This window comes from Saimiri boliviensis, chromosome 8 (genome assembly GCF_048565385.1).
Source record: "Saimiri boliviensis isolate mSaiBol1 chromosome 8, mSaiBol1.pri, whole genome shotgun sequence".
Classification (NCBI taxonomy): domain Eukaryota; kingdom Metazoa; phylum Chordata; class Mammalia; order Primates; family Cebidae; genus Saimiri; species Saimiri boliviensis.
Window position 1 is genome coordinate 86,778,309 of NC_133456.1, and position 548,963 is coordinate 87,327,271.

General features: G+C 42.6%; 3 protein-coding genes, 2 non-coding genes and 2 pseudogenes across 8 annotated transcripts; 3 read left to right on the forward strand and 4 right to left on the reverse strand.

Moving 5' to 3' along the window:
• Positions 1 to 10,529: 10,529 nt before the first annotated feature.
• LOC104651218 (phosphoglycerate mutase 1-like) lies at positions 10,530 to 11,066 on the reverse strand (annotated as a pseudogene).
• Positions 11,067 to 22,513: 11,447 nt separating this feature from the next.
• On the reverse strand, positions 22,514 to 23,073 carry LOC101048319 (peptidyl-prolyl cis-trans isomerase A-like). The gene has a single exon (XM_010337845.3). It carries the CDS (start codon positions 23,071 to 23,073, stop codon positions 22,579 to 22,581), a length of 495 nt encoding a protein of 164 aa, XP_010336147.1. The 3' UTR covers positions 22,514 to 22,578.
• Positions 23,074 to 92,363: 69,290 nt separating this feature from the next.
• SRGAP3 (SLIT-ROBO Rho GTPase activating protein 3) lies at positions 92,364 to 353,102 on the forward strand. 3 transcript variants are annotated; one of them, XM_003927107.4, is made up of 22 exons: positions 92,364 to 93,156; positions 216,962 to 217,154; positions 236,381 to 236,543; positions 262,212 to 262,274; positions 277,245 to 277,430; positions 281,124 to 281,252; positions 282,710 to 282,931; positions 284,830 to 284,931; positions 287,904 to 288,101; positions 290,742 to 290,826; positions 300,470 to 300,497; positions 305,714 to 305,816; positions 311,536 to 311,596; positions 313,153 to 313,230; positions 322,431 to 322,565; positions 324,231 to 324,336; positions 324,538 to 324,765; positions 327,665 to 327,744; positions 339,226 to 339,406; positions 340,668 to 340,817; positions 342,888 to 343,215; positions 347,768 to 353,102. In XM_003927107.4, exons 1-22 carry the CDS (start codon positions 93,090 to 93,092, stop codon positions 348,179 to 348,181), a joined length of 3,300 nt encoding a protein of 1,099 aa, XP_003927156.1. In that variant the 5' UTR covers positions 92,364 to 93,089; the 3' UTR covers positions 348,182 to 353,102. The 3 variants fall into 3 exon arrangements, with proteins under 3 accessions (XP_003927156.1, XP_003927157.1, XP_010336148.1); XM_003927108.4 differs by lacking the exon at positions 305,714 to 305,816 and adding an exon at positions 310,400 to 310,430; XM_010337846.3 differs by lacking the exon at positions 342,888 to 343,215 and having other exon boundaries at positions 347,768 to 347,872.
• Positions 353,103 to 361,308: 8,206 nt separating this feature from the next.
• Positions 361,309 to 464,745, forward strand: RAD18 (RAD18 E3 ubiquitin protein ligase). Of its 2 annotated transcripts, XM_074404857.1 has the most exons (14): positions 361,309 to 361,454; positions 365,789 to 365,870; positions 390,070 to 390,131; positions 391,363 to 391,433; positions 398,633 to 398,970; positions 399,904 to 399,978; positions 400,864 to 400,963; positions 404,494 to 404,678; positions 420,308 to 420,384; positions 421,628 to 421,688; positions 431,360 to 431,500; positions 435,402 to 435,555; positions 448,677 to 448,739; positions 462,251 to 464,745. In XM_074404857.1, the coding sequence occupies exons 1-14, from the start codon at positions 361,404 to 361,406 to the stop codon at positions 462,351 to 462,353; spliced, it is 1,563 nt and encodes a 520-aa protein (XP_074260958.1). In that variant the 5' UTR covers positions 361,309 to 361,403; the 3' UTR covers positions 462,354 to 464,745. The 2 variants fall into 2 exon arrangements, with proteins under 2 accessions (XP_074260958.1, XP_003927161.2); XM_003927112.4 differs by lacking the exon at positions 399,904 to 399,978 and having other exon boundaries at positions 462,251 to 462,354.
• LOC120367658 (small nucleolar RNA SNORA43) lies at positions 408,988 to 409,125 on the reverse strand. The gene has a single exon (XR_005581983.1). It is a non-coding gene; the product is annotated as a small nucleolar RNA SNORA43 (small nucleolar RNA).
• A 5,204-nt stretch (positions 464,746 to 469,949) lies between the features above and the next one.
• On the forward strand, positions 469,950 to 470,113 carry LOC120367685 (U1 spliceosomal RNA). The gene has a single exon (XR_005582005.1). It is a non-coding gene; the product is annotated as a U1 spliceosomal RNA (small nuclear RNA).
• A 61,920-nt stretch (positions 470,114 to 532,033) lies between these two features.
• On the reverse strand, positions 532,034 to 532,443 carry LOC101050957 (large ribosomal subunit protein eL27-like; annotated as a pseudogene).
• Between the last annotated feature and the right edge of the window lie 16,520 nt (positions 532,444 to 548,963).

Consider the following 548,963-nt stretch of genomic DNA (forward strand, 5'->3'; position numbering starts at 1 on the left):
AAACGGAACTTCTTTCTCTGACCTTCTCTTTTCCTCCTTTTACCTGCCTGCTTGGCAAGACTCTAATCCGATTGTGGTCATAAGGCACCCATTTCAGAGAGGGTCCTACCCCATACCTGGGAGGAAGGAATGCTTTACAGAGAGGTCAGGAGTCGTCTGAATAGATAGACCTTGCTGAGTTTAGAGCATACCTTTTTTGTCCAATCACTTTTTGATGTGGTTGTCCATGCTTCAATCATGGACAACCAGTGAAGTCTTCATAAAAGGCCAGAAGGAGCACAGGGAGTTTCATCCCAAAATACAGCTCCCAGGTATTATGAGGATTTTGAATTAAAAACCCTTAGGGATTAAGTTGGAAGAGACTTTTCCCCCATCTACATAAAGAGAGGATGGACCCTCCAAGGACAACAGTTGCTCCCCTCCTTGTCTCATTATCCATTATAGGAAAGAAGACCAAGAATGTACTTGAACAGACCCTTTTATAAGATCATGACTGTCTCTGAGGATTATTTAAGTTCCAGAAAGAACTATTAACAAATTAATTTTTATTCCCCATCTAATCATTCTCCCTAGTAACCATTTATTGCCCCTAAATAGAATGTATCCCTCCTACCATAATCTGTTTTGCCAGGGTCCAAGCCTGTATTCTTTCTGTAACCTCAAGATGGTATATAACCCCACTGGGATGCTGGGCAATCACTCCGTGATTCTCCCTGTGTACATGGTTTAATAAATTTGTATACCACTTCTTTTATTAATCTGCCTTATTGTGGGTAGATTTTTCAGTGACCCTCCAGAGGGCCAAAGGCCAAAGACCTTCTGATGGGCGTCCTTTCCCCTATCCCTTGCCCTATGCATCTCCACATCTGTATCCTTTGTAATATGCTTTGTAACAAACCAGAAAATATAAATGTTTCACTGGGTTCTGTGAGCCTCTCCACCAAATCAGTTGAACCCAAAGAGGGGGTCATGGAAGCCTTAACTTAAAGTCGATTGGTCAGAAGTTCTGGAGAACCAAACTTGCAACTGATGTCTGAGGTGGGGACAGTCTTGGAGACTGAATCCTCAACCTGTAGAATCTGACACTATGTCTAGGCAGATAATGTTGAAATTGAGTTGGAGGGCACACAGCTGGTACAGAATTGATCGCTTGCTGGCTGACTGATGAGGAGAAATCCCCACATATTTTGCGGTCCCAGAAGTCTTCTGTGTTGATTGATTTTGTGTTGGTGTGAGAGCAGAGGAGAAGCATGGTTTGAGAGTTTTTCTGAAGTACAGATATATTCTACAATGTGGATGGACTTTTGAAACATTATGCTGAGATACCGGACACAAAAGACCGTATGTTATACATGCATATAGGATTTCATTTATTTGAAGTATTCGGAATAGGTAAATATATAGAGACAGAAAGCAGGTTAATGGTTGCTTATGGCTGGGAGAAATAGGGGGATTGGCAGGTGACAGCTAAAGGGGATCGAGTTTCTTATGGAAGTGATGAGAATGTTCTGGAATTAGGTAGTAAAGATGGTCACACATTATTATGAATATACCAGAAACACCGAATATACAGTTTAAAATATTTCAGAGGTTGAAACCAGCCTGTCCAACATGGTGAAACCCTATCTCTACTAAAAATACAAAAACTAGCTGGGCATGGTGGCACACACCTATAATCCCAGCTGCCCAAGTGGCTGAGGCAGGAGAATCATTTGAACCTGTGAGGCAGAGGTTGCAGTGACCCGGGATCATGCCACTGCACTCCAGTCTGGGCAACAGAGTAAGACTCCGATTCGAAAAAATAAAATAAAATGAAATATTTGAAATGGGGAATTTTGTGTTATGTGAACTTTATAAAGGAAAAAGGAAACTTTGGTCTTATGGGTAACTCATCATTTCCTTTCTAGACTTATTGGGAGACTTAAACTAGATTAACACATTACTAGGCAAATCATTAAAATAGATGGTATCATTAAGAATAAATACAATGAAAACAAAACAAAGTTATTAAATTCTGGTCAGACACTGTTTCCTTGCAAAGGCTCTTAGGCTCTAAATGTAAGGCCCATTTTATACTTTTTTTTTCTTTTACATACTCTCCAGAGTAGTAACATTCTCTATTCTTTAAGGATAAATTATTAAGCCAGGTACGGTGGCGTGTGCCTATAATCCCAACTAATTGGGAGGCAGAGGTAGGAGATCACTTGAGCCTAGGAGTTCAAGACCATCCAGATACATGCTACAATATGGATGGACTTTTGAAATATTATGCCAAGACACCAGACACAAAAGATCACATACATGCCTACATGATTTTATTTATATGAAATATCCAGAATAGGCAAATATAGAGAGACAGAAAGCATGGTACAATCCCATTACCAATAAAAAAATATGTATATATATTTTGAGATGAGGTCTCTCTCTGTCATCTAGGGTGGAGTGCAGTCATGCAATCTTGGCTCACTCCAATTTCTGCCTCCCAGGCTCAGGCGACTCTTCCACCTCAGCCTCTGGCTCACACCACCATGCTTGGCTAATTTTTGTATTTTCGTATTTTTAGTAGAGATAGGGTTTTGCCATATTGCCTAGGCTGGTCTTGAACTCCTGAGCTTGAGTGATCTGCCTTCCTCGGCCTCGCAAAGTGCTGGGATTATAGGCATGAGCTACCATACCCACCCCAAAACATAAAATAATATAAATAAAGATAAATTTTAAGTATTAGAGACAAACTAGCAATAATGAGATTTTCTTGACATAATGAGAGAGATTAAACCATCAAAAAGAAAATATTCTCTTGATCTCATTCAGTGTTATTTAATGCCTATCTTTGTGCTATCTAAAATCATGTCCCAACATGAGTGCAGTGGCTCATGCCTGTAATTCCAGCATTTTAGGAGGCCAAGGCAGGCAGATTGATTGAGCTCAGGAGTTTGAGACCAACCTGGGCAACATGGAAAACCCTCATCTCTACAAAAAATACAAAAATTAGCTGGCCATGGTAGTGCATACCTGTAGTCGCAGCTACTTGGGAGGTTGAGGTGGGAGGATTACTTGAGTCTGGGAGGTGGAGGTTGCAGCAAGCCAAGATCATATCATGGTATTTCAGCCTGAGTGATCGAGTGAGACTCTGTCTCACAAAAAAAAAAAAAAAAAAAAAAAAAAAAAAAAAAAAAATTACGTCCAATAAACAGGTTTCACACTTCAGAAAATATTGTTCTAGTACATATTTGTTCATCACTAGTATGTTACTATGGTTTGAATGTGTCCCATCAAAGTTTGTTTGTTTGAAACTTAATCCCTGGTAGAACAGTGTTGAGAAGTAGGATCTTTAAGAGGTGATTAGGTCACCAGGGCTCTGCCTACATGAATGAATTAATGCTGTTATTATGGAAGTAGGTTAATTATTGCAGGAATGGATTCCAGATAAAAGGATGAGTTTAGCTCCTTCTCCCTCTCTCTCATGTGTGCTGTCTTTCCCTTCTGCCTTCTGCCATGGGGTGACATAGCAAGAAGGCTCTCACCAGATGCCAGCACCTTGACACTGGACTTTCTAGCCTCCAGAACTGTGAGAAATAAATGTCTTTACTTTACAAATTATCTGTATTCTAATGGGAAAAAAACAGGTAATACGGAAGATATGTATATCATATTTCTCTGATAATAAGCATTATGGAGAAAAACTAAGCCAGGTGGGTGGTGGACAGTGTTGGAGAGTTGGAGGAACATGCCTATTTTGTGTCAGGTGTATGAAGCCTCTTTGATAAGGTGACAAAGTAGACCCCGAATGAAACAACAGAACAGGTCATTTAGATAGCCAGGAGGAGAGCACTCCAGGCAGAAGGCCACAGCATACTCAACAGGGCCTAGGAATAGCCAGGTGTCCAGTGAGGCCACAGAGGAGTGAGTGAGCAGGATAGAGGTAGAAGAGAGATGGGATGGGTACATCATACTCAGTGTTTTACAAATTATCACTATACCTTACAAAAAAACAAAACAAACAAATTAAAAAAAAAAAAAAACATCACTCTGGCTGCTGCCTGGAGAATGTTAGGGAACAGGGATTACAGGCAATTTCAGTGATCCAAGTGAGAGATGATAGCTCAAACTAGGCTATTAGGGGTGGGTGTGGTGAGAATTGTCAAATTCTGGGATACTTTGAAGGATGTGTTGTCATTGCTGGTGTATTAGACGTGGGTTTGAAAAGAAAGAAGAGGAAGTTTGAGGGTCAGACCTAGTAGATATGCGGGTCTAGAGTAACCATGTTCTGCTAACAGATGCGTGGCCAAGGACAAGGCTAAACTGTCTCAAAGGAAGTACAAGTGGGCACAGGTGCTATTTATGGTTCTGGTTTATTCTAAAGAATAATGGCACATTAGTTTATATCGGAAAGATCTGGATGACCTCCTGGGAAAATGTGGACTGAAATGGATCTTGCTAGAAAATGCCAGTTTGAGACAGGTAACATTACATGTGGAAATCAAAGCCTCTCATTTCTTTCTAACTGGAAGTAGTGGTTTTATTAAACTAAAGAGTAAACAAGCAAATGATTAAGTGTGATAATTCATATCCGATAGAGTGACACAAATGAGGAACTCAGTGGCGGTTGTTCCCATGAACCTAGATATCTGTTTTACCTTAATATCTTCCTATCCTTGCCTGTTCTTAAAGTAAAACAAGGTCCTGGGTAGAAAGTCAGATAGTACAGCCACTCCCTTGCGCATCTCCTTCCTCTCCTGCAGAGAGAAACAAGGACTATTAGCCACTTCTGCTTTTTGTTTCTATGGTGATGGCTCTAAAAGACCTTCACGGCTCTAAAAGACATACTTGTAGTGCCATTTCTTGCTGTTTCAATTTTGGTATTATCTGTGGACTCTGTTATGGTACTTAAGTTTAGCCTATTAACATTACTACTATCCTGTCTCCCCTTTCCTTCTCCTGCCTTTGTAGCTACAACCCAATGTAGTTTGTTTCTCCAGGTTAAATTTACCTTTGTAAGTGTAAGTGATATGTTAATATTAAACATCTTGTTCTATCAGCTATAGGCAGCATCTGTTGATCCCCTGCACTGTAAGAGAAGGGTTTTGCATCTGTTGATCCCCTGCACTGTGAGAGAAGGGTTTTGCATCTGTTGATCCCCTGCACTGTGAGAGAAGGGTTTTGCATCTGTTGATCCCCTGCACTGTGAGAGAAGGGTTTTATTAGCACTCCTGGCCTTTACCTCGCCTCCCTTCCTTGTTCTCTCCAATCTGTTTTGTTAAAAGAATATCCCATTTGGCCAGTTGGATTCCTGTAGGGATGTAATTGAAAGAAGGATGCCCCTACACCTGCTTTTCATTCAGTGTGCTGCTGAAATTCCATCTCCCCCAAGAAAACCTTTTCAGACTCATTGGGAAATAAGAGATGTATCTATTAATACAATCTTATTAATGAAATAATAGCCTAGGAGTCCATGAACCTTTAACCCAAAGGACCTTTGTCCTGTCAAGTATTAACAACTAGAGGGAAATACAATCAGCTTTGGCTGTGTCCTAAGCAAGCAGTGGCTTATTTACATTTCCTATGCCCTTTCAAGCTACAGGATATAACACTGTTTTAGCAACACAACCCCTGTGAGAGCTTGCTGGTGGACTCAGTGCTGTCACAGTAAATTTTCAAGAGAATGTATATGAAATGTATTCTTCTCCTTGAATTTCATATTGATAAGTTGATTTAAAAGCAAGTTATTTGTTTGGAAAGGAACTGTATCTTCGCTATTACTGAGATTACTGGAAGAAAGAAGGTCATGAGCCAGAGAGTGCAGCACCCCTGCCACCTAGTGGTTCCTCCTGCTGGTACACTGCTCTTGCAAAGCACGGAAAACACAAATTGAGTTAGTTATATAAGTCAGTTAACAGCAATTGTCCTGAACCTGGGAAACTTCCATTCCCTCCTCCCTTTGTGAAATCAGAAGAACGAAAAGAGCACTGACAAGGGAGAATATTATAGGGAAACATGGATAGCCATCAGGTCTCCTGCACACAAAGGGCAGCTGTAGGAACAGGCAGCACAACAAATGGGCGAAGAAAGGGACAGGATCCCTCAGCAGTGGTCACTTCAGCAGCAACACGGAGCCAAAGGCAAAGCAGAATCAGCAGCAAGATCAGCAGGGACTATGATAATAAATCCGCATAGACTCAGCAGCAGCAGCAGCCCTAGAGATTGTGGCCTTGGTAATGTAGTACTGCTTGATTCAAGATAAACTAATCAGAACACTCAGGGAACAGCAACAGAAATGAGCATTTACAGAGCACATACTCAGTTGGGGCAGAGTCTTACCTTATATCACATAATAGTCTATGGGGGTAGATATCAGCCCTGTTATACAAGTGATGAAATTGAGGCTAAGTGGCCTAAAGGCACAGAGCTACTGAGACTTAGATTCAAAAGCACACCAAGGAGGCCTGACACCAGCTGCAGAGCTCTTAACTACAGGCATGCATTGCACAAAGAAGGGGATATGTTCTGAGAAATGTGCTGTTAGGTGATTTTGTCATTGTGCAAACATCATAGAGTGTACTTATACAAATCTAGACTGTATAGCTAACTACATGCTGTTAACAAAAGACCATGAGGCTGGGCATGGTGGCTCACACCTGTAATCCCAGCACTTTGGGAGGATGAGGTGGGTGGATCACTTGAGGTCAGGAGTTTTGAGACCAGCCTGGTCAACATGGTTAAACCCCATCTCTACTAAAAATACAAAAATTAGCCAGGTGTAGTGGTGCATGCCTCTAATCCTAGCTACTCGGGAGGCTGAGGCAGAATCATTTGAAGCTGGGAGGCAGAGGTGGCAGTGAGCTGAGATTGTGCCACAGACAATCCAGCCTGGGGGACACAGTGAGACTCCATCTAAAAAATAAAATCTGCAGATTGAGGAGATGCAGCCTCAGGTCTAAAACGGAAGTGGGCTCTAAGCAGGGCAGAGAGTTAGAGATTATAAAGGCAAAAACTGCAGGGCACAGTAGGGTAATGAGGGGGGTAAGAAACAGAGTCTTGATTGGATGGGCTTAAAGCCCCAAATCATCAGCCTCTCTCAATTGACTGGTTCCAGGTCGTCAGTTGATTGGCACAAGGTGGTCTTTTGGTGGTCAGTTGGGGAATTCCCAGCTGCCGTTGTTTACAGGAGCTCTTGGGCTTGGTTGCAGAAAAACAGGTTTTGCAGCATTCTCTAATAACACCAAGAGCTTGACCGCTCCCTCACCCTGCCATGGGTGAGCCCCTCGGGTCTGCTTTTACTTTTGAGCTACAGGGAGTCCATGTTATCTGTTAACTGGGGGTATAATTTGATAACACCTAGGCTGTTTGATATGGCCTATTGCGCCTAGGCTACAAACCTGACGGTATGTTACTGTACTGGGTACTGTAGGCAGTTGTAAATATCTGTGTATCTAAACTTAGAAAAGGTATAGGAAGGCAGAGCATGGTGGTTCACACCTGTAACCACAGCACTTTGGGTGGCTGAGGCGGGTGGATCACAAGGTCAGGAGTTCGAGACCAGCCTGGCCAAGACGGTAAAACCCCGTCTCTACTAAAAAATACAAAATTAGCTGGGCATGGCGGTGGGCACCTGTAATCCCAACTATACAGAAGGCTGAGGCAGGAGAATCATTTGAGCCTGGGAGGTGGAGGTGGCAATGAGCTGAGATCACACCAGTGCACTCTAGCCTGAGTGACAGAGCAAGACTCTGTCTCAAAAAAAAAAAAGAAAAAAAAAAGGCACAGGAAAAATACAGTGTTATAATCTTATGGGACCACGTTTATATGAGGTCCATGCATTCACTGCAACTTTATTATGTGGTGCATGACTGTGCTGTGCTTTTGTCCTTCCCTCAGGGTGGAGGGAATGTGATTCAATCACTCTAACTCTACTGACTTTCATATTGAGGGATGTTTGTGAATTGGAACTCAGATGATTAAGATTGGTCCTAGATCTGCCATCAACTTTCAGAAGCATATTTAGCCTTTCAGGAACATTTTCCTTGACTGGCAAATAGAGACAAAATGGTGACTATCTCACAAATTGCTGGGAAGTTTAGAGTTTCTAGCACGTGGCAAATGAGGTAGATTGCCTACAGAGGTTTTTCAACAATTCTCATTGTTGTAAATACCACTCTTGCTTTCTACAAGAGGTGGAATCTGGGCTGCGTTTATGATTTGCTTTGACCCCCTAGAAAGTGGCAGATGTGTCATTGGCTAATTCCAAGTCTAGGTTGCAAATGCTTCCTTTTTCCTCTATTGGACTGCTCTTGCCTCTATGTAAAAAAGCCCAGCCTAGAGCCGGGCGCGGTGGCTCAAGCCTGTAATCCCAGCACTTTGGGAGGCCGAGGCGGGTGGATCACGAGGTCGAGAGATCGAGACCATCCTGGTCAACATGGTGAAACCCCGTCTCTACTAAAAGTGCAAAAAATTAGCTGGGCATGGTGGCACGTGCCTGTAATCCCAGCTACTCAGGAGGCTGAGGCAGGAGAATTGCCTGAACCCAGGAGGCAGAGGTTGCGGTGAGCCGAGATCGCGCCATTGCACTCCAGCCTGGGTAACAAGGGCGAAACTCCGTCTCAAAAAAAAAAAAAAAAAAAAAAAAAGCCCAGCCTAGACTCTTGTATGATGAAAGACCTAGACTCTTGTATGATGAAAGATCTAGAAAGAGGCATGAGGGAGGCAGCATCCCAGCAGAGCCCACCATCTGACTACAGCCACACAAGCAAGCCTAGGTGAGCCCAGGACTCACCTGCCAACCCCATAGGATGACAAGAAATAATAAATCATTGTTGTAAACTACTAAGTTTTGGGGTAGTTTGTCATGCAGCAGATAATAAGTTCTCAGTTACCAGTTACCTATTAATATTACAATTGGTGCTGGTGAGAGATTCAGCCAGCTAGCTGGTTCATCATTTCTTAGGCCACTGATTTTTTTTCCCTTTCACCACAAGAGTTACACGTACAAATGAACACTGCTTATTACAAATGTGTCTGATCTCTTTATTAAAACAGAGGATTATTCAGAAAGTCTGTTCAGAAACTTTGTTAGCACCTCAAATTGCCATCTACATTTGAAATAATGTGGAAGCATATTTCTTCAAACATATTTACAACTCAGACTTTTCACTAAATCCGTTGTAGTGGGACCCTTGTAGCCATTATGTTGAAGAGTCTGAGGCATGGACAGGGAGTTATCCTTTTCATCAAGTATCTGAAAGCCCTGAAGATGGTGCTTTACTCCAACCTTCTTCTCCTTTACATTGCCCTCCCTAAATTCTCTTTTTTTCTCCATACATATCCTTTCCCTCTCTTCTCGCTTTCCCAATCTCTTTTCCTTGTTGTGATGATTAAATAAGGCCTTTCCTACTAAATGTAAACTCCAAGAAGGAGATTTTCATCTGTTTTGTTCTCTACAAAATATTCTTTGCTCAGAACAGTGCCTGGCACACACAGGTGTGCAGTGAATATGTGCTCACTGAATTAAATGATGCATGTAAAGCACTTAGGACAGTGTCTGACATACAGTAGATGGTGCTCAATAAATATAACCTATGGCTACACAGTACTGTAACAAATGAAATTATTCATGTTTGTCTTTTTTTTCACATTACTCCTTTATTACACAGTTCAGGAAAAAGGGTTTTGTACAGTTACGCTCAAATGAACAGCGGACCCACGTGGCAGGGCCAAGCAACTAGAACATGATTCAGAAATCAGTCAATGAAAGACACATTTAGACAGGACCAAGAGGCATTTCACTGCCACAAAACAAGGTGGGGGAGGGATTCCAAAACACACAGCAGGAAGCCCTTCTACTCCTCAGAGGTCAAGGAGCTTATCCTATATTGGTATGAGGAATGGCTTATTTTCTGATGACCACATGTAGGACTATTTCAACTGCCATAAGAAACCCTGGAAAGGTTATTTTTTTTGTATTATTTATACATACTATACCTTTTTTTTTTTTTTTAAAGTAAATGTAACACGTAAACTAAATTCAGGATTGATCCCAACCTTCTAGAGCCAGCTTCTCTGTGGTCAGGGAGGAAGCAGTTGTCACATTACCATGCTGGTTACATTAATCTTCTACTGCAATGACTAGAGTCCCCTGACTACTAAGAGCATAGAACTGGCTCCTGGGGACAGACAGGCTGTCTTGCTTCACTGGTTATGGCTTAGCATGGTTTCTCCCCACAAGTCCTTAGTAAACAAAGCACTTGCAAAAATCCAGGTCACTACCTTTAAACTGTCTTGGACAAGGGGAGCTTTTCCACAGCTTGGACAGAGAACCCGTGCCCTGGAAGTGCTATTCTGACTAGGTTGTGTGAAGAGAGTGGCTGCAGGAAACCAAATGGCTGAAATGAAAATGGGAGCCACCGGTCTCCATTTACAGCTACAGCTCAAGATGCCTATAGATGTGGTCAGTGTGACGTGTGCAGGAGGGAGGGACAGAGGGATGTGACAGGCAGGGAGGGTGCTCCTGGGGACCGTAGCCTGCCTGCTGGCCTTCACTTCTTGGCCTTGCCCTGGGCAGCCACAGCATCCACGGCTTTACACACGGTCTCTTTATCCCCCAGGAATTGCATGCGCCTGATGGGCTTTAAGCTCTTGTCCAATTCATAGGCAATGGGAATACCAGTCGGCAGGTTCAGCTCTATGATAGCCTCTTCAGAGAGACCCTCCAGATGCTTGACAGTGCCCCGGAGCCTGTTGCCATGGGCTATAATCTGTACCTGTTTCCCCTCCTTGATCTGGGGAACTATTTCTTCATTCCAAAACGGCAGAGCTCTGGCAATAGTGTGCTTCAGACTCTCAGAGGAGTGTAGCTGATCTTTTGTGAGGTCTGCACACCTGTGATCCTTACTGATGTTCCTGTAGAAAGGATGGTTGGGCTTCATTGGAGGTGATGGGACATCATAGGGGTGCCTTCAGATCTTCAGCTGGGCCTCATCCTGCTTTGCAGCAGTGTCTGCTTTATTGAGACCGGTCAGACCCACATAGTGCCACTCATTGAGGCGCCACTTGGTGCCTACTGGCAGCCACATCTGATCAATGGCATCTAGCACTGTCCAGAGGGTCTGGATCACGCTCTTCTGCACTGAGGTGAAGCAGATGTAAAACCCATAGCTGGCATCTCACAGCACCTGCCTGCCACACTTCACCTCCTCATGGCCCTCTGGGCTCAGGTCAGTATCATGCCAGCCACTAAAGTGGTTCTCCGGGTCCAGCATGCTCCCACCATGCAGGATCAGCAACAGTTTATAGGTGGCCGTGGCGGCAGGCTGGGGATGCAACGCTGACTGGGGTTCACAGATTCCAGAGGCACATTTGTCTTTTTAAATGATTGATTACTTTTAGTCTGTCTCCCTTTTCTTTCCACTCTTCTTTTCACTTTCTTGTCCCATTTTTCTTTTCTTTTTTCCTTAGTTATTGCATATTCTCTGCTATCCTTACTGTGGTCTGCCAGGGACCCTCATAGATGTCATTTCACCTAACACAGAGAATGTGCAGAGAAAAGGTTTCGGAGCTTTGTCTTGGATGAAATATAACTACTTGTGATTCATAGCTGACTTAGTACTGCACACAAAATTCTACTGTTGAGGTGAACACCAATTCTGGTGTTACTGAATATTTTAACGAGGAGCCTAGATTATTGAAAATGGCAAGCTCATTAGTTTGTAGCCTAACAAATGCCTGATGGTACATGTCTGTGAGTGTGTGGGTGTTTCTAGTGCCTGTTCATGAGTAACGTTGATACTCCTGGCAGTAGAAATGTGAACAAAATCAAGTAGTACTGATTTAGCCAATTTTCTCTTCTTTTCCTCCGTAAGGGAATAGAAATGTACTACTTAGTAGTTCAGTTCCTTCTCAGGCTGGTAACATTACAGAATCCCTGTTGAAGTGCAAGCTGGGCTGGTGGAAATCAGATTCCCACATCCTTTTATAAGCTTTGTTTGTCAAGGTAAATCCCATACATTTTAAACACATGACTTCCTAGGGCTAGATGGGAAAATAAGAAGCTTTGAACCTATTGTTCAGAATCAATTGTACAGATGTCTCCATTTCCCTGAATAGTGATTCATATAGGAAGATCTGTCTCCTCTTTTCTGCTAGTCTTTCATATTCTAATCAGGAGTATGAATCTGCAGGTCAGTGGCTGAGTAGCTTGTGCCAAGCACGGAATAGTATTAATGTAGTTCTCAACAAAGCCTTGTTTATGCTTAGATTAGGCTCATTGGTAGCTCAGACCTCATAGCCCTGCTGATATTTGGCAGAATCCTGCATATATTCTTCTGTATCGTAAGACCAGTGTTTCAGAAACTGCAAGTTGGCCCTGTCTCTACAAATAAAAAAAATTATTATTTAAAAAATTATACATAGATTTATGCCTGCTCACTAGCCAGGCATAGTGGTGCATACCTGTGGTTCCAGCTACTTTGGAGGCTAAATCTCTCACCTGAATCCAAAAGATTGAGGCTGCAGTGAGCCGTGATCACGCCACTGCACTCCTGCCTGGGCAGCAGAGCAAGACCCTGTCTGAAAAGCAAACAAATCAACAAACAAATCAACGGAGTTGGGAGGAGAGTGAGTCTTTGGGCCTCCTTGTCACCTTTCCTCAAAATTGCTTTTAGTTGTTCTATTCTTACTCCTCCCTTCAAGCATCTGATCATCTTTTAGGCAGTAACTTAACCAGCTCTCCTTATGAGTTAGCCAATGTAGTAAATCTAGGAAACAAACCTAGACTCAGGGTAGTGAGATTTGGAGGCATATAGACCATTAGTTCTTGAACATGCTCACTTAATTGGGTCAAGAAAACCCCAAAATATACCTACCCTGTTCATTTCACTTCTGGTGGGAGAATAATTTGGTGAAATAAAAAATGAAAGAGGAACAAAATAACAACCAAAAATGGCAACATCATAGCACGTTTAATCATAAAATGATTAAAAATAGAAAAACAAGCCTGTCATACTGGCGAGTGCCTATAGCTCTAGCTACTTGGGAGGCTGATGTGAAGGATCACTTGTGCCCAGGAGTTCAAGGGTGCAGTAAGCTATGATTTCACCACTGCACTTCAGCCTTGGTGACAGAGTGAGACCCAATCTCTAAAAAATATAAAAAATAGAAAATTTAAAAATAGAAAAACAACGTGACACTGTAATATACTAAAAAAAAAAAAATCCTTGAAAATTGTGAGAACTCCAGCAACCTATGTTTTCATATGTGCAGCGAGAAATTTGCATTATTGCCAAACTTTCTGTGAAGAGCAGTTTTCAATAATTGGCACAACAGTGCTTTTTTTTGTGAATATAAAATTTTAATTACCATTAATAATTAATGAAGGAAGCTATTAAGGACTTAGTCATATGTAAAAACGAAAGTCCCTGGCTCGGCATTTGCTGTAAGTGTTAAAGAACTTGCATTTCAAAATTTTTTCTTGGTTCTTTCAGAAGACTAATGGGCCATACTGTGCTTGGAGGCACTACAGCCTAGATGACTATGACAGTCTTGTTTCTGGGTCTTCTCTGCCCTTCTGTTTTCTCTCTTTTTTTTTTTTTTTTTTTTTTTTGAGATGGAATCTGGCTGTGTCACCCAGGCTGGAGTGCAGTGGCATGATCTCAGCTCACTGCACCCTCCATCTGCCAGGTTCAAGCAATTCTCCTGCCTCAGCCTCCTGAGTAGCCAGGATTACAGGTGCCCGCCACTCTGCCTAGCTAATTTTTTTTTGTATTTTTAGTAGAGACGGGGTTTCACCATGTTGGCCAGGCTGGTTTTGAACTCCTGGCCTCAAATGATCCGCCCTCCTTGGCCTCCCAAAGTGCTGGGATTACAAATGTGAGCCACTGTGTGACCTCTTTTTTTTTTTTTTTTTTTGAGATGAGGTCTTGCTCTCTCACCCAGGCTGGAGTGCAGTGGTGTGTTTATGGCTCACTGTACCCTTGACTTCCAGGTGGGCTCAAGCAGTTCCCTCACCTCAGCCTCCAGAGTAGCTGGGACTACCACTCCGGGACTCCGGGCTAATTATTTTTATTTTTATTTTTGCAGAGACAGGTGTTTCTCTATTTTGCCCAGGCCTGTCTGAAGCTCCTGGCCTCAAGTAATCTTCCTGCCTGGGCCTCCCTAATTGCTGGGATTACATGCATGAACCATCATGCCTGGACTGCTTTTCTGTTTTTAAACCTGAAGCTGCTCTCCAAGTCTTTGGGTCACAATCTGGCTTGTACATTAAAATGATCATTCTATTGGTAGAAGTATCGGATAAGACCTTCCTGGGAGAGTATTTGGCAACAGGTCTTAAATATTTATCCTCATTGGCTTGGCAATTTCAGTCCTAAAGAAAAAATTATGAATATGTACAAAGATGTATGTACAAATATGTATTTTTTTATATTAGGAGATATAGAAAGATAGTAGGGGATTGGTTAAACAAGTGATGCTATTTCCATTGGATAAAATCTCTTCCTCCCTCCTTCCCTCCTTCCTTTCTTCCTTCTGTCCCCTCCCCAGCCCTCCTTTTCCCTCCCTTCCCCTCCCCTTCCCTCTTTCCCTTTTTTTCTGTCAGCCAGGCTGGAGTGCAGTGATGCAATCTTGGCTCAGTGCAACCTCCGCCTCCTGGGTTCAAGCGATTCTCCTGCCTCAGCCTCCTGAGTAGCTGGGACAACAGGCATGCACCACCATGCCCAGCTAATTTTTATATTTTCAGTAGAGATGGGTTTCCCCATGTTGGCCATACTGGTCTTGAACTCCTGACCTCAGATGATTTGCCCACCTGGGCCTCCCAAAGTGCTGGGATTATAGGCATGAGCCATTGTGCCTGGCCTGATTTTTAGCTTTCCTACTTGACTTTTAATTGAAACTTTGGCAAAAGTTACCATTAGCAAAGTACTGGTAAAGACTGTATCTAGATTCTCAAGCAATTTGAGACAAGAGGATTCTATGAGTCGGTCATCTGTAGGGTGATAGGAGAATGCCAATAGCACAAATGTCTCTTGGCCTTACCAACTGGTGAAAACAGATGTGACATTTACAGCCATACTTCATGTTTACTAGAAAGCCTAGTCAGTTTAGAAATCAGTGGCCCAGGCCTGGCATGGTGGCTCACACCTGTAATCCCAACTCTGGGAGGCCGAGGTGGGTGGATTGCTTGAGGTCAGGAGTTCGAGACCAGCCTGTCCAACATGGGTAAACTCCATCTCTATAAAACAAACAAACGAACATAGCAGTCAGTGGCCCAAGTTGTTGACCAAGTTGTCTGCCAGCCTCCTTTGGGTGCTCACCTGCACCCTGCTCAGGGAGGTACCACAACACAGCCTGTGTGGCTGCTGACCTCTTCTCCCAACATTTCCCCTGCAGAATACTGATCTCCAGTGTTCTGTCACAGCTGTAAGCAGCTGGGAAACATTTTCCTTTTCCTGGATATTTATTTCAGGGGAGGCTCCTATAGCTGAGCTCTTGAGCCTCAGGACACAGTCTTCTCTTCATGCTTTAAACTTTTCTTTCCCATAGCAAAGGAGCAGTTGAGTATGGAAGGTAAGGAAGAAAATCCTACTAGATTGAGTGATAATCAGGCAACTGTTTCGGCACACCGTGCTGCCATCTGTAGCCTGCTGCTATGGACTGAATTGTGTTCCCCTTCCCTCCCCAAATTCATATACTGAAGCCCTAACCTGCTATGTGACTCCATCTGGAATGAGAGTGTTTAGGAGGTAATTAGGGTTATATGAGGTATTAAGGCTGGTGTCCTAATCACGTAGGACTCTGGCTTTCTAAGAAGAGAAAGATTCGGCCGGGCGCAGTGGCTCAAGCCTGTAATCCCAGCACTTTGGGAGGCCGAGGCGGGTGGATCACGAGGTCGAAAGATCGAGACCATCCTGGTCAACATGGTGAAACCCCGTCTCTACTAAAAATACAAAAAACTAGCTGGGCATGGTGGTGCATGCCTGTAATCCCAGCTACTTAGGAGGCTGAGGCAGGAGAATTGCCTGAGCCCAGGAGGCGGAGGTTGCGGTGAGCCGAGATCGCGCCATTGCACTCCAGCCTGGGTAACAAGAGCGAAACTCCGTCTCAAAAAAAAAAAAAAAAAGAGAAGAGAAAGATTCCCATTCTCTCTCTCTCTCACTTTCTCTTTCTCTCTCTCTCTCAATCTATCTGCTATGTGAGGACACTTTCCTTCTGCAAGCTAGGAAAAAGGCCCTCACCAAAACCCAACCATACTGGCTCCCTGATCTTGGACTTCCAGCCTCTAGTATTGTGAAAAAATAAATAAATTTCTGTGGCTTAAGCCACTTAGTCTATGGCATTTTGTTATGGCAGCCCAGGATGTCAGATTCCTTCCTTCATGGTGATTTTCTTTTAGGGGCCCCATTGTCTCTTCTAATAGATCAGCCTTTTTCTTTTTCTTTTTTAAAGGAACTCCTGGTGCATCATACAGGGTTGTATATCTCAATTGCAAACGGAGTCCAGCAGCTCTTCCACAGGGCTCTTGTGTCCTGTGAACATCAAGAAATGGGGCCAAGTGTGTACCTATGCAACAATCTTGCATGTTCATCACATGTACCCCAAAACCTAAAATGCAATTAAAAAAAAAAAGAAATGGGGCTGGGTACCCATTTTATTGTTTCCAGATCTTCCCAACAAGTAAAAACACTACTGAATGTCGGCTTTCCAAGAGCATATGATGGACTTCTGGGATGACTCAGGTCTGTCAGGGTCGTCTCTGACTCATGGAATCCGCAGTTACCCTTCTATGGCTGAACAAGAGAAACACATTAAAGGAGGGCATGTGAGTCTCTAGCATAATTATAATTACTGGAGCTTATAAAGCCAGGTAAATATTGGAGTTAATAATGCTTAGACTTTTCTGGAAGGGATGAGGCAGCTCCATTCTTGTAGTCTATTGGGCCAGCTTCATTTGGGGCCTTAAACCAAAGTAATACAAATATCCATATCTTTTTACATCTGTCACTGTTTATTATTTGGTTTTCCATCTGGCCTGCTCTGAAGCAGGAGGGGGGAGTGAGCACAGAGGGAAATCATGAGTTCTTTGGAGGAATAGTGCCAGATATTAAATCTATAAACAAAATAGGTTGAACTGGAAAGAATGAGTCAGAGACAAAGGAAGCAGTAAAATCAGTGAATATCACCCTAGAAAATATCACCTGAAAGTGCTGACAGAATCTTCCCCCTGTATTTGTGATTGTCCGTGTGGTAGATACCTTTAAATCGGATCAGCACAATTTGGTGCCTGAACTGCTTGTGCTTCACTGCTCTCTGTTGGGTCCCTTTTCATCGTTTCCTCCTGTCTAGCCTTTATATTCATTTCTATAATGCAAGCTGATGACCCATGGTGAGATTTTTCTTTCCTCTGGTGATAATGATTCTGTCACTCCAGGTTCCTGTTTCAGCAGAGCATGAAGAGAGAGTCTGATTGATTGAGACCAAGCTGGAGTGAAATAAGGATTTTACTTGAGGGTCCATTAGTCTTCCTGCATCATGCCCCAAAGAGCCCTGAAAACTGGGAATTATCTGAGTACCTTGCCTTTTGGGTTAGCTTGTATAGAGGTGGCAAACTGGCAGCCCCTAGGTCAGATGTATTTTTTTTTGGCCCACCTATAGTTTGAAATCAGTTGTCAACATTTAAATATAGAGATATTTCCTGCTTCTCTTTAAAAACTGGGAGAACACTCATCTGCATCCCCTTCTAGAAACAATCAGCTGATGCTGAAAGTGTCTCTACCCTTTAATGAAGTCATGAGCTCTCCATATCACATTGCCACAGCCCCCACTGCTGCACATGTTTATGTTGGCCACCATAGACACTTGAGTTTATGTGCTCTGATCTATAGGAAACAAAGGAACTAGTGTTTATTGAGTGTCTTCTATGCATGAACCACTGTACCTTGTAATTTGCATACATTACTTTGTTTGATTTTTTTTTTTTTTTTTTTTTTTTTTTGAGACGGAGTTTTGCTCTTGTTACCCAGGCTGGAGTGCAATGGCGCGATCTCGGCTCACCGCAACCTCCGCCTCCTGGGTTCAGGCAATTCTCCTGCCTCAGCCTCCTGAGTAGCTGGGATTACAGGCACGTACCACCATGCCCAGCTAATTTTTTGTATTTTTAGTAGAGACGGGGTTTCACCATGTTGACCGGGATGGTCTCGATCTCTCGACCTCGTGATCCACCCACCTCGGCCTCCCAAAGTGCTGGGATTACAGGCTTGAGCCACCGCGCCCGGCTTATTTGATTTTTTTTTTTAAACTCTCTAAGATTTAAGCTCCCTGTCTATAGGGACCATGCCTGCTTCTTTTGCCACTGTGAGAGTACCCAAGACTTGGTATAGTCTTAAGTGGGAGCTGAAAAGTATTTGCTGAATGAATGCATAAACACATGAATAACATATTTTTATCCAATTTTTGTAGATGAGAAAACCAAGGCCCAAGGCAGTTAAGTAACCAGAAGGCCCATAGGGCTGAGAGTTAGAATTTAAATATGGGACTATGCAACTCCAGGGGTTCAGTGTGTAGGAGAAGGGAAAAGACTATGGATCATTTCAGAGCTAAGTACACAGAAGTCTCTTTGTAAGTCCTTGAAGAATTGATTGACAATGCTCAAACATATTTTCATAAGTACAAGCTTCCAGAAGAGTGCATGTTTTTTAGCTTGTGAAATTTATCTAAAACCTACTGTGTCTGGTTACCTTCAGCTTTGGAATTATATAATATTAAGGCTCTGCAATAGAGGGTATGTGCCAGTGGTTTGGTATGTAGTAAGGATAGCAGAATATTTCTCTCCATAGTTGACTTGTGTTCCATAAATGTGATAAAATTCCTAAGTTTATTTTCCTTGTATATCTAAGGAACTCCCTCCGGGGCTTATTTTTGTAAACTTCCTGCTGATGGTGCATAGTTACCACTATAGAGCACAGAGCTGTGTTCAGGAATGAGTATAATTAAAAGTGCTGCTTTTTGAGTCTTATCAAGAGGACCCAAGGCTGGTTGGAGAAGCATGCCCCTGAAAATGAAGCCACTTACAAAGAGAAGGGGTTGACTTGGCTGAGGGAAATGGGGAGGAGAGTAAGAGTTTAATCTTATGACTTAGTTTCCATCTCTATGCTGGTGATTCCCAAATTGATTTATAGTTTTGATGTCTCTCACATAAGTCTCATAATTCCAAAAATGGCTATATATTTCTTACAGACCTCTTTCTACCACGATTCTAAACCCAACATATCAATAACTGAACATATCACATTTTGCCCCTGAACTAGACTTTCCTTTGGTGGCCATTTAGTCTTTTACCTACCAAGCCCCAAACTTTGGAGTTTTCTACTACTCTTTTGTATTTAGAATCTATATGCACAAGTACTTTTCCATAAAATGGCTCATTATCTTCCTTTTCTGCCTCATTCCCAGCCAAGTACAATCCTATATCACTTCAGACCTGGATTGCTAAAGTAGCTTTCTAGCTGAGCTCTGCAGTAGAGGGTATGCGCTCTGCAGCTTCTAGGCTCTTCCCCTTTAATATCACTGTACACTACTGTCAAATTTATTTTACTAAAATCCTGTTTTCATGTCCCTTTCCACATTCTAAATCCATATTATCTTCTAGCAGCTTAGAGTAGCTTTTCCCAAAGTATGTTATGTGAAACTTTAGTTCCATGGGAGATTAATAGATGTTAAGTAAAAAACTGGCATTGTTGGCCGGGCGCCGTGGCTCAAGCCTGTAATCCCAGCACTTTGGGAGGCCGAGGCGGGTGGATCACGAGGTCAAGAGATCGAGACCATCCTGGTCAACATGGTGAAACCCCGTCTCTACTGAAAACACAAAAAATTAGCTGGGCATGGTGGTGCGTGCCTGTAATCCCAGCTACTCAGGAGGCTGAGGCCGGAGAATTGCTTGAATCCAGGAGATGGAGGTTGCAGTGAGCCGAGATCGTGCCATTGCACTCCAGCCTGGGTAACAAGAGCGAAACTCCATCTCAAAAAAAAAAAAAAAAAAACTGGCATTGTGATCAAATGCCAGAATTAACAAAGTTATAAACCATTTCTTTCCTGCAGGATGATTCATAGCTTTGATGTGTTAATATGCCTCAATATGCAGTGTTTTCCAAGACATGTATTTTCACAGAGCTTTTTTGGTGGAGTATTGGCCTAGGTCTTCATAAACTATATTTTGTGTCTTAGTCTATTTTGTGTTGTTGTAACAGACACAAACTGGGTAACTTGGAAATAATTGAAATTTATTTGGCTCGTGGTTCTTGAGGCTGGGAAGTCCAAGAGCATGGCACTGGCATTGGGTGAGGGCCTTCCTGTTGTATTATTTCATGGCGGAAAGGGGCATGGTAAGCAAGCATGCAAGACACAGAGAGAAAACTGGGCCAAACTTACCCATTTTATCAGGAACCCAATTCACTAATAACAGCATTAATCTATTCACGAGGGATTCTCTAAGCACCTGTTTATCGTACCACCTCTTGATCTCATCAAAATGGCAATTAAATTTCAACATGACTTCTGTAGGGGACATTTGAATTGTAGAGTTTTGGAAATGCTAGTCCACAGATACAAGTCCATATTCCTTGTGATGATAAATTTTACGTGTCAAATTGACTAGGCCATGGGTACCCAGATATATGGTCAAACATTATTCTGGGTGTGTTCGTAAAAGTGTCTTTTAAAAATGATATTAGCATTTACATTGGTAGACTGAGAAAAGCGTATTGCTCTTTTCACGTGGATGGGCCTAATAAAATCAGTTAAAGGCCTGAGTAGAACACAAAGTCTAAGAGTAACTTCACCTGACTGACTAACTTTGAACTGAGACATCAGCTCTTTCCTGCTTCTTTACGTGAGCTCACCTGGGTCTCCGCCTTTCCAGTTTACCTTGCAGTTCTTAGAGATTGTCAGCCAGCCATACTCATGCCTGTAATCCCAGTACCTTGGGAGTGGAAGGTAGGAGAATTACTTGAGCCCAGGAGTTCGAGACCAGCCTAAGCAACATAGTGAGACTCTGTCTATATTAAAAAATGAGAGAGAGAGAGAGAGAAATTGTCAGCCTCCATAATTACATGAGCCCATTCATGTATAGAGATATCTCCATCTTACTGGTTCTGTTTCTCTGGAGAACTCTAATATACTCTCTGTTGTCTTCTTGAAGTCTGTTTGAGGTAAGACTCTTATTCCACCTATCTGAGTTTATTTACTTCCATTTCTCAGCACATATCTTCTGCCTTAGGTCAGATGGTCTCCTCATTCTCTAAATTCCCCTTGCAGAATTCACCTCCAGCCTTTGCTCAAGTTGTTTTTTTTTTTGTTCAGAATGTGGCCCTCCCTTTTCTTGCATATATACATTCTACCCATCTTGTTCTCTTTTTCTCCTTCCCTCTCCCAACAACATTTTTAAAAAATTATAAAATAAACTTCAGCTAGGCATGGTGTCTCATGCCTGTAATCCCAACAATTTAAGAGTCTGAGGCAGGATGATCACTTGATGCCAGGAGTTTGAGATCAGCCTATGCAATATAGCAAGACCCCATCTCTACAAAAAGTAAAAATTTAGCCAGGCGCAGTGGTGTGTGCCTATATTCCAAGCTACTCAGGAGGCTGAGGAAGCAGAATCCCTCCCTACAAGAGTTTGAGGTTACAGTGAGCTATGATCATACCATTGCACTATAGTCTAAAAAAAGAGAGGGAAAGAGAGAGAGAGAGAGAGAGAGAGAGAGAGAGAGAGAGAGAGAGAGAACAAAATTCCAGAAGACAAGCTGTGAAAAGCATTGAATTGCATTCATTCCTGTGCACTGTGCTTTGTGGGAATGACCAAAATACTGATATATTTGAAGTTCAAGGAAAGAAGACCTAGAGGAAGCCTCCATTACAAATAAATAAAAAAATAAAATGGGGTTCTTTCCTAATGTTCTAATTCCCCAGTGTTTTTCCCCAGAGATATGTAGAGTCTCAACCAGTTTCTTTTTTTTCCCCTAATTTCAAGGTCCAAGTGAAGTCCCATGGCTGCAAATTAGAGTCACTTAAAAATTCTAAAGGCTGGATAAGCAAGAGACTGACTAGAAAAAAAATGAGGAAAAATCCTAAAGTCCAGGCTGCATTCCAGACCATTAAAGTCTTAATCTGTGGCTGGTACCTTGGCATTGATATTTTATGAAGTTCTCCAGGGTGATTCCAGTGCCTAGCTAGGGTTGAGAACCAGTGTGAAGTCTTCCGGATACCTCGGTTTCATCCCTAGAGTATATGAATCAGTAGGTCTGGGGTGCGGCTCAATACTGAGTGTCTCCCACCTGCTATACTTCATGCTGGGGATAGAGATCAGCATTTCTTTTTTTTTTTCTTTTTGTTATTTAGTTTTTATTTCATAATCATAAACTTAACACAACTCTGCAATCCAGCTAGGCATGGAAGGGAACAAGGAAAACATGGAACCCAAAGGGAACTGTAGCAAGAGCACAGACTCTAGGATACTGTGAGCAAATGGGGTGAAGGGGTGCTCTCCTGAGCTACAGAAGGAATGGTCTGGTGGTTAAGATAAAACACAAGTCAAACTTTTTAAAGTTGTCCATAGTCAGCAATGGTGATCTTCTTGCTGGTCTTGCCATACCTGGACACAAAGTGCACCATGACCTCCACAATATTCATGCCTTCTTTCACCTTGCCAAAGACCACATGCTTGCCATCCAACCACTCAATCTTGACAGTGCAGATGAAAAACTGGGAACTGTTTGTGTTGGGTCCAGCATTTGCCATGGACAAGATGCCGGGACCTGTATGCTTTAGGATGAAGTTCTCATCATCAAATTTCTCCCTGTAGATGGACTTGCCACCAGTGCCATTATGGTATGTGAAGTTGTCACCCTGACACATAAACCCTGGAATAATTCTGAGAAAGCAGGAACCCTTATAACCAAGTCCTTTCTCTTCAGTGCTCAGAGCACAAAAGTTTTTTGCTGTCTTTGGAACCTCGTCTGCAAACAGCTTGAAGGAGACGCGGCCCAAGGGCTTGCTGTCGATGGCAATGTCAAAGAACATGGTGGGGTTGACCATGGCTGATAATACAAGGCTCCAGGCAGCAGCGGTGTCTGCAAAGCCAATAATGTGCATTTCTAACAAATTTGGAGGTGATGCTGATGCTGCTGGTGTGGGGAACCTCACTTTGAGAACTACTGTTCAAAAAACCAGGACTAAGGAAAAGAGCCCAGATGAGCCAGATATGGCTCCCTGTAATTGAGGAAAACCTAGTAGAATGGACACAAATGTAAGGACCAGCAGGAAACATTACTTTACATGGAGGTTACTAATTGGTGGCCCAAGCCCCAAATCTAGTCCATAGATATGTTTTGTAGAATCACATGATGTTTTCCCTTAAAAAATTAGTTAATATTTCAAAATCAAAGATTTATACACACACATCCATTCAGTCACACGTACAAATCTTTTGACTTTTCAAGAAAAATAGGCTGGCAACAAGGAGCCCAGTTTCCTACATGGCAACATTCAACACTAACCAACAAGTAGTAGCTGCTCTGCTATTCTAAATGAGCCCAGCCCCCAGGCAATCTTTCAAATTAATGGAACCATGTGAGGGAGCCCAGGCAAAACCAGCAGAAAAACTGCTGAGAAAACTCAGAAAATAGTGAAAAGTAATATACATTGTTGATGTAAGCCACTAAGTTGATTTGTTATGCAGCAATAGCTAACTGATATAATTGGGAGAGTTCTTATAGGCCTGCTTTGCTCAATTATGTTACCTCCCTCGCCCTTTAGGCAGGTACATTTCTAGCCTGGTTCTTACCCCGAAGACACTTGATAGATTTCAAAGACTTTTTTCACACTCATTATCCCAGCAACCTTGCATGGTCAGCTCGTGTTAAATTCCCATTTCGCAGATGAGGAATCTAAGGACCAGCGAACTAAGGGACATTCCTAGAGCCATATCGTAGCAGAGCAGGATTTCTCATCCTATCACTTTTCACCTCTGGTTCAGTGCTTTTCTCCTTCCATTTGGGTAGCAGTCTTCTGAGACCATTAGACCTTGCAGTCGCCAAGGCCAAACTCTGTAAGCTAATGGAGTGGAATGTTTTCAAGAAGGGGACCCTCTGTAGTGTCTTTGTTTATGAGAATATTGTCTGTAAAGTGCCTAATATAGTGACTAGAACATAAAGGGCTTTAATGAGAGATGATTACTCATTTTATTATCCACATTGTTTCTATAGCATGCCTTGTTGTTTCTTTCCTTGTTTCCCTCCCTCCATACCCTGGTTGGATTAGCTAATCTCTTATCTAAGATTAGATACATTTTCTGTATATCTAATACAACACACATCACACTATTATATTTTTCACGTTGTCTCTCTACTGCCTCAGCCTTCGCGTGCTTTAGTTTTAGGAATCATGGATTTCCTGTTTATTTCCAATCTCTCTAGCACAGAACCTGGCTGAATAAATGATGATTGAATATAATTGAAATTGAATTACATAGTTGCAAGATATGTTCAATCACATTCTTGTTTAAATTTTTAAAAAACTTTATTTTAAAATAATTATAGATTCACAAGGAATTGCAAAAACAAATCAACATACACACACGCATTCTAGTTTGACTCCTACAGCAATAATCCTGTGAAGCAAGTATTGTTAATATCATGTTAAATGATATTAATATTAGTAATATTAAAATATGAGGAAACAGAGGATCAGTATCCTGAGAATTTCTTTGGAGTTGGTGATACTGAAGGGATGTTTATGAGGTGATTGCTATTCTTTGCATTTCTTTACCATTTCTGCTATGTTTTCTTCTTGATGGCAGAGCCCAAGTCTTATGCTGATCTCTATCCCCAGCATGAGGCATGGCAGGTGGGAGACACTCAGTAATTGTTGATTTGAATTTAATTTCCACTTATATATGTTAGAAGTTATGTCTAGTACCACTCTGGGGAAATGTTTAAAAATTGCTTATGGTAAGTCTACCAAATGTACCCTCATTCTTTTATCATGGATCAGATGTTTGCAGAGAGAGAGGGAGAGAGAGTGGGAGAAACAAAGAGAGGGAGAGAGAGAAATCTTTGAGAAAAGAAAGACCTGGGAAATTGCTAGGTAACCCAATCCTGTGTGAGAGAGAATTGTTTCTTTGTGCCACCACCAGAGAAATGCAGGACTGCTATGTAAGGAGCAGTTTTGCTTTTTGTTTATCAGGTAAGGCAGAAAGGAGAGGAATAAGGTTCAAGGCGAGGAGGAATTAGAAGGGGCCAAGTGATTGAAATCAACAAAGGGAACAGACCAAGAAATATGAGAAATGGAGAGGAAGGAAAGGCTGAGAGGGTGTAATGTTCATAGCATTTAAAAGGGAATAGGGAATGCAAAGTGACCTGCTGTGAAGGAGCTCTAAGATACCATCTGAATTCTTTTTCCTGTGTGACACTTTCTCTTGAAAAGAATTGTCGTCATCCAACCCTAAACACCATTACAGTATTTTATGGGTGTAGTTGCTTTTAACAAGTTACATAGCTTTATACCAGGGACTCTGATGCCTTTTATTATTGTTTGCATTTTTCCATTCTAAGATTAATAAAAAGCTTTAAAAAGTAGACCATAATTTCAGTTTAAGAATCTGATTAATCTGTGATAATATTCTGGTTTTTATAAAACTAAAATATGCTAAGTCATTCTGTCAAAAAGCTAGGGTATTTTTCTTTCTTCTACCATCATGGTTGCAAATGTTGATAAGGAACTACCCATACGCAAGAAACATCTCTTAGTATAATGAGTTCCGTATCATGTTTTGAGCTAATATGATTTTCTAGTCTGGAGCCACTTGTGTCTGAATAAAAATGACAGCTATGGGAACAAGTTGTCATATTCTCCTTGCAGCAAGTTCCATTTGCTCATGAGTCTGTTATTACTGAAGAAGTATTTAGTTGTAGGTAAATGACCCCTGCCTTCTGTCTTTAATTGAAACTCAGCCTGCTACATTTAATATGTTTCATGAGTCAGTAAAGCTTGGGATAAAATCCTAATGTGTTTTAAAAGCAAAGGAAATATATTAATTGGTTTCAGCACGCATTTTCCTATGTGAACAATTCCTTGCCTTTATGTAGAAAAAACTCTCTTTTGACATTCCTTTTTTTTTTTTTTTTTAAATAATCTTCTGGACTGTCTCATCAGTATCTGTTCAGTTGCACATAGCTGTGTTTTGAGAAGAAGAAACCTTTGGTCTATGTGGAAGGGAGTGTGAGACCTATAATCTCTCTCTGACCATGGAATTTGGATTTGATCTGTGTCCTAGGAGAGGCAGGGTGCAGTGGCTCATGCCTGTTATCCCAGCATTTTGGGAGGCCAAGGCATGTGGATCACTTGAGGTTGGAAGTTCAAGATCAGCCTGGCCAATATGTTGAAACTCCATCTCTACTAAAAATATGAAAATTAGTTGGGCGTGGTGGTGTATGCCTGTAATCCCAGCTACTTGGGAGGCTGAGGCATGGGAATCATTTGAACCTGGGAGGCAGAGGTTACAGTGAGCCAAGATGGCACCACCGTACTCCAGCCTGGGTGACAGAGTGAGACTCCATCTCAAATAATAACAATAACGACCTCAATGAAAGGGCTTGTACCACACTGAATAATATTTCTTTATATCATTGGCCCAACACAGGCACCTCAGTGACTTGAGATCTTCTTTCACTTTGTAAATTCAAGTTGTATCAGTTAGCTATTGCTCTATAACAAATAATCCCACAACTTAGTGGCTTAATTAACAACAGTATAGTACTTTTCACTATTTTATGGGTTTTCTGGGCAATTTTTCTGCTAGTTTTGCCTGGGCTCACTTATGTGGCTCCATTCATTTGGAAGGCTATTGGCTGGGGGCTGGCTTCATTTGGTATAACAGGAATGGCTAGGCCTCTCTCCATGTGGTATTTCACTTTGGGCTTGTTTACACCATGGTGGTCTTGGGGGGGCTGTTCTGAGAATATAAGAGTGAAATTTACAAATCCTCTATAACTTATGCGATGTCATTTCTGCCATATTCTGTCAGTCAAAGCAAGTCTCAAGGCCAGCTCAGATTTGAGGAATGGGGAATATACCTCTTCAAAGAAGGAGCTTCAGAGCTTTGTGGCCAAGTTTTTTCAGTCTACCATATGGCTAGTTACCTAGGAGAGAATGATTAGGATATATGGGGCTGGGGTGGGTAGTCATATCTGGGTTTTGAATCTTACATAGTTGCCATCTGAGTCAGCCAGCTCAGCTGAGTCTAGTATTAATGAGGGTAGCTGGTTTTTTGCATGCAGGCATATATAATTGCATTCCAAAGTCAGTTCCCATCATATGGCCCCAAGCTTCATCTCTTCATCTTTAAAGTAGGAATAGTAATAGAACCTCTTACATAAATTTTGAGGATTAAATGAGAGAGAATGTGTGGAAAGTGCTTTGCAGTTCCTGGCACATGGTAAGTATTCAAATGAATGATAGCTAATTTTACTTTAAAATTTTCTTATTTAAAATTCTTCGCTATTTGTGTGTGTTTGTTTTATAAGCAATCCACATTCCTTGCAGAAAAATTGGAAAATATGGAAAATCAAAAAGAGAAAAAAGCTAATTTCAAGTTACTCAAGATAAAGTTACTAGCAATCTTTTGGTGAAATCCATTTATAGTTGTTAAAGCAAGCTAAATATGGTCTGAGAAGGACTCTGTACTTCTATATTTGAGTCCTTTTGGATGAACTGTAACCTAGCTTAATAGTAAGACAAAATTGAAACCTAACTTAGTAGAATATGACTGTAACAATAGCTGAGTGTTGGCCAGTTCCAGTGGCCATACTTCAACCACTCATTGACTGCTGAATACAGAATAGTTTTGTCTTACCCCAAACTCCTGGTGCTGTCCCTTTATAGTCAGCATCCCTCCCTGTTCACCTCTGGCAACTATGAATCTGTTCTCTACCACAATAGTTTTCTCTTTTTCCAAGAATGTCATATGGTTAAAGTCATACACTATGTAGCCTTTGTAACTGCCTTTTTTCACTCAGGGAACGCCTCTGGGACACATCTGTGTTATATGTATGAATAGTTAGGTATTTTTTGTTGCTGAGTCATATTCCATGGTATGAATATACCAAAATTTGCTTATCCTGTTGAAGGATATTTCTAGGCTTTGGTGGGTATGAATAGAGCTGCTGGAAACATTCATATACAGGTATTTGTGTGAACTTAAATTTTCACTTCTCTGAGGAATGGGATTGTTGGGGCACATGGTAAGTGTATGTAAACAAACTTTTTTTTTTTAACTTGTTTTAACCTATTAAGATGGCAGTCTCCAACCTTTTTGGTACCAGGGACCAGTTTTGTGGATGGTGGGGAATGGCAGGGGAATGGTCTCAGGATGAAGCTGTTCCACCAGAGATCATCAGGCATTAGATTTTCATAAGGAGCACACAACCTACATCCCTTGCATGTGCAGTTCACAATTGGGTTCGTACTTCTATGCCATGCTGATCTGACAGGAGGCAGAGCTCAGGTGGTAAAGCTCCCTGACCTGCCACTCACCTCCTGCTATACAGCCCTGTTCCTAATAGGCCACAAGAGCCATACTAGTCTGCAACCTGGGGGTTGGGGACCCCCGTATTAAGATCTTACATCACCAGGATTTCATAGAACATACTATTAACATCCTACAGACCTAGTCTTTCATAGAACCCACTTTAGGAAGGCCTCGTATGCTGACACTTAATACATTTGGAAAGTCCATTCTGCCTCAAATGTATCCCACACACCCAAAGCTTGCTGAGGTTCAGCCAGGATTCCCACCACACTCTCCTTTGTTGAGTGCCTAGTGCCAGGTGTTGGCATCGTTATTTCATTGAATTTAACCCACACCACAATCTGTGATTTTTATAGCTGAGGAAACTGAGGCCCAGAGAGGCTAAATGAGTAGTCTAAATTTCAATATGCGGTGAGTAGCTAAGATTTGAACCCTGGTGTCTTATCTCCAAGATCAGTGCTTCCTCTCCTACCCTATTTATCTACTTTTCTCCCGCTTTCCTTCTTTAAACATTTGTTATTGTTATTCTTATTTTTTTAAAGTTTTATTTCAGGTTCAGAGGTACGTGTGCAGGTTTGTCATATAGGTAAGCTTGTGTTAGGGAGATTTCTTGTGCAGATTATTTTGTCATGTAGGTACTAATTCTAGTACCCAATAGTTATTTTTTCTGATTCTTTCCCTCCTTCTACCCTTTACCCTCCAATAGGCCCCAGTGGGTGTTGTTCCCCTCTATGTGTCCATGTGTTCTCATAATTTAGCTCCCACTTATAAGTGAGAATGTGCAGTATTTGGTTTTCTGTTTCTGTGGTAGTTTGCTGAGGATAATGGCCTTCAGCTCCATCCATGTTCCCGCAAAAGACATATATTTAATATATTACGTATATATTTTGTATATATACAAATTATTCTCATTCTTCTTCATGGTTGCTTAGTATCTTTGAATATTTTTATCTGGGTTTGCAGTTGGTTATAGGCCAGTGCTGACAAATGACAAACCCAAGTGCTGTCACTTCCCACTTCTATGCTCATGGTAGATATCATTAATTAAATTTCATCTCTTTTTCACTCAGCCCTGATGCAACCCTCTCCAGACAACTATCAGTTGATCAGAGTTAGCACTTCAGCTAATTACCGTTTGTTATTTTGTCTTGTATTAGTTATCTATTGCTGTAAACAAACTGCCTCAAAACATAGTGGCTTAAAAATAGTAAAAATCCCTTATGATCACTCATGATTTCTATGGGCCAAGAATTCAGACAGCTGAGCAGAATGCCTATCCCTGTTCCACCATACCTGGGGTCGTGTTCATTGGATTAAAGGCTGGGGCTGAAGTCCTCTGAAGGCTTGTCCACTCTCTTGTCTAGTGGCTGATTCTGGCTGTTGGGTGAGGGCTAGCTGGGGCTGTTGTCTGAACACCCATGTGTGTTTCTCCATCTGACTTGGGCTTCCTTGCCATGTGACACCTTGGTTCCAAAAGCTAGCATTGCAAGAGAGTGAGAGCCAAGTGGAAGTCATAAAACATTACTTCTACCACATTCTATTTTTCAGAAGTAAGTCACTAAGTCTGGCTAATTTTCAAAGGGCAGTAACTAGATTGTACCTTAAAAAATATATATTACATATATATTTTGTATATATACATATATAGTATATGTATTATATATTATATATTTTGTATAGATTGTGTATATTATACACATACACACACAATATGTGTGTGTGTGTGTGTGTGTGTGTGTGTGTGTAATAGAGATGGGATCTCACTACATTGCCCAGGCTGATCTCAAACTCCTGGCCTTAAGCAATCCTCCTACCTTGGCTTCCCAAAGTGCTGGGATTACAGGTGTGAGCCACCACACTGGCCCTCCCCCCGCCTTTTTTTTTTTAAGGACAAGGTCTTGCTCTGTTGCCCATGTCAGAGTGCAGTGGTGTGATCATAGATCACTGCAGACTTAAAGTCTTGGGCTCAAGTGATTCTCCTGCCTCCATCTCCCAAGTAGCTGAGACTACAGGCATGCACCATCACACTTGGCTAATTAAAAATTTCTTCTTATTATTTTTTTAATAGAGATGTCTTGCTGTATTGCACAGGCTGGTCTTGAACTCCTGGCCTCAAGTCATCTACCCACCTTGGCCTCCCAAAGTGCTGGGATTATAGACGTTAACTATTGTGCCTTGTGCCTTGCCTATATTCTACCTTTTTTTTTTTTTTTTTTTTTTTGAGACGGAGTTTCGCTCTTGTTACCCAGGCTGGAGTGCAATGGCGCGATCTCGGCTCACCACAACCTCCACCTCCTGGGCTCAGGCAATTCTCCTGCCTCAGCCTCCTGAGTAGCTGGGATTACAGGCATGTGCCACCATGCCCAGCTAATTTTTTGTATTTTTAGTAGAGACGGGGTTTCACCATGTTAACCAAGATGATCTCGATCTCTTGACCTCATCATCCACCGGCCTCGGCCTCCCAAAGTGCTGGGATTACAGGCTTGTGCCACCGTGCCCGGCCTATTCTACCTTTTAAAGAGAGGAGTGTCAAATACTTTGTAGACCGATTTTTAAGCCACCAGTTTTTTTTTTTGTTTGTTTTTTGTTTTTGAGATGGAGTCTCACTCTGTTGCTCAGGATGGAGTGCTGGAGTGCAGTGGTGTGGTCTTGGCTTACCGCAACCTCTGCCTCCTGGGTTCAAGTGATTCTCCTGCCTCAACTTCCTGAGTAGCTGGGGTTACAGCCACCTGCCACCACACCTGGCTAATTTTATTTGTATTTTTAGTAGAGACGAGGTTTCACCATGTTGGGCAGGCTGGTCTCAAACTCCTGACCTCAGGCGATCTGCCCACCTCGGCCTCCCAAAGTGTTGGGATTACAGGTGTGAGTCACCGCGCCCAGCCAAGCCACTGGATTTTAAATACATATTGAACATAGTGTCTGTGCAACATTCTTCTGTGGGCCTCATAGAGCCCTGTGAATAATTAAGTGTTGGAATTAAGTTGTTCTGTTGGTAGGGTTAGGAGCTAGCATTGTAAGATCTTATATCCAACATACCTACAGTGAATATGCACTGGTTGGAGAGAGTTTTCTTTGAATCCTAAACTCCCTTCCTTTTATTGGGTCTTAAAGACAACTTCCCTTAGCCAACGAGCAGTTTGGCTAGACCCAGTGGAAGCACATTTAGGGCTTAGTCCTTGCGTAATTCCACAAAACAGTGTTGTGCCTTCAGTGCTTCTGAACATATTTTCATTATTCAGAGTAAATTTTTATGCATAATGCATTAGCAAAGTCTCTTTAAGAAAGTGACAGATACTCAAAAAGGGAATTTATTGGTTCACTTAACTGAGAAGTTCAAGGTGATTAGTTTGTCAGACTGGATCCAGGGCCTCAATTGGTGTTCTTAGGTTACAGTCTCTGTCTCTGTCTCTGTCTCTGTATTAGTCTGTTCTTGCACAGCTGTAAAGAAATAGCTGAGACTGGGTAATTTGTAAAGAAAAGAGGTTTAATTGGCTCATAGTTCTGCAGGCTGTACAGGAAGCATAGTGACTTGAGACCTCAGGAAGCTTCCAATCATGTTGGAAGGCAAAGGGAGAGCGAGTTGTCTCATGTGGCAGGAGCAGGAGAAAGAGAGAGAGAGGTTGGGGAGGTGCTGCATACTTTTAAACAGCCAGATCTCACAATAACTCACTCACTATCATAGGAACAGCACCAGGGGATGGTGTTAAACCATTCATAAGAAATCCACCTCCATGACCCAACCACCTCCCACCATGCCCCACCTCTTACATCGGGTATGCAGTTTGACACGAGATTTGGGGGGAACACAGATCCAAGCCATATCAGTTTTCCTCTGTATTTTAGCCCTACTTCCTTCTCTGTTGGCTTTATTCTCGGAGAAGCTCTCCTTGGGAGGTGGTCCAGATGGATATGCCAGCTCCAAGTTTACCTTCTACCAGGTTACCAAGCCCAGAGGGTCACATCTCCTCTTTTTCCTTCGACCCGGGAGAGCACAAGGATTGGCACTGATTAGCCTGCATTGGGTCACGATGCTCACCCCTGAGCCAGTCCCTGTGACAGGGAATCCAGACCTGGCCAGTTGGCATGAACTAGATTGGGGGAATTTGTTCCTCAAAATGATGAGACCAGGTTTGTTCTCAGAAGGACGCTAGGCAAAACCAACAGCTGTTTCCTGTGCACAGAGACGCGCTTTTGACTTGAGGCTTTCTCTGCTCCCTGCTCTCCTGCACCTGTCCCGGCTTCACACTCCTCGCTCTCATAGTCACGTTCCTGTTCGACCGTGGATGCTTTGAGTCTCTCCCTCAGGAGGACAACTCAAGGGCAGACATACCCTTTCTAGTACAAGGTCTAGCTCTTAGCTGCCAATACTTTGATTTACTTCCATAACTCCCTGGATTCCTGACTCCTGATCTGGTCAGAATTTGAGGGATTCAGATCGCTTTGGTTTTGGAGTTAATTTTCTGTACTCTTTACCTATCTCTCATAGTCAGGAAATGACTTCTCCTTGACTTTAGGCCTCTTGATATCTTGGTCCTTGGTGTTTACATGCCTGTTAACTTTTACTTTCCTTGAATCCTGTCTCTTGGTTTTTTCCATCTGCGTGTTACCACCCCTTCTGGCCCTTGCTGTCTGCTGTGCAGTTGTCAGTTGAGGACTGATTTCTATGCCTTGTATCCACATCTTGACTTAATAGTATCTCTTGGCCCAAATGATTCTCTAACACACATCCCCTGATCAGTGTTCTGAGTCATACATTCTGTACTGACAGGCCTCCCTCTGTCCCTTTCTCTTTTGGAGGACAAGCTGAGGTACAAAGGAATGAGCCTTGAATTCAGAACCAGCATCCCTGGGTTTGGCACTATGTGATTTTAGGCAAGTCCTTTTAATTTCTCAGAGCCTCAGCTTTCTTATTTGTAAAATGGAGTGAATGACATCTACTTCACAGGACTGCCTTGAACGTTAAACAGGAGAATGCAGGCATTGCAAGATAATAATTCTGAAGTACTGACATGTGTACATATATATTTAAAATAAATATATTTTGTCCCCTTTGAAGCATCTCCCTCTATTCAGTTTTGTCCCTCAAGCAGGCAGGCCATTCTGTGCTTACTGACTGAGGGAAGAAAATGACAAAGCAGAAAAAACAAAATAAGGATCTTTCTAGCTTTGATTTTCTTTCTTTCTTTTTTTTTTTCTTTCTTGAAACAGGGTCACACTCTGGCGCCCAGGCTGGAGTGCAGGTGTGCGATCACAGCTCACTGCAACTTCGACCTCCCAGGCTCAAGTGATCCTCCCATCTCAGCCTCCCAAGTAGCTAGGACTACAGGCACATGCTGCCATGCCTGGCTATTTACATTTTTTTCTTTTGGAGGTACAGATGGGGTCTTGCTGTGTTCAAGTGATCCTCTTCCCCAGCCTCTCAAAGTGCTGGGATTATAGGTGTGAGCCATGGCACCTGGCCCTGGCTTGATTTTCAAAAGCTTTAAACCCTCAGGGGACTATCGAGGGCACCTGTACATGGCCAAAATGAGTGAGGGAAAGGAGGTTGAAGAGAGAGAGTGTCCCTCAGTCTAGACAAGATTCTGCTGCTCTGGGCAGAGAAAGCGGGCAGCAGGGGGAAGGAGGAAAGAGAGAGGAGGTGTGATGAAAGCAGAAATGCAGCCAGCCCCAGAGAGAGGGTCCCTGTGCTCTACTTTCTGGGCAGAGCCCTGGGGAGCAGAAAGGACATGGCTGGGTAGTAAGCCAGCAGATTCTGGGTTCCCAATGTGGCCCAGAAAGGGTGCTGGGCTGGAGGTGAGAGACACATAGTGGTGATGAGTGAGGACTAGTGTCTATGGGCCAGACGAGGTGATGGCAATTTCAACAGACAACTGCATGGAAAGACAATAGCAAGGACCAGAATGCACCCCTCTCCCTCCTATGATTCTCCATAAACACCCAGAACCTGGGGGCATTTCCTGAAAGTGTCAAGAAGACTTCAAATTAGCTGAGGTTATGTATTTGCCACTCTGATCTTTAGGGGCTAAAATGAAGTTGAAATGTTATATTTTGTGTACAACTGTGCAGTAGATTGAGAACCATAATCAGCACCTGTAGAAAGCATGTAGCCTGTGTCTCTACGTGGACACCAGAATATGTTTACTGAGTCTGAATCCAGATGTTGTTGAGCCTTTGAATACGTCCGGTGTCTTGCTTGATGTGCGAGGCCTGGTAGAATCAGTGGTTTTCATCAGTGGCTTTCAAGTGTGGCCCCTGGACCAGCAGCATCAGCATCCGAGGGCACCTGTTAGAAATGCACATTCTTAGGCCTTGTCCTGGAGTGACTGAATTGGAAAGTCTCTCAGCTGTTTCTGATGCATGCTAGAGTTTGAGAACCTCCCTTCTACATCACTTCTGTTTTCGCTTCTTACTTACACTCTCAGTTTCTTAGATGTCTTCTCATTTTTAAATAGCCAAGTTACCGATTGACACTTGACCAACTTTAGCTTTGGGCCAGCCACACATTTTAAGCTTCTTCTGTGAAGATAGGAGAGAGCTTCTGATTTTACCCAGAGCTTTCAGCATAGCTATCCCAGTTTCACTGAGGATCTAGTTTCTGGAAGGAAAACAGTAAGATGGGGAGAAGACCCTTTAGTAAATGAGGAGAAGGAATTACAGGTAAACATGATCATAAAAACCTTTACCAGCTCTCCATGGAGTTGGTGAACTTCAGAGGGAATGATTTTAACCAGGCCAGCTCCTAGGGAAATTTAAGGCCGAAACATTTCCCTGTTTCTAGGTCAGGAAGTGACAGCACACAGATGGAATTTACAATGGGAGCATGAATGGAGTCTACGTTAGCTGGTGGCCCTACCAAGGCTGCAGAGCAAAGGCCCTTTTCACTGGCTCTATTCACATATAATGAGTGCTCCCCAGGCTCTCGGAAGAACGTGGCTGCTGGCTGGCCCCTTTTTCTTTTTCCTCGACTGCTTTCACTTTTCAGAGGGCTGCCCCGTTGCGGTCCACTTGGGATTGGTGTGAGCCTTGATTTGGCAGGAGAAAGGAAGAAGTACACGGTGGCCTACAAAATTGAATTGCTTTGCCTCCCTGGCCCCTTTCCTCGAATAATAGGCCTTTGTGCTTTGAAATGCAGGGAAGTCTCAGTTTCTCAGGCTTAAGAAAAACTCAGACCTTCCTCCAACCTCCTCTCCTGCCTTAAGATGCTTAGCAGGGAGTAGTTACGGGGCAAAACAATTGTTAAATCAAATATTTCTTAAGTGTTAGAAATTGTTTGGATAGCTGATTTCTAAACAATATGTGTGATGCATTCCTTTAGATGGACAAAAATATTGGCTCAACTTAAAAATCCAGCTTAAGAAATCATTATAAGAAATTTCTATATTATTATTGTTTTTAAACCAACAAGGCCAGGTGCAGTGGCTCATGTCTGTAATCCCAGCACTTTGGGAGCCCAATGCAGGTGAATGTCTTGAGGCCAGGAGTTCAAGACCAGCCTGGACAGCATGGCGAAACCTGGTCTCTACTGGAAATACAAAAATTAGCCAGGTGTGGTGGTGTGTGCCTGTCATCCCAGCTACTCGGGTGGCTGAGGCATAAGAACTGCTCGAACCCAAGAAGTGGAGGTTGCAATGATCTGAGATTGTGCCACTGCACTCCAGCCTGGGTGAGGGAGACTCTGTCTCAAAATAAATAAATAATAAATAACATAAGATAAATAAATACCATAAAATAATAAAGTATCCAACAAAACCAAGCAGTGTTTGACTCTAGCCTGTGACTCACTTTCATGAAGTATTTGACAGAGCAAAATTGCATTACCAAAGAGGAATTCAGCCTTTGTAGTCTATTGAAATGGGTTTTTGATAATAAATATAGTTTAAGTAATTCATCTCCGTTTTCCCTTCATTTTATCCTATGTTTTCTGTTCTTTTAAAGGTGTGTGTTAATAGCATTACGTTCCTTTTTTTCATCTTGAAAGCAGATTATGTTGAAAAATCATTATCATCATTTAGATGCTCACATTTTCAATGGTTTAAGTATATTTTGTACATCTTTAATTTTCATTTCACCATAAAAGATACGATTTCCCTACATGTATTTGACTTTTGTACAGTGTGGCAGAAGATAGAAAACATTCTTCCATCAAGGACTATTATTGAACTCTTTGGCTGGGTTACTCAAGGGCTTGCTATGGAACTATAAACTTCACATAAGAGTTTATTGTCTCCCATCCCAGCAGCCATTACCCTTCCTTTTGTTTCAAGCCAGATTTGTGTTTTCTCCTTGTCTCAGTGCTCTCTGTGAGGCTCCACTCACAGCTCTAGGACTGGAAAACATGACCCCCACCTAGCCAATCAAATGATTAAATCTTCCCAGGATGGGGAAGGGAGGCGTCAGTGATTGGTTTAAGGTTGGGCCCATGATCCAGCCATAGCCTGTGAAATGCAGTGAGACTTTTCTGGGATTGGTGGGAGAGAGGCAGGGGCCCTCGTTCCATGCAAGCTTCAGTCTGGGAAAAGGTCATGTGGGAGGTGCAGCAGCCCAGCTGAAAGCCTTAAGCCTCTGGCAGAGGTTGGGAGCCTTGGAAGAGCCTGGGGCTGAATGAAGCCAACCCAGCTGAAGATACAGTAGAGTTGAAAACACAGTCCTGATGATGTTGATGATGTCGTTTGAACCCCGGCATGAGGCCAGCCCTCCAGACAAGCCTTACCAGTTTAGTTTTTTAAGCCAATAAATCTCCATAGTGCTTATGCCAATTTAGTTGGGTTTCCTGTTACTTTCAATGGAAGAGACTTTTTGATAACACCGGTCATGCCAAGGCTGGTCTGGAGTCCAAATGTGCTGGGAATTTGCCAAGATGAGTCTCCAGGCACTGAGAGTGAAGCTGAAGTCTCGTTATCAAAACACAGGCTCCAGGGCAAGGTCCCCTCCCTGGCCTCTGGCCAGAGACGAGTACCCTGAGGCTGGTTTCTATAAAGGGACACTGAAGCTGCTACAGTCTTGCTTTCCCTGGGTCAGGTCTGTTTTGAGAACTGGGAGCAGGACTGGACTTGGAGGTGGGGGATCACAGCCCTCCAGCATTGGGAAGAGGAGGGCAGGCTGGGGAGAGGAGGGCAGGCTGGACGCATATTGTGAGGGGGTTATAGTAAGACAAAAAAAAAAAAAAAAAAACCCACCCTGTATTACATTTCTTTCATTTCAGGGACTTTTCCCCCTCTCTTTCTCAGTGTGTCCATGAGAGCAGGGAATGTGTCTACTTTGGGTCTCTGTCCCGAACATTCTTTTCTTCTTCTTCCCCTTCTTCTCCTTCCCTCTTCTTCCTTCCTTCTTCTTCTTCCTCCCCGTCTCCCATCTCCTATCTCCCTTCTCTCTTCCCTCTTGTTTCTTCTTCGAGACAGAGTCTCCCTGTGTTGCCCAGGCTGGTATCGAACTCCTGGGCTCAAGTGATACTCTCGCCTTGGCTTCTCAAAGTGTTAGATTTACAGGCGTGAGACACCACGCCTGCCCTAAACATCTTCTCACCCTGTTGTGGTCTGCCTAACTTCCACAACTGGATTAGACATCTCTCCTCTGTATTCTCCTACATGCCTTTACATAATAATCATCACATTTCTTGTCCTGTATTTTCATTCATTCATTCATTCAATAACGGTTTATCAAGTGCTGTTCCAGGCACTGATGGTGCAGCAGTGAACAAGACAGACAAAACTCTCTGCCCTCAAGGAGTTATGTTCTAATAGGCAAAGATATACAATAAACAAAATAAATTATAAGCTATTTTCTTTTTCTTTTTAGATGGAGTCTCATTCTGTCATCTAGTTGGAGTGCAGTGGCACCATCTCAGCTGACTGCAACCTCCACCTCCCAGGTTCAAGCGATTCTTCCACGTCAGCCTCCCAAGTAGCTGGGACTGCGGGCATGTACCACCATACCCGGCTAATTTTTGTATTTTAGTAGAGATGGGGTTTCACTATGTTGGCCAGGCTGGTCTTGAACTCCTGACCTCAGGTGATCTCAGCCTCGAAAAGTGCTGGGATTACAGGCATGAGCCACCACGCTGGTCAATTATGAGCCATTTTTTTTTTTTTTAGACACAGAATCTTACTTTTTGACCAGGCTGGAGTGCAGTGGTGTGATCTTGGCTCACTGCAACCTCTGCCTCCCAGGTTCAAGCAATTTTCCTGCCTCAGCCTCTTGAGTACCTGGGATTACAGGTGTAGATGACCATGCCTGGCTAATTTTTTGTATTTTTAGTAGAGATGGAGTTTCACCATGTTGGCCAGGCTGGTCTCGAACTCATGACCTCAAGTGATCTGCCTACCTTGGCCTCCCAAAGTGTTGAGATTACAGGTGTGAGCCACTTCGCCCAGCCAAATATGAGCTATTTTCAAAGTAGATAAACATAAAGGGGAAAAGCAGAGAGGATAAGAACTGACAGGGAAAGTGCTTGTAATTTGTAATGTACTGGGAAGTGAAGACTTGATTGAGAAGGTGGCATTTAAGGAAGACTTGAAGGAGCTGAGTTAATGAGCCACGTGGGTATCTAGAGAGGGAGGAAGCTTTCCAGGTGAATGCAATAGCAAATGCAAAGGCCCTTAGGTGGGGGCTTAGTGTGTTTGAGCAAGGAAGCCAGTTTGGGAGGTGTGGAATCAGCACTTGGGAGAGGAGTGTGGTTGGGGACATGGGTGGATTGCAGATCACCCCCATCCTGGTAGAAGGGGAACAATGGAGGCTTTTCAGGAGAGGAGGACATGGCGCTTGTTTTTTGTTTTATTTATTCATTATTAGAGACAAGGTCTTGCTCTGTCACCCAGGCTGTAGTGCAGTGGCACAAACAGCTCACTGTAACTTTGAACTCTTGGGCTCAAGTGATCCTCCTGCCTCAGTCTCCTGAATAGCTAGGACTGCAGTGTGCACCACCACACCTGGCTAATTATTTTTATTTTTATTTTTTGAAGAGACAGAGTCTTGCTATGTTGCCCAGGCTGTCTCCAACTTCTGGCCTCCAGCAATCCTCCCACTTCAGCCTCCCAAAGGTCTGGGATTACAGGCGTGAACAACTGTGCCCAGCCTTTTCTATTTTAAAAGAACCTTTGGCTACTTAGTTGAGGATGGACTGTTAAATAATCTCTCTCCTATGGTGATCAATTCATGTCATAACAGCAGAGACTCTAATTGTGTTGTTTACGACTGCTTCCAGTGACCCACCCAATGTCTGGTTCCGTGAGTTTGTTGAATGAACAAAAGAAGGCCCGAGCATGTGGCTAGACACAGAGATATTTGCTGTCATTGCATTACAGGTGTCAAAAATTGAATCTCGGCTGGATGTGGTGGCTCATGCCTATAATTCCAGCACTTTGGATGGCTGAGGTGGGGGGATCACTTGAGGTCAGGATTTCGAGACCAGCCTGGCCAACATGGTGAAACCCTGTCTCTACTAAAAATACAAAAACATTAGCTGGGTGTTGTGGCGGATGCCTGTAGTCCCAGCTACCCAGGAGGCTGAGGCAGGAGAATCCCTTGAATCTGGGAGGCGGAAGTTTCAGTGAGCCGAGATCACACCATTGCACTCCAGCCTGGGCGACAGAGTCAGACTCCATTTCAGACAAAAAAAAGTAAACAAAAATTGAATGTCGGCTGTCAATTTTTCAGAGTAATGGAAGAAAGCTGTGGTTCTTGTTGTCCGTATGCACAGACAATTGACTGTGCAGGTTAGACATAAAAATCATAAAATTTGCTAAACTTGCTGTTACTAGTCCAGCTGAGCTCTATGCATTGGCAAGTGGATGCATTAGTACTCATGTAAATGATTTTAGAAATAGTAGAGTGTTAGAGTTACTCATTTACAGTTACTCAATCCTATCAGCAGAGATTTGACACAGAAAGTATTTCTGGTATTACAGCAGGGTAGGTTATGGCAATGTATGAGTGCTCCCCGACCCTAATCCTACTACCCCCAACCCCAGCATCATAACTTTAGGAAACGTTTTACAGCAGGGGGAGACAACCTGTAGTCTGCAGATCAAATGCAGCCTGTGGCCTATTTTCCTATAGTCTGTAAGCTAAGAAGGGCTTTTACATATTTGAATAGTTGAAAAAAGTCAAAGGAAGAATAACATTTTGTGACATGTGAAAATGATACAGAGTTCAGATTTTAGTGTCCATAAATAGAGTTTTATTTGGGTACAGCAAGTTTTATTTGGGTACACCCATTCATTGCATGTATTGATGGCTGCTTTTGTACTACAACTGAGGGCTGAGTGGTTGCAACAGACTTGATGGCTTGTAAAGCTCAAAATATTTACTAGCTGGCTCTTTGCAGAAAAAGTTGGCTGACCTCTATTTTACAGTAATGCCAGTTTTCTTCCCAAGTTGTCCTGAATAGTTTCTATTTTATGTGTGTACCTTTTACTTAAGTACACTACCTTGCACTTTGCATGTATTGAAATTTATCAGCCTCTTTTCTGCATATGCCTACCTCTTCACGATCATCTTCCTAGAGTTTACTACAATTAGCTATTAACCATCTGGAAGTTCAGGTGTCCTTTGTAAACCTGAAAGTGTCACTGTATGTAGTGTTTTTTTTTTTTTTTTTTGAGCTGGAATCTCGCTCTGTCACCCAGGCTGGAGTGCAGTGGTGTGACCTGGGCTTGCTGTAACCTCCGCCTCCGGGGTTGAAGAGAGTCTCCCACCTCAGCTCTGAGTAGCTGAGATTACAGGCACCCACCACCAGGCCCAGCTAATTTTTGTATTTTTAGTAGAGATGGGGTTTTACCATGTTGGCCAGGTTGGTCCTGAATTCCTGTTGATCTTGAACTCCAAGTGATCCGCCCACCTCAGCCTTCCAAAGTGCTGGGATTACAGGTGTGAGCCACCGCACCCGGCTGTGCCTGTTTATTTCTACCTGTTCTTTGTGATGAAAAGGAAACCTCGTCCTGACTTGGCTCTGCTATCGATGATTAGCTTAATGAGTTCAGAGAAGTAATTTATTTTTCTGGTCCTCAGTTGTGGGGTTTTTTTTCTGCATAACAAGACAGGGCTCAAATATACTATGGTGAGTATTAATTCCACCAGCTTGTTAGGTGAGACTAAATGAGTAGATGTCTGGGTCCTCTCTAGGATGTTCTTAATAACTGTGATACCTTGCGTCTGTGATCTAGGATGTTCTTAATAACTGTGATACCTTACTAGATGCTAAGCAAATATTTATCATATGAATAAGTAAATGATCATGTTGGTGGACTAGCAGTTTTTTGTGTTTTTATTTCTATTATTTTTTTTTGAGACAGGGTCTCACTCTGTCACTCAGGCTAGAGTACAGTGGTGATCATGGCTCCCTGCAACTCGACCTCCCATGTTCAAGCAATCCTCCCACCGCAGCCTTCTTGGTAGCTGAGACTACGGGTGTGTGCCCTCATGTCTGGCTAATTTTAAAATTTTTTGTAGAGACCGGGTCTCACTATGTTGCCCAGGCTGGTCTTGAACTCCTGGGCTCAAGTGATCCTCCTGTCTTGGCTTCCCAATGTGCTGGGATTACAGGCCTGAGCCACCACACCTGCCCTGCCTGTAGTTTTATCTTGATTCCTTTCATATTTAGGTGAATGACAGTGGTCCTAATTTCCTGGATTCCCTCTGAAAGCGCAGGTTAGAAGCTACTCTCTAGAGCAGGGTAATGTTAGGGAGGTGTCCTGGGTATGGCAGTCAAACTGAGAAGGAAGGGGTATCATTGTCAAGGTTATCTGAAGTGCATAGAGGAAAGGAGGAAAGAGAATAGTGGAGGTGACAGGGAAATAGAGATCAGAGGCTACTTCAGTATTTGCTGCTGCCTGAGCAGACACTCCAAATGTTAGTAGCTTAATACAACTGTCCATTGTTCCTCCTAGTTCTGTCATTTGACTAGGCAATTCCGCTGGTCTTACCCAAGGTCCCTCAGCCAGGAGACTAGGAGGGCAGGTCTCATCCCATGTGGTTTCTCATCATTAACTTGTATTGCCTGGTCTTACACAGCAAGTGGGTCCCTGAAAGGAGAATCCTGAGGGGACAAGCCCGAATGTGGAAGCAATTATCTAACCTCTGTCTGAACCACACTTGCTAATGTTCTGTGTGCCAAAGCAAAGTCATGTGGCCAAGCCCAGAATCAGTGTGGGAGAGAACCACAGATGAGGATGCGAATATCAGGATGCAAGGTTCATTGGGAAGCCTCCAGAGAGGCTCAGGGATCCTGGTTTCTAAACCCATTGAAAGAATGGGGCAAGGATGTACATGATGGATGGGCTGTGGAGTTGGGATGGGGTGGAGGAGAGGCCAGGTCAAGAATGTTGACCACATTCTTGCCATCTAGTTGACTAGCTTCATCCCTTGGCAGAGCCAAGGAATCACCAAGGAGACTATAATTCCCCATCATTTCCATCAGCCTCTGCTTCCTTTTATAGAAATACTTGGTGTCGTCGCAGTCTTATTTAAGGTGCTGTGCAAACATGGCTTCAGCGCAAGCTCCCAAGCTGAATCTCCAACTAGACTGCTGCCTTTAAGTCCTACCTACATGTACATTTTGGAATTACCACTGACCCTGTAAACAAGAGGAATTGAGATCTAGTGAATCACATGGGCCCTCAGCAGCAACTGCTTTGTTAAATGCTCATAAAAATATCTGGCAGGCCCTCTTCTCTCAATGTAGTTCTCCGTCTAGCTCTTTATTGTCTTTGGCCTGGGGAGTCATTTCAGTGGCCTTCTGATTATTTTGTTTTTCGAAGTGAAAACTTTACACACTGTTTTTCTTGGCTTTATAAATGTTATGATGCTTGTTTTAAAACATCCAAATAACACAGACCAATACAAAAAAGTGTGTGAAAATCTCTTGAAATTTCACTACCCGGAGGGTACCACTGTTGATATGTTCATGAACATCCTTCACTTGTCCCTCAGTGAACATATGTGCACACATGCAACAAATGGGATGGTGCTGTGGTCTAACATTTTTTTTGAGATGGAGTCTTGCTCTGTTGCCCAGGCTGGAAAGCAGTGGCGCTATCTCAGCTCACTGCCTCAGCCTCCCCAGTAGCTGGGATTACAGGTGTGCATCACCACGCCCGGCTAATTTTTGTATTTTTAGTAGAGACAGGTTTCACCATGTTGGCCAGGCTGGTCTTGAACTCTTGACCTCAAGTGATCTGTCCGCTTTGGCTTCTCAAAGTGTTGGGATTACAGGCGTGAGCCACCACGCTTGGCCTGTGGCTTAACTTTTTAAACCCCATTTTATAAATGTGCAACTTTGTTTAATCCCACATTTATGGACACATGGGTCATTTCTAACCTTTGCAATTCTGATTGAGTAATATTTTGATTCTCTGATCTCAACCTCTGAGGTTTTCCTGTTCTTTCTGTCTGGAATCTATTCCTGTTTTGCCAAAGATGCCATCTGTGTAGGCTTTCTTTTCTTTTGTCTCAGCAGTTTTCATTATGGACATACATTTTGTTTAGGGTCTCTAATAAAACTTCTATTATAAATGGTTTTAAAGTAACGTGATAGACTTTTAAAAGCTTGTTTTAACCTTCTCTTTAAATGGAGTATGTATTTGGTTGACTAAACATCCACCTGAATAGCTGGGTGGCAGGTGCCTGGGCTGCTCTCTCCCTCCCATTGTTCAGTCATGTTGTGCGTAACCACGGTTACCAGGCTTGGTGTCATTACTTCCTTATGGTGATTTCATGCCATCAGCATTTCCAGCCCCCAGGACCCCTGGCTATTCACGGGCTAAATGCCTTCCAGGGGCTTGATGCCCTAGCTGGGCTGGAGTAGAGGGGACAGTCATAGAACCTAACTGGGGGCTGGATGAGGTGGCTCATGCCTGTAATCCCAGCACTTTGGGAGGCCAAGGCAGGTGGGTTTCTTGAGGCCAGGAATTCAAGACCAGCCTGGTCAACATGGTGAAACTCAATTTCTGCTAAAAACAAAAAAATTAGCTGGGCATGGTGGCATGTGCCTGTAGTCCCAACTACTCAGGAGGCTGAAGCAGGAGGACTGCTTGAGCCTGGGAGGCTGAGGCTGCAGTGAGCTGTGATTGCACCACTGTACTGCAGCCTGCGTAACAGAGCAAGACCATATCTCAAGAAAGAAAAAATCATACCAGTGTGTAAAAAGCCATGTATAATGATTACACATAAATATTTGAAAAGAATCTTGCTTATGAATATATTTGAAAAACAAACATCTTTTATTGCTAAGTTTAAAAATATGTAGAATAACATGTATGATAAATTGTCATTTTTGTAACTGTATTTTGTGGCAGTCAGGAGATTGTGCTGCTCAGATCAGCTTTAAGAGAGGACTTCCTGTGAGGACCGTAGGTAGCTTCTTCCCCCTCTGCCCCCCATTGCACCCAGGTGAGCAGGTAGAGAATGGTATCTGTCAGATGTCAGTTTCATTAGCTGTTGCAACCCAGTGGACTGCCCCTGCATCACTGCCCCCCGCCCTGGGAGTTTCTCCGGGAATCAGGGACTAGAAATTGGAAATGGGAAGCCCTAGGAAGATGCATCCTAGGCCTTCAGGGAGTGAGCATACAGCTTCTAGAAGAATCTCCTGGATTTGGGGAGCCTAGTGCAGAGGGGGAGAAGCCCAAACGGGAGGCTTTGAGCTCTATCCCTCTCTGACAACAGCACAGGCCACTTGCTGTAGCTTGGAGGAGAGAGTCAAGGGCAGTGGAACATGGTGAACCTGGCATCGGAGTCAAATCCTAGCTCTGCCATTTACCACCTACTCATCAGGGCTGCTGTGAGATTTAAGAATCTAAAGATGGGATGCTGAACACAGAGTGAATGCCTAAAACCTACTAGTTTCAATTCCTTCCCGATACCATTTTTATTCTGCTGTACTTGTAACTACTCTAGGTTTGAGAATTAGGGCAGGGGCCTGTGCCAAGGAGCCACAGTCTAATCTCTTCGGATTGCTGGGAATGAGAGGAAGGGAATGAAAGAAAGGAGGGAGGGCAAATGAGCATTAAGAGGAATAGGAGCTTTCATGAGGCAAGTGTTTATGGGGCAACCCCCACATGCCAGGCTCTCTGCCGGGCGTTGGGTTATGCAGGCGATGAGGACGCAGGCACTGTTCTTAAGGAGCTCAGGTGCTGAAGGGGAAGTTACTGTTGTGGACTCACAGGTCAGTAAGCCATACATGGGGTCCCGTACCATGGGCAGGCACAGAGCTTGGCAGTAGTGCGACCGTGGACAGAATTGTTTGTGAAAGGTCTCCCCGTTCCAGACCAAGTTATTATAGCTCCTCGGACTTTCTGGGTTGCTTAGATTTCCCCCTGTTGTACACTCAGTTCATGAGTACTTACTCGTGTCTCACTCCAGGGCATGGGGACCCAAAAAACCTTGTTCATGTGCACCCCAGGGCCCAGCACACAGGAGGCAGATGTGTGTTGACTGAGTGGTCTTTAGTTTCCTTGTTTTAAGATGAAGATAACATTGATCTTAACAGGCTGTTGTGTGGATTAAGTGAAGTAATGTTTATCAAGTGTAAATCGCCTTCCAAATGTTATTATTGTAGACTTTTTAAATTGGTGCAGTCTCTTGTGGATTAAGCCAGTGACTTGAGAAGTCATTCTATACCTTCCTCATGGCTATTTTGAAGATTAAATAAATTAATATAAATAAAGTACTTAGAACAAAGCTTATCACATCACACACACTCAAAAAGTGTTAGCTAAATCAACAAGGATAAAATTTCAGCTATGCAAGATGATTAAGTTCTAGAGATCTGCTGTATAACATTATGTTATACATCACTATATAGTTAATACTGCTGTATTGTGTACTTGAAAATCCATTAAGAGGGTAGGTCTTATGTTGAGTGTTTGTTTTTTTTTTTGTTTTTTTTTGTTTGTTTGTTTGTTTTTTGAGATGGAGTCTTGCTCTGACACCCAGGCTGGAGTGCAGTGGCACGATCTCAGCTAACTGCAATCTCGGCCGCCTGGGTTCAAGCAGTTCTCCTGCCTCAGCCTCCCCAGTAGCTGGGACTACAGGCATGCGCCACCAAGCCCAGCTGATTTTTGTATTTTTAGTAGAGTTGGGGTTTCACCATGTTGGCCAAGTTAATCTTGAACCCTTGGCCTCAAGTAATCCGCCTGCCTCGGCCTCCCAAAGTGCTGAGATTACAGGTATGAGCCACCTCGGCCGGCAAGTGCTCTTGCCACAATTAAAAACAGAGAAACAAGCAAACACACAAATGTGAAGGAAAAAAAACTAGGTAAGAAAAAATCAAGGCAATGTTACAACTTATCAGAGCACCCAGAAAAAATGCTGTATGACTTCTAACATTTATTGTCCACATTGGTTTATAACCCTTTGCTATTTCAAAATAAAGTGGTGACAAAAGGTGGCGGTGGGGAATATTAGGTACTTTAAGTATTATCTTCGTTGCCATTCTTCGGTATCATTTTACCTATCAGAATTCTGAGGTTCAGAGAACTGAAGCCCCTTGCCCAGAGTGCAAGCTAAATATAGGTAGAGCCTCCCAGCGCTGGTAACCGGGCGACTGCTCCTAATGGCTGTTCTGAGACATTCTCAGAGTTGTTCGCCAGGTGGCGCTCTTCCCCCAGGATAGGATCCGACCAAGACCCACCCCGCAGCAGACGCTAGTCCTTCCTCACTACAGGAACTTGGCGTTCTACAGCAGGGGTTTTGAGAGTGTCTATGCTCTCATTTTAGAGGGAGAGAAATAAAGCTCGCCGAAAGTATGTCCCTGGGCTCAGAGCCACCCACAGGCACCAGGTGGTGCTGGGGCGGAGTCCCAGTTTATCCAGTGACGAATCCCATTTGCCTCTTACCTCCCTGCGGCATCCTGGCCTAGCTCCGCACGCCCACCGGGGCCCCCTCCTTGCAGACACCATCTCACGCCTGACCGCAGCTGGGCAGAGTGAAGCGCTTCCCTGCCGGGCTGTTGCAAATCTCCACGGTAGTGGAGCGAGTGTTTGGGAGCAGGGCAAGGGTGTAGGCAGGCTGGGGAGGGGTGAGGGGGATACCCAGCGACGCACTCTCCCGTTTCTCGTTCTTCTCTAGTTGCATTCAGAAGCAGTGTGGCACTGCTAAGGCCAGGGGCCCTGGAGTCAAACGGACTTCATCCAAACTCTTGGCCTCCCCTAATCCTGCAGCGTGCCTTGGGCAATTAGTGAGCCTGTGCGACGAGTTTTCCCATCTATAAAATGGGAAAAGTAATAATTATCTCATTGGGTCCCTGAGGTGACTGAGTGAACGCACATAAAGCGCTGAGAATGGTTGTAAGCACATGATAAGCGCAATAAAAATGTTAGCTCTCAGTAAGATGACTCACTAGCACCCTACCTGGATAGAGGAGTTTAGGTGAGAATTTCAGGATGATTCATCATACTCCTTGCCTATTCACTCACCCCACAGCCTCCTTTCAGAGTAATAACTGCCGTTTATTTGCAATTATGCCTGGCAGTATGCAAAACCTGTGATTTTGTGATCTCAATTAATCCACAGGTCAGCCCTGTGAAGTAGGTACTATTATTGTTCCTCTCTCATGGTTGAGGCTTACACAAGATTAAATCATTTATCCCAGTTCACGCAGTTAATGACAGAAGCAGGTCCCACGCTCATTCCTGTCTGGTGCCAAAGATGAAGCTTTTTACTACTACTCAATCTTCTACCTCCTCTTAAAGCCAGTTAAAAACAACACAGCCCCCCAGCAAACACAGGCTCCCACAGGAGTCACAGGCATCAACTGTGCTCACTGTAATTCTACAGGACCCATCCCTCGCAGAAGCCAAGGTCTGTAGAGTGAGATTTCTTTCTGCTCTTATGTGGTACAAAAGAGCGCATTTTACAGATGTCTCCCTGCTTCCCTGCAACGTGCTTTGACTGACACAGAGGCCTCTAGAGATTAAAGCTAAGTTAGCCATGGAGCCTTCAAGGACCACCTTCCCTGCCTCCTGTTTCTTCTGAACCCCAAGGCCAGCTATCTGGGCAGGCAGGGACAATGCATCTCAGGCACGTGCATTCACTTAACTTCTGGGCCATCTTGGATTTAATGCGAGAGCTCAGTGACTCAGGCTGGGCTACCCAGGATGTGTCCTCTCTTGGCATGTGAAAGAGTTTATGCAGCGTTGATATCTTTTAGCCATGAATGAAACAACAGGAACCAACCTACAAATGCAGAATTCTAGAAAGTCAGGGCCAGAAGAGACTGTAGGAAGTAAAAAATGGAACTTCACCAAGGGAAGATGAGGATCATATTGAGAGGAAGGAAGGTAACCAGATTAAACCCGTATTTACCTTCCATACCTTCCTTGTACCCTCTGCTCCCAGAGGTGCTGAGCTGGGAGGGGTGGGAGTGGGCAGCCAGACTGCTAAGCTTGTGCGTTCAGCCAAGTGTCTGTTTTTTCCCCTCCCCAGCATGAGATGATCCTCTAAAACAAGACTTCTCAATCTCAGCACAGCCTGGACATTTAGGGTTGGACCATTCCTTGTCGTGGCAGCGGTCCTGTGCATTGTCTGATGCTGAGCACCATATTTGTCCACTACCCACTACCCACTAGTTTCCAGTAACACTTCCCTCTCCCCCTCTGTTGCATGATAACCAAAAATGTGTCCAAATGTCACCAGATATCTCCTAGGGACAAAATTTCTCTCCTCTCTCCCTCCTGTTGAGAACCACTACTCTAAAAGCAAACTCCTTTCTCCTTCCCTTCCTGGAACATGTCTTAAGAGCTTGGTATATGCCATGTTTTGCTGGAATCAAGCCCTGGCTCTGTCCTTAAACAATTCTGAGTCTAGCTGAGGAGACAAGGCCCACCCATACAGGTGGCAAAGATGGGAAGCCTCTCTATAGAGAAGAGCGAGGTGCTTAAAGAGCACAGGGGCAGATGCCTCACTGTCTGGGGAGATGTGAGAGAGCTTCACAGAAGGACACATGGCAATTTCTCAGGCAGGCAAGATGGCTAAAGGACATTCCAGGCAGAAGAAATGTGAAGTACAGAGCTAAAGAGTTGTGAAGTGTGAAGTTTTGGGGAAAAATATTTTAGTATGAGTGTACTCCAGAGTGTACGTGAGGAGACGTTAAGGAAGAGGCTGTAGAGTCAGGCAGAGCAAGGTGATGATGGTGGTGATAGTGGTGGTGATGATAGTGGTGGAAGTGATGGTGGTAGGGGTGGTGATCGTGATGACGATGATGGTGGTGGGAGTGATGATGATGGTGGTGGTAATGATGATCGTGGTAGTGGTGATGGTGGGGATAGTGGTGGTGATGACGATGATGACGGTGGTGGTGATGGTGGTGGTGGTGACGATGATGGTGATGGTGACGATGGTGGTGGTGGTGAAGATGATGGTGGTGGTGGTGACAATGGTGGTGGTGGTGAAGATGATGGTGGTGGTGGTGACGATGGTGGTGGTGGTGACGATGATGGTGGTGGTGGTGACGATGGTGGCTAACACATATTGAGCACTTAGTTCCAAGTGTCTCTCATATATTGTCTTTTAATTTTCATGGCAGTCCTTTGAGGATGGTGCTATTATTACCTCAGTTTGCATATAGGAAAGATGTTGCACAGAGAGATGAAGTAACATGTTGAAGTCACATAGCTTGTGAAGGTTCCTTGTGAGACCTAAGAAATTTGGCTATGAAGAGCCAAGGATGTTTGCTTGTTTGTTTGTTTTTGAGACAGAGTCTCACCCTGTCACCCAGGCTAGAGTGCTGTGGCGTGATGTTGGCTCACTGCAACCTCTGCCTCCCAGGTTCAATCTCCTGCCTCAGCCTCCCGAGTAGCAGAGATTACAGGTGTGTGCCACCACGCCCAACTAATTTTTGTATTTTTAGTAGAGATGGGGTTTTACCATGTTGGCCAGGCTGTTCTCAAACTCCTGAGCTCAGGTGATTCTCCTGCTGCTCAGGTGATTCACCTGCCTTAGCCTCCCAAAGTACTGGGATTATAGGTGTGAGCCAACTCTCTGGCTGAGCCGAGGGTTTTGAGTAGAGCAACGAGTGACATAACCAGTGTTTCAGTTATTTTTAGCTGTATAATAGACCACCAAAAATGTCCTTGCCTACCCAGCAGTGTTTTATGATAGCTCATGATTCTGCAGGTTGGCTGGGGCTCAGCTGGATTGTTCTTCCACTGGTCTGGCTATTGCAGTGGCAGTAACATGGTGGCTGGGGATGCAGGTTGGGGCTGGATGTCTACTATCTTGATGTTTCTTTTTTCTTTCTTTCTTTTTTTTTGAGATGGAGTCTCACTCTGTTGCCCAGGCTGGAATGCAGTGGCACAATCTTGGTTCACTGCAACCTCCACCTCCCTGGTTCAAGTGATTCTCCCACTTCAGCCTCCTGAGTAGCTGGGATTACAGGTCCCTGCCACCAAGCCCGGCTAATTTTTCTATTTTTAGTAGAGACAAGGTTTCACCATGTTGGCCAGGTTGGTCTCTAACTCCTGGCTTCAAGTGATCTGCCCACCTCGGCCTTCCAAAGTGCTGAGATTACAGGTGTGAGCAACCCGGCCTTGGTGTTTCTTCATGTGGCTCCTATTTCTTTCTCTAAATCCTTCTAGGTCTTTCCCTGTGACCACTCTTTCCAGCAGAGTATCCTGTTCTTGGTGGCTCAAGCTGCTAGGCTTCTTTAGTGCCTAGACCTAGAAGTCCCAGGACATCATTTCTTCTGCATTGTATTGGTCAAATGGTCACAGGCATAGCTTAGATTTATGGGGAGAGGGCATAGGATCCATTTCTAGTGGAAGGAGGGGCATGTGCATACAGGGAGGGGTGGAGTTGTTTAGCCATCTATCTGTCACAGCCAGATTTTTATACCAGGAAGAATGTTCTGGTGGCATTGTGTAGGGTGTTTTGAAGAGGGCAAGACTAAAGACATGATGATGAATTATAAAGTCATGGATAATTGTAGTTGAATTAGTCAGCTAGCTTCTCTTTTTCCTTCTGTTACTATGGAAAGACCAGAGTAATAATGTTTTAATAGTAATAATAATAAAACAAGAATCATACTAAGCTACATTTCTTGAACACATAGTATGTGCCAAGCACTGTGGTAGATTCATTTCTCCACAATTTAATACAATTATCTCATGAGGTGTGTCTATTCCTATTTTATTTTTTGGAAAACTGAGGTCAAGTTTATTAGTGTGCTAAGGCTGCCATAACTGTAAGTACTATTAACTAGATGGCTTAAGCAACAGACATTAATTTTCTTACAATTCTGGATGCTAAAAGTCCAAGATCAAGGTGTCAGAAGGGTTGGTTTCTTCTGAGGCTTCTCTCCTTGGTGTGTAGGTGACCTTCTTATTCCTTGGTCTTCACATGGTCTTCCTTCTATGCACATCTATGTCCTAATTTTCTCTCTCTCTCTCTCTCTCTCTCTTTTTTTTTTTTTTTTTTTTTTTTTTTTGAGACGGAGTTTCACTCTTGTTACCCAGGCTGGAGTGCAATGGCGCGATCTCGGCTCACCGCAACCTCCGCCTCCTGGGTTCAAGCAATTCTCCTGCCTCAGCCTCCTGAGTAGCTAGGATTACAGGCACGCGCCACCATGCCCAGCTAATTTTTTGTATTTTTAGTAGAGACGGGGTTTCACCATGTTGACCAGGATGGTCTCGATCTCTTGACCTCGTGATCCACCCGCCTCAGCCTCCCAAAGTGCTGGGATTACAGGCTTGAGCCACCGCGCCCGGCTCTTTTTTTTTTTTTTTTTTTTTTTTGAGATAGAGTTTCACTCTGTTGCCCAGGCTGGAGTGCAGTGGCACAGTCCTGGCTCACTGAACCCTCTACCTCCCGGGTTCTAGCAATTCTTGAGCCTCAGCCTCCCAAATAACTGGGATTAGGCACTCATCACAATGCCAGGATAATTTTTCTGTTTTTAGTGAAGACAGGTTTTCACCATTTTGGCCAGGCTGGTCTCAAACTCCTGGCCTCAAGTGATCCACCTGCCTCCATCTTCCAAAGCGCTGGGATTACATGTGTGAGCCACCACTCCTGGCCATAATTTCTCTCTCTCTCTCTCTTTTTTTGAGACAAAGTCTCCCTCTGTCACCAGGCTGGAGTGCAGTGAGCTGAGATCATGGCACAAGATCTTGGCTCACTGCAACCTCTACCTCCCAGGTTCAAGTGATTCTCATGTCTCAGCCTCCCTAGTAGCTGGGACTACAGGCACATGCCACCATGCCCAGTTAATTTTTCTATTTTTTTTTTTTTTTTTTTGAGACGGAGTTTCACTCTTGTTACCCAGGCTGGAGTGCAATGGCGCGATCTCGGCTCACCGCAACCTCCGCCTCCTGGGTTCAGGCATTTCTCCTGCCTCAGCCTCCTGAGTAGCTGGGATTACAGGCACAAGCCACCATGCCCAGCTAATTTTTTTTTGTATTTTTAGTAGAGATGGGGTTTCACCATGTTGACCAGGATGGTCTCGATCTCTCGACCTGTGATCCACCCGCCTCAGCCTCCCAAAGTGCTGGGATTACAGGCTTGATCCATCGCGCCCGGCCTAATTTTTCTATTCTTAGTAGAGACGGGGTTTCATCGTGTTGGCCAGGATGGTCTCGATCTCTTGACCTCATGATCCTCCCACTTTGGCCTCCCAAAGTGCTGGGATTACAGGCTTGAGCCACCACGCCTGGCAATTTTCTCTTTTTTTTTTTTTTTTTTTTTTTTTGAGACAGAGTTTCGCTCTTGTTACCCAGGCTGGAGTGCAATGGCGTGATCTCGGCTCACCGCAACCTCCGCCTCCTGGGTTCAGGCAATTCTCCAGCCTCAGCCTCCTGAGTAGCTGGGATTACAGGCATGCACCACCATGCCCAGCTAATTTTTTGTATTTTTAGTAGAGACGGGGTTTCACCATGTTGACCAGGATGGTCTCGATCTCTCGACCTCGTGATCCACACGCCTCGGCCTCCCAAAGTGCTGGGATTACAGGCTTGAGCCACCGTGCCCGGCCAATTTTCTCTTTTTTTAAGGACACAAGTCATGTTGGAATTAAGGTCCACCTTAATGAACTTATTTTACCTTAATCATCTTGTTAAAGATCCTATCTCCAAATTTAGTCACATTCTGAGGTACTAGGTATTAGGATTTCAATATATGCATTTTGGAGACACACGATTTAGCCTATAATATTATGTAATTAGTTTATACTCATGTAGATAATAGATGGGAAGTCAGACTTTAATCCAAATTTGCCTGACTTCAAGCTCCTGCTATTAAGTACTGTGTATATTATTCCTCCCTACAAGTGTCTTTAGTTTTTGCCCAAGCAGGAAAATAGCAAGGTGGAGGAGGACACTGGGCTGCATAGCTTTGTATTTAGGACATAGCTATTTCTAAGTTGAGGAACAGGGGTTGGATTCCAGTTATGTGTTCTGTGTCCGTTAACCTGTAACTCAATCATAATGATCGTTTTGGAAGGACATTGAAAGGTAGCAGGGATTTGCTTGAGCCCAGGAGTTCAAGACCAGCCTGGGCAACACAGTGAGACCCCGTTTCTATAAAAAATAGAGAAATTAAGCTGGGTGTCATGGTGCACCTTGTAGTCCCAGCTGCTTGGGAGGCTGAGGTAGGAGGATTGCTTGAGTCTGAAAGGTTGAGACTGCAGTGAGGTGTGATTGCATCACTGCACCCTAGCCTGGGTGACAGAGTAAGACCCTGTCTCCAAACAAACAAACAGACAACAACAACAGCAAAACCCCCACAAAAACAAAACACTAAAGGTGGCAGGGGCAGTATATCCTGGTGGAACCATAATAGGGGATGATAATAATAATCACTTAATACTTCAGGGATGTGTGCTGTGTGCTAGGCACAACGCTAAGTGCTTTACACATGTTATTCTCACAGTAATTCTATTTGGTAGGTATTATTATGTTTCCTGTTTTACATACTGGGAAACTGAGGCAGGGTGGTGTGTTAACCTGCCCAAATTCACTCGGCTGATAAGAAGTGGCAAAGCCAAGCTAAGCACCCAGGCAAACTGAATCCAGAACCTGTACTCTTAACTATTATGCTTCCATACTGCCTCTGGGAACCCAGTGAAGAATGCATGTGTACCATTTTTACAAAAAGAATCTAAGTATCTAAGTCAGAGAAGACTCATCAGGCTTCCCTTACTCTGCTAACATGGCTACCATTCCTCCATCTGTTTTCCGTCTTCTAGAAATGAATGGGATAAATGGCCAGTAAGCACATGAAAAGATGCTCAACATCACTAATCACTAGGGAAATGCAAACTGAAGCCACTGTGAGATAATATCAACATCCATTAGGGTGACTGTTATTAAAAAAAGACAACAGCAAGCATTGGCATGTATGTGGAGAAACTGAAACTCTTATGTGTTGCTGGTGGGATGTAAAATGGTACAGCCGTTATGGAAAACAGTATGATGGTTCCTAAAAAAATTAAGCATAAAATTATCGTATGATCCAGTAATTTTACTTCTGGGTATATACACAAAACAACTGAATGTATGGACTTGAACAAATGCTTATACACTAATGTTCATAGCAGCATTCTTTGCAATAGCCGGAAAGTGGAAGCAACCCCAGATGTCCATCAGTGGATGAATGGATAAAGAAAATGTGCTCTAAGAATAAAATGAATATTATTCAACCTTAAAAGGAAGGAATTCTGATACATACAACAAGATAGATGAACTTGAAAACATTATGTTAATTGAAATAAGCCGAGTACAGAAGGATATATGTGCATGATTCCTCTTACATGAACTATCTAGATTAGTCAAATACATAGAGAAAGTGGAGTAGAGGTTACCAGAGGCTGGGGAAGAGGAGAATGGGGAGTTGATGTTTAGTGGGTACAGAGTTTCAGGTTGGGATGATGAAAAAATTCTGGAGATGGATGGTGGTGATGGTTGTACAATGATATGAATATACTTAATGTCATTGAATTGTACACTTAAAAATGGTTAAAATGGGCTGGGTGCAGTGGCTCATGCCTGTAATCCCAGCAATTTGCGAGGCTGACGTGGGTGGATCATGAGGTCAAAAGATCGAGACCATTGTGGCCAGCATGGTGAAACCCCGTCTCTACTAAAAAAATACAAAACTTAGCTGGGTGTGGTGGCGGGTGCCTGTGGTCCTACCTACTTGAGAGGCTGATGCAGGAGAATTGCTTGAACCTGGGAGGTGGAGATTGCAGTGAGCCGAGATCGCACCACTGCACTCTAGCCTGGCAACAGAGCGAGACTCCACCTCAAAAAAAAAAAATGTTTAAAATGGTAAAATTTATGTTACGCTTATTTTACCACCATATAAAAAAGAGCTAAAAAATGGAAATCTCTTGCCTATTGTGATATTATTTCCCATTTTCTTTGTCTGTGTGTCTTTTTTATGCCTTTAGTGTCATTGTAGTGGGGTCTCAGAATGAAGAAATGTGTGTGGTTAATCCACCAATCACAACAAATTCCCCTGAAATATGTTTTGAATGCCTGCTACATGGATGGCACTATGCCAGAGAGTAGAGAAATGGTAGGTTTTCATGTTGAGGGAAGAAAGAAAAACAGCAGGCAGAACACTCCTTCAAAACTTGCATGCTGTAAAACAGTTTTGGTTCTGAGGTCACTAAAGAATGAAGAGAATAGATTTGCAGCAATATTTAATATATTTGCTGTCATCTTGTACTACAGCCTAAGTTGCCGTAGCAACAGATCAGAGCAGAAACTTCATTAGAGGAAGAGCTTCTTGGATTTTAACCCTGTTATTCAATCAGGCATGAGTGATGGGGAAGACCATCAGATGGCACCCGTAAGATCTTTTATTTTGATAAGCTATATAATTATTGAAACCTAATAAGCCTTTGGAACAAGTAAAACAGCAACCCCAAACCTTACTTTATGCATCTTTTCCAGAGTCAACAGTAGCCAAAAGATTTCCTAGGAGTTTCCTTCGTGGAACTATTCAAAGCAGTGCTAGCAATAATAATGGAGCATTGCATTCATCAACGAAGGGCAGGAAGGAACACTAACAGATTAATTATAGATAATAGCTTACTTTTATTGGCATTTGGCATTTGGAAGAAGATGCCTGGCATAAGCAGGTCATCAAATAAAGGAATTACTCTGTAATAGTCAAGGCTATGTCACAGGTTGGGGGGAGCTATTTCTTTGGAGGGAGAAAGAACCTACACACACACACACACACACACACACACACACACACACACACACACACCCCCTGCTACCTGAAAAAGCTTCAGTAGCAGTTTCAATGTAACATGAAATGAGTCCGTATTGCTGAGGGAATTTAGAGTAAAATGTGGTCAGAATCAAGCAGGGGTGGGTCGTGGTCATTCCCACCAAGGATGGCTTGCAGGAGGACAGGAGTTTTTTTGTTTTTGTTTTTGTTTTTAAATTTTTATTTTAAGTTCAGCGGCACATGTGGAGATTTGCTACATAGGTAAATGTGTGTCATGGGGGCATGTTTTACAGTTATTTCATCACTCAGGTATTAAGCCTAGTACCCATTAGTTATTTTTCCTCATCCTCTCCTTCTTCCCACCCTCCACCCTCCAAGAGCCTCCAGTGTGTGTTATTTCCCTCTATGTGACCATGTATTCTCATCATCTAGCTTCCACTTATAAGTGAGAACATGCAGTATTTGGTTTTCTGTTCCTGCATTAGTTTGCTAAGGATAATGGCCTCTAGCTCCTTCCATGTCCCTGCAAAGGACATGATCTCATCCTTTTTTATGGCTGCATAGTATTCCATGGTGTGTAGGTACCACGTTTTCTTTACCCAGTCTATCATTGATGGGAATTTAGGTTGATTCCATGTCTTTGCTATCATGAATAGTGCTGCAATGAACATAGACATGCATGTGTCTTTATAAGAGAATGATTTATATTCCTTTGGCTATATACCCAGTAATGGGATTGTTGGGTTGAATGATATTTCTGTCTTTAAGTCTTTAAGAAATTGCCATACTGTCTTCCACAGTGGTTGAACTAATTTGCATTCCCACCAACAGTGTATAAGAGTTCCTTTTTCTCTGTAACCTCTCCAGTATCTGTTACTTTTTGAATTTTTAATAATAGCCATTCTGACTGGTGTGAGGTGATATCTCATTTTTGTTGTGATTTGCATTTTTCTAATGATCAGTGCTGTTGAGCTTCTTTTCATGTTTCTTGACGACATATATGTCTTCTTTTGAGAAGTGTCTGTTCATGTTTGAGTGGGCAAAAGTGCCCACTTTTTAATGGGGTTGTTTTTTCTTGTAAATTTGTTAAGTTCGTATAGATGCTAGATATTCAACCTTTGTTGGATGCATCATTTGCAAAAATTTTCTCCCATTCTGTAAGTCTGTTTGCTCTGTTGATAGCTTCTTTTGCTCTGCAGAAGCTCTTTAGTTTAATTAGATTAGGACATGAGTTTTAAGCAGAGTTTTGGAAAAAGAGAGAGTCACATACTCTTGAGGAAGACAGATATTTCTGAATCATTAGGATCTTACCATCACGCCACATCCTCAGTTTGTCCATTTGTGATTAAGTGATGCTCATTTCAAACACTTCCCCTTTGCCAGCCTTCCAGGAGGCACCAGGCAGAGCAATCAAATGGAATCATCTCCCGATGAAGTTACCCAGGCGAGTAGTTATTTGCAGGTCTCTTCACCAACCCTGGAAAGGCCATTGTTTTGCTGCAAATGTTCTTTTATTGTGTTGCTGTCCCCTGGATGCAATTGTGATATAGGCAAATATGTATTTGAAATCAGCAGCGGTGTTTTTTCTTTTTTCTTTTTCTTTCTTTTCTTTTCTTTTCTTTCTTTCTTTTTTTTTTTTTTTGTTGCAGCTGCTAATTCTAAAGCCCTGAGCAAGGTACTGTACAGTTTACAAAGAAGAGTCAGATGGAGCCCCATTGTGCTCTTAAGGGACAATAGAAGAAATGACAGAAGACAATCAGTGATTAATGACCAGATGAATGATGTATGCCAGGTGGTCCCAACCTGAGCTCCCAGGCTCCCAAGGGTCTTAGAGAACAGTAATGGGGAGAGAAAGAAGGGGTGCTTATGAGCTGTTTTCAGTACTTCAAAAAGACTAATCCAAAGAGCTCATATTTACCAGATATTAGATGCACAGGCTAATTAAAAGAAAACATCAGGTTTCTTTGCTCGGGGCTAGAAATACCAGTTACTCCATGCTGACTGGAAGCTCTGATTGGCAGTTACCCTTGTCTTTGATTAATAAAACATGAGAAAATGAATTAATTATTGCTTGATAAATGTCTTTTATTTGATAGACAAAAAAACGTTTCAAGGCATGGGATTTGTGGAATGAGAATAATAAAATGTTTGCTTTGAGTGAAAAGAATGGGAATCAATGAGATGGACAATAAATGACTATTCTGGAAGTGTAAGGTGGATAGAGAAGGCAGAGAAGGCTTTATGGAGGGCAGAAAAGGAGGGACTCACCCACGCAGGATTTTGAACGATGTATAGGATTGATCTACGCAGTGGTTCTCAATGTGTGGTCTCAATTAACAGCGTCAGCCCCATCTGGGAACTCGTTAGAAATATAAACTCTTGGGCTTTGCCTACTGAGTCAGAAACTCAGGGGATAAGGCCCAGCCATCTGTGTTCTAACGGGCCCTCCCGGGGATTCTGTTGCACACTACAGTTTGAGAACCTAAGGTCTATGCCATTTCTTCTCAAAGTTTGAGATGCGAATGCAGCAGTATGTGATTCCAAGAGGTATCTGTTCAGCCTAAAAACAAAACAGAATCACTACCAAGAAAGTTATTTCCTTTTCCAATCTCTCATGCCTTCTGTTAACATCATGAGAAAACACTCAGTTTGATCCTAGTAGGGCCTTAACAAGAAACATCCGTGTCTCTTTTTCTTTTAGACAAAGAGAACAGGCTTCATTTAGTTTCTGGGCTTTGGTTGCCAATAGAATTTAAGTTGAGTGTGATAATTTGGCTCATTTTCCCTTACGTTTATTTTTATAGTTACCTTCTTTTTTGGCAAGTGAAACTAATTTTTCATTTGCTGAACTGGTGTAAACTATTTTTTATGAAAACTTTATTTATATAAAAATGTGATTCAATTTAAAGAAAAAAGGTAAATAGTAGTGCCAGAGGTATGTAGAAATGGAAAACATAATAAAGACATTGAGCGAATTAAATTTGTGAAACCTATTTAAGACAACAAATGTGTGTGTGTGTGTGTGTGTGTATGTGTGCTTGGTGTTGATGCATGAATGGATATATCTGTATTTGTCCTTGCTTATTGATTGTTTTTTTGGGAGAATAGACCACAGATATGTACACCATTGCAGCAGTACAAGAGCAAAGAAAAAAGTAAACAAATAAAATGTATTCCACGCTACAACCTGTGACACATTGGTGGAAGCAGTGCTCAGTATAATGAAATCCTGCACAGCAAAGGGACTCACATGGTACGTTGTGCCAGTTGTGCCAGGATTTTGTGATACTTTATCTCCTTAAATAACAGGGCTGCTGAGATGTAATGAGAGCTGCAACACAGATTTTGTAATTTCTTCAGGCAAATAAGAAAACCGTTGTTGAATAGGTGACAATTAACAGCATGCTTTCACCATCTCATGTTCATAGAAATGCTTGTCATCACTTTATTCTGAGTCAGAAAGTGCCAAGATTAATTGATCATGTATACACATAAATGTGAGCCGGCATGCTACAGGAGGGGTTATTCAGGGGGGAATTATACTGTGTTCCTTTTCCTCCCAATATTTTAATTATAGGTCAACTGTGATTAAAAAGAATATGGAGGACGTCCTCCAAGGCAATGCCTCTCTTTTTTGACCTCGGCACACAAAACACATTTTATAGCTTAGCCCAGAACACACACACACACACACACACACACACATACACACACCCCATCACCACCACCACCACAACAAAAATTTTGTGAAATAATACACATCCTTATAGCAAGAGATGCACTCTGAGAGTTTTCATTCTATTTTGGCTCATTAAAGATGATTTCCCATCTTGCTAGTGGTCTCATTAGCAGTTAGGAAAGCATTGCTCTGACTCACAGCTCTTGGAATTTAGTTTGCATAAGGTTTACCTGCAAGCTTGTTAAAATTCTGGGTCTTGAGAATTACCCCCTTCTTAGCCCCCCTCCCTGGGAATACTGACTGAGTAGGTTTCAGGTATAGCTTGGATCTGCAAGTTTTGATAAGTGAGGTAGAGAATTCTGAGGTAGGTAGAACTTGGACCACACTTTAAGAAACACTACTTGAAAGGAAACAAGAATATAAAAAACTTTATGAATCTTGTGGTCTGAATTTGGAAGTACCTCCATTACCTCCTGTATGAAGTTGGAATGTCGAATGACATTCAGGGCTCCTCACTGCCTGGTCCCTACTGCACTCTTCAGGTGTATCTCCAGCTCCAATCATGCTGTCCCCCCTCACTCCTGTCCTAAATGACCAAACAATGTCAGATCATTGATCATTTATGCAGCACATACTTTTATGTGGACTTTCATTTCTTGCAAACTTGACTTAACCTCCTGTTGTAAACAACTAAAAATTCTGGATAACATAAAAAAACCATTAAAAAATATGTTTATGAGCCAGCAAGTTATTAAGGAATCCCCAGAGGCCAAAAACAAAGAAAGATAAGGAGAGCTCCAAAGTGGCTTGTGTTTGCTTCATAGATGCTTGCTGAACTAGGTGTTTTGTTTTTCTTTTTTTGAAACAGAGTCTCACTCTGTCACCAGGCCGGAGTGCAGTGGCGTGATCTCAGCTCACTGCAGCGTCTGCCTCCCAGCTTCAAGTGATTATCCTGCCTCAGCCTCCCAAGTAGCTGGGACGATAGGCATGTGCCACCATGCCCAGCTAATTTTTGTATTTTTAGTAGAGACAGGGTTTCACCATGTTGACCAGGCTGGTCTCAAACTCCTGACCTCAAGTGATCCACCCGCCTCAGCCTCCCAAAGTGCTGGTATTATAGGTGTGAGCCAACACGCCCAGCCTGAACTGGGTGATTTTTGAGCTTTGGTTCTTTTCATGGTATCAGTTACAGAGGACAGAAGATGAAGTCGAAAACCCATCCAAGGTAAGGCTCTAATAGGACTCCTCCCATAAAATTATGTCCTTAAATGGCCAGGTATAAAGGTAATTTAGTGCAAGGGTGATTTAGAAAGAAATCTGTCACCTAAAGGATAAAAACAGTTGCCTATCTTGAACATTGGGGCTGGGTGTAGGGGCCAAAAAGAAAATAATCTCTGAGAATTTGTAACCACAAGTAAACTGTTACGAGGATCTATAACATGAATTCACACAATCGAAGTGATGTTAGACTAGTAGTGTTCTTAAGGTGCCTAGCAGAACCAAATGCATATCCCCATAGAATAACTTGTCTTTTCCCAGATCTCAAGGAATTCTTTATGATGAAGTTTTAAGAGATTTCAGCTCATGGTAAAAAATTCTAAGAAAGCAAGGCAACATAAGTATTGAGCCAGCAGAACAACAGATAGCATAATCAGATCTGTGGAGACAGCAGATAGTAGAATTATCAGTCACAGAATATAAAAGAAGTGTTTGAATATGTTAGAAAACAAGAAATAAAATTGTGAATAAAGAAACTAGGCCAGTCATGGTGGCTTATGCCTGTAATCCCAGCACTTTGAGAGGCTGAGATGGGCAGATCACTTGAGGTCAGGAGTTCTGGACTATCGTGGTCCACGTGATGAAACCTCATCTCTACTAAAAAAATACAAAAAATTAGTGGTGGCACATGCCTGTAGTCCCCACTACTCAGGAGGATGAGGCAGGAGAATCACTTGAACCTCAGAGATGGAGGTTACAATGAGCCAAGATTGTGCCACTGCACTTCACTTTGCGTGACAGAGCGAGACTCTGTCTGAAAAAAAAAAAAAAAAAAGAAACAATTAAACTAGAAAAATGACAATGTGTGTCCAGGCATAGTGGCCCATACCTGTAATCCCAGCACTTTGGGAGGCTGAGGTAAGAGAATCACTTGAGCCCAGGAGTTCAAGACCAGCCTGGTCAACATAGTGGGACCTCCGTCTCTACAAAAAAAATTAAAAAATTAGCAGGGTGTGGTGACATGCACTGTAGTCCCAGCTACTTGAGAGACTGAGGCAGAAGGATTGCTTGAGCCCAAGAGTTGGAGGCTGCAGTGAGCTATGATTACACACTGCTCTCTAGCATGGGTGACAGAGTGAGATCTCTCAAAAAAAAAAAAATGGATTTTAGAAAAATAACTTACAGAAATGAAAAATAATGGATTCAACAGTTAATTAGATACAGTTGAGAAGAGAATTAGTAACCTAAGGGAGAGTTATAAAAAAAAATACACAGAGTTCTGAAAAAGTATTCAGAGCTCTGGAAGATAGAATGAAACAAGGCTGGGTGTGGTGGCTCATGCCTGCAATTCTAGCACTTTGGGAGGCCGAGGTGGTTGTATCACCTGAAGTCAGGAGTTTGAGACTAGCCTGGCCAACATAGTGAAACCTTGTGTCTACTAAAAATACAAAACTTATCCTGGTGTGGTGGTATGTGTCTGTAATCTCAGCTACTTAGGAGCCTGAGGCAGGAGAATCACTTGAACCTGGGAGACGGAGGTTGCAGTGAGCCGAGACCGCGCCATTGCACTCCAGCCTGGGCAACAAGAGCGAAACTCTGTCTCAAAAAAAAAAAAAAAAAAAAAAAAAAAAAAAGAAAAAGAATGAAACAATTCAATATTGTTTTATTGAATATTGAAATGTATAATTAGTATTCCCTAAGAAGAGGAGACAAAGAATAATGTGGAAATAATATTTGAACGGTGGTAAGAATTTTTCAGTATTGGTGAAAGATACCTGTCCATACATGTAGAAAGCCCAGTGAATCTCGAGCAAGATAAATAAATAAAAAAATTCACACCTACATACATCACAAATGAAACTGCAGAACATCAAGATGAAGAAAAGATCTTAAAGCAATCAGAGTGAAAGACAGATGTCATTTAAAAAATGATGATTATCCTGACAGTTGTCTTCTCAATGGCAATAATACAAACCACTAACATGTCTTTTAAAAAATTAATTTTTTATGTATTTAGGGGTTACAAGTGCAGGCTTCTTGCATACATGTATTGCATAATGTTGGAATCTGGGCTTTTAGTGTGCCTGTCACTCGAATAGTGAACATCATACCCAACAGGCAGTTTTTCAATGCTCACTGCACCTCACCCTCCCATCTTTTATAGGCTCCAGTGCCCATTATTTCACTCTGTAAGTCCTTGTGTGGCCATTGTTTAGCTCCCACTTCTAAGTGAGAACATGGGAGAAACCAATAAAATATCTTACATATGCTAAGGGAAAATCACTGTGAATGTAGAATTACATAGGCAACAAAAATATTCACAAGGAAGAGGAAATAACATTTTCAGGCAAAATCTGAGAGAACTCATCACCAGTAGGCTCTTTCCAAGTGAAATTCTAAAGAATATACTTTAAGCAGAAGGAGGACTAAAATGCAAGAAGAAATGAGGATCAAAAGAGTATTAATGTGCTGGGTATAGTGGCTCATGCCTGTCATCCCAGCAGTTCAGGAGTGTGAGGTGGGAGGATTGCTTGAGCCCAGGTGTTTGAGACCAGCCTTGGCAACATGGTGAAACCCTGTCCTAAAAATACAAAAATTAGCTAGGCATGGTGGCACCTGCCTGTAGTCTTGACTAATCAGGAGGCTGAGGTAGGAAGATAGCTTGAATCTCGGAGGTCAAGGCTGCAGTGAGCCATAAATGCACTATTCCACTCCAGCCTGAGTGACAGGGACAAGACCCTGTCTCAGAAAAAAAAAAAAAAAAAAAAAAAAGTGTGTCAATGTGTGGACAAAGCAAACAAGTATTACCTCTCTATGTAAGATAATAACAATGTCTTGAAGGGTTTAAAAAACAAGATAGAACTAAAATAGGTGATATAGGTGATAACCGTTTAAATTTGGGAGAGAAAGTAACTAAAGTTAAGGAGTCATAGTCTTTATTTTTCATGGGGGGGTATCTTTAAGGTACTGATAAATCTTGAATTGTTTAAAAAATAGAGACGGGGTCTTGGTGTGTTGCCCAGGCTTGTCTGGAACTCCTGGGTTCAGGTGATCCTCCCACCTCAGCCTCCCAAAGTTCTGGGATTACAGGCGTGAGCTACCGTGCCAAGCCAACCTTGGATTTTGGTATGTATCCATGTTAACATTTCTAAAATAGTGTGTGTTGTGGGCATACTGGAAGAAATCTTTCCTCACCCATTACCAGGTTCAAGGTTGAGGCCCTATAACGAAAGACAGATGAATGAGAAAAAAGTATACAAATCTATTCATTGTAAGTGTTATGTGACACGGGAACTTTCAGAAATGAAGACCAAGACACAGATAAACCGTGTGTGTGTATGTGTGTGTGTGTGTGTGTGTGTGTGTGTGTGTGTCTGTTTGAGATAGGGTCTCGCTTTGTTACCCAGGCTGGAGTGCAGTGGCATGATCACAACTCACGGCAACCTTGATTTCACAGGCTCAAGCAATCTACTCACCTCAGCCTCCCAGTAGCTGGGACTACAGGTGCACACCACCAGGCTAAGCTAATTTTTAAACTTTATTTTTAGGAGAGATGAGATCTCATTGTATTTCCCAGGCTGGTCTTGGGCTCCTGGGCTCCTGGGCTTGAGTTTAATTGATCCTCCCACCTCAGCCTCCCAAAATGCTGGGATTATAGGAGTGAGCCACTGCACCTGGGCAACTTGCATATTTTAATGCTTAGGTTGGTTTTTCATTTAACAACAACTTTTTTTTTTGAGATGGGGCCTCACTATGTTGCCCAGGCTGGACTTGAAGAACTCCTAGGTTCAAATAATCTGCCTGCTTCAGCCTTCTGAGTAGTTGGGACTACAGGCACATTTCACCACACCTGGTTTCATGTTTAGATTTGATGGAGACAAGTTGTGGACAAGTACAATTGTAGGACAAGTAAGTGTGTGATCTAATGGTAATAAACTGGGGGAATCTTAGCAAGGCCTGTTTGTTCAGATTCTTCTCTGCATCCCTCTGTCTTCAGAGATGAGGACATTCCTTTCCTCCAGGTATGGGGGGATACCTCACAAATATGAGTCTCCTCCCAGGCAGGTTGGAGAATTCTTTTACAGCCTGCTTTAGAGGAGAAAAGCAGGGTTTCAGAGAGACTTTCCTGCTTCTGCTGTTTTCTCAAATGCCAAGGTATTACATTTTAGGGTAGCAAGTTCTGAGCCCCATCTTTGATCACTAAAACAATAGAATGGTTGCTCTCTCTTTGCTACACAGCCTGCCACTCTAATGCCAGTGGACCCTGGTACTTCCCTCTGTGCTTCTGGACAGTAGGATGGTCTGCCCACAGAGGGAGGAGTAGCTTGGCCCTGGCTTTGTTGGGAATTGTCAGTATGTGATAAGAATGAAAGCATACAAACTTCTAGCAGGTTCTGTCTTCTTCAGTCCCCTAACGCCTGCACTCGTCTTAGTTTTTTACTGATCACTTTTTCCTTTCCAAGCAGTGATCTCTGTGAGGTCTTATTATTCAGTTTGGAGATGTCTGGCTCTTAGCTTCTTTTGCTCAATCTTCTTCAGGTCATTTCCTTAATCAACAACATTACCTTAGGGCAGTGGTTTTAAAGTATATGCCATAGACCCCTGGAGTCCCCCAAGGTCCTGTCGGGGGGTCCACAAGGTCAGACCCATTTATTTATTTTTTTTAAGTTGAAGCCTCACTCTATTGCTCAGGCTGGAGTGCAGTGGTGTGATGTTGGCTCACTGCAGCCTCAACTTCCCAGGCTCAAGCATTCCTTCTGCCTCAGTCACCTGCCCAAGTAGCTGGGACTACAGTCGCATGCCACCACGCCCAGATAATTTTTATATTTTTTGTAGTGGTGAGGTTTTCTCACATTGTCCAGGTTGATCTCAAATTCCTGAGCTCAAGTAATTCATCTGATCAATTTTCTAAAATGTTGGGATTACAGGCATGTACCACCACACTTGTCCCAGAACTATTTTTATATTAATACTAAGACCATCACTTGCCATTTCACTGTGTTGACTTTTACACTAATGGTGCAAAAGCAATGATAGCTAAAGCTTCTGGCACCTTAGACACCAAGGTGGTGACACCAAACTTTACTTGTAGTCATTGTATTCTTTGCCACACACATGTGGTAAAACAAAACAAAAACCAGTTCACTTAAGAATGTTCTTGGCAAAGCAGTGCACATTATTAATTTTTTATATATCTTTTTGGTATTTTGTGTCATGAGATAAGGAAATACACATATAGCACTTGCATTCTATACCGAAGTAGAATGATATTTTTATTTAAACACCTTTTGTTTTTTTTAACTCAGGAGAATGGGTGACATATAACTCTAAAGGAAGATTTGTGCTTTGAAGGAAAACTGAATTGTCGTACATCTTGGTTGATTCTGATTCTATGGGCGCTGTTTTACAACTCTGTTAAGTTGTAGATAACTCATGGCAATGCAAAATAATTCTGGTCTATAAATGTTAGGCAAATGAATTCTGCCTGATAGAGGGACATTCCTTCCCCATCCAGTGAAAAAACCAGTCTTGTGACCATGTGTACTTTCGTTTTGACATTTCAAAATTCCTTAATAATTCATGCTTGTTTGGCTTCTCCTTTGAACTGGTTCAAATATCTGCCTGGTTCCCTCATTATAAGTTAAAAAAAAGTTAACATATGTTCATTTTGTGTCAGTATAAGAGTCATGGTTTTAACTTTTTTTCTTTTTATAAAAAAATATCTTTTAACAAAGACTATAATTACTCTAGCTTGGGTATTTAGCAGAAAATTTCTCAAAAATAATTAAAATGAGCCTGTCAAGGAAAACAACTGACAGTATTTGTTAGCAAAGGTCACATTCAAGCTTTCAAATGAAAATTAGAATATCTGCTGTCCTGAGCCTGACAGCTTCCCAATATTTAAAGACTTAAATTATGAGGTTGGTGGTGACATTAGTGAATGTGAGGCTGGATAATAAAATGTGACAGTGTTTGGAAGATCTGCATAATTCAGTGAGCCAGTATTTTCCAAATGACCAGTGCATGATGTTACAAAGTCATGCATTAAAAAATCCATTCAAAGTACGTGATAGGCCAACAGATTTTAATGTAACCAAGTATGAAAAGTTCATTGATATGGTTTCAGATTCTACATGCAACTAGTCTTTAAGAAACTACCGGCCCGGTGTGGTGGCTCATTCTTGTAATCCCAGCACTTTGGGAGGCTGAGGCGGGCGGATCACCTGAGGTCAGGAGTTCAAGACCAGCCTGGCCAACATGGTGAAAGCCTGTCTCTACAAAAGTACAAAAATTAGCTGGGTATGATGGTGAGTGCCTGTAATCTCAGCTACTTGGAAGGCTGAAGCGGGAGAATTGCTTGAACCCAGGAGGCAGAGATTGCAGTGAGCCAAGATCACACCATTGCACTTTAGCCTGGGTGACTGGGCGAGACTTGGTCTAAAACAAACAAACAAAAAGAAACTACCACTTGCTGAATTTTGGTATAGTGTCCAAGAAGAAAATTCACAATTATCTGAAAAGACTATTACAATATTTCTTCCCTTTCCAGCTACATTTATCTGGGTGAGAGCATATTTTCTTCATACCCTTATTCAGCCAAAACAATATATCATAGCTGGGTGCAGTGGCTCACACCTGTAATCCCAGCACTTTGGGAAGCCAAGGCAGGCAGATTATGAGGTCAGGAGTTTGAGATCAGCTCGGCCAACATGGTTAAACCCCGTCTCTACTAAAAATACAAAAATTAGCCAGGTATGGTAGCATGCACCTGTAATCCCAGCTACTTTGGAGGCTGAGGCAGGAGAATCACTTGAAAATGGGAGGCAGAGGTTGCCATGAGCTGAGATCTCACCACTGCACTCCAGTGTGGACAACAGAGTGAGACTCCATCTCAGAACAGAATAAACCAAAAACCAAAAACCAAAAACCAAGATATCATAACAGCTTGAATAGAGAAGCAGATATGAGAACAAAGCTGTCCTCTATTAAGCAGGACATTAAGGAGATTTCCATAAATGTAAAACGGTGCTGTGCTTCTTATTAAATGTACATTTTCTTAAATTTTGGAAAGTAGTTATGTTTTGTAAAATATGTAATTAATGTTCCTATGTAATGAGTTTATAATTGTTATCTTAAAATAAATTAATAAGTAGTTTTAAAAGTCTTAGCTTTAATTTTTAGTTTAGTAACTATTGGTAGATAAAACCTATATAAACAAAGTCTTCTTGGGAATCTTCAATAGTTTTTAAGTGTTGGAGTCTTGAGATCAAAATGTTTGAGAACCATGACCTTAGAGAAAAAGATTGTTAAATTTGAGCTGGTTGAATTGTTGGTTTATGTTAGAAGATGGGGTTTGGAAAGAGGTAGGATTGTGGGATTATGGATTAAGGTAAAGTTGAATTCCCTCCTGTATTGTGCAGAAGTCATTGGCTTTGCCATTAATAATAATAACAGTATCAGGTCTAGCGTAGTGGCTCATACCTGTAATCCCAGCACTTTGGGAGGCCGAGGTGGATGGATGATTTGAGGTCAGGAGTTTGAGACCAGCCTGGACAACATGGCAAAACCCTGTCTCTACTAAACATACAAAAATTAACCAGGCATGGTGGTGCATGTATGTAGCTCCAGCTACTTGGGAGACTGAGGCACAAGAATCACTTGAACTCAGATGGTGGAGGTTGCATTGAGCCCAGATCATGCTACTGCTCTCCAGCCTGGGTGACAGAGCAAGACCCTGTTTCAAACAAACAAGCAAACAAGCAAACAAACAATCTACTAATTTGGGGGCACCTATTGTGCACTAAACACATTACATAGATTACTTTGTTTATTCTTACACCAACATTAAAAGGTTTGCCCTTTCATAATAATAGTAATAATAATAATAATAATAATAATAATAACAATAATAAAAGTAAGTACATCTAGGTTCCAAATAAGCCCAGATTCAAAGAAGTAGAATGACTTGCCCAGAATCTAACAATCAAGAGGGACTCTGTTTTGTTCTTCCTCATAGCCAGTAGCCTTAACCAGGAGCCCACATTATCTCCTAATTCTGAGTGGCCATGGTCAAGTCTAATTTTCCTAGTTTGTTTCCCAATCTGTAAAACAAATGAGATCAAAGAGAGCTTCACCTACCATGGGCCAAGTCCTCAGCCCTGTGTGCAAAACATATTGCACATTCCCTTGCCTTCAGGAAGCTCCCAGTAGGATGTTCCTTAAAATCTGGCCAAGCTGCCTGAGACTGTAATTTTCATAACCCATATTCTTAATGCTATCACTGTGAGTCCTGGGATTTCAGTGGCTTTGTAGTTGGAGAGTGAAGAAACCTAAGCAGAGAATGCAGAGGCTGCCAATTCATTAGTGTGGAGAGACGAGATAGCAATCCAGTAGTTAATTCATTTTGCCACTGAATCCTACAGGCTGGGAACCAGAAACCTAAGCATGAAGCCTCCTCTGCTGGAAGACTCCCACCCCCTCACAATTCAGGAATTGCTTTTAGCCAGCATTACCTCTGCTTTCTGAGCACAAGCCAGGCTATTGTGCTGGAAATAATCTGTGTTAGTCTTATTGGAGTGGCTTGCGTTGCCATAGTTACTATTTGGGTTCTGTGCACCTAAATTTCAAGTATTTAACAGGCAAAAAGAGTTAGCTTATTTTTCTCTTCTTGCCTTTGGAAAATCAGATTGGAGGGAAAGCAGATTCTACATCCTATTAAATGTCTGTGTTGAGTGGGTACTGTCATATTCGGCATTGCAGAGTCATAGTTAACTTGCAAGCAGTGAAAAGCAGCTTGGCTGTGGCCTTGAAAAACGGAGTTATCAGCATCCTGCTGAGGACCCACAATCACTGCCTCCTGATGGATGGAAATGCAGATTGTCATTGCTGGTTGTGCAGCTAAGGAAATTGGGCGAGGCCGCTGGTTATTTATGACGGAGCAACACAGAACTGGTCAGTGGGTTTTCCAGTTGCTACCACGCTGTGTACGTGGCAACCTGCCCCTAGGACTGAAGGCTGTGACAGAAGTTTGCAAAGAGATGGGAAGGGGAGGTGGGCACAAACTGGCATGTATGTGGGGTAGCAGCACAGTAGCAGCAGAAAGGGAGCAAACTTGGCCACTCAGCATCATGAGTTTGCAACACATAAAGACCCTGCTTTTGAAGCCATCATGTCTATTCGTGCTGCCTGTTTGCCTGTCTGGTTCACAGATTCTGAATCGGCCCACAGTGGTGCCTAGAAATAGTCCCCTTTGCCTGGTCGCCATGAGTCAGACTGGTCTTTATGTGGCTGTCTCCTAGGAACCCAAAGCTATGCCACATGGCTGGAAGCTGTGTTTACAAGCTTTTCATCCGTCTTCCTTAACTTGTGGTTGCTATGGTTTCCTTAGCCTGCTGGGCTGGCCCTTTAAGGGGGACAAGCTGTATACTCAACCAAATGCAAGAGGCACTGGCTCCACTGGCATCAGTCTTTTGGCCATGGGCTCAAACATATCTTGTCACCTGCTCATTCTGATCCCCAGACTTCTCCCCTGATGAGGCTGACCTTGACCTTTGCCCCGTCATGTGTCCAGTGTGGGGTCTGCCACCTTATTGCCTGTCCTGGCACCCTCTGCATTTGCCACAATCAGGGTGTTCATTTTGCTTCCCAGTGGACTGACTTCTCAGTAGCTTGGATTTTGCTCAGATAGAGAGCTCTGTCTCCTCTGCCATGGTCATAATGACTTACTTAGACACAGGGCTCATGTTCACCTGGAGGTGCCATCCTATCCTCTGTCACTTTGTCATAAACACCTGTCATCCCCTTTTTGGGTAATAGCACTTTGCATTTTGGGGATCCACCCCATTCTCAGCTGACGGGTGTTTCTAGAGGGGCTTATGCCACTCCTCTTCAATGATTGGTGCCGGGATGAACACATAATCCAAGCCAGGCCAATGACAATTAATTCTGGAACTTTTGCTAGGAGAAAGAAGTTTTTTGCTCTCTGGTTGTTTAGGGTATTGGATGTATCTTTTTTTTTTTTCTCCAGCAGTCCAGGCTGGAGTGCAATGGTGCAATCTTGGCCTCCTGGGCTCAAGCAGTTCTCGTGTCTCAGCCTCCTGAGTAGCTAGGATTACAGATATGCGCCATCATGCCTGGCTAGGGTATTGGATGTAATCCTGATGTACTGGGTGATGTGGAGGTAAGGGTTACTATTTAAAGAGAATCAATCAGCACACAGGAGAACAAAGCTAAGAGATAGAAGAGATCCTGTGACTTGACATTGTTCACATGCCTCAACTGTAGTCCAGATACCTGAGTCAGAATAAACTCCTTTTAATGCCAATGCCTGTTGAGGTTGGGCTTTCTATCACTTGTAACTGAAAGAGTCTAATACATCCCTTTTCACGCGGACACCAAGGCTCAGAGAAGTGAGGTAATCAACCCAGGATACCTGGCTGCTGTGATTTGACCCTGTTTCTCTTGGCTGCCATGACTATGTCTCTCCCATTATGCCTACTTTGAATAGTAATCTCATGTTTGTGACATTTCACAAGACACAAAGCACTTTCTCATGACATACACCACCACACCAAATTCTACTGCTTTCACTGTGTGCTTCCAGCACGGGGTTATTATTGTTATTAGACACACTATAATATCAGTCTCATTTTCCAGATGAGGGCATTCAGAGTTGGTTGCATGCACACTTGGCTGGTGAGTGGCAAAGTGGGATGCCTGCTTCAAGTGTGACTTAATATTCATGCCATTTCCCTACATCACTTCCTGGGTATGCCATGGAGAATAATTGCCTCAGCTGGTGGCCTCTTGTCCCTTACTTTTCCCCCAGGGAGCCTTGACCAGTGCATATCTTGGAGGCAGTTGCTTTTGGAGGAGGCCTGACACAATGGAAAGGGCCTGAGGCCTAGGGGTCAAACAGACTCAGGTTTAGATCTTGCTCCTCGCACTTACTGGCTTTGTAACTGACTTAGTCCACTCAGACTGCTGTAAGAAAATACCATAAACTGGGTGACCAATATACAACAGTGTATTTCTCATAGCTCCCAAGGCTGGGAAGTCCAAGATCAAGCCGCCTGCAGATTCTATGTCTTGTGAGGGTCTGCTTTCTAGTTCATAGATGGCATCTTCTAGCTGTCCCTTCCTCACATGGTGGAAGGGACAAGACAGCTTGTGCGTCTTTTATAAGGCACTAATCCCATTCATGAGGGCTTCACCCCCTTGAGCTAATCTCTTCCCCAAAGGTCATAGCTCCTAATACCGTCATCTTATTAGGGAGTTTGGGATTTCAACATATACATTTTGGAGGGGACACAAATATTTATTTATTTATTTTATTTTTGAAACAGAGTTTCACTCTGTCACCCAGGCTGGAGTATAGTGCCATCTCAGCTCACTGCAACCTCCACCTCCTGAGCTCAAGTAATTCTCCTGCCTTGGCCTCTCAAGTAGCTGGGATTACGGGTGTATACCACCACACCTGGTTAGTTTTTGTATTTTTGTATTTTTTTTGAGATGGTGTCTCACTGTGTCATACAGGTTGGAGTGCAGTGACATGATCTTGGCTCACTGCAACCTCTGCCTCTTCGGTTCAAGCAATTCTCCTGCCTCAGCCTCCTAAGTAGCCTGGACTAGGAGCATACCACTATGCTTTGCTCATTTTTGTATTTTTTTTAGTAGAGATGGGGACTCGCCATGTTGGCCAGACTGGTCTCCAACTCCTGATCTCAAGTTATCTGTTCACCTCGGCCTCCCAAAGTGATGGGATTGCAGGCATAAGCCACCATGCCCGGTCTCGTTACAAATATTTAGACCAAAGTGGTAACTGGGCAAATTACTTGCTTTATCTGAACTTTTGTTTCCTCTTCTGTAAATTCTATGAGTCAGAGAGAATAATGTCTTGCAAGGTTTTTGTGAGGTTTAAATGGAGACGATGTATGTGAGTTGGAATAATATCCACAATTAACATTAGTTGAGCATTTATGAGATGTATTGACTCACTTAACCCTCAAGCTAATCTTCTATGATACATATTATTCTTATCTCCATGTACTGTATGAGACAATGAGGCATACAGAGGTTAAATAACTTGCCCAATACCACATTTCTTGTGAATGGCTGAGCAGTATTCAACCCTAACATGGTGATTAAGAGCACTGAATCACAGCATCATGATACACCTAGCTCAGTGCTGAGGGTAGGGTAAGTGCTCAGATAATGGGAAACCCTTTCTCCATCCCAATCCCATTTCTCTGGACACCTTAGCATCCAGTGTTTAGGACAGAATTGAAGCAGTGGAACTAGGGTGGAAGAGGGCCACATTCAATAGTACAGATTAGAGCAGGGATGGAGACCCAATCAGGGAGATAATAATGGTCAAGAATCTATGTGGATCAGACACCAGGAAGACAGTCAGGGTCTTGGATGCTAATGGAGGAGGGCCCAGCAAGACAGGTGAGCTCAGGAATTAAAGACACACAGAAACAGGAAAAGCTTACTAGCAGACTCCTTAGTCACCAGAGACTTTTTATCTCTGTCCCAGAACTTTGCTGTGGTTTCTGTTAAGCCAGGAACCCATTAAAGAGTGGCTGACCTGGGCTCTGCAGAAGGAGGGGTTAGGATTAAGGGAGGCTGTGGCTTCTGGTGGGCATCTGTGCTTTGACATTGACTAAGTCTTGATGGTGATAATCTCAATTCATTCATTCATTCATTCATTCATTCATTCATTCATTCAATAAATGTTTATAACCCAGTGGAGATTCCTTTCTTCCTTCCTTGCTTCTTTCCTTCCTTCCTTTCTTCTTTCCTTCCTTCCCTCCTTCTTTCCTTCCTTCCTTCCTTCTTCCATAATAGGTATTATTATGGGAGTACAAACCATATTGTGAACCGCATATGTGAGGGATCCTTATTAGAACCTAACTAATGCCTGGTGATCTGAAGTGGAACAGTTTCATCCTGAAACCATCCCCCCGCAATCTCATCCATGGAAAAATTGTCTTCCATTAAACCAATCCCTGGTGCCAGAAAGCTTGAGAACCACTGTAGTAAGATACAACCTTACACCCATTAGGATGGGTACTATCCAAAAACAAACAAACAAACAAACACTCTCTCCCCCCCAAAAACAAGTTTTAATGAGGAAGTGGAGAAATTGGAACTCTTATGTATTGATAGAGTGAATATAAAATGGAGAACCACTATGGAAAAAAGTATGACAGTTTCTAGAAAAAAAGAAGCAGAATTATATGATCCAGTAATTTCACTTCTGGGTATATACAAAAAATAATTAAAAGCAGAGACTCCAACAAATGTTTATATACCAATATTCATAGCAGCATCACTCATAATAGCCAAGATAAAAGCAACTCAAGTATCCATCGATGGATGAATAGAAAAACAAAATTTGATTCATATGTACATTAGAATATTATTCATCCTTAAAGAGGAAGGAAACTCTGACCCATGCTACCACATGGATGAACCTATGGACATTGGGCTGAGTGAAATAAGCCAGTCACAAAAGGACAAATACTGTATGATTCCACACTTGTATGCAATTCCTAGAGTAGTCAAATTCATGGAGACAGAAAGTAGAATGGAGGCTACCAGGAGCTGGGGTAGGAAGGATGGGAAGTTTAGGGGATCCAGAGTTTCAGTTTGGGATGATGAAAAAGTTCCTGAGATGGATGGTGGTGCTGGTTGTACAACAATGTGAATGGCTTAATGCACAGATCTGTACACTTAAAAATGATTAAGATGGTAAATCTTATGTGTATTTTACCACAAGTTTTAGAAATTTAATAAAACTTTAAAAAGTGATTACTCACTTAAAAAATGACTGACAACATTTTGTACTTTGAAGGGATGGTGCGAGGTGGCTAAGTTCCTAGCTGCCCAGTAAGGGCAGATGGGCCAGACATTGCAACAGATTTGTGGCAACTGAAGTTGTTACTGGTTTTGGACATTCATCTATTTTGGCAGGTCATATGACTTTAGTTTGATCATTGTGGTCATTTGCTATTAAGACAGCCATGCTGGCCAGGCGTGATGGCTCATGCCTGTAATCCCAGCACTTTGGGAGGCTGAGGTGGGTCAGGAGATGGAGACCATCCTGGCTAACAGGGTGAAACCCTGTCTCTATTAAAAATACAAAAAAAAAACAAAGTTAGCTGGGCATGGTGGTGTGCGCCTCTAATCCCAGCTACTCGGGAGGCTGAGGTAGGAGAATTGCTTGAATCCGGGAGGCAGAGGTTGCAATGAGTCAAGATGGTGCCACTGCACTCCAGCCTGGGTAACAGCAAGACTCCGTCTCAAAAAAAAAAAAAAATAGCCATACTCCTGAATGACTATAATTCCAGGATGGAGCAGGTCTCAGACCTTTCATGCACATTATCTTCTGTTGTGATGTCAACATGAGAAATGCTGTAAAAGACAGAGCTAGGTGTAGGGTACCTATTTGTTCATTCATTCTTGAGAACGGACAGAGGTGTAAATTACTGCTTCTTTGCTACCTCCTCTGCCACACTGTGCTTTTTTCTTCATGCATCATGCTTTGGCTGTAGGGTTTTCATCTTATTAGTGGGGCACCTTATGTTCAATGGGTAAGCCAATTTTCCTAAGTTGGGTTCCCTGGGGAACAGACTTAAAGTTGGAGATTTGTGCACACCTTTATGAGATACCTCTCAGGAACAACTGTGAGGGATTGAGGGCAGCAGGCTTGGAAGAGGCCTTAGCCAATCTCATGGGAAGTTCTGACTGGGAGGGTTCTTGTGAATTGTCCACAGTTAGGTAAGGGGGTGGAATCTTCTGCCCCATGTTCTGGGACTTAGGCTGCCCTGGGGAGGGAGAATGATCTGAAGTGACATAACACTCCTTGGCTCAGGACAATGCTTGAGGAATGTTATAGCCATGAGCCCTTAATAGCCAACACTTGATTGATTGATTGATTGATTGAGAAAGGGTCTTGTTCTATTGCCCAGGCTGGAGTGCAGTGGTGTGATCTTGGCTCACTGCAACCTCTGCCTCCCTTGTTAAGTGATTCTCATGCCTCAGCCTCCCAAGTAACTGGGACTACAGGCACGTGCCACCACACCTGGCTAATTTTTGTGTATTCAGGTAGAAACGGGGTTTTGCCGTGTTGCCCAGGCTGTCTCGAACTCCTGGCCTCAGGCGATCTGCTCACCTTGGCCTCCCAAATTGCTGGGTTTACAGGTGTGAGCCATCGGGTCTGGCTGATAGCCAACACTTTAGGCACTTAGAGGAGTGTGTGCCTTAGTCCAAAGCCCAGGCAATGAAAGAAAAACAAATGAAAAATCCTCTGCAGGGGATCTGGGCAGCACAGCACACACATATATGCCGCACCAGTCTTCTGCTTTTGTCTTTAGCAGTTAAAGACATGCTAAAGACAGAAGTAAGGCATTTCCTGGAAAAGTAGCACAAAACAATATCAGATAAACAAGAGTTGAGTGTTTTTAAAAAAAATCTCTTGCTTAAATAGTATCAGTAAAAATGGGAAAATAATATTAAATTCCAACCTCCCTTCTGAATTACTTGTTTTCACTTGCTGTGTTATTATGTGGTCAATATCCATCTGTACATACAAATTTTATACAGTTATGATTATAGGTATGTATATGTGTGTGTATATAATATTTGCATTATGTGTGTTTATATAAAAATGACACTTTTTTTGCTGATGACGGTGAGTTTTTAAAAATGAGTTAAATTTGATAGAGAAATATGGATCTTAAATATACAATTAGATTAGTTTTGATAAGTGTATGCACTTGGGTGACTACCACCTAGTTGAGGTAAACATTTCTGTTATTCCAAATGGTTTTCCTGTGACCTTTTCCGGTCAGTCTCCACCCCTATAGGCCACTACTGTTCTGACTTCTATCGCCGTGGATTAGCATTGTCTGTTTTTGAATTTTACATTTAAAGGAAGCAGAGAGGATTGACTCTTTTGATGCACATATATGTAAAGATTGACGTTTTTCTTTCCATGATACTATTAATGTGCTTTTTTCTAATTATAAAACATGCCTACTTTTATTGTCAATATTATGCAATACAGAATAATAGGATGCAGCATTCAAAACAACTGTGCTTAGACCCATTTCCTATAGGTGACCACTGAATCTTGGTTACAGTGATTCTCAAAGTATAGTCTCCAGGCCAGCAACCTCAGCAGAACCCAGAAATGCACAATTTTCAGCCCTACCCCAGGTCTACTGAATCAGAAACTCTGGAGGTGTAGCTAACAATGTGGTTTAAGAAGCCCTCCAGATGTTCCTGTACTTCAGTATTTGAAAACCATTTCCTTATGATTTCCCTCCTTCCTTCCTTCCTTCCTTCCTTCCTTTTTTCCTTCTTTCCTTCCTTACTCTATCCCTCCTTTCTTCCTTCCCACATTTTTATATTCTACTTTTTCATATGACACCTTATCAGAAGCATTACCATGCCATGCCAGGTAATGAGCTAATTTATTTAGACTAGGAAAAACTGGTGTGGTATTTAAGTGTAGAAATGAGGGTAGATGTGGCCTGATTGGGCTTTTGCCCTCTCTTGGGATAACTGTTTCCCAGCCTGGCCACATTTGTGGATGGCTTCTTTACTCCCTCTCATCCCCATACAGCATGAGGATGCTGGAAATGTGTTTGGGTGGAGAGGTTCAATTGTATTTGGGAAGATTTACAAATAAACCTTGTCTCCTTTATAGCAGGTGAATAAGAGCTTTATCCAGGGAAATGACACAGAAGGCTGGGGCTTGTGGTTCTCAAATAAGAGTTGCTCTTGAGAAGTCTAGGTGGGCAGGCATGGATGTGCCAGTGGCAGGGGAGACATCCTGAAGGAAAGATCACTATGTGGGTCTGCGGGAGACACTGTCTGGGTTCTTGGTTCTGGTTGAACAAGGACCCTTTGTCTTGCCTCATAATACAGCACTGTTGGAGAGCACTGTGTCCTCTGGTGGACTCCAGATTGGCAGGCCTGACTTTGGTCCTCCTTGGAAAGTGCCTGTTGATGCTTCTTGCCTTGAGATGCCATTTGTTAGGCAGAAAGAGGAGAAGGGACTTTGTCCACAATCATCCCAAGTATAGCCCTTCACAAAAAGGCTTTCTATTCGTGTTGCAAGAAATGACCCTTCAAGATATGACCTGTGAGCACCCAGAGACTGGGGAAGTGACTTGCTGAAGGTCACACAGTCGGTGGGTTTCAGCAACACTGGGATTCCAATCCTAATCACCGGACTCCAAATTCTGCCCTCTTTCCACTCTGTGATGCTACCTCCTGGACAGGCATGGTTCTGTTCTTCTTCATGGTGGACAGGGCAGTAGGAAAAGGCACAGTGTTGGACATCTCAGGAAGCAAGAGGCACCTATATCAGAACTCCTGGAGAAAAGGAAGGAAGAAAACATGAAAGGCAGTGTGTTATAGTGTAAAAATGAGTGGGTTCTGGGACCAGTGTGATCTGATTTAGAATCAGAGCTGAGGTTCTTATGGGTTGTGTGATGTATCAGTAACTGATTAGTGTGTAAAAAATTACCTATAAACTTAGCAGCTTGATAAAACCCACACATTTATTATCTCAGAGTTTCTGTGGATCAGGAATTCAGGTTCGCCTTACTTAGGTTCTCTGCTTGTGGGCCTCTTGAAAGGCTGCATTCGATGTGTTGGCTAGTGCCTGGTGCTGAGGTCTCATATGAAGGCTTAACTAAAATGATCCTGTCTTAGTCTCCCCAGGCTTCTAAAACAAGATGCCATATATGTCATAGACTGGGTGGCTTAAACAGCAGACATTTCTTTTGTCACAATTTTGGAGCCTCTGAATCTGAATTTAGAGGTCAGGGTGCCAGCATGCCCAGGCTCTGGTGAAGGCTGTCTCTTCCTGGTTTATAGACAATTGCCTCCTCCTGTGTCCTCATATGGCAGAATGTGTGTGTGTGTGTGTGTGTGTGTGTGTGTGTGTGTGTGTGTGTGTATGAGAGAGAGAGAGAGAGAGAGAGAAAGAGAGAGAAAGAGAGAGAGAGAGAAACACTTTTTTCTGGTCTCTTCTTATAAGGGCACTAATCTCATCCTGAGGCTCCATCCTCATAACTTCATCTAACCCTAATTATTTCCCAAAGGTCTTATCTCCAGTTACCATCACACTGGGGGTTAAGGCTTCAACAGGTGAATCTGGGGAGGACATAGCTCTGTCCGTGGCAGATCTGCTTCCAGGCTGACTCACGTGGTTGGTGGTAGGATTCAGTTTCTCCTGGGTTGTTGGATGAAGGGTCTGAGGCCATCCTTGCTTCTTTCCACAGGGGCCTCTTCAGCATGGCAGATGACTTAACTCTTCTGTATCCTCTCAGCCCTTATAACATGTAAAATGGCAATTGCTGTAGCTATCTTAGAGTTGTCATGGGATTTCCTGAGGTAATGTAGAAAATTGCCTTGCTGGGGCTTCCTAAATGGTAACTATTATTCCTGTTGTTATAATTTTTAGGCCACCTGTTACTCAGAAGCTTTGCTATTGCCCAGACAGCATATGGGGTATATCCCTGTCCCCTGCTATAAACAAAGGCTTCCCTACATGAAGGACAATTTCTAAGCACCAGAGAAAATACATCTAAGACTACGTGACTGGCAGTTTTCAGAGATGTGGCCTGGGAAATACAATGGTTGCATTTATTTGTTCCTTCATGATAAGAGCAGGACTCAGCTTCCAGGGTAGGCCCCAGTGTGTTCTTCACATCCTTGGGAACAACTGCAACCACTGCATGCGGAACAGCCCCCAACTGTACCCACGGCGTCCAGAACAGACACAAACTGCACCCACGGCGTGTGGCACAGCATGAACTCTCTGAGTTCAACTCAAGCCACTTTTCCACAATTGATCTCATCTCTCAACCATCGTTTCTGTTTTTTGTCCCATATTTGTTAATATCTGAAAGCATCTCTGTCTGCTGTTTCCCAACTAATCCTGGGCACAGTTAACAAGGTGTTTTCCAGAGGCCTTGGGAGCTATATCTTTCTCAGTCATCATTTAGGGTCATTACAGGGAGAAGTAGAAGTCTCATTGCATGGAATAACGTAGATGTCCTAACTCCTCACTGGTTAGAAACATGACCAGACTGAATGTCTGTTCTGAATTATCTTTCTCTGTTTAAACGAAGTCCAGGAGGAACCGTTACTTGCAAAATGTATATTATTCAGCCCGATGCTGAGTTCATTTCCTAAAAGAGATCGGGTCCAAATAACACTTTAATTGAATTCAGTTTCTTGACCTGACACTGACTTGATTCTCCCTCCTGTGCCTTCCAACATTAGACAAACGAGGAGGAGGAATAGACAAATAAAGTGATTCACATGGATTTATAGGCCAAGCCACTCACTTCCACATTCCATAAAGCCCAAATGACTGTATAGGAAACAGCTGCAGTATTTATTGGGGCCTGGTAAGGCCTCATTACCATCCCACCTCCTCACAGGGGGTATTGCCTCCAAATGGAGTGCAGTGGAGGGAGTAATTGACTCTGCTGCCCTGGCACCTGGTGTTTCTGCCAAATGCCTAAGGTCAGTGCTGCAAAAAAAACAAACAAACAAAAAAAACAAAAACAACAACAACAACAACAAAAAAAACAGATGGAGGGAGGCCTCAGGGCCTCCAGTGGAGTGGGGAGTGGAGCTGAGAGACAGTCAGAAGGGATTTCATTAGTTTGTATTTTTCTTCCTTCACATAAGTAGTGTTTATTGATCACCTACTATATGTCAGGCATAGTTGTAGGCACTGGGGATATAAGGACAGACACAATTTCTACTGTCTTAGAGCAGGTACTCTAGGTGGCTCTACCTAAACAATGACTCCTTGTCACTTGTGGCTATTTAGTTTTATTTTTAAAATTATACTTTAAGTTCTGGGATACATGTGCAGAAAGTGCAGGTTTGTTACCTAAGTATGCATGTGCCATGGTGGTTTGCTCCACCCATCAGCCCGTCATCTACATTAAGTATTTCTCCTAATGCTATCTCTCCCCTTACCTCCCAACCCCCAACAGGCCCCTGTGTGTGATGTTCTCCTCCCTGTGTCCATATGTTCTCATTGTTCAACTGCCACTTGTGAGAGCATGCAGTGTTCGGTTTTTTGTTCCTGTGTGAGTTTGCTGAGAATGATGGTTTCCAGCTTCATCCATGTCCCTGCAAAGGACACGAACTCATTCTTTTTTATGGCTGCATAGTATTCCATGGTGTATATGTGCCACATTTTCTTTATCTAGTCTTTCATTGATGGGCATTTGGGTTGGTTCCAAGTCTTTGCTATTGTGAATAGTGCTGCATAAACATATGTGTGCATGTATCTTTATAGTAGAATGATTTATAATCCTTTGGATATATATCCAGTAATGGGATTGCTGGATCAAATATTTCTATTTGTAGATCCTTGAGGAATCACCACACTGTCTTCCACAATGGTTGAACTAATTTGCACTCTCACCAACAATGTAAAAGCACTCCTATTTCTCCACATCCTCGCCAGCATCTGTTGTTTCCTGACTTTTTAATGACCACCATTCTAACTGTCATGAGATGGTATCTCATTGTGGTTTTGATTTGCATTTCTCTAATAATCAGTGATAATGGCTTTTAAAAATATGTTTGTTGGCCACATAAATGTCTTCTTTTGAGAAGTGTCTGTTCATATTCTTTGTCTACTTTTTGATTTTTTTTTTTTGTAAATTTGTTTAAGTTCCTTGTAGATTCTGGATATTATTCCTTTGTCAGATGGATAGATTGCAAAAATCTTCTCCCATTTTGTAGGTTACCTGTTCACTCTGATGATAATTTCCTTTGCTGTGCAGAAGCTCTTTAGTTTGATTAGATCCCATTTGTCAATTTTGGCTTCTGCTGCAATTGCTTTTGGTGTTTTAGTCATGAAGTCTTTGCCCATGCCTATGTCCTAAATGGTATTACTTAGGTTTTCTTCTAGGGTTTTTATGGTTTTAGGTCTTATGTTTAAGTCTTTAATCCATCCTGAGTTAATTGTTGTGTAAAGTGTAAGGAAGGGTTCCAGTGGGGGTGGGGTGTGGAGAGTCCAGAATAGTCGTTAAGTGAACAAACATATATGTAGCCAGGTGTGGTGGCTCATGCAGGAGGATCACTTGAGCCCAGGTGTTTGAGACCAGCCTGGGCAATACAGTGAGACCACTGCCATCCCTACAAAAAAATAAAAAAATTAGCTGGGCACCTGGTGTTTCAGGTCACACCTGGTACAACTTAAAGTCCCAGCTACTTGGGAGGGAGGCTTAAGTGGGAGGATGGCTTGAGCCCAAGAGGTTCAGGCTGCAGGAGGCCATGATCGTGCCACTTCACTCCAGCCTGGGTGGCAGGTCATGGCCCTTCTCTTAAAAAATAAAAAATAAAAAAACACCCAGCCCCCCAAAGTAGGTAAATAAGATAACTTCAAATGTGATAGTTCTATTAAAAAAATAAAACAGGGAAATGTGCTGGAGTTGTCCTCTGGATAGTGTGGCTGGGTGGGCCTGTCTGAGAAGGCCACACCGGAGCCATCACCTGGGGAGGATCTGAATGAACAGCAAGTGCTGGGAGCACTGCAGAAATATAAGAAGGTCAAGCATGGTCTGGAGTAGGGAGCAAGAGGGAGAGAAACATGAGATGGGCTCAGGAGTGAGGCAGAGGCTCGATCCCATGGGCTCATGGGAAGGAGCTTGCAGTCAACTCTTAAGTGTTGGACAGACATCGTGGGCTGCCCACAGGAAAGTGTTAACAATCAGATTCACAGGTGAAAAGCTCACTCTGGCTCCAGGGTCGATTGCAGGTAGGAGGGAGGCATAAGCAGAGACAGAGGGACCAGTAGGAAGCTGCTAAAGCTGTTCCAGTGGGAGAAGCTGGGGCCTTGGGATCACAGAGAAAGGGCAGCAGCTAATCCCAGAGGGAGCCAGTATTCATGTTGTAGCTCAATTCTGCATCCGAAAATAGCAGGGGCAATGATAGCAGCCAGTATGTGATGCCACTGATACAAGGATATAGAGAACTAGTCTATAAAGTCCCCAGTATGACGGTATATGGCATCATCTTGTCTAAGCCACCTGTGCTTCTCAAAATATTTTATAGCTCCCTGTCTTGCCTGTTCTAGTCTGGTTTCCACACTGCCACTAGAGTTGCCTTCCTCAAAGGCCAGTCTGATGTCAGTCCCCTTCAGGGGTCCTGGGGAAACCCAGATGAAACTCCAAGCTTTTTAGTACATCCTAGGAGGCTCCTCACACTCCAGCCCATGTCTCTGTTCAGCATCACCTCACCCACTCTCTGCCTGGCACTCTGCTCCAGTTGTACTGATTGTCCACTTGGCTCATGCAGTTCCCTTGGCTGGGAAAACTTTCCCTCCCCTACTTGGGTGGGCTCTTTCCAGCTCTCTGTCTTCCTAAGCTCAGCTTAGAAATTTTCGCCTCTAAGAAACTGCTTCTGTCTTTCCAAGTCCAGGTCAAGTGCTCTTACATGAGATCCTATGGAACCCTGTACTTCTCCATCATGTTGAATTACAATAGTCTGTTTACCAGTCTCCCATTAAACTAAGGTCTTCACAATAGTGGGGACTCTTTCTATCCAGTTCATGATTGTGCCTATCTCAATGCCTAGACTCTACTGAGTGCTTACGATATATTTTGTTTAATGAGTGAGCAAATGAATTTCAAAAAAACCATCTATTCATAGCATTTGGCAGACACTTTCTTTTCCTTTGTCCTTCTTTTCACATTATTATTATTATTATTATTATTATTATTATTGTCAAAAAACCATTCCTTAGGTTTCCTAACCTGAGTGTATTAGCTCAGGGTGCCATAATGAAACATCACACACTTGGGGGCTTAAAAATCAGAAATGTATTTTCTCACAGTTCTGGAGGCTGGAAATCTGGGATTAGGGTGCCAGCATGGTCAGGTTCCGGTGCAGTCTCTCTTCCTGGCTTTTGGATGACTATCCTCTCAGTGTGTCCTCATAGGGCAGAGAGAGAGAGTGAGAGCTCTGATGTCTTCCTTCAAAGGGCCCTAATCCCATTGTAAGGGCTCCACTCTCATGACCTCATTTAACCCTAATTACCTCCCACAAAGCCATTTTCAAATAGCATCACATTGAGGGTAAGGACTTCAACCCATGCATTTTAGGGGACACAAGCATTCAATCCATTGCATACCGTGTGCCTTAGAATTAAAAATATAAGGTGTAAATTCTTTTGTGTTGGACTTTCATAGGGGCAATATATAACACCTCTCTTTTCTATTTAGGTTCTGAACTAACTGAGGAATAAAGAAGTTAGACAGATGGAGATTTTATGTTTAACAGATGCTTATGTGTCACTTACTAGGTGCCAGCTAACAACCTGCCTAAGGTCACAAATGGCTTTGTGGGAGGTAATTAGGGTTAAATGAGGTCATGAGAGTGGAGCCCTTACGATGGGATTAGGGCCCTTTGAAGGAAGACACCAGAGCGAGTTATCTCTCTTTCTCTCTGCCCTATGAGGACACACTAAAAGCCAGGAAAAGAGACTGCACCAGAACCTGACCATGCTTGCCCAAGGTCATCAGTCATGGACCTGGGCTTTACACTCAGCTCTAGAATCTCTTATTATTCCATTTCTTAAGTATAAGCTTTAAGCTAGATTGAATGGTTTAGGTTCATGCCTACCAGGCCAGCTAACTCTCCATCACCGAACTAGACTCTCCCAGAAAGCTGCAGAACCAGAGGTCTCCTCCACAGGGGCAGAATGCAGGCAGAGCTGAAAAGAGAGGATTAATGTGTAAACTTAGTCTCTCTCAAATTTACCAGTCAGCTACGTCACTTTTCCTCCCCTGTGGAGGAGTGAATGAGGGATGGGGAGTGAATAGCTGGAAATATTCATCAGGCTAAGGTCTCATTGGGGGAACAAGCATTCCCTCAAACCCAGTGGAAGCCATGCTGCAAATACCAGCTGTAGAATCTGTTCTTGTTACTCTGCTTCTCAAAGTGTAAGCTTTAAGCTAGATTGCAGGACATGGTTTAGGTGCATGTCCATAGGGCCAGCTAACTCTCCATCAGGGACCTAGACTCTCCCATGCAATTACAGAACCAAGGGTCTTCCCCACAGTGGGAGATATTTAAAGCCTTCTCTGTCATCATTGGAATTGAGCAAACTTTGCTAGCAATGGAGTCAGGGGCTTAGGTGTTTGAAGTCTTTCCTTCTGTTCTTCCAGAATTAGGATCTGGGGCTCAGCTGTGAATTTCTGTCACTGAAGCTGTCCAGTCCTTGGAGTCACATGGTTACAGGTGGGCTGAGTAACGGGAATGTTCTTGGAAAGCCAGAGGACCTCTGCAGCATTGCCCAGCAGCTCAATGACGGGTCCTGATGGCCAAGAGACTGATTTCCCATCCTTTCCTAAAGAAGCAGGGACTGGTGAGCAGAGCACGTGTGAAGCCTGTGAGGTTCCTAAGTGCATTGCAGGGTCTCTCAGTAGAGCTTGGCACCTGAGAATAAACACCAGATGCAGGGTCAGGTGTCTTGATTTCTTGCTCAGCTCTTCCATTTGTTATGAGCCATAGGATTCTGGGAAAGTCATTCAGCCTCCCTGTGCCTTCATTTCCTCATCTGTAAAATGGGAAAACTATAACCTGTCTCCAAGGACTGTGTGAAGATCATGATACTAAATGAGAAGATGCTTTATAAGCATCAAAGTTGGATAATTTCAAGTTGTTATTACTCCATCTTCCTTATTTCCTGCATTGTTTTTGTAGCAGAGACATGTTGATTTGCCCCACCTCCTCCTTCTGGAATAGCACCCTGATCCTCTTTTGGGAGCTCCTGGGGCTCATCTCTTGGGACCATGTGGATTGTTTGGGACTGATCCCATCCCAAAGTGCCAGGGCGAGCCCAATCTCCAGGCCTGGCCAAGCAGAACACCCCTGACTCCAGTGATTGGTTCAGGGATAGCGAGGGGCCAGCTGATCAGTCCAAAATTTTTGCTGGAACTCCTGGGAGAGACTTTGCCTTCCTTGCTGAGATTGACAGCCTGGGAGAATGTAAGCCTGGGGGTGTTGGGGGCCATCTTTGCCATCTTAACAGGGAGAGCCTGCCACCGATACAGAGGCAGAATGGAGAGCAGGAGGAAGACATAGTGTCCTGTGGACATTATTAGAGCTCCTGTTTCCAGTCATGCCTGACTTATATTCATTATGATTGAGGCGGGCTAACATTTCATGTGTATTCCCTTTCTGTGAACTGCTGCTCATATCTTTTACTGATTTTTCTCCTGGGTTGTTGGTGTTTTTCTCAGAGATTTGCAGAAACGTTCTTTTCTTTTAGTAGTTATTTTTCATTGAGGTCAAATTCACATAACATAAAACTTACCATTTTAAAGTGTACAATTCAGTGGAATTTAATCCATTCACAATGTTGTACAACTGTCAGCTCTGTCTAGTTCCAAAACATTCCTTTCCTCCTTCCTTCCTTCCCTCCCTCCCTCCTCTCCCCTGCCCCCTCTCCTCCACCCCCCTCCCCCATCTCCCTCCCTCCCTCTCTCCTTTTCCTTCCTTCCTTCCTTCCTTCCTTCCTTCCTTCCTTCCTTCCTTCCTCTCTTTCTCTCTTGCTTTCTTTCTTCTTTCTTTCAACAGAGTCTTGCTCTGTTGCCAAGGCTGGAGAGCAGTAGTGTAATTGCAATTACAGCTCACCGCAGGCTCTACCTCTTGGGCTCAAGTGATTCTCTTACCTCAGCATCCCAAGTAGCTGGGACCACAAGCATGCACCACCACACTTGGCTAATTTGTTTATTTTTTGGTAGAGAAGAGGCCTCACTGTGATGCCTAGGCTGGTCTCAAACTCCTGAGCTCAAGCGATCCTCCTGCCTTGGCTTCCCAAAGTACTGGGATTACAGGTGTGAGCCACCGCGCCCAACCCCAAAACATTTTAATGATCACCAAAGAAACTTGATGCTTTCTATTAAGCAGCTACTGTCTGTTCCTTCACTCTTTCTAGTCCCTGGTGACCACTCAGCTGTGACCACAGAGAGGAATTTTATATGGATTTATCTATTCTGGATATTTCATAGAAAGGACTTCTATCATCTGTGTATTTCTTTGACTTAGCATAATATTTTTAAGGATCCTCCATGCTCTGGCATGTATCTGTACTTCATTTCTCTTTATGGCTGAATAATATTCCATCGAATGGATATACCATATTTTGTTTATCCATTCATCCACTGGTGGAAATTTGGGTTGTTTCTATCTTTTGGTTGTTTTGAGTTGTGCTTCTATGAATATTCACTTTTAAGTGTTTGTTTGAATTTATATTAGAAAAATTATTTCTTGCCCTATGATAGGTGTTGCAAATATTGTTTTTCAGTTTGCCCTTGGTCTTTGACTTTGCTTTTGTCAAGCAGAATTTTGAAAGTATTGTTCTGTAGCTGAATTTGTCAGCTTTTCCATCTAATGGGTTTTGTGATACAGTTGGAAAGGTCATCCTTATGCTTGAGGTTATAAAACAATTGTACTATCAAAACCTCTGCTTATCCATTTATTTCCTTACCAATGAAACAGGGATTGAAAACAGACCTACTTGCCATTCCCTCCCCTCCCAGGATTATTGTGAGGACCACATAAGACAAATGATATAAAAGAGTCTTACAAAATATAAAGCAATATATACACACGAAACATGTTGTCATCATCACTATTAATTCTATTAAATTCTGGCATCAACTAACTGAGTTCTGCTTGTGCTTTTGTTTTGCAGAGCAGGGCTTGAAGGGCAGAATTATTCACTGAGCTGGCCAAGGATGCATTCGCTGGTAGCAACATGGAGAATGTCACAAAATTAGTCAGCGAGGGGGAGGTGTTCATATTTGACCAGAAAAATAAAAGTACCTTAAACCAAAAACTATTCTGACCACTTTTCCTACAAATGAAGCCTTTTCTTTCTACTAGGAAAAGAAACCAATTCAGTGGGTTTTGCATTATTACAATAACAGTGGGCTGTTATTGTAAGTTAAGCCTCACCAGTGGTCATTTGTGACACGTTTTCCTTATATTTTTAACCCCAAATGCTTTTCCTAAATGGAAAACTTTGTGTTGAACTCTGTATTGAAACAATGTAATTATAGGGAATGAAAAAATAGGTTAATACTTGATAGCAATTATTCCTATGCTGATTCCTCCAGGATAGAATCATGCAATGGTTAAGTCCTTAGGCTCTGATATGAGCCATACCTGGGCTTCAATGTAATTAAGTTACTAGCTAGCTGTGTGATCTTGGGTAACTTGCTTCACTGCTCTGGGCCTCTGTTCACCCAGCTTGAAAACAAGGATGATTTACAGTACTGGACTCATGGGGCTGTAGCAAAAAATCAGTGATAAAATCTACATAGAGTGCTTGGCCCTGTGCCTGTGTGGAGGGAGAACTTGTTAAATACTAGCTATCAGTATAATTCAGAAATATCTAAAAGAATTCAGACATAAGCCCCAAGGAAATGGAATAAATCCTTCCAGGGCTCTTCTGGTCCTTAGTGGGTGGCACAGATCAAATCACACGGTAGAAGCTCTCCCCTCACACATCCACATTTGTTTGGGGACAAACCTGGTTTCTGTTACTACCATGTGAAGGGTAAACATTAGGAATAGCAGTTGGTTCTCAGACAGCAAGGGAAAAGTGGCCTCGCAGAGGAGGAGTCACAGGAGGGCAGCGGGAGGGCTGGGGTAGGCTGTGGGGAGGATTGGAAGGGTGAGGACCTGGTGCTGGAGGCCTGCCCAGGTCTGATGTGGGTTCATTGTGTGTGGTGATAGATTTTCAGGGAGCACAGATGTTTTCCTCTTTTTTCTTTCCTCTCTTCCTATTCCCAATCCGGGTATCTGTGGAGCCCAAGCTCCATTCCTAGGTCTAGCTTGGTTGGGCCCTGTATTATTTTGCATTGCTGTAAAGGAATACCTGGGGTTGGGTAATTAAGGAGAAAAGCTTTATTTGGCTGAGTGTGGTGGCTCATGCTGCAATCGCAGCACTTTGGGAGACTGAGGTGGGAGAATTGCCTGAGATCAGGACTTTGAGACCAGCTGGCCCAACATGGTGAGACCCCATCTTGAGAAAAAAAAACGTAGAGTTTTAATTGATGCATGGTTCTACAGCCTATGTAAACAGCACCAGCATCTGCTTGGCTTCTGGTGAGGCCTCAGGAAGCTTCCAATCATAGTGGAAGGTGCAGGCATATCACATGGTGAGAGAGGGAGCAAGGAAGAGGGGCAAGGTCCCAGACTCTCCAACAATGAGATCTCTTATGAACCCATTACTGTGGAGGTGGACACCAAGCCATTCCTGAGGTATCCACCCCCATGACCCAAACACTGCCCACCAGATCCCACCTCCAATATTGAGGATCACATTTCAACAGCCCTAAAAAAGAAATTATGTCTGTGAGACTTCTGTTCTATGCCAGGTACTTTAAATCCATGATCATGTTGGATCCTGTGCCATGTGTGGATCACTATCATATGACAGATGAGGAAACCAAGACTCAAAGAAGGTATATTTTTCCATGAGCCCCACACACAGCTGGTGCACAAGAGAGCCAGAAGGTAAACCACTATCTGACTTACTCCAAAACCCAGCCTCTGCCAGGTGTCAGCTCAGAGTGCTCTGCCATCTTTGGTGTTGGTTTTGTGTGGCTTTTTGACATTCTTGTGACATTTCCGTGGCTCAACACCCTACATATGGGTCTCCTAGTACTATTTGTGGATTTTAAAATTTTAATAATGGTGAAAATAGCTGACATTTACTGAGTTCTTGCCAACATTGGGCACACAAGCAGGTTGAGCCACTTGCTCAAGTTCTCATGAGCTCAAGGCTTGTGGCAGAGCCAGGAAGGAATCCAGTCTGTTGCACTCCAAGGCGTAGCTTTAACTCTCATTTTTCTTGAAAAAATCTAGGCTTGTGGCAGGGATGCTAATCTCTGTGCCTATCTTTCTCAGGTAACGTGAGGCTTTTGCAGGTTTAAACTAGTTAGAAGAGGACAGCAAAGGGCCTGGATGTGTCCAGGGGAAGAGTGAGGCAGTGGGATGATGGCAAGGGCTGTGGGCCAGTGGCATCTATTTCTGAACTCTGTGACCTCCTGCCTCCTGGCATGAGGCTATAATAAACCCCATGATTCACCACTTGGACTTCTTCCTGTGGTTGCTCCAAGCAGGTCTTGTGCTTTGCCACCTGTGGGCCCCAGCTCACTCTGTGTACTCCAGGAGAACATCCTGCCCCATCTCACTCCCCTTGCCATGCCTGCCTGGGAACACCCCCTGCACCTGCCACCTCCTCTAGGACGCCTCGATGGGCTAACCTGGGTAATCTATTTGTTTCTGAGTCCAAACCAAATCATTTTTTATATACTCAGAAAAAGGCAAATGGAAGACTATACCTATTTTGAGAAATTTAGGAACATTTCTCTCAGGAGACATGCAGGGGCCAATACATGTTAGTAACTATCTTAGCATATGAAATTCCTTGACTCTCTAGTGCTTGATTCAATTTTTACAGAAGAAATCTTATTCTACTTTAACTCCACATGAAATGGGTTTGGTCTTCCTTGTAGAATGTGAGAGACTTTGAGCAAAGTGTGGTTTAAGACAGCCTGGGTGGGAAGGCTGGTGACCTTGAGTAAGTCACTTCCCATATCCAAGCCTTTGCTCCTCTCTCTGTGAAAGAGTGGTGCTTATACCTATGTTGTTTAGTTGTTGGGAGTTATAAAAGGGTAATAACAATTGCTACCGTTTATTGAGTGCTTACTATGCACCAGACACTGTGCTAAGCTTAGCTTTGCGTTCTTCTTAGATCTTCTCAAGAGCTCCTCTCATTCCTGATATTCCTTATCGTGCAACATTGTTTTTCCCATAGCACTTAACATTTTGTATTATATTATATAATATACTGATTATGCTTATTTTTTACTTCCTCTCCCAGGGCCTCTTTCCTCGTACAACTCCAGGGGGCACCATTCACAATGCATTCTACTCTAAGGGTGCTTTTACTAAGAATATTAGCATGAATGGTGGAAACTCCTGGAATTGTGTGATGTGTAGCCCTGGGAACTTCAGAAGTCAGGGATTTTTGTGTGTGCCAGTTCTGATCATTGCTGTATCCCTGTACCCAGAATGGTGCCAGACCTATAGTAAGCATTCAGTAAATATCTGTGGAAAGAATGAATAACAGAGCATCCAAAGAGAGCTGATTTTACTGTCTAGGAAACTGACTTATGAATTTGCCCAGAGCCCCACAAGCCAATGACCCAGCTGTTCTGCCTCCAGCCTGCCTGCTCTGCATGGCTTTGCTAAGCTGCATGCCTTTAACTCCTGGCACTGCCCCCGCCTCCAAGTAACTGCTCAACAAATATTGAAGCTTTTCCCTACATGGGTCAGGCCCTCTGCTAGACTCTCCCAACAGAGTGACAAACCATCATATAGCCATTGATTCCAGAAATAGAATTCAATTGCACAGTGCGGGCGTGGGGGGGTGGGGGGGGAAGGAGTGGGGAGGATCTTTAGTTTTTGGAAGAAAAATCCCTAACCCAAGTGCTAATGTTTGGAGTTTGCAGAAGCCTCTCAAGCCTCACCAACCCAATTATTTTTCCTGCTGCCTTTTGTGAGTGTCTCTTCCCCTTTTTGCTTGCAGTGAGTTCTGCTCTCCTGTAGGCTACAATGTGTCAGTTGTTATAAAATCCGGGAGGCGGAGTCTAGTGACGTAGGCGGTGGGGGAGAGCTCAGCCAACCCTGCAGGGCGAGCAGTCCAGCCCTGGGTTCACCGGAGCTTAAGCGTTGCAGCAGGAAAACTTCCATCTCGCTCTCCTGGCTTTGATCCTCACTGGACAGCAGACCAGAGGCACCGAAGGGAGGGAGGATGCGAAATGACCGGCCCTTTGGCAACCTGACCATCGACTTAGCAGAGCCTTCAAAAGCGAGCCAGGGGCTGGCTGCACGACCAAGGAGGCGCCGCGCCTCTCGTGGATGTGTGTGTGTGAGTGATCCAGCGAGTGTGTGTGCGTGTGAGGGTGTGTGCGTATGCCTGTGTGCACATCACAATTGTGTGTGTGTCCGGGTGAGTGTGCGTGTGCACGCGTGAGTGTGTGTGTATGTTTGCATGTGTGTGTGAGTGCTCTTGGCTATTATTATTATTTTTGGAAGAAACATCTTTGAAAATCTGGGGCAGGTTACTGTGCTCCTAGGGTGATTCTTCTTTTGCAAGAGGAGCTGACCACAGCAAGCTACTAGAGCCATTTCTCGGCAAGTAAAGAGATTTTTTCCTCCCAGAAGGAGAAGGATTTTTCTCCCTGCTCTGCAGCCAAGTGAAAGAGATTAGTCCCTAAACCTGTGAAATCGACCAGAGCTGTGTGATTACCAGGGCTTGAGAGAGGACTCGGAAAGAAAAGGAGAAATAAATCAGCCTGTCAGTTCCTTTGGCCACATCGGAAGATGTCATCTCAAACTAAGTTCAAGAAAGACAAAGAGATCATTGCTGAATATGAAGCCCAAATAAAAGGTGAGATGCTGGCTGGGAGAGTTTTTTTTCTCCTCCCCTTTTGTTTTTCTCTTGCTCTGGTCCCCCCCCAGCCCCCCAATTTTCCTCCCTGCCATTATGAAATGTTATGCATCAATAATCTTTTTGTGAGGAGAAACAGTGGCAGCCGCACAAGTCCGGACTGGTTTCAACTGCAGATAGGGCTGGGGCTGGGAGTGTGGATTATGGAACGGGCAGCAGTCTCTGCATTGCAGGTGTGTGAGGAGGATCCTACGCCTGACTTTAGGAGTGTCGCCGATACTCCATCATCTTGGCGGTGACATGTCACTCTAAGGCCATTTTGACAGTCACTACCTCTACCCCTTCCCCGCCACGGTAAAAGCCCTTTAATATTGGGGTGTATTTCTTACCATCTGCTCTTTTTCCCTCCCCCTTTTTGGTTTCTGTTGGTGGTGGTGGTTTTGCCTCCGCCTCTTTCTCTGGGCTGGAATTCACATGCATGTGCACAGCGAGGCAGCATCCCTGGGCGGCACTTCTTTGTCGGTGTCTCTGGGCTGGCCTGGGTTGCCATGGATTAACTGTTATGGGGCATATTGATCCAGACTAATGCAGGCATTTAGGCATAAAGAGGAAGCTCGGTGAAGAAAATGTATTGTTTTGCGGTGTGCAGCCCAATCACTCTGTGCCCTGGTGTTTAGGGTCATCAGCTTTCATTCAAAGCCAACACCTCAGCATGCCGTTTGGGCTGGTTGGCGCTGCCTGGCTTCCGGGGTTCCAGGAGAAGGCTGCCGGGAGGGCGAGATGACCTCTGGCTGCTGGTTGCAGCTTCTGTGCCACCGGGTGTATATTTCTTTCAGAAGCTGCTCCCTAAATCCACGCTGGCCAGGCGAAATAGGAAAGGGAACACAATTGTATGGCTAAATGCAAGCTTGCTTCGTCCTCATTCAGGCCAGACTTGGGCTTCTCCCACCCCTACCTGTTTTAGGCTCAGCTTTGGCAAGGAAAATCTGAAAGCTCCATCCACTGTGCCCCCCTTTTCTCTGAGGGTGTGCCTCTTGGTGTCCGTTTTCTTTCTGGTCATGGTTCTTGCTGCGACACAGGGTGTGTTGTGGCCCCTCCTAGAAAGAGTAAAGGCAAAATACATCTTCAGTGGACATCAAGGCCTATCTTTGAGCTTATGCACAGACGCTTGAGCAAGTCGTGTATTTGGAGCTCAAGCGACCTGAGGTTGCCACACCTGCTTCTGGGTGCTGCCGCAGCTGAAGACCCAATGACCCAGGGAGCCGGGTGGCCTCCTTAAAAGCAGCGGGAAGGCGGGGCACCACAGCTGCCATACGCGCTTCTGATGCTTGGGAAACTTTGGGAGTGAGCAGCCACTGTGGGAAGGCTCTGTTATTTTCTTTTTTTCCCCAGTCTCACCAACAGTCTTTTTGCCTTTTCGTCCCGGTCAAACCCAGCGTGCTCATCACCTTTGGGCAGACCCGAGGGCAAGAGGAGCAGAAAACCCTGTGCTTTCCTGGTTTCCTGTCTTTGGTTTTTCAGTTCAGTGTGGAAAACAGTGACTTATGATGTCTCAGCCTTGCTGTAAATTTAGAAATAAGCTCTTTATTGGTCAGAGATTTGAAGTCACCCAACTGCTCAACACCGAAGCCTAGTTTGAATCTTTGAATAGACTCTTTTTAGGGAGTTTATGTCTTATAAAATGAATTTGGCCAATTATTATTATTTTGTAAAAATTAAGGTTGCCATGAAAATGCCATGACAGAGAAGGGGATGCTGAGTTTTGGACAATTCAGGTTTTATAATCATTTTCTTGGTAACAAATGTGCTTATCTCATTTTGGAAGGATTGCTACTACTGGGCCAGTGAACTTTTCTTCAGGGCCAGTTAGGCATTAATTGCTCTGGCTGATCCTTTTGCTTTTGGCCTTTCATCTTTTATTTTAACAACTAATCAGCAAGTACCATGAGCTTCATCAGAAATGCACTAATTACCATGCATTTCATTAGGAAATGTGTCCAGATGATCTTGTCTCCTCCAAACACTGAATTTCTCTGGATTCCGGTTAAAGGAGTTATATCTTATTCCTTTAGAACTGACATCCACAAGATTCAGATCAGGATATGGCTGTACCCGAAACCCTCTGGAATCTTTTCTTTTAAAATTCTGTGTGTCAGTCACCATCATAATTTTTGGTGTGTGTATAGGGCCCTGCAGTTTCTATGGCTCATTCCCAGACATCATGAGTCTTGGCCCACACAATGTACAGTAGGGTTAGTGTGAGCTCAGTTTCAGAGATGAGGAAACTGAGGCCCAGTTAATGTTAAATGACTTGCCCAAGGTCACGAGGCCGATTTTCTCCCAGGCTTGTGTTCCCTGATACATTGTTTGCCCAAAGCTGCCCCTTGAAGGATTGATGTCAGCAGCAGATGGCAGTTTTGTGGGGGGACTGGCAGCCTCTTGATGGAGTTCCATTGTTTACCTTCTTACTTTCATCCCATTGCCTTTGTTGCATGCCTCTGAAGAACATTTGACCAGTCACCAAAAACAGTGCCTGAGGCCAATTACCTTTCTCCCTGGGAATCATCTGGCCAGTTGGATGCAAATGGTCCACCTAGTCAGATTTTTTGCTTTGTAAATTTTGTGAAGGGAACTTTTGATTTTTAAAAACAGTGCTGAGTTCTTTGTTGACTTATTCCCTTTTCTCTCTTTTTCAAGAATTTACAGACCTAACAAAAAGGAATGTTTTAGAACAGTGTTTTTTCTATTGTAAAATAGAAAGAAAGATTCATGCCTCTTCTTACCTCATCAGATACTTGAAGCCCTTTGATTATGAAGCAGTAGTAAACCATATGCTTGCATATTTCTAGTGATGGGGAACTCACCACCTCCCAAGCCCACATAGTCTATCATCTTCAGACAGCTCTGGCTCTTGTAAGCATTTTTTCTTTTTTCTTTTGAGACAAAGTCTTGCTCTGTTGCCCAGGCTGCAGTGCAGTGACATGATCTGGACTCACTGCAACCTCCGCTCCTGGGTTCAAGCGATTCTCTAGTCTCAGCCTCCTGAGTAGCTGGGATTATAGGTGTGTACCACCACACCCAGCCGATTTTTGACTTTTTAGTAGAGTTGGGGTTTCACCATGTTGGCGAGGCTGGTCTTAAACTTCTGGCTTCCAGTGATCTACCCACCTTGGCCTCCCAAAGTGCTGGGATCACAGGTGTGAAACACCGCACCTGACCCTTGTAAGCATTTTTTTTTTTTATGTTGCATTGAATATGTCTCTCATTTATTTATTGTTCTATAGTTCCTTCGCCTTTGGACTTCATAGAGCAAGACAGATGCCTCTTCCCTGGGACTGCCCATAGAATGTGTGGAGCCTGGGATTACAGCCCCTGACAATGATTATCCTCTTATGATAAGATGGTTCACTACCACTTACCATCTCCACTCTCCTCTGACTCTACTGCATCCTGGGTTGCAAACCTCAATGTCATTGGGTGCTTGGCAGATAGAATAAATGAATGAAGCTGGCCACATGAAAGATTTGTGACAGCTGGCCCACCACCTCAGTGCAGGCGGTAGAAGAGGGGGTGGTGATGATTATGACGGACCTCAGAGTACATGTCCTGTCTAAATGGGCAGTCACTACTTGGGTTCAACCAGTTATTGCTATTTAGGTTTAGGAATGTAGACCCAGTCAGATTTTTCAATTTTTCAACAGATGCCAGAAATCTGGATGAAAGCTTTATGTTTTTAAAGAGGTTTTGCCAAAAGGGCCTCCAAAAAATTATTCTTCAGTATCCTATATCAAGAGCAGCACTGAGTTCTAAATATGATTCTCTAGATGTGACCAAAGACAGAAGATAACTATCACCTCTGTTCTGCTGTCTGATATTAATACTTCTATTAATATAGCCCAAGGGTTGAATTAGCCTTTTGTGCTGCTTGCTCCCTCAGTGTACCATGTATATTATGTGTGCTGTGTTTCTCCATACCCTAGCCTGGGAGCCTTGTCAGAGAGAAGAAAATGAAATGAATTTAACATGACTTGTTCTTGGTGACCCCATGCTGGTGCCAAATGGACATTACTTCCTGTCCTCGGTGCTCATAAGTGTCCTTAACAAATATGTTCATGAACCTTGCTTGGGAGTGACATCACATTATCTAGTCTGGAACTGGCAAACTAACTTTTTCCCCTTTTTGAAAAACTTAGAACATTTGCCTGCCTCCAGCTTTTTGGCGCCTGTCCTATTCTCTACGATTCCCTCAAAGATCACTAATAATGTTTGATGATCTTATTCGCAGGCTTTCTCAGTATCCCAAGGCTTCTAATTCATCTTGCTTCCAGACATGATGATCAGTTCTGCATTTGTTCAGAGTTTCCATTTCCCTTTCAACCTGATAGAAAACTGAAATAGAAATGCAATGATTGACCTTGGTGCTATATTTTTTATTGCATATGCATCCATCTTCTTAGTAGCAAAAGTGTAGAGTTTTGAGGAAGAAGGGCAGGCATGGAGGATGATCACAGAGGTGCATGTGTTTACTCATTACTTTCTGCATCAATTCAACAAAAGTTGATTATCTACATTGTACCTAGTCTTGTGCTGAATGGTATGAGAGGCACAAAGTATGTGATACATTCTTTGCTTTCTAAGACTTTTCTTGGACTATGGTGATAAAAATGAGAGAAAGAAGTAACAAAATCAAAACACAAAAAACTTCCAACTGAGAACTAGAATAAGCTGAATCTTAGAGTATATATTATACAGTGATTAGAAGACCACCTTAGGAATGCTCACTGATTTCAACAGGATTAAATGAAGAAAGCAGGCTGGGTTGGGGAAACAGTGGGGAGTAGTGGGGACTGTGGCCAAGTGGGGAGTTCATCTAGAGAGGGCAGCTGTTGCTCTGGCCTGCCCTTCCTAGGCAGAAATGTAAGCCCAGAATGGTCAGTTCCTTCAGCATTTCAAGGGAATCTGGATTTTTAAACAAAATCTCTTGATTTTTAAATGATGGCTTAAAAATTTGAAAACACTTCCTGAACCAACATGCCGGTAGATTCGTTTTAGCCTGTTGGGCCACAGTTTGTAAAATATGGTCTACAAGTTGAAGTCCGCACAAGTCCTTGGTGATGGGGCGTCAGCCAATTTTCCTATTTCATTTTCAGTCGTTTTTCTCTGTGATTGGCTTGTGCTCTTATAACCACAAAAGACCAGTCCTTTTCTCTCTCTCTCTCTCTCTCTCTCTCTCTCTTTTTTTTTTTTTTTTGAGACAGAGTCTCACTCTCCAGGCTGGGGTGCAGCGCATGATCTTGGCTCACTGGAACCTCTGCCTCCTGGGTTCAAGTGATTCTTGTACGTCAGCCTACTGAGTAGCTGGGATTATAGGCGTGTGTCACTATGCCTAAGTTTTGTATTTTCAGTAGAGATGGGGTTTCACCATGTTGGGCAGGCTGGTCTTGAACTCCTGACCTCAAGTGATCCACCTGCCTTGGCCTCTCAAAATGCTGGGATTACAGGTGTGAGCCACCATGCCTGGTGACCATTCCCTTTTCTCTGAATCCTCCATACCCTTCCCTTCATCCAGATCTTTCCCATTTGTGCTTTTATTCTGCTTAATCCCTGCCTCCCACTCTTATTTGCCTTGAACATTCTGATCATCCTTCAATGCCTACTCAAATGATGTCTTCTTCCATGATACCTTCCTAACTCTCCTAGGCAGAATTAGTGGTCCCCTCATATCTGCCTGTCTATTCCAAACCTAATAATCCTTAATTGAAATTTTATGTTTAGGTCTTTGGCCATGAAGTCTTGAGGGCAGAGAGGCTTATGGTTATCTTTGTTTCCTCAGTGCGCTTGGCATGTGGTTGGTTGAAGAAGTGGCTGAAGTTACTAAAATAAATTTAGACTGGGCTCGGTTGTTCACACCTGTAATCCCAGCACTTTGGGAGGCAAAAATGGGTGGATCACTTAAGCCCAGGAGTTTGAGACTAGCCTGGGCAACATGGTAAAACCCTGTCTCTACAAAAAATACAAAAATTAGCCAGGTGTGGTGATGCACCTAGCTACTTAAGAGGTTGAGCTGGGAGAATTGCTTGAACCCAGGAGTTCAAGGCTGCAGTCAGCCATAGTCATAGCACTGTACTCCAGCTTGGGTGACAGAGTGAGGCTGTCTCAAAGAAAGAAAAAGTTTCAATCTTATAACTTATAGCTGACGTTTTTTGTTTGTTTGTTTTGATCTTTTTTAGATGGAGTCTTGCTCTGTCGTCCAGGATGGAGTGTCTCGCTCTGTCACCCAGGCTGGAGTGCAGTGGCATAATCTCAGCTCGCTGCAACCTCCACCTTCTGGGTTCAAGCAGTTCTCCCACCTCAGCCTCCTGAGTAGCTGGGACGACAGGCATGCACCACCATGCCCAGCTAATTTTTGTATTTTCAGTAGAGAAGGAGTTGTCCAGGCTGTTCTCAAACTCCTGACCTCAGGTGATCCATGCACCTTGGCATCTCAAAGTGCTGGGATTACAGGCATGCCACTGCGCCCAGCCTCAGCTTTTTTCTTTGAAATCTGTCTTAGTTGGCTTGGGCTGCTGTAACAAAACACCATAGCTCAGGTGGCTTTTATTTAGTTCTCACAATTCTCAAGGCTGGGAAGTCCAAGATGAAGGTGTTGGCAAGTTCAATTCCTGGTGAGGGCCTGCTTCCTGGCTTGTAGACAGCTGCCTTTTAGCCATATTCTCATCTAGCCTTTTCTTAGTGCATGCTTATGGAGAGAGAGAGAGAGAAATCTCTCCCTTCCTTTCCTTCCTTTTCTTCTTCTTCTTCTTCTTCTTCTTCTTCTTCTTCTTCTTCTTCTTCTTCTTCTTCTTCTTCCTCCTCCTCCTCTTCCTCTTCCTCTTCCTCTTCCTCTTCTTCTTCTTCTTCTTCTTCTTCTTCTTCTTCTTCTTCTTCTTCTTCTTCTTCTTCTTCTTCTTCTTCTTCTTCTTCTTCTTCTTCTTCTTCTTCTTCTTCTTCTTCTTCTTCTTCTTCTTCTTTCTTCTTCTTCTTCTTCTTCTTCTTCTTCTTCTTCTTCTTCTTCTTCTTCTTCTTCTTCTTCTTCTTCTTCTTCTTTCTTCTTCTTTCTTCTTCCTTCTTCTTCCTTCTTCTTCCTTCTTCTTCTTTTTTTTTTGAATTAGGGTCTTACTCTGTCACCCAGGCTAGAGTGCATGGCATGATCTCAGCTCACTCTAACCTCCACCCACTGGGCTCAAGTGATCCTTCCACCTCAGCCACCCAGCTGGGACCAGAGGCCACCATGCCCAGCTCTTTTTTGGTAGGGATGGGGTCTCACTATGCTGCCCAGGCTGGTCTCGATCTCCTGAGCTCAAGTGATCCACCTACCTTGGCCTCCCAAAGTGCAGCATTACAGGAGTGAGCCACTTTGCCTGGTTGGCTGTCTTCCTCTTCTTATAAGGGTGCTAATACTATCACGAGGGACCCACCTTCATGATCTCATCTAACCTTAATCCCTTCCCCAAGGCCCTGCCTGCAAATACCATCACACTGGGGGTTAGGGCTTCAACATATGCATTTTTGGGGGACATATTCAACTCAATAGCTTCCACACTTCCTATTCTATTGAAAGTAGAGGTTTCACTGGGAGAAGAAATATTCTTAATGGTTTGCTCTATTTCCTTGCATTTCCTTGGTAGAGACGATGTTTCTTAGTGGAGATTTGGTGTAGGCTGTTATATTGATAGCCATCTCAGTGGGGTGTGGTCTAGGGAGCACTTCCTTCGAGGTCCCTCCCAGTCTGGGGAAATTAATGGATCTGAGAGTTCACATTGGCCATTTCTGGGTTTTTTACTACTAGAGTTTATATGTTGGGGATGACCTCTCCTTTCCAGAAACTCCTATTATTCATTCATTCAGTGACTGTTAAAGCCATGCTTCAGGCTGTATAGCTTTATTTAGCAGTGGGAGGTAATTCATTTTTGTTTTTTAGCTTCTATGTCTCACTCATGTGTGAAGTATCTTATTTTGTGATTCCTGTAACTCTGTGAGGTAGTCATTATTGTTTTCATTTTATAGATTAAAGGCTGGGTTCAGAGAAGTAAAACAGATTGCACTGGATTGCACAGTCAACAGTGGCAGAGCTAGGTTTAAACCAGTGTCTTCCTCACTTCCCAGGGTGCAGGAAAGCAACATGCATGCCAAGGCAACACGGGTCTGCAACCCAGGGATTCCTTCAGTGGGGGAAGTCTGGGATGGGTCTTAACATTTGAATTCCTTCCCTTCCTGACACTTCCATCTTCCTGCTAATCCAGCCTCTCCTAGTTTGCACTTGATGCCACCGAGGTGTGTTAGATCCCTTCAGTCCCACCCTGGGAAGTCATCTTTGGGAAAGTATACTGCAAACCCCCGCTGCATGGCTGGGATGCAGGCTGCGAGATCTACCTCTTGCTAGCCAGCCCACTCCCCCACCAACCTGGAAATAGGAACCAGAAATTGAAGGTGCCTTCTAGGCCAACTCCGTCTGTTTTTCATATTTGGAAATTGATGCTTGGAGAGGGACTCTGGCTTTCAGATTACTTTAGACTGTTTCTCCATGAGGGTGGAAGGTTTATCTGCTCAGTTGATTGCTGTAGTGTAGCGCCCATCATGTAGTTGGTGATCAATACATTTTACTGAGTTGAATTGTTCTGGTGGGTGGTGGTTGCCTGGGGAGGAAGAGGTGAATAGTACCTTGGAAAGAAAGATGGGGCAAGGGTGTCTAACAAGGTAAGGATTGGTGAGGTCAGGAGGGGATGAGTTTAGGTTGCCTTCTGAAATTGAGTCCTAATAGCTGTGAAGGAAAGGGCTTTTGAATCTTTTCCAAGTGAAATCAAGCCCAAGACAGCTTCCTGGGCCCTGTATTAGGCTGGAAGTTCTCAAGCTCATCACCTTTAAAAATTCAAAGTTCTTTCAGATTACTTTTACATTGTCTCTCCACGACTTTTTAAAGGTGCTGAGCTTGAGAACTTCCAGCCTAATACAGGGCCTGGGAAGCTGTCTTGGGCTTGATTTCCCTTGGAAAAGATTAATTCCTGATAGATTGTTGATGTTCATAAAATATCTTGGGTGGCCAGCAATGGCACTTTGGCTCTATTCTCTTAGCTTGTTGAATCGTGATGCTAGTTTATGTTTGGGATAATGTTCCCTAAGAGTATTCCATGAAATTGGATGTAAAGAGGTGTTGGGTGAAAAGAAAGTAGTTGTGTGCTCAAATAGATTTTGGAAGTTCTAGAATAAATGGAGTGAAATAGGCCTGGTTCCCCCAGGACTTCTGGGAATCTTGCCTGTGTGAAGTGTGAATCGCTGAGTAGGGGCCACGGGGTTTCCTCAAACTTAATTGATTATGTATATCTTTTTCATGGACTAGCTCCCAAGACTGTTTTCTGAGTTACATTTTATAACATGTCAGGCTGCACAATTCATGGATTATCTGGCTGCTTTTTCTTTTTGCCTCTTGCCTAGTTCCCTAATGTTTATACTTTTCTCAGAGGGTAGTTTGAGAGGGGAAGAAGGAAAACAAATGCACATCCAGTTGAGCTAAGTGATATCAACATTAGTGCTTTGAGTTCACCTAGAAAATGTGAGTTTTGACATTTCCAATTACAGAGTGCTCAACCATTGATTTCAATGGTAATTTGGAAACAACACAGTCCAGATCAATACGCATTGCTTGTGCCCATTTGCATGTGATGGTAATGGGGTGCACGCTGCTGCAGCAGTGTGTTCTGGGTACCTTGAATGGACCTGGCACTGCCCCTGGGATTGCATAGCCAATGCCAGGTGATAATAGCACAGATGAACAAAGAGCCCATGTCCCCTTGTGCCTCAGAGTGAACATACCTCAGCTGTAAACCCAGATGTACAAGAAATATATTTTTCTTTCTTTCTTGGTGAATCAGTCTCCATTTCACATCTCTCTTTTTTTTTTTTTTTTTTTTTTTTTTTTTTTGAGAAAGAGTTTTGCTCTGTTGCCCAGGCTGGAGTGCAGTGGTGCAATCTCAGCTCACTGCACCCTCTGCCTCTCAGGTTTAAGTGATTCTTCTGCCTCAGCCTTCCAGGTAGCTTGGATTGCAGGTGCCAGCCACCAATTTTTGTAGTTTTGTTGGAGACGGGGTTTCACCATGCTGGCCAGGCTGGTTTAGAACTCCTGACCTCAAGTGATCCTCCCACCTTGGCCTCCCAAAATGCTGGGATTACGGATATGAGCCACTTCTCTTGGCCTTATATCTCTATTGTGCTGGGGGTGACAGAAATAAGTGTAAATCAATTTGGGGTTTCCCTCCCTTTTCCTCCAGGGTTGTGTCCCAGGATCCAAGGGGACTTAGGCAGCACCAAGGCCCTGTGTGGACACCTGTTGTGGTTTATCATCAATCTACTTTGACAGCTACTGGGACATTCTCCTTCCTATTGAGTCGTTGGTGGTTGGTCCTTGTCAGCAATCCTTCCTAGTTCCCTCATGTGTTCCCCTCTCCTTGGCTCCTTGCATGCAGTCTGCAGGCACTAGAGGCCATCCTGCTGCTCACAACACGCTGGGCTGTGGGGACCCTGGACATTTGTCTCGGGCCTGTCTTGACCACACTCAGCACTTGCTTCTCCCCTGGTGCCTCCCTAGGGCTGTGCCTGGGGAAGGGACCTGGCTTCTCTCCACTCTTAGATTCTGTGAATCTGTTCAATGGTTCCCTCGTTACCTCCCTCCCTGGGCTTGTTTGGGATGAGTGGGGCAGGGTGCAGATTTGTTTCTTACAGATATTACAGATCCCTATGCCTACATACACTTTGCTTTACTGCTTTACTCTCTGCTTTGGTCCAGGAAATCTTCACCCATTTGTGCATACAGTGGGGTGGGGAACGAGGGTGGTATCTTAGCTTTTTCATCAGACATCCAGTCAAAGCTGTTATCCGTAAATCTCATGTTCTTTCTCTCCTTCCTAAGGGTTTTTGAAAGTCAAAAGCCAAGAATTGACTCTCTCTCTCTTCATTATCCTGGAGGCAGTGAGCACAGAATGCCCTCACTGACTGAGGAGGGACCAAAGGGGTCTAAGAAAATATGGAGAAAAATGTTCAATATTTCAATATGTTAACGACAGTGAAGACAGTGAATTTCCTTCCTTTTCCATCTCCTCCATCCTGGCCTAGACTGCCATTACCTTTAGCTGGGACCAGTGCAACCCAAGGTTTCTCAGGGTCTCCTGACTCAGAGCTTCTTATCCACAGTCGGCACTTTGGGCTGGATCATTTGTTGTTGAAGGTGCTGTTCTGTATAATGTAGGATATTTAGCAGCATTCCTGACCTCTACCCACTAGATGCCATGGCATCCTCACTCCCAGTTGTGACAATCAAAAATGTCTCCAGACATTGCCAAATGTCCGCTGGGGGCAAAAATCACCCCCAGTTGAGAACCACAGTTCTAAGCGGTCACCCTGCTTCTTCTCCTGTACCCATAGTCTACTCTCCCCACAGCCACCAGCAGTAATTTGTATACCATTTAAATCTGGCCATGTCTCTTCCCTGTTTAAAAACCTCCAGTAGCATCTCACTGCATGAGAATAGAATCCAAGACCCTCATCTGAACTGACAAAGCCATGCTCTGCCCCCTCTTTCCCTCCTCTGGTCACTCTCCCCTTGTCATTTTATCCAGCTATACTGGCCTGTACTGGTTTTTGGACTGCCCCAAGCTTGTACGTGGGTTGGGCCTTTGCACTTAGCTTTTCCCTCTTTCTGCAGTGGTCTTGCCCTGGATTTCCACTTGACTGGCTCCTTCTTGGTGTTTTGCTTTGAGGTTGCATGCCACCTGCCAACTAACCCATCTTAAGTAGCCAAACAGCAACTCTTTATTGGATTAGCTGACCTGAATTCTTACCAGAGCACAAAAGCTATATGATATTTTTCATGCTTTCTTTGTTTCTTCTCTTCACCAGGACTGAAACTTGATAAGAACTCTGATTTCTTTTGTTCATTAGTGTTTTTTGGAACCAGAACACCTATTGTGCCAATGGTTACAATTTTTGTTGAATGAATGAATGAATGTAAGTATTTTTGTGAGGGACTTTGCATACAAGAATGTATAGATATTATGTTTTGGAGTGCATGCTGAAGCAGATCTAACTTTCTGCAAACCCTGACTGAGAGGTAATTCAGGAAGATGAAAAATCCCAAGATGGGACAATTATATCCATGCAGAGCCACCCAATGGATGACTTAGAAGGAAGTGAAATGAACAGGTGGCCAGTTGCAGAAATACTGCAGGGAATCTGGCATATATTCTATTAATTGACTTCCTAATATGCATCTGAGGTGGGGACACAGAATAGTCATAGTTTTAGGAAACTTATGAGTCTTATCAAAGATAGGAATGGGAACTATATTTCATGAATTTTTGTGTCCCCATCTCAGACACATAGTTTTATGAAAAGACAGTGTTAGTCTCCTCTTGTACTGCTATAAAGAAATACTGGAGACTGGGTAATTTATAAAGAAAGGGGGTATAATTGGCTCACAGTTCAGCAGGCTGTATAGGAAGCATGATGCTGGCATCTACTCAGCTTCTAGGGAGGCCTGAGGAAACTTACAATCATGGCAGAAGGTGAAGGGGAGTCAGGTACATCTTCCATGGCAGGAGTAGGAAGAATAGGTGGGGGGTGGTGCCACACACTTTTAAACAGCCAGATCTCCTAAGAACTCATTCATCATCATGAGAACAGCACCAAAGGGATGGTGGTAAACCATTTTTGGAGGATCCATCCTTGTGATCCAATCACCTCCCACCAGACCCCGTCTCCAACACTGGGGATTACAATTTGACATGAGATTTGGGCGGGGACACAGATCCAAACCATATCAGACAGATATAAAAATAGGTGAATAAATTATGACACAGTGTAGTACATACTGGTACAGTGGTGGAATCAGGCACTGTGGACACTTAGAATGAAAGTTGCAGCTTTACCAGGGAGAGCTAGAGAAATGCTTATAGAAGAAAGATCTTTTGAGCAGGATTTTAAAGGATGGTAGAAGCTCTCCAGGTGACAAAAGACATTACGTGAAGAGAAGACATCATATGAAAAGGTATGGGGGTCACAAAAGGGTCAGGACACTTGAGAAATGGTGAAGAGTTTGAGGTGGCTAAAACTCTGAATAGGTGGAATGGAGTGGCGGTGGAAGATGAGGCTGGAAAGGAGAAGAGCTTGAAGTTCCTGTCTGATCATCAGATCCTGTAAATCTTTGACCTTGAAAATGGTATAAGAAAAAAGACTTGAGAGTCTTATTTATTTGTTATGGTAAAATATACAAACACAAAGTTTACCATCTTACCCATTTTTAATTGTGCAGTTCAGTAGTACTAAATGCATTCGCATTACATGCCACCCATCTTCAGAAATTTTTTCATCTTGTAAAATGCAACTCTGTACCCATTAAACCATAACTCCTCATTCTCTCCTCCTCCCAAACCCTGGCAGCCACTTTTCTACTCTTTGTATGAATTTGACTGCTCTAAGGAAAAATAAAAGAATCTAGAAGCCCCCATCTGAAATAACCACTGTAAACATCCAGTGTATTTCCTTCCAGACTTCACATCTCTATCAATAAAATTTGTTTTATATCTCTGTATATAACAAAAATGGGATCATAGATTTTTAATGCAGAGTTATAAAAATAAAACTGATAGGAAAATAATCATAGGCCTATAGGCTGAGGGCTTGAAATAGAGAAAAAACAGTTTGTCAAGTAAGAACATCAATATGCATGACCTCCCACGTCCGTTTTGATGGTCTTTTAGGGAGGGGACACCACTCTCTTGTGGCAACTGGCTTGTGTTGACCACTTCTGTCTCAGGTCTTTGTGAATTGGGTAAAACTGGGGGGAACTGAGCTCTCTCATCAAGAACTTCCCCCACTGCCACATCTGTCCCAGCCACTTTCAGCCAGAATCTCCCCCCTTCCCATCCCTGACAGTCTCACTTCCCTGTTGGTCGTAGGCAGTAGTTTCTGTCTTCGGCGCTGAAGTGAGAGGCTAGTCTAGGTCAAAGGTTCCTGATCTTGCTCTGACCAGCAGGAATCCTGATCCTCAGCATCTGGAGACCCTCCCTGCTGGTACCTGTTCCCTGGCCTACCTTTCCTTCCCTCATTGTTGCACTCTGTGGGTTTTCCTGGCCATTGTGGTACTTTCTGGATTCCCAATTGCTTGCCTGCTCCTGGCAGATGTAGCCTGCCATCCCTTGCTTCCAATTCCTGGTGAGAGCACTTTCAAAATACAGTTAATATAGAGTTTTCCAACCATTTGTCAAGTAGAAAGGCCTGGATTCCTATAGCCGGTGTAGAGTTCTCGCAGAGAGATTCAAGCTCGGCAGGATGAGACAGTTCCTTAGGGGATGCTTTATAGCTTATAGTGCCTTAAGTGGGTCAAAGAGGTGCATAAGAAGACTCTTACCAATGAAACACCTCAGCCACCTTCAGGTACTTGAAAGAATGGATGTCATTTCTATGATTTAAGTACTAAAGAATGTGAACTGGCCAAGCAAAATGGCTGTTCTCCAACTCAGCGTCTCGGCAGGACACTTCCAAGCAGAGTTGGCATTCATAATGTCTTTGATCAGCGGCCTCTCCAGACAGGATGTTTTGGGTCTCCAAAAGATCTATCACCTTTGGGAAACTGAGGCAGAACAATAGTCACTCTCTGGCTTCTGACATCTTATACTTGATTACTCCTTGACCTTTTGCTCTGACCATCTGGAACCCTGACCATTTGCCTGGTTGTAGTCATTTGAATTTATTTGTCCCTTGACCCTCAGCTAATCTAGGGCTCCATCCTTGGCCCGATCCTCCTGGTTCAGGCCCCACCTTGAGCATCTCTGTCTTGCTGGATCTTGTACTTGGCGTAATATCACCATTGAAACTCTGCTCCAAAAATGGCAGAGGCTCTACTGCTGTCTGCTAGAAACATAGAATTATGTTACTGGGAATTGTGTGAAAGAAATGCTGAGATTGCAGTGGGCCAGTTTATGAAGATTGAGCTGCTACTGTGTTCTTTGCCCTCATAGACTTTGTAATTCTGTGGGGAAGACAAAAGATAATTTGTAATTACAAAAGTGTTGAGTGTTTATGGAAGGAGTGGTGCAGCGTGCATGGGCGAATCTATAGCAAATAGATCTAAAGCTGAAAGTGCTGTGGGCGATTTTCTGATATTGAGCTGTAAAGTTGAGTTGTATTGGCTAAGCTTACCTCATTATCATTATTTCCTGAGCTCTTTACGATCTAGAAAGAACCATTTTTCCATTTAGAGAAAGGCAGAAGTCGTGAAAATATTTAAGGGGTCAGAAAGATCAGTGCTTCTAAGAGAAACACACAACTCCCGGTGTAAAAGATAAAAGTGGTTCCAGAAAGGGAATTTTATAATAGCTCTATTCAGGATGGCAAATACCGTGTGGGATAAGTGCTTTTAAGGTGGAATTAAAGCCAGGGATCAGCTGAAGAGGATTGAAACCTACCTTCGCTGGATAGAATGAAGCTAAAGGCACAGAGGTAGATGAGACAAGAAAGTGGAACGTGGAAAGAGGCAGCTGTGAGGCCGTGGGTAGAGTCACCCAGACCTGGGTTCAATCATGGCTCGTGGTGAATCAGCTGAATGACCTTGGATGAAAAGTCATTAACTTTTCTGAGTTCTAGTTTCCTCATTTGAAAGAAGGACATAATAACACCTCACTGTGTGTGTGTAATTAATTGAAATAACGTAAGTCAGAATTTCCAGCACAGTGCCTGGCACACAGTGGCGTTATTTTAACACTGGAAATGTTGATTAAACCAGTAAGTGGAGCACCAGCATTCAGAGTCCTGGACAGTGATTCTGAGCCAACAGGTGAAGCCATTGTTAAGTGCACCTGGTTGGGAAGGAGAGTAAGGCGAGGCAGTACTAGAAGACCTCAGGAGACGTGGAGTTGCCAGCATGGGTAGCTGGGAAAAGAGAATTCTAGTAAGTTGTGGACAGGCATGATACTTTCTTTGCCTACTACATATGTGTTTCTCCCATTGTGGTTCCTGGACCACCTGCATCAGAATCACCTTAGAGGAACTTGTAAGAAATTCAAGGAGCTTGAATTCTAGGAACTGCCCCAGACCTATTGAATCAGAATCTCTGTGGGGAGGTGGTGGGTGGACCCTGGGAATTCGCATTTTACAAGTGCCCCAGAGTTCATGAACTTAACTTGGCCTTGGTCTGTAGTGAACTCACCAGCTTGGCTACGTATCCATTTTTGAAGGCAAAGGGACATTTAATAATTAAGGAGACTATTGCTGAGGAGGGAAAGTAACACCCAAAGTGTGTGTGTGTGTGTGTGTGTGTGTGTGTGTGTGTAATTTTAAAAATAAGAAATCTATGTCCTTCTATATTTAGATATGTATAAAAAGAGTCTTACGGTTCTTGATGATTGGTAATGAGGTTTACCCTTGGGGACTAGGGATGGAACAGGATGATAGTGGTGGTGGACAGTGGAAAGAAGACTTTTTAATCTTTATACTGTTCAATTTTGATTGGCTTCTGAAAAAAATTAGCATGTATTACTTTTCTGATTTAAAATCCCACAAAGTTGACAATAAGTAAGGACTTTGTTGGCAAAATTCCTGCTAGAGAGGATGCTCAGACATCAGGTGAACTGTAAAATAAGGAAAGTGAAACCTGCAAGAGCTACTTAAGTTATGCTGAACTTATTGTGGTGCTCATTATGTAGTATAAGGATGATTGCTGAAATGAAATGTTATATTTTACTGAATTATTTCCCCACATAGTGAGGGAAGTGTTTTTCCATACTCGTTGAAAACTCTGAAAGATGGTTAGAGGAGTGGAAAAGTCCAGCTTAACCTTTTAATTTACTGGGTCTCAATCAGGAGCTATCACGATGCTGTGACCAGAGTCTGGGGTTTAGACTCATAAGACCTGACTTTCCACTTCTGATCTGTCTTATGAGCCAGTCACGTCTGCATTCTTCATTCTGCATCTTGGCTTCCTCATCTGTGAAATGAGGGCGTTATCAACTTTAAAGAGTAGTTACTGTGAGGATCAAATGAGGTAGTGTGTGAGAAAGTAAACTCTTGAGTGCTGCAGAAACGTTCATTATTTCTATTTTTTGTCCCACTCCTCCTTTGGACATGCTGCTATTACAGTGGGGTTGTTTATGCGTCTGTCTCTCTGTGAGCTCATTGAGTGCAGAGGCCTTGTTTTATTCATTCCCAAATTCTTGTGCTTCGGGCCTGCCACACAGGAGGCATTCAAAGTAACTTCTGGAATAGCTATCAAGGAGAGAAAAATACAGGCACAGTTTGGTGTAGGCCTGTAAAAATATTAAGACAGTCTTCCAGAAAACATTATCTTCCATTTCTATTTAAAGGAATTTAAAAAAATTATTCAAGTCCACAGCAGAAATTGTAGGAGAAAATAAAGAACTTCATTAAGGAAAATTTAATTGCCCAGTTTTCTAAAGAGATGGAACCTCATCTCTCCATACTCATTACTGCCAAATGGGTGATGGCCATTTCCAAGGAGGGCAAGATGAATGACAAGGGATTGTGAGAAGGCAAATCCTAATACTCCTGGAGAAAAGTCTCCCAAGAAACGAGAATGCCCCTGCTGGATCACCAGTTACACTATTGTTTGTCAGTGCTATGGAAGAAGCCTTCTCTGAGCCCTTTGGACAAAAGCCCTTCTTGGCTTCCACCCCAGACCTTGGCCGATAAACCACAAAGTCCCTATTTCCCCTGGAAGTGGGAAAACTTCCAGTGTCTTGACAAAACTGGAAGGATTATCTGACGTTCAATTTGGGGGGCTGTGGTACCTCCAAGACCCTGATAATTATCATCTGAATGGGCAGGGGGAGAACTGAAGCCAAATCCAGTAACAGAGCCCTGGGTAGACCTGCAGTTAAAAGATGAGGACCAATCTCAGCTTTGTCCCCTTTTCATGTCCTGCTACAAATCTGCACTTTTTTTCTTTTCCTTTTTTTTTGAGATAGGGTCTCACTCAGGCTGGAATGCAGTGGTGCCATCATAACTCACTGCAGCCTTGAACTGCTCAAGCAATCCTGCCTCAGACTCCTGGGTAGCTGGGACTCTAGGTGCATGCCACCATGCCTGGCTAATTAAAAAAAAATTTTTTTTTTTAGAGACAGGGTCTCGCTATTTTTCCCAGGCTGTCTTGAACTGTTAGGCACAAGCGATTCTCCTGCTGTATCTTTCCAAAGTGCTGTGATTACAGATGTGAGCCACTGGGCTTGCCCAAATCCTTTCTTTTTCCCTCTCCCACATCAGTTCCCAAGCACAGACCAGCCAGGTAGCACCATTAGATGTGTTCATAACTGTTTGAATATGTGCTGATTCTGGCATGGGGGTGCCATTGTCAGCCTAGATGAAGTCTCTGGTGGCATACCAACAGGCTCTCTCCTGTTCAGTGTTTTAATTACTTGGATGAGAATGTGAGCATGCCCATCTAGTTTTAGACTGTCAGGAAACCAGAAAGGTAGGCTTAGTAATTGGGAACATAGTTGTTGGTATTGAACTGACCAGGGTTTGCAACCTTTTTGCCACTTTCTAGCTGTGTGACTTTGGGCAAGCGTTTTCATTTTTTGAGCCTCACTGTCATCTGTAATAACAAGAATCCAACCTCGAAGAATTATTGAGCAGGTTAAATGAGATAATGTGTGTAAAACCCTTGGCACAGTGCCTGGCACAGTCCTTACATAGTAAGGACTCCGTCAATGTCACCAATTATTAGTAGTAAATTACAACTTTAAGAGCTGCACTGCAGGCTCTGGAGTCTGGGCTTAAATTCCAGTGCTGCCAGTTATTAGTTGTCAATAAGTTGCTTAACATCTCTGAGGCTCAGCTTCTTCCTCTGTAAAATAGGGACAGTAATACTTACCTTGGATGTTGCTGTAAATAAAGCATGCAGGCCAGAACAGACACATAGCAGATGCTCAATAAACCGAGGTTACCATTAAGAGAAAGAGCGAATCCTGTGGCAGACAGAACCAGGAAGCAGAGTGCTTAGCAGGAGGGGATGAGGGATTGACTCAAAATGCAAAGTTTAATAGTATCTTTAAGAGAAAAACCACCCACTCATTGAAAAAAGCTAAACTTCAGACCCCCACGAAACTGAGACTACAGGTGTGTACCACCACGAGTGGCTAATTTATTTATTTATTTTTTTAAATTATTTTTTTCTTTATTTTTTTTTTTATTGCATTTTAGGTTTTGGGGCACATGTGATGAACATGCAAGATTGTTGCATAGGTACACACATGGCAGTATGGTTTGCTGCCTTCCGTCCCCTCACCTGTATCTGTCATTTCTCCCCATGCTATCTCTTCCCACCTCCCCCCCCCGCCCCTTCCCCATTTCCCCCCGACGGACCCCAGTGTGTAGTGCTCCCCTCCCTGTGTCCATGTGTTCTCATTGTTCAACACCCGCCTATGAGTGAGAATATACGGAATATACGAGGCTTTGGTGAGCCACGGTCACGCCAGTGTCTGTACTCAAGCCTGAACAATAGAGCGAGTTCCTGTCTCAAAAATAAATAAATAATTTTTATAAGCATTCTTTTTTTGAGACAGAATTTCACTATTGTTGCCCAGGCTGGAGTGCAATGGTGCAATCTGGGCTCACCACAACGTCCACCTCCTGGGTTCAGGCGATTCTTCTGCTTCAGCCTCCCAAATAGCTGAGATTACAGCCATGTAAAAAAAAAAAAAAGAAAAAAAAAAAAAAAGAAAAAAGAAAAAAGCTAAACTTTTTTGGATCTTGAGCCTTGAGAAGAATTTCTCCTATAAATAGATAGAAATGTGAATGGGGTAGGGACCAGCTGGCATTTGGTTAGGATGCCAGATCTCAGACCCTGACCCCATCCTGTCCCTTGTCCAGTGGCTTCTGCCTGCCCACCCCCACCCCCAAGAGATTCTAGTGAGATATATGTGACAGAGGCCGCTGGCTAGGAATTGAAATCCTATCTCAAAGCTGTGGCTGCACACAGAATTCTGGTGAGCTCTTCTCTACATGGAGAACACCTTTGGCCTAGGGAGGTTGCCATGCAGGCCTCCCGCCAGGCCCACACCTGAATCTCAGCTCTATTGCTCCAGGGTAGAGGAAGCCGATCTGGAGTGTGTCAGCCTTGGGGGAGAGCTGGAGTATCTGACCCCTTTCCTATAGGGACCAGCTAGACACCTGCTCCTATTTGTCTCCCAGATGTGGCCAGGCCTACCCAGCCACAGAAAGAAGAATGTCAAAAGTCTGGATCCACCAAGACTGAACTTTTGACCTTGTTAGGAGTACAGCCTCTGGGAATTTTGGTCCATGACTGTATCCTAGAACCTAGCCAGTCCATAATATCACCTTTCCTTCCAGTGGGTGGATTATTATGCCCTTAATAATAACCCTTATTTGGGGAGGAGTAAGTAGAGTTGACCTTTAGCTTGCTAGATGTCAGCATCCTCATCCCTCTTCAACCTCATTGCTCTTTCTTCTATTGCCCCCAAGAATTGAACAGCAAAACCTATGCTCAGCTCAGGGTATGGCTGTTGGCTGTCCCTTACTGCAGAAGAAATTAATGAAGTCCAGGATGCATCCCCATCACCCCTCCATAGGGTGCCTGCCATACAACCAGGAGCTGGCTAATGTAGCCCCCAAAGAGTTAAGAATGGTTCTTTGGCTTCCCTCCTCTTCTCTGGATGTTTGAAGCAGTTCAGGACTCAATAGGAGAAAAATTCAACTTATTTTTTTCTAGACCAACACTGAGCACCAGACAAGAGTTGATCTGCCTATGCGTTTGCCAGAATTGGCCAGTGATTTTGAGGTACACACCACTGGCCAGTGAGTTTGAGGTGCACAGCAAAATTGGGCAACTTCATTTAAGTATCTGTATTTCTCACTCTTTAAAAACAAATTGGATGATCTAGCGGCACTGGGTGCCTGTTCCCACGTAGTAACCAATCAGCCAGAGCTGACTGGCAGCTGCCCTTTTAAAAAATTTTTTTTTGAAACAGAGTCTCGGTCTGTCACCAGGCTGGAGTGTAGTAGCACGATCTTGGCTCACTGAAACCTCCGCCTCCCAGGTTCAAGTGATTCTTCTGCCTCAGCCTCCCGAGTAGCTGGGAGTATAGGCATGTGCCACCATGCCCAGCTAATTTTTGTATTTTTAGTAGAGACAGGGTTTCACTATGTTGGTCAGGATGGTCTTGATCCCTTGACCTTGTGATCCACCTGCCTCAGCCTCCCAGACGGTTGGGATTACAGGCGTGAGCTACCACGCCCGGCTGCAGCTGCCCTTTTTAGATGAAGTGTGTGCTTTTGAGCCCCTAACCCTCTCTGGCCTACAGCTCTTGGGTCCCCACAACTTTCTTCTCTTACACCCACTGCTGTTCTCGTTGGCCTAAGCTGCCTGGTTTCTATGTGTGTTTGAGTTTGTCACCTTTGGATTAGGCCAAGAAGTTATGCTTTATTTTCTGTCTCAAACTATGATCATCAGATTGGGTTGTACAATGAGAATCGCATGACAGCGTAACAAACCATTCAATGTCTGTGATGGAAAACTGCCTCCAACTTACCATCATCCTTTCAAATTTCACCATAGAGACTCCCTGTCATTACTTCCAGTAAAACCTTCGTCATCTCCTTAAGGATGAGTTTGAAGTTCCACTCCAGGGCAGTGCGCTCTCCCCCAACAAGAAGTGCTGCTGTATTGGTCTCTGACTGCCCCTCCACCCCTGAGGGAAATGGAGGGAGGGGCATTCAGGTGCTAGAGGCCATTGAAGACCCAGTGATGCATCAGATGGTGTCCTTAGTCATCCCTATCATAGCCACTGTAATGCATTTTCAGTAGTTAAAAACACCTCAATGTAATTTGATAATTTTAACACCAAAGCACAATTCACAAGAAGCAATTCTGCCCAAACAGTGTGGCCCAAGGACTCTGCATTGGACTGGGAAGCCAGATGGATCTAGGGCTGAATCCCAACATTGTCACTTACTAATTGCTTGACCTTGGGCAAGGTATCTCCTCTCTCTATGCCTCAGTTTCTTCCTCTTTCAAATGGGCACCACATTGGACTCTTGCAAGGATTAAATGACATAACTCATGCTTACCCAATGTCTGGAATGTGGACCGCACTCAATTAGTGCTCTCTGTTATTACTCTTACCCAGATTTTGAAAGTTTGATTTGATCCAGGAGAAAAATTTAGAACATTCATGGCAGAATGGATAGCTTACAGGCAAAGACAGACCCGTAGCGTGTTTTGTTTGGCCTTTGCAGCATTTACAAAAATGAATTTATCACTTCTAACATTTAAAAATCAAGAGAGTTTTAAAAAATCAGGGAGTTCATGTAAAAGTTCAGACTCCTGGCAGCTCTTAGAAAATGGGAAGATCTAGGAACACTGGGCCCTCATTCTCAGAGGCAAAAATTGGCTCTTTACTTCCAATGGGACAGGGGCTGAGATTTGTGTCAGTGCCTACCTGGCCCACTTTGCTAATTTCTGTTGTCTGCTTGGCTCTTGTGGGCATGTGAGTTTTTTGATCTGGATGAATGAATCAACCTTGAGCCAAGCCTCCGTAAATATCATTTCCGGCAGACAGGGCTTGGAGAAGGTGAATAGCAGGTTGCATTTCCTGGCAGGTGCCCATGATGCCATCTGTGTTATCGATGAAATGCTGAGCCATCGGCCTCAACAGTTCGAGGGGCAGAGATGGGGTCATGGTCCTCTGAAAAGAATCTGAGAAATTAACAGATTTGTAGCTGTGAATGGATGGCCACCTCATCCCCACATGTAGGTGGGCTGAAATTTAATGAGGAAAAAGTGTAAAATCTTGCCCTTATGTCTGAAAACCAGGCTGGCCAAGTACAGCCTGGGGAGAGATGTGCTTAGCAGCAGCACTTGTGAAAAAGACTTAAGGTTCTCCTTGACAATGAGTTTTGGTGTGAGTCACTGCGAGGCAGTTGCCAAAAAACCTAATCTGATTCTGGGCTGCGTTTATAGAAGCCTAGTGTCTGGAAGACCTTTCTAACAATTAGAGCTGTCTTGAAGGAACAGGCAGGCAGTCTCCTAAGCCTTGGTCTCCTGGGCGTAGGAAGTCCTCGAGGCTGGGTGATGAATCCCTGGAAGAGATTGTCTTAGTGGGGATTTAGGCATCAGAGGGAGATTTGTTCTAGGTGACTTAGAAGGTCTCTGCCAACTCTGAGATTCTCTGCTTTCTGCAGCCCAGTAGAGGAAAATAATTTCCATAAAAAAAGTAAAACTCTTTCTGATAAAGGAAAGCAGGACTCCCTGAAGAGGCTCAAAATGGAAATGTAAACTTCCAGTTCATACCAAGTAATTTGGGCAAAAAATGTCACTACCACTACCCCACCCCTGACTCCCTGCCTTATTTCTCAGAGATAGGGGGCATGGGGCAGGATCTGCTCTGCACATTACTGGTAATTTTTTTTTAAGCTGAACTTTTATGCAGAGCTAGCAGACTGACGGCACATGGGCCAGATCCAGCCTCAGATGTGTTTTATTTGGCCTGCACTGTGTCTTTTAAAAATGTGAATTAGATGCCAACTTGTAAAAATGAGGAGATTTTGTGTAAAATGTGGACTTCTCGGCACCTTTTTAAAAAGTCAGAAGGTCTGGCAGCGCTGGGCTCGTGTTCCGGGGATGAGCACTGATTGCCCTTCAGTGGCAGGACCTGAGCTCTCTCTAGGTCAGGGTCCTAAACTCCCTACCTGGCCGGCGTCATCCCTTCCCCTGGCCTGCCTGGCCCCAATACGTATTGGAGTTTGTCATCCCTGGTATCATGGCTTGTTTTAAAGGCCCTGCCATTGTGGACTCTACTTGGTCATCCCCTAGCAGAGGGGTAGGCTGCTGGGAGTCCACCAGGGGAAGGGGTTGGGATAAAGGGAGTGGGTGTAGAAATGCTTTTTATAGCTGCTTTAAAAAAGTACCTGTGGCTCAAACCTGGAAACCATCATTCTCAGCAAACTGACACAAGAACAGAAAATCAAACACCACATTTTTTCACTCATAGGTGGGTGTTGAACAATGAGAACACATAGACTCAGGGAGGGGAGCATCACACACTAGGGTCTGTTGGGGGGAAATAGGGGAGGGACAGTGTGGGGTGGGGAGTTGGGGAGAGATAGCATCGGGAGAAATGCCAGATACAGGTGATAGGGAGGAAGGCAAAAAATCACACTGCCATATGTGTACCTATGCAACAATCTTGCATGTTCTTCGCATGTACCCCAAAACCTAAAATGCAATAAAAAAAAGTACCTGTGGCTCACAGTCAGCCCCCAATTCTTTCATCTCAGTAAACGTCTTCAGCTGTTCTATTGCACGGCTCAGTAATTCCTTCATCTCAGTAAACACCCTCAGCTGTTCTATTGCACGGCTCCAAGGCCCCCGTGGTTTTCCTCATAATGACCCAAATCGTTATCTTGGTTAACTTCCACATCGTGGGCCTGTTCTGGAGCTGTGCAGAACAGTGGCTTCCTCTTCCTCAGCAAAGCCTGCCAGATATTTGCAGACAGTAGTAGTCTCCTCTCTCCTGGAAGCCGCCGACCCTCCTTGCCCTGAGAAGATGGTGTTGGGGTGCAGGGAGACCTCCTGGAGGTGGTTGAGACAGAGCTGCTATCAGGTAGGTCCCGAGCTGGGCAGTTTCTGCTTGTAAGACCTGAGTGTCACATGAAGCACTGTCCTCTCCAAAGGCCCCTCACTCCAGGCTCAGAACCTCTCTGTCATCAGGAGAGAGAGAGAATAACTGAATCTTTTTATGAAGTTTGGGAATTTGGTGGTAGAAACTACAGGCACTTCACCCAGAATCAGGAATCTTCAAGGACTGTTAGCTCCATGTCTGTTGGCTGCTCTGAGTTGAAGGGCGTGAGGCTTGCCTGTAGACCTCTTGGTTGGTTGCCCTGCTCAGCAATAATTTGCTAGACTTCCACCCTGTTTGAGTCTGTCTCTCTGTTTTTTGGTTCTCATGCTGAAATTGTCCATCCTGGACCTTCACAACCTGTAGGACACCCTCCAACACCACTTCCCTGCACAGCCAGCCCCTCCCTGCGTGGGTCTGCAGGCTTCTCACTTAGAAGCTGCCCTGCTGTTCTGAGTTATTTCTGGTGTAGACATAGAGGCTTGTCTGGCCATCCATGGTACAGCCATCTGGTGGCAGTTTCATGTTTTCACTGTAGCTGCCTCAGTGTGTTCTTTTATTGAATCATCCTTTGAGTTTTCCTTTCACTTTTCCCTTATCTTTCCTTTCAAAGACTCGCCCTTTCTTGGGGCCTTCTTCCCACAGATATGAAGGTATTTGTGAATTGTGGTAATTTCAGGAAGGTGGTATTTCTTGGGAATGGTGGGGTGTCCCACAATTACTCGACATTTGGAAGATGCTGGAATCTGCATAGGGAGAGAAGATGGGCAGGCACCCTCTGACCTGCTTGAACAGGGTTAAGTTTGCAGGGCGGAGGAAGAGTGCATGGTGTTTCCACACGTCCATCTCCCTTTGCACTTTCCTCCCTCTATCCCCTTTTCCACACCACTTATAATAAATGGCATGACATTTCAACATGAATGTCATGGCTGCTGCCTAGCTTGGGGTCCTGACCGGCTCAGCCTTCCCTGGGGGCTTCCAGAGGTCTGAGTCAGAATCAGCCTAGTCTCGTGTCTAAATGAGTTGTTCTATTAACTGAGCTTGTGTAGCACTTGGTGACGAAACCTGACTGTTGCTATAGGTATCATGTGGAAGGGCTGCAGGTGTGGGTGGAGGGGAGGGTCAGGCCTTCTCTTCAGCAGGGGCATTTGTCTATTTCAGAGCCCCATGGCTTGCGAAATGGCTTTGCACGAGGAAACAATCTATTTGGAACAGATTTCACTCCTGTTGTAGTGTGGGGAGCTAATCAAAACTTTGAGAGGAGAAGTGCCTGTCTTCCATCCAGAATCAAGATTAATTGATGTTTTTTAATGGAAACAAATCGAATCTCACAGCAACGCTTCCCATTAACTTTACAGTCATGAGCTTTTCTATGAAGGCTGGGACGGTTTTTCAGAATCAGCAGGTTCTTGGAAACAGTTGACGCCTTGAAGCCATTTGTGTCTGTCCTCAAAATGGCAGGTGGGAAACCAGGAGAAAATGCCTTTGGAACATCTGATGAGTGACTAGGATGAAGGGGTGATTCTTGTTTGGATTGTGGCTTGCAGTGCACACTCATGTTGCATTGCATTTGATCTTCCTAGCAACCCCGTGATGCAGGTGGAGTTGGACTGAGTATTTTTAACTTACAGATGAGGAACTCCTCCTAACTTTGGAGTACCAGTCCCTTAAGACGTCTGCTGAGTAAAGGGCTCTGTGTTCAAATAAGTGTAGAAAATATTCTACTGCATCTCCTTCTTAAGGATTAAAATAGCTCACATCTGTGTATTAAAGGCTGTGATAAGTCCTATAGAAAAAAATCTATTTATCATTTCCTGAACTCATTAAACTGGGTACTCTTTTCTTTATAGTGTAATTATTGGCATCTTCTAGACCTACTGACTTGTCCTATAAAAACCAGAGACTAAATATTTTAGGCTTTGTTGGTCATATGGTCTTTGTTGTAACCAATCAACTCTCCCTTTGTAGTGCAAAAACATCCACAGACAATAGAGAAATAAGTGGATGTGGCTATGTTCCAATAACACTTTATTTACAAACGTAGGCTGTGGGCCAGATTTGACTCATGGGTTGTAGTTTGCTAACCTCTGTTCTGGTGAAGCATCCTGCGGTGTATCTTTTTGGGAGATGTTGCTTTAAGTGTCCAGCGAGTCCCACACAAGGACTGCACTCTCAGCGCCTAGCACAGGTGACATGGTGGCAATGTCTTGTGGAGTGTGGCTCAGAGGCTGAATGTGTTGCCCAGGATATGTGACTGCTAAGCGCTGTCACAGAGATGTCACCCCAACTGTTGACTATAAAATGGATTTATTTTGCATTGTTCTCTTCTCTTTTGGGGTACAAGAAGGGGAAGGGGCAAAATGCTCCTGGGAAGGGGGCAAAATGCTCTGAGTATCTGCTATGCAGAATTGCAGTGATATGCATGCTAGGTGCATGTGGGTGTTTGTGTGGAAGTTGGTATCAGTATGACCATGACATTTGTGTTGCACAAATGTGGTTGATGGATAAGTTACCTAGTTAGAGGCCTTTATTTCAAGGCACTTAACAGAAGATGCTAAAAAGAAGATTCAAAGTGCAATTTGAATTGAGATCTGTGGTGATAAATCATTAATAGATTCAGCAACGTGCAAGAGTTTACAGAACACCTAACATGTTCCTTTGCTTTAATCAGAACTTGGAATTGTGAACCACGGAAATCGGCTAAAGCTGATGATAGTAGAAATACCTGGATTTTGTGATGAAGATGCAGGGTGTCTTGTGGAATCCAGGTGGGGAAGTGCAGTTGCCCCAGGCTGGGACAAGGAACTGGAGGGCCAGGGAGCCCTGGTTTGTTCTAGGTATCAGTAGTACACTTCCTCTCATTTTGTCTCCTCACTGCACATCTGCTTCATCCTTCCTTCTCAGGAAGCCAGTCATTTCTGGTACTCGGACTACATGACAGGTACACAGTGGTTGTCGACGTCTCCCAACTGTGCGTTTCAGGTGGAGTAAACACATGGAAGTACTGTTGACTGTCTCTCTCACTCGCACTCTTTCTCTCTCATTTGTCTGTGATGCCTCCTCCCTCACTTCAGCATTGCTGGGGAAGGGACTCTGAAGGGCTCAGCCTAGGCCATTCCTGAACCAGTGGCTGTGGCCGGTGGGATGGGATTGCCAACAGATCTAGGTCAGCCGGACCCTACTCCTGTGGATGGGGCAGGCAATTTCCAAAGGAGAGCGGCTGCTGTAGTCCTTCCCTGGCCAGGCGCTGAGCAGGCACAAAGTTAAGAAGAATCCTTTGATCCCCTGACATTTATAAATGAGTTGGGAAATAAAACCATACATAGCAGTGATGACAATGTCACATATGTTGTTTCATTAGACAGTGGAGAGGATGCTGGTATAAATAAGGCGCTAATTTGGCTGTATAGACATTGAGTGCCAAAAGATGGAGTCAGGAGAGGGTGTGTGGGCCGACCTCATCAGGAAGGGCTGGCTTTCTGCAGCACATAGACATTCTTGGAGGGTGGGTGGGAAGCAGAGTTCTGACTGGGAGATCAGCATGGATAAAGCCAGAATTGTAAAATGCAGTCTGGGTGGGAGTGTTAAACTGGGAGGCTCTTTGCCAAGAGCAGGGAAATTATTAAAAATTTTTTTTATATTATAATTTTTCTTTAAAAGATAGGGTCTCGCTTTGTTGCCCAAGCTGGAGTGTGGTGGTGCCCTCATAGCTCATTGCAGCCTTGAACTCCAAGGCTGAAGCATTCCTCCTGACTCAGCCTCCTGAGTAGCTAGAGGCATGCACCACCACCAGGCCTGGCTAATTTTTAAAAATGTTTTTGTAGAGATGGGGTCTTGCTCTGCTGCCCAGGTTGGTCTCACACACCTAGCCTCAAGTGATCCCCCTGCCTCAGCTTCTCAAAGTGCTGGGATGAGCATGAGCATGCCTGGCTGGAGATGACTTTAGAAGGCAGTGGAAAATATACTGGGGGAAAGCAGGAAGCTTTGCTGGAAACCCAGTCCCCAGTGTTCTCTTAATTGTGACAGGAGGGGCTAGAAGCTGGAACTGCAGCTCCTGGGGGAGGGGGCAGTGCTGGGGAAAGACTCCAAGCTCTACCCAGGCAAGAGGAAGTCTAGGCTGGCAGATACATGTCCTGGCCATGGGGCTGGGACACTCAGGAACAAGACTCAGGCACTGGGGACTAAGGCAGATGCCATTGCCAGTGGGGTGAGACAGAGGTGGGACCTGCGAGGATGGGAGGTAGGCTCTGCCCTGGGCTGTAAGACAGCAGCGGACTAGCAATGGGAATGGAGTTGCTTTGCCTTCCTCAAGCCATCCTCTTCTCTGTCCTCTCATTAACACCTTCCTGTGTGTGTCCCATTTGCTCAGGACCTCAAGGCCAATGATGAGCTAATCATCTAGGGAGCCGGTGATCAATGTGGCTTTAGGTACTACCCAATTTTAGTGACATTTGTGCTGGAACAGGCACCTTAAATGCCTTGATCCAAGAGAATGACAGTCCCTGGGATTTTGGGACAAAGACACTAAGCCCAATGTCAAAAATCCCATCTGTGTTCCTTTGTGGAGAATACTCTTGTTTGGGGATATAATGATCAAACAAGATGGCTGCTGTCCAGCAGCATGGAAGCTGAGCCCTGCACCTGAAACTTTCGGAGCAGCAACTGTTGGGCCTTTGCATGACAATCTGAGCAGCATCTTTAGGAAGGAAAGAGCAGGCAGCAGAGGCACCATCTGAGGACTGAGGAGCTGCAGAGGAGGCCTCATCCTGATGTTTGCAGCCTCTCCTGGAGGTGGGTGGAGTACATGCAGGACTTCAAATGATCTGGATATGAATTCTTTTTTTAAAAAATTGCTTTAATTGAATCATAGTAATTGCACATATTTATGGGGTACATGTGGTATTCTGATGCATGCATACAATATGGAGTGATCAAATCAGGATATTTAGGATTCCTATCACATCAAACATTTTTATTTCTTTATGTTGGGAACATTTGAAATCTTCTAGCTACTATGAAATATGCAATATATTGTTTTGAACTATAGTCATCCTACTGTGCTATTGAACACCAGGATTTATTCCTCCTATCTAAATATATGTTTGTACCCATTAACCAACCTCTCTTCCCCTCCACTGCAACCTACCTTTCCCAGCCTCTGCTAATGATCAGTCTACCTTCTGCCTCCATAAGATCAATATTTTTAGCTCCCACATATGAGTGAGAACATGCAATATTTATCTTTTTGTGCCTGGCTTATTTCACTTAACATAATGACCTCCAGTTCCATCCATGTTGCTGCAAATGACAGGATTTCCTTCTTTTTTTTGAGATGGAGTCTTCACTGTCACCCAGGCTGGAGTGATCTTGGAGTGATCACACCCAGTGGCGTGATCTTGGCTCACTGCAACCTCTGCATCCCTGGTTCAAGCAATTCTTCTGCTTCAGCCTCCTGAGTAGCTGGGATTATAGGCACCAGCCACCATGCCTGGCTAACTTTTGTATTTTTAGTAGAGGCAGGGTTTCACTGTGTTGGCCAGGCTGGTCTTGAACTTCTGACCTTGTGATTTGCCTGCCTTGGCCTCCCAAAGTGCTGGGATTACAGGTGTGAGCCACCACACCGGGTAGATTTCATTCTTTGTTTAATGGCTGGATAGTATTCCATTCTGTAGATATGAATTTTTGATCTTTTGCTTCTTCATAGGGTGAAGTTACTCAAACCCCCTCATCTGTGAATAGAGGTGATAACCTGTGTGCCTTTTCCTGCCACATGCTAGGGCTTTGTATATACCCAATTACACTGAACCTCACGAATCACAAAATATGCCCTAACGCTCACCCCATGCGGGAATTCTCAACAACCATGAGGCTTCTGTTTGGAATTTCCTGTAGTAAGGGGCTGTCCACTTTGGAAATCAGACTATTAGCACTGTTGAAAAGGTTTTTAAGGAAGATCTTTCTTGAGTGGAACTGCAAGAGGCCTCTCTCCTTTGGAACAATGCAGACCAAGTCTAAGCTGGCTGCCTCATGGTGACCCTTTCATCATTTGAAGAGAGCTTTTGGCCAGGGGTGATAGCTCATACCTATTATCCCAGCACTTTGGGAGGCCAAGGTGGAAGGACTGTTTGAGGCCAGGAATTCAAGACCAGCCTGAGCAACATAGTGAGACCTCATCTCTATTTAAATAAAATAAAATAAGATGAAATAGGCTGGGTGCAGTGGCTCATATCTGTAATCCCAACACTTTGGGAGGCTGAGGCAGGCAGATAACCTGAGGTCAGGAGTTTGAGACCAGCCTGGCCAACATGGTGAAACCCCATCTCTACTAAAAATACAGAAATGAGCTGGGTGTGGTGGTGCATCCCTGTAGTCCCAGCTACTAGCGGGGCTGAGGCAGGAGGATTGCTTGAACCCAGGAGGTGGAGGTTGCAGTGAGCCAAGCAGAGATTACAACAGTGCACTCCAGCGTGGGCGAGAGAGTGAGACTCTGTCTCAAAAAAATAAATTATAAAAAATAAAATAAAGACAGCTTTCATGTACCCCTAGGTCAGGGGTGGAAAACTGTTTCCGCTTGACCTGCCAACTGTGGATTGCAGTGATGGCTGGCGGGCTGTGTTGAGAAGTATTCTGAGGCTATGTCAGGGTGAGCAGGAGAGTATCAGATCTGCCTGGGGTTCAGGGCTGGGCATGGTGTGTATGAGCAGTGTATTTATTTTCTCTGCTAAGCACTCTCATGCTTAGATTCTGCCATGATGCTTTAGGTGACTTATTCCCTCACCCTCTGGTCTCTTTTTCTGGCCACACTTCAGCTTATCAACATTTAAAAAGCCATCTGGCTGCCATCTCCTCTCCCTAATTCATTTCTAGGGTGGATTTGACCAATCTGGCTGGCCCAGCTGTGGTCTCTCCTAGAGTATTGTTTTCTGCAATATCTTCCCAAATAGAGGAGGACCATTTTTGGATCTGCAGTCTGCTAATAAACCTTCCAAACTATTAATGGGTCTCTTAAAATCTGGAGCCCAAGCTAAGCACTGTCTTTCAGAAGTACTCTCAATGATTAGGAGGCTAGCAGGACTAATAATACATCCCTTGATCCTGTTAATGCGACTTAAAGGTTGTGTTAGCTTTTTTCCTGTGTTTGTAAAGCCGAAGCTATAGTGTACCCCCTGCTTGGGGTGAGGAGGCAGGAGAGCCAGATGCAGTGGGGGCAAGATCTCCTCCTGTCCCCGCCCTGCCTCTGTGACTCTTGGTGACTTGGAGGGTCTGGAGCCTGCAGGGGTGACATGTGGCCTCAGCGAGGTCTGAAGGCCACAGTTCTCGTTCTGTCACAATGAAGTTGTTGGCCTTAAAGGTCTCTGGATCACTGTCAGTCTTTGAAGTGTCCCCAAGTCTGGAGCAACATGAAAAAAATAGGGACAATGCAGAAATTTTCCCATAAAGCAAATGGCATGTAATTCAAGACCTGCTCTTTATGATACAAATCACGGCCTTTATTTCCTGTGTGTGGCATGTTGTATTTGTATATGTGTGTGTCAGAAATTATCCTTTCTTAAACAATTGAGGTGATTTTTCTCCCTGCACTGAATACCCTTTGAAAAGTTGGCCAGCCCCTGTAGGCATCCTTCATTTTGGGGGTAGGGGGTAGTTTTACCAGGCTGTGAAAGCTGGCCTAAAAACCACAGCCTTGTCCTAGGTAAGGCCATCAGAACTTGACGTGCCCCCTTGGAGGGTCTTGAGGAAGCCATCTGGCATCTCAGCGAGGCCTCTGTGGCACAGGATTGGGCTACAGGTAACTTTATTAGTAGTTAAAGTAGTTAAATTTCTCATAGCCCAATTTATTGGAAAGGTAGTAATGTTTTCATTTAGATCCTAGGGCTGGGGAATAATTTAAGGAGAATGGACTTTGATTTAGGAACTTGGTTAACGAGTGCCAGCCTTGTCAATTTTTTTATTGTGTCAAAAAGCTCATCACATAAAGATTACTGTCATAACCACTTTAAATGTACAGTTCAGTGACTTAGAAACATTTGTAATGCTGTGCAGTCTTCTCCACCATTCATCTCCAGAACACTTTTCATCTTGTAGGACTGGAACGGCACCCGATTAACAGGAACTCCCTGTTCTTCCCTTCTTCCTCTATTTCCTGGCAGTCGCTAATCTACTTTCTGTCTCTGTGATTTTGGCTCCTCAAAGTATCTCATGTGAGCGGAATCGGACAATATGTGTTCTCTGTGTCTGGTGTACTTTAGTTAGTATAATGCTTCAGGGTTCATCCGTGTTGTGGCATGTGTCAGAATTCCCTTCCTTTTTAAGGCTGAATAATATCCCATTGTATGCACATAGGCTGTATCATGTTCATCCACTCCTCTGGGAATGGATGCTGGGGTGGCTTCCATGGTTTGGCTCATGTGCTGTGGTCTTGTCAATTCTTAGCCATGACTCGGGAAAGTGACTTAACCCCTCCGTACCTCAGTTTCCTCATCCATTACATCAGAACACATCCTCTGCCTGGGACTGAAGTAAGAATCATTGTTTGTAACAGTGCATAACTGCAGCGGTCCATCGAGTTGAAGTTATTTCTGAGAGTGTCCAGCTAGCCCTTCTCAGGGTATCTGCTCTGTGGCCATTCAGCTCTGCCAGCCTGAAGTGTAGGAGGAAGGTTAGGGAGGGTTCAGAGAAGGGACACGGAGATGATCAGGATGGAGCTGCTCCATAGGGTATTTCGGATGGGGCAGTTCTTTCACTGTGGGGACTGTCCCATGTATTGCAGGTGCTTAGTTCCCTGGCCCCTGCCCATTAAATGCTGGTAGTAGTCTCTACTCATTACATTGACTTAAAGCATATACCCATATTTTTGCATTCCCCTTGGGGGAATGGTCCTGCCTCCAGGTGAGAGGCAGGGGCTGAGTATTTTGGAAGGGTCTGTGGATGTAAGAAGATGTAGCACAGAAGAGGCAAAGCATCAGAGAATAACCTGTGGGCTGACATATCTGCAGTGTGCGTATCAATAGTTGGCGCTCAGGCCTTCTGAGTGTTTGTATTAGTCAGGGTTCTCCAGAGAGAACCAATTGAAGAATATATGTATTTTTCCTTATTAGTATATATATGTGTGTGTGTGTGTGTGTAAGCGTGTGTGTGTGTGTGTGTAAGCATATCTCTCTGTCTGTGTGTTTGTCTGTCTATCTGAGAGGATTTATTAGGGGGATTGGCTCACATGATAATGGAGGTTGGGAAGCCCCACACTAGGCCATCTGCAAGCTGGAGATCCAGGGAAGCCAGAGGCATTGGTCAATTTAAGTCTGAAAGTCTCAGAACCAGAGAAGACAATAGTACAGCTTTCAGTCTGAAGCCAAAGGCCTAAAAACTGAGGGGAGGCCACTGGTGCAAGTCCTAGAGTCCAAAGGCTGGGAGACCTGGAGTTCTGAGGTCTAAGGACAGGAGAAGAAGGATGTCCCAGCTCCAGGGAAGAGAGAGAAGAAATGTGCCTTTCCTCTACCTTTGTGTTCTATTCAGGGCCTCAGCTGATTGGCTGGTGCCAATCCACATTGGTGATCTTCCTTACTCGGTCCACTGATTCACATGCCAGTCTCTTCCAGATGTACCCTCACAGACAGAACTAGAAATAATGCTTTACCAGAGATCTGAGTATCCCTGATTCTAGTCAAGTTGATACCTAAAATGAAGCATCAGCATTGAGCGGAGAGGAGCGTGGGTTGCAGAAGAACCACAGCTTCATGAGGGAGGCAGGGGTCTATGTTCAAACGCCAAGCTTCCTCCTGACTAGTGAGGGAGCCTTGAGAAAAATCTCCCTTCTCTGGACTGCATCTTTAAAGTGAGGGCTTTGGAAAAGGTAGTCATTTTCAACTCTATGGCTCCAGGATTTGAAGGTAAAACAGCAGAGATTTCAGTGAGCTGAAAGGAAGGACTGCTCACCGTTGGGACCGGGTGGAAAAAGGTGAAATCTAATAAGGAGGCTTGAGTGGGAAGAGCTGATTTGCTGAAATTGCTTCCTAGACCCCCTCATTGTCTTTGTTTTGATTGTTGAAATGCAGTTCATTCTTTGAATATGTGAAATAGACACACAGTATCATATTCAAAACATAAAAGGTGTTATAAGTAGAGTAAAAAGTAAATTAGCTCTCCCTTTTTAAAGTCCACCTCACGTTATCCTTCCAGGAATGCTGAACTCTCATTTTCTTTGAACAGGACTCAGAAGATTGTTTGAAATAACAGCTTGGTTGTTGTGCGTTTTAACTTTCTGGTCTGAAGGGTGAGAAATTTGATCCTCCTGTAGCCTGTGGTTAGTTTCCTACAATGAATTTTCCTTATTAGTCATAGTTTCTTTTTGCAACTCTTGACTAGAAGTACAGCCTTTTTCATCTCTTTTTTATCCCCCTTACCCCCAAATTCCTGGTCCTTCATTTGAGTCAAAGGATGCCATAAGCACAGATCAAAACTGAGATAGGACATCTGGATGCCTTGCAGCTTCTCCATCCGTGGATTTCAAGGGGCTCATTTTATGCAATTGTCTATTTTGATGATTTCTAAAATGGTTTCATAGCTTCATATTTTCTTTTGTCTTGGAGTTTAACTCAATCCTGCAAGTTACTGCCTTGCTCCTCATATGGTGTTTAAAAATTTTTGCTCAATGACTGGGAAGCATTGTTGGATGTTAACAGTAAACCAAGGGAGGAACTCTGGACTCAGAGGCAGAAAACCTGAGTTTGTGCAAAACAGGCTTCTTTCTTACTATGTGACCTTCAGCAAGCTCCTTGGCCTTTCTGAATCTCTGCTTCCTCATCTGCAAATGAGGGTTATGCTACCTGCCCCATATGACTGTTTCTGATATTAAATAAGGCAATGAATATGAGTATTCTTTGCAAACTGTTAAGGGTCTTGTAATGATAATTATTGTTATTCCTTCAGAAAATATTTATTAAGCTTCTGTTGTGTTCTGGACTCCAGTGATTGAGTAGGAAATGAGATTATATTTGCGCGCGTGCGCGCGCATGTGCGTGTGTGTATTGGAGATGGGTAGGGATGATAGAAGACAGGGAAACTGGCAACAAAAGAGTTAACTAACAAATAGGAGCCATTCAGATAATGGTAACCATTACAAGGAAAATAAAACAAAGCAGCGAAATAGAGAATGAGTGGAGGAGAATGGTTCCTGATAGGAAATCAGGAAAGTCTGTAAGCTGACATTGAGATGTCATGTGAAAAGTGGGAAAACAGAGTCCAGGCCTGGGAAGCAGCAAGTGCAAAGGCCCTGGGGAAGAAACAACAAGCTTAGGCAATTGGAAAAGAGAAAGTGTGGAGGAAATTGCAAGAAAGTATGTGCATCAGGAATGAACTGACAAGGAGGCAGAGAATGTCACAAGAAGAGGTGGGAAAGGTTGGCCAGATCACGGTCATGGAGGGCCTTGTGGGCTCTACTAAGAGCTTGTATTTTATTCTACATGCAACTGGAGATTTATTTATTTATTTATTTATTATTTTTTATTTTAAAATTTTTTTTAAATTAAATTAAATTTAATTAATTTATTTTTTTGAGACGGAGTTTCGCTCTTGTTACCCAGGCTGGAGTGTAATGGCGTGATCTCGGCTCACCGCAACCTCCGCCTCCTGGGTTCAAACAATTCTCCTGCCTCAGCCTCCTGAGTAGCTGGGATTACAGGCACATGCCACCATGCCCAGCTAATTTTTGGTATTTTTAGTAGAGACGGGGTTTCACCATGTTGACCAGGATGGTCTCGATCTCTTGACCTTGTGATCCACCCGCCTCGGCCCCCCAAAGTGCTGGGATTACAGGCTTGAGCCACTGCGCCCGGCTGCAACTGGAGATTTTAAGCAAGGAGGTGATGGGGCCAATTTTCTGGTTTAGAAAGATCTCTCCTCCTGGAGTGTGGAGAACAGCTTGTTAGGCAAGGGGGAGTGTGAGACCAGTTGGGGGTTATTATAGTAGCCTAGGCAAGGGAAGATGCCTGCACACCTGCATGGATGAAACCACCCTTGGAGTACTGGTATGAAGCTCAGGGAGCTGCTTTCGTATGAAAAGGGTGGCCTCCTGACGTAAAGGAGGATACCTTCCATTTTCCCTTTTCTATTAGGTTTGCTTGGTCTTAAGAGTATCGAGGGGGTTGAGGAAGTGGGCGGGGGAAAATGTTGCATTTTTTTTTTTTTTTCCAGGTGAGGCAGGTTTTGGACTGCAGGTGCCTATGATGAATCAACAAGCATGTACTGACTAGAGGAAGGTTTTTCTAGGCCTTTAGTTTCCACTTCAGATCAGTCTTTTCTGTGGACAAACTGGGCATCCTCCTGGAAGCCTACTAGGGAATAGACTCCATTATTTGTATCTCCAGTGTGCACAGGAGCAGCAGTGATCCGAGAGAATGTCACCTATATGGCTGTGTAGGTTTTCCCCTATCCAAGGGCACCAGGTTAAGAAGTGGGACCCCAAATCCTGTTGAATTTCTGCTCATCAAGCAATTTGCCCTGGCATGAAGCTGCATCAGCAGTGGGAAATGGGAGTCTTTTCTAGTGGGCTCCAAGGCATCATCTGGGCTGGCAGTAACCCTTCCCAGGCCCTGAAGATTTCTGTTTTGTGGCCTGGTTTCCTGGGAGGCTCTGTCTTCACCTTCTCTATTCCAGTCAATCAGCATGTATTTTAACAAATATTTATTGAGTAGCTACTGTATACCAAGCACTGGATTTACACTGATGAACAGGAAGACATGCTTCCTGCCCTCATGAATTTATAGTCTAGTGGAGGTCATTCCAGTTTTCTTTCTTCATGGCAACTGAAGAGAGATATCTTTTTGGTGGAGGCTGAGCTGATCTCAGCCCCTGTTCTTTGAGACATGGGCTATTGCCACCTGACTTGGGAGCACCTTTTGTGGTTGGGAAACAATGACCATCATCCACTCTGCACACATACATCTTTGTCTAGAGTTTAGGGGAGCTGGGACCAGTGTGGTTTTTGGACTGTTAATAGCTTAACTCCTTCATCCTTGGCTTGGGAGCAGCACAAACTCACAAAGTGACCCTGAGGTTCCCATTGGAAAAGGGGTAAATTAATTATTGAGCCTTGAGTCAAAAATGTTCCTTAAAGTTGGTATACTTTTCTGTACACCTAGTTTTCTGTATTGTACTTCAATCAAAAGTTAAGTATTAACACCAACTTAAGTTTGTTGAACTGCAAGGGTCTGAGCTCAGAGAAATCAAGACAGGGCTGAGGCCAGGCATAGTGGCACACACCTGCAATCCCAGCACCTGGGGAGACTGAGGTAGGAAAATCGCTTGAGGCCAGGAGTTTGAGACCAGCCAGGGCAACATAGTGAGACCTTATCTCTACAAAGAATAAAAAAAAAAATCAGCTGGGCATGTTGTTGAGCACCTGTAGTCCCAGCTACTCAGGATGCTGAGGTGAGAAGATTGCTTGAGCCCAGGAGGTTAAGGCTGTGAGGCCGCAGTGAGTCGTGATTGTGCCACTGCACTCTAGTCTGGGTGACAGGGCAAGAACCTGTCCTAAAAAAAAGAAGAAGAACAAGAAGAAGGATGGGTCAGGCACATCCATCAGGCCTTCCTGTTGTCTCTGCATCTGCATCTTGATGAGGTCCTCAGGTTTTCAGTTTAACTGAGTAGTCAGATTATGTTATCAGACTTTGAGGAATCCATAAGAAATTGCATTATAAACCATGGTGTCCCTAGACACCACAAGCACTGAGGTTAACACTGTGGGATACCCCTCTCTAGGGCCCTCTTTCTCCCAAGCTTCAAGGTGGTTGGAGAACAGAATTAGTCATAGCTTGCTTGGGAAGCTTGGAATGAGAGAAAGACAGAACTGGATGGTTTTCAGATATTTTTTTCCAGGCTGCGGTGAAGCTGGAAGAATGATAAATTCCATACATCTTGTGACCAGATGTGGTTTCTTCAGCTACGACTAGGCTGTATCAAAAAAACAGAGTCAATTTTCAACCTTCCCTCTTTATTTACCTATTTATTTTACTATTTACATTGTGTGTGTGTATCTTTAATTATAAAAATAATGCCCACTTCTCCCCCCTCAACATCTTACTAAGAAAGCTTTCAAGTATGTAGCAAAAACACCTAATTTAAGAAAACCAGACCAACTGGAAGAGAACCATAAAGAGAGTGAAAGGTTCTGATAACTCTACCTTCTGGAGAGAATGTTGCCATTACTTGTTTGTTATAAAAGCCTCCAGAATTTTATTTTTTCAGTATTTACTAATGTATACTAATATGATTGCTTTAACAATCAGATATTATTTATATTTTTGCTTCTTTTAAAAATTTAACAATTTATCCTGGACACCTTTGCATGTGAGAATTTATTTATTTATTTGAGATGGAGTCTTGCTCTGTTGCCCAGGCTGGAGTACAATGGCAGCATCTCGGCTCAATGCAACCTCTGCCTCCCAGGTTCAAGTGATTCTCCTGCCTCAGTCTCCCAAGCAGCTGGGATTATAGGCATGTGCTACCATGCCCAGCCAAATTTTTTTGTATTGTTAGTAGAGATGGGGTTTCACCATGTTGGCCAGAATGGTCTCTAACTCCTGACCTTATGTGATCTACCCACCTCGCCTCCCAAAGTCCTAGGATTACATGTGTGCACCACCGTGCCCAGCCCATCATGTGAGAATTTATTGATCTACATTATTCTATTTTTAAAAGTTTTATTTTTAGAGACAGAGTCTTACTGTGTCACCCAGGCTGGAGTGCTGTGGTGTGATTATAGCTCACTGCAGACTTAAATTCCTGGGCTCAAGTGATATTCTAGCCTTGGCTTCCCAAATGCCGGGATTATAGGCATGAGCCACCACACCTGGCTGTTCTATTTTGAAAAGTAGTTCTACTGAAATATGAATTATGTACCACAGAATTCACCCGTTTTAAGTGTATAGTTCATTGACTTTGGTAAATTTTCAGAATTGTGCAGCTAACACCATAGTCCAATTTTAGAACATCTCCATTACCCCTAAAAGATTCCTTCTGCTCATTTGCAGTCACTTCCTGTTCTCATCCTTATCTCTAGGCAACCACTTGTCTATTTTCTGCCTCTATAGATTTGCCTTTTATGGGCATTGCATATAAATGGAATCATACAATGTGTGTTCTTTTGTGTCTAACTTCTTTTAAAGAGCATAATGTTTTTGAGGTTCATTTATGTTGTAACGTAGATCCATACTTTGTTCCTTTTCATTGCTGACTAATATTCCATTTTAGAATATAGCACATTTAGTCTATAGCACATTTGTCAGTTGGTAGATATTTGGATTATTTCCAGTTCTTGGTTATTGTGAATAATGCTGCTAAGGACATTTATGTGCAAATCTCTGTGAGGACATAGCTTCGTTCTTTTTGAGTGCCTTGCTAGAGTTCCAGTATATGGCTCTACCATAATGCATTTAGCCAAACTCCACCAGTGGCAGTTTACTTGGTGTTTGGTTTTTTGGGATAACAGAAATAATACTTTTTCAGACGTCTTTGCACATACATCTTTGTATATATGAGAGATTGTTTTTGAAGGATATATATTTAGAAGGGAAAGTTCTGAATCAATGACTATAAACCTTTGAAACTTCAATAGCTAGTGTCAAGTGGTCTTCGAAGAGAAGTTGCCCCTAATTTATACCACCACTGTTTCCACATACTTATCAATGTGGGGCAGAATTAATAGTCTAATCTCATAAGTGAAAAGTCTCTTATTGTAATTTGAATGGGAAGTTCTCTCATTATTAGAAAGGTTATTGAGCATTTGTATGTTCTTTCTTAATTTTCTATTGGGTTGTTTATCTTTTCCTATGGCTTTGAAATAACCATATTTCAGGAAATTGGCTCTTTGCTTATAAGATATACTGTGAATTTTTAAATTTATCAGTCTATCATTCCCCTAAAACTGTGTTCATGGCTGTTATGCTATACAGATGTTTCACATTTTTAAGGAATCATATGTGTTAGGAGTAAAACCCCTGTGAACATTTTATAGTATCACTTAGCTATTTATAATATCCCCAGAAGGAGGTGAGGAAGGTGAAATATTGGTGGGGAGAAACCTGAGGAATGTTATATGTGCTCCATCTACCTAACATCTGGATGATCAGGAGACATTTTTTTTTTTTTCTTTTTTTTTTTTTGAGACGGAGTTTCGCTCTTGTTACCCAGGCTGGAGTGCAATGGCGCGATCTCGGCTCACCGCAACCTCCGCCTGATCAGGAGACATTTTTTTAAACCTCTTAATTTAGTTATTTTTGTGTCCTAGAAGCCCAGCCTCCATGTATGAGTGTGAAATCTGAGAACTGAGTCTGGATTTTCTGGGGCCTCCTGGCCCCTTGCTGGTAATAATACTGACAGATACTATTAATTGAATGCATACAGTAGGCTGTTTGTTCCAGTTAATCCTTGCAATAACATTGGGAGATAGGCACAGTGATTTCCCCATGGAAAAAGACAAAGGGATTTGATAGCAGCTTGTTCAGAATCATACAGCAAATGCTGTAGATGAGATTCAAACTCAGATTAGCCTGACACCCCAGCCCTGTGCTGACCTAGGACCCCCTTCATCCTCCCTTCCTGAAGCCTTGAATGAGTTGGCCCAGCACTGACCAATAAGGGGATATTTCAACAGGATTTTGGGAAAGGACAAGGTCTCTAGGAAGGTGCATGTGTGGTGAGAAGGCCACTGACTTGAGCATGGCTGGCAAGATCTGTGGGTCCTAGTCTTACCAGCTGCCCAAACTTTTCTTGTAATGAGAGAGAAGGCATGTGATTACAACAGAGTCCAGGGAGTGACAGCAGGAAAAGTTGATGGGTTCTGAAGACCCTTGTGGATTTTCTGTTTGCTATGTAGCAGGAATTAGCTGACTCTTGGCAGCTGGATCTTGGCCTGGTGTGGAGACATCTGGGGCAGTGGGAGAAGAGAGGGGTTTCAGGATCCAGCTCCAAAGTCAAAGTGGTTTCTAGATTCATATTGCTCTGCCTGGGATATTTTGACACTGGGAGATGCAGTAGGGGGATTGGCTAAACTGACTAGGACTGGGGATATGGAAGGCCTAGAAAGAATATGGTCAAAACCCATAAAAATCTCAGGGGTCTGGGAAAGGGTGGACATACTCTTGCTCATCCACTGCTTCCTCAGGAAGGATACAGTGCCCAGTGCAACTGTGGGAGGGGGCCACACAAAGATGAATCATTTGTGGACCCTGCACTCAGAGGACTCACTGTCTGGAAAGGGAGATAGGATTTGTTCTGGTGTTGCCAGAGGAAAGGTCCAAGAGGTAACACAAGAGGTTCAGGTAACAGAGCAGATAGAGCTCAGACTCTGCAGTGAGACAGGCCTGACCTTGAATTATGTTCCATAAGAGCAAAAACATTTCTCACATCTTGCATGGTGTGGTGGACACAAGAGTTCCCTCGTCAGGATTGAAGGACATATCTCCAAGACCTGGGATTTAGTGTGAGATGACAGCTCTCAGCTACCTGCCCTCTTGGAGAACTGCTTCAGGTGAAAAGAGCTGCCTCACCCAAGAGCACATCCTCTTCCCAAAGGCCTAGCTACCTCACCCCACCCTGGGACAACTACAAAGGGCCAACCTCAGCTTCAGTGCTTCCTTGTGGAGCCTGCTGAGGCCGTCACTGGCCCTGTACTGTGGCCCAGCTTCTCACTGGGCTCAATCCTTCTTCCTTTTCCTCCCTCCAGTAGGTTTAGAAACTAATAGAACACCCTAACACACTTCTGTATGGTAGTCTGCATCTCAGAGTTTGCTTCCCAGGGTGCCCAATCTATAAGAAGTAGATGATCATGATAGACCTCTGAGTTGGGATTATTTGCTTATTTTATAGCTAAAGCCCTTGGGAGTTTAGGGCTTTAGCTATAACTCTCTGCTATTCACTGACTCTGGGCAAGCCAGAGTCCTAAATGGCAGATCTCAGGTTCAACCCACTATCTTTCTATATTGCCACCGTCTAGCTGTGTGACTCTAAACAGTAGAAACCATGGGGTTTTAAAATCAGCTTGCAGGAACAGATCTCAAAGTTCATTTGGTTACAGCTCCTGTTCTTTAATCTCTGGATCTGAGTTTCCTCCTCTGTGAAATAGGGACGATAGTACTTAAAGGAAGTGTTGTGAGTATGGGATGCCCAACTCATCTTGATTTGCCTGGGACTTTCCCAATTCCCCCACTGAAAACCTCACATCCTAGGAACCCCCTCCATCACTGAGCTTTGATGGTTGGCCACCCTATGTGAGGATCAGCCAAAGTTAATCCATTGAATCATTCATTAAAAAAATCTTTATTTGTTTAATGTTCCTCACAGTGTTCCTCACAGAAACAGAGCGTCTACTATGTGCCAGGTGCCATTTTTAGGGTCTAGGGATACTGCATGAACAAAGCAAAGTCCCTGCCCTCCTGGAGTTACCTTAGGAAGGAGAAGCAGACTGTCACGAAATAGACAAATGAGGACATGCTATGATGTCAAGCACTGATAGGTGCTATGAAGGAAATCGAAGAGACTAGGGGGATGCAGGGTGCTGGGCCGGAGGCTGGAGAGAATGTCCTGTTTTAGAGCCATTCTGTGGTGAGGGGATTTTTGTGCTAAGACCTGAATGAATGGTGAGCTGGCCATGGAAATCTCAGTGAAAGTGCATTGCAGGTGGGAGAAACAGCATGTGCCATGGCCCTGGGCATTTTTAGTAGGTTTAAGAAAGATGCAGGAAGCTGTTGTGGCAGGAGCACTATCAGTCAAGAGGGAGAAATAGAAGATGAGGTCAGAGAGGCATTGAGGGGCCATAACCATGTGGGACAGTGGCATAGTCAGGGAGATTTGTGACTATTGTGCTGAGAATAGCTTATGAGTCTATTTGAGAACATAGCTTCATCAGAAGAAGTTCATGGGGGAAGCCATATTGAAAACATGGGCTCAGGAATCAGACCCCCTAAGCTCCTGCACCCATTAGCGGTAGAACTGTGAATTATGTGTTGTGTTTAAGCCTTGGCTTCCTCAGTGGTAAAGCAGGGATAATACAGTACCTATATTATGGAGTAGGTTTGTGGTGAGGTTGAAATGCAATAATGTCTGTAGAAGTTAGCACAGAGCCTGCATTTTTTATTTTACAACTTTTCTTTTTGTTGTAATAAAATTTATTTTATTTTAAATATTTATTTTAATATACTGAAGAGAAAATTTATAGTTTTCACCATTTTTAAATGTACATTCAGTGGCATTAAGTTCATTCACATTGTTGGGGAATTGTCACCACTCTCCATCTCAGACCTTCTTCATCTTTCCCAACTGAAACCCTGCACCCATTAAATACTAACTCCTCCTCTCCTCCCTATCCCCTAGCAACCACTATTCTACTTCCATTTCTGTGAATCTGATTACTGTAGGTACCCCATATGAGTAGAATCATACACTATTTGACCTTTTGTGACTGGCTTATTTCACTTGCATGATGTCCTCAAGGTTCATCCACATTGGAGAATGTGTCAGAATTTCCTTGCTTTTTAAGGCTGAATAATATTCTATTGTATAGATAGACCACATTTTGTTTATTTATCTATGATGGGCATTTGGGTGGCTTCCTTCTCTTGGCTGTCTGTTGAATAATGCACCTGCATTTCATAGCACTGGACTTACCTTTGCCATAGTTTTTATGCTGGTTTGCTTGAGCACAGGGAAATGATAGACACATAGGACCAGGAGGCAGAAGATCTAGGTTCTAGATTTGGGTGGGGCTGACTCACTTATTCTGAGTCTCAGCTGTCATCTGTGAAATGGTGCTGCAAATGCCTACTTCAGGAGGCTGTTGTAAAGACCACTTACATATATTCTGCCAACTTGATGGTTGTACCAACCAACATGGTGGCCACCAAGCCACATGTGGCTATTGAGTGTTTGAAATGTGGTTAGCCTTATGTGAGACATGCTGCAAGGGCAAAATCCACGACAGATTCTAAGAATTTAATACAAATAAAGAGAATATAAAATATATGTGAATAATTTTTTATATTGATTACACATTAAAGTAATACTATTTTGGATGTACTGTATGAAAGAAAATACAATACATTAATGTTAAGATGTATTTTCTTTAATACATCTTAACATTTTATCCCTTTTTAGTTTTTTAATGTGGCTACTAGAAAATTTAAAATTACACTTGTGACTTTGTATTTTGATTGGACAGCGCTGGTATAGAGTTCACTGCACATTTTCAAATAATAATCAGCAACTTTCTGGGTGCCCCTCCCTGGGTCTGGGATCTGAAGGGAGATTCTCTGTCCCAGAACTCCAGGCCGACAAGTGATTTATATCACCAAGGTGCTGCAGTCTCAGTGGTGATCAGTGTTTATGGCCTATGGAAGCTTAAACAAGCCAAGAGTAGAATAGGCCTGGGCAGTGCTGCCAGTAATGTCCAGCCTTTAATGTGCAGCTTTTAGCTGCCTCCACAAAGGGCGGTTTTCAGTGTCACCACTCTGCTGGGATTTGTGATTTAGCTCCGTGTTCCCCAGTGACAATAGATTTCTTCATTTCAAAGCCTAACTCCTACGAAGGCTGGGGCTGGGGGTGGGGAGGGCCTTCGATCACCCGGTTTAGGCCTTCTGTGTATCGCTAATTGTATTATCACAGTTTCTTTAGGGAAAAAATCATGCATTCACTTAGGACTTAAAAAAAAAAAAAAAGACCTCAGGGGAGAGTCATTTGGGTGTAGAATTTTTTCCTCCCTCTGGGGCAGAGGAGAAAATAATTTCTATTTTGCAGCTGGGAGAAAGCTGTTGTGTACATACCCTCCCTCTTCCATTTTATCTTCCAACTGATAGGATATGCAGGGGGCTGAGACAGCCAGTGTTCCTCACAGAAGCAGAGATCAGTTCAGAGCCCAAGACAGTGGCAGCAAAGACATGTGTATCTCAGGCCCAGGAGTGAGCTGCGTGGCAGTCAGGGAGGCCTGGGGGAGTGGCCTGGTGACCTCTGAATTCTCTCCCTTCTCTGTCAATGCCACGGCTTCCTGGCTAAGGCTCTGTCCAGGGCTGTGTGCCCAGGGCTGTGTGTCCGGGCCCTGAGGCTGTCACTCCTGTGGTCTTTCTGGCAGGCCCTCTGCGTTCAGCTTTTCTGAGGGTCACACAGAGCCCTATTCTCTTGGAATTTTGTCACAAGAAATATTCTAACTTGGGATCTGTGTAGTTCCCAAGGTGGGTTCCTGGTGTTTGATGGTTTCATTCATTCACTGCTGGGGTGTTGGCCCCTGAATAACGGGAGCCACAGGGCTGGGAATGGTGGTGGTGGAGATAAGCCCTTCCTAGGGTGTCAAACTGTAGCAGTAAGATCTGCATCCTCCTCTCATGTTTTGGTGGGAGGTGGGTTAATGGGCCAGAGATGCTGGCTTAGCAGGCCAGAGACCAGGCCCCATCAGTGGGTGAACCACTTAGGGCAGGGAAAATGATTTCTGTCCTGTCTACTCTACAAGGTTGTTATGAGGATCAAATGAAATCCTAGGTATGAAAGCCATTTGCACATTGTAAAGGGCTGTGTTAACACAGTATTACCATTGCTTTTTCTGTAGCACCTAGCTTTATTAGTTTGTTCCCAAATATTTTTGAAACTTTACCATGTGCCAGGCTCCGAGTTGGGCACAGGGGCGTATAATGTTGAATAAACACATTCCCTCCCCTTACAGCTCATGGACCAATATAAGGAAAAGACAAAAAGCAGGTAATTGCAATTTAGAGGGTAACAGCTGCAGTAAGGGTATGGGCAGAGGGTGAAGCAACACAGAAGAGTTCTCAATCTTGCCTTTGAGGGCTGCGGAGGCCTTCCTGGAGGAAGTGACATCTGGGCTAGGATCTGAGGGATGAAAACAAATATGTAGTCAGTTCCCAGTTAATGTTTGATAAATGAACAAGATAGTTTTAAATTACTGTGAACTGTCAGGATAACTGCCCCAAGTTTAGTTATCAATTTATAGATAGGAAATTAATTCAGAGAGGTTAAGTGGTTCCTCAGGGAACCCAGGTTCCCCAGTGGTTCCCCAGAGTTAGCACTAGAATCCAAGTTCAATGCTCAGGGTGATTCTCCTGAGCTTGGAAGAGGGGGTGATTGTTTTGGTTATAGTGACAAGCTGCAGCTGCAGTGACATAGCTGGTGGGGACATGGGATATGGTGCCCTTCAAAGAGGACAAAAATGTCTTTATAAGACTGGGTTCCTGAAAACAGACTGGGAGTTGGAGACTTCCGTGCAATAAGTTCACTGAGGATTGCGCTTGGCATCGGCATCTATGGAGGAGGGCCGAGGAGAAGCTGAACTGTGCTGCTGTCACTTCGAAAGTGTCAGCTGATCCCACAAGGGTTGCTGAAGCTGGGATGACCTTTGGAGTTGAGTCAACTTGGGGAGAAGTGGCTGAATTTTATGCCCTCCCATCAACCAGTCACTGCAGTTGGTTTTCCCACAAAAGGAAAGGAAGGCGGCTCTCTTCAGCCTAGGGCATGTTCTGGAGAGGGGCTCTGCTGGGAGCTGTCAGCCACCTACACCATGGGCAGCTGGGGGAATGGTCCTGCCCTCCTGGTATGGGGCATGAACTCCAACACTAGAGGCCTTGGCTGTGAGGTACAGAGTCCCAGGCCTGTGGGAGATTCAGGCCCAGCATCCGCTCGGGGGTTCCCACAGAGCAGACAGAGGGTTTCCAGCAGGTGAGCAGAGCTGGGGAAGGAATCTAGGAGGGAGCTTGAGGGGGAGACAGGCAGGCAGTTTCCATGTGGAGGTCTATGCCTCGGCAGGGAAACCTCTGCTCCAGACAGGAGTTCATGGTCAGAGTGCAGGTCTTTGCTGGAGCAGGGCAGGCTAGTGAACGTCAGGGTGGTATCCTGCCCAGGCGATGCCCCAGGAGGGTTTTCAGCTCCCTGGAGTTGGGGCTCAGGGTGATGAAGGCTTAGCTTCATGAAAAGCTTGGTGTCTGGATAGGCTGGATAACATGGGCATTGACACCACTCTTCCTTCATCAAGGAAGAGTCTTCAGGGTCCTGAATCCAATCCAACTGCTTCAAGGGCGAGCTAATTTGGCTGCTGCTCCCGCCATAGCTGTTTCCATGGATACATTTCAAGCTGCAGTCTGGTCATCTTCAAAAGCATCAAAGGCAGCAAACCCCATCCATGCATAATCTTTTGTTATAGCCCCACAAACAGCTTTTGTTATAATCCTTCCCCCACTTCTCTCCCCCTATCCTCCAAACCAAAGAAACAGGCTTCAGTGTGGCACAGTCCTCTAGCAAAAGAAACATTCGACTTTTTCTGGAAGTTGAAAGAGCTGAGTTTGAAGCCCAGCTTTGGCATTTGTAAAACACAGATAGTAACATCTAAAGCACAGAATTGTTGTAAGGTTCAATGAGATACGTGGATCGGAAAATGCACAGGACATTGCCTGGCCCGTGGTGGATCTTCATGAAATGTTTGTCTTTCCTTTCTCTGTATTTATCAGTTGGGCAACTTAGGAATCACATCCCTCTAGTTGCACTCAGGTCTCTGTACCATGTCTCCTTGAGTGTTACATGCACTCGATACAGAATAAGCTCTCCTTGATGCCCTTGTACTCTCCCTGATGGCAAACACCAAGTCCCATGATTGCAGCCTCATTAGGGCAACTCTTGACTGTTTTTTTTTCTGACTCCTAGTTAGGAAGGAACCAGTTATAGGGATCTGAAGGCAAGTAGGCCAGTCTTTTTCCTCCCTCATCAAGGCCAGGCCTTTGCTAGGAGCAGGCAGAGGCACACAGGGTGGGGACGCTCCTTGCCTCTGGAGAGTCTGTTCCAGCAGATGGCTCTGCTGCAGCTCTGCTTAGGAGGTTAATGGACACCAGATGTCTCATCAGGCAAGTTTTCATTTTCTCCTGGAACCACTTAATTTGGCTGAACATCTGCCTTGGCTTCCAGGATTTTCTATCACCTGAGCTTCAACCCTGGGTAAGTGGCCAGTGCAGAGGAGCTTACAGTCCTTTTTCCTCACCTGGGGTCTTGGGGGCTGGGGATACCATCCTGATTTGTGGGAGTTAAAGATGGTGGTTGAGAGGGCAAGAGTGGGGCCTGGTTGGCTTTTGTCACCGTCCTTCATGTCTGGTCTGTTGTCACTGAGCCTTCCTACTGGCAAATCAATATTAAGCCAACAAAATGGTGTGTGCTTGATTGGGGAATATATCCATCTGGACCAGCATTGGCTGGCTGTCAAGGGCAGAGGGAGGCCCCTGGAATTGGCTTGAGGGAGATGCCAACATGCTCACCCCCTTCTGCTCCAGGGCCTCCCTGGGTGCATTTCCAAACCACTGGCAGCTGATCATCTCGGGGTAGTCATGACTTGAGTTTTGTTTGGAAAGTGCCATTCTATTACTGATACTGCTGGTTTTTAAATGTGTCAGCATGGCCTTAGGACCTTAGTAAGCTGTAGATTGCTGGGTCCCACCATGAAATTCAGTACATCTATGGTGGAGCCTGGGAATTTGCATTTGAAGCAAGTACCCCAGGTAATATTGATGTATGTGGTTTTTCCACTATGCAGAACAATACTGCCTGGAACCCTGCCTTTTTGGGATCTGGAAATTTCTTCTGCTTTCTATCCCAGGGAGGCACATATGCATTCATGGTCTTTCTTCCTTGCCTGGGAGACTACTCATCCAGTAAGACCCAGGTCAAAAGTGACTTCAACTGTGAGACTTTTTCAGCCCACAATTACTTGCTTCCTCCTTATTGCTTCCATAACGTTTTGCTGGCACTTTAATAGGATGGCACTATTCATGTTTACTATGGTCTTTGGTGTGCTCCTTTGGGGCTGGGAGCTCATCTTTTTCATCTTTCTGTTTGTCCTAGAATATAGCAAAATAGCACGTCATAGGTCCAATAAATACGTATTGAGTAAATGAAAGAATCCTTGTCCAACCCCCTAAATATTAATAATATACTCTTAACAGTATATAGGATCTTTCTAAACTTTATTCAAATAAAACAATTTTAGTTTTGATAATATAGCTTATTTATCTTAAAAACAAAGTATATTGGTGACGTTTAAAGAACACATACTTTTTCTTTTTGCAGCTCATGGTCCTAGTCCTCATGGGACACAGTTTACCTTCTTCCTGGCTGTATTTTCCCCCACAAGCACACAAGTGATGCCTTGCACACAGCCTGCATATTGTCAGCCTCTCCTTAAATCAGCTTGCTTTTAAATGCCATTTTCCTGGTTACCAGTCAACCTGCAGCCTGATAGTGTGTCTCCCAATTCATAAGGCCTTTCTGAAGGCTTGTTTTTTTTTCCTTAAGCATTTATACTGGTTTTTCATTTCTTCTTTGTCATTGTTCCTTTATTTAAGAGCTCAATGGTGTCTGTCTCAATGGCAGATTTCCAGGGGACACAGACCAAGTTTTTGTAAATCTTTTTGGGTGGGGCTTGGCATGTCAAGTAGTAATGAATAATTGTAGAGTGCTCATATAGTTTGTAAAGCACTTTCCCATCAGCCATGCTTTGAGTTAGAGAATACGATTGTTTCCTCTTTAGGGACTCGGTAACTAGGAAGACACACAGCCAAAATTTGAATGCAGTTCTTTAAGTCCCATGCTCTCGAAAATGATCATTGCAGCACTATTTATAACAAAAACAAACAAAAGCAGAACCTATATAATATTGTTACAACTTTTTGATGGAATAGTATACAGTCATAAGAAATGAGGCCTCTGGAGGTAATGGAGCCACATGGAAAGTATTGTCACAGCAGTCATATAAAGTGAACAGAGAATAAAACAAAGGACATTGGAAGCTGTTTGATTGGTCAGGGGAAGTAAAATGCCATGGCTTAAAAAGAAATCTCAATCAGCATTGCTAGCACATTGGTGTGACTGAAAAACAGGAATACAAAACTGAACCCCCCACCCCTACTTCTGCCAGTACACATTTGCATTTATGAATGCTTCTGAGGTGCTGATGAAGTGAGAACAACTTTCAGCTGGAGCAGAGAGGTAGTGTGTGTGAGTGAGTTGGGGAGTGTGGTCTGATGCAGATGATTAAGCCCATTGCAAATGCAGAATTAAGTAACTCTGATAACGGAGCCCTTGAGCATCCTTCTTGGAGATTAAACCTTTCAGGCTTTTAGCAGCTGAGAGGTGCTGGGGATTGGAGATAGCTGGCTTAGAAAGGATGGGAAGGGGGGCAGATATTGGATGGGGACAGGAAGGAAAATGCACCACATTCAGGTTAGGGTTCTGTTCTGAAATTTACTGTTGTTGCGAGAAGTGTCGGAAAATGGCCCATTATCTGGAGTGAGAGGACAGTGTGTCTGCTTGCTACCCCTCTTTCGCTTGCTTGCCTTCCTGCAGGCTGGGGTTTTAATTTTCCGTACTGGCCTATTCCTCCAGTTTGTGTATGAGTTTTCAATTCTTGTTTGGTGGCTGAGCCTGTTTTACATGTGAATGCCCTTTAGAAGAAAGGGCAGTCATAGCTTCGCCGTTTGCTGGGGAGAGAAAGGAGAGGCCTCTGGGTCCTGCAGCCTCTTCCTTGCACCTATTGACTGATTCATCTCGTGCATACCTAGTGTGTACCTTTCTTGTGCTAGGCACAAAGCCAGGTGCTGGGAGTAGACAGACATGGTCTTTGCCTTCATGGAGCTTACAGTTAAATAGCAGTTACTCAGGACTGGATACGTAATTTGCAGGGCCCTGTACAAAATGAAAAAGTAAAACTGCTTTTCAAAAATGAAGAGTTTCAAGACAGTGCTACTAGAGCACCGAACCAAGCACCGGCAACTGAGTGCTGGGTAGACTGTAAGCCCGGGAAGCTGGTCCCGTGGTTTCTTTAGGGCCCCTTGGTATAAGGAGAGGGAGTTATTCCTCACTTATTTTCCCAGTCTTCCTTATCACTGGGTGTGGGAATTGAGCAGCCTCTGAAGAAGAGGGTATCTTCCTTGACTCAGTGGGCCTATGTAGAGAAATGATAGAACACAGATAAAAGGCAAGAGAAATATTAAATAAATACTAGTTGCCTGAGACATGTAGTTAAGGCTATGTAGACATATAAAGAATGTTCTACATTTTTTGAAACATCTGAACATAAATCAGACGTAATGACGGAAACCTTATCATCCAACATCTTGTCCCATGGAGCAAATAGGCTGTGACCTCTCTAATTGTTACAGGCTTGAAAGACAGTCTCTATAGAAAGGCCTGTGTCCTGTTTGGACAGTTTACCAGTTTCTATAAAGCAACAGACAACCTACCTGAAAGTAATAATGAAATGAAGAGTAACTACAATAGGATAGTTTTTGTATTTCCCAAACATTCTCTGGAATATTATTTTAAAGAAAGAGATTCTACCTAAATTGGGTAATTTCACAAATAAGTTTTGGAAAGACTGCATGCTCTATTCCCTCTTGGAGATGTACAATTAATAGTAAAGTCCCAGGGCTTTGAAGGAAGTCCTTTAAACTTTTACCACAATTTTATTTGATTATGACACTTTTTTAAGAAAATAATAACTAATAACAATGTAGTTAGAGAACAGGGATTCTGAAGCATAAACGTTGGGAAATGCCAGTGATATACCTCTAAACTGCTAAGTTGCATAATCTGGGATCACAGGATCTGGGTTTCAGAGCCACTTAGAACTATGGGCAAGTTACATGGTCTTTTGGAGTCTGTCACCCAGTCTGTTAAATAATAATACCCACCTCACACAGTTGTGTGGTTTAAATGAGACACTGCAAAATGGGAAGAAACATTTTGCAAACTGTGAAGTTGTCAAGCAAAACATTTAGTGATTATTGAACTGATATTGAAATAAACAAGAACTATTATCTCTTTTTGAAAGTGGGTAAACTGAGACCTGGGGCGATTAAGAAAGGAGGCTGGAGTCCATAGCCATTTTGTGGCAGAGCCAATTTCGCAATTCACAGTTCTCAGCAAGATGATTTTTAAACCAACTTTGGTTGTAGATTTTAGTTTGGAAAACAGGCCACCTCTTTGACAGGCATGTCCCATGGAACAGCTAGAGGCAGAGGCTGGCATCAAAATGCCAACTTTCCTTTCTAGCATTGACATCTGATGACAGCAGAATGATGAATTCAAGGTGACAGATTTCTAGAGGATTTGTGTCCTCTTTAGGCCAGTACACCCTGTCATCTATATGAATCCCTTTTCTATCCTGAAAACCATCACTGAGGCTGACTTAAAAAGGAAAGTGGCTTTTCTTGTCATGAGTGAAAAAGAACCTGGTATGTTCTCTGTTGTATATCTTTGAATGGGAAGGACAAAAACTTTGGAGAGGTGTGTTTTAGAAAAGAAAACGTTGTTTTTCTTCCTTCTTTAAAATGGAGTGAAAAATGTAGAAATGGAAATTAGAAGACCTGAGTTTTAATCCTCTTTCTGCATCTAACTGACTGCCTGACCTTTGGCTGTTCCCTTCCTCTATCTGAGTGCAATTTTGCTGTCTTAAAATAAGAGTATTGAAGTAGTTTGCAAAATTTAGGGTTTTGTGTCTTATCTTTGTAATTTTCCATATTTATGTCACCTTTATTGTCTTCTGCATATTTTTCTTTAAACTGATTCATCTATTCTGTACAAACTGTTTTGGAGGGAAATGTTACATACTTCTGCAAATAAAAAGTCAGCATCGATGCTATATACCGGAGGTAACTCTAAGACAAAAGAAAGGATGGTTCAGAGGGTATGTTTTTGTTATGCATATTTTGCCACAATTAAAATATTAAAAACAAAGAAAAACAAAAACAAGGGCAAAGAAAACATAAAACACAACTATTAAAATAAATATACTAAATTTCCATCTTTACAACTCAAAGCTTTCATCCATCAGTGGCAGTAGGTGATCCGAAGATGACCTTCTGGCTCCAAAGGTTTTGGTACAGATGATGTTTCTAGTGGAAACTAGGACACCATGCTGCCCTTGCCAGAGAGCCACACATCTTTCTTAATCACACTGTAGCCATGGAAACGCCCCCTCCTCCAACTTTGGCAGTCCTTAATGGGTGGTCCCCAGGGCTCATGGCTTGTCTCTAGGAAAACCCCATCCCTCCTGGCAGACAGACCTGTCAAATGCATGGTTGTTGGTTTCACCTGGATTAAACTGCTCTTTCCATCTGGAAAGTTCCTGGTTTTCATTTCCAAATCAAAATCCTACCCACTCTTTTGATCCCAACTACTGCAGAAAGCTTCCTTGGATCCCTCCAAAGCCACAGTGATCTTTTCTACTTTCTCCCTAAATTTTTACTCTGTACAATATTTTAGGTTGGGTTCTTTTCTTTTTTGTTGCCTTTTGTTTTTTGGAGACACGGTCTTGCTCTATCATCCAGGTTGGAATGCAGTGTTGTGATCATGGCTCACTGCAGCCTCAAACTCTTGGGCTCAAGTGATCATCTTGTCTCAGCCTTGCAAGTAGCGGGGACTACAGGTACACACCAGCACTCCTGGATAATTTCTTACTTTTTGTAGAGATGGGTCTTGCTGTATTGCCCAGGCTGGTCTTGAACTCCTGAGCTCAAGTGATCTTCCACCTTGGCCTCCCAAAGTGCTGGGATTACAGGTGTGAGCCACCATGTGTGGCTTAGGTTGAGTTTTTTAGAAGTAGAGCCTGAGGCCAGGCATGGTAATTCATGCCTATAATCCCAGCATTTTGGGTGGCCAACGGGGGTGGATTATCTGAGGTCAGGAGTTTGAGACCAACCTGACCAGCATTGTGAAACCCCATCGCTACTAAAAATATGAAAAATTAGCTGGATGTGGTACCAGTGCCTGTAATCCCACCTACTTATGAGGTTGAGGCAGGAGAATCGCTTGAACCCAGGAGGTGGAGGTTGCAATGAGCTGAGATCCCACTCTTGCCTTCCAGCCTGGGCAACAAGAGTGAAACTCCATCTCAAAACAAAAACAAAAACAAAAACAAAAACAAAAGTAAAGCTTGAGATGGGGCCTTGGGTGCATGCTGTTTATTGGTGTGCACTTCTGGAAATATCTGTAAGGAGGTGGGAACAGAAGGATAGGGGAAGAGAAGGAGCTGAGGGAGGAAGTGGCCTCAGGTAAGTCTGCTCTGGGCCTGATCCATGGGAGTTCTGGGATTAATCACACCACAAGTTGTTCCTTACCCCTAGATGGGATGAATAGCTGGGGTTTTGCACCCCCATGTCATCAGTCACTGGCCTCAGGCTGGCAGGGATGGGGTTGGGGGTAAACCAGTGGTGTGCTGGACCTGGCCCTTAAGAGCTTACGATGGTCAAGTTTTGAGGAATTTTGTGAGCCACTATTAACAATTAAATCATATAAAATCATATTTAAGAAAATAATGTTAAAACAATGGAAATACATATTCAGAAGTCATCACTTTCTAGTTATTTTATGGTTATTTTTGTATTGGATCTTTATGGTGGAAATACTATGTGTTAGAGAGCTATGTGCATCTCTTTGCAACCCCACCTTTGGTGATGTCTTGTTTGGAGGCAGCCATTGTGGGAATATTTACACCAGAGGAAGTGGCAAATACTCAAGCCAGGGCTCCCCCAACCCCACCAGAAAGTGGCTGCTAAACATTTGCCAACACAGCATTGGGTGTAATGTCCCTCATCAACTGGGTGTGGGGGCAGTGGGGGTGGCAGTTCTCCAGAGGATGAGGCAGCTGTGAGCCGCTGGCAGCTACCACTCAAAGCAGTCAAGGGATGGTACATGGCCCGGGAACAGGGATCTGGATAGGGCACAGTGTTCTCTCTAGAAAGTTATTTGAAATTTTCTTCATATCCTGACTTGTAGCATTCTTTCATTCTGTTTTTATGTGTTTCTGTGGAGAGGAAAGAACAATTGAAGTCTGGAGCCCTGGTTCTAGTGTTGACTTTGCCACTATCTTGCTGTGTGACTTTGGGAGAAGGTCATTTTGTATCTCTGTTTTCTCACCAATGAAAATAGGAGATCAGATGACCTCTTAGGAGGCTTTCAGCCCTGCACAACCTCAGACTATGTGATCCTCTCAGCCCACCTGAGTTAGGAGTGTGAGTACAGAAACCATGTCTCACTATATTACCTGCAGACCCAGCACGTGAAACTTTCCTCCTTGATCTCCAGACCTAGAGGCCCAATAGTAAAAAGAGATAACATTTATTGAGCACTTACTGAATAGAAGACATTTTAGATCTTAGCTCATCTAATCCATATCTTAACCTTACGACATAGGTATTTTTCTATTTTATAGATGAGAAAACTGAGGCTCAGAAATATGAAATTACTTGTTCAGTCACACAGCTGTAAATGGCCCATTTGGGATTCAAGCCCCAGTTGGCTTGTACTTTCAACCATTTTCCATATTACCCTATTGGAAAAGGATTTAGAAGAGTCTCTTGCTACAGCAGGGTCCCCATTTGAGATCTAGAGATGGCTTGTTTTCCTCCCTGCTTCTACCTGTTCTCTGTCTTGCTTACTCTCAGTTCTCTTTCTTCTGGGTAGAATGGGTTTTTCAAGGCCCCTCTGCAGCTCAGGCCTTTGTAACTGTTGAATAGGCAAATGAAGGAGGAAGGCTCTGAGGATGGAAGCCAGCTGTGCACTTGGCTGATGGTTTGGGATGCGCAGAGATGGGATGGGGCGGGTGAGCAATACTTAATGAGCATTTCCCAGTGATGCCTCCGAGGGCGGCTGCAGCCTCTGAGCTGCTGTTTGGGGTTGTTGGAGTCACCACAGCACAGCCAGGATTTGCCCTTAGGCTTAGTGACAGGTTGGATCACCTTCACTCAGAAGGCCTAGCCACTCTTTGTGATGTCTGCTCGGTGGTGTGGAGGGACAGCAGCTGACATGGACTCCTAGACACCTGAAAATGTGTAAGTGCCGCTTAGCCCTGGGCCAAGGGGAGATTTTCTGTGTAGCTTGCAGAGCCTTTGTTTCTTATGATTTCATTCAACCCTCCTCCCAACCCCCATCCAGCATCACAGGGATCTTAGTCCCACCTTTCCAGGGTCTGCCCCAAGACCCTCCCTACCCTTGGTGTTTGAAAACTCCTTGCATAGCTGTGGTTTATTTAGGCCTCTGCCACCCACCTGGGCATCTCCTCCTCCTGGCTCCCATTTCACAGAAGGTGCTGATGCCTTTCTTGTGATTCTGCCGGCAGAAAAATGGAGGTCAAGGAGATCGGGTAAGCACACCTTTCCGTGGCTTTTAAGGAGGAGTGATCAGTTAGTGATCACTACGGGCAGAGGGCTGAAGGGATGGCTTCAAGGAGAGAAAAAAGAGCAATCTGATGGTTCCTGAATTGTAGAAACGAACATAGTGAAAACAGCCAGGCTAGGCTTGGGCGTCAGAACCTCTCCCCAGCCCCCGAACATCAGCTTCCTCACTCAAGATTTCTCACTTCAGTGACTGGCTCCATCATCCCTCCAGTTGCTCAGGCCAGAAATCTAGGAGTCGTCCTTGACTTGCCTCTCTCACCTCAGAGTCTAATTGGCTGGCAAGTCTTGTTGCATCTATTTTTAGTCTCTTGAGTTCAGTCCTTTACTGTGGCCACTGCCCACTACCAAGGACGCCCCAGCTCTTACCTGGACTCGATCAGCTGTCTCCTCATAGGTCGTGGTCTCCCTGCTTCAGCTCTGCTCCCCCAGCTCCCCTATTCATTCCCCAGTGCAGTCCAAAGTATCTTCTAGAAGTGTACATTTGGCCTTGTCATGCCAGCTCCAGGTTAGAGCCTGGAGTTACTCTAACGATTACCTCCAGGGCGAAGTTCAGACTCATTAGCCTTCCAGGAAAAGCTCTTCTTGCCCTGTTCCTGTTTGACTCTCTTTGATGGGGGTCCCAAGACTACCTTAGGTTTGATGATTCACTTGAGGGACTCACAAAAATCAGAAAAGCTGTTATACTCATGCTTATGGTTCATTTCAGCAAAAGGAGACAGATTAGGATTAGCCAAGGAAAAGGCTGCGTAGGTCGGGGTCCAGGAAAACACCAGGCATACATTTCCAGTTGTCCTCTCCCAGGGGGTCACTTGGACAGTGCTGAACTACCCCAGCAATTGTGTGTGACAACACATAGGAAGTATTGCCAACCTGGGAAGCCCAACTGCCCCTTGGTGTCCAGGGTTTTTGTTGGGAGAAAGGGGTCAGTCACAGAGGTATGAGTCACCCATGTAACTGACCTTGGCTACTCCGTCTCTATGCAACCCCTAGACCCCTAGAATCAAACTGATAGAGTATGGCCTGGGATGCCAGGCAAACAAAAACAGGCCTTTATCATGAGTGACACTGTTAGCATAAACTATGTGGGGTGGCCCAAAGCCCTAGTGATATAAGATACTCTATTCTACCAGGCATGATATTGCATGTTATCTCCCAGGGGCCGGACAAGGGCCAGTTCTTTCTTTGGAAGGTGCAGAGTTTGAGGACATCAAAGTGGAGTTAACCCTTTATTGCGTACCTCACATCCATGATTCTCTTCAGTATTAGGCCGTTCTTGCATTGCTGTAAAGGAATACCTGAGACTAGGTGATTTATAAAGAAAAGATGTTTAATTGGCTCATGGTTCTGCAGGCTTTGCAGGAAGCAGGGTGCCGACATATTCTGGGGAGGCCTCAGGTGGAATCATGATGGAATTACAATTATGGTGGAAGCTGAAGGCAGAACAGGCATATCACATGGCAAAAACAGGAGTGAGATAAAGTTAGGGGGGAGATGCTACACACTTTTAAATAACCGGATCTCGCAAGAACTCACTAGTGTGAGGACAGTACCACGGGGGTTGGTTCTAAACCATTCATGAGAAATCCACCCCCATGATCCAATCACCTCTTACCAGTCCCCACCTCCAACATTGCAGATTATATTTCAATGTAAGATTTGGACGGGAACACACATCTAGATGATATCATCTCCCATGCACCCCACATTCCAGACATATAATTTAGCTTGCACTCTTCTGACTTTGCCTTTGTACATACTGTTCCTTTTGCCTGGAATTCCCTTCTGCCTCCTCTTCCCTTTTACCTGGAGAGCTCTCACTCACCCTGTGTGGAACCTTCCCTGATGCCCTCAGGTAGGCTGAGTTTCCTCCCTCCTGTGCACCCGAGCTACTCTGTCAATGCTTCCTGTCAATTATGGATTCATCATCCTGTGGACAGGTTCGTGTCTATTTTCCAAGCAATAGGAAACACTATTAGCTGCTTTAGCATGAGAAATGTGCAGTTTATTAAAATGTTTATGTTTTTCCATGATAAAAGCAATACTTGTTCATGGTAGAGAAATTTGGGTAGCATATTCCTTTTCGGCTTTTTCTCTCCAATGCTTTCCATGTGTGAATCATCGTAATCCGGGAGACCATGGTGCCTGGGCCTGGGTTTGCCTCCACAGGGCTGCTGCCCTTCTTCCAGTCTCTCTAAGGTTGTGAATCAGGGCTACTCCACACCTGTGTTCTCCCAGCTTCCAGAGACTTGTGGGATGGGCTGGGAGCTGACAACAGAGTATGGAGGAGGAGGAGGAGAAACTTCTTTTTCTCTTTTGTAGGAAGAAGAGGTGGGGTAGGGATGGAGTAAGGGAAGACTTCCCAAAGAAGTTGGCATTTGGGTCAGGACTTGAAGGAACTTAAGGATTTTGCTCAGAGATGGGAGGGAAGAGCTTTCCAGGCCAAGGTCATGGAACAAAGGGGTGACTGGCTGAGCTCAAGACAGTGGGGCTCCCCTGTCCAAGGGTCCCCAGCCCTAGGATGTGACATACCACTTAACTTTCCTTTGATCCCACACAGGAGTTTCTAGGGGCCCACCCTTCCCGAGCTGCTGGTCCCAAGTTCTGTTTTAATCTCAGGGCTTGTTTGCTTGTTTGTTTTGTCTTTTGGCTCTGGATGTGTGTGAAATCCTAATTCAGGCCCCAAAGAGCTGGCTGATTAAAACCTAATGAAACAAAAAGGTGGAGGAAATGTGCACCAAGACAGATGTCAAGTAACCCCAGGTAGCATCAGTGCATGCCAGCTTTAAGCCTATAAATACATCGATGGGCACCTCTTTCTCTTCTGAAACAGCAAGCCCTGGGGATTGGAGCCAGCCAGTGATATTCCGTTATACGACATTTTCAGTTTTAAGAAATCTTTTGAGCAAAATGGGACCTTTTGGGGCCAACCTGTCATACTTGAGACCTTGGTGAAACCTGTATGTTCATGCCAAGAGCTCAGTGTCCTATCTGAGTCCTGCTGAATTGCCTGTTCTCATCTCCTGCCTTCAAAGTCACTCACTGCTGCTTCCTGTCACGGTAACTAGGACTTTCCACTCCTTATTCTGCAGCCTTTGACATCACCAGGGCTGAAAAGATCACTGGGCCTTCATGAGGTATTTTTCCAACACGAATTGACTTTGTATGTGTTGGTGAAATTACCAGAATCTTCCACCGATTGTATGAGGATGTTTCTAGATCCAGTTCTGTCCTTTTCTTGCTGTGTGTCAATCTCTACTTTGTCACTTACTCATCCTGGAATATTGGACGGGTTACTTGACCACTCCTGTGTGTCAATTTCATCTGTTAAGTGGGGATGATTATTTCTCAGTGTTCTGGCAGGGTTAAATGAGATTATACATGAAAAGCACGTAGGACAGTACTTGACACATAGTCAACATTTAGAAATGGTTATAGTATTATGACTGTACTCTTAGATCCATCTCCAGTCTTAAACTCTGGATTATAGGAAAATAGGAGATTCAGGGAGAGCTGGGCTCGAGTCTGGGTTCTTTTATCAATTTACTCTGTGACACTGGGGTCAATTCTTCCTCAAAGGCCTTAATCAGGCCACAATAAAAATCACAGATTCAATCAGGAATGACAGAGACGTGAAGGACATGGAATTTCTGGATTTTCACCCATTTCCTATGGGTCCAAAGCATGGGACCCCAAGACGGTTCTGAATATCGCCCTCCAGGCAGCCATTGTAAATGGATTAGAAGACACTTGAGCTGAAATCTGTTTTCTGTCCCTGGACTACAGGAAATGTAGGGAATGTGTGGTGCATGGGAGATGATATAGTTTGGATGTATGTCCCTGCACACGTCTTGGATTGAACTAATAGTCTATGATCTTAAATAAAGGGATGGGGGAGAGCCCAATTTTCAGGCTCCACAGATACTTCATCCCCTTCCCATACTTCTCTGCCCATGAAAAATGACAGTAGATAAAAACAGACTTCCGGGAGGGACTAGAGACAAACCTTTTGATGAGAGTAGCAGGGGCTTGCCTTACTGGTTGCAACATTTCCTTAACCTCAGTTTGTCCAGTTCTCTCTGCATAATATTCAAAAGAGGCCTACTGAAGGTCTGAAAACATCTTATCTCCCACTTTGGATTTGTTTTTAATTTAATTTAGCCAAGGAGCAGAAAGGAGACAAGATTGACTGAGCTAAAGGTTTGTAGGAGAAAATCCTGAGTGGGCAGGATCAAATTATGGTGGCTCCTTCTTGACTGTGATGATATGTCCTCCTCTAAATGGCAGAAGTCTAGAAAAGTGTTTTGTCTTCAGTGGAACCTACAAGAAAAGGACAGAGACCATGTAGCTGTCACTGGTCTGATTCTTTTAGCTTCTGTTCTTTCTTTGTGCCATCCTTCAATGGTCTGTTTAGGAATCAGTGGTTAAACCATCCCAGTGGTCTGTTTAGGAGTACCACTCTTTCTCAAGTTTCCTTGGATTCTTTCTTTAATAATGTAAAGAGAATTCTTAATGTGACGAGAATGGGCAGGGGAGCAGGGATCACTAGTTCTTAGGCCAACTTTGCATCTTTGCCTATTTCCATTTATTATCATGCACTAATTATTCACAGAGAGCCTTGCCCTTTGTGGATTCACATTAATTTAGATTGCTTTTGAAAAGCAATCAAGGAGGGAATGAAGTGATCACACATCAAAGGGAAAAAGATATGGCACCAAAGAGAGGCAATATGCTTTGTACAACTGGTCATGTCAGGCTGCTGTGTGCTTTCTCCAGCCCGGGAAATATCAGAAAGTCCATCTGAGCTCTCCTATCCCTGGTGTGGCCCTATTCATCTTGCTTCGTGTCATTCTCTCAGTGAATAAGAAGGTGGAGGAGGCATATGTGGCAGATGATTGCTGGGTAGGGACAGGACTTTTTCCCCTGCTCAGCCTCAGTTTCCTCATCTAGAAAATGAAAAGGTGGATTAGATGATTTTTCATGCTCTTCTCTCTAGGTCTACAACTCTCTCCAAAGTTGTTTTGGAGACCTATAATTGTGTAATGTAACAAATGGACACACTAATTACCTGCTCCTAGTCCATAAGGTTCTCCTTGCTCAGTCTTCCCTTGCGTATTATTAGAAACAGGAAGGTGAACTAATAGTTCTATATCCCTCTCCTGCTTCAGTTACCCAGTGCTATTAATCTTGGTCATGGATTTTTCAGTTGTCAGCCTTTTGTTTTATTTGTATTCTTAAAAAACAAAACAAAACAAAAAAAACGCTGTTATTGAAGTATAATGTACACATAGAAAAATGCACATTTGGTAAGGGTACAGCTAGATCCTTGCTTTTTATGTTCACTGTCTTGTATTCTTTCTCCCCTCACCCCCTCATCCTACTTCCTTCTAATTTGGGATGGGCACAGAAAGGGACTAGACCAGAGTCCCATTCCAAATCTGTTTTTTCATAGGCTTCTGGCAGAAGGTTGTTTGCGAAATGAGTTTGGGGGATTTGTTGTGAATCTGGTTTCTGTTTCTGTAGTCATTGTTAAGGGTGAATATGAAGATTTGCAGGTGTTCTGAGGGTGTCTCTGATGGGTATAAGTCATATCATATGCGGGCTTGTATGGGACACCCAGGGAGCAAGCATTTGGTGAAATGAGATGGAGGCTGAGGGTAGGACCCTGGTGGACTGAAGAGGCTGGCAGGGAAAAAGACAGTGGGGCAGGAGAGTGAGGCAGAGCATGCCCTGTCAGCAAGGAGCAACACAGATGAAGCTGCAGCGGGGCCTAGATCCATAGAAGCCAAGGGGGCTGGCAGTGCCCACAGAGGGGCAGCCAGAAAGAAGAGACAGTGGCTGGTTCTTAAGCTGCTCTTCTCGTGGGGAGAGGCCCAGGGCTGGGAAGGACCACTGGATTTGTGGTTAGGAGGTTGTTGAACACAGTGTTTCCTTGAAGAGGTGAAAGGTGCTGCGGGGAGAGAGAGAGAAAGGATGTGGAACACTTAGCACAGCGTCTGGGCATGGGGTGGTGCAGCTCTTCCCAAATGACCCTCAATCACTGGACCGCGGTGATGAAATCCCACCCTGCCCCTTCCTTACTCCGCTGAGTACGACTTTTGCTCCCCTTCTCTACGACTTTTCACCTTGGAGGCACATTGCCTTTTAGAAAGATCACCATTAAAACTTTTTGCTGAAGGAAAAGTAAGAATGTAGGGAGACTTCAGTGCCCACTGGCCATAGAAAGGGCTAATTAACCGTACTTTGGTGCTGCTCAAATGATAAGCTGTTCCTCTGTAGAACAGCAGATGCTCCCAATGTTTATTCAACAGCAGCATATCGATTGGTGGACTCAAATTCAGTAGATTTCAATAATTGGAAACAAATATCTACCTTGGTCTGCCTAAGGACACGGCATGATTATTCCTGGGGTTAGACGTACAGGGCAGGGTTTGGGGAGGGCGGGAATTGACCTGTTCAAGCTGGTTTGTTCCTTCATCTCACAGTTAGCTGAGGTTCTCTGAAGGCCAGGTTCCCTATCTCCAAGATGGGCTAAGTAATATTTCACTGGTGAGTTACATGAGGATTAAACAAGTTTCTGTTTCTCAAGTATTTAGGATAGTCCTTAGCATGTGGTAGGCATTTCATAAAAGGTGATATTAATAATACGACCAGCAAGCATTTATTGAACGTCCCAGGTGCTGTTATAGAATGAATAATACAGAACCCCTATTCTTAAGGAGCTGACAATGTAACAATAAAGAAAGATTTATAATACTCAGGAAGTAGTCACAAGGCAGTGTGATAAATATTGTAATAGAGGGACGCTCAGAGTACTATGAGAATATGGAACATCAGATTTTCTTTGGGAGAGAAAGACAAGGCTTCCCTGGAGGTTAAGTTAGATCTTGAAGGCAGAAGGGCAGAGAAAAGCCTTCCTGGCCCAGGAGACTCTATGAGTCCAAAGGCCACAAGGTTTGAGACAATGTGTTGCTTTTTAAGGCAACATAATTAGTGTGGTATGGCATGAGTGAAACAGGCTTTCACAAATATTTATAACAGTTTGTGAGTTTGAAGGGGTGACACAGTTGGAGAATGCTGAGTTGCTGGGATTGGTTGGAAAGTGGAACTTTCCTAACACTTAGCAAGGTTAGTCTTGCTAACCCTGTGTGCCTGCCCTCCCCCTGCCTCTCCACTGAATCCTCTTGGGAGCATTTGGGGAACAATGAGTCTTGGCATCCAAGGCTCATTACAGTCTGTTTCTAATCTTTCTTCCCTATAATCTCATACATCAAGACTTCTCAACTAGGTGCAGTGGCTTATGCCTGTAATCACAGCACTTTGGGAGGCCTAGAGGGGAGGATCACTTAAGCCCAGAAGTTTGAGACCAGCCTGAGCAACATAGTAAGACCCCATCTCCAAAAAAAAAAAAAAAAAAAAAAAATAGCCAGGCATCAGTGCTACTTGAGCAGTGCACACCTGTGGTCCCAGCTACTTGGGGAGCTGAAGCAGGAGGATTGATTGAGCCTGGGAGATTGAGGCTGCCATGAGCTATAATCTTGCCACAGCACTCCAGCCTGGGTAACAGAATGAGACATTATCTCTAAAAAAAAAAAAAAAAAAAAAAGGAAGAAGGAAAGAAAGAAAAAACGACTTCTCAACATTTATCTAGTGCAGTGCCCCCTCCCACAAAGGGGTGCCATTACTATGCCTCACTCCCACAGTCAGTCCAGTTCACAGAGTGCTCCCTCTTCCTCTGAAACCCATCTCTGACTACTGTAGTCATGACCCTCCCTGCCCCTTCTTGGAGCTCAGGGTAGCTAGTTCGAGGGGCTGGAATCTGGCCTCCACCAGGTAGGTAGGAGATAGAGAGGCTCAATGTGGAAAAGGCCTTGCGTGGTGTCCAAGGGCACTCAGCCTGTCCATGGAAGATTGGAATATAGGCAGGCAAAGGGGTCAGCAGTGATTTTGAAACCACAGATGCTCCAGTTGGTGGATGGAATACTGCCAAGGGGACTCTGTGGCCTGTGACCCTTGGGAATCATGTGGGAAGACCCTAGACTGGAGAGAGAGGATGGGAAGAATAAGGTACACTAGGGATGTGACTAATGCAACACCCAGCCCAGGGCTTGGGAACAAGGTAGGATCCTGGCTGTTGCACTGAGAGTTACATTGTGGAAGCCACAGGGTGGGATACAATCTGATTTATACCTTCTGAGCTGATTTATACCTGGTATGGATGGTTCTAGAGCTGGAGGAGAGGCTCTTGGGAAGAGGGGTGCAAGGGTAAGGATCCAGGCTGGGCTGGATAACCTCCCTCTTCTTGTCTCTCCTGTAAAGCACCTAGTTCATTCTTTGCCATTTGTTTGACCCTTAGCCTCCAAATGACTTTTCATTGTGGCCAAGACCTCATGGAACTTCCAAGTGGCTCTGCCTAATTCCCATTCTGGCTATAAATTCCTTGAAGGCAGGATCTGTGTCTGCATTTCTAATAATAGCAATGACATTAACAACAACACTCATTTACTGAGCATTTCTTTTGGATGCTAAGTGATTAGATGGATAATTGATTCCATCCCCCTGTTAAAACCTTGAGGTCTACTTATTTATCCCAGTTTGACAGATGAAGAAACTGAGGCTCAAAAGACCTTAACACCTGGTGTTGAAGGTCCCACAGCTAGTAACTGTTGCAGTTCAGATTCAAATTCAGTCTGATGCAAAGTCTCTACGTCTAATCCCTGTGCTATCTGTGAAACAAAATCATTCCAACTCATTGAAGCAGGTTTGTTAAAGATCATAACTGTGCTGGGCAGCACTGTGCTCGTTCCTTGCCATGGCCTCTGGCTTCACCCTGCCCAATATTAATTGATTGACTGAAATGGGAGGAAGTCGAGGGTGTGGGCAATGCAGGGACACCTGGCTTGGTGCCCTTTGCTTCCTTAAGCCCCTTGACAGAGGGCACTCCTGAGAGCAGATGGAAATGTCTGCAGGGAGTATTTCTTTCAAAGGGCCCCCAAAAGCATTCTGCCTAGCAACAAAGAGCCTTTCAGAATGCAGCTCCAAGAGAGGCGAGGAGCTTGCAAGCTGAGAACCTGGAAGGGCTGGAGTCAGTGCTACATCTGGCTCCACAAAAGAGGCAAGCAGCAGAGGATTGAGTTTCATCTCAGGGTACAGCTGTGGGGGCTGAGGGGCCGGGGCTCGGGGTTAAGGCTAGGGAGACTGAGAAGGTCTTTAGGTGAACAGTATAGTGTGTGTGTGCGTGTGTATGTGTATGTGTGATAGCAAATTTGTGTTTTAGTACTATGTATAACACAACCATGTGGAAAGACATGTTCAACTAGTTTCCTAGGGAGCTGTGTGTTCTTAATTAAAAATAGCTTTAAATTATAAAAGCAATGTATGCTTACTATAAATATTCAAATATTCTAGAGGTATATAAAGTAAAAATGGAAAGCCTTTGCCATCTACCCCGAGTAAGTACTGTTAACATTGTACTGTGTATTCTCCCAGACTCTTGTATGTGTACAATGTTTTACATATGCAGAATTAAACATCTGTATAATAGATATGCAATCATAATGACTAGATTTTCTTGAATGCTTACTATATGCCAGGCTCTATAGTAAATGCCAGATATTCCATGTTTTCATGACCTCATTTAATTCTTGCATCTTTGTGAAGTTAGATATTGTATACGTTTATAATCTGCTTTCAAGGGGAAAGGGATGAGACTCAGTAAGGTGCAAAGACGTGGAAGCAGGGTTTGACCCAGGCACCGTGGCTGCACTGTGCACACTTTTCCCTGCCAGCCCTGTGCCTGCTATTTATGACAATGTGGCATCAGATCAGCTGTTTTTGCAAGTTGACCATTTTCCTGGTCCCTCCCTGGGCCTCCTCCTTTCTCAGGTTCCAGTTGATGGCTCTTCCCTCTGTTCAATGAGTCTGATAATGCCAAAGCATTAAGGACTGATAGTCACTGGTTGAGTTTGGGAGACAGAAGAATGTTTCCCCAGAGATCCTGGGAACCTGTGAATGTTATTTCGCACCACAAAAAGGACTTTGCAGATATAATTAAAATCTTTGGGCTGGGCATGATGGCTCTCGCCTATACTCTCAGCACTTTGGGAGGCCGAGGTGGGAGGATCACTTGAGGCCACGATTTAAAGACCAGCTTGGGCAACACAGTGAGACCTCCATCTCTATAAACATTTTAGAAAAATTAACCAGGCATGGTGGCACATGACTGTAGCCCCAGCTACTTGGAAGGCTAAGACAGGAGGATCACTTGAGCCCAAGAGTTCAAGGCTGCAGTGAGCTGTGATTGTGCCACTGTACTCCAGCCTGGTTGATAGAGCAAGACCCTATCTCTATAAAACAAACAAATAAAAATTTTAAAAATTTAAAAATAAGTATTTGTATCAGTGTCCCAGGAGTGCTATAACACAGCATCAAAAACTGGGTGGTTTAAAACCCATAGAAATGTATTATCTTATGGTTTTCGAGGGTGAATGTCTGAAGTCGCCGTATCAGGAAGACCTTGCTCTCCCTGTTGGCTCTGGGGGAGAATCCTTCCTGGCCTTTTCTGGCTTCTGGTGTGCCTTGGCTTGTAGAAGCCTCACTGTGGTTCCATGGCTGTTTCCCCAATGCATGTCTTCCTATCACCTCTGTGTGCCTCTGTCCAAATTTCCCCTTTATACAAGGATATCAGTCATACTGGATCAGGACCTGCCCTAATGACCTCAATTTAACTTTATGACTTCTGTAAGAGCCTTTTAATTTTTTATTTTAATTAATTAATTAATTCCCCCAAATTCGTAGATACTTTCTTTGTTTTTTTGAGACAGAGTCTTGCTCTGTTGCCCAGGCTGGAGTACAGTGGTATACAATCTTGGCTCATTGCAACCTCTGCCTCCTGGATTCAAGCAATTCTCATGCCTCAGCCTCCTGAGTAGCTGGAACTACAGCCACGTGCCACCACGCCTGGCTAATTTTTTGTATTTTTAGTAGTGTTGCCCAGGTTGGTCTTGAACTCCCGGCCTTCTGTGATCCTCCCACCTCGGCCTCCTAAAGTGCTAGGAGTACAGGTGAGAGCCACCATGCCCAGCCCAAAAATTTTAATTATATCTGCAAAATCATTTTTGTTGTGTGAAACAACATTCACAGGGTCCCAGGATCTCTGAGGAGACATTCTTCTGTCTCTCAAAGTCACCCAGTGACTACCAGTCCCAAAGCTTTGGCATTATCAGACTCACTGAACAAAGGGAAGAGCCATTGACTGGGAACCTGAGGACGGAGGAGGCCAAGGAAGGGACCAGGAAAATGGCCAAGTTTTAGTAGACAGGGTTTCACCATTTTGGCCAGGCTGGTCTTAAACTCCTGGCCTCAAGTGATCCACCCTCCTCGGCCTCCCAAAGTGCTGAGATTACAGGCATGAGCCATTGCTCCTGGCCCATGTAAGACCCTTTTAAAAATTAAGGTCACATTCTTAGTTATTGGGATGAGGACTTCAGTCCATCTCTTTGGAGGGTTACAATTCAACCTGTAACAATTTAAAAAGATGGAGATTATCCTGGATTATCTGGTGGGTCTAATCTAATCATACGAGCCCTTAAAAAACAGAGAACTTTCTCTGGCTGGAGACAGAAGAGTTGGGGCACCAGAAGGGAAAATCAGGTTACCTTGCTCTGAGATGTCTGGGCCCAGGCACAGAGACTGGAGAGGTCTGAGGAGCAGAGGGCACCCCCTGCTGGCAGCTAACCAGGAAACCTCAAGGAATTTGATTCGGCCACAGCCACAGCCACCATTCATGAAGAAGCAGATTCTTCCTAGAATCTTCCAGTAGGAGCTCAGCCTGATAAGACTCTAAGCAAAAAAACCCCTGAGTCAACCTGGACTTCTGAGCCACAGAACGGTGAGATAATAAACTTGTGTTGTATGAGGTAGCTAAGTTTTGGAAATTTGTTTCACCAGCGAGAGAAAACAAATACCATTATCTTCCCATTTGGCTGGTCCTTCAATGCTTTAAACTAAAGAAATGGCCTATGCTGGGAATTTCTTGGTGTCTCATGTTTACCTTCTCAAGTCTTTGAATAATACCACCCACCTGTGCAGCACGTGACACTTTCCGGTGCATTTCTGATTCTCTCAGCAGCCCTGAGAAGTGTAGGTATATTATGCTTCTTATTTTACAAAGGAGGAAACCAAAATATAAAGAAGTAAGTGGCTTTGCGTGAAGCTTTACAGAGCTGGGGTTGCAAGCCAGGTTTCCTGCTTCCAAATCACATGCGCTTTTTTGCTACTGCCCATGTCTGCCTCTGTGTCTTCAGACATCTGTTGTCTGAACACAATTTCTATTATCCAGTGGGCTGGGCTTTCTTGTGCGATCACAGGCTTCCTGTTGCTGAGAAATGACCAAGCGAAGCCAGTTGACAATGTACTTGGGATGCCAAGGAGGGACTCGCTGGCATTCATGGGATGTGCTGGCAGGTGGCTCCTGATGCCATGTTCATCTCAGGTTCTACAGTGGAAACGGGGATCTGCTCTTGGGGCTGCATTCAGACAGGATAAAGTTCTCTGGGAATTGCCCTGGCCGAGGACAGACTCACGGAGGAGATGAAGTCTGAGTGAGGGTTTGAAGACGACACAGGACTTAGAGAGGATGCCTGTGTTTGGGTTTCTTGTGTGATTGCAGGGTACAGCTTTTGCACACGCCTTCCACTTCGGTGGCTTTGGTGAAACTTGCCCGCAGGAACTGGACCAGACTCGAAGTCAGCCTCTGGGCCTGCCCTCCCCACCCTGCTCCTCGAGTTCATCTTGGTGGTTGAGGGTTCACGATGTGGTGGCCTGCTTCTGCCGCCAAAAGAAAAGTGGTGGGAGAGGCGGGAGTAAGGGGAATACACAGACTGAGAATAACTTCCTTCCGGCCTCACTTCCTGTGGCTTCCCGCTCATCCCACCATAACTCTTATTAACTCTCTGTGTCTTTCTGTGGGTGGGAACCAAACAGCCTGTCTTGAGGGCAGCTGTCTGCCTATTAAAAGTTCCCTAGCAATGGCCACTTGTCCTTCCTGAGCCTTGAGTGTCCCCTCCTCAGTCTTGTTCCCTGCACTGCTGAGGTGACTGACAGCGTGTCCTCCCTGGGCCACACCTCTCTTGGTAGCTGTGAAAGGTGGTAGAAGCCATTCTTTCCCTCCCTTTCTCTGGAATGTCTTGGAGTGCTGTTCAGTTCAGGAGCTCTTTCTAACACATCATGTGTCCCTGCACTGTGCCAAGTGCAGTGGGATGCCCCAGAAGTGTTGGCCTAGTAGGCTGCATCTTGGGAGGCAGTGTGGCTCTGTGGAGAGAGAACTCAAGTGTTTACCGGGCACCTGGCCCTGTGCTGGACCTCAGGGACACAGCACTGAACAGGACAGCCCGAAGAGGGTGTACAAGCCTTGATTCTCCCACTTGGTAGCTGTGTGGCCCTGGGCTAGTCGCTTGACCTCTGCGTCTTCACAGTGATGTCTTAAGAAGGTCAACGTCGTGCTTTGAAAGCGTGTCGCAAACTGTAATGCTCTATGGAGGTGATGTTGTTAGGTATTATGCCCTCAGTTGATTTTCTCAGTCTCCTTGTGAGAGAGGCCCAGAAGAGCCATTATACCCATTGTACAGAGGAGAAAGCAAAGCCTTCAGGAGAGTGAAGAGCAGAAGCAGGAATGAGAACTAAATGGTCAATTTCTTGTTGTGACTTTACTCTATTTTATTCGGTGGCTATAGCCACCAGTCATCCATTGGTGATGGCATCTGATGACATTTTCAACATCAGCAGCATTAATAACTAACATTTGCCAGGTGCTTACTAAGTGCCAAGAACTAAGTTAAACCCTTTGATGCCTGTAATTACCTGTACTTTCCAGGTGTAAAAAATGGAGACTCAGCAAGGATAAGTAACTTGCTTGAGGTTGCTTTTCTAGGAAGAGGCAGAGCCAGACTTTGAACTCAGGTATGGCTGATTCCAGAGCCTAGACTGGCAGCCTCGGTGCTACCTGCACATCTCATCCAGTTGTGCATCTCAACGTAACATGCCTGAAACAGCCAGAAATTATGCAAGATAGTAGGAAGGGTATATGCTGGCAGGAATCAAGCCCCCTCCAACCCCCAGAAGAGTGACCCAGGCAGCTGGGACTGTGCGCCTCAAGAAGAGATGGTGTCCCGAAGCCTGGAGTTACTGGGTGAATGGATCTTGTTTGATGGGCAGGATCAGAAGCTGAGAAGGATAGAGGCTGGTGTGGACAGGGGACTTGGGGCAGGAAGGGATCAGGTAAGATGGGCAGGGCCTCATAGGGCTGTCAGTGCAGCAAGGGAGGTGAAGTTGGTTTGGGCAGCCATTGCAGCTGTGGCCTGAGGGTTGACTGAGCTGCCCACGTCCCAGCCACAGAAGGAAATTAGTACCCAGAGACATCTCCAGGTCTGGGGTGGAACAAAGATCCTGCACTGTTTGTTTTCCTTTCTGGAGCCTTGAGGTTAGAAGAGGGGCACAGCTGCTTCTCCCTAGGGCCTGGGAGGAGGAGGAAGGAGAAGAAGGGAGGAGTCCAGGCCGTGGGAGGCATTGGGTGTGTCAGTCCATGCTGCCAGCCTGCTGCGGGAGCACTGGCCTGGGAGTTCACAGGCCCAGGTGCTATGCGACTGTCTGGCTTTGTGAAATTGGATGGTTGAGTCCTCTCTGGGTCTCAGTTTTTCAAACTGTGGAGAGATCTATCAGTAAAAGCTATTGGTTGCAAGTATCAGAAACACAATTCAAACTGGCTGGAATCAGGCATTTATTGGCTCATGTGTGATTGGAAAATCCAGGGAGAGTTGTAATGATAGGAAGGCCTAGGTCCAGAGGCTCACATGGTACCTTCAGGGATCTGTCTCTCTCCCTTTCCCAGCACCACATTCCTCAGTGATGCCTCTGTCACAGGTAGCCTCAGTCTTTGAGATCTCAGAGTGACTGCCAGCTGCCTCAAACTTACCTACTTTTTTTTTATTTTTAATTTTTTTGAGACAGGGTCTGGCTTGTTGCCCAGGCTTGAGTGCAATGGTATAATCTCAGCTCACTGCAACCTCTGCCTCCCAGGCTCAAGTGATCCTCCCACCTCATCCTCCCAAGTAGCTGGGACTACAGGCGTGTGTCATCACACCGTGCTTATTTTTGTATTTTTAGTAGAGACAGGGTTTCACCATGTTGCCCAGGCTGTTCTGAAACTCCTGGACTCAAGCAATCTGTTCACCTCAGCCTCTCAAAAAGCTGGGATTACAGGTGTGAGCCACCGTGCCCAGCCCCAGGCTTACTTCTTCAGGCCTACCAACCTGCAGAAGGAGAGCAGCTGCTACTAGTTCCTGAAGAAGTCATGGGACAGATGCTTGTTGGTCCTGACTGGTTGTGTGTCCATCTCAGCATCTATTCCTATGGCCAGGAGATTCCCTCCTCCTATTGGCCAAACTGGGGTTGCATAGTCTTCCTTAGAGTAGGAGTTAAAGTTAATTCCACAGAAACCACAAGGAGTAAGAATGGAAGGGGGTGATTTCCCCTAAAGAAACAAAGTATTGATGCCTGAAAAGAGAGCATAAATATTGGACAGACAAAAACCACAGATGCTCTCCTTGGCACCCAATGGCTGGTCTGACTATCATCAAATGAAGCCAGGGACCTGGGTCCCTGACAGTGGAGCTCCTCTCAAGTGTATTAGGATAATGGAGGCCTTTGAGTGTACGTGAAAACCACAGACTCCCTTCCGAGAAAGGCACGCAGGTCAGACTCTGTGGCATGGGCTCTGAGGGCTGCACCGTCTCTCCTGCCTCCTCCAGGTTCCCAGCCAGCTCCACTGGCCTCCTTGCTGCTTCTTGCACTCACCATGCTTCCTCCCTCCAGAGGGCCTTGAACTTGCTGCTCCCTCTGACCTAGTTAATGCCTCCCTTTACATATGTTCTAATTGCACTGTGAACCTCTTCATCCCTGTTTGAACTGAAGTTGTAAATTTCTTACAGGATTATTTAATTAGTATCTGTCTCTCTTACCAGAATGGAGACTCCGTAACAGGAGGGACCTGGCTTTGCTTCCTTGTGTGTCCACATCACCCAGTAGAGTATCTGGCACATAGCTGGTGCCCAATAGTTGGAGGGTGAATGTGTGTCCTTGAACACATGATTGTCCCTGCAGTTTTAGTTGCATACACTTTCCTAGAGCCCATCCCTGAACTTCAGGTTAAGAATCTCAGGATAAAATAAATAGAAAAATCAAGGCATTAGCAGCAAGGCCATGCAAATGAGGACCTCCCACACCAGCTTTCCTGACAATCTTGCTGCTATTGATTTATGTTGATGTCTTTTAAGAGGAGTGGATATAGTTTGGATGTTTGTCCCTGCCCAAATCTCATGTTGAAATGTGATCCCCACTGTCAGAGGTCGGGCCTGGTGGGAGGTGTTTGGGTCATGGGAGTGGGATCCCTCATGAATGGCTTGCCAATCTCCTTGATGAGTTCTCGAGAGATACAGTTGTTTAAAAGTGTGTGGCTCCTCCCCAACCCCAACTTGCTCCTGCTTTTACAGTGCAATGAACCTGCTCCCACTTTGCCTTCAGCCATGATTGGAAGCCTCCTGAGGCCTCCCCAGAAGCAGATGTTCCCATGCTTCCTGTATGGCCTGCAGAACCATGGGCCAACTAAGCCTCTTTTCTTTCTTTCTTTTTTTTTTTTTTTTGAGACAGAGTTTCGCTCTTGTTACCCAGGCTGGAGTGCAATGGCGCGATCTCGGCTCACCGCAACCTCCGCCTCCCGGGTTCAGGCAATTCTCCTGCGTCAGCCTCCTGAGTAGGTGGGATTACAGGCACGCGCCACCACGCCCAGTTATTTTTTTTTTGTATTCTTAGTAGAGACGGGGTTTCACCATGTTGACCAGGATGGTCTCAATCTCTTGACCTCGTGATCCACCCGCCTCGGCCTCCCAAAGTGCTGGGATTACAGGCTTGAGCCACCATGCCCGGCCGCCTCTTTTCTTATAAATTAGCCACCCTCAGGCATTTCTTTATAGCAGCGCAAGAATGGACTAACACAGGAATTCCATGGACGGTTCCTGATGGGTAAAATCTGTGGTCAAATAAATCTGGGGAATGCTGTCTAATCTATGCTCCTTTTGGAGAGTCACATTATACACTAATAACAGTAATATTTATTTCATATGATCATTAGTGTAACTGCCATTTATGAAGGGTTTTCTACCTGGTGGGTACCTTATGAGGCCCTTCATATGCATTTTCACGCCATCTCATCATAGCCTTGTGTGACGGATGCCATTATCACCCTGTGTTACAGAAGACAAATGAACGTGTGGAGGGATTAAGACTCCCAAGCTGCCTTCTAGGAAATAGTAGATTTGGTGCTCAATCCCTGCCAATCTGATGTGTCTGTGCACTTTAAGCTCTCGAGAGGTGGGAAATCACCTTTGCTAACAATGGAGCCTTTTTTCCCTCTAAACATGTAGAAGCATCCTAAGGACCACACCTGGTTTGGGACATGCTGGTGAAGTGCTGATTCCCATTGACTGGGTCTAGAACAGAAAGAATGTAGATCTGGCACAGGCTCAACTCCACAAATATTTCCTGTACCAGGTGTGGTGCTGGGAGTGCCAAGAATTCAGCACAAAGCTGCATCCTCATTGCCTGGGGGTACTCAGAGCCCCAGCTTTTCCCCAAAGCAGACCAGCCTTGCCCTCAGCTGCCCCACCTTGAGGACTCCCCATGCTGGGTCCTCCTGGGATCATCCAGCCCTGTCTTCCCTCAGGGGAATAGGGCTCTGTGTCATGTTCATAGTGAGTTCACAGCAAAATGCATATTCATTCTGTAAATGTTTACCCAGGACTTTCTGTGGCCCTGGCTTATGCTAGGAATGGGGATATAGAGGCAAATAAAATGCTGTCTCTTTTCCTAGGACCTCCATCGTCTAGTTGGGGAGACAGATCAGTGCAGAAGAAACCATAAGAAACCAAAGGAAAAGACAGATGAAGTGCCCTGTTAGAGAGAGAAACCAGCCTGCTGTGGGAGTTCTGAGATATGGAGGAGTTCTTTGTTTTTTTTAATTAACAAAATTATTTTGGCTTGGGATTTAAGCTCACGCTTAAATGATGCTGGAACATCTGGCAGACAGGCAAGCTGTTGTCAGCCTCCTAGGTGTTTGGCTGACAGGGCAGTGAGGAGTCTGTATTCCTAAGCATCCTGGGGAGTTTCAGGGGAAGAGGAACTGTGGGAATGAGGTGCCTGCTCACTGGGCTCCCTTAGGCTTTGCAGACCACAGCCCAGCAGAGCCTGCATACACAGAGTGCCATCACCCCTGCACACAGTCCTCCCAGTCTGCGGAAGGATGCCTTCCTGGTGTCTACCTTTGCCAAGCTGCTCCTGTTTCTCATGTGAGCCTCAGTCACTCGCATGGGCCTCAGGAACAAGCCTACACTTGCATTCTGCTGCCCTCAGTTTCCTCCTCTGTCAGCTGTGAGTACTAATTCCTCCTCCCGAGGTGGCTGGGAGGATCAAATGAGATGAAAAACAGGAGGAGAGCTTTGCAAATGTCACATGTCGTTAAAGACCCGTGGAGTCCCCCTGGAGGAGAAGTAGCAGATTCCAGCCCCCTCACCCTCCTAGGGGTGCAACCCCCCTTTGGGTGAAAGATCAGGTGAAGCTGGAATTCTTTCATGGATCCTGGAACCTTAGGTGACCTCTTGCTTGTGGGTCTTTGCTGGGAGATTCAGTGAGATGATCAATATGAAGCTTTCGGTGCAGTGCCTGCCACAGAGTCGGGGCTTACTAAGTAGTGGTGGCAGTGGCTTTTCTCCCTTCCTTCTGCCTCCAGCATCCTCCTCTCCTTCCCTACTCCCTCCACCTGGCTTCCTCCCTCCCTGTTTCCTTTCCTCCTTCCTCCCATCTTTACTTCCTCATTTACTCATTTGTTAAACACTTCCCCCCTTTAAAACATTATTTTAATTATGATTTAAAAACACATAGCAGAAAATGTACCATCTTAACCATTTAAAAATGTACAATTCAGAGGCATTAAATACATCACATTGCCGTGCAGCCGTCACCACTGTCTGTCTCTAGAACTCTTTTCAACCTGCAAAACTGAAACTGTACAAATCAAACAATAACTCCTCATTCCCTCCCTCCCCCAGTCCCTGTCTACAAATCTGGCTCTTCTGGGTACCTCATGTAAGTGGATCCTTACAGGATTTGTCCTTTTGTGACTGGCTTATTTCACTTAGTATACTGGTGCCAAGGTCCATCCGTGTGGTAGCACTCAGTATTCTCTTCCTTTTGAAGGCTGAGTTGTGCCTCATTGTGTGCCTAGACCGCATCAGGTTGACCCATCCATCTGTTGATAGATACATGGGCTGCTTCTGCCCCATGACTTTTGTGAATGGTGCTGCTGCGAACCCTGGGTACCAATGAGTGCTTTTTGAGCATAACCATGGGCATGGCACTGTACTGGGCTGCAGTAAGCATGAACTTGGTCCCCATGGTCTGGGGGTAATGTTAAGAGGCAAACACCAATATATGTTTACTAAGAGACTGCAATGTGTCCTGTGATGGGAAAGAGCAGTGTTCAGGGAGAGAATTATGGCAGGGTGGAGGCGGGTGGCGGGGATGATGGTCAGGTCTCAGGAAGTGGCCTGAAGAATGGGGAGAAGAGGTGGGCAGGGATGGGAAGGGTCCAGGCAGAACGAACAACGTGTGAAGCCACTGGAGTGTGACAGAGTTGGCAAGTTAGAGGGGCTGGTACTTAGATTGCTGCTTCAGTGCTCCTCCTCCAGGAAGCAACCTGCCAGCCTCCAGGCCCAGCTCTCCCTGTCATCTTCTCCTCTCTGCTCTTATTCCAGTTCATTCAAACTGCCTCTTTGCTCAGCTGTTTCTCCCACTGGCCAGTGAGTGGCTTAAGTGCAGGAACTGTTTTATGTTTGGCCCTTCCTTGCCTATCTTAGTAGGTGTCAGCGACTCTCAAACAGATACTCTCCTGAAGGAGGGCAGTGCTTTCACTGTCAATGCCCCAAGACCATCTAAGCAGGGAGCTTCTTGTCATCTGGGGCCTGCCAGAGTGAGGCACAGCCCTGGCTTTAGGACTTCGGGCTCAACATGCAAGTCTGCCCTCTGTGCTTATGTGGGTGCCGCACAAAGCACTTGTAAATATCTGTGTGCAGTGCTGCCCCTTTTGGCCTGCTGAAGCTTTCCTGCCCTCTTGCCTCCTAAGCAGGGAGTGTGGGAAGCGCCCAGCTCAGAGCTGAGCCAGATGTGGCCAAACCTCCCGGCAGTGCAAGCAGCATCCCTGCGCCAGGCCAGCTGACTCGGCTGGCCCTGGTTCACAGTGCTTAGGGCTTGTGGCTGCGAGCCATGCCCCACCACCTCTCCTGTTTGCCTTGGTAGCTTCCCAGCTTCCTCTCACATGACTGTTTCTGTTTACGTCTCCCTCTGGCCTCCCTGTCTGCAGCATCCCTGTGCCACTTCGATTCTCATCTACTGCACTAGACACAGCCTCTGCAATGGCCCCTTATCAGGGCCTCTTTCCAGGGCATATCCTGTCTCTGTCTCTAGCCTGTACTTGCCTCTTTCACTCCCCAGCTCTATCACTGTGAGTGGAGGATCTGTGCACTTTGTAATTTTAAGCCTGTGACATTGTATCTGTGGCTCTTCCATCAAGTGCCAAGGAGAGGGCCAGCTCCTGGGGCCAGAAAGGGGTTAGTCTTAAAGTCATGGGTTGGACATTTTTCTGTGTCTGGCCCAGAACTTGGCTGGAAACAGATGAGAGATGATACATGAGGAGGCAGACAGGAGCTGGGGATCCAGGCTTTGAGTGCCTGAGAGGTTTGAGGGAAGGTATTGGTAACGGATTGGATTCTGTTCCCCACCTAAAGATTTTCAAGTCTTAACCCTTGTATTGGGCATGGTGGTGCGTGCCTGTAATCCCAGCTACTCAGAAGGCTGAGGCAGTAGAATTGCTTGAACCCAGGAGGCGGAGGTTGCGGTGAGCCGAGACCGTGCCATTGCACTCCAGCCTGGGTAACAAAAGTGAAACTCTGTCTAAAAAAAAAAAAAAAAAGAACATAATGAATGTGACCTTGTACTGGTGAATATGACCTTATTTGGAAATAGCATCTTTACAGAAGTAATCAAATTAAAATGAGATAATTTGGGCAGGTGCAGTGGTTCACGCCTGTAATCCCAGCACTTTAGGAGGCTGAGGTGGGTGGATCACTTGAGTCCAGGAATTCAAGACCAGCGTGGGTGACATGGTTAGACACTGTTTCTACAAAAAATTAGCAATTAGCCAGGCATGGTGGCATGTGCCTGTAGTCCCAGTTACCCGGGAGGCTGAGATGGGAGCATTGCTTGAGCCTAGGAGGTGGAGTTTGCAGTGAGTGGAGATAGCACCACTGCATTCCAGCCTGGGCAACAGAGTGAGACCCTGTCTCGAAAAAAAAAAAAAAAAAAAAGTCATTTGGATAGGATTTTAATCCACTATACCCAATGTCATAAAAAGGGAGAGTTGGGACATAGGGACAGACATACACAAGGAGACAGCCATGGAAGCATGACACCAGAGATGAAGCAGAAGACGAGAAATGCAGGCAGATTGCAGGCAGCCCCCAGAAGCAGGGACAGGGGCATAGAATAGATTCACCCTCACAGCCTCGGAAGGAACTAGCCTCACCAACAAATACCTTGATCTCTTCCGGCCTCCAGAACTGAGGCAATACATTTCGGTTGCTTAAGCCACCTAGTCCAGGAGGCTATTGGGGAAGCCCCCAGAAATGAATGCAATATTTGGATGCCATCAGAGCCTCTCACCTCTGCCTCATATTTAGTTTGGACACACAGGGGCTATTTTGAAGCATCCAGGCAAATATTTTAATAAAAAAATCTTTTAATAAGACTTTAATAAGAATTTTAATAAGGTTCTGATGAGAAACTTTTGGACGTCCTTCTGAGTCATGTAAAGCCACGTGAGGGATAATAAGACTCATAATCCCACTCTATTTTTATAGAGCTTTCCATTTCACAGAAAAAATCCTTCTCATTTGTTATCTCACTTGACCCTCAGGGCAATCTTGTGCCATTAGCACTGTGGCCATTCCTATTTAGGAGATGAGAGAACTGAGGCTCACAGATATTCCAGAATTGTCTTAAGTGGTAGAGCAGGGGTTTAAACACAGGCCTCTGACCCAGCCTCATGCTCTTTCCATGTACTGGAGGCTGTCCCTGGAGCAGATTGGATGGTTTGAGGGCAGCTCGGCCTTTCCCTGTGGCTCAAGGAGTAACATATTCTCTTCCAGGAGTGAGGGACAGGGAACAGCAGGTTGTCAGGGCTTTTTTGGGTTCTTATGGGGCTCTGTGGAGGCCGCTGGGGCCTCAGGCGTTCTTGTGTTCCTCTTCCACAATATTCTAATGTGGGACCCAGGCCCTGAAGGGTCAGGTCATTTATAGCAGGGCACAGCTGGAGGAAGCTGACTGCCCAGGGCCAGGATTGGCACTCATCAGATGCATGCTCTGTCCTGCTGCTGAGGGACAGAACAGACCTGAATCCCCAGCCCTGCCCTGCCAGCAGGCTGGAGCACGAGGGCAGTGTCTGGCCCAGTCCTTTTTGTGGCTCTCCCAGTGCCGAGACAGTGCTCATTATACATCAGCAAGCGAAGGGCTTCGGGGAGAGGAGCGGTGTTGAGGCTGGAGGGCAGGCCTCTGTGGCATGTCACCCTGGGCATGTGCCCTCACCTCCCTGGGCCTCAGACCCACGCCTGTGAACTGGCTCCATAGGAGCATCTGCCTCACTGGGTGAAGGTGCAGAGGAAAGGATATGCTGGGAGCATTTTGCAATGGTTGAGCTCAGCATCATTCATAATCAGAACCACTGAGAATGTCCATGAGTCTTCAGGGACCATGTGCTAAAACCTCATTTGGAGCCATGAAGACCGTTTGAGTGCAACTTCCTAAAAAGTAGCCCACCCCTGCTCAGGTTGCCTCTTCTGTTGTGTCAGGGTGTGAGTCACATTCTTTTGTTGCTGGAGAGTTTCTTTCCCCTTGAATCCTCCTGCCCCTATCCCTCTCGCTCCCCACACTGCCACTCTGAGGCTGTCATATGAGTGTTTTCCACATAAAAAAACATGGAAAGTTCATTCAAGCCAAGCACAAAGACGGTGTTACCAAGTCTGAAATCCTCTATCTTCGTACATACTGTTCTCAAAGCCTTGAATGGTCTTCTTCCCATGCCCACCTTTTCTCTGCTGGTTGAATTCCTACCCACCTTTCAAGAGCGGTTTTCTAACTCAGGTCCTGCTACCCCTACCTCCAACCCTGGGTATAAACAGATAAAATGTTTTTATAATCTGCCTCTCCCACCATACCAAGTCTGAAGTGTATGGAGTCCATTGCACTGACCTGATGCAGGGCTTTGACAGGCTCAAAACTTCCCAACTGTCAAAGATTTTTGGTTTGTAGATTTGAGAGGTGTGAGACTGGGGGCTGTTCGGTCTACAGACATTCACTAACACATCCCACACACCATCACTGTCTAAACGGCAGTGATCAAATCTATCGTTTCTTCTCTGCTTCCTATGGGGAGGTGTCAGGTGCTTTACATAGATTAAATCCTCATTTTGTCCCTTAACACATGTCAACATAGGCCTGTCTACTTTGATGTCTGGGCTCTAAGTAGTTAGGTGTACTGTCTCCCAGTTCGAAGAAACTCCAGCCCAGCCACCTTCATTTTACAGGAGAGGAAACTGAGGCTCAGGAAAGGGGACAGTGACTTGCCCAGAAGGTGGGGCAGGAACCCAGGAACCCTGGACTTCCAGGGCTTTCCCCCAACCCATCCTCCCTTTCAGAAAGCATCAATCTTCCCTCTGTACCAAAGGAAACTAATTTAATTGTTCTCTAGCAAGCAATAACATTCCAGGTCCTGAAGTAAGCTGATGAACGTGGTGGTGGTTAATTCAAAGCCATTGTCAACTTTACAAGGCGTTGGCCTAACTGACACCAAGTATGGCTACTTTGAGTTTCCCACGCGTTGAGATTTGTAAGTTTGGCACCTGGAGGGAATTGTTTACTCACTTATCGTGCACTTCAGCTCAGCGGAAGTTCGTAATTAGTAGTTAATAGCGTGGGAACTTCTCACACACTGTTCCTGGAACATGCAACGACATGTAACTCCTCTACCTTTGTACATACTGTTCTCAAAGCCTTGAATGGTCTTCTTCCCATGCCCACCTTTTCTCTGCTGGTTGAATTCCTACTCACCTTTCAAGAGCAGTTTTCTAACTCAGGTCCTGCTACCCTTACCTCCAACCCTGGGTATAAACAGATAAAATGATTTTATAATCTGCCTCTCCCACCAGACTGTCAACTCCACGAGGGCAGCGGCTGTGTCTTGTACATAGTGATTATAATAGTACTTACAAAGTGCTTTTTTGCAGTCAGGTTCTGTGCTAAGCACTTTCTGTGCATCCTCCCTGATATTATAACATAGATACTATTACTATCCTCATTTCCTAGATGAACAGGTAGATTCACAGAGAGACTCAGAAACCTGCCCAGGGTTACGCAGTTGCTGACAGAGCTGGGACTGAAATTAGTGCTACCATGTACAGTTGTGCTGGCTGTGCACTGTACAAGGGTCCACAAGGGTGGAAGGACCAGTTGAGACTGAAGTCTTCCTCTCACCTGGGTGCAAAGCTGTGACTGTCGGGAGGAAGGGACACCTTTCTCTAACTCCTGCACAGGCACCACGGGGTCTGGTTCCAGGGTTCATGTTTTTTTTTTTTTTTTTTTTTTTTTTTGAGACAGAGTTTTGCTCTTGTTACCCAGGCTGGAGTGCAATGGCGCGATCTCGGCTCACCGCAACCTCCGCCTCCTGGGTTCAGGCAATTCTCCTGCCTCAGCCTCCTGAGTAGCTGGGATTACAGGCACGTGCCACCATGCCCAGCTAATTTTTTGTATTTTTAGTAGAGACGGGGTTTCACTATGTTGACCAGGATGGTCTCGATCTCTTGACCTCGTGATCCACCCGCCTCGGCCTCCCAAAGTGCTGGGATTACAGGCTTGAGCCACTGCGCCCGGCAAGGGTTCATGTTCTTAACCACTGCAACATATCAGAATATCAATATGCATATTCATATTGCCAGTCTGTGCCAGTCTGGCTGAGTAGGAGCCCCAAAAATGAATGACAGCAAGATTATGAATCAATAGGTTTTCCCTTTTTCTCTCCTCTTTACTCATATCTGCAGGACCAGTTTGTCACCTAACAGCTTACTTGGTTTGAGAAGCACATCTTTTAGTTGGCTTACCTCCAAGCCCGTACAAAGAAATGGCTGAAAAGCCAGAAAGAGGTCTCCATTTGAAATGCCTTTTATTCTAAGTAATTTCATTCTGCCACCTCTGGGCCTTTGAAAGTTGTTAAGTGGGTGTTAAAAAGCACAGGTGAATGGAAACAAAGGATTCATTCTGAAATCAGCTGCAGGAACTGCACTTCCCGCTCATGCATGATGTGCTGGGCCTTGGTTTCAGTGAGGGAGGGCACATATGCACTAGATTCTCCTGCAGGCCTCAGTTTGGGTCCTGAGCAGGGTTGGGTTGCTTCTGACCAGTCAGGTGACTTCTGAGCACACTTGGAGCAGTTGACAGCAGGGCTGATGGTTGGGCTCCTGCCACTGGCAAAAATGGGGCTTCAAGCAGAAATGTCTGAGTTTTTCCAGATCCAAGCAAAGGACTAGAGAAGGCCTAGGGCCAGCTCTCTTTGATGGACTTTTGGGCCAAGTCAAGACTGCATTTTAGTCCTCACTTCTGACTTTGTTTCACTCCTGTTGACAAAGACATGGTGCCACTTGCTAGTTGTACCCTTGGATGTGTCTCAACCTCTCCAGGTTTCCTTTTACTCCCCTGCAGAGTGGGGAGAATGGTACCTCTGCATAGGCTTGTGGTGGGGAGTCAGTGAGCTAATGTCTGAGAGAAAAGGACTTTGTGAATTGGAAAGGGCTGTATAAATGCTATAACTACCATTATTTGTCATTAGGTGGTTTTACTTGTTCCCTGGAGGTATTTTCTGCTTCTTCGGAGTGTGCTTGGAGGTAGTATTGAGGGAGGAGTAGGGTGGGAAGAAAACAGTGAGGCATGCTGAGGACTAAAAGATGTTTAGGCTGGGCTCTTGTGTAGATGTAGAGAAAATGGTTTTTGCTTTCAGTCTGAAGTGGGATGAGTTGGTAGTCTTCAGCAGATGCTGCAGAGTAGAGCTGAGGAACTGGATTCTCTTCCTGAAGTTGCATCCTGGACATCTGGGGATGTTTCTTGAAACCAGCACATCCCAAGGACAGAGCCAGCCAAAAGCTAAGGGCTTAGGAAAGAAATGCAGGTCCCCACTTCCCGCTCCCACTTCTAGGCGGAGGCAGCCCCCAGAACTTAGGAGCAAGGTCAGTGTATGGGCCGTGGATGTGGGCATGTGAGCACATGTGCAAAGTGAGGCACAGGCCTGGCTAGGGCCACTGCAGGGGAACGTAGATGTAAGTAGAGAACAGGAAGAGAAATGACTCCTAGGGAGCAGCAAGTGTCAAGTGTGTAAATACAGAAGGGAACTAGCAGTGGAGAGTGAGAAAGGGAGTGAAGAGGCAATGAGGGGAAACCAACAGGATGAGACAGGGCCTCTGTGTCTTGATCCCAACTGGAATTGTGGGTAGAGTGAGCAGTTAAGGCAAGGCTATGTCGAGGGCAGGTAGACTGGAGGCTGAGGAAACCACTGCAGGACCACCCTCAGCTCCGAGGATCAATCCTCCTCTTCACCTGTCCCAATTGCAGCCGCAGGTGAGCTTCTGCTGATGGTAGGAGAGTATCATGTCTCTTAAGGCTGCTGGTTTGCAGAAGGATTAAGAGCCCGAGGACTAGAGGTCTCCCGGAGGCTGAATAACAGGGAGAGTTGAGTCAGGTAGAAACAGAGGAATGAGAAGTTGTAGCTAGAAAAAGAGGTTTTTCCAGTTGAGGATTTCAGAGGTAGGGCAGTTTCTGGGAGTTGAGAAGGTCAGGGTGGGGCCATATGAGTGGGTTCTAAGAAGGGGTGAAATAGAGGACAGTTTGATTAGTGAGGATGAAGAAATGCTCATCAGCACGGATATTTCTATGGCCCCAGATGACTGCAAGAGTGGAAGTCATGAGGAAGGCTGTGTGCTGGCTGCCAAGTTTACGTTTGCTGTGGCTTGTAGGTCTGGAAATAACGAGGTGTGTGTTAGAATAGAGACACCCCAAAGTACTATGCTTGAGTAGGATAGAAGTCGATTTCTCTCTGGCTTAAGCTGTCATGGAGGCTCTGCTTCATGAGGCCATTCAGTGACCTGGTTCCTTCTACATTGTTGCTCTGCCATTTTCTAGAATATTTCATTCATCTACATGTTGAGGCTGGGTCACTATCACATCCACTCACATTCCACTGGAAAACTCTTAGTCACATGGACACACTTAACTGGAAGGGAAGCTGGGGAATTTTTTTCCTGGGGGCAGTGATGAGCCCAGCTAAAATTCTATCTTTGTGAACAAAGAGGAGAACCAAATTTGTGGGACCATCTAGCATTGTGGCCCAGATAGCTTTAAAGATGAGAAGTCATTCATTCAACATTTTTCTGTGTTAGGTACTGGGGTTACAGAGGTGAAGGAAACAGGCATGATGCCTGCTCTCCTGGAGCTCAGACCTGGTGGGGAAGGTTTAACTGAAGGGTGTGGAGGAGGAAAGGCTATAGATTGAATGCATGAGAGCAGGGAGATGGAGATTTTTCACAGGCAAAGGCTGTGATGGGCATGGTGGTGTCGAGGAAGGCTAGACTTGGGTTTAGGCGCTAGGGTAGAAGATTCATTCATTCACTACTCATTCACTCACTATTGTGTATTCAACAAGTATTGATTGATGGTGAAACAGTGATAAGTGAAAATAGATACAGCACCCCCTCTCATGGGGTTTTCTTCCTCATTAATCAGATAATCACACGTATAAGATGTATGATTACAACCTGAGATAAGGCTCTGAAGGGGCAGAATTCAGATCCGTGAGAGCATTTCACGAGGCATCTGACCTAGCTGAGGGTTCAAGGAAGGACAAATAGTGATTGGAAGCTGAATGGGCGTTAGCCAGGTTAAAGGAGCACTGAAGACCAAGACAACCGTGCATGCAAAGGCCCTCGGGATGGAGAGACTGCAGAATGCAGGTGTGGCTGAGCAGGGTGGAGGTGGCAAGGAGGAGGCACATTGGGAGATAAGCAGTGGTAAGCATACAAGGCCTTGAGGGTTCTGCTGAAGATTTTGGCATTTATCTTAAGAACTAAGAGAAGTCACAGATGGGTTTTAAGCAGGAGGGGTGATGTGATCAGAACCCTGAAAAGAGCTAAGCCTGTGAGGCAGTATCTTTGCAATAGAGCGGAATAAACAAAGATCAGAAAGGAATGGGAATGGCTGAGAGAACCGGGAGGCAGGAACATCGCCTTGGTGGGGTTTGTGGCTCACAGGGATGATGAAGGAGTCGGGTGAGGATCCGAGGAGAAGAATAGGAAAGGGGCTCATACACTTTTGGCCTTTCTCTGGAGCTGGGTATGAAGCTTGTGCTGAAGCCTTCCTTGGGAAGGGCCCCATGACTGCCTAACTTGCTGGCCAGCATGGTGGGCATCTTGCTCCAGCATGGTTCTTTCTTAGACCCAGGTAGCATGATCCTCCCTTCCTGGCAGGAGAAGATGGCAGGAAGATAGGTCTCCACCGAGGGGCCCCTTTTTTCCTCTGAACATGGTGCTGGAGACTGCCAGGGGACCCAGGCCCTGGGGCATTCTCCTGGCTCAAAGCCCTGACCTTCTACCCTAGCTAAGCCCAGCTTGCCTCTGCATCCCCCAAGGGAACCATAGGGCAAGTGCTGGCTCCAAAATGTATAGGATTATGGGACTCCACTCAACTGGATACCCAGAGATGGGGCAGGGAAAAAGGCTGGGCTGGCACTGGGTTTGTAGCCACAGGGACCCTCCTAGTGGCTTATTTACCAAGCATGACTTTAGGTGTGTTCTTATCTGTAAAAGGAGGATTTCTCTGTGAATCAAAGGGAAGATAACCTAACTGTCAGTGCAGTATGAACACTGTGGACACCGACAATAATAGAGATTATCTGAAGTACTGAGTGGCCATGTTATTTACCTGAAATACCTATATTGTGTGGCAAGGAAGATGATATGTGTTCAGCCAGCAAGGAGACGCTTAGTATGTGCCATATCAGATGCCTCTGAGCTGTTTTTCAGGATAACCGTGTGCATCTGTGTGTGTAAATTTTGTAAAATAGTCTGGGTGGCACTGAGTGTGGTGGCTCACACCTGTAATCCCAGCACTTTGGGAGGCTGAAGTGAGTGGATCACTTGAGGTCAGGAGTTCAAGACCAGCCTGGCCAACATGGCGAAACCCTGTCTCTGCTAAAAACACAAAAATTAGCTGCACATGGTGGTACACGCTTGTAGTCCCACCTGGAGGCAAAGGCATGAGAATCACTTGAACCTTGTGGGCAGAGGTTGCAGTGAGCTGAGATCACACCATTGCACTCTTGCTTGGGTAACAGATTGAGACTCCATCTCAAAATAAATAAACATAAATAAAAAACATAGTCTGGGTATCAGGAGATTTGGGGTCCAAGCTTAGCACTAGCAGCAGTTGCTCAGTGACAAGGAGCCATTAGGTCCCCCAGCTTATTATATGATTGACTGCAGTGTTTAAATTCATGAGGTCTTAAAAAAGATCAGCCTTGTTTCATATCCTGTCATACCACTTGCCAGCTATGTGAGTTGTAATAACATAGAAAGAATAGTAGTTGCTGGGAGCATTAAAGGGGATGCTGTATCTGAGGAGCTTCATACAGTGCCTGTAATAGTGGATGCAAATGGAAACAATGTTACTAAACCCCAACTTCCTCATCTGGAAGAAGTTGGGCAGAGTCTACCCCAGTGGTGACAATGGCAAGGGTTCCCACTGGGAGTGTCAGTGTCTCCTATAGGGATGCTTCTCACCGGTGGGATCCCAGGGTCTCTGACTCACCCCAGCCCTGACTGTGCAGAGGCCCTAATTCTACAACCTGTTGCAGCTCAGGGCATGGAACAGAGATCCTTGCAGTGGTTCAGGCCAGGTGATCCCAATATCTGGAAGCCCTTTGGCGTCTGCCTCCTTTTTCCTGTGCACCCTACCTTCTTTGCCCCCTCTGCTTTGACAGCGGCAGCCTTCCAGCTAGGCCTGAGCAACCGCATGGCTTATATTTAGCCCCACGTCAGTGATGAGCCACAGGCCAAGACTGAGTGGGAGGCCAAGGGGCAGCCACATTCAAAATGCCTTCGGTCAAGACCAAAAGCCGAGCAAATGTCAGACCAGTGAAGGGGTCCACACCCTCTGCTTGTTTTTGAGGGAAAACTGGAAAACAGTCTTATTTCCTTCTCTTCTGCTTCCTTGGTTGGATGAACCACCCTGGATCAGGCCCCAGGCCCTGCTGCATTAGCTTGGAGCCGCAGGTTGGAAGTGATCTCTCCCATGGGAGTGGGCGCTGATGCCTGTGTTGGGTTTGGCTCAGACAGACTGGCCCCTGTCATGTGTTTCCATCCCTCTTGATCTCAGCTAGGGCTGCTGCTGTAGGCAGCCTGGGCAGCCTGAGGCCTGGGCCAGTGCTGCTAACCGTAATTGTTCATGTTTATTGAACATTTACTGTGTGCCAGGAATTGTTCTACTTGTATTGGCCCACTTAGTCTTCGTAATAATCCAAGAAGTGGGTACGACAACCACCCTCTTTTTATGGGTGCAGAAAGTGAAGCACAGACAGGGTAAGTAACTTTCTCAAAATCATACAGCTAGTAAGTGGCAGAGCTGAAACTAGAATTCAGCCTGCCTCCAAATCCTAACCCTCAACAACTGCCAGACACTGCCTCTGCCATACTGATTTCCCTCTTTGGAGTCATTTACACTATTTCAACTAAACCTCCACACACCCTACAAGATAAGTAGTCCCATTATTGTTCCCTTTTCACAGACGTGGAAGCTGAGGCTCAGCGAGGTTAATCACTTGCCCAGGGTCCAGCCATGATGCTGGGTTCCAGAGCTCATGCTTCTTAGCCTTGCCCACTCTTGGTGCTTTGCCCATGGCCAGCTTCCCCCACCATGTGTGCCCCCACCTGCCAGGTTGTCCTGGAGCCTTCGTCCCTGTGTTGGAGGCATTGTCCTCACTGTGGTTTTTCTTGCGGGGCTTAATCCCAGCAGCCTGCAAGTGGAACAGTAGGAGCAGGGTTTGCTCAGGATTCAAAATTGTTGGCATTGGGTTCCACAGGCAGATGTTTCTCCCAGAGCCCCAAATATTAGGATTGAAACCGCCCATGTACTCCTCAGGGAGGGGGATTCTTTGCAGTTATCTTGTGGGGAGGTGTGTTAAAGGGGGCATCTTAATATCCCATCCCCTGTTTTTGCTTCATCTTTGCATATACTGAGGTTATTTTTGTTTATTGAATTGTGGCAAAATAGACATAACATAAAATTTGACATTTTAACCATTTTTAAGTGTGCAGTTCAGTGGCATTAAATATGTTCATATTCTTGTGCAACTATCACCTTTATCCATCTCCAGAACTTTTACTTCTTCCCTAACTGATACCTACTCCCCGCTTCTGTCAGTCCCAGGCACCCAGCATTCTACTCTGTCTCTATGAACTTAACTACTCTAGGTCCTTCATACAGTATAGAGATACATATAGTAGAGTCATACATCATTTGCCTTTTGTGACTGGCTTATTTCACTTAGCGTGTCTTCAAGTTCATTCATGTTGTGGCATATATCAGGATATCCTGTCTTTGAAGGATTAAGACAATTCCACTGAATTGATATAGCACACCTTGTTCATCCACTCATCTACCCATGGACACCTGGGTTGCTTCTACCTTTCAGCTATTGTGAATGATGCCATGTTGAGGTTTTGCAAAAGGGTTTGCTTGAAAAAAAAATTTGGTTGCTAAAAGAAGTTTGAAAACCACTGGCCTGGTCTAGTTGGGGCAGATGGAGACCCAGCCAGCATGAGTGAGATCCCTGTGCATGAGGAGCAGAGCTGAAACTGCAACCTTTGGATTCGACCTCTAGCACTTTTCTCCTTCTTATTGCTGGTACTGATATTTATAAAAAGAAAGGAGAATGCAACTCTGTCCCAGGCAACTACCCTGGTTTCCCAGAAACCTCTTGGAGCTGCAGAAAGGACTCAATTCAGCATTAATTGAGCGCCCAAGGAAGCCAGTCCAATAGGGAGATAGAGCAGAGTTTATATCTTATCTCTGCCTCTTGTCGCTCATATGACCTTGGACAAGTTGTTTCACTTCTCAGAGCTTAGAGGCAAAGTGAAGATCCAGTGAGATGATGCATGTCTGATGCTTTTTGGTAGTGTCTGGCACACAGTGCCCAGGAACCAGGAGCTGCCGCTGCATATGAACCACCATTGGGAATAATTCGATGAGCAAGAGAGGCTCTGACCCAGGGGAGTTCTTTTCATTGCAGTGTATCAGCAGGCATGTGATGTTGATTTGTCCCATTACTGGTGATATTGACATTTATCAGTTGATTAAGGTGATATCTGCCAGGTTTCTCCTTTGCAAAGTTAATTAACAAGTATTTTGTTCTCATTAATTAATTAATATTTAATAAGCATTTTGTGGCACTCGTTTGAGACTGCATAAATATTCGATTCCTCATCAAACATTCACCCTCTAGTTTTAGCATTATGTTTTGTCAAATGGTTATTTCATAATTCCATTATTCCTTCTACCTTTATTATTTGGAATTCTACTGCAAGATAGAGATTTCACCTCTCCTTTATGTGTATGTTTGTTTATTCATTCATTCATTTATATCAGCATGGACTTATTATTTTCCATTTTATTCAGTGGTTTATAATCCATTACAATCATTATTGATTTTGGTGCTTAAGTTGTATTTCTCTAAATTTTAAAATGTATGATAAACTTGGGGAACAGTACGTAGCCTAGTCTCACTATTACAAAAAATATGTTGAGCACTTTGTGTATGCCAGAAACTATTCCAAGTCTCTATTAACCCTTTATATGTATCAATTCTTCACACATATATTGATTGCTATGAAATAAATTATTCCAAAATATACCAGTTTAAAACAACAAACACTTCCTATATGACATAATTTCCATGGGTCAAGAATCAGGAATGGTTTAGTTGGATGGTTCTGGCTCAGGGTTTCTCATGAGCTTATAATCAAGATCTTGCTAGGGCTGCAGTCAGCTAAAGGCTTGACTGGGACTGGAGGAGCAACCTCCACAATGGCAGACTACATGGTTGTTGGCTGGAGGCCTGAGTTCCTTGCCACATGGACCTCTCTGTAGGGCTGCTTGAGCATCCTCGTAGCATGGCAGCTGGCTTCCAGATTGAGTGCTCCCTCAGAGAAAGAATAAGGAGAAGTCCACAATGCCTTATGTGACCTAGCCCTGGAAGTCATACACCATCACCTTTTGCCATATTCTAGTCATTTAGAAGCAAGTCATTAAGTACATCCCACATTTAGTGGGAGATGAAAGATGCTCTTAGGTCCCTTTTAAAGAGAGAAGGTCAAAGAATTTATGGTAGTATTGTAAAACCACCACAACATGTATTAACTCTTATTCAGTCTTTAATCTGCACCATAACCCTGTGAGGTAGGTATTACTCTAAGCAATTAAGTTGCCCAAGGCCACAGGTAGCCAGTGGTAACACTGGGATTTGAACCCAGGCAGCCTGGCTCCAGAGTCCACATTATCTTTTTTTTTTTTTTTTTTTTTTTTTTTTTTCAGTAGAGATGGATTGTCGTCATGTTGGCAGGGTTGGTCTTGAACTCCTGACCTTAGGTGATCTGTCTGCCTCAGCCTCCCAAAGTGCTGGGATTATAGGTGTGAGCCATGGCACCTGGCTGGCATGCACATTTCCTATGTGCACAGGAAACACGCAAGAAGTGCCTGGTTCTCAAAGAGATGGCTTTGAATCCCAGCCCACGTCACGTCTTCCACAGAGAACAGTACATCTTTAGAGAAGCCACCAGACAAAGGGAGAGGGCTCTGGGTGTGGAGGAGCAGAGACCATATTCTCAGCCACTACCTCATCTGACAGGGCCTTGAATACTTTTTTGGAAAGCATCCTGAAGCAGGCTGGAGGATGATGGGAGAGATGAGTGTCCGTTCCTTCTTAGGTGAGCCTTTCAGGCAAACTCCCTTCCTCCTTCTTCCACCTGCTGCTTTCCATATTCTCACTTTGCAGGTAGGTAGGTAAAGATAAGCTGTTTATGCCATTATTTTTAAAAATGGGCAGGATGGCAGTACTGGCCTCTTCTGGCAAGCACTGGGGAAAGGCTCCATGTGGAGCACCTATAGTTGGGGGAAGTAAAGTGGGACAAGTAAGAGACATGGTTCTTACTCTCAGAGGCATATTGTCTATTTGGAAGGGAAGAATAGAAACACAAAATTATTATTTTAACTTTTATTTTAGGTTCAGGGGTACAAATGTGGGCTTGTTATATGGGTAAACTATGTGTCATGGGGTAAACACAAAATTGTTTAAGACGCAGGTTACGTGTCTTTAATTGTTGAGTGGATATTTGCCCAGGATCCTGTCTTTTTTGCCTTTATCTCTCACTGTGGTGGTGGCAAGGGGCCCTGTTGTGCTTACTAATTATTTGTTAAGTGAAAGACAAATAGATATAATGATGGTCTACAGTGGCTCAGGTGGCAGAGATAAGAAGGTAGTGGGTGGTGAGACCGAGTGAGCTAGTTGGAGGGAAGGTAAGTGATTTGAAGCATTGGCCCCAGAAGGCAGGTCCCATCAGGATAGTTGGCAGACATGAAAAGCAGAAGGACATATCATTAGGAATCTACACAGACTGACGAGAACCAAGAAATGGGCAAGGCCGGGAAGATACCAGCAGTCAGGAGTCTGGCGGGATTGTGGGTGGTGGGGAGGGTTCTTAGGACAGGCAGGTGTTAGCACCTTGAATCAAAGTGGTCAGGTAAAGAGAGTGATGGCCCCAGGACTCCAGTACAGAACATGAGTTGGAGCCTAGAGCAGATGGCCTTTGACTTTTGGTGCCCTTTGACCTTATTTGGGCCAGAACTGGTATTAGAGGAGCTCCCTCTCAGGCATATGAGCAGACCAGACACTAAGGTGAGTCAGGGAGACTCTTCCTCCTCCGGCTGCTGATGGGCTCTGTCAGGGAGGCATGGAGAGTGGGAGTGCATTTCGTTTGGGTCAGATCATGGCTGTGTTTCCTGCAGGCAGCTGAGGCCTTCCCATGCCTGAGTTGTGGGTCATGGTGCAGGTTAGACTGAGGGCTCACTTGCTGCCATGGGATTTATAGTGTTGAACCCCACAGGAGAGACCCAGACCTACACTGCAAATGGGAACTGAGGAACAGAACAACAGCGTTAGCCTGTCTGAGATTCTGTACTTTCCCTGCTGTGCAAAGAGTGAGAATTGCTTCTTAAATTTCTCTGCAGAGGTGGTTTCAGTGAGTGATTTGAGCCCCGGCTTTGCCACTTTCTGGCTGTGGGACCTGCAGGTGATGTGGGATAATTTCCCATCTGGAACATGAGGATAATGAATACCTATGTCCTGGGGTTTTTTGGAGAATCAGTTCAACCACACAATACGAACATGTTTATTCAAACAGCAAAGTGCTATGTGAACCTCAGGGAATATGACTGTGAAATAAACTCCACTGGTGACATCAGAAAGGCCTTAATATTGACGATGGACCTGTATGTTTAGTCACATTTACAGAGGGCTGCGTGTGAATGAGCAACCCCAATTCTCTGGCTTTTGAGCAAAACCTCAAGGAGCACCTGGCTAATAAGACCTCCGATCTGACTAGAATCCCTATCCTACAGAACCCTCCCAGGGTTGAGTGGACAGGAGAGCTAGAAAGAATCCCTGATTTGGCCACATGGTCTTACCTCAGTAGGAAGCAGCTTTATTCTTGTACATTTTGTTAGAAGCCCGAGCAGGCCCTTACAGTATGGCCTCGGGGTTGTCATGAAAACCCTGGTGGGCTCAGCCAGGGGCAGTACTTCTTGATAATACCTGCAAGGGTTATTTTAGGTGGACTTTCAGAGACTACAAAAGGATTAGGTGAAAAACAACAACAGCTGTTATTCATTCAGTAGTCAAAGAGAAACCTCTGAGGTGAGTCTCCCCTTTAGGAATCTTCCCCTTGAGCTGAGAAATAGTCCTCCGGGATTACTTCCTGTGCTACTTCCTCTGTCACATCATTAGTCGTCCCGGACTGTAGCAGCTTGTATTTTAACTGTGTGGCATCTACAGACGTGTGGGTTGTAGATGTATAAGTTGTCCTCAACTTTTTAGCCTGGGTTTCATTTTCCTTTTAGGGTTCTCTTTAATTCCTGGTGTCCCCAAGCAGAGTTTAGAGAAGGCCAATGGTATAGTGTCCAAGAGTAGGGACTCTGGGGACAGACTCTACCATTACTCTACCATTACTATCTGCGGGCCTTGGGCAAGCTACCTTTCCATAAAATAAGGACAACAGCATCCTGTTTTAAGGTTGCTAATGTGTGTAAAGTGCTTAGACAGCACCTAAGTATAGTGAACACTCAGCAAATACTTGTTATTATGATTATCTTTAAGTGGCACTTATGGTATTTTATATAGTTTGGCTCTGTGTACCCACCCTAATCTCGTGTGGAATGGTAATTCCCAGTGTTGAAGGGGGACCTGGTGGGAGGTGACTGGATCATGAGGGTGGAGTTCCCCCTTGCTGTTCTCATGAGAGTGAGTGAGTTCTCATGAGATCTGGTTGTCTGAAAGTGTGTAGCACTTCCCCCTTCTTTCTGGCTCTGCTGCCACCATGTGAAGGCGTGCTTGCTTTCCCTTTGCCCTTCCGCCATGATTGTAAGTTTCTGAAGGCCTCCCCTGTGCCTCTTGTATAACTTGTGGAACTGTGAGTCAGTTACAAATTTTCTTTATAAATTACCCAGTCTCAGATAGTTCTTCATAGCAATGTGAGAACAGACTAATACAGTATTCATTATGCTCAAGAAAAATATAACCCACTACAAACAGAAACATCTTGAAAGGTTCAGATCAATCCATGGATTCATATTTGGAATATTAAAGAAAACTAGGGTGCTTTGGGGAACAGAGTAGGGTCTTAATAAATACTTTTACTTATTTGGGAATGAAGCGTACGGGGGATGCCCCTTTGAGATCTAGGCTCTCCTCTACTTGGCTGCCCCCTGTCTGTTGAAGTACATACCCAGGCTTTTCCTCACTGCCTTCACCCTCCCAGAACTAGTCCAAGCCCCTTGGGAAATATGTTACTAGATCTTGCTTCCCTGCCAGTGCATTTCTTCCCCACTCCTGGGCCAAAGCCTCAATGCTTTAGTGATAAGACCAAGTGATAGCTTCCCTGGAATACATTAAGGGAAAGCAAATGGGTCTTAAAGTGCCCCTTTTGAGAGGAAGAGTCCCGAACCAGGCTTATTACTTGAAATTTGGGGTGGGACTTGGGTTTCCTGACCTGGGAAAGGAGGTTAGAAAAAAAATTCTCTGATTGATGTCTAAGGCTATGGCAAAGTAATGTACCAACACATTTTTATAGATAGTACCTGGCCAAGCCACTCAGCAGCAGCTCAGTGGCAAGACCCACAATGTCCCCAATATCACCATGGGACTTAAGCCTGGAGCTGCTGCAGGGTCTGCTTCTGCATTGGGGCCTCTGCTGGGCCAGGAAAAGCCAACTGCAAAATGGCAGAGAGCAAGAGAGTGACAGCAAGAGAGAGAATGCAACAAACATGAAACAAACTTCCCGTTCAATAGAGCAAGACCCTGTCTCAAAACAAACAACACACAAAAACCCTCCCAACGCCCTCTCAAACTCACTTCTGACCATAAGAATTAAGCAAAGGCTAATAATGACTTCAAAGTCTGTATACTGAGGACCCTCCAAGGGCTGAAGAAAGGAATAACATCTATAAAAAAGAATAAGAAATAATAAAATAAAAAGGCAGAAACCAAACAAGAACACAGGATATAAAAAGAATCAATTAGAAATCAGGAAATACAGACTATAGTTTTAGATTTATTACTAGAACCTCAACAGATGACATTGACTTGATACCGGACATAATTGAAGAATTAGTGAATTAGAAACCAGTACTGGGGAATTCATCAGAGACCCAACACAGTGCAATGAATAAAAAATATGAAAAATTAGTTAAGAGACACAGAAAATAGGAAGATTCCGATATGTGCCAAGCAGAGTTACAGAAGAAGAGAATGGAGGGAATGAAGGAGAATCAATATTTGATAAGATATTGAATGTAGATTTTCCCATAATTGAAGAAAGACATGAGTTCTGGGATTGAAAAATCACCATGAGTGACAAAAATAAATCTGCACCCAGACAGACTATAGTGCAACTTCAAAATGCAAACCTCCAAAGACAGACTCTTAAAAGCTCCAGAGAGAAAAGACAAATTACCTACAAAGGGACAACAGCTAGCCTGTCAACATTCCCATCAGCAACAGCCAGCTGCCAGAAAGCCATTAGGAAGAATCCTGAAAATGCTGAGGGAGTCTAACTGTCAGCCAGAACTCCATGCTCAGCTAAACCAGTACTTGGGAGTGAGGATGCTATAAAGGCACTTTCAAATACACAAAAAGAAGACACTTTAATACACACTGACGCCTGCTTAAAGAAATACTAAAGGATCAACTTCATCTAGAAGAAAAGTGACTATTGAGGTTAAAAAATAGGATGCAAGAAAAAAAACCCACCTCTGAGCCTGGAGATCAATGATCTATGTTGGTTGTAGATTTATATAACCATTGATTATAAAGAGAACAAAGGAAAAAAGCAAAACTAAACCTTTGTGCGAAAAAAAGTTCTAGAGAAGGCAGTTTCTACTCCCTTTCATTGTTGCAATGTAGGAAGGAAGTTCGGTGTTTCTAGATCACTGTTTTTTTGTTTGTTTGTTTGTTTTGTTTTTTTTCAAGATAATCCAGAAAGCCAGAGTTTTATGTGAAATGTCCTGACTTTTGAGAGCTTACAACAAAAATTTTTATCATCCTGAGCTCTGCAACACTTGATATGTTAAATAAAGCTTCAGCTGGCCGCTCAGCCTGCAGTTGGTGATACTTCATGTCCCTTCGGCTCTCTGGTTTCTATCACATGAGCAGGAAAGTCTTCACAGAGGAGGTGGCGCTTGTACTGGGAATCGAAGGAAGGATGGAATTTAAGTAACTGTAGAGGATTTGGGTGGGGCCTTGAGACTTAGAGGTAGGAATGAAGCTGCTGTGTCTTGGCAAACAGTGAACTTGATGGGAGTGGGGCTCAGGAGCGGGCAGTGAGGTGGACTGGGGCTGAGATATTTGAGTCTTGTCCTGAATCCTTGGGCCCTCTCTCCTGTAAGAGCTGGAAGCCATTCTATTTTGAGTTATGTTGTTTAGCATCTTACCTCATTCCCCAGGGGCGGTGGTGGTGAAGAAATGAACACTGTTTGGTGATGAGGGTGAGAATGCCAATGAAAAAGGCAAGGAGGAGAAATCCAGGGACATCTGGGAGAGTGTGTGGTGTGATGGGATGCTTCCCAAAGAGCTACGTCATGTGTCAGCCAGGACTTTAATTAGAAACAGTGATCTGGAAAGCGGGGCTGCAGTAGGGTAATTCACGTGGATTTCTCAAGAGCTTGGGTCTCAGCTCTTGAATTTTCCTAAATGGCATTGCTGCAGTGCTCAAAACTGGCTTGATTTCGTTGAAATCAAACCAGATAAACAAGTGGAGGGGACGTGGATGGGAGTGCTGGAGGGAAGCTGGATTGTGATCAGGAGCCCCGGACTGGTGCCCTGTTCGTGCCATCGGCTCCTTCGGAGGCAGATCCTATCTTCCAGAGGTTTCGATTCCAAAGTCAGTCTATGGGGCCACAGTCCCTAAAATGGCACTTAGATGATAATCCATATGATTTGGTGCATACAACACTCTATGGTAACATGTGTATATGTATAATGTATACAATAATGTGCTATAGAGTGCATATAGCAAGACGTATTATTTGTAAGATCTTTTTGTTCACACTCTTTCCCACCATGTGTATGTTTTGATTATGTTTGAGTTAGATGATCCTACACTGCCACTGCATTTTATGACTTTGAGCATTAAATTAAAAAATCATCCCTTTGGGTCTTAACAAAATAAAATGACTAACCTAGATAAATACAGGGCCCCATCCAGCTCAAAATCGTTGACTGTTTCTTTGGCATTGTATTTGTTGTATTTGGCATCTTTTGTCCCTGTTGTAGCAGGCAAGGTAGAATGTGGGAAAGGACACAGGTTCCATGTTGAGCATATTGGGTTCTCATAATTATGTGACTCTGAGAAAGTATGTCTCAGATTCTTTTCTTTATAAATCTGTAAAACAGAGATAGTAGTATTTGCTTCACAGGGATGCTGTAAGGATTAAATGATCCTTGTGAAATGTTAGACTAATGCCTAGCACATAGTATTTGCTCAGTAAATGTTACCTATTATTATTACTATTGTTATTATTTGCAAAGCACTGTAGTAAATGCTTTTGGGAAATACAAAATAAGGAGTCATTGCAATTAAAATGGATTTTTCAAAAACCAGTATCATCAGTCCTATCAAGACTCACTTATGCTGGCTCAGATAACAAGGGTTTATTGTAAGGACGCGCAATGTTAGGGCTGTCACGGGTGGGGTTCCATGCTCCCCGGAAGGTGCTAAGATAGAAATTAGCATGTGGGGCATTTATTGGAGAGTTTGATTGGAACCAACACCTGTGTAAGCCAGGCAAAGGCAGCAGCACTGGGTAGAGAGAGATGTTGAGCTCTGATACAGTCCTAATGAAGGCCTCAGCTGACTCCATGGGGCACTGTGGAACTTGGAGAGGCCCTTCAGACTTGTCCCAAGTTACCTAAGTTATTCCCTCATGCTGTTTGGTCATGGATGTGGGCTGCCTTTGGAAGGCAATCTTTATAGAAGACTGACAGCCAAGGACAGTCTTCTAGTGCCTGTCCCAGCAACTGGGAAATAAGGCCTTTCTTCCTGAAGGGGAATCTGGTGGCCCATTACAGAGACCACCACAATGCCCAGGGACTGAGAACAAAATTCGTCCTGTCCTCCTGATGATGGAACTGGAAGCTTGGGAATGGAGACCACACTGCTCATCTCTCAGGGGCTATGCTGGGTTTGTCTCTGCTTCTGTCTGTTTCACTCTCCACCCTCTGTTTCTGCAGACTGGCTTCCTCCTCCTGCTTACTTTGCACTTGACCCAAGGTGGCTGTCAGCTGGACCTGCATGGCTTTAGGGCTTGTACCCATCACAACTGCTCTCAACTCTTGTTTCTTGGTTCAAATGTTAGAGAGACAGAGAGAGGTTGGCTGTCTGAGGCCAGCCTGTGTGTAGACACCCTCTCCCACGTCCACCTTGGATCACTATCTGTTCCTGGTCCAGTTGCTGGAGCGAGGGGACTGGATCATGTTATGCCAACATGGCTGGCTACCCGTACTTCTCCTTTCTAGAGGCTGTGGCCAGGTCAGGCACAAAACATGTGGATGAGACATTTAACAAGGATTTATTGAGCACCTATGATATGCCAGGCAGTGTTCTAGGTAGAGGGGACATACCAGTGAATCAAACAGACAATGATCCCTGCCCTCATGGAGAGTACATTCTACTCAGGGAGGCCCAGCTATGCAGAAATAAATAAGACACCATCAAGGCAGAGGTCGGGGATCTAGAGCAGCATTTCCATAGGACACATGGATGATGTGGGGAGGAGCAGGAAGGACTCTGCTCAGGATCCCGGTTCTAGCTTTATCGCCTCTCTCCCTTGCAGCTTCGACAGTTCCCTTCCAACTGGCTCCCCACTGCCTGCTTCTGCTTATCTCTGACCCTGTCCTGGGCTCTCTGAGTTTTCAAAGGCAGCAATAGTTTTCCTTACTTTGGCTCTCCCTTGAGCTCCTTGGAACTGTCAAAGCTGTAAGGGAGAGAGGAGATAAGGCTAGAGCTGGGATCCTGAGCAGAGCCCTTCCCGCTCCTCCCCACATCATCCATGTGTCTTATGGAAATACCACCCCTAGACAATTCAACCCACCATGTCTGACAGCCACTTCCCTCCAACCTGCTGACTCTGTTGCCGGGAACTTCACTGTCATCTTTGCAGACTTGAAATGTTTGGATGCCTCTTGGCTCTGCTCTTTCCATCCAGCCTGTTATCCAGTTGTGTGGAGTCAGTTCTTCACATCTGTCTCTTCTTCTCTGACTAGTTCTGGCAGGGTCTTCTTAATTGCTCCTCTTGGCTTCATTCTGTCCTTTCCAACCCATCTCATTAGTCAGCCAGATTAGTATTCCTAAAATGCATCCCTGATGTCACATCTTCTGGCTCATCATTGTCTTCAGGACAAAGTTCAACTTCTCTTGGCATCTCGGGACTTCCTTGATCTGGCTCCAGCCTGCCTCTCCAGCTGCCCTTCCACATTCTCCACATTGTTGATGGCTGCATGCCAAATGTCCAGAATAAGCCTCCAGTAAGTTCTGGGCTCCCCACCGCCATGCCTTTGGGCTGCTTCCTTCCCCTGTATGCTCTTCCCCCATTCTCCTTAGTCCTTGACTCATCTTTCTAGAAGCCTTGCCTGATGCCGTCAGCCAGATATGACCCATCTTGTCTTCTCCTGGATTCCCTGGACTCCATCTGAGTCTCTCTGCCACCCCCACCACTAGCTGTCTGTACTGTGTAGCATTCTATACCCTCCCCTCCCCAAACCACCCCCTGTAAAGATAAAATCTAAGTAAAAATAGAGTCTCCCTCTTCTCAACCAGCCTCAAGACAATTTCCCTAGGTGTCTGCTTCCAAAACATTGCCACCTCTAAGGTCTGCCTATGTAGAAAGTCTGGAGTTGCCCCAGTTTCTTCTAGACTGGAAAGTCTTTGAGGAAAGGACTGAGGTTCAGCCATCGTTCAGTGATGTGACCTGGGGCTTGCAAAATGTGGTCCATTAGGGATCTTGGCTGAATGAATGAATGAATGGGTAAATGAATGAATGCCACAGCCCATAGCCTTTTTTGAGACATTCTTCCCCCCTTTTTATTTTCTTCATAGAGGTGAAGCATACTTTTGTTTGCCTCTGATGGGCTGCTTTAGCACAGAGCTGTAGATTTTAGTAGTAAACCTTCAATTCCTGTCTCAGTCCCCATATGAGAAACAGCAGAGAGCCTGCAGGTTTGGGTGGGTGGCAAGTGTTCCTTACAGTGGGGTCCACTGTCTAGAACCCAAATGCAAGGCTTCTCCTCCTGCCCTCAGAGGCTATCCTTGGCCCTACCCCTCTGAGTATACACGGAAAGTGTTCTGTGGCCTTTGCCTTCCTCTCTCCATATGTGCATGGAAAAAACTTATGTGATCTCTTCTGGGTTTAACTTGGCCTTGAAAATGAACATGGAAAAAGTACCTGGGACGAAAATTGGGTCTTTTCAGTGCTGGCCTTTCCGGGCTCCCTTTTCCTCTCTCACCTTCTTACTTCTGAGCTCCAGCCAGATGGTCACTTGCCTCTTCCAGCCTTTGCCCAGGGTGTCTTCTGCTGGGGACATTCTCCCTGACCTCCGTCTCCTTACCCCACAGTTCTTTCTCTGGCCCGCTCCTCTTCAGCCTTTAGATTTCAGCTGAGATGCTATTGCTTTTGGTACACCCTCCTGATCTCCCTGGTACCCCTTATCTCATTAGGCTCACCTCCCTGTGCCCACCCTATTCCCTGCACTTGACCTACCCCAGTGTTTATCTCACTGGATTGCAGTTGCTTGTCAATCCTCCTTCCTGGTCTGTCTACTCAGTGAAGAAAGGGCCAGGTGTGTTCCTTGCCTATCACTGATTCCCCAGTTCCTGCACCATGTTGGACACGTGCTGGGCACTCGACAAACACATGGTGAATGAATGGATGACATGGTGAATGAATGGATGGAGCCATGGCTGGCTGGATGGGTGCCTGAATGGATGGGGAAAACAGGTGCTAGGTGGTTTGAGCCTGTTAGCTACTGCCATAGAATTGTGCATGACAACCACATCACCTCAGTGGCATCAGTAACAGGTATTTATTGCTCACATGTCTAGAGTTATCTGGAAGTCAGCTACACAGCTCTGTTGATCTTGGCTGGGCTGGCTCAAATGTCTGAGGTTGGCTGTTTGGCTAAGGTGACTAGGGCAATGCAGCACCACTGCTTTTCCACTACCCTCCTGCAGGCCAGCCCAGGCATATGTCACTGGTGATGGCAGGGGTACAAGAGCAAACGGAGATACTCAAGGCATCTCAGGGCCCAACTGGAGCTGGAGTAGCACATTCTACTGGCCAAAGCAAGTCATAGGGCAGCTGTGGTTCAAGGAATGGGGAACTAGATTTTGCCCCTAACTTTAGTGAGAGAGGAATTGTCACATGGCAATGATTGTGGGTACAGGGAGAGACTGAAGAAGTGGGGATGTCAATGCAATTAACCTGCCTCATGGGGCATCGAAAGCCCTGGGTCACAGCTTCGGACTAGGAAACTGAGGTGCAGTTCATGAACTCAGCCAGCTCCCAACTAACTGGGACTTAGGGGAAGACACATGTGCCAGATGGGCTCTCTAGCTTCAGTTTTATTCCCTAGAAATAAGGGAATGATGTTGATGCTGCTCAACTCACATAATTCCAAGGAATCCATTCTTTCTTAAGCCCACTTTCAGATTTGGGGAAGGATTATAAACTGTAAAGTCCTATGTCATGGGAAGCAGAATTGTTCTTCCAGAAGTACTTGGCCCATAGAACTGGGGAGGAACATGGGGTAGTGGAGAAAGAACGGACTGTGAGATGAGGAACCTGCCTGTAGGCCCTGTGTCCCAGGCCCCTCATCCCAGGCTCCATGTCCCAGGCTTCTGATATCTCAGGTTTTCCATTGTAAATTGGAGGCCCTGTGGGGTCAAATAAATAATGCATATATATGGGTTTCAAAAAACAACAAGCACTCTGTGGTTGTAAGGTATTATTAGAAATGGGGGTACCCTGTTTTAAATAATTGCCAAAGTAGCTATTTGACAAGTCTGGCTTTACCCCATGGCACTTCCTCTGTCTCCCCTGATGAGATGGTTGGGAGTAAACTGTTCTAAAAAGATGCTTCCAGAGTCCAAGAAAATGACAAGTGAGACTTCCTAGGTGTTCTTTTCCTGCATGACACCATGAGGCACTGCCTGAAAAACTGCTGGTGCTTGTAGCACACAATCCTCTGCTTGTTGTCTGCCCAGCAGGGAGAAATGCTGGGGTTGGTGGTTTCTCTAGGGCGTTTTCTTTTTCCAGTCCTGCTTGTTCAGCCCCTGAAATAAAAGCTGGTGTTTCTGGAGAGGAAGCAAGCATCTCTTCCCTCATCCCTTTTTCCTTCTCCTCCTCCCTCCCTCCCTGAAGTTGATGCCTTTGGTGATTAGTGTTGTCCTCCCTGAGATGCTAATGGGAGGTTTGCTTGGACATTTAAGCTAAACTGCATCTGTGGGTATCTCTCTCACTGGCTTTGGAGGAAGAAAACCAACAAAACAGCCCCTCCCTGGCTCTGGAGACAGTCTCAGGGGTGGGAGGTGAAGCTTAATGCCTTTCATTCCCAAACTTTGCAGAGGGGCTTCTGAAAGATGGGAGGGAGAGGCCAGAGTGTGGTGACACCATCTGAGGGTCTGGGCCCCGTTACAGCCCTGGTGAACCCTGGCCTGCCCATGTCATCTGTTTTAGGGGCTCTGGCACAGGCTGCATTCCTTTCTCCTGGAGGCTTCACCTCTCTCCAGAGGCCACCGCTCTGGACGGCTATGTGGAAACACCTGGGCCAGAATGTGTCCAATTCCTGCAGAGCAAAAGGAAGCGCTTAGATGCTTCTTGCTATGAACACATTGTTATTTTGCTTTCCCCTCTCATGAATCATTCTGCCTGGAATCTTCCCTGGAAGGGCTCATCTGGCTAATGAGTCTGTGCCCAGAATCAGGAATTTTGATGCACTGATGAGTGACAAGCTGAGGTGGCTGAGATTTAGGGGCAGGGGAGCCTTCAGTCTGAGCTCACCTAGTCTGGGGCTCAGGTTGTGGCTACAGCACCTGACAGCCAAGTTCATTAACTCAACCTCTGTTTCCCAGTCCTAAGCTCCTGTAGGTTTGTGGTCAGTGTAAAATGAGATCAGGTGTGTGAAACTGCCTCGCACAGATGGGTTTTGAATCTGACTGAAGTACGATCAACCCTTGAGCCTACTCACCCCTTACCCCACTTCTCTGGTGGCTGCCACAACACCATATTCTTTTCCTCTACGGTAGAAGAAATCAACGTGGGGGCCCGACAGACTGACTTCTAGAAAGCCTTCCTCTTGTTTCATGTTTAATTCTGCAGGGGAGCAAAAATGGGCAAGTTATTCAATCTCCCCAAACTTTAGCCTCCTCATCTTGACAATGGGCATGGTATTACCTGTGTTGTAGAGAAAGTTTTAGAAGTACCAGATGTAGAGTCAGGTATAGATTTGGTACTTGGTAAGTGCCAGCTAGGTTACTTTCACATCCCACACATCTCTGGTCTTACCAACCTGTGGGTATGTGTGGAGGGGGTCACACTCCGATTCCATTTCTGCCACTCATAGCCTGCATTGCCTCACAGTAGGCTGCCACCGCTGAGCGTCATGTCTCCAAAGGCATCTCACATGTGCCATGAACAAGTCTGCTCATGCTCTGGTTGACCTCTGCTTCCTGCCAAGCACCCAAGAGGGACACATCACCCTCGGCACCCTGCAGGGTGTGCCTTGTGGGTTTCCCACTTCTCTTTCAGCACCTGGTCCTGGTGCTCTCTGACTGCATCCCTTCAGATGCCCCTGTGGTCCCATCCGTCTGTGTTGCCCCAGAACCATCCCTGTGCTAAGCCAAGGTGTGGAAGAAGCCCTTCCCTTAACTCTGCCAAGCTTTGTCATGAAATCTCATGATATCCCATGAGACATCTGAATTGGGCCTTGAAGTGTGAGTAGGAGTTCACCAGGTGAGGGGTAAACGTAACACTTATATTTCACTTAGAAGCCACTTCTTCTCCCAGGCTGACTTCCTTTTCATTAATTTTTGATATCAGTTATAGAAATTGATGCTGGGGTTCCCTCTCTGCACCTCTGGTCTCACTTGGGACTAGAAAGTCCCTGCTATTGTAGCAGCAGCCTCACATCACTGCCACTCTTGCCACCGACTACAGGTGGAGTGGGACTCTAAACTGGGCACTCTAAGGGAAATACTCTGTGTGAACTCTACTGCAAGAACCTTTGCATTTGAGATGGACCCTGTGGCACTGCATGCGTGGGGCTGTTGTACAAGTTAGCAAACCAGGATTTGTCAGTCAACACATGGAACGCCTGCTTGATGGAAGGAGCTCCATCAATAAGTTTTAGTTGAGTCTCCCTGTCCCTAACTGTAGTATGGCAGTAGCCTTCTAACTAGTCTCTTCTACCAATTCACCTGCCCCCATGCTGCCACCAGGTTTTCTATAACATTAACTATGGGGTAAGGTCTAAGCCCCTGAACACGGCCTTCAAGGCTGTTCACCATGTGGCTACAAGGACCCCTTTCCACCTGAGCTTCTTCCATGTCCTGCTGAACATCTTAACTTTTAGCCTTGTTGAATCCCTTGCCAGTCCCTGAGCATGCTGCGTACTTCCAGACCTCAGGGCCTTTGCCCACTTACCATACTCTTCGTGCCTTCTTTTCTCTCCCCTCACCTGGTGAACTCCTATCCATCCTTTGAGGCCAGGCTTGCATGCCCAGTGAAGCCTCACTCGCCCTTTTGGTTCCCACCATCTCCCCTACTTGCTGAGTTCCCTCCTTCTTGATGTTCTTTTTTTGTGTGTACCCCTGTTTTAGCTCATTGTGGTGTTGTGATTTTTTGTTTGTTTGTTAGTGTCTGCTGAATTCCTCAAGAGAAGCTCTTGAGTCTCTCCCAGAGTTGTATAGCACAGAGCTTGGCAGATTCCAATAAATGTTGTATGAACCTGTAAATGAATGAATATGGAAATAGGAAGTTCAATATGAACTAGGTCAGCTATGTCTTAGGAGGAAGAGGGATTTTGGGTATTTGAGTCAAACATAAAGACTTATATGAAACAGAAAGAAAGGAAAGTATCCCTGAGCTTTTACTTGCTAGAGTAGAAGATAAAGGTATTAACTTAGAGAAAAGAGACAGAAAGACTATATGGGCATGAGTAACAATGGATTTTCAGATTTAAACATTTACAATGCATATGTAACCTTCACTGAATACTCAGGCACTGTGCCAAGTACTTTACATGCATAATCTCATTTCATGCTCTTAGCAAAACCATGAGGTAGTTACTCAATTTCCCCAAATCTGAGTTTACCACAATTGAGATAAGTAAGAATTAGGTAGATGTATTAGTCTGTTTTCACAGTGCTGATCAAGACATACCCGAGATTAGGAAGAAAAAGGTTTACTTGAACTTATAGTTCCACATGACTGGGGAGGCCTCAGAATCATGGCAGGAGGTGAAAGGCACTTCTTATATTGCGGCAGCAAGAGAAAATGAGGAAGAAGCAAACAGCAGAAACCCCTGATAAACCCATCAGATCTCATGAGACCCACCCACCATCATAAGAACAATATGGGAAAGACGGGCCGCCCTGATTCAACTACCTTCTCCTGGGTCCCTCCCACAACATGCGCAAATTCTGGGAGATACAATCCAAGTTGAGATTTCCGTGGGAACATAGCCAAAGCATATCAATAGGACAGGGGCTGAAGTGGAGAGGAGAAGGGCATTCTAGGCAGAGGAATCTGCCTGAGTACAAAGGCCCTGAGGCAGAAAAGAACTTGGTATGTTGAAGAGGAAGAGAGAAGGCCAGGGGACTGAAAGATTGGGCACAAAGGGCAAATAGGACAAGATGAAGCCACGGAGAGAGGTGGAGGCCCCACTACGTAGATCTTATAGGCCACATTAAGGCCTCGGTCTATTATCCTAAAAGCACATTAAGGTTTTGGTCTTTATCCTAAAAGTGACCAAATCCATTGAAGAAAGGCTGGAGGTAGAGAGGGAGGAGAATAGGAGCTTTCTAGTGATAGCATGAATTTGATTTTTGCATTCCAAAGAAGAATTGATTTGAAAATATTGGAAGGGGGAAAAGTGACATAGGGGCTGGTTTCAGAGGCAGTTGTGATTGTCCAAGTCAGAGATGATGGGATTTTTAACTAGTGTGGTGGCAGTGGAGATGGAGAAGTATTGGTGAATTTAGAAGTATTGGGCTGGTAGAATGGATAGGGCGCAGTGATGAGATGGAATGGGGCGTGGGGGAAGGCAAGGTCAGGGTGATGGCCAGTTTCTAGCTTGAATAGCAGGAGAATTGAGGTGTTGTCTCCTCAGGGAATACTCAGGCAGTGGCAGAGTTTCCAGGTGGGAATGGGGGTAACTCATGGGGACAGGGCTCCGTGGAAGCCTGCCATCATGTATTCTTCCTATGGGGGAGGGTGCTGTGGGCTTACAACCTTATCATGATCGTGGTTTTGACAGTGCACCCCAAGCTTTCAAAGACAGACAACGACTCGAATCAGCATCACTGGCATTTGTGCCTCTCTTATATTCCTTGTTGATATTTTTATGTATCCTATTATGGAGTACTTTCAGGATCCAAAAGGCTTGGTCCTGGAAACTGCAATGTAAGATTCAGTGGCATTTTATCCATTCATTTCCCTGAAAAGCCAATCTACAGCAGCCGCCTTCATTCAGAAGGGAGAACATAAGAGAGTCAAAGCGAAGGGAACAGGCAGTGCAGCGGAAGTTAGAATCTGTTAAGTTGTGTTCCTGCCAGAGCAGACTGCACTAGGCAACTCGCTTTGGTGCTGGGAAGAAATGTTTGGAGGTTGAGGGAAGAGGAAGAGGAAGACCTGAGGGCTGGAGTTCATTTTCCTGTGATCTGGACTGGTAGTGGGCACCTTGGCCCGGAGGTGATTCCTATGGGATTGTTGAGCATATAACCTGATTTTTGGCAAAACAGGGAACAGAGGTGTGTTGGATTAAGAAATTGAGGCTAAACATGGTGGTTCATGCCTGTAATCCCAGCAGTTTGGGAGACTGAGGCGGGAGGATCACTTGAACCCAGGAGTTCACGACTGGCCTGGGCAACATAATGAGACTGCATCTCTACCAAAAAATAAACAAAATTAGCCGGGCATGGTGGTACATGCCTGTAGTCCCAGCTACTTGAAAGGCTGTGGTGGGAGGATCACTTGAGCCTGGAATGTCAAGGCTATAGTGAACCAAGATCACGCCACTACACTCCAGGCTGGGTGATAGAGAAAGACCCTGTCTCATTAAAAAAAAAAAAAAAAAAAAAAAAGGAAATTGCCCACCAACTTGGTTGACATGCTATAGGCTCTTAGTGCTGGAATGGAATTCAATCCAACTACCTTGCTCCCTGCAGAATATAAGTCACAGAGCTTGGTTCATAGTGGGACCACAAATACAGTCCACTGACCGACTGATCTAGAGTAGTGAAAAGACTTGCCCCAAGTCTCACAAAGAATTATTGCCTGAGCAGGGAACAGAAAGAACCCACTACACTATGCTGCCAAGTGACAAGCTAATAAACACAAGGTGTTTTTCCTCTTTGGTAGTAGGACCCAAGACATGAAATATGAGCTTGGCAGAGAGTTCCACATTGTGTTAAAAGGACAAATAGATTCATATAGGGATAGTAAGTGCTCACTCTGAGCCCAAGTGTGAATGATTGGATTCCAGCTTGACTACTGAAATTTGCTACATTGGGAGATGTGTCTACAAAGGGAGCTATAAGCTTTTTCATGTTTGGTTGATTTGTGTGAATATTACAGTTAGTGAATGTGTGGGCAAGATGTTTTGCTAATTCTCAGGCAGCAGAGTCTTATAAAGTAATAATAATACCAAGGAAAAGAATCCTGTCCATTTGTGTAACTTTTTAACTGCTTACAGAACTCTTTCATACGTGTGTATTAATAATACTACCTAATTTGAATTTACCACAATTCTTAGGTAGATTCCATCAATCCCAGTTTACGGGTGAGGAAACAGATGAGGTTAATGCCTTGAGGCAGGACTGGAACTAACCCAGAACTCATTTTTTCAAATTGGAATTTGAGTATGAAATAGCCTTACTGGACTGAGGGTATCTGCATATTCCAACATTAACTGCTTTCAGGCTTGCAATCCATTATTAAGCCATTAGGCAATGATAATGATTTTGTATTTTCTTCTGAGGCTTTTCCTGAAAGTTTGCTGGACTCAGCATTCGAGAAGGTACTTTGCTGGAGCCCCTTTCTTATGTCTTGCCAGCCTCCATCTATCCTCAGAGGCAGAGAGGATCTTCTGAAGGATTTATTTGGAAGCTTGACCAACAGACAAGAGGAACTGATAGTAGTGACCTAGAGGGTTTGCTTGATGTGCACCATAAAAATGAAACTCATTCAAACAATCAGACTCTGATTGTTGACCGCCTGGAAAATCTGATCTCAGTCTCTCTTGTAGAATGGATTGGGATTTGCTTTGAAAATCTTTGTAGAGTCTTACAAGGTTAAAAAGAAAAGAACACACACACACACACACACACACACACACACACACACACACACACCACGCCTGCAGTCAGATCCTTCTTGTTTCTCTTTCTTGCCTTTCCAAAAATCAATTGGCAAGAATTTGCAAAGTTGCCAGAATGAGGTCATGGGTAATAACTCACATGGTTTTCAGAAACATAAATCACTCAGCCTGATGTAGTGGCTTTGCATCCTGTGGCAAGTCTTAGTAGGCAGTAGCTGCGATGTGCATAAAATATTTGGATGACATAGTGGCCTTGGATATTCTTCCATGTGGCATTCTTATCAGAAGGTCAAGGGAATTCATCCTGCATCCTATTAATGTCACATGAATGCACACATGGCCAGAGGCACCCTCTCAATGAAAGTTACCGGCCCTGGCCCTGGCTTGTCATTTTAGTGTGAGTTAATGGGGTCAAGGTGGAGACAGCTGTGGCAGAGTAGGGGCTGCCCTGCTCTGGGTTTGAATCAAGCAGGGCCAGCAGTAGCTAGAGAGATTTGCTGGGAAGGTTTCCAGAGTCATAAGCTGGAGGTGATATGGTTATTGTTTATTATTAACATAAAAAAATGAATCTGGATGTATTTTGTCAGATCTTATGTTTTTCATATTGTTTTACACTGGGTCTCTAATCACATTTTTGCAACCTTTCTTATCCCTGCCTAACCCCTGGGGAGAAATGGGGTTGCCATAACTAGAGGAGATCTCACTGTGGTATGATCCAGTAACCACTTTCCCAGGGCCAGTAGATATTGAGTATTTAAAAAAAAATTTACTATCTCTCCCTTTATTAGAGGAGTACTGACTATTATATGGAATATTTGGAAAATATAGAAAAAAAGAGTGAATACTTAGTAGAGGAGTTGGCAACCTATGGCCCACAGGCTAACCTAGCCCATTACCTGTTTTTGTAAACAAAGTTTTATTGGAACAGATATGTGTGTTCATCTCTGTATACATATTCTATGGCTACTCTTGTTGGATAAGTATAGAGTTAAGTAGTTGTTAACGGAGATGGTATGGCCTGCAAATGTTAAAACGTTTACTATCTGGCCTCTTATGAAAAAAGGTTGCCAAGCCTTGACTTAGCACATAGGTGCTCAGTGAATATTTACTGATGAAATTAATTTTTATCTGTAATCCTACCACCTAAAAATAACCATGATTAACATTTTGGTGTATATTCTTCAATCTTGTCTCTGTGTATAGGTAGCTATCATTGCATTTTAGGAGGGAAACTCTACATCCTATTTTTGTAACCGACTTTTGTCATTTAACAATACTTTATGGGCATTTTCCAAGGCTATTTGTGTGCAACATGAATCTTACATCACATAGGAATTTATTGTGTGGATGTGGCAAAATTATTTAAACAATGCTCTGCTGCTTCATAGGTTATATCTAAGCTTTTACTTCTATAGACAATGCTGTGATAAGTCTCCCTGCACATACATTTGTGTGTGTGTGTGTGTGTGTGTGTGTGCACCTCTGAGCCTAGAAGGAAAATCATTCCATTTTATATTGCTAATTATTGTTTCACTTAGGCATGCCATACCATTGCACTACACTGGGATTTCTTTGAGGGCAAGGATGCTGTTGCGTATGTATTTCTATCAGCTCCTCCTGCCTTCTAACACAGACATAGTAGGTGATCATTAAATGCTTGAGGTGGTGGTGTATGATAGAATGCCCCTCTTCTTCTCTCTGCTGGTCTAGCTCATGCAAGTCTTGCTTCATGAGGCCTCAGCTGACTCCTTTACAACACATTGCCCTTTCTTCTTCTAGTCATCTTATTTTTGATACCACTCCCCTTTTAGACTATACTCTATATTCTTCAGAGCTTTAGACTGCACTCTATAATTCTTCAGAGCTTTCAGAGTGGTGCGACGTACATTGTATTAATTTCCCATGGCTGCTGTAGCAAATTGCCACACACCTGCTGACTTAAAACAACACACATTTATTCTCTGACAGTTCTGGAAGGTAGACATCTGCAGTCAGCCTCACCAATCCAAAATCAAGGTGTGACCAGAGCCACATTCCCTCCAGCAGCTCTAGGGGAGAAACTGTCCCTTGTCTGGTGGCTGCCATCATTCCTTGGCTTGTGGTTGCATTACTGCAATCTCTGCTTCCATGGTTACACCTCCTCCTCTTCTGTGACAATTATCCTTTTTTTCTCTCTTTCTCCTGTAAGGACACTTATAATTGCATTAGGATCCACCCAGATGATCCAGGATAATCTCATCAAGATCCTTAATTTTAATCACATCTGCAATGTCCTTTTTTGCCATTGAAGATAATATTCATAGATTCCAGGGATTATGAGCTAGATATCTTTTGGAGGTCATTATTTAGCCTATCCCATATAACATTTCATTTATTCATTTAAAAAGATTTGTCAGGAACCAACCTGGTGACAGGCACTGGTGCTGTGCTAGCTGCCTTTTGTAACAGGACAGAAAGGACTTGAATATGAAGAACTGTGGACAAAAGAGTTGAACACCGGCCAAGCAGCTGGGAGACACAAGTGCTGGTACAGCTTTGGGGTGTGGCTCTCTGTTCCTCAGTTTCCCTTCTTGTGAATTAAGAGGTTGGGCCAAACGCTGTTTCTTGAAGTTGAGGGATGAGCATTACTGATGGTACAGGTTGAGTATTCTTTATCTGAAATACTTGGGACCAGAAGTGTTTCAAATTTTGCAGTTTTTGGATTTTGGAATACTTACTTATTCATCATAAGACATCTTGGAGATGGGGCCCAAGTCTAAACATGAAATTCATTTGTTTCATAAACACCTTTTATGCATAGCCTGAAGGTTATTTCCTACAGTCTTTAAAATAAACTGTGTATTGTGTGTCTAAGTTTTGACTGTGATCTGTTCTATAAGGCCAAGGGTGGAATTTTCTGCTTATGGCCTCATGTGAGTGCTCAAAAATTTTGGATTTTGGATTTGAGATTTTCTGATCAGGGATGCTCAATCTGTTTATATACAGGATGATTTTAGGTGATCCTCAAAGACAGAACTAAATAACATCAACTCACGACAACAGATGGTTCTTTTCTTTATAGTCCTCCTTCAATCCTTCCTGCCTTCAACCTTTTTGATTACCTCAATGAGAAAGTTGCTGTTAGGTGCTGGCCTGTCTTCAACACTTGCTTGAATACTTGCTAAACTCCTTTTATATTAAAAATCAGGCCTCAGACTGCAGAAGCTAGGAAGAATTTAATAACATAATTTGGTGTTCGTTGTGTTTGTTTCTATAGCTACATTCAATTAGTGGCACATTTGTGGGGGGGGGGTTCCATTTATGATGATACCATAAAATATCCCAGGTAAAAAGTGAGGTGATTTAAAGAAGTATATTATACAAATATACAGCAGGTAGTTTTTAGAAGGAGTACATTGTAAAGATGGCTGTGAAGTTTGGGAAAGATTTAGATGTTTCCAGCAGATCCCCAGTTCTCTGACTTCTATTTTAGTTCTGGGAGGAAGGTAGGATTAAAAACATAAAGAGAAAATCATCAGTCAGAGGACACAGCTGGAAATTCAGCATTAATGAATTCTGATCTCTTCTCATTTAAATGCATCTGATCCTTCAGGGACCATTGGGCAGCAAAACCGTGAATATTAATCTCGTGTTGGAATTGATCACACCCAGCCAGCTTTAACTCAGAGCCTCTGATAGAAGGAGGCGTGGCCTCACTCTGGCTGTTCTTTGCATTTCATGGAACATCTGGAAGGGGTGGAGGCAACTTCTGTCTGACTTCTTTATGGGAGGGAATGGCTATTATTTGGACACAGCACAGATGCTATGGGGAAGCCCTCTCCCCCTCCCATTCTGCTTGCTGCTGCCTGCTTCCTATTCAGAGGCACTGGTTTAGCAATCTGGGTAGGGGTAGTTAGGGGGCTGTGGAGCTGGATTTCTGCTTTCAGACCACTGTACGAAGTGGGACTCCTTTCTTTAATTTCTCCAGTCATGCATGTATATCCAACATGAATTCCCTAGTGTGTTGGGGACCTTATTTACTCTTACACAGAAGAGAATTTTCCTGGTTAACAGCATCACCATTATTAAATAACTCTTCCCCCCTCCCCCAAATACTAGCCAATATACTGTACTTCCATTTTGGAGGAGCCGGTGGTGGTGAGAATCAGTGGGGGGGATATGCCAGTCATTTCATCCAGCACTGCTTTCCCAGCATATGTGTTCCCCCATCCCCTAGAAAGCTGCAAGCAGATAGAATTTGATTCAGGGAAGCCTTAGGATTTGATCTGCTTTGATTCTCTGTGCTAAGCCTGGCCTTCACTACCCTGAATAATTGTGAGATGGTGAAAGACAGCGTAAAATCCTGGCTCACTTGGTATAGTACATATGGCGGGCACTCATCTCTCTGGCAACGGGGTACAAGACTTGGGGCCAAAAGATATCTTAATATTTACATGAAATTAGGCATGTCACTTCACCTCTCTGTGGCTCAGTCTCCTCCGCTGCAAAATAGAATAATAGTAGTAACTCCCTCCTAAGGCTGTAGCATAGGTTCAAGGAGACAATTCAGGGGAAGCACACAGCTCCAAAATGTCTGCTCTTACTCCCTCCATCCTGCAGATGGGAAAACCAAGCCCCAGAGAGGTTAACTGACTTGCTGAAGGTCACACAGCTAGTCAGCGTCAAAGTCAGGCTGTGAACTCAGCCAAGTCTGATCCCAGATTCAGCTCTCGGCATAAATAGGCAGCACCCAAAAGGCCTATGTATCAGGGCTGAGAAGGTAATGAGACTTGAAAAAGAACCCCATTCTGGGGCAGACTGCCCAGGAACGGTGGGGATCAGGGATAGACCCAGGAAACGCCTGGCAGAGTCTCCGGAGGACTCTGGCGTCAGGCAGGCCCAGGTTCCAATCCTGTGATTCAGGCAGCCCTTTTCCCTTCTCTTAGTCCTCAATTTCCTCATCGTAAAAGGGCGCGGCACTCACTGCCTCCTGTAACGCGGTGTTATTTAATAATTGAGGATGGCCGCTGACCAGCCTGGCTTGGTAAAAGTTAGTAAAGGATGGCCTGATGTCACTGCTAGGGGTCTTGGACGAATACAGGAAGGGGAGAGGGAGAGAATACAAGGTCCCAGGAGCCGGCTCCGGTCTGCGAAGAGGGAATCTGAAGAGACGACTTCAGAGCCCGCTCTTAGCCACCCCAGTGGCTGCACATGGTGCGTGGGGCGGGCGGGGCGCTCGGGGTCCCAGCCGGCCACGGTTGCCGTGGCAACGGCGTGCAGCGGCTGACCCCTGCTCCATACCTGCTGCCCCCACCCCCTGCCACCAGGCACTGGGGGCGTGGATCCCGGGGGATCCTCCGGCCGCTGGGGAAAGCCACCTCTCGATTAGGAGGAAGGGCGGCGATGGGGAGCCCGTGCCTGGGCCGCGCGAGTCTTTTGTGCAGAGCCTAGAGAAAGGAGCTAGGGCTGCGGGGAGGCTGTGCGGGGAAGGGGAACCAGGGCAGAGAGGCTGGAAGAAGGTGGCCAGTGACACAGCCCTTCTTGCGGGGCTGTGGACGCGGGGCACGAGATGGCGCCTGGGAAACACCTAGCTCGGTGCCCAGCGTGCCTGGTGCTCACAGTCCGTGACTGCAGCAGCCGCCATGGCTCATTTCTTGCGACCCTGCAGTGCCCCCGGCACCACGTGCATACCACCCCTGACCCTTCTAACAACCCCAGGGGTAAGGTGTTATTCCCCATTTTACAGATGAGAAGACAGAGACTCAGCTGAAGCCAATTCCCCAAAGTTGAGAAAACCAGATTTGGAGCCTAGGCTGGCTGTCCTTAGGGCTTGTGAGCGCATGCCCTTCCTCTGCGCTATGCCGCCTCTATATAGATGCTGTTCCCTGAGGGTCCACCAGGTGCGTGGCACATCACTTGCATTATTTCCAGTCTGATCTTGGCAAAAACCCTGCAAGATAAGAATAGTTACTTGCACAATAATAATAATAATAATAAAGAATAGTTGCTTGCCTTTTGCAAATCGGGACAGCTCAGAGAAGATATTGAGTTGACTGCCCAAGGCCTCACACTGCGGATCCAACAGAGACAATAATCAACCCTATGAGAGTGGCCACAGAGTTCAGGCTCTGCCAGGTCTATCCACCGGGTCACATCATCTCCTCTAGCGCTGGGTTGGAGAGCAAGGGACCCCACCAGGATGCTGGGTTTTGGGCTGGGAGCAAGGACACTGATTCTCCATCATCATGTTTACTTGAGGGGAGGGGTTCGAAGACTCCATTACACTGCTCCAGTTGGAGACGTTGTGCACAAATTCGGAGTAATGAGATAGTGCCATTCCTGCCTTTCAGGACCATATTTGCCTTTTAAGGAGATGAGAAATGGCCACAGAAAGAAGTTATAATACACAGTAATCATAGCTAAACTTTATAAAGCCTCTAACACAGTGCTGTCCCATAGAAGTTTCTGCAGTGATGGAAATATTCTGCACTGTCCTGGATGGTAGCCACAAGCCACATGTGCCTTTCACACTTGAAATTTGGCAAGTGCAACAGAGGAATTAATTTTTTATTTTAATTAAGTGCAAATAGCCACATGTGGCTAGTGGCTACTGTGTTGGGCAATAGGGTGCTAATATATGGAAAGCACTATGCCGGGAACTTCCTTTGCATTAAAATGTATTATTCTCATAACAGTATGAGGTAGAGATTATCATTCCCATTTGACAGAGGAAACTGAGTCCCAGGTTGCCCACCTGAGCATGTAGCAGGGACAGGATTTGAACCAACGGGCAGGTGAACCCAGAGCCCGCTACATTGTGCTATGAAGCTGAAGTTTCTCTCCTCAGAGGAGGACCTGAGGTCAGGGTCAGGATGCACTGGGATGCATAGAATGGCAGGCAGGCTGGTGCTCTGTGTGGATGGCACAGAGATGACATGGGAGGTGGAGACAGGAGGTAGAACAGGACATGATCCTTGAAAGAGGATGCAACAGGACCGCCAGAGAATGCCCCTGACTTGGGCATCAAGTGATGTTAGTTCCTGTCTGCCTGTTACTCTTGGTTTGAGCCCTTTCTTGGTGGTCCTGGGCAAGTCATTTCCCCTTCCTGAGTCTCAGTTGCTTCATCCGTAGAATAGGAGTGGCAATACTACCAATGTCATAGGATGTCACAATAATCAGATGTGATTGTGCGTAGATGTGATGAGACGTTGGCTGTAACATATCAGGAGGTTTATCTTTATCAGCTCCTAAAAATTTACACTGGGAAAGTAGCAGCTGCCCCTGTGGAGCAAAGGGTGCAAGTGCTCACTTGATTTTGGTTTTCAGGAAGTATACAGACTGTGAGTGGAGCTTTGCCTTCCCAGGAGGTGCCAGAACAGTTACTGCATTTTCAGGACACGGTCCAAAGATTAGAATTGGGTGGGGTCTTCCCAAAGCTACATTTGAAATCACTCTTTGCAGTCATACCCTGGCTCCTCTTACTAACCCAGGAAAGCCGTCTGGAGGCAAGGGGCAGAGGCCTGCGAGGGCAAGTTGTTGGCATTCCTAACGGGTCAGACCTACTTACCAGAGCTATAGGATTTGCATTGGATTTATCTGCCTTTTCTCCTTTTTTTATGATGAAAATTTCAAACATTCCAAAAGTAGAAAGACTAGTATAATAAGCCCTTTCCTGATATCTAGCACTAAACCAAACTTCAGTGATTAACTCAAGGCCAGTCTTGTTTTACTTAAAACCCTACCACTCTCCATCTCCAAACCCAAAGTTATTTTGGAGCAAATCCCAGCATGTCTGCTTTTAAATAGTTCCTACTCGCTCCTAAATTTTTCATCATAGTATAAATTGGTAAAATTTCAAGGGAGGGCAGTTTAGCAGTTGTGATATCCTTATGTGATTTTGCTTTAAGAACTTATTATACAGATGATATTCCTGCACATGTGCAGAATGAAGCATTGCTGCTGATAGTAAAAGATTATAAATGATCTAAATGTTCAGCAGAAGAGACTGGCTAAAAAAATTTTACAGTGGAATTCTAGGGTGCCGTAAAAGGAATGAGGAAGTTCTTTATATAATGATATGGACTGATCTCCATGATGTATTCATTTTTTTGTTTGAGATAGAGTCTTGCTCTGTTACCCAGACTGGAGTGCAGGGGCGCAATCTTGGCTCACTACAACCTCCACCTCCCGGATTCAAGCAATTCTCCTGCTTTAGCTTGCCGATTAGCTGGGATTACAGGTGTGCGCCACCATGCCCAAGTAAGTTTTTTTTAATTTTTGGTAGAGACAAGGTTTTGCCATATTGGCCAGACTGGTCTCAAACTCCTGGCCTCAAGTGATTTGCCTGCTTTGGCCTCCAAAATTGTTGGGATTATCGGTGTGAGCCGCTGCACCTCACCTCCAGGATGTATTCTTAAAAGAAGAAGATAAGGTACAGAACATTGTGACTAATATGCTATAATATGTATAAAAACAGAAGAAATGATATATGTAACATTCTATATATGTAAATTCTATATATAGATATTCTAATATATAGATATATAATATAAATATTATGATATATATAACATATAATATGTTTTAGATACATGCCATTATTTCTGAAATGAGGCACATGATCATGGTAGTTCGGTTGTCTTGCTAGAGAGGTACTAGGTGACTGATAGACAGAGATGGGAGTGAAACTTTACATACTCTTTCTACCCTTTCAGTTTTGTATATGATATTTTTAAAAATCCCTGTATTTCCTATTTAAAAATATAATTCCTTTTTTTCTGTAAGCCTAAAACTGCTCTAAAAATAAAGCCTGTTAATTTCAAAAAGGGTATTTACCCAAATGCGTTGAAAACATGTCCATACAAAAACCTGCACACAGATGTTCATAACAGCTTTATTCGTAATGAGCAACCAACATGTCTTTCAGTAGGTGAATGAATAAACAATCTATGAACATTATTCCACAAGATGGAATATTATTTAGTGACTGAAAGGAGCTACGAAGCCATAAAAAGACATGGAGCCCTACATACATATTGCTTGGTGAAAGAAGCCACTCTAAAAAGTCTACTTACTTTATGATTCCAGCTGTATAATATGCTGGGAAATCCAAAACTATAGAGACAGTAAAAAGATTAGGGATTGCCAGGGCTTGAGGTGAGTAGGGAGGAAGGATAAGGGGAAGAATAGGTAGAGGACGAGGATTTTTAGGATGGCACAACTATTCTGTATGATACTGTGATGGTGGACACATGACATTAGATATTGGTCAAAACCCATAGAATGTACAACACAGAGGATGAACTCTAGTGTACGTGACAGACTTTGATTAATTATAGCTATCAGTATTGGCTCTTCAACTGTAATAACCACTATGGAATGCAAGATGTTAATAATGGGAGAAACTGTGCAGGGGAGAGGGGATATATGGGAACTCTCTAATTTCTGGTCAATTTTTTGGTAAACCTAAAACTGCTCTAAAAATAGCTCACTAATTCAAAAAAAGAGAGAGAATTCCTAATTACCTTTGATCTGAAGAATCTCCCTAATCTTGCTGGTGAGGTTGTAGCTGTGAGGGGCAGTGGGAAGTTTGAGGAATCTTGCTCTCCATAAGGTGGGTCACATGGGCTGTTTGCCATGGGTGGCAGCCTGGGGGCATGCAAAATGATTTTTAGTGAGATGGTTGCTTGGCGAGTGGGAAGGAGTGTTACGGGGATAGGTAGGAAGACTGTATATTCTTGAGCTTTGAATGTCAGAGGAGTTTGACTTGGATCCTATAAGCAATGGGGAACCATGGAGAATTTTACTAGGAGGGTGACACAGGGAGATTGGTGCTTTAGGAGACCTGAATTGAAAGATCAGTTCCTACTGCTGGGCGCAGTGGTTCACACCTGTAATCCGGCACTTTGGGAGGCCGACGTGGGTGGATCACTTGAGATGGGGAGTTCGAGACCAGCCTGGCCAACATGGTGAAACCCCATTTCTACTAAAAATACAAAAAATTTAACTGAGTGTGGTGGCACGCATTTGTAGTCCCCAGCTACTTGGAGGCTGAGGTGGGAGGATAACTTGAACTGGGAAGGTGATGTTGCAGTGAGGTGAGATCATGCCACTGCACTCCAGCCTGGGCAGCAGAGTGAGACTCCATCTCAGGAAAAAAAAAGGAAGAAAAGAATTAGTTCTTCCCCTTCTCTGAGCCTCATGCCCCTGTCTATAAAACCAAGAGGCGGCACCAGGCAATCAGTGAGGTCATCTTCAGCTTTCAGGTGTTGAGTTCAAAGCCTGTCCCAACTTTCCAACTGCTTTCCCTCCCTGCCCTGTCCCCTTTTAATTTTTCTGCCACTCAACGCTGTGTTATGGCTGGAACTGTCTCCCCAGGGGGAATGTCTGCTGAATGAAGTCTGTGCCTTGGGAACAATTCTGTTTTATTTTATTTTATTTTTCTCTCTTTGAAATCTTCAAGGAGAAAACTCAAATCTGTGCCAGTTTGTAGGCTCCTAGCAGCAACTTGGGTGGGAATTAGAAATAACAAGATGGGTAATCAAATGCCCTCAGGGCTCCAGATCAGGGCAGCCTTCAGAGGATGCTTTGCCAGGGCCATTTCCTGCTAGAAAGACTTGATTCTGGGCCCTGCAAATTGCTGGAGGGTTCCATGCACGGCCTAGCCTGGGAGGCTCCAGCTGGTTGTATGAACTGGGAGAGGTTGTTCTGCTCCTTCCAAATCATCTGCTGTCATCACGATGTGATTTATGAGCTTTTCCTCTAAAATATGAGAATCTTGTCTCCTGATTATGCTCTGTAATGGAGGAAGGCAGTGGCTACAGCTTTTCTAATAAATAATATCTCTTTAGATCACCATCTTGTCACAACAAGAATGCAAGAGGTTGAATACAGATGGATTGAAAGTGTGTTTTTTGTTTTGTTTTAATATGGAAAACAAGGATAATTCATGAAATACAGACCAAGAAGTTCCTATAGGGGCCTCAGTCTAGCATTTTCATCATGTTAAGAGCATTGTGGTAAGCTTCTGAGGGACTTGGGTTTAATTGCTGGCTCTGCTAGCGTCTTCCTCTTTAGTGGCCACTTCCTTGTCTGTGGGGAAAAAGTGGGGAAACACTAGTAGCACTTACGGTATTGTTATACTTTTATAACTATGTGTTGATATGACGAGGCTTGGTCTGGTGGGAATGATGGTACCTCACTACAATTCAGTTCAACAGGTAGAGCACCTAAGAGGGGACCTGAGTAGTTTGTTAGAGTTCGGAGAACAATGTGTGACCTTGGATGAGTCCCTGATTTTGGTTTACATAAAGCCTTGGTTTCTTCATCTGTAAAAACCATGCTATTGTACATCCATGTTGAATGTGTGTGTGTGTGGAGGGGGGTTGAGTGGTATGTGTAGTATGTTTTGTGTTTTGTATGTATGTGTGATATGGTGTGTGTGTGCGTGTGTGTGTGTGTGTGTGTATGCCAGCTGAGGCTCCCATAATCACAACATTTAATGCACTTGGGTAAAAGCACCTGCTAATGGGAAATAGTAGCCTGGGCGTGGTGGCTCATGCTTGTAATCCCAGCACTTTGGGAGACTGAGGTGGGCAGATCACCTGAGGTCAGCTGTTCAAGACCAGCCTGACCAGCATGGTGAAACCCTGTCTCTACTAAAACTATAAAAATTAGCCAAGTGTGGTGGCTTATGCCTGTAATACCAGCTACTTGGGAGGCTGTGGCAGGAGAATTGCTTGAACCCAGGAGGCAGAGGTTGCAGTGAGCCGAGATGGTGCCACTGCACTCTAGCCTGGGTGACAGAGCAAGACTCCATCTCAAAAAAAAAAAAAAAAAAAGGTGGGGGGGTGGGGAAATAGTAGTTTGCTATACAGATAGATATTTATATCCTGATGACCTATTATGTGCTGGGAGAATCTGCCCTCAGAATTTGAGGAGATAAGGCAGAGATGGCATGCATACATGAAGGAATGAAAACTAACACCAAAAAACCCAAACAGAACAGCACTAGGCAATCTGAGATTTACTGTACGTGCCGTGGGAGTTCAGAAGAGGGTCACCAGGGATGGCAGCCCAGGACTTTCTGGGAGGAGCAGCACTTCATGTGGGCTCTGAAGCAGTGGTTTTCAACATTTTTTTTTTTTTCTTATCTACCCTCTACATGAACTTTGGGAACAAAAATATCTCTTCTGCTTCATACATTTCAAGTTGACGTGTAAAATGTCTCATTCTTTAGTTTGTGCTAAATAAAAGAAAATATTTTATTCTAAGTTTGGTTAGTTACAAAAGATATAATTGTGGCCATGTTTTAAATATTGACATTGTAGTGTAGCATTATACCATACTACTCTCTTAAAACTGTATCAGAATGTTGGGGGATAGGATGGGCGGGGTGGCTTACCTCTTCAGTCCCAGCTACTTAGAAGGCCAAGGCAGAAGGATTGCTTGAGCCTAAGAGTTGAAGACCAGCCTGGGTAACATAGAGATCCCTGTCTCAAAAAATTCTTGAAAATGTATCAAATAGAAACTAACATAGCAGTTTTTAATTTTGTCTTTTTATTGAAGCCTCACTTTTATGTAGTAGAATACATAAATATTAAGTGAGCAGCTTAATTAATTTTTATCAGTGTCCCTACCATCCACATCAAGGTGTGGAACATCTCCAGTATTCAGAGGGCAGGCTTATTCCCTGTCTCCGTCAATACCCATCAAAGGTGACCACTTTTCCAGCCTCTATCACCATAAACTAGTTTTGCACAACCTCATTTGTTCTGGCTTCTTTCATAAACACAAGGTCCGTGGGTTTCAAGCATGTTACTGTGGGGAGCAGTAGCATTCCGTTTTCATTGTTGTATATTATTCCACTCAATATCTCACATTCAAAAAATCCATTCTATGACATTTAGGGTCATTTCTAATATTTGGCTATAAAGATACTGTAAGTATTCTTGTATATATTTTTTGGTGAACATAGGCACTGATTTTTTTTGTGTATGTATCCATGAGTGAAATTGCCTGGTCATAGAATAAATACCATAATACATTGGTTTCTACCATCATCTGTCAAAAATTACCTGAACAAGTCCAGTGTTTTACACTGTTCTTTCTTTGCCTTCTTGAACTCCTAATTCCCTTTCACCTGCTTCGTAAAATTTAATCTTAACATATTTTGTGTTTGAAAGTTTTAAGATTATCATTCTTTTTTAACTCTATGTATGTATGTAAACTGAAATGGACATTTAAATTTTTTCCTTTGAACTCTAAGGATCCTCCTTTTATATTGATTTGTGTATCACTACAGTGATTACTAATACACAGTTTATCAAAATAACATTATTGTTTTACACATTTGATAAATCATTAAACAGAAAGCATAACTTTGCATGGGAAATGCTTCTCATAATGAGATGGGCGGGATGGCTGATGGCAGTGCACAAGGACCACCTGGGAGATCTTGATAAAATGCAGATTCTGATTAGGATGGTATTGGCTGGAGCCTGAGACTTTACTCTGCAGCTCTTTTAGCTTTATTAAGGTATTATTGAAATGCTCCCAAAATGTATACGTTTAATTTATGCATCTTGATGAGTTTGGATGATTCTGTGTTTCTTTTTCCTTCCTCCCTCCCTCCCTCCTTCCCTCCATTCCTCCCTCCCTCCCCTCCCTCTTTTCCTCCTTCCCTGCCTTCCCTTCCTTCCCTTCGTTCCTCCCCTTTCCTTTCCTTCACCTGCCCCTCCCTTTTCCTTCCTTCCTTCCTCCTTCCTTCCTTCCTTTTCTTTCTTTTCCTTTTTTTCCTCTCTTTTTTTTTTCTTTTTCCATTCTTTTTTTTTTTTTCTCTTATAGGAGTTCCCTGTAAGCATAATGGTATGGTCATGGCTCACTGAAGCTTTGAACTCCTGGACTCAAGCAACCTCAGCCTCCCAAGGAGCTGGGCCTAGAGGCATGTGCCACCATGCTCAGCTAATTGCTTTTTAATTTTTTTACTAGGCATGAGGTCTTGTTTTATTGTGTAGGCTTCTACATTTTTAACAAGCCCACTGGTGATGCTGATGCTGCTGGTCCATGGACCACATTTTAATTTTTTTGAGACAGAGTCTTGCTCTGTCATATAAGCCAGAGTGCAGAGGCACAATCATGGCTCACTGCAACCTGGTCCTCCTGGGCTTAAGCAGTCCTTCCACCTCAGCCTCCTGAGTAGCTGGGAACACAAGCCCATGCCACCACACCTGGCTGATTTGAAAACCATTTTTTTTTTTTTTAAAATAAAGATGAGATCTCCCTGTTTTGCCCAGGCTGGTCTTGAGCTCCTATCCTCAAGTGATTCTTCTGCCTCAGCCTCTTAGAGTGCTGGGATTACAGGCATGAGCCTCATGGACCACACTTTGAGTAGCAAGGGTTTATGATCCCTTAATTAAAGGAAGATTTGCTAATACCAACTTTTCAAAAACATTTTTTATTATTGGAAGAGAATCTAACTTTGTACATTTATTTATTTATAAATGTATGGAGTCCAAGTGTAATTTTGTTACATGCATAGATTGTATGATGGTGATGTTTAACTCCAGCTTCCAGCTTTTGAACTGTTGCCCTGGTTGCCTAGACCTGTTGAGCAATCAGTATTTTCTGAAGTGTGGTATCTGAGGGTTCATACATGGATTCAAGGTGATTTAAAGTAGGACACATGGCCTTATATAACACTGAAACCCAAGAGGGAAGAGCATGCCCTTCTCGGCCCTCTCTCAGTCCTAACTACACACGGAGAAAGTCACACTGCCGTTTTCCTTTGGTTGATAACGAGCCAGCAGCTTGGGCTTGGGGCCTATGGTAAACAGTCATCTCTAGATACAATTTTACAATGTTTTTGTTTTCATTGAATTATTTCCCAGGCTGCAAGGAGTCCTAGTTTTTCACTTTACTATAGTGATAGGAAACTTTGCATTTTAAGCAAGATCATCTCCCTAAGAAAAGCGAGTCAGTTCGCTAGATCATATGGAAGAAATAAGAATGCTTGGGGCATGTGGATATGGGAAAAATTATGGTGGTGACATGCAATGATTCAAGTTTTGGAAACATCTGGTTAGACCAATGGCAGAAAAGAGCAAGAGTGAATCTTTGGGCCAATGCTCTGCCAAGCAAGGTCTGGGCTCTGGCTGAACTCAGAGAGGCTCTGGGTGGTGGTAGGAGGGAGCTGCCTGAGTTGCAGGGCCTGGGCCAGGAGCAGAATGGACCCCATTGCCTCCATCCACCACCGGTCTCATGCTCCCACCCTTGTGTACCCGCAGAGATCCGTACGCAGCTGGTGGAGCAGTTCAAATGTCTGGAGCAGCAATCAGAGTCGCGACTGCAGCTGCTTCAAGACCTCCAGGAGTTTTTCCGCCGGAAAGCTGAGATTGAGCTCGAGTACTCCCGCAGCCTGGAGAAGCTGGCTGAGCGCTTCTCCTCCAAAATCCGCAGCTCCCGGGAGCACCAGTTCAAGTAAGAAATTGGATATGGGTGCACAGAAATGGGAGGCAGCACTGGGGTGGGTAGACAGTTGGTGGCAAAGCAGAAAGGAAGCTGGCCTCATTGGAGGCAGAGGGAATGTCTTCAAGGCCCTGGCTCTGCAGGTTACTTATACCTCCAAGCCTCAGTCTTCCTCAGAGGTAAAGGGAAGCTAGAAAGAGATCCTCTGCAGAAGTTTCCTGAAGGGAAAAAATGAGCAACCCAAGAAGAGTGTTTGTCACAGACAATTGGTACTTGATCAATCGTTGCTGTCGTTATTATTATCCTACCAAGCACCAGCACTGAACTAGCCTCCTGTGCCCTAATGAGACCCCTACCTCCCTTCAGGACATCCTGTTCCTATCCAGTTGTCTTTCATCTGGCTGTCAGCCAGTCTTCTTCTGAATTCCTTTAGCATAGTGAATTTTTTCTCCATGGAACTGATGCTCAAACATTCCTCTTCCTTGCTCCCCTGGAGGACCTCCATGACCAGGCTCTTTCCGTGCCTTATTTACGTATTCACGATGCACAAACTGTCCCCTGTCCTGATTTCTCATACCCCAACCTCTGAGTTCATGGAGGCACCATCTGCTAGGGCACTGACTTGGCAGGCCCTGAATCCTCCAGCTACAAAACCTTCTGCGCTTAGAACTCCTCGGCTTCAGCTCATTAAATTCAGAAAGGCAGGAAGCAGCAAATCTCACTTGGACTCTGCCAACCATGCAGGACTCCACTCGGCAGGTCCCCCTGCCAGCACTGTCTCTTTCAGCCATGCTTCCTGGACTCTCCCCTTTCCTTGGGTCATTTCTCCAGCCAGTGGCCCTCAACACCAGGAGACAAGTGACTTGCTTCATCTGCCCTGTTTCTCTCTCTCTCCCCTCCCCCAACCCTTTCTCTCTCCTCCACCCCATGTGTATATATGTGTGTGTGTGTATATATATACACACACATACACACACACACACACACACACACACACACACATACATGTGTGTATTTTTTTTGAGACAGAGTCTTGCTCTGTCACCCAGGCTGGAGGGCAGTGGTGTGATCTCAGCTCATGCAACCTCTGCCTCCTGAGTTCAAGCGATTCTCCTGCCTCAGCTTCCTGAGTAGCTGAGATTATAGGCACGTACCATTACACCCAACTAATTTTTGCATTTTTTGTAGAGACAGGGTTTCACCATGTTGGCCAGGCTGATATTGAACTCCTGACTTAAAGTGACCCACCTGCCTCAGCCTCCCAAAGTTCTGGGATTACAGATGTGAGCCACCACACCTGGCCTCTCTGTATATATATATATTTTAATTGTGACAAAGCACACATAATGTAAAATTGACCATTTCTATCATTTTTAAATGAACTAAGCACGGTCACATTGTTGTGCAGCTGTCACCACCATCTCCAGTGCTTTTTTCATCTTCCTCAATTGAAATTCTATCTCCATTAAACATGAACTCCCCATTCCCTGCCACACCTTCCAGCTGCTGGCAACCACCATTCTACTTTATGTCTTAATAATTTGACTGATGTAGATAGCTCACATAAGTGCAGTTATACAATATTTATCTCTTTGTGACTGGCTAACTTCACTCAGCACAATGTCTTTGAGGTCCATCCCTGCGGTAGCATGTGTCAGAATGTTCTTCCTTTTTAAAGCTGAGTAATATTCCATAGTGCAGATGGACTACATTTTGTCTGTTCATCTGCTGGTGGACACTTGGGTTGTGTCCATCTTCCTGTGCACAGTTTTTCCATTCCACTCTGGCCAGGAGCTCTCTTCCTTTAAACTCCCCTAAACCCCTCCCTTAGTCCGTGCCACAGCATCTAAACACTAACTTATGTGCCTTCTCTTGGCATGTGGGGATAAGAAGTTGCTGCATTACACATTTGCAAATACCATGCTGCTTTTTCCACCCAATCTCTTCTATTCAATCTTTTGCTGCAGGAGGAAGCCTCTACTAAGAATATTCACCCAGACATAGTCTAGACCCTTTCACCTACATCTTCTCTCTTTTTTTTTTTTTTTGGACACATATTTTGGAGAAAATTTGTACTTTTTCAAACAACAAAGGTAAAATGCTCATTGTACGCAATTTAGAAAGTACAGAAAAGGGAAAAATATCTTTTGTAGTCCTACTACTCATAACCATGGCTCAAATTTTGGAAACTTCTCTCCCCTGTCCTTTTTTTTTTTTTTTTTTGGGATGGAGTTTTACTCTTGTTGCCCGAGCCGGAGTGCAATGGTGTGATCTCAGCTAACCGCAACCTCTGCCTCTGGGGTTCAAGCGATTCTCCTGCCTCAGCCTCCCAAGTTAGCTGGGATTACAGGCATGTGCCACCACACCCGGTAATTTTGTGTTTTTAGTAGAGATGTGGTTTTTCCACGTTGGTCAAGCTGGTCTTGAACTCCCAACCTCAGGTGATCTGCTCACCTTGGCTTCCCAAAGTGCTAGGATTATAGGCAGGAGCCACCGTGCCCGGCCTTGTCCCCTGTCTTTTAAGAATAAAAACAAAGTTAATGTATTGAAAGCATTCACTGAGCACTTACTTTGTGCCAGGTGGATATGACTACCCCATCATAAAGATGAGGATGGTAAAGCTCTGAGAAAGCAGCTTGTCCAAACATGTCTATGAACCCACATTGGAAACAGACAGAATTGAACCTTCTACTCTTGTTCTGCCTCCTTGGCCTGGGATAAGAAAGGGTCTAGTGCAGCTTGAGAGTATTTGTGGCACCTGGACTCTCCCTGAAACCACAGGCACAGACATCAGCGCAAAAACCCATGACTCTGGCTGAGCGGACACTGGAGCCACCACATCTCGGCCTCTCCTCAGAGGCAGACAGGGCCGTCTCCTGCCCGTTCCTTCCTCTTGGTTAGGAATCAGCTCTCTTCCCATTCTTAGTGTGCACATGGGGAGATGAGAAAGGCATGGATTGAGGGAATGGGGGGGCACCCTGTTCCCTTGCATCACCTATAATGAGCTTGGCCAAACCCTCATGGGTTCATTAACTGAGGCCACCAGACGGAACGGGAGCCCCAGCTGGCAGCCGGGCCACGCAGGCTGCCTGACACACTATGAAAGTCTAATTAGAGTGCCGGCCCAGGCCAGTGCAGCTGGAGGGGGCCCTCTGCACAATGCTAATGTGATGGCAGAGCCATCTTGGCTTCTGGAAGCGCAGAGTCTCTAGGGGCAGGCTGGACTCACCCTTTGACCCTGAGGCACTGACTGGCCTCGGGTTGCCTCTTCCTTGGAGCTCAGCACGCACGGCCTGTACTGCTCTCTGCTCCCTTCATTTGGGTTGTTCTGAGAAGCCTTGTCTCACCGTCGTAAAGATTCTTGGTTTAATAATGTCCATCTACCTGCCAAGTAGCCCCTCAGTGCCTTGAGGGCAGAGACCAGGACTTGTCATTTTATTCCGACTGCAGCAGTGGATCCGGTGCTTGGCAGAGCTGGGGTGCGTGTGCATGGATAGGAGGGAGGAAGGAGGGAAGAAGACAGGAGGGAAGGAAGGGAGAGGATTGATTTGGTCTATCCAGTCCACTTTAGCTGAGAGATTTGCCTCAGAGATGGAACTGATTTGCCCAAGATTTTGTGGCAAATTAGGGGCAGAACTGAGATGGGAACTCAGGTCCTTGGCTCCGAGTCTATTGCTCCTCCTTGTGCTCCATGGGCTGTGTCTCCCTAAGGCCCCAGCTGTTCCCTCCCTACCTGGGCAATGGAAGAATGTGCTGCTGCCCAGGAGCAGGCACTGTGCTGTGTTCAGGGCTAGACTCACCTGGGCTGAGTTCCATGCGGCATGTGATCCAAAGAAAGGCTCACATGATGGCTCTGAAGGCTTCCCTGGGGCAGGGTTAACATTTAGAGAACAATATCATCATATTTCTTTTCTAACAACACATATTTCAATTCTAACAAACCTTTCTTCAAAGGACTCTGACATCCTTGCTTTCTTATAAACCTGATGACAACCCAGGGTAGTACAGAGGGAATCAGTGGTTTTATCTCAGGCAAACTAAGCAACAGAAAAACTGAGCAACAGAAAAAAACTGAGCGGCTTATTTTAACAAGGACACAATGAGCTGTTGAGCATGAAAACCCAGGGTTCTTAACTTCCAGCTCAGGCTTCTCTCTCCAAGAAGCCATGTGGGACTTCATTTGTTTGAAACGCGTGCATCGAGGACCTCATATTTTCCTGGGCTGTACTCAGTGCCAAAGACACAAAGATAAATGAGGCATGGTTTCTGCTGCCAGATATTGAGAGACAAGAACACGGCTTGGGGAGGCCTGGTAGTTGGTATGGCTGTGGGGGGCCCAATCCCATAGCTGTGCCCTTTGAGTCCTGCACCTGCGTGCCATCAGCCCATAGCATTGAGATGTTATGTCCACCGAAAAGCTTCCTTGATTCCCACGTGGGGCCTCCCTCTGTGCTCATCACACTCTGATGTACTTATTTATTTGCTTATTCTACCAGTATTTATTGAGCACCTACCATGTGCCAGACCCTGCCTGGGTGTACAGTGGTGAACAAGATAGACTTGGTTCCTGCTATGGTGAAATTTACAGGGAGAGATGAAGAATAAAACATTAAAAAGCAGCTAAAACAAAGACCAGCTGTAATCCAATGATTGCAATGATGGAAATAAATAGGAATCTGGGTATCTATTCCTGTATAACTGCAGTGCCACCAAAGTTAGTGTACCTTGTGGTTTAATGGATTGAGGATTTGGACAGGGCTCAGCTGGGTGATTTTTCTGCTGTATGTGGTGTTGATGGCTCAGTGATATTCAGCTGGCAGAGGGCCTGGTCTGGAGGGTCCCAGACAGCTTTACTTGCATGCCTTGTTCCTCCATGGGACAGTGAGTAGGCTGGGCCCTGCTGGGCTGCCCTCCTCTCCATGTAGTGTCAAGGGCCTCCTGCTTCAGCTGGGCATCAGACTTCCAACACAGTAGCTTGGGGCTTCCTCTTAATTGCTAGGCCTGGAGCTGGCATAGTATCACCCCCCGACCCAGATGTTATTTGCCAAAGCTGTCTCAGCCCTAGCTCAGCTATAGGAAAGAAGAAATAAAGCCCTCCTCTTATTGGAGGAGTGTCAAAGGGTTGGTAGCCCACACCAAGCTGGACCATGGTTAGGAAGGCATCTGGAGGAAGTGAGACTTGAGAGTTGAGAAGGAGCAGCATGGGGCAGTGGAAGGGGATGGAGGCCAAATAGCCAGAATTAGTGAGTATGGGGAGTGGGAAGCAGGGAGTCATATGATGGGATTTATATGTTTAAAACACCACCTGGGTTGGAGGGTGGAGCTGAGGAGCCCACTCATGGACATATGGATATAGCTTTCCAGGCAGGGGCAGTGATGGCCTGGGTGGGAACACAGCAGATGAGAGAAGTCATCAGATGCCAGGAAACCTCTCAGAGGAGAACAGAGGAAAAGAGAGAGAAAAGGATGTCTCCTGTTTCTGCCTTGAGATGGGATGGACTTGGGGAAGAGGATGAGGCAAGAGCTATAGCCCTGTGTTGTCATAATCTGTTTACTTGTCTATCCTCCTTTGGACAACCACTGGGTTGCAAGCTCTGAGATGGCAGAGAGGGTGAACTGTTGACCCAGAGTCTCTAGCACCTCTCAGTGGGCTGGCACATGGTTGCTACTGAATGTCATTGACTAATGAATGAGTGAATGAAAGTCAAGTGGTAATTAGAGTTGTGTAGGGAGGACAGGGAAAGGGGGCATGCTTGCTTTCTGGCTGCCTTAGGAGCTTGGTGAGGCCATCTGGGTGAAGTGCCACTCACTCATGTGCCTGGTATGGGTCCTATATTGCTGAAAGGACAGAGTACAGAGTGTGGACTGTGCCGTGGTCTCCCCATTTGGGGAATGGGACCAGTATCACATGGGGACCTGCTAGAAATGCAAGATCTGGGGCCTTGCCAGAGACCTGCTAGATCAGAACTTCTTGGGGTGGGGCCTGGCAATCTGCATTTAACAAGCCCCCTGGGGGAGTCTGATGGCATTCACTTTGAAGAGCCAGTGTGATGATTTTCTGAGTGATAAATGGTTTTCAACTCACTTTCAGGGTACACTGGCCTTCCCTCTTCTTCACCAGCATCAAATCCACAATGTACTGCCCTTTGCAAGCTAGGCCTAACCTGAGCTTGGCTTTTCCTTCTGAAGGCCTGGAGCTAAGCCCTTCCTGAGTGGGACTGTGGTATAGTGGGCGGCACATATGGGACCCCCAAACCTGCCTCTCAGGGTAGGTGGATGGTCTTGTCCAAATGAATTGATGGCTCCACAAACACAGACATTTCCTGGGAATAAGGCTTTCTCTTCCTCCAGGAAAATGTTCTCTAAAACATCAATACTTTGAGATGTTTGAATGGGAGAGAGAGAGGGGAAAAGGAGGAGGAGAATGAGGATAAGGAAGACTGATTTTTGCAATAATTAAGCCTGTTGACTTCTTTCTGAAAGCTATTTGACCACAGGATTCCCTCTCCCCATAGTATTTATTTATTTATTTACATATTTAATTATTTTTGAGACAGAATCTCACCCTGTCACCCAAGCCGAAGTGTAGTGGTGCAATTACAGCTCACTGCAGCTTCAAACTTCTGGGCTGAAGTGATCCTCCTGCCTCAGCCTCCCAAGTAACTGGGACTACAGGTACATGCCACCACATTTGAAAAATTTTTAAAAATAATAATTATTATTATTTTTAGAGACAGGGGTCTTTCTATGTTGTCCAGGCTGGACTTAAACTTCTGGGCTCAAGCAATCCTCCTGCCTTAGCCACCCAAAACACTGCAATTATAGGCAGAGCCACCACACCTGGCCCTCCCCGTAATATTTGTTAATATTTCACAAACCAGCACTTCTTGAGACCTAGTTTGAAGATCTCTGTCCTAAACAAACACTGGGGTTACCCTCTGTAGTAGCAACACTCTATGCAAATAGTGCTCTGTATCTGCAGTGACAGAGTCCCCTTCTGTTCTGGCTTTCTCAGTTTTTGATACCCCTCACCTTCCGGGGCTGTACCTGATGAATATGCTCCATGCAGAGAGTTCAGTTCTGGTTGCTGCTATTTGAACTGCGGTGACAAAAAGCAACAGGGCATTCTATTTAAATATGACTTAAACATTTGGGAAAAGCCAGAATTTGGAAAGTGCTGAGAGGTGCTTGGCTAGTTAGGGAATATATTCTATGCAGATATCCTGTGCAAAGGAGGTTTGGAGCCTCTTTCAGCTTCACAGAGCAGTTGGGAGAGAGGATTCCTGTGAACAACTAACTTCATTTCCAAGAAAACACTTCTTAGTGGGGATAGAGCATCACAGGATTTTTTTTTTTTTTTCACAGATGCAGCATGTCTCTAAAGAGATGCTATAATTTAGACTTAGCCTTCCAGGCTATTCCTAAACAGAGAAGCACTTTTTTAGCATATAAATTGAGATATACGTGTAAAAAGGATTCAGAATTAAAACATTTGCTTAGAATGAGGTAGAGATGGAGAAAGCCCTCCAGCGGGGCTTGTGTCTCCATTTGCAGCTATTACTATTACCGCAGCTGGTATCAAGCTAGCAATGGCTTTCCGGCATCATACTTTCTAGAGCTGCTGTTCTCTCAGATCACCATGTGCCAGCTGGATCTTTCCTGATTTTTTGGTGCCTGTGCTGTGCAGGTCGTTTAATCTTTCAGGCACTCCTCACATCCACATCACCGTGGACCAAGTGCTCTACTGGATGTCTGATAGGCATCATCTCATTGCACCTTCACGGGGACTGTGGTCTGCGAGGAAGGGGCTATCTTTATATTTCTTGTTGAGGACACTAAGTTTTTGAGAAATTAAGTAATTTGCCCAGAGGGACATGGCTAGCACAGGTAAGTGGCAGAGCTAGGATTCCAATCTTGGTTTACGTGACTCAAAAATGCAAAACTGCAGCTAGCTGCTGACTTTGTTCCCTCACCTTTCCGGGGTGGCTTAGTGCTTCCTGAGAATCACCTATCCATGTCAACCACATCCTCCTTGGATGAGCATCAGGGGGTTGCTACTATCCCCCGGTCAGTTCCTACACAGAGGCCAGCTTCGGGCTTGTCTCTTCAGTGAAGCCCCTGCTGCTGATCCCAAGCCTACAGTCAGCTGCTCCTCTCGCCTCCCATGTGAGTTGTGTCTCTCTCATGGGGCTTGCATCAGATTATCAAGGAGTGATCCAGTTCCTACATCTGGTTCTCTCACTTCAGTCTGCCAGCTGCCTGAAGGTAAGGGACCATTTCTAGTCTCCCTCTCTCTGATATATAATTGATGCTTTATCATTTTTTTTTCAATGAGTGGCTGAATTAACCAAGACACTACCAAATGCTTTCTTTAAATATATTTAACAAATAGACTTATTTTGTGTGGCTGCAGAAGGAGAGAAGTGATGTCTGAGGGTAGCATTTTCAGAGAAGCAAACATCAACTCAACCTTAAGGACGTTCCAGTAGCCACAGCTGTACAACAATGAAAGGGCTGCCTGGGGAGGTAGTGAGTTCCCAATGTACAGAGGTATACACACAAAGGCCGGGTATTTTAAGGGTGGCATTTCTGTAATATGGATGATCAAAATGAAAGGGGATTCTTGATAACACAGGAACCATACATATTGAATTAACTTTTCAATTCTCCTTTAAGGTTTCTGGTAGCCTGGAGGAGAAAGTCTCAGTTTGGTACTAGTGTGTTGTTAATGCCCTGTAATCTCCTTTCTAACAAATAGAGAACAGACCTCAAGATTGAATATACTGTTTTGTTTTCACTGAATTTATTTTTTTATTACCTTCTATTTATGGCAAATGATTTTTTTTTAAAGCTAGAAGTAGCGAAGTTCTTTGTAAATACATTTAAATTAAAAAAAAAAAAGACCTCAACAGGGAGATATTAAGTGTGGTGGTATGCAGGAATGGCAAAAATCCTAAAGCCAGCATCAAATCACTCTAAGTCCCCTTCCAGTTCCTCCTGCAAAGTGAGAATCTTTCATCTCTACCTTCTTCATCCTCCACCTTCCTTTTTTTTTTTAAAAAAAAAAAAAAAGAAATCAGGGGAAGGGATTTTAAGACAGGAGGCTCAGCCTGAAGAGTGGATTTTGCAATGGCTATAGATAGCTCCTTTTTCTCCTTCCAATTTTTTCCATCTGGCTCTTTCCCAGGTCCCACACCAAAGTCCCTGGAATCCTCAGAGACTCTAATCAGTAACTTCCAAAGCATTAACTAGGACATGATTTCTTTATGCATGCATACGCTTGATATACATATATTTTTTCTATCATTTAATTTTTATACTAAAAATAAAAAATAGATGTAAGAAATGAGATTTTCACAAACAGTAATATGTAGGAGTTTAGTTTTGACTCTATTCCATTAGGTAAATAGGATAATAATAGTCTTTGAAGGTTATATAGGACCTTACAGTTTGCAAATTCTTTCCCTAGCCTTTAGCTGCTTAAATCCTCCCAAGAATCCTGGTGAGAGTTGGGAGAGTCAAGGAAGGTATTGTCATCCCCAGCTGATAGGCAAAGGACGTGAAGGCAAGGCAGGGTGAGCCCTAGCTTCAGACCCACAGCTGACTGGTGAAAGAACTGGCCCGGTTTTGCATTTTGGAGTCAGGTAAACCCAGATTGGAATCCTAGCTCTGCCGCTTACCTGTGCTAGCCATGTCCTTCTGGGCAAATTACTTAATTTCTTGAAACCTCAGTGTCTTCACCTAGAAAGATAAAGATAACCCCTTCCTAGTAGACAACATTTCCCACGAAGGTGCAATGAGATGATGCCTATCAGACATCCAGTAGAGCACTTGGTTCACAGCGGTGGGTGTGAGGGGTGCCTGAAAGATTAAAGGACCTGTACAGCACAGGCATCAATCAGGAAGCCATGGCTCAGGGCCTTTTCCTCTGCCTAGTGCTGCACATACCACATGGTGCACCCATTCTGCAGGCAGGTAAACGAAGACAAAGGGGCTTGCAAGGAAAGAGATGAGGCTGACCTGTGCTCTGTATTTGGGATGACAGAGTCCCTTCTATTCTGGCTTTCTCAGTTTTGATACCCCTCACCTTCCAGGGGTTGTACTTGATACAAATGCTCCATGCAGAGGGTTAAGTTCTGGTTGCTGCTATTTGAACTGCTGTGAAAAAAAGCAACAGGAATTGTCTAGTGAGGCAGGGATTTTTGCTCTGATACCAAGAATCCATACAGGAAGTCAAAGGAGAGCTCAGAGGTACTGCTGGATAACAGATATCAACGTGTACCCTCATGCTGCAGTGTGAGGAATGAGATCCCAGAGGAAGCAGTGAGCCTGTGAATCATTCTGCCTTGGGATGGAGGGGGAGTCACAGGGATATTTTCTCTGGGACTTGAAGTTCACATAAGAGTTTGCAAGGATCAAGTAGTAATGGAGGAGGAAAACTAGTATTTTTAGAACACTTACCATAGGCTGTTTGTCTATGTACAGCAGTCCTTAGATCTTCCCAATAACTTAGTGAGGTGCTAGCGATAATAATGGTATTGACAATAAAAATTACTATTATGTGCAGGGGTTGACACTAAGAGAATTGTATGGGTTGTGTCATTTAGTCCTCAAAGCACCACTATGAGGTAGTTGTCACCTCGTTTCACAAATAAGGAAAGAGAAGGTTTAACTATAGTAACTTTGCAATTTCAGTTTATTGGTGAGAGACAGAATCAGCATTTGAATCCAAGCCTCCTGACTTGATAGCCCCCCAACACTGATAAGCAGAGCCTGCTTTGGCCAGGGGACTCAATGAATGGAATGAGTCCCCTTCGGGATGACTCTGTCTCAGGGTTGCCAAATAGTGCCAGAGCCAGGCCCTGGACTGCGCTCTCTAGCTCCCAGCGCCGCAGCCTTGCACTCCTCAGGGGACTCCTGGTGTGTGTGTGGGGGGGAGATAATAAAGTAAATCTTTATAAAGTAATTTATAGTGAAAAGGGGTTTAATGGACTCACAGTTTGGCATGGCTGGGGAAGCCTCAGGAATCTTACAATCTTGGTGGAAGGTCCCTCTTCACAGGGCAGCAAGAGAGAGAAAGAGTGCCCAGTGAAGGGGGAAGCCCCTTATAAAACCATCAGATCTTGTGAGAACTCACTATCATGAGAATGGCATGGGGGAAACTGCCTCCATGATTCAGTTATCTCCACCTGGTCCCACCCATCACATGTAGGGATTACATTACAATTCAAGATGAGATTTGGGTGGGGGCACAACCAAACCATATCAGGGTAGAATTGTGTTCCCTCAAAATTCCTATGCTGAAGTCCTAAACCCCAGTACCTCAAAATGTGACCTTATTTGGGAACAAGGTCTTTCTAGAGGTAATCAGGTAAAAGTGAGGTCATTGGGGTGGGCCCTAATCCGACATGACTGGTATATATCTTTACAAAAAAGGAACTTTGGGCATAGAGACCAACACACAGGGAGAATGCCTTGGAAAGGTGAAGGCAGAGATCAGGGTGCTGTGTCTACACCAAAGACACCAAAGATCTCCAACAACCCACCAGGAGCCAGGAGCGAGGCCTGGGACAGATCCTGTTAAAGGCTCTCCAGGCTCCATGCATTTCTCCTTCAGAGCCCTTCTTCCTGCTGCTATTTTCTATGGATTTTTGTGATTATCTGATTGCTATCTGAGACCCCCACTAGACTGTAAGCTCCAGGAAGTGAGAAGTGTGGCTTATTTTGCTTCCATTGCCTGGTGGAGAACAGGCACACGGTTAGTATTTACTGAATGAATGATTCATGCTACAAGCAAGTGCAGTGAATCCCAAATCCTGCTTGGGGCGGCTTAGATAGCAGGAGGTTAAATGCACCTTTCTGGCCACAGAACTGATTGAGATAGCATTTCTCGGAGGCAAGCCCAGTGTGAGGCCTGAGAAGGTCCTGGAAGGGAGCAGGAAGCCTGAGCAGGAGCTTGCTTTCCTCCCAAAGGGACCCTGGTCCCAGGGCAGGAGCTTTCATTTGCAACGTGGGGCTCTGCAAGCTTGGAAATGGGTTCTGTTTGCTAAGCGGAATTTTCCGGCCCTCAGCCGAGAAGCTGGAGAAACTGGCTCACGCTAATTTCATTTTCCCAACTCACCAGCTTGGCAAGGCCTGGCTTCTCTAGCTGCAGTATCCTAGAACCTCATATCCAGCTCCCCTAGCCAAAGAAAGAAAGCTGTGACTCACCAGAAATGTTCATTGCTATTTTCTGGCCATAAAAAAAGAAAATATATACATACATATGCAAAAGTTCTAAAGTGATGTCTTAGTTCAGCAGCTTCTGCCTGCTGGGTCGACGCTTGCATGCAAGATTGGAGAAGCAGAAGGGCTGCTCTGAGTGCCTTGGCTGAGGGCACTGGCCCTCATTCATTCTGATGTCTTCCAAGAGTGGCTGTTGGCACAGAGCTGGTCAAAGGGGTTCCGCTTTCCAAAGGGGCGAGCATCCCCACGAACAGGGAAGGCTAAAGGTTTCTGCAGCCTTCAACCTGGCTCTGCAGTCCGCAGCCTTCGTGCTTCCTCCCTCCTGCAGTCCCAGTGTGAGCTAGATGGAAGCAGGATGGAGAGCATGAGACCCTGTGAGCCCCTCCAGCCTCACTCTGCACCGTCTTTCTCCTCTGCCTTGCCTCCTGCTCCAGCCAGGCTGTTCTTTACTTAGTTCGTTAAATGCACCGAGCTCTCCACCCTGAGGCACCTTTGTCCATTCTGTTCCTTCTGCCTGGAGCCTTCTCCTGCCAGTCCACCTGCTCAGCCCCCTTCACTAGTGCCCTCCAAGGCTCTTCCTTTGGAGCCCAGCTTAATGACCCCTTTTTTGGGGATACTTCAGGGACCCAAAAATCAGGCTAGCCCTCTTGTTATGGGTGCTGATGGCACGGGCTCCCCTCTGTTCCAGCACATTCTGCACTTCTAACTCTACCCATGTTTGTGGGCTCGTGGGGGTGTCTGTCTCCCCATCAGACTGTCTGCTCCATGAAGGCAGAAACTGTGTCTGCTCAAGAATGTGTCCCTGGGGTCAGATCTATACAAAATATTCACAAAAATGTATGGAATACATGAAATGCTAAAGAATGAATTCTGGCATTTAAGCCCAGAGTGACTCCATGGTCAGGACACAGGGGATAGAATGGCAGACACTGGTGAATGCCCATCCCACATCCAGGTGGCTTTCTGTTCTCTTCTGCTATACGGAGTCCCACCTGTGGGCCTTTTCTTTTCTTTCAGACGTGGTGAGAGCCTGCCTGGTACCATTGTGGCCAAGGCTTTCTGCAGACTACAGATGACCTGCCCCACAGGAGGGACCCAGGGCTGGGAGAAGGTCAGGGGAGCAGAACCAGTAGTCTCCCATGCTGGGGGGCACCTGGAGAACAGGCCTCTGATTGGACCACAGGCCTGGGACAGCATCTCAGAGAAGGCTGGGCTGCACATTGTCCGATCCTGCCCTCTTCCAGGGAAGCAGGAGGGGAGACGCCACAGCGGCTTGGCCCTGCCCCAGCCCTCCAGCCACAGCCTTGCCAGGCTTCCTGGGGACTGACCTCTTCTGCCATGTGGCCACAGCATTTGTAAAGCTTTCCGTGTTATTCTGTGGTTTTAAATAGCATCCAACTCCTTGCTGCTGGCTTCCATGTTTGTCTCTCCAGCCCAGATAGCTCCACCTGGATGCCCCACAGCCTTTTAGACTCGTCCTGTTCAACTTGAACTCATCGTCCTCCCTCCCTGCCCACCCTTGACCTGCTCCTCTTCATCTCCACAGAGGCTCCTTCTATTCCCTCAGGTGCCCAAACCAAAAACTGGGGAATCATCCTGGACATCTCTTAACTTCCAGACCCAACCCTATCCAGTCTCCCTGTGCAGTCAATTTCCTACCTAAGCCTTTCTTGAATCCCTCAGTTTCTCTCCCAGCCTCAGCTCTGCACAGCAGCTAGAGCGAGCGTTTGAAAGTGCAGTTTTACCCTTTCACTCCCCTCCTCTAAACCCTTCCTTCAAGGGCTCCCTGATGATCCCAGGATGGAGCTGAAACTCTAATGAGAGTTAAAGACCTTTGGCCAAGTGGCCCCTGCCTTAGTCTCCAAGTTCACCCTTACCCTCCTACCCCAGAACACTATGCCTGGACCCCCTCCCTACCTCCAGCTCGCCAACACGCCCTTTCCTGCTTCCCCTGGACCCTTGGTCATCACATTTCTCCGCTTTGAAAGCTCCTCCTTGTGAAACTCCAGCCCAGCCTTTAGTTCTCAGTCTAGAAACTGCTTCCTCCAGGAAGTCATCTATGACCACTCCACCACCAGATCTAGGGAAGGAGGTCCCCGCTGCTCCATAGCCTCCTTCTCATGACTACATTGATGAGGCTGCCTCATCACTTTTTGTTCTTTGTGAATCTCCTTTTAAGTGGAAAACGTGCGGGGCAGGGTCTTGCAGCCTTGGTTGCTGCTGCACTCACAGCACCCTAGTCCTGCCCAGCACAGACACACAAACACAAGGAGTGAACAAGAGCTGGAAGGAATCTTCACAGCGGCTGCTCACTTCAACTTGAGTCTTCGGCTTCAGCTGCTTTCGGGTAACATCCTCCTTGTCTTGGCTCGTTCTGCCTCCTGCAGTTCTGTCTTACACTGCACTGCCTCCTGGCTTGCAGCTTCTCATAAGGACAGCACTGTCCTTTCTGCCCTTCCTCTCATCTCATCTCTCTGGCTAGATGACCTAGTTAATGGTCCCCAAATCGTCCCAGCACTCCCCCATAATTTCCAGATAACTTGTCTTTTTCCTTCCCTCTGAAACTCACCTTCCGGCTGTCGCTTCCATAATTTTGCACATTTAATTCCCTGGTGCTGTTCACTTCTTGCCTCCCAGGTTCAGCTAAGCCCCTGAAGTAATTTAGGTAACAGCTCAATTATCTCATCTCTCCTTAATCTTTCCATTTCCATCACCACCTAGGAAGCAGTGAAAATGAGATAAGCAATGCATTTTCTGCCCAAACCTACTTCTCCCCTTGCAGTTCTTATCTCAGTTCATGTCATCAGCATCTACCCAGTCGCCTGAGATCTCAGCCTCAGAATCACCGTCTGCTCCTTCCTCCTCTCTCTGCTGTTTCCAGGAAGTCTCCAAGAGGATCTGCTCTCCTGTTGAGAAGTCTCTCAAGTCCAGTCTTCTCTGGGCACAAGACCATACCCAGGCCTCACCATCTCTCTTTTGAACCAAGAGTTCCTTTCTGGTCCTCTTGCCAGTAGCCCCATATCCCTGCTCATCCACCCACCCACCTACCCATCCATCCCTTTATCCTCCAATCTACCCTCAATGATCTTGCCAAAACACATGTTGGTTATATCCTACCTCTGCTGAAATAACTTCCATGACTCTTCACTGCCCATAGCAGACATTCTTATTTATTTATTTTAGAAACAGGTTCTTGCCTATTTCCCAGGCTGGAGTGCAGTGGCATGATCATAGCTCACTGTAGCTTCAACCTCCTGGGCTCCAGTGATCCTCCCAAAGTAACCAGGGAGTCTCCCAAGTAACTAGGACTGTGGGTGTGTGCCACAACACCTGGCTAATTTTTAAATTTTTTATAGAGATGGAGTCTTGCTATGTTGCCCAGGCTGGTCTTGAACTCCTGGGCTCAAAGATCCTCTTGCCTCTGCCTCCCAAAGCCCTGGGACTGAAGGCATGAGCCACTGCACCTGCATCCCTAAAGCAGGCATTCTTAATTCTGGCTGCACGTTAGAATCCTCTAGAGAGTATGACAATGTGAGTATGTGAGTACCATGCTTTACCCTCAGAGAGTCTGATTTTGTTTTGAATGGGGCCTGGGTCTTGGTGATTTTTTTAAGCTCACCAGGTGATTCTAGTGTGCAGGACAGATTGAGAACTATGTGATATAGAAGATAAGGGGTCCCACCCTCTTAGCCTGACAATGTGCCCCACAATTGGGCCTTTAATCTGTATCCCCAGCCTCATGTCCTCCAGTCCTCCACTAACACACTCAGAATTTCATCTCTCCTGAGCTACTTCACTATATTTGTGCCCACTGTTCCTTGTACCCACAATTTCATCCTCTCTCTGACTTCTGACCATTTGGAAAACTCCTGCTCATCCTTCAAGACCCAGCACAAATGCAACCTTTTTTCAGGGGTCTCTCTTCCATGCATCTGCTATGTGGCAGGCAGGTTGCTGGGTGCTGGATGTGATGACTGCAATAGAAACAGTCCCTGCTCTCAAGAGCTCCCGGTAGGGTGAAGGGGAAGGATGGAAACTCCTTAAGGTAGAAGGTCTCTAACTTAAGTATGCATCCAACTCACCTCAAGGGCTTGTTAAAACACAGGTGCTGGATGCAGCTCCAGGGCTTCTGAGTACAGGTGGTCTGGGGCTGCCCTGAGAACTTACATTTTCAAGTTCCTAAGTGATGCTGCTGCTGCTGCTGGTTCAGGGGCCACAGTGAGAACCACTGCCTTAGTGTGTGGTCAGGGGAGTGCTCTCTAGGGAAGTATTGCCTAAGCTGAGCCTACAGTAATAGAAAGAGGCATTCATGAGAAGAGCAGGGACTGTGGTATTCCAGGTAGAGGGAAGAGCATGAAGGCCGCAGTGGGAATAGAAGGGATCACGTGCCTGGTACCCAGAGTGCACTGGAGGAGAACAATGCCTTCCGCAGCTTCTCCAGCAGAACTGATGCTCTGTGTGTCTCTCTGTTATAGACTAGAACCACCTTCCACTCTAAATCTTTTTTTCTGACACAGCCACCCAGCAGTGAGCCCCCTCCAAGGCAGGGTGTGCATCATAGCCACCTTTGTGTGCCCAGAGCCCACCAAGACCTGACACAGTAGATTCTGAGGGATTCTACCTGGCATCAAATCGTAGTATCCTGGCTCTTTCTCTAGGCTATAAGCCAAGGAGAAATCTGTTTCATAGCAATGTCCTAAATGCTTCATCGTCCTCCCTTTTCCTTAGATAGTTCCCTTCCTCTATCTGAACCTAATCTCCTTCTCTCAAATTTCTGCTGCCTAGATAGATTTTTAGCACATTTGATAAGGAAAAGAAAAATTCCTTGAAGTCAAGGTAGCCCTGCCTCAGCTACCTTCCCAAGCCCCAGGGAGAGGTGGGGTGGTGGGGGTGAGGTGGGGAGAGCAGTTCAGAGGCCCTTCTGCTTAGCTTTGGGGAGGTGGATGTGGTCATAGTGGGAGTTGGCAGAATTGCTGTATTAGTCCGTTTTCATGCTGCTGATAAAGACATACCCGAGACTGGGAAGAAAAAGAGGTTTAATTGGACTCAGTTCCACATGGCTGGGAGGCCTCAGAATCATGGCAGAGGCAAAAGGCACTTCTTACATGGTGGTAGCAAGAGAAAATGAGGAGGAAGCAAAAGTGGAAACACCCAATAAACCCATCAGATCTCACAAAATTTATTCACTATCACGAGAGTAGCATGGGAAAGACTGGCCCCCAAGACCATTCCTATAACACGTGGGAATTCTGGGAGATACAGTCCAAGCTGAGATTTGGGTGGGGGCACAGCCAAACCATAGCAATTGCCTTTCTCAAAAATGCTAATAGTGCGAGACTGTGTTTCCTGAAAACAGAACCTTGGCCAGCTTCTGGAGGTGGTCCACACTCAGGACAGAGTGGGACAAGGCAGGCCTGTGGGGACCCTGGAGTTGCCATCTTCAGGTGGTGGAAGAGCCTCTCCCCTCACATCCTGCCTTTCCAACATCTCTGTCCACACTGGAAAGGAGTCAGGGAGAGTCTGCGTTGGAGGACAAGAGCTCCAGCACAGGTTCCCTGTGTGGCAGGAAAGGATTATTAGTTTGGTTTTTGTTCTGAATTGCCCTTCCTCTTCCTGCCTGGAGAACAGGGTGTATCCGCCTTTATCTGAGGCTCCCTGAGGGGTCTTTGCCAAATAGATGGTCCTCAACTTAAACATGGGTTGACTTCCAATTTTGAGACTTTATAGTGTTGTGAAAGTGGTACACATTCAGTATAAACCATATTTCAAGTACACGTAAAACCATCCTGTTTTTCACTTTCAGGATAGCATTCAACTAGTTACATGAGACATTCAACAATTTATTAGAAAATAGGCTTTGTGTGCAATGGTTTTGCCCATCCATAGGCTAATGTGTTCTGAGCATGTTTAAGGTAGAGTAGGCTAAAAACCATGATGTGCTGTAGATTGGGCTTATTAAATGCATTTTCAATTTAGGATATTTTCACCTTGCGATGGGTTTATTGGGATGTAGCCCCATAGTAAGTTGAGGAGCATCTGCAGAGCCAAGAGATAGATTTTTTTCCGGTCTCATTAGCATCCCAATCTTTGGGAAACCATAGTATAAGGATCTGTGGTTCTCAGACTTGAGTGAGTATCCGAATCCCCTGGAGGGCCTGTTAAAGCCCAGATTGCGGGGGGGAGGGGGGGGGCGGGGGAGGCGTGGGGGGGTGGGGGCGTGGGGGGGCCACCCCCAGAGTGTGTGACTCAGCAGGTCTGGAGTGGAATGCGGATAGTCCGCATTTCCAACCAGTCCCCAGGTCATACTCTTGCTGCTGGTCTTGGAGCACACTCTGAGAACCCCTCCTTTAGCATCACACCCAGCTAGAGAGTGCTAAAAACCTATCAGTCATTGCAGGACAAAGGGTTTTTTGTCTTGCAGGTATTTGTATTTTCCTTAACTCTTCCTCCTGAATACAGAATCTGAACCCTCCTAGTCCCTTTCCCTACAGCTCCATGGAGGGGCAAAGGCATGTGTTTCCAAGAGACAGAGGCCAAGAGACAGAAGCCAATCCCTGGGGAAGAACAAAGAAGCTAAGAGCCCAAGAAAATTACAAGGGTTGAGGGAGGCAGGATGGGGGAGTGGAAGTATCTACTTTTTGTTCTTTCTATTGCATAGTTCTAGAAATCATACAAGTATAACATTTAAAGCACAATTGGTTTAATATTTCTTAGCTCCAGTGGAGGTAGCTTCTTCCCAGAAGGTAGAGGTACCTGGAACAAGCACCACATTTAGTGGGAGAGTAGAACTGCATAGGCATCAGAGACCTGGGTTCTGGCCCCAGGGCTGCTCTGTGACCTTGGAGGATCACTTCAGCTGTTGTAGCCTGTTTCCCCAGCTGTATAACATGTAACAACAAGACTGACCTTGAAGGGGCAATGTGGGGGTCAAAAGAGCTGAGGTGGGTGGCAGTATAAACCACTGTTTGATGACATTCCAATGTAGCCAGTCTGAGCTTTCTTGGTTTCCACAGGAAGGACCAGTACCTCCTCTCACCTGTGAACTGTTGGTATCTGGTTCTGCATCAGACCCGGCGGGAGAGCCGAGACCATGCCACCCTCAATGACATCTTCATGAACAATGTCATCGTCCGCCTCTCCCAGATCAGTGAGGATGTCATCAGACTCTTCAAAAAGGTGGGCAAGTGGGCTGTCCCATGTGTCCCAGGTCTTTGCCCCAAGTTGGCCCATGGTAACACTGTACCAGCCAGGGTGGGATGTGGTTTGCAGACAAGGGACCAGAAGGGCAGGTGCATTGAAGGATGCAAGTGGCTGAGGGCTGGACTTGGGACCCCAGCTCAAGTTTGAACCCTGGATGTGCCTTTCAAAGAATGTGTGGTCTTAGCCACTTCAGCAACCACTGCCACAAAAATAAAAACCTTTGCATGGGTAGGTAAGTAGTACATGTTCATTGTAGAAAATTTTTAAAAATGGAGATGAGCACACACATAAAAATTAAAATGACCTGAAATGCCATTGTTTGGAGATAACCACTCTGATATCCTAGGAATTTCTCTGTATGTACAAATGCAACTACGTTTTCTGAGAGTCCTTAAATTCATGTATTTTCTAGTGTACATATGCATTTTTCCAAATCAGATCATAATGCATATATGATTTTACTACTTGCTTATGTCACCTAACAAATTACATAGCACTCTATTACATTTTCCCATATCAGTAAGCACATTTCCGTAACATTTTGAATGATTACATAGTATTTCATTATTTAGGTATACCCTAATTTATTTAATCTTATTGTTGAGCACTTAGTTTATTTCTGTTATTTTACTCTTATAAATGACGCTGCCATGAGCTTTTTTGTCACATTCACTGTTACTTTCTTAGGATCAGTTTTTGCAGTGGGAATTTTAGAGTCGAAAGTATGCTCATTTTTTAAAGCTTTTCACAGTGCCTCAGTGCCTTATTGCCTCAAAAAGATTTTACCCATATAAACATCCAGAAGCTGAGTGTGGAGGGAGCACTGAGGTTTCTGCATCCCAGTTTCCTTGTACAGTGCCTGGCAGGTGTAAGGTGCCGTACAAATGTTTAGAGACCTGAACTCACTTCCGTGCATTTCAGTTTCCTTGTCTGGAAAATGGGCAAGTCTTTTAGCCTCTGTGAACCTCATCCTCTTTGTCTATCCGGAAGAGTTAAGATCAGCTACTTCCCAGGAGGCTGAGGGTTAAACAAATGGTGTGTGGGGAGAGTAGCATTATTGCAAAGTGGTTTGGGATGTGGCCTCTGGGTCTAGAATTCTTAATTCTTGGGTTCATAATCCTGGTTCCGTCATTTATTAGCTGTGTGTCTTTGGGCTTGTTACTTCAACTCTCTGTGCCTCAGTTTCTTCATTTGTGAAATGGGGATGGAGATAAATGCCCATAGGCAGATGGGAGGATTAACAGGCTTGTTGTTCCCGTGTACAGTGTGGAGACCAGCACCTGGCACTTAGTAAGTGCTCATGAAAGCTATTATTATGTGAATATAAGAGACTATTATTACCAAAAGAATCTAGCTCATCTCTTCTTGCCAGGTGGCAGTTTTAGGGGTTTGGTGACCTGAGATTGCTAGAAGCACAAAGAAGGGGACAAGTTGATTGAAAATATAATCATCTCTCCATGGTCTGTGTTTGGATTGTCCACTTTGAGGATTACTTCTATAGCAAAATTGTAATCGCAGGCTAATTTCCTCCTGCCACACAATATGCTTCTGGTCTCCTCCTGGGGTCGTGTTTATGAAATGTGGGCTAAGTTTCATATTTGCATAAGCAAACATAATTAGGAAGGTAAATACAGTGCAAAGAAAAAAAAATTACACAGTACTTTGCAAAGCCAAGCTGAAGTGATCCAGACGTCTGCAAGCTTGGACTGTTGGTCTCATTCCCAGCCCCCGCCTGCTGCTGCTGTCACATCTTTTTTCCTGGGTGGGAGTGACTCATAGGGAAAAGGGTCATCAAGGCCTTTAGGAAATGAAGGGTCTTTTTCCTGAGCTGAGCCCTGGGACAAGTGAGATAAATCTTTTCAGTTCTCATTTAGGCTGACAGCAGCCTGACTTGTGATGGAGGTTAACAGGGTGGAAAATAATGAAAAAAATGTCTACAGCTGAGCTCCCGGCTGCCTTGTTACCAGGCCTGTTCCTCTGGAACAAAGGAAACAACCGGCCCACAAGGGCTTTGGAGAGAGGCTCGGACAGAGCCTGGCTGGCTGACTTTGCACAGCACGGCCCCTTTGTGTCACATCAGTTATACCTAATTTCGGAACAGAGGCCAGCACTCTTCACATGATAATAGTTCCCGCAGACCTCAAAGCAATTGTGGAGGCTGCTGTCTGGTCAGACTGGGGATCCTTACCCTGTTTTACAGGTGAGGAGGTAAAGCACTGGGAGGCTTCGAGGAGAACCCAGACTTGGTGGCTTTGGGCCCCTTGTCATTAACAGCACAAAACAGCGTGGCTGGGCTTTTGGCGTTTGTCTCAGAACTGCCTATCACTGACCACCCTGGGAAAATCTCTCTTGAGTCTCAGTTTTCTCATCTGGGAAATGGAGATGGTAACAATGCCAGCTTCATGGGGGGCTGCTTTGATGGGTAGAGGTGGGCCAAGTGTCCAGCCCAGGCCTGGCATCCAGTAGGTGCTTACTAAATGGTAGTTTGCCAGTGCTCACTAAGAATAGAAACCACTCCCCATTCAGAGCTGGGGTCCTAGGGCTCTACCAAACCACACTCTGGCAGTGAGGCTGCAGGATATGGGAGTGGCTTCTAGCTCAGGTATCTGTCCTGTGTGCCTATTTTCTGGCTTTGGCCTGGGTAGCTGCCCTGCCTGTCAGCTCCTCACTGATGTGGGAGCCAGTTTGACTTAATAACTTACCTTTTCATGATTCTCCATTTCCGCTTTTGCAGTGGAGTCTGTTCTTATGATTAGAGGCAGGACTTCAAATTCTAGAAGCCCATGCACGTGACCCTTGCTTTAAGTGTTAGATGTGGATCAGCCATAGTAAAATTAAACTGAATGAGATCCAGGAGGCTATCTTTAGTGATCAGGACTCTTATGGTGGCAGACAGCAGAAATGCAGTCTACCCTGCTTTAAGAGAAAAAGGGACCTTACTAGTTATAAGCCTGGCTTCGGGCATGGCAGGCTTTGAGGGAACAAAGGATGTTATTAGAACTCTCTCTGCTCCAGTTTTCTCTGTTTCCCTTTCTTGTGGGGGAGGCTAGGGGCTCTTTCATAGTCAGCCTCTCCCCATGTGCTGACTAGAGGGCCCCTGGCATCTCCAGGCTTACATCCTCTCTGCTTCAAGTCCCTTTTCCCAGAATGGGTTTTTTGGGTCTCTGATTGGTCCATCACGGGTCACGTGAGCACACCCGGGGCTGCACCTGTGGCTGGGGTGCTGCAGGGCTCTGCCTCACCAGGCCGGGAAACATCCTCCCCTAAAGTCAAATGCGCAGTCAATTCCACCTAACACGTGGGACTGAGAATGGGTGAGTGGTGGTTCCCCAAGAAAAGTAGGAGTGTCTTTATAAGAATAACGGAGAAATAAAACAGGAGATGGCTACTGGACCCTCTTTTCCAGCCTTTTTATCATCATCTACAGCGGCTGTACGCCCTCTGCTAGAGGTCCCTCAATAAAGAACGCTCCCACCTCTCAGGATAGCTCATTCCATGTGGGGACATCCATGATCAATAGAAAATTCTTCCAAATGCTGAAATGGAATCTTATAGTGTTTTCACTCACAGGTCCTGATCTTCCCTAAAGGGCCAAACAGATCAAACCCACATGGAAACCTGTCAGTTGCTTGAAGGCAGAAATTGTGACCATCCACTGGTCCTTCCTGCCTGTAGGCAGATGTCCCAGGTTCCTTCCGTTGTCCCCCTGGGATTTGGCTTTGTGTTCTGTCCCCGTCTCAGTCACCCTCCCTGGATCATGCTTCAGTTCTTCTCTAACCTGCAGAAGTTAACATTCAGAACCAGTCAGAATCCTCTAGGAAGGTCTGAGCAGCTCAAGGCAGACCAGGGCTGTCCAGACATTTATTTTTCATAATAAGACCCATGAAGGTGTTTGCCTCTTTGATGATTGTTTTACCACATGATTGACACAGTGAACTCTCAGTCAGCAAAAAGTCCCAGATATTTTTGTACCAATTGTTTTTTAATCCTGCCTTTACTTCTGTTTTTGTGTTTCTTCATATTTCCCCTTCTAAAACTTCATTTTATTAGATTCTGGTCAAATGGGATCAGTGTCTTTATTTGAGTGATTTTTCAAGCAGCAGGAGGGTAACTGCCAAGAGGTCCTAATTCCTCCCCTGTGGGAAAGGCTGTTTTGTAATTTCTCCACGTCTTCCTCCTCGGTGTCACCTTCTGTGTGTCAATTCTTTGGCCTCCTGTTTGATTCCTCTCTGGCCAGGCGCGGTGGCTCAAGCCTGTAATCCCAGCACTTTGGGAGGCTGAGGCGGGTGAATCACGAGGTCAAGAGATCGAGACCATCCTGGTCAACATGGTGAACCCCCCTCTCTACTAAAAATACAAAACATTAGCTGGGCATGGTGGCGCGTGCCTGTAATCCCAGCTACTCAGGAGGCTGAGACAGGAGAATTGCCTGAACCCAGGAGGCGGAGGTTGTGGTGAGCCGAGATTGCGCCATTGCACTCCAGCCTGGGTAACAAGAGCAAAATTCCATCTCAAAAAAAACAAAACAAAACAAAACAAACAAACAAACAAAAAAACAAAAACAAAAAAGACATAGAATTGATTCCTCTCTGTCTTTTTAGTGAGAGGTGGAAAGTGGGGCAAAGAGTTGAGAATAAATTCACAGTGGAAGTGACCCTGGAGTTGGGTGTTGATGGATGAATAGGAGCCTGCTGAATGGGGAAAGGAGGTTAGGAGTTCAGGGTCTGGAGAAAGGCAAGAGCCAGTTGGTAGAGTTTATTGTGATGGAGGTTGAAGGAAAAAAACTCAGAACAGAGGCAGCAAAATGGCAGTGCACAACAGAGTTTGGCTCCTACATATAATCTTCTTGGCCCTCACTATGTTAGGAAAGATTAAGTTGACATTTAAACATTTAAAGATTTCTCCTAAAATCACGATTTTGTGTTTCTCTTGCAAAATCAGAAGCTCTGACTATACCAGCCCGATGTGGACTCACACTTGGCATCAGCTAGTGGTAGCTGAGTGGCTGCCAGCCCTGTCAGCCTGGGCATGCTGTCTCTGCCACTCCCCTCACCCTGCTGCTGTGCAGGGTATTTCACCTTACTTGGGTCCTTGATTTTCCCTCTCTGGCCCTTTGTGCATTTGAGTTTGCAGCCTCATTTTTAAACATTACTTAACTGTGGTTCTTAAATTCGAGTGTGCATCAGGATCACCTGGAGGCTTTATTAAATGCAGACTGCTGCGCCCCAGTCCCACAGTTTCCGATTCAGTGGGTTTAGGGTGGGGCCTGGAACCTGCATTTGTAGCATATTCCCAGGTGATACTGATACTGCTGGTCTGGGGACCATACATAGAGAATGACTCCTAGTCCAACCTCCCAGTTTCGCAGATGAGGACACTGAGGCCCATGTTTGGCAAATGCAGAGTCTGGCCCCAAACTCAGGGTTTTCACCTCCAGCTCCAGGACTGAAGCCACTAGTCCGTGCGCTGCACCAGGTGGGAGGGTCAGTACACATCCCACTTGTTCTCCTTCTCCCCACTAACCGTTTCTGAGACTGGGTATTGAAGCCCATTCCATTTCCAGCCTCATTCTGTTTTCTTCAGCTTCCTTAACAATAGCCATCCATTATTCTTTGCTCGGATGCCTGCGGAATGTAATTACTTGCCCCAGCCGTGATGTGAATTTGATTGTTGGAAGCTGGTGTTGGGAGGAAGCGCTAATGAGGAAAGACTCTTTGCAGAGAAGCGAGGCCATGTGGGGGGCTTGTGTTTAAAAGCAGTCATTCACTGTGTGGCAACAAGGACTTGGTCTTGAGTGAGTTTTCTCATTCCCGCCTCGAAGATGTCCATTGCATTTCATAAATAAATCAGGGCTTTTTGTGTTCAATAATTGCCTTGCTTTGTAACCGAGATCAAAAGCACTAGTGGCCTTGGATTCAAAGCCAAGTTTATTTTTTATTTTTTGGTTGCATGAGAGAGTGGAGTGAGGGTTTGCATGCTGGAGGGTTCAGCTACAAGGTCTGCATGGGGAAGGAGAGGGAGAGAGCAGAGTGGGCACCCTGCCAAGAGATGAGGAGCCTTCGCCAATCTCTCCCGTCTCCCAGGGAGATGAAGTCGCGAACGGTCACTCTGCCAGTAGAGCCTGCTAAGCTGGTCATCATCAGGCACTCCCAACTCATTTAATAAACATATATTAGCACTAGCATGACAGTAGGCAAACAATAATTATAGATATCAAACAGTGAGAAAATGCTTGCAGCATGCCAGGCTCTGGGCTAAGCATTTTATACACATTTAACTCTTCAAACCTAAGTGGAAGATGCTGCCATTATCCCATTTTACAGATGAAGAAACTGATGCCAAGACAGGTGGAGCTGGGGTTTGAATCCGATGTGTCCAGCCCCATAGCCCATACTTAGTGGTAAAGGCAGGTGCCAAAGAAGGTAGAGCCAGATGCAGTGGCTCACACCTGTGATCCCAGCACTTTGGGAGGTTGATGGGGGAGGATCCCTTGAGCTCAGGTGTTTGAGACCAGCCTGGAAAACATAGGGAGACCCTGTCTCTAAGAAAAATAAATTAGTCAGGCATGGTGGCACGTGCCTGTGGTTGCAGCTACTTGGGAGGATGAGGCAGGAGGATCACTTGAGCTCAGGAGGCTGAAGCTGCTGTGAGCTCTGATTACTCCATTGCACTGGGGGACAGAGTGGGACCGTGTCTCAAAAAGATTTAATTAAAAAAAAGTAAAGTAGATAGATAAGTGACTCAGACACAGTGCCCTCCTCTCCCTCAAGGAGCTTCCAGTGCAGTCTGAAAGCAGAGACAGGTGTGAAGCGGTAACTCATTCAGATACAGCAGAGCAGGATGGTTTTTGCCACAGAAGTTTGTTCAGAAGGAGGAGAACTTCTAACCTGGGATGGGGAGGTTTGGGGAAGATTAGAGGTGGGGGAAGCAGGATTTGAAGTGAGTCTCAAATAATTAGAATCTATCACAGCTAAGGTTCCCTGGGAAGTCAGCTCTGAGACTGTATTTCAGTACAGAGGTATCAGGGAGGATGCTTGGGATTCCTACCTGCAGAAGAAAAGGGAGGAAAGTAGGAGTTAGCAAACAGAGAAGTTGGACTGCTGTGCAGTCTTAAGGACCCTGGGGAGCTGGAATGGTCCTTCAGAGTCCATCCTGAGCTACGGCGAAGAGGCTCAGCCTTTATACCCTCATGTTGGATGGTGACTGGATGTGGGCTGCCTCTAGAGGAGGCTGTGGGCTTTGACGGATGTTGGCTGTACAGCCAAGGCAGTTCCAAAGCGGCTGACGGTTGAGGTTGTCTGTTGGCCCGCACTTTACCGCAGCTGGGGGAATACGTTCCCCAGACCCGAAAGGGGAACTGAGTGGTGCGTCACAGCATCCACAATAGATGTGCAGAGATTTGGGGAAAGCAGGAGACAGAATCCACACCAAAGCAGAGGCCAGTGGGAGGAAAGTTTGGGTCCTAGATCATGAAGAGGTGGGCAATTTAGTGCAGTGGCCAAGGTCATGGCCGGACTCTGATTGCATCTCTGTTTTGCCACTTACCTGCTGTGTGAGCTCTGCCTAATCCCTAAAACTCTCTCAGTTTTGTCATTTTCAAAATGCATCTAATAATAGCCTCCATCAAAAGGTTGTTGTAAGGACTAAAAAATCATATAAAATGCCTACCAGGTACACAATAAGCAATCTATAAATAATATTATAGCTATTAGGCCAGGTCACTGGTGGCTCACATCTGTAACTCCAGAGCTTTGGAAAGCTGAGGTGGGAGGATTGCTTGAGGCCAGGAGTTTGAGACCAGCTTGGGGAGCGTGGGAACTCATCTCTACAGAAAAATTAAAAACTAGCCTGGTGTGGTGCTTCATGCCTGTAGTTCAAGCTACTCACAAAGCTGAGGCTGGAGGATTACTTAAGCCTGGGATTTGGGGGCTGCAGTGAGCCAAGATTGTACCACTGCACTCCAGCCTGGGCAACAGAGAGAGAGAGAGACCCTGTCTCTAATACATGTGTGTGTGTGTGTGTGTGTGTGTGTGTGTGTATGTATTTACATATAAAATATATACAGTATATAATATATAAAGTATAATGTAAAGATATATATAATAACGTATATTAGTTATTATGAGGATGATTATTTGGACTTTAAGAAGAAACAATGAGAATAAAATTGGAGATGGGATGAAGGAAGATTTTTTTCAGGGCATGCAGGTGAAACAAAGGATCAGAAATACAAAAATATGCACAGGAACCACTCACCAATTAGTTCCAAATGATGGTGGTCTTATCTCTTTTCATAGCCTCTAATTTCTTTTTCTTGCCTTATTGTCTTGGCTAGGACCTTCATCCAGTACAGTGTGGAGGGAAGTGGTACCCTTGACTCTTTTTTTTTTTCTCTTTTGAGATGGAGTTTCACTCTTGTTACCCAGGCTGGAATGCAATGGTGCCATCTCGGCTCACCACAACCTCCACCTCCTGGGTTCAAGCAATTCTCCTGCCTCAGCCTCCCGAGTACCTGGGACTACAGGCACACGCCACCATGCCCAGCTAATTTTTGTATTTTTAGTAGAGACGGGATTTCACCTTGTTGACCAGTATGGTCTCAATCTCTTGACCTCGTGATCCACCCGCCTCAGCTGCCCTTGATTCTTAAAAGGCATGCTTCGCCAGGCGCGGTGGCTCACGCCTGTAATCCCAGCACTTGGGGAGGCTGAGGCATGTGGATCACGAGGTCAAGAGATCGAGACCATCCTGGTCAATATGGTGAAATCCCGTCTCTACTAAAAATACAAAAAATTAGCTGGGCATGGTGGCGCGTGCCTGTAATCCCAGCTACTCAGGAGGCTGAGGCAGCAGAATTGCCTGAACCCAGGAGGTGGAGGTTGTGGTGAGCCTAGATCACGCCATTGCACTCCAGCCTGGGTAAGAAGAGCGAAACTCTGTCTCAAAAAAAAAAAAGTCATGCTTCTGATTTTTCATCATTTAAGACAAAAAACTCTTAGCAAATTAGGAATAAATAGGAACTCAGCCTGATAAAAGGTATTATCAAAGCTAACAGCAAGTCACACTTCCTGCTGAAAAGAGTTCAGCAAGATGGCTGCTTCAACATTAATATACAAAAGTTAATAATGCTTCTCTGTGCCAGCCACATCCACTTAGAAAATGCCATTTAAATGCATACATTAGAAAACAAGAATAACTGAAAATTGATGCCATTGAGGCTACAAACTAGCTGCATCCCAGAAGTTTTGATAAGTGATGCTGTCGTTGTCATTCATTAGGTTTGGGTTTTTAAAAATAGTTCAAAGGTTTTTTTTTTTTTAATCTTTCTTTTTGTTTTTAGCTTCTAAATTTATTGGATCATAAGAAAATTAGGCAATAAAGATATATTTTTGTTTTTGGTGTTTTGTTTGTTTATTTTTTGAGATGGGTCTCACTCTGTTGCCCAAGCAACAGATTATAGCTCACTGCAGGCTTGAACTCCTCGGTTCCAGCAATCTTCCTACCTTAGCCCCCTGAGTAGCTGAGACTACAGGGGGGTGCCACCACACCCTGCATTTTTTTTCTTAGTTTTTATAGAGACAGGGTCTCACTTTGTTGCCCAGGCTGGTTTTGAACTCCTGACCTCAAGCAATCCTCCTACCTCAGCCTCCCAAAGTGTGAGATTACAGGCATGAGCCCACACCTTGCAAGGTTATATATTTTTTGGTATTTGTTGAAGCAGTGACTTTATTGGATATCACGTCTTCCTCTGAAATAATAGTCAGACATTACTAAGCAGGGCTAGACAAACTGATCAACTGGGCAAAAGGGAGCCGAGAAACAGAGCCCTCCATAAATGGAAACTTGGTAAATGACAGTGGTGCATTACAGATCAGAGGGAAAAGCATAGCTACTTAGTAAATGGGGCTGATTCAACTGATTGTTTGTCCTTTTCTTATTATTTGTAAGAGCTGATTTTATACACACACCAATACCATATACTTATGCTTTCTTCATTCAGGAAGAAAAATAAGGCTTTTACCTTAGTTTACATTCTGGAAAGCTTTAGGTGCTAAAGGTAAAAAAACAACACTTCAAGACTTTTGAAAGACAATGTAGACTATGTTTAATATTTAAAACTTTCATGTAGAAAAAGGCTGCTTAAAGAAAGCATTAAAAAGCACAAACCATAAAAGAAAGTATTGATTAATTTCATTATATAAAAGTAAAAAATCTACCATACAACAAAAATAAATAAATAAAAAATAACTAGAAAATATGGCCAAGACAAGGAGAAGATATTTGGCATACACAGAATAAATAAGAGATTAATTCCCAGAATATAAAATCTTACAAATTAATAAAAAAAAGGAAAAACAACCCAGTAGAAACATAGGTAAGTGACATAAATTGGTATGCCACAGAAATGAAATTCAGGCTGGATATGGTCTGGGATTACAGGTATGGCTCACACCTATAATCTCAGTACTTTGGAAGACTGAGGTGGGAGGATTGCTTGGGGGGCCAGGAGTTCAAGACATGTTTGGGCAACATAGGGAGACTCTGTCTCTACAGATAATGATGATTAAAAAATAGCCAGGTGTGATGGTATGTGCTTGTGGTCTCAGCTACTCAGAAGGCTGAGGTGAGAGGATCTCCTAAGCCCAGGAGGTCGAGGCTGCAGTGAGTTATGATTACACCACTGCACTCCAGCCTGGGCAACAGAGCAAGACTATGCCTAAAACAAATTTAAAAAGCGAAACTTAAATGGTCAATGATATAAGAAAAATGCTCATAATTACTGGTAAACAGGAAAAGGTAAAATAAAACAAAATGAGATACAATATGACTCCCAGTTGGTAGGTAAAACAATCCTAAGTGCTGGCAAGAATGTCAACCCTTAAACCCTCATGCATTCCCAGTAAACATGTAAATTAGTTCAGCTTCTTCAGAGAATGATCAGGCCATATCTAGTAACAGTGCAGGAAGGGGTACAGACCCTTTGACCCAACAATTTTACTTCTAAGTATAACCCGAAGATATTCTAGCATATCCGCACACACACAAAACTGTATGAGAATGTTTGCTGCAGTGGTATGTGTAATAGAGAAGCAGAGAAATAAACTAAATGTCCATCAGTAGGGAAATGGTTAAATAGCTGTGGGTTGTTACACCATGGAATCTTATACAGTAGTTAAGAGGAGCTAGATCTCCAAGTATCAATATGAATAAAACTTGAAAACATAATGCTGGGTGAAAAAAGTAAGGTGCAGTATGAAATTTTTGTAAAATTTGGAACACAGATGAATAGTTTATATGGTTCATATGGTTAGACACCTGGCTGAAATAAAGCTATGCAAATGTAGAATATGTAAGAATACACAGCAGTCTCAGAATTGTAATTGAGGAAAGCAGGAGGAAGGAAGGAGACCAAAAACGTTTCTGCTGTATCTATAATATTTTGCTTCCTAAAAATAATTTAGAAGCAAAAATAGCAAAATTTTGTTATCGAATTTGAGTGGCGTTTTCCTGGGTGTTTGTTATTGTTCTCTCTCCTTTTCTGCATGTTTTTAGATGTTGAAGAAATGACATTAAAGGTAAAAATAAGGAAAGTCAGGTTGGAGACAGGTCAAGGAAGCCTTTGGGTGTTAGAGTGAAAAGCTGGGGTTTATTTTATAGATATTAGGGATCCATTGAAGGTTCTTGAATGGGAGGTCAAATGATCAGAGGCAAGCTGAAAGATGCTTAATTTGATATGGTATGTTTAATGGCTTTGAAAAGAGATTTTGGATGGAGGGTGCATGTTATTATACATATACACTTGTATACATATTAGTGGTGAAAGATAATGGGGGCTGGATCAGGGAGATTGATACAGGAATGGGGAAAAAAGAAAAGGAAAGATGGATGAATAGATGAGTGGGTTGATGGATGAATGAATGGATGGATGAGTGGTTGAGCAGGTTGATGGGTAGATGGATGGATGAAAGAAAGGATGTATGAGTGCATGGGTATGTTGATGGATAGATGGGTGGTTGGATAAATGGATGGGTGGGTGAATGTATGAGTGGATGGGTGAATGGGTGGAGAGGTGGATAGATGGGTGAAAACATAGGCAGAAACATTTTTGAAATGCCAGTGCAATCCTCATTTACATCCTGTCCGCAGATAATTCAAGTGAAATAGAAGATCAGTTTATAAAATGACAAGGAGGTTAAAGCAATGTCTCAAGTCAGTGATTCAGCAGTAATAAGTGATCAATAATGCTTTGAAACCAACAAATAAGCCTAACAACATCCATAGTCACCTTGAAGATAATGTAGAGAGGGAGAACGCAGCTCAAAACTGAGCAGCTTCATGTTTTCATGGATACTGGCTTTTCAGGAAGACAGCTCTGTCACTTCCCATGACATGCATACAGGCACTCACCTTACCCTCAGCCATAGCTCCTGATCTGTGAGTGACTCTTGGAGACAGAGAGAGAGAGAGAAAGAGAGAAAGATATATATATCTATCATATATATATATATATATTAGATATAATATACATAAAATATATACACACACATATATGTATATATATTGTATTTTATATATGCATATTATATATAAAATATATGCTTATATGTGTGATATATAGATATGGATATCATATCTACATCTATAGATACATATATTATATCTATCTATATATATCACACACATATGTATATATATTTTATATATAAAATGTATATATAAAATATCGACATCAGGGACACAGTCAAGAAAGATTACTCCTGAGTATGTGAGTATGTTCTGGGCTCAGAGATTCAGCTCAGCTTTCTACACCATCCCGTTACCTCGGTTTGGAAGCCAGGATGGGGCAGGATTGAGTCACAGATGACAGGAGATTCTGCAACATGGCACGGGCACTGTGTGTTATCTGACATTTATGATCTAAAGCAGAGCCTTGTAAATATCAATATGCTTTCTATACTAAGGCAGAAGAGTATTCATGTTTGAGAATTATTTTTCGATGTTTGGGGAAAGAAGACCTTAAAGGTGCTTGGAGTGCTAGCTTTCCCAATGGAGGCAACATGATGGAGAATATCACATTCACCAGCTCTATGGCCTTGGGCAAATTACTCACCCTTCTTAAGCCTCTGTGTTCTAATCTTCCCAATAGGTTCAACAATAGTGCCTTCCATGAAAAGCTAATCTTAGGCTTACATGAGATATTGTCACATAAAGCAGTTAACATTGTGCCTGGCACATGCTAAGAGATCAAGAAACAATAGCTATTATTGCTATTAGCAACAATGGTATGTATTATAAGTATATAGTAAGTAGTATTAATAGTAATTATACTAAATTATTACTAATAAGTATTACCATTGTTAATAATATTTAGTATTATCAATAGAGATCCAGAAAGTCCTACCCTGACCATGTCAGGTCACTTTTCATAACCATTCCAAGATATATACTTGGACTTCCTCAGGCCTATTATGTAAAGCAGTTCTGAAAGTGAAGCTTTCAGCATAAGCAGGGTCCCAAAATGAGGCCAGGAGTAATTGCAGGGAAAGGAATTGCTGGCCACGGTGCTAGACTCACTGCCTCCATGCCTGCCTGGGCTCCTGCATGTGCATGAGTGAGGCTCACCACTGCCAAGAATGTCCTAGTGGTTCCAGGGCCTTCCTGCTTCTTTGCAGTCTGATATCCGAGCCCTGGCAACAGTAGGAAGAGCTAAGGACTCGAATCTACATTCTTGAAAAATGAGTAGATGACAACATTTGGAGTTCAGCAACAGGAGGCATAAATTAGTGTGGGAAGGGAAGGAGAATAGGGTGGAGTCCAGGAGCAGGGAAAGGAAGAAAATGGGAGGCAGAGGGGAAGGATAACAAGGATTGGCATAGAGGGAGGGCAGGAATCCAGCTAAGGAGGATGTTTGGAGGCAGGGGTTGGCGCCAGGATGGAGAGCCGACAGCCCGGTTATTGGCAACCCAAGCCCTAGCTAGGAGTGGGAGTGAGCCGTTAGCTGTTGGAGCCGCTGTATTCAGGGGTATGCTGACCTTCCAGGACAGGCTGGAGAAGTCTGATCCTCCGAGACATGCCTTTTAAGCCTTTGCTTTGGAAATAAAAACACAATCCAATCACTTTGGGAGATAGCCTGTGCTTACATACATCATTTAAATAGGGAACATCAGTGGATCTCAAGTTTTGTGATTTGATGAGAAAACAAGCCGAAATGTGGAGAAGCAGTGGGTAGGATCTGGGCATCCAGAACTGAAGGAGACAAAGGATTTTGTTGTTGTTGTTGTTGAGTTGTGTTTGTTTCATACTGTTTTTAAATCCTGCAACTAGGAAAATCATGAAATGTCCCTAATAGTAACCCAGCATGAGACCATCTACTCAAGCAAAGGTGAGAAAAGAGAGCTAGGGGGGCTGGCTGAAGTAGGGTTTGATAAGACAGAAGAAGAGAGGCCCAGCAGGGGTAAATGAGAGTTAGCAAAGGCCACCTGTCTTACTCCTGCATTACAATTTTCTAAAAAAAATTGTTTAGGATGGTCTTATTGGGAGAAATAAAAGGGGGTATGTGTGTGTGCGTGTGTGTGTGTGAGAGGTCTTGTCCTTCAGACTCAATGTTTTAAGATGGTATTATTTTTTAGACACAGAGGGTGATACTAGCCCTGGAAATAACCCATCTTTGAGTTACTTTGAGGGAGATATACACATGCCCTTTAAAAACAGAGCTTTTCAGGCCAGGCACAGTGGCTCATGCCTGTAATCCCAGCACTTTGGGAGGCCGTGGAGGGTGGATCAGCTGAGATCAGGAGTTTGAGATCAGCCTGACCAACATGGAGAAACCCCGTCTCTACTGAAAATAACAAAAATGAGCCAGGTGTTGTGGTGCATGCCTATAATCTCAGCTACTTGGGAGGCTGAGGCAGGAGAATCACTTGAACCCGAGAAATGGAGGTTGCAGTGAGCCGAGATTGCACCACTGCACTCCAGCCTGGGTGACAGAGCGAGACTCTGTCTCAAAACAACAACAACAAAATAGAGCTTTTCGACTTTAACTCATAAAGTCATAGGACCTACTCTGAGGTTTTTTTGAGAGTTTTCCCTAAAAAGCGTGATGAACCCTGCATTGAAAACAAAATAAAATTATATAGGGCAAGATTTTCATGGCAAAGGAACTGATTTAATTCAGAGCTGTGTATGTAAAGAACTTTGTCAGCTAATTCCATGTTGACATGAATTAATGTTCGCTGGATTCTTTTTTGCAAAGAAATAAGAGTCAGAGGTGACCATCCTTTACTCCTCTCTAATGAGCCCATCCATAGGCATTTATAGAGTTCCTTTTGTATGCAGATCTTCATAATCAGCATTGTGGGAAACTCTCTGAAGCCAGAGTTCTGGTCTTCAGGGAGCGTGTGCTCGAATTAGTCCTTTTGCAGGAACTCTTTGAAAGCTGATGCTTGGTGGAGGGTTTTCAGAAGGCCATCTCACTCACTGGCCATTTTGGTATCTACAGACTGACATAAGCATGGATTACATCATTAGTGTTCTTTCAAATAAGCAAAAATGAAAATGTATGGGATCCTGTAAACTGATAAAATTCAGAGGTGAATTTTCTTTAGGCACCACTTAGATCTAGGGTCTGAAAGGTTCTGGCTATCTGCCACAGTGGGCACAGTGCTGCAGGCAGTACAAGATTCCTGATGACCCCTTTAGCAACCCCAGGGGGGAGATGATCTGAGGGTGGGGTTATGAGAAGGCTACTAGGGAAGATTTTTCATTGGCTTAGCCTGGAACATGTTTTTGTCTCTGATCTGATGACTGGAGGCAAGGAGTTGGAGCCTGGTCAGACCCTGCCCCCTGCCTGATGATCTTATGTCACCAGGCAAACAGGAGCCTGTTCCACCTACATCTCATCTTCTGTTAGCAGAAGAAGGAGGAAGGGAGAAGCAAGACGTAGTCATCATGGCTGGTTTATTCCTAGCAGAGCAGGTAGGCTAAAGACAACAAGATCTACCTGTAAGTTGGGGCAAGGCCCAGAGATGCAGATTTCTGCACAGGTGAGGAGAAAGTGCATTGGACAGGTAGGTGGTATCCAGAGGGCATGGCCTCCTTTGTACCTTCCTTGTGGTCTGGACTCATCTCCATTACAGCATTGCAATGACTTCTTTTCATTGTGTGTCTGCATCTTGAACTAGGTCGTAAGGAAGCAGATCATAGTAAGTTGCTATGAGTGCCAACTTTGGAGTCAGACCAATCAAAAAGCTGAATCTTGGCTCGGTCATTTTCTAGCTGTGCAAGCTTGGGCAAGTTTCTCAGCCTTTCTGAGTCTCCAGCCCTCCTTTATCTGTCAAGTGGGAATAATTATAGTAGTTACTATAAATATTTAAATTAGATAATACACGGGAGTGATTTTGGATAGTAGTCAACAAATGGGGCCAGGCACCGTGGCTTATATCTGTAATCCCAGCACTTTGGGACACTGAAGCTGGCAAATCACTTGAGCCCAGCCAGGAGTTCAAGACCATGCTGGGCAACATGGTGAAACCCCATCTCTACAAAATTAAAAATATTAGCCAGGCATGGTGGCATGTGCCGGTAGTTCCAGCTACTCGCAAGGCTGTGATGGGAGAATTACTTGAACCCAGAAGGTCAAGGCTGCAATGTTTGTACTACTCCACTCCAGCCTGGGTGACAGTGAGACCCTGTCTTAAAACAAAACAAATGGGAAGTGCTCCATAAATGCTAGAGCAGGGACAGTGTCTCATTCAGCTTTGTGTCATTAGTGCCTAGTTTATGCTGGTATATATGGGGTAGTCAAAATAAACACCTGTGTAAATGGAATCAAAGCAAGTGAAGCATGGACCACAGAAGGACAAGAGGCCACTCCTTTCCTGAGAGGCCCCACTACTGTCTGGTCATAAACTCAGATACTTCTGTGGGCTGTACGGGGCACATGGCTGGGTGGATGGAGAAGCTGGGCACTGTGGTTACCTGGACCAGCAGTAGCACAAGCCCGGACTGAAGGGGACACCATACTTGAAACAAGGGCTTGGCATTGCTGAATCTTCTAGCATTTCCAGAGACGCTGAAAATCAGGACTTCTGCAGGAAATTTCCTGAGTTTTCAACTCTGGGAAAGCATCCAGATGTCTGAAAGCACTGAATGGCCAAATAAAACACATCTGTAGGCCAGAGAAACTGCCACTTGGAAGCCTTGGTCTAAGGCAGTGTTTCTCAATCAGGGCAGAGAAGGGGGAGTTTTATCCTCCAGGGAACATTTGGCAATGTCTGGAGGTAATTTTGGCCCCCACACAGGTAGAGAATTCTACTGGCATCTCACGGGTGGCGGCCAGGGATGCTCCTAAACATCCTCCTATGCACAGGGCAGTCCTCACAACAGAGAATGCCTGGCCCTAAGGGAGCTGAACTGGCCTTAACCGAAGACAAAGAAGCAAAGGAACCAGGCAGGGCTGGGGTTCCCTGTGCTTCTGGTGGCTGACCCTTGAGGTTGGCCAGCCTCGTTTTACTGGCTTATTTGAACATCAAAGAGAGGGCTGTGCTCCGTCAACCCAGAGGAGCCACAGCCACCATGGCTGAACCCTCCTTGGCCCCATGTCACTGTTTTCCACCATCCACACACTCCCTGTGCATGAAGGAAGCAGCCTGTCACCCCTGACCCCTGCAGGCCTGAAAATAATGTGGAAAATGTGGGCAGTGAGAGCTAATACATTATCCCTTCGGTTCCTAAGGGCTGCGTGTGATGTCTGCTGGGGATCATAGGGTTTGGGCTTCCCATTCCTGGTGAAAAATTTGGTTTGAGTTCCTCATTCAGTAGTTTCTGGAACTGTAGTTGAGAATATTTCCCTTCTCAATCAACCTCAGCCAAAAAAAGAAAGCATGCCTTTGAGTCCTGCGCAATTGAGTATTTGCTGAGCACTTACTCTGTGGCCAGCCCAGGGCTTGATGCTGGGTGGTTGATGAGCAGGGAGGCCCCGGGCAGGTTCCCTTTGGCGGCTGACAGTCCTGGGGAGGAGACACAAAAACCTGATCTCCAGCCCCTCTCATTCAGCCCACCATCCATTCACTGGTGTCTTCATCTTCCTGAAGCACAACCTTGGTCATCTTAAACTTCTGCTCAGCAACCTGCACTGGCTCCCAGTCCTGCTCTGAAGGAAGCTCGCACTCTGTCTGCCTCTGTGATCTGGCCCAACCTCTGTCTCAGGCTTATCTCCTGCTCACCTGTTGCCGAGCTTCTCTCTTTATGAACCAGTCTTTCCAGCATCCCCAGTCTCCATGCTCCTCGCCTAGAAGGCTGTCTCTGGTCATTCATGCAAGCTAAGAAGGCCCTGGGAGTATCCCCTCAGTCCTCTTTATCACTTTATCTCATATCACATCATCCTTTACTCTCGCATGGCCCTGTCCGCCTCCTGCCTTAGAATTGTGTTCTTGACTCTACCCTACCAAACTGGGAGATTCTTAGGGGAAGAGTTACTAAAAAATTAGATTTTATATTTCCTTTTCTGAGCAACTTCCTAGCCTTGTCCTTGGCATCTTGTGGGTGTTGATTCACCCTGTACTGCTATTTCCCCGGGACTTCATCTGTGCCCCATATGGTGCTAGGTGCTGCCATATGTATTATCTCTTTTCATGCTCACAGGACTCCATGAGACCCATGACATCATCTCACGTTTACAGATGAGGAAACTAAGTCTTAGAGGAAATGTCACTTCATTCGTTCGTAGATTCATTCAGCAAACATATATACACATACACATGTACATATATATACACATATATACATATACATGTATCTATGTGTGTATACATACATACACATATGTCTATATGTGTGTACATATATATACACACATATATATATATACACCCACCTCACATACATACACATGTATTTTTGTTGTTGTTGTTTTTGAGACAGGGTCTCACTCTCTCACCCAGGCTGGAGTGCAATGGCCTGATCTCGGCTCACAACAACCTCTGTCTCCCAAGCTCAAGTTATTCTCCTGCCTCAGCCTCCTGAGTAGATGGGACTACAGGCATGCACCACTACCATGCCTGGCTGATTTTTGTATTTTTAGTAGAGATGGCATTTCACCATGTTGTCCAGGCTGGTCTTGAATTCCTGACCTGAAATGATCCACCACCTCAGGCTTCCAAAGTGTTGGGATTACAGACATGAGCCACGGCACCTGGCCAGTTTTTATTTTGTTTTGCTTTTTGAGACAGAATATCACTCTGTTACCCAGGCTGGAGTGCAGTGGCACAGTCTCAGCCCACTGCAACCCCTATTTACCAGGCTCAAGCTATCCTCCTACCTCAGCTTCCTGAGTCGCTGGGGCCACAGGTGTTTGCCACCACACCTGGCTAATTTTTTGCATGTTTGGTAGAGATGGGATTTCACCATGTTGCCCATGCTGGTCTCAAATCCTGGGTTCAGGTATCTGCCTGCCTCAGCCTCTCAAAGTGCTGGGATGACAGGCATGAGCCACTGTACCCAGCCAAGCAAACATATTTAATGAGCATTTAATATGTGGCAGGCTCTGTTGCATGCAGAAATGCAGGAATAGGGGAGTGAGATATTGCAGATTGGGTCCTTCAGGATGCAGACCCTGAGACATCTGAATTTAGCTTCTAGGAGAATGATGAGGGAATGTTCTTAGGATCAGCTACTTGGGAAGGCAGGTGAGGCAGCAGGGTGAGGTCAAGCTGTGATGCAGGCAGCCTTACTATAGGTCCTAGCCAGCCCAGTGGGGAGCTTTTTTAACACTTTTATTTTCAGTTCAGGGGTACATGTGCAGGATGCACAGATTTGTTGCATAGGTAAATGTGTGTCATAAGGGTTTGTTATACTGATTATTTTAATCATCCAGGTATTTAGCCTAGTATCCATTAGTTATATTTCCTGATTCTCTCCTTCTTCCCACCCTCCATCCTCTAGTCGGCCCCAGTGTGTGTTGTTCCCTTCTATGTGTCAATGTATTCTTATTATTTAGCACCCACGTGTAAGTAAGAACTTGTGGTATTTGGTTTTCTGTTACTGTGTTAGTTTGCTAAGGATAATGGCCTCCATCTTCATCCATATCCCTATATAGGACATGATCTCATTCTTTTTATGGCTGCATAGTATTCCTTGGTGTATATGTATCACATTTTCTTTTTCCAGTCTATCATTGATGGGTATTTGGGTTGATTCCATGTCTTTGCAATTGTAAATAGTGCTGCAGTGAACATACACATGGATGTGTCTTTATAATAGAACAATTTATATTCCTTTGGGTATATACCCAGTAATGGGATTGTTGGGTCAAATGGTATTTCTCACATTAGGTCTTTGAGGAATTGCCACTCTGTCTTCCACATGATTGAACTAACTTATACTCCCACCAACAGTGTACAAGCAGAGAGTTCTAAAGATGGAATAACCCTTCAGAGCTGTCTGAGGTGAGACAGAAAGAGGCCGACCTCTATGCCCCACAATGATCAGTCTTTGGGTAAGGGCCACACTCAGAAGGAGGTGTATACTGGTGTCATTTTGTGCTCCGAGGCCATCCCTGTACAGTGCTCTCAGCTGAGGGCTGTCTGCCTGCAGCACTCCCAGCAGATGGGAGATCTGAGCATTCACTGCCATAGAGAAAGTCTGTTTACCTTCATGGGGCTGACATTGAAGCAGGGGAAACAAACGATAAATGAATAAATAAGTAAACAAACAAGATCATTTACAAGTGCAGAGAAGACATAAAAGGGTGCTCATTTTACAGTTAGGAAAATTAAGATGCCAAGAGGTTGAATGACTGAAAGCCCTGCTTCCAAACCAGGTCTCTGTGGCCCCCAAAGTCACCCCCTCAGCTGCCCAACAGACCTGTACTAGCCATGTAAAGCCTCAAAGGTCAAGCTAAGGAGCTGGGGCTTGATGCTGTAGACAAAGAGGAGGATTTAGAGGAATAGAATAAGTCCATTTCCAGGAAATTTCACTGGCACAGGCCTGCAGAACAGACCGTTAGCGCAGAGAGACAAGAGCTAAGGATTTTGGTAAGAGGTGCCTCTTAGTAAAGTGATCTGGGTCTACAGTGGTGATGTGCTTGCTATGGGAACTGGTGGTGGAAAATGGGACCAAATCCCTTAGGATGCTTTTGGCTGCAAGTAACAGAAATCCAGCTGAAAGTGACTTAATCAATAAATACAGAAGTATAAGTCTGCTTTCTCTTTTGGTTCTTTTTTTTTTTAATTATTCTTTTTTTTAAATTTGTTTTATTTTTTCTTTTTTTCTATCTCTTTTGGTTCTAAGATCCCTACTGGTAGCAGCTGGACTACATGCATTTTTTTTTCCAGCACTCATGGAAGTCTTTCTTTTCCATCCAGTAAAGTCACAAACTCACCTCTGGACTAATAACACCTACCAGCATCTACCATCTTGAGTTGGGATGGCATCTAGTTTCCCTTGAAGAACTCTCCTGGAGGAATGAATTCCTAGGCAAATTCATGAATCTCTTAGGAAGTAGGAAGGGCAAGAATGGATACTGGGAGGTGGGGGAGGCCAGCTTCCCTGCTACTCAGAAGAAATAATTGGGCAGTTTGGAGACAGGACCCAGTTATGGATTGGATTGAGAAGGAGGAATTTTAAAAAGTACCAAATAGAACTCCTATGTATCCAGTTGACAAACCCAGGAAAATACTATCCCGTTGACCAAAACCGAAGGGATGGGGGAACAGTTCACCTTTGGATAATTTGAGTTTGATGTGATGAGGGGACATCTAGATCCTATCCGTTTTGCAGCAGCTAAAGACATAGGTCTTTGACCTTGGGCTCAAGGTCTCCTAGGCAGGACAGATCCCAGGAGAGAGGTCTGGGAGATGACAACATGGCTTCTGGTCACTAAGAAGTGGGAGCTGAAGTCAGGAGCATGTGGGGCCAAGAAGGCAAAGTTGGAGGGAATTCTGAAGACAAGACTCTTCCCAACAGAGCTGCCTCTAGGATGGGGTCACTGCCCACGTGCACAGTGACAGGACACAGGATGTTCACTGCATCAGTGTTTGAGATAATAAGACACTGAAGGTAATGTAAATATCAATCCCTAAGGAACTGGCTAAGTTAATTATGATATCTATGGTATCTATGATATATGGAATCCCAAGCAGCTGTGCAAAAAGGGGATGTAATAGTTACATAATGGAAAAAAATCTCTCAGAGGTATCATTAAGTGAAAGAAGCAAGATGCAAAGGAATGTATGATATGCTCCCATTTGTGTTAAGAGAGAACATATGATATGCAAATGTATACTTGTTTATTCATAGATTATTTCTAGAAAGTATCAGAAGAAATTTTTCATAGCCGTTGCCTCTGGAGTAGGAGGAGCCTTGGGAGACTTATTCTTTACATTTCACCTGCTGGCTATTAGAATTTCTTTAACCATGTGCCTTTATTACCTATGTAAAACGTTAAATCATAAAAATAAACGCGTAAGAAACAAGATCTTGAGTTTCAGAGATGTTTGGGAGTTTGAGGACCAAGAGGAGGCCACTGGAGGGTGTCAGAGAATCTGGAGTCAGCAGTGATGGGGTAAATGGCAGGGGGAGGGGTCACAGGGGAAACTGAGGCACTGATTGTTCACTTGAGAGAATCATGGAGAATAGGAGATGGGGGTAGCTAATTTGGTTCATAGAGTACCTGTACAGAAATCAGAGGACACTGCTGAAATTCCCCATTGGATGTACACAGAAAGTTCTGCACACCCTTTGCTGCAGTTTTGGACCTAGTCTCCTTTCTTTACCTCTCAGAGCTGGAAGGAGATCTAGACAGGTCTCTGGAATTGCCCCCAAGGTTTCTGCTGTCTGTTAAGAGGTATGGCACAAGCAGAGACCACCTTCAGAGGAGTGATTCTTGGCAAGCCAAGCCTGGAAGCTGAGAAAAAGGGCTGCAGGGGGTGAGGGGAAGGAGCCTGAGAAGGCATCATTATGATACTAAGCCTTCATGAACTACCACTAGGTTCAGGGGTTTCTCATCTCTGCAAGGGTGGGAGGAAGGCTGGTCTTTGCCTATCAGCAGCTGGTCCAGCTACGAGGCTGAGGGAGCTGGAAGGGAGAGCAGGATGCTGCAGCTGCTCAGGTAGCTGAGATCATGGCTCCTATCATCAGTATGGAAACTTAACATGATGGTCTAGGCAAACAGGGAGAGTGTCTTGGTTCTTTTAGGCAGCTATAACAATACAGTAGACTGGGTGACTTATAAACAACAGAAATATATTTCTCACAGTTCTGGAGGCTGGGAAGTCTAAGAGCAAGGCACTGACAGATTTGATGTCTGTTGAGAACTTGCTTCCTGATTCATAGAGGGTACCCTCTTGCTGTGTCTCCACTTGGTGGAAGAGGCAAGGTAGCTCTCTTGGGTCCTTTTTATAAGGGCACTGTATTAGTCTGTTCTTACATTGCTGTAAAGGAATACCTGAGGCTAGGTAATTTGTAAAGAAAAGGTTTAATTGGCTCATAGTTCTGCAGGCTGTACAGGAAGCATAGTGCAGGCTCCTGGTGAGGTCTCAGGAAGGTTCCAGTCATGATAGAAGGTGAAGGTGGAACAGGCATTTCACATGGCAGGAGTGGGAGCAACAGAGAGAGACTGGGAGGTGCAGGTGCCACACACTTCACACACTAAGGGGATGGCACTAAGCCATTCATGAGGGATCCACCCCCATGATCCAACATCTCCCACCAGGCTCCGCTCCAATGCTGGGAATTACATTTCAACATGAGATTTGGCAGGGACAGAGGTTCAAACCATCTCAGGCACTAATCCCATTCATGAGGGCTCCACCTTTATGACCTAATATCCTCCCAAAGACATCACCTCCTAATACCACCACGTTGGGGGTTAGGATTTCATAATATGAATTTTAGGGAGGACACAAACTTTAAGATTATAGCAGAGAATATTTATCAAAATAATAATCACAGCCATAAATTAAATAATTCTAGACTCTTCAAGCTGCATGGAACCTAAAGATAATTTTCTCATTGTTTTCTGAATTGTGTCCTTAAATATCTTGAAAGCCACTTCCTGGAAACAGGACTATGATCAATGAAACTACACACCACACCTCCTTCTTAGAAAGTCTCCATGCAAGGAAGAATATAAAAGGCACTGAGAAGTCCTGCAGTAAGAAAACTTGTCTATCTTTGTTCAACTAGCTTTTTCCCAAATTCATGTAGTCTTAGAAGCCCCTGTCCCCCTTTTTTAGCATAGCACCTTGCAATGATCTCCAGACCATGCTTTGGGAAGTGTTGTTTGAATTTATGCTTTTTATTTGATAGGTGTGGTAGCTAAGGCTCAAAAGGGGAAGTGATTCTCCAAGGCCACACAGCCAGTTGGTAAAACAGTGGAAATGAGAAGCCAGATCTCTTGCCTTGTGCCCTAGAGGGCTTTCTGCCAACCTGTACTGCTCCTGTCCCTCATTGGAACAGATACCTTGAAATGTGGATCTGCCACTATGTCAGGATCCAGGCAGTGGTAAGACAAGATTAGGTAGACCAGGGAACCAGCACAGGAGAGGCCTGAGCTGAAATTTGGAGTCAACCAAGGTTAGGGCATCAGTTGTAACCAGTGCTTGAAAGCTGGGAAGGCTATGTCCAAGTGGGTGCCAGCTGATGATTCTTATTCAAGGAAGACAAGCCTTCAGGAAACATCTTCTGGAGCAGTGGTTCCCAACCTTTTTGACACCAGGGACCAGTTTCGTGGAAGACAGTTTTTCCATGGACCAGGGTGGGGTGATGGTTTTGGGATGATTGAAGCACGTTACATTTATTGTGTATTGTATTTCTATATTTTTGCATTATAATATATAATGAAATAATTATGCAACTCACTGTAATGTAGAATCTCTGTGAGTCCTGAGCTTGTTTTCCTGCAACTAGGTGGTTTTATCTGGGGGTGATGGGAGATAGTGACAGATCATCCAGCATTAGATTCTCATAAGGAGCAGGCAACCTAGATTCCTCACATGTACACTTCACAGTACGGTTCAAGCACCTATGAGAATCTAATGATGCCACTGATCTGACAGGAGATGGAGCTCAGGTGGTAATGCCCGCTCACCCTCCACTCACCTCCTGCTGTATGGCCTGGTTCTTAATGGGCCACAGACTGATCTGTGGCCTGGAGGTTGGGGACTCATGTTTTGAAGGACCTGGTATGTTTCCTGGAGGACTTGAGAATTATTGTTAATCTCAAGAGGAATTGGGATGCCGGATCATTGTTTCTCAAACTGTGTTCTGTGGAACCCCACTCTCTAGCCATTAATGAGGATTGTGCAAGGAACTCAGACCCTGGGCATACCAGTTTAGGACACATAGAATTAAAGAAAATTTCTGTGGGGCTTCCCCACATCTTCAATATGCTACTGTCACTGTGAGTCACTGTGGTAGGGAAGTGATGTGGAGGGTTCCCCAACTCATATGACCAGGGAATCCCATCCGCAAGGAACCTCTCTCTGTGGGTTGGTTTCACGGGCATACGTTGAGGAATTCACATGTAGATCAATGAGGTTTATGCTGATTTCTGTACCCCTTCCAACCCTTTCTGTGTTGAAAAGAGATTGGTAAATGTAGCCAGCAAACTTCTCCTTTTCTGACATTTGTTCTTCCATATTCCAGAGCAAGGAGATTGGCCTGCAGATGCATGAGGAGCTCCTGAAGGTGACCAATGAGCTCTACACAGTAAGTTCTGCCCAGGCTCGCCACTATTTTGGGATTGGGTCTCCTGTCTTCATCACTGGAGCTGAAGGGAGGAGAAACAGAGGTCTGGAATGACCCCAAGCCATTTTTTGTTGAATTTTATGCTGAGTGACAGTGGCTCATCATGTCAGGATGTAATAACTCATAGCCCCAGCTTCTAATTCTGTACATTTGGGGCAGGGCCTGGGCATGTCTAGGGTTTTGAAGTCAGGCACCATAGGCTTGAGCGGAGGCCCTTCCTTACTGACTGTGGGACCATAAGCAGTTGGGCAGTTTGTCTGGGTCTTCAGTTTCCACATCTGCAAAATGCAGCACGGTTCCAAAGATCATGTGAGGTGATAGGGTGAGCCTGCCTTGCCATCTGCAAGGCATAATTTCAGAACATCACAGTGTGGCCCAGAGCTGACCCAGTTAGTCAACATCTAACTGTGCTTGAGATGAGTTTTAGAATTCAAGAAGGTGAGTGAGTGGGGGCACAAACACATGAGGTGATGATGCAGGGACTTTCAGACTGTGCTTTGGGGAGGAGTTTGGTGAGCCCCATGGAGAGGTATGGGAGAGGGGTGGGTAGACCCAGCAGGTAGAGCTCCAGGCCCCTTCCCCCACCCCCAATCAGAACAGTGGAGAATGGTTATGTTTTAAATAGATATGTGCCCTATATAGCTTTTCATGAAAAGTGTGTCTGTATGTTGGGGAGAGTCTTTTGCTAAAATTATATTTGAAAATCCCTGGTATGAGGGGAAAGAACAGCAGGCTGTGAGAAGCCCCTTCTGTTCGGTCTTGTTATCTTCCTTTGTTTATATCCTGTGTGGCCAGTACGTGGTAAATTCCTCAGAGGCACTGAGAGTCTTTGTGGGAGGGTCTAGACCTCAGGTCAGAAAGCCTGCCTCAGATTGCAGCAAGCTGGGCCTCAGTCTCCCAATCAGTAAAATGGGGGTGAAAGTTCTTAAATAAAAGTTGAAACTTTAAATTCTGTTATTCCAAATTAAGGAGCAAAACTTGAGCTGTGGATAGTTTTTAGTTGGGACATTCTTAGCGTAAAGGAAGAATTGCTACTTGAGAATACATATTGCTCTCCATCAGCTGGTCACTGGAGGGCAGAACAGCCTACTGGGCTAAAGCACAGATTCTGAAGCCAGAGATCTGGGTTTGAATCCAGGTGTTAAGTAGAAATACTAGTACCTACTTAGTGCACATCCTTGTGAGAATTAAAGGAGATCCTATATGCAGTGCATGCTTAGAAAAAAGAGGAAAAAAAAGCACTCTGTATCAGAAGTTCTGAGTGTCACTGTCATCCTCGTCACCGTCATTTGCTCCTCCTTGATGGGTGTGAAATAGGCTGTTGTACATATTCATGTGGGGGAAGGGTGGTGATAAATAATGCAAGCCTGGCAACCGATTGGGATTGTCCTGTTAAGAATTCTGCAGTGGGTTTGGCCAGACCAGGTGTTCTGCAGTCTAGGTCCTTTTTAAGTTCCTCGGGCTCCACTTTGAGTGGGTCACTTTCCTCCATACTGTCAAAACAGCTTAGCCCCAGGCATCCCCACCTAGGTCTCTAACTTTTGCTGTGACCTCCAGCCAGGCTCCTCTTCTTGGTGCTCTCTATTTACACCAAATACCTTCCCCCTCTGCTGCTTTTCCCCTGCAGTCCCCACTGTCCATACCTACCTGTTTGTGTCATGCTCATTTCTGAAACTTAGACCAAACCCTACCACCTTCAGAATGTTGTCATCTCTGAGCTTCAAGTTCCTATGGCAGATTTACCAAAATCTCTTGTATCTTCATTGTCTATATCCTATCTCCCTGTTGGAGTGTAAACTCCCTAAGAGTCAGGTCTTGGCTGAGAAACACTGCATGAAAGACCCAAAGAGTCCATTTGAACCCACCTGTGTGGCCTTGGGCAAATCCCTTCACTTGTCAGTTTCATCTGTGACAAGGGGGCTGCTCATCCTGCCAGTTTGTATACTGGACAAGGCCAGGTGGTGGTCAGAGGTCAGGAGGATAGTGACATCTCTCTGTGTCCTTCAAGTTCCCAGTGCCTAGCACAGTGGCCTGAATCCAGCAGGCGCTCCATGCACATCTCTCTGTGCTGGCTGCGGGGCAGGATGGCTGGATGGAAATGCCACTGGCATCGGAGACACAGGCCAGGCAGGCTGACTGGGGTCCCAGCAGGATGAGCCATGCTATGCCATTTCTACAGCAGCCTGGTGAGGGGGCGTCAGGAGCTGGTGGAGGAGGAAGGGCCCCCAGCTCTCTCCTTTGGCTGCATGTGGAAGAGTGAGATCCTCATGGTGCCAGCACACCCCCCGTGAGGATCATTTGTTGACTGTACACTGAGTCTTCAGTAGTTATTCAGAAACTCAGTTAAATTCAAGCATTTGGGGCCACATGCTGTGGGCCCAGAGCTGCAGGAGGGCACAGTGGGGGATCATGAACATTTCAGTTTGTCTCTGTCAGAGTCTTGTACATCCTTGGTGCTTCCAGCGAGCTCAGTGAAGCAAAGGAGGGAGGAGGGAAGGATGAATACATGAAAGAAAATGGTCTTACTCCTAAGGAGTTTGGTATCTGGGCAGAGAGATAGGAGCAGTGTATAAAATGTTGATATAACACGAGACAGAGCTTAGTATGTGCTGGACATATGGGCTCGCAGGGGAGGTACCTCTGGGCTTGGCTGTGTAGCTTGCCTGAAAGCTCTGTACCCCCACAGTATTCCCAGAGCACCTGGCCAGCCGTCCACACACATAGGAGGAGATGGATCTGTATTAACTGAAGGAGATGCACGTGTGTGAGAGATGGATCGAGAGGAGGAAGGAGGGAGGGAGAACAAGAAGGAAGAAGATTCAGAAAAGTGGGTTACCATGTTCCAGGGTGAGCTTTGAGCCTGGTACTTTTGGATGGGCAGGAATTAAAGAAGCAGAGGGAATGAGAGGAAGAGGGAGGGAGTTTTCAGCAGGGAAGGCAGCATAGGATCACAGCAGTGCACACTGATCACGACAGATCTGGATTTGAATTCCTGCTGTACCCCACTTACCAGCTTGGCCTAAGTCAATTAACCTCATTGGCCCTCCTCTTTGTTGCCAAAACAGGGATGATCCTAACATCTGTAGCCATTCGGTGAGTGTTTGTGATGCATCTCACTCTGTATTAGGTACTTTATATATAATATGTAGTTAACGTTCTTATATTTTTACAAATAAAGAAATGGTGGCACAGAGAAGCAAGTGACTCACTTAAAGCCTTTGTATCAGTTATCAGTTGCTGCATAACAAACTATCTCGAAACTCAGTGACTTAGAACAACCATTTTCTGTGCTCATGATTCTGTGGGTCAGCAATTCAGGCAGAGGGTTCAACTGGGGCCACTCACATGGCTACAGTCTTTTGGTCAATTAAAAAAGGAAAAAGAGCCCAAAGTGAGCAAACCTCAATGTGCAAGCACTTTTCAAGCGTCTACTTGTGTCATATTTGCTAATATCCCCTTGGCCAAAGCAAATTACACAGCCAAGTCCAGAGTTATGGGCTAGAAAAGCAAGCTCCCCTCTCCCTGCAAAGTCACAGTGCAAAGGGCCATGCTCACAGCCATGCCAGTAATGATCACAGTCCTCTTTGCAAACAGTTCACTCTGGCCACCCAGATGCTAACGGCACTATGTGCCCCACATTCATGCTTCATTGCTAGGGATTTCTTTTGAGAACTTTCTAGTTACCATGCCTGGTTATACAAGCCTACATAGTCCCCCTCCTCCCTCGGTCCCAGGGTCATTTCCACAGTCACTGAGGAGCAAATAATGCAGAGAAAGGATTTTCCAGTAAGCCCTGCTTTTTTTCTTCTTAAAGTTCTGTAAGGGAGGTGCTGGTGGTCTGTTCAGAGGGTCCTATAAAGTGTAATGATGGTGAAGATAAATGCTAAAGGCCACCCATCACCTGCTGTAGAGAAAAGGCTTCTCTCTATATGGGGCTAGGAAGGATGCAGAGGAGACTGCAAGGCTGGGTATTTTGTTTATTCATTCATTCATTCATTCATTCATTCACTCACTCACTCACTCAATCAGCCTTCCCTCTGCCCAGTCCTTATCACCTTGAGGTGCCCTCCCCTCTAAAGCATGCTAGCATGGGTGCTTGTGCACGTGCACACACACACACACACACACACACACACGTGCATACATGCACATGCAATTTGACGTGCACCACGCACTAGCATGTATGCACATTGACCCATGCATGTGTATACACATATATGCAAGCATGCACACACATATATCCCACTCCACTTCTTTTTCCTTGAACTCCCATCAGCCCAACACAATACAGCCCTTGTTCATGTATTGGCCTGGGAGAAAAAAAGGGTAGAGGTACAGAATGTGGACCAGTATGGCAATCCTTCTAGAAGAGGCAAATCAAAACAAAACAACTAACATGCTATAAACCCAACTGTGTATTCACTGGCTAAAAATGTGTTGAGTTTCAATATACCCCTAGATTATGAAAAGCATGTGTGTCAGTAAGCAGTGAACATCCAGCATCCCCCCCACCTATCTCTTCCTCTGTGTTCAGCAGCTCTGCTCCAAGCTGTGGGTGGGCCTTCCAAGCCCAGGTCTGCAGGAGAGGCCCAGTGACTTTGCTCTTTGCCATGTGGGGAGGGCCTGAGGAGTGTCTATTCATGCCCATCAGCAGTTGGTGACAGGTGAACCCTAACTGGAGCCATAGAATCACTCTACCTTTTACTTGTTCAAGCTGTGATTGATTGTATGCGGGCTCAGGGATGTGACATAAACTCTGGGACAACAGGCAAATTTTGGCAAAGGTGTCTCCCGCCTCATGACTGTCTTCAGAGATAGGGGTGGTGGAGGGAGCTGAGACTGGGAGCCTGGGTTCTGGTCCCAGCTCCACCCTGGGCTCACTGAGTGTCTTTCTAGGATGACATTCAGGTACAGCCCCACAGCTTCACCCTAACATTGGGCCATCTGTCATTTACTTAATATTTTTCTTTAAGTTGACCTGTCCTCCCTTTTTAAACTCTCCCAGTGTTAATTAGTGGAAAGTGGCCCTATGGGCTGGGAGAGCACAGGTTTTAGAGTCAGCTGAGCCTGACTTGAAGTCCCTGCCACATAGACCCTCCCAGCCCAGTCCCTCCCTGCAACATAGGGCTGCTGCCAGCTCATCTGTCTGGATGATCCTGGGAAGAGTGATTGGCATAGAGTATAGCCCAGTGCCTGGCAAACTTGAGTGCTGAGTCATTGTGTCTTTTATGAAAGAATGAGACACAAATATTTTTCCTGTGTAGTTCAGAACCTTTCTTCTCTATTCCCTGTCGCCACTGGGTCAGCCAGAGCCCTAAGAATGTTTTGCTGGAAAACGTGCAACTACCTCCTCCTTCATTTCCCATCCTCCAGGCCTGCTCTCCGTGATGCTGGTTCCATACATGAGCTGGATGGCTTTCCTTTTAAAAAAGATTGTTTAATATTTAAATTTAGAAATAGAAGATATAAACACTTGGTTAAAAATATAAATAATTAAAAATAAAATAAATTAATAAGAAGCATGCCTCCTGACTTCCTCCATCCCCGTATAACCTTGGTTACTGGGTTACTAGTGTCCAGTTTAGCCATGTCTCCTTCCAGAGATCTTTTATCATCAATCAGCACATGTGTTTGGGCATGTCCCACACATTCCTGTTTTACGCAAGTGGTGACAACTGTACTTACCATTCTGCATCTTGCTTTGCTTTGTAGTTATATTTTGGAGATTGTTTCATCTCATGAATAACTAGAGCCTCCATTCATGTACAGTGCTTATTGTAGGCCAGGGGCTGGTCTAAATGCTTTACATGTACTGATCCATTTCCTCCTCACCATAACCGTTTGAGGTAGGTGGTGTTATTACCACTTCCATCTTAGGGATGAGAGATCTGAGGCACAGAGAGCCCAGGTGGCCAGCTCAGGGTCGCCAGGAGAGGGAGCAGCAGAGCCTGCTCCAGACTTCAAGGGCTTAAGCACTCCCCTACACTAGTGATATAAATACATTAAACTATTTATATGACTATATAGAAGCTACTTATCTGGGCTGGGCTTGGCTTTGCCTGTAATCCTGGTACTTTGGGAGGCTAAGGTAGACAGATCACTTGAGCCTAGGAGTTTGAGACCAGCCTGGGCAAAACAGCAAAACCCTGTCTCTACAAAAAATTAGCAAGGCATGTTGGCGGGTACCTGTAGTCCCAGCTACCCTGAGCCTGGGAGGTGGAGACTCCAGTGGGCTGTGATTGCACCACTGCACTCCAGCCTGGGTGACAGAGCAAGACTGTCTCAAACAAACTTAAAATTTAAAGTTAAAAAATAAACTACGAATCTGCATTTACTGTGGAAGGAAATGATATTTCACATTAACAGATGAAACACAGTTTGGTATAAATAGAAGCATTCTGTGAGTTAAGTGAAAATCAAGCAGTGTTGTACATTCAAGCTTGTGCCTGCCAGAGCAGCAGGCGAGAAGCTTTGAAGATGTGTGGACACCAACTGGTTTTTCCTCCTAATGTAATCAGAAGGATCCTCAGAGAGCTGAAAGGGGTTAATAACAGTAAATTAAACAATGCAAGCAGGTACACCTAGAGAAGCATATCTCCTGATGCCTCCTCCATCCCCATATCACCTCCGTTACTAGGTTACTAGTGTCCACTTTAGCAGTGTTTCCTTCCCATGACGCTGAAAGTCACCTTGCTAACACAAGTGGAAATGGTGACCCAGTGCCAGATAGTGGGGCTCTGGTACTTGGTTTACCCCATCTGTGGAATGAAGGTGTGGAGTTTGAGGAATATGGAGGCTCCTGCCAGGCTTTGATCATGCCACTGTGTCCTGGAAGTGAGACCAGGGGCTGCCTGGCTCAGACTCAGGGCAAGGCAGCTTTGTGGTTTGTCACAGCCTGCCAGCTAGGATGTGTGCAGTGTGTCGTCCAGGGATGGAACTGGTCCTAAGCAGAATGGAAGAGGTTTCCCTCTAGGTAACCTTCCCCTCTCTTTCCGCTGTCCTGCCCAGACACCCATTCACTGAGAATACATATATTGATCATCAGCACGTCCAGACCATGAAATGTGGCTACACGCTATGACAGATGTCTTAGTGGGGACACGACAGTGTGAGGGAACATGGAAGAGAGGGTGATGAAATCTGAGTACCAGGAAGGCGCCAGAGAAGAGATGGTATCTGATCGACAGTGGACGGTTCCTGGATGCCTTGAGGGACAGAAGGGGCAGCACTTAGAGCAGTGGGAAACAGCAGCCAGGATGTGGGAGGAAGACTCTGCCCAGTTAACACTGCTCCTGAGTCACTGCACTGAGCCTGGCTGCTTGGGATCAGGACTGATAGATGGGTAGTTGGGGAGGCTGGAAGGGAAGGATCTGCCTTTTGGGATTCATTTAGTGGCAAGGGACTAGAATCCAGTGCAAACTGGCTTAAGTAAAAATGACACTCTATTGAATCATGTGAACATGTAGCTCAGGTCTAGCTGGATCCAGTGGCTCACACACTGATTTAATTGTCTGTCTCACCAATATATCAGGTACTCTGTGAGGCCAGAGACCCTATCTGTCTTCTATACTGTATTTTGACTATAGTGTACTTGGTATAGACACATAAATAAATATTTAATAATTGAAGGTGTAGCTGTTCTCCCCACCTATGTACTCACTAGATCAAAGGCAGTAGAACTACACTTCTCCCATTTTACCCTTTTCCCTCCTTCCCTCTTTTCCTACCTTCCTTCCCCACTCTTTCCAGTCCACCCATCCATCTACCCGTCCATCCATCCATCCATCCATCCATCCATCCATCCATCCATCCATCTATCCATCCACACACCCACCCATGCACCCACCCATCCACCCCCCCATCCACCTACCCACCTATCCATCCATCCACACACCCACCCACCCACCCAGCCATCCACCCGTCCGTCCATCCATCCATCCATCCATCCATCCATCCATCCATCCATCCATCTACCCACTCACCCACCCATCCATCCATCTACCCGCCCACCCACCCATCCATCCATCTACCCGCCCACCCACCCATCCATCCATCTACCCGGCCACCCACCCACCTACCCACCCATCCATCCATCCACCCATCCATCCATCCATCCATCCATCCATCCACCCACCCATCCATCCACCCACCCACCCACCCATCCATCCATCTATCCATCCATCTATCCATCCGCCCAGCCACCCACCCAGCCACCTTTGGGAATCAGACTGTCTGCCACTTGGTTGGTTTTTCTCTGTGTGGACTTCATGATCTGGCTGGCTTCTTCCATGTGTTGACAAAGATGGTTCCTAGCACCACAAGTTCTCCTCCAATCAGCCTCTCCCCATCTTCCAGCGGAAAGAGAACACTCCCTTCCCAGTGTTTCCAGCAAAGCCCCAGGGTGGCATCTAATTTGCTTGGCTGAATTCCGTATGGCCAGATGAACATAATGTTTATGGATTGTCCAGGCTGCGGTCTCATGCCTGCTCTAGGATTGCAGGGTGATGTCAGCTTCCCATGAACCAAATGTACTGAGCATAGTGGAGGGGAATTTGGGGGATTTCCTCAAAGTAAAATTAGGGGGCTGTTCCCAAAGAAGGAAGACTGGGTGAGTCTGGGCAGAGAAAAACAACAGATGTCCACTGAGGGGGAGTTGCTGGGAAAGGAAGAGGAAGTGGTTCCATTGGCTGGTGCTGAGACACACCTGATGCTCCTCCACCTATCAGAGGCTCCTCAGTCCTGTTTGCCTCCTGCTCTCCTGGGCTAATGCTCACTCTGCTCCCTTTGTCTGGGGCACTCCATCCCCACCCCAAGCCCTGTTCGTCCTGCTAACAGCTGCTCTTCCTGCAATGTTCAGTTTAGATGTCACTTCCTCCAGGAAGCCTTCCTGTAATGCCTGTACTCCTTTCAGCATTGCACTTATCATACCATGTGATCATCACTAGTATAATTGCTTGTGTCTCTACTACAGTATGGATCCAATGAGGACAGTGACCCTGCATGTCTTCTACACTGTAGTATTGCCTAGTATAGTACCTGGCACATAATGAACTGCTCAATAAGTATTTAATGATAGATGGTGCAGCTATCTCCCTACTCCCAAGTATGCTCAGCAGAACAAAGGCAATGGAACTGTACCTCCCTTATTTTACCCTCCCTCCCTGCCTTCTGCTTGTCCTTTCTCCCTTTCATCCACTCTCCCATCTACCTATTCATCCCTGCATTTATCTACCCACCCACCCATCTGTTCATCTGTCCATCCATCTACCCATCCATTCGGCCATATTCATCGACCCATTGATCTTTTGATCTGTTGGTCCAGCCGTCCAAGCCAAACATTCATTCATGCAAATATATATTGATATTTGCTGGATACCAGGCTCTGCTCTGGCACAGAGCATACAATCAATAACAAGATCCTGGCCTTAGGACTTTGCGTCTCTTTTTTTTCAAGGTCTTTGTCATGCACTGGCCTAGGGTTTCACCCATATACAAATGTTGGCGGCAAAGAGCCACTGTGCCCAGGGACAGCCTTGTCAGTGGGGCGGAGGAAGCACATAGGGACTGCATCATTGAGAAGCTGTTTTCTCACAACTGATCCTTATCCTGCCCCAGGTGTCCCTTTATGGATGCTGTCAGCTTCCAGATTCTGTTTGCCTTCTTTTGCATTTAAATGAGGGGCTGAAGGATGATGTGGATAACACTTTGCTGTTTTCAGAATCAAAGGATCAGGGAGGAGGCAAAAGGCAATGTGTGCACAGCAGAAGGAAGTGTGATGACCAGAAGAGGCGATGCTTAGCAGTCAACAGACCCGGCCTGCAGTCTCAGCTCTGCCTGGCTTTTTGTGACTTTGAACAGCACTTTTGCTATTTCTGAGCCTCAGTTTCCTTAAATAAGGGGGCTAGGACACCGAGATTTGTGGAGGTCCTTTTGGCCCTTACATTCTTAGAACACATGCAACTGAACTGGGACCAGGAATAGTGGTCTTAACTTACATGTCCTTATGAGGTTCTTCCCTAGACTCCCTCGAAAGGGTCTGGAGGGCTGGAAAGTGAACTCCTTACTGGGCATCAAGCAGATGGGTACCTCTGAGGGGCCTTTCAGACATCGCCAGTTCAGCGACTTGGCCTCAGCTGAGCGCCTGCATCCGCCTCTGCCCCTTCCCAGCGCTGGGCACACTGCCGCTGGCTGCTGGTCACTTGATAATTTGCTGTTGACAGAGCACTTTCCTCATCTACCCCCTTCTGATCTTCACCAGGCGGGCACGGAGACTACATGCCTCTCCACAGCCACCCAGCAAGTAGTGGGAGGGCTGAGTCTCAAAACCAAGTCTCCCGAATTCCAGTGGGCTGAAGGAGCCTTTCACCCCTGTTTTGCAGTTGATAAAGGGGTACGGGGAAAGCAAAACAACCATGTGCTCAGTAGGCCCAGGCTCTGGGGTCAGTCACCTTGGCTTTGAAACCTGACTCTCCAGTTACGAGCTTTTGTCCTAGAGAAACTTACTGACCTATTCTGGGCCATGGTGTTCTCATCTGTAAAGCAGGGATCATAGAATGCCTATTTCTTAGGGATTTTGTGAGAAATAGATGAGTTAATATAGGTAAAGTGCATAGAGCAAGGCCTATGTAGTAAGTGCTCAATAAAGGCTAGCTGCTATCATTGTTGTTACTGTCATCACACTGCCTCCCAGAACTGGGGCAAGGACACACTGAAATGCTCTATCACTAGAAGGAGAAAGAGGTTTGCAAACTTTGAAGTCATAGATAAGGTTAAATATTATTTAATACATCCTGGATTGGCAATATTGAGCAAACTGTTCTAGGCTATTGAGCTAAGGACCATTCATGCTGAAGCCCATGTATCAGGTAATTAAATACAAGAAACACCTAGAGGATTCTGGGTACAAATAGACTCATATCAGAGAAGCCTCCAGGTGAACTCTTTGGTGGTATCTGTCTGACAGAAGTCACCTTGGGCAGTGGAGTTCACTGTTATTCTTGAAATCAGGAATCACTTAGATCACAGAGAGTTTGGCCACAGGGTTCTTGGGTTATCTTCTCCAAGCATGGGATTTTTGGAATGAAGTTTTAGAGGCTATCCTGGGAAGGTTGGCCTGTCATAGGGCAGGAAGAGTACTCTGTGGCTCAAGAAGAGTAGAAAATGATGTAAGGGAAGATAAAATTAAAAAAGAAAACTAGGCAAAGGATATGTGGGAATTGAGAACACCCAGCTGGGCTGCTGACCTTGAGTGAGTGGATGGTTGCATGGTGATTGGAAGGAAGATCTAGCTGTAAATAGAAAGGCTCTCTTTTCCCCTAAACTACCCAACACAGCTGATAGATTCGTGGTAAGGCAAGCAGACTCAGAAGCCAAAACAGAAAAAGGAGATGTAGCAGGAATCATTGAACACAGACAGGGTGGGATCCAGACTTGAAAAGCACCAGCAATATGGTTCTGAGGCAAAGAAACCAGGGTTGTCTGTGGATGTGGAGGGACATGTCGAGAAGGGGGAAGGTGGGGTCCTGGAGACAGCCGCAGCAGGTGTTCCAACCTTTTAGCCACACCTATTTTCTTTTCTTTATTTTTTCTTTCTTTGCATTCCATCCATTTTTGCTCATTTGTAATTTCCCTAAAACTCCTAGAACTCCCCCCTTTTGCTGATTTCATTCTCTCTGTATGCCAGTTCTACCAAGATCATATCCAAATAACTCAAAGGACTCACTTATTATTTTAAGATCCAGGATACATGTGCAGGACGCGCAGATTTATCACATAGGTAAACGTGGGCCATAGTGGTTTGCTGCCCCTATCAACCCATCACCTAGGTATTAAGCCCCACATGCATTAGCTGTTTATCCTGATGCTCTCCCTCCCCCTGCCTCCCCTGACAGGCCCCAGTGTCCTTTTAAATAAGACCTGAAGATCATCAAATAGGCAACTGCTTTCTCTGCAAGTCTGCAATCACCCCTTTTGGCCACTAGATGTCGAGAACGCATCAATATGGCACATTTTCTGGTCCATTTTGTTATTTGGATGTGATCTTGGTGGAAGTGGCGTATAGATGGGGTGAAATCAGCAAGAAGTGGGGTTTTAGGAGTCTTAGGGAGATTGCAAATGAGAAAAAAGGGATGGAATGCAGAGAAGCAATCTTTCCAACAAGACCCATGAAGAAAAGTTGACTGCATTTTAAATCTATGTATTGTTTTACAATCTGGGAGATTTTTAGGATGAAGGAAGAAGGGAGAACCATGGCATAAAAATATGTATTCTTTACATTAGTTAATTTTCTCCAGAGCTTGTAAGCATTTCCAAGTGAGTATGTTTAAGGTTCTTAAAGCCTGAGCCCAAATCAGGGATGATAATGATGATGGTGGTGGTGGTGGTAGCATCTGATAGATACCTCCATGGCTCTTACTATGCGGAAGGTATTGTTCTCAGCAATTTACAGAAATTGACTCATTTAGTACTCACGACAACCCTAGGAAGTGTTATTATTATCCCTGTTTTACAGATGAGGAAGCAGAGGGCAGAGAGGTTGTATGACTTGTCCAAGGTCACACAGCTGGTGAGTGAGAGCATCAGGATTCAGTCCAGACACTTGTCCATATTCTTACCTTCCATGATCTGTAATACATGTTGCCACATTGACTCCTGGCCTATGGCAAAGGGAACTTTCTGAGCAATGAATCAATGCTGTGATTTAATGATAAAAGTCACAGAGGCCAGGTGCGGTGGTCACACCTATAATTCCAGCACTTTGGGAGTCTCAGGCAGTTGAATCACCTGAGGTCAGGAGTTTGAGACCAGCCTTACCAACATGGTGAAACCTCCATCTCTACTAAAATACAAAAATTAGCTGGGTGTGGTGGCATGTGCCTGTAATCTTAGCTACTTGGAAGGCTGAGGCAGGAGAACCACTCGAACCCAGGAAGCGGAGGTTGCAGTTAGCCAAGATCACACCACTGCACTCCAGCTGGGCAACAAGAGTGAAAGTCTGTCTCAAAAAAAAAAAAAAAAAAAAAAAAAGTCACAGAATTCCTCACTCTAAAAAACTAACTTCACAGCACTTCAGATGAGAAGGAATAAGATTTTAGGGTTGACCAGGAATTCATTCTGAGTTCCCCGACCTACGGGGCTTGGTTAGATAGGAGCACATTTCATTTCCCAGGAGGAAGCCTCTGCTCTATTAGCTGTTGTAGTGATCTGAACAACAGAGGAGAATGAACAAGGCCCAGGAGCCATGGATTCCAGAAGGTTTTTTTTTTTTGTTCTTAGCATAGAAAGATGTTCATAAACTTGACATTGCAAAATAAAAGTACATTTCTAGTTGGGGGCCAATAAAAATGCTGTTGGTATGAAGCGGCCCAGCCCGTGCTCAGGCTACTAAAAGTATTTATGTCTGCTCAGAAAATGATAATGAATTTAAGAAATTCATTAAGGGCTGGATGCGGTGGTTCACGTTTGTAATATCAGCACTTTGGGAGGCTGAGACAGGAGGATCACTTGAGCCCAGGAGTTTGAGACGAGCTTGGGCAGCATGGATGAACCCCATCTCTATTTATTAACAAAATTATACAGAAAATCTAGGATGATCTGGGAGAAAAAGTGGCGGATTAAAAGTGAGAGACCAGATTTCCAGTATGGTTAAATATATATTTACCATATGACCCTCCATCCCATCCCTGGTATTTACCTAGGAAAAATGAAAATACATGTCCACACAGAGAAATGTACATAAGCATTCATAGCAGCTTTATTTAAAATAGCTAAAAACCATAAACAGCTCAAGTAGCTATGGACATATGAATAAGTAAACAGATTGTGGCATAGCTATACAGTAGAATACTTAGCCATGAAAAAAGAAGTTCTGATATGTACGGCATCATCAGTGAATCTCAGGAAAGTTATGCTGAGTAAAAAGAGGGCTGACCCAAAGGAGTTTATATTTTATGATTCCATGAAACTGGATTCTAGAACACACAAAACCCATCTCCAGTAATACAAGGCAAATGTATGATTGGGGCTGGAATGGGGTCAGGGATTGGCTGCAAAGGGGCATGAGGGATCTTTCTGGTGCTGTGGGAGTTCTATATTTTGCTTGTGGTCCTGGCTACATGGATGTAAAGTCTGGTGGCTCTGCACTGATGCTTTGCGCCTCTGGGCCTCAGTTTCCTTGTTTATCAAACTAGAAGGTTGCTAGACTAGATGATGTCTAGAATTTCTTCTGGCTCAGAAATTTTCCCTATAATAACAGTATCCATTTTTATTATGGAAGTAGAGTAGCAAAGTGCAATTTGCTTTATAGGAATTGTTTTTATAGGCAAGGATGAATTTATTCCAGAGAGCATAGAATATCTATTGGATTACTTAATATTACTTATTTTTGGGTACAAAGCCATTTGCAGCCCATTGTACTTCAGGAAACAGCTGAGAAATGATTTGTATGTAAGAAGGATGTTCCCCATTCGAGTCCCATGGGGATGTGAGGAGGGGCCTTCCCAGCGGCACTGGGAGGAGAGGGAGGGAGGGATGCCAGAATCACTGCTGGCAGGGCTAGAAAGGACAGCTGATCAAGGGCCAGGCTTGCCTTGTCACCTCAGGCAGTCCCCAGATGCCTGGAGTTGTGGTTACCCCTTTAAATTTCCTCCTTTTTATTTATTATTTTTTAAAAATTTCCTCTTTACTGGCCCACACTTGGGTCTTAGTTAGGGCTTAGTGATGTTGCTGCTGCTGGTGGTCATTACCATCAACATCATCATTATCCAGTCCTCAGTCTATACAAAAGTAAAGGAAGGCAGGTGCGCAGAGCGTATTGTGGGACCAGAGCAGCGGCTGACTAGAGTGTAGGACTTGCTATGGAGCCAGGAGCAACAGGGAGGGCAGTACTGGGCCATAACCGGGTGCTGATTTCCCCTACTCGTGTGCCCCCAGGTCATGAAAACCTACCACATGTACCATGCGGAGAGCATCAGTGCAGAAAGCAAGCTGAAGGAGGCCGAGAAGCAGGAGGAGAAGCAGTTCAATAAGTCCGGAGACCTCAGCATGAACCTGCTCCGGCACGAGGACCGGCCCCAGCGCCGCAGCTCCGTGAAGAAGATTGAGAAGATGAAGGAGAAGGCGAGTGGGGCCCTGGGCTGGGAGAGATCGGGGACAGGGCACAAAGGGAAGGGCCATGCTCTTGGCGGACAGCCTTGGCCGTCCCTTTTATTCCCCTGCATCCCAGTGGGGTGGTAGGTGTTGGGGGTGTGGGACAATGTAGCCAGCATCTCCTCTTTTGGAGGTCCATGGAAGCAGGGCTGGCCATGTCCCTGCTGGCACTGGTTAGGCCTGGCTTAGTGCTAAGGTCAGCAGGCAAAAGAGGGGCTCAACTCACAAGAAAGCGGAACTGTGACGAGATTCACGCCCAGCAAGCGCCTTCTCAGATGGGCTGGAATCATCAGGCATTAGTGGGAATAGGAGGTTGTTCTAGAAGCCAATTTGATGGCCGAGTTAGGGGCTGGGGGTGAGGTGAGAACTGATTACTGAGTGTATCTCAACAAGAGGCACCAGCACCTGGAAACATGGTGAAGGGCCGATTCCAAAATTGCCAACTCAAAGATGAGAGAGTTAGAATCCCTGTGTATTGATTCTGGAAAAGTCCTTTAGTAGGGCATGGTGGAAGGAATTCTAACTTTGGAGTCAGTTGGGCTGGGTTATGAAAATGCCACATTTACAACACCTCTCTGAGCCCCAGTTTTTCAAATCTGATAGGAGTGGCAAATTCGTCTCATCTCTCATGTCAACTCTGATCAATTGCCCAGAGTACTGGGTTGAGGATTGTGAAACCCTATCCAGGCTTAGTTAAAAACAGTGCTATCGGGCTGGACACAGTGGCTCATGCCTGTAATATCAGCAGTTTGGGAGGCAGAAGCAGGAGGGTCGTTTGATTCCAGGAGTTCGAGACCAGCCTGGGTAAAATGGCAAACTCCATGTCTATTTATGAAAAAAAGGGGTGGGGCAAAGATCTTGAATAGATGTTGCTCTTTAAAAAACATGTACAAGTAGCCAATAAGTATGTGAGGAGATTGTCTGGGCCAAGCATGATGGTTCACGCCTGTTAATCCTAGCACTTTGGGAGGCTGAGGTGGGCAGATCGTTTGAGCTCAGGAGTTTGAGACCAGGTTTGGCAACATGGCAGAACCCCATCTTTACAAAAATAAAAACATTAGCTAGGCATGTGGTATGTGCCGATAGTCCCAGCTACTTGGGAGGCTGAGCTAGGAGGATCACCTGAGCCTGGGGAGGCTGAGGCTGCAGTGAACCGTGATTGCATCACTGCACTTCTGCTTGGGCAACAGAATGAGACCCTGTCTCAAAAAAAAAAAAAAAAAAATTGTCTGTATCATTAGTGATTAAGGAAATGCAAATCAAACTCAATAAAATATCACTTCACACCTGCAAGGATGGCTAGAATTAAAAAGGCAGACCATATGAAGTATTGGTGAGAATGTAAAGAAATTGGGATCTTCATACACTACTAGAGGGAATGTACAATGATTCTATCACTTTGGGAAGCAATGCAAATGTTAAACATAGACTAAGTTACCATATGACTCAAAAATTTTATTCCTAGATATCCACCCAAGAAATAAAAACATATGTTTGTCAAAAACTTCTACATGAATAGCAGCATTATTCACAATAGCCAAATAAATAAAATAACCAAGCAGGGAATGATAGGATACAACACAGGGAGAGGCAGAGTTGAGAGAATGCTAACTGGGAGTCCAGACACTGTTAGTTCAGAGTTGTATGTTTAGTTTGATTACCTGCTTGGCTCATGGGCAAACCACTTCTCTCCAGTTCTCATTTCCTCATCTATAAAACAGATGAGTTTAACGAAAATACCTTTAATATATTTTCTAGGTATAACATTTTATGAGTCCATGAAGGGCTAAAAATGGTCTGAGGGTCATGGTCATAGTGGGCCACTGGAAGTAGGCCAAGAATATCAAAACTTTTTGTGGGGTTTGGGTGCATGGCTGGTGTAGAATGCAACTGGCAGGACCCTGGAGAAAAGTTAGAGATCTCTGAAGAGAATTAAAATGTTGAGAACTCATTGTGGAATAGGGAGGTGTAAGAATGTCTAGATGAAGGAGGAAAACCATTTATTTACAGAGACCTGACATTTTACCCAGCAGGGGTCTCTTCAGTCTGAAAGGGGCAGGGGACAGCGCTCCAGCCTGTTCACTCTTTCCTCCTCCATTCCCAGGCTGGCCCAGACAGGAGTAGCTCCCTGGGTGGCAGCTGGGTCCCAGTCTAGATGGGCCGCTCTGACTGCCCCCACCTCCTCTCCCCACCACGCCTGTCCAGACAGCCATCCTCCTCCCTCCTGTCCTCCAGTCACTGAAAATCACCAAATACCTACATTGTGCAAGGACATTTCTGTGTGCTCCAGATCTAGCAATGAACAAGGCAGATCAAGTCCCTAACCCCACTTACTTTCTAGTGGGAGGTCACTGACAATCAACGCATAAATAAAGGGGTTTTAAAAAATGCAATTTCAGGTGGTGGAAGTGCTTATAAAGAACAGAGCAGGGCAGGGGTGGGTAGAGGGAGGGGGAGAGGTAGATGAGCTTGTCGTCAAAGGCCAATCTGGCCTTGAGACCTTGAGTCAGGACCTGAATGACATGAAGGGGTAGGTCATGTTGGGATTTGGGAGGATGACCGGCCAGGCCGAGGGAACCACGAGACTGAGGGCCTTGAGATAGGAATGAGCTTGGCCTCTTAAAGGATAGACCAAGGAGGCTGAGCAAATGAGAGGGAGCATGGGGGAAGGTGGGGCTTGAGAAGTGGACAGGAGCCAGGGCACGCAGGGCTCCTCAGGCAGGAGCAGCAGTTTGGGAAGTCGCTGGAGGTTGCTGGGTAGGGGTCTTATTTATGTATTTATTTATTGAGACAGAATCTTGCTCTGTCACCTAGACCTGGAGTACAGTGGTACAGTCTCACTCACTGCAACCTCCATCTCCTGGGTTCAAGTGATTATCCCACCTCAGCCTCCTGAGTAGCTGGGACTACAGGTGTGTGCCAACCACACCCAGCTAATTTTTGTATTTTTAGTAGAGATGGGGTTTCACCATGTTGACCAGGCTGGTCTTGAACTCCTGACCTCAGGTGATATGCCTGCCTTGGCCTCTCAAAGTGTTGGAATTACAGGCATGAGCCACTGTGCCTGGCCAGGGGTCTTATTTACACCCCATCCTGGCAGGGACCATCAGAAGGCTGCTGCTTATCTGGTGTCCTCATTGGCTACACAGGTGCAATCTAAGGGGATCCGCCTGAGTCCAGGTCCAACCCTTTCCCGTCTAGCAGATGGAGGTCTTCCATAGGTGTAGCTGTGCAGGGCTTGGATGGCAGGCAGCTACCATAAAGAAAAGAAATCAGTGAGCCAGTCATGGTGGCTCATGCCTGGAATTCCAACACTTGGGGAGGCTGAGGTGAGAGGATGGCTTTAGGTCAGGAGTTCCAGACCAGCCTGGGCAACATAGTGAGACCCCACCATCTCTAAAAAGCTAAAAACAAAAACAAACAAACACACAAAAACTTGCCAGGTGTGATGGCATGCATCTATAGTCCCAGCCACTCAGGGGGCTGAGGTAGGAGGATTGTTTGAGTCCAGGAGGTAGAGGGTGAAGTAAGCTCTGATCACACCACTGTACTCCAGCCTGGGTGACAGAGCAAGACCCTGACTCTAAAAAAATAAAAGAATATCATAAGTCCTGTCCTCTTAGATGGCTTGCTCTTACATGTACTTTTTTCTTCTTCTTCCAGAGGCAGGCCAAGTACTCTGAGAACAAGCTGAAATGCACAAAGGCCCGAAATGACTACTTGCTCAATCTGGCAGCCACCAACGCAGCTATAAGCAAATACTACATCCATGACGTCTCCGATCTGATCGATGTGAGCTCCCTAGGGAGTCTGGGACTGAACAGGGCCCATACTTGGGCTGGTGCATATCACTGGCTGAAGGAGGAGCTGATCTTTGTCTTTAGCTGACATTCTCGGATAGCCAGGAGTCTTTTGAGCCCTGCTGGAAGGGAAGGGCAGCGAATGTTTGGGAGCTGGAAAATGAGTGTTACCTCCTGGTGTCTGTTTTCACTAGTGGGACATGGGCCTCTGGTGGCTCCTGTGCAGTTGGCTTGGGCAGTCATATATCCAGTGCCAACTTCCCAAGTACCCTCCTGGATACCAGGTCCTTTGCAGGATTTGAGGGTTCAGGGGTGAACCATATACAGTTCATGCCTTGGGGGATTTCTCAGTGTGATAAAAGAGATGTTATTAGTAATAGGGTTTAGCGCCCCTAGGACCGCTCAGCTAGACACACATACATGCGAAGGAAAATAGCAAATGAGACAGAATTAATTATGCAGATCAGCTGTGTGTAGGGAGGTTATCTTGGGAGAAATCAGGGAGCTTAAGCAAATGGAGAACAGAACACTGACTCCCCAAGTACCAGCTGTGCAGGACACGTGGCAGGGACAAGCAGACTAGGAGAAGGAACACTGTGAGTGGTGGCGCTGGGGAGGACTTCTGTGTCATCTAAGTGGGAGCCAGGACTGGGTTTCTCTCGTGTCCCTCTTCCTGCTCAGATGGGGATGCTGATCCTGTCCATGCTTAGTAAGGGCTTGGTACTGGTTGATGAGCTCTTTTCCTGATGTATCCTATCAGGAAGTCAGGAGGCTCCTGCTATTCCCATGGCTCCAGAGGGGGACCCATTGTCAGCATCACAAGGAAATGGAGCTCCCAAATGGCCCAAGGCCAGACTCTCCTCTTTACTACCTTTCAACTTTCCTTTTTGCTCTTTCAGCCCTTTTATTCATTCATTTACCATATCTTAATTTGAGCACCTGCTGTGGTCTAGAACTTGAGGTGCAGGAGCCAGTGGGTCGGCCCTCGGGGAGCTTACCTTACCAAGGACATGTTGATAGGTGATTTTAATACTAAGTGGCAGGGGACACAGTGAGGGAAGTGGAGGGAAACATGAACACTTGGAGTAGGAACACCTGACCAACTCTGAGTGGGGAGAATATCAAGGAAGGCTTCCTGGAGGAAGTGACCTCTAAACTGAATTCTGAAAGAAGATTATTCCAGGTGGAGGGGATGCATTAACACCACCTTAAAGAAGAGAAAGAGGTGAATATAGGGAGCTTAGTTCTGCTATTGCCCAAATCTCAACTGCAACTCCCCCTGAGGGCCACAGTGCTGTTTGTGCAGTAGGATTCCAAAGTGCCTCAGTACCTCTGGGATAGAAGATTCGGCTGTGGAAAGGGAGGTAGTCATGTCACTGTGGTTGCTGGTGACCATCCCTCCACGTCCTGGCTCTCACCTGCATCCTTCTGTTGTTGCCTCTCCCCAAGTGCTGTGATTTGGGCTTTCATGCCAGCCTGGCCCGTACCTTCCGGACCTACCTCTCAGCTGAATACAACCTGGAGACGTCTCGCCACGAAGGGCTGGATGTCATCGAGAATGCGGTGGACAACCTGGATTCCCGAAGCGACAAACACACAGTCATGGACATGTGCAACCAGGTCTTCTGCCCTCCACTCAAGTTCGAGTTCCAGCCCCACATGGGGGATGAGGTAGGCTTCCCCCAGGAGCTGGGGCTTGGGGCTGCCTGCCTCTCTTGCCCCATGTGCTCTGGAATATCAGCACATGGGGGTTGCACATACAGGAAGTTTCTATCCAAGGCCTGGGGTCAAGCTCTTGGTCCATGGGCTTCCTCAGCCAAGGAGTTTACCACTAATACTCCAATCTTGCGGTCTCAAGTCCCCCCTGTGCATAATTGCAGGACCTTGGCTTCCCTTAAAGCCCCTCCCAGCTATATCTAGAATACTCTTAAGGGAGCCCCAGTCTGCACACAGGCTCATGTTCTTCCCTCAGATGCCCAGATGAGGTGCACGGGAAGCCTGAGCCTCACCACAGCCATTCAGGCTGGTGCATTCCGCCAGGGTGTGGGCAGAGCTCCCTTCCTTCAACACTGCAAGCCTTTGATACACCAGACAATTGAGTTCCTTCAGTGCTTGTGCTGCTCAGATTTTTATTACATTCTGAAAAAAAAAAAAAAAAAACCACACACACACACACACACACACACAACCAACCAAAAGAAAACAAATGAAAAACAAATGGGAAGAAGACCCTTGTCACTGGCCCCAACACAGCCCTACTAGTTACCCAAGGCTTACAAAATTCCTTATGCAAATAGTTCCTTGAGTTTGTCTGTGTCACTGCTCCCTTTGGGCATTGGGGGAACCCACTTGAACAGTGTCTCAGACCCAGCCAGCCTCTGGGCCCCAGTGAGGCTCAGCTCGGCCGTCTGTGGCACTTGCTGGGATGGGAGGGGCGAGGAAGCATCTGAGAATATGGCACTTGCTAGACCCTCTGCATGGCTCTGCCCACTTACTTCTGCAGGGCTGCACTGCTGTGCCTACCCCCTTACCTCTGCCTTCCACTCCAGCCCTTTCCACCCGTCACCTGGGCCTGAAAATCCTGGCCCCATGGTGACCACTGGTGACTGTAAACTTTGGGTTGCACAGTTAGTGGCAAGTAACTACCACTGTCCTCAGAGTCCTGCTGTCCCTTGTGATCCTAGCTGTGTTCCTGGAAGGGGTGAGGTGCACATGCCTGCCAGCAGCCCAGCCTGCAGGCAATACTACAATCCCACATGAAAGGTGGAGGGCAGTGACTCACATCTGTAATCCTAGCACTTTGGGAGGCTGAGGTGGGTGGATCACTTGAGGTCAAGAGTTCAAGACCAGCCTGGCCAACATGGCAAAATCCCATCTTTATTTTAGAAAATACAAATATTAACTGGGCATGGTGATAGGCACCTGTAGTCCCAGCTACTTGGTAGGCTGAGGCAGGAGAATTGCTTGAACCCAGGAGTTGGAGGTTGCAGTGAGCCGATATGGTTCCACTGTACTCCAGCCTGGGTGACAAAGTGAGACTCTGTCTCAAAAAAAAAATGAAAAAAAAAGGAAAGCTCTCACCCAGTCAATTGCTGGGGGATGAGGAGCTATGAGCTGTGAGTGCATTGTGTCACAGACACCCCGCTGCAGCATTGCTCGCAGCACAGTGAGCACACCCCTAGTCGTTTCTCACTTAGGGTTTTTTTCTATTGGTTTTTCTTAGGTGATTGCTTTCTTGCCACAGCTTCTTGCTTGAAATTAACCAATTAGTTTTGCTTAATAAGAATACGTTAAGGTTCTTTGTAAACCTTCAAGTGCTTCCCAAATGTAGATCATGATTGAAAGGCCACACCTGGCAATGGCAAGATGGCAGACTTTGAGTAGGGAGACCCTCGTTCTCATCTGGCTTGGGTTGCCACAGCCACTTAGGAGCTCTGTGACCATGGGTAGGGCACTTAACCTTTCCGAGCCTGTTTCCTGGATTGGGATGTTAATGGTAGCCCTGCCCTAGCTCCACACAGGTGAGGAGGGCACAGGGCAACCACAGATGGTGGCTGTTTTTCCTGCAGGTATGCCAGGTCAGCGCTCAGCAGCCCGTCCAGACAGAACTGCTCATGCGGTATCACCAGCTGCAGTCCAGACTGGCGACCCTCAAGATAGAGAATGAGGAGGTGAGTGAGTGCCTCTACCCTATAAGGGACTTCCTTTGGAAGGCCTGGCTTGTCCCAGGGAGTCTACTTGAGCCATGGAATGCATACGAAATGATGGTTCCGCTTATAAGATGGAATAGTATGCAGTCATTAAAACCACACACACCAAAAATCATTAATAGCCTGGGGAGGCACTTAATAAGATGTTAAATTGGAGGAAAGCAAAAAGTGGGAGACTGAGGCAAGAGAATCACTTGAACCTGGGAGGCGGAGGTTGCAGTGAGCTGAGATCATGCCACTGCACTCCAGCCTTGGTGATAGAGTGACGCTGCATCTCAAAAAACAAACAAACAAACAAAAACAAAAGGAAATGGAGCCTATGTTCTGTATTGCCTTAACTGGAGTAAACCAAAGCATGCGTATATTCCTAGGCATAGAAAAAAGACTGCAGGGAAATGCTTAAATGTTATTAGTTATTATGTTTGGGTTGTGGGGTGATAGATGCTTTCTGTTTACTTCTTTGAGCTTTCTTTTGTTTTCTGCAATGAATTTCTGTTTTATCATTAGAAAATACACTAGATATTTTAAATTACATAATGAAATAAACAACCTAGGGAACACTAAATATGTCATGGATTCTGAGCTCCAAGGAACAGGGCAGTCTTAACAGGCCCAGCCTCCCTCCTCTGTAGCTGAGGGGCATAGGATTCTCAGCATGTGGGTCCAGATGGAAATACCAGTGCAGTGGCTCTATTCTGATGTGGACTGAAGACGCCACATGGGAAACTCTGTATTCCAACCTCCTCCTCCAAGGAGGATGTCAACTAACTGGAGTCCCCTGGAGAAAGGACACCAGGATGTGGGGAGTGACACTCAAGGTCATGGGCAGGTTTATTCTTGAAAGTGCAGTCATAGTGGGAGGTGGGAAGATGCAGTCTTGGTCTTCAAATCTCAGGAGTGTTATCCTGGGCAGAGAGGGCAGCTTTGCTTTTCATCTCCACAAAGGACAGACCTAGGACAAATGTGAGACAGATTGGAGCTCAGGATGATAGCAAATCAGTGCAGTCCCTGGGGGGAGGTTGTATGGAGACAAATTATATGTTTGTTTTTAAAACCTGGCAAGAGACAGGAGATGAACAGAGTGTTTTCTTTATTTATTTAAGCCCTACATCTTCCCCCAAAGGATTTTAAATTGTTTACATGGAATAGTATATGGATCATAACGTTAATGGAATTTAAATTGGAAATCAGGTCCAAAGAAAGGAGAATGAAGCCACTGTTCCTCTGTATGAGCTTCTAATAGGCTTGAATATGCTTAATTTTGAACCCGAGCTTCCTGTCTTGCTGCATTAGAAAGAAGAATTGATTCGTGTATTCATTCAACAATATTCATTCAAGTTACATTTATTCGAGTATTTATAGAGCACATACTGTGTGCCAAACATTATAGAGACTAAAGTGAGTGAACATAACACAACATAGCACCTTCTCTCCAGGAGGGAATATTCTCCTGAAAAAAGACAGATGATAATTAAAACTGTCAACAGAGAGAGTCAAACTCCACAAAATACTTGGAGAGATTTATTCTGAGCCAAATATGAGTGACCAAGGGCCTGTGACACAGCCCTCAGGAGATCCTGAGAATGCGTACCCAAGGTGATTGGGTCACAACTTGGTTTTATACATTTTAGGGAAATGTAAGGCATCGATCAATACATGTAAAATATATTTGGCCTGGAAGCAGGGGCTTTCAGGTCATAGGTAGATTCAAAGGTTTTCTGACTGGTGATTGGTTGAAAGAGTTAAGTTATTGTCTAAAGAACGGAATGTCTGGGTTGAGATAAGGGGTTGTTCAGACCAAGGTTTTATCATACAGATGAAACCTCCAGGTAGTATGCTTTAGAGAATAGACTGTAAATGTTTCTGTCAGACTTAGAGTCTGTTCTAACAGTAATATCAAAAAGGAGGAGGGTATAATGAGGCAGGTTTGCCTGCCCCTTCCCTTCATGCCCTGAACTAGTTTTTCAGATTAGCTTTGGAATATACCTGACCAAGAGTAGAGGTCCATTCAGATGGAGGAGGGCTTAGAATTTTATTTTTCATTTACAAAACACAAAAACAAGCCAATAAATCAATGAGCTTGGAAAATATTAGACATTGATAGGCACTGAGTGAAGATATCAGGGGGACTGATGTCACCAGAAGGTGACATTTAAGCTCAGGTCTGAGTGACAAGAAACAGACTGTGAGTGACAATAATTTTATACAAACATTGAGGCAGTTTTTCCAGGGACTGTTTTTGGAACCAGCCTCCAAAGCAAAGAATCTGCCCTTTAGGCACAGTTGCGCAAAGGGGTGTTGGGACGTCGGGGTCCATGGGTCCTGTTTGTGCAGGCTTCTGGTGATTCCTCAAAATTCCAGGAGAAAAACTGGAGTCCTGACTGAACAATGTGTGCCTCAGCAACTGTCTTCCTGGAGTTCTCTTTTCTCAGCTGGGCTTTTGATAGGAGTACAGCAGCAGATAGCTGGAGAGTTTGTTCATGATGGATGTCTGCCCACCATTGTCAGCTTTGTCTCTATCCTTCTCTGAATGAAGAGAACTATAGCATGTCTAATGTTGTTCCTGCTCACCTGACCACCTTACATTGGAGGAGCTAGTGTGCAGTTACATAATAAGGCCAAGAGAAATAAACCTAGAAACCTGGGTGCCTCATTTGTCACAGCATTCCTCAAGATTCTCTCTGACAGAAGCCATACAATAAAATGTCTTTAAATTGGGCAACCTGGCTTCTGATCCCAGCCAGCTGTGTGATTTTGGGCTGGTGACTAATTGGTGTTTTCCACATTAATATAGTGAGAAGGATTATTTTGGTTCTGCCTATATCCTAGGGACTTTATATGGAAGAAGTAAAGTGACAGTTGAAAAAGGGACTTCGGGTGTCAACAACAGTATGATAATACAGGATTTTTGTCAATCTTCTTTGTTTCCCCAGGTTAGGAAAACCCTGGATGCCACCATGCAGACCTTGCAGGACATGTTGACAGTGGAGGACTTTGATGTCTCCGACGCCTTCCAACATAGTCGATCAACGGAGTCTGTCAAGTCCGCTGCCTCTGAGACCTACATGAGCAAGATCAACATTGCCAAGAGAAGAGCCAACCAGCAGGAAACGGAAATGTTTTATTTTACAGTAAGTGGCACCTAGGCCCAGAACCACACTGTCTCCTGACCCACTGGCAGTGACTTTTCAGGAGCAATCCAAGCACCTGACAGCCAGAGAAACCATATGGGTCAATTGGACCTAAGATTTTACCACCATGCTTTTAAAATTAAGTTGCCTGGCTTGGTTTTCTGAAATGCAGAAAGTGAATTCCCAATGGGTAGCATTAGCATTGCTCTTGGGTGATGATTATTGAAATTATCTTGCTCTAGAAAAAAACCAGAGAGTTTTATTCAGTGGGGTGATAAGAAAATGGCTAATAGCATCAGGTACAAGTCCCAAGTAATAACCCTAAAATTACATATATAGATTATCATGTTGAATTGTCTTAAATGTAGGTGTGGGCTTTGGAAAAAAATGTCCTCAAACATATATGTCTCTAAAAACTGTCAAGGGCTCTGCTGGATACAAAGGAGAGTGACTTTTTTTTTTTTTTTGAAACAGAGTCTCACTCTGTCACCCAGGCTGGAGTGCAGTGGCGTGATCTCGGCTCACTGCAACCTCTGCCTCCTGGGTTCAAGTGGTTCTCCTGCCTCAGCCTCCCGTGTAGGTGGGATTACAGGCATGCACCACCATACCTGGCTAAGGTTTTTTTTTTTTCTGTATTTTTCGTAGAGATGGGGCTTCACTGTGTTGGCCAAGGTGGTCTCGATCCACCCACCTCGGCCTCCCAAAGTGCTGGGATTATAGGTATAGCCACTGTACCCGGCCCAGGGGAGTGACTCTTAATGGCCAGCAGGCCAGGTCCTGGAAGCCAAGGACCATGGAAAAGGAGAGGGGAAACCACAACTTCCCACCAGCCCAGTCATTCCAGAAACCCATCAGGGTGGGCCAGTGTGAGATGACCCCAGTCTTATTTGTGTATATGTCAGCCCCCACCCGATGGCTCTTTACCCCACAGCTGTCAATGGGAAGGTGGTGATGTTAGAGACCCTCCTCTACAGCTTACTTGGAGGTGTCTGAGCCTCTGCAACTCACTTTTCTCTGTGTCTTTTTTAGAGTGCTGGCTGGGGCAATAGAGTGGGTTTCTCTTTGAGAAACTAGCAGATAGATTTGGGGCAGTCATATCTACCTCCTTGACTTTATCCTCAGCTTTTGTAACTGCCATGTCTCTTGCTTGCAAGCTCCTTCCTGCAGGTCCCCATGTGGCCCCCTTTCCACCTCCTTCAGGCCTTGGCTCAAATGCCCACTTTGCAGGGAGGTCTTCCTGGACTTACAGTCCACTGTTTCCACTTTATTTTATTTATTTACTTTTTTGGGGACATAGGATCTCACTCTATTGCTCAGGATGGAGTGCAATGGCATAAACATAGCTCACTGCAGCCTCGGCCTCCTGGGCTCAAGTGATTCTCTCACCTCAGCCTCCTGAGTAGCTGGCACTACAGTACATGTCCCATGTCTAGCTAGTTTTTTAAACTTACTTTTTTGGAGACTTGGTCTTGCTAAGTTGCCTAGGCTGGTCTTGAACTTCTGGCCTCTAGCAATCCTCTCACCTCAGGCTCCTGAGTAGCTGGAATTATAGGTGTGAGCCAACATACTCAGCTCTGCTTTCTTTTTATCCATAGCATTCACCACCACCTGACCAAGTGGTATCTTACTTACCGTTTTTGTTCATTTATTGTTTCCTTCTCCACCCAACCACATAAGCTTCAAGAGGGCAGGGATCCAGTGAACTTTCTCAGCACCTACTCTAAGCCAGTCACAGCTTTAGGCACTGGAGAGCCGGAGATGAGCTGGGTGTGGAGTCCACCCTCTAGCAGCTGGCCATGCAGCAGAGGCATGCCCAGCAGGGCTCTGGGACTGGGTGGGTGGGGGAAGCTGGTACCTGTATAGAGGTGGCTGAGGTCCAGGCTGAGTTCCAAGCAGGTAGATGTGTTTCTGGCCTGGCCTGTTCTCTGTCCCTCAGTGCCGCTCTAAGGTGCACTGCACTGGCCAGGGCCCTAAACTAGGAAGCAGGCTGGGGCTAGGGCCTGGCTCATGGCTGACTTTCCATGGGATCTTGGACAAATCACTTCCTGGTGCAAACTTCATTTTTCTCATCTGTCCAAAGAAGAAAATCCTATTGCCCACTGCAATTTGGCTTATTTTAATGGGAAAGCCTCTTAGGGGCCTGCAGACCCTTTCTCTTTCAGAACCGACCAGATGAAAGGAAGAGTTGTTCCAAGGCTTCTCTCTGATAGATCCGGTGAAGCTCTCTGGCCTCGGCTGCGTGGCCCCTAGGACGGCTCCCATTTTTGTGCTCTTGGCACAGAAGCACTGTGGAGCTTTGATAACTTCAGAGACCTTTGCTTTGTCTCCACACAGACTTTACCTGACAAAGGCAGCTTTCAGTGCTCCCATTCTCCCCAGAATTGCTACGTATTCCTAACCCCTTACCTGAAAGGCCAGGAGCCTTGCAAGGGCCTGTCCTCCACATGGCAGCACTGGGGATCTAGATGGAGGAAAGCAAAGGCGCAGACGCAGAGGCCTCTCTGTTCCCTGAGCCAGGGTCCCTGCAAGTGATGTGATCTCTCTTTGGCTTTCCTGTCTCAGAGGTCAGTTGTTATAGAGGCAGAGATCCCATTACTTGGCCTTGCAATCTGTAACTTCCTTGTGCCTTGTGTCTTACAGAAATTTAAAGAATATGTGAATGGCAGTAACCTCATCACCAAGCTGCAGGCTAAGCACGATTTACTCAAGCAGACCCTGGGCGAAGGTGAGTGAGGTGGCAGAGGCCCTCTGGGAGGAACTGTGTTCCCCACTGAGTTTCGCTGTGGCCTCCTGATGTGTTGAGCTGTTTAAGCTTGAGACAGCGGGCACCTGGCAGAATGAATCTGGACTTCTCTACCAGGACTGGGCAGGCTGGGAAAATCACCTTGGTACAGATACCTTGAGGGGTCCAATCTGGCTATAGAAAATAGAGGATGTGACTTGCTTTTTGATTAATAGAAAGACAAATAAATAAGAAAAAGAATATAGAGGGCAACCACAAGTCTTGGTTTAGGTTGGCAAGGACAGTCCAAGGCACAGTGATAGAGTGCCCCCCATCAGGTAGGGATTGGGAATCCAGGGCCTCAGAGGCCAACACTGACATTTTTCAGTATACACTATTTGTAAGGAATACTACTGGAGTGTCTTGTCAGGGTTCTAGGTCTAGAAAAGGAAAATCCATACATGTTAAGTCAGGGTTTAGTCCTTGAGGGAGCTGGAGACTAGGCTGAAAGCTACCCAATGCCTTCCGGTGGTAGTTGGAATAAAATCCCAACTGCTCTTATGGCATGTGATGCCTTACAGCACTTGGCTTCTTTCTGCTTCCCTGACCTCATCCGTCATTCTCCTCTCCCTTACTGTGCTGCAGCCATGCTCAGCAAATTTCTGCCCTTCAGGACTCACCAAGCTTATTCCTGCCCCAGGGCCTTTGCATCTGCATGGGTAACCACCACCCAAATCAGGGGATAGAGTATTTCAGTCAACCTCAAATATCCCTTGTACTCCTTTGCAGTCAGCCCCCTATGCTCTACTCTGCTCTGTTTCTGTCACTTGAGATTAGTTCTGTGTGTTCTAGGTAGTAAGAGCTGGGGAGCTTTGGGGGCTGGTGGAAATAAATGTTCCATATCCTGATTTGAGGAGTGATTACACATGGGAGTAGATATTGGTTAAAACTCGTTGATTGGGGGATAGGAGTGGGGAAGACTTAGTTGCAGTGAGCTTTTTCTTCATTCTTTCCCTCTAAATTTTACCTGTACCGACCTTTCAGTATCAGGCCAGAGTGTAAGGGGGACGTAGAGGAGTATGGGTAGCAAAGAGGGAAGAAAAAAAGTGATAATGGAGGAGAAAGGAAGAAAGTCCAAGAGTGGAGCTCAGGATGTATGTGCGTGAGGGCAGCTTCTAAGACTAGCATTAAAGAGGAGGATTGGTGTTTATAGGCACAGGGCAGGGGCTGTTCCTCATGAGCCAGGTAACAAAAGGCAGGACCATATGAGTAGGTGGCTACTTGCATTTTTGAAATCAGATGCTGAATTTAGAAAGCTGGATCTTTTTTTAAAAAATAAGGTCCTGAGCCTGGTGCGGTGGCCTGCCCACACCTTCTTGGCGCAGAAGCACAGTGGGGCTTTGATGACTAAAGGGGCCCTTTGCTTTGTCTTTCGGGTGCCCTTACCAGACAAAGGCAGCTTTTACTTTCACTGCTCCCATTCTCCCGGGGCTTGCTTTGTATTCCCAACTCAAATGATGATGATGATGACAGTCATCATCATCATCATCATCACCATATTTAGTTTTGGTTGGCATAACTCCTGGTCCATTTGGTCCTCCAAGTTTATTTAGCCTTCAACTATGCCTTGTTCTAAGATGGCTTTACCAGTCCCTCTTCTGAGTTTTGAGCTGATTAGCAACAACAACAAAAAAAAAACTCCTGGAAAATGCAGTTTCAGAAGTAGAGGGACAGATAAGAAAAAGCCATCTGGAAGAATCTCTGTACTCCTGTGTTTCTATGAGCTGCCCGTGGAAAGGCTCACTGTGCTTCCTTCAACAACTGGATGGTTCTTGATAGACTGGTCAGTTCTTTAGAGACGTTTTTTGTTTGTTTTGTTTTTTTTAAGAAGTAAACTTTCTATTTTAAAGCAGTTTTAGAGCTGCAGAAAAGTTGGGAAGATAGTATGAAGTTTTCATGTACTCTACATCTAGTTTGCCCTATTATTGACATTTTACATTAGTATGGTATATTTGTCAGCATTAATGAATACTGATTTATTATTATCAACTGAAGTTAATGAATTACTGAATGACTGGAAAAAGTGAAAGCTGAGTAAATTGAGACCAAATCTCCAGTCATTTTTAAGTAGCCACTATACGATAAAGATACATGTAGATTCTTAGGGCATTGAGTGAAAAGGGAGAATTTGCAACCAGGAGAATTTGCACTGACCTAACTGATAAATTGGAAATTGCCTATTGGGTGAAGGAAGGAGAGAAAAAAAAAATCAGCAGGCCAAAGAGAGCTCAGAATCTTAACAAATTCATCCTTCTGAGTGTCAACCGGAGACTCACCTTTTCCTGAGCATTTTGGTTCTTCCATTCAGTAGAACTCTTTCTAAGAGTAGGGTAGGGTTACAGCTGCATCAGTGGCCTTTTTATGCCATGTGAGGGCTATTTTGTATTGGGAGGGGACGATTTGGAAATCTTGAAAGCAGGTGAGAAATATGGATCCAACAGGATATTTTGGCTAGAAAGATACAAGGCTTCTTTTCTTTTAAATGAGATGAGGTATCATATCTAGTGCCTCAGCTTCTCTAAAGTTCAGTAGCTTTCCTTTATTTGTGGCTTTGCTTTCCATGGTTTCAGTTACTTGTGGTTAACTGTGGCCTGAAAATATTGTGTGTTCTGGGTAATAAGAGCTGGGGAGCTTTGGGGGCTGATAGAAATAAATGTTCCATATTCTGATTTGAGTGGTGGTTATACACAGGGGTAGACATTTGTTAAAACTCCTTGATTGAGGGATAGGAATGGGGAAGACTTAGTTGCCGTGAGCCTTTTCTTCATCCTTCCCTCTAAATTTAGAATGGAAAATTCCTGAAATAAACAATTCATAACTTTTTAATTTCTCACTGTTCTGAATAGCACGGTGAAATCTTATGCCGTCACACTCCATCTCCGCAAGGACATGAATCCTCCCTTTGTCCAGCATATCCACCCTGGATCTGGTACCCACCTACTAGCCACTTAATAGCTGTCTTGGTTATCAGATCGAAAAAACAGAGGGCATGTAGGATTTGGGACTATCCACAGTTTCAAGCATCCTTTGGGTCCTGGAACATATTTCTCACAGATAAGCAGGGACTACTGTACTCTTTTGACAGGATGACTCAAGGAAACTACAAGTTAGATGAAATCCAAGGTCTTTTTGGTCAGCTTTACTTAGAAGCAAATTTGAGAATGTAATTGACCCCAGACACACAAGTCAAAAAGCTTCCAGGTGCTCGGCAAACAGCATTCCCTGTTACAAAGGATGTCCCTGGCGCCTCTTGGGAGCAAAAGCACACATGTTGGCTGTCACTATGCCATTTTATTGGCCAGAGAATTCTCAGTTCATCATCACTGCTGAGTTATAGACTTAGAACCTTTTTATTGCTCTGGGGTGTGGGTAGTCTGTAAGCTCTAGGGTTTACACTCAAGGTTGTGGGTGGTTTTCCAATTTCTGAAAGCCCTTCAAGGATGAATGAATAGTACACTGCCTGTAGAAGGGAAGAAGCATAACTTTTTCAGGCCAAGATGTAATCACCCATTATAGAGCAAAATGGCCACCAGGACCAGGCCATCTGACTTTCTAGAAAATGACTGAACCAGCAACTATAAAATATATTTTTAAAATATATTTTATATTTCACATCCTGAAACCTTTGATTTCTACCTGCCCCCATCTGTCTATCCAAGGGCACAGGCATTTTGTTTGGCCAGGCCTGGGGAGATAGTGGTACACAGAAAGCTAAGGTCCCTGCCTTCATGGAAAAGAGAGACCTCAAATGGTAAACAAATACTACGTAAAGAATGATAATTGAGCTGGGTGTGGTGGTGGCCCTGTAATCCCAGCTACTCAGGAGGCTGAAGCAGGAGGATTGCTTGAGGCAAGGCAGTGGAGGCTGCAGTGAGCCACGAGCACGTTGCTGCATTCCAGCCTGGGCAACAAAGCAAATCTCTGTCTCTTAAAAAAAAAAAAAAAAACGGGGGATGGGGTGGGGGTTATTGTGTTAAGTGCCATGAGTGAAAAATTTGAGATAGAGAACAATCTATGTATGTTGGGGAGAGATGGGGGAGGACCTGCTTTAGATAGGGTGATCAGAGAGGCTTCCTAGGGGAATTACTGTTTCAGCTGAAACTAAAGGATGAGAAGGTGTCAGTCAAGTGAAAAACCAGGGAAAGAATTTCTGGGGAAGAGGGGACAGCATTTGCAAATGCGGGAAAAGATATGGTGGGTTAGAAGAATTGAAAGAAGAACATTGTAACTAGACCATGTTGAGTACGTGGACGAATGGACAGTTTGGGAACCCAGAGGAGGGGGAACAGGAAATTAACTCTCCTTGTCCACTACAATCTCAGGCTATTGCCTGACCACTTTCATGGGTTGCCATCTGCTCTAACAGGAGGGCTTGGGTTTACCTGAAAATTTTACCCAAACTGGTGTCTGGTAGGAATTTGCTCTTGACTCCAGGCACACAGTCAAATCAAACAGGACAAATTTCCCTGTTTTTTTTTTTTTCCCCCTCCCGAGATGTGATCTCAGCTCACTGCAACCTCCGCCTCTTGGGTTCAAGGGATTCTCCTGCCTCACCTCCTGAGTAGCTGGGATTACAGGTACCTGACACCATGCCAGGCTAATTTTTATATTTTTTTTTTGTAGAGATGGGGTTTCATCATGTTGGTCAGGCTGGTCTCGAACTTCTGACCTCATGATCTGCCCACCTTGGCCGCCCAAAGTGCTGGGATTACAGGTGTGAGCCACTGCACCCAGCCGAGCTTACCTATTTTACCTAACCTTTCTCCTTTCTTGCTTTGGTCTTTGCTTCCAATTCCACCGATGTAACTGCTTGTGGCTTTGCTCAGGAATTAAGGAGTTTCCTGTTGATTTGCCTCAAATTCTGTTTTCAGACCCAGGTTACTTTCTTCCTCTCCTTATTTCCCTTCCTGGTCCCATTCTGCCTCTTTTTTCTTTTCTTCCTTTTTTTTTTTTTTTCTATAGAGAAAATGCTCGATTCTTTCTTCTGAAGTTCTCTTAATGTTAATGCTGGGTGGGATTTCAGAGTTGAGATCTGTGCTGTCCAGTATGGTGGCCACTAGCCATGTGTAGCTGATAAAAACTTGAAACATAGCTAGTCTGAATTGAGATGTGCAATATTAACAGAGTTAGCACACACATCCACACAACATAGAAAATATCTTATTAATTTTCTATATTGATACATATTGAAATGATAATCATTTTAATAGTAGGTCAAATGAAATATATCATGAAAATTAATCTCACCTGTTTCTTTCTTTTCTTTTTTTTTTTTTTTTTTTTGAGATGGAGTCTAGCTCTGTGGCTCAGGCTGGAGTGCAGTGGCACAATCGCAGCTCACAGTAACCTCCATCTCCAGGGTTCAAGCGATTCTTGTGTTTCAGCCTCCCGAGTAACTGGGATTACAGGTGCCCGCCACCACACCCAGCTAATTTTCGTATTTTCAGTAGAGATGGCGTTTCACCACATTGACCAGGCTGGTCTCAAACCCCTGACCTCAAATGATTCACCCACCTCAGCCTCCCAAAGTGCTGGGATTACAGGTGTGAGCCACTGCACCCAGCATCACCTGTTTCTCTTAACATTTTGTAATGTAGCTACCAGAAATTGTGGCTTGTATAAATTTCCACTAGACAATACTGGTTTCAGAGATTCTGAACCGGAAGCAGTTCTTAGAATATTAGGAAACGGAGAGCATTTTTGGAGCAGTGACTGGAATAATACTGCTGGTATTTGGTGAGTGAGATCTAGGGATGTCAGCATCTGCAATGTACTAGACAGGCAATGAAGAATTTAAACTGAGGATATGAAGGTTTAAAGAAAGGAAATGGCTCGTCCAAGCTCACAAAGTGAGTTGATAAAAGAGTTAAACAATAGGACTCAGGCCTCTTTGTTTCCAGTATAGTTTTGGTAGGAGAAGGAAAAGTATTATTTAATTGCTTCATTTGGAGTGCCACATCCCTGCCAAGGCAGCTGTCTTCTAATGTGTGGCATCCCTGAAGCCCACAAAGAGGGGATACTATAAGAAGCCAAGGACCGCCTTTACGGAGTCCCTGGGTCCGAGGCACATTCTGCTGGGGACATCTATTCTCCCTCACCTTGTGTTTGTGGAGGTGAAACCAGCTTCCCTGGTTAAGCTTAGGTCTGAAGTTAGACAACCTGGATTGGAATCCAGACTCTGCACTAGGCAGGGACTTGGAAAAGTCCCTCCATTTCTCCAAGTCTGTTTGCTCATCTGTTGTGACAGGTATGACACCCTGTGTACAATTGTGCTGTGGCACTTATTACACTATTTTGTGATCTACTCATTGAGTCATTTGGCACTAAGCTTCTTGCAGGTAGAGCACTTCTTCATTCATTTACTCATTCTACAAATATTTATTGAGCACATACTTTGTGCCAAACACTGCCCAAGACCTTGGTGTCACAGCAGTTTTAAGAACTGACAAGATTCCTTCTCTCATACAACACAGTATTTTCCAATGGAGATAGACTGGCAGTGGACAAGTAAATAAATAATAAGCAAGAAAAATATTAATGATAAGCTGCATGTATTGAGAATTTAAAGAGAAAAATTCTATCTATAAAGAGACAAGTGTCTGCTTTAGATAGAGGACGCAGCCTGGGCAACATAGTAAGACCTCGTCTCTACTAGAAAGAAAATAGCTGGACATGGTGGTATGCACCTGGGGTCCCACCTACTTGAGAGGCTGAGGCAGGAGGATTGCTTGAGACCAGGAGATTGAGGTTGCAGTGAGCTGTGAGTGCACCACTGCACTCCAGCCTGAGTGGACAAGAGTCTCAAAATAAAATAAATAGATAGATGAAGCTTGTCTCTGGACAGCTTTTAAGTTGAGACCCAAAAGAGGAGGAGGAATGAGCCATGCAAAGATTGGGGCCAAGAGAATTCCAGGCAGAAAATGCAAACGCCTACTTGAGGACCACACAGAAGCCTCTGCATGTGTAGCAGAGCACACAAAGGAGAGAGCATCCCGAGTAGATGGAGTGGCATTTTGAAGGGTCTACTCTGATCTCAAAGGGTTTATAAAGCAGAGTAAGAGGTCTGGATTTCGTCCCTTGTGCAAGGCTCTAAGCAAGGAAAGGAAGGACATGATCTGATTTACAGTTTAAGGAGATTGCTTGGCTGCTGAGGCAAGAATGTATGGTAGTGGAATAGGAGACCTAGTTAAAAACAAAGTGATCCAGGTAAGAGATGAGCATGGCCTGAGCTAAGAAGATAGTGTTAAGATGGAGGGAAGTGTACAAATTTAATTTATGAAGGAAAGACAGTTTTCAAGGGGAGTGCCTGTTGGAACTCTGGCTTAAAGAAGAGGGTGGGTGGATGTCCACCTATTGAGATATTGAAGACTTGGGTGGGAGTAGGTTTGGGGCATGGAAAGGAAGAGTGCTTTGGGGAACATTTCAGGTTTGAGATACAAAGAAGGCAATTTACGTTGAATGGATAAAGAAAATGTGGTCTACCCATATAGTGGAATATTACAAAGCCGTATAGAGAAATGAATTACTAAATCATACTATATGGATAGGCCCCAAAAGCTTTACGCTAAGTGAAAGAAGCCAGATGCAGAAGACCACATCTTAAATAATTCCATCTATATAAAATGTCTTGATTTGGCAAACCTGTAGAGACAGGGAGTAGATTAGGGTTGCCAAGGGCTGGAGGCAGGAACAGGGAGTGACTATTAGTGGGCACGAGGGATCTTTTTCTGGGGATGGAAATGTTTTCAAATTGAATTCTGGTGAGAGTTGCATAACTCCGAATATTCACTAAAAATCATTGAATTATACACTTCAAATGGGTGAATTTTATGATATATAAATTATACCTCAATAATGCTATTTTTTAAATTTTATTTTATTTTATTTATTTTATTATTATTATTTTTTGAGATGGAGTTTTGCTCTTGTTGCCCAGGCTGGAGTGCAGTGGTGCTATCTTGCTTACCACAACCGCCACCTCCCGGTTCAAGCAATTCTCCTCCCTCAGGCTCCCAAGTAGCTGAGATTACAGGTGCGTGCCACCACACCTGGCTAAGTTTTGTATTTTTAGTAGAAATGGGGTTTCTCCATGTTGGTCAGGTTGGTCTTGAACTCCTGACCTCAGGTGATCTGTCCGCCTTGGCCTCCCAAAGTGCTGGGATTACAGGCATGAGCCGTTGTTCCCAGCAGTGGCGCTATTTTTATTTTTTTTATTTTTATTTTTTTTGAGATGGCAGTGCATCTGAGTTTGGAATTCTAGGAAAGGGTAAGATCTGGACATAGAGTAAGGGGTTTTCTGTAAGCACTTGCAGTCACTTTCAGAGGGTGTGTAGAAAAGAAAAGCAGCACTCGGTCTGTGTCCTGATGGCATTCCAACATTTCAAGGTTTGAGGTTGGGCAGAATGAGGAGGAGACATAAAGAGAAACTGAGGAAACTGCAGGGCAGGAAGAATGCCTGGAAAGTGTGGAGTAATGAAAGTGGAGGAGAGAGCTTTGTAAGAAGGGAGCGGTGAACTGAGTAGAATGGTATGGAGAGGTCAGGTACAATAAGGGCAGTGAAGACAATTGGATTCAGCCTCAAGGAGATCCTTCTTGACCTTAAGTGTTGATCTTGACAAGAGCAGTCTCAGCCCAGGGATGAGAACAGAAGCCCAGCTGCAAAGGGGCGAGGAGGGAGTAGGAAGGAAGGAAGCAGTGGTGCCTCCACACAGCTCCTTCAGAGAATTTCACTGTAAAGAAGAGCAGAGAAATGAGGATGTAGCTGAAAGGAGAAATGGGGTCAACAGAAGGGTTAAAAGTTAGGCCATGCATTTCCAGAATATATTAATATGTTGTTGGAAATGGTCCAGAAGAAAGGAGAGTGGTGATGTGAGGGAGAAGAGGGGAAACACCTGCAGAAACTAAGGCCCCCAGAAGGGCAGAGGGGATGGAACCAGGGCCTCTGGGAGAAGGTCTGGAGGGTAGGCAGGAGGGCCTCATGGAGGCAGTCAGACGGAGAACCCGTATTACTTGATTTTCTTTTCCAGTGAAGGAAATGAGAAGATCTTCAGCTGAGAATGAAGGTGGAGGCAGGGCTACAGGAGCACCTGCCTTATGGCTGATACCCTTCAGTGCCAGGCACACGGCACGGGCTCAGTCAGTCTTCGTTGCCATTAAACACTGCAGGAGTTTTTGAACTTTGGGAGGCATAGAAGTGATCACCAGGAGTGGTTGTTAAAATGTGGATTTCCAGGTTTTTATTTCAGAGATTCTGGTTCAGAAGATGCATGAGAGAGCCAAGAAATCTGCATCTTTAACCAGAGCCCCAGATGTTTCTGATGCAAGTGGCCAGCGGGCTATAGTTTGAGAATCACTGAAAATATGTCTGTGAACAATAATGTGCATGGATACATCCCTACAAACAGGAGGCTTTTAATAAAGAATTAATAAGACACAATTCTTTTCAACAGACTGTACCTTAGGCATAATTAGATTTCATATTTCACAAGTAATTAAGACCCATTGCATTTTGTTTTTAGAAAAAGAGGAGTGTTCTTTGGTTTAAAAAGAAAAGCAATTAAACATTAATGTATACTTTTCTTTGCAGGGGAAAGAGCAGAATGTGGCACCACCAGGTGAGAGTGGGAGAGTCGTGTTTTCTTTCATCTGCCACCCAAGGTGGGAGTGGGATGGGGTTGGGGAGGCACTGCTGGGAGCTGGAGAAGCAGGGATGGCTTCTTCACCAGTGTCCCCATGGGCTGGTGTGGGTGTGCCCGGGTGAGGCACAGCTGCTGCTTCGCTTGTTCGAGCATTAGACTGAAAAAGCCACGCCCCTCCAGGCTGGCCATGGAAGGGGGTGCTTTTGGGGCTGCTGTGTGGCAATGGGGTACCCTCCCTTTGTGCTGGCCATCAGGTGAGACAGTAATGTCTACTAAGTGTGGCTGAGGGCAGCCTGTAGAGGCCAGAGGCTGTGGGGTGGCTGTTGACCTCTCTCCCCACCTGCTACACTGCACTGAGCAAACTGCCCAGCCTTGGTGCGAGGCCCAGCCTGAGGTCCCTACGTGCCAAGGCCTTGGGCAAGGCTTGGATTACGCGCAGCTGGGCACACGCATGTGCATAGGCGTGCACAGAGTCCCTCGCCATCAACACCCTGGCTTGGACCTCATGGGCACTTGGATGGGCTGACAGAAAGTAACACACGGGCAACTTCTGCTTTCTTTCTAGCTTGTTCAACATCCCCTTTTGCGCTTTTCCCTAAGCAGACCAGAGCCAGTGAACACTTTCCACTCAGCAGCTGATAGCCCAGGGGCTGACTTTCCTCCCCTTTCAGACAGCGTAGATCCATAAGTGGCTCTGTCACCAGCCAGGTTGTTTGCTTAGAGCCTATTTCATTTCTGCATCCCCAGTAAGAGATACTGCACTGCCTAGCTGGAATTCAGCCAGTGGCGCAGAGGCCTGCACTTTTCTATCCCATGGCAATAGAGCGCTACTTTTTGCCTCACTTTCTGGGCCCAGGGACCTGAGGGCATTCTTTCCTTTCCCACAAATGCTTCCCAGTGGCCCCAAATCCTGGAAAACTTTCATGTTTGGCAAAGCAAAGATGAACTTCCAACTCTCTCCTGCTCCTTGGGAAGGGAGTGGGGCAGAGGCTTGGAAAACCCTGGGGTTCTCAGTTTCCTGGCCTTGGGATGGGGAAAGGGAGGGCTCAGCAGAAGTTTAGCCCATACAGCTGTTCCCCTGGGCTCGCAATTTGGGAAAATGGGGATGACTCACAGCAGACGAGCCTTTCCAGCACGTGGGGCCGCAGATGTGCAGGTCCCTTTCGAAGAACTTTTTAGAAACAAACCCATTATAATTGTTTTTTTTTTTTTTTTTTTTTTTTTTCTGGCAAGAGAATGTTGCCATAGTCTTAAAACAACAGAAGTCATATTTTACACCAAATTCTGCAACTAGTGAAACAGATGGGGGATGAATTGAGCTGTCCCTCACTTCCTCGTAATTCCCAGAACTCATGCAGACAAGATTGTTCCAGCAGAGTGCAGGAGAGGAAATCTGTAATCAAACCCTTGGCCGGGTCTCAGGGTCCTCCCTCAGGGGAAAGTTGAGGGTTTTTTTTTTTTTTTTTGTCTTTTAAATAAAGCCCTCTGAAGTGTTGTCTTCCACACCTTCCTTGACCTGGGGCCTGGGAAATCCAAGCTGAGTTTATCAGACCTCCCACTTAGACACCCATCATTCATCTGTAGCTAATCTGCCTTAAATTGCAGACCGAGCCTTGTGTACTCTGGTTCCTGGCCAAGGTCAAAGGCAACTTTGTTAGTAAACTAAAAGTGTCCCCTTACCTCCAAAATCATTATTTAACTTGTGGAAATTGTTGCCAACAATGTCTCTGTCCTGCAGCTCTGTCTCTATCTTCCATGGGCTCCCACACGTGATGGATATCATTTTTGGAAGGTTATTTGAGCAGGATCCCCTTAGCCAAGTTGTGTCGACCTTGTGTAGAGGAATCAGATTTACGTATGGGCTGCAGCATGTTATATTTTTCTCACACTTCAGAACCTTATCTTAGACCAAATTCGTAATAACCCTGTAATTCAGGCTGGCCAGATGTGGTAATACATTTAGATTTAAAAGTGTATTATTGTAAATGTCAAAGCAAGACGCAAATATAAGGTTTGATTATTGTGATTTAAATGAATGTCTGGCTCCCCTTACCCAGGTTAACATGCCCTCGCAGTCTGGATTAGAGATGAAATCACTTGAGATCTTGTCCAAACAGATGCAAGGCAGTACACAACCCATGTACAGCCTCCAAGGGCCCAACTGCCACCATTTGGGATGTTGACCTCCAGGTCTATTAGGTTATCTACGGGAATTTTTCATCACATCCTTTTAGTTGCAGGATAATTTTGAGGCCATTACCTGTGTTGCCAACATGTGTTAATTTTCATCTTGGTTAAAAGGCAGAAAGGGGACATTGGTCTCTGGTTTCTCTCTCTTCCTCTCTGTGGCTTTCTCTGTTCCTGTTTTCCCTGCCTCTCTTTCTTTCCTTTTTGCTCTGCATCTGAGCAGCAGAAGAGATGGAAGGCTTAGGCTGCCCCACTTTCCTTGGCCGAACTGTCCCCCTGCTCCCCACTTTGTGCCCCACCCAGCACTTCAGTAAGTCGGTATAGATTTGATATTGTGCAAAGTTGGGATAGCTACGTTTCCTTGTCAGAGATTCCAGACAGTGCACAGAGCACCACACAAAGAAAGAAATCCTGGTGTGATTCACGCAGTTCTTTGCTTTCTGGGTTGGGCAGGAAAAGTGGGAAAACATATTCTATTTTGCCTTTATTTCTTGTGTAAAATTTAAGAAAAAACAAAAACACTTAGGACTTTCTTTTAGGGAAATCCTCCAGTTGGACACCTTAGGTTTTTTGATATTAATGTCCAACACCTGCTTTAAGAGTCTCCGCTCTTGCTGGCCATGAGAATTTAACAGATAATTTAATGTTAATTCCGGATGTTCTATGATAAAATCACTTTCGAACTCACAGTAGAGCCTTGAGAATAGGAAGAGCTGAATTTACCCCCAGCCTCAATCACATTTTATTGTGTGACCTTAGGCAAGTTTCTTCACCTCTTGTGAGTTCATTGGCCTTGTATGTAAAGTGAATTGAATATTCTTTCCCAACCTCATAGGGTTGTTGTGAGGTTATTATGCAATGTGATAAGGAAATGATCTGGGAACGTTCAAAAACAAAAACCAAACACTGAAAACTGGGTGACAATGTTGCTATCCTCAAGTTATTTCTAATCCCCCAATTAAAAACTTACGGCCTTGTGTCACATTTGTGACACTCTCTTTTACCTTTGCCATTTGAAAATTTAAGAGCAGATCCTGTAAGAAACCCCACCCCGCTACACATACATCCTCAAAAATAAGTAATTTTTGAAAGAGAAATGACATGGACTTAGCTAACCAAATTGACATAGATCCAAGATGGGCTTGAAATAATCTTGCCTGTTGTTTCTTTTTGAAATTTTAATCTGTGCTGTTATTTTGTTTCCATTGTTTGGGTGGCATGATATTTGGATTCACCTGGTTTTTGCCCATGCATGTACTGGAGCCAGCAGCTCAATACTCAAACACCTAGGAGAAGTTGGTTAGCGGTCCCTGGATGGCCAGGCTTCTGAAGGAGACAGGTACAAGAAGCCCAGTCAGCAGAGGCCGCATGAATCTCATTTATCCTGATTGTCTGCATAGTCCAGAAGATTTCTTGCCCACTCACAGAAATCAGTCAAGATTTGGGGGACCAGGTCTTTGCTTGTCATATGTGGACATGATCTGTGCCTGGCTGAGTCCCCACTTGTTGCTATCCAAATTTTGAACCAAGCCATTTGAAAATGAATTGCCTCTCTTGGTTAGGGGCCCTCTTCTTAACTTTCAAAAGCCCTTTGCCCCAGAAGGCTGGCACCATTGAGTCAGCCAACTTGTTTGGTGAAATGAGCAAATAAGCCTACACAGGTATATGCATGGTGAGCAATTCTGGAAATGGGTCCAGTGTTTGTGGCTGTTTCACTGGTGAACTGTGGTGTGGTTGCCCCTCCCTGTGGCCAAGAGTGGAGTATACTTTAGGAATGAAAATCCTAAAGTAAAGCAAGACACTTTCAACCTGATCCCATGGCAAAGGTTACTGGGATAGATGAGTCCTTGGCTGGAAATAAAAAAGTGCCCTAAGGCTTCATGATGGTGTCCTGGTAGGAGAAACCCCGAACTTGGAGCCAAAGAGTTTCAGGTCCTGCTGTCAGTTCTCCTTCAGAGGAGGCTTCAGTTTCTGCCTCTGTAAAATGGGGCCACAAATTCAGGGTTGAGGTGATGTTAAGTATAATAACAGATTTGAGAGTGCTTTAATTGAAAGTGTGCTTGAGGCCAGGTACAGTGGCTCACTCCTGTAATCCCAGCACTTTGGGAGGCCGAGATGGGCAGATCTTGAGATCAGGAGTTCGACACCACCCTGGCCTACATAGTGAAAACCCATCTCTACTAAAGACACAAAAAATTATCCGGGCCTGGTGTTGTGCACCTGTAATCCCAGCTACTTGGGAAGCTGAGTCAGGAGAATCGCTTGAATGCAGGAGGCGGAAGTGGCAGTGAGCCGAGATCACACCATTGCATCCCAGCCTGGGCTACAGGGTGAGATTCCATCTCAAAAAAAAAAAAAAGGATACTTGACTAAAGAACATGATAGTACCATCATCCTGGGCCACCCGGGAACCCCAAAGAATTTGTAGTCTCCCTTATGGCATCAGTTTCTTCATCTCTGAAATGAGAATGGTAATTGCCTGGCTCTTAGATCAATGAAATAAAGATTAGTCAAGTGCATTTGAAATGCCAAGAGGCATTAGGAAGATCAGTGCCCTGGTACATTGGGAGTTGAGACTTGATGATAAATTTAAGCCAAAATAATGAAAATTAACCCTCACAATCATGTTTGAAAGTCTCTTGCTTTCTCGGGCTACAGATTACTTCTCTCTCCCCTGATTCCCCCTCCATCTGGTCAGCTTTGCAGGATGACAGCCTCTGATTGGAGTTTCGGTGGTTTCTTGCACATGTACTATTTCCCCTCTAAGATTTAGAATGCATTTGCATTATGTAGTTGCTCCTGCTTGGCATTGCGGGTAAATTAAGATCCCCTAAAACATCCAAAGGCCTTCAGATGGAACATTGGAAACCAGTGTCTTGGCGGGGGGCTGGGGCTTCCATTTATATTTTGTGTTCTCCTTTCGTTATGGGTTTTAAGAGCATCTTTCCCAGTTGTATGTTTATGTTGGTTGCTTTCTTGATTTCTTTTGTTCCATTTTCCCCTAGGCCCCCTTGTCTTCCCCCTAAACCACAGAAAATGAGGAGACCTAGGCCTCTCTCAGTGTATAGCCATAAACTCTTTAACGGCAGTATGGAAGCATTCATTAAGGTACTTGCTGGGGAGCCGTGGAGTCCGCGAATGTGCCCAATGTAATGGCAGCCTCTGTCCGCCCGCCTCCCTGCCAGCAGACAGCCCTGTCCTTGGCCAGGCCCTGTGGAGCTAGTTCCTCGCTGCAGCTTTCTCTTAGCTTCAGTGAGGACTTTTCACAGGAGCCGCTGTGGCCTCTAACCAGTTGCTTCTAAAGTGCCCTGCGCAGTTCTCAGCCCTGGGGTAGGGATCAGATCATGACGGAACCCAGCGAAGTCCAAGTGGGGCTGAAATACCAGTGCAGCGCGCCCAGCCAGCTACGCTTCATTGCTTCAGCAACTGCAGTCCTAACACCTGAGGGACAGTGAGAGAAACCTATTCCCTCACTTCACACCCACTTCTCCCAGGAGGAGCTGAATTGAAAGCAACACAGAGGAAATCCCTGTGGGTATCACTGTGTTTTTATACATGTGATTTTTTTTTTAGTTGCATATATATATCAGCAAAGGAAAGACATACAATTTTTATGAGAGAAAATCTTCCTACCTAGTTTTGCTTCCCATTAGGTGCTTTGGGAGAAGGGAGAAGAGTTGAGGTTGTCCCTGTTGAATTCTAGGTTAACCCTTTATAACTTAAACTAAAAATTAAAGTAGTTCAGCTAAGTGAGTTTCTCTTTTCTTTCCTCTTTGGTGTCAAGGGTATGAGATCAAGCCCTATCAGATATAATGGCTCAAGGGAAATTAAGATGATGATGGAGAGGCAAAGAGCAGGAAGATACTTGAGGAAGGGGAGAAGCACTCTTAACATTACTTAGAGGAAGGGGGGAGGTCCTTGCAACTGATTTGAGAGCCTACTACCTTCTAATGAAGACATTCTCTTCAGAGAAGATGATAGATACCAATCAAGAGCAAAAACAAAGGCTCTTGGGCTTTGCCGATGACTTTGGAGTTATGGAGGATGCTCGTGTTCCAGCTCTCTACTCATGGTCCTCAGACAGGGTCCAGCACAGGACTTGCAGGACAGCAAGAGACTGGATATGGGTTTGGCCTTAGGCAGGGTAAGCAAGACCAGCCTGGGTCCCCAGACTGTCTCTGTTTGTGGGCTGAGTTCTGGGGAAGGGAGAGTGGGGGGAAGGGAAAATGGAAGGCTAGGGCCCAAGTCGGGACTGCCCAGGGGTGAGGGATGTCAAGGGCTGCTGTAGGATACCTAACAAGACCGAAGCATGGCAGATTCCCAAAAGGAGGGGCCCATAGGTGCATTAAGAAGGAAGATCAAGAGGTGACCCAGAGGGATTGGTTTATTGGGTCTGGGAGGGTGGGGCTGTGCCAAAGGAATCCTCCATCTCCATTCTCCTTCCTCTCTCCTCCAAGACTTTCTTCTTTCACTTTTGCCCCTAAAAAAGCCACAGTCCATAGCCAAGAGGGGATTAGTTGCTCTCTCCTCCCTCAAGAAGCCAGTAGTGGAGCTTGGGAGATATTAAATGCAAAAGGCAGAAAGCGGAAGGTGATTTAAGATGAGCACCTAGTGAATTATCCCCACAAAAACAAGTTCAAGACAGGTGTGGTGGCTCACACTTGTAATCTCAGCACTCTGGGAGGCTGAGGTAGGAGGATGGCTTCAGCCTGGGAGGTCAAGGCTGCAGTGAGCTATAATCATGCCACTACATTCCAGCCTGGGTGACAGAGTGAGACCCTGTCTCAAAAATAACAACAAAACAAGTTTAGAGCAAGAAGAACTATGAACTCAAGCACAGGAGGCTTCTGGAGGGGCTTTGAAGGAAAGGTGGGAATAAAGAGGAGAAGAAAAGGACAGAAGGAATTATTGAAAGGAGGAACAGAAGGAATAAAGGCTCAGAGACAGGGACATCCTCAGTTTGCTTAGGTCTTTGGAAATGGGTGATCAGTTAGAATACTTAGAAGGAATCAACTCTCATCTGACAGTACTTGACAAGTAGGTGTTCTGTTGAATTAGATATTTTTGTAATAGGTCCGACATATCAGATGTGACTATAAAGTAATCTGACTCTATTCCTTCTGACCAACACATCAGAACCTAGTCAACTACATGAGTGTTTGCCCCTTTGAAGATGTGACTATAAAGTAATCTGACTCTATTCCTTCTGACCAACACATCAGAACCTAGTCAACTACATGAGTGTTTGCCCCTTTGAGGCAGTCACCTTGGGAAGCTACCTTCTTACCTGAATGTGTCGGCATTGCTGCAGCTGCTTTGGTCAATCTTCTTTAGAGCCTTAAGCATGGCCTTTACCAGTGTGGCCAAGACTTTATATTTGAATGGACACCTAGTCTTTGGAATAGAAAGCTCCATTTGGAAGCTGAGCTTTGTGATGCCATTGGAGGTGCAAAATGGCAAGAGGAATTGCTACAGTGGGACTGTTTCCCTGGCCCCTAAAAGAGCCCTCAAGCAGCACCAGCCCAGAGCAGTCGAGTAGTGGCAGCACTGTTAGAATAAGTGTATCACCTCCTAAGGGGAAAAGTTGGAGGAATAATACTCATTTGACTGGGGAAAAGAGTGTGTTTGTTAAATACTATTTCATTCATTAATTAATTCATTCATTCATTTATTAAGGCAGAGTCTCGCTGTATCACCCAGGCTCTAGTGCAGTGGTACAATCATGACTCACTGTAGCCTTGATCTCCTGTGCTCAAGTGATCCTCCTACCTCAGCCTTCTGAATAGCTGGGGCTATAGCATGGCTATACACCATGCCTGGCTAATTTAAAAAAAAATTTTTTTTTTTGGTAGAGACAGGGTCTTACTATGTTGGCCAGGCTGGTCTTGAACTCCTGGGCCCAAGGGATCATTTCGCCTTGGCCTCCCAAAGTGCTGGGATTGCAGGCATGCACCACTGCACCTGGCCTTACTATTGCATTGCTTTATGGTCACACTACTCATCAGATACCATCAGTGCAGTTCAACAAACTCATACTGTGCACCTACTATCAGCTAGGTGGTCAATGTTTTACAGCACAGTTTTGCTTTGAAATATTATTAACTTTCAGAGAATGCAAAGACAGCGTAATGTATTCAATCCTTCAACTATTGAGAAAGGAATTTAATTTTCTATTATAATTCACATGCCATCTGAAAGAACATTGAACTAAGAGTCCCCAGCTTTGAAAAACCACACCTGTGAAAAGTTTTTCAATAAAATAACACCTCTGGGCTCTACAATTACGATGGTTTAGAGGGACAAGGAAGCATCCTCAGGTTAATAATAATAAGTAAATGTTGCTAGGGTTTGATTTATACATTTCTAGGACCCTACCTGAATAAACAAACCCCTTTCAAAATCCTTGATGTTTTTTCATCCTCTCAGACAAAACGAGGCCTCATTTTTATGAGCCAGTTTTGAAGCCCAAGAGATTCGCCTCTGGGACAAGGGGAGAATCCTCATCCTGTTTCTGCAAAATAAGCATGATAATTACCTACTTCATGAGTTTGTGAGGAACGTTAAATGAGCCAATATATGTTATGTTTCTAGATCACTGGATGGCACATAGTAAGCACTATGTATTACCTATGATGATTAGCATTAAATTTAGCATATTGCTGATAGAGCCTATTAGACCAGGCTGTTTGCTCAGTTCTAGGATTCTGGTAGGTTTAGTCAGCATGTCAGGTAGCAGACAATTCCAGTTGTTGAGATGCTGAGACTGGAGAGATGATGCTAGCTAGAAGGCACACATCTTCCAGGAGCCTGGATGGAATAAGTGCTCACCCCAGAGATGGACCTGCTGCACAGATGGAAAAAAACAGACAGCACTCCCCTGAAAATGGGCGTCATCAGTGGCTTTTAGTGAAAGTAAAGGCTCCAGTTCTGTCCCCAAGTTCTTGAAGGCATTCTGATTCAACTTTCCTCCCTCCTCCAGGCCTTTCTCAGCTTTTGCATTCCTTAGTGCCAGTGTAAGGATCAAGAGGGTAGGAAGGAGAGCAAAGCCAAGTGGATACCCAAGAAAAGCAACTTAGGGTGTATGGTAGGGACACATGGGAAGCTGTTTGGAATTTGGTGTCAGGTGGAATCCTATGGGCCTTTATCGAGAAGGCACCTTGTAGGCACGATCTTGTTAGAACTGAACTTTTTACCAGGAATGAGGTTTCTTGAGCTGAATTCCAAAGACACTGTTCCAGTGGACATAATGGTCTATTTCCCTGCTTTTTGTGGACAGCTGGGAGTACCTTACGGGGTGGTAGGTAGGCTTTTGTCCATGGGTGCATAAACAGTCTCTCTTGTTGAAGAGAAGCTAGGTACAGGGATGGGAATGGGTCCAGTCCACATAGTTGCTGCTCTTTCACAAGGACCGAAAGAGGCCCCCCATGTCAGCTGGTATCTGGGAGGGCAGCTAAGGCAGCCATGTGGGAAAGCTGGCTGGGTGGCTTCCAGAAGTCCCATGAGGCTCCCAGGCTCTGGAGTGGCCCTCCCCACAGGCCGGCTGTTTGGCAGGCTCCCCGGGACCTTGGCTGGCTGCCATTGCATTTCAGCGTTCACGGACTCTGAAGGATCTGCTTACTTTAACTGATCTTGTTCCTGCATAATCTTTTCTTTTTCTCCTGCTCTGCTGCCTGTTTATTTTTTGTTATCAGAGGAAGAAGAAATGCTCGAACCAGGAACCAGGTATTTACTAGAAAGGCCCGTTAGTCCTATTCACTGTGATGGAAACTGTCTTTAATAGTGAATCCAGAATAGAGCCCACCTTACCTGTTGCTGATGGGTCCACATTCTTGTCCTCTCCCTGGGCACAATCAGTCAAGGAGAAAATTCACAGGTGGGGTGTGGAGGAGCCAACAACGTATCCAAATCTATGCTCTCTTCACAAGAGCATATTACATGTGCCTCATTGCTTACTCACCTTGTGAGGAGGCTGGGCATTTAATTCGGCCCCTTTTAAAGCAAGTTTAAAAGAATTTGATGCCCTTTAAGTGACGTGGAATAACAGAGACATCAACCAATCATGGAATCCAAAAGAAAATGTCTCCCATCCTCCATAATAATTTGTGGCTGTAGGCCAGTCTAGGAAGATGTCATTGAAAATACATTCACATCCCAGGTGCACATGTGGAGAATTGCACCTTATTCAGCCTTTTAGACGAAGGTTGACCCCTAGATGGCCAATGGCTGACATTGGCTGCTTCTGGAGCTTTTCCCTGTGACATGTTTACTGTGAAACGCAGTATGCATCTGGGTGTTTAGTTGTGACTTCATGAGTAGAACTAGTCTTCCCTTCTTAGAGTTCAAAATTTTCATCAAGGGCCAGCCTTGCTTCTCCCGTGGTGTCCTTTTAATTCTGGCATCAGGTGCTGCAGTAATAGGATGAGGACTTGCTCCTTGAGCACTGGGAAAATAGCAATGAGTTAAGACAAAGTGGAGGGGAAGGCAGAGAACTGTTCAAGGCCAGACTCCAGCCCCGTCTATATGGTGGTTCCCTCTCCATTGCCCAAGTGGGCCTACCAGGCCTCCTGAGCCCAGGTTCCTTGCCAACTGGGTAAGAAGACAGAGCATTTCTTTAAAATGATCATAGCTATGCCTTTTTGTGCACACAGCTGAAGGCTCTCTGTTGTAACTATCTGTGGAGACTTTAGGATTAGCAGTTCCTTGCTTGTTTTCCTACTAATCTGATGGTACTAATATTCTGGCTTGAGTCTGTAATCTGTGTTTGCAATGTCTTTTCCCTGTGGTGGTTGTCAAGTCCCACAAAACTCACAATTTTTCTTTTCTTAAGGATTCAGGACAAGCTATACCACTTGTAGTCGAGAGCTGCATCCGTTACATCAATTTATATGGTAAGCTGGATCTTGGGCCAGTGTTTTCAGCAATCTGCAGAACAGGTGCTAGGCTGCTCTGATAGGAAATGAGAGTCTCATTCGTCCTGGAAGACTTCCCATCATGGCTCTGCTTTTAGGGGAAAATACGGCATGCAGCAGCTGCTCTTCTGAGTGCTGCTTTTGAGCCTGTGTGTTGGGGGATGGAGATCATGGAAAGAGGATCCAAGACCTAGGAATATGAGAGTAGGAAGGGCATGGACAAGATAACTCAACCCTGTAGCTCTGTGCTTTGAGGACAGAATGGAGTTGGCCAATAAATCAGCTAATACTACTAGATTATAAGCTCCATAAAAGTATTACGTTGATGCAAAAGTAATTTTTGCTATTACTTTTGAATGGCAAAAACTGCAACTACTTTTGCGCATGGTGTCTGAGATTTGTTAGCCATGGTGTCACCAAAACATAACTGGTGTTTATCCACTCCTTCATTTCTCCAAAACTATATTTGTTGAGTGCATAATAGGCACTGCTTTGGACAATGGGAATATAGGCATGAACAAGACAGGTGCAGTGCCTGCCCTGCATAGCTTACATTTCCAATAAAAAGGGCAAGGAGATGATCAAGTGGAAAAATAAATAAAATCATTTGAGATAGTGAAAATACCATGAAACTAATTAAAAGGGGATAGAGAATGGCTGGAGGAGACGGGAGGTGTCTCCAAGGGGGTGCTGTTTGAACTAGCTAGTACCTGAGTAGAAGCAGCCAGCTATGCAGTCCAGGTGGAGAGAACGGAGGATGGCGAGCGGAAAGGCCTAGTGTGGGGAGGAAGGTCAGTGTGGCTGGGTGGTAAGGGGCCAGGAGGATGGACTCAGAGACTTGGGTGCTAGAAGTTCAATATTGTTTAATTAAAGAGAGGAATAAGCATTTATTGAGGCCATACTATGTACACACCAAACTTTGATCAAAGCCTGCCTTTGAGAGTAAACACTTCCTAAATTGTCATGTGGAAAATTGTTTTATATGGAAAAATAGAGATAGGGAAAGTATCACAGGCTCCCCCATTAATTCCCATTTAAGTGGAAACAGACCCTTTAATTCGTTCAGCTGTGCAAGCTGCTGTTATGTCATTACTGTCTTGTAAGGTATAAGGATCTCCTCTTTGTTAAGGCCTTGTAGAAACATGTAAAAAAAAATGAGATTGTTTTACTTAATAATTTAATCTCTCCCAAGTCCGAGCCAGAATGTACCCTAGAGTCTAGCTTTTCTTGAAGGCAGAACATGTCTGTATACAGGGAAGGAAAAGTATTGATACAAACTTCTTGTGGCCTTTTCCTTTAAGCTCAAACAGAAGATCACAAATGTATAAAGCAGATGTGTCTGAGGATTTTGGCCACCTGTACTTCACTGTGAAGGCCAGTTTTGGAGACCTTCATAGGGAATGACTCTGTTATAAAGGATCAGGGGGAGAAAGGGAAAAGCAATGGGGAGAGTCACCGATAGATATTCTTGGTGGTCTAATGAACTCGAGGTCTCATGAATTTATTATTTCTTTTTTTATGTCCTTCTTTTTTAGGACTCCAGCAGCAGGGGATCTTCAGAGTGCCAGGATCTCAGGTGGAAGTCAATGACATCAAAAATTCCTTTGAGAGAGGTGGGTACAGAGCAACCATCTTAAGCTTGTGCTAGGGGAAACCAGGGTGAACATTCACATGTGTCTTGGAGCTAGTGGTGTGCAGGAGCTGATTGTGCACATCTCTTCCCAACTTCACATTCAGCGACTTTGTCCTGGTACTTGGAATAAGCCATGACTGGAGTGTTTACACCACAGAAATTGGCAAACACTGAGTTCTAATTGTTTCCCACCAAAGAGCTGTTTAATATTTACCTACCACCAGCACCAGCACCACCACCATCACCACCACCACCACTACCACCACTGCTACTACTGCTGCTGCTGCTGCTGCTACTACTACTACTACTACTATTACTACTGTTACTGCTTACAGGTGACTTTGCAGCAGACTGCACAGTGGTTGCCGGAAAAGGGTTCCTTGTCAAGAGCTCTGGAATATTTATGTGAATCTATAAAGGATGCTACATTTTAGAATTGGAAGAACATAGAAAATACTGAGTGGCTTTTAGGATATCTTAATTTTTAATTTTTTATGCAGTAGTTTTGGCAAGCCACACATTGGGAGGAAGAGATTATATACTCCCTCCACTCCTGGAGACATGACCTAGTTCCCATTTCAATTTAAGCAAGGATATGAAAGCTCATTAGAAGTAAGGTGGGCCACTGGACCGGGACACATGATATATTTGGTGTAGTCTCTCTGGGCCTCAGAATCCCTGATAGGAACAGATGGCCAGTGACACTGTCCAAGCCAAGTAAGGACTCACCGGGTTAGGAAATGCTCAATTCTTACACCTCTGCCTTTGAATATTCAATGCTTATCTCACTGCTACACTGAAACAGAAAATCCATGTATTTTCATTTGAGGAAATATTTTCAATCCCACTCCCTGATTCTAGAACGAAACCCAACATTAGCAAGTCCATAACCTCATCCTAAGGGAGGAAAGAAGAGCTAGAATATAGGTATCCAAATAATACCTCTGCCTCCAGTTTCCCAGTATTTAGAAAGGTCATGTCTCCATAATCCATTTCTTCTCAGGTCTGATTTCCTGCCTTCCTCTCTGAGTGGTTCTGGTACTGAGGACCCCAATCCCATACCCCTTTACTAGCAGTACGTCATATCCCAAAACGTATGGTTTATCCCTGTGGCTGTGCTCTGAGCAGGCCTCTCTCTGTGTTTCCTACTTATTACCTAGCTCCCCTCGCACCCCGAAAGAGCTGCCTCTTGAGCAAATTCTCTGCCTCCCACTCCTCTCCATTCCATCCTGAAGTAGAGGGAGCAATCTGCAGCCCCAAGCAGTACTGCCATTGCCTGCAGGCACAGACCCTCTGGGGATGTCGGCACTCTGGGTTGGAACCATGTGTAGACAGTGAAATTTGGCTGTATTTTGTGCTCAGTGGCCTTCTAGGATCTAGGAGAGCTTTGTTTCAGGAGCCTGCTCCAGGATCTTGGGTGCTTAGAACCAGGGAGCCCCAGGACCCCCTTGTTCCAGCTCCTATTCAGGCAATGAGCCCTACACCATACAAGGTAATGGACTAGGGCCTGGAAATGCAATATGAACAAAACACAGTCACTACTAGTGGGGGAGCCAGTTTAGTCAACAGCCAGTATAATCAGTGCAATCAGTGGAGAAGGCACTGAGGAGCATAGGAGCCTGGATGGAGCGGGGAGGAATAGCAAAGGCAGGGAAAGTTTCCTTGAGAAAAAATGCCTAAGCTGAGACTTGAAGAGCAAGAGCCAGGGGAAGCAGGGGCAAAGAAGGGGCATTCCAAGCCAAGAGAACAGCATGTACAAAGGCCAGAAAACAAGAGGTCTCCCCCATCAGTGTCCCTGATGCAAGTGTCATTCGTCATTGCTCTGAGCCTCTCTTGACAGCACTGGACAGTCCAATTCAGAGTTTTGTTTCTTTGTTTTCCCCAGCTCCTTACACTCCTGCTGCCCTGTGTGCGTTTACAGTTAACAGAACCGTAGTCTGGAACCTTTGCTGGTTACCTCCTCCTGGGCTCATCCCATTATACAGAATACCTTGTCACCCTGTGATGAATCTCATGGGCAAACTCACTGCATGGTGCCTCCAGCCTGGCAATCGCCTTGCCTGACATTTCCCTTCCTCTCCATATTCTGTAGGTAACCTTGTTGCCACAGGCAACCCCACCCTTTCCCTACCCGGTAGCAATGCTTTTTTTCCTTCTTGAATGTGATTTTCTAAGGTCAGCACCTCCTGTCACTTGCTTCAGTGCTTTGCAGGGGTGATGTGCAATGTAAAAGAATTCTCTGCTCCTAACAAGCCTTGGATCGCCTCAGGCAGTGCCCAGCTGGGCAGAGAACACCTGAACTAAATCTTAGATGCAAAAAATATTTTCTTCTTTTTCTTTGCCTCATGTCTGCAGTTGGGCTCACTCCCCCTCCCCATCGTTCCAAAATGAATCTCATTCTCTTGCCAGTCTGGTGCTTCTGCTCTACCAGAGCCAACAATGAAGCATGCTTTCTTCGAAAAGAATAGTTTCTAGTATGTCTTTTTTTATAGAAATCCTTTCCTGGATTTTCTGAGCCGGTGCCAGATTTCTCACTTATTCTTTTCTGTTCCTTGATATTCACCAAGCACATTCCCTGTGTTTGGCTCCTAACCTGCCTGACCTTCAGGGCTGCCTCCTCCCACCCCTCCTCAGACTAGGGTCTTCGCTCTTCCTGGCCCTCAGCCTGCTTATCTCCGTGTTCCCCTGGCGACAGAGTGGCCTGAACCTGGGCCTGGCTCAGTATTATCTTCTCGCCCACTCTTCACATCCCACATGGTTTAACTCGTGACTAAATTTCTTCTCCAAACCAGTACATTGTGTGTTTTTCCTTTCTCCCTTTATTTTATTTACTTATTTATTTTTGGAGACAGGATCTCTGCCTCCCCTGGCTCAGGTGACCCTCCCACCTCAGCGCTCAGCGAGTAGCTGGGATTACAGGTGTGTACCAACATGCCTGGCTAATTTTTCTATTTTTTGTAGAGATGGGGTTTTGCTGTGTTGCCCAGGCTGGTCTTGAACTCCTGGGCTCAAAGCAATGCACCTGCCTCCACCTCCGAAAGTGCTGGGATTTCAGGTGTGAGCCACTGCTCCAGCCTCTTCTTTTTATTTTTTAAAATTAAATCTAATCCCTGCAGGGTGCCTGTCCTTCACCACTTGTTAAAAGGGATTTGGGTCTTGTTCCTCCTTGGCCCCATGTTTCCTTTCTCCTGGGCAGAGGTCTTCCCAAAGTTCCTTGCCTAAGGCTGTTGAAAAGAGCACAGTTTTCTTTTCCTTAAGCTCCTGAAAAGTGATAGCATGTTGGAAATCCACTCCTGGCTTATTATTCTTAAGCCTACTTTTTTTTTTCCTTTTCATATGAGTCAACCAGAGTTTTAGTTGGAATTCTTTTTGTTGTTGTCGTCAGTAAATCTTAAACTCACTGCTCAGGTTTTGAGATCTCCCTATAAATATTCTGACAAAAATGAAGGAGAAAAAAAAAAACCACACATCATGAAAGGCAGGAATTAGCAGCTGAGCTGTAGAGTGAGCTGTGGTTTGCTCTTGTCTCCCAGAGGATCCCCACAAGCCTCTCTCTAGGTGCCACCTTTGTATGCACAGATGGGAGTGCTGGGATCTCTCCTGTGTGGAGGGGGTGCTTTGCCAAAGAGGCAATGGCTGTCTTCTGCTGTGGATCTAGGCAGGGTTTGGATGTGGGGCTGAAGCCATGCCGTGTAGACTCTGGCACACTCTAGACTCAGATCTGACCCTTCTGAGATCTGTGTCCTACCTCGAGAAGAGGGATGGAACCAGGAGATGCTGGGCAGGGTTGTTGTGTCGAGGGACTTGAGGACCTGTGGGCAGAGAGAACTGCCCTCGTGAGAGAGACTGACTCCAAGCTTCCAGCAGCAGGTCTGACAGAGCCTTTAAGCACAGACTGTGCACTCAGTTTCATCACTGGGTACAGCCCTGCCTTAAAGCTGTTGGCAATGCCCAGGTGATCTGGGTAAGAGTAAGTTGCAGGCAGGGCAAGTCGTTAACAATGCCACCTCCCCAGGACATTAGCTAGCCAAGTGCGAACATGGCTTTCTTTCAGATTTGCCTGGAATATTATCTCTGATTCTCCTCCTGGAGAAAGCGTCATTCACAGGAACCATCCAGCTCATATTGAGCTCTGGGATTCCATTCTCAGAACCGAAACTGACTAGCTTGCAGAGAGCCAAAGGCCTGGGCTAATTGAAAAGAATGTTTGGGCAGCTCCATTTACGGACCGAGGGCCTTGCAGGGGGATGGCAAGAACTAATGACATGTTTATGTGTATGTGTATATATGTGAAGTCAATATGTTCATCATGTTTAACAATGGGAGCTAGTACTAGGCAACATGGAGGAAAATACCCACGTGCTTTTGAATCATGAGACCACAGGAATGATGTGTGGAGCTAATAGGAAAACAGTTAGGTACAGTTTTTGAATTCCTTAGGCTGCTACAGGGATTGAGAGGGAGGCTGAAGAGGTCAGGCTTAGACATCCACCATCCCAGTTCAACTAAGACAGCTTTGTTCTATAAGTTAGGATTTCATAGGAAATTTTTTACTGAGAAATAAAAAGGTTGGGATTCTACTGTAAAGGGTGGAAGGAAGAAAGGAAGGAAGGAAAGTAGGTAAATATATACCTACTTATATAAGCTGGCATACATGCAGACAAATAGATCCAAAAATCACAGGGAGAAGAAAATGTATCTCCCAGGGATTATGAGATCTTGGAGCTGCCAGCATCTGTTGTTGACTTTGTGATTGTGGGCACACTGCTTCACCTGCCAGGGCCTCAGCTCTCCCACAGGAGAGAATGGTGGTGTTGGAGCCATGTCTCCCTTAGTGCCATGCAATGCTGTTGTGAGGGTTAGGAGAGATTGTATGTACAAATGTGCTTCTCACTTGAGAAGTGCTGTGTGAACACAGGTGATTTTTTGGTATGTTTATTTTCTCTCCTCCTTCCCTACAAGGAATTCTTATGGGGGCAGCATTCTTACCTCCTCCAGTGGGAACATTTGAGAGATTGACCTATCGAACACCAGTATCTGGGCCACCGTGCACTGTTGTTCGGGCTGGGCACTGCACAAGGCTGCCCAGCCAAGAGAACAGATGGGAACTGAACTCTGACTCATGCTCTGTATGCTGCCAGCCCTGGTGAAGGTATGGTGTGCCAGGTGCAGGACCATTCTCTAATTCATACTGAAGCATGTTGGGGCTAGGGAGGCTCTGGCAGTGACATGCATTCACTTCTTATGGAAGCAGAGTAAAGAGATCCAAGGATGAGTTTCCAGTTCTGCTTTTCATTGCTTGCCAGCCCTAGAGGTGCTCTTAGCTGTTCAGGAGGAAAAGCAGCCCATTGTGTAGATGTCTCTGAACATCTCAGGAAGGCAGCAGGTTGCTCCTGCTGCCTTTCACCTTCCCCATGGAAATTTGCAGTGGTGAACCTGCTCAGCAGCTCTGATTAAATTAAAAAGTGCTGCTCCGCTGAGATACCATTTTCCCTTGTCCAATTAGCAAAAATTCAAAACACTTATAATATGCCAGGGACAGGGCTGTGGAAAACAACATTCTTGAGATGGCGTTGCTGGTAGGAATATAAAATGGCATAGCCTCAGTGAAGAATTCGTCCCCGTCTGATAAAACTGCAAAGATATCTACCCTACGACCCAACTGTCCCACTTTTAGGAACTGATCACAGAGATCTGCCATGCATACAAAAACACAAGAACATTCACTGTGGCAATATTTATAATAATAAAATAGTAGAAAGAGGTCAAACGTTGATCATAAGAGATTGCATAAATTATGATCTATTCATGAAGTGGAGTACTTTGCAGCCTTTAAAAAATAAATAAATAAATAGAGGAAGATTTCTGTGAACTAATGTGGAGGGATTTCCAGGATTTCTTGTAAAGTGGAGAAAGAAGTCTATTTAGAAATATACCACATTCTGTGTAAGAAATAAGAGGATATTAAAAATAGGCCTATGTATTTGCTTACACAGCAGGACAAACTAGAAACAAATGAAAATGGTGAAATAAAGGTGTGGCGGAGAGAAGGATAAGAATAGGACTTCTCTGAGTGTAACTTTTGACTTTTGAACCCTATAAATGCTTTGTGCATTCAAAACTGTAAATTTAAAAAAAAAATTTCTGAAAAAAAATTAACACCTAAAATTAAATACAAAGAAAACCAAGTATGCTGCTTATCGAATTGATAGCTACAGAGAGAAACTTACGAGCATGTACTCTGGTCATACATTTTTAACAGCTTCATTGAATTATATACCATAAGGCCCACCCATTTTTAAAGTATACATTTCATGCAAATCAAAACCACAAATATCATCTCACCCCAGTTAGAATAACTATTATTAAAAAGGCAGAAAATAACAGATGCTGACAAGGGTGCAGGGAAAAGGGAACGCTTATACACTGTTGGTGGGAATGTAAATTAATACAACCACTATGGAAAACAGCATGAAGATTTCCCAAAAAACTAAAAATAGAACTACCATACCATTCAGCAATCCCACTACTGTGTATTTATCTAAAGGATAGTAAATCAATGTAGCAAAAGGATACCTGCACTCCCATGTTTACTGCAGCACTATTCACAATAGCAAAGATACGGAAGTGACCGGTGTGTCCACCAATACACGAATAGAAAAAGAAAATGTGGTGTATAATATATAGTGGAATACTATCCATCAATAAAGAAGAATGCAATTCTGTCATTTGCAGCAACATGTATAGAACTGAAGGACATTATGTTAAGCGAAATAAGCCGTGCTCAGAAAGAAGATGACTGTATGTTCTCTCTCCTGTGTGGGAACTAGAATACTTGATCTCATGGACACAGAGGATAGAATGATAGGTGCAAGAGATTGGGAAGGGTGGGTGAGTGGGAGTGGGGAATGAAGAGAAGTTGGTTAGTGGGTACAAACATACAATTAGATAGAAGAAATAAGTTCTAAGGTTCGATAGTAGAATAGGATGTTGATACTAGGCAACACTATTTTGTGTATTTCAAAATAACTAGAAGAGAGGACTTGAAATGATACCAACACATAGAAATGACAGATATTCAGGGTGATGGATACCTCAAATACCCTGACTTGATTGTTACACATTCTGTACACCTAACAGTTACATGTACCTCATAAATATTTAAAATGTTATATATCAATAAAAGAAAAAATACATTTCAGCAGTTTCTATTATATTTAGAGTTATGCAATTATTATAATGTAGCTTCAGAACTTTGTAATTATTCCCTAAAGGAATCTCATACCCATTTGCAAGTCCCTTCCACTATCCTCTGCACCTGGCTGCCAGCCCTAGGAAACCACTGATCTACTTTCTGTCTTCTGACCATATATCTCTTTAGTGAGATACATTTTGAAGACAAAAATACTAAACAATAACGTGAACAAAAGCCCTGGAAAGAAATCTCAAGTTGTATGTAGCAGATTTATTGTTAGTGGTAATATTGCGATTAAAACTGTTACAGCATCATATGTGTATTACACGATAAGGCAGATGAATATATTTATTATTACTATTATTCAGAATAAGATTTTGACCGTAAAGAAAAAATGTACAAATACAAAATAAGTGAAAGTAATGAAAACCTTATTTTATGAATAAGAAACATCAGTATGAACTTATGAAAAAAAATTCTAATTCTATCCACTGAAAGGATCTCTTTACGACTCCTCTGCAGCAGTGAGCACACCTGGTAATTAGATCGTGGTGTCTCCATGTGATTCTCTATGAAAAGCAAACAGAGCTCGTTGAAGAAATGTTTGATTCCAGAGCTGGATAAAGGAAAGTAAAAAGTAATTGGTGACTTTTTTTGTGTCCAGAAAGCAAGGAAGTGCTCAATGGAGCTCACATTAAAAGGACACAAGAAGTTATACTTCCTGGCCAAATTTGGGACAATTTAAGTATTCCAAAAAATGGTGATGGTAATGGGTAATCACAGTTCAGTTAAAAATTACAAAAACAAGTGTATAGAAATATTAACAAAGGGGTAAGGGTGGGTGACATGAGGACAGCTCTTCTTTACAAAAGAATGCCTGCTGATACACGGAGAAGAAATGACAAAATTAGAAAATCACCATGTTGCGATCCCCCAGTGGAACAATTAATTTGGGCAAAAATCATCGCTGGATGCTAAAACCATTGGGTGAAACATGTGGACACTACAAGCACATGGTCTCAAAGTATCATGACACTTTGAGTATCATTTCACGGATCAAACTTATTACAAAGTGAGGGAAATTACCTTTATAATGTAGAGATCCGGAGACCACCACCTTAACCCAGTGATCAAGGCTGGCATCACCAGCACTGGGACAGTCTGACGTATGTGCCTGCTAATGGGATGCATTAAGGTGTTTGTAACAACACCCATGTAGTGCTCCTACCAAAAATATTTAATTAGAATCAAATTATGAGACAACATCAAATCCAGAGTGTGAGGCATTCTATAAGACAACTAACTGGCTAGGGCTCTTCAGAAAGAGCCGATATTATAATATGCAAACTAGTATGCAAAAATATCAGGGTGTGTTTTACACTTAAAGGACTCAAGAAATGTAACCACCAAATTAATTGTGTCAATATTGATTAGATCTTGGCTTTTGAACAAATTCTGTAAAGATACCATGGGACAACTGGGGATATCTGAATTGTAGGCTGTCTATGAGATGTTATTTTTGAATGGTTAATTTTCTTAGGTGTAATAATATTGTGGTTATGTAGGCAAATATCCTTATTCTTAGGAGAAGAGTGTTGAAGCAGTTAGCAGTGGTGTGTTTTGATGTCTACAGAATAATCTCAAATAGTGGAGCAACAATAAATATAAATACAGAAAGAATGAGAAATCAAATATGGCAAGATGAGTGTAATGAAGGGTGATGGGTATTCATTATTTTATTTTTTACAACTTTTCTATAGATTTGAACATTTTGTTTTTTTTTTCTTTTTTTGGTGGGGTGCTGCCAAATAAGGAGTTGCAGGGAGAACTTTAAACTTGCTGAAGGGGGTCCTCATATGTGGGGAAGGCTTCTCCCATCTGCCTTTCTGGTGGTTCGGGCTGGGCCAGGCCATCTCTTCTGCCATCTGATGCTCTCTGACTCCTTCCCAAGCTGAGACATCATCTCCTCTCTTGTTTTCACTCAGGTGAAGACCCCCTTGTGGATGATCAAAATGAACGAGATATCAATTCAGTTGCTGGTGTTTTAAAACTGTATTTCCGAGGACTGGAAAACCCACTCTTTCCTAAGGAAAGGTTTCAAGATTTGATATCTACTATTAGTAAGTATTTCCCAGGTTAAATGATTAGTTCTTTGACAAATCATTGTAGCAGCTGAGCCACAGGCTCATTGCTGTGCTAGGCATAGAGGAGGAATATTATGAAAGAAGTGTAGCCTGCATCCTTATAGAACTGAAAGCAGAAATAATAAGATAGTTTATAATGAAAGGGCTCATGGGCATAGCACACACCCTGAGTAGAGAAGTTCAGAGGAGAACCAGAGGAAAACTTGGTTTCACAGATCAGAGCCAAGAGAGCTGGGAGCAGAGTGTTCCGTGCATGGTGCTAGAGGCTGGAAGGAGAAAATGGAGCAAGATTGGGAAGACCTTGAATGCCTTGCAGACATTCCAGAGCTTTTTCCCTTGGGTGATAGGGAGCCATGGAAGGTCTAGAGGTCAGGTCAGCAGCATGACCAGCAAGGGAAATGGTGAAAGTAAGTTGACTGGGGATTTTTGCTGACGTTGCTAGTTAGTTGTAAGAAACTGTTATGTTTCTGTGGATAAAAACAGGAGGAACCCAGTCTAGGGGGCTGATGTCATTGCAGCTTGACTGTGAGATGCCCAAATCCAAAGTAACCTTTTAGAATTTTTTTTTAAAATCAGCTTTTAACTTTACAATATTATCATTTTAGTCATTTAGAATAAACTTCTAAATTTCAATTCTAGTCATTTAGAATAAACTTTTAAATTTGATTCACAGAAAAGTTGCCCCACACCCAGTTTCACTTGAGGTGTTTCTCACAATACTCTGAGAGATATTTGCAGCCAGGAAAGTGTCCCAGGAGATGACAAGAGAAGAGAGAGGTTTGAGCTCTCTTTTATTGTGTGTGTAAAAGACCCTTCTGTTCCTTCTTCCCTCCACACTATTCCCTGCTCATCTTTCCAGACTTCTATACTGCAAGCTCTGTTCTAGACTGCTAAGGTCTGACCCTGCCTGAGCCCTGTATCACTTGCTCAGCCAGTGTTTCCAGAACCCTAGGATGACTTGGAAACAGGGGTCAGAGATGAGATCCCAAGCATCTGCCAGACTTTGACTGATAGGTAGCTTGAGAGGTGGTGATATATTCGATGTTCATTTCCTGAGCAACTACTATGTGTCAGGCCTGTGCTGCAGCTGCTGTTTGTAAAGAGTTTAATAAACCATGGTCCCTGACTGTGTCTGTCAGGACTCACAGGTACCAGAAACCCAGCTTAAACCTGCTTACTTCATAAAGGGGAATGCATTGGTTCAGGTACCTGAAAAGCTTAGGGCCAGCAGGACTCAGACCCTTGCACAGCATCAGCAGACATATGCCCCCTCCAGCAGACATATGTCTCTATGCCAGCTTCACTCTTAGGTGGGATCCTCCTCTCAGGGGCCCCCACCATGCTCCAGGTTTCCCTCCACCCAGATCCAAGAGGGCACCTCCCTGTGGGTTTCTTACAACCAAAGTCCCAAGAGTCAACTCTGATTGGTTCTTGATTAGGCCACACCCCAGCCTCCTCCCTGTAGCTGGGGAGATGGATGCTCTGATTGGCTAGGCCAGGATCACCTGTGATCACCAGAATCAAGGATAGAGCTGGCTCTTCCATCCAGGTGGGCTGAATATAGGAGGTGTGGCCTGTGAACATTTGCTGCATTGCTCTCTAAGGATGAAAGGCATGCTGAAAGGCCCCTTTGTGTTACAGAACTGGAGAACCCAGCTGAGAGGGTGCACCAGATCCAACAAATCCTCGTCACCCTTCCCCGTGTGGTCATCGTGGTCATGAGATACCTCTTCGCTTTCCTCAACCAGTGAGTACCTGGCCAAGGGACCCCTTTTTGACTCAGGCCTGGCCTCCTTTGGGAGGGGGTGTCTTGAGACTTTTGCAGATGCTGTTTTTAAAGGAGAACATAGAACCCTCCTGGATTTGTTTAGAGTCCCCCAAAAGACAGAAACCACAGAGGGAGGACTTGCCTTTCCCAGATGACTTGTGGGTAACTCCTCTCTCCTAGCCTCTCCCAGTATAGCGACGAGAACATGATGGATCCCTACAACCTGGCCATCTGCTTCGGGCCTACCCTCATGCACATCCCTGATGGGCAGGACCCTGTGTCCTGCCAGGCACACATCAATGAAGTCATCAAAACCATCATCATCCATCATGAAGCCATCTTCCCCAGCCCCCGGGAGCTAGAGGGACCTGTGTATGAAAAATGCATGGCTGGAGGGGAAGAATATTGGTAAGATGCCATTCCTCTTAATATTATTATTATCATCATCATTGTTGTTGCCACTGAACAGGAACAATAAGAAACCCTTCAGTTTTCTTAGTGCTTGATAGTTGGTGCTTCCATATACATTTTCTCATCTGAGCTTCACAGCAGCCTCACATGAGAGATAGGTACATCAGTTAGGATTCTCTTGGTTACAAGGGACAGATATACAACTCAAATTGCCTTAAGCCAAATGAAATTTTATTGGATTGCTTAAGTAAAAAGTCTGGGGATATGTCTTCAGGTATAGCTTGATCCAGGGGCTCAGCTATTACCACAGGGACTTGGTCCTGCAATCTCAATCCCTTGACCCTGCTTTATTCTGTGTTGGCTTCGATCTCAGACAGCCTTTTCCTTGGTGGTTGCAAGCAGGCAGCCAGCAACTTAAGATCTATAACTTACTCTCTTATCATCTTCAATAGAAAAAGACCCTTTCCCTCCCATATGTTCCAACACACACTCAAGAATTGTGTTTCATTGCTGAGGTTTGGGCTTGGTGAAGTAATCTCCTTGGTAAGGAGATACAATGCTTTAACTGAGCCATGTGAGTCACAAGCCCATCTCAGGATGCGGGGGAGTGAATAGTCCCTACCTCAACTTCAAGAACTGAGTGTGACATTTCCCACCCTTGTCTCCTCTCACCTAGGAGTTCTCTTTTCTAGACAAAGTGAGCTCAGTTTCTTTGCATGTTCAACATCATGTCAACAATCACTAGTTGGGCACCTCTGTGTACCTGGTATATCTGGTACTACACTGGGTCTTAGGAGAAATGTTTTAGAACCTTTTCAAAGTCAGAGCTTTGGAAGCTTCCTCAGGCTAAGACCTTAAAATGGGAAGACAGGAAAAAATGTTTAAATGTGGCAAAGACAGGGAATTCGGGACACTAAATGACACAGACCAAAGCATTTCTACTATTTCTTTATTTCGAATCCAAGAGAGCACACAGCTATATATTTAGATATTACCCACACTGCCTTCAGCCAGGTGCCTACAGGGGAGTTTGTTTTTTGATTGTCAAAGCATTCCTGGACTTTTGAATTTCCTTAGTATTGTGAGAATATTTGGGCAGCTGCTGCAAAGAAGCAAGGCATTCCAGCTTTTCCTTCCCACATGCCTCCCTGCATGGAAATACTGGGTCATAGTGGTGTCTAATCACAGCTCTCTAATCTCGTTTGAGGCACTAGGGAGCATCCATCCCTGTTCTGTAACAGAAATGTTAAACAGCTGTCAAGCATAATTTCTGGACAAAGAGAAGCTTTTCACACAGTTTTTGCAACTACTACCAGTTCTCTTGTCTTGCTGCTATGTATATAATTAGCGTTCTGAGAAGGGACCCACAGATCTTCGTGTACTTATCAAAGAACAATATACAATAACCATACTTTTTTAAATCCTATTTGTTTTCCACGAGACTGTAAAACTATTAATTACATGGTAATTTTGGAGTTTTCAAAACCAAAAAGGGAGACTTGGCTGAGGGTCTCAGCACAGTAGACAACATTCATTCATTCAACAAATGGTTCCTGAGCATCTGTTGTGGGCTGGTTCTGTGCTAGGAGTCAGGGATGTAACCAAACAAGATTGGCCCCTGGTGCAGGAGATCTGATGGAATAGGAAACAGAGGGCTCCGGAAGTGGGTCTCCCTGAGCCAATCTAGGGAAGTCAAGAAGGGCTTCCTGGGGGAAGTGCAGACTGAGCTGAGACTGCAGAATGAACTGGAGCCAGCCCAGTGCGGAGTGGGCAAAGACCTGGACCATTCAGTAGAATGAAAAGTAGCTCAGTGTGGCCACACATGTGTGACAGGGGAATCATGAAGGATGAGGCTCCACAGGTTGGATAGAGCCAAGCTATGAAAAATCTTGGAAGCCCTTGAGTTTGGTCCTGATCCAGGTGGCAGTGGAGAACTTTTCATAATAAAGTGCATATTCCTTTAAAGGGCATTGCAAATGTCACCTCCTTTGAGAAGCCTTCCCTGACCACTCTTTATAGGTCCCCTCTGCTGTTCTTGTCTCTACACATTTATTTCCTACATAACACTATTTCAACTTGCAACTGCCTTATTTAATGGCCTGTTTACTTGGGCTTTTTTCTTGTCCCTCTCCCTACAAGGTAAGCAACATGAGGCCGGGGCCTTTGTCCACCTTATCTATCATTGCATCCCTCCTACGAGCACACTGCCTGGCATATTAGGACTCACTCAGTGGCTCTGTAAAAAACAACTGGCTGACTATGTTAATTAACCCTTGCCTGAAGAAGCTTATAATCTAGCAAGGGGGTAGTAGCTGGTGAAATTATACCACCACATTAACAACTAAATCTAAATCTAATGGATCAGATTACTCAGCTACCATGCCCATCATGGTTGCCAGTCACTCTGACTACCTGCATCAATGGGGGCTTTTGCATGCAGAAAGACGGGGTGGCCCTTGTTAGCGTTATCTTACCTCCGGGGATGTGTCACCTCAGCTATAAGACAAGAGAGTCAGGCCAGATGAAATAACTCATGGTACTTCAAAGGGTTCTTTTTCTTCTGGCCTGTGGTCCTTCCAGTGATAAATGCTGGGGTTTTACCACTACCCTCTTGATCTTACAGAACATGTAAGCACTGGCAGTCATGACAGCCCAGCAAATTCCAGGGCTAGGAGGGCACTGGGGGAGATTTTTGGGAAGCTTTACAAGGAAGAGGCTGGGAGTAATCTTCTGATAGAAAGATCCCTGGAATGGTTAGATGGAAGAAAAAGGATGGTATAGGCCTGCATCTGAGCTGCGGGAGGGCCCAGAGGCCAACTGGACTGGTATGAGAGTCTAAAGATGCTGTGCAGGTAGATAACCTCCCAGTGAGTCCCCTTCCCATGTTTCCTTGCAGTGACAGCCCACACAGCGAGCCAGGGACCATCGATGAAGTTGACCATGACAATGGCACTGAGCCTCATACCAGCGATGAAGGTGAGTGAGGGGGATCCTGGGGACAAGGGATTCTTCCTCTGGCCTCTCACGCTGACTTATGTCAGTTCAACCACAGGGCTGGCCCACGTAGACCCCTTCAGCTTTACAAGTCAGCTGTCTATCTTTCAGAATAGATGAAGACCCAGAAAAACCTTCATGGCATTCCCCAAGTCCCACCATGGGCCTGACACAGAGCAGATCCTTGTAGGCTCACGCTGTGTTCACCACATCCCACATCCAGCCCACTTCATTACTTAATGTGTCCTGCCTGGCCCAGGCACAGATCCTAGGTGACACAGGTTTCCTAAGTGGGAAGCAAGCTTTGTCCCTCCATCCTACCCCCGTGTGGATCTGCTTTGTGCCAGGCCTGTGCTGGGACTTGGGCGTGGGGATGAACAAGACATCGATCCTTGAGGAACTCCCAGTCTGTCACCAGATCTTGACAGGTTGGAAGTAGCTTCTCATGGTGCAAAGCGATAATGCTGGATTACAGGTGTGTCTGGTGCTTTGGGCACCCTGTAGATTAAACCAAAGGGTGATGATCCTGGGAAGCGTGTGGTGAGAGAGAGAGAGAAAGGCCAGCCAAGACCTTTCTCCAGATTCCTCCACCCCTTCCAGACAAGAAGAAGAGAGTTGGCCTGGTCTTTAGGGAAACCAGACTGTGTAGACAAGCAATCTGAACCATATGCCAACTTATCCATCAGGCAGAGTAGGCACACTGCCAAGGGCCCATGGTACTCGTAGAGGTCCACTAAAATGTTTTCTTTTAAAATCAGAAAAAAAATGAATACAATATCCAGTCTGGATTATATTTGTCTTTATACCAAGGCAGTTGTAAAATATAATTTTTAACATTTTTGAACGGAGGAAGGGAGGACCCACGCAGGCAAAAATGCCTAGGACCCTAGAAAGTTAGAATTCTTATGGCCTGAGATGCATCAAGCGCCTGGGATAGTTTTCTTTGTAAACATCATGGCTTAGCAGTTCTCTGACTTGTCCTTTGAGTTTCTCTTGTGGGACCAGGTTATGTTGGCCACCACATTTGTCAGGAGAGCAGGCAGGCACTCAGGCGACAGTTCTGGAAATTGGTAAAAGAGACAAGACTGATAGATGGGTTTTCACATTCTAGTAGGACTATTTCAGTTGCTAATGATATAACCCCCAACTCAAATTAACTTTAGCTTAAAAAGGAATAAGTTCCTCTACCTGAAAAGTCCCAGGGTTGGCATGGCTTCAGCTGGATCCAGGAGCAAGGGTGATTTGGTCAGCACTTTGTCTTCTTGCTCTGCTTCCCTCTGTGCTGGCTTCATTCTCATGTAGTGGTCTCTGGCAATTCCAGGCTTTCACCATCCTCCTTCCCAAAGTCTCAATGGAAAAGTGCTTCCTTTCTATAATGTTTCCAAGAGAGGTCCTAGGGTGGAGTCTCACTGGACTACATTGAGTCATGCACTCAGGCCTGATCCAGTCCCTGTGGCCTGAGAGGGAGCTAGCTAATGGTCCAGACCTGGGTCACAGGTACAGAAAAGCAAATCCAGATGTCACATTCAGCTTGATCAGACTCCTGAGAGGCTAGAGTCTTCCTGAACTGAGATGTGTCCTGCAGATTTGTTTGGAGATGGGAGGGCGACACCTTCCACTTATTCGTGGTGATTTCTTTTCTCTTTCCTCCTTTTCCACTTCTGCCGACCACCTCCAGTTCTCCCCTTCCCTTTATCCCTTTTAATAGCCCCCACCCCATCCTCTCCATCTGTTGCTCTTTTTATTTCTGGGTCTCTTTCTGTCCGACTCTTTATCACTCTCTCTGGCTTCTTCTATCTCTATCTCTCTCCCACTCCTGACATTTCTTCTCTTTTGTCTTGACTGGAGCACCTGCCTTCCTGGAGACTGGGGTCTCTGTCCGTGCCTTTGCTGGTTTTTCCACAACTCCTGGGACTGTTGGGCAGAAGGCTGCTCTGGACACCAGGACTGAGGGTGAGGAGAGGCAGAGAATATCTAAGAGTCCTTTGCCAAATTCTAGTTCATGAAGATGTATTCCTGTATTTTCTTTTAAGAGTTTTAGATCTTACATTTAGGTCTTTGATCTATTTTGAGTTAATTTTGGTATAAGGTAATGGTCAAACTTCATTCCTTTGTATGTGTCTCTCCGCTTGTCCCAGCACTATTAGTTGAAAAAATAATTCTTTTCCCCATTGAATGGTCTTACAACCCTTGTAAAAAAAAATCCTTTCACTATAGGTGTATGGGTTTATTTTTGGACTTGCAATGCTATTCCACTGACCTATATGTCTGTCTTTGTGTCAGCACTATACTGTCTTTATTACTGTTGCTTTGTAGTAACTTTTGAAGTTGGGATGTTTAAGTCCTCCACCTTTGTTCTTTTTCAAGATTGTTTTGGCTATTCTGGGTTTCTTGCAATTAGATACGAATTTTAGAATAAGCTTATCAATTTCTACAAAGAAGTAGGCCAGGATTCTGATAGGGATTGCATTAAATCTATAGGTCAGTTGGAAATATCATCATCTTAGTAGTGTTAAGTCTTCTGATCCATAAGCATTGGATGTTTTGCCAATTATTTAGATCTTCTTTAATTTTTTCAACAATGATTTGTAGTTGCCAGAGTTTGAGTTTTGCACTGCTTTTGCTAGATTTATTCCTCTGTATTCTTAATTTCACTTTTGAATTGTTTATTATGAGTGTATGGAAATATAATTGGTTTTAATATATTGCTCTTGTATTCTGCAACCTTGCTGAACTTATTCATCCAAATAGTTTTTAGTGATTTCTTTATGATCCTTTTAATATATAAGATTATTTTATTATATATAAATAGAGATATTATTACTTCTTTTCCAATTTGGATACTTTTTATTTCTTTTTCTTGCCCAATCGCCCCAGCTAGACTCGCCGGTACAGCATTGAAGTGATGAGAGTGGACATCCTTGCCTAACTCCTGATCTTATGGGGAAAGCATCCAGTTTTTCACCATTAAGTATGATGTTAGCTGTGAGTTTTTCATAGATGCCATTTGTTAGGTTGAGGAAGTTCCCTTCTATTCCTAGTTTATTGAGTGTTTTATCTTGAAAGGATATTAGATTTTGTCAATGCTTTCTCTTCATCTATTGAGATGATTGTGTGCTTTTTGTTTTTATTTTACTGATAAGATGCATTGCATTGATTAGTTTTGTTTAGATGTTAAATGAGTTTGGCAGTCCTGGAATAAATTCCACTTGTGGATAGAGCATAGTTCTTTTTATGCTACTGAATTTGGCTTGTGAGTGATTTTTGTTTTGCGGGGTTTGTTTTGGAGATGGAATCTTGCTCCACCATCCAGGCTGGAGTGCAATGGCACAATCTTGGCTCACTGCAACTTCTGCCTCCTGGGTTCAAGTAATTCTCCTGCCTCAGCCCCCCAAGTAGCTGGTATTACAGGTGCCTGACACCACACTGGGCTAATGTTTTGTATTTTTAGTAGAGAAAGGGTTTTGCCCTATTGCAGGCTGATCTCAAAGTCCTGACCTCAAGTTATCCACCCAGCTCAGCCTCCCAAAGTGCTGGGATTACAGGCGTGAGTTACTGTGCCCAGCTGGGTTTGCTAACATTTTGTAGAAAATATTCACATCCATATTTGTAAGAAATACTGGTCTGTAGTTTTTTTTGTGATATCTTTTGGTACCAGGATAATACTTGCCTGGTGAAATTAGTTGAGCAGTGTTCCCTTCTCTTCTAGTTTTTGGAAGACTTTATGAGGAATTATTATTAATTCTTTTTCAGATGTTTGGTAGAATTCAACAATGTAGCCATCTGGGTCTGGGCATTTATTTGTGGCTATTTTTTTGATGATTAATTCAATCTCTTGTTATAAGTATATTCATATTTTCTATTTCTTCTTTTTTTTTGAGACGGAGTTTCACTCTTGTTACCCAGGCTGGAGTGCAGTGGCGCCATCTCGGCTCACCGCAACCTCCGCCTCCTGGGTTCAGGCAATTCTCCTGCTCAGCCTCCCGAGAAGCTGGGATTACAGGCACGTACCACCATGCCCAGCTAATTTTTTGTATTTTTAGTAGAGACGGGGTTTCACCATGTTGACCAGGATGGTCTCGATCTCTTGACCTTGTGATCCGCCCGCCTCGGCCTCCCAAAGTGCTGGGATTATAGGCGTGAGCCACTGCACCCGGCCCCTTCTATTTCTTCTTAAGTCAGTTTCAATGTTTTGTGACTTTTAAGGAACTTGTTAATTTTATCGAAGATCTCCAATTTGTTGGCATATAATTGTTTATAGTGTTTCTTTATTATCCTTTTCCTACAGGAAAATAATGGTGGTAATATCCCTCTTTCATATCTGATTCTAATAATTTGAGTCTTCTTTCTTGTTTTCTTGGTTTATTTAGCTAATGGCTCATCAATTTCATTAATATTTTCTAAGAACTAGCTTTTGGTTTTCTAATTTCCTCTATTGTTTTTCTATTTTCTATTTTATTAATTGCTACTCTAGTCTTTATTATTTTCTCCCTTCTACTTGCTTTAGGTTTAGTTTGCATTTTTTTCCAGTGTCTTAAGATGGAAGTTTAGGTTATTGATTTGAGGTGGTTTTACTCCCCATAATATCGGCATTTACAGCCATACATTTCCTTCTAAGCACTGCTTTAGCCCCATCCTCTAAGTTTTGGTATTTTACATCTTCATTTTCATTCATCTCAAAAATTTTCTAATTTCTCTTTTGATTTTGTCTTTAATCATTAGTTATTTGGCAATATGCTGTATAATTTTTGCCTATCTGTCAGTTTCCCAAATTTTTTCCTGCTCTTGATTCCTACTTTAGAAAAAACTTCTTCTGTTGAAAAAAATCAATAATTTTATCCTACTGTGATAGAAGAACACATTTTGTATGATTTCTATCATTTTGAATTATTGAAGTTTGTTTTATGGACTAGCATAAAGCATACCCAAGAGAATGTTCCACGTGCAGTTAAAAAGAACGTATAGTCTCGTCTTGGGTGGCATGTTCTATAGATGCCTGTTAGATCTACTTGGTTTATAGTGTTGTTTAAGTCTTCTACTTCCTCTTTGATCTTCTGTCTAGTTGTTCTGTCCATTATTGAGAGTTGGATATTGAAGTCTCCAACAATTATTTTTGAATTGTCTATTTCTTTCTTTTCTTTTTGTCAATTTTTGCTTCATGTATTATTCTGCTCTCTTATTAGGTGTATTTTGTTTATAATTGTTTTTATTTTGATAGATCAAAATTTTTATCATTATGAAATGCTGGTGTTTATCGCTGGCAATATTTTTAGTTTTAAAGTCTATTTTGTCGATATTAGTATAGTTATTCTAGCTTTCCTGTGGCTCCAGTTTCCCTAATGTATTGTTTCCATCCTTTCACTTTCACTCTAATTGTATCTTTGACTCTAAAGGGTGTCTTTTGTAGACAGAATACAATTATGTTATTTTACCCAGTCTGATAATCTCTGCATTTTAATTGGATTGTTTAATCCATTCGCATTTAATATTATTGGTTATATAGTTGGATTTATGTTTACCATTTTACTTTTTGTTTTCTATATGTCTAGTATTTTTTTGTTCCTCTATTCCTTCTTTCTTGCTTTCTTTTGTATATTTTCTAATATAGCATTCAGTGAATATTTTCTAATATAGTATTTAAACTTCTTTAATGATTTTTTCACTATATTTTTGAGTTATTTTTAAAGGTTTTATTTTTGATGGATAGATAATTGGACATATTTATTGGATACAATGTGATGTTGTAATACACACATACATTATGTAATGATTAAATCTGGGTCAGCAGTATATTCATCACCTTATAAATGTATTGTTTCTTTGTGCTGTAAACATTTCAAATCTCCTCTCTTCCAGCTATTTTGAAACATGTAATACATTGTTGTTCACTGTAGTCGTCCTACTGTAAAATAGATCACCAGAACTTATTTATCCTATCTAACTAACATTGTGCCTGCTGAACAATCTCGCCCCTTCTCCCCTTACCTCCCTTCCTAGCTTCTGACAACCAGTATTCTGATCTTACTATTTTTGAGTTTTTTTAGTAATTTCTCTAAGGTTTACCATATATATCTTATTTGAATGAGCTTCTATTTATACTAGCTTAATTTCAGTGATATATGGAAATGTTACTCTGTGGGATGACGGTGGTTTTCATAGGGTTCTCTTTCCCTGAGATGATAGTGGTTTTGGTAGAGTTCTCTTTCCCTGATCCTTTATAGCTGTTAATCTCCACTAATTGCTGGATGGTTGCTATTCTTTCAACAGTGCTCTTGGTCCTAAATTGCTCTACAAATTAATCCATTCAAATTCTGTCCACTGTGTAGGGATAGTTTCTGAAGTCAGTGTTTTATATTTGTTCTGATCCTAGGAGCACTTCTCCTGGCTGTCTTAGTCCCTGGTTCTCCTCTGCTAACTATCTGGCTTATAGTCTATCTTCTATATTCATTAAATTCATGAACCATCACTGGATTGCCCTTCAACACAACCTCCCTTGTTCTTAAGAGTACCCTTAGGCTTGAACTTCTCCAAGCTCTGTTGTAACTGAAGTCAGTTCCTCTGGGACAAAATTAGGAGCTATCTGTTTTACAGGATGCTTCTACCCTATGAAAAAATCTCTGAGCCAAGACTCTGGGGCTGGGGATGGAGACAATGGTATCTTCTGAGTGACGACCCCATTGATCGCTTTGTGGAGGGGCAGCCAGAGATCCTCTTAACTTACTTCTCCTGCCATGTAACCACCACTTCACAAGCTGGGGTAAGGGTGAGAGAACCCCCACATTGTCAGTGGTGCCATGCCCAAAGTACAACCACCATTCCATGAGTAGGGGTTGTATGGAAGAATGAAGCCCTGTTCTCTCCACTCCACTCACTTGGGAATTAGCCTCAGCAAAAGGTTGCTGGGAGCAGGATGAGAATCACTGAGCTCCTGCTCCTTCCAAGAAGAAAGCCCTGTGACTAGAAGGTGGTAAAGGAAGAGGAATCCCTGTGTTCTTGGCTGCAGTAGTCTGGACTGGAGTCTCCATCTCCCTTAGCTTGGAGCAGGAGTAGAGGGAGGGAGCAGTCTTGGTTCAAATACCAGAGATTTTCACTTTTCTTATTATATTTTTATAGATTTTCTTGAATAAATGTTTCTTCACTTGCTTTTTGCCCTTAGAACCATTTCCAGGGGCTTGAAATATTTTTCTCTTTTTATATTTTTTCTTGAGTTCCCCTGGGGAGCTCTTCATGCTGTCATCCCAGAAGAATCTCACTACTTCACTTTTAAATCAAGTCTAAATCCCAACATCAGCTGGTACCTCCACTGAATGCAAAGAAAAAACCCAAGGTCATGAGTGAGAAGGGGAGAAAAGAGGGACCCTGTTTTTAGACCCTGGCTTATGCCGTTACTCTCATTACAGGGAGGATGAGGGAGAAGAGAAGGTACACCCACATTCCCAACCTTTGACACAGTGACTTGGCCTCTAGTAAACTGGTTGCATGAGATTAGTGTTCTCACTTCTGAGGATTAAGTAAGGGATAGGGTGGGCAGTGGGACATGAAGTGGTATTGAGAGGAATGGAGCCATCCCCTCTTTCATGCAGCTAGGATTCGTGACTGTAAAAGAATTCTCTGGAATGACACGGCTAGAGAGAAGAATTTGAGCTTCCTATTGAGTGATGGGTAGAGAAGGATAAATGTCCAACCTTCAGATTCCGAAATAAAAGCAAACCTTCAACATGTCTTTTCATCTACAGAAAAGCCCATGTCTAGCCCATGCTAGTTCAGAGGCTGGACCAGTGTAGCAGCCTTTGAACCACTGCTGCCTCCAGCCTCTCCCCTCCAATTCTTCCACTGCTCTGCTTTGCCACTGGAGTAATTTTCCTGAAGTGTGACTCCAGCCAGGCCACTACTGAGACAGTCGCAACTTATCCTTTAAGCTCAGGGGCTGGCCTGTTCATCTCTTCCCTCACTATAGAGTGCATGGAGTCCTTACCTGGTACAATTGGCCTGTCAACATACAGGAGTTGAATTGCATCAAACATAGAGCATTGTATATCTATATAGTCACATTTACACTATACAGATGCAAAGACCTTGTGGCAGAAATAAGCTTAGCACAATTCAGAAACATCTAGAAGCCTCTATTAATTATGTCTGGGACCTGGGCTCGGATGTTAGCTCATCGCTGTATCTACTGGTGTGACCCAACCTAGGCCCATCATTCAACCCAGTTGCAGTTTCCTCATCTGTGAAATGAGGGTAGTGCCTCAAATGTTGTTATGGGATGAATGTGATAATGAGAGTAGAACACTTGGCACCAGTAAAAGCTTAATTTGTTTATGCAAGCAATAAATATGTATTGAGTGCCTGTTTGTCCCAGGGTTTGTTCTAGGAGTCAGAATATAGTAGGAAAGAAAAGAAATACACACACACACACACACACACACACACACACCCACCCCACAAACACATAAATATACACATCAAAGGAAGTACAAAGGCCCTGTAACAGTTAGATACTTGTCATGTTTTAAAAGCATCACGAAGGCTCTGTAACTGGGGATAGTGGCTCATGCCTATGATCCCAGTACTTTGGGAGGCCAAGGCAGAAGGATCACTCAAATCCAGAATTTCGAGACCAGCCTGGGCAACATAGTGAGACCCCCACTGCTACAAAAAAAATTAAAAAAGTTAGCTGGGCATAGTGGCATGTGCTTGTGGTCCCAGCTACTTAGGAGGCTGAGGTGGGAGAATTACTTGATCTCAGGAGGTTCAGGCTGCAGTGAGTCATGATTGCACCACTTCACTCTAGCCTGGGTGACAGAAAAAAAGAAAAAAGAAAGCTCTATGAATATTTATGCTCAAGTGTTTAGAGATAAAGTATACTCATGTTTGTAACTTAATTCAAAATTCATTTAAAAATAAGATGATTAGTTGGAGAGGTGGGTAGATATCTGAAAAATCTAGCATAATAAAATGTGCGTAGTAGAATTTAGTGGTGTTCTATGCATGTTAACTGTGAAATTCTTTCAATTTTACTTTGTGTTTGAAAAATGCCATACTAGGATGTTGGAGGAAAAACATCAGAAAGGTTAGTGAGGCAAGAGCAGATTGAGCTAGTGAGGGAGAAAGAGAGGCAGAGAAGATGAGGTCTCAGAGGTGTCTGCGACCAAGATCCTGGAGGGGCTTATGAGCAGTGGGAAGACTCTGGGGTTTTGTTCTAAGCTCCATGGGAAGCCTTGGGAGGATCTTGAACAGGGGAGTTTCATGATCTGATTTATTATTGTAAAGGACCCTCTAGGCTTCTGTGGGGAGAAGCGGCTCTACCTAACAAGTCTGAAAGTGAAGAGGGTGGCATGGGAGGTGGCAAACCATGGTCAGATCCAGGGGACAGTCTGAAGGAGTCACTAATGGATGAGGTGTGCAGAGCATGCCAGGGCATTGGCCTGAGTGAACAGGTAGACAGCAGTTCTGTTTCCTGAACTGGGGAAGATGAGGGAATGAAGTAAGCTTGGGTAATAGAGTGTGGGAGAGTGATGAGGGGGAGAAACACATTTTCTGTTTCAGGCATGAGAAACAGAAACAGACTTAGTAATCAATGGGAGCTGTTATTACTGTTTCTACCACACATACTTATGTAATGACATTTGCAAACACACGTGCTTTCTCTGAGCTGGAGATTCCACCTTGTCCTTCCTGTTTTCTTTCCCTCACATTTTCTACTCCCCCTGCTGCCCTACTCTTTCAACTTCACACTACTATCCAGTGACTGCTGGAGGCTCTGATGATGGTGAAGGCAGAAATGAGGAACCAGAGGCAGCCCCTCAGAGACAAACCCCTCTGAGCATCAGAAAACCTCTGCTTAGGTCAGCGCCTTAGGTTCTATTATTACCATTTCCATTTAACGGATGAGGAAACTGAAGCATAGAAAGAAAAACTAAGTATCCCAAGGTCACATAACTAGAAAATGATAAAACCAAATGTTCTGAGCTTAACTATGTGTTGGACAGGTGGATGAATAGATCGATGAAGACAAGATTGTCCACAATGAATGGAGCAGATAGCCCCAAAAAAGCTCAGCCTGGGGAAGCTATCTGCAGGCTGGAGAGAGCAGGGGTTGCTTTGTTAGTCTTTTGTTCCATTGAAATAAAAAAAGAATTATAATGTTAAACATCTTTTTGTTTACTTTAAAATATTAAAACATTCATACCTATACAAAATCAGTTTTCTACCACGTATGGGCACTTCTTAGAGTAGAAACTGTAACACAGGTGGAATAAATTATAGGCACAATCCCCTACTCTCCACAAAGTCTCCCACAAATATCATTAGCTATATGGTTTTAGGCAAACCACTTAAATTCCGTGCAGTTTACATCTCTTCTCTGGAGCCATCCCATAGGCAAAATCCATTAATAATTATAATCACAGTCATGATAACTGCTGTCAACTGAATACCTGATGAATATCTGTACTAAACTAGGCGCTTTTGTACAAGAACTTTTGTTTCTTTGTTTGTTTGTTTGTTTGTTTGTTTTGAGACAGGGTCTTGCTCTGTCACTAAGGCTGGAGTACAGTGGCATGATCATGGTTCACTGCAGCCTCAACCTCCCGGGCTCAAGTGATCCTCCTGCCTCACCCCCTAGAGTAGCTGGCACCACAGGCACATGCCACCATGCCCAGCTAATCAAAACAAAAATGTTTGGAGATGAGGTCTCACTATGTTGCCCAGGCTGGTCTCAAACTCCTGGACTCAAGTGTCCTCCAGCCTCAGCCTCCCAAAGTGTTGGGCTTATAGGCATGAACCACCATGCCCAGCCTCTCTTCCTGTTCGTATAAAGACACCAGCCCTAGGATTGTGCCCCCACTGTTAGGACCTCATTTAACTTTAATCACCTCATTTACATTAATTAAAGGACCTATCTTAAATACGGTCACATTGGGGTGAGGGCTTCAACATATAGATTTGGGAGAGACACAATTCAGTGCTTAACAATGAGTTTTGAAGAGTCTGGGTATCCTTAAAAATCCTGTATTCAATTTTGCACAGATGAGAGTCCGCATGCACAATGTGGCCTCTCAAAAGATTAAAAATGACTAAAAGTATTATAAAGGACAAGAAAAGGGCTCATGGAAACATAGAAATATTAATAGAACTTGTGTTAAGGGGTAGAAGACAAAGAAAATTCTACAATATTGTCTTAATGAGCATTAAAAAGTGAACAAGAAGGGCAGTGGAAAATGAGGGTGTCAGCTCTCTCTTTACATTTTGAAAGGTTTGATGGTTTGCCTGAGGTTGCAGAGTAGAGAATGGATCTGAGTCTAGGACCCCAGGGTCCCAAGCCCCAGCCCACCAGGTGTTCTGACCATGTTCTCATCAGCTGTGCTGTCTGTCCTTTCCCAAAGAAGCCAGGGCCATCTGAATGAGGTTCCTGAGCTGCCCCTCTGCTGACTCAGAGATGTTCTTTCCCTTTCCTTCCAGAAGTGGAGCAGATTGAAGCAATCGCCAAGTTTGACTACATGGGACGGTCCCCGCGTGAGCTGTCCTTCAAGAAAGGGGCCTCGCTGCTCCTGTACCACCGTGCCTCGGAGGACTGGTGGGAGGGTCGGCACAATGGTGTGGATGGACTCATCCCCCATCAGTACATAGTTGTACAGGACATGTGAGTGGAGTCGGGGCTTCTGTGAAAAATGCTGAAATAGATTAGTGATATCTGGAATGAGCACCGTAGGGGAGTGCTAACTTGTATGCCAGCGATTTCCTCTCCTTAATACCATATGCTTGGTCTTCTGTAAGAATGGGTAATATCTAACTTCCCTTTAAATGGTGATCCACTTAACAGATATGCAAATTGCTCCTCCTTCTGAATACACACAGACAGTGTTGGGTGACCCTGGCCTTCATCCGGATGCAGCTGACAGCCTCCAGGGTGTCCATCACCCACCATGGCTTTCAGTATCCAGGGGTTCCTGCCATGTGCCTCCACCTTCTAGGCCTCCCCTGCCTACTGTTCTATACTCCACAGGTAGCTCTCTTGGGGGATGGGCAGAAACAACCATGCCCTTGTTTCTGATTAATAGGTTACTATTTTTTAAAAAATAATTTCAGGAGTTAACAAAAAAGGCCCCTGTGTCCCAAATGCCTAGTCCTATCACAGAAAGTCTGCACTTCCCATTCATTTGAAAGCCATGGAAGATTCCAATGCACACATTCCCCGAAAGCTCTGGTCAGGCTCGGCAGAACAGATGTACCATATTTGCAGCCACCAAGCTAAGCCTTAAGGTTAGAGGATCAAAAACCCACATTTTGATGGGAGAGAGGAGGTCTCAGGCAGAGAAAAGGCCAGGGCCAAGCAGACTGCCAGAGGAACACCATAGTGGAGGGCCCTGAGGCCAGGGACAAGTGGCAACGGCAGAGAAACGTGGAAGGATCCTGGCAGGGCACCCCAGCAAGCTTGTGAGCCACCTCACAATGGCCCAAGCCTTGAGTGGGGCGGTAAGGGGCAGAGGCAGCTTCTTCCTCCCTTGCTTAGCCGCAAGCCATTTCCCACAGAGTCACACAGAGACTCAGCACTCAGCCCTCGGTGCTAGGCCTGTGGACTCCATCCCCCCATTTCTCCAACGCACCCTGCAGTATTTAGCTTGTCCTAGCCTGGAGCTACCTGGGAATGAACCTAGAATAGAAAAAAGGAGGAGGTAGGTGTGGGACAGAAGAGGGTCCCTGCTGCAGAAACTGAACAGGAGTGTTGCAATGGGCATGTGCGGTGGGAAGGCACCCAGTGGGCAGTGGCTCAGCAAGCGCTGTGGGCACAGTGTAACCATAAGGTGTGTTAATTCGGCCCCTCAGACACGTATCAGGGAGCGTTGTATGTGCTGGGTTCTCCAAGGGAAGGCACCTCCAATTCACGTCTGTCTTCTCCCCAGGGATGATGCCTTCTCCGACAGCCTGAGCCAGAAGGCTGACAGCGAGGCTAGCAGTGGGCCACTGCTGGATGACAAGGCCTCTTCCAAAAACGACCTCCAGTCCCCCACGGAGCACATCTCGGATTACGGCTTTGGGGGGGTGATGGGCCGGTAGGAAACAGGGATTCATTTTTTTTCCCTTCTAGTGCCAAGCCTGCTCATGTCTGATTTGGGAGAAGCACAAGGGCAGGGAGGAGAGAAGGAGGCTACTGCAGCAGCCTGTTCCCCACAAGATGTGATGGGCACACTGGGCGGGCCGGCTGTCCTTGGCCCAAGAAGGCCAGGTATAAAACCATCCAGCCTGCCTTGCAGGGAGGAAGAGAAGGAAAGACATGTGTTGGGAACTCAGTGCTTTTCTATTGAAAATAATAACGTGTGAGAGAGAGATACAAATTGGCAAGTATTTTTCCTGCCTCTCTCCAGTTCCTGCACCTCCTTCCAGCTTTCTGTTGTAGACCTGAGTTGTTATATTTAAAAATGTAAAGCTCACATATTCCCTGAAATGCGCTACATAAACAGAAAACTCACACCTACTCATGTGTTGAAGGAAATTGACACTCGACTCCACCTACTTATTCGGTGGGAGCAGTATTGCCAATTTCTTCACTCCCTATGTGTGGGGCAGGCTGTGTCACATGACCTTTCTACCAGACTAGGAGGTGTGCACATCATTCTGAGAACAGGTATAATCCAAAGTATTTGGTTATTTAAAAAAATTAATGAGGAAATAAGAAATGCAAAGCAAAACTGACAGTTTCTCACTGCCTTTTTAGTCACACTCTCAAAATGTCATATTCCATGTTTTTTTTCAGTGGAGGGGTCATGTGATCAACCCACACATGTGGGGATTTGCAGATAGACCCCCCAAAAAATCAGTCACAATGGGAACACACAATGTATTAATTTATTTCAGCAAAAGTCCTGATTCCTCTTCTCTGCAAATTCTGTTCAGTTCAGCAGATAGCTCAGGGGCCCTGTGGTAGAATTGGGAAGGGCAGGGAAGTGGAAGGCTGGGGTAGTTAGACAAAAAAGTTATGGTCCCCTGACTTCTTGGAGGGCCATATCTTCTGCCTCTCTTTTCTTCTCCCTCGTCCTTCGTCCTTCCCTTGCCTCCTTCATTCTTGTTCTTTCTTTCTACATACTGCTTCCTCTCCAGTACCTATGCTTTGGTCCTGTTGGGGCACCCACAAACACTGCTTAGCTTGGCTGGTGGCACTAGGATAATCACTGCTGGTCTCTAGTCATGATCCATTACCAACACGTGGTCCCTCTCCATCCCCGATCACCACTTCTAGCCTCCCCTCCCTTCAGACTCTTTGGTGACCTCTGTAGAATGCAGCAAAATCTCCTATGTATAGAACCTCTTACCTTCAAGGTGCTTTTAAACCCGCTTGAAGCAAAGGTAAAGGGTGGGCAAAGGATCCTACTTACAACCACTTAACAGATTAATAAAGTAGGATTGAGAGAGGACACAGAAAAGCATGCAGCAGACACAGAGCAAGAACTCCCCCTCCTGAAACACACCCTACTCTCCTTTTCCCTGCACCAGAGCCTCCCTGAGTTGGTAAAGGTATTCAGATGCACAAAAGGGCTGTCCAGCCATGCAGCCCTTTACTCTTGAATGACTAGTTTTCCAGGATCCAAAAAAGCCTCATAAAACGAGCCCTATTCTGGGGAGATTGGGGGTTGGGTGGCAATGTCAGAGGTTCCCAGGGGACCCCTCCTGTGCTTGAAGGGTGCTGGTTACTTTGGTACAGTCAAGCCTCAAAGCTTCAGACCAGTTAGGAGCCCCTCAGAATCATGGAAATGTCTGAACTGTTTCAGAGGGTATCATGAGCCCAATTAACCATCACCAAAGCATTTCCAGAGTTGGAATCCTGTAGGCCTTGACTTAGCATGTAGACCAGATGCATCTTGCTGTGGGCAGCACTGCTGCCTGTGGCCTGGAAGCACTGTGCTCCAAATGCCTTTGTGTTTGCACATTAGACCTCCCACTGCTGGTGAGCTGTGTGCTGAGCCAGGCCTCTCATTGTGGAATTGTGGGGTCTGGCTGAATGAGGCTTTACTGTACCTGCTCCTTAGAATAGCATGTAGTGTGTGGCATGGGGTTGGCTCACCCATTCTGAGACTTGCCAGGCTTGACCTCTACCCCATGCCCTTCGCCCCCTGGCTCCTTTGCAGAGTGCGGTTACGATCTGATGGAGCGGCCATCCCCAGACGCCGAAGTGGGGGTGACACACACAGCCCACCCCGGGGCCTGGGCCCCAGCATAGACACACCACCCCGGGCTGCTGCCTGCCCCAGCAGCCCCCACAAAATACCCCTCAACCGGGGGAGGATCGAGAGCCCTGAGAAGCGGAGGATGGCGACGTTTGGGAGCGCTGGCAGCATCAACTACCCTGACAAGAAGGCGCTCTCCGAAGGGCACTCGATGAGGTCGACGTGCGGTTCCACCAGGCACAGCAGCCTAGGGGACCACAAGTCCCTGGAGGCCGAGGCCCTGGCAGAAGTAAGGGCCAGCGGGAAGGCAGGCTGGGCAGCCAAGAGCCCCACAGGGCCGCAGGGTGGGAATCCGTGGAGCGGGGAGTCACCTTGGCCTTTATGCCAGGCTCACGGCTAAGCCAGAGAACGGGAAAATGAATGGCTTCCCTGTCCCATACTGTGCTTCCCTTGGGAGTGGAGACTGGTTGGGATCAGTCACTGCTAGAATTCCTATAGAGGCTGAACAGCCCCAGTGTCCAGGGCTGGAGAGGGCATTGGCCACATTATGAGGTTGGGGTAATGGCAGGTCACTACACAGAATGATATGGTTCAGTTATTCATTCATTTCTCTGTTCATCTATTCATTCATTGACAAATATTGATTGAACATCTATTGTGTGGCCGTCACCATTGCCACCAACAGTACAGTAAAGACCTAAAATGGACTCAGGCCCTGCCCACATGGAGCTTACAGTTTAGAGAAGAAAGAGAGATCAACCAATACACACACACAGCTGTGAAATAGTGGTTGCGTTGGATGCCTTTAAGGAGTAGTCCACAGTATTTTGAGACCCTAAAATATGAGGATTGCACCTAGGCAGGAAGAGACTTCTCTGGGAAGGACTTGACCTGAGACCCAAAGGGTAAGCAGAACTAAACAGCTGAAGCTGCAAGAGAATGTTCCAGGTTCTTCTCAAGTGCTTAGAGGGTTAGTTTTTTGTTTGTTTTTATTTTGTTGTATTTGGATGAAAAATCTATATGATTTTTACACTTGCCAAATGAATAGAACTGTGGTCGGTTTAACAATTTGCATGGCTGGTTTCATGTGTTTTTGACAGTTCTGTCACATTTTGAAAGTTTCCCCCTTTTTTGTCTCTGGAATTTGCCGTGGGGGCCCATTATGTACTCTCTGCCTAGTGTTCTCTCCCACATAAGGTAACAGAGACAGTCAGAACCTTCTGGTTTGTAAGAATTCTACTCACAAACAAAGGAGAGTGACCTTTGCATCCCTGTTCAAAAGGAGGAGGAGGAAAGGTGGGAGCTGTGAGCTGTGTTCTAGGGGAGGCCAGGCAGAGTTTCCAGGGAATACCCAACACAGAAGCAGCTCACCTAGCAATGAGTACTCCTGTTCACACCAGCAGCCTCTAGCTTGGCCCCATGCTCACTCCCAAGGGGTCCCTGAAGATCAGTGCCTTTTAAGGAGGCATGCCAGCTGCTAGTTCACCCATACTTGTGGGAACTTCACCCTAGTACCCACCACCATCTGGAAACTCTACCAGTCTAGAAAGTTCTACCAGTTATGATAGGGGATAGGCTGCCTGAGGCCTGCCCCAGGGCTCTTTACATAATGAATGAAATGCAGTCTAGAGCACTGTTTCTGAAAGTAGGTCTCACAGCAGAGTAGTTCCACAGGATGCTAGGAGGGACATAGGGAATACATGTTCTGTGGTCAGCAAGGTTTGTGGAATGCTGCTGTGACAGAGTTGAGTGGCTTATCTGTAAGACCCTTATAAAACCTTTAAAGGAGGTGTCCCCAACCCCCAGGCCATGGATGGTTCTGTGGCCTGTTAGGAACCAGGCTGCACATCAGGAGGTGAGCAGGGGTCGCCAGCATTATTGTCTGAGCTCCGAGTCCTGTCAGATCAGCAGTGGCATTAGATTCTCGTAGGCCGGGAACCCTATCATGAACTGTGCATGTGAGGAATTTAGGTTGTGTCCTCCTTAAGAGAATCTAATGCCTGATCTGAAGTGGAAGGGTTTCATCCCCAAACCATCCTCCTAATCCCTGTCTGTGGAAAAATTGTCTTCCATGAAAATGGTCCCTAGGGCCAAAAAGTTTGGGGACCGCTGCTTTAAAAGATGTGCATTGTGAATCTCCACAAAAGAAAACAGGGCATGCCCCACATCCCAGACTTCATTGACCTTTATCCATGGAGCATTTTGCAAGACCAGCCCCCAGAATGCACATGGGGTCTGCTGCATGTGTTCTCGGTTTGCTGAGGGATCTGCACCCTCTCTATTTTGACACCTGCCATCCAAGAGCCCCTTTCACCAACAGAGGTCAAATGAGGAATTATAATAAATGATACGTAAATAGCCCAGTGCCACTGGAGAGCTTCCAGCCTCAGCACTGGCTCTAATGAGCCCTTGACTTTGCACGTTGCAAAGGGGCGTGGCAGCTGAAGCATCCCAAGTAGTAGGTGGAGTGACCTAAAATTCTCTGGTCTCAAAATGTCCCTTAGGATTTAGATTTGAACCCACTTAAAGAGGCCGCTTGAGGAACTTGCAACATGGCCATCAAAAGTGGGAAGATCAAATTGGGGAGGAGATGAAAAGCAATCGCAGTCCCTGCAGGGCCTCTCTGCAGCTCCGCTCTGGAGACTCACAGCATCACCTCTCGGACTAATGCAAGGCTGTAGCCTAAACAACTCAGCTGATCTTTCTCTGAGCTTTCTGTCTTTCTGTTCCCTCTGCTGGGGTAGAGTAGTGGTGGTGGAGGGTGGGGGGAGGGGGATGGTGGTGGAAGGGCAATAATTACATTTTGTTTATTAAAGATTCACCTTGCAGCATATGCTGCACTAGAGCAAATAGAGAGTAGTGAGGTCAGTAGGGGGCTTCCTTCAAGCAGAGTGGATGATGACAGGGCAGCTCGGCTCCAGGAAAGCAGGCTGTGTCACTGCAGGGCTGGCACAAAGCAGAGATGGGGAGAGGTCTGCCTTCCCTCCCTTCCTGCAGAGAATTGCTCCCACAGTGCCTTCTTTTGGATAAGGCACAAAAGACCCTTTCTTAGAGTTGTTGGTGTTCTGGAGCAAGGGATGAAACATTCTGGAGAAGCATACAAGCTAATATTAGCCATTAGCCAGACGTCCATAGTCCCCTAACAAAAAGGATAGGCTGTGACAGTGAGGGAAGCAAGTGCTTGGGGCCCTGACCCAAGCCAGACTAAAGCCTACCATGGGGCCTGGGGCAGGCAGGAAGCCACCTGCAGACAGGAGAAGGAGAGAATGTAAAAGACCAGGGTGGAGAAAGGGTCTGGCCCCAGCATTTCCAGGATCCCACTCCATCCATTTCAGCAGACTCATACATATTTTTTAGGATTTGCAATAAAGCAAGCATGTCTTAACAGTCATCATGGCTCCATGAGGTTATGCATAGCACCTACCAGTGGTGGTTTAGGTAGTATCCATCACGATGCCCTCAATGGCCAAGCCAGCTGGGCTCTGACCTGGCTGAGCCAGAGCAGGTCCTCTCATGTCTGTCAGATGTGGAGGCATCCCTGTCAACAGTCATGGAAACCTGCAGGGTTCTTGGGCTAGGAACATTTTGAAAACCACTGTCTGGCAGTTTGCAAAGCTACATCATATCCATTATCTCAGCCCATCTTTACAGTAAACTTCTGGGATTGTAGTAGGTGAACAAAATGTGGTGTGGAGTGATCAAGACTTGCCCGGGGTCACACAGCCAGCAACTGGCCACAGAGTCTTTTTACTCAGAATTCTGGGGCCCTGTGCCCTGTCCATGGGCTCCTGGCTAAATGCTGCCTTCCAGCCACTGCAGCGCCTTGAGCATGAGGGGATGGGAGCTGAGGGAAGCTGGCATGGTGAGCCTAGGCTGCCCTGAGTGGGTGGGGGTGGGGGAGGGGGTCTCTCTCTCTCAGTCCTTCAGCGTGCTCTCCTCCTGATGAGCTCTAAGATATTATAACATCCTCAGGAATTATGTAGGCAGAAGGAGATTTTTCTTGCCTGTTAAAATTTCCACTTTTTTAAAAAACAAAAATTTCTGATTATAATACAGAGAAGAGAGTAGCAGACCCTCTATTCTGGGATGAGCACTGTGAACATTCTGGTACATAATCTCCAAGTAATTTTTTGTGAGCAAGGATTAAAACAAAACAAAACAAAACTGAACTGCCTGGCTTTCAGCTTGGGCTATGCTGCTACTTAGCTGTGTGACCTGGGGCAAATTACTTAACCAGTCTGAGCTTCAGTTTCCTTGTGTGTGACATGAGAATAAAGGTGGATCCTACCTTAGAAGTGTGAGAATTAAATGAATTATTAGGGGACAGGGTTTGGATTGGTGCTCAGTGTTAGCTATTATTGCTACTGTTATTGTCATTTTTATTTTTGAGTGCTTACTCTGTGCCAGGGGTCAGGCCATTCTCTTCACAGGGACTGTATCGTTTAATGCACTTATCAACTCCCTGTGGTCCATATTATAATTATCTGCCATTTCCAAATGAGGATTCTGGAGGCTCATAGAGGGGTGAGGGAACTGCATAAGGTCACATAGCAAGGAAGTGGCAAGGCCGGGATTTGAATCTGTGTCTGTCTGACTCCAGAGCCTCCCCTCTTTATCTGTAGTCTGCCCTGCCCTTATTAAGTCTATTTCCTGTGCAAGGCAGTATGCAGGGGATAGCCACATTGGTTCTCATGTGTTGTAAGACACCCTGAGGACTTAATCTCCATCCCTGCCGCAAGGCTTCTGGGGAACCTCCCTAAGAAGGGAAGCTGCTTAACAGACAGGAAGGACCTGGCTTCAGGCCTCCAGACGCTGCTGACCCCAGTTCCCTCTGTCCCCAGGACATCGAGAAGACCATGAGCACAGCTCTGCACGAGTTGCGGGAACTCGAGAGGCAGAACACGGTCAAGCAGGCGCCAGATGTGGTGCTGGACACCCTGGAGCCCCTGAAGAACCCTCCAGGCCCCATCAGCTCGGAGCCCGCCAGCCCCCTTCACACCATCGTCATCCGCGACCCTGATGCCGCCATGCGCCGCAGCAGCAGCTCCTCCACCGAGATGATGACCACCTTCAAGCCAGCCCTGTCTGCCCGTCTGGCGGGCGCCCAGCTGCGCCCGCCCCCCATGCGGCCCGTGCGGCCGGTGGTCCAGCACCGGTCCAGCAGCAGCAGCAGCTCAGGTGTGGGCAGCCCAGCCGTGACGCCCACCGAGAAGATGTTCCCCAACAGCTCAGCGGACAAGTCGGGCACCATGTGACCTGCAGGATGGGCCGCCCCGTCATGGCCCACTGTGGCTCGCCACGGCCCAGGGTGGCCTCGGTGGCTTCCACGTGCTTCCCGGTGACCCTGGCCTTGGAGGGCAGAGGTCAGCCTGGGAGGGTGTGTCTGTGCAGAGCTGAGGTAGGCGCTGGCTGCAGCTCACTTCCAGCCATGGGAATCCCACAGACCTCTCGCGTGTCCGCAGACGTTCAGAGGAGTGCAGGAGCTCCGGCAGCCCCAACCGCAGCCTATCCTAGCATCCAGGCGACATGCGATGTGGCTTCTCCCGCATATCGTCACTGGAAACTTCCTCTCTCGACATTCTGTCTACATACCTATATGTGTGTGTATATCGACGTGTGCATATATACACATATATATGTATGTATGTGTCTGTAGGTGTGTGTATATATATATATTTATGCATCTATATACATATACTAGATCTGGACACACACTAAGTGTATATAGTATCTCCTTTTTCTTTTTATGAAACTTAGATTTACCTCAGACCCATGCCACCAAACATCTCCTGCCGAGTTATTTGGTGGGATTTGCAGGGACTTTTCTGGGAGAACTTAGAGGCCCATAGTAACTGCGAATGAAGCAATATACCACTAACCTGCAGAAAAACACAAACAAAAACAGTCTCCCACTGTCTCCAGAAGTTGTGGCCTTCCAGAACAGTCTGCCCCTCAAGGAAGGGTGGGGCAGGCAGTACCCCCAAGCAGGCTGCTCCCAGAGGTGGGGAACCCTTCATAGAAAATCTCCACCCCCGAACACCCCAGAGACCCTGCCCTTCCACCCGGAGGCCAAAGGCCAACTGTACCCCCGAAGGCACGGGAGAAAGTTGGCGAGAAGACCCCAGACCACCACATCCTGGTGTTTGTGTGTAGAGGCAGGGGACAGTGAGAACCTCCGCCCCATCGTAGCAAAGTATTACATGTGGTTGGGAAAAAGGGAAAAATAAAAATACAGTGGTGTGGAATACTTCAAAACCTAGAAACGCTGTAGGAATAAATCTGTGGTAACTATAGAGGTTTAACTTATATCATTTTCAAAATATTTAATTTTTTCTTTTCCTGGTTCTACTAATTATACTGTGTCAGATTTGGAACTAAACAGGCAAGGAGGCTTTGAGTCACATCGTTTTCATTTTAAATCAGGCTGTGACGCACTGTGGCTGGTGCCGTCTTGCATGAAACGCATGAGCCGTGAGCGCCCAGTTCAGACTGGGGCCAGGGAGGGGCAGTCCTTGGCACTTTCTGTTCTAGAGGACACTGTCGGTTGAGTTAATACAAGTGGCATAGCTTCCCTTCCCTTCCCCTTCACCCACTCCCTCCAGAACATTTAGTGTAGATGAAAATGTGGTGATAGGAATGGGTGCATGATCTTCACGTGTAACAGCAAGGCCTTTGCCTCTTGGCTGAGTGAAGCCCTTCCAGGTCGCTCTCCTTTGATTCCTTTTTACCTCCTCTTCTGATCAGTTCCAGAGATGAGCTGTTTCTGGATAATGAAATGGCACAGGGGCAAATCTGTGTGCCTTGTGGGCCACGGTTACTTACCCTCTCCTGCCAGACCCAGAGGCTCTTCCCTACTCTTCCCAAGCTTCCTCTCTCTCGAGGCCACTAAAGTTTGGAATCAAAAGGCCCAGGGTCTGAGTCCCAGCCCTGAGCACTTAGGAGCATTATGACTTAGGGTTTGGCACTCCACCTCATTGAGCCTGGCTTTTCTGCTCATAAAATAGGATAATAAAGGTGAAATGGCAGTGAGCAAGCTAAGTACACTGGAAAGCACTGAATCAATACAGTGCTCTTGTGACTATCATTAGTAAGGTAAGTCTTAGATGAGAACCCTCCAGCCCTTCTTTTTGAAACCTCTCAATGGCATTTCAGAAGTAAGCAGTGGAATTTTCCTACCATCCTAATAAGAGCCCTGGATTCCATCATTAGCATTTCAGTCCATTGGATTAAGCGGTGACCTCTCCTCTGGTCCCCCACAAAAAGGTAAATACACCCAAAGGGAGGGACCTAGTTAAGTCACTGGCACCTGGACGTGTTAAGAGGGTAAAGCCATTCTACCTTGTCTGAAGGACTGGACTTGACACCCCACAGTGAAAAGGAGCATCAGGAAGGGAACAAAGAAAGGATCTCAGGGAGAGGCCAGTGTCAAACTTGACCTCCCTCGTTAGGCCTAGAATGCACGCTTCTCTTTAACTTCTGCCTTGGGGCACAGAAAGATATTGCCATTTTACAGCTTAAGAGAGTAAGGCTGTGCTTTGACCTGCCCGAGATTTGACAGCTGGCTAAGAGCAGAGGCTGTGTCAGGCTCTTAAAAGTCATGTGTTTGCATGCTGGACGCTGTGCTGTCCAGTCAGGACACAAGACTTCTGATTTCTACCCTTCAGATACTCCCAGATCCTAAATCCGGTAGCCTCCCAGGCAAAATATAGCAATCTCTGCTGCAACTATCAGAAGAAAGGCAACAATTAGAGTAGACAAATCTGTTGCCTGATATACATAACACCAATCAGACTGTGTGGATTTTTCTCTGAATTGACTGATTTTGTTTTTTTTCTCACTGAAAATGGATCTGCCTTTCACTGAATTTTCTGAAGGCAGAGGCTTAGCTGTTTTCTTCAAGCACCTATTTTTTTTCCATTGGAAAATGGCTGATGAGTTCACATTTAGGGATGCGCACACGCAGATGGCAGACGTCTCCCCACTCATCCAGCCCCAAATCTGGGCCCTGATGCAGGCCAAGTGGGAAAATACTTCCCCGCCCCCTCCCCTGTTCCCACTTCCTCATCTGGCACTATGCATGTCTCAGGCACCCTCCACAGCACTCAGTTCCATCAACGTTCACTGAACATTGGCTTTCTCTTTCTGACTCCTGCCTGTTTTAGTCCACTCTATATTGCTGTATTTGCTTAAATGCTGGAAAGTAACTGTTCAAATGTGAAATTGTAATTTTAAAAAAGGCGACAATTAAATTTTAGCCAATGCCACTCACCAAATCTTTGCACCTAGTAGATAGATCAATGTAAAAACAAATACCAGAAACCTAACTGTACAGTGCGTGTGGGGGAAATGTAGTAACCTAGTTAGTAGTCTTCAATATAACCAATTGTACAAGGGGAAGTGGTGTTTACCTACTTGTTCATCACCATTATTGAAAGCCGTACTGATCAGTTAGTTGATAACGGGCATTTTCAATTTTTATTTTTTTTTGCTTCATGGAATGATTGCTTAACCTTCGACTTATCCTGAGGTCAAGCCTTTTGTCTTTATGTATAACCGATGTTCAGTCTATTTTAGGTATGAACCAGCAAGTTGTTCATTTAAAACTGACCAAAGACAATTAATTCCTGGTCTAGTTTCCTGGGCCTTGTGGCCCAGCTGCCGCTAAAGAGCTTTCTGGATAAAATTGAGAACAAGCTGTGCTTCCTACCCCACTCACCCTCTCCGCTTTTATTCCCTTTTCCTCTTAAAGAGCTGCTCTGAGCTGTGGGATTCTATGAAAAATTCTTGCCTTTCCTTGTTTCAGTGCTAACGATTTCTCACCTTGAAGCGCCTTTTGAACCCCGGACAGAGTGCACAACTGGAGGGAATTGTGGGCTTGGGAATTAGACTTGGGAGTCTTTTCTCTGAAGTCACCAGGCCAGGGGTCAGGAGAAATGGATTCCCAAGGGATGAAAGGTTTCTATTCAATGAAGAAATCTGAGTGGGAAGAGACACAGGGAAATTGAGCCATATTTTGGCTATCGGCTGGAACCAGCAGTTCAGAGATCTGCCTTATAAACACTTCAAACTGGTTTGTGGTACACGAAGGGGAGCCAGTGTGGGAAGGGGCCTTTATGTGGGGCTTTCTTCTCTGCTGGAGTCCCTTGGAGTGCCTTGTTTGGGTATATTTCTTTGTCATTCAGGAGGCACGCATGCGGAGGACTTCTCATGACCTGGTCGTGATGTGGCACTCAGTGCATGTACACAGCTAATGGAAAAACACAAGGACTCGGGTAATGGTTCTTCCTCTCAGTCTTTCTATTTCTAACTTTTCACGCATCCAGATGGTTCCACAGTAGAGCAAATGCCTCATTCTCCTGAGAAACCCGGAAAGAAGAGTGGCTGGCTCACAACCATGGGGGTGGCCCCTGATGGGCTGGGAGTGGGGGTGGTGGCAGGGAGGAAAGGCAGAAAGGGGTGAGTTGAGGTGTTGCCGAGCTGATTTTCTGCTGTGCAGAGCTAATGCTGACATTTCATGTCAACTTCCCCGGTTCTCTGGGGTCTCCTCTCCTCTGAGCAGCCACATAGAGCATTCCCCACATATCCAGAGCTGCCCAGGGGAGCCAAGAGAAGGGACTTTACTGTCAGGTCCAAGCCCTCCTGGCCTCCCTGAGATTGATCTGCCAGTGTCCCACTGTCCCTCTGGGACTGGCCACGTGGCCATCGCTGCCCCCTTGTTGACACCTCCTTTCTGTGTGAACTGTCGCCGGCAAATAACAAAGCTGTTCCTTGAACCAGAACAACCAGAGTGCACTTTTCCTTCCTTAGATGGAAGTAGATCTTGGCTAGGGTTTCTGCCCAGGCCCTTGTTCCCGGCAGTGTGACTGTTTACATGGTTTGGCAATAGATTTGATTCTGATTGCTTCAGAGTGGCTGGTCTATTTCGTTTCCTTTGGTTTCCTTCCTCCCCTAATTGTGACAGGAAAAACAAACCAAAACCACCCTAGGAAATTGCTGGTTGCTTGTCCCCACGTGATGATAAATGTTGCCCTCTTCTGGATATCGTTTCTCTACCTTATGACCAAACGCCCGTCCTATAGAGTGTCTGATTGGATCCTCTGTCGCGTATTCTGATGGTGCCTGCTGGTTTGACGTGGAGCTATCCTGTGAAATAAAAACAGCTTAACTTTTCTCAAACATGCTCCAGTGGTTTTTGAAAGGGTGAGGTGCTATGTCAGGGGTGGAGAGGTCTTGGGAAGAGTCCCCATCTTCCAGTCCACACCGTCTGCCTGCTTCCCTGGGGAACCACCTTTGAAATGTCCATTAGCTCAAATCCAACAAGGTGAAGGTCAGGGTTACAAGAAGGACTGCTTCCACTGTAGAGCTAACTGAAGAAGGTAACTGTAGGATGACTGCTGGGAAAATGGGGTTTGGAAATGTCAAAGCAAAGGCAAGTTGGGAGTAGTAGCTTTCGTCTGCAGAAAGTGTCTTCAGAAGTTTAGGATAAATTATCAGAGGTCGCTGGGTACTGATACACCAAGGCATATGCAACATTTTGGTGTTCATTGTCTACAAATGTCATACAGCCTCTTGGACTTTTGTTTTTAGTGGTGTGTGTTTGTGAACTGTTTATTGACCACTTATTTCTATCCCAGCCACTAGATTAAACCCTTTACCTGTATTTTCTCATTTAATTCTCAATAGACCATTGAAGGTAAGTATCGTTATTATACTCTGTCCTGCAGATGAGGAAACTGAGGCTCTGAGAGGCTAAACAGCTTGCCCAAGGTTAAGTTGGGAAATGGAGAAGACAGTATTTGAATTCAGTCTGCCTAACTCCAAAGCCATGCTCTTTATAAGTTTGTTATACTGCCTCTCATTTGAGCATTGTACTCATTATAGCAGGATTAGGGGCAGGATTTCATGATGAAGGTCGCTTGCTGCTTACTGCAGTCAAGGAATACTCCAGGACCTGTCCTTTCTGATGAAACCTCTGCTGGATCTTCATGCAAGGGTCTCTTTGCAGCCTCAGTGACTCATTCCCACTGAAAACACTCATCACTCAGTGTTGGTCTCTTGCTAATTCCACACTCCTCTGCTATGAAACGGTCTTAGTCTATTTTCTGTTGCTGTAACAGAATAGCACAGACAGGGTAACTCATAAAGAAAAACAGTTTATTTGGCTCATGGTTCTGGAGGCTGGAAAGTCCAAGAGCATGATAGTAGCATCTGGCTAGCGTCATCTCATGGTGGAAGGCAGAAGGGCAAGAGACAGTATGAGGGGGCAGACTCTTTTGTAACCTTCTCTCATGATAAAAATCTCACTCCTGTGCAATGACGTTAATTGATGCATGAGGGTGGAACCTCATGAACAAGTTACCTCTTATTAGGTGCCCTCTCCTAACACTGTTGCATTAGGTGTTAACTTTCCAATGGAGGATCTCTTGAGGCCAGCAGTTTGAGACCAGCCCAGTCAACAGAGTGAGATCTTATCTCTACTAAAAAAAATAAAAACGCAAAATTAGCTAGGTGTGGTAGGGCATGCCTGTAGTCCCAGCTACATGGGAGGCAGAGGCAAGATGATCACTTGAGGCCAGAAATTTAAGGCTGCAGTGAGCCAGGATTGTGCCACTGCCCTCCAGCCTGGGTGACAGAGTGAGACCTTGTCTAAAAATAATAATAATAATAATAATAATTCATCATCTGTGGCTCTGGACTACAGCCACTTCTTAACAATGGAGGGCTTGGGTGATAATTGAGGATTAAAGTGGATTAAAGTGCTGCATGGGGCCACCATGCTGTGTCATGAATTCCAGGTTACAGGGAACCTGCTTCTCTTTATCTGAGGGCTGATGCAGGAGGAGGAAATATTATTATCATTATTATTATTTTTTGAGACGGAGTCTTGCTTTGTCATCTAGGCTGGAGAGCACTGGTGCAATCCAGCACAATTCCGCTTACTGCAACATCCACTTCCCAGGTTCAAGCAATTCTCCTGCCTCAGCTTCCCAAATAGTTGGGGTTACAGGTGACCATCCATGTGCCCAGCTAATTGTTTGTATTTTGAATAGAGAGGAAGTTTCACCATGTTGGCCAGGCTGGTCTTGAACTCCTGACCTCAAGTGATCTGCCCACCTCGGCCTCCCAAAGTGCTGGGATTACAGGCGTGAGACACCAGGCTCAGTCAGAGGAAGTATTATTATTAGTGTTGCTGGGCCTTGAGTGTCCTTATTCAGTGTTGTTTCTGGACTCCCAGCTCTGCTTTCATTCTCCATCCAGTCATGCACACATAGTCCTTCTAACCCACTGAGAGGCTGATTCAAATTCTTCCCAATACGGAGATCAGTGGCCCCTGTGTGCCGTACAGCTGCAGACCTCCCTTCCCAGGTAACTCACAGAGTTCTGTCATCCTTTTTCCTTGTTCTGGAACAAGATTTTCCTTCTTCATTTGCCAGTTGCTGTAACTGAACCTAGATTGGTGCTTAGAGGTCGTTAATCTTCTGATAAATAGCGTAGCCCTTTTGCTTTATACCATGATGTCAAGAAACGTATTAAGGACTTGGTTAGTTACAAGTGACAACAACCCAACTTAGCCTGGTTTGTATTACAAGGCATGCTTTTTGCGCCATCTGTATGAAAAGTCCAGAGATAAAAATGGTATTCAGGCAGGCTGGGCCCAAGTATTCTAAGGATGTCAATGGGGTTGGGTCTCTCCACTTCTCAGCTCTGCATTCCTTCACACTACACTCTCAGGCTGACTCTTCCCAAGTGATGGCAAACATGGCCCAAAGCAGTTCTAGGCTTGTGTCCTAGTTCTTAGCTATACCAGCAGAAAAAACTGTATCTCTTTCCCAATGAATGAGAGTCCCAGGATTGCCTCTGATTGGCCCTGCTTGAGTCACATGCTTACCATGAACCAATCACTGAAAGGAGGGTAGGTCTTACTATCATTGAACAGATCTGGTTACTTGTCCAGTCTTGAGCCAAAGTTTGAGATCAGCCCTGCCTGACCACATGATTGAGAGCAGGGTAAGGGCCGTTTCCCAAAAGGAAGAGATGAGTTCTATTATTGGAAGAATGGTGCTGGGGCCAGGTGTGGTGACTCCCTCCAGTAATCCCAGCACTTTGGGAGGCCAGGGAGGGAGGTTCACTTGAGGGTAGAGTTTGAGAACAGTCTAGGTAATGCAGTGAGACTCTGTCACTACACACACACACACACACTGAGCTAGGCATGGTATCATAAGCCTGTAATTCCTGCTACTTGGGAGGCTGAGGTAGGAGGATCTCACCTGAGCCCAGGAGTTTTAGGCTGCAGTGAGCCGTGATCTCACCACTGCCCTCTAATGTGGGCAACAGAGTGAGAAAGAGGAAGGAAGGAAAGAAGGGAAGGAGGGAGGGAAGGAAGGAGAGAGAGAGAAAGAAAAAGAAAAGAAAGGAGAGAGCGGGGAGAGAGAGAGAGAGAAGGGAGGGAGGGATGGAGGCGGGAGAAAGAGAGGAAAGGAAGATGCTGAGCAGGCAAAGTCCAGCGAGCTTATCAAGAGCTCCAGTCTGCAGAGGACTTTCTTGAGAAACACATTCATAGCATGATGTTGGACATTCTCGCATCCCTTCCCGAGTACACAGGTCCCAGTTGACTGCAGGACTGCATCCTTATCGCCACGTAAATGTTTTGTCTTTCCACAGCACCGATCCCCAAAAAGAAGTACAACGACCCTGGTGGATATGAATGAGAACTCCAAAGCCAGGCTGCCTGGGTTTTATATCCTGGCTTCCTGCCTTTCCCATTGAAAGACCTCAGGAAATTTCTTTAACACTTCTGTTTTCTCATCTCTGAAGTAGGGACAGTAACAGCCCTGCCTTGTAGGCTTGCTGTTGGGACAGCATCTGGCACAGAGAACCCTCAAGAAATGTAGCTGCTATAATTGTGATCTTGCCTTTTGGAGAGTGGTGATTCCAGTGCCCCAGTCCCAAAGCTACATTCACCATTTTCTCTATATAGATAGGTAAATATATTCATTGAGCACTTACTATGTGCTAGGCACTGTTCTAAGCAATTTTAATAGACAATCTTATTCTCTTGCAACAGGAAAGCTATAAGATATAAACTACTATTAGTCCTGTGAGGTTCACAGAGGTAAAGTAACTTTACCAACATCATAGTAGATAAGTGGTAAACCCTAATGCAGGTAACTCACACAGCGTGAGTGGCCAGCTCTCTCCATTCCCCACATTGATTTCTTTGTTTCCAACATATTGGTCAAGGTCTCAACTCCCGTGATGCCAAACGTAGAGAGACCTGTGTTTCTGGTAGACTCAGCGGGACAGAGGTTTCTGGTCACCACCCCTTCCTTGGCATCCAGACACAGACATAAATTAAACATGTGGCTGCAGGAGCTCGGATTGGGTGAATTCGACATTTTGTACCCTATAGGCCCAGCATAGGACCCTGCAGAGTGCTCACTAAATGATGGGTTAGAAGAAAGGATAAGAAGTAAATAAATTATGCATGAATGGGGTGATTGCTCGTCTGCATTTCCCTCTCAAAGCCTGAGCCCACATTCAGCCTGATACTCTGCTGCCCTCATGTGGTCATTTGTAAGATGGCAGGGTGGGTAAGCAGCCTCTAATTTTTATTATGAAAACTTTCAAATGTACAGAATACAGAGAATAGCATAGTTAACCCATTATGTCTATCATCTAGTTTTAAAAATTATTCACATTTTTATGAATTTGTGTTGCCTCTTATTTGAATTTCAAAAAAATCACTAACACCATGACATTTTACCCTGAAACATATCAGCATATGTCTCTAAAAATGACATTTTCCTGCATAATAATGACAATCCCATGACCACACCAAATAAAATTAATGACAATTTCTCAATAAAATATGTTACCTAATTCACATTCCATTTTCCTTGATTGTTCCAAAAATGTCTTTTAAAGGTTGCTTTGTTCAAATCAACCTCCGGTCTAATGAGTGTCATCTCCTAATTTTTCTAGAGTATGCCCCGTCACCATTGGTTGAGCTTGTTTTCTGGTGAAATTCCCCATAACCAGTGTTTGCCTGACTGCTTCTTTGAGTTTTCAGTTCACTGGTTGCTGTCCACTCCTGTATGTTTTTTATTTTATTCTATTTATTTTTTTGAGATAGGGTGTCATTTCATTGCCCAGGCTAGAGTGCAGTGGGTGCAATCACGGCTCACTGCAACCTTGCCTTTCTGGGCTTAGGTGATTTTACCACTTCAGCCTCCTGAGTAGCTGGGACTACAGGTGTGCACCACCATGACCGATTAACTTTTTGTATTTGTGTGTGTGTGTGTGTGTGTGTGTGTGTGTGTGTGTGTGTATGTGTAGAGACTGGGGTGAGAGGCAAGTCTAATCCCAACTCCTCTGTGCCCTAGCACAGCCGTGAGTGAGCTGGAAAGACACCATGGGTGTAGCAGGCATCTAGCACATGTTCCCTGGGTGAGTTACCTGGAAAGACACCCAGCTTAATCCAGGGCAGGCCCCACACTCAGTTGGGAGAACGTCTCCCTAATTAGGGTTGTCAGATTTGGCAAATAAAAATACAGGACACCCAGTTAAATGTTAGAATTTCAAGTAAGCAACCAATAATTGGTTAATATGAGTATGTTGTGTGCAATTTTTGGGACAGATGTACACTAAATGTTGTTTGCTGTTTCTCTGAAATTCAAATTTACTGAGCAACTTGTGTTTTATCTGGCCACCCTATTCTGGATCCTCACTGTGTGCTGTGTGCCACAGAAGGTTCCACTGAACACTAGCCTGCTTTTATTTTACATGGAACATTTTGTTTTTAGTCCTGAATAAGGAGTATCTTTATTGATCCCACAGAAGGAGAAAGTCCATACAAACAGCAGCTTGTTAAAAGAAGAATGGTTCCCAGGGTTGGATAAACACCCAAGACAAATGCCTTTTCCTGAGCTCAATGTGTGCTTGTGTTCCTGAACTTTCCTTCCCGGACCCAGAAGTGGGCTTGATGGGATCTATCTCCCTGGGTGCTGCTGAAGATGGCAGGAAGAGAAATGTTCAGCCTGGGAGGAAAAGATTTATGGGAATGTGGGCTGAGTCAGATTCCTCCATTCATTCAACCTCACCCAGCAGCTATTGGCAGACACTCAGAGATGAATGGCACCGGGTCCTGTCCTGGAGGCTCTCCATAGAAAGGGAGATAAATTTTGGCCCCAGGACCAAGGCAAGTACTGCCTCCTTCCAAATCTGTCTCCACGGTTGAATGCAAAGAGTACATTTCTGTCCCTGTCTTTTCTCTCTCTCCCTTTCTTCTTCCCCATTCTTTCTTTTTTCTCATCTCCTCTCTCTTCCTCTCTCACCTTCCCAGCCATTTGTCACCTTAAACCTAATTATTGGGCCGGGCGCGGTGGCTCGCGGTGGGATTCCAGCACTTTGGGAGGCCGTGGCCGGCGGATTATGAGGCCAGGAGATGGAGATCATCCTGGCCAACATGGTGAAACCCCGTCTGTACTAAAAATACAAAAAAAATAGCTGGGTGTGGTGGCACATGCCTGTAGTCCCAGCTATTCGGGAGGCTGAGGCAGGAGAATTGCCTGAACCGAGGAGGCGGAGGTTGCAGTGAGCTGAGATCGCGCCACTGCACTACAGCCTGGGCAACAGCGTGAGATTGTCTCAAAAAAAAAAAAAAAAAAAAGAAAGGAAAAGAAAAATCTAATTACCTTGTCCGACTAGTATTCTGAAAAAACAATTACTGGTTCACTCAGGCCACGGACCTGGTCTGAGATACTTTTCCCTTATCTCTCCAAGACCCTACTCCCCCTGCATCCAGAACTATGCAACTTCGTCCAGCTCAGCCTGGCATGCATTTGAATGCCGTTCTATGATTGGCTGATACAAAGTGTGGGGATGGGGGTTGGCACCGTAAACCTCTATTCCTCATCTTCCTTTTGGGAGTCCCACTAGGTCTAACAACCTGAGATTCTCAGACCTGGCTCTGCCCCTTGACTTGGCTTGCATAACTGTTTCTCAAAAAAGTATCAGTGGGTGATTTCTTCTGGTCTGAGGTTAAAAGACCTAGGTTCCATCCTGGATAATGCCAGTGACAAACTGGTTTATATGAGTTCCTTTACCTCTCTAAGACTCAGTTCTCATGATGAAGGCCTCATGAGAATATTCTGTAGTGGTTAATATGGACTCTCGAGCCAGACTGTCTGAGTTCAAATCTTTCATCTTCCACTACCAGCAGGGTGCCCTGTGAGTAAGTCAAATAAGTGCATATGTGTAAAAAACTTAGAATGGTGCTTTGCATACATATGCCTAATAAATGCCAGCTATTACTGGATACTTTAGTATCCCATACGGATACTAAAGTCCTTTCTCTAAATGCTATTAGTATTAATATTATTGCCCAATAAGTATTTGGGTGCAAGCTGGGAAAAATCAATTGAATACAGCTTTGGCTTAGAAGCCAGATGGTTCTTATGAAGAGAGCTCAGAGGAGTGAAGTCTTAAGCTCTTTGAGCCTCAGTGTCCTCGTCTGTAAGATAACCATAACAATCTAATCTCTGCCTGCTTCCCAAGAAAGCTGGAGTGCCTGGCCTGTTGTAAGCATTCAGAAAATATATGTGAAATGAATCAGTGCATGGACCACGTGGGGCATGTTTTTCATCATAAGCCTCAATGGGCTCCAAAATGCCCCTTCCTAGATTCTACAAAAAGAGTGTTTCCAACCTTGCTGAATCAAAACAAAGGTTTCAACTGTGAGATGAATCCACACATCTCAAAGCATCTTCACAGATAGCTTGTTTCTAGTTTTTATTGTGGGATATTCGGATTTTGCCATGAGCCTATATGGATTCCAAAATGCCCCTTCCTAGATTCTTGCTAACTTGGTGGGAATATCAAGGGTAAGGATTCAAGGGTGGGAATATTGCTAACTTGATTTAGCAGAGTTTTTTTGCTAAAACTGGATGTTATCAGGAGGTACACAGATTGGCCTAGGAGAAGGTTCAGGAGCCTGACTAAAGTTTGGTCAAGCCAAGAATCTTTGCCAATTTGCATAGGAAGTATCTGGAAGGCTAATTGCCAAAGTTAACGGTGCTTTCTCTCTGAAGAAAAAGAAAAACTGTACATTAACATTTTAATATGAATAAAAGCAAGAGCTCCCATTTAAAGCCCAGAGGTCCTGTTTCGAATCTGACTCGAAACTCTATCCAGTTTTTCGGACGTAGTTTCCTCTTGTGTAAACGGACAACGACAACACCTACCTCCCAAGTGCTACGATAGGGTCGAGAAAGCAGAGGATATAGCCCAGCGCAGGCGCAGTACAAGCACCGTCAGCGGCGCCCCGCCCACATCCTACTACAACTTCCGGCAGGCTCCGCGCCTGCTTCAGGCGCGTCGCGGGTTGTGACGTAATGCGATAGCGCGGGGAATTTCGAGTGGTTATTGGAGCGCCGGAGGCTAGTTGGGTGGCAGACTCCAGCATCTTCAGGAGCGACTATGGACTCCCTAACCGAGCCTCGGTGGCCTCCGGGCCTGGCAGTTATGAAGGTGAGTGCTTCGGGGAGGTTGGGGGCTCCCGGGTGCCTGCGGGGGGCGGTCCCTCCCTTTGAGGAGGATGTCCTCGCCTTGAGGAGAAAGGATGAGGCGCGAGCGTCGCACTGGGCCGTAGTACCCGGCTTTGCTCTGTCACTAGCCGACCGCGTGGCTCTGGGTCTCAGTTTACTCCTTTGACAAGTGACAAGGAAAAGCCTGGTGAGCTGAGGTTAACAGTCTTATGGAACCAGATATTCTGCGATCCAATCCGAACGATAACATCGAGAAAAACAGTTGTTCTAAACAATGACATCGTCAGCTCACCTTCACTGAAAGCCTACTTTGTGTCAAGCACTAAACAGTGACACCGGACATGATTTTGGGTGGACACTTTATCAAATAACATGTATGTGATCACGTAGCCAAGCAGGTAGTCTCCTTTACAGGCTCTTCTGATTATTCTCAATAAACCTAGTGCTGGTTTGTACCGACATACTGCCCCAGTGCCTCCCTCACACGTCCTCTCTTCTCTAACAATTGCTCATCTCTCTGTCTTTTAAACAGAGATCAAGGCTCAGCTGTAATCTTTCATTGCATCGAATTATTTCAGTTAAATAACACTTATTTTTGTAGCCTTTCTGTTTCGGCAGGGCAAACCAGTTTCCATTTACAGTAGTGGTGGGCCCTGGATTTGCTCAAGAGCAGATGCACTTTGCCGTGCTGGCTAAAAGTCAGTTGCTTGGTGTTTCTTTTTGCTCTGTGATGATTTTTGTTTCTGACAGTGGCTAAGATAGCCTTTTTCTCTTCCTCAGTTTTGTAGTCTTGGGGATTATAGTATCTCTCCCACTGGCTCATGAAGTTGTCTTTAGAATTAAGTGAAGGCTAAAATAAGTATAAGGCCTTGTTCTTCCTGCTGTCACCCGTGATATCTAGAGGTCTTGGGGACTTGAGATATCTGCGTGACGAGAAGCTGACATTGTGAAAGGATCCAGGAAAGCAGTAGTTTCAAAGTTGTGATGGGCTTGGCACCAAGATGCCCTGGAAAAGAGCACAGATTTGAATTCTAATGGTCCTGGGTGAAATCTCGTCTCTGCCTCTTAGCTGTGTGACCTTCAGTTAGTAACTTAACCTCTCTGAGCCTGAATTTCTTCAACTATAAATGAGAGACAAAAATAAACAGTTCATAGGGTTGATTAAATAAATGAGTTCATGTATATGGGTGCAGATTCTGCAGGCTTATTCATCGTGCTTAATGCAGTGCCTGACAGAAAGTGGGTGCTCAAGTATTATTTGCTGCTTGATTGAAAGTATCTGGAATGTAGTAAGCATTCAATGAATATATTTTAATATTATTATTAGCACTGTGCTAAGTGCTTCTCTCCCCTTTTAATTTGTTGTCATGAAGCTTGACTTGGATAAGGAAAGTGAAAGAACTCTAACCTGTAAAGCTCCTGCTTTGTAGATTTAAGCATATTTTACATATTCCCACAATTTCAGTGTTCTTTAGAGGCAGGTTCCATGTCTTCTCTGACTTTGGTATCTCACCACAGCACTGAATACAGAGTTTGGTACCACAGAGTGTTCAGTGATTGTTCAACCAGCGAGTCGATTGAGCCCATATTTTTTTCTCACATTAGAATCATAGAATCTTAAGGTTTGAAAACCAGCCTCCTTCAGTATTTTAAACTCTTTTATAACATACCTGGCAATTTCTCACCTAATTTTTGCTTGAACTCTTCCAGGGACAAAGAACTATCAGATCCCAGAAGTGCATCTGACTAAAATTACTTCTAATAGAAGTCTGACTCAGAATGCATGGTTCCTGACTTAGGATCCATAGAAAGACTTTGGAGTCTCAAGTTATTTGTAAAATTTTCGTATATATGTTTTTCTGAGAATAGAGTCCATAGTTTTCATCTAATTTTCAAAGGGATCTGTAACCCCAAAAACTTAATAGTATTTTTGTAATTATGTTTTTCCACCCATTTTCTGCTTCTCCCTTTCACTTTCTCTCTCTCTAAACTAAAGACATTTTGGGGTGTCTGCTGATCACTCTCTATTCAGGCATCGTTTTTTGTTTGGTTGGTTGAGGTACATGTGATATGCATGTTACTGTCTTGGAGAGACATGACCAGAAATTTGAACCAGAAATAGCTCATATAGTGTCAACTTCCACAAATTGTGCTCTGCAGTTCTTTCAGAATCATTACTCCACCGAAGAGGATGGCATAGATAAGAAAGAGTGGTATGATAGACGGGTTCCAGCTTCTGGGCCTGCCTCTGCTCTTAATTGATCTTGAACATTAACCCTCTAGATTTTTGTGTCTGTGACAGCTTACCATCCACAATAATGGAAGATTTTGGCATTTTATTATTTTTTATTATTTTGGCATTTTATTATTTCCCTGGTTTTATTTTAGCAAAAATTTACTGTTTTTGGCATATTGTAAATGTAATAGATATACACAGTAGAAAAAAAACTAAAATTCAGAGTAAGATAAAGGCGAAAAAGAAAATCATCCGTAATCCTACCACCCAGAGAACCAGTGTTTAATATTTTACCTTATTTTCCTTTGGTTTTTATGCATTTAAAATTTGGGATCTTTATGGAGTCAACTTCTTTGGTTTGATCCAGCCAACTTAGGAACTCTGTAGGCTTTGTTTTTAAAATTGGGGTACTGATGTTGTAGACTTCATAAGATTGCCATGAAGATTAAACTACAGAGTTGCCATTATTATGTATATTGGCATAGATTTATTTTCTGATTTTTATTTTCCTATGGCATTAATTATTCTTTGAAAGCATTTTTTAATGGTTGCATAATATTTCACCATATGGACTGTTGGCAACATTAGTCTTTTTTTTGTTTAAATTTTTAAAATTCAGGTAATAGGTTCACTGGGTTCAGGATACACATAAAGTGAAAAGTAAAAGTCTCCTTACCGTGTTTCTGGCCCTGATCATTATTTGTTATTATCTTCTCATAATTTCTTTATATTTCTGATGAAAATAGATACTTTTTTTTTTTTTTTTGAGATAGGGTCTCACCGTCACCCAGGCTGCTTGCTGCCTTGAACTCCTGGACTAAAGTGATCCTTCTGCCTTAGCCTCCTGAGTAGCCGGGACTACAGGCATGCACTGTCACGCCCAACTAATTTTTACATTTTTTATAGACATGGATTTTTGCTATTTTGCTCAGGCTGGTCTCGAATTCCTGGATTCAAGCAATTCTCCTGCCGTGGCCTCCCAAAGTGCTAGTATTACAGGCAAGAGCCACCACGCTAGGCTTATTAGAATACATTCTTATTCACCCTTCCCTTTTAAACAAACAGTAGCATGGCATATGTGCTGTCAGTACCTTATTTCCTTTTTTCACTTATGTTGGCAATCTTTTCATACCAGTGCAAAGCAGAGCTTCCTCCATTTTTTTTTTTTTTTTTGAGATAGCCTTTGATCTGTCGGGAATACAGTGTTGCAATGTGGGCTCATTGTAATGATGTGGGCCCACTGTAACCTCCGCCTCCTGGACTCAAGCGATCCACCCGCTCAGAGCTTCCTCCTTTTAAAAAATATTTATATTGAATGGAATAATATTTTATTTTAACCAGCTTGAGGATTCTGGGTTGCAAGAATAGTTCCTTTCCTGTTTGGATTGCATTTCAGGTTGGCACATCTACCTCTTCAAGTTGTCTGCTTCCCCTTCCTCTGCTTTCACTGGGTCCACCTCTTTTCATTTGGCTCCATTGAAGAAAGCACTGGTCTGCCAGAAGGGAGACAGGAATTTGGGTCTTGACTTGACTAATGCCTATTGTTGTGTGCCTGCTCTTGATACCAGTTTCCTCTTTAGTGAAGTAAGGGTTTTAACTAGACAGTTTCTAGTGTTGGGTTTTAACTAGACAGTTTCTAGTGTTTGGCTTTAACATTCTTTGATTTGATTCTTAATCTGTGTGGTGGCATTGACTACTTTTCATCCAACAGTGACTGTAGGCTAGGTGTTGGAGTCCGAAGAGGAGGAGGCTTGGAGTGAGAGCTGGAAGCACTTGGAAGTGGAACAGAAGTACAGTAGCCCTTATGTGAAGGGATGACAGTATGGCACAAGAATCGGTGCACCATCATCTTTAGCTGTCTAAAGCAATTTGGGCAACCTGAGACTGAATGTGTAAGAGTCATATGAGAGAAGTTTTTGTTTATTTGTCAAGATCCCTTGTAGTTTATCTGGAGTTAGCTTTTGAATTTGTGTATTTGGCAAAGAATTTGAATGTTTTTTAGGGGATGGAGAAAAAGTTTTGTGACAGACTTCCAATTTTGATGTCTTTCTGATATGTATATATGCATATTTGCATTTCAGACAATAGATGATTTGCTGCGATGTGGAATTTGCTTTGAATATTTCAACATTGCAATGATAATTCCTCAGTGTTCACATAACTGTAAGTATGTTTTTTTCCTGTGAATTGGTAAATTGTGATTTTTACATGAGGTAGTGTTAATTTAACACCAAAAGATACATACACATATTTATGTTTCACCTTTAGCTCTTCTATCTTGTAGTTTTTAGAAGGTCTTTTTCACTGCCTTCCTCTTGAACATTGAAGGTTTTTGCAAGGCTTCTATATTTTCTACCATCTTCCCCTTGGATATTTTTATGCCTTTTATGGCGATGAAATTTTTGGTCACAATAAGTGGTTCTTTATTTGCCAAGTGGTTTTTGATGTTAACTTTCAGAATTTTTGTTTTTAACAGGATAACACATAGGTGGTTCCACCAAGTAGCACTTGTTATAGAATTTCAGAGTTTAAAAATCTGTAACAATATTTCCCCAGTGGGAGAATTCTCCCACTGACTTTCTTACAGACAGTTTTATAACTTAACTGCTATGTGATGCTAGGAAGACTCATGTTGGAATTTGTTTGTACTTCTCTTTATGAGTCTAGGATATAAACATTTAAACATATTGTACCTTGAGATATTTAGTGCATAGAGGTTACCCTATCATTGTTGAGGAGCTAGACATGCATTTTACAGGTTATTTAGGTTCATGATCTTTCTTGTCCTCTGTTTTCAAGTTGATTTATCTTGGAAAGTTAAAAAACAGTCAACTTAGGCCTAAGAAATCAGTTTTAGTGGTTAGTAGCTTTGGTGAAAAAGCTTCTGTAGAGAAAACATAATAAGAGGATAGCCGTGATGGCGACATGGGCTTTAGAGATACCCCTGGGCTTCACTCTTAAAATTCTGGTGAGTAATTACTACTTTAGAAAATGTTTGTGAGAATTAAGTGTGCAGAACTCACTGTCTGGCACATGATGAGTCCTTAATAAATGTTTTCTTCCAGCCAAGATTCACATTAAAAACCAAGGTAAGTTTTGGAGATTGTTTTAAAATATATTTTAACATTGTCTTTATTTGGGTATAATTTACATACGATAAAATATATCCATTTAAATTACACATTGAAGTATAAAAGTATTCATGAATTTTGACAAATGTGTATGCTGTGTAACTACTGCAGTTGATACTGCACATTTTCATTATCTGATAAATTTATCCCCATCTCAGTCAATATGATCTCAGCTAGCCATCTGTAGTCTATTTCTGGACTCTTCTATTCCATTGATCTTAGAAACTTTTTCACCAAAACTACTACCCACTAAAACCATTTTTTTAGGCCTAAGTTTACTGCTTTTTAGCTTTCCAAGATAAATCAACTTGAAAATAGAGGACAAGAAAGATCATTAACCTAAATAATGTGTAAACTGTCAAGCTCTTGACCAATGATAGAATAACCCCTATTGCACTAAATACCTTAAGGTACAATATTTTAAAATGCTTATATGTTAGACTCATATATGTCTAGCCTTATGCCAGTACCATACTATCTTAATTACTGTGGCTTTGTAGTAAGTCTTGAAGTCAGGCATTGTAAGTCCTCCATCTTTGTTTTTCTTTGGTTCTTTTAGGATGTTTGCATTTTAAATTCATTTCTATATATAATTTAAAATTAGGTTGTCAGTTTCTACCAAAAGCCTGCTGGGATGTTTATTAGAATTGTATTGAATCTAGAGATCAATTTGGGAGAATTGACATCTTAACAATATTGAGTCTTCAATGTGTGAATGTGATATACTTCTTTATCTTTATTTCTTTCAGCAGCATTGATTTTCATTGCACAAACCTTGCAGAAAGAAATATAACTTATATTGACCTTTTTTTTTCTTTGAGAAAGAAAAACAGAATAATAAGAAAAAGAATAAAGAAGAGGAAGAAAGAGAAAGAGGAAGAGGGAGAGAGAATGGGGGTATTGCTTTATTGCCTGGGCTAGAATGCAGTCTAAATATGGGTATGCCTATAATTGTCCTTAATAATGGAGACATAAAAGAAAATGAGGGAAGAGAATAACAAACAAGGAGCCAACCAACATTTCCTTTAAACTTCTAAGTTGATATAATGTGGTACTGATAAGAGTGTATATTTTGTGTATTTAAAGTGGAGAGATCTATAAATGTTAATTACGTTTACTTGTTCCAGATCTGAGTTCAAGTCCTGGATATCATTGTTAATTTTCTGTCTCATTGATCTGTCTAATATTAATATTGAAGTCTCCCACTATTACTGTGTGGGAGTCTAAGTTTCTTTATTAGTCTTGTATGTCTGGGTATTCCTGTTTTGGGTGCATATATATTTAGCATCTTTAGCTCTTCTTGTTGTTGCATTGATCCTTTTATCATTATATAATGTCCCTCTTTGCTTCTTTTGATCTTTGTTCCTTTAACGACTACTTTATCAGAGGCAAAAATTGTAACTTCTGCTTTTTATTTATTTATTTTAGCTCTCTGTTTGGTTGGTAAATCTTTCTCCATCCCTTGTTTTAAGTCTTTGTGTATCCTTGAACGTGAGATGGGTCTGGATGCAGCATACTGATGGGTTTTAGTTTCTTATCCAAATTGCCTGTCTGTCTTTGGATTGGGGGATTTAGTCAATTTAAATTTAGAATTAATAATGATATATGTGAGTTTAATACTGCCATTTAATATTAGCTGGCTATTTTGCCCATTAGTTGATGTAAATTCTTCATTATATTGATGCTCTTTACTTGTTGGTATTTTTTAGAAAGGCTGATACTGTTTGTTCCTTTCTATGTGTAGTGGTTCTTTCAGAAGCTCTTGTAAAGCAGGCTTGGTGGTGATGAAATCTCTTGAGTGTTTGCTTGTTCACAAAAAACTTTATTTTTCCTTCACTTATGAAGCTTAGTTTGGCTGGATGTGAAATTCTTGGTTGAAAGTTCTTTTCTTTAAGGATGTTGAATATTGGTCCCCACTCTCTTCTGGCTTGTAGGGTTTCTGCTGAGAGATCTGCTTTAAGTCTGATAGGCTTCCCTTTGTGGATAACCTGACCTTTCTCCCAGGCTGCCTTAGTATTTTCTCCTTCATTTCAACCCTGGTGAATCTGACGATTATGTGCCTTGGAGTTGCTCTTCTTGAGGAATATCTTTGTGGTGTTCTCTGTATTACCTGGAGTTGAATATTATCCTGCCTTACTAGGTTGGGAAAAATTTTCCTGAATAATATCCTGAAGCGTATTTTCCAGCTTGGATTCGTTCTCTTCGTCACTTTCAGGTACACCTATCAAGTGTAGATTAGGTCTTTTCACATAGTCCTATGTTTCTTTGCTCATTCCTTTTTATCCTTTTTTCTCTAATCTTGTCTTGTTTTATTTCATTGAATTGGTCTTCGACCTCTGATATCCTTTCTTCTGCTTGATCAGTTCGGCTGTAAAAATTTGTACATGCTTCACGTAGTTCTCGTATTGTGTTTTTCAGCTCCATCAATTCACTTATTTTCCTCTCTAAATTGTGTATTCTTGTTAACATTTCGTCAAACCTTTTTTCAAAGTTCTTAGTTTCTTTGGATTGGATTAGAACAAGTTATTTTAATTCACAGAAGTTTCTCATTATCCACATTTTGAAGCCTGCTTCTGTAATTGGAACACACTCGTTCTCCATCAAGCCTTGTTTCGTTGCTGATGAGGAACTGTGATCCCCCTGCTGAGGGAGAGGCGTTCTCATCTTGGGTATTCTCGGCCTTTTTTGGCTGTTTTCTTCCCTTCATTGTAGATTTATCCATCTGTAGTCTTTATAATTACTGTCTTTGTAATTGGGTTTCCGAGTGGACGTCCAACTTATTGATTCTCAGTGCCAAAATCTGAGCAACCCACTGCGCCGACTAAATCAGCGGCGTTAAGATTGATGGTGCTTTTCTGACTCTGCGCCAAGAACCGATGCTCCGAGGCGCCGGCAAAACCGTCTCGCCGGTCACAAGAGTCGCACTGGCGACCCGTGGGGCTCCTCTGCTGGGAATCTCCTGGTGCGTAAGCAACAAGAATTCATGTGAAGGTGTGGTGTCCTCTTGTTCTTTGAGCTTTCACTGGGAGCTACAATCCCGATCTGCTAGTGATCAGCCATCTTGGATCTCTCTCCGACCTTTTGTTTTCTGACTGCATTAAATTCACTTAACTCTAGCATCTTTTTTGTTCATTCCTTATAAATTTTTCCATACACAATCACATCATTTGTGAATAAAGACAGTTTTACTTCTTCCTTTCTCATCTGTATGCCTTTATATTTCTTTTTGTTACACAGGCTAGTACCTCAAGTACGGTGTTGAAAGTGGTGTGGATGGACATACTGTCCTTACTCTAAATTTATGGGAAAGCATTCAGTCTTTTGCTATTAAATATGACATTAGCTGTAAGTCTTTTTATATTTTTATGTGTTTTCATAAACTTATCAGGTTGAGGCACTTCTCTACTCCTAGTTAGGTGAGAGGATTTTTTTTTTTTTTTAAATCGTGAGTGGGTGTTGAATTTTGTCAAGTACTTTCTGCATCTATGGTGATGCTCATATGATTTTCTTCCTTAATTTTGTAACATAGCTAATAACACTGATTTTTTTGGAAGAGGGGAACAGAGCCTCACTCCGTTACCCAGGCTGGAAGTACAGTGGTGCAATCATGGCTCACTGCAGCCTTGGCCTTCCTGACTCAGGTGATCCTCCTACATCAGCCTCCAGAGGAGCTGGGGCTGCAGGTGCATGCTACCCACCGTGCTTGGCTAATTTTTAAATTTTTTATAGAGATGGAGTTTTGCCATGTTTCCCAGGCTGGTCTCAAACTCCTGAACTCAAGCAATCTCCCCACCTTGATCTCCCAAAGTGCTGGGATAATAGGTGTGAGTTACCATGCTTGGCTTGATTGATTTTTGAGTGTTAAAACAACCTTGAATTCCTTACAAGACGTGTGTCCATTTATTCTAAGCTGCTGACTTTATTGGCATAGAGTTATCATTTTAAAAATTACTGCTTCCTATTCTTTTTATGTCTGGAGGAGCTGTTGTGATGCATCCTTTAATTCCTGATGCTAGAAAGGTGTTTCTTCTCTTTTTTTCTTGATCAATCTAGATAAAGTTTATCAATTTTAGTGCTCTTTTCAAAGAATGAGCTTTCAGTTCATTGTTTTCTATATTTTTTCTTTTTTTCTGTTTTATTGATTTACATTCCTAGCTTTATTATTTCCTTCCTTTTCCTTATGTAAATTTGCTCTTATTTTTCCAACTTGCTAAGACAGAAGCTGAGATCTTTGACTTTTCTTTTTTAATGTAAGCATTTAAAGCTCTGTTTCCCTCTAAGCCCTGCTTTAGATGCATCCCACAAATTTTGATCTGTTTTCATTTTTATTCAGTTTAAAATATGTCCTAATTTCCTTTGCGATTTCCTAATAAATTTGTTGTTTACTTTCCAAATACTTAGGACTTTTCCTACTATATTCCTATTACTAATTTCTAATTTACTTATTTTCTGGTCTGAGAACATAATCTGTTTAATTTCACTTCTGTAAAATTATGTGAGACTTGTTTTATGGCCTAGCATATGGTCTTCTTGGTTAATGTACCTTGTATACATGAAAAGAATGTTTATTCTGGTGGTGGTAGGTGGAATGTTCTATAATGTCAATGAGGTCAAGTTGGTTGATAGTGCTCTTTAAGTCTTCTGTATCTGTTGATTCTCTGCCTATCAGTAGGGAGAAAGGAGTGTTGAAAACTCCAAGAATAATTATGAACTTATTGATTTTTCCCTTCTCTTTTATCAGTTTTGCTTTATATATTTGAAGTGCCTTTATTAGGTACATACACATTTAGGGTTGTTTTTTCTTGTTGATGAATTGACTGTTTTGTTATCATGAAATGTCTTTCTTCATCCTTGGTAGTATTCCTGCTTCTGAAGTCCACTTTTTTTCTAATGTTAATATAGCTGCTGTAATGTCTTTAAGATTAGCATTTATCTTTTTCTATCCCTTTACATTTATCTATCTATCTATCTATGTATCTATGTATCGCTCTGTCACCCCAACTGGAATACAGTGGTGCGATCTTGGTTCACTGCAACTTCTGCCTGGTGGGTTCAAGCAATTATCCTGACTTAGCTTCCCAAGTAGGTGGGATTACAGGCCTGTATCACCACACCTGGCTAATTTTTGTATTTTTAGTAGAGATGGAGTTTCACCATGTTGGCCAGGCTGGTCAAAATCCTGACCTCAGATGATCCACCCACCTTGGCCTCCCAAAGTACTGGGATTACAGGCATGACCCACAGTGGCCAGCGGATCCTTTTACTTTTAACCTACCTTTGTTTATATTTAAATTGAGGTTTTTTTTGTAGACAATGTATATTTGAGACTTGCCCTTTAATCCCGTCTGATAATACCTGTTTTTACTTGGCATATTTAGACCTGCACTATTTAGTACAGTAGCTGGTAGGCACATGTGGTGGCTACTTATATTTTAATTAAAATTTATAGATTTAAATATACCATTTTGCTTTTTGGTTTTAGTTTGCCCATCTATTCTAACCTTTCCTGCATTTTCATAGTGAAATAATTGGACTTTTTAGTATTGTTTTTTTCTACATGTTGACTTACTAGATCTATTTGTTTTTTTGGTGGTTGCTTAAAATATACATCTTTGTTATGATCTCTCTTCAAACAATACTGTTCTGCCTGAATAATGTAAGACTATCACAACTGTGTGCTTTCATCCCCCACCCCGTGCAGCTCCTGTCATCCTGTTGCTGTTCCCATTTTTTTTTGTGTGTGTGTGTGTGTGTGTATTTATTATATACCCTACAATATATTGTTATATATGCTTTAGACAGTCAATTATTTTTTACAGAGAATAAGACATGATAAAATATATTTTACATTTACCCGCATATTTATTATCTCTGATACTTTCCTTTCCTTTATATATATCAAAGTTTCTTTCTGGTATCATTTTCTTTTTCCCTGCTTTAACATTTCCTGTGGTACAGATATAACTGTACTGCTGAAGAATTTTCTCAACTTTTGTTTGTCAAAAAATCTTCTTTATATTAGTTTTTGAGAGATGTTTTCAGTGGGTGTAGAATTCTAGGTTGACAAATTTATTTTTCTAGTAATGCCAATTTACTGTTTTCTGGCTTTCCTTGGTTTCAAATAAAACCAGGTGTGGTATTTTTATCCATCACATTCTGTACATAATTTGTCATTTTCTCTGGCTGCTTTTAAGATTTTCTGTTATTCAGTGATTTTTAGAAATTTGTGATATGCTTTAATGTGATTTATTTTTGGTTATCCTGCTTGGGATCCATTGAGTTTTTTTGATTTATGTGGTTATATTTGGGAAAACTTTAGCTTTTATTTGTTCAAAAACATTTTTTTCTTTTTTTGAGACAGGGTCTTGCTCTGTCTGCCACCCAGTGGCATGTTCACAGCACTGCAGCCTCGACTTCCCAGGCTGAAGTGATCTTCCCACCTCAGCCTCCCCAGTAGCTGAGACTACAGGCGTGTGTCATTATGCCCAGCTAATTTTTAAACTTTTGTAGAGATGAAGTCTCCCTGTGTTGCCCAGGTTGGTCTAAAACTCCTTGACTCAAGGGATTCTCCTGGCTCAACTTCCCATAGTGAGCCACTCTGCCTGGCCTCAGATATTTTTTTGTTGACATGCTCCCACCGTCAGTTCTCATTACGCTTCATTAGACTGCTTGATATTTACTTGTGGACACCAATGTTCTGTCTTTTCTTTTTTCACCTTTAGTTCCCCCTCTCAGTGCTTTATTTTGGATAATTCCTATTGCTCTGACTTCAAGTTTATTGACTTTTCATTCTGTGGTATCCTCTGTTAGTTCAATCCAGTGAAATTTTCATTTCATATATTGTTCATCTCTAAAAATTCCATTTGTTTTGTGTTCAGTATAGGTTATATGTCCTTTATTTGAAATACTTAGTACTAGAAATGTTCTTGAAATTTGGATTTTAATATTTGTGTATATATAGTGAATCACCTTGGGGTTGGGACCCAAGTCTAAACACAAAATGAATTTATGTTTTATATATACCTTATGCACATAGCTTGAAGCTAATTTTATACCATGTTTTTAATGATTTTGTGCATGAAACAAAGCTTATGTTAAGTACATACGTGTGTAATTTTCCATTTGTGGCATCATGTTGTTGTTCAAAAGTTTTGGATTTTGGAGCATTTAGATTTTGGAATTTTGGATTAGCGATGTGCAACCTGTATTTGTGTTTTTGAGTGTCTAGATTTTGTTGTATTCTTTATGGGAATGTTGGACTCTGTTGTGGCAGACAGTTAAATTACTTCCAGATTAGACTGGTTCTGTCAAGATTTGTTTTTAATTTTTTTTTTTTTTATTGCATTTTAGGTTTTGGGGTACATGTGAAGAACATGCAAGATTGTTGCATAGGTACACACATGGCAGTGTGGTTTGCTGCCTTCCGTCCCCTCACCTGTATCTGTCATTTCTCCCCATGCTATCTCCTCCCACCTCCCCACCCCCCCGTCCCTCCCCCATTTCCCCCCAAAGGACCCCAGTGTGTAGTGCTCCCCTCCCTGTGTCCATGTGTTCTCATTGTTCAACACCCGCCTATGAGTGAGAATATGCGGTGTTTGATTTTCTGCTCTTGTGTCAGTTTGCTGAGAATGATGGTTTCCAGATTCGTCCATGTCCCTACAAAGGACGTGAACTCATCGTTTTTGATGGCTGCGTAATATTCCATGGTGTATATGTACCACATTTTCCCTATCCAGTCTATCATTGTTGGGCATTTGGGTTGGTTCCAGGTCTTTGCTATTGTAAACAGTGCTGCAATGAACATTCGTGTGCACGTGTCCTTATAGTAGAATGATTTATAATCCTTTGGATATATACCCAGTAATGGGATTGCTGGGTCAAATGGGATTTCTATTTTTAGGTCCTTGAGGAATCACCACACTGTCTTCCACAATGGTTGAATTAATTTATATTCCCACCAACAGTGTAAAAGTGTTACTGTTTCTCCACATCCTCTCCAGCATCTGTTGTTTCCAGATTTTTTAATGATCGCCATTCTAACTGGTGTGAGATGGTATCTCAATGTGGTTTTGATTTGCATTTCTCTAATGACCAGTGATGATGAGCATTTTTTCATATGTTTGTTGGCCTCCTGTATGTCCAAGATTTGTTTTTAACCTCTGTTTAGGGTGGGTCTAGAGTAGTCTTTTATTTAGGGCTTATAATTTTGTGTGTGTGTGTGTGTGTGTGTGTGTGTGCTTGTGTGTGGTAAAAAACAACAAAACCTATGCTATTAACACATTTTTAAGTGCATAGCACATTTTTATTAACTATATGGACATTATTGTACAGCAAGTCTCTAGAACTTTTTTATCTTGCATGACTGAAAATCTCCACCCAGTGCATGATAACTTCTTATTTCCCCCTCCTTCTAGTCCTTAACAGCACCACTCTTTCTGCTGCTTTGATTTTGGATTCCTTCAGGTACTTCATATGTAAGTGCAATCATGAGGTATTTGTTCTTCTGTGATTGTCTTATTTCACTTAGCATAATGTTCTCAAGGTTCGTTCACTTTGTGGCATATGGCAGGATTTCCTTTCTTAATGCTTCATAATATTCCATTGTATGTCTATACCACATTTTCTTTATCCACTCATCTGTTGATGGATGTTTAGGTGTTTACCCCTCTTGGGTATTGTGAATAATGCTGTAATGAAAATTCTGTTTCTATTTATTTAGGATGAATACCCAACATTGGAATTGCTGGATTAATAGAATATGGTAATTCTGTAATTTTTTGAGGACCCTCCATATTCTTTTCCATGACAGCTGTGCCATTTTTATATTCTCATCAGTGGTATGAAAGGGTTCTCTTTTCTCCACAGCCTCGTCAACAACTGTTGTTTTCTGCTTTTTGATACTTTTTTGATAATGGCTATCCTAATAAGTGTGAGGTGGTATTTCATTGTGGATTTGATTTGTATTTTCCTAATAATTAGTGATGTTGAGCACCTTTTAATATACCTGATGGCATTTGTATGTCTTTAGAGAAATGTGTATTTGTCTTTTAATTTGTTTTTTTGTTGTTGTTGTTATTGAGTTGTAAGAGTTCCTTATGTATTTTACATGTTAAAATCAGATAAATTGTCTGCAGATATCTCTCCCATTCTGTAGTTGCCTTTTGACTATTTCCTTTGTTGTGCAGGAGTTTTTTAGTTTGATACAGTCCCCTTGTCTGTTTTTGCATCTATTGCCTGTACTTTCGGTGTTACATTCAGGAAATCATTGCCAAAACAAATGTTACAGAGCTTTTACCCTCTTTTTTTTTTTTAGAGATTGGTAGTTTCAGATCTCATGTTTAAGTCTTTAATCCATTTTAACAGTTGATTTTTGTGTATAGTGTAAGATAAGGTATTATTTTGCATGTAGAAATGTAGTTTTCCCCACACCATTTGTTGAAGAGACTGGCCTTTTTTCATTATGCAGTCTTGTCAAAGATCAATTGACTATTATGCTGGGGTTTATTTCTGTGTTCTCTATTCTGTTCTTTTGGCCTGTATGTTTGTTTTTAATGCTAGTCCATACCGTTTTTATTACTATAACTTTGTAATATGTTTTGGAGTTTGGAAGTGTGATGCCTCTAGCTTTGTTTTTCTCATGATTGGTTTGACTATTTGAAATCCTTTGTGGTTCCATATGAGTTTTAGAAATGTTTTTCTATTTCTGTAAGCAATGCCATTGGGATTTGATACGGATTGCATTGAATATATAGGTTGCTTTGGGTAGTATGGCTGTTTTAACAATATTAAGTCTTCCAGTCGATGAATATAGGATATATTGCTATTTATTTGTGTCTTTATTTCAGCACAGTGTATAAATCTTTTTTCAATGTATAAATCCTTTACCTCCTTCATTAAGTAGTTTATTCTTATTTTATTCTTTTTGACGCTCCTACAAATGGGACGGTTTTCTTAATATTCTTTTTGATTCTTCGTTGTTAGTATATACAAACACTACTGGTATTTGTATGTTGATTTTGTATCCTACAACTTTGCTGAACTTATTTCTAGTTGTAACGGCTTTTTTCCCCCGCCTTGGGGAATCCTTAGGGTTTTCTTTTCTTTTTTTTTTTTTTTTTGAGACGGAGTTTCGCTCTTGTTACCCAGGCTGGAGTGCAATGGCGCGATCTCGGCTCACCGCAACCTCTGCCTCCTGGGTTCAGGCGATTCTCCTGCCTCAGCCTCCTGAGTAGCTGGGATGACAGGCACGCGCCACCACGCCCAGCTAATTTTTTGTATTTTTAGTAGAGACGGGGTTTCACCAAGTTGACCAGGATGGTCTCGATCTCTTGACCTTGTGATCCACCCGCCTCGACCTCCCAAAGTGCTGGGATTACAGGCTTGTGCCACCGCGCCTGGCCTCCTTAGGGTTTTCTACATATAAGGTCATGTCACCTTCGAACAGAGATAATTTTACTTCTTCCTTTCTAAACTGGATGCTTTTAAATTCCTTTTTCATGCCTAATTGCTTTAGCTGGGACTTCTCATACTGTGATGAATGGAAGTGGCTACTTTGGGCAACCTTGCTTTTGACCTGATATTAGTGAAAGGCTTTCAGTCTTTCATCATTTTTTATGATATTAGCTGTGAGGTTATCAAATACAATCATCCCTTTGTCTCCATTGAGGATTGGATCCCAAAATCTGTGGATGCTTAAGCCTTTTATATAAAATGGCAATATTTACATATAACCTATGCACATATAAATACTCTGTGCATAGTACCCAACGTAGTGTAGGTATAACACAATATCTAATGCAGTGTAAGTACTACGAAATAGTTGTTACACTGTATTTTTTATTGTTGTATTGTTACTTTTTTTTTTTCTTTTCAAATATTTTCAATCCACAGTTGAATCTTTAGAGGCAAACCTATGGATACAGAGGGCTGATTGCATGTCTCATTATGTAGAGGTAGTTTCCTTTTTTCCTGGTTTGTTGAGAGTGTTTATTCTGAAAGGGTTTTGAATTTTGTCAGATGCTTTTTCTGCATCTGTTTAGATGATCATGTGAGTTTTATTCTTCATTCTGTTAATGTAGTGTTTCATATTGATTTCATATATGTTGAACTATCCTTGCATCCCAGGGATAAATCCCACCTGGTCATGCTGTATTTGTGTGGTTGAATTTGCTTTGCTAGTATTTGGTTGAGGAGTTTTGCATTTGTGTTAATCATGGATATTGATCTGTAGTTTTCTGTAACGTCCGTATTTGGCTTTGGTATCAGGCTGGCTTCATAAAATGAGTTTGAGTGTTCTCTCCTCTTCCTTCTTTTCCTTTCCTTTTCTCCTTTCTTTTTTTTCCTTTCCTTCTTTCTTTTTATTTTTAAAGAATTTGGGGAGGATTGACATTGATTCTTCTTTAAATGTTTGGTAGAATTCTTTAGTGAAGCCATCTGATCCTGGAATTTTCTTTTTTAGGAAGTTTTTGATTACTTATTTCATTTCCTCAGTAGTTATTATTCTATTCAGATTTTCTTTATGGTTCAGTCTTGGTAGGTTGTTTGTTTTTGGGAGTTTATTCATTTCTGTAGGTTATCCAATTTGATGGTATATAATTGTTCATAGTAGTCTCTTATGATCCTTTTTATATCTGTGGCATCAGTTATAATGTTTCTCTTTTTCTTTTCTGATTTTTATTAGCATTATCTCTCATTTTTTTTCTTAGTCTAGCTAAGGGTTTGTCAAATTTGTTGGTTTCAAAAAGTCTTAGTTTCATTGATCTTTTTCCTTTTGTTTTTCTGTTCTCTATTTTGTATATTTCTGCTCTAAAATTTACTTTTTTCTTCTGCTTATTTTGGGCTTCTTTTTTCCTAATTTCTTGAAATGTAAAGTTAGGGTTTTTTTTTTTTTTTTTGCTGCTGCTTTTATAATATAGGCTTGTACTGCTGTACTTTTAGTACCTATTTTGCTGCATATCATATTTTGGAATGTTTTGTTTTTATTTTCTTTGTCTAAAGATGTTTTCTAATTTCCATTTTGATATATTGGACTCACTGGTTATTCCAGAGTGTGTTATTCAATTTATGCATATTTGTGAATTTTCCAGTTTTCCTTCTGCTATTGATTTCTATTTTCGTTCCATTTTGGTATGAAATCATACCAAAAGATACTTGGTATGATTTCAGTCTTTTAAAATTTGTTCAGACTTATTTTGTGACCTAACATATATGTATTCTGGAGGATGTTCCATGTGTGCATGAGAAGAATGTGTGTTCTGCTGTTGTCGGATGGAATGTTCTTTATCCAGTCAGCCCTCTATGTCCACAGGTTTTACATTCGCAGATTCAACCAATCATGGATTGAAAATATTTTAGAAAAAAATAAATAACAATACAACAATAAAAACAATACAAATTTTAAAAATATAGTATAACAACTATTTATAAAGCATTTCCGTTGTATTAGGTATTTTAAGTAATCTAGAGATGATTTAAAGTGTATGAGAGGTTGTGTGTAGGTTATATATAAATGTAATACTATATCATTTTATATAAGGACCTTGAGCCTCCCTGGGATTTTGGTATCCGTTGGTGTTGTCGGGTGGTCCTGGAACCTATCCCTCTTTGATACTGAAGGACAACTATATTTTAGATCCATGCAGTCTACAGTGCTGTTCAGGTCTTCTGTTTCTTTAGTGATCTTCCTTTTAGTTCTACTCATTAACAAAAGTGAGTATAAAAGCTTACTATTATTGTGTTGCTGTATACTTCTCCCTTCAGTTCTGTCAATATTTGGTTGCTCTGATGTTGTGCGCATGTATGTGTAATTTTCATATCTTCACAGTGAGTTGACTCTTTTATTATATGTCTTTCTTTGTCTTTTATGACAGTTTTTGATTTAATGTCTATTTTTTATAGGTATGGCTGCCTCGGCACTCTTTTGGTTACCCTTGCATGGAACATCTTTTTTCATCCTTATACTTTCAGTCTGTGTGTCTTTAAATCTAAAGTAGGTCTCTTATAGGCAGTATATAGCTAGATTAAAAAAGAAATCCATTTGGCTACTCTGTGTCTTTTTTGGCAATGTAATTCATTTATATTTAAAGTTAAAACTATGTAGGGAAAGACTTACTATTGCCAGTTTGTAAATTGTTTTCTATCTGTCTTGTAGCTTTTTGTCCCCTTTTCCCCTCTAGTGCTTTCTTCCTTTGTGCTTTGTTGATTTTTTTTTTTTTTATAGTCATAAGCTTTTCCTCTCTCTGTCTCTCTCTCTCTGTCTCTGTATATCTTCTGTAAGCATTTTCCTTGTGGTTACCATGTGACTTTTATAAAACATCTTATTTTTATAACAATCTATTTTAAGCTATAATAACAGAATTAACTCTAATCTCAAACAAAAACTCTACTCTTACTTCTTCCCCCCACACTTCATGTTATTGATGTCACAATTACATGTTTTTATATTGTGTTCCATTAACATATTTTATAATTATGGTTTTTATACTTTTGTTTTTTAAATTCTATGGTAGAAATAAAAATGATTTATATACCACCATTAAAATATTGCAGTATTCTTTGTGTATTTACCTTTGCCACTGACTTTATATATGTTCTCATATGTTTTCGTGTTGTTATCTATTGCCCTTTTGTTCCAATTTGATAACTCACTTTAGCATTTTTTGTAAGGCTGGTTTAGTGCTGGTGAACTGCCTCAGCTTTTATTTATCTGGAAAAGTATTTCTCTTTCATTTCTAAAGGAGCATTTTTGCTGAAAATAGTAGTTTCGGTTGATAAGGCTTTTTCCCCCACCATTCGGCACTTTCAGTCTATTATCCTACTTCATTCTGCCCTGCAAGATTTCTTCTGTGAAATCTGCTGATAGTCTTATGTAGGCTACTTTGTACATGATGATTGTGTTTCTCTTGCTTTAAAAATTCTCTCTGACTTTTGACAGATACACTACAATTATTATTATTATTATTATTATTTTTGAGGTAAGGTCTTGCTTTGTTGTTCATCCTGGAGTGCAGTGGTGCAGTCATAGCTCATGACAGCCTTAAATTTCTGGGCTCATGCAATCCTCCTTCCTCAGCCTCTTGAGTAGCTAGGACCACCGGCAGGCACCACCGTGCCCGGCTAATTTTTTAATTTTTTTGTAGAGATGAGATCTTGCCATGTTGCCCAAGCTAACAGTTTTATTATAATGTGTCTCACCATGGGCTTCTTTGTGTTTATCCTAGTTAGGGTCATTAGGCTTCTTAAATCTGGATATCTGTTTCCTTTTCCAGATTTGGGAAGCTTTTGGCCATTATTTCTTAAAGCAAGGCATCTGTCCCTTTCTCGTTTTCTTCCTTCTGGATTCATAATGTGTGTATTTGTCTACTTGACAATATCCCTTAAGTACTATAGATTTTCTTCACTATCCATTCTTTTTTTCTTGTGACTCTTCTTTTTTATTGTAACTGACCTGTCTTTGAGTTCATAGATTTTTTTCTTCTGCTTGATCAAGTCTGCTGTTGAATTCCTATAGTGAATTTTTCAATTTAGTTATTATGTTCTTCAGCTCCAAAACTTGTTTCTTTTTAAATATTTTCTTTTTTTGATATTCTCATTTTGTTTATTCATCAGCTCATTGAGCATCTTTATGAATTTATTTTGAATTCCTTGTTGCATAATTCATATAATTCTGTTTCTTCAGGGTCAATTTCTATAGGTTTATTTTGTTCCTTTGGTTGGGCCGTGTTTCTCTGTTTCTTTATGTACCTTGTTACTTTGTATTGGGATCTGCACATTAAGAAAACAGTCACCTTTTCCATTCTTTACAGACTGGCTTTGTACTATATTCCCCCCTTATCTGTGGTTTCAGTTACCTGTGGTCAACTGCAGTCTGAAAATACTAAATGGGAAATTATGGAAATAAATAATTAATTTTTAAATTGCATACTGTTCTAGGTAAAGCATTGATGAAATCTTGCGCTGTCCTGCCCAGGATGCAAATCATCCCTTTGTCCAGTGTATTGATGTTACATATGCTGTCCACTGTTAATCACCTAGTGACCATCCCAGTTATCAGATTGACTGTTGCAGTATCACCGTAATTGTGTTCAAGTAGCCCTTATTTTACTTAATGGTAGCCCCAGAGCACAAGAGTAGTGATGTTGGCAATTCAGATATGGCAAAGAGAAATCATAAAATGCCTCCTTTAAGTGAAAAGGTGAAAGTTCTTGACTTAACAAGCAAAGGAAAGAAAATTGTATGTTGAGGTTGCTAAGATCTACAGTACAATCTACAGTACAGCACAAGATATTTTGAAAGACCACATTTAAATAACTTTTATTATAGCATATTGTTTTAATTCTATATTATTATTAGTTATTGTTCTGAAAGTTCTTAACAAGGAAAGGAAAGAAAATTGTATGTTGAGGTTGCTAAGATCTACAGTACAATCTACAGTACAGCACAAGATATTATGAAAGACCACATTTAAATAACTTTTATTATAGCATATTGTTTTAATTCTATATTATTATTAGTTATTGTTCCTAATGTCTTACTGTGTCCTATTAATAAATTAAACTTTAGCATAGGTAAGTACGTATAGGAAAAAACATAGTATAAACAGGATTCAGTACTATCTGTGGTTCAGGCATCCACTGCGGTTTATGGAATGTCTCTCCTGTGGATAAGGGGGCACTGCCATATAGAGAAAGACCTTCACTAGTCAGCTTGACTGCGGATTCTAAAGGGCCTTTTAAGCCTTTTTTTTTTCTTCTTTTTCTCCAGCCTTAAAAATAATGCTGTTTTGTTGTTGTTGTTGTTGTTTTTTCTTCTTTTAAGCCTTTTCTATGGATGTGTCTTCCTTGGACTTGTGATTATAAATTCCCAAGTAGAGAGATTTTGTCAGTTTTTTCATTAGCTGGTATTCTTTTTCTCTCTTCGATGTCTGTCCATGGTATTACAGGTTCTCCAGAGTTGCTGTAAGTCATTGAACTGTTTTTTGTTTTCAGCTGCCCTCCAGAATCTAAAGTGTGTCAATCCAAAGCACCCAAAGTTGAGTGAGACAAAATATTCCCATAGGCAGTCCTCTGAAAAAGTCAGATGTTCGTTGCACACTCCACTATTCTCTCCCTACCGCCCCTCCCAGGAGAAGCCGCAGAGCTGTATCGGCTTCTGTCTGCAGTACTGTGGGTCCTAAGAATCAGTAGCAAGCCACCCAGCACTTTGTTGTTTTTAACAGTTCCCAGTCACCTAGAACATCCTGGGTTCATGCTTAGTGGTGCAAGATAGAAGCCAGTCCTCTGGGCAGCTCTTGGAAAAACTAGAATATTGGACTGTGCTCTACTTCTTCTCTTCCCAGGGAGAAAGTTGGGGTTTTTTTCTTCCTTGCTGAGCATGAGGGAGGCACAGTGGCCAATGAGTGTGGTACTAGTCCAGACCTTTGCTTTTGTTCTCAGTGGCTCTCAACCTGGTTCCGTTTTCTGTCAGTGTGTAAATTCAGGCAGTTCAGAAACCAGTTTTTCAAGTAGCCCATGCGATGTAAGTGCTAGTCTTCTGTTTCCCTCTCTAGGGACATATGTCCTTTACTCACGTCTTCATAACTTACAGCTGTCACTTATGCCATTCTTTAAGAAGAAGTTAGTGGAGGGAAGTTTCAGTAATGATGATTTATTTTTCACATTCGAAGTCTCACTATTCAGTAGGCGTTTTCTACGGAACACCAGTTGTCACAAGTCCTGTCATGTCTAAAATTTGCTCTGGGTTTGTAGTGTTGTTTTAATGACACAGAGTCTTCAGGGCTTTAGTAGAAGCCAGGTCTGTCATGTTCTGATATCATCTTGGATTGACTAGAATTGATGATTCAGAGTCCTAGGTATTTATTCCTGCTTCTTAGACATTTTATCATTTATCATTTTAAATCACTTTGTTTTGTTTTATTCTGGTTTTTGGATATGAGTAATAAATACTACATTTGTAGTTCTGCAGGTACAAAGGTGTGAGTCGGGTGCCTTGGCAGAATGGTCAATTAAATTGGTCCAAATTTGTGCTATTAAAGAGTATTTTGGTGGTAAGAGGGAGCAGACTTACTCTAACGCATGAAACACCATTAAGTGAGAAATGGTCTAATAGATTGATATGCTCAAGTGCCAATTTTCTTTGCACTTGCATAATTTTTCTCACTTGATAATGGAAGGTGATAAAATATTTGCTCCTTGATGAAATAATTGGCTTATGGACACTGATAAATTACCATTATTTTAAAGCTTGGCCAACAGTCTTCTTTTTTTTTTTCTTTTGTGGATTTGGACTCAAAAAATTAATCAAAGCTTTTGTAGGAATAAAAAGCAATTTCATTTTTTAAAAAAATCTGAAATATAAGATATTCCACTCATAAACCTTTGCTAATTCAAGAGACAACATAAGATTCTATTAGGGAAGTAATCAACGTGTTTATCTTCTTTTATATTCTCATGAAGCAGCACTTGGAAACAAGACAGAGAAGAGAAATAGCTATACATATAAAAGGGACATACAATTTTGCAGAGCTGCTCTTCTGGAAATTTTGAAATGCTAGTCTTTAGTTGGAGGGATGTTATTCTCTTATCACCTAACTGTCCCTTACTTAACATTAGAACTGGAGGCAGATGCCAACCGTCTCAGCTTTCTTGGATCTCCTGTTCTTTTCACTTTGGGAACTGGAGTTTTTGCGTTTAACTGGACACTTCAGATGTTTTTTTTCTAAAAAGTCTTTTTTTTCTTTTTCGTAAAATCTTTAAGATTTCACACAAAAAGGATTGGTTTAAGTTTTAGAAAATTCCTTTGTACTGTTAAGATGCTAGACTCTTTTTATGTTTCAAAGCCGGCAGATTGCAGCATCTTGCTTGGGTTTAGAGATGCACTCTCTCCCAACGCTTGGATGTTTCCACGAAACTATCCTTTATTTCATTGTTGTTATTGTTCTGTCTCCCATTTGGCCCACACATCTTTTTTGGGCTTTCTTGGATGGAAAGACAAACTTCATAGGTGATTTAAATGAAGCCCCTGGGAATACATGAATTCAAAACTCTTCAACTGTTCTCCCTTGAATGGAAGGGTTGTCATAGTTGCTTACCAGAAAATAAATTATGCTGGTCTGCAGCTTACCAGTACATACTTGGTAGTAGTCTAGTACACTGAAATTAAGCCTAAGGCTTGATATACTTAGGGCTCCGTATCTGGTTTTCCACATTTCAAAAGAAAAGAAAAGGAATGATACACAAGATTATGTAGAAGAGAAAGCAGTAGCCTTATTATAAATACTAACTTAAAAGGTACATATGACCTTATTAAATGTTATTTATTTACGTTATATAAGTATACATAATATGTAATGTATACTAATGCTATATATACAGAGTAACATGTATATATAAAATATACAATATATATTGTATACATATATATTATATAACTATACATAGTACATATTTATATTGTATAATCATACATTATTTATGGTATAAATACATATTTGTTTATAATATTTATTATATGTTTATTATAAACAAATATTTCTAAATATAGTGAGTCTCTGACTTATGATGATTTGACTTAGGAGTTTTCAACTTTAAGATGGTGTGAAAGTGATACACATTCAGTAGAAACCATACTTTGAATTTTGAATTTTGATCTTTTCCCAGACTAGTGATAGGTATATTAAGTATATTTTGGCTTAGGATATTTTCAGTTTATGATACGTTTATCAGGATGTAATCTCCATGTTAAGTCAAGGAGCATTTTAAATTATTAAAATATTAATATATTAAGAGTATGGACTCCGGTGCTTGCCTTTGCCACCTATTAGTTCCATTATCTTTGGCAAGTTGGCTGAGCCCTGTGCTTCATTTTTCTTCTTGTCAAATGTGGCTAATATTGATACCAACCTCAGGGTTGCTGTAAGGATTAAAAGAGTTAATATATGTAAAGTGCTTAGAACAGAGCACATACTAAGTGCAATATTTGGTTGAACCACATGAAATTGCCAATATTTGTCCATTTTTAATGTAACAAAAAATTTTGGTTTCATATAATTCAACTCAGTAGTAACAACTTGCTAATTTTTAAAAAATTGTTGTTGTTGTTGAATCAATGTCACATATTAGGGATGTGATTTACTGACCAAAATCCCTTGAATCAGTATGACTGGAGGCAGGGCCTGGGAAACTAAGTTAAAGCCAATATAAATCTCCCTAGGTGACTGAGCTGAGCAGCCAGGTTTTAGGATTTTTTGACTTAAAATGTTGCTCAGGAGACTTCTTATAGAATAAAGAGAATAGCACTGATAATTAAGAGAGGGAGTCTGGACAGGAATGTTTGCCTCAGGGTGAGTCATACCTTGAGTCTCATCCATATCTGATTTCAAGATGATATTTAGATGAGAATTTCAATTCTAGACTTTAGAGTTGGTACTGGAATGAGTTAAGACTTTTGGGGCCTGTTGAGATGGAATGGATGTATTTTCCATTTAAGAAGAACATAAATTTGGGAGGTTAAACGTGGAATGCTGTGGAGTGAATTTTACCCCCTCTAAAGTCCTGTGTTGAAGCTCTAACCCTAATGTGTTGGTATTTGAAGATGAGGCCTTTGGGAGGTTTAGATGAGGTCATGAAAGTGGGGCCATAGTGATGGGATTAGTGCTGATATGAGAAGAGATACCAGAGCTTATGGTCTCTCTCCACCCCTCATGGGACGACACAATGAGAAGGTGGTTGTCTACAGGTCTGAAAGAGAGCGCTCAGCATAAACTGACCATACTGGCACCTTGATCTTGGACTTTTAGATTCCAGAACCATGAGAAAACAATTTCTGTTGTTTAACCTACCCAGTCTGTGGTATTTTGTTATGGCAGTTCAAGCTAACTAAGAAATTCTTCCCTCTAGTCTTTTGTATCATTGCTGCCTTTCATTTCACTTATGCATAAGCATGCATTTTTATATGCATATACACAATAAGCATCCATAATAGAATACTTTATTATTTTTGTACAAACTGTTATGTATTAAATTAACAAGAAAATGTTTTTATTACGGTTTCACATATTCCTTCTCCAGTGCTCTTCCTTTCTTTATGTAGATCAGAGTTTCTGACCTAAATTATTTTCTTCCTCTCTGAAGAACTTCATTTAGCATTTCTTGCAAGGCAAGTCTACTGAAAACAGATTGCTTCAATTTGTATTTGTCTGAGAAAGTCCTTATTTCTCTTTCACTTTTAAAGGATAATTTCTTAGGATATAGCTTTAGGTTGGTGGTGTTTTTCTTTCTATGCTTTAAATATTTCACTGCACTCTCTTTGTATGGTTTGTGAGAAGTCAGGTGTAATTCTTATCTTTGCTTCTCTGTAGATAAGGCCCCCATACAGCTTCTTTCTAGATTTTTTCTTTATCTTTGATTTTATGTAGTTTCAATATGATTGGCTGAGGTGTCTGTTTGTTTTGTTTTTGCATTTATCCTGCTTTTTGTTCTCCGATCTTCCTGGATAAGTGGTTTAGTGCTTAATGTTAATTTGGAGAAATTCTTAGCGATTACTATTTCTTCTGTTCCTGTCATTCTTTTCTTTCTGATATTCCCATTATGTATATGTTACATCTTTTGTAGTCGTCCTGCAGTTCTTGGATATTCTGTTCCATTTTTCCAGTCTTTTTTTCTCTTTGCTTTTCAGTTTTGAAGGTTTCTATTGACATGTCCTAAAGCTCAGATTCTTTCCTCAGCTGTGTTCAATCTATTAGTGAACATCTCAAAGGCATTCTGTTATAGTGTTTTTTTAATCACTAGCATTCCTTTTTGATTCTTCCTTAGAATTTCCACTTCTCTGCTTATATTACCCATCTGTTCTTGCATGTTGTCTATTTTTTCCATTAGAGCCCTTAGCATATAGTTTTTAAAAATTGCTGGTCTGATAATTTTACACATTTTTGGTATATCTCACTTCGGCTCTGCTGCTTGCTCAGTTTCAAACTGTTTTTCCTTGTGATTTTTTTTTTCTTAATAGCTGGAAATGATATACTGGGTAAAAGGAACTGCAGTAAATAGGCCTTTAGGTATGGACAGAGGGGACATATTCTATTGTCCTATGATTAGGTCTGTCTTTTAGTGAACTTTGTCCCTGGATTGTGAATGTCACTAGTACTCCTCAGTTTTCCCCTCCTTAGATGGGACAGGATGGCTAGAGGGCTGGAGTTGTGTATTTCCTTTTTCCTGAGTCAGTTTGGCTCCGATAAAACCCCAGTAGATTTGGCTATGGTAAAATAATTTTTCCTGAGGGAGGGGCTTGTTAAGAACAGACTACTCTGGGCCAGGTGCAGTGGCTCACTGCCTATAATCCCAGCACTTGGGGAGGCTGAGGCGGGTGGATCACCCGAGACCAACCTGGCCAACATGGCGAAACCCCGTCTCTACTAAAAATACAAAAATTAGCTGGGCGTGTTGGCACACACCTGTAATCCTGGCTACACAGGAGGCTGAGGCAGGGGAATCGCTTGAACCCAGGAGGCCGAGGTTGCAGAAAAAAAAAGACTACTCTGGCTTATTCAGAAATGGTTATTTTTACCTTCCTCCTGCTGGAAGGACTAGGGGATTTTTCTCCAATATTCACTGTGAGAACTTTGTTGAACTCCTGGAACTAAAACTCACAGAAGTGTGAGGACATCCTCCCCATCCCTGCAATGACAGGGTCCTCTGGAGTTTTTAACTCTCAGACTTGCCCACACTGAGTTTCCAGCAATTCAGTTCTCCTACTCCAGCACTGGTTCCAGCACAGATTTCTTCTCCGGTTCCTGTGGAGGTTTCTGTTCCCGTAAGTTGTGATTGTATTACCTCTCTCTCTCTGTCTCCAGTTTGGGGGCCAGCAGTTTGCCCTGTGACCTTGCTTTTCTGCTGGATCTAAGAAAAGTTGTTGGCTTTTCAGTTTGTTCAGCTTTTTACTTGTTAGGACACAGTGGTGACTTCTAAGCCCTTTACATGCCAGATTGGTCCCCTGTATTCATCTTTGTTTCCTGGAAGAACTCAACCTGTTGCCTGTTTTATCCTTTTCATAATGTGTTCCTTTGTTTTTCCTCCTAGGGTACTCTTACTGAGGCTGGCAAGACTTATTTATTTTCTGGATATCTGTACCATTGAAATCATACTGTCTCCTCCTCAACTAAATAGAATCCTTTTTAATGAGGCCTCTTAACACAGCTGAATTTGGGCTACTAGTGAAAATTAGCTTAGCTAATTAGTAAGGTACCATTCTATTAGTTACATCTGCTTTTTCTTTGACTGGGAGAACATTTTACGCTGCCTTGACTGTGGTGAATTTAGTTTATATCCATTTCCTGCTTAAATTATTAGGATACAGTATGTGGAATTATGCTATAATTGCTTCACTACGTATTTTATTAGCTCCTTGAGCTCAAGAACTTTCCCTTATATGCTGTTCTTTTCTTAGTGCCTGCTACAAAAGTGCTTGTTAAATGTGGGATGATGGACATTATTTATAGAATTAAGATATAGAAGTTCCTAATTTGATAACCTGGCTATATATTTTTTCTTAATATGTATATATTCTTTCTTTTTTTTTTTTTTTCTTTTTCTGAGAGAGAGGAGTTTCATTCTGTTGCCCGGGCTGGAGTCCAGTGGCATGATCTCGGCTCACTGCAACCTCTGTCTCCTGGGTTCAAGAAATTCTCCTGCCTCAGCCTTTCGAATAGCTGGGACTACAGGTGCACGCCACCATGCCAGACTAATTTTTTGTGTTTTTAGTAGAGATGAGGTTTCACCATGCTGACCAGGCTGGTCTTGAACTCCTGACCTCGTGATTTGCCTGGCTTGGCTTCCCAAAGTGCTGGGATTACAGGTGTGAGCCACCGTGCCTGGCCTGTTCTTTGAAAATTCATATTTTCAAATGATAGGCAGTAGAGCTATATGTCAGGTTTATACAGTATCCAGCCCCAGTCTTGCACATATAGTTCCTGTTTTGCAGATGGAGGACACAGTGATGTACGTTGCTTGTGTAGTGTGGTATCCTAAGGACTTAAAATATTTATGTTTACCTTTCCTTAAAATGCTGTTTAATCACACGTGTAAGTGTGCATAGAGTAGAGGTACTAGAAATTTAAGCTTATGATGATATACCTTAGATGATGGAAATAGTCTAGGGTTTAAGAGTTTGTTAGAAGTCATATTCCTGTATTATTAGTATAGCTTAATTAACATTACGTTGCACTTTGTGTTTTGCAGACTGCTCTCTCTGTATAAGAAAATTTCTGTCCTATAAAACTCAGTGTCCAACTTGTTGTGTGGTGAGTTGTTTCTTTTTTTAAAAAAATTTACTGACTGCCGCAAGCAAATATTTCTGTTTTGTGTATACATAAAAGCCTGTGTATATGTAGGGTGATGTGCAGTTACTGAATTAAGCTATATGAAAGACATTTTCAGAAAGGACCTCTAAAGTACGTGTAAGAGAGCTGGGCTTTGTTCAATTTTTCATCAAGATTTCTGAAAACCTAAATGTATTTTAGTAAGTAAAAACTAATTTTAAATTCAGGATGTAGCACTCTATTTTTATGACCCATGTCTTTATGGCTTCTAATTTTTAGTAATTTCTCACTTTGGTAGAAACTCTGATGATAGGATTATTTATTTGCAAAGAACTGGTCTAAGTATTTGTGCAGAAGGTAAATATGCTTAGCCATTGGGCTTAATCCAGCCTATCTGTTCTCTTACCTCTTTCCTTTCCCAGAGCTTTAGGGAAAACACTAGATGTTTGTTGTTATTTTTTTCTGAAACTGTTCAAGTAGTGGGAACAGGTGGAAAAGTGGACTAAAAGCGTAATTAAACATAAGTGGGAATAAAGAAAGAAGAGACAGGTGAGGTCTAACAGAGCGGACACTAGGACTAGGTAAGGAGTTTGGTTAGTTTTGCCTCTCTGGTGGTATCAGGGTGTTATTGAACCTTTTGAAACTATTTCTCTATGTAAGAAATTTTGTGATTTGGCTCCCAAGTCTAAGATCTTTGTAATATGTTACACTGCCTTTGTCAAGATGGTCTCATCACTGAGATAAACTGTGTACTATTCATACTAAATAAGTATTGGGTTTATCACTTTTCTCTTGTCTTACTGAAAACCAGTCTTACTTTAAAATTCTCTTCGAACACTTAATGCCTCTCCCAATGTCAGTACTTAAGAGAAGATTCCTCTTCTGTCAAGAGAAAGTTTTGAGAAAGCTGAATGCTAGCATTTTGAAGAAAGATTCTTGCTTATATTAGTTTTGACTGTAGTCAGTACAGAGTATATATGATTTTAAGAGAAGCTTTGGAGAGCTTTCATCAGGCTTCCAGTCAGCAGATACTGATTTCACTGTTTTAAAATTTCATATTAGCATGAGATAAATGAACTTTATTTTGAGGCTGCCTTAGAAGACTTAGTGGGATGAAGAAACTCAGGAAGATGGGTCACACATTTTCTAAAACAAGATTATGATGTTAATTATTGTTTTTTACCTTTTTTCATCTGTTGTTTGTTTTTTCTAGACAGTCACAGAGCCAGATCTGAAAAATAACCGCATATTAGATGAACTGGTAAAAAGCTTGAATTTTGCACGGTATGATTTAATTTTGCGACTAACCTCTAACTACTTTCGCCTTGTATATGTGTTCTCTCTGTGCACTTTTGGATTAGGAAATGCAGGGTTGCATATTTTATAGTCAAAGAAGGGAAGTAATAGTAGTCATTCATTCACACATGAAACTTTACTAAAGTACGATTTCCTTCCTTCACTTAATAGAAATTCTTCTGTAGTATAGAATAATTAAGAGTTAAAATGCAGATTTGAGGACCTCCTTACTTTTGGGTGCTCTAAAGATACTCATTTTCCTGTCCAAGCCCTGGAATCAGCCATTTCTCCAAGGAGCTCCTCTTATTGAAGAATAATATTTAGAGACCAGGATCTGGTGCTGGGTATGCTTGCTGCTTCTAGGGTGTTATTGCTTCTAGGCCCACTCAATGGACAGAGCTAAGTAATATATGTATGTTATATATGTGTACTACTGTATATGCACATATCTATAATTGATTCTGTCTGTTATATATTAATCTATTAATTCCTAATCTGATTTATTCAGCATGTATTAAATGGCATGGCATTTGAAATATGTAATTGCTTGTACTTTATAAAGCTCAGATATGTAGCTTTAATTCCTGTCAATTGCATGAATGTGTGAAAGTGAGTTTGATCACCCAAAGGGATATCAAAAGGCATGTTTCACTGTCTTGAATTACTTTTAGTTTTAATCATGCAAGTCAAGCAAGAATTTTTATGAAGGACATATTGTGTTTAGATAGTGGTCAGGTGCCCACGTAATTAAGTTTAATCATATGTTGCTTAAAAGGGATATGTTCAAGAAATGTGTCATTAGGCAATTTGTTTGTCGTGTGAACATCATAGAGTGTACTTACACAAACCCATGTGGGATAGTCTACGACACTCCTAGTCTATATGGCAGGGCCTGTTGCTCTTAGGTAACAAAACCTGTACAGTATGTTACTATATCAAACATGATAGGCAGTTGCAATACAATGGTACCTATTATCTAAACATAGAAAAAAGTACAGTGAAAATATGATATAAAAGATTAAAAATGGTACACCTATATAGGGCATTTAGCATGAATGGAGCTTTCAGGACTGGATGTTGCACTTGGATAAGTTTAATGGAACCATCATCATGTATTTGGTCTGTTGTTGAACAAAGCGTCATTATGTGGCATGTGACTGGATGGGACTTCTGGGCTTGTTGGAACATTCTTAGAGGTACCTTATGTTGCTTTAAAAAGTATAAACAGTTTTCTTTCAGTAGATTTGCACATTTCTTTATTGGTTTGCATTCTGAAAATGATCAAGTTTAGTACAGTTGTCTCTTAGTACAGGGAATTGATTGGTCCCAGGACCCCTGAGAATTCCAAAGCCTGTGATGCTGAAGTTCCTGACATAAAATGGTATAGTATTTGCATATACATATCCTCCCTTATTCTTTAAATCACCTCTAGATTACTTATAGGCCTAATACAATGCTGTATAAATAGTTGTCATACTGTGTTTTTAAAATTTATTTTATTTTTTATTGTTGTATGGTTACTTTTATTTTTTGAACATTTTTGCTCTGTGATTAGTTGACTCCACAGATGTGGAACTGGCAGATTTGAAGGGCCGACTGTACTCTGAGCTAGTTTCATGTGCATTCTAGAAATTGGATGGTTAGTTATTTCCTTAAGGAAAAAAAAAGATGGAATAATTTGAAAAAGAAGTTTAAAAAAGATGGCATAGTTTCCTAGATTAAGAAACTTTAAAATTATCTGATTTTCCCAATTAACGTTACTGTTTTTCTTAACATTTTTCACCAGTTTTTGAAATCTATGAGAGAGTAGGACCATGCCTTTAAAAGGGAATTTATTGCTCGTTTTTCTCAAGGCTTGTTTTTTTCCTCAGCTAGTACTGAAGCATAACAACTTTCCTGCTAGGATACAGGAAGCCTTGCAAATAACAGCATCTGTTTGTTGAAGAGAAGTGGTCAGTATCTTTGGATTCACAGACCTTTTGGTGTAACTTAAGGGGAGGTCATGAAATTGTTGAGCTCTCCTCTGTCCTCTCTCCTTCCCAAAAGGAATAGGCCATTTAATTATTCATTATAGTGGGTATGGTAGGGTGGGAAGCATTCTTTGTAGATTTGGGATGGTTTATGTTGTTTGCTCCTTTCTCTCCTTGCTTTCTTGGAATTGCTGTTCTTCCTAGCATCATCCTTGTGGTGAACGTTTGTCATATGTAAAGTGCTGTGGTACTTCATTTGCAAACTTAGGAGGGACAAAAGTCAAGCTAACCAATTTCATTATCTGTTTGAACTCTGGATTAAGATTTATGAGGGAGGAAGTTTAATCCTGTGACCAAAATGTAAGATATTTATGTTGTTTGTCAGTTTCATTTCTTGCATTCTCATCTGTCGTTGTCATTTTATGTGCCATTATGACTTTAAATATTTAATATTCTAGATTTAATAATATAAAAGGGATATTGGAAATAATAATATAAAAGATATTGGAAATAATTTTAGAGGTTTTTCATCTACAAGGCTGACATATAGCTCTTATATTTTTGTCTGACCTTTGACTTTTACTTTCAAAGAATACGTGTTTTTTTCCTTGATTTAGTTTTATTTAAAATAATGTTCTTAACCTGTTGTTGAACATTTATTAGAATATTTTTGTCTAAGTGTAGCATCATTCTTGACTTAAGTGAATATTGTTTCTCTGTTTTTGTAGCCAGCATCCATCTCTATCATTATTTTTAGGAATTGAGAGTAGAGAACATCATTTACTGCTTTTGTTTATCCACCATCAAGGGATAAGTTTTTCTGCAAATATTCTAAGTTTAAGAATTTAAACATTTTATATGACAAGTAGGTAATTCCCTCAGCAGCTCACAAAGAGGATGTAGAATATAATTTCACCTTTTTTGTTCTATAGTTTAAAGCATATTCATGTTGAATTCAGGCAGAACTGGGAGTTGGTCTAGGCCTTACTAGTTCTAAAGTGATTGTGATCAAGGTATTTAACCTCTTTGCCTTTTGTTTCCTCATCTAAAAAATGAGAATAACACTGTTGATAGCTTGAGGATTAGAAATGAAAAGCTATAGTAAAAGACATCCAGCATAATACCTAGAACAAAAGAACCTAAAAAGATTCCTATTATTATTATTATTATTATGTATTGCCTATATTTTCAATAGTGTTGATGCCCCAAGGTGCTATGAAAAGAATTTATGCTTGTGTGAACCACTGCTTGTTTAGCCAAATGGTTCTAGACTGCTGTTTACATGTTTCTGTTCAGAACAAGTGTTGCAGGGACTTCAGTTACAGAAGTCCATGGAATTGATTGCATCGATTTAATGATTGCCCATGTCTACACAAAGGCCTATTTTGACTCTTGATTCTTAGCCCCATTCTAAAGAGATAAGGTTATTATAGTTAACAGATGAGCAAGACTATCTCTTCCCTTCTCATTCCCTTCCCCTTCCCGATGACTAATGTACCTTTTAATGTGCTATTGACTATTCTTAAGGTCTTTCAGTTTTTTGTGCAATTTAAGAAAATTGAATTTTGTCTTTTTCTTACTGATTGGTAGGAGCTCTTTGCATATTTCGGTTAAATATATGTATTGTGATTTTTTGCTTCCTGTCTGTGGCTTGCCTTTTCATTTTCTTAAGGGTATCTTTCGATGAGCAGAGGTTTTAATTTTGATTAAGTTCAGTTTCTCTCTCTCTTTTTTTTTTTTTGAGACCGAGTTTCACTCTTGTTACCCAGGCTGGAGTGCAATGGCACCGTCTCGGCTCACCGCAACCTCTGCCTCCTGGTTTCAGGCAATTCTCCTGCCTCAGCCTCCTGAGTAGCTGGGATTACAGGCACACGCCACCATGCCCAGCTAATTTTTTGTATTTTTAGTAGAGACGGGGTTTCACCATGTTGACCAGGGTGGTCTCGATCTCTCGACCTCGTGATCCACCCGCCTCGGCCTCCCAAAGTGCTGGGATTACAGGCGTGAGCCACTGCGCCTGGCCCCTCTCTCTGTCTTTTTAATGGTTAGTGCTTTTTAATCATAAGAAATCTTTGCCTATCAAGATTTTTAAATATGTTTTTTCTAAGATTGTTACAGTTTTAGCTTTTACATTTAGATCTATGAACTTATTCAAGTTAATCTTTGTGTATTATGGAGATAAATATTAGGAGTTTTTTTTTTTTTTTCTAAACAGATACTCAGTTGCTCTAGCACCATGATTAAAAAGATCCTCTAAATTGCAGTGACTCCTTTGTTGTAAATCAAGCGACTATGTATGTGTGAGTCTATTTCTGGACACATTATGTTTCATATTTTCTTTGTCATTAAGCGAATACTGCAATGTCTTTAATATTTTAGGTGTATTGTAAGTCCTTAAAATCTGGTAGTTCAAGTTTCTAACTTTGCTCTTCTTCAAGACTGCTGGCATTTTAGGGCCTTTGCATTTCCATATAGATTTTAGAATGCATGTATGATTTCCACTTCCAAAAATGTAGCTTGTGTTTTGATTGGGATTGCGTTGAATTTATAAATCAATGTGGGAAAAATGCACACCTTCTTAACATTGACATGAAATAGTTCTTCATTCATTTTGGCCTTTTATTTCTAAGCAGTGTTTTATAGTTTTCAGGACATAGGTTTTGCACATTTTCATTAAATTTATTCACAAATATTTAATATTTTCAGATGACATTTTAAGTGGTTTTTATTTTAAAATTTTATTTTTTGTTTGCTAATATATAGGTATAACATTTTTATTTATTGACATTAGATACAGAATCTTGTGAAAATGTACTTATTCTAGGTCCTTGTAGATTCTTTTGGATTTTCTTTGTATATAATCATTTTATTTGTAAATAAAGTCTTCTTTCCAGGTGGTGGTGGTAGACATCCTTGTTTTATTTCCAGTCTTTGGAGGAGATGGTCAGTGCTTCAGTAATAACTGATATTAGCTATAGCTTTTGTTAAAGTATCTTTTATCAGATTAAGAAAGTTTCCTTCTATTCCTAGTTTTCTGAATGGTTTTATTATGAATGGATGTTAAATTTTATCAAATGCTTTCTCTGCATTTATTGAGATGATTATATAGTTTTTCTCCTTTATTTTGCTAATGTGATGAATTGCACTGGTTGATTTTTTTCAAATGGTAAACCAGCCTTGCATTCTGGAATAAATTCCACTGGGTCATGACACATTACATTTTAAAAATTTATCTTTAGATTTTGTTTGTTAATATTTCACTTAGGATTTTTGTGTCTATATGAGAAATTATTGGACTATAATTTTCCTTTCCTACAATGTGCTTGTGTGGTTTTGTTAGCAGGGTTATGCTGACTTCAGCATACGTTGGGAAGTGTTTATTCTTTTCCATTTTCTGGATGAGGTCATATAATATTGATATTATATCTTCCTTAAATATGTGGTAGAATTTTTTACCAGTGAAGCCATCTGGGCTTCGAGTTTTCTTTGTGGGAAAGTTTTAAATTATAGCTTCAGTTTCTTTAATAGATAATAAGGGCTCTTCAGGTTTTCTGTTTGTCAGTTTTGATGAATAGTGCTTTTCAAAGAATTTGTCCATTTAATCTAAAATTTAAAATTTATTACAAAGAGTTCATAATATCCTCCAGTTATCTTTTTTATAGGATTTATAATGATGTCTTCTTTTAATTCTTTGTTTTGGTAATTTGTATTTTCTCTCATTTATTTCTTAGTTCAGTCTTAGTAGGGATTAATAATTTTGTTAATTTTTTTCGAAGAACCAATGTTTGGCTTCACTTGTTTCACTAGTATCTGTTATTAGTTCCTCTCTTCTTTTGGTTTATTTTTGCTGTTTACTGTTCATTTCCTAACCTTTTAAGTTGGAAGCTAGAGTATTGGTCGCATTTTGTTCTAACACGCAGTTAAATTACCAGCTCTTCATCTTTGTTCTGTTAAGTCCTGGTATTAAGTTTTCTTAGGTTAGGTCTGTTGAAGTTTTAGATGTATTTCTTCAGTGTGGTCCATTTTTCTAAGATGAGACCTTTGTGGGGTCTCACTTGAATGTCCATCGTCTTCATAAGGATTTCTCAGCTTTGGCTGGACTCCAGTGCTAATAACTAACTTTCCAGCACTGACCTTTGGTATTTTAAATTACCAGTATCAGCTTCCTACTGGGTCGCCTGTGTTTTTGACTAATCATGTGCAGCCCTGGAGATGAGCAGAAGTGAATGTGAATTTCTAAGCAGGCTTCTGGGGTTCCCTTTCAGTAGCTACCACATCAGAAAGCACTCTGACCCCTCAGTCCTGGCCACTTTTGCCCAGAACTCTGATCTCTTATTTTCTCTACTAAGATCACTGTTTCCTGTTTAGACTTCACTTTAATACCCAATTCCTAGAAAATGCTTCCAGGGTAGTCTTGGGGAAATGTTGGAATTACTTCATGTTTTCTTCTTTATCAGGGATTGCAGCCTTGTGTTGATTTCAGTCCAGTGCCTACAAAGAATTGTTTTTTTTTTTTAATGTGTGTTAGGCCATTCTTGCATTGCTATAAGGAAAACCTGAGGCTGGGCAATTTACAAAGAAAAGAGGTTTAATTGGCTTATGGTTTTGCAGTTGTACAAGCCATCTGCTCAGCTTCTAGTGAGGGCTTGGGCTTCTTACAATCGCATTGGAAGGCAAAAGACAGGCGCAGCATATCATGTGGTTGAGAGTGGGCGCAAGGCGGGGGCGTAGGTGCCACACACTTTTAAACCAGATCTCATGAGAACTCACTGTCACAAAGACAGCACTAACGGAATGGTGCTAAACCATTCATGAGAAATTCGCCCTCCTGATCCAATCACCTTTCATCAGGTCCCACCTTCCAACATTGGGAATCACATTTCAACATGAGATTTGGTGGAGACAGTATCCAGACTATATCAGTATATTTTGTTCAGATCTTAAAGTTACTTACAGTTGGAGATTAGGTCTCATATAAGCTATTCTCTTTGGTCTAAAGCTGATTTCCTTTCATTTTGTTTTATTGACACATAACTGCCTTTTAAGTTAGAGTCATTGCTTTGAGTTATTCTAGAAGAAACTTTGGTTTGTTTGTCATTATAGTATAAGTCCTGTATTTCTGAAAACAAGGTTAATTGGGAAAACAGCTTATGTCAGTTAATTTATTGTATAAAATTTGACATCTTAATTATCTGTTGTGTTTTTTTGTGCTTCAAGGAATCATCTGTTGCAGTTTACTTTAGAGTCACCACCCAAATTTCCTGCTTCTTCCTCATCAAAGAATCTTGCTGTCAAGGTAGATACTCCTATAGCCTCCAGACTGTCTTTAAAGCAGGGGAGCAGGTTAATGGATAATTTCTTGATCAGAGAAACGAGTGGTTCTACATCAGAGTTGTTGATAAAAGAAAATGAAAGCAAATTCAGCCCTCCAAAAGAGGCAAGCCCTGCTGCAAAGACCAAAGAGACACATTCTGTAGAAGAGATGGCTCCAGGTTCCTCAGAGGCCAAGCGTCCTGAGACACCCTCGACATCCACTTTGAAACAAGTTACTAAAGGTAGGAAGTTATTTTCATATGTGGAAGTATGGAAATCTTTTCATCTACTTGACATAAGAATAAATAGGCAGCATCTTTGAGGGGGAAGGAATGGTAAAGGACAAATCAGATTTCACTATGTCACAGTCTCAGCCATTGATGTGATGTAGATAAGTTTGTTCTTTCTCAGAAATAGGAATTCAGGCTGACTGCTTGAAAAAGGATACAATTTTAATTAGTTCAGGCTTCAAGTATGGCAGTAGCTTTCTGTTTTTAGCTTTTAATCCTTCTCCCCCCAATTCAGTACATCAGTTTGTATATAATCTTGAAGAGCTCTTTTTATCTTATTTTACCACCGCTTGACCACCTCCTCACTGTTCTGCCTGCCGTGTAAAGCCTTTGACAATTGGAGCCTTACCCTAATCATCCCACCGTATTGCTCATCTCTCCCCCTCAGAAGTCCTGCTCTAGCCAAACTGATCTCCCCACTGTTCCTCCAGTACACCGAGGAATTGGCACACTTCGACTGGCAGATCTAATCTGGCTTGCCACCTGTTTTTGTAAATAAAAGTTTTGCATACCCATTTGTTCAACGTATTACTGTGGCTACTTTCATGCTACGGTGGCAGAGTTGCGTGGTTGTGACAGAGGCCATATGATCCATAGAGTCTAAATTCTTCACTACCTGCCCCTTCACTAAGAATGTTTGGTGATCCCAAACATTCTTAGTGAATGTTATTTCAGTTCTATATTTCAGTATAGAACTGAAAAGTTCTATACCTTTACAGACTCTATCTGGATCTTCACTAGTCATTGGTTATGTTAGAAAATACTGTCTCACATCGCAAAAGCACTATAACACTTGTTTTCTGGACTGTTTTATAGACCGTTTGCTTAACTGTTTGATGAATATGTCAGCTTGTTTAACCTTTTGTTTCTATGTCTTCTTTCCAGTGAAGTTTAGAGCACCTTTTAGGCAGAAACTCTTAGACATCTTTGGTATACTCATACCATACACAGTGCAGAGATGTGAGTGTTTATTAAACTTAGATTGAATTAGTTTATTAGTACTTATGTGTTTACATCTTTTAAAGAGATATAAATTTCACCTACATTTTCAACTATATCTATCCTTAGTCTTTTTACCAATTGACAAATCTTATTGTAGTATTTTTTAGCTTGATGGTTAACTGTTTTCCCCTTAGCAAAACCTTTTTTCCCAAATGAAATTTTACAATAAACCATAACATATGAAATAGATTGTTCTGTTCTACCTGAACTCCTGCCTATTATCCATGGTGATCTGTAGGCCCTGAGATAACCCCACAGATCCCTGCAACTTTATGTAATAGTTTGAGAATGACAATATTCCTTAATTTTAACATTATATATAGAATTACAAATGAGAGCTAAGTTAACAAATTTATAACCATTGACAAAATTGAACAGTAGTTGGCGCAACTCAATAAATTATTTAATCTAGCTGTACCTGTCCTTTGCCCAGCCCCTGGGCCAGGTGTATCTTACTTAAGCTACTCTTGCTTCTATGCTAAACATGGATAGCTCCTAAGGCTTGGGAAAATTTAAGATTAGTTTTATAGTTTGGTCATACCTTGGTAGAAAAGATTTAACCAAAGCATTTTCTAATAAACGAACTTTCAAGCCTATTTGCAGTCTCTTCTTCTGGGCCTAGGACTTCAACTGTGTGACTTTCCACAATTTAGCCATTACCCAGTAACCAGTCTGTCCCACTCCTGTTGTCCTGATGGGCCATTCTTTTTCTTTTCTGCTTTTCTAAGTGCATGTTAAGTTGGAATTCTTTTTTACTTTAATTGCTGAAAATATTCCAGTTTATATTACTTTTGCCCCTTCTACGATTAATAAAGTCTCTCTTTTTCTTTTTAAAAAATACAGTGGATTGTCCTGTTTGCGGGGTTAACATTCCAGAAAATCACATAAATAAGCATTTAGATAGCTGTTTAACACGCGAAGAGAAGAAGGAAAGCCTCAGAAGGTAAGGAGGCTGAGCAGAACCATTGAGCTACTTTAGCTGGATGTCTCTTGTGCTTTATAAACTTGGGGGAAGATTACAGTATTCATTTTATCCTGGTGACTGTATTTCCCACTCTTACTTGATTTCTCCTTTAATCCTGTTGGCCACCTCTTCCAATTCCTTTTCTCTGTTCTGTCTTCAACTCCCACATTACCAAATATGATTAGTTGTATTGAATATTTGAACTGCTACTAAATTAGACTTAATAGGAAATTAGTGACTTCAAATTCAATTCTTTTTAAACTTTTTTTTTTTTCTCTTAGAATTTGAAAACTATCAAAAAGCCTCTTGGCCAAAGAAAGCAAGATTAGATTCTGAATATAGAATATAGAAAATCTTTCTCTGGTCCTTAGGATGCTCAGGAGTTTTAAAATTTAAAATCAAAATTTTTAAAAATTTTTGACTAGGAAATTTTATATATATATATATATATATATATATAATGTAAAAAGGTACGAAAATGCAAATATGAAATGTAATGTTGTATCCCATCCCACCCCACCCCCACACCATCCAGGTAATGTAACTAATAAATTGTCAGCTTAGTATTTGCATCTAAACTACTGTGCTATTCTGCCTCTCTTATACATCAAAGTAACTAATTTTTAAACTAGTCCACTATGGTTATACATACAAGTTGTTCAGGAATGAAATATTAGACAAACTTAAGTTGAAAGGCATTAAGGAATCAATGCATAATAAAGAATCAGAAGATGCAATTTAGATGAGTCTGGTGATGAAGGGAGAAAGATGAGATGGTAGTTTGGAGAAGGAGTGAGTGGCGTGAAGATCAAGGGAAGATGTTTTTAAAAATTGGAGTTTAAGCCTTCAGTCTTGCAGAGGATAAATGGAAGAAACTGAGGAGCACAAGAGCCCAGTAATGAGGTTATCCTTGAGATGCAGAAAGGACTCTTTTTAAACAGGAGGCAAGGGGAAGCTAATAGGTGGTAATTGAGAGATATTTGGAAAAGACTAGGAGGGAAACTGAAGAAATTAATGTCCTTCTTCAGTTGTATCCTGGGAAGCGGTGATGAAAGAATGATTTGTTTCTATGTTCAGTCTGTTTTAAAGGACTTTGAAGAATATTTCCTGAAAGCAGTGTTAATAAAACAGAGCCATCATATTATTGTGATTAAAGATGTCACTTAATTTTTATAACTAAATTTGAAGTGAATGCAGATTTTGAGGGTCAGATTCATACTGTTTTAACTTACAATAGCTAACATATAAATCACAGTGATGCTTTATTAAAAATGGTAGACATACTTGAGTCCAAACCTGGGGCAATTTTGCATGCATAGTACTCCCACCTAGTGGGCAATTTTGTTGATGAGGATAACATTTAGATTTTTAGGTGGCTTAGTTAGTGGCGATTTTAAGAAAATAATTAGTGCTAAGGATTATTTCCTGCAAGCCATGAGAGTCAGATGACCTTCTTTTCTCTTGAGAAATGCATGAATTGGGAATATAGAAGCTGAGTATATGCTTTTTGAAGAATAAGGAATCTGCGCTGATGACGTTGCCTGGACTCCCCCTTTTCTAGATCCATTCATCAATTTGAATACATTTTTGATTGATCATTTCTGATGCTGTCAGTTTATTTAAAGACATACTTGTCCATGTGTAATTAAGTTCTAACAGTGGATCAAATTCCTACTCCAAAGAATACTATAGTCCTCCCAGTGCTCTGCAATGAACTTAGAAGCACTACCTCCTGGGTACCCCTCTTAGTATGTTAAGGGCTTTGAGAGGTCCTACATGAAGGATGACTGTTAGGTTTTGTTTAATTCAGTAATTCCTAAATTTATTTAACTGCCAAATCTTTCTGTTCTCATCACTTCCATCTTACAAAACTGGTGTTTGTGGAGTCACTGAATACAGCATTGGCCATGTCCTTCTTTAGTAGTATCCAGGCCCCAGGGTCGGGTCATAGAGAAGAGGCCATGCATATTTTCCTGTCTCCTCCACAATATCCTGACAGGCCATCTGCTGGATGTGAGTGGCAGCCCTTAACCCCTCTGTATAAAACCGTGTTAGAACTGATTCAGAGAATGCACTCTTCCTTTGATGTCCTCAGATTCTGAGGGCCCTTAAATGTATTACTCAGTTCAACTAAATCATAGAAGAAACGTAAATGTCATTTTCGTGTCTGGGGAAGCATTTATCAGGTTTCATGTTTTTAAATTCCTGACAGAAATTGTTGATCTCTGGTGGTGCTTTTTATTGTAAATGCCAGTGAACAGTACAGTTCTTCAATAGAATTTCACAGTCATAGTTTAATCATCTATCCTTGATAAAACAAATATTTTAGATACAGACTTAATGAATCATCTCTCCCTGTGTGCTTGTATAAACACAAAATGATTCAGCTGTTGCTACCTACTGAGATTTCATTTTGCCATAATTTTATCAGTCTTGTAGAGTCTGATGGGCTGTCATTATAAGAAGAGGAATTTTCAGAAAAATATAATCTGTTGAGAGTTTGCAGGTCTTTTCACAGTTAATTAGTTATTTCTGGCTTTTAGATCTCATTATTACAACATAAAAGACATAATTTAGTCAGGTAATGGCACTGTTGGTTAACAGAGAAATTTTTGATTGTTTTCAGTCTATACCTGACTAATATTTGTTTGATTATGGGACCATTTATATCAGATTTATTCTGGAGAACCTTGTTGAAAATAGAGATTTTAGATACCCGCTTCAGACCTGAACCACAATTGGTGGATGGTGTGGAGAAGGGGACGGAGAATCTGCATTTTAAATAAACTATTTAGGTGCTTCTTAGGTACACTAATGTTTGGGACAGCATTGTGTGAGCTAGTTATATGCAAATCCTTTGTAAAAACTTGTTTTTTGGATAAACCTATTATTTCAAGTTTGTTAATTTTCATCTGAATCTTTGCTATTCTCATTTTGAAATGATAGCAAATGTAATAACCTCCTTGAGCATGTTTTTGTTTAGCACCTAATTGCCATAAAGCTCAGCTAGGTAGAGAACCTACTATAATCAGATAAAATGGATTAAAACTCACTAGGGAGTACCTGTTTATGGAATTGTCTCAAGTCATTCGTACTTTTAGGTAGTTTACATTTTTGCCCACTAGAATTTCTAGCATGCTTTAAAGAGGTGGAAAATTGAATAGGTCTATGTAAGTGTGATTCTAAGTGAAGTCCTTATAACATATTCCAAAAGCCTTACATATGTGTCTTCTAAGTGTGCCTCTTTAGGTCTGACCTCTTTGAGACCCAGTCTCTCACTTCTGGTGCTATCTAGGCCCCTATGTCTGAATATCTCACCAGCACCTCAGATGCATTATTTAGACAGTCAGCTTTATCCGCAAACTTGATTCTTCTCTCTCCTTTTTATCTTAATGGTTCTACTAGTTTTCCAGTCACCTAGTTGTTGAATCAGAAGATAAATTGCCATTTTACATGAAAAGCATTTGATAATTCACAATAATCATCAGGGATCTTTCTCCTCTTTTCAGTTCTGTTCACAAAAGGAAGCCACTGCCCAAAACTGTATATAATTTGCTCTCTGATCGTGATTTAAAGAAAAAGCTAAAAGAGCATGGATTATCTATTCAAGGAAATAAACAACAGCTCATTAAAAGGCACCAAGATTTTGTACACATGTACAATGCCCAGTGTGATGCTTTGCATCCTAAATCAGGTAAAGTAATAAAACAGTGAGTCATGCTTAGCTTCTGGATAAAGCAATTTTGTGTAGCTCAGAAATCACATACCATAGAAAAGTATTGTAAATAAATACATTTTTGATAAAGATAAGACATGCAAATGTATTCCTTCAAAAGGTAGCTACAATATGCTTTGATAAGCCAGCCTTATTATTAGCCTGTCTTCCAATGCTCAGATCTCTTCTCAGAGGCACTGCTATTGCCAGTTTCTCATGTGCCTTTCTAGGGAGAGTGTGGTAGGGAAGAATGGATCTGGAGAGCCTGGATTACAGTGCTAGTTTTTCAGCTTTATGGCTTGGTGACTGTGGGCATGTTACTTGATATCTCTGTACTTCAGTTTCCTCATTCAAAAAATAAGGGTTATAATACTACCTACTTTATAAAGGCATGGAAAGTGCCTAGGACAGTACCTTAACAAGTAGTTAGCATTCAGTAAATGTTGCCATTGTGATTTTTGTACACAAACATAAATGCTTTTCATTACTGTTTTTACAAAATGTTAGTATTTTGTGTAGTGCACTATTTAATGGTTGGTTCTTTTCATTAAACCACACACATATGTTGGAGTTCTTTCTATTATTAACATATAGATTTGCTTAATTTTAAAAAACTTGGTGAATAACATGCAAACATTAAAGCACACAAAATTTTAAGTGTATTGTTTAATGAATTATCACAAAGTCAATTTCATAAAGTGAAAATGTTGTTGTAGCCACTACTGAGATCACTACCGGCATCCCAGAAGCCCTGTCTGCCCCCCTCCCATTCACTACTTCATTCTCACATTTGACCACTGTCTTGACTTCTAAGCCCACGTGTTCATTTTGCCTGTGGTTGATCTTTAAATAAATGGGACAATAGCTTATGTATTCTTTTGTGCTTGCCCTTATTTGTGCAACATTAAAAGATTCATTCTTTTTGTATACAATTGCAATTTTTTTCATTTTTGTTGCTATATGGTATTCCATTGTATAAACATATCATCTTATCCATTCAGTGTTTAATAGGCATTTCAATTTTTTCTACTTTTTCTCTGTTATAATGCTGCTGTGAATAATTTTTTACATATCTTTTGGTGCACATAGGTGCATATTGCTGTTGGAGATATATATATATATATAGATATATATATGTATATGAATGAATGAATGGAATTGGTGTTATATATTTGCAGATGTTCAGCTTTCATGGATAGAGCCCCAAATTCAGTAGTCATGTATACTTTCATCAGGAGGGTATGCAGCTGTCAGTTGTTCTACACCCTTGACAACGTGACCATTGTTAACTCTCCATTTTAGCCATTCTAGTGGGTCCATGGTAGTACCTTGTTATTTTAATTTGCATTCCTTAATAACTTAATCATGTTCAGCACATTTTTATATGCTTATTCTATGTTTTATATGCCATCTGGATGTCCTCTTTGGTGAAATACCTGTTTAAATCTTACGTCCAATTCTTCTTGGGGATCTGTTTTTCTTATTTGTGGGAGTAATTGAAATTTTCTGGATAAAAATATTTTGCTTGATATATGTATATTTCTAATTTCAACTTTTCACTCTCTTAATGACATCATTTGAAGAGTAGAAGTTCTTCATCTAGTTCAATTCATTACATTTTTCCTTTTGGTTAGTGCTTTTACCTTAGCCTGCTTCAAGATTATGCAAATCTTCTCTTTCTTTTAAAAACTTTATTCTTGCTCTTAAATTTTGATGTACAGTTTATTTGGAATTGATTTTAGCATATGTTGTGAGGTAGAGCACAAGATTGTCTTTTTTTTTTTTATATGAATAACGAATTGATGCAGCACCACTAATTGAAATGCCATTCTTTCTCCCACTGAATTGCCTGAAGTCTTGGCTGAGAATTAGCCGATTGTACACGTGTAGGCCTGGACACTGTTTTGTTCCATTGGACTGTTATTAACCCTTGTGCAGTATAAATAATGTGTGTCTTAAGTACTTTGTAAGTAATTTATAATAGGTCTTGTTGTCTGGTATTATAGTTCTTACAGCTTAGATTATTGAGGTTGACTTGATATTTTTAGGCCTTTTGTATTTCCATATAAGTTTTTAAATTGGGATTACATTTAATTTGTAGATCAATTTTGGAATGGTTGATATCTGTACAGTATTTGAGTATTCCAATTCATGAGTATAGTTTATCCCTTTATTCATCTTTGATTTTTGTCAGTAGTGCTTTGCAGTTATCAGTGTGGAGGCTTACACATCTTTTTAAAGAGTTATTCTTTGATATTTTTGATGCAGTTGTACATTATGTTTTGTTAAAAAATGTCAATTTTTATTAGTTACTTGTTTAGAAAAAGACAACTGATTTTGTATAGTTTCCTTATATTCAATGGCTTGTCACTTTTTTATGTGCCCTTTTTATTGAGGTATAGTTTACTTACAATATAATACATTCTTTAAAAGTGTATAGATGAATTTTCACAAATGTATATTAGCCATTGTTCTAACTGAAATGTAGAACATTTCCTTCATTAACAAGTTTCAATGCCTCTTTGCAGTATATTCCTTCTCCTTTACTCTAAGACCCTAGGAAATACTGATCTCTTTTTTTGGCCCTATAATTTTACCTTTTCTAGACTGTCACATAAATGAAATTACACAAATTGTATAGTATGTAGTCTTTTACGTATGGCATCTGTCTCTAAGTATGATACTTTTGAGATTTTTTCATGTTGTTGCTTTTACCAGTAGTACATTTATTTTTTATTTTATTTATTTATTTTTTTTTTTTAGATGGAATCTTGCTCTATGGCCCAGGCTGGAGTGCTGTGGCATGATCTCGACTCAGTGCACCCTCTGCCTCCCGGGTTCAAGCGATTCTCATGCCTCAGCCTCCTGAGTAGCTGGACTATGGGTGCCTGACACCACACCTGGCTAATTTTTATATTTTTAGTAGAGATGGGATTTCACTATATTGGCCAGGGTAGTCTCGAACTTCTTACCTTGTGATCCACCCTCCTCGGCCTCCCAAAGTGCTAGGATTACAGGTGTGAGCCACCATGGCCGGCCAGTGCATTTATTTTTTATTGCCTGGCAGTGTTCTGCTTATGGCCCTGCCACAATTTGCATACCACTTCACCTATTAATGGGCAACTGGACTATGTTCAGTTTTTTCTTTATTTAATCAGTAAAGCTGTTATGAATATGGGCTCACAGATCTTTGTATAACCTTATGTCTTCATTTCTCTTGGGTGGAGTTGAATTGCTGGGTCATATGGTAAATGTAACTATAAGAGCCTGCCGTATAGTTTTTCAAATGACTGAACCATTTTGCATTGTGTGAGAGAGTCCCACTTTTCCCACACACTTGCTAACACTTGGTATTTTCATTCTTCTTAATTTTCGCCATTCTAGTGGGTGTGTGGTAGTGGTGTCTCATGATGGTTTTAATTTGCATTTTCCTGTGTCTAGTGGTGTCTACTGTCTTTTGATATTTTTTATTTGCTATTTGTATATTTTCTTTGATAAAGGATCTGTTGAAATATTCTGCCCCTTAACTCTTTTTATTGATTTGTAAGTTATTTATATATTCTGGATACTGAATTTGTTAAATATATGTGTTGTGAATATTTTTATCTTAGTATGTGGCTTACCTTGTCATTTTCTTAATGTCTTTGAAGAGCAGAGATGAAATTAGTTTACTTTTTTATTTTATAATTTATGGGTCTTGTGTATCGTTTCATGATACACAATTGTGTTGCATATCAACAAAATATTTGCCTATCCTAAGATCACAAAGATTTTCTCCTGTGTTGTTTTCAGGAGTTTTATAATTTTAGCTTTTATATTTAAATCTATGATCCATTTTCATTTAGTTTTTCTATATGGTAGAAGGTAAATGTCAAAGTTCATTTAAAAAATATGTATGTCTAGTTTTTCAGCACATTTGTTAAAAAGACTCTTTTCCCCACTGAATTACTTTGCCTCCATTGTGAAAAACCTGTTGGCCATGTATATAGTATGCAAATCTATCTAGAATCTATGCCGTTCCATTGATCTGCGTATCTGTTCTTTCACCCATGCCACACTCTTGATTTCTGTAACGTTATAGTAAGTCTTAAAATTATCAGGTAGTATAAGTCCTTCAACACTCTTGATTTCTGTAACGTTATAGTAAGTCTTAAAATTATCAGGTAGTATAAGTCCTTCAACTGTGTTCTCAAAGTTGTTCTAGGTCCTTTGCAATTCTACGTAAATGTTAGACTCAGTTTTTTGTTTTGTTTTGTTTCGTTGTTGTTGTTGGTTTTTTCTCTCTAAGAAATGTCAGGCTATTATCCATTCTTCTTGTTTACTGTTTTCTGAATACTCAGTGTAGAAATAACCACTTTGACTTTACCCTGATGTTACAGGCAGAGCAGAGCATCTGCATCTGTGCTGCTGGTAGGTCCAGGACAGCATCTGCAGGACATTCAGTTTATTAATGTGTACCTTTTGGGATTTTGAGTGAGATTACCCACATCAGCTTAGAACTGGTATCTTAACAATATTAAGACTTTTAATGTAAATTCTTGCTATGTCTCTTTAGGCCTCCTTTAATTTCTCTCAATAGTGCTGTCTAGTTTTTTATGTATTTTGTTAAATTTATCCCTAAATATTTCATGTCTTTTGGTGCTATTACGAGTGGTGTTTTAAAATTTCAGTTTCTTATTGTTTATTACTATTTTGAAGACTCATTTTGATATGTTAATTTTTATATATTTGTATACTATTAACTAGTGAAATTCACTATTTCTGATTTTTTATAGATTTCATAGGATTTTTATATACACAATCAAGTTACATGTCAAAAACAAGTTTTTTTTTCAGTCGATATGCATTTTATTTATCTTTCTAGCCTTGGTTGGTTGCATTGGTAGAACCTCTAGTGTGATGTGAGACAAAAGTGGTGTAGGCAAATATCCTTTCCTTTCCCCAATCTTTTTTTTCATATGAATTTTTTAAGAAAGGATCTCTAACTTTCATCTGATTTTTCAGGGGTCTATCTCCCCAAAAGGAAGAATAATTGCCTTCAAAAATACATTTGAGTGACAATACTATTGCATCAATATATGTTCTTTTAATTCTGGAATACCCCAATCTTATAGGTAAAACATTTAGTCTTTCACTATTAACCCTGATTGATAGGTTTTCACAGATGCCTTTTATGAGGTTGAGGACATTTCTTCCCTTCCTAGTTTATTGAGAATTATGAAGGAGCATTGAATTGTCAATTCCTTATTCTGCATCTATTGAGATTTTAATATTTTTTCTTTATTCTGTGATATGATTTACAAAATTGAGTTTTAATCAGTTTGTTGAAATATAATTCATATAATACTGAGATATAATTCATACCCAGCTAAAGTGTACATACAGTTCAGTGGTTTTCAGTATATTCATAGACTGTACAACTGTATGACTATCATCACATTAAATTTTAGAACATTTTTGTTACCCAGAAAGAGCACAGTATTCATTGGCATCATTTTCTACCAACCCTTCCAGCTCTAGATAGCCAGTAATTTACTTTCTGTCTCTATAGATTTGTCTATTCTGGACATTCCCTTTAAATGGAATCGTATAGCTTATAGCCTTGTATAAACTAACTTCTTTCACTTGTATAATGTTTTCAAGGTTTATCTTGGTCAATACTCATTCATTTTCATTGCCAAATAATATTCCATTGTATGAATATGTCACATTTTTGTGTCTGTTCATTAGTTCACATATGACATTTTTCTGCTTTTTGACTATTATAAATAATGCTGTTATTAACATTTATGTACAACTTTTTATGTGGACATACGTTTTCATTTCTATTGTGTATTTGAATTGGTGAGTCATATGGTAACTCTATTTTAGCATTTTGAGGAATTGCTAAACTGTTGTATAAAGTGGCTACATCATTTTATATCCTATCAACAACGTATAAGAGTTCCAGTTGGGCTGGGCACAGTGGTTCATGCCTGTAATCCCTACACTTTGGGAGGCTGAGGCGGGTGAATCACCTGAGGTCAGGAGTTGGAGACCAGCCTGGCCAAAATGGTGAAAACGTTCTCTGCTAAAAATACAAAACATTAGTTAGATGACAGTGGTGGGTGCCTGTAATCCCAGCTACTTTGGAGGCTGAGACCAGAGAATTGCATGAACCAAGTAAGCAGAGGTTGCGGTGAGCAAGAATCATACTATTGCACTCCAGCCTTCATGACAGAGTGAGACTCCATCTTAAAAAAAAAAAAAAAAAAAAAGAGTTCCAGTTGCTCCATGTCTTTGCCAACACCTGTTAGTCTGTCTTTTTTATTGTTGTCCTTCTTCTAGATTTAGTATTAATTTGCATTACACTGATTAATTTTTGAATATTAAAGTAACCATTCATCTTTAGCAAGGAATGTGTTCATTTCATCTAAGTTGTTGAATCTATTGCCAGAGGGTTCTTTTTGTTTTTGTTTTTTTAAGTAACATTTTCTTGTTAACCTTTTAGTATCTATGGGATTTGTGGTGATTTACTCTCTTTCATTTTCTATACTGAAAATGTGTCTTTTTTCCTGATTGTTCTTCCTACAAGTATTTTTCTCATTTTTCTAAAGAACCAACCTTCAGCTTCATTTTTCTCAAATTGCTTTTTCTCAGTTTTTGTCTGTTTTTCTATTTCATTGAATTCCAATCTTTTATGATTTCTCTCTTACTTTAGATTTAATTTGGTCTTCTTTTTTTTTTTTTTTAGCTTATTGTGGAAGTTTAGATAATTTCAGATTGTTCTCTATGTACTCAAAATACAAATTTTTCTCTTAAGTACTATTTTGCCTGCATTCACAAACGTTGATAGGTTGTATTTTCCTTTTCTTTTTTTTTTTTTTTTGAGACGGAGTCTCGCACTGTAACCAGGCTGGAGTGTAGTGGCACAATCTCGGCTCACTGAAACCTCTGCCTCCTGGGTTCAAGTGATTCTTCTGTCTCAGCCTCCCCAGTAGCTGGGACCACAGGCGCGTGTTACCACACCCGCCTAGTTTTTTTGTATTTTTAGTAGAAACAGGGTTTCACCATGTTGGCCAGGATGGTCTTGATCTCTTGACCTCGTGATCTGCCCACCTTGGCCTCCCAAAGTGCTGGGATTGCAGGCGTGAGCCACCGCACCGGCCTTATTTTCCTTTTCCTTCAGTTAAAATATTTTCTAGTTTTTGTTGTAGATTCTTCTTTAACTCATATGTTATATAGAAGTATTGTTTAATTTTTAAAGATTTGGTTATTTCTTAGATATCTTTTTATTTTTCGTTTCTAATTTAGTTCCATGGTGGTTCAGAGAACCTGTTCTCTATGAAATCTGTATGATTTCAGACCTTTTACATTTACTGAGACATGCTTCATAACTTAAGTGTTAGGTCTTCCTAGTGAATATTGCATAAATACTTGAAACGTTTGCTATTTTGTGTAGTGATCTGTAAACGTTAGTTATGCAAATTTGTTTGATAGCGTATTCAAGTCTTCAACATCCTTGCTGATATTCTGTTTACTGATTCTATCAATTACTGAGAAGCTTTTTGAAATATCCAACTGTATTTATAAATTTTTCATTTTCCCTGTCAATATTTTCAGTTTTGTTGTATTTTGATTCTTTTAGTAGTATTATGTATCTTCTTGATTACTTAGCCTGGTTGTTATGGCATATATGTCTTTATCTCTAATAATAATCCTTGTTTCAAAAATCTGAATATAGCAACTACTTTATTTCATTTTTCTTTAAACCTATTGTATCATTGTATTTAAACTGTTTTATTATAAGCAGTATATGGCTTGGATTTTCTTTTTAAATTTAATTTGACAATCTCTACTATTGAATTGTAGGGTTTAAATTATTTTAATTTCATGTATTTTATTTGGTTAGGTTTATATCTGCCATCTTGCTTGTTTGCTATTTATTCTACCATTCTTTGATTTTTCTTCATTTCCTGCTTTCTTTTAGATTAACTGAGTATTTGTTACTTTCATCTTATGAGATGTATTTCTTTTGTTTTTTTGTAGGGGTGATTGTTCTAGTTTACTATATGCATTTTAATTTATCTCAGTCTAACTTCAATTAATGTTATACTACTTCATGTGTAATGTAAGGACCTTATGACTTTCATTCTTTGTACTATTTTGTCATATGTTTTTCTTCTACGTATGTTAAAAACTCCATAATACCTTGTTACCATTTTTGCCTAAACTAAATAAAAACAGTAATGATAAATAAAAAAGGGGAAAAAAGGTCTGTGTTTACCTGCATATTTACCATTTTCAGCATTCTTTGTTTCTTTATGTAGATCCATGTTTTCATCTGGTGTCATTTTCTTTTGCCTGAAAAACTTATTTTTTTCTTGATTTCTACAGTATTTGGACATTTTCTGAAAAATTTCATTCATTCTTTTTTTTTTTTTTTTTAAAAGATGGGGTCTTGCTCTGTCACCCAGGCTGAAGTGCAGTGGCACATAGTTCACTGCAGCCTCAGACTCCAGGAATCCTCCTGTTTCATTGTGCTAAGTAGCTAGGAGTACAAGCACATGCCACCATGCCCAGCTAATTTTTGTTTGTTTGTTTTGTAGAGACAGGGTCTTACTATGTTGCCCAGGCTGGTCTTGACCTCTTAGCCTCAAGAGATCCTCCTGCTTTAGCCCCACAAAATGCAGGGATTATAGGCATGAACCATCGTGCCTGCATTATTCAATGTTTCTTGTAGTGCAGATGGGTTGTTGAGACAAATTCTCTCAGCTTGTTTGTCCGAAAAAGTCTTAATTTTGCATTCTTTGAAAAAACTTTTTATTTGGAAATTTATAGGAAAGTAAAAGACTATCATAATGAATGCATAGACTATATCCTTTGTACAGATTCACCTATTGTTAGCAGTTTCCCTCATTTGTTTTATGAATTACTCCGTTCTTCTATTTCTGTGAATGTGTGTATGTGTCCATGTAATTACACACAATATTTTTTCTTAACTCTCTGAGAATAAGTTATATAATGTTTACTCTTTACCCTGAAATGCTTCCTGGTATTACTTCTTAAGAAAAAAAGATTCTCTTTTATTGCTACTGTAGTTACTACTTGTAGTAAATTTAACTTTGTTATAATACTTTTACTAATCTATCATCTCTATTCTAGTTTTATCAGTGGACCTAATAATAGCCTTTGTGGATTTTTTTTTTTCCTGCAGTACACGATCCAGTTTTGGATCACATATTGCATTTAGTGATAATATCTTTTCAGTCTCTTTTAATCTGGAATAATTCCTCAGCCTTTGTTTGTCTTTTATGACACTGGCCTTTTAAAATAATACAGTCTTTGTTGTGTATGTCTCTGTTTTTCATGTAAAGTGTTCTTATCTGACACAAAATTCAGATTGTGCATTCCTGGCCAGAATACTATTTAAGTGATGTTTTGTCTTCAGAATATATATGTAGAGGCATTTTGACATCTGTGTACCCCTCATTTGTGATATTAGGCTTGATTACCTGGCCAGTTTCTTCCTTGTTTATACTTTACATCTCCCTGTTTGGTCATAATAAGTCTGCAGAGACACTTCAACATTCTGTAACTATTCTATACCTCATTAAGATTTTACCCTTTTATTTAGCATCATCTAGTAATTTTTTTCTGAACTAATCTTTTCTGTAATAGTTTCAAAATGATGATTTTTCAATTTCAGCATTCCTTTTTACCCTTGCTGATTAATACTTGGCATGATTCTGAAAATAAGAGCCCTCCCCTCTGCCTTATTATTATTTGTCTTTTATGAATATGGATTCACAGATTTTTAACTCATTACTTCTAATTATTTTTGTGTTTATATTTTTCCAGATTTGGCCAGCAGGAGTGTCCTCCTTCTGATTTCTGTCCTCATGACACCCCCCATTATTTTTCTTACCATTTTCCTATTTCTAACATAACAAGATATTGCAAGCTTTTCTTGTTCTTCCATGTCCCAGCCCTGAAATCAGCAATTTCTCTGAGGAGCTCTGTTTCTTTTTATTGGTGAAACTGAGATATGGCTACTAGCTATGCTCATTGCTACTTGGTGTCTTTGCTTCTAGGCTATTTGAGCAGATGAAGCTGGGAATTATGTGCATTTATATGCATATATATACACATGTACACACATGGATACACATATACATACACATGTATGCATATGTATACATGTAAATCCATCTACACTTGCATGTTTCAAGGCTCTCAAAAGTATTTCATACAGTAGCAGTTTTGTTTTGTCCCCAGAGCACTAATTGCCTGTTGGATCATTTTTATGATAGTAGTTTTAAAATTCTTGTCAGATATTTCCAACAATTGGGTTGTCTCTGGATTGGCAACTTGTCTTTTTTCATTCAAGTTGTGATTTTCCTGGTTCTTAGTATGACAAGTTTTTTTTTTTTTTTTTTAAATTGTATTCTGAATATTTTTTTGTACACTAATGACATTCTGGGTTCTATTTACATATTCTAATTTAGTAGAAAGTCATCTTGTTTAAGTTTAGCATGCAGATCCTGGCCTACTTTTGTAGGCTGTGGTTCTAATGATGATTTAGTTTCTGGATCCCTTGCAATGCTATTTTGTTCTACTTTATTTAATTGCTACCTGGAGACTGTTGTGAAAACCTGGTATTCCACACTGTGGTCCAGTTTTCAAACCTTGTGGCATATTAGTTGTATGCCAGTTTTACCTGTTGGTTGGGGATATCCTTCACAGGCTGAAAGAATGCTTTTCTCCAGCTTCCTTCTCTTTGATATTCCCCAGTTACTAGTTTAGAGGGTACAGCTGGCACTTGCCACTATTGGATGAGGGGTAGAAGCCCTCACTAGGCTTCCACTGACACTGTTGCTATGTGAGGACATCCTGCACTAGGACCCCTGCTATCACTGGTTGGTGGGTAGAGGTTCACACTCCCCACTTGCTCACTGGTAATAATGCACAGGGCAGAGAGCATCAGCAGTGTTTTGCTTAGGTAGGTCAAGTGTTATCAAAAAGGTTTCTGGGCACCTTCTTTTTCAGTCCTTTCTTAGCATAGATTTTTCTTGAGACTTTTTTGTCTGTTTCTCTTGCTGACTCTGTGGTCCAGAGCCTAGTCTGTAAGATACAGAATATAAAGAAACCCCAGGGAACTTGCCACAGTGTCATTCCTCATATGCTGAGGTCTTAGCCAGTCCATTTTCCTCTTTCTACTTTACAGAGTTCTCTTATAGTTGTTTGTTTTATATCAGGGTTTTTAGTTGTACTTCTTGGGGAAGAATAGGGAGAAATGAGTGTACTCCATCTTGTTTGGAACCAGAAATTCTTTTTCATGTATTTTAAATTTCTGTTTTAGGGGCAAACACATTTAAGGTTGTTATATCTTCTTGGTAAATTGACTCTTTTATCATGATATAATTTCCTTCTTTTTTTGAGATGGAGTTTCACTCTTGTTGCCTAGGCTGGAGTGCAGTGGCCCGATCTCCGCTCACTGAACTCTGCCTTCTGGGTTCAAGCAATTTTCCTGCCTCAGCCTCCTGAGTAGCTGGACTACAGGCATGAGCTACCATGCCCTGCTAATTTTTGTATTTTTAGTAGAGATGGAATTTCACCATGTTGGTCATTCTGGTCTTAGACTCATGACCTCAGGTGATCCACCTGCCTTGGCCTCCCAAAGTGCTGGGATTATAGGCAAGGCACGAGCCACCGCACTTGGCCCCTAATTTTGCTCTTTATCCTTGATAACAATCATTGTTCTGGTGCCTATTGTGTCTCATATTAATAAAGCTCCTCCAGCTTTCTTTTCATTACTTTACATGAGACATTTCTATCTATGCTTTTATTTTTAGCTCATCTTTTTATTTAAAATGGATTGTTTTTGATAGTATATAGTTTGGTCTATCTTTTTTTTATCCAATCTGACATTTTCTGTCTCTTAATTGGTGCTTTAAAACCATTTTTTTTTTTTTTTTTTTTTTTTTTTGAGACAGAGTTTTACTCCGTCACCAGACACCAGGCTGGAGTGCGGTGGCGTGACTTTGGCTCACTGCAACCTCTACCTCCCGGGTTCAAGCAATTCTCCTGCGTCAGCCTCCCCAGTAGCCTGGACTACAAGCGTGTGCCACCATGCCCAGCTAATTTTTTTGTTATCTTTAGTAGAGACGGGGTTTCATCATGTTGGCCAGGATGGTCTCGATCTCTTGACCTTGTGATCTGCCCGCCTTGGCCTCCCAAAGTGCTGGGATTACAGGCGTGAGTCATCACGCCCGGCCCAAAACCATTTCTTTAATGTAAATACTGATGTAGTTGGCTTTGAGTTTAATATCTTGCTGTTTTTTTTCCTGGTTCCATCTCCTTTTTGTTGTTTTTATCTTTTTTGCTGTCTTTTGGATTGAGTGTTTTTATTATTATATTTTATTTCCATTATTGCCTTATTACTTTACCTCTTTTTCAGAAAATTTTAGTGATCTCTAGGGTTTGCAGCATATATCTTTCGTTAGTTAGAGTCTACCTTTAAGTAATTATACAGCTTCACTAGTAAGAAACTTTTAACAGTATACTTCAACTTCTAATTCATTGTACTGTTACTGTCATGAATTCCTTTTACATATACTATTAACACAATATGTTGCTATTTGTCCATTAATCAGTTATCTTTTACAGTAGTTAAAAATAAGAACAAAGTATATTTTATACTTATTTTCATGTTTACCATTTTCACCAGTTTTCACTTCTTAGGTAAGTTTCTTTCTGGTTCTTCTACTTGAAGAACTTGTTTTAATGCTTTTTGTAATGGAGGGCTGCTAATACATTCTCTTGGCTTACGATTTCCTCAGAAAGTTTTTCTCTCACTTTTGAAAGATATTTTCATAGAATTCTAGATTGGCAGGCTTTTTTTCTAATGCTTTAAAGATGTCACTCTATTGTTATCTGGCTTGACTAATTTCTGGTGAGAAGTATGATGTAATTCTTGATTTTTCTTTATATAATGCATCTTTTTCCTCATATGGCTACATGATTTTCTCTTTGTTTCTATGTGCATGTTGTCATTTTTGGTTTGTTTTTATATCTTTCTCTGATTTCTATTATGTGTATATTATATTTCTTGATATTATCTCATAGCTCTTAGAGGCTCTGTTCTGTTAGAGTTTTCTTTTTTAATTTTTCCTTTTTTTTTTTCCTCTTTGTTTTAGATTGGATAATACCAATCCAACTTTAGGTTCACTGATTCTTTCTTTTGCTGAGTCAAGTTATCTGTTACTGTGTTGGTTTTATATATCTATATATCTAGCATTTCTATTTTATTCTTTATAAAAGAAAGGATTTCTGTTGAAGTAATTTCTACTGAAATGCCCCATCAGTTCATGCATGTTGTTCATCTTTGCTACTAGATTCTTTATCATCTTAGTTATAGTTTGCTCGCTTTTTCATGTTTAAGTGTTAGTTGAAAGCCAAACTTTGTAGGTAAGAATCTGAGGCGCTAGACTTTTTTTTTTTTTTTTTTTTTTTTTTTTTTTAATTTACCTATATATCACTTACAAGTTAGGTTTTCCCTATGAGCCTGTGCCTCAGAGAGGGTCTGTCTCCATATTCATTTCTTTTCTACAGATAGCCTGCTGTTACGTATCACTTGGATCATGCTAGGTTTGTGATAGAGAGAAAAGGAGGGTTCTCTGTCACTCTGATTGAGCTTCAGTCTTAGGCAGGTCTTTCAATCCTGCATCTCAGGGGTGGTGCTTTTTCAGCGATCTTGCCCCACTTCTACTGCCAGTGTCAGGGGTCCTCTACTGGTCAGGGCCCAGAATGGTTTCTTGACCCTCCTGAGGGGTAGCGGGGCTTTTTGTTTGTTTGTTTCTGTTTACTTCCCTCAGCAACCTATGCTCTGGGGATAACATTTGCTGACTTTTTATCAGTGGCTTAATGCTTTCTTTTCTTCAAGAATAAAGATATGGTTGGGGCTTCATGTCTGTCCTACAGTGGGGGTGGTTCTCTTTTGGTTGGGTCTGGAGGAAGATCTTTTCTAATTTCCTGCCCTTCTCCAGTGAGCTACCTCAGCCTCATGAGAGGCTGAGGACTCTTATGAGTGCCCACTGAGGTCTGTAGAAAATAGCCTGCAAATGGATGCGATGCCCTTTGTGTTCAAGCCACCCAGGGTTTTTGTATTTTCATGGTAGCTCACCCTTGGCCTTTTGTAGTTTATCAAAAAGTTTAGCTGAGATCTTACTCAGAGATAGGGTGGTCCCAGCTTTTCTCCTGTACACTGTCCTATGTCAACCAGTGCTCATGACCCCGCTCTCCCCTGAGGCACCCATCTTTCTTTAGGTTTCAGGCTAGTTGGTTGCTCTCTTACTTTAGCTCTGATGGATTCAAGAAAAATCATTGTTTTATAAATTACCCAGCTTTTTCTCGTCTTTAGGGTGAGAGTGATATTATTTATAGCTCTCTACAACCTAAACAGAATCAGAAGTATCCCTGAAAAAGATTTAAGCCATCGAATCCTAATATAGATTTGCTAATATCTTAGAAGAGGATGCCAGATGTTTTTTTATCTTGAGTGATACTTGTATTAATGGACTGGAAAAAATACAAATGGTCCCTGTGTTTTTCATGTTATTCCATGACTCAGTTTGGAAAGGAGAGAACCACTAGCTGATCATGTTCACAGAGAGATTGTTTACATCATTTCTGCTGGTTTTACAATATCAGGGAGGCAAAAGGTTCCTCTCAGTGCTTGGAAAACATAAACTTTATATTGAGACAGTTGCATTCTTAAATGATCCTCTTAAGGTCTGTGTTTTTTTTTTTTTTAAATAAAACTTTAATGGGGATTATTTCATACATATACAGAAATAGAGAAAAGAGTTTACTGATTTTCCCATATGCCTACTCCAGCTTAAACAATTACCGTTTAAATCATCTTAATGTTGTTTTATCTAGCATTTACACCCCTTTCCCCTGGATTATTTTGAAGCAAATTCCAGATATAATTTTTATGTATAAACACTTGTAAGGAATTGTAGATTTTTATTTTATACCATATGTATTTCAGTTTTAATGTACAGTATTGACTTTGGATGGAGAAAGATATCATTTGCAAATTCTGTGCTATTTGCACTCAAAGGCCTTTAATATGTTGTAGGGTGTATTCCACATCTCTTTGGTAACCATACCTACAGACAAAGGTTCTGGAGGCAAGGACATTTTTCCTGGTGTTTGTTGGTCTTTTTCTCTCCTTCATCAGTAACCTGTTGTACTGCATTTAGTAAATTGCAGTTTGAGCAGACATCCCCTAATAATTGAACTTACACTAGGAAATTAATTTTTGTATTTCATTGAGACTTCTGTTTATATCTATATATTCAAAGGAGAAAGAAAAATGACTTGACTTTACTCTTGTGGATGTATGTTTAACAGCATGTGCATGTGTAAGAGTTCGGTGTTTTAACTCCATTTTTTTAACCTTTTATTTTGAAATGGTAATTGATTCACAGAAAAATTATAAAAACATATCAGGGAGTTCACATGTAGTCATCACCCATCTTTTTCTAATGTTCACAACTTAATTATTGTACAGTGATTTTAAAAATGTAATTAACCTAGTGATTATTTTCTTATTTTAACAGCTGCTGAAATAGTTCAAGAAATCGAAAACATGGAGAAGACCAGGATGCGTCTTGAAGCTAGTAAACTCAATGAAAGTGTATGTTAATGGGCTATTTCACTATCTGGATAGAAATGAAGAAAGAAAGTTTAATACCCTACAAAAATTAAAGCAAGCCATTGTTAAACTTGTTCATTTACTAAGACATTTCCACTTAGTGTATTCTGATTTACTTGCAACTCATTTTCGTACAATATTTGATTGTACGTAGCAGTCTTTTAGCACACAATGCAATCCAAAAAGAGTTTGTTCATGAGCTAGAATTCTATAGAGAATGCCTGTGCCTGTGCATCAGGCAGCTTTGATATTGGTCCTTTCTCTGCTGGTTGCATTTGATAAGCTACCTCTAAGGACCTCTAAGCTACCTCTAGGGACCTCTATGATCCCTTTTTAACTGTGGCATTCTGCAATTCTATGATTATACTTACGGAAATGTTAATTATAAGAGGATAAATTAAGTAATTTGAGGATAGAGTATTCTCTTGAGCTTTTGAGAGACTCAGAGACCTAAAATTCTTCACTGTTGCCTTCCACTACCTTGATGGCCCAAAACTTGAAGACAGGATACCAGTGAAGAAAATAGTCATTGTGTCCTGTGACACTGCAGGAAGTGTTTTGGTCTCTTCCAAGTAGACTTTTTTTTCCTAGACCATCTATAGTGTGTGAGGGAAGCAGTGGTTACTTTAAGAAAGTAAGTTTATAACCAGATAAGTAGGAAAAAGAAAAGGGATTTACATTGACTCTATTGTTACCTATGTGCCAACTGTAAGATGGGAACTGCAGTGAATCGTGGAAGTCAACTTCTGATCTTTTAAATCTGAGGTTTAGAAAAGTTGACCTAGAAATTTAACTACTGTGTTTTGTATTACTGCATTTTCTATGCATATTACTTTTCTAGAATGATCTGGAGAAGTTAGGTTGGAAAGGAGAGAAGGCAGACGAGAAGATCAGCCTTACTGATAGTCAGCTAAGTGTCATCAGTCTTCTGGGGGTTTTAAATGTTGCCTGCTATATTAAAGAATGTTGAAAATTAAATATTGAACATGGAAAATTTGTTATTTTGTTAATATATAATTTAATTATATTGCATTTTCTACTGATGAGAAAAAATAATGAGTAAAATGTATACCATTTCTGGTATTTAAGGGAAGTACAAAGGAATCCTAGGTCTATATAAAACAGTCTTCTCTTTTAAACACGTCTGAGATTTGAAAGTTTGTGATATTTCCCCTTTTGTTATTTTGGAGAGATTTTTATTAAGATCTTTTTTTGATTATTTTAGGTAATGGTTTTTACAAAGGACCAAACGGAAAAGGAAATAGATGAAATTCACAGTAAATATCGTAAGTTGTGTGACTTTATTTGTAAAGAGTTTACCGTTTTTCATCTTAAGTAATTTTTTCAGAATAATGTTTTATATTAAGGTTCAACTCAAACTTTTGTCAACATTGCTCAAGAAATTGAATTTTAATTGGGTGTGTACTCAGACAGTGACTTTTTATATTTTATGTGCCTGCTTTTTGATATTTATGACTAGCATTCTACTTTGAGCTTATCACGAAGCCCTTGCAAATATTAATTATCTGCTCTCAAAGCATCTCTGTGAGAAGAAGATGGGATTAAAATGGAAACATTCTGGACTCTATCCTGTCCTCAGGCCATTCAGTAACAATACTTCTGTATAGGATTTCCGCACTTCTATAGCTTGCAAATTTGTGCCAAAAATAGTTTTCATTTTGTTAGTTGTTAGCAACCTCCCAGCTTTATTACTTGCTTTTCTTTAAATGATCTGTGTGTATATCTTTCCCAGGGCTAACACATTACTATTTTGTCAGTTGGATAGCTGTTATTCTTTGTGTGGTTGGTTGGTTTGTAGTTTAAATTTAAGAGCCTGACAAGCAGTAGATAGTTAATAAATGTTCATGGAGTGAGTATTCCCAGGTGGGGTATGTTTTAATTGAGGTAAGATAATTTTTTTCTCTTTTCATTTCTTAAACTGAGGGAGGATGGAGCATACATGCACTGGATGTAGGTGTGATCGCTTGTGCCTTCCTAGAGGATTCTTGGATTATAGACTGAACAACAAAAGTCACCATTATTCTGTTGCTAGACAGATAAGTATGATGTGATCAACTTTTAGGAAGTCAGAGTGATTTTTCTTTGGAAAGGAAAAGAAAAGAGAGTATCAAATGATCACTGAAATGGCCTGTAAAAATAAGGATCACTAAGGCCTGTAAAAATAAGGAAACCAGAAAATTTGTATTGAGAGAAAGTAATTTAAATAACTGAAAAGGTGGTATCTAATAATTATCCCATATTAAGAAGAATTTGGACTATATCCAGTCAAGAAAATATTCACTGCCCACCATTTAGAGATCCAAAAAAAAGTGTAACCTTACTAAATAGGTCATATTAAATTAATTTATTTAGTCTTAAACCTCAAAAGTCAGGTGCTTCACAAAGCTTAGATGCTTAGCCTTTTAGTTTAGTCATATATTTTGATTTAGTGTTAGGTTATAACCATACTATTGATATATCTTCATCTTTTAAATATTTTATTAATGTTTTACATGTAGTTTTTTTAAAATTTACTTTTTATAAGGCTTATTATGTAAAAGAGCAATCTCTTGCTTCCTCCAACAACCTGCCTCTATTCCCATTCCCTAGAGGTAACAACTCTCAAGCCTTTTGGAGTTACTATTGGTAATTACTTTACAATTTATAAAAAAGTATTCTTTCTGCTACTTCTTGAAGTTTTTAAATTCCGTATTAACTGTTGATGTGCTAATACGAAAGATGGAGATTTAGCTCATATATATATCCTGCCCCTACCTTTGCTTCCCTTCCATCCTTTAAATATTATGCCATAATTTTTTGTAAGATCAGTATTTAGTTAGATACATTGTTTATGGCTCGAGCCAGACGGTATGTATAAGGTGGTTATAATTCCTTTCGTGAAAACATTCTGGTTTTTCTTATAATTAATAATTTTATTTGTTTATTTACCTGTACTAATATGTCTCTAAACCTTCCAACAGAAGTGCAAATCACTTTTCAATACATTTGCACACATTGATTATAATTCGTTATTTCCTCAAGAATTTCTCCCGTAGGGCCACCCCCAGACTCTCTTGTCTAGTTCCAGTCTACTGTGCTTGCTCTTTTTGCCTCCTGTTAATACATGGCTGCTCTCCTAGAATTTCTTGACCACCAACCTTCTGGGGATTCTGCTCTCCTCCTTCCTGTGTTGGTTCACTTCTTCAAGGTTCCAAGTCTCCCTCTTGCCTTGTTTTGGTAGAATACATTTTCCAGGAAACTTCCTGAGAAAGAGCGTATGCAGGCTTGTCCAACCCACAGCCCGTGGGCCCCACATGGCCCGGGATGGCCTTTGAATGCAGCCAAACACAAATTTGTAAACTTTATTAAAACATTATTTTATATATATATATATATGGCTTATCTGCTATCATTAGTGTTAGTGTATTTTATTTGTGGCCCAAGACAATTCTTCCATTGTGGCCCAGGGAAGCCAAAAGATTGGAGAGCCATGGTATAGAGGAATATTTCTTGAGATATATAAAATTCCGTGCATAACTGGAAAAACACCTTTATTATTGATTAATATTATTTGGCTATTTATAGAACTTTAGGTTGGATAGATGCCTTTCTCCAAATTTTCAAAGATATTCTTCCATTGTTTTCTACTTTCCAGCACTGTTGCTAATAACTAGCTTGCCATTTTGATTCTTTATCTTTCATTTGTTACTTTTTTTCTTTCTTGATCTGCCCATGTTCAGTGCCCCATCAAATTCTGTCAGCCTCTATCTTCTAAATATCCCCTGAGTCCATACACTTTTTATGTATCACTTTGCTTTCTAGTCATCCCCCATCTACTCTTGCCCCTTCCTAATACTCAGAAGCCAAAACTGTCTTCCAAAACTGCTGAGTCTTCACATGCCATTTCTGCCTTGCTGCCCTCCTGCCAATATAAAAAACTCTTCAGTGGCTTTCTATTTCTTTTAAGCTAGAGTTTATAAAGTCTGTTCATTCCTGTATCTAGACCTGTCTACCTCTCTAGCCTTGCCTCTTCTCTTCCCCTTACTCCTTGTATTTTAGTCAATCTGGCTATCTTTTACCTTTATAACCGAGTTCTTCACTGCTTTAGGGCATTTGTTACCCTCTTCTCACTTTGTCTGGAAATATCTCTTTCACTAATTGCCTCTAACCCCTATCTATACTCCCTACTCTCAGTCAGCTCAATTGTAGTTTCCCTGGGAAACCCTTTGTGATCTCTCAGACAAGGTAAGATTTTCTTTTTATATGTACTTACATCGTCTTGTGTTTTTTTCATAGTACTATTCCATTTATTCAGCTATCACACATTTTTTGAGTACTTAGTATGTGCCAGATACTGTGCTAGTAGCTGGGGATACAGAATGAACAAGACAGACAAACAGCCTACTCTGTTGGAGTTTATATTTTACCAGTATTTTATAAAGTGATAAGTGAAAAAGCAAAGCAAGGAAGAATATAAGAAAGTTTAACTTTTTGATAAAATGGTCATAATCATTATTGATTGTGCAGTTAATTTATTATTTCTAACTAATTTCCAATTACATGTTTTTATTAGTGTGCTAGGGCTGCCATAACAAAGTACTATACACAGTACTATGTACTAAGTACTATGCATGGCTTAAATAACAAATTTATTGTCTCACAGTTTTGGAAGCTAAAAGTCCAAGGTCAAGGTGTCCCAAGCTTCTCAGGGCCATGCAGGAAGGATCTATTCTACGCCTCTCTCCTTGGCTGTAGATGGCCATCTTCTCCCTATGACTTTTGACATCATCTTCCCTCTATGTGTGTCTCTGTGTCCAAATTTCCCTCTTTTATAAACATACCAGTCATATTGGATTAGGGCTTGTCCTAATGACCTCAGGGGTGGCTCCTCTGTGGTTTCTCTATTGTAAGCGGAGTCCTGAGGTATGAAAAAAACTCTCTCGCTTAGAAAAGAAAAAAAAAACTTAAAGTGAATGTTGAGGGTAGGTTGGGGGCCTCAGGGGAAGCCTCTTGCTCTCTGGAAATAGGTTCCTTTGATCACTCTATCCCAGTTCAGACCAGCTAGACCTCCATAAAGGGAAAGAGAGCCAACATTCCTTTTACCCAAAGGAAAGAAAGAGGTGGCAGGGTCTTGGACAAGAGACAGATTGAACAATTCCACATTTTAACTCACCCTTTGTCATATCCTGGATAAGCCCCCTTATGAGATGGGTTAGTTCCCTTGACCCCCTTTGTGGGCAGGAACTGGTTGCTCCTTTCACTCAGCCCACTGCTGGACACTCCTTGCAAGAGGGAATGAATTCTGGAACTGGCTGGTCACTCCTCTCTGGTGGGAGCAGGCTCGGAGCAGGCTCTGTGCAGGCCCTGTAGCAGTGTCTAAGCCTTTGCCCTTTCAGCACACAGGTACTTGTCTGGCATCTTAGAAAAATTAGGTTGCACAAATGGATTGAAGGGTAGTATATGTGGAGGATTTTAGTGGGTGATGGCTCTCGGTGGGTGGGAGGTGGAAATGGGATGGTGGGAGAAGTTAATCTTTCCCTGACGCTGCACCATCTGATGTTAGCTGTATCTGTCCATAGCCTCCGACGTTCAGCAGCTTGTATCCCTGATGCTCAGCAGCTTGCATCCCTGACTGCTTGCATCACCCACTTGTGTTGCTTGGCTAGCTGAAGTGTTTTTATGGCCACAGTATAGGGGTGTAGCAGACCAAAAAGGGCAATATTTGGGTGGAGGAACGGGGTCAGCTGTTTTCACTTAGGGCCAAGGTTCTAGGCTTGAGGGTGGAGTTTAGCCAGGAGCCCAGCAATGCTTTTTCACAAGAATTTTTTGTTTATATGGGTCATATCTATTGATATGTATCACATTATCAATTAAAACTTAGAGGACATCTGTTTCCAGCCGTGGAATAACTTCATTTACTTTTCTACCCCAAAAAAGCAAAATGAATGTATAAAACATATGAAATAGCAGTTTTCAAGATACTGGCCATTGGGCACCAAAGGACAGGGATCCTTAAGAGATAAGCAAAAAATGTGAACAGCCTTATCATAGAGTGTCCTGGTAATATGGGCAAGTGTGTATTCCAGGCAGAGCCTGAAGACTCTAAGGAGAAAGAGCTGAGAGATCAGACGAACTAAGGGAGTTAGAGTTAGCAGGATAGAGTACTGGAAGGAAAAATTCAGTGATCTGCAGAGAGTTCACCTTGAGTATTCATTTGGCATGCAAAATATGTTCTCTGACCACAATGAAATTAAATTAGAAATCAGTAACAAAGCCCTTGGGAAAGTCACCAAATATTTGGAAATTAAATAATCCATTTCAAAATAACCCATAGGTCAAAGAAGAAATTAAAGCCAAGCTATTTCAAAAATATTAACAAACCCATCACATGTTAGCATAAATAACATATTTTGATTAAAAAAACAATTTCCTCCTCGCCAAAAAATAAAAATGGAGATTTCTATTAGCCCAGATGGAATAACAGAGACTATATTTACTCTCCTCCATTAAAAAAACAAAAACAAAAACAAAAACACCTAGAAAACCAGGTGAATGTTTAATGGTTTTTGAGATAATGGGAAACAGGTAGCACAGGACTGTGATCTCTGAGATAGAGAGAAAACAAATCATGACTTAGGCTAAACGTTGCTGTGAATGGGCAACACTACATTTCACAGAACTAGAAGGGAACAGAGCTTTCACAGCTTGGAAGCAGCAAACCTTGAGGAGACAAGTCTGGTTAGAGAGGTCAGAAATGCTTAGAGTTGATTGAGTGAGACCAAGTTGTAGGTGAGGAAACGAGACCATTAAGGTAGATGAATCTTTGGGGAGGTTTTACTGTGTTAAAGAGAACATAAAAATGGGTCATAGCTGGAGGTAGGTGTTGGGTAAAGTGAGGGTTTTGTTTGCTTGTTTTTTTAAGTTTGTTTTTTAAATTGGGAGATACATAACTCTGGCTTTCTGATCTTTTTGACTACAACCGACAGTGAGAGATATATTTTATATCACTACTAACTATATACATGCATGTGACTGAAACAGATGTTTCACAAAATAGTTTTTACCTTTTCAATCTTTAACAGGCTGCATTCTATTCTCTTTATTTAGTTAAGAAAAAAATACTGGTTCCAGATTTACTGAGTTGTTTCCATAATTCACACTCTAGGTTTGAAGGCACAATCTCTCTGTTCACAGCTTCATGATGGAATCCTGAGCATAAGTTAGGTGTTAGCCTTTAATTGTAGCAAGGACAATTGTTTCATGGTAAGAACAAGGGAAGTAGATCATAAGTGCACAGACAAGATATATTGGTGGTTGGAAGATGACAGAGTTTCTGTTAGAGTGATTCTATATTTTTCAAAGTAGTGTAAGGCCAACTAAAAAGGGGCCACATGGGGAGTGTTGAATATTTGAATGAAGAGAAGAAAGTGTGAGACAGACATTTTGGAGAATAGTAAAGCAGACTTTACTAGAGAAAGGTTGAAGAGTGGTTTAGCAGTATTCAATGCCCATTTGAGAATTATCATGAAATTAAAGTGTCACTACTCAGTTCAGGGCTAGATGAATAGAATAATGTAGTGAATGTTAGCCATAACTGTTAACCTCTGGTGATGTCATGGTGAAAGAAATATATGGGATTTTACTTTGGAAACACTGACTCCAAACTCATTTCTTGTTTAAAGTAGACGAGTAAGTATCTCAGTGGCATCACTGTATAAGGGTATGCGTCTGTTCCACTCTCGAGAGATCCTTTTTGTATTTTGTATTACTGGGTTCCACATTCTTGGGCGGACCCAGAGACACTTTTGACTGTAAGGGCTGGTCTGAAGAAGAGCAGTTAAAGTGATCAGGGAGTGAAGGCCTTGACTTGGTACTAAAAAAGATTACATTTAAACTTGGAGAGGTACAAAGGATGGTATGATTCAAGTATTTAAAATCTGGAAGAAAATGAGTTGGTTGAACTTGTACCTTGTCATGGACGTTCCCACAACTAGCTAAGCCACTTAAAACTTTTAAGAGGCAGGCCAGGCATGGTGATTCAGTCCTGTAATCCCAGCACTTTGGGAGCTGAGATGGGAGGATCATGAGGTTGACAGATCGAGACTATCCTGGCCAACATGGTGAAACCCCATCTCTACTAAAAATACAAAAAGTTTCCTGGGCATGGTGGTTCGTACCTGTAGTACCAGCTACTCAGGAGGCTGAGGCAGGAGGATTGCTTGAACCTGGGAGGTGGAGGTTGCAGTGAGCTGAGAGTTTGCCGCTGCAGTCCAGCCTGGTGACAGAGTGAGACTCTGTCTCAAAAGAAAAAAAAAGAAAAATACTTTCAGGACATATACCCACCAGAATTGAGATTTTAAACTCTACAGTACTTGCCAAGTGGCAAAACTTCTAAAATGAAGTAAAGAGGTTAAGTGGGAACAATGTTACTAGTCTTTATCTGTTGACATGTTTCTTTTTCTGAGCAGGAGTTACAGGAATTCTCTGGCTAAAGCCAGAGTAGTAGCTGCCATTTACTTTTGGTTTCCAGCCTAGCTGTGGGGTAATTACATTTAAATCTGGGGTTTTATTACTTCGGAAGATAATAAGTCATTAAGCCTCCTTAACTGTTAATGCGATTACTTTAGCAAATTTCTTGACTAATTCTTAAATTTGCAGTCTTTATGTGTACAGTGACATGGCCTTAGTAGGAAAGTGGCTTAGACCTGGTTTAACTATGTAGATCCTACAGTACAGTGTTATCCTCGCCTAACAGAAACTACGTAATGATGGTGGTAGTGTTAGCCCACTGATTCCAAGGAGCCAAAGAAATGATCCTCAAGCGCATAGAGTGAAATAGGACTTAAAAGAAATTACCTAGCTTGTATATCTAGATAGGATTTCACTTGTTTCTAAAGAGTTAGTTTTTTCCAGCAATCTTCACAGCCAGCATAGATTTCTTTTGCTGACATTTTAATTAGTCTCTTATTTAAAATGTACCAGACATTTTACACACCAACACATTAATTTCACTAGAAGTTTTCATATATGTACCATACACATAAAATATATAGTAATTAGGAGCATTCTTTCCTGAATGTCTTTGCTGTGCCTGTCAATATTCACGTATAGGAATCCAGCTATTTTCTTCCTTGTGCATCGTAATTTAGTGTTTTCTTGTGTTAAAAGATAATTTTCAAAAACAAGTAACATTCTCATATGGATGTAAAATGAACATATGTTTTTATTAAAGATTTAAACTTATTAGTAGAAAGAGGACTGATAGTATGAGGTGAACAAAGAAGGATCCAAAGAATAATGGCACTTACAGATCAGGAACATTGAAATGAATGTGTAAATGGGCAAAAAACCTGGCTTCTTCCACACTGGAGGAGGGAAGTCAATTAACCTCCACCCAACAGGATTTTGCATGTCTATAGACAAGAATTATTTTCCATTGCTCTCAGTTATCTACAACATACAGTAATACCAGTGAATGGCTGGAATCCTGGGAGAGTAGATTTAGACAGTGCCATAGTTCAACTGAAGCACAATTTTTTCCCTACACCCAGTATATTTCCTACAACTTAGTGTTGTGTTCAGGAAAATGGAAGAAACCAAGTGATAAAAAGTACATTGTTGGTTTTTGTATGAAAACAGTGTCAAAATTTTGTTTTAACCATTTGTATTATGGTTCTCTCTAAAAATTTTACAGGATTTATGACATTACTTTGGCTTGTGGACTAAGTGTTTAACGTTGCTGGATAAGTAAACTGCACCCTCAGCTGTTTGAACCATGGTTCAGAATCACAAATAGATGTCCTTAAAGTTCATGCAGTAATGATGACTGGCTGCTCTTTATTGAGCAAATTGGCACATTAATAATGATCTTGAGGTCAGGGTTAATTGTATCAAAGGTGTTAAAATTGTGGTAAATAAAGATTAGAGTTAGTATAATATCCTAAGATAAGGTAGAATTGGTTGGGAGAGGTCTGAGAATCTTAAAGGGACTGTACTGGGAAACAGGCCAGAAATGTGAAAAGGTAAAAAAGCAGAGCTGGAATGGATATCCTTTGTTATTATGTTTCAACTTTCCTAGAGGCTTCTATTTTAGATTCCGTGAATACTTTTAGTACTCTTGTATCTTGGAAGTTAGAATGGTATCATTTGTGTATATTTAAGAAAGTGGGTGACCATCCTGAACCTCTAGGAACTCCTCTTGTAAATAGATACCAGGATCACATTAAGAGGAACCTATCACCCAGTCAACTCGGTTCACATGGGCACTATATTACTCAACTGGTGAGGAGCATGTAAGCAAGCTGGCAAGCCAGGGAACAAAGAAAGTGGGGATCTTTCATGCTCTTATTATTATGTAAAAGCCTCTCTAGAGAATAGGATTTGGGAAGAAACCTAGAGTAGCAAACTAGGAGTATCATGTTTCCGTATTTCTGTTTGAGAAAGGGAGAAAATAAAAAGCTTTTATGGCACTGCAGCCCTTTTGTATTCTTATGCTTGGCGGCTTCTAAATTTACTGCAAGTGATTCCTAAGGATGTTATTCTTGAGCAAGCTTGTATACCTCTGTTTTTTTGTTTTTGTTTTGAGACAGAATCACGCTCTGTCGCCCAGGCTGGAGTGTAGTGGCACGATCTTGGTTCACTGCAACCTCTGCCTTTCAGGTTCAAGTGATTCTCATGCCTTGGCATCCTAACTAGCTGGGATTACAGGCACGTGGTACCACACCTGGCTAATTTTTTTTTTGGGTATTTTTAGCAAAGATGGGCTTCACCATGTTGGCCAGGCTGGTCTTGAACTCCTGTCAAGTGATCGACCCACTTCAGCTTCCCAAAGTGCTGGGATTACAGACATGAGCCACCACGCCTGTCCCTTGTACATCTCTTGATAGTTCAGTTTGTCAGTTGTAGATGGTTAACTTTCATAGTCCTAGCTTTACTGAGAAGATCTTTTGAATTTCAGGTAAAAAACATAAGAGTGAATTTCAGCTTCTGGTGGATCAAGCTAGGAAAGCATACAAGAAAACTGTTGGAATGTCACAAAAAACAGTAACAATAACAAAAGAAGATGAATCTACAGAAAAGCTATCTTCTGTATGCATGGGTAAGAGACTATAATTAAAAACAGATATATGTTGAATTTCATTATTTACTTTTAATATGAAAAGAAAATTAAACCAAAGAAATTTGCTTTGGAGTTCTTAGTTCTTTGAAATGAGAAAAAGTATTTTTAGACAAACTTCATGTAGCAGTTTGTAAACTAGATTTATCACTATGAGGAAAATGGTTGAAAGAATGTCCTGAAGAAACAGTCTCTTTTGTCTATCATCCTTTCAGGTAATGATAAATTATTTCTTAGTTATTTAAGCTTGAGGATGTTTTCTAGGTACAGAATTTATTGGTGAAGATCCTGAGAGATTCTATAAAGAGAGTGAATTATTTTTGTGATAAAACACTAATGTTTACTTTGGTTGAAGTGTTTTGCCAGACAATCTAAAGCTGATATACCTGATAGGCTAATACAGAGGACTTTCTTTAACTTTGGCCTATTTTAAAATTTGAAATTAATATTCTTATTCTATTGCCTGGGCTTTGGACCAGTGAACAGAAAAGAATCATAATGGGGGAAAGTGTGCAAGAAAATTCTTTATTATGGTTTTTATATTTTGGTAAAATATACATAACACAATGTTTATCTTTTTAACTCTTCATAAATGTGCAAGCCATTGGCATTAAATATATTCACAGTGTTGTATAACTATCACTGTTGTCTGTATCCAAAACATTTTCATCATTCCCAGCACTAACTCTGTACTCATTAAATAGCAACTCTCCCATCCCCTCTGCCTTATAGCCCTGGTAATAACAATTCCACTTTTTGTGTCTATGAGTTTGCCCATTCCAGGTACCTCATATAAATGGAATTGTACAATATTTGTCTTTGTGTGTTGGCTTTTTTCTCTAAGCATAGTATTTTCAGAGTCCATCAACGTTGTAGCATATTTTAAAATTTCATTTCTTGTTATGATTAAACATTCTATAGTATGTATATGCCATATTTTATTTATCCATTTATCTGTTATGGTTATTTCCACCTTTCGGTTATTGTGAATAATGTTGCTGTGAGCACTGGTGCTCAGATATCTATGTTCCAGCTTTTAGTTCCTTTGCATATACCTTAGAGTAGGATTTCTGATTCATATGCTGGTTCTATGTTTAAGCTTTTGAGGAATCATCAAACTTTTCCATAGTGGCTGTATTATCTTATATTCCCACCAGCAATGCTTGAGGGTTCCAATTTCTTTACATCCTTATCAATACTTGTTATTTTCTGATTTTTAAATTTTTTAAAAATTGTACATGTGAAGTGGTATGTCATTGTGGTATTGATTTGCATTTCCCTAGTGACTAAATTAATAAGCAGTTTGTGCATAAAGTGCTGCCTCAGCATGTAACTCATGGTCTTTGAACAACTCGAACTTGTTCATGCAATTGTTAAAGGATGTTTCTAGAGACTAGTTTCTGAGAAAACCTAACTGAATATTTCCCATTAAGAAAACTTTTTTTTTATTAGTTGAATCTCTCTTGAATATCATGGATGACTTGTATGTATTTATGAACATAAATACTGCTTTTTCTGGGGTTCAAAGGTGATTGCTGCTTTTAGATTGCTGTGCATTAATGAGATGTTTGAGAGAGTAAGGCAGTGTCCCCAAACTACGGCCCATGGGCCGCATGCAGCCCCCTGAGGCCATTTATCTGCCCCCCGCCCCCCCGCACTTCAGGAAGGGGCACCTCTTTCATTGGTGGTCAGTGAGAGGAGCACAGTATGTGGCGGCCCTCCAACGGTCTGAGGGACAGTGAACTGGCCCCCTGTGTAAAAAGTTTGGGGATTCCTGGTAAGGTATGTGAGAGAGATGAAGACAGACACAGACTGACTGAAAAGGTGGATTTTGTATAGCATCATACAACCAGTATAATTGTTCCTCTTTAGAACAGACATTGAAGTGCTCATGTAAGTGAACAAGTTGCATATTCTCTCAAGTGAAAACTTAGCCTGTTTTTGTTGTGTGTCTCTAGGGAACTCTGATGTTTGAGCCTCACTCTTGGGGCTCTATTTGACTTGATAGCCAGATGACATTGGGAGCATACTTTTAGGAATTATACTCTTGGGTAGTAGCTGTTCTCCCATTGAATACAGACAGTGTGCAAAACCAAAATATTGTTTTAAGTTGAATCATCAGAGCATTCTGAAATCTAAGGACAGATAGGAAGGATAACTGATTTTTTATGCCTACAAATTATTGAATACTGTTTGTCCCCAAGAGGGAATATATCTTCTAGAAGTTTATGTAAGAGTGGAAGAAGTAAGAGAAGAATACAGACAATGTGCAAAATCAAAAGATTGTTTTAAGTTGAATTTTTGTTCCCTGGCTTGCCAGCTTCCTTACATGCTCCTCACTAGTTGAGTAATACAGTGCCCAGGTGAACTGAGTTGACTGGGTGATAGGCTCCTCTTAATGTGATCCTGGTATCTGTTCACAAGAGTTCCTAGAGGTTCAGGATGGTCATCCTGCCTAACTTCTTCTTCCCTTTTCCAGATATACATTAGAGGGTGCTGTTTTGTTTTGCTAGTAATAGCTTATTGATAGCCAGATGACATTAGGAACATATTTTTTAGAAATTATACTCTTGTGTAGTATGCTGTTCTCCCAGTGTAACAAAAACTTAGAACTATTTCTGAAAAAATTTTGACTGTATGAACTTGGCAAGCTTTTTGAAGAATTTGTTTTATTCTTTCCCCATAAATTCTCTGTGTATAACCAGACCTTGACAATTATATTTTTAGTGTGCTTTGTTGAAGACCCCTTGCCTCTACAAGTGCTTGACAAGTGTTGTGTGAAAGCTCCGTTTTTCTGTGAGGAAACATGAAAGGAGTTCTGTACTATTAGCACATGTAGCTTGCACATGAAGTACCTCCTCAGTTCCTGAAAGTGAAAGATAGCACAGATGAAAATCCCAGCAGAGTTCATGATGAGTGGGAGAATTATCGTCACTAAAGACTCTTTCACAGATACTCTTCTCACTCATATTTGTAGAAAATTGGCCATATCCATATGCCATGTTTTTGTAAACACTGCATCCTTCCAGCTTTTTGGGGCCTTTATTTTATCTGCAATAAGAGACCTCAAAAGCTGAGGCTATGACAAAGAATGCCTGGAAATGTGATGTGTATTGGATCAAATGGAAATATTCCTTATGACTGATTAGTTGTCCTTTTCCATAGAGAATAATTAGATTATATTTAACAGGTTTAGGGAAATGTCCAGATAGATTCACTGTCATATAATAGTGACAAATATTGTGGTTGTCTTATTAGTTGAATCTGTAGTCTTTTTCTGGTTATACTTTTTTTTTTTTTTTGGGCTGAGCACAGGGGACTTTATTGATGGTACACAACAAGGTGGGGCTCCCTAGGCCCCTCCCTCTTTAAGGGGTCTGCATGGAAACTGTGAGGAGGGGCAATTCAGTGTGGTGGGGGACTCAGTGTGGCAGGGACTCCCCAGCAGTGAGGGCCTGTCTTTCTCTTGTGCTTTCGCTGGGGCTGGTGGTCCAGGGGTCTTACTCCTTGGAGGCCATGTGGGACATGAGGTCCACCATTCTGTTGCTGTAGCCAAATTCATTTTTATCCTTAGTAATGTGTTAATAGATGCCTCATTAGAATGACAAGATTCTTCCCGCTCCTGGTTTTAAAATAAATTTTATTTTAAAATTAATTAATCTTGGAAAAACATGGTCTGGACAGTATAATTAGATAGCACCATTGTACTGTTAATTCTTGCTCTCCGGTTATCACTGGAGTTTTGGAATCAGTGTGACATATACTCCAACTTTACTAAGTGCAAATGGCAGTATTAAGTGTTGCAGAAGTAATAGGCATATGGAAGTTGTAGCTTTTAAGGTACTCTTAAATTTTTTTTTTTAATTTATTTTTTCCTTTTTAGGACAGGAAGATAATATGACCTCAGTAACAAACCACTTTTCTCAATCAAAGCTGGACTCCCCAGAGAAATTAGAACCTGACAGAGAAGAGGATTCTTCTAGTTGTACTGATATTCAAGAAGCTCTTTCTTCACCAGAATCAGATTCATGCAATAGGTAACAAACATGCAGTAGTTGATTATTTTAAATATCTACCTCATATGCACATATAGACAGATAGGCAGAAATAATTAGGAAGTTGTTTTGAGGCATGGTATGGTGTGTGAACCTTACATTTCTGTCCCATTTTACTGCTGGGTCATTTTCACAGTGATCACAAGGCAGTATTTGGGAAGGTAGTGCAGGGATCATAGAGTGACTTTGGTCTCTGTAGCCTTTATGTAGATATTTTTCCTACCATTGGAAAAGAAAGCATGATAGGCAGTGAAATTTGCATCAAGGCAATGAGTGAAGGAGATAAAAACAACTATATTGGAAAATAGAGATGATCAGAAAGACTAGGCTCATAGGAGAGTTAAAAAACGAAAAATTTAACTGAGTAAATAGAATAGATGGGGAAGCTTTAAAAATGAGAAGTTTGATAGTGAATCATTTTGAAAGGATATTTTAAAAATATGATATAGGGTTTATTTGATACACACACATGCATACACACCTACCATTTTTTGTTCTGGTCCTTCACTTATTATGTCATAAATATTACGTTTTTATAGGTTGATGCAAAAGTAATTGAAACTACAGTTATTTTGCACCAACTATGCTTATAATTCTTATTTTTTAACAAGTACACTATTCTGCTGTGTGTCTGTACCATAATTTACCAGACCCTTCAGTTTCTGTTAGAGCGCTACATGTTCCCCAGTGTTCTATTTATATACCTGATGCTGTGGTAAAGCTCTTCCTTTGTTTCTATTGAATACTTTTGTTTTCTTTTTTTGAGATGGTGTCTTGCTCTGTCACCCAGCCTGGAGTGCAGTGGTGTGATCTCGGCTCACTACAACCTCCACCTCACAGGTTCAAGTGATTCTCCTACCTCAGCCCCCCAAATGGCTGGGATTATGGGTTTATAGGCCTGTGCGACCACACCTGGCTTTTTTTTTTTTTTTTTTTTTTTTTTTTTTTTGTATGTTTAGTAGAGATGAGGGTTTCACCATGTTGGCCAGGGTGGTCTCGAACTCCTGACCTCAAGTGATCCACCCACCTTGGCCTCCCAAAGTGCTGGGATTAAAGGCATGAGCTACCATGCCTGGCCACTTTTCTTATCTTTATTGACATTGCGATAGGTATACGTTGCTTTCTCAATGAATTGTACTGATTTAAAATGGTAGTATGTCAATGTGAATGTGTCTTGGAAATTATTTAATCTTTCATATTAGTTTATTTAAAAATTGGTAACAGTGCTCTAGAATAATAAACTATTTCTAATCTGAATAATGGAATGATGAATAAACTTTCATGAGTACACCCACTGTTTTTGTAGAATTCCTGGGAAACAGTTTCAAATTAGTCAGAGTCAAGTATTAGGAAGGAAAAATCTTCCCATCTCAGTCCAAAGGTTTTCAAGGTCAAAAAAAATCGCATTTCTAATTGACTTGAGGGTAAAACACATGGTTGCGTGACTTGTTATTCTAGATCAGGCCGTTCCTGCAAGTCTGGTGTGCAGTATTTGTTTTAAACACAAATCTAGGAATATAGAAAAAAAATCGGAGTCAGGGGAATAGGAGTTAGATTTTAACCATAGTCAACTAGATGCTTGAATATTTCGGAATGCCATAATGAATTGGGGCACTTGGGAATGGCAGAAACTGAAAGGGAAACACAAGGCAGTTAGATGTCCTTATTTGGTTTTGAGAGTATGGAGAATAGGGTGAGTTTGTTGATGTCTTGGCCTCATTCAGACTTGTTGCCATCACTGAGCTATTGAGAGGACTGTGGGAAAATGCCATTGCTTTTAGGAATACCATGGCTCAGGAACTAGGAGAGCAAACAGTAGACAGTCTCTGGGTTTAATTAAAAAGGTAAAGGGACTATGGCTGAGGGAAATATGGAGGAAACCTTACTGGGTCAATTTACTAAAACAGGTTAATACAAAGGCCAATTATTGTAACTCATTACTCACTGAAAGAATTGAAAAGTGCTTTCACGCTTGTCCCCAGTCACATATTGTTCTGCTGCCATTTCCTTAAGGGATTAGCCTTTTCTCATTATTTATCTTTCTACTGACCAAGATTCTGGGTAAGATTATAAGTTTTTTCATCTTTAATGATTTCTTCTTGATAGGAATCCTATAGGGGTATCCTTATGCTATATTATAAGTGAGAATTTTGTTAGCAACTGAACATAAGTATAGTGATGCTAGATTAACCTTTGTTCTCTGTTAATAGCAGGGTCTGACATTACGCTATTGCACTCAGCCATTCAACAAATATGTACTGTGTTCTAGCACTATTCTAGACATGGCAGTTTAGCAGGGATCAACCCATCAAACAGTTCTTTAAAATGTAAGCAATAATATTCTGTTTCACATTATAATTAGTTATATATGTGCATATTTCTGCATGCACACACATGTACATGACTCAGTGGAAGTACATACTAATAAACCTTATTGAGATACAATTCACATACCACACAGTTAACTATTTAAGAGTACAATTCAGTGGTATTTAGTATATTCACAAAGTTATACAGCCATCACCACAATTTTAGAACATTTTTGTCACCCCAAAAAGAAACCCTGCACCCATTAGCAGTTATTCTCCATTTCTTCCCAAATCTCTTGCTCCAAGCCCTAGACAACCACTGATCCACTTTATGTTTCTATAGGTTTGACTGTTGTGAACGTTTTGTATAAGTGGAATCATACAATATGTGGTCTTTTGATACTGCCTTCTTTCACTTAGTTTGCTGTCAAAGTTCATCTGTGTTGTACATGTTTCAGTACTGTATTACTTTTTATTGTCAAATAATATTTCATTGTATGGATATACATTTTATTTACTCATTTGTTGATGGACATTTGAGTTGTTTCCAATTGCAATTTTAACAAGGAAAAAAATTACCAAGTTTGCTTGCACACGGTAGAAGTAGCGATGGTGTATAAAGATTTAAAAGGCTTACTTTGAGAAAGTGGGCAGTGTCTCCTCTACTAGTCATGTCTTAAATATGAACAGGAAGTATTATACTCATTGTGAATATTAAACATGGTAATCTTTTTTTATTTTATTTGGGTTCTTCTTTATATCCCTTTCTGAATTGTTCTGCTATTTTATCAATCCTAAGATCTTTAAGCTTAAAAGGTAGAGTTTATGTTTTATATAAGACCTAGAGACTAAGGCTAAAGGGAAAGTGGGAAGGAAGTGAACCTTTAATAGTGGTATTGGTTTAATACCAAGACAGACCACTTGGCAGCTGATTCAAGAGTAGATTGTCAGGGAGTGAGCATGTAGCAGGAAGCAGCCAGGGGGTAGCAGGAAAAGTAGTTGACTTTGAGTTGATGGGTTATAGGTCAAGTTCTGCTGGGTGATTTTGGGTTCACTTTTTTGAAGTCCATTTCTATGTATCTTTAAGAAGCACATTAAAATATGTCTCAGATCTACTGGGAAGATGAAATGAGATAATACATGTGAGAGTCATTGATAAATATATGATTATTGGTATACTTTCATAAAACAAATCAACTAAGTTTTCTTCCTAATTCAGGAAATTAGGACTTATGACTGGACATAGTTTATGAAAAAAAATTTTTTTCTTTACAGAAATAAGTTAAATGATTGGACATTTTGGAAGTGCTTTCATAGCCCTCATTTTATTGACTTTAAGACATACACTTTGTGTTTCACATTTTAATATCTGAAATGGTGATATGTCTTATAATCAACAATAACTTAAAATTGTTGACAGCCTGGTTGTAGTCATGAAGTATTTGCCAGTGGGTGTACATCACAGCTTTTCATGGTATCATCATTGGGTTAGGTTACTTATATTGTCGGTATTACATTAGTCACGTAATATGTCTTCAACAAAATAATGAAACCAAAAATGTTAGTATGTATGAAGAAAAGCACAAAAACAGAACAGGAAGATTTAAGTTTGATGTTATGGAGATAATATTCATCATTGGGTGAATGATCTCAATTCCATATTTTCTTGACAAACAGTCAAGTGCCTTACAGAACCTAGGAAAGAAAGATACCCACAAGTATATGAAGACATGTTACATTATGTGAATGAACTGTGTGCAAAGGATTGCCTGTTTATTACATGGCAGAGTGAGGGCAAGAGAAAGGGACAAATCCCTTGGGAAAAAATGGAAGAAATTTCAAAGCATTACCAGCATGAGTAATTCTGTTCAGCATGACTAATGCAAAAGAATATTGCTAAGGTATATCAACTGTCAATTTGTCAGACACTTTTTAACTCTCTTTTAACAGAAATTGCCTATCTTCCAACACATGCAGTGTAATTGAAGAAAAAAAGAAAATTATGAGTTCAGTTTCCAGAAAGGATGTCAGTGCTTTAGATCAAATTCCTGGAAACAGTAGTCTAGTACATTTGGGAAATGCTGTACCTCTGGTGCTTTTGGTGGTGCAGAGGATGAGTTTGTGTGGAAAAACTCAGTTATCAGAGATGCTGAGTCAAAATATGATGAAGTAGATTTGCGTTCTGCATATGAAGACAATATAGGAATGGTTTAGCTAATTTAATTCAGTTTTTAAAAATATATGTACAATCATGGCATAAATTAAAAATATGTCTACCTAAGTTTAACTCTCTGGATATGTACAAATTAAAAATTCTAAGTGAAAATGAAGTATTATAGTTAAGTTGACCTCAGTTTTTCCTCTTAGTGGCAGATAAAATAGTGCCTCATCTTGCCATCAATTCTGTCTTCAATTTTATGATTAAGGTCCCTCACTCACTTTAAACATAATTTAAATAATCTAGTTGGAAACTCATAAAGTGGCTTATAATACTGGTTGGTGATAGTCTGAAAGAAGGCTGTCACAGAGTATTGTGAATCATTGCTTAGTGCCAGTGTTATTTAATGACTCTGAAACTTAGTCAAGCGAAATGCCCATTTGATTAGGGTAAGTAATACCATAGAAATCAGGAAAAGATTCAGAGTTAGAAGGGACTACCAGTCAAGACCACATTCCTTCAGGAGAATCATAGCATACTAGAGATATGTGGTCTTTATTTATCTAGTCCAACTGGGCATTCTCAGGGTAGATTAATTATTATATTACATAGAGTTGACCTTGCTGTGCTGAGGACATACCAGTCTCAACACCAGCTTCATACTCAACCCCTCAGTTTCTGTTATGAGGCAAGCTTGTAATCAAATTAAGCTTAAGTGGTAGAGGAAATTTTCATTTTGGGAGTGTTGCTTGTGTTTTGCTTCATTTTTCCTTGTGGGATTCAGTGTTGTAACTTATTTCTATGATTCCCCCTATATTTTATTATTTGATTTTTATTTGTATCATTCATTTATACTTCTGACAATTGAAAGAATAAAAACAGAATGAAGCATCATTATTTTGTTTCCCTGCCCATTTAACTTCAGAGTTTGATTCAGTATCTAGTTGTAGCAGTGGATATGTTGCTAATTTAAAAAATTTTCCCCTTCATTAGAGTTGCAGTTTTTCTCAGAGCTGATAATCTTTTGTTTCTTAAATTTGTAAGTTAAACGTAAGCACAATTGCTTAATTCTCTTTTGAGGAATCCAAGAGAACTCTAATATTTGGAATTAACCTAATGTCCTTATATTTTTTTCTTGAAAAAATGCAGCATTTTTTATAAGAGTGTAAAGTGGTTGACTTAAAAAGAATGCATTCTCTTTCTCTCTTCTGTCTTTAATATCGTGTTTGCTAACCCTTTTCTTCAGCACACATAGCAAATGATAGTATTTTGTGGCACGCCAGGATAAAGAGATGATGCTGCCAGGGATTTCAGCCACCCTAGGTCTCACTGTGGGCTAGGGATTAATGCCTAGTATACAACTGCCTTGTGGAGGAGGGGGAGAACACACCAGTTAGGAAGCTTTGCTTTTATGTACTATATGAATATACCATTGAACAGTTGAATAGGTGGGACATACATAGACAAATAGACTCATAGTGCTACTGTAGTAGAAAGGACAGCAAGAGCATTTCAAGCACCCCTGTTTCTGGGCAGGTAAGGCAATGATTGAGTCTGTTGAAAAAGAAATTAAGTGACTTAATCTCATGATCCTAATGAATGGTAAAGCCAGTTTTCTGAATTCAGGTATAATACTTTTCTCCTGTTTGGTTTTGCTGTTCTCCAAATCCTCAGAAGGCACTGAGGCCAGATTAGAAGTTAAATGAACAGGTGACATATTAAAGTGACTGGTTTATGAGTTTCCCCACTCCACTGTTTTCATATAACTGGAGAACCTTAGAGGATAATAATAACCTTAGAAGAAAAATTTGGTGCAGTGTTAGTGGATAACGTAAGAAAAATTCAGTCCATTGCTATTTTTCAGAGTAGAATATATCATGTTTTTAAAGTAAAAGATTATCAGTGTACATATTAAATACAAGTTTTTCAGATTTAGAATTTGTTCATCTGAAAATAAGAGTGTTAACTGTCTCCTAGATAGAAAACCACATCTGGTTCTGGGGTTTTTAGGATCCAGAAGACAACATGCCCAAATGGACTCGGGTTAGTTCACTTGATTTGCATGTGAAAAAGGTGAGGGTACTGTCTGGGTTGGGGTGGTCTGAAAAGAGGAAACAGATTTGGCTATAGTAGGAGATAATTTTTGCAAATTATTTCTTAGGACGAGATCTATTTTGAAATCAGTATTTCAAATAAGATTCCTGGATCTATGAGATTAAATAGAATTTTTTAAACAATTGAGAATTTTTTTGAACATCTGGAGACTGAGAAGGAAAATAGAAAAATGGGTAGAAGTCATGAACAGACAGTTCACTTAAAGAGAAATGCAAATGTAAGCCATTCTTAGCTGTTAGGTTGGCAGATCTCTTTTTTTATTGTTGTTGTTGAAGTAGAGTCTCACTCTGTCACCCAGGCTGGAGTGCGGTGGCATGCTCTCAGGTCACTGCAACCTCTGCCTCCTGGGTTCAAGCAATTCTCCTGCCTTAGCCAACCAAGTAGCTGGGATTACAGGTGTGGATTCACACCCAGCTTATTTTTTCTTTTTGTAGTGACAGGGTTTCCCTGTATTGGCCAGGCTGGTCTCGAAACCCTGACCCCAAATGTTCCACCCACCTCAGCCTCCCAAAGTTCTGGGATTACAGGCTTTAGCCACTGCACCTGGCCTGGTTGGCAAATCTCTTAAGGTTTGATAGTATACTCTGTGTTAAGGCCATGGGAAAACAGGCACTCTCATGTATTACTGGTTGGAGTACTATGTATTACAATCCCTAAGGAGGGAAATCTGGTGAGATCAACTAAAGGTACAATTGTTTGTCTTTTTACTCAGTATTTGGATGAATTTGTCCCACTGATGTACCTGCACACATATAAAATAACCTATACCCAGAGTTATTCATTGCATCTAATAACAAAAGCCTGGAAACTCAAGTATCATTAGTGGGGATTGGTTGATTAATACATCCATATACTGAAATACTGTGTGATTGTTTAAAAGTAAGATCTTTCAGTGCTCATATAGAGAGTTCCAGGATATGTTTATAATGGAAAAGTCCAATGTTCGGAACAGCATGTATAGCATGTGACCTCTTTTCTAAAAGGGGGAAGAATACGTATATTTATTTGGTTTTGCATAAAGAAACACTAGAAGAATACACAACAAACTAATGAAAGTGATTACATGTTGGAGATAGGAGAAAACAGATTGGATGGGAACAAAGGAGAAAGTGGGCCAGTTCAGTATACATCTCTTATGTCATTTGATTTTGAACCATGTAAATATATTAAATTTTAATATATAAATACTTTAAACAAAAAATAAAATATAAATTACATATATAAAATATATGTATATATAAATACTTTAAACAAAAAAGAGGAGAGCAAATACTATTTAAATCTTACTGTTTACAGTTTTGGAAATCATCTTACCAGTGTTAATTGTCATCGTAAATCAGTTAATGAAGTTTGGTGGTATAGGCAGTAAGGAAGACAAATATATCAATGAGATTTTGCAACTTAGAGGGTATTGGAATTATTAGAAAAATTAATAAATAAGTATGTTTCTGTCAAATTGAGAGAAAACAGTATCTAAAGAAAACATCAAACAGTGGAACAATATTCTAAGTTGGAAGTATCTTACTGTAAGTCAATGATGGCTTTATTTTTTTTAAATCTTCATAATTGCTATTGGAAGGTTGACATTACATTTCATTTTATAACTGTTAGATGTGACATTCAGTGTATTTAATGTTACCACAAAATCTTTTTCTACTAAAATTTATTACTGTGTGTACTTTGTTGTATTCTTTTTTGTGCGACTATTTATGAACTTTAGAATGCCCTGAAAGGTTTACTCTGTTTCAGGTGTTTTTTTTTTTTTTTTTTTTTTTTTTTTTAATGGTTTGTTCTGTTTCAGGCGGTTGTTGGGAGTTTCTAGAGAAAATGTGAGAATATAAAAAGGCTCTTCGGTATCTTTTGCACTTTTGAAAGCACTTAGGCCAGACACAGTTAATCCCAGCACTTTGGGAGGCCGAGGCAGCCAGATCACCTGAAGTCAGGAAGACCAGCCTGGCCAACATGGCGAAATCTCACCTTTACTAAAAATACAAAAAGTTGCCAGGTGAAGTGGCATGCACCTGTAATCCCAGCTACTTGGGAGGCTGGGGCAGCAGAATTGCTTGAACCCGGGAGGTGGAGATTGCTACCAGCCGATATCATGCCACTGCATGCCAGCCTGGGCAACAGAGCGAGACTCCATCTCAAAAAAAAAGTTTGGGGGGAAGAGCTTAAACTGGGTGTGGTGCATGAGATAGACCATCTTTTAGATGATTGGAACATTTGTTTTTTGGAAATGTATGTTGGTACAAGATACTGTGACTTCGAGTCCTTCAAATGTGCATGACTCCTTGAGATCCATGTACTTAGCCGTTAGTCTTCTTTGTTTCATTGTGGGCAGTTAGCTCAGCCATTGGCTTTGTGACTCTTGGAAGGGTGCCTGGCATGTGGGAGATTATTTTAAATTAATCTTCCAGAGTTTCAGTTTCCCCATTGATGAAATGGAATAATAGTTGGCTTTTTGGTTTGTTTGTCCTTCTCACTTCCCTGGATGATTCTGCAAAGCAAATGAGATGACTGTATATTGTGGATGGTTTGTAAATAGAACATAAACTTATTGTTGCTTGGGTTCATCTCTTATTAAGGATTTTGCATATATTAATGTTATTATTTTTTCTTACCTAAAGCTTTCTTCATTTTATCTTTTTTTTTAGTTGAAGTGGAGAGCAGTGAAACTCTTAGCCTTGTTTTTTCTAGAACTTTGTTGATGGTTGTCTGACAAAAACCTTATTGATAAATAGGCAGGAAAGGGTGTTTTTAACTCCGGTAAAATCAATAGCATTTGATTTTTCTGCTACTGCTATTGAAGCAGCATGGTGTGGCAAAAGGAGATGAGTTTTTGCATTCCCATTCCTCTTTTTCTACTTTAATTTCACTCAGCCTTTGTCAAATGGGGAGATAACTTAAGGTGTTTCTACGAATTAAAGCTAATGTGAAGGCTGGGCGTTGTGGCTCACCCCTGTAATCCCGGAACTTTGAGAGGCCAAGCAAGGCGGGAGGATCATTTGAGCCCAGGAGTTTGAAACCAGCCTGGGCAACATAGGGAGACTCCATCTCTACAAAATATTTAAAAATTAGTCAGACATGGTAGTATGCACCTGTAGCTACTCAGAAGGCTGCAGTGGGAGGATTGCTTGAGCCAGGAAGTCGAGGCTGCAGTGAGCTGTGATTGCACCACTGCACTCTAGCCTGAGCGACAGAGCAACATCCTGTCTCTAAAAAATAAAAAATAAAAAAAATTAAAAAGCTAATGTGTAGAAAATATTTATCACTGTGGCTTGTAGAGGTAGTTGCTCAGAAAATAATTGTTGTCATTATCGTAATTGAATGATTTTTTTTGAAAACTGAAACTTTACTATTCTAATATGTTGTCAGCCAACTGCCAAAATATTTGGCATATAAGTTATTGTTCATCTTACAGAACAGATTACTGAAAATAGGGGTTTGAGGAAAGATTCATGGTAGCTGACAGAGTTTATTTAAGTACCATTGTCTGGTAGACATGTCAGCCTGCACTGATCATCCAGTGATGTACCCTGGAAGAGTTATTGTTTTCAATTGGATATACTCAACCACATTTAAATTAATGCCACAATTAAGGGAAGAAATTGGGGGGCTAACTACTAGATAATAGAAAAATTCCACTTGTAAGTAGTCCTTAATTCACAGGATTTTTATAGCAGATGTTTGCGTTTTTCCTACCCCACAGTACCCTTTGTATCTGCCATGCTGGTTCTAATGAATTTGCACCCTGGTGTCATAGAAACTGTGGAAATAAAAGATTAAAATAGAGCACATAGTAATCAGGTTTCCTTTGGCAAATTGAAGCATGGCGCTGAAGCAGTTATTCAGATAATTCAGACCCAAATCTGTTTTATGAAAATGGAACTGACATTTGTTGAACATTTACTGTGTACCAAGCTCTATGCTAAACACTGAATGTGTTATATAGAATAAGCTTTCAAAAAAATCCTAAGAAATACACATATTATTATCCTGATTTTATATGTGAGGATATTGACACAGAGGAAAGTTAAGTAACTTGCCCAAAACTACACAGTAAGTGATAGAAATGGGACCGCACCTTAACTTTGTCTGACACTGAAATCTGTGGGTTTCTTCTCTAAGTAACATTACCAGTCATACATTTGCCAGAGTTATTTGACATATTACTTTTCAGCTTCAGTGGTAAATTCTTTACTAATAGAATGAAATAAGGTGCTGCAAAAGGAATACATAAAGATAGTGTTTTTCTTTGCTGAAGAAGTTGTGCTACTTTTGGTCAGAGAATGACAAGAATGAGATATTACAGGAAAACCAGCTTGGCCAAGGTGTGCATGTATGTGTGCATGCACACACACAGAGTTAGCTTACACTTCTGAAACTTTGACCTGAAAATAAGGCCTAAAAGGTGTGAAAAATTAATTGCGAGTGTTCTAAATAAGCCTATTAACATCTTCCTGTACCAAGGTTGGGAATTCCATCAAATTCAAGATTCAATTTTGAATCTTTGCCAGTGAGTCTTTCTCACATGTAATCTATATGATGATATCCACTGTAGCCTGGACCAGTAGGGACATCAGAGAGTGCTATTTGAATGTCCTTTCGTAGGCAAGCTGTAATGTTCAGGTACCAGACCTTATATTCGTCCAGCTTCTTGAAGCGTGGTCTCCCAGAATGTTTCAAGACCATATAGTAGACGAGCTGAAGTCTACTCTGAAAAAGTTCCTTGTTCTAGACTTTAAAGCTGTAGTTATATAGGCTTGTATATGCTCTGACCTCAGAAATATCAAAATGGATAATTAATTTTCTCCTTTGGAGGATTTTTTAGATGTCTTGAAAGAATATTAAAGGAATTTTTGATCTTCAAGGCATATTAAAATGACTAAGACTTCAAAAATATTAATTGCTTCTATCCACAGGGTAGCAATCTGAGAGTTATAATTTTGGCAACACTGACACTGTATCTATGTGTCTTTTTGTAAAATCCTATTTGTGAAACTGTTTAATTTTAGGAATGTGGTTTTAGAGCAGATGTAGTAATAAGTACATTACTTTAAAAAAGGAATGAATAGTTCTGTCTGGTATTTTAATTGTATTAGCATCACTCTGTTTTTTAGTGGTGACTAGAATTGGAGCAGCAGATAAAGCAGATAATCCTGAAACTTCATTTTAGATAAAATTCTGAACTTCCCAAACTTCGTATCAGTCCATTTAGTGATTTGGTTATCATTCAGGTGATTGCCTGAGGTGGGGTATAAGGAAAGGTAATGAGAATTGAAGACACCAGGTAGCTGTGCAGCCTGGCTGGGCAGTGGCATTGAAGTCACAGGGGAAGAGGAGATTGCAGGCAACTTCTGAGATGTGTCTTTTGTAAACCATCTCTACCATCTGTTTTCACTGAGGTAGCATAGCAAAAACCTCTTAGTTTCTGTCATTAGTGTACTGCAAATATTTTCCTTTAACAAATCAGTGATTTGTGCTGGTGATTTGAGAGCCCCTAGATAAATTGATCACAGGCTCTACTAGGTTACTTGAAAGGCTTGTCCCTCCTGTTTACTTAGCTGGAATAGTAGAGATACTTCGTAACCTTCCTATTTAAAAAAAAAAATTGTGTGTGTTGAGGGGGGCGGGGAGTTGTTGGCAAGATTTCTCCGACTCTATGACCCTACCAAGCCCCAAAACTAAATGATCCCCCACCAGTTCCCATTTCCCTAGCTCATGGGTTCTCAGTAGGAAGAATATCACCCCCAGAGGGTGTAATTTTGTTTTTTGTGGGGGTGGGAAGTGGGTAAAAAGGTTATTCTGTATATGCATAAAACACACACACACACACACACACACACACATACACATATCTGTGCTTTATACATATATATGTATGTGTATGTCTGTGTGTATGCGTGTATATACACAATACATACACAACATATGAACAAACAGACATCATTATTTGTGGTATTAAAGTTTCATAGAGTTGGGGGAAAAGTGTAAAAAGCCTCCTTACAAGGATGGTAATTTTAAAAGCTTGAGAAACAGGACCTTAAACACTTCAGGTAAAGAAGAATGGATGACACTGGAGGAGAGAAGGGAATGAAAAGGTTGGATTAAGACAGCTTCAGTTTTGTTTAAAATTGGAGTAGTTATCTCCAAGGTAAGGAATAGCAAGAGCTGGGGTCTTGTGAATAGAAAGGTTTAGAACAACTTCTGTTGAAGTAGGCCTGGCAGTGAATATTAGCCGTGCTGGCTAGTGGAAAATACTAAAGTTGGTAAAATCTGGCTCAGTGTTCTTCAGCACCTTTGACCTTTTCTCCTCCTCTCCTAATGGAAACTACATTTGGCTCTCTCCTTCCTTGCCCACCCCCACTCCCTCCTTTCTCTCACTGGTAACCACTGGTTTGCTGGTTTGCTTTCTGTTACTATACATTTGTTTGTTTTTTCTAGAATTTTATATAAATGGGATGATACAACCTTCTTACTGTCTGGCAATGCTGATGAATATATATATATATATCCTTTAGTTCCAGTTCAGACATCATAAGAGATCTTCTAGAAGAAGAGGAAGCCTGGGAAGCGTCACATAAGTGAGTTCTCATAATCACGAAATAAGCATGCACTTTGACCTGAGAAATTATACTTCTATGCAGCTTATTTTCAAACAAAATGATATTTGTGCTATCTGGTTTAAGAAAGTAGTAATCCACACACAACATAAAGATTTTCAGTTTACTACTTGTTTCTATGTATTTCCGCTAAGGAATGGAATCCTATAATTGTAGCTACGTATCAGATGTTCCTTCTGTATGTATAAATTGTTCCTGTGGGTTATTAATATGATCATGCATCACTTAACAGTGGGAATATTTTCTGAGAAATGTGATTCATTGTTGTGGGAGCATCAGAGTATGCTTACCTAGATGGTAATAGCCCACCAAACAGCTGGGCTCTAGTGTATAGCATATTGCTCCTAGGCTACAAACCTGTATAGCATGTTACAGTTAGGTATTTGTAACACAATGTTACCTGTTAGTATCTAAACCTAGAAAAGGTACAGTAAAAACATGGTATTATAATCTTATGTAATTGCCGCAATACAGCTAGAGTGATCTTTTCAGAATGCAAATGTGATCACTATTACTCATCCCTCTGCTCTGAAAAATCCTGAATGGCTTCTTCTTCCTTTTAGGTTCAAGAATGGACTCTTTAATTTGTCTAAAAGGCCCTAAATGGTTGGATCTCTTTCTCCAGACCCATCTCTTACTATATACTTACAAATTCTCTCTGCTTGATCATACAGATTTCTTATGTCCTCCTGCATGAAAAGCTCCCTCCCAACACAGGGCCTTTGAACTTGGCCCTCTACAAAGAATGTTGTTTATTTTTTCACCTAGGTAACATCACTACTCACCAGCTCAAGTTTTTCCTGGATCCAGTCCTCCTACTATAGGTGCTTACAGTACTGTGCCCATCACTTTCCAGCACATTTATATGGTTATTTGTTTGCCCATAACCCTTACTGCTCTATTAAGTTCAGCATTTTAACCCCACTGTCAACATGAGTCTAACTCATGGGAAATACATGTGTGATCTCATTAAAATATAACACTGTTCCCCCAATCTAAAGACAGGCAATTTGAATTAAAAACTAAAACCCATCAGTATGCTGCATCCAGATCCATCTCACATTCAAGGATACACAAAGACTCTAAACAAGGGATGGAGAAAGATTTACCAACCAAACAGAGAGCTAAAATAAATAAATAAAAAGCAGAAGTTACAATTAAGCAACAAAGATCAAAAGAAGCAAAGAAGGACATTATATAATGATAAAAGGATCAATGCAAAAACAAGAAGAGCTAAAGATCCTAAATATATACGCACCCAATACAGGAATACCTAGACATACAGGACTTATAAAGAGACTTAGACTCCCACATAATAATAGTGGGAGACTTCAACATTAATATTAGACAGATCAATGAGACAGAAAATTAACAACGATATTCAGGTCTTGAACCCAGATCTGGAACAAGTAAATGTAATTAACATTTATAGAACTCTCCACTTTAAATATACAAAATATACACTCTTATCAGTACCACATCATATCAATTTAGAAGTTTAAATGAAATCTTGGTTGGCTCCTTGTTTGTTATTCTCTTCCCTCATTTTCTTTCATGTCTCCATTATTAAGGACAATTACAGGTTTACCCATATTTAGACTGCATTCTAGCCTGGGCAATAAAGCAATACCCCCATCCTCTCTCCCTCTTCCTCTTTCTCTTTCTTCCTCTTCTTTATTCTAAAAAAAAAAAAAAAATAAAATAAAATATAACACTGTTATGTGCTATTATTATCCCTGTTTACAGTGTGGAAACTGAGGCTAAAAGGGCTAAGTCTCCAGCTGAAAGTCATACAGCAATAAGTAATAAGTGATAGAAATGAGATTCTAACCTACTTGTCAAAAGTCAGTGCTCTCAACCATTAAACGCTACTATCTTTCCAAAAGAGGAGAGGTTTGCTGTGCTGTTGACATTTTGTAGTTTCTTAACTAAATCACTGGGATAGTGGAAAAGTGTGCTGTATCCAGGGGCTACATGGTTTTATTATGAGATATTTGGTGGTTCAAGCAGTAACATTTTATGTAAGTTTGAGTATTGGGCTGCATTACTGTCTCTTACCTAAGCATTATTTAACTTTGAGTTCTGGAAGAGAAGGCGACTCCTTAGTTATTTCCTCTTGTACCTCTTCATGCTGCACTAACCCTGACACCAGTGACTATAATGAGCCCAGAGTTCCTGAGCCCAAACCTATTCTTGTTAATGATGACTTCTTTCTTTTTAATATATATTTTATTGCACTTTAGGTTCTGGGATACATATACAAATCTTGCAGGATTGTTGCATAGGTACATACATGGAAATGTGGTTTGCTGCCTCCATCCCCCCGTCACCAGTATCTGGCATTTCTTTCCCTGTTATCCCTCCCCAACTCCCTACCCGCCACTGTCCCTCCCCTAGTACCCCCAACAGACCCCAGTGTGTGATGCTCCCCTCTGTGTGTCCACGTGTTCTCATTGTTCAACACCTGCCTATGAGTGAGAACATGCCGTGTTTGATTTTCTGTTCTTGTGTCAGTTTGTTGAGAATGATGGTTTCCAGGTTCATCCATGTCCCTACAAAGGACACAAACTCATCGTTTTTTATGGCTGCATAATATTCCATGGTGTATATGTGCCACATTTTTCCTGTCCAGTTTATCATCAATGGGCATTTGGGTTGGTTCCAGGTCTTTGCTATTGTAAACAGTGCAGCAATGAACATAAGTGTTCATGTGTCTTTATAATAGAACAATTTATAATCATTTGGATATATACCCAGTAATGGGATTGCTGGGTCAAATGGAATTTCCATTTCTAGTTCCTTGAGGAATCACCACACTGTCTCCCACAATGGTTGAACTAATTTACATTCCCACCAACAGTGTAAAAGTGTTCCTATTTCTCCACATCCTCTCCAGCATCTGTTGTCTCCAGATTTTTAAATGTTCACCATTCTAACTGGTATGAGATGGTATCTCAATGTGGTTTTGATTTGCATTTCACTAATGACCAGTGAAGATGTGCATTTTTTCATATGTTTGTTGGCCTCATACATGTCTTTTTTGAGAAGTGTCTGTTGATGTCCTTCTACCACTCTTGAATGGGTTTGTTTTTTTCTTGTAAATCTGTTTTAGTTCTTTTTAGATTCTGGATATTAGCCCTTTGTCAGATGGGTTGATTGGAAAATTTTTTTCCCATTCTTTTGGTTGCTGAGTCACTCTAATGATTGTTTCTTTTGCTGTACAGAAGCTCTGGAGTTTAATTAGATCCCGTTTGTCTATTTTGGCTTTTGTTGCCAGTGCTTTTGGTGTTTTAGTCATGAAGTTCTTATCTATGCCTATGTCCTGAAAGGCTTTGCCTAGGTTTTCTTCTAGAGTTTTTTGGTGTTAGGCCTTATGTTTAAGTCTTTAATCCATCTGGAGTTAATTTTAGTGCAAGGTGTCAGAAAGGGGTCCAGTTTCTGCTTTCTGCACATGGCTAGCCAGTTTTCCCAACACCATTTATTAAACAGGGAATCCTTTCCCCATTGCTTGTTTTTGTCAGCTTTGTCAAAGATCAAATGGTTGTAGATGTGTGGCGTTGCCTCCAAGGCCTCTGTTCTGTTCCATTGGTCTATGTCTCTGTTTTGGTACCAGTACCATGCTGTTTTGATTAGCCTTGTAGTATAGTTTGAAGTCAAGTAGCACGATACCTCCAGCTTTGTTCTTTCTGCTTAAAATTGACTTGGCTATGCGGCCTCTCTTTTGGTTCCTCATGAAGTTTAAGGTGGTTTTTTCCAGTTTTGTGAAGAGCGTCATAGGTAAATTGATGGGAATAGCATTGAATCTATAAATTACTTTGGGCAGTATGGCCATTTTCACAGTACTGATTCTTCCTAACCATGAGCATGGAATGTTTCTCCATCTGTTTGTATCTTCTCTTATTTCCTTGAGCAGTGGTTTGTCGTTCTCCTTGAAGACGTCCTTTACATCCTTTGTTAGTTGTATTCCTAGATATTTTATTCTCTTTGTAGCAATTGTGAATGGCAGTTCGTTCTTGATTTGTCTCTCTTTAAGTCTGTTATTGGTGTATAGGAATGCTTGTGATTTCTGCACATTGATTTTGTATCCTGAGACTTTGCTGAAGTTGCTTATCAGTTTCAGGAGATTTTGGGCTGAGACAATAGGGTCTTCTAAATGTACAGTCTTGTCATCTGCAAATAGAGACAATTTGACTTCTTCCTTTCCTAATTGAATACCCTTTATTTGTTTTTCTTGCCTGATTGCTCTGGCTAGAACATCCAATACTATATTGAATAGGAGTGGTGAGAGAGGGCATCCTTGTCTAGTGCCAGATTTCAAAGGGAATGCTTCCAGTTTTTGCCCATTCAGTATGATATTGGCTGTTGGTTTGTCATAAAAAGCTTTTATTATTTTGAGATACGTACCATCAATACCTAGTTTATTGAGAGTTTTTGGTATAAAGGGCTGTAGAATTTTGTCAAAGACCTTCTCCATCTATTGAGATAACCATGTGGTTTTTGTCTTTGGTTCTGTTTATGTGGTGAATTACATTTATAGACTTGCATTTGTGGAACCAGCATTGCATCCCCGGGATGAAGCCTACTTGATTGTGATGGATAAGCTTTTTGATGTGCTGTTGCAATCGGTTTGCCAGTATTTTATTGAGGATTTTTCATCTATGTTCATCATGGATATTTGCCTGAAGTTTTCTTTTCTTGTTGAGTTTCTGCCGGGTTTTGGTATCAGGAGATGTTGGCCTCATAGAATGATTTGGGAAGGATTCCCTCTTTTTGGATTGTTTTGAATAGTTTCAGAAGGAGTGGTACCAGCTCCTCTTTGTATGTGTGGTAGAATTCGTCTGTGAACCCATCTTGACCTGGACTTTTTTTGGTTGGTAGGCTACTAATTGCTGTCTCAGCTTCAACTATTGTTATTGGTCTATTCAGGGTTTTGACTGGTTTAGGCGTGGGAGGGTGCAAGTGTCCAGGAATTTATCCATTTCTTCCAGGTTTACTGGTTTGTGTGCATAGAGTTGTTTGTAGTAATCTCTGATGGTAGTTTGTATTTCTGTGGAATTGGTGGTGATATCCTCTTTATCATTTTTTTATTGCATCTATTTGATTCTTCTCGCTTTTCTTTTTATTGATCTGGGTAGTGGTCTATTTTGTTGATCTTTTGAAAAAACCAGCTCCTGGATTTTTTGATTTTTTGAAGGATTTTTTGTTTCCTATCTCCTTCAGTTCTGCTCTGATCATAGTTATTTCTTCTCTTCTTCTAGGTTTTAAGTTTTTTTGGTCTTGCTCCTCTAGCTCTTTCAATTTTGATGATAGGGTGTTGATTTTCTATCTTTCCTTGCTTCTCATGTGGACATTTATTGCTACAAATTTTCCTCTAGACACTGCTTTAAATGTGTCCCAGAGATTCTGGTATGTTGTGTCTTCATTCTCATTGGTTTCTATGAACATCTTTAGTTCTGCTTTCATTTCATTGTATATCCAGTCAACATTCAAGAGCCAGTTGTTCAGTTTCCATGAAGTTGTGCGGTTCTGAGTTTGTTTCTTTATCCTGAGTTCTAATTTGATTGCACTGTCGTCTGAGAGACTGTTTGTTATAATTTCTGTTCTTTTCCATTTGCTGAGGAGTGATTTACTTCCAATTATGTAGTCAGATTTAGAGTAGGTGTGATGTGGTGCTGAGAAGAATGTATATTCTGTGGATTTGGGGTGGAGAGTTCTGCAGATGTCCATTAGGTTTGCTTGGTCCAGATCTAAGTTCAAGTCCTGGATATCCTTGTTAATTTTCTGTCTTGTTGATCTGTTTAATATTGACAATGGGGTGTTAAAGTCTCCCACTATTATTGTGTGGGAGTCGAAGTCTCTTTGAAAGTGGTTAAGAACTTGCTTTATGTATTTGGGTGCTTCTGTATTGGGTGTGTGTATATTTAGGATTGTTAGCTCTTCTTGTTGCATTGATCCTTTCACCATTACGTAATGCTCTTCTTTGTCTCATTTGATTTTTGTTGGTTTAAAGTCTGTTTTATCAGAGACTAAGATTGCAACTCCTGCTTTTTTTTTTTTTTGCTCGCTAAATCTTCCTCCATCCCTTTATTTTGAGCCTATATGTGTCCTGGCATGTCAGATAGGTTTCCTGGGTACAGCACACAGATGGTTTTTGACTTTTTATCCAATTTGCCAATCTGTATCTTTTGATTGGGGCATTTAGTCCATTTACATATAAGGTTAATATTGTTTTGTGTGACTTTGATCCTGCCATTTTGATGCTAGCTGGTTGTTTTGCCCATTTGTTGACACAGTTTGTTCATTGTGGCAATGCCCTTTACCATTTGGTACCTGTTTGGAGTGCCTGGTACTTGTTCCTTTCTGTGTTTAGTGCTTCTTTCAGGAGCTCTTGTAAGGCAGGCCTGGTGGTGATGAAATCTCTCAGCAGTTGCTTGATTGTTAAGGATTCTATTTGTCCTTCACTTATGAAGCTTAGTTTGTCTGGTTATGAAATTCTAGTTTGAAATTTCTTTAAGGATGTTGAATATTGGCCCCCACTCTCTTCTGGCTTTTAGGGTTTCTGCTGAGAGATCCGCTGCGAGTGTGATGGGCTTCTCTTTGTGGGTAATTCGACCTATCTCTCTGGCTGCCTTAGCATTTTTCCCTTCATTTCAACCCTGGTGAATATGACAATTATGTGCCTTGGGATTGCTCTTCTTGAGGAATATGTTTGTGGTATTCTCTGTATTTCCTGGACTTGAATATTGCTAGGCTGGGGAAGTTCTCCTGGATAATACCCTGAAGAGTGTTTTCCAGCTTGGATTCATTCTCTCCATCACATTCAAGTACACCTATCAAACGTAGATTAGGTCTTTTCACATAATCCTGTATTTCTTGCAGGCAGTATTCGTTTCTGTTCACTCTTTTTTCTCTAATCTTGCCTTCTCGTTTTATTTCATTGATTTGATCTTAAATCTCTGATATCCTTTCTTCTCCTTGGTTGATTTCGGCTATTGAAACTTGTCTATGCTTCACGAAGTTCTCACGTTGTGTTTTTCAGCTCTTGTAAGTCATTTATATTCTTCTCTAAGCTGTTAATTCTTGTTAGCATTTCGTCAAACTTTTTTTCAAGGTTCTTACTTTCTTTGCATTGGGTTAGAACATGTTCTTTTAGCTCAGAGAAGTTTGTTATTACCCACCTTCTAAAGCCTGTTTCTGTGAATTGGTCAGACTGATTCTCCATCCAGCTTTGTTGCTTTGCTGATGATGAGTTGCGATCCCTTGGAGGAGGAGAGGCGTTCTGGTTTGGGGTGTTTTCATCCTTTTTGTGCTGGTTTCTTCCCATCTTTGTGGATTTATCTACTTGTGGTCTTTGTGGTTGGTGATTTTCAGATGGCGTCTCTGAGTGGATGTCCTTTTTGTTGATGATGAAGTTATTTCTTTTTGTTTTTTAGTTTTCCTTCTAACAGTCAGGTTCCTCTGCTGTAGGACTGCTAGAGGTCCACTCCAGACCCTGCTTGCCTGGGGATCACCTGTGGCGGTTGCAGGACAGTAAGGGTTCCTGCCAGTTTCTTGTTATCTTTGACCTAGAAGAATACCCACCAGATATTAGCCTGAGCTCTCCTTTATGAGGTGACTCTTTGGATATATGGGGGTCAGGGAGGTGCTTGAGGAAACAGTCTGTCCCTTATACGATCTCAAGTGCTGAGCTGTGCGGTCCATTGTTCTGTTCAGAGGTGCTGGGCAGGTATGATTAAGTCTGCTGCAGCGGGACCCATAACTGCCTTTTTCCCCAGGTGCTCTGTCCTGGGAAGGTGGGGCTTTATTTATAAGTTCCTGACATACTGCTGCCTTTTTTCAGAGCTGTCCTGCCCAGCAAGGAGGTAGCCTAGTCACAGTCTGCCGGCAGAGGCATTGCTTAGCTGCTGTGGGCTCTGCCCAGCTCCTGTATGAACTTGCAGTTTTGTTTACAGAGGTCTAGAACTGCCTTGGTAATGGCGGTCTGCCTCAGTAATGGTGAACTGCCTCTGTAATGATGGACTGCCTTGGTAGTGGTGGATTGCCTCAATAGTGGCAGACTGCCTCAGTAATGGCAGATGCCCTTCCCCCAACAGAGCTGGACCATTCCAGGTCCAACTGCGCTTGCTGCGAAACTCTCAATCCAGAGCATTTCAGATTGCTGGTCTTTGTGGGGATTGTACCTGCCAAGCCAGATCACCTGGCTGCCTGTTTCATCCCCTGTTTTTTTTGGTTGAATGGGCACTCTGTCTCCCTGGAGTTCCAGGTGCCAGTTGAAACGGCTGCCCAGAGTTTTTGTGCGGAGACCTGCTGCACCAGCTGAAACAGCTGTGCTGGAAACTCGTGGAGCTTTTCAGCCCAGGAATCTCCTGGTCTATGGGCAGTAATAACTCATTTGGAAATGTGGTGTTCACTCACCCTCTGCATAAGAGCTCTTCCTATTTGACCATCTTAGCTCTCCCCTTTAAAAGGTTATTTTCTTTCGATGATGATGACTTCTTAAAGTCATTGCTACCAGAAAATACTTAGAAAACAAATCCCATCATCTCACATTTTAAAGCAAGAAAGATACAAGAGTTCATCTAGTCCAATCCATTTGTTTCATAGAGAAGGAAGTTTGGCTCCAGAGAGGTAAACTGGCCCTTAGTCAAGGTCCAAGGACTAGTTAGTGATACTGCCAGGATCAGAATCCAGGCCTCCTGATTTCAGCAGGGTATGGAATAGTTTAAACAGCTGCAGTTCCTTCTAAGGAAGAACTTACGCTGTGATGTAGTTTTAAAAGCAGAATCAGGAAAAGCCTCCAGAGCTTTGTTTTTCAACAAAATGATGCAGATCTACAAATTCCTATCTTAAGCTTATAGTTATATTTTGTGGTACCACAAGTGGCATATTTGAGATATTAGTCCTAGAACATGCCGTATCAGTTCCAACACATTCTCTTAATTCCATAAATGATTTAGAGGTTTCGTTAGCAACACATGGCTCCATATAAAGCAGTATTTTCATAAGCAGCAGGAAACTTATTTTTTACAGACTGGTCTTGGGGTCTTATGTCTGTAAATATTGATTCATCTAACTGGTTTGAGCTACATTTTGTATTCTTTTATGAGATGGTCAGTGAGGCGTGTCCACAAGAGGAGACATAGGAGAGGTTTGGGAAAACAAAAGTTTCATTATATTCAAAGGTCTTAGAGACGTCATGGCACACCACACAGGGCTACAATGAGAGACACAAGGGTGGTCAGGAGGCAGAAGACAGGAACAAGGGAAATGCTTTAGGTCTGCTGGAGTCAGCACTTCTCAGCCTGTCAGAGTGGTCACCTTGCAGGCTGTAATTGTTTAAAAGAAATAAAGGCTCCTTTCCAAATTTGTAAATTTGATTTTTAAGCTAACACCATTTAAGAATCTTAACTCTTTGTCTCTATCTCAGTGCCTTTGAAAGAAAATTTTAGAAAATAACTTTCTCTAATTTTACAAAATCGGAAAAGGAAGAATCATTTTCTCTATTAATAGTCTACGTTTCATTTTAAACCAATGAGGAGTTGTTTGCATGCACTTATGAGCCTGTTGTGTTTGTTAAATGATTCACTTACTGTAATTGAACGTACTTGCAGCAGGAAAGCAGTGAATCCCATGTTTAAAAAAAATGAATAAAGGGAAACCCAGGACTGTTTAGAGTGGTCCTTGATCTGACCACTCTCTCTGTAATCAACATGAGGCAAGGAGAGGCACACACCAAGAGATTCTTCCTATGGCCCTACCAAGAAAGAAAGTAGACCATCCTGGAAATAATGCGTATTGGAAGCAGGCTGGTAATGAATGACCAGATCTCCCAAGGCATGTTTTTGCATTCAGTAGATTCAATAACAGTAGATAGATTTGATACCTTAACAGTAGATGCCTCACTGTGTTTTACTAAAAGAAGTTCATTGATTATACCTGCTGAAGACCAAGAATTTAAAAACCTGCTGCACCTGTGAGATCTTATTAAGTGTTATTCCAGTAAGTCAAAATGTTACATACATGGGAAAAAATATGGGTTGGGTTATTGTATTAGGATTCTTGCATCTTAGGGGATGAAGTGTTTTAGAGGATCGTTCTGGGAGAATCACTGAGATCCTTGCTAGGAACTCCCCGCCTAATCCCCCACTTATGGTATAGATGACTTCTTCCACTACCGCAATAGCCGTGTCTGTTGCCAGCTATCATAAAGGCAAATCATAGAGGGGAAACATGGGAGGAAAATATTACTGAAAAATTTTAAAGGATTCTTGAAAACAAGATATGAGAATAAAGAGCAATAAAATAGAAGTTAAAAGTAAGGAAGAACATCCCACTAAAACTTAAGCCTTAAAAAGAGTCAGAAGTCAAATAAGTAAATGGTAATAAAACATTGAGATAAAAAATTTGACATGGTGAAAGGTGAGATATTTTAAGAACCTGAACTAAAACATGAAAAAGTAAAAATGATGAAGAAAAATTATATCAAAAATGGTGGAAATTCTCTGCTTCATAAAAGCAATAACAAAACTGCAAAAATTGTCAGAATCAACTTTTTGGAAAACTCTGAAAATTAACCAAAGGCAGCAGCAATTTAGGGAGCATTTATTCAAGAAAAATGTCTGAATCTCAGAACAGTGAGCCTTGCGGTGATTCGACTGGCTTTGTTCTCATTGTCCTCTCTCTAGTTCCTCTGTGGCCTCGGGAACCAACAGTCTGCAGTTATGATGAGGACCAGCAGGCTGGCAGCCCCCAGAGAAGGCAGAGTGGGGTTGGAGCTCCTTTAAAGCCGCATTCTCAGAGAATTTTTACTTAGCCTTAGTGTCTAATGGTTATCCCTGGAAGACTCTACTTGCAAGACTATCTTTACTTTACCAGACTTGGAATTCACTCAGTTCAAAAAGCCTTTTCTCTAAGGGTGTTTGTTGAAAGCAACTAGAGGCATTTGACTGGCTTTGCAGCTGTCTGAGGTGGTAGATAACAGATGCGGCAACAAAATGCTAACCAAAAAGCCTAACAGTAGAAGGTGAAGAATAAGATTTCCATGGGGGTTTTGAACAGCTGCGAAATATACCTGGGAATCTGGAGGGTCACTCATTCATAGAGCTCTGTGCATGCTTAGGAAAGACTTTTACCTCTGGTTAACCTTGAGGCTGTGGGCAAGCGGGAAGTAGAGGCTAAGGCAGAGTTGTCCACCATGTGTTGAGTGAATGTTGATTGCATGCCCCAGCACATAGACACAGCCCCTCAGCAAAGACTGGTTTTGCTAAGGGGTTCTGTATGATATTGGTTTCAGATGTCTAAGGAACTGTGCAATCATTAGTGGACCACAAAGCTAATCAAGCAGACACTTTTAGTTGCCATACACAACAAAGAATACATATTTATAGGATTGGTTTAGAAAATTCAGTAAACAATAACAGCAAACAGCAACAACAACAAACCCTGGAGAGATCTTGTTTGTTGATTATTTAATTTTGGTATTTATCATGATTGGGGTTCTTTGACCAACTTTGATTTTGATTTGATGTGTTTCAGCATTTTTAGAAAATCCACAGCCACATACATTTACATATTTATTTTCCATAGTTCTTTCTCCCTTTTCCTTTAGGTACTCCAATTATACACGTGTTATGCCATTTTTATTGTTCCAATAGCTCTTGGCTGCTCTATTCAATGTGCACCTCCCACACACTCCTTTTTCTCTTGTCTCTCAATCTGGATGGTTTTTATTGACATATCTTCTAGTTCACGAAGTCTTTTATCAACTTTGTGTATTATACTTAAAGCCTATTGAAAGAATTCTTTTATCTTTGTTGCTGTCTATTCCTAACATTTCCATTTGAGTCTTATTTCCACATTTGCTGAAATTTTCCACTGATACATGCATGTTGCTTGACTTTTCCACTGAAGCCTCTAACATATTAATCATAGGTATTTCAAAGTCCTCCGTGTGGGTCATCTCTGTTATCTGCCAGCTGCTTTATCTCAAAATGGGTTTTTTTCCCTTGCTTCTTTGTGCCTCATACTTTGTGAATGCTAGCCATACAGTGAAGGACCATAGGGACTGAGGTCAGTAGTGTTTGTGCCTAGAAATGGGCATCCTATTAGGTCATTAGTGTTGGGAGTTGAGCCATGTAATTCAGAGTTGACTCAGGTTGGTGTTTCCTAGTGACTAATGTGACCTTCAGTGCATCAGTGACTTCAAGTTTTACTCTAGCAGATGGCTGTTTTGACTTCTGCTTAGTGTGGGGACTGGATTGCCAGAGGCTTTTTCTCACCAATTTTACTCCCGTTTTCCTTTCAGCCATGCTTTCCTGCCTGCACCACATAAGGGCATATCTTCATGTCCTTGTCTCTCCCTCAGCCATTCCTGCTCCTGCTTATTGCTTGGTGCTAGGCTCGTGGTGGGAGACAGCTAGGGTTCACTGTTGTCTCAGTCCAGCCTGAGTCTTAGGTAGACCCTGTGTGCCTGGGTCTCAGGGATGGGTCCTTCTCAGCACTTCCACCTCCTCCCATGATGTCAGGCTGCCTTGACCAAACCTCTGCTTGGTGTCAGTATAAGGTCATCAGCCTGAGATTTTTCTGCCCTTCCTGTAAGGTGGAGGTTTTAGTTTCCACCATTTTCCCTGCAGCAGTAAATCTTTGCCTGTGTTCCTTTTCACCTCTGCTCCTTCCCTAGAGGCAATGCGTCTTTGCCAGAGCCCCAGGGGGAGTTTCCTGTGCATCTCCCAGCAATTGAAAAGCTTATATTTCACAGGAGAGAAGCATTCAGGAAAGCGGGCAGGACTTCTTCCTGTCCCCAGTAGCCACTGAAGTGGCCTCTCCATTCTCCTGCCCTATTTCCAGTCTTTCTTGTGAGCACCTGACAAGGCTTATGGAAAAGAGCTGCCAAGTGTGAGTGGACTCTTCTTGTGTCAGAGCCTGCAATACTAACCTGTATTTAAGAAATTAGGAAAATCTTAGCTGATTCTTCTTACCTGGTTGTATGACAGCCACCTCGTTCTCCAACACTCTGCCAAAAGTGAGAGAAGTATGGCCCACCTTTGGAGGGGAACATTTTTCTTTGGAATTTTGCTTTCTTAGTTACTTTACAACGTCAAGTCTTTGAAGGATCAAAAGGAGTTAAGATTTTGTTAGACTTTCTGGCCTTTTCTTATTAGGATGGGAGCAGCTTTTTGTTTGCCTTTTTTCCCCCCCAGCTCTCTACATGCTAAACCGAAGCATAAACTCCTTGATTTTAATTTAGAAAAAGGGGTTCAGAACCCATTTATTATCTGTGATCTTTGCTAATTCGCTAGTTCATAAAGTAGAAATACTAGTAATAACAATTATTAATTCAATAGAATAGAGGGTTATTTTGAGGTTTTAATGAAATAATGCATGTGAAAACACTTGTAAATTAGAAACTGTTGTAGAATAATGATCATTACTTCATTACCTCCTAAGACACCATTTCTTTTTCCTATTTCCAGAAACGATCTTCAAGACACAGAAATGAGTCCAAGACAGAATCGTCGCATAAGAACTCCTGAAAGTGCTGAGATTGAACCAAGAAACAAGCGTAATAGGAATTAGTGTGGGCTTTTTCTGACCTTTCAAATGCAGTGATTAGAATATGATACTTTTGGTTACTCTATATAGATTTCCTATTTATAAATGCCCAAGGAAAGATGCTACATTCTAAATACCATGGTTAGCTGATTTTCATTCTTTTCTGCTTTTCCAGAGGGGAAAATTATTACAAAATATTCTCACTTGCTTAGTTGCCTCCTGCCTCTAAAACATCTCTCAGTAAAATTACTGACATTCATACAGGCCCCGCTTTGCAGAGTAGGCAGACTCTTTGGCACTTTGGCAGAGGAATTTGTTTTGGTTTGGTTTGATATCTAAATTTCAGACTGTCCTTAGGCCATTCCCCGCCTCTTCCATGGAGAATCCAACCTCACAAAAGGATTTTTTTCAACCTCTTTATTACAAGAAACAGTTGAGGAGTTAAATATCTGTATTTTTAGAAAGGCAGGATGTCAGTTCACATCTTACGTGTGTGTGAGTGCCGATGCAGGCCACCACCATGCCTGTGTTACAGCAGTTCCATGATGATTGTTGCCTGAGGTTAATGTCGTTTTTTGTTAGACCTGTGTTTTACACAGTTTCTCAGAGTAGGATATTGGTATTATAATTTAGAGGCACAATAGTCACAAAGTCACAATAACTTAGAAACTTGTGCATATTCTTCTGAAATAGCACTCAAAAATGATTAGTGTCAGTATTTTTTCACTTGGGTCAGTCAAATCTGTAACACTGAATCTAAGCTATTAAACAAAAAGTATGCAATAAATGAATTTTGTAAATGAATAGACTGTATCAGTTTACATTAATGTTCTTAAAACAGTATCCTGTGGATAGTTGAGTATGGGTTAGAAATCATTGCAATGGATTGGTCAGAAATTGCTGTATGTGTGTAAAGTGTCTACCAGTAGTTGGATGTTTCCAGAGTTCATAATGCCTCTCTTTGGCATTTCAGAGCCAGCATCCCCCAACTCCCACCCCTCTGCCACCACCCAGCCCAAACACATGAGCTTTCAAATGAGACTACAGCAAATGCGGCAGTGTTAAGAAAAGAAATTTATGATTTGCCAGGTTCAACATTTACGACCTCCTCATTCCAAAGAATGTCTCTGTTGACCTTGGCTTTTTGGTATGCTTTGGGGTTTCTGATAATGCGTAGAGTGTCATTATGGCTGAGGGTTTAGTGTTTTGACAGTGAAGTCCAGTCATTTGATTTCTTTATGAGTTCCCTGTGTTACAAATGGCTATAGAAAAATATGTCATAATAATTTCATTTAGTTGAAATCCTGAGTGGTGCATTAAGGAAACTAAAAGCACCACTTACCAAATCTATCAGCAGAACTGATATGAGGTAAGTGAGCATGTCAAACAAAATAGGGGCTCACATGGATATATTTATGTCACTGAGTTGTCAGAAATTATGCCAAAATGAAAACTGCTTGTTTCATTACAAATTACAGTCTGTAAGTTAAACTGGAAGTAATTATTACTTTAATTGCAACAAAAGGAGTTTGTGAGGGAGCAGAGAGACCCAAGACTGGAAAGCAGGCGCATGAGTTCATTCAGCAAATATCTGGTTGTCTACTTAGTTATGTATTTGTCACTGTGCTGACACTGGGAATACAAAGGTGGCTAAAGATCATCTGAAACTATGGTTCCCAGTGCAGTGGGCAGAAAGATTTTTGACCCTGAGGAGACAGCTGGCAATCTGTGGAGACACTTTTGGAGATGGGAGTTGGTGAGGGATACTACCAGTATCAATGGGTGGAGGCCAGGGATGATGCTAAACCTCCAACCCTCATTGCCGGGGGCTGCCATCACAAAACACTACAGACTGCGAGCTTTAAACAACAGAAATTTTTATTCTCATAATTCTGAATGCTAGAAGTCCAAGATCAGTTGAGTTTCTTTTTAGGCTTCTCTCCTTGGCTTCCAGGCAGTGGCCTTCTCACTGTGTCTTTGCATGGTCTTTTTCTCTGTGTGCACATGACTGTGCAGGGCTGGTGTCCTGATTTCTTATAGAGACCCCAGTCATATTGGATCAGGGATCATGCATATGGCCTCATTTTACTTTAGTTACCTCTTTTTTAGATAGAGGGCCCTATCTCTAAATACAGTCACATTAGATACCAGCAGTTAAGATTTCCAACATATTTAGTGGCAGGGGAGGGGCAGGGCACGCTTTAGCCCACAGCACTCCATAATAAAGAATTATCCAGTCTAAAATGTCAGTTGTGCCAAGATTGAGAAACCTCTAATGTAAAGGAACTCCCATGTCTACCTGAAAAATAAGATCCAAAGGGCATTTATTGAGCACCATCTGTTAGCATATGTTTAATACTCATACATTGAAAGAAGAGTATGTTTATATCCATCTGATAAAGATTAAGGAACTTAGAGTAAGTGGTAGATCCAGAATTGAAACCAATAAACTTCTGGTTCTAAAATTCACCTTTTAGTGAAAATACACTTCTCACCAAACTTATAGTAATTCACTGATAGTAATTCACTGGTTATTAACTCTTTCTACCTCCACACTCCCCTCAAAGTTATAATGTCTCCCATCAGCGTCAGCTCAGAATAGCGGTGATGCTTATGGTTTCGGGGTGTGGGGGTGAGCTGCTAGATTCACTTTAGATGGGCCAGTATGCCAGGCCATCCTTTCATCCTCTACTCATGTCTTTTTTTCGACCCCCACATTGAGGATCATTGGTCTAGGTGAAAAAAGAATTCATACACATAAGACCATGTAAGTTATATAGGGAGGTATGCCTTTAAAAACAAAGTCGTATGGTAAAGATTGATGTGTCAGCAGGGGTAGACAAAATAGATAAGGCTAGAACTGGGGTAAAAAACAATGGACTTCAAACTTAGCATCTGATAAAAGAAAATAGCAATTATTCAAATGAGAAACACTTGTGTCTGTTGTATATGTATTATAAAAGAATGAACATAAGGGAAAAATCACAGCCATTACATTTATTACCATTTCTATAATTTTTTTTTTTTTGGTTTTTAGTCTGTTTTTTCGGATATCTTTAAGAACAACTATCTGAGGCTGTAAGTATTCACATTAACACCCATGGTACTGACTTTGTACTCCCCACCTTCACTGAGAACTTAAAGGCAGCATTTCTCCATTCCTTCTGTGTATTTCTGGGTATCCCTAGGTTCAGATATTCGGAATACAGACACTGTTCCCTTGTATCATATCTTTTACATAGTAGCTGATTTTGAGCAGCCATGACTTTCCCATGCTTAATAAGTCTTCACTGCAAAATGTACTTTCTAGGTAACATTATTGAATGAGCTATTTTAATATAACTATTTTAATTTTAAAGAGTATCTACTGAAAACATTTTATTTTGGCAACATAAATATTGACTTTCTGAAAGCTTGGCACCTAGATAGAATAATTTGTTTCCTATTTGCAATACATGGTATTGTGTACTTAGGTTAAAAACCTAAAGAAGGGGGTGGGGCTAAGAAAACCTATGGTAGCATAATGTAAGGCTCAAACCTGATTGTCAGGAGACTGTTCTTACCTACTTTGTCACAGTTTTGTAGAAATACAGGCTTCATAGAAGCATATTTGTCTAGATGTACTTTGGGAATATTGTTGGTTTCTATCCAGAAGGGGAAAATAGATGAATAAATGCTAAAAGTCATAACCTGGTCGGGGGCTGGTTTTTGTTTTTGTTTTTTTCTAGCAAAGTAAAAGAATATCATAGTGATGAACTGTGGGATAGTTCTATTTTAAACCAGCTCAGCTTGTTCTTCATGCAAGATAAATTCAGAGATTCAGACTTCTCTTTGTTAAGTTGTGATGGGTAAAAGTACTTACTAAAGGATGCTCTTTAGTAAGAGTAAAATGGAACCCAGAAGAAAGGAGTGGGATACAAAAGGCAATGGTGAGTACATACGTTGGTAAACACATTGGCAAGTTTTAAGTAAATATAGATGAGGGGGTGGGGAGTGGTGAATGATTAAAACAAGATGGAAATAAAATAGTAGAAAATCTTGTGGGATATGGGAGATCAGAATATCAAGTTTTAAAGGCCACTCTTAGTGAATACCTGTTTCTAGAAAATGTGTTTCAGGAAAACTTGATAAAACCACGGAGGCAGAAAAGATTAGAAAAACAAAAGCATGGTGAATAGAAAAATATAAAATAAGATGGCCCAGTAACCCCAAGTATATCAGTCACTATCCCTACAAATGATTAAACTGAATTCTTAATAGTAGCTAGCATTTATTAAGTGTGTAGTATGTGCCAGGGCCAAGGGCTTTGCCAGTGTTAACTCAGTTATTGCAACAACCCTATGTTTTACAGATAAAGAAACCAGGACAAAGGTTAAGATGTGTTCCCACAATAATATGTGACAGTTTCACAGGTTGGATTTTTAGGAGAGAATCTGGCTTCATGCAGTTAACAAGAAACTATCACACAGAAAGCAAAAAGGTAGGGAAAGATATCAAACAAAGCTAATTAAAGTGTAGCAATGGTTGTAACAATTCATCATGTGTATTTTTTTTTTTTTTTTTTTCATTTTGCTCTGGATTAGTGGAAACTTGTAATGAGAGATTGAGACTTGGGTTAGTTTTTAAGAAGAGATGCAGTTTGCATTAGCAGAAGAGAGTACAGAGAATGCCAGAGATGTAAAATGATGACAGTCTGGGTGAGGTGAGGAACAGTCATCGCTGGAGAGCACTAAGGGCTGGCCATGCAGGAATGTGGGGTGCTGCCACTCTCCCCTTCTCCTTCCTCTTTTCCTCTTGCTGTGCTCCTTTTCTTTCACCAAATGCTTTCTTTCAACCGAGGGAGCCAAAGCTCCTCCTCTAATATGCCTTTCACCCCATTTTCACCAAAATCTCTATTCAGTAAAGGGAAAACAATGTCATTACATGGATATTCATTTAATGAATACTGTGTTAGGATGTAATAATCAAGAATGTACAAGAAAGAATCGTTCCCTGGCCAGAGAGCGGCTGTCTGACTAATCCAGTTCTAGGAGTGGGTCACTTTCCCTCCCCTGGCCCCTGCTTCCTCATCTTTATATAAAATAGGGCATTTGAAGAGCTGGAGGGAACCTCATCTATCATCTAGCTCAATCCCCTCATGTAACAGGTTGGAAAACATTTAGTGAGCGCCTAAGACATAGGGTGTCTTCTGGCTGTAACATGCCAAGTTGCTAAGGTGAAAGTTATGGCCAAGACATTCCTGTGTGGGGTGGAGGGAGTAGTGGCCCTCTCTGTGTGCCCTGCCCACGAATAAGACCTGTATTTGAGGGTGACACAGAAGGCAGGAAGGAAACCCACTGCTCCAGCCAAGGGGACAGGAAGGCAGTACTTGGATGTTTCTACATGGTGGCTTTGAATACTCCCGAGACTAGAAATCAGGAAAATCAAGGCCCAGTTGTCTGCTAGCTCTGGTGGCTCTGCTCACTTCCTGGATGAGGGTCCAGGAACCTAGCAGCAGCCTTACCGAAGGCAGGACTGTGCCCTGTCTTGCTTCTGAGGAGAGCCCATCTAGGCCTTGAGTTTCAGACAGACAGTTGTTGAAGGTGAAGGCAATTAATCAGCTTGAAACTCCTCAAGCCCCCCTAGGTGCCGAAGGATAATCCTTGTAAGGGATGAGAAAGAGGGGTTTGCATCTCTAGGTCTCTCTATCCAGTGGATTCTTAAACCATTTACCGCCTTCGCCTTCCAAGCCCAGGACACCACAGAAGCTGTACTATTTACATTCCCATCATCAGTGCACCAGGGTTCCAATTTCTTCACATCCTCACCAGTAATTGTTATTTTTCTGGGTATTATTTATTTAATTTTTTGATAGTGGCCGTTCTGATAATGTGAGATGATATCTTATTGTGGTTTTGATTTGCATTTCTCTAATGATTAGCAATATTAAATAGCTTTTAATCTGCTTATTGGCCATTTATTTATCTTCTTTGGAGAAATATCTTCTCAAGTCCTTTGCCCATTTTTTAATCAGGTTTTTTAAAATGTTGTTTTAGAACTCGTCTTTGATCTCTTGTTTTTACTCAATACATCCTACCATCACCAAGATTCTTAATGGTGCATTCTTCAGAATGTATCTTCTATCTCTCCACTCCTTAGCCCCTCAACTGCTACCCCATTAATTTCAGCCACTGTCATCTTTCAGTGATGCTACTGTTCTAGTTTCCTAATTAGTTTCTCTCTCTATCCACATCTATCCCACCATAGTTGATTCTTCCCCAACAGCCATCTTTTAGAAATGTAGATCAAATATTATTCTCCTCCTTCAAGTCCTCTAATGACTGCCCAATGTATTTCAACTCAACCAAATTTCTTACTGTGATGGGTAAATGTCCTGGTTGGGCCAGGCTCCATCCACCTCTGGCCTGTGCCCTTCCACTCTCTTGCTGTTTGCTAGGCCACAGCCACACAGCCCTTCTTACAGTTGCTAAACATGCTAGGCTTGCCCCTGTTTCAGGGCTTTACCCTTGCATTTCCTCGGTGTGGAATTGTCTTTTCTGGGATCTTCCCATGGCTGGCTGCTTTTCATCATTTAAGAGCTGCATGAATATTACCTTCTTAGTAAAGCCTTTCCTGGACCTCTCTATCTAAAAGACTTCCTCACTCCTCCTTGTCAATATCTGTTCTAGACTCTGTTTTCTTTTCTTCATAACATGCACTGTCCAGAGTTACTTATTTGCCTACTTGTTTGTTGTTTTTCTTTCCCTACTGGAATATAAGCCCAGTGTGGCAGGAGGGACTCTGCCATGCTTACTGGTGTCTGCCAGGCCTAGAATAGTGTCTGGTACACAGTAGGCATTCAAAAACTTTGTGAAAGAAAAAAACAAAAGACTATTTGTGACTGACTGTCTTCTTTCCCTGGAATGTGACGACTGTGAGACCAGGGACCTTGCTTGGGTGGTGTTCACCTCTGTATTCCCAGTGCTCCAAACAGCATCTGAGCATATTAGGTGGGCACCAATTCAGCACAGAATGAATCCTCTCTGAGCAAAGAGATCTGGTCAAGTGAGTCAGGGACCCACTGGAGCAATCTCCTCCTTTCTTCAGTTTCTGCTCTTCTCAGCTGTCCTGGAAATGCTTGGTTCAACTGGATGAAAATAACACCAACTATATTATTTATGTGAACTACTCACTAGTTTCTGCATTTCCTATAACTCAATGTATGCATGTGTTTTCACTGACGTGTACAATAATCTTTACTGTAGGCTTATTGGACACAGCACTAAATGCTTTGTCTGGATGAAATTTGTTACTTTTCTAGTGTGGACATGCTCTCCTAACTAAAAAATGTTACAAGGACCATCAATAAGGACCTAAACTATGGAAATCATTTTCTATTTTCATTTAATACTTATCTTTAGTCTTATTTCTTTGGGCCTAAATTTAATTTTGCTTTGGACCTTTGCTTTGAACCTGCATGTCAGATGCACAACATCTTTAAATCTTCATTTGAAGATAGCTAAGAGACTCGGGACTTATTACTCCATCTTCCTGGGTACCTTCAAGTGTTTTGTTAATAACGTTCCTTTTTGTTGAACAGATTATCCTGCATCTCTGTGTCATGTTGAAATGCTCAGCACTATACTTACCTGGCAGGGGAGGTACCATGATCACGAAGGTGGTTTTCTCAGGGCAAGGCTTATCCATTGCACTCCGGATGTGCTGACCCCTGCACTTTCCCCAAATGTGGGAAACTCGACTGCATAATTTGTGGTAGTAAGGGACTGTGTTTGCTCTTTCCCCTGTTTTTGTGTGTGTGTGTGTGTTTTTTTTTTTTTTTAATGCTCAGCACTGACATTCCTTTTCTCAGGAGGTTTTACAACAAGAAGAGCAGAGGTTTTTGTTATGGATACAAAGTTCTGCTTTCGTGAGCATGTTGATTCATTCTCATCAGGGAAAAGATGAGGGGTTGTGTGAAGGACTGGGAAAATTGTTATCGAGAGAGGAAAAAAACCAAGAAGACTGAGATATTGTTTTAGCTTTCTTGACCTAAAGTTCAAGATGTCATAAAATCCACCTTAAAGCCTACTTAGTTCAGTGTTGTTATTATATAGATGAGGACACTTGGTTCAGGAAGGAAAAGGGATTCTCCCAAGGCCATATAACTGAGACACAAAAGTTAGAGTCAAACTGAATGCCATCTGGATTTGTGAAGAGCTGGTTACTAAAGTACAGTTAAACAATTAAACCAAAACAGGCTCACCGTGGGGTCTTGAAAGAATCCTCTAACCTTTACATTTATGTTTTTAAATCTGTAAAATAGGCCTATCTGGAGAAAAGTCCAGATGAGTATTATAGTTATCACCAGATTATTAGGTGTTCAATTGTATTTTGGCTCTTTTATAGCAACAGCAATAATATCATCAGAATACCTTTACTTAATTTATTTATTTATTTATCTTTTTTTTGAATTTTTTTTTTAATTGCATTTTAGGTTTTGGGGTACATGTGATGGACATGCAAGATTATTGCATAGGTACACACATGGCAGTGTGCTTTGCTGCCTTCTGTCCCCTCACCTGTATCTGTCATTTCTCCCCATGCTATCTCTTCCCACCTCCCCACCCTCCCGCCCCTCCCCCATTTCCCCCCAATGGACCCCAGTGTGTAGTGCTCCCCTCCCTGTGTCCATGTGTTCTCGTTGTTCAACACCCGCCTATGAGCGAGAATATACGGTGTTTGATTTTCTGCTCTTGTGTCAGTTTGCTGAGAATGATGGTTTCCAGGTTCATCCATGTCGCTACAAAGGACGTAAACTCATCGTTTTTGATGGCTGCATAATATTCCATGGTGTATATGTACCACATTTTCCCTATCCAGTCTATCATCGTTGGGCATTTGGGTTGGTTCCAGGTCTTTGCTATTGTAAACAGTGCTGCAATGAACATTCGTGTGCACGTGTCCTTGTAGTCGAATGATTTATAATCCTTTGGATATATACCCAGTAATGGGATTACCAGTAATAGACTTCAAGAGAGCCAAATCAAGAACGAACTGCCATTCACAATTGCTACAAAGAGAATAAAGTACCTAGGAATACAACTAACAAGGAACGTAAAGGACCTCTTCAAGGAGAACTACAAGCCATTGCTCAACGAAATAAGAGAGGATACAAACAGATGGAGAAATATTCCATGTTCATGGTTAGGAAGAATCAACATCGTGAAAATGGCCATACTGCCCAAAGTAATTTACAGATTCAACGCTATTCCCATCAAGCTACCAATGACCTTCTTCACAGAACTGGAAAAAAACACCTTAAACTTCATATGGAACCAAAAGAGAGCCCGCATAGCCAAGTCAATTCTAAGCAAAAAGAACAAAGCAGGAGGCATCACACTACCGGACTTCAAACTATACTACAAGGCTACAGTAATCAAAACAGCATGGTACTGGTACCAAAACAGAGATATAGACCAATGGAACAGAACAGAGGCCTCACAGGAAATACAACATACCCACAACCATCTGATCTTTGACAAACCTGACAAATACTTAATTTATTTACATAATAAAATATTTATTTTTAAGCAATACATTATTATGGTTTGTTATTCATAAGGTACAAATGAATATACAGCAAAAAGTCTTCCTGCTGCCACAACTTTCCAGCCATTGAGTTCTTGGATGCAACCAGTTTCTACCATTTCTTATTGAATCTTTCTAGAAATATTTTATGCACATGCAAGAAAATATGCATTTTTTTGACAGAAATGGTAGAATATTATATACATTGTTTTGTACTTTGCTTTTCTCTTGTAACATTGTATCATTTTATGTATTATTTTGTTGTTTCCTTTTTGTTTTTTAAGGCCAAATAGGATTGTTCTGTATGGCTGTATATTGTTTGAACTAGTTTCCTGCTGAGATATGTTTAGATTTCCAATCATTTTCTATTATAAATATTGCTAAAATAAACATACATGTGTGTGTGTGTGTGTGTATATATATATATATATATATATATATATTGCACATTTGTGTGTGTGTGTGTGTGTGTGTGTGTGTGTGTATGTCTCTTTCTGTGAGTGTGAATCTGTAGGATAAATTCTTAAAAGTGAACTTAGTGGGCCAAAGATTTTGATAGCGTGTGCCACTTGGATTTAAATACTGCTTTCAATCTTCCCTTTTTGAATGATTATTACATAGGCTCTGTCCTTTGGAATCAGAAGCTTAAGACAAAAACAGGTATGACTGTGTATCTGCATAATAAAAACAAGGGACAGAGAGCTCCAAGATCCACATCTTGGAAGGCTCTTCAGAAGAGAATAGGTGTTAAGGTGCTTGGAAGCCTGTGGGCGGCTCATGCTGTCACTGAAAGTGGTCATCGCTTCTGGAATGCCTGCTTCTTGAGCCTCTAGAGGTCTGGCAAACTGCAGAGGATGCCCTGCAGAACCCAAACTGGACTGTAAAACCCTTTATCTGTGTTGTCTATAAATGCCAAGGCAGGGTATAATAAAATTAGTATAAAAGCAGTAAATATTTGTTGCATTAATGGATTTTTTCTTAGGCACTTTCCTTTTAGAATCTTGGAACATCAGTGCTAGAGGAGTCCTTTGAGATGCTCTAGTCTATCATTCGAGAGGGCGGGAGTGGTCCAACTCTTACCTCTAGTATTGGAACTATTGAACTTTGCCTCCATCACCCTATTTATTTGGAGTTGTGTATTTGGTTGTGAGTGTCACAGTTTAAATGGGAATGTAGATGAAAAGGATCACACCTAGCATGTGGGAAATAAACGAAAGACCCATAGGTGTTAGGCTTGGGAGGGGAGAGGGAACTTTAGAAAGGATATATACATGGCACTTGTCTTCATAGCTTCACAGTGAAGAAAATATTCTAAGCACTTCAAGAACTATTAACTAGAGCCAGTGGATGGAAGCTATAGGGGTGCAGGTATAGTTTAGTATGGAAAAACTTTCTAATAAAGCCACATGAACTCCTGGTGAGGTGGCCACATCCGAGTGGTAGCAGTGTTTAGGCAGAGGCTGTGTGGCCACCTTGGAGAGATGAAGTTCAGAGAAAGGCCACTCGGGGAGATAAGACCAACTGCCTTACCAGATCACCACCAATTCAGTTTCCGTGCTTGGATTAACATCCAAATGGAGCTTTGCCTTTAGTGTAAACCTTCTTTATTATACTTTATGAAATATGTTTCTTTGTGTTCTTTTTTCTTCTCCTTTTTAAAAATATATTTTATTGCACTTTAGGTTCTGGGATACATGTGTAAAACATGCAGGCTTGTTGCATAGGTACATACTTGAAATGTGGTTTGCTGCCTCCATCCCCCATCACCAGTATCTGGCATTTCTTTCTCTGTTATCCCTCCCCAACTCCCTACCCCGCCGTCCCTCCCCTAGTACCCCCAAAAGACCCCAGTGTGTGATGCTCCCCTCCCTGTGTCCATATGTTCTCATTGTTCAACACTCACCTATGAGTGAGAACATGGCGGTGTTTGATTTTCTGTTCTTGGGTCAGTTTGCTGAGAATGATGGTTTTCAGGTTCATCCATGTCCCTACAAAGGACACAAACTCATTGTTTTTTATGGCTGCATAGTATTCCATGGTGTATATGTGCCACATTTTCCCTGTCTAGTCTATCATTGATGGGCATTTGGGTTGGTTCCAGGTCTTTGCTATTGTAAACAGTGCTGCAATGAACAAATGTGTGCATGTGTCTTTATAATAGAACAATTTATAATCCATTGGATATATACTCAGTAATGGAATTGCTGGATCAAATGGAATTTCTATTTCTAGGTCCTTGAGGAATCGCCACACTGTCTTCCACAGTGGTTGAACTAATTTACACTCCCACCAACAGTGTAAAAGTGTTCCTATTTCTCCATATCCTCTCCAGCATCTGTTGTCTCCAGATTTTTAAATGATTGCCATTCTAAATGGTGTCAGATGGTATCTCAATGTAGTTTTGATTTGCATTTCACTAATGACCAGTGATGATGAGCATTTTTTCATAAGTTTGTTGACCTCCTAAATGTCTTCTTTTGAAAAGTGTCTGTTCATGTCCTTCTCCCACTTTTGAATGGGTTTTTTTTTTTTTTTTTTTTTTTTTTTTTTGTAAATCTGTTTTAGTTCTTTTTAGATTCTGGATATTAGCCCTTTGTCAGATGGGTTGATTGGAAAATTTTTTTCCCATTCTTTTGGTTGCTGAGTCACTCTAATGATTGTTTCTTTTGCTGTACAGAAGCTCTGGAGTTTAATTAGATCCCATTTGTCTATTTTGGCTTTTGTTGCCAGTGCTTTTGGTGTTTTAGTCATGAAGTTCTTATCTCTGCCTATGTCCTGAAAGGCTTTGCCTAGGTTTTCTTCTAGAGTTTTTATGGTGTTAGGCCTTATGTTTAAGTCTTTAATCCATCTGGAGTTAATTTTAGTGCAAGGTGTCAGAAAGGGGTCCAGTTTCTGCTTTCTGCACATGGCTAGCCAGTTTTCCCAACACCATTTATTAAACAGGGAATCCTTTCCCCATTGCTTGTTTTTGTCAGCTTTGTCAAAGATCAAATGGTTGTAGATGTGTGGCGTTGCCTCCAAGGCCTCTGTTCTGTTCCATTGGTCTATGTCTCTGTTTTGGTACCAGTACCATGCTGTTTTGATTAGCCTTGTAGTATAGTTTGAAGTCAAGTAGCACGATACCTCCAGCTTTGTTCTTTCTGCTTAGAATTGACTTGGCTATGCGGCCTCTCCTTTGGTTCCTCATGAAGTTTAAGGTGGTTTTTTCCAGTTTTGTGAAGAGCGTCATAGGTAAATTGATGGGAATAGCATTGAATCTATAAATTACTTTGGGCAGTATGGCCATTTTCACAGTACTGATTCTTCCTAACCATGAGCATGGAATGTTTCTCCATCTGTTTGTGTCCTCTCTTATTTCCTTGAGCAGTGGTTTGTCGTTCTCCTTGAAGACGTCCTTTACATCCTTTGTTAGTTGTATTCCTAGATATTTTATTCTCTTTGTAGCAATTGTGAATGGCAGTTCGTTCTTGATTTGTCTCTCTTTAAGTCTGTTATTGGTGTATAGGAATGCTTGTGATTTCTGCACATTGATTTTGTATCCTGAGACTTTGCTGAAGTTGCTTATCAGTTTCAGGAGATTTTGGGCTGAGACAGTGGGGTCTTCTAAATGTACAGTCCTGTCATCTGCAAATAGAGACAGTTTGACTTCTTCCTTTCCTAATTGAATACCCTTTATTTGTTTTTCTTGCCTGATTGCTCTGGCTAGAACATCCAATACTATATTGAATAGGAGTGGTGAGAGAGGGCATCCTTGTCTAGTGCCAGATTTCAAAGGAAATGCTTCCAGTTTTTCTCCATTCAGTATGATATTGGCTGTTGGTTTGTCATAAAAAGCTTTTATTATTTTGAGATACGTACCATCAATACCTAGTTTATTGAGAGTTTTTGGCCTAAAGGGCCGTTGAATTTTGTCGAAGGCCTTCTCTGCATCTATTCAGATAATCATGTGGTTTTTGTCTTTAGTTCTGTTTATGTGATGGATTACATTTATAGACTTGCATATGTTGAACCAGCATTGCATCCCCGGGATGAAGCCTACTTGATTGTGATGGATAAGCTTTTTGATGTGCTGTTGCAGTCAGTTTTCTAGTATTTTATTGAAGATTTTTGCGTCTATGTTCATCATGGATATTGGCCTGAAGTTTTCTTTTCTTGTTGAGTCTCTACCAGGTTTTGGTATCAGGATGATGTTGGTCTCATAAAATGGGTTTCCTCTCTAGCTGCCATCAGCATTTTTTCCTTCATTTCAAGCCTGGTGAATCTGATGATTATGTGCCTTAGGGTTACTCTTCTTGAGGAGTATCTCTGTGGTGGTCTGTGTATTTCCTGGACTTAAATATTGGCCTGCCTTGTTAGGTTGGGGAAGTTATCCTGGATAATATCCTGAAGAGTGTTTTCCAGCTTGGATTCATTCTGTCCGTCACATTCAGGTACACCTATGAAATGTAGGTTAGGTCTTTTCACATAATGCCGTATTTCTTGGAGGCAGTGTTCATTTCTTTTCACTCTTTTTTCTCTAATCTTGCCTTCTCATTTTATTTCATTGAGTTGATCTTAAATCTCTGATATCCTTTCTTCTGCTTGGTTGATTTTGGCTATTAAAACTTGTATATGCTTTGCGAAGTTCTCGTGTTGTGTTTTTCAGCTCTTTTAAGTCATTTATATTCTTCTCTAAGCTGTTTATTCTCATTAGCATTTTATCAAACTTTTTTTCAAGGTTCTTAGTTTCTTTGCATTGGATTAGAACATGTTCTTTTAGCTCAGAGAAGTTTGTTATTACCCACCTTCTAAAGCCTGTTTCTGTGAATTGGTCAGACTGATTCTCCATCCAGCTTTGTTGCTTTGCTGATGATGAGTTGCGATCCCTTGGAGGAGGAGAGGCGTTCTGGTTTGGGGTGTTTTCATCCTTTTTGTGCTGGTTTCTTCCCATCTTTGTGGATTTATCTATTTGTGGTCTTTGTGGTTGGTGATTTTCAGATGGGGTCTCTGAATGGATGTTCTTTTTGTTGATGATGAAGTTATTTCTTTCTGTTTTTTAGTTTTCCTTCTAACAGTCAGGTCCCTCTGCTGTAGGACTGCTGGAGGTCCACTCTAGACCCTGGTTGCTTGGGGATCACCTGTGGCGGCTGCAGAACAGTAAGGTTTGCTGCCAGTTTCTTCTTCTGTTATCTTTGTCCCAGAAGGATACCCACCAGATGTTAGCCTGAGCTCTCCTTTATGAGGTGACTCTTTGGATATATGGGGGTCAGGGAGCTGCTTGAGGAGACAGTCTGTCCCTCATAGTGCTCAGCTGTGAGGTCCATTGTTCTGTTCAGAGGTGCTGGGCAGGTATGTTTATGTCTGCTGCAGTGGAACTCATAACCGCCTTTTTCCCCAGGTGCTCTGTCCTGGGAAGGTGGGCTTTATTTATAAGTTCCTGATGTGCTGCTGCTTTTTTCGAGAGCTGCCCTGCCCAGCAAGGAGGTAGCCTAGTTACAGTCTGCCGGCAGAGGCATTGCTGAGCTGCCATGAGCTCTGCCCAGCTGCTGTGTGAACCTCTTTGCAGTTTTGTTTATAGAGGTCTAGTTAGAACTACCTTAGTAATGGTGGTCTGCCTCAATAATGCCAGACGGCCTCTGTAATGGCGGATGCCCTTCCCCCAACAGAAGTGGACTGTCCTGGGTCCAGCTGTGCTTGCTGCGAAACTCTCAGTCCAGAAAGTTTCAGACTGCTGGTCTTTGTTGGGCTGAAACCTGGCGAGTCAGATCACCTGGCTGCCTGTTTCAGCCTCCTTTTTTTCAGTTGAATGGGTGCTGCTGTCTCCCAGGCATTCCAGGCGCCAGTTGAAATGGTTGCCCAGATTTGTGTGAGTTTTTGTGTGGAGACCCACTGTTTCGGTTGAAACAGCCCTGCTGGAAACTCACGGTGCTTTTCAGCCCAGGATTCTCCTGGTCTGTGGGCAGTAATAACTCATTTGGAAATGTGGTGTTTACTCACCCTCTGCGTTGTTCTGTGATAATCTGCTTTTTTCCAGCTAAAACTAACTCTTTTTTTTCTCAGACTAAAAGCTGTTCAGGCTTTATGTTAGCCGCTTGAGCCAGACAGACTCCATCTTAGCTTCTTCATTTTAGTTATTTTCCCACCATTAAGTATGTAACTATAGTATGTAGCTGGGGCAGGCTGACACTGGGCACCTCCAGGAATGCATTTGTTGATAAGAGGCTGAGTTAAGTGGTACCAGCAGAGCCTGGGAATGCAGGTGCTGTTGAGTGCCCAGAGCCCCCATTATCTATAAGTTGTATGTCTTTCATGACAGCTTTTCCCCTCATACCTGGCACTGTTTTATTTCTCATGTACTAGTTTATCATTTAACTTTTTTGCTTACTGTGCTTTTGTGAAAATTTTTCTTCAGCTAGGTTCCCCCTCCCTTTTAAAACTGCAGTATAAAAGATCACCTAACTTTTTCTTTGGGGCCAAGAGAGTTTTGGGCATTAGCCACCTCATATTTCAATCTCAGGGTGTGACACATTCCTTGACTCGCTCAGGTACAACAGTTCTCGCTGGGAACTACACTCCAGAGCTGTTCCTATTCATCCATCTTGGATCTGCCCCCACTCTTTGTGTTCTTATTACAAATGCTCCTTGACTTAAGATGGGGCTGTGACCCAATAAACCCACTGTAAATTGCAACTGCATCTAATACACCTAACTCCCTAAATGTCTTAGCTTAGCCTAGCCTACTTTGTGCTGAGAACACTGAGTAGTGCCATTTTGGCAGAAGGTAGTTAGGTACAGTGGCATTATTGTCTTAATTTTCTGTAGCTGCTCTAACAAATTACCACAAGCTTAGCGGCTTAAAGGAGCACACATTTATTACTTAGAGCTCCATGGGTTACGAGTCCAACATGAGTCTCACTGTGCTAAAATCAAGGTATGGGATGTAGGAGATCGGTCAGAGTGGTGGGAGAAACTGTAGGAAAAGGAGCAGTCCTTCTGAAAGCTCAGAAGGCTCTAAAGCTTCGGGGGAGAATAGCTGAAGGCAGCTGTTCTATAACCCTTAGACAGAGGGCAAGGAGTAGGTACAAGGGAGTGTAGGGGAATTTATCTCAAACAGGCTTGTTTACTTATGTTAACCAGGAATTTACCTTTGACCATCCATGCAAGTGACTGTTCCCTGAAAGGGAACAATAAATGTTAATTACCTACAGATTGTGTTTGCTCCAGGCTTTCTGCATTATGCCTGCCCTGAATAAAAGCAAGCAGCTGTAGCTTCTCATGGCTGCTGCACTTTGGCCACTAGAGCTGGGCAGTCCCCTAGCTACTCTTACACTGCATACATGCGTCTCAGTACCCATTTCATCTGTTGGTTGGCCAGGGTCTGTGGGACAGACCAGACATGGGCAGGGCAGCATTCCCTCTGGAGGCTCTAGGAGAGAATCTGGTTTCCCTTTTCTAGCTGCGAAAGGCTGCTCACATCCCTAAGCTATGGCCCTTCCTTCATCTGCACAGCCAGCAACAACCTGCTGAGTCCTCATGTCACCTCACTCTGACCTCCTCTTCTGCCTCTCTCTTCCACTTTAAGAACCTTGTGATTAAAATGTGGCCACCCAGATAACCTAGGATAACCTTCCTATTCCATCTGCAGCCTTAATTCTTCTTTGCCATGTAACCTAATGAAGTAATAGGTTCTGGGGATTAGGGTATGGCCCCCTTTTGGGGTCATCATTCTGCCCACCATAGTTATACATTTGGCATGTTATTTCCCTATCCAGAGAGAGGGATATGGGAGCATCATCTGCACTTGGTTTGCACCTCTTAGTGGCTTGCCCTTGGCTGAGATCATTTGGAAAGCTGGATCTGCCTTCCTGACAATTCTTATGACCATATTGGGGCTTTCTTAACTTTGGGCCTCTGCGACTTTTGGGGTTGCTTTGTGAACGTATGTGCTCTGTTTTAGCACTCACTTCTTTGAATATTTGGGTTAGCACCGAACTTCCCTAGACCTTGCCCTGACCAGTCCTGGGGTCGTGTGCTACCAGTAATAGGGTGGCACAAGTGGGCTGTGCTGTGTGAGCTCCCGTTAATCAACATGGAACAAACGAAACAGAACTACACACACACACACACACACACACACACACACACACACACGTATGCACATACTCATACATGCACATATAACATGCATACACATACACAGAAACATTTTTGTATGATCATTAAACACACAGACCATAAAATCACAACTACCAAGCAAATTGTTTGTGTTTTGCTGGCTTCTCCTTTCAGCACCCATTACTGCCCCAGGGGTGGGGTTGGGGGAACTATGGTGCAACCCTAGACATGGCCATTCTTCTAAATATTTCAGGTTGGGCGAGGTGATTCATGCCTGTAATCCCAGCACTTTGGGATGCCAAGGTGGGCAGATCACTCAAGGTCAGGAGTTCAAGTCCTGCCTTTCCAATATGGTGAAACCCCATCTCTACTAAAAATGCAAAAATTAGCTGGGCATGGTGGTGTCTGCCTGTAGTCTCAGCTACTTGGGAGGCTGAGCCAGGAGAACCCTTAAACCTGGGAGGTGGAGGTTGCAGTGAGTTGGCATTGCTCTACTATACTCCAGCCTGGGTGACAGCCAGGCTGTGTCTCAAAAAATAAAAAAAATTTAAGAAATAAACACCTATCCTTTCACAAAATGAAGTCTAAAATGTCATTGAAAATTGATAGATAGTTACTGAGATTCATTATAAGGAATTGGCTTGCATGATTTTGGGGGCTGAGAAATCTTCGTAATCTGCCATTTGCAAACGGGAGACTCAGGAAAGCTGGCGTTGTAAATTCCAGGCTGAGCCTGAAAGCCTGAGAACCAGGGGAGCCGATGGTGTAAGTCCCAGGCCCACAGGCAGGAAAAGACCAATGTCTCAGCTCACACCACTGGGTAGAGACAGAATTCAACTCTCCTCCACCTTTTTGTTGTATTTGAGCTCTGAACAGATTGGATGGTGTCCACCCACACTGGGGAGAGCAAACTGTTTTACTTAGTTCAGTAAGTCAAATGTTAATTGCTTCCAGAGACACTTTAACGGATACACCTAGAAATAATGTATAACCACGTATCTAGTGAGTAGAGCTGACACATAAAATGAACCTACATGAGTTCATCCTTGGTCAACTTGGCACTCATAAGCATCACGTTAAACCATACTTAATCCCTAGAATAAATAAAAGAACAAGCTCATAATTCCACCTAACGTGATGCAACTCTCCTGCATTCAATAAAAAATTCACCAACCTCTTTCCTAGAAAGAAGGTAAAATCCTTGATATCCTTCTCCTTGATATCACCTAACTAAAAAATACTATGATGTAAAATTAACAATACTTAAATACCATGATATCAAGTCAAAATTTCTTAGGTTACATGCTAAGGGAATAAGAGGAAAGAAAACAAAGCTATTTGCTTCATATATATAATTAATATAAAAAATATAATGCACACAAACATATTCATAACAAAATTAGGAAGTACTCATGACAATTACAATTCTTGTTTCTGTCACTGGTCACATGGCCATAGCAGGTATATATAACTACCTTCTTCTGCTACTCAGTCTGTATTCTCTTTGCCTTCAGCAAGCATCCCAGTTGCTCTTATTTATTTACCTAGGAGAGTGACCCAAATCTTCATTCCTGAAGAATCTAGGCCAATAGTAGTCCTGCCTGGATTGGGTTGTTGTAGTTATTTCTTGATCTTAATTACAGGTCATGGTAATACTAAAACATGCCCTAAGGGATCTCCTGTATTCCAGACAGTCTTCTTTACCTCCATTGTAAAGTAGTCCAATTTGTCTTTGATAGTCTGGAACAGTTATCTCAATTATTACTGTAACTTCCTCCTCACCTGTTCATTCACAGGCATGAAGAGCCCAAAGTGGCCAGGTGTCAGTCTTAACTTCCAGTTCAATGGAATCACAACAGTGATTCTCCCTCTGAAGCTACAACTTCTAGGTGAGTAGAATATAAGGTCACAGGTACAGGAAGTAGAAATTTTGCTAGTGGATTGCTAAGGGTAATAGTGAGTGGTGCTATTATTTCCACCTCTTGATTTCTGGATTCTTGAATCCTAGCTATGGGAGAAAGAGCACCACATGTTGGATGCTGACTCAGAGCTATACTTCTGGAGAACCTTATCCCCACCCTATAAGGTATTGCCACCTAGCTGACACTGTAAATTAGTCGTCAAAAGGCCATCATACTGTTCTACATATGCCATCTGTTTAGGATGGTGGAAAACATGGCAACTGCAGTGAATTCCATGAACAGAGGCCCAGTGCTGTACTTGTTTTTGCTGTGAAGTGAGTTCCTTGGTCAGAAACAATGCTGTGTGGAATATCATGACACTGGATAAGCATCCTGTAATTCCATGAATGGTAGTTTTGGCAGAAGCATTGTGTGTAAGAAAGGCAAGCCCATACCCAGAGTAAATGTCTGTTTCACCAAGAACAAAATGCTGCCCCTTCCGTGACAGAAGTGGTCTGATGTAATCAGCCTGCCAGTAGGTAGCTGGCTGATCACCCCCAGGGAATTGTGCCATACTGGGAATTCAGTGTTGGTTTCTGCTCCTGGCAGATTGGGCACTCAGTGGTGTCCATAGCCAGATAGGCCTTGGGGAGTGGAAGTCCATGTTGCGGGTCCCATGCATAACCTTCATCCCTGCCATGAGGGCTGATTTTTTGAATGAGCTCATTGGGCAGGGACAGAGTTATCTGAAAAAAAGAGCCTGACTAAACTGGGCATCGTGGCTTATGCCTGTACTCCTAGCACAGTGGGAGGCCGAGGCAGCAGGATCACTTGAGGTCAGGAGTTCAAAACCAGCCTGGCTAATATGGTGAAACTTCGTCTCTACCAAAAAATACAAAAAAAATTATCTGGGCATGGGGGCGTGCGCCTATAATCCCAGCTACTCAGGAGGCTGAGGCAAGAGAACTGCTTGAACCCAAGAGGTGTATGTTTCAGTGAGCTAAGATCATGCCCTCCAGCCTGGGTGACAGAGTGTGAAACCTTGTCTCAAAAAAAAAGAGGCTGACTAGTATCTAGAGAATGGGTCACCCTGTTCACCTGACTATTAAAATTTGCCTCTGCTGATGTCACTCTTGGGTGAGCATTCACATGGGACACAAACATCTTCATCTTTTGCACATTCAGAGAGGTTTATCCGCATACTTCTCCAGATTTCCTCGTCACCAATTTTCTCATCATGTTCTTTCCAAGTCCCTGATCATCCAGCTAAACCACTGGCCACAATCCATGAATCAGTATATTATCACATGTCTGGCCATTGGTCCTGCCAAGCTAAGTGCACAACCAGGTGCAGTGGCTGAAATTCTGCCCACTGGGAAGATTTCCCTTCACCACAGTCCTTCAGGGATGTCCCAGAAAGGGGCTATAGTGCTGCAGTGTTCACTTCCGGGTGGTGCCTGTGTATCGTGTAGAACCATCTGTAAACCAGGCCAGAGTCTTCGCTTTCTCTGTCAGCTGATCAAGGGAACTCCCCATGAAACCACAGGTGTGGACTGGGAGAGAGAAGGCAACATGGCAGGAATAGGAACCATGGGCATTTGGCCCACTTCTTTATGTAATTTACTAGTGCCTTCAGAACCTGCTCAGGTCTGATCACAGATACACCACTTCCATTTGATGAAGGAGTCTTGCTATGTCCACCCAACTTTATGGCTTGGTAGGTCAGATAACACCCAGATCATAACAGCTCAAGTTGGTAAAGTGATAGCCTGTGGTCAAGCGTTCAGTCTCTACTGAAGCCCAATAGCAGGCCAAGAGCTGTTTCTCAGAAGGGGAAGTTATCTGCAAATGATGGCAGGCCCTTGCTATGAAATCCTAACAATCTTCACTGATTCATTTATAGGGACATGCCAAAGCCTCCAAGCAGCATCCCTATCTGCCACTGACACTTTAAGCACCACTGGATCTGCTGAGTCATGTGGCCCAAGGGGCAGAGCAGCTTGCACAGCAGCCTGGACCTATTGCAGAGCCTTATCTTATTCTGGGCTTCGCTCAAAACTAGCAGCTTTGGGGGTTAGTAAAGGGGAGAGACACACCCAAATGAAGACTATGTTGCCTTCAAAATCCAGAGAAGCCTCCTGGATATTACGAGCCCTTTATTTTGGTTGTAGAAACTGCCAGATGCAAAAACATATCCTACACCTTAGAAGGCTATCTTGACATGCCCCTTACTACTGGACACTAGAAATTTCACTGAGGTAGAGGCCTCCAAATTTTAATCATATTTGTTTTCCACTCTCTGACCCAAATGTTTTACTATTAAGTCTGGAGTAGTTGCTACTTCTTGCTCACTAGCATAATGTCATTAGTGTAATGGATCAGCATGGTACCTGTGGAAAGGAAAGGCAAATGAGAGCCCTTCAAGCTAACTCATGACATAGGGCTGGAGAGTTGCTGTATCCCTGCTGTAGGATAATGAAGGTGCGTTTCTGACCTTGTCAGTGGAAGCAAACTGCTTCTGGTGGGCCTTATTTACAGGAGTGGAGAGGAGGCATTTATGCTTTTGTGTTTGTCTCTGTTTTGCCTTGCATGGTTAAAGAAAGCATGTGTATATGCACAGTGGAAGATACTATTCAGCCTTAAGAGAGAAGAAAATCAATCCTGTTTGAAACCAGCCTGGGCAAGACCCCCATCTCTACCAAAAAAAAAAAAGTTGGCCAGGTGTGGTGGCTCTTACCTGTAGTCCTATCTACTCAGGAGGCTGAGATAAGAGCGAGTTATGATCACGCCATTGCTCTACAGCATGGGTGATAGAGTGAGACTGTCTCAAAAAAAAAAAAATGCTAAATGAGTAGATTTTAAATAATTTTATTACCTGAAAAATGTAAAGTATGTGAGGTGCTGGATATGTTAATTAGCTTGATGGAATCATTCTGTACTATAAACATATGTCAAAACATCAAGCCTGACCCACATAGGGAGACCCCATCTCTCCAAAAGAAAAAAAATTACTTGGTTGTGTTGGCATGTGCCTGTGGTCCCAGCTACTTGAGGGGCTGAGGTGGGAGGATCACTGGGGCCCAAGAGGTCGAGGCTGCAGTGAGCCAAGATTGTGCCACTGCACTGCAGCCTGGGTGACAGATCGAGACCCTATCTCAAACAAACAAGTAAATAAATAGAAAAACTTCATATTGTACCCTATAAATATATACAATTATTTGTCAATTAAAAACAAAATTTAAAAAATCTTACAATTCAGTTTAGTGAGAATTCCTCATACTTGGTATCTGATCAAATTCTTTATCCTTCACCCTCAGTATCTGATCACCCTGGTCTACCTTTAGTGAGATGTTGAGTAGGTTTGGCAGAATCCAACCCTACCCTGATGTTTTCATCCACTGACTGTCCCCCCACCAACCTGCTCCTTGGCTATAAATCCTCACTTGTCCTTGCTGTATCTGGAGTGGAGTCCAGTTCTAAGGTTCAAGAGTTCGGAGTCCTGAGACCTCATTTCTTCTATTGCAGTAGTTCCTGAATAAAGCCTGCTTTTATGGCTCTAATTACTATTAGGCTCTGGCTTCCTTTACCTCTTATATTAGTAGAACGTTGGCAAGCTAGAACGTTTTTGAATGAGTGATGTCAGCCAGGAGACTGAGGATCCTGCTGTCATGTGGAGAACCATGGAGGAGTTACAGGCTTTAGTGCAGAAGCAGAGACAGGGAGGCAAGAATGCTGTCTTCACATGCATCTGGCTGTGCAAGAAGAGAAAAGAATTATATAGCAAAGGATCTGGTCATCCTGAAGACTGTCAGGAGAGCTCTTACCAAGTAGGAGTGAACAGAAACTGGTTTAACTTAATTTTAAAGATGAAGGTAATGCTAAGGAATGGGCCCCTTGCCGGCATGCTCTGTATGCTTCTGGGACATTTTCTGTGGGATCATCCTGGCCCTCTTCCAGCAGGACACTGGGGGAAACGCTGCAGGGGATGCTCACTGTGGCCCATGTGACCCATGGTGCTGCTCAGCAACATGTCAAGGATGCAGATTCTTTCCACTCATGCTTGAATCCAGCAGGCAAATGGAGCACACAGCCTCCCACCTAGCTAGGCACACACTTCATGTTTCCTTAAACCAGGCATCCCAAAACTTTTTACACAGGGGACCAGTTCACTGTCCCTCAGACCGTTGGAGGGCCGCCACATACTGTGCTCCTCTCACTGACCACCAATGAAAGAGGTGCCCCTTCCTGAAGTGCAGCGGGGGGCCGGATAAATGGCCTCAGGGGGCCGCATGCTGCCTGCGGGCTGTAGTTTGGGGATGCCTGCCTTAAGCTGTTTTAAACTAGAAGCAAAGGCATTGCTTTGCGTAGCCGGACTTGGGTGTGCTAGGTGGGTACTTGACTCTCACTTGTTGCAAAAAAACTGGTGGTTTCAACTGAACAAATACAGAGCACCTACTATGTGCTAGCTAGAGAGCCAGATGCTGGGAATCAAGACAAGAACTGGGTATATTGGCTATCCCATGGAAGCTCACAGTCTTGTTTTGGGAAGATGAAAAACACGTAACTGACCAAACGAGGAGACTGACAATGGCAAATGTGACAGTGATGTGGGACACAGGAGAAGAAGGGGTCCTGACTGAGGAAGGAGTTCCCAGTGAGCTCCACAGAAGGGGTGATATTCTCCAAGTGAGACCCCGTAACGAGAAAATTTCCTCTGCCTGCACAGACCTGGTAACAGGCTTATTAAAAAGAGACTGCTATTCAGATCAGGTAGGTGTTAAAGATCTAAAAGTAGTAGAGGTCAGGGATGTGTGTTTTGATTGTAGGGAAAGGGAGTAATGTCAAGAGTATGGGGCACCTAGGTATAGCAATGCTTTCATTAATTCCGTATACTCCCCTCTGCCTTTCTGATAGAACTCTGCTTCCATTTGGTTAATCTACCCTTCACACTGCCATGCCCTTCATGATAGCATGACAATTTCATTCCCTTTGGCAGTAACTAGTTTAGGCATGAACATTCAGTGGAACTGTGGTCAAGAAAAAGTGGGGAGAAGTGAGAAGTGTTCTAGAGGGCTTCTGGGAAAGGCTTTCTTGTTGTCAAAAGAGGCAGATTCAAGGATGGAAAGTCTGTTCTTCTTCTGGGCAGCATTGTGTCTGGATGTGATGCTGCCAAAGGGGCCACCATTTCACCGCCTTGAAGGGAGTGAGTCCAAGGGCAGAGCCTCAGATTAAAGATGGCAGAGCACAAAGATGGAGAAAATCATGGTCCTTGAAGATGGCATTGAGCAGCTGAATTTGCTCATCTAGCTCTGGAATTCTTATGTTAAATAATATGTGTCTTTAATGTTATTTTGAGATGTAATTTTGTAATAGACAGCTGTCTATTACATGCAGCTGACAGCATCATACCTTAAACAAAGGAAACTGAGAGCATCATACCTTAAACAAAGGAAACTGAGAGAAGACGCTCAGAGGGATATCACACACCCAGGACTTTTCCTGAGTGTGAATGTCCCTCCTCAAAATGGATTACTGCTATTGGGACAGCCAGCCATCTTCTGCCCTCATATGTTTTCTAGCCTAAGCCCAGATGGGGGCAATCAATTGGGAACCTCTCTATTTTAGGCAAATTCCTCTTTTTCTAAGACAAGCTGGAATTGTACAGGAGAATTATTAACACTTAATGTATTAAAATCTGCTGCTATTCAGCCCGAGGTCTTGCTACACAGAACTCGCCAAGAGAGGAGCTGCTCTAGCACTAACCAGTACCTACAGGCAAAGTGTCTGCCTTTGAGACTTGAGATTTCATGCTGATTTTTGAAAGCCCTCTTTTTTTTTCTTGGTTTTTTTTTTTTTTTTTTTTTTTTGCATAGACCAGAGACAAAGCAGAAAGCCGTCTTTGTCCCTCCCAATGAGCAGCACACAAGTCTCTCATTGTAGCTTAGTTTTAGTTGGAAGAGAACCACCTGTATTTTCTGGAAAATAACTGTCTATATTTCTGGTTCCTTCTGGGGCCTCCAAGAGTGAATTCTGGGTAAACCAAGGAGCCTATATTTAATGTGGGGCCAGCTAACATACCCTTTGCATTTAGTTTAAATTCATCCAACACTTAAAAAATATATGCTCTGGTTAAAAGACAAACTTACTTTTATTTAGAGAAGTATCTGGATGCTCATGATATCACTTCAAGAAATCATTTCCTCTCATGCAGCACCTGGCTCTCAGAAGGGCCTTAACCTGGGCTGGAATATTTGTGTACTCTGCCTGCATGTCAGTATCTCCACCACACTTTAATGCAGCCAATAGAGATCTTGTTTATTTTTAATTACATTATCACAATCATTAATTTTTTAAAATTACAGAATTTTGGGAAATTGAAAAATAAGGTCAATCTAATCACTTCATCTGATGCATCAATGAATTAATTTCACCCTGATCTTCCAGTGTTATCCACATACAAGTATATTTGTATGCTGCAATTCTAGTATGCATACATTTTTGTCCCTTGAGTTTTTTCATCTTATTAAAAGACTGTCCATGTTGCCACGAGTGTTTTTATAATAATTTTAATGTGTGCATAATAGGATCAGCAAGTAGATGGAATGGAATAATATAACTTTGTAAGAAACACTGGTAGCAGTTTAGGGAACTGCTGTTTCTCTCTCTTTTGTTTTGTTGCCTATCTCTCCATTGGAATCAAGAATTCAGAAATGAGTGGCCCATCCCCAGCTCTGGGGGCAAGTCCTGACTGATCTAAGCCTATAATGGCACTTCCATTTCCCCTGCTGGAGATTGGCTTAGGTGTCTGCATGTGTTGCTAGTTTGCCAAGGGACATGAGTGGGACTTCTGGGCAAAGCTTTTATCCTTGTAAAAAGAAACATGTAGGAAGAGATATTCCCTCCTTCCAATGGACACCATTGTTTCTGCATGTGGTGCCTGTAAATGTGGCAGGCAAATGTTACCAAACCGAATCAGCTTTCTCTCCCATCGGTCAACATTAAGGCCTATTGTAGGCTGTGGCTATAAATTAGCCTATTATTAGAAAAGCCTCACTTTCTTGGCATTGGGGTGCTTGGATCTGGAACTTTTTTCTGGACAGTAGGATTTTTCACCTTAGCAAAAGTGAGACACCAAACTCTGAGACACTTCCCCAGGGTCTTACATTAAATGTCCTGTTTGTCATTTATGTGAAAGGATGGGGAATAAATCAGGTCAGCCAAATTGCTATTCTTTTCTGATGTCTCAAGTGAGTCAGGGCACAAACAGTCTGATCATTGGAGATGAGCTGACAAGTGTGACTCAGAGCGGAGATACAGAAAGAGACAGGATGCTGGATCCCTAAGATGCCCTAGAAAGCGCTTCATCCGGAAGGGCCAAGAGCCCATAGGAGACAATAATTTTCTCAGGTGAGGAACCCTTCCCCCAGACCTAGACTGCAGACTTGCACTCCTATTTTTCTATAGTGGACCCAGCTTTTGGATAGGCTCTACTCAGACTTAGTTCACTACCCTTACGCTCTTGTAAGACTATAAGATTTAGGTTAAGAAGACCTGGATTAAGATTCTAGTTTCTATTATTGGATCCATCTCAGGATAATTGTGATTTGGGACTACCTTTTCTGATTTTCAGTTTGTATAACTATAAAATGAAGTTAGTGGAAATATCTCTATCACAGAATTGTTGGGAATGTTAAGTGACAGAATATGTATGAACTTGAGTGTAGCAATAGCAATTTATGGGCCACTTACTATGTGTCAGGCTCTGTGAATAAAAACATAAATAAGAATTGATTCTTGTTCTTAACAAGCTTACAGTCTAGGAGAAAACAGTTTATAAAGTATTGGCAATTATCACTACTACCCAGGATTCACATATTTGAAGGTCAAGTAAGGATTTTCTCAGTGTATGATTGTCTTAGTTTGTGCTGCTATAACAAAATACCACAGAAAATAGAAAATTTACATGCACAGTAGAGATTTATTTCTCTCAGTTGTGGGGGATGGGAAGCCTAAGGTCAGGGTGCTGGCAAGTTTGTTATCTGGTGAAGGCAGCTCTCTGCTTCCAGCATGATGTGTTTACATCCTCTGGAGGGGACAAAAGCTGTATTCTCACATGGTGAGAGGTAGAAGTGCTAAGAGGGTACGAGGGCTGTGGGAAGCCTCTTACAAGGGTCTTAATCCAGTTCATAAAGGAAGAGTCCTCATGACCTAATCATCTCCTAATAATCCTCCCTCTTAATACTGTTGCATTGGAGATTAAGTTTCAACATGATTTTTGGAGGAGATATAAACATTCAAACCACAGCAACTATACATTAGTTACCTATTGCTGTCATCCAAGGGCAAACAAGAATGGAAGACTGCAAGAATGCACATTGCAAAACCTCTGTGGGCTAAGAGCTTTCTGCAGGGCTGGGTGGGCATGTCTTTCGTGACTTTCTTTTTTAATGGCTAAGCTTCGGGCAGTTTTCCTTTTGATCTGAGGAATGATGACATCTTGTTCCTTATTCTCAAAGCTTCATATCTAGATTGACTAGAGCAGGAACTTATGAGGCTGCAGGAGTCTGGAGTGAATGGAGAGAGGTCACAGGTCCTCCCCTTCATGGGCTGCATAGACTCTGAAGGGATATGTCGCACCAAAGGAAAGGATCTTTCTGGATGATTCCCTTGGTGTCAACTCCTCTTCTTCCCACCAGCTGGAGACAAGCCATCCCACTTGATAAAGGATGTATAAAGATTTATTTGTTTAGCAAAAGGATCTAGTCAGCGTTGTTTCAAACTAATTTCTTAAAAATTCAAAATCCATTTTTTTTCACTGGAAATACCTGGACATGGAATATATAAAATGGAAAACCATGGAGTGCTCTTGGCTGATGCTAGTTTTAGGGAGCAGGGTATCCTGCCCATTCAACCCACCCTCTCCACAAAGACCCTTCTCTCCATGGAGACCCTTCAGACATCTTGGTGGAAGCCACAGGGCTCTGAAGAACACAGTTTGATTAACTTCAGCCAGATGGTGTAGGTACAGTCCCTGTGTATATCATACCTCGTATGAATTGAGAACTGTTGAGGTTTCCCAGACCTAAGGAATCTCCCTGGCCAGCTACCTATTAGGTACCTAACATTCTATCTCTTGGGGGTTTTAGAGTTTTTTGATCTTTATAAAAATGCCATCATAGAAATGTAAGCATTTCTGTAAAAATTACAACAAGCCTGAAACTAATTTCTTCTCACATTCACTCATCCATTCATTTATTCAATGAATACTTACTGAGCATCTACTAAGTGCCTGATATTATTCTAAATATTGGAGATATGGTTCTGAACAAAACGGACAAAAGACCTACCCTCTTGAAGTCTGCATTCCAGTAGGATGACAGTCACTGACTGCTAGACCCTAGAGGATTGGAGTACAGACTCCAATGCTGGAGGCAGACTCTGCCCAGAATATGTTGCAGACATGCTATGCTCATTTCCATGCTGCTGGCCCTACTCATCTGGAACTAAACAATGTTCTGGGTTGAAGCAGCTTGGCAGGACACTTTGGACTAACACTGGAGTCGGTTGGTTTGTACACTGTCTTGAAGCCCTTTGGGTTTGGTTGTAATGACTCGGCCCACATTGGGTCACAGAAATGAAGAGCTGGGAGGAGTAAGGAGAGGCCACTGGGGACCTCACTTGGATCTAACTAAAGGCTTCTCACACTTTGCTGCACATTGGAGCATCTTGGGAGTTCTCAAAAATCCAGATGCTCAGCTATACCCCAGACCTATTATATTAGTTTCTCTGGTGGTGGGTCCTGGGCCTCAGTAGCAAAAAAAAAAAAAAAAAAAAAAAAAAAAAAAAACTCCTTGGGTGAGTACAGTGCACAGCCAAGATTAAGAACCCCTGAATTAACTTAGATAACAGATCTATGTAAGATTCTTCTCTTGCTGAAAGTTTTCCTGGGCTATAAACACATTTGGATGGTTTATTAGTCCATTCTCATGCTGCTATAAAGAACTGCCCAAGTGTGGGTAATTTATAAAGAAAAGAGGTTTTTAACTGATTCACAGTTCTGCATGACTTGCTAGGCCTCAGGAAACTTACAATCGTGGCAGAAGGTACCTCTTCAGAGGATGGTGGGAGAGAGAATAAGTCAAAAAGGGGGAAGCCCCTTATAAAACCATCAGATCTCATGAGAACTCACTCACTATGAGAATAGCCTGGGGGAAACCACCTCAATTATCTCTATCTTGTCCCACCCTTGACACGTGGGGATTATTACAATTCAAGGTGAGATTTGTGTGGGGACACAGAGGTAAACCATATAGCTGTTTTCTATCGTTGGCCTGTATTGGACTCAACTGGGGAATTTGGTGGAAACAGACAGGCCAAACCTCTCTCTCCTACATCAATGAGCTGGGGCCTCTGAATTCTTTATCTGCTCTCCAGGGCATTCAGGTATATACCAAAATTGGAGAACCACTGAGTAAGGGAATGTCTGACAGCAGAGAGTACAAGGATCACTGGCCAGAGGCAGCTCACTAATCTGTGGCCTCTTGGGCCTTGAGCCAGGAAGGAAAATAAGTATTCCTATAAGTGTTTCACTATTGTGAAGCTCTACCTTCTACATTACTACATTGGAACATAATGCCTTGTAAGGTATTATTGTCCCCAATTTACAGATGTGAAAACTGAGGCACAAAGATAGAAAGCAACTTGTCCAAAGCCATGTGGAATTCAAATCCTGATGTGCCTGACTTCAGATCCTGGGGAGACAGAGTTCCAGTTTCTCTTCTGTGACTTGGAATCTTTTACAAGGAGCACTAGAGAGTTTTTGTCATCTCTTAATTCAGATGACACTCTGTCCTTTAGAAGTGTCACCAGAAGTTCATGCTCCGAGACTATCCTGTGCTCACAGGAAACTGTTCATTCATTCATGCCCCTTTTGTTCCCCTGGGTCAGGCTCTCAGCTCCCTCCTTTATCCTGGAATCCTGCAATTAGCCTAATTGTAAATCTAATGAGCAGATTTTTTAGTGTCATAATGCAGTTTGGAACTATATACCCTTTATGGTCTGCATCTACTTCCCATTTCCAGTACCTCTGCAACTACAAAAATCCTATATTGACTATCAAGATTGTGTAACGTTTCCTTTGATTTGAAATTCTACATGACTTAAGTACTTTATGCAATTATCTATGAACATCTAAACTAAGAAATAGGGCAAAAGAGTGGGAGATTGTTCCCATTCCCATTAAAGAAGACATTCTCTTCTGTGTTTAACATGGACAAGATAAAAGTCTATTTATTAGACTTTAGACACATATTTTCAGAACACATTTATTGTGTGCAGCAAAGTTCAACTCTGTTTTGTGCTTGTACATACAAGTATCAAAGGAAGAGCCTTCATTCCTAGTTCCTGACAAATATGAAATTGCTTTCAAGAAAACGCATGTAAAAGCAATTACGATTATGAATGACTTTGGCAGCCACCATCTTACATTATTAATTTTTGTAATACAGTCCACCTCCTCTTCATTCATATTTGATAGGAAGCCTGTGTGGTCAAGAAGGAAGCCCAGTGCAGGATTTATGAAGTTGTTTGTAAGGTTTCCGGTGGTGCTTGTTCTGCATTCAGGGTTGTGCTCTTCCTGCCCTCCATGACCTTGCTTGCCTTTGAGATAGCAACTGCTCTTTTGGAATTCATCAACAGGCATGATCAGTAACCAGCAGGGTGTTATCTAAAGGAAACAAAATAGTCTTTAAGCATCATTTGAAATCAGCCATATTTCCTCTGCAGTGGCAAGGTTCTGGGAGCACAGAGTATTTGTGGGAAAGGGTCTCTCCCATAGCCTCTGATGAGAAGAAAGCATATTAGCTGCAATACCCAGCATTTATATCAAACTCAAGTTCAAGCTAAAGCTAAAGATTAATACTGTTCACAAGGTGTTTCCAAACCTATGGCCTCATTTGAACACATGATAATCCTCAAGGATTATGTATATTATTTTTGTAATAACGATACACTTATTAAGTTGCTTATACCTTATTTCTTGATAAATGGAATTGTTCGGTATTTCTTTTGGCCTAAGGGCATCGTGAAAAAAAAAAAAAAAGAAACTCCTGAGATATTAAGGACAACATGAACCTAGAATGTCTGAAAGATTCTGGTGTAATGAAAAACCCTAATGGTATTGCTTTTCTTTTCTTTTTTTTCCAGAGGATTCTGTACATTTTAAAGGCTTTTAAACTCCAAGACTGAACAACTGCCAGAGGGATTTTGCTGCTGTCACCAGATGGTTAGAGAGACACTTTCAGGTAGGGGATTTCCTAGCCCTTCTGAGCCACAGTTGGTTGTCTATGACCAGATTTGTCCCTGAATGCACACAGGTTGGTCCGAAACAATAGGATAATGAGTCACCCAAGAGTGGATAGTGAGTGAATTGGGTGTTCGTTATTTCTAAGCATCCAGGGGACAAAGTGACAACTCATATAGTTCATCTGTCTCTGATAGAGAAGACAAAAGCACCTATCTCTGTTCAGTCTTTTTACTCAAAGATCTTTCTTCAGTGCCCCTCTACACACCTTGCTTCCAAGAAAAAATATGGGCAGCCTGGAATAGTGGGTGGGACCTGGCATCTGTGTCAAATGTTGGCTTAGCTCCTCAGTGACACACACGCAGCTCTTTCCTGTTCCCTGGTGCTGCCCCATTCCAGAGATGCTCTGGTGTCCCTCCTTACTGGTCGCTGTACTGAGACCATGGGGATCATGGATGCTGCCTGATGATAAAGATAGGTATGAGGTAAAAAGCACTCAGGGAAGTCTTAAGTGCCTGCCATTTCTACATTTCCACTTAATGAAGCAACCCCAGAGCAATCTCCTGGCTTTGGTTGCCAGGCTGTGAGTATTGGCTGACCATGGCGCCCTGGCCACAACTCGGGGGATTCGTGATTAGCCAGCTGCTCACTGCAAATGCTGGGTGGGACTAGCACCAACTGACATTGCACTGACATTGAGATTTAGAATCAGATATTCCTGGTTCAAATCCTGCCTCTACTGTGTACTAGCTATGTGACTCTGTGAAAGTTATTTAACCTATCTAATATTTGTTTTCTTCACTTGTAAAATGGCAATAACAACAAAACACCTATGACAACTCATTGAAGTGCTTAGCATGATGCCTAAACTAAGCCTTACGTACATGGTAGCAATTGATCATTATCGTCATCACCATCTTAGTGGAAACAACAAACCTATGAAGTAGGATGAAGAGAGGTTCATCCTAATCCCCATTCTGCAGATGTAGTAACTGAGGCTTGGAGAGGTTAAATCTGACTTGCTTTGGGTTACGTACCCAAGTACAGCTGGGACTTCAAACCTGGGTGTTCCTTAACCTGGCACCCCTTGATTGCATCCTGTTGATGCCTGCTTCATGGGCCTCTCCTTCTCATCTCCTGGCCTACTCTGACTGTGGAGGTCATAGGTAACCCTTCCCAAGTTCATGTGTATGTCCTGCTGCTCTTGCCTCCTGGATCCTGCACAGCAGACAGCCAAGTGTAAGCTGGGACGACCCCAAGCAGGAAAAGGGATGTTGGCTGGATGCGGTGGTGTACTCCTATAATCCCAGCACTCTGAGATGCCAAAGCAAGAATTGCCTGAGCCCAGGAGTTCAAGACCACCCTGGGGCAACATAGTGAGACCCTGTCTCTACAAAAAAAATTAAAAATTAGCCACATGCCTGTAGTCCCAGCTACTTGGAAGACTGAGATGGTGGATTCAGGGAGTTAGACCATCTATGTGTCTGTTTCTCTGATTAGACCATAATTCCCTTGAGAGCAGGAACCATCTCTCTAAATAACCATATATTACTTGTCACTTTGCTCCTTCATACAGAGCTAAGGGAATCAAGTGAAACATAGAACCAAGATATTCTAGATTTGTGCTGGAATTTGATAGATGTGTACTGTTTTGTGGCTCCCAGCCTTCCAAACTCCTTTTTCAGGAATCTTTCATTGGTGACAGGCCAGTCCTGTCTCCCACTTCAGAGTGCTAAGAGACCAGACATCCCCTTTTTTTTCTCTTGTCCTTATGTGACCTATGCTTGACCAACTGGATACTCCCACCTTGAACTTTGAGTTTTAAAAGAGTCTCACAGAGACAAGGGCCACATGAGAAATTCACTGGTCACATGTGATTGATGCAGGAGCAGTGGGTAAGCTGAAGGCTCAGTGAAGGGCTCTAAGAGCAGCTGTGCCAAAATGAGTGATCTAACCCACCTATTTCGGTGGCCCCACCTGGGGTGTGTTTTGCCACCTAGACTCCTAGTTTCCTGACTACTTTTTGGGCATGGTTCTTCATTTTTCTTACAGATTTGGAGACCAGCTTAATATCCTATTAATAAATGCCATCTTTTGCTGCAGCAAGTCAGAATAAATTTCTGTTTTTGTCTTTGTCTTTGTTTTTTGCAACTGAGAACCTGATTGATGCAGGCCACAAATAATAATAAACACTAGCTTCCACTCGCCAGGGACATATCACATGCCAGATGGGGCACTGAGTACTTCGTATCAATGATATTTAATCCTCACCACAATCCTGGGTGGGAATTGTTACTCTTCTCAGTTTGCAAATTAGACTCAGGCTCTTATGAATAATGTTGCTGTGAGTATTCTTGCATATGTCTTCTTGGCATTCATGTGAACACATTTCTGTTGGGCATGTATTTAGGAATGGAACTCCCGAGTCATAAAGTGCTAATACGTTTATCTTCATTAGCTAATGCTCAACTGTTTTCTAAAGTTTTTATTCCCACCAGTACTTGTGTGAGATTCTGACTTCAGTAGATGAATGAATCTTGGCCAACATTTGATATTGTCTTTTTAATATTAGTCCCCATGGCAGGTGTTTAGTGGTATTTCTTTATAGCTTAATTTGCATTTCCATCATGCCCGATGAGGTTGAGCACCTTTAAAAATTTATTTAGGCCAGGCGTGCTGGCTCATGCCTGTAATCCCAGCACTTTGAGAGGCGAAAACAGGTGGATTGCCTGAGGTCAACAGTTCTAGACCAGCCTAGCCAACATGGAGAAACCCCATCTTTACTAAAAATACAAAAATTAGCTGGGCTTAGTGGCCTGCACCTGTAATCCCAGTGACTTGGGAGGTTGAGGCATGAGAATCGCTTGAACCCAGAAGGTGGAAGTTGCAGTGAGCCGAGATCACACCGCTGTACTCCTGCCTGGGCCACAGAGCGAGACTCCATTTCAAAAAAAAAAAAAATTTAAAAAAATGTTTAACAGATAGTACAGAGAATTCCCATATACCCTCTCCCTCACACAACATTTTTTCCTGTAACTAAGATCTTGCATTGGTGTGGTACATTTGTTATAACTAATGAACCAATACTGATACCGTTAACTGAAGTTCACAATGTATATTAAGGTTCACTGTTTGCGTTATATAATTCTATGGGTTTTACCAATGCATGGTATCATGTATTCACTATTATAACATCATGCAGAATACTTTTACCACTCTAAAAATCTGTGCATAACCTATCCATCCCTTTTCACATCCACCAAATCTTTGGCAACCACTGATCTTTTTACAGTCTATGGTTTTGCCTTCTTAGGAATGTCCTATAGTTGGACTCATATAGTAAGTAGACTTTTCAGATTGGCTTTAGTTAGTAATATGCACTTGAGTTTCCTCCATGTTTTTTTGTGACTTGATATTAATTTGTTTTTATCACTATTTTTTATCATTTTTAATCTGTTTTTTGGGTTAATATTCCACAGTTTGTTTATCCATTCACATATTGAAGAACATCTTATTTTCTTCCATTTTTTGGCAATTATGGGTAAAGCTGCTATAAATATTCATGTGCAGGTTTTTGTGTGGATGTAAGTTCTCATCTCGTTTGGGTAAATACCAGAAAGGGTCATTGTGGGGTCATATGATAAGAACATGAACAGGTTATACATATATATATATATGTGTGTGTGTGTGTGTGTGTGTGTGTGTGTGTGTGTGTGTGTATGTGTGTGTGTATAATTGCATTTTAGGCTTTGGGGTATATGTGAAGAACATGCAAGATTGTTGCATAGGTACATACATGGCAATGTGGTTTGCTGCCTTTCTCCCCATCACCTGTATCTGGCATTTCTCCCCATGTTATCCCTCCCCAACTCCCCACCCCCCACTCTCCCGCCCCTAGTTTCCCCCCGACAGACCCCAGTGTGTGATGCTCTCCTCCCTGTGTCCATGTGTTCTCATTGTTCAACACCTGCCTATGAGTGAGAACATGCAGTGTTTGAGCTTCTGTTCTTGTGTCAGTTTGCTGAGAATGATGGTTTTCAGGTTCATCTGTGTCCCTACAAAGGACACGAACTCATTGTTTTTTTATGGCTGCATAGTATTCCATGGTGTATATGTGCCACATTTTCCCTGTCTAGTCTATCATTGATGGGCATTTGGGTTGGTTCCAAGTCTTTGCAGTTGTAAACAGTACTGCAATGAACATTTGTGTGCATATGTCCTTATAATAGAATAATTTACAATCCTTTGGACATATACCCAGTAATGGGATTGCTGGGTCAAATGGAATTTCTATTTCTAGTTCCTTGAGGAATCACCACACTGTCTTCCACAATGGTTGAACTAATTTACACTCCCATCAACAGTGTAAAAGTGTTCCTATTTCTGCATATCCTCTTCAGCATCTGTTGTCTCCAGAGTTTTTAATGATCGCCATTCTAACTGGCGTGAGATGGTATCTTAATGTAGTTTGATTTGCATTTCTCTAATGACCAGTGATGATGAGCATTTTTTAACATGAACAGTTTTTTAAGAAACTGACAAACTGTCTTTCAAAGTGGCTGTACCATTTTTCATTTCCATTAGCAATGAATGAGAGTTCCTGGTACTGTCAGTTTTGGGATTTTAGCCATTCTAACATGTGGATGGTGTATCTCATTGCTTTCAGTTGAAGTTCTCCAAGAACATAAAAATTTGAGCATCTTTTATATGCTTATTTGCCATCTGTATATCTCCACTGATTGTTTTCTTAGATCTGTCTCTACTTTAAAATTGGATTTTTTTATTGTTGAGTTTAAGAGTTCTTTCTATAGTTTGAATAAATCTTTTATATGATATGTCTTTTGAAATTCTTTTATTCCCCCAGTCTGTGACTTGTCTTTTCATTCTCTTAAAAGCAGCTTTTATAGACTAGTTTTTAATTTTAGTGAATCCTATTTACAGATTTTTCTCCATAGATCTTACTTTTGATGTTGTATCTAAAACCCCATCACCAAGCCTAGATTTTCTCCTATATTATCTTTTAGAAATTTTATAGTTTTGCATTTTATGTTTAGGTTTATGATTCATTTTGGGTTAAATTTTGTGCAAGGTGTAGGTCTGCATTTAGATTTATTTATTTTTTATTTTTGCATAGGAATGTCCAGTTGTTCCAGCACTGTTTGTTGAAATATTGTCCTTTCTTCATTAGAATTGCCTTTGCCCCTTTGTCAAATATATCAGTTGACTCTGTTTGTGTGAGTCTATACCTTGGCTCTCTCTTCTGTTGCATTGATCTATTTTTCTTTCTTTCTTTCTTTCTTTTTTTTTACACCAAATACCACTCTTTCTTTTCCCCCTTCCTTCCTTCCCTCTCTCCCTCCCTCCCTTTTTTCCTTCCTTCCTTTCTTTTTCTTTCTCTTTCTTTGTTTGTTTCTCTCTCTCTCTCTCTCTCTTTCTTCTCGCTCTCTTCCTTTCTTCCCTCCCCTCCCCTTCCGTCAGTCTCTATCACCCAAGCTGAGTGCAGTGGGGTGATCTCAGCTTACTGCAACCTCCATCTTCCAGGTGTAAACCATCCTCCCGCCTCAGCCTTCTAAGTAGCTGGGACTAAAGGCATGCACCACCACACCTGGTTAATTTTTGTACACGTGGAGTTTCACCGTATTGCCCATGCTGGTTTCATACTCAAGCAATCCACCAGACTCTGCCTCCCGAAGTGCTGGGATTACAGGCATGAGTCACTGCACCCTACCTGCACTGTCTTGATTACTGTATCTCTAAACTAAATCTTGAAGCCGGTTGTGTCAGTTCTCTCCTTCTTCTTCATTGTTGTGATGGCTATTTTGGGTCTTGAGCTTTCCATGTAAACTTTAGAATCCAGTTTGTCAGTACCCACAGTGTTCTTTGCCAGGACTTTGATTGGGAGTGCATTGAATCTATAGATTAATTTGGAAGAATTGGTATTGGTGAGTACTTTTTGATTTATTTGCCATTGAGTGTTCTTTTTTGGTCGGGGGTTGGTGGTAATATACCTGTTCCAATCTCTTGACCATTCTTATTTTTCTTATTAATTTGTATACATTATTTATATATTCTGGAAAAGAGTCATTTGCTCTTATATACATTACAAATATGTTCTTTCATTCTGTGTCTTGCCTTTTCAGTCTTCTGAATAATGTCTTTTGATAAATAGAAGTTCTTAATTTAAGCTTTGTTCAATTCATCTTCTTGGTTATATTCCATGACCTGTTCAAGATCCCAAGATTATAAATAAATTCTCCTGGTTATCTTCTAGAGTAGAGGTCAGCAAACTTTCACTGAAAAGGGTCAGATAGTAAATACTTTAGGCTTTGTGGGTCATATAATCTCTCTCATAACTACTCAACTCTGCCATTATAGTGTAAAAGCAACAATAGGTAAATGAATGGTTGTGTCTGTATTCCAATAAAACTTCATTTATTGAAACATCCAGTAAACCATAGTTTGCTGAACCCTGTTTTAGAGTGGTGCTGTCCAATGTAACTTTCTGTGATGATGGAAAGGTTCTGTATGTGCAGTAGTCAAGAACTATATGTGGCTGCTGTATACTTGAAATGTCACTAGTGCAGCTGAGAAACTGCACTACTTTTAGTTGAGAAACTTTTAATGTATTTAGTTTTGATTAATCTAAACATTTAAATAGCTACGTATGACTAGTGGCTACTATACAGGATAGTGCAGTTCTAGAAGCTTAGTGCTTTATCTTTTCTTTAGATATATCATCCACTTGGAATTGATTTTCATGTATGGTGGGAAGTAGGGAATAGGTGGCTATCCAGTTTGTCAAAAACCATTTATTTAAAACACTGTCTTCTTCCCATAGCTCATCAGTGCCACCTTTGTCTCATATTGTGTCTTACATGACTCATTGTGTGTATTTATCTATTCTTGCACCAATATCATAGTGTCATGAAGAACACTATTAGAATTGTGATGGGAGTTGCAGTGAGTCTCTAGATCAACTGAAAGAGAGTTGACATATTTATAATTCTTACCAAAGATAGGGTTTATGTCGCCACATACTTAGGTGTAATTTAATAGATTCCTAATAAGACTTTATCATTTTCTCTATGAAGAGCTTATATTTTTTTTGTTAACTTTTTTCCAGGTACCTATTTTTTTGCTATGGTAAATATCTTTTTTTTTTTAATAAAAAAGTTACTTTTTGCCTGATGCTTGTATATAAAAATGAAATTATTTTTGTCTGTTTTGGACTGAGCAACCTTACTAAATTATCTTAGTAATTCAAATGATTATCTGAGAGTTCTTTGGAATTTTATTTGCAGACATACATATTATCTACAAATAATGATAGTGTTGTTTCTTCCTTTATAATGCATATGTTTTTTCTTTTTAATCTTCTGTACCATTTAGGACTTCTTAAGTGTAGAATAGAAGTTGGTATTAGCAGACATCCTTAACTTGCTCCTGATATTCAGGGGAATGCTCTCAATATCTCAACATTAATTATAATGCCCTCTTTAACTTCTTATAGAAGCCCTTTATCATGTTAAGCAAATGCCCTTTTATTTCTAGATTGTTAAAGTGTTTTTGTTTTTAATATAAAAGTAAGTCAAATTTTATCAAATGCTCTTACTGCATTAATTGAGGTTATCATAGGAGTTTTCTTCCAACTGCATTTGGAATAGTCCAATTTCTAATAATTGCTAAATTCTTACTCAGTTTTCAAGGGTTCCCAAAGACCTCCTTGATCATTCCCCACTCCCCATCATAAGGCACCCCTTTTCCTCTCCCTTTATTTCATAGTCTCTTTGAAGATGGGAATCGTGTATTCACTTATGCATCCCCCAATGCCCAGCACACAAGCACATAGTAAATGCTAACAAAATGTTGGTTCAGTTATGGAGTGAGTCATTCTTATGGCATTTTATAGCTTTGATTTTGTAGTTTCATATCCACATTTTTTCCCTCCTCTGTACTGAAAGCGTTTGAGGTTAGAGTCCACATTTGATTATTCTCATTATTCCTCTAGGACTCAATCCAGGGCCTGATTCAGAGCCCTGTTCACTGATGGATGAATCCTTGCTTTCCTTGGTAAACTCCATCATCAAAACTGTACAACCAGACATCCAAGAATAGTCATCTCTCTTAATGGTCCCCTCTATAGAGAGAGAGGCTCACCCTCAGGGAGCCAGGCCAGTTCTGATGGCTAAGGGCAAAGGAATTTGTTCCTTTGCTGGGATTAATTTCTAAAAAATGATTTTGCTATAGCCTGGGCTTGACTGGCTAGGGGTGAAGGAAGAAGAAAGAGGCCGTAAAGAGCATTCCTTCACTCTAATGAAACTGAACCAAGGACAGGGCAATAAGCCAGGTAGTCAGCCATTGATGGGTCTTTACTCAGCCCTTACTTTGTGCCGTACCCCATTGCTAGGCATTGTAAAGGTGAGAGAGACACCTGGCCTCTTTCCTGAATGCTTAGTATTTATTTTTCACCTTGGAAACAGAAATTTCACATTTGACAAGTTTTACAGTATGGCAAGGCCATCTGTTTACTCATTCATGCATTTATTCTTCCATTTATTCATATAGTATTTCAAAGCCCCTGCTATGTGGTAGGTATTGTGCTAAGCATTATGGGATTCAGGATTGAAAAGATGCCACTCCTGTCCTTAGGCTGAATGAGGGAGTTGGTTAATTAAACAGCTCCAGTACAGTGAGATAAATGTGGTGGTCAAGGTATGTTTTCAAGTGCTGGATTGGGGAACAACAGGATACTGTGATTCTCAGAGGGAGTAATGAATAGATTATCAGAGGACATGAATTTGGTGTAGAAGTTTATTATAAAGATAAGAGAGAAGGATATATGAAAAGTTGTGGAGACTGGGAGAGCACAGGAAGTTTGGAAGATGATGACAGGCATGACAAGAATTCAGGAACAGGATGAAGGATGAGAAAATCCACTAGTGAGTGATGCAAATTTCTGTTGTTTCTAAATTACCTAGTCTGTGATATTTTATTACAGCAGCTTGAGCAACTAAGATATATAGTGATATCAGGATTCTAAGAGAGAGACTGGAAGTGTACAAATGGTTAGAATATGTCACAAGGCCAGCCGAGAGTCAAGGATAGGGAAGTAGATTCCACTGGTGATACAGAGTAACCCTACAAATGTCATAGACAGGGGAAGGAATGAGGGATTGTGGAATTTTTCCCCCAATCTATTGAATTCTCTGGCCAGAGTTATTCACATTATTTGCAAATGCAACTGGGCCTACCTCCATTCCAGTACCCCACAAAATTCTCATTGAACTATGACATCAAACTTGAAGTCATGCTTGGATTTCATGATCTCTGTCAATTTCCAATGAGACTTTTCAAATGTGACTTCTCTTCTCTTGAAGACCTGTGAACCAAGAAGATAAGTTATTTCACCCACTCATCACTAAAATGCATTGGTGGGACAGGTAAAGTGTAGATGTAATGAACATTTTTATTCAGAAGGAGGAAATAAGAAGCAAATAACACTCACTGGTCCATAGCACTACTGAAATCCAGCTGGGCTAATGTTAACAGGTCTTCCCTACAGAAGAATAGGAAATACTCCTTGATTAGACCTAGGCTCTGCTCCCTGGGAGTGACTTCCAGTCAATTTTTTACTTCTGGCTTTTGAGGCCACTCTTTGAAACTCCCAAGACTAGCCTCATTTGCAGCTAGGTAGCTTTCTCAATTTGATTTCCATTTGTAGAAGGTTGGGGACCAGAGGCCGTCTTATATATTTGAACAACCTTAGATCTCAGTCCAGATCTTAATGTAGGCTGGTAGTATGTTTATATGTTCAGCCCCATAAAAAAAAAACACATGGGTTTCCTATAAATCTGACTTGAGTCCCACCTACTTGACAAAAGTCATGTCCCCAATTGTTTTTGAGATATGACTCTCTCTTTAGACTTATTCACAGCTACTTTGGATTTCTTCAGACAGCTATAGGATGATGTCCTTAAAGTTCTTAGATTTTTTTTTTTTTTTGGTCTAAAATAAAGGATCTACTTAAGATGGAAAAACTTAATTCTGTTGATTTAAACAAAGGATGTCTGTAGTGAAAGTTGCACAAATCTTCCCCTGGCTTAAAAACCACCTGCCTGCATCATGATTCCTTTGGTCATCACTAAGGAGCCATGACATTCAACACAGGCTCATCCTATGAACAGGTAGTCTAAGTATTGCCTATGAAGTGTGCTAAGAGAGGCACCAGGAAGATTCCACCTCAATTCAAAAATCTTTTTTGTTTCTCCCATGCCTTAAGTTCCTTCTACACAGACAGATTGCTTTTGGGCAATTGCATCAATTGCCTTAATCTGTTACAGAGGATCTACCATGCATGGCCATTGTCATGGATAAAGTACCTTAATTACCTTGCTTAGAGCCTTGCCCTTACTAAGTGCTCAGGATATCTTAGTTCCCTTCTCCCAATTCACTACTACTTTTCCTGAGGCTTCTCTCTTGCAATTTATGTTACACCACAGGAGGGAACAGATTAAGACTCTATCATCTCTATGTAAGTGAGTTTGTTGGTTGGTTCCTTGAACAAATACTTATTGAGTGCCAACTCTGTGCCAGACACTGTTCCAGGCACTGGGGCTATATTCCTGAATAAAGTCCCTGGCTTTATGGAGCAGGGGCAGATAGATAGAAAATAAGTCAACAATCCATAAAATAATCACAGACTGTGATAACACTAGGGTGGAAACAACGTGAGGGGCCTGAGACTGGGCAGCTGGGGAACACTGTATGACTGATGATAGCCAAGAATGAGGAGGAGGGAAGGGAAGTCTGGCGAGGAATGAGAAAAGGAGGCTGAGGATAAACAGCCTTCCTGTGCCTCCTCCACGATTTTGCCCCATGACTGCAGAAAGGACACTTTAGTTCAAATAAACAAATAAATCTGGAGAAATATCTGTCATAGCAAACTCAACACATTTAGTCATGATTCCCTCAAGGATTGGAGCAATAGACTTGGGTGTCAGGAGCCCTCAGTTCTAATGCTAATGTAGCCCCCAACTCCCTGTGTGTCTTTGAGTGAGCCTCTGCCTCTCTCTAGATGTCGTTAAAGTTCCCAGATTTTTTCTTTTTTTTTTTTTGATCCTGGAGTCTATAGTGAGTAGGATAGATCCTGGAGTCTACAGTGTTGTCTGACCGCCTATGGCTTGATGAAATGACCAGCACCTTCCATGGGAGTTATACCACAGCTCCAGAAGGCTTATGCCTCTGTCATTGCTGCCCATAGCTGTTAGAATTCCTTCTTCTCTGCCGAGCTGCGCAGTTCTCTGTCTCACTTCATTGGGTTCCAGCTCTAGGCCATCTTTTCTTTTAAGTGTTTAGTCAGAGTCCAGACAGTTGGCAATTCACAGTGCCCCTGGTACAATGATGATCTGGCCTGAATGCTTGTCCAGAAAGTCATTGAACTCTTAGTTTAATCGGAATGCTTAGGGAGTGCCATTTTCTGTGCATTTAAAACATTCTCCTCCAAGAATAAGAACAAGCAATCACAATAAACATCAAAACAAAAGCCACCATTTATTTAGTGCCTACTATGTGTCAGCAAGCTAAGATCAGTGTATTTTATCCTTACATCAGTTGTAGGAAATAGCCACAATTTCATAGATTAGGAACTTAAGCTCAGACACTGTAAGCCGGCCAGGTGTGGAGGCGTGATCCTGATCCATGAACATCTAACTCTGGAAGTCCAGTCTCTACCATCATGCTGTTTTGCAATTCTTTTCACCAGTTCCATGGAATAAGATCAGGAGGACCAGGTAAAGGTGGGATCTGCCTCTCTCTGACTCTCCTTATCTGAATCTTCCCTTTTTGCTGGGCTTCACCAGCAAAGGAGTGTTGCTATTTTGAGGTGACTTTATCAAGCTCGCCTAGCAAGACACTCCTAGGGTATTGCTCAACCGTAGCTGTGGTCACAACCTTGAAGCTGACATCTCCTTTCCACTTTCCTAAGCCATCGAGCAAATTAGAGGCCTGTTCTTTACCTAACTGCGTAGAAGCTGGTGACAAAATTCACTTGGACTTCAAATACAGACCCAGTTGTGCTTAGATGGCACCATGGCCATGGGAGGCAGGAAGTGGGAACCAACATTACAGTTGTGATTGTGCCAGATCCCTTTAGGAATAAACCTCCCAAGACCAGGGACGTTCAGCCATCAGCCATCAGCCATCTCCGATGATATATAATTCAAGCAACACTATTGTATTCATCTCTACATCTAGACCTTCAGTCGATCATAGGTGTATGTCATGGGGACAGGACTCTCCAAGATATAGCCCTTTCAGCTGATGTGAATTGGATATTGGGATATTTCAGTGACAGAGAACCACACTAGAGGAAATTGAGGGGCAGGACAGGGCTTGGAACTGACCCTTCTAACAGCAGAACAGTGTCTTCCAGCTCCAGATTCATTCTGCCTCTCCATTCTCTTAGCCCAGTGTCAGCTGTATCCAAGGCTGGTTCTGTTCTTGGTCAAAGGACAGTGGCCAATGGTAGCAGGGGCTGTACTCTTAGAAGAGAGCCTTTTCCACCCCTCCCCCCCCCCAAGATTTTATATTAAGAGACTTTTTTAGAAATCCCCCAGGAAGCTTTTCCTTGGACTTAACTGACCAGAAAATTAGAATATACTCTCCATCATGGTTTAGATCAATCAAAGCCCACATACCTTCCCTGAGTCATGCATGAGTGGTATTGAGAGGTTAAGACCTGAACAAATTCAGGCTTCGGTAAGGATGGAGTAAGATGGTGGCCCAAGAGGCAGCCAACAGTGTCCACAGTTCAATTCCATGCTGGTCTAGTTACAGAAATTCCAAATTCCTGAACTTAGACAATTTGCACCTGCACACGAACTTATGAATTAACCTGTGACTCTGTGGTGTGTAGTGGCTTATTCTGAAATTTGGGTGAAGGGTGTGAGGGTCAGTTTACCATAGCCCAGGCAGATGGAGAGGAAGTGACGTGGTGAGCTGGTGCTTGGGACAGTATGTGGGAGGGCAGGACAGGCACTTGGACACATTTTTCTCAAAGCTTAGGCCTTAGTTCATCTGAATTAGAAATACATGATTGGGGTGGGACAGACCTTATATTATAGATTCATAGACCTTGTGTTCAGACTTTTTGGGGCAAGGGTCCAGGAAGTTGCATAGTTGACAGGCTCTCCAGGTGATTCTTAATCACCCTGGACCAGAGCTTATGCTGAGCTGTAGAGACTTGACTCTAGAAATATAACTAAGAGGGTAAGTAAGTCTAGGGCAGGAGTCTTCATCACAATTCATCAGGTAATTGGTATTTGGGGCCCAAGGTGAGGGAATTGGTCCCAGTATAGTGACAAAGAATCTAAGCCAGATTTAATTGTTTTGGGTCAGGCCAGGCAGTGGGTGATGATATTTATTCATTGCATTTTTCAACGAACATTTATTCAAGTTCAACATTGATCTGTCCTGGCTTCAAACAGTCCCAGCACAGTATATTGGGGAGATGCAGACATGTGGACAGGCATTCACAACATTACATGACAAGGGTCATGGTGACACACAGGGGCTCCAGGAGCACTCAGGAGAGGCCTAGTCCAGTCTAGTGGGGTGGATTAACTTCCTAGGGCTGCAAATTAACAAATTGTTACAAACCTGGTGGCATAAAATCACAGAAATTTATCTCTTACACTTTGGGGTGAGGGTCCAGGTCTAACTATATTTAGGTCTAACTATATTCCACCTAGCACCACCGCAGCATCCTCCCAATAGTCCCCCTGGAATCCATTCTCCACAGCGCAGCCAGAATGCAACTCACATCGTGTTTATAGGCAGTTAGCCTCTCTGTCTGTTTGCTGGCCCAGCCAGCTGTCAGCTTGTTGGCAGCCTCTTTGATACCTGAGTGCCTGTTTGGGACCCAGGGAGGCCCCAGTAGCATCGGGAAGCCAGCTGCATTTGTTGTTGTCTCTTAGAACACATTATACACCAACAGCATGGCAGAAGTAGAATCCAGAGATGTGGGATGGGAAAAGAGAGAGCCATCTACACTTCTCAAATGTCTTGTGGCTGTTGGCCCTGTGAAGTAAGCTTCTTCCCAGAGTCCTTTCCTGTTTCTGCTCTCCCTTATCCTCACAGGAATGTTGAGGAATTCAGAGAGTCAGATTGCTAAAGCTGGTACTTAGGTGAGCAATCTGAGATCCAGAGGGTAGAAGTTCTTTCTTTCAGAGGAGCTGATACTGATTATGTGACAGTCTTGAGTCCCCCTGTCAGAACCCACTGCTGCCTTCTGCAGGGTCGGGTTTCTGATACTGAGAAGATGTTCACAATTGTTATCAATAACACACTGTCTTACAATCTTAGGAGGTTCTTTACACCTTCATATTTGCTCAGTTTCCAAGCCCGTCTGTTAAGTATGAAAAATGCTGTTTATAGCTGAAGAATCAGGCTCGGGATCAGCGATTTGCTTAAGGCCTAGGCCCAGAATCCAGGTCCTCTTGACTTTAAATCCCGTGATCCTCCTTGTCCCTGTGCAGCTTCATCACAGGGTTACAGGGCTCTGGGTTGTAAGGCCCAGTGCCGATGACACCTGGATGGCTTGCTGGAGACTCGAGGACCATGCCACAGGCCATTGAGAACTGCTGGTCACTTGCCTGGTGGCTTTATCAGAAAAGGTGGAAAGCCCCACAGAAAGGCAGGGAGGGGCCACAAACACAGGTGACTTCCTTTGTTATTGACCAACTCTGGGCTATCTGACAGAGCAAAATGCTTTGCTGCAGCTGAGAACATGTTTCTTGACCTTAAGAAATAAGCCCTTAAGCTTTCAGCTTTTAAAAAAGAAAAGCAAGTAATGCATTCAACAGACATCACCCCATCACTGAGGTCTTCCCTGTCATCCATCCTGAGTTTCAAACCATCTGTCTTTGAGCCTCCATGGGGAGGCTTGCCCAAATCCTGAGCCTCAGCCTGGCACGTACATAAACATTTCCCTTACCCCTACCCAAAGATTAAGGCTCACTCATCTTGTACCTTACCCATTCTTCACCATAGACCTGATCTGTCTCTACCAATTCTTGAGCCTCATCCTAGCCTTGACACTAACTGCATCCCTCACCCAAATACTAAACCTCAGTCCATAACAGACCCCATCTTATTCCGCACTCCATACCCAAATCTACCACCATCCCTACCACCAACAATCCATCCCTTACCCAAACCCAAAGACCTAACTTTAGCCCCATTACACCTTCATTTCATTCTTGAGCCTCAGGGTTAAGGGTGAAGGAGCTTATTGCACACATCACCAGGAAATTTCATAAATGCTCAAAGGTTAATCATTTCTTTTTGAGGCTCACAAAATAAGTGTGACTGTTGCTTTGTCCAAGAGTGAAAGTGGCCGCATCAAAACAACACTGCCTGCAACTGAGGCCAAGGTATGAGAAGATACTGTGCAATCTCCCTCTGTAGTCCTGTTATTCTCGGATCAGAAGGAGAGAGCTGTTTTGCATTCAGTAAATTGAGCCACCATGTGAGTGCTACAAATGGACCCTGAGATAAGTGTTGCCATTACTTTATATAATGACATGGTGTTGGAGCCACCTCTGACAAAGAAAATGCAGGAACGAACCATTCATCTTTTCAAGCAAACAAGAAAGGTTCATTCTTCAGATCTGCTACCTTTCCGTAGGGACTTTGTATTTTCTATCTTTCCAATTGTTTATTGGATTGTCTTCCCCATGCTTTTCTAAATAATTGACTTTCCAAAGCACTTTGGCTCCCTGAAAAATGAAAGGGGTCTGGAAATATCAGGTGTGCTATAATTGCCCCTGGCAGCACCATTGCCTAGGCCAGGCAACTCTCATCTCAATGTGTCTACATTAACTCTAGCCATCTTTCTTTGGAAAAAAGTCAGCTTGATTAGAGATGGGTCCCACACTGAATTGGAGGGAAAAAAACAGTCATTATTTTTTTTTAATGAATTTTTCTTTTTTTGTATCAGCCCCAAGTTAGATTTTTAATTTGCAAAGACTCCTAAGAAATTTCAGCCTGTGTTGTAGCTAGACCAAAGCTTGATTTAGATTGGTACACTAAAACTCACTCCTGCTTTTTAAGTGCTGTACACTGTCCAAAATCATGATGCTATCTATCCCTCACAATATCCCTGGGTGGAATGCACTGTTATCTGCTTTTCAGATGAGGAAATGGAGGCTCAGCAACTTGTCCAAATAGTGGAGGTTTTCTGGTGACCCATCTCCTGAGCACGGACCTGCACTCTTGCGAGGTGCTGACTGCCCTGGGGAGGGCAGTTAAAGCCCAGGACGGCCTGGTTGACATGTCAGGTATGACTGCCCTGGAAGAAGCAATGTCGTTATCAGCCAGGACATGTTGACACATTTAGAACTTCAGTTCACTTTGCTATTACCAAATAACTAGAGGCTTCATGTGATGGCAACTGAATATCCAGATTTTTGACCCACTCCTTTTTCATCTGGGTCATTGTTAATATGTGATCTTCTGTAACAAAAAGAGCCCCATACCTGTTCTCCATTATCTTGTTTAATTCTTGCAATAACACTTTGAGAGATAGATGCTATTATCCTCATTTTACTAACAAGAAGTTAAATAACTTGCCTGAGATCGCACAACTTCAGGGCAGAGTCAAGATTTGAACAAAGATCTAGATTACTCTTACCCACTATGGTAGACCTATTCTCTGTAAGTCAGAAGAAAATGAAATTCTAGTCTGAGCCTTTTCTTTTTAGTTCTGTGTCCTCAGATGAATTAACAAATTCATTGAATGTTTATTAAGTAAACTTTTTTTTTTTTTTTTTTAAAGGTCTCACTCTGTCACCCAGGCTGGAGTCCAGTTGTGCCATCTTGGTTCACTGCAATTTCTGCCTCTTGGGTTCAAGCAAACTCGTGTCTCAGCCTCACGAGGGCTATGACTACAGGCACATGCCACCATGCCTAGTTAATTTTTGTATTTTTTGGTAGAGACAGGGTTTCACTATGTTGGCCGGGCTGGTCTTAAACGCCTGACTTCCAGTGATCAGCCCACCTCAGCCTCCCAAAGTGCTGGGCCACCAGGTGCAAGCCACTCTGCCTGGCCAAGTTTACATTTTTAAACAACGGATGAGCAAACAGCTCAGTTTTAACATCTGACAAACAAGTAAATTCCTTCATCTCATGGATGAGAATCCATCCATAAACGAGTGTGTTGGGCAAGTTTTTCTCCAAGGTTTTTTTCTAGAGCTCATGTAGTATGAGTCTGTGATGTTGACAGTTTAGTGTTGCAACAGGGTCGTGCCCAAATCTCTCAGATGTGCATCTAGGTTTTCACAATGTCAAAGGTGATCTCTCCCACACTTCAGAGAGGTTCTCTAAATTCACCACCTGGGAAAGTTATTTATCTCCTCTATGTACTATTTTTATACAGCTATCTGATTTAATCCCTAACACCAACAACTTGAGCTGTGTTATTACCATCTTAAAAATGAGAAAGGCTGGGTGTGGTGGCTCATGTCTGTAATTCCAACACTTTGGAAGGCCGAGGTGGGCAGATCACCCAAGGTCAGGAGTTCAACACCAACCTGGCCAACATGGTGAAACCCTGTCTCTACTAAAATTACAAAAGTTTAGCTAGATGTGGTGGTGCATGCCTGTAATTCCAGGTACTCTGGAGGCTGAGGCAGGAGAATCGCTTGAACTTGGGAGGCAGAGGTTACATTGAGCCAAGATCACGCCACTGCATTCCAGCCTGGGTGACAGTGAGACTCCATCTCAAAATAAATAAATATATAGCATAATATAACATAACATAACGTAACATAACATAACATAACATAACGTAACATAACATAACATAACGTAACATGCATAACATAAAAATTTTTTAAATGTGAAAATGGAGGCTCAGTGATTCTATAGCCACTTGCACAATGTCCTAGAACTAATACAAGCCAAAGCTGGGTCTTGATGTTAGAAGAATCCGTACAATAGCTGCTGCAACCTAGCATGCACTGTGGGAGTAGCTCAGGCCCCTAGAGAAGTTGGCTTAGCTTGACAGTGCATCAAGATCATTCACCCAGGCTTCTGGAAACACGATTCAGAGACATTTGGTGGAGTCACAGGTCACCTGCCTCTTCGCAGACTGTCTGAGGTTTGTCACACCAGATTTTTTTTATTCTCCTTGCAACCTTGTCTGTGAGTCAGCCCTTGTCATATGGTAAGACAGACTAGCATGAAATGGAGCTGTCCAGGTGATCTTTTGGAACCTCTGAGATGCCTGTTGCATGACACAAGGATACTCAGTCTCCCTGAAATCCACCTGTCTCAGGCCAAGAAATGAGTGCAGCCTTCAGGAAACAAATGTCCCCACTACTTGAATGATGTCACTTGCATTTCCTGAAGTGTGATAGCCTCTTGCTTCTGACAGGTGGTGGTCATACCTCATCCTGGGCTACATCACTAACCTTGTAAAGAAGTGAGGGCAAAGCAAGTTTTTTCATTTCCACAGTGAAAGAGCTTCCAGCTATTATCTTTGCCATGATTAAAACCATGCAGGGGAACAAAATAAGAGTTGATTTACCAAACATTCAGTAATTGAAGTAACAGAGTTGGGTAATATATTAAACGACTATGTGGTAACCAATTCTAGTTGGTGGTTTAGATTAAGGTGGCTTTGTTTTCTGTTTGTAGCTGGAGGACCAGAGGGAGGGCCCCGAGTTTGGGAAGTGAGGACTCTGGTAACACAGCATCACATAGAAAAGAATGCAAAGGCCAGGTCTTACAGCTAACCCCTTTTGTTCTTCCTTTTACCTTACAACTTCTTTCTACCTGACCTTCCCAGGAAAGTCTTTTCATTTTCCTTCATTGTGGATCAAGAAGCAATTGTAATCATGCTTAGCACATGCTTTAATCATCAGGGTACAGACACTTATCAAGACAAGGGACGTGGCCATTTCAAAGTGAAATTAGGTAATTCCTCAAAGTTCCCAGACTTTCTTCTTAGAAACATTGCAAAAAAAAAAATCTTCCTACTCATTCTGCTTTAATTACACACAACACAGTTCTTCATAAAGTGGCAATATTCATAAGAAGAAAACAAAGTCTTTTTCAACATTATTGTTTCCAATGGATTTAGCTTCCACTGTGGTAAGAGCATTACTTTGCAAACATGTTTGAACAAAATTCTGTGGTATTTTGATGACCTTCTTCCTTCTAGCTTTTGTGGGCTAGCCTGGGCATCTAATGGACATTTGGGACATTACTTCCTGTGGACACTGGGTTCTGCATTCATCAAGCCAGTAAACAAATGATTCTTTGGAATACAGCTTATCTGCTGTTATATATAGAAAAACAAAATGATCATCTCAGTTTCTCAGATATGGAAATTAAGAAATAAAACCTGGAGTGTTGTAGCTCTTGTGCCAATGCAGTGGCACCTATTCCTTTTCCCTTCTTTCTCTGGACACTAACAGGGAGAAGCCACCTGCCCATCTTTGCTGGTCTTCTCGGCCAGTTCTTGTGTCCTCACTGAGAAGGAGCTGTGACTAGAGGCAGAGGCCAGGCCCACTTACTGTTTTTAAATGGAAATATAACTTAAATACAGGAAAGCGTATACAACTGAAATGAAATTTTGCAAATTTATACAGGCATGTAACACCGTCTACCTCAAGATGTAGAATTACACAGCACAGCAGCAGGCTTCCTCTTTGGTCGCCTGCCAGTCAATACTCTGCCTCAATGATAGCCCACTATTCTGACTTCTTTTAACATAGGTTAGTTTTTGGTCTACTTACTTAGAAAACTCCCTTAGGTTGAGGTATAATTAAGAAACAATAAATTGTACAGATCTTAACTGTTAACTTTAATGAGTTGTGACAGTATAACCTGTATAACCACTGCCCAGAACAAAATGTAGAACATCTCCATCACCATAGAGAATTCTAAATGTCCCTTCCAATAGATTCTTTTTTTTTTTTTTTTTTTTGACAAGGTCTCACTCTGTCACCCAGGCTGGAGTGCAGTGGTGCGATCTTGGCTCACTGCAACCTCCACTTCTGGGTTCAAGTGATTCTTGTGACTCAGCCTCCTGAGTCGCTGGGATTACAGGTGCATGCCACTACACCTGGCTCTTTTTTTTTTTTTTTTTTTTTTTTGTATTTTTTTGTTTTCTTAATAGAGGCAGGGTTTCACCATATTGCCCAGGCTGGTCTCGAACTCCTGACCTCAAATGATCCACCCACTTCAGCCTCTCAAAGTGCTGGGATTACAGGCATAAGCTCTACCTTTTCTTAGCAACTACTTTCTGATTTCAAACACTGTACATTAGTTGGGCTTGTTCTCAGATTTCATATAAATAGAATCATCCAGTGTGTACTCTTTAGTGTCTGGCTTCATTCACTTGACATATAGACATATATGTATTTTTAGTTTCACCTACAGTGTTGCATGTAGCAGTAGTTAATTTAATTATTTTTTTTCCCACTGAAGAAAGTTTTATTGGCTCAATTTCTTTGATTCAGAAGCTAACACCACAATAATAAAAATTTCAAACTCATATAATTTGATCCCAATTGTTTAAACAAAGCTCAAATATACACACATACCACAGAGACAGAAAAAAATAAATACTGTATACAAAAAAGTGTTACTGGTAGACTCTAAACAGTGAGAGATTATGGATTATTGCTGTTCTTCTTTCTGTTTTCTGAATATTTTAGTTTCTACATTAGCTTTTTTTTCATTTTTAATTGTGGTAGAATACACATTTCAAGAATGTAAAATATAGTGCCTATTTCTGGACTTGCTAGTCTTTTCTACTGATTTATTTGCCTATCCTTATACCAACATCACCCTATCTTGATTATTGAAGTTTTATAATGAGTCTTAAAATCAGGTAGTCAAAAGGCTTCCAACTTCGTTTTTCATTTTCAAAATTGTTTTGGCTATTTTAGATGACTTCCATGTCCAGATAAACTTTAGAACTAGTTTGTCTATTTTCTTCAAAAGAGGTTGTTTATATGTGATACAGATTATGTTAAATCTATGCATTAATTTAGGGAGGATGGAAATCTTAAATAATATTGAGTTTCCAATTTATGAACATAGTATATCTCTCCATTTAGGAATATTTTAATTTTGCAGAGCAACATTTTATAATTTTCAGTTTATAGATCTCACATACCTTTCATTAGATTTATTCCTGGGTATTTTATTTTGGCTAGTGTTTTGATGCTATTGTCAATGGTATTTGTTTTTAGAATATCATTTTCCAATTCTCACTAGAATGTTGAAATGGCATGTGTTTTTGTACGTTGGTGTTATGTCCCGAAACTTTGCTAAATTCGTTTATTCTAATAATTGTTTAATAGACTCTATATGGTTTCTAAATCAGCTTGAGACATAATTGACATACCATTTAATTCATCCGCTTAAAGTATAGTCTTATTATATTCCCAGAGCTGTGTGACCATCTCCACAATCCAGTTTTAGAACACTTTCATCACCCTCACCAAAAGAAACCCTGTGTGATGAGGAGCAGTTACATCTCATCCTTCTCTCATCCCCACCTCACGGCCCTGGACAATCACCAATCTACTCTTTGTCTCTATGGATTTCTCTATTCTGAACATTTCATGTAAGTGCAATGATATGACATTTAGTCTTTTGGGGCTGGTTTCTTTTACTAAGCATTATGTTTTCAAGGTCCCTGCATGTTGTAACGTGTATCATTCATTTTTATGTCAGAATGACATTCCATTATATAGATGGAACACATTTTACTTATGCATGAGTTGATGGGTATTTGGGTTGTTTCCACTTTTTGGGTATTATGAAGAATGTTGATGTGAACATGCATTTACAAGTTTTTCTGTGGACATGTTTTTGCTTTCCTCATTTTATCCTTTGAGGAACTGTCAAGACTATTTTCCAAAGCAGCCATACCATTATGGCTTCTCATTAGCAGTGTATGAGGCTCCAAATTCCTCCACATTCTTGTCAACACTTGTTATTATTTGTCTTGTTTTACTATAGCTCTGCTAGTGAGTGTGAAGAAGCATTTCATTGTGCTTGGAATTACATGTACTTAGTAGGTAATGATATTGAGTATCTTCTTATGTACTTTTTGGTCATTTTTTTTTTTGTAGAAATGTCTACTCATATATTTTGTTCATTTTTAAACTGGGTTATTTGCCTATTATGAGTTGTAAAAATTTTATTTTTTAGGAAGTATTATGAACATTTCTTATCAGATATATGATTGGCAGATATAGTCTGTGGGTTGCCTTTTTACTTCCTTGATGGTGCTCTTTGAAGCACAAAACTTTTAAATTTTGATGAAGTTCACTGTATCTATTTTTGTTGTTTGTGCTTTTGGTGCCATGTCTCAGAACCAAAAGCTTCACACGTATACAATATTTTGTCTATGAATAAGACAGTTTAACTTATTTTCCCAATACTTACACTTTTTATTTATTTTTCTTGCTTACTTGCACTAGCTAGAACCTCTACTAAATGTAGAATAAAATTGATGGGAGCATGTTCTTGCCTTATTATCAATCTTAGAGAAAAAGAATTGAATATTTTATTACCAAGTGTGATGTTAGCTGTATGACCTCTATCACATTGAGAAAGTTCCCTCCTAGTCTGGCTTGCTGAATTTTCTTTCCTTTTCTTTTAAATACACTTTATTTTTTTTAAAGATCAGTTTTAGGTTCACAGCAAAATTAAGAGAAATTTACATGATTTCCCATATGTTCTTGTCTTGACACATGCATAGTTGTCCCCATTGTCAATGTCCCCCAACAGAGTAGTGCATTTGCTACAACTGATGACTCTACAGTGGCACATCATGATCACATCCAAAGACTATAGTTGGCATTGGGATTCACTCTTGAAGTTGTATGTTTTATGAATTTGTATAATGAATAATAACATGTGTCCACTATTACAGTATCATTGAGAGTAGTTTCTCTGCCATAAATCCTTTGAGATCCACCTATTTGTCCCTCCCTCCCTCTAACCCCTGGAAACTACTGATCTTTTTACTGTCTCCGTAGTCTTGACTTTTCCAGAATGTCATATTCATATCATATGGAGTATAGATTTTTCAGATTGGCTTCTTTCATTTGGTAATTTGTATCTAAGTTTCCTATATTTTTTCATTTATTTTTAGTGCTAAATAATATTAATAGTATTTTACTGTCTGGGTGTATCACATTTTATTTACCCATTCACCTACTGAAGAACATCTTGGCTGCTTCCAAGTTTTTGCAATTATGAATAAGGTGCTATAAACACCCATGTGCAGGTTTTTGTGTGGACATCTTTTCAACTTCTTAAAGTAGGTATCATGGTGCATGATTGCTGGATCATATGGTGAGAGTATCTTTAGTTTTGTAAGAAACTGCTAAACTGTCTTACAAAGTAGTTGTATCATTTTGCTTTCCCACCAGCAGTGGATGAGAGTTTCTGTTGCTCCACATCCTCACCAGCATTTGGTGTTTTCAGTGTTTTAGATTTTGGCCATTCTAATAGGTGTGTAATGATATGTCATTATTTTAATTTGCATTATTTTGATTTGCATTTAATTTGCATTGATGATATATGATGTCGAGCATCTTTTTAAATGCTTGTTTGCCATCCGTATATCTTCTTTGGTGAGATGTCTGCTAAGGTCTCTGGCCCATTTTTTAATTGAATTGTTTGTTTTCTTATTGTTCACTTTTGAAAGTTCTTTGTGTATTCTGGACCACAGTCCTTTATCAGTATGTCTTTTGCAAATATTTTCTCTCAGTCTGTGGATTTCCTTTTTAGTCTCTTGATAGTGTCTTTGGCAGAGCAGAAATATTAAATTTTAATAAAGTCTAGCTCATCAATTATTTCTTTCATGATTATACTTTTGGTGTCATATCTAAAAAGTCATTGCCAAATCCAGGATCAACTAGATTATCTCCTATGTTATTTTCTGGAGTTTTATAGTTTTGCACTTACATTTAGATCTGTGATCTATTTTGAGTTAATTTTGTGAAGGGTATAAAGTCTCTGTTTAGATTCCTTTTTTTACTTGTGGATATCCAGTTGTTCCAGCATCATTTGTTGAACAGACTGTCTTTTCTCCATTCTCTTGCCTTTTCTGTTTTATCAAAGATTAGTTGGTTATATTTATGCGGGTCTATTTCTGGGCATTCTATTCTGTTCCATTGATCTATTTGTCTATTTTTTTCATAGTACCATGCTGTCTTGATTACTGTAGCTTTATAATAAGTATTGAAATTGGGTAATATCAGTCCTCTAAATGTGTTCTTTTGAGTTTTCCTTTTAAACCAGAATGGTGTTGAGTTGTATTAAATGTTATTTTGCATCTATTAAGATGATACTGATATTTTGGGCTGGATAACTCTTTGATGTCAGGGGGCTGTTCTGTGCTTGCATTATAGAATGCTTAGTTTCATGTTTGACCTCTATCACTAGACACCAGTAGTAATACAATTGTGAAAACCAAAAATATTCTGACATTGCTAAATGCCCCTGAAGGGCAAACTCACGCCTGGTTGAGAATCATTGATTTAATATATCATTGTGCAGTTTAAAAAGTATCTTTACAAATTATTTTATACTCCTCTTTCATTAGTTGAGCTAAATTGCTCTCTCTTGAGTGTGGACTGGGCTTAGCAACTACTTTTAGTTGGTAGAGTGTGGTGGAAGTAACTGTGTGATACTTCCAAGACTAAATTATAAAAGGCATTATGGTTTTCTCCTAGCTCTCACTCTGGGAGAAGCCAGGTGCCATCTTGTAAGTATACTCAAGTTGTCCTAAGGTGAGATCCACATGGTGAGGAATGAAGGTCTGCTGCAAGTAACTAGCACTAACCTGCCAGGTGTGTGAGTGAGCCACTCTGGAAGCAGATCTTCCAAGCACAGTCAAGCATTAAGATAACTACAGCCTCTGACATTATCTTGATTGCAATCTCATGAGAGATGCTGAGCCAGACCACCCAGTTCAGCTGCTCCTAAATCTTGACTCAGAAACTGTGCGAGATGATAAATATTTATTGTTGTAAGCCACGAAAAATTTAGAGTAATGTGTTGTGCAGCACTAGATAACTAATACACTTACACTGACTGACTGTCAAATTTAAACCAACTTTGCATTACTGGGACAAACTCCACTCAGTCATGGTGGGAATTTTAAGACTTTTATACAAAAAGGATTAAATACATGTGTGTATATACATGTATATCATGATATATGTATTATACATAGTTGATTTTAAGTCTCCTATATTGGTATTTGTTTTCTTCTTACCTCATTTATTCTGTTTTCCTCTATTTATTCCCTTCTTTCCTTTGGGTGAATTGTGTATGTGTGTGTGTGTCTTGTATTCTGTTTTATTTCCTATGTTGACTTTTAGCTGTACCTGTTTATGTTCTTTTTAATGGCTGTTCTATAGATTATAATGTTTATCTTTAAGTTAGCACAGGTTACTTGCAAACAGTAACGTAGAAAATTACAAACAGTATAGTTTTATTTATGCCCCTCCTTTATTCATGCTCATATGGTGTTTTACTTTCATACACAGCTCAAATCCCATAGTATATTGTTACCATTTTTGCTTTAAAAGTGATATCTTTTAAAGAAAAAAATATAATATAACCAAGTGTTTTATACTTATCCAGATATTGACCCCTTCTCATGTTGTTTTATTCCTGCCAATCTAGTTCAATCTTGTGTCATATCCTTTCAGTGTAAAGACCTTCTTTTGGCATTTGTGGCTTTGAATGTATCTGCTGGGGATGAAGTATCTCAGCTTTTGACTGCTAAGAAGTCTTTATTTTCCCTTGCTATTTGATTTATATTTTCACTGGATATGAAATTCTAGGTCAATGGCTTTTCAACCTGTTTTTCTTTTGTTTTAAGATCTCATTCTGTTGTCTTCTGACCCCCATTTCCTGCTAGGTTAGCAATTATTGGATTGTTACTCCTCTGTATGTAATATGTCTTTCTGCTTTGCCAGCTTTAAAGATTTGCCTTTTATCTTTGGTTTTCAGCAATTTGATTATGAGACACCTAGAGGTGGTTTTATTTGTATTTGTACTGCTTGGATTTTACTAAGCTTTTCGGCTCTGTGGGATTGATGCCTTCATCAGTTTTGGAAAGTTTATGGCCGTTATCTCTTCAAATATTTATTCTGCTTTTTTTTTTTTTCTCTTCTCCTCCTGGACTCCAATGATATGTATTTTAGACATTTGTTATTCTCCTTCAGATTTCATTTGCTTTATTCTGTCTTTTTATTTCACTCTTTTTCACTTTGTGTTTCAGCTTTTATATTTTCTGCTGACCCATCTACATGTTCACTGATAATTTCTTGTGCTGCATCCAATCCATTGTTAAGTTCATCTAATGAATTGCTTATTTCTAATCATATAGGTTTCATTTCTAGCACATGCATTTGAGTCTTCTTTGTTCTTTTTCAAGAGTCTGTTTACGTTTCCCATTTATTCACATATGCTACCCATCTTTTCCATTACATCTTTTAGCATCTTTTTCACAGTTATTTTAGTGTTCCTATTTGATCATTTAATCATCTGGGTCATCTTTAGTTCTGCTTCTGTTGGCCATTTCCCCTCTTGACCATAAATCACATTTCTTCTTTTTTCATATGTCTTGTTATTTTTAGTTGTATGAAAAGCATTTTGTATTAAAGAACATAGAGATACAAAAAATTCTATTTCTGTCAGGCTGCTGGTGTGGGGGCTGACTTAATTGGATTTGAAATTAAGCAGGGTTTGGGCTTTGTTATAGCCTTCTTTTGATTTAGTTCACTATTGGCTTCAAATTATTTGAGGGCAAAATCATTCATTTCTTTTCAGCATAGATTAAATTACTGGCCATGTACTTAAATTCAATCTTCAGCCCTCATCCTTCTCTAGAGGTCAGGCTGGCCCAAAGTTCTGACTTTCTAATTCCATGGCTGCTCTTTGTGGTGACCAGCCTCTAACCTGAAGCTATTTAGGAGCCTACCGGGAGTCAACTTATTAGCATTCCAAAGACAGTATCATTGAGAAATACCTAGGGTTTTTGAAACTCTGCCAAGAAGCCAGGACAAAGACCAGATATATTCTCCATTGCACTGTAGGTTTTCTCTCAGCTCTCCTGCCCACACTTGCCCTTCTGAGGAGGACTTGCACTTCGGGAGAGGTCCCAGTTCCATGTACCTTATTATGGATGCCTCTCTGCTCTCCTTCTCTGGCCCCATTCTCAGTTTTGGGTGTGTTACCCCCCACACTTGTTGAAGAGTCACAGAGTAGGAGATAGTGAATGAATATAAATTCACTCGGGAAGTAGTGCTTTTCAGGATTCTAATCAGTCTTGCCAGTCCAAACACTGGTGTTAAAAAATTGCTACAAGTTTAGTTGATGTCTCCTTACTTATTTCTATGGAAGATTACTCTTTCCTTCCCAGTTCCACCAATTATGGAGGAACTCTGGTTTTTTTCTCTCCTGTGAAGGGCTTATCACTTTCTGGCGTTCCATTCATTTACATTTTTTTGTGTTTATGCTCTCTGATGAGTTTTTTTAAACACACACACACACACACACACACACACACACACACACACACCACAGTTTCTTTGTGGGCATTTGGGCTGTTTCCACATTTTTGCAATTGTGAATTGTGCTGCTATAAAGGTGTGTGCAAGTATCTTTTTCGCATGAGTTCTTTTTCTCTGGGTAAATACCCAGGAGTGGGATTGCTGGATCAGTTGGTAGTTCTAGTTTTAGTCCTTTTAGGAATCTCCACACTGAACTTGTATCTTTATCCCTGCTTTACCTTCCCTGAAGTTGTCATGAGGGACAAATGAGGAAACGATGTGATCAGAACCCACAACTCAATCATTTTACTTGTTGGAATTTATTATATGAAAATAAGAGAAGGGGAAAATCTATTTGCTGATCAATTTGGTTTCTCACCCACAGAGAGCTTTTTCATATCACTTTATGTTTCCTACTCTCACCTCAAACCTCCCTGACACAACCCCCTCCATGCTGGCTACTGGCCAGCAGATGACCTCACCTTGTTCTTCACTGAGAAAATAGAGCTGAACCAGACAGAAACTGTCTCCTCCCCTCTCCAGTCCACCTGCATCTGTGCCTGTGCTCTGTGCCTGCCCACCTGGTCTTGCTCCTAGCAGAGGCCACCCCTTGCCTGAGTTCTGGGTCTGATCCCCTTCCTTCTCAAGGCCTTCTCTCCTGCAGTCACCCCACTCTGCTGGAGCATCCTAAGAGTATTCAAACATGCTCTAGAACCTTCTGTCTTGGGAAAGAGCCACAAAGGAGACTTGACCGACCACTCCTTCTATCCCCATGGAAAGCATTCTCCTCCCATGCTCTCACACTGCCTCATTCTGCTGGTTTTCTTCCCACCTGGCTGCCTGCATTTATGCACTCTCATCAGCTCCCCCTCTGCTACCTGCCCCCTAAATGATGGGGTGCCCGGGCCTTAGCCCAAACCTCCCTCTCTACCAACCTTGTCTCCATGGATGTAAGTGTCCTCTTTCTGCTGATAACATCTTGAGTCCACACCTTCCTTGGAGTTTTAGACCATTCACCTGAATGACTGTATGAAATCTCTCCTCAGATGTTTAATAGGCTTCTGAAAATTCACGTCAAAAATATGACCCTCTGTTTTTCTGCCTTCCTGCCTCAAGTCAAACCTGTGCTTCCTCATCTCAGTGAACGGCATTGGGCATCACCATTCTTATGGTTGCTCAGGCCAGAGCCTTGGAAATAATCTCCGATTCCTCCTATGTACTCCTCCACCACATCCCATCGATTGGCAAGAAATTGTACTGTTTCAACTTTAAAGACATCTGCAGTCTGTCCATTCCTTCCCCACCCTCTCCACCCATCACTGTCCAAGTCATCACCATCTCTCACCAGTACCCTCCTCCCAGTCTTGTCCTTTTTACCACCCTTTTCCTACCCAGCAGCCAGAGACATCTGTTAAAAATATAAGACGGCTCCTGGAAGCTGACTGCTGTGGAAGGCAGTTTGGGTGAGAGCACTGAACAATGAGAGGCCACAAGCAGGGGCACTGAAGTGCATCCTGCACCCCAAAAGCTGACGCTGACACCCTAGACCTGTGAGTGAGTCCATTGTGGATTCTGTACCCCTGTCTACCCTCCCCAGCTGACAACTGGTAGAGTTGAGATGAGCTGTCCCACTGGGACCTGCTTGGATCTCTGACCCATGGAGTCATGAGCAACCAAATGGTTGCTGCTTCAGGCCACAAAGAAAAATGTACAACAGCTCCTGACCCTCTGCTAGTTATCCCTCATGAGTGGCTTCCTGTTGCATTTGCATTAAAATCCCAATTCCTTGCCATGGCTTGTAGGCCTTTGATAGTCCCTGCCTGCCCCTTTCCTCTTGTGCTCCATGCTGTGATCATACAACAGCTTTCTCTTATGCAGTCCTGTTGCATGCATGCCTGCCTCAGGGCCTTTGTGCCTCCCCTTCTCTCAGCCTTTCCTACATCTCTTGGCATTTCTGGATTCTTTTTATTCTTCAAGACTCCACTCAGAGGCCATCTCTTCAGAGAGGCTTTCTCTGATCATCGTCATCACTCAGAATCATCCCCCTATTTCCTTCATAACACTTCCTGCAGTCTGGAGCAATTTTATTCATAGAATTCCTGTGTTGTCTGTCTCTCCCCTACTCTCTTTGAGAGCAGGATTTGGTCTGTCTTGTACCTGCATCTTTGGGGATCAACAGCTTGACATAACATAGACCTCTAACAAACTGTGATAAACGTGTTCTTTGGAAACAACTTAATAGGCAAATGATTATGTGTATTAGAGCAGTGCTTAAGCTTCAGTAAGAATGTAGATGACTTTCATAATAGGCAGTTCAGGTGAGATATATTTAAAAAAAATAAGAAAAAGGAAAAGACTGTAGATTACCTGAAAACCTTGTTAGAATACAGATTCTGGTTCTGTAATTCTGGGAGCTCTGGGGTGGGCCTGAGACTCTGCATTGCTCACAAGCACCCAAGTGATGCCAGTGCAGCTGGCCGGTGGAGTATGCTTTGAGCAGTAAGGCAAGGCTGTTTGACCTTTGTATACCCGCGGTGCTGTTTAACAATTGCACAAGTGTATTTGTTTCAGCAGGAAGGGAAAATAACCACACAGAATCCTTATTCTCTGTTCAAGTGTCATTTCCAGGTATTTGCAATTGATATCTTTATCATGTCCAGGGCTTATCTGAATTCAATTTCTGACTGCTTTCTGTGCCTTCAGGGATGGCTGCAGCTGCCCACTGAGTGGCCTGGGGCTTGCTGTGACACAGGAAGGGGACTGTGCCTGCCTGAGCATCTGACTGATGGCCAGACTCAATGTCAGTCTGGCATGGGGGATCCCAGTTGCTGATGGCCTGTAGTCACGTTCCCGATTAGCTAATGTCTCCAAGACTTTGAGTCACCACTGCTGGTGATTCAGAGTGCATTGTGTCCATCGGGTTTCCTCAAGCAGCGTTGCCATCTGGCCTCTGTCTGGCGATAATTTCTCTGTCCCTTGGTGCCAGAATTAGCCTGTCTCTTTCCTATAGGCAAGCAGAGTGATGCCCAGTGCATCCCAGGCATCGTGCCTTCCTTGGCCTCCTGGGTTGGGCACCGTGACTTTGGCTGTCATCTCTACCTCTAACCCTGGAGTTTATGCATGCTCATTGGAACTGGTGGGGATGGCTGGCTCCCAAAATAAGGCCCAGAAACAGGAGCTCAGGGGCATAGAGAAGGCTGTCTTAGTTATGGGCATGTTTTAGGGCTTGTTAGCCCCAAATGCTACTCTGGCACTCTTTGTATCAACCAGGTCTTGAGCTGGAAAATTTCTCATCAATTGTTTCCCCATGTCCTTCCAACAGTCATGGAAAGATGGTCTTTCTGACACAAGAAGATGTAGTGAGTGGCTGAGCCAAGACTGCAGGGCATTGTCTGACCCACACTGCAGTCCAAACCTGCTGTGGCTGCTTTCTGTCAGATATCATCGCAGAGGGTCCCTTAGGGAAGAAGGAATCAAGGCTCTTCTGCTGAGCCTGGACCTACTAAAGGGTTGGGGGAGATGGAGAAAGAAAGGCCAGCAGTATCAGGGAGGAGGCTTCTTTTTGAGGGAAGCACTGGATGCCTTCTGTTGTAAGAGTTGTTCCTGCCCAGGTCAGCATGGGTTTTCTTGGAGTGCTCTGTGGCCAGCCTCCCAAGACATTCTCCCATGGGATGGCCTTATATAGAGGTTCTGATGCCCACACTTGGAAATCCCACCTTTTGCCCAGTCTCTCTCCAAATCCACCTCAATGCACCTTTCTGTAGGGTAAGCAATTCCTGCATCTTTAGGTCTTGCTCACTTGAAATTTTATGTAGATATTAAATTTATAGCATCTCTACATGAATGTCTTGATCAGACCATTTCTGAGGGAGTCTATCTTGGTCACTGTGGAAGGTGGAAGGTGAAGAAAGAGGGATGTTGTTCCTGAGTTGTCATTCCCCTGAGGACAAGGCTAGTTAAGGCAGAAGAAAAGGGGTAATGTTCAGAGAAAATCAAGGTTGGCAGCTGGGCAAGGGCCCAACCCATGCCTCAAACAGAATGAGGAGCAAAGTAAAGTGAACATTTATAGACTTCTTACCACTTGTCCTGCACCATGCTGAGCACCTATAATTCATTATTTCATCCATTTATCAAAATGGTACAGCACACAGAGGCTCAGAGAAACTGGGAAACAGCCTCACAGCCAGTAGGTCTCAGAGCTGTGGTTCCACCTACTCAGAGCCCCACTGCCTCCATGGGAAGGAAGCCAAGGAGCAGAGTGACGGAGGCCCAGTGATGAGAATGAGGCCTAAGGAGCCAATTCTGGAGCTTTGGGTATAGATCTCCGCCTTTGTTAGTGCCTGACCCTCATGCCTTGCTGAATGGAAGACAGACTTACTTTCATCCTTCTTTCCTCCCTTCCATTCCTTCATTCATTCAACTGACATAATACTTACATGTTTACCAGTCCAGACATTGCTGAAACGTATAAAGCAAAATGTTGTAGTTTCCTCACCTAATGCCAATCTAGCTCTTGGAGGTAACTCACCACTGTTAACAATGTGATATCTTCTCTATGATCATATAAGTAAATATTCAAAAATTTTTTTTGTTTTTTAATTTTTATCTATTTATTTATTTTTGAGACAAAGTCTTGCTCTGTCACCCAGGCCGGAGTTCAGTGGCACAGTCTTGGCTCACTGCAACCTCTGCCTCCCAAGTTCAAGCAATTCTCCTGCTTCAGCCTCCTGAGAAATTTTGATAGAAGACTGTTGCTATGATGGCAATACTTCCCAAATTGATACAGATTTAATGCAGTCTCTATCAAAATCCCAGCTGTCTTATTTTTTCTGAAATTGACAAGCTGATTCTAAACTTCACATAAAAATATGGAGCACCCAGGATAACCAAAATAGTCTTAAAAAAAGTTGGAGGGCTCACACTTTCCAGCTTCGAAGCTAACTAACAAAGCTACAGTACTCAAGACAATGTAATACTGGCATAAGAACAGACACATAGATAATGAAATAGAATTGGGAGTCCAGAAATAAGCCATCATAATTATGGTCAGTTGATTTTCTACAAGAGTTTCAAGACCATTCCATGGAAAAAGAAGAATTTTTTCAACAAACGGTTCTGGGAAAATTGGATATCTACATGCAAAAGAATGAGTTTAAATTCCTACCTTATACTATATGCAAAAAATTAACTGAAAATGCATCAAAAATCCAATTGTAAAAACAAAAACTATAAAACTCTTAAAAGAAATGTGGTCATAAATCTTTGTTACTTTGGATTTGGCAATAGTTTTTTAGGTATGACACCAAAGCTACAAGCAACCAAGGGAAAAATAAATAAACTTTATTAAAGTGAAAAACTTAGGTACTTTAAAGAACACCATCAATAAAGTGAAAAGATAACCCACAAAATAAAAGAAAGTGTTAACAAGTCATATATCTGAAAGAAACTTTATTGAGAATATATAAAAACTTTTACAGTCCAACAATTAAAAGACAGACAACCCAATTAAAAAGTGGGCAAAGGATGAATAGACATTTCTCCAGAGAAGATATGCAAATGGCCAACAAACACGTGAAAAGATGCTCAACATCATGATCCATCAAAAAAAAAAAAAATAAAAACCACAATGAGATATCAATTCACATCCACTAAGATGGCTATAATAAAAAAAAGACAAGCATCCACAAGGATGTTGAGAAACTGAAATCCTTATACACTGTTAGGGGAAATGTAAAATGGTGCAGTCACTTTGGAAAACAGTTTGCCAATTCCTCAAAAGATAAAACATAGAATTATCATATGACCCAATAGTACCACTCTTAGGTATACACTCAATAAAAATAAAAGTATATGTCCATCTACATAATATATAAAATACATGTCTATATACATATTTTATGAAAGCTTGTTCATGAATGTTCATAGCGGCAGTATTTATTATAACCAAAAAGTGGAAATAGCCCAAATATCCACCAACTGGTAAATGGATAAATGAAATATTATATATCCATGCAGTTGGATACTGTTTGACAATAAAAAGAAATGGAATCCTGATAAATGCTTACATGCTACAACATGGATGAACCATTACGTGATAAAACATATTCTAATGTTGATCAATACAATGTTGATTGTGTTGATGGTTAGTGTATTAGTTTCACAAACATGATTGCTTGAAATAACATAAATTTACTGTCTTATAGTTCTGAAATTGGAAATGGGTCTCACTGGAATAAAATCAAGGTTTTGACAGGACTACATCCTTTTGGAGACTCTGGGGGAAAATTTGTTTCTTTCAGCTTCTAGGACCGTGCATTTCTTGGCTTGTGGCTTGGTTTCTTCCGTCTTCAAAGCCCTCAGTGTAGTACCTTCAGATCTCTCTGATTCTGACACTGACTCTACTTCCACCCCCCTTTCAATTATAAGGATCCTTGTGATTACATGGGACCCACCCTTATAATCCAGGAAAATCTCTACATCAGCTGATTAGCAACCTTCCATGGCCACCTCATCTCAAATAGCAGTCCATCTTCCTCTATCTCTTTGCCTTGATATTTTTCTTCAGAGTACTTAACACCTCCTGCTGCTATATTAATATCTTATTTGAATATTTGTTTATGCTATCTCTTCCATTAGATTGTTAAGCTCCATGAGGACAGGAACCTTCTCTGCCTTACTCATGGCTGAGTCCAAGGGGTCTGAAACAGTGCCTGACCAATAGTGGAAGCTGTGTTGTGTTGTTAAAGCCTGTTGCAAAGATGGGAGTTCGTATACCTGGTTTGTTGTGGGAGGGATCCCACTGGGCTATAAATTCCTCAAAGCCAGAATTGTATTATATTAAACAGCTTCATGTGCCTATTATTTTATGGAATGGGAACTTATCAGAGTGGCTGCAGCATTTTCCAGGAAAGTTGAGTATGCAGATTATGCTTTGGGCCCTACTTTCCTGAGAATTGAGTTCACAGACTTGAGGATTGATATGGGGTCTGAGAGAGGAGCTTGGCAGCAGGTTCAGCCTAGTTGAAGGATGGGACCTGGAAATGAAAGTATTCTTGCTACTGTGGACTTGGGAGTAGACACCTCTAAGATGGACAATTTCTGGGAAATGTCTGACATACTAGCCCATTATACAACTTTTGCAGTCAAGCAAACCTGGTTCAAATCAAGGCTCTGGTATTTTCTAGCTGCATAAACTGAAGCAAATTATTTAACTTTCCCCAGCCTCTGATTTCTTATCTATAGAATGAGGATAATAATAAAATTTAGTTCCCAGAATTTAAATCAGGTAGTTCATGCAAAGCTCTCTGCACACAGTAAGCACTCAGTAATGATTGCCATGCTCCTACTATTGGTAATTATTCCCTGAGTCTCAGTTTCCTTTCCTTAAGAATGGGGATAATGATTCCTGCCTATGGATATCATGGGGTTGATTTTGAAGTTCTAACAAGCTAGTAGATTGGAATGTGCTCTGAGGAGGAACAACAGCAGGACAAATGCAGGAAGTTGTTATGATTTGGCCTTCTTTTTAAAGGATGTTTGGCTTCCTGCAGACTCTGAATTACGCAAGCTTACAGGAGCCTGGCACTGACTATCAGTTCTCTGCTGCCTGAAGCCTCATTTGGATGTTAGTTGTGGCCATCCCCTCTCTAGATACACTGGGCAGCTGTTGGTGGGGACTACACAATGCCCAGCTGCCTTTAGGCCAGAGAGGTCCCTGGCACTGCAAACCCAGCCTGAGAGGGCAACTGAAAGATAAGGCTGGACAGGAAGGTCAGCAGCAGTCCTTGTTCTTCTTTCTGTCCCTGTGGAAGGCCTGGCGGGGAGAGGCATTGTTGCTTCTGTTTCAGTTGATCAGGCCACTTAACAATCCTTTAATTGAGTCTGAACTTCTAGAAGCTTTTCAGGATCAACAGGGTTGGGCAATGTCTGTGGCAGCTCTATGCATATGGGCAAGGTGGGTGTCCACCTGGCTTCTTTTGATGCTCACAGTTAATTTAGATTAAAATCAAGATTCAGATTAAACTTAATTTAGGCTAAAATTAGTTCATTTATGTTAAGCATTCTCCCTAAAAGGCAATCTGGTGTAGAAGAATGTGATCTGGGTTTGGAAGTAGCTGTGCCTGGATTTCAACCATGCTGTCTCCCACTTGCCTGGCCTAGGAGTATTTTGCAACCCAAGGTATTCTCAGAGGTCCCTTTATCATTTCCCTCAGGAAAGAGAAATGCATTAAATCTTTTTTTTTTTTTTTTTTTTTTGAGACGGAGTTTCGCTCTCGTTACCCAGGCTGGAGTGCAATGGCGCGATCTCGGCTCACCGCAACCTCCGCCTCCTGGGCTCAGGCAATTCTCCTGCCTCAGCCTCCTGTGCATTAAATCTTTAATAAGACTTTATCTTTCTTACTCATGGCTGAGTCCCAGGGGCCTGAAATAGTGCCTGGCCAGTAGAAATAAATTATATTTCTAAGACAGTAGAATAAATTAAGAATAATAAATAATTAATTAAAAATTTCTTTCTAGAATCCCAGATTCCAGGGGAAGGGATGGAAAGAGAAAAGGGCTCCCTTGATTTCCCCCTACCACAGGCTTCCCAGTGTCCCTTCAAAAATATCTTAAAGACATTTATTGAACATCTCTCCAGTGTCAAGTGCTTTTCATACACAATCTCAGTTAATGTTCACAACATCTCTTCAAGGAACGTAGTCTCATCATCATGTTGCAGTTGATGGAATGGCTGGATCTGTTGTCAACCTGGGATTTTTGTGTATGTGGCAGGCATTGGTTCATTAGTTAACTCATTCACCATATGAATGGTGTACACACAATGTGCTAGGCATGGAGAATATGGTGAATACAATTAGACATAGCTTCTGCCCGCAGTGACAGTTAATCAAAGCTCCACAGAAACATGTGTAAAATCACACATTTGGAAGGTGCTAAGGAGAGATCTGTAGTATTATAAGAGACCGTGAAGGAGCTTGGAGAACATGGTAGATTTGCTGGGATATGAGACGTGATCAAGCAGTAACTTGGCTAGGGCTGTGTAGGAAGTGGCTGAAGCTTGGAGAACTTGAAGAGTGTACTGTAAATAAAAGCTGACCTGATCATCTGGGACTGGACCATGGGCCATGTTAAAGCATTTGGCCTTTATCCCAGGGGCAGGGAGAAGATATTAAACTACTTCCGACAGAAGGTGATGTTATCACATGTGCCATTTTCAAAGGTAACTGGCTGCTGTGTGGAGAGAAGGAGGCAGGGAACCAGAAGAGTTGCAGCTGTCCAGGGAGTGTATGTGAGTGACAGCTTAGACTGCAGCAGTGACATGAAGATAGAGGGAGCAGATGGCTTCAAGCAACATTTAGGATGTGAAATGGATAGTTCTTGAGGTGAGATGGATGGTGAAACGAAAGCTTCTGGGAAGGCTGGCTTCATGAGCAAGTAACCTGTGCATAGCATGGAGGCCACACTCAGAGGTCCCATGTTGGTTTAATGCTCTTCTTTCCCCTCTCTAGCTTTATTGAGGTATAATTGACAAAAAATTATATATATTTAAGGTGTACAATATTATAATTTGATATACATGTATAATGAAGTTAATAAGAAATCCATCATCTCACAGTTACCATTTTTTGCATGTGTTAAGAATACTTAAGATCTATTTATAGCAAATATCAAGTATGCAATACAGTATTATTAACTATAGTGACTGTGCTATACGTTAGATCTCCAGAACTCATTTGTCTTACAACTGAAAAAGTTTGTACACTTTGACCAACATCTCTCTATTGTCTCCCACTCTCACCCCCATTTCCTGGCAACGACCATTCTCTGCATCTATGAGTTTGACTTTTTTCAATTTCACATATAAGAGAGTTCATACAGTTTTCTCTCTCTGTGCCTGGTTTATTTCACTTAGCATAATGTTTCCAGGTTCCTCCATATTGTTGCAGGGGCCAGGATTTCCTTCATTTTTATGGCTGAATAATATTTCATTGTATATATACACACCACATTTTCTTTACCTATTGATGGACACTTAGATTGCTTCCATGTTGTGGTTATTGTGAATAGTATAGTAATGAACATGGGAGTGCAGATACCAGGATACTGACTTGATTACCTTTGGACATATACCCAGAAATGGATTGTTGGATCATATAGTAGTTCTATATTTATTTAACTTTTTGGGAACTTCCATAATGTTTTTCTTTCTCTTTTTAATTTTTGATGACCAAAACAAAGCATCTAAAACTGCAGCTTCTGGAAGAACCACTCATTCTTGCCTGTCTTGTATCTCTCTTCAAATTTGACCTTGGTCCCTCGTTGGGCCTTGTGTTTAAGAGCAGGCTCTCTGAAGACATCCTTATTGGCAACAGTTTTGTCCAAGGGGATATCTGCAGAGTACCTTGGGGGCCTTAGGTGATTGTAGTTATAAACTTTGCCAAAGACTTGATCTTTGACCTCTTGGTGATCTTATTCTTGCCCATGGCAGCTGTCACTTTGCGGGGATAGCTGTCAATTCCAGCCACCAGAGCATGGCTGTAGGGGCGATCTGAGGTTCCTTCATCAATGTTCTTCATGATGCTGGCTTTGTATCCAGAGTAGCATCCAGCCAGGACAAGCACCACCTTCCCAGGTTTTGTGTACTTGCCCATTTTGGCAGCAACCGCTCAGGCCTACAGCAAAAAGGAAAGAAAGGCACTATGTTTTTCATAATAGTTGTACCAATTTACATTTCTACCAACAGTGTACAGGTGCTCTCTTTTCTCTACATCTTTGCCAATACTTGTTACTGCTTGTCTTTTTGATAGTAGCCATCCAAACAGGTGTGAGGTGGTATCTCATTGTGGTTTTAATTTACAGTTTCCAAATGATTAGTGTTGTTGAGAACCTTTTCATATACCTGTTGGTTGTATGTATGCCTTTTTTGGAAAAATGTCTATTCATGTCCTTTCCCCATTTTTAAATTATATGTATGTGTGTATGTTTGCTATTGAGTTATAGGAGTTCTTTATATATTTGGGATGTTAACCCCTTATCATATATATGGTTTGCAGATCTTTTCTCCTATTATGTAGGTTGCCTTTGCCTTTTCATTTTGTTGATTTTCTTAGCTGTGTGGAAGCTTTTTTTTTTTTTTTTTTTTTTTTTTAAAGACATTGTCTTGCTCTTTCGCCAGGCTAGAGTGCAGTGGCAATCTCTGCTCACTGCGACCTCTGCCTCCCAGGTTCAAGCGATTCTCCTTCCTCAACTGGAACTAAGGTGCACACCACCATGCCCAGCTAATTTTTGAATTAGTAGTAGAGCTGGGGTTTCACCATGTTGTCCATGATGGTCTCGATCTCCTGACCTCGTGATCTGCACACCTTGGCCTCCGAAAGTGCTGGGATTACAGGCATGAGCCACCGAGCCTGGACAAAGCTTTTTAATTTGATGTAGTCCCACTTGTTTAGTTTTGCTTTTGTTGCCTGTGCTTTTGATGTCATATCCACAAAAATCATTGCCCTGGTCAATATCAAGGAGCTTTTCTTTTATGATTTCTTCTAGGAATATATAGTTTCAAGTCTTTCATTGAAATCTTTAATCTATTTGGAGTTAATTTTTGTGTACAGTGTAAGGGTCAAATTTCATACTTTTGCCTGTGGATGTCCAGTTTTCCCAATACCATGTATTAGAAAGATTATCTTTTCCACATTGTGTCTTCTTTGTATTCTTATCAAAGATTGATTGAGTGTTTATGTGTGAGTTCATTTCTGGGCTCCTATTCTGTTCCATTGGTCTATGTGTTTGTTTTTAGGCCAGTACCATGATTTTATGCCTGTTTTATTTACTAAAGCTTTGTGACATAATTTGAATCCATAAAGTGCAAAGCCTCCAGCTTTGTCTTTACTCAAATTGTTTTGGCTATTTGGAGTCTTTTCTGACTCCATATGAATTTCAGAACAGTTTTTTCTGTTTCTGTTAAAATGCCTTTAGAATTTTGATAAGGATTGCTTTGAATATGTAGATCATTATAGTTAATATAGGCATTTTAACAATATTAATTCAGATCTTTTGTCTCATTGGTTAAATTTATTCCTAAGTATTTTATTCTTTTCAATGCTATTATTAATGGCATTGCTTTCTTAATTTCTTTTTCTGTTGGTTTGTTGTTAGTAAATAGAAATGCAACTGATTTTTTTTGTATGTTGATTTTATATCTGGCAAGTTTACTAAATTCATTAATTTCTAAAGGTTTTTTTTTGGTGGTGCATTTAGGGTTTTCTATATATAAGATCATGTCATTATAAAGAAACCATTTCACCTCTTCCTTACTGATTTGGATGCCTTTTATTATTTTATCTTGCCTAGTTGCTCTGGCAAGAGCTTTTTTCTTCATGTAGGCATACACACACACACACACACACACATACAAACTATATATATCATTATATATATATCTGTGTATTTATACACACAAACTATATATATTCATTATATATGTATATATATATAGTATACAAACTAGATGTATATATAGTTTGCATTTTCTTTGCTGTTAACTTCCCTGTGAGAACTGCTTTTCTTTCACTTCATACGTTTTGGTATATTGTGTTTCCATTTTTATTCATTCATTTGTCTCAAGATTTTTAAGTATCTTTTTGATTTATTCTTCAACTCATTGATTGTTTAGAAGTATACTATTAGTTTTCATATATTTGCAAATTTTCCAATTTTCCTCCTGTTATTGATTTCCGCAGTTTTGTAGTATTCTGATCATAAAAGATACCTGATATGATTTCAATCTTCTTACCTTTGTTACGACTTGTTTTGTGGACTAGTATATGGAGAATGTTCTTTGTGTGCTTGAGAAGAATATGAATTCTGCTGCTTTGGATGGAATGCTCTGATGGTCTCAATATATCTGTTAGGTCCATTTGATCTGTAGTTTTATTTAAATATGCTATTTTCTTCTTAATTTTCTGTCTGCATGATACATCCATGAATAAAAGCAGGATATTGAAGTTCTCTCCTATTATTATATTGCTATTTTTCCCTTCACAGTTCTGTTAATATTTTCTCTATATATTTAGGTGCTTCAAGGTTGAGTGCATATATATTTGCCATTGCTATATTCTCTTGATGGACTGATCCCTTTGTTATTATATAGTTATCTTTTTTGTCTCTTGTGATGGATTTTGACTGAAAAAATCTATTTTGTCTGATATAAGTATAGCCAGCTCTGCTCTCTTTTGGTTATCATTTTGGAATATCTTTTTCTGTCTCTTCACTTTTAACCTGTGTTTGTCCTTAAATCTAAAGTCAGCCTTTTGTAGGCAATATGTTGTCAGATCTTGTGTTTTTAAAATCCGTTCAGCCATTCTATTTTTTGATTAGATAATTTAATACATTTGTATTTACATAATAATTACATTTAAAGTAAACACTATCGCCATTTAGTTATTGTTTTCTGTCTTGTGGATTTTTTGTTTTTTTTTCCTCTCGTCTTCCTTTGTGATTTGTTGAGTTTTTGTAGTAACGTGCTTTGATTACTTTCTCTTTATCTCTTAGGTATCTATTAGAGGCTTTTTTTGGTGGTTACCATGAGGCTTATATGAAACATTTTATAGCTAGTCACAACTTAATTTGAATTGCATACAGAAACTCTACAGTTTCAGTCCCCCACATTTCATGCTATTGGTTGCATTTTACATATTTTCATATTCTATATCCATTAACAGATAATTGTAGCTATATTTTAATATTTTTGTCTTTTAAATTTTATACTAGAGTTAAAAATGATTTATATACAAATGTTACAATATTAGACTACAATCATATGCTTAATAATAGGGATATAGTCTGAGAAATGATTGTTAGGCAATTTTGTTGTACCAATGTCAGACTATATTTACACAAACTGAGATAGGATAGCTTACTGTGCATCTAGGCTATATGGTCTAACATATTGCTGCTAGGATACAAACCTGTACAGCATGTTACTGTACTGAATATTATAGGCAACTGTAACACAATGATAAGTATTTGTGCATCTAGAGATACCTAAACATAAAAAAGACACAATAAGAATATGGTATAAAAGCTCCATTATAGTCTTATGGGAGCACCATTATATATGTGGTTTGTTGCTAATCAAAACATTGTTATGTGTTACATGACTTCTGAATACAACTATCTACTTACTTTTACCAATTAGTTTTGTACTGATATGTTTTCATGTTGTTACTTAGCATTGTTTAATTTCAACTTGAAGAATTCCCTTTAACATTTTTTATGAGGTAATGATGAACTCTGAGCTTTTTTTTTGTCTAGGAATGTCTTTATCTCTCCTTTACTTTTAAAAGATAACTTTACCTGGTTTATTATTCTTTGTTGGCATTTTCTCCCCAGCCTTTTGAATATATTATCCTACTCCCCTTTTATCTGCAAGGCTTCTGCTGAGAAATTCACTGATAGACAATTATTGAGGTTCCCTTGTAATGAGTTGCTTTTCTCTTGCTGCTTTCAAAATTCTCTTTGTGTTTCACTTTTGACAATTTGATTTTAATGTGTGTCTGGGTCAACTTCTTTAGTTTGATTATGCTTGGGAAATTTTGAGCTTCGTAAATCTGAATGAATATATTCATCCCCAAATTTGGAACAATTCCAGCTATTATTTCTTTAAATAAGCTTTCTGCCCCTTTCTCTCTTCTCCTTCTGAGACTTCTATAATGCATAAATTCATTCATCTGATGGTGTCCCATGAGTCCTGTGTGCTCTCTTCACTCTTTTTCAATTTTTGTTGTTGTTATTGTTGTTCTTTCTGCTGCCTAATTTTGAACGATCTATATTTGAGTTTGTTGATTCTTTCTTCTGCATGATTGAGTCTGCTGTTGAAGATACCTATTAAATTTTTTGGTTTTGCCATTGTATTCATTAGCTCAGGATTTCTGTTTGGCTCTTTTTTATGTTTTTCTATTTCTGTAATAAACTTCTAATTTTTTTCATACATTGTCGTATTGATTTTGTTTAGTTGTCTAGCTGTTCTCTTGTACCTTACTACGCTTTAAGATGGTTGTTTTGAATAATCTGTCTGGTAAGTCAGAGATCTCCATTTCTTTGGGGTTGATTCCTGGAGCTTTATTAGTTTCCTTCGGTGGTGTGATGTTTGCCTGATTCTTAATGATCTGTGTAACCTTGTGTTGGTGTCTGCACATTTGAAGGAGCAAATATCTCTTCCAGTTTTTACTGTCTGGTTTCAGCCAGCAATGACCTTCCCTTGTCAGGTCCCTAGGCTGAAAGTACTGCTTCTGCAGTCAAAGTTGATAGGGTTGGAGCCAGGTCACATGCCTGTTGCTGGATCTGCAATGGGGTCTGTGGTTAGTGTGTCTGTTACCAGGGGCTTAGATGGGTGTTGGGTTTGCTTGATCCATGGATGGGTGGGATTGCTTCTAGGATGTTGGTTGGCTTCAAGGACAAGATTCTGTTTTAGGGTCTGCAGTTGGGTTCACAGGTGTGGGTCTTTTACCAGGTACTCAGACAGGTGTGGCCCCCTACTAGGTCACTGTGTAGGTCATAAGGCAGACAGGACTGGCCTTGGACTATATCTAAGAGGGGCTGTGACTGAGTCATAGGGTTGCTTCAGTGTCTGTAGCTATACTGAGGCCAGTGAGGCTGTAACCCACAGCACAGGGGGGTATGACTCCTCAAAGGTTCCTTAGTGGATGGTGCTAGTGACAGGACCAAGATTAAATAGAGCTGTAGTTTAGTTCACAAGGGAATGGGGCTGCTTCTAGATCTGTGGCTGGGATCATAGTTGAGAAGCCTGCTACCTGGGTGTGGACCTGCCTTTTCAAAATGCCTCTTTTTGGTCCTGGGCTTCACTGGGGTTTCAAAAACTTTCTACTTGGATCCCAAAGCTCCCACAAAGGCACTTTTGTCCATGAATGGCTCCAAATTATTAATGTTGTTGCTCTCCGAGGATCTGAGTGCATGAACTCTTGATCCTCCATCTTCCTTCAACAAAAAATGCAGTTTAATGTTGTTTTGTCATTGTCTTGAAATCCTCAGTAATAGTTGAATAAGGGGCTCTGTATTTTCATTTTGCACTGGGCCCTGCAAATTATATAGTCAGCCCTACCCTTGGGGCTAGAACTAGGGATCTTAGTCCTCACTTAGTCCTCACCGTAGTTCCAGGCTGTCTCTCAACCAATGTGGTCCAGAGCCATCAAGCTGAGGACAGGGTGGGATTTCAGCCAGTAGGGCCAGGCCCTCCAAGGAACCAGGAGAAACCAGGGCCAGCTGTAATCCCTTTCTGGACCTCACTTTTATTTTCTGAGAAACAAAGGGATTATAATGTATGATTTCTGGAGTCCTTTTTGGCCAACATTTAACCTGCTGTTTTGTTCCAGTTTTCAGTAGCCCTGTCCTGTGCTGCATTAGACACTTAGGACTGCGGGGCTGTATAGATACCAGCTTGGAGTGGCTTGAGAAGCCTCCTTCCTTCTTTCCCATCGTGGCGCATGATTTTTCACTATTAGAGAGAAATACACCATGAAGTCCCTGGTCAAAATATAAATACATCTGGGAGAAGTGATATTTGTCAGTATTTTCAGCTAAAATTTTATTAGCATAATCTTCCCTTGGAGAAGTGGAGAAAAGATTGTTAAGAGAAAACAGACCCTTGCTGTGATAGTCTGACCAAGGTCTATGCAGCCCAGACCCCCTGGGGTGGGCCAGAAGCACCACGTACTGCCAGGGACTGTTTTTGCTGAGATACAAGACATCTGACTCTCTCTTTCTGGAAGGTGCATTGTGTTTCCACTGGCCCTGAAGTCTGCAGAAGTTTCTGTTCTAATTTCTAGGCTGCTTGCTCAGTACTTTATGTCTTGCTTAGGAACAACACCCTTGGCTTCTAATGGGGACATTGGGCAATACTGTTGGGGTGTGATGGATGTGTAGGCTTGGGGACACATGGGAAGACTCTCACTACCATGGATTTCTAGTGCTCTTGTCATTGGCCTTCTGTTTTACTCAAACTAGGGTGGCTATGAGTGGACCTTTTTTGCTTGGGTTATAGAGAACAAACTCCAGCTTGATCTGTTAGGCCTGGTCATTTGATCCTAACCTATGGCCCCCGTACTCTTAGGCATTCTTATAGGCAGCTACTACATAATAGCTACTATTTGTATAGGTACCTACTGTGTCCCAGGCACCATGCTTTGGATCAACTTGAACAACTCAGTGACGTGGTATAATCATGTATTTTCCAAAAACGGCACAATACTTTTGGTCTCAGGTGCCCCCAGTATATTGCTTTTTTTCTTCAAGAGGCAGGGTTTAATTCTCCTCCTCTTGAAACTGGTAGGTCTTTGTAACTGCTTTATTGAATAGAATATGGCAGAAGTAACCCAATATGATTTCTGAGTCTATTACAAAAGATGATATGGCTTTTTCTTGCCCCTTTCTCTCTATTGCTCTGTTTCTCTCTGTTTCCCTGTTTCTGATTTTCTCTATCTTTGATTCTCTCTCTCTCTGCCCCCTCTCTCTCAATGCTTGCTTTTGAAAACTAGCCACTGTTTCCTGAGGCAGCCTAGGAACTCGTGGTCAGGCATCTGACCCATAGCCCCAGCTAAGCTTCCAGTGACAGCCAGAATTGACATCTGACCCATTGCCCCAGCTAAGTTCCCAGTGACAGCCAGAGTTGACTGTGATCAATGTGGGATATCAGGCCTCATAAGCGATAAGATGATTCGAGCCCCAGCCTTTCCATTGTTCCAATGTCTACTGGAGCAGAGATGAGCTGTCTCTGCCAAGCTCTCCCCCAAGTTATAGTTTCATTAGCAAAACAAAAGTTCGAAAACAATACACTTTGGGGCAATTTGCTATGTAGCCACAGTAACTGAAACATGTAGGTATTATTATCATTCCCATTTGTGAGTAGGGTTAACTGAGGCACAGTGAGACTGGCGCTGTCACTCCAGGTAGTACTGTTAGTGTGTGGTGGCATCCAGATTTAAATCCAAGTCTGCATGACCCCACCATACAACGTTGATTCCAGGACCTGTGCATTTATCTGAGGTGAGCCTGCATGAGCCAATGAATCAGCTCCTCCTTTGCTATCCTTGAACTTTAAGGGGCTCCAAAAGGTGGGAATAAGGAGTCCCTAAGAAAAGCCAAAGTTTCAGAAATCAACCACTTTGAAGGAGGCACAGAGAATATCCACTCTCTATCACCCTATTCCAGAATTCCAGAAAGCACAGTTCTCAGAAAAAAAGCAACAGGTTAGGAGGAAAGGCTAGGAAGGAGTCAGAGATCTGGCTGATCCGAGTTATCCAGGCAATCCTAGCAAATCATGAGTCTCAGTTTCTCCGTCTGTAAAATGGGCAAGGTGTGAAATTTGACAGGGGGATAAGCTGGGGTGGGGACATCATTCCCAGTAGGGGGAACAGGCTGAGTGTGAGTGTGGAGATGGTGTGCACAGGAGTATTGGGGGATCTGCTTGGGGAGCCAAACCTGGTGCAGGAAGGAGAGCAGCATGGGTGGAAAGGAGGCTGATAGGATAGGCCAGGGGCACAGAAGTAACTGTGCAGTGGAATTCAGAAGAGTCTGCTAAGGACTGGGAGTATGGGTTTGTGCGGTACTGGAGAGGCAGCTAAGTCAGTGGGAGCTGAGTCAGCACCCTGAGGCTGCATTTACCATGGAATTATCAAGTGTGAGATGAATCTTGTGTCTGTATTCCTCATGGTCCTAGTGTTTTAGCGTCCTAGGGTCCTGTCCTTCAGGTGGGGTGACAAGGTATGCCTCCCTCCCTTGAGAATCTTGGGCCAGCTCTTGGATGTTGTGCACACAGGGAAGGTCTCCTCCACTTGTGACCATTCCAGGCACACTAGCTATGGAACCCTCAGCCGTTTGCTCCTTCTTTGGTGCATCTTTCCTGCGAGGAAATGTTGCTGGAGCTGGGCACCTTTAAGAAACTTTACAAAATGTTATGAACACCTTAAATGTGGAAAGTGCTGTGTGCGAGGCAGCCATAGGAAGAGCAGGGGGTGTGAAAACAGCAGTGTTCTTGGTGGCCTTTGGATGTGGCTGTCCTGATCACAACAGGACCCCAAAAAGCCACTCCGTCCTTCACGGGTGGGAATCCTCCTCCTGGCTGGCTGCCCATCTCGACTATCAAAGCCACTATTTGTAAACACTCCAGCCAGCTGGCTGAAAACTCTGACAACACTTGAAGGGAATGCTCCTACTTCCCCAGCACCCTGGGGTGGGGGTGGGAGGCGCATGCTCCATAGCTAAAAAAGAGCAAGAGGTGGAGGCTGGAGATACCCAGGCTGGTCTGTGGAGGCTTTCTGGAAACTGATTGTTCCTTTTCACATTGCAAAATAATACACATTCACTATGAAACATCAGTAAGTACAGATAAGACAAATATTTAAATCACTCATAATCCTACTGTCTAGAGATGATTGCTGTTAATTTGTTTGTAACATTCTTTTGAGACCATTCTCTGACTTCATGGATTTATAAATGGCATCATTCTATATACCCTATTTTGTAGTTACTTCCTCCTCCTCCTCCTCCTCCTCCTCCTCCTCCTCCTCCTCCTCCTCCTCCCCCTCCTCCCCCTCCTCCCCCTCCTCCTCCTTCTCCTCCTTCTCCCCCTCCTCCTTCTTTTCCCCCTCCTCCTCCCCCTCCTCCTCCCCCCCTCCTCCTCCTTCTCCTCTTCCTCTTTCTTCTCCCCCTCCTCCTCCTCCTCCTCCTTCTCCTCTTCCTCTTTCTTCTCCCCCTCCTCCTCCTCCTCCTCCTTCTTCTCTCTCTCTCTCTCTCTCTCTCTCACACACACACACACACACAGACACACACTTTCCTATGTCATCTAGCACAGAACCATCCTCTCATTTTTAATCTCTTTACAGTTTTTCACAGGATGCACATAATCAACACGTCTGTTCCACTTGTTCTACAATGCTTAATGGCCATCTGTATACATATCTCTTTGCATTTTTGCCCAATGGTTTCCTCAAGTTACATCATTAGAAGGGTTATTATTGTGTCAAAAGGTGTGCACATTTTAAAGGCATCTGAGATATATATTGTTAAATTTCTTCCCTTGAAGAAGGCTACTCCTAAATGCATTCTTATCAGTAGTCTTTGAGAGCTCTACATTCCCCCAGGGTATTCTCTTTTTCCATTTTCTCCAGTCTGTTAGGTGAAAAATGACATTTCAGTTGTTTAAAACTCACTTTCGGCGAGTGCTTCTGCCTTTCCTGCACAGGACGTACTCATTCCTTCTCCTAGTATTTATTGAGTACCAACGACATGCTGTGCTGTGGTCAGCACTGGGAATGCTTCATCAGATGGTCTTTTCTGCTCTCACTGCTTTGCAGTGCGGGTTTGCTTTCCAGACTTAGAGCATTATAGAAAGTTAGAACTCTAAAGGATCTTGGAGATTGTATAATAACCTGATTTTAAGGAGAGGAAACTGATGCTCAGGGAGATGTGGGGACTTGCTCCTGATCACACAGGGCAGCATATCGACAGTGGAAATGTAACTCTGAAGGCAGGGATTTGGGGCTTTCTACTTGTTTTGATTTTTCTCACCCAGCATAGGAGCACTTGTTGGTCAAGTTCAACTCTGAGCTAATAGCACAGCCTCTCTGTGCTGCAATTCAGGGGACATCCCAATGGGCACATAGTAGGTGCTTAGAACTTATTTATTGAAAGAATGTTGGTGCATAACAGAACAGAAGAAATAGTACATTCTGTCAAATTGTGCTCAGTATTCCAGGAAGAAAGGCAGGCTTCTCTGGGGTTCCCTTCTGGGAAGAAATGCCTTTTTTTTTTTTTTTTTTTTTTTTTTTTTAATGAAAAAGAAAAATGAGTGGGCTGTTGGAATTGGTGGAGGAGGAGGAGAGATGGGCTGCCTGAGGCTTGAGACAATGTGTTTGGAGCCATTAGGCCACTGGAATTTCCCTTAGGTGACTTTCTCCTACCAGAGATGGCCTGATAGAAACGGGGTAGGGGCTAAGGAGAGAAGAGAGCTTTGTTTTCTTTGAGAGTTCCTGTCTGCACCTGGACTGAACTGAACTCTTAAATAATTTCTGGGGACTGTCTCAAGCCATTGCTATTATTCTCTCTGCTCAGCTTGCTCCCTCTTTCCTTCTACTTCATCAAAGAGTCTTTCCAGTTGGTCTCTGGAGAACATTTTCAATGCTGCCCAGGCCTTTTATGCATAGGAGGTTGGCTCGATCAATGGAGAGACCAGAGTTCGGGTCTGGCTTTACTTCTGATCACAGTGGGACCTTGGGCAAGTCTCCTGCCTTTGCTATGTCGAACCTGGCATCACTCTATTCACACTTACACCCCTCCCCCTGGGTGCCCACAATAGTCTTTTAATCCATGTCTCTGCAACTGCTTGCCTCCTACCAATCTGTGCCCCTGCTGGTGTGAATGCATTATCACTCCTTCACTTAAAATCCCTCAAGCCTCCCAGCCCTCTTAAAAGAGACAGCCTAAGTTCCTTACACTTCTACCAGGTCTGTGTGGCCTGTCCCTGCTCCTCTTGTACTTTGCTGCAGCCACACTGACCTCCTTTCCCAACTGTGTGGTCTTGGGCAAGTGGCTTCCCCTCTCTGAACCTCAGTTTCCTTATCTGTAAAACAGACATTACAATAATCTCAATCACTCTGTTGGTTATGGAGCTAACAACCACTTTTACATGACTCTCACCTCTTTCAGGTGCTACTTCTCTAAAATAAATAACATATTCCAAGGATCCTACTTCTAAACAAACCTTTTCTTCTGCAAAAGAACAGCCTGCTTTTAATCCAAGCTCTGTGATTCCTGAAGGAAGCTGTTTCTCTCTAGTTATGCCATGTTATGCCTTAACCTGGGCCAACAGTGTCCATACATGGAGAATGCAGTGATTTAGGCCAATTCATTAACAGGGACTGTATTGCCACATTCATTGTTAATTGACAACACGTCTGTGGAATTAGAAGCCTCGTGCTTTATCTCTGTCATCACTTTCTCTCGGGGAGAATGGCACACAGGGATCAACAACCTCCTTTCTCACAAAGAGGCCTCCTTCAACTTGATTTCATAAAAATACTATTCTAGGAAGCAGGGGTCTGACTCTGGTGACTCATTTGCTAAGGGATGTTCTTGGGTAATCCATCAGCCATTTTCTCAACACGTTTTCATTTATAGGCATGTATGACAGGAAAATGATGGGCAGATCATTTTCTGTGATATGTGGGACTAATTCTAGGCACTTATAACTGGATTGGGGAGACTAAGTACATTCATATTATAAGTATAGTTTTTGGTCATGCTAGAAAGGTTCAGAAAATAATGAATTCTCAGTGGGCCAAGGTGGTCAGGAAAGGCCTCCCTGAAAGGTGAAGAGTTAGTATTCTCACCTCACCAGTTAGGGTTCAAAGGAGTTACTTTCCTTGCCTGGCACAGTGACATTCCCCCCACTGCCAAGATGCAGAGTTTGTCTGATTAAATTGAAAAGATTTATAAACTCCATCCAGAAAGACTAATAAGATGGCAGTTGATTGGATCAGAGAATATTTTCATGGGGTGGTCCTGGGGTCAGGATTGTCAGCATGGGAATAAAGATTTGGTTGTATAGTTCTCAGCTGTTTGTAAAACATTCTTCATGTGCATTAAGTTTGGTTTATGCACATAGTCCCATGTGGTCAGCACCTGGGGAAACTGAGTCTCCCATAAGTTCAGTACCCTTAGCCACACCTACAGAACGTGGTAAAATCTGGATGCTAGCAAGCACTTACTGCTGCAAGTTGAGAGCTCTCTCTAAATGGGAAGCATATTTTTCTCTCTTTCTTCACCCTCCATGGAATACAGGAATGGAAACCTAGGTTGAGAAGTCCAAAATCACGCAGGCTAGAAGAAATACGTGCGAGTTGTACTTATAAGCTGGTCTCCTGACACAGCACCCTGGTACAACCTCAGGAACTTCCCAGGTCAGCCCACGTGTCCTGATGTTCCTGCATCTGCACAGTAACTATAAATGTAAGAAGGCCAAGTGTGCCAGCAGCAGGCTGATTGCTACAATGTGTTCTCAGCCTTTATGCCCAAGAGCATGTCACTGACTCCCTCCTGCAGCAAGAAGCCCAAGCAGAGGCTGAGAAGTTATTTGGGGGCAGGCTGGGGAAGGAGGTAATGTTAGGGAGGTAGTAGGCTGGATGTGTTTACAACTCATTTCCACTCTGACTGTAGAGCAAAGGCCACCTGGGCTTGGATCCACGTTGAAATAAATGTGCCAAGACTTGGAAAATTCCCAATATGCTAAAACTTAGACTCAGTTCCCAGAGGTAGAAGTGGGTACAAGAAGTGGGTACAAGGTCATTCTCTGGGCAGGATACTTTCCTCAGATGGCCTGGTTCTGCTCTTAAGAGAGTAGAATTGCTCATGGAGGTGTTTATTTCTGCCCTCTTTTCCTCTTCCTTTTATCCTTCTGTATTTAACAAATACTTGAAAGTTGCGTATTCTACAGTGACCTAGGCCTTTTGAATTACAGGTATAGGCAGTATTGACCCTACCTTTAAGATGCTCAGATACAAGAAAAAAAAAAACATTAAAAAGTGGGCAAAGGACATGAACAGACACTTCTTCAAAGAAGACATTTATGTGGACAACAAACATATGAAAGAAAGATCAACATCACACTGATCATTAGAGAAATGCCAATCAAAACCACAATAAGATACCATCTCATGTGAGACCGAATGGTGATTATTAGGAAGTCAGGAAACAACAGATGTTGCAAAGGCTGTGGAGAAACAGGAACGTTTTTATACTATTGGTGGGAATGAAAATTAGCTCAACCATTGTGGAAGACAGAGTTCCTCAAAGACCTAGAACCAGAAATGTCTTTTGACCCAGCAATCTCATTACTGGGTATATACCCAAAGGAATATAAATTATTCTATTATAAAGATACCTGCATCTATATGTTCACTGCAGCACTATACACGATAGCAAAGACACGGAATCAACCCAAATGCCCATCAGTGATAGACTGGATAAAGAAAATGTGGTACATGTACACTATGGAATACTATGCAGCCATAAAAGGAACAAGATCATGTCCTTTGCAGGGATATGGATGGAGCAAACTAACACAGGAACAGAAAGAAAATCAAACACCGCATGTTCTCACTTATAAGTGGGAGCCGAATGATGAGAACACAGATACAGGGAGGGGAACAACACACAGTGGGGCCTGTCAGGAGGAAAGGGGAAGGGAGAGCATCAGGAAAAATAGCTAATGCATGCTGGGATTAACACCTAGGTGCAGCAAACCACCATGGTACACGTTTACCTATGTAATAAACCTGCACATCCTACACGTGTACTCCAGAACTTAAATTATAAGAAAAAAGAAAACAAAAGATGCCTGGATGCTCAGACACATGGGGACATTTATAAATCAGGGATTTGATATCTCTGTCTGTGATTGTTCATTTTATGTGTCAGCTTGGCTGGGCCATGATGCCCAGATATTCTGGATGATTCTGTGAGGGTCTTTTTGCATGAGATTAACATCTGGGGTAAAGTATATCACCCACCATAACATGAGTGGGCCTCATCCAAGCAGCTGAAGGTCTATATAGAACAAAAAAGACTGACCTCCCTCAGCAAGAAGGAATTCTGCAGCAGACCACCTTTGGATTTGAACTGAAAAATCAGCTCTTCTCTTGGTCTCCAGCTTGCCAGCTCACCCTGAAGATTTGGGACTTGCCAACCTCCATAACATATGAACCAATTCCTTAAATTCTTTTTCTACATATATACATCTGAGTGGTTCTGTTTCTTTGGAGGATCCTAAGACACCCTCCAATGTCACCTCCTTGGTTCATGCCTATAGCATCTCTTGCCTGGATCTCCTTTCCCATCTTCCCTGTGGCTACCGGCATTCTCTCATGAAGCACAGATCTGAGTAGTTGTTTTGCTTACAGTCCTTCCAGATGCCCCATCTTCCCCAACCAATGCCTTCTAACTTAGTCATCTTTGCACTAGCACCTTCTTGATTTTTGTTATATCAGACTTTCTCTTTGTGGGCATCAAAAGGAGAGAAACAGAACTGAGAAAGAACTGAATTTCCTCTTTATATTATTTAGTATCACTCAAGATTGAATTCATATTTAACACTATCAGAAGTATTCCATCCCACATTTTAGGGAATGTTGGTTACAGAATAAAACCCATTCTCCTTTACATGGCCTTGAAGGTCTTTTAACATTAATAAGTGCAGTTATCTCTTGGTATCCATGGGGGACTGGTTCCAGGAGCCTGAAGATACTCAAATCCCTGTTATAAAATGAAGCAGCATTTGCATATAACCTGTGCATATCCTCTCACATACTTTAAGTCATCTTTAGATTACTTATAATACCTAATGCAATGCCTACTCATCACTGCATTTGTGTGTATTCAGTGTTGTAGTTGGCACATGGCAAATTCAAATTTTACTTTATGGAACTTTGAAAATTTTTTTTTCTGAATATTTTCAATCCACAGTTGGTTGAATCCACTGAACTCACAGATACAGGGATACAGAGGGCCAGCTCTATGTATTAAGTGTTGGCAATGTTCCAGGCACCAAGCAATTCATCTTTAGTCCTTCCTCCAAAATGCAAAGTGATCCCCTGTACCACTCTCTGAGAAGTATGCCTTTTTGCTTTGTTCCTGAACTCATTCGGGAGCTCTGAAATCCAGCTCCTCTTTGTAAAACTGTCTCCCAAGTGTTCCCTCAACCCCCAGTAGTTACTGTTTTCTGTAATAAGATTTATTGTTGTCACACTGCAAATATTAGGTAGATGCAAAAGTAATTGCGATTTTTGTCATTGTTTTTAATAGCAAGAACCGCAATTACTTTTCCATCAACCTAATATTTGTTTTTCTACCTGGCTGAAGCTCACGGGAGAAGGAGTATATCTTATTCATTGTTAGGAATTTTCAAGGGGACCTCTCTATTTCCTGCCTGGTTTCTGCATACAATGAGAAATAAAAGACAGGAGAGCTGGGGATCACACTATTACTTTTTTTTTTTTTTTTTAAAGATCAAGGCTGAATTAAAGAATTTAGCTTTAGCATGAGACTAAATAGTCCTGTTAAGTGAATCCAGAATTAGGCTGTCTCACAGGCTATGTGAGGACCACATAGGACTAGGCAGGCTTCCCACAAAGGGTAGAAGAGTCCGTCCTTGGAGAAGTGGCTCAGTAAACTTGCTCCCTGGAAAGCAGCTCTTTTCCAGGAGAAAGAAGGGCAGGCTTGGTTCTATAGCCCAGTGTTTTCCTTTGCATGTTTGCCAATCAGAGGCTCATAGAGAAAAATCTCCCTTCATCCAGCCATGGAGTGAGGCAGGGGTGTTTTACCTGTTGGATTAAACTCTCAGATTGCACAGAACACACAATTTCAGAAAACCAGAGGGACAGGCCCACAGACATTAGCTATCTTGACCAGTCCTCTCATTTTACATATGAGAAGACTGAGGCCCAAAGAGAAGGTACTTGCCCAAGGTCACTTCATTCTCACCTGAGTGGTCTATAACTTTAATCTGTAATTTTTGAAGCAGATAGGTACCATTGATTCATATGGATTAATATTGCCTGCCACCCCTTGGCAATGCTGCCAAAATTATCAGCCCCATTCTCGAGTGCTTACTCAGCTAGAAACCTGGGATCCAGGTGCTGTAAGGTAGGCCCCTGGGATATCTTGGCACGGCGCTGTAATTGTGGATTAAGGAAACCTGGTCCTTGGCTAACTCAATTCTCTCCACATAATAAAAAGAGGGAGAAGTGAAATGTCAGGAGGAAATACACATTTAATGCATTTTAAAGAGCCCTGTTTATTTTTGAGTCCTGGCCTTTTTTTTCTGACTTAATTCTTGGCCACTGTAAATTACTTCAAAAATGATTTTAGAATAGGGAAGGGGCAGGGAGGCTTAGAAGCTGTCTTTAACATTTTATCTTCTTTTGGTATCATTTAGGATCTTAATTCTGAAGCACGACAAGGAGGCAGAAACGGCTCTTGGCCGCAGACAAGCAGAATCACTTTAAATGAAGATAAGAGTGTTGTGCTTCAGAATTTCTCCTAAAGCTACCGAAAGAATGAAGACCTCTCCCAGCGCTGCACAGAATAGAGGGCATTTCTAATTCCT

Bases quoted from the DNA above. Each gene is read 5' to 3' on its own strand.
- RAD18 (XM_074404857.1), top strand. From the start codon at position 361,404: ATGGACTCCCTAACCGAGCCTCGGTGGCCTCCGGGCCTGGCAGTTATG. The intron at 404,679-420,307 runs GTAAAGTAATAA...TTATTTTAACAG, and splicing joins TGCTTTGCATCCTAAATCAG to CTGCTGAAATAGTTCAAGAA. The intron at 421,689-431,359 runs GTAAGTTGTGTG...TTTGAATTTCAG, and splicing joins TGAAATTCACAGTAAATATC to GTAAAAAACATAAGAGTGAA.
- LOC101048319 (XM_010337845.3), bottom strand. From the start codon at position 23,073: ATGGTCAACCCCACCATGTTCTTTGACATTGCCATCGACAGCAAGCCC.
- SRGAP3 (XM_003927107.4), top strand. From the start codon at position 93,090: ATGTCATCTCAAACTAAGTTCAAGAAAGACAAAGAGATCATTGCTGAA. The intron at 324,337-324,537 runs GTGAGTACCTGG...CCTCTCTCCTAG, and splicing joins CTCTTCGCTTTCCTCAACCA to CCTCTCCCAGTATAGCGACG. The intron at 340,818-342,887 runs GTAGGAAACAGG...GCTCCTTTGCAG, and splicing joins TTTGGGGGGGTGATGGGCCG to AGTGCGGTTACGATCTGATG.